The sequence below is a fragment of the Siniperca chuatsi genome, linkage group LG3 (genome assembly GCF_020085105.1).
Source record: "Siniperca chuatsi isolate FFG_IHB_CAS linkage group LG3, ASM2008510v1, whole genome shotgun sequence".
Classification (NCBI taxonomy): domain Eukaryota; kingdom Metazoa; phylum Chordata; class Actinopteri; order Centrarchiformes; family Sinipercidae; genus Siniperca; species Siniperca chuatsi.
The window spans coordinates 4874082-5423498 of NC_058044.1; the positions used below are offsets into that span (position 1 = coordinate 4874082).

The 549417-nt window shown below is 39.6% G+C and overlaps 7 protein-coding genes across 13 annotated transcripts in view; 3 read left to right on the forward strand and 4 right to left on the reverse strand.

Moving 5' to 3' along the window:
* The first annotated feature begins 5788 nt into the window (after window positions 1–5788).
* On the forward strand, window positions 5789–249285 carry elfn2a (extracellular leucine-rich repeat and fibronectin type III domain containing 2a). 3 transcript variants are annotated; one of them, XM_044189672.1, is made up of 9 exons: window positions 5789–5965; window positions 35827–36051; window positions 90556–90853; window positions 136864–136942; window positions 183516–183564; window positions 237228–237769; window positions 238823–238972; window positions 239346–240340; window positions 240860–249285. In XM_044189672.1, exons 6-9 carry the CDS (start codon window positions 237566–237568, stop codon window positions 242409–242411), a joined length of 2901 nt encoding a protein of 966 aa, XP_044045607.1. In that variant the 5' UTR covers window positions 5789–5965; window positions 35827–36051; window positions 90556–90853; window positions 136864–136942; window positions 183516–183564; window positions 237228–237565; the 3' UTR covers window positions 242412–249285. The 3 variants fall into 3 exon arrangements, with proteins under 3 accessions (XP_044045607.1, XP_044045608.1, XP_044045609.1); XM_044189673.1 differs by lacking the exons at window positions 5789–5965; window positions 35827–36051; window positions 90556–90853; window positions 136864–136942 and adding an exon at window positions 162589–162645; XM_044189674.1 differs by lacking the exons at window positions 5789–5965; window positions 35827–36051; window positions 90556–90853; window positions 136864–136942; window positions 183516–183564 and adding an exon at window positions 188397–188517.
* A 79946-nt stretch (window positions 249286–329231) lies between these two features.
* LOC122874031 (paraneoplastic antigen Ma1 homolog) lies at window positions 329232–330014 on the forward strand. The gene has a single exon (XM_044191514.1). It carries the CDS (start codon window positions 329232–329234, stop codon window positions 330012–330014), a length of 783 nt encoding a protein of 260 aa, XP_044047449.1.
* Window positions 330015–405569: 75555 nt separating this feature from the next.
* On the reverse strand, window positions 405570–422262 carry gtpbp1l (GTP binding protein 1, like). Of its 2 annotated transcripts, XM_044186436.1 has the most exons (15): window positions 422104–422262; window positions 421610–421800; window positions 421039–421150; window positions 417838–418018; window positions 415509–415692; window positions 414869–415033; window positions 414593–414716; window positions 413669–413783; window positions 411636–411780; window positions 410643–410825; window positions 410172–410307; window positions 409797–409975; window positions 409498–409644; window positions 408463–408522; window positions 405570–407551 (listed from the first exon to the last, which is right to left on the reverse strand). In XM_044186436.1, the coding sequence occupies exons 2-15, from the start codon at window positions 421796–421798 to the stop codon at window positions 407438–407440; spliced, it is 2034 nt and encodes a 677-aa protein (XP_044042371.1). In that variant the 5' UTR covers window positions 421799–421800; window positions 422104–422262; the 3' UTR covers window positions 405570–407437. The 2 variants fall into 2 exon arrangements, with proteins under 2 accessions (XP_044042371.1, XP_044042382.1); XM_044186447.1 differs by lacking the exon at window positions 408463–408522.
* Window positions 422263–423608: 1346 nt separating this feature from the next.
* Window positions 423609–427515, forward strand: lgals2b (lectin, galactoside-binding, soluble, 2b). Its single transcript, XM_044186486.1, has 4 exons — window positions 423609–423695; window positions 425544–425617; window positions 425837–425996; window positions 427085–427515. The coding sequence occupies exons 1-4, from the start codon at window positions 423693–423695 to the stop codon at window positions 427229–427231; spliced, it is 384 nt and encodes a 127-aa protein (XP_044042421.1). The 5' UTR covers window positions 423609–423692; the 3' UTR covers window positions 427232–427515.
* uts2r4 (urotensin-2 receptor 4) lies at window positions 427290–431190 on the reverse strand. The gene has a single exon (XM_044186472.1). The coding sequence runs from the start codon at window positions 430280–430282 to the stop codon at window positions 429203–429205; it is 1080 nt and encodes a 359-aa protein (XP_044042407.1). The 5' UTR covers window positions 430283–431190; the 3' UTR covers window positions 427290–429202.
* A 551-nt stretch (window positions 431191–431741) lies between these two features.
* On the reverse strand, window positions 431742–460786 carry zgc:92360 (uncharacterized protein LOC436988 homolog). The gene is made up of 11 exons (XM_044186458.1): window positions 460264–460786; window positions 457097–457227; window positions 456865–456956; window positions 444810–444892; window positions 444615–444727; window positions 443049–443195; window positions 441258–441341; window positions 440937–440999; window positions 437597–437668; window positions 434393–434624; window positions 431742–433184 (listed from the first exon to the last, which is right to left on the reverse strand). The coding sequence occupies exons 1-11, from the start codon at window positions 460349–460351 to the stop codon at window positions 433156–433158; spliced, it is 1134 nt and encodes a 377-aa protein (XP_044042393.1). The 5' UTR covers window positions 460352–460786; the 3' UTR covers window positions 431742–433155.
* A 35955-nt stretch (window positions 460787–496741) lies between these two features.
* LOC122872873 (voltage-dependent T-type calcium channel subunit alpha-1I-like) overlaps window positions 496742–549417 on the reverse strand; it is a 216761-nt gene continuing 164085 nt past the window's right edge. For 2 of the 4 annotated variants that reach the window (XM_044188930.1, XM_044188929.1), the window contains exons 23-38: window positions 549315–549417; window positions 548029–548154; window positions 547361–547450; window positions 542845–543037; window positions 541855–542006; window positions 537804–537913; window positions 535105–535238; window positions 532022–532092; window positions 526572–526650; window positions 525267–525388; window positions 522731–523180; window positions 511026–511166; window positions 508342–508476; window positions 506946–507120; window positions 503318–503532; window positions 496742–500740 (exon numbers count right to left, since the gene is read on the reverse strand). The exon at window positions 549315–549417 is cut by the window's right edge and continues 24 nt beyond it. In XM_044188930.1, coding sequence (XP_044044865.1) covers window positions 500072–500740; window positions 503318–503532; window positions 506946–507120; window positions 508342–508476; window positions 511026–511166; window positions 522731–523180; window positions 525267–525388; window positions 526572–526650; window positions 532022–532092; window positions 535105–535238; window positions 537804–537913; window positions 541855–542006; window positions 542845–543037; window positions 547361–547450; window positions 548029–548154; window positions 549315–549417 — 2965 coding nt within the window. In that variant the 3' untranslated portion in view covers window positions 496742–500071. Of the gene's footprint in view, window positions 500741–503317; window positions 503533–506945; window positions 507121–508341; window positions 508477–511025; window positions 511167–520759; window positions 520820–522730; window positions 523181–525266; window positions 525389–526571; window positions 526651–532021; window positions 532093–535104; window positions 535239–537803; window positions 537914–541854; window positions 542007–542844; window positions 543038–547360; window positions 547451–548028; window positions 548155–549314 lie in introns of those variants that run through there. The other 2 variants (XM_044188931.1, XM_044188932.1) reach the window with 2 other exon arrangements.

Sequence of the window (549417 nt, forward strand, 5' to 3'; positions counted from 1 at the left end):
AACAACCGTTTAAAATAATTTCATGGGATTACAAAGAATGAAAGTAACCCACCTAGTTGCCTTGTAATGAATAGAGATCAGGCTCAATTGTGATCTTATTATTGCAAATCACAAGCGTGCATTGATTCAGCAAGGGGGATAAACATTTTGGGACAAGACTATACCATGTATACACTCATTATACTGTATGGTGGTTTGGATAAAAGTATTCACCAAAGAACATACATTTAACTCTGTCTTCTACAAAACACACTTATATAAGGCTAATTTACTTTGCCAGATAAGTTTTGAAGGTAACATAATTGCTACCTGAAATACAATCATTGTCAATTTTTTCAATCTGTAGGGAGGAGGTTGGACTGGATGGTTGGGTGTACAAAGCACAAGACTTTGGCTGTGTCTGAAATCACTTCCTTGTTCACTCATTCACTTCTCCCTACATAATAGACACACAATAGTTTACTTAATAAAGAAATAAGGGAGTGATTTCATACACAACCTTTGTCTTATGTCCTCACTTTGCATGTAGGTACAGCATAGCTACTGTATGCAGCGAGCTGAACGGACTTCCAATAAAGGTTGAAGAGAAGGAGTTGGCCTCTGAGGTTTTTACTGGAAGCAGTTGGGAAACTGTGAGAACAATATTGGATTATTACAACATTACAAATCAGAAAAAGATGAGACACAGTAATTAACCTATTTAATATTTACATATCGTCCCCATGAGTCAAAGTAAAAAGATTAAAATACATAACAGTTAGCCCAAAAGGAAATCAACAGTTAGAATGTCGTAGCAACACATTAGCCTCAAACAACTATGATTAGTAGTAAACTGATTGCAGAAAAAAGCTAATTAACAAATCAACAATCACAAAACAGCTGTAATAGAAGAGTGCCTACAGATAATGCTCCATCAAGGGTGTTTGGGGAGTAGATACTTGTCAATATTTACTTAGTCACAGATCTGACTAAATACTGAATGCAACAATGTCAGTTAAACTGCAACTGCTATGGGACTGTCAGTGGTGGTTGCTGCTAGCAACAGAATGTTCAGCTGAAACCAACTGTTGTTGGCAGAATTCTTTGACACCAGAGACCAGGGTTTGCATCCTGTGTCCCACTTGTTGTTAGGTTTAGGGAAAGATTGAAAGTTTGACTTTTTCCTAACCACTAGCAGTTGCCTAATCATGACCATTTTAAACATTCATCATGCTTTAGTTGCCAGGAGTTGATACTGTAAGGAAAACAAATGAAATACATTGTTTGCAGTTACGTGATTCTGATGACGAGTCAAATTCAGATGGAGGGCAGGAAGTGAAAAGCAGAACTTCTCTCTAGAAGATTCTAAGTAGAGAGAAGAGTTGGTTTGAAAGAGGAGTCAAAGAAGCCATTTTTGTGAAAAAAGAAAACCCCTCTTTGAACAGAAATGGTGGTCTGAGATTCAATCTGCCCATCGTCTGCCCACAGTGTTTTAACACAGTGGTCAAGCCAATCATATGCTAATCAGGTATTTAACAGTGATGACGGAGGTGCAGCCAGATAACAATGGGCCTGATTACTGGGCCATCATGGAAACAAAGAAGGTCAGTTTCAGGTGAAACTAGACAGGGTAAACAGCAGACACTCAGGAAGACTCCTCCCTGAGGGCAGGGCCTAAGCAACACAGAGTAGCTTAAATTTCTGAGTTCTCGAACCATTTTCACAATTGAAAATTACTTCCGGATGGGAGCCAAAACGTCTTGAATTTGAAAACATTGTCCAGATGACTACGACTGAAACCTTTTTGTACAATGTTTCCTTGTTAAATTGATAAAAAAATGGAATCTGGGCTGCATTGCAAGAACAGTATTTGCTAAAGCTAATTAGTTGTATATGAACCTACAGTTAACGTGGCAGGTTGTTATGTTACATATTATATATGCTACATATTATTGCAGTCATTTCACACAACACAATGCAACTTGCAGTATATTGCTTTCACAAGTTCCCAGAATCAGCTACAAAAAAGTAAAAAAAAACTCTCCTATGAAATTTGGAACATAATGTTTTTGACATTTGTTCTTTTTTCTCTCTCGCATTTTTCAACATTCTTTTCAGTCATTCCACACTGTATGTTGCCTAACGAATCAAATGCCACCAAGGAAAATGTTGTGTACTTTTCTTATTTCTATGGATCACTGGCCAAATGTATATGACGTAACATCACTTCAAGATATTTCCAGCAGCTAGTTTGAAGCAGCAAAAGTTTGAAAAGCTCCAGCAAAATAAAACAGCATGTAGATGCAATTCAGAGCAGATCTTGCCTTTGTTTTTTCTCTGTTAACTATTATGATAACAGCAAGACACAATGCAACAATTTTAAGCCACATCTATGTTTTTAAAAGGCATTCTGGGAAAGAAAATACTACATTTTAATATTTCACAGAACATCACATGCACTGAGCATCACAGATTAATAACAGATAACATTGTAAGTATCTGTGGGCATAAAACATAGAGATGACTTGTCTGTCTATGTCTTATTTTCATCACATCAGTCAGTCTACAAGTATTTTCTGTTTAGTACTGTCTGTTTACATCAGAATGTTGTTACATTTTGATATTTTATGTTGTTTAAGTGCAAAAAAAAAAAAGAAGAACATTTCTATCTTGTGGGATGTCTTGCAGATACTCAGCTATAATTTAGATTTACCTTTAATTTTAAGGATTTTTCATAAGCCAGCTCAAAGTGACCATATGAGCCCGAGCCCAAGCCCTCTCCTCCTCTCTGCATTCATTTATCAGCAGCAGCCAGGAAGTCCTGGGAAATTACCCCCATCACTAGACAAATGTAGAGGCCATGAAACTCCTCTGCAGCCTTATTGCTCACCTAAAACAAACAAATGTAATGCAATTACACTACATTTAGTCCATATATCATTACAGATGGGTCCAAATAAAAGCCATATTTAAACTGTAACAGGTAGTGAAACTGACACATTGAACGGAGCCAACTGAATGCTGCAGCTGCTGTACAAAATTAAAGTTGTGTGTGTAGTTTACTATCTATTGTATGTCTTGCCCTGTCCCTTTGTAATGTTTAGGAGATGTTTGAAGGCCTTTTGGCCACAAACAGCGGATGAGTTCATGGAAGACATCTGCCTTTCATTAACCTTCTTCTGATTGCCCATTACTCATTGTCTTGTAAGCCTCTAGGTTTTCATGGTCTTTAATTTGTGCTGATGATGGTCTTATGGCTGAAACATTTACTTTTATGTCACTTAAATTTTTGTCACCTTCGTGGAAATTAAATTAACATGTTTTGCAAATGAAGAGCAGCTTTGTTATGTTAGAATTAAACATGATTGCATTTAGGAGATCCTGCTATCTTTGCACCAAGCTAGCTGTTGTCTGTGTTCTGCACTAGTTACCACCAAGACAAAATGTTGTTGCACTTGGTAAAGACCAATTCTTGACTCTGATTCTAAAAAAGAATAATATCCCGCAGTGTGATCACTGATTTTTCTCTCTGGTCTAAATGAAATTGAAAAAACAAACAAACATTTAATTATTTGGTTTATTTATTTTCATGCTTCCAATTACACGCAAATCAGGGCTTGTTTGCAAAAGTCACATACTCATGTAACTCATTCATTGGACAGAGTTTTGGTAACCTTTAATTATGCAAGGCTGGAGTTACATAACAAAATATACTGGGGGCAAATGTACATCTGGACTGATGACTAAACCAGTTAAGAACACATGAAGAAATAGTTTAATATGAACGCCAGACAAGGGAAACTACAATAAAGAGTACAGGCCAAGTCTCCATAATTCAGTTTAAAACACTGATGAGGAACCTTGGCAGAGTTTAAGGGTCAGTTCACCCAAATTACGACAACAGACAGTATTGAGGAGGAACAAACAGAGGTAGCAAATAAGGAAAACTGTCCATAGTGAGGTCTGTGAATTATCCTGAATAAGTGCAACAGTATCTAGAAAGAGACTTTACCGTCGCATTAGGGTTGCAGCAATGGGCGGTTTTATAGGGGTGCCTGGGACAAAAATTAGCTGTTGCACCCCTACTGACTCCGCACCTACCGATGCACCAATGTACCCTGTTGCTAGCTCCCATTAAGTCCAGTGCAACCAGCAATCCTATGCGAGGATAATACTTAATTTGTGTTGGTTTATGGTAGTTGTGATTAACCACAACTTTATCAGGAATATGCACCATGTGAGCACAATGTAAACTAAAATATTAAAGTGCTTAAAATTAGAGTTTAAATTCACAGGGTCCCTTTGTAAGACAGGGCCACAAAATCGCTAATAATACAGGACTTAACAGTTGATATTGCACTTTGAGTTAGTTGCACTTTAATTATCTAATAAATGTGCAATTAATCAAATTACCAAAACCAACTTACATGCAGTGAATAGGACTTCAGAGGCCCCTTGGGATCTAGTGTCCTGGGGCAGTTGCCCACTTTACCCTGTTGGTAATCTAGCCTTGGTTGCAGCAGAAATCTCAGAGGTGGAGATCTCAAAACCTGGGCAAATAAAACCAAAAGTATGAGTCTGCACGGCTACCAGTACAGATAAGTGAAGAAAATGTATTTTTTAATGTGTGATTTAGACGAGCTGATTCTTTAAATTAAGTTCTCTACTAAGATGCTGAGTACAAATTACGCCAGTCCTACACTTGTGGAAATTCACTCCCTGTTAATAATGAGCTCTATGTGATCTACGTGATGGTATTCAGTCAAGCGTTTCTGCTACATGATGATTAGAACCAAGAGAAGTGAGGCAGATGTCGGGGTGAGGTGCTCGATCACTGGGTCAAGATACGAGAGACGGGGGTGGGGGTGGTCTGGGCTTTCTAAAACGACTGTCTTCTCTGACTGGAGTGTGCCCTAAAATACTCATGCACGAATTACACAGGAGAAAATCGATACCTCTCATGCTGACCGGCAATGACGTCAGCTGCACAGTTGGATCCCCCCCTATTCTCTCCGTGCCTGTCTTTGCGGTGTGTTTGTGTGTGGGCCTGCCTCTCTGCCCCTTAGCGCGGGCGCGCACTTTTGAGGCACGTTGCTACGTGCCCAGATTGGAAAGCAGCTGCGCGCCGCTGCATAGGGAGGCAATAAATTGCACAAGTGATGGAGGGAGATAGAGACCGGTGAGTGGCTTCCCAGTTTTCCCCGGAACTCCACACACTGTGTGAGACTAAACATTATGTAATTACCACCTCTGGAGACGTGAGTGGGTTGCAGCGCACACTCCCATAATTCTTAATATGAACAGATTGCAGTCAATAACACACGCACTGCTTTCATCTACAAGTGCCATTGTGGTTAGATTGAGCCATAAACAGAGCTATAATATTGCTATATGAAATTTCTGAAGATTGGTGTCACAGTCAAAGTAAAAATGAAGCACATGTATAATATATACACGACAGGAATAACCTCTTATGATGATGTGGATGAAGATAAAAATAGCACAATTAACACAAGGTCCTTCTCTACTGAGAATCACTGATGCGTGAAGTCCCGGTGGGAATATTACTGTGATATTTAAATCGGGCTTGCTTTGGCATTTCAAAGATGTACACCCAACATTTTTGAAATACAGATCTCTGATGAAAAAAAAATGCAAAGGCTTTTTATTTTTCCTTTCAGTGTATCCTGCCGGTTTGTGTCACTCATATAAAACCGGGAGCGGCTGTTGCCCCGATTCAACATCACCTCTGTCGGACTGAGCCCCCCCCCCCCCCTTCTATCAGCCTGCCTCTGTCTCTCATTCCTCCTCTTGCGTACCCACTCTCTCTCCCTCTCTTCCTCTCTCTCTCTTTCTGCTGGAACGCACGGACCTCCGCCGCTGTCCAGGGATAATACACTCGCTTTCTTCGTCTGTGCCGCTGCAGAACGGACCGTAAAGCTGCATGCTGCCTCTTCCTCCCTGCCAGACGCAGACCCCGATCAAGGTAAGACAAGTCAAACCTCGTTGTGCTGTGTCCAACGTATGGTCAGCTGTCAATGTTGAGGGGGTCTGCACTTGTAGGTTCATTGGGATGGATGGGGTGCGCACTGGAGACACACGCATGCTGCCAGGTTGAGAGGTTGTAGTCCGTGGATCGCAAGCAGATCTGTTGTTGCCTCAAAGGTGCTTATTTGGCCAATATGCATCTACTCCTCTTTCAGTAGCTCATGTAGCTGCTCTGATGAACTGTCCCGGATCGTTGTTCGGGGGTGGGGGGGGGGGGGGGGGCAATCCTCAGACACTTATGAGACAGAAAAACAGAGGCTGAGCAGAGGAGAGAAGAAGAAAGATGAGGAGAAGAAAACATTGAGAAAAGAGAGATTTGAGTAAATTGTTGCCGGCGCGACCTATTGACTAGTAGTGCCATCCATAGATGGCCAAAGGGCAGCTTTGTCATTATCGCTTCTCAGCGTGTATAAGGTGGGCAGGACGGCTGATCAGGCGGACCCTCCGGTCTGTAGCAGCTGCCTGCGGATCAGAATATCCCGGGCTGATGCGCTCTGAGCGGGGAGGTGGTGCTGGAGTTGCTCGGTGCCAAACACGGAGGAGACAACTGCTGCTTGTGAGTGCGCAGCAGCGGTCTCTGCATGGGTGTGTGCGTGCGTGTGTAGTCAGTGCCATCATAGAGTCCGTGTGTGTGTTTGCTGAGAGAGACAGGCAGAGATGGGGGAGATAGAGTGCAGCAGTGATCGCTGTAAAAAGATTCGTGCGTATGTTGCGCGCACGCACGCACGAATGCCTGTGCTCGAGTTATCAATTTCCATATCAAAGTGGTTGTTTCGATAGATTTTGCATTAGTAAGGATGAAGGAAAGGGAGGAAGGCTTTTTGGTCTCTTTTAATCCAGCAATACAAACCTCACTCCGCAGCAGCAGTGTGCGCGTTTGGAGACGGTGAGAGAATAGAAGAGAGAGAGAGAGAGAGATGAGAGAGACATGGAGAGGGAGATGGGGGGCCGATGAGAAAGAGAAGGGGGAGAGGGGAAGTGAGAGAGATGAGAGAGCGGGAGAGAGAAGGCGTCCTTACACCAGGGCTTTCTGGCATTCCTTTGATTTATAGCCTCTCCAATGCGCACTGACGCACAAAGCTGCGGGTCCCACACTATAGCTGTCATCTCACTGACTGATCAGGATTATCTGGGACTGACGGTCGTCGACCCATCTGGCCACCGGGAACACACCCTCGCCCAAACACAACCCCCCCCCAACACACGTTTAGACATGACGGATGATTGCCGCCTGAAAGCAGTCATGACTGATGCAATGTGACAAGCAAGCCAATGGACATCCAGGGTGATATGTTTTGATTCCAATGAGATTTCGTCTCTGCCTCCCAGTCGCTACAAGTTGGATAAATTCGTTTATGCATCTCATTGTGATGGAGCGTGCCTGACTCATTTGGCCTGTAGTGTCCTGCCAGTATAGTGGAGGCCAGAGCACCGCTGCAGGCTGTTGGAACGAGTGCCAAGTTTTATTGGGCTCATAGGAAATATTAGGACAGGACAGAGTGAAAAAATACACTGATCTACATCATTATCTTTTTCAACAACACCGATCCCTATTTTCACCATCATCGTCATTATTATCACTCCTGTTTTCTTCACCTTCCTCATCATCATCCTTATACCTGTTAGCATTTCCATTAACATAAACATCACCACCATTACCATCTTTATCATTTATAATGTTCCATCCTTATCATCATCATCATTATTATTGCTTCTGTTTTTATCACCATTCTCACAATCATCCGTCTCATTATCCCTGTTATCAATGACACCACCACCACCACAATCTTCATCTTTATTACTGTCATCACCATCATCACTATCAATGTCAAAATATCAAGACATATTTATCACCATCACTGTTCTCTTCCTCCACCCTCCTCCTCCTCCTCATCCCCATTATCATCATCCTGTACAATTTTATGCCTGTTATTATTGCCATTAACATCATCACCACCATCTTCTTCATCATCACTTCTGCTGTTTGGAATCATCATCATTATTATTTTATCAATATCAAAACACGTTATTTATTACCATCACATCATAATCCTAGCCACCCCTACCTTCATCATCATCATCATTGCTCCTGTTTTGATCAACTTTCTTGAAAAATTAAATGATTAATCGATTATCTAATTACTTTGTCGAATAATTTTCTGTTGATCAACCAAGTGATCAATTGACTAATCGTTGCAGCTCTGCCATCAACATCACTATTATCATCATCATCTACTCTCACTATCAACATCACTGCTCTTATTTTATCACATCTTCATCACTATTACCTTAATCATCATTATCATCATTAGATAGATAGATTCTTTATTGTCCTTTCCAAGGACATTCGTTGCCACAGTCTGTACAGAGCCTCTAATAAATACATTAAACACCACAACATAACTACATGAAAGACATCAGATACATCCACATTAATACACACACACCTATACTCATAGCACCGACACCGACACACATGACAGTTACCGGTGTGTTTTGTTGAGTGATGCTATGGCAGAGGGGACAAAACTCCTGCAATAGCGTGCCTGTTTCCAGGCCAGGGATCTGTATCTACGGCCAGATGGAAGCAGTGTGAAGAATGGGTTGAGGGGGTTCCTGGGGTCATGTGCTATGGTGTGAGCTCTGCATGTAATGCCTTTGCTGTTGAGGTCTGAGAGGTTGGGGGTGGGGAGACCAATCATTTTGAAGGCGTTATGTGTGATGCGTATGAATTTGTTCCTGTTGGAGGCAATTAACATGGTGAAGAAACAGGGAGAACAATAGAGGAGAATGGGTTGAATTATACTTTTGTAGAGCAGTAACGGGGGGGGGGGGCACCAGAAAGTGGTTTGACTTTGAGGATGGCAGAGAGTCTTTGTTAGCAGCATTTGTGGATGTCAGTGGTGTGTTGTTCAAAGCTAAGTTCATTGTCCAGGGTGAGTCCAAGATATCTGAAGCACTCCACCATCTCAACAGTTTCATTATTGATGCAGGTGGGGTTGTGGGTGGAGAAATGGTTGGTGCTGTGTGTGCTGGAAGTGTTAATTAACTGTTCTTTTGTCTTTGTTACATTCTGCTGCAGGTAATTGTTCATGCACCATTGTGTGAAGTGGGAGATGGAGTCTTGATAGCCTAAAAAAGAGTTATTGTCATTAAGGAGTGCAAGAATGGCAGTGTCATCGGAGTATTTGAAGTATGTGGTGATAGGTGAGGGGCTGATACAGTTATTGGTGTAGATGTGAAGGGTAAACAGGAAGGTGCTCAGGACACAACCTTTTGGGGCTCCGGTGTTGGTGATGATGGATGCGGATGTTACATTGCCCACTCTAACTGTTTGTGGTCTGTCGCTAAGAAAAGTGGTGGCGCTGATTGGTGTTAAAAACAGAACTGAAGTCGATGAAAAGGAGTCTGGTGAAGTTAAGGAGTGTTTAGACCAAACGCAAGGCAAATTGTAGAGCCAGTGTGATTGCATATAAAGTCAATGGAACGACATGAGTGGCAATGAAAGTTTGCATTGTCTTTAGTGTGAACACACCTCTACAACTACCTTCGTCATCATCCTCATTATATTTTTGGTCTAAACTAAATCATAAAAATATTCCAAATAGATTCAAACTTGTGCATATTTCATGTTCTTTCAAAGCAATCCTCCCCTGCTCTCCTCTCTTAGCTGGCTTTGAAATATGACAAACTATCAGTAAGCACAGGTCTATTTATGCCCACAGGCCTGACATCTCAGTCATAAATCTTCTGTGTGGGCAACAGGTGAGCAGGCATTAAGCTGGAGTCAGACATGCATAGATGCTCAAACACAGATCCACACACACACACACGCACACACACACACACACACAGTATGGTGTGTGTGTGTGTGTGTGTGTGTGTGTGGTGATAGCATGTATCCTTTGTATCCTTATATAAAATAAAATAATGCTTGAATGAGAATGCATGACATGGTCTGTTAACAAGATGTTGCATTCACATTACAGATAATTTATGAAATAGTGACTGAAATAAGCCCCCCAAAAGAATATAAATCAATAAGAAAATTAATTCTTTGTGTGTATAAAAGTGAATATAAGACAATGATTTTAGATGAGGGTCTACATTATGTGCGTGTGTTTCTCCAATAACGTGTGTCTTATCATAAGTGTGAAGCTACAATACACTGATGATGGGGAATATGAGCAGTGGATTGGATTTAGGCCAAACCCAATCCAATCCAATGAAAACATGAGAAGGGCAGATCAGAGAAACAATAATTAAAAATAAAGAGGTAGATATGAAATGAGACAGAGAGGATGAGGGGAGATGAGAAGAGAAAGTACAGACGGCCAGAGAAAGTAGGGAGGGGAGAAAATGGAGGAAAGGGAGAGGACATTGAACACTGTATCTGGAGGTCTCACAAAGCCAAATTCAATACTTATTAAGACCTTTTTAATGATACTAAAAATGAAACAAAGCTGGCAAAAGCAGTGTGCTAATAAATATCTCTAATGACAGTTCTGAGACTGAAAATTGGCATTTAAAGAAAAAGGACATAGGGAAAATGTATTTATAAGGCAGACAATGTCCAATTATGTGTGGTTAAAAGAATAAAGAGAAAAGGAAAATAATAAGCATGTCATTTGTGAACATTTTGGAGGTGTGGTTGCCTACAATAAGCCTTAAGACTGTACAGTTGATGAGAACATCCATAAATAGGTTTAATCATTGATGTGTTGTTAAGGTCTGCAATATCAGTCAGTATTATTAAATCTGGCGTGGGGAGTAACTTTTAAAGAAATGTTTTTTTTCTTCACTTTTCCCATTGGCTTAGTACTATAGCCGCGATGTGGCACACGGTGACCGTACGCATTTCCACTGCCACAGCAGGAATACTCATGCAGACTCTTGATATCAAACTGTTAATTTTGGCTTTAACATGAGCAGTCATGCAGTTAGCTATAGAAAGAATGCAGCATTTAAAAAAGCCTGGCTATGTTCCGTTTTTGTAGCTCCTGCATAACACTCAACAGTTTATAGTTTTGTTCCTGTCCTACATCTCTGTCCTTACAGATAACAGCCCTATTTTTTTTTTGAACCACCTGTCTTTGTCCCAATATCACTGGTATAGGGAAATTGGTTGCTGTGTTTAGTTATTGTTAGTCCAAGTGGAACACTTTCTGCTGCTGCTCTCCACCAGCAAACTGATGGAAGACTTCTGTTGTGAAGAAGCAACATAAAGTGTTGACATAGTCATGAGTTGCGTGACTGACAGATACTTACTTGATCAATAAAAAACAATCTACACATCTAGATTTGGACAGTTTTCGGCTCTATTGTCAGCAGACCACAGTTGCTCAAACTATAGTCAACTGCATGGAAATTTGATCAATCTCAACAATGGAATATTTTTAAATGATCTACTGAATGTCCAATGCATTAAAATCAAGACTACACATTCATTGCTCTACACATGGTGGAGCTAGTCGACAAAAAGCATTATTTGTATAATAAATAAATCTCTGCTAACTGTAACATGAATCTCTGAGTGTTTTTTTTTTAGTAAACACTACACTACACATATATGGATACAGATGCAGAAATGTCCAAAGTGAAGACACCTGTCTTCTCTCGGGTAATGTTCACTGCATCACATCCATAGTCCTGATTGACAGTATGTGAGCTTTAGACCTCTAAATGTCCTATTAAAATGAACAGTTTGTCTGTCAATGTAAGCCATAGAAGAAGAGACTTTCAAGAAAGTGATCTGAAAAAATAAGAAACGTATACATTGTCTACAACAACGTATACAACAGTTTAAAGTATTTTTTAAAGGTCAGTGGATGACTTCAACCTCCGATCACACAAAAGCATCTGAGTACAACTTGTAAGCCACCATCTTAGAGAAGCAATAAAAATCTCAATGACCCACATTCGCACGAGTACAGATGAGTAGCCTTCGGCAGGCTACTATCACTAATCAGGAGAAAGGTCGAAGGACAAATCAATATGGATTGCTCTCAACACCTCCAACAAGCTGCAATCTCTGACCAGGACAAAAAAAGAACTAGACACTTGCATTTCTCTCTAAAAGCAGAGTAATAGTACAATTGCGGTGGGAAAGGTGCAACCTTGCAATGTTTGGGATAAAGGCGTTGAGTTTTAGGTGCACATATGGTTCAGTATCCATTCTGTTCTGTGAGGGGAGCGCTTTTCTTCCAGTGGTACGACAGGCCGTCGTCGAGTGTTTATTCTGTCTGTGGGCCCAGAATTCAAACAGTGTCTTTTGTTTTCACTCTGAAATCAAAGTTTCAACAGCTGGGAACATTTTGTCCTGTTGAGCACAGGTCAAATATGCAGTTAGTTTTGGGACTTTGATGGTAAAGGAATGTCTGATCCAGTGAAAAGAGGTACAGACAGAGTGTGACATCATAAATGCTGAAGACACTGCATGGCTTGACTCCATTACTTTTTTAAAGATTGGTAGTGCTAGCTATGCTGTTAGTATTTATTAATTACTTGTAAGGTGCTAGGATACATCATCTCTCTCAACAGTCTCAGTAGGTGGGTTGGACATAACATTGCTCATATTGGCAAGTGATTTTCACAATCACAACATGATGTGATTTTTGCAGTCTTTACATATCGTCAATATAACTATATAACTAAAACGTCTTGTTTTGTAATAAGGCTTGTTAATGTAGTTAAAAGTAAACTTTACAGTGGTTGTGGTGATTACGTTTTATTAGGACTATTACTTTGGTAGAAAACAATTCCAATGAAAACAGTGAGGTTTGTGAATAATCCTAAGTGACCAGGACATTGTTTCTGGAACGAGATGTTGCTGTTGAGTTTTTCAAATGTCATTTTTCAATGCCGTAAACATCACAAATGAAATTCCATTCACCTCCATTGTACTGGGGTGGCACCAGAGATCTCAGATCTCTGCAAATAAAACCTAAACTATCTGAGTGGCTAGATACCATTTGAGGTACTGTAAGTGGGAACGTGTTTGTAATTCCAGTGAACAGACCCTTTAAGTGGTTGGTTAACAAAAATGTAAAAAAAAGTCACAACTTTCACAAGCTACTTTAATATACATATATTATAAATGAAGATGTCCTTGTAATGGACTAGCAACCTGTCTAAGCTGTTTACCTGCCTTTCAGCCAGTGCATGCTGGGATCAGCTCCAGCATCACCCTGACCTTCGAATATGTGGAAATAGAAAATGGATTGAGAGATGTAAAAGATGATGACTGAAAATGATCGATAATAAAATAAAATAATATTTTCTCAAACCTCAGCCTTTTGCTTTGCCATCTTTCACTTTCCTGTCCTTTGTGTGTGTGTGTGTGTGTGTGTTTGTTACAGCCCATCTGTGAATCTGTGAAGTGACAGGGTTGCTCCATGTGTCTCTATCTGTATATGTGGTAGTCAATGTTTTTCTGCCTGTCCCTTCCTCACTGTCATTCCTCTCCTCTGCTTCCCTCAACACAAATATGAGAGGGATGAAGAGAAAGATGGAGGGTGTTGGGGGAGAATGATGCTTTCCAATGTTAACTCTGCTGTTTGTCTGCGACAATAATGCCAGCAACAGGGAGGACAAATCTTATCGCCTCCCAAATGTTTATTTTCTGCCATTGTGAAATGCCAGGCTGTGGCTGGTGGCGATAAGTTAGTGAAGAAAAACACCATTTGGCTGCTTTTTTAGATGAATGCAAAAAGGAGAAGAGGGTAGATAGGGAAGTGAGGAAGAGGGATGGCCTTAGGGAAGGAAAGAAAGCGTTTCAGACTAGCAGAATTATTTTAGTGTGGTGCCGGTATTCAGAAACTGCTGCAGGCCTCTTTGGAGGTATACAACATTATACAGAATCTCAACAATAGCTACTGGTTGTGTCAGAAAAGATGTTTTCGTACTGGAACCAGCGAAGGTTGAAAGTCATTTGTGGTTATGGGACAGATCTGTAGCTCACTTACAGTTAGGCCGATGGTCAGTAGAAATGTTAGATGTTATAAAAGTAGGTATGTGAATAGAGCTCATCAGTTTGAATCCCCAAAGTGGGAAGTCCTGAAAGGTTTGTTGAGAAAATCACTAATACATTATTTTCCCTCAATATTACATATATATATATATATATAAAATCCCCCCTCTCTCACCTCGTGGGTTGGTGGTATGTGTCATCCTCAAGCTCAGGTCCTACACAAGGGCCCTGGGAGTTTGATGGTTCTGCACAGTATCTTAGCTGTTCCTAGGACTGCACTCTTCTGGACAGAGACTTCAGATATTGTACCACCTGGAATCTGCTGAAGCCACTCTCCCAGTTTGGGGGTCACAGCCCCCAGTGCTGCGATTACCACTGGCACCACTGTTGCTTTTAGTCTCCACATCTTTTCTAGCTCCTCTTTCAGAACGTTGCTATTTTTCGAGCTTCTCGTGTTCCTTCTTCTTGATGTTGCTGTTGCTTGGGATTGCTACATCTATCACCACTGCTTTCTTCTGCTGTTTGTCGATCAACAGTCTGGATCTGGAAGTCCCACAGGATCTTAGCTCAGACGTTCTCAACTACCTTAGTCAGTGTCTTCCATTTTGACCTTGGGACTTCCAGCCCATATTCATGGCAGATGTTCCTGTACACTATGCCAGCCACTTGATTATGGCGCTCCATGTTCACTGTTCCTGCCTGCATCTTATACCCTGCTGTTATGTGCTGAACTGTCTCAGGGGCATCTTTGCACAGTCTGCACCTGGGGTCCGGTCTGGTGTGGTAGACCCCAGCCTCTATTGATCTTGTACTGAGTGCCTGTTCTTGTACTGCCATGATTAACACAAGAACAGGCACTCAGAGACGATCAAACTTGACTGTCTAGAGGAAGTAAAAGTTGAACTAGGTTGAACCTGCGGAAGGATATATATATATATATATATATATATATATATATATATATATATATATATATATATATATATATATATAGTGTAGTGCCACTAAGCAAGGCACTTCACCATCAAATGCTGTTGCCTTTGGCTGTGCTGCAATGCTGCCATATATGAATACACTTTATAAAACATTTATAATAAAACACCAGAGTGATGATCAGTGAACCTTTACTGTACAAAAAAAGCAAAATAAACCGTTAACTGTTTGCTCTACCACAATTCTGCAGCAGTAGTCCTGTAGAATGTGCTGCCACGGTTGCTGTCCTGTAGGATTTATTACACACATATCCTGTTCCCTTTTGTTCAGTGACCACATCCAAACAATAAATACATATTGGCAAATTTACCCCTCCAGCCCACTGCCCTTGACTTGATTATCGATTTCATATTTTATAATATATGTTTTGTAAATATAGCATTTACTGTCATGTCACATAACACATGCCATCTTAAGAAATACAGAGCACATAAAATACAGTGTACAAAACAGCCATATATATACAATATACAGTAGTTATGATGTATAAAATCTGCATGGAGGGGGTCAACGTCATGTAGACACTTGAGCATGACTGTTCATTAATTAGCTTAAATAATATTTCAAACAGACAAATAGAAATAAACAAATCTTATCTGAAGTTAACTTGTGATAACAAATGAGCTATCTCCATGACACTTGAGCAAACTCCATTAGCTGATGAATACCATGAAATGCAGTTAAAAGCCCAGGAAAAAGCTAGCAAGTGGCCCTTGAGTTAATATTATTTTGTCAAAATGTAAGCCGCTACTGGGCAACATAATCCCTTAAACCTAAACCAGTCAAGTCATTTTTAAATCCTCCTCAGTTTGTGTATACATTCATGGATAAGTGAAGTAAATTGTCTGTCCTCAAAGGCTGCAAAATAGGAGAAAATTGGGGTTTAAACTAAACTAAAGCAGTTAATGGACTATTAATTTATATTAAAGGATAGATGCATAGATTAAGAGATGATTAAGGTATTTGAATCTGTTTTCTGAAGATACACAAATGTATATTAATACCCGTTATAGATTTTACATAACGTTTACATAACCATTACGTACGGTTTTAAAAAATTACTTTTAAATTATGCAGGACACTCTTATCTTTTGCAGCCCCACTTTGTGATTTATTGTGATACAATGAGTGTATTTTTGCAGAAAAATCTAGCACACTACAGTTTGGGATGGAAATGGCCAAGAAATCTTTAATGTTCTTTATTCTATGTGTGTCATACAGTATAGCCTGCAGAAAGACTGGAAGTTTCCACTGTGAGTTCCTCTCAAGGTAAAACTTGTTTATTGAATCCATCAGGAGTTGATGATGTGTTGAATAAAGTCGTTGGCTTTCAGACTCCTTTCTTAGGTACACACACAAACACACATACACCTTCTCTCTGTTCTGTCTTTTTCCAGTAATACAGTTTTGTACAGTTTATTTTGTTGCCTGAAACTTCGTAATCTTCTACCATGTTTCCTAGGGTGCTGATTGAAAAAAATTGAAGAAAAACGTTGAAATGAAAAATAGATAAAAATGCAAATCACAGCAGAGTTATAAAATGAAAGGACTTGCATTTAGAGCTGAAGAAAAGCAATTTGGTCTAAAGAAACTGCTTCTGATTAAGTCTTTGCCTCCAGAAGCTTTTTTTTACGCACCTTGTTTGTCCTCACTTTGTTCTGGATTTCAGAATGCACAAAAAGATTAAGCCTTTTTAGAAATCCCTCTTACTGGGATTACCCTGCATCTGTCCTGCATTAGTACTTTTTTGACTGTTATACAGTTTTACAACACAAAGCATTTGTGTCTCAGACAGTTCCTAGTAACTTCTGAGGGCTAGAAAGACAGCAAAACTGGATTTTTTCTGACAATAAGGGGCAGAATAAGTTCAGCATGGGTGCAGTGGGGAAATGGGAAAATGCTTAAAAAAGCACATTTTTATTTCTCTTAGTAAAATACCTAAATTCTCTTTGCATAAAGTTAGCAAATCTTCCAAGCTCATCTGAAGTGGTATGAATCATTCTCTGCCAATCAAAGGCCACTTATCTTTTTCTGTAGATTCTTTCTATGATTTTCTGTGTTTTCTTAAACTCCAAATTTAGATAGATCATGACAGCGGCAGAGGTAGAGCTCATGTTTTCATACATAGGTGCTTCTACAATGCTGAATTTGTACAGAAGTACCCACTCATGCATTTCATTGAACCCATCCTTCAAATTTGACAAAGCATCTTCATCAGAAATTTTGAGTCTCCCCAACCAGCTAGTTAGAAGACAAGTTCTTGTAATTTCTGCTGCCTGATAAGGGAGAAAAACTAGATTTTCCCCAAACAATCCTTTTGGAAGCTGCAGGCAAAGCGCATCAGTAGATCAACAAAGCAAGCAGCAACAGTGGGACTTTTACAATAGTTACAAAGCACAAAGCAAAGCATTTCTTTAAAGGAATGTTATGCCCAGTGAGTCCCTAAATTCTCCCTCAGAACTTCATATGTCAGAAAACCTCCAAAAGCTCCATTGGAAAGCAGCATGAATAACTGTCTACCAAACAGAGAAGATCACATTACTTTTTTCTTTTCATCTCCATATTCTTCCACCTTTATTCCTGTGTTCAGTTAAACTCAGCAGGACAGCAGCTTGCATGTTTAAATATGTAGAGGACAACTTTCAGTGTGTCTGCAGTGCTACAGCTTGCTTGAAAGTGTGCTTTTCCACACCTGAGATCTTAAAACATTCAAGTTGAAGTGGTGCATTAGTGTGCACCACAGACTGAGGCCGGTGTTTATCAAAAGCCTCAGACTTGGGAGCGATGATGTACTGTTGAGTGGCTCCTGCTGTCACAATGCTGCGAATGTGATGCTCTAACAGAGTCTCGCCAGAAATGTGAGAGCTGCTCCAGCTCTGCTCCTTTGCCATGTCTCTCCCACGTCTCTTTTCATAGAAGCAGATGCACAAAAAACACGCCTTCTAACTCCTGTGTTTTTGTGTGATAGAATTGGTGGAAATAAGTTAACACAATAATACAATTGTCAGCAATGCTTGTAGATGGCCAGTGACTTGTAATTACTTCAAAACAATGACATGCAGAGATTATCAAAGGGGCAGGGGTGATAATTAAAAAAGCGGCACCAATTCTGCACACAAGCTTGGAGTGAGTGGCATTGTTGCTCATAGGACAAAGGAGTGGTATTTGAGCTAACCACCAGATCACATGGGCCAATCAGAGGCTCTAAGACATATCCTGGATAAATAGGTGACATTGCTACGAGGTGTATAACTTTATCACTAGAGACAGTGGTTTGCTTTTTGTCATGCATTTCTATTTTTCTGTATCTTGATAATCACGGATCATGCATAAAATTAAGCTATTGATGTATAATTCATGCATGAGGGTGATTCATCACTAATTAACTCTAATATAGATACCGGCATGCATGTTATTCTTGTCATCACCATCAAAGCGTGGCAGCACAATATTATAAACTTAATTATAAACAGGCCTCTGTGGTCGCTTCTGTTTTAAGGTAAGGGCTATTCCCAATTAACTGTATTATTCACTGTTAGCACTGTAGCCTATTGTATGAGATGGGTGTTGATGAGGACTGGATCCCTTGTAGGCAGCCTGGCCTATTTTTGTTGGTATTTACAGTGCTCATGCATGTGTGTGTTGTTATAGGCTGGTTTGTTGATACGTGAACCTCGCATTTGTTGTCTTAAGTGTACTGAGAAATAATTGTGCTCATCCCCCCCGTAAAAAATATGGTATAGTTCGCACACTGACTACTACTACTACTTCAACAACTGCTTCTACAGTAACAGCTTTGTTTTCCTTAAGACTTCTTTACATTGTGTTTTTCTAGCTCTGATTTAGATAAAATCAGGTCTATTTTAGTTCATTTTATTACCCTTCCTAATTGCGCATTTAGTTGTTGAACAATTAACCTTTCGTGTTATTTTGTTTATATTGACTTATTCACTTATGCCTTTTTTGTCATGTAGATTTTATTCTTCTCTTTTGGGGTGAGATGTTTTTAGAAACCCCTCAGGGTTTGTTATCTCACATGCACATGCATTTTCTGTTTTCTTTCGTCTATTTCTGCTATTTTTTCTACTTACTTTTAAAGAAATTTCAATATTTGTGAAAGTTCAGAAAATCCAGGCTGTACACATGTGACAGTACAATTTTGTCAATCAATAATACACACACACACACACACACATATATATGTATATATATATGCTTAAAAAAAACTTCATGTCTACACACTGAAAGCTCTGATAAAAGCTTCCCAGTTCATACTCTCTGCTCTTTGGTGTGAACAACTACATTTTATTTGCTATTCATTCCTCTCATTCAGACAGATACTCGCCTGCAGGCAGACCTGAGCAGATACAGTACTGGGTAATTACATTTTGAATAGCCGAAGAACACGAGGCGTACTTTATTTATCTGATCTTAGTCTGGTTCAGTGGATGTTTTACAGAGAAAAACGATTCACACTTTCCACACAAGAGCTAATGGAGAGTGAAACATGATTGGCCTTTACTTGAACCGTCTGATCTCAGTTTACAGTGATTGGATTATTCGCAGAAAAATACCAATTTGCACTTTGACTCTACAGCTGGTGGATGATAAAGTCTGATTAGTTCCCATCCCATTTCTTTCATCACCCCTTATTTTGTCCTTATATTTTCACTTAATTTGTGCTAATTGGATTCAAAGGTGTTTCTAGGTAACAGTCACAAAAGACAATAACTTGTGATATATATACCACAGACACAAGTACTTCTGGTTGAAAAATAATGCATTTTCTCTTGACTTTTTTCCTGACTTCATTCCCATTTCAATCAGTTTTTTCTCCTCTTCTGTCACAGTGCTAAAACGAAGTGAGTAGAAAGGTCCGGCTACGGAAGACTAACCTTATCTTGCAAATGAAGTGTCTACTGTTCAGCTCTGTGTGAAGATAACTCAGGAACCATTTCCTTTACTGCTCCTCACTCTAATTTAGACAGATACTGTTAAGCCTGCAGGGAGACCTGAAAAAGATTGTAACTAATTACCTGTCGAACACTTCAAAAATCAAAAGGAGCGTGTTATCGTTCTCATATCTACTGTAGAAAGCGATGTGTCCGCATTTGAAGCTAGTAATGTGTGAGGGTAATAAAGGGATCATACTACCTCAGGCTTTTGACATGAGATTGGAAGCAGGTGAGAAGCCTAGTGTATAATGATATACAAGATGAAAGCCTATACGAGTTGTGCATCCTAATTTCATTGTATTGTATTGCATTTTTCATTGGGTTACTGTGATCTCAATTTACTGTGTACCTTTGCTGCAGCAGTGGCCCAATTTCCCAAAAGGGATCATTAAACTTTCATTTCATCAAATCTAAGAACCATGTAAGCCAGAATTGGACATTTTCTGGCAAGAAAATGAACTTGTTGTGGTATATTCTATCCAAATTATTTAGGGTGTTGATGTCTTGCATCTTCTGAACATACTGGGTGTAATTATGGATAGACACATGCTGCTCCCTTGGGGCCCATGACCTCAGAGACCCTGTGTTCCCATACCAAGGGTGGATCCTGTGTCACATTCGAGACATGTGTTAACAGTCCTCAGTCTCATGATTATTGTCAATCAACAGAAAGTAGCATCTACATGTGGTGATGCGTCTGTATTGCCTTGTTGTTTTGACAGTACCTGTGGTAAATCTGGACCTGTGTAATTTTGAGTATTGCTATGGTAATGGAAAGACAGAGATAACCTACATTTGTATGTTGTACTAACCACCTTATGGGGACAATAATTGTTCATACACTCACATTGTAGGGACTCATCGCCCATCTGGGGACAACAGTCTAATCCCCACAAGGTTAACCTTTCATTTTAAGTTTAAGACTTGGTTTTGGGTTAAAACTAGGATCATGATTAGGCTGAGGTTAGTAAAAGGGTTGGGTTAGACATGTAGGGGTTATCTTTATGGTTAGGATAAGCATACAGGAAATGAATGCAAGTCTTGTATAGCATCCTTATTAATGGTGACCAGTGTGTGGTACACAGTGGTTTGGAAAAAGATTGATTATAGCCAAAGCAAAGGGACATCATCATTAACATACATTTTGTTCAGATTTAATGGAGGTGTAAAATTATTTGTTGATCTGCATGGCTCAGTAGAGACTAAATTGACTAACCATTACCTCTGTTGAGAGGATTAGATCTTGAGGCATATAGGTAGAAAGAACATTACTGGATGTTCAAAACAGCAGCATTATTATAAAGCACACTGTACAATACAATGTGTACTGTGGTTGAAAATCCACCGGTGTGCAGCTTTGTGTCTGATGCGCTGTTGTGTCATTCCTCTGTTGTTGATGCACGATTCATGTAAACAATTTGTTAAATTGTGGATTTGATTATGTAGCCTTACCATCTGTCTATGTTGGTCTATGGTTTTAAGTATAACTCGTATTAACTGTTTGAATAGTGTCTTTAATTTCTTTTGGGTTGGATATTTTATCGTTTAACTTCCATTGCAACTACAACTGGGTTTTAGAGCTAATTTTCTTTCAAATGTCTAAAACCTCAACAGTAACAATATCTGCAGAAACCGCAGACTCAGCGTGCTATTTTGTGTATTGTGTGGAGTTGAAGTGAAAGGGTCATAGTTATGTCCTTCTGTTTACAACTTGGTTAGCTCATTGGTTAATTAGCTAGTTAGCTGGTTAGATTAATTTTGTTAAATTGAAAAGAAGCTCACCAATCCACTGTGAAGGTTATTGAAAGTCACTACTATAACAGCCTCCACTCTTCTGGGAAGGCTTACCGCAGGATTTTGGAACCTTTCTGCCACGATCTGCTCCCATTGAGCAACAAGAACACAAACACCCACCCTCAGAGACTGCTCCCACAGACACCATTATAAACACAAAGATTTAGCACATATTTATTAATATTTATAACATTCAACCTCTGTGAAACTGTAAATGCATAATTTTACTTTATTTTAAAATATTATGCTGCTACTGCTTATATTTATGTTACTGATTCTATTTATTTGTTTTATTTTAACTTACAACAGGAGAAGCAATGCAAAATTTCATTGTATTTAAGTATAATGACAATAAAGATCATTCATTCACTCATTAGAGAGATCAGCAGGGCTGGACTGGGAATGAAAAATGGCCCTGGACATTTTGACTCAGACTGGCCCACGGACAACCGCCAAACACCACCACCCACACAACCCAAGCCACACTTTAACAACATTACTGAATAATATTTATATTTGTAACTATATATATATATTAAAATGTTAATATAATACTATAATGTTAGTATAGTATGAATACATTAATTATATAATGTTAGTATATTCATATAATTTCAAATTATATTATACTATATACCACTAGTATAATATTAATTCCAATCGGACAATACAGCGGTAAAATTTTTGTCAGTTTTGTTCCTTCATTAAATTGGTCAGACAAAAAAAAAGACAGTTGTGTCGGCCCAAAAGGCACGTCGGCCCACCGGGCAAGTGCCCGGTCTGCCAGATGGCCAGTCCACCCTGGAGATCAGGCACTAATGTTGGGTGATAAGGCCTGGCTCGCAGTTAGCAGTTCAGTCAGTTCATCCCAAAGGTGTTGGATAGGGTTGAGGTCAGGGCTCTGCGCAGGCCAGTCAAGTTCTTCTACACCAAACTGGGAAAACCATTTCTTTCTGGACCTGGCTTTGTGCACAGGGCATTTTCACGATAAAACAGGACCTTCCTTACTCTTGCCACAAAGTAGGAAGGTCACCATTGTCTAAAATATAATTGTATGCTGTCTATCTGAAACTGAATTAAACTTAAAGAAAATGAGATTCGATCATTTTAAAATTCAAATAAATTAAAATGTTTCTTTGCCTGAGGGACTTGTTATCTTTTTAGCTCCACATACAGCAGCCCCAGAAGAGGTAGCTTTAAATAGCAAGCAGTCACTCTCTCTCTTACACACACAAAGGTACCATGACAGGTCTCAGTAAAGCAGAGAGAGAATTCATAAGAAACCGTCTTTTGTAGAAAATACACTCTTTGGAAAGCAGTTAGCTGTTGAGTTTAAGTGACCTTGACAGGTGACACTTTGTAATTCACATCTCACCTTCTCTCTCTGCGGTTTAATTCAGTTGGCGGGTAGCTATTGGCGAAAGCATGAAGGGATCCAGAAATGCTTTCGCTCTGCCTTTTTGCTGGAGAAGAAAGCAACGGGGTGTGAAAGGGACTCTGTTTACGTGTGTATGACTGTGTGTGACGTGAACATGTATGTGTGTGAATGAGCGAATGACTCCCTTTATGTACTGTAAGTATGTGATCCTCCTCAATTTCCCAAATGGCCCTGCTATTTGTTGTGGTACATTCAAAGCTCCCAGGTACAATCAACCTGATATACTGTAACTTCTTTTGTGTGTGTGTGTGTGTGTGTGTGTGTGTGTATGTAACCCTAATGAGATTCAGTAGGCTAATTTCTAAGCAGGAAGTGAGAAAAGTGCCTAAAAGTCTGCTAAACAAACCCTAAAATCCAAAAATAAATCAAAATCTGCAGCATCTCTCTGTCTTTTTCTTTCTCTTTAATCTCGTTCTGTATGTGTGTGAGCAGCCATGAATGTACCATGTAAGTCATTCATCTCTCTGATCTGTACATGGCTTCACCTCAGTAGGTGTCTCAGCCAGTCTGAACATTTCGATGCATCTCAGATGCAGAAACATCTCCGTCGTTATTATTCAGCAGACAAAGATCGGCTTAGCGATGAGCCTTTTAGAGGTTGGGGACCTGAGTGTTTATATTCTCTGCAGAGCCAGATAATCCCAGTGGTTGACTAGCTCAGGCATATTGGCAGTTACCATGAATGTGCTCATGTTGGCACCTGAAGAATACAGAATCTGAAAGTAATAAATAACCTGCAATTTTCACAGAAATGAATTTCAGTGTTACTGCCAATAATATTGATTGATGGAACACAGTGGGGATGCAGTGGGTTCCCCTAATCAAGAAAGCTTTAGCATTTCATGTTCTAAAAATGCTGATTTGATTAAATAGAAAAACTGGGGTTTTAGCATGAACAGCAAGAGCTTCTTACCGTGTGATTACTGTTGAACAGACAAAAGAAAATGAAACTTCATCAACAGGAAATCTAAGGAAAAGATATCACAGCACAGTTTGATCAAGAAATGATCTCTGAGAGGTGCAATGCAAAAGTGTAAGCCTTTAAGAGTGACAATGTGGCCAAAATAAAAAATTAAAGAGTGTTCTCACACCTTGCTGGCCAGGGAGGCAGCAGTTTGAAGTCTGAAGACTTCATTATCCAGAAATCCTGTCAGGCCCTGACAGATCTGTGTTGCTTTATACTGACAGCACCCAAAGGGATTAAAGAGGTGAAAGATCTAATGTTGGTGAGTCCTGGTTTCCCTGTGCAAATTCTGTTAGAATTTCATATGGGAAAATACACCAAATTGCCAGTTTATGAAGTACACCAGCTGTGCATTCTAACAAATCAGACATTATGTGAATGTGGTATGTGATATTAGGCAGAACATCTGTTAGTGTTCAGAGTCACAGTAGAGGCAAAACAAGTGAAACTTTACTCACTTTGAATATGGCATGATCTTTGGCAATTGACACGCCCATTTTAGAGCACCTGTTGTCTTGGGATTTTCAAGCACAAACAACTGAAAGGTTTGCTGAGAGTGATGTGAAGAGCAAAAAAACTAGTAGGGATCTCAGATTGTATGGATGGCAACAGCTTGAGGGTTTGATGGTTTAGAAAGGGGACACAACCAGGAAAATCACCTCCAAATTCAGCAATAGTGTGCAGAATTTCACGTCTTGAATGGGCATCGTCTTGAATCAGCTAAGCTCAAGGACGTGGGTCTGCACTGGACATCAAAACTTGATCACTGAGTAGTGAAGGTAAGTTGAGTGTTTGGACAAATCCAGATTTGACTTCAACAGTACAGGTCAGTGGGAGTGTGATGAATTTTAGTGGCACTTTTGCCTACTGGCGTGGTCAGATGACACGTCATATGAGCTTGTTCATTTTCAGCATACCCCTGTCTATTCCCTGATACGCAGTGAAAAAATGTCTCAATTGCATGGCATATCCAGACTAAATTGGCTACAGTTTGCGGTGCAACACCAGTTAAGTGTACCTAATAAACATGTAACCCAGTATGAACCACTTTATGGGCTCTCTGCAGCACTTTTCTTTGCCACAGACCCTATTTCTCTTCCATTCAGGCTTTCAGCTGCAAGCAGAGAGTGAGAGAGTTGAGTAAATGGTGAAATGGGGAGATAAAGAGGGACTGAGAGAAAGTAAGATATGCTGTATATACAGTAAAGCTGGGAGTGACAGAGGGAACTGAGGATGAGAAGAATTTAAAAAAGGAAGTTGTGATAGTGGATGATTGACATAAATGACAGCTCGCAGTGGATGGATAGGTAGACAGGGAGAGAGTGAGTGAATGTGTGTGTGTGTGTGTGTGCCTGTGTTTATGTGTGGTTGTGTGTACATAAGAGGTGAAGGGAAATAGTGTGTATTCATGACAGGAGGAGGTCAGAGGCTTAGTGACAACTTTAGTGAGGCAGACAGCAATTAAGGTTATTGACATTGTGTGAGTGTGTGTTTGTGTTTGAGGTTGTTTAAATGATGGACAGGCTCCAGCCATGACAGTGCAGTTAAAAATACAATGGCCCAAGTATTGAACCTCTGTGTATTTGTGTGTTACGTTTGCTTTTGTAAAGTATTGTGTGTGTTGTGTGTGTGTGTGTGTGTGTGTGTGTGTGTGTGAGAGAGAGAGAGAGAGAGAGAGAGAGAGAGAGAGAGAGTTTATTTGCAGTTATACTGACAGTTATTTTATTTGTCAAGGTAGTAAACATTGAATGGCAGCTTTGCCACTGTGTGCCGAAGCCTGTGTGTGTGTGGTGTGTGTATACATACAGTATATCTACTGTCAAACCGTGCAAACCTGTGTGTACATTACACATACATTTATAGTTTCTTGCATTTGTGTGTGTCTGCTACTCAGCAGGACAGTCACCACACTCATCGGCACAGATTCCTGCGACCTCAACTGTTTCATGCGACGTTTTCTGTTACAAATATACAATTAATCAATTTTTTAAAATCCCATTTTTAGCTGTCTGGGTTTGTCTTCACGTTGTTTTTTTCTCCAATTTGAAAGGTGTGGAGCCTCGCTTTCATTCCAGCTACTTGTCAAGAGTGAGCGTGGAGTGTTTATCAGACCAAAACAGTCTCCTGTCATTAACTTAAAAGCCAAATCCATCATCCAAAAATAAGCTGAAGTCTGTCCTCCACTGGGAACTGACACACGAGAATGAAAACTGCTTTTTATAGTGAAATTATCCGACAGAGTTGTCGATCAAGAAGGAAGATGATGTGTGAGAGCTAAAGATGCGTAGAGAATGTTCTTTGAATCTTAGCACAATGAAAGTTAAAAAGTATTTACATAAAAAGGGTCGTGAAATCTATTTAAATATATAATAGAAAACTTATTGTAGTTTTGTACAACAGCTTTCTCATTTAAACCTCATTTATATTATATTAACAAGTCACTTTTGTTAATTATGGAGTGCTAAAAGTCCTCTCTTCCTAAAAAGGTGTATATCTAGCTGTAGCTCAGTTGGTAGAAAGGGTCAGCCATTAATTGTTAGGTTGGCGGTTTGATCCCTGACTCCACATATTGAAGTGTCCTTGAGCATGACACTGGACTTGTGATTCCTCTTGATGTATAAGGGGGACAGAAATGTAAGTCGCTTTGCACAAAAGCATCTGTCAAATGAACATAATGTGATATAACTTCAGCCTGTTTTCAATACAAATTTCCTTCAATCATGTGTTTTCTTGATTGTTGTGTTTATTCTTTCTTATTTTGAGGCACTGACACTTTATTTTTGAAAATTGATGAAACAAGTTGATTTGTATTGAAAATATATTAAAATATTATTACTGCACTGGAGGATTTCTTTTTTCACATTTTCAAAGAAAACGAGACATTCACAGCTCAATGATTTTCAAAAATTACTTAGGGTTAGGGTTTGATGGAGAGTTTTTGCATTGTGTCCCTTAATACCCAAAGCTGAAGAAAGATGTGGAAAGGATTTTATTTTGTGAATCAGTTTCAGGGAGAATAAAACCTATTTTTAAGAGAGATCTGACCACTTACTCAGCATTATACTGTACAGTATTTAGACTGTGGGGAGGAAAAGTTACAGTAATATGGGAGTTAAAACTGACAGTCTTACGAAACCAGATGCTGAGTGAACTAATAGAAGTAGAAATCATATTAAAATGTAGGTAGCATTAACAAATTCCGTTTTCTTTTCTTTAATCCGGTTTATTTTTCAGATATAAAGAAAACTGTTTTTATTTTCCATAGACATCCACTTACTTTTTGAAATGAATCTAAGTAGCATCACTGGCACAAGGCTCATTGAACTTAATAAACTGTGTAAAGTTGTAATTCAGAAAAGAAAAACACTGAAATTGTAAAATCCATTGGATTTTTCCATGTCAGCTATGATATGGATCTCCTAATGTTATGTTGTGAGGTGGTTTATGGATTTTTACCATTTTCTCAGTTTCCTAGCTGTGAGCTGAATTAGCTCAGTACTGAATAAACTACTGATTGATATACACAAAATGTTGCCTGGTTTCTGCTGCTTTTCTCCAGTTTCTCAGCTAGGCCGACTACTTTAGCAGTTTGGACTGCTGCTGCGGCACTTAGGCTCGACGTGGTGCCTGGTTTTCCGCTATTTGCCCACAGATATTCTCGCCAAAGCTTAGAAAGCAGCAATGTTCCGCCTCACTATGGGCTGCCACTGTGACACTTTTACACAAAATGGTGCCCTGCCATGCAGTGTTCACACGTTTACCAACAGTTAACAGTCACAGTGTTAAACCCTGCTGAGACTGTGATAGACATGATCGCCACCGGAGAGGTCTGTATGGGCGTGACATTGAGACCCAAACATGGACCGTACCTGTCCCACCCTCAGACCTGAAGCAACATTACACTTTAGTTATTCCTTTTTTTAAAGAGAAAGGAAAACACTCTATTTGAACACACAGAAAGGCTTTCTTAGAAAATATAAAAAAAAAAAAAATCTGAGAATGCCCATAACGTTTATAAGGACTATACAGAATAAGCCAAAAAAGCCCACCAGCACAAAACACAACAGGCTTCAAATAGCCAATAAGCTATTTCTGTGACATGTTTAGTGGCAAGAACAATAAACACATTTCTGGCAACTACCTGCCCATGGCACTACAGGATCTCATAATGATAAACCATCTGCCTCACCTGTTAGTCAGTATCAAGTTTGAATTAGCCTTTTACCCAGTAATGTGGCAGGTAAACTCCAAATTTGTGTTCCAGTTGAACTTGACAAACACTTCAGTTTCATTAACTATGTACAGAAACCATCACAGAGAGATTGAGTCAGCGAGAGGGAGACATTTCTTAATAAATTGCATTTGAAAGTACCCAGACCTGAATCAGACCTGAGCGTGAAGCTGTACAAGCCGGGTCAGATAGCAAAACTTTAAGGCAAAAAGTTACTAGTTACAAGAGCTCTAGCTTCACACTTTATTTATTCAGGGAGGGTTGGCTGAGTGCTTACACTGGCTTTGAAAATGTTTTGGGGAGGGAAATGCATTCAACGCGTTTCTTGGGCCTTGAGGATACACACAATGCGTTTTGGTGAGAAACAATTGGCATAATAAACTTAACTCTTAGCTCTTTAGCTATGCCCTCTCTCCGCCCAGTGTGTGTAACCAGTGTGTGTGACCAGAGAAGCTGTTGTTTGGCTCCACCCACTGAGGCTTAACTCAGTGAGCTTATCTCTGCCTCCAGACAAGCTCTGCCTCTAATGTTTGTTGAATTCAAACTCCAGTGTGTGGCATATGTGTGAGCATGCAGACACACATAAACACAGGCATACAGAATCATTTTCCTGATTGCAGTTCATTCGGCCATCTTCTACTCTTTGTTTGCTAAAATTCACAGTAGCCTGTAATCTGGAAGAGGCTTCATCACAGTTTTTGGCAATCAGCAAACTGGCTCCATTTAGGAAGTGATATTCCACCACATCTTGTTCCTCCAGGTGCCAATCAGTGATTTTGCTGAGCAGTGGGCAAAATAGTCTATCATAGTCTATCAGTGAGTCTGAGAAGCCAAGTGGTAATCATCCCTGACACCAGTGATCTGAACGTTAACAGTGAGTGAGACCAAGTTCTCATCAGCCACTTTAAGCATTAAGTTTGGTTTATTTTACATATAAATCCTGAACATAATTTTAAACCTGAAGAGAAATACAAACTGTGTGAGTAACACCAAGGTTATGTACTCAGTTACGTGATGCCACACTGATGCCAAAATTATGAATGAAAGTGAGTACATATGAAAACCTATTCTCTTTCTCCGGTCATCAAATATCGACGCTTTGTCACGCCCCTTGGCGTCTCGTACAGACGCACAAGGTACCCTTTAGCATCTGTATGAGACGCACCGGGCTTTCAATTAACTCCACTGTAAAACCATCCGTGGCAATATTAGATGCTCAGAGGAACTGCTCCATTTACTCTGCACAGATTTTAATGGTAGGCTTCCAATTTCTTTTACCAATGACTGCTGATTTCTTATATTCTTATTTAACTGTTGCTCAGAGGTATCTTTGTCTCTTTCTGCCCTTTCAGTTGTCGGTCTGGTTGAACCGTTTTACAGAGTTTTGTTCTCCATATACGAAACAATTGGAAAGACGACTTTCTACAGCCTAAAAGCATGAAAATATATATATAGTACTGTATATTATATCTTTATATATATATATATATATATATCATTTCAATTAAACTTACGCTGTGAAATTATTTCCTGTGCAATTAAATTTATTTACACTGTGCAACTACCTCCTGCTGCATGCTGTACACCTTGTGTGTATTACAATTTCTGTGGAAGTATTCTGTGCAATTATCCATCACATCTGTTTAATGACAGGTGTATATAGTGTTTAAAGCTCTTACTTTCTCTTCTCTATTTTATCTATCAACCTTTTCCTGTACGTGTTGAATCTTGAGCTGCTGTAACAAGCGAATTTCCCAGGTGTGGGATCAATGAAATTTATCTTATTTGACGGCACCCCCAGTTGTTGACTATGCTCACATGATATCAGAAGTCAAGATCTCTCTATAACAGTTGGTCCCATGTCTTTAGCCTCTTTTGTTGCTGGATAAGCCTTGAAACATGCACCAAGGTCAAGGTTCAAGGGTCAGTATCTCAAAGCAGGAGCCATGAAGACTCTTCATACCGACATGTCTTATTCTCTAGGTTGCGACCTTTCCAACGATGATATTGGTGTAGCTCCAGTATATTAAATATATTGGTTTATCTCCAATATTCCGGATTGTTGACTACCTGACTGGCAGACCACAGCATGTGCGTCTGCAGCACTGCGTGTCGGACAGCGTGATCAGCAACACTGGGGCCCCTCAGGGGACTGTCCTCTCTCCCTTCCTCTTCACCATCCACACCACGGACTTCAGCTACCACACAGAGTCCTGCCACCTTCAGTCTCATGGTGTGAGCCGCCTCTATTTTCTGAGGAGGCTGAGGTCCTTCAACATCTGCTGGACAATGCTGAAGATGTTTTATGAGTCTGTGGTGGCCAGTGCTATCCTGTATGCTGTTGCATGCTGGGGCAGCAGGCTGAGGGTAGCGGAGCTAACAGGCTCAACAAACTGATCCGTAAGGCCAGTGACATTGTGGGGGTGGAGCTGGACTCTCTGGTGGTGGTGTCAGAGAGAAGGATGCTGGCCAAACTACATGCCATCTTGGACAGTGTCTCCCACCCACTCCATGACGTGCTGGTCAAACAAAGGAGTACCTTCAGCGGAAGACTCATCCCCCCAAAATGTGCCACAGGAAGTCATTCCTGCCTGTGGCCATCAAACTCTTTAAGTCTTCCCTCTAAGTGTCGGGGAAACTGGCACTGATATTATTCAACTGGACATTGGATCATTAACATTACTGCAGTACCTGAAATATTGTGCAATATTCTCAATATTACTTACTCCTGTGCAATATACTCTGTTCTCAGTTTAATTATATTACTGCTGTGCAATATCCACCGCCCAATAAGCTGGTTAAATCTGCTACACTCAACTTGACAGTACACATGATTGCACTACTATTACTTATATTATTACATTGTACTGTACATTTACTTAGCTCTATACTTCATACCCACTTGTACTTATTTTGATTAGGTGTATTATAGTGTATCATTTATGATTATGATTTTATATGATTTGCTTGCAGATTTATTTATTATTGTGTCTATTTCTATTCTATTAGTACTTCTTCTCCTGTGTGACGTGATAGTGAGCAGCTGTACCAAAGAGTTTCCCCTCGGGGATCAATAAAGTATTTCTGATTCTGATATAAAATGAAGCTTTTTGTTTGTTGTTTTTTTCTTTTTTAGTGGAACTTGTGACCAAAATGAGTCACCTTCAGACAATACTGCTGACAATCTAGGGCATTAGTACTACAGGCTTGGAGGAAGGCCTGAAGTCCTTGGGTTATGGCTGTAAAGACCAACTCGTTTTAATTCATCAAATACTGAGGCATGCATAGGCTACTTTTTACACAACCCTGGAGATTTTTTGTATCTTTATGATTCTTGGTTTTGGGATTTTATGTCAGCATGACATTCAATCAGAATCTGTTTTATTAGCCAGTGCAAGCATACAAAGAATGTGTCTTGGCATTTAAAAAACGCAACAGAAGAGAAGAATAAAATAAGAATAAAAACGGACAAAAGTAAGGTAATAATAATTAAATAAACAAAGTAATATTAAAATTAAATTGACATTTTAAAATCTATTTACAGAATGGAATAGTAATAGTTTTGAAATGGGATATAAAATATTGACTGTACAAAGGAAATATGGACTGTGCTATGGACAAAGAAATTAAGTGTATGAAATATATGAAGGTGACAAGAGCAAAAATTAAATGTGACATGCGATAAATAATTTAATTATGTAACAGTAGAGGTTGAATGCCATGCACAGTATAAAGTCCAGTTTGATGATATATATGACAAGTGCAGGGATTAATTGAGGGATGTGAAATGTAAAGTCCAGTTTGATAACCCCTTCTTAAGAAAGGCGATTTCATAATTAAATATCCTCAACCACATATTCTTGGAAATATAAAATTAAATGAGCAACTTCACATTTTACAATCACAGGCTATAAAATGCCTTTCCTCAACAGAGATAGTGGAGTTTGGATTCAGGTTATGGCCGACCGGCAGTAATTTGAAATGGAATGAAGCCCACTGATGGCAGACTGCCCAAAACACGAGTTGAACGTGCCAAGTCCACCCACAATTCCCTACGTAGGGTACGTGTAGCAGCATCCATAGCAACGATCTGAGACCTGAGAGAATCTTCGTAATAACTAACAAAACTAATGATCACAATGATCACATACATTCACTGAACGAAGATTATGAAAATAAAATGCACATTTCTTGCTAGAAATGTTATCAAAATGCATTTTAATGCAGAAAGTATCTTAAAATACTGCATTTTCCACTGTCACGTGATGTGGACGCAGGCCAATGGAGACAAGAGATGCATCTTAAGACAAGAGTACTCGTCACAATTGATAATTTAGATTTAGGTATTATTTTTGAAAATCACAGACAGAAAAATCAGTGTAGGATTCAAATTTGTTCAATATTGGTCTCTGAGATTGCTAATGTAAATTTTGATAAATTGTGTTGTATATTGCTAAAGTGAGTCAATAAGTTTGACTTTTTAGCTATGCTAGTACCGTGGCTTTAGGGATGGCAATGTCAATCTGTCCATCAGTTGGTTAGTTCACCACTTTGGTTCAGACTGAAATATCTCAACAACTATTTGATTGATTGCCATGGAATTTTGTACATACATTTATGGTCTCCAGATGATGAATCCTAATGACTTGGTCATCCTCTCACTTTTCATTTAGGGCCATCATCAGGTCAAAGTTTTAATTTGTTCAATACTTTGGTTTATGACTAAATAAATACATGCAAAACTAATTAAATTCCCATTAGCCTCAGCTGTACTTGTGTTCAGTGCTAATTAGCAAATGTTAGCATACTAATATGCTAAACTAAGAAGGTGAACATCTGAACAACTAAACATCAGCATATTAACACAGTTATTGTGATCATGTTAGCATGCTGATGTTAGCATTTAGCTCAAAGCTCCACTGTGCCTAACACCTTTGTAGTCTTCATTCTGCAGTTCACCCAGTACCTGCATTTTTCAGATACTCTAATAGAGTGTGCTCATTGTTATCTTTCATAAGCAGTCCAAAAGGTGCAGTGTGTACAAAGCTGAAGAGACCCTGAGGGGCTGCAAAAAATGGTTCCAATATCTGCACAAGAAACAAAGCAAACAATCAACATGAAGAACAGAAACGCAAGTAAACTGGGTGACAGAAACCAAATGACATCAAAAGTTCATACAAAATGGGATGGAACAAAAACAACAAAATGCAAGAATAACAAATAAGGCGAATACATTTTTAAAGCCATCATTAGGCAGGTAAGGGAAAGCTTGGATTATTAAAGAAAACATAAATAATTTATTCTGTGTTTGTTTGTTTCTTTCCTTCTTTTTGGTATTAGTAAAATCTAATTTCAAGGCTTTCACTTTTTTCCCCTCATACACAAAAAGAAGACCACAATGCTCTGTAAAGGGTTCCTCATAGTAAGAAGACAGGGTCAGATGTATTTGTTATGCTGCAGATGAGTGAAGGACTGAATCGTCCTGAAACACCCAGAGGCCAGTGGAATTTATTTAATTTTTTGGAGCTGTCCATGGTGCTGAACAAGGATCAAGGCAAGCTGAAGCCAGTCAGCAGGCCTGCGCTCTGAACACACTGCTGGAGAGAGAAAAAAGAAAGAGAAAGAAAGAAAGTGCCCAAGGCTGTTTCACTTGGGCTTACTGTTGGTATCTGTCTACAGGTGTAAGCCTTTTCCTGTAATTTGATGTGTATCACTGTGCAGACGGGTTAGTTGTAACAACAGTTTCTTTGTCTTTTAATTCTATCCTTTGTCGTCTTTGAAAACAAGCAACTTTTTCCATTTCATAAAATGTAATGGCTCCTTTCTGGTGCAAAAACTTAGGACTGTGATTTGTTTAGGTGTGTGTGTTGCTATGCATGCACAGAATAAAGAGTAAGTAAGTCAGCGAGCTGGCATGTTTGTGAAAAATCAGTCAAGGCTATTTGACGTCAGTTTGTCTGGTTTTGGAAAAGGTTTGCAGCCAGCTGGGGACTGTTTCATGGTCAAACCGATTCAACCTGGAGGTCTCTGTGTTTCAGGCATGTCACTAATATGTAAAGAATAATTAAATATTGTAAATTAAGTATTTACTTTTGTATACACAGTTTTATGAATGGTTTATACTAGGGAGCTGTCAGCCTGGCTGGCTGTGGCTAGTTTATAGAAAATTTACAGAAAGTCTGGATTTTGGTTGTTGAAGTCCGAAATGTTCTTGTGATAAATACCAGTTTATGTATGCACAAAGCCAGATGATATGAGGCCATTTTGGGCATGTGACTACCCATTCAAAGCCAATAAGTAGTTAGCACAGGTCCAATTTCCAGGCCACAGTCCAAGCACACTTCAGCTCAGGTAAACTTGAGACTTCTAACTGCCCACAGGGATGATTGTGAATGTCTGCATGTCTGTGTTAGCACTGTGATGGACTGGTGGCCTGTCCAAAGTGTCTCTCTGCATTTCGCCAAATAGGCTTTAGCTGCCCAAGACCCTCAAGAAAAAGGAAAGAATAAGTTGGAAGACAGTATGAATAAATGAAGGATGATGTTCTGAAAAGTTTCCCAGCGAAGTGGAGCGTTCACAGCTGAGTGTGAATGTGTCTCTGTCCGAGGTGCTGGAAATCTTCACGGCCAGATGAGCTCAGCTTTGCAGACATCTGTCCATGGTGCTGAAATCCAGCAATGAGCTCTCAGCCACGAGACGTGCAGCCACAGATGTGGCCAGTCAGAGCGTGAACAGGGAAGGCATGAACGCCTGCTTTAAAAACTGCTACTCTTTAATTGTCAGAGCATGTCAGTTGTAAGTGTGTTCACAAGTTTAAGCTCTAAATGTATGTATACTATATATTTGCCGGCCATTATTGAATATATACTATATGGAACACTGACTACTGTTATTTTAACAATTTGATCTTATTTTGATTACTTTCAAATCCCATCTTTTGTCTATTTAATTACACGTTTGTGTTATATGTTTTATAACCAGTATAAACTAGTATTCTATATTCTATGTGCTGCAGCAGTGACACTCCTGTAAAGGAGATTTTAAAACTAAGCAAGACAATTTCCTAAAGTTTCTTAAAGTCATGAATACAGTTTTAGCGGATGTATTTTTTCACGGTTCCAGGCATGCATTAGTTTTCATTTTTCCCTATAAAATTTCCCATAAATTAAAATATATCCATCTAAAGATCTATTAGTGGACTCTTCAAACTATTAATGCAAACATAATGGTCACCGTAATCCATTACAGTCCATTACAGTATGTAACAGTATATTTGCATTAATTCTTGTCAGTGTACATTATCATACCCTGGTAATGCAGTTGAAGCAGACTGATTTAAAAAAGTTTGCATTTTCTTATATTGATAATGTAACTTTTATTTTAAATGTATGTAAAACTTAAATCAAAAATCTTTAATTTCTGGCTGTTTTAATACTATCCCCTCTGCCATTTCAGATGCTGAGCGAGCCAATTGTTTGGTGGACTTGATGCAACTGCAATCCTTGCATTCTGCTTTATCAAACTTCTTCATTAAAGCATCTCATCAAATATTTATTCTATTCTATTTAATATTTATTTATTGGACTTCTTCAGACTTAATCACAAAAAAAAATAAAAAAATTGGGAAATGTAGGAGATGCAATTTTCCTCATGCTGCTACCATCACTAACACATCACATGGTAAGGTCACTCTAATATGAAAAAGAAACATTCAAATGTGTAAAACACAGCATTATGGTTTTCAAAATGCTTAGCTTTGAAGTAAAGTATATGTAATTTGTAGTAAATTGTCTAAAATAGGCAAAACCACTGGTATGGTCATTTAAAGTCAACATATTTTGGCTGTAATAACCCTTTTAATGTTTACAGGATTGTATTCATAGTATTCATTCATACCAAACAAAAAATGACATAAAAATGGCCATTTCAGGCAAATGGACAAACAATTGTGTTCCAGCTGTTTTTCAATAAACAGGTCTCATTTTCAATTCCTCAATATCCACAGGTGTCCTTTTATGAGACTGGGAACCCCTACCTGCTCGTGTACTGAAAAACCCTGTGAATAAAAGAATAATTGAAATGCCTAAAAAGTAAATGTTCACATGCATTTCTTTGGCCTGAGAGCCAAAATCTTCTGATACAATCTCAGCCATTAGGATACAAACAAGGACAGAGCCCAGACAGCCACTTTTCACAAACATTCGGTTTAAATGCAGTTTCAATTATTCAGGGCCATGTGTGGGAAGGACATGTGGGGTATGTGCTTGTGTGTGTTTGTGTGGTTGATAGATTTCTGATGAGGAAAACTGAAATGTCTGTCCTGTCGGGTTAAATCTCCCTGTCCTCTCCTGTCCATCCTCTCTACTTATGTCAGCCCTCATTCTACTTTGTACCAAATCCGGGGTCGCTTGCATCCATCTAAAGGCAGATATTCTAGCAGTGTGTGTGTACATGAGTGTGTGATACATGAGCAGGAACAATAGCTGTGACAATAATTGTGGCTTTGTCTCCGACTTTGTGCTGTACGAGTGCACAAGTTTATTTTGTTTGCATCCATTCTTTTTTTTGTTTAAGTGTTTCCAAGTGAGTGTGTGACTGGCTGCATCACTGCAACTGTGTGTGTGTGTGTGTGTGTGTGTGTGTGTGTGTGTGCATGCATATGTGTGTCTGCGTCTGCATGGCTGTATGCTCCAGTTCAATCTTTATGTGAATCCTTGCCAAGTCACAGATATAAATAAACCATAGCTATGGCTGATACACTGGTTGAGGCGAGCCTCGCGCTCTGGCAGATGCAGCTGAACAGCTGAAGTGTGCCTCGGTGTGCCTGTGCATGTGTGTGTTAATGTGTGTTAATGTGTGTATGCTGTGCGAGTCGTTTGGTTGAGGGAATATAGCCTCGCACATGCAGCCAATTTGCTTTCTTGGAGTGTGTGTGGTGTGTGTGTGTGTGTGAGAGAGGGATTGGGGGGCTTTAAGCACTTAAGTTAAATTCTGTATTCTTTGCAACTGTGCTTCAGCACACACACACACACACTTACACAAGTACTGACATGTTTTCTCAGTACTGCAAGATGGCAAATTTGTTGCCCCTGAATTCATATTCAGCAGGAGCGTGTGCTCAGCAGTGTGCAGCTTGCTAAATATTCAGTACTAAACACTTTATTATTGGTCTGCTAACTCATCTGTACCTGCCAAAGTCGCACACATGAAAATCAACTGAGTGGAGTGAAGCGTTAGGCTCTGCTGAAACCGCACTTGGCATTTGAAAGGACAGTATGTTCTGTCAGAATGTTGAACAGCTGAAACACCTGATGTCAGGTTTTCAGTTTTATTATTTTTGATTGTTTCATATTTGATGTTGTTTTTCAATCGCCGCGTCACAAGTGAGTGAAGAATTTTTGGATCATCTCCTCATCTGAGACTAAGTGGAGGTTTAGTACATTTCTTAAGACTTCAAGATTGATATACTTTTCAGATTTCTACATGGAGCTGTTCCTTACAGTGGTGTGGTTATTTCAGTTCTGCTGACAGCTCTCTGACATGGAAAACATAAGCTGTTTGGAGAAATAATGTAGGATATCTGCCTCCAATGAGGAAGATAATCTTTTCATATCTGGTGGAGTGTTTGCGAGACACACAGGGAGAGCATGTAGAGGCATATGGCGAATTTACAGGGTTTTGGATGCTCCTCGTGCTGTAGCTCCACTATAGGACAGACGGGTGGAGCTTTACCTTGACTTTTGTTCGTTCATCGTCATTGTGTTGCTAACTTGTCATTGTGTTGCTAACTTGTCTTCTGATGTGTGTACTTTTCGGGCGTGAAGAGGACAATAAAAGCTTGGCATATTGGCTATGGTTTCCAATAAATCATCATTAAATGGGGATTCACCTTACGCTTTGTTGAATGTGAATGTTTTTTTTATTTTTAACCTGCATCCTTACATCTAGTAGAAACAATACAAAGTGGACATCCTATTGGAGTCCTCTTACTCCATATATATATATATATATATATATATATATATATATATATATATATATATATTGAATAAACTGCTCTTAGCCGCTAGATGCTCAACTGTCTTCCCAAGTCAGGCTCTCAGCTGTTTCGTGCTGGGCAGGTAGAACTGAGGCTATACATGTGGATATCCTTAAGAACTGTTGGGAATCTACAATATGGAGCAGTGGAAGTGGCTGAATGCTGCACAGTATTGCAGACTGGGGTGTTGATTCTCATTGGTATTTGCAGTTATTTTCACCCCCAGGGAGTCATTTGATTAAACATTTTATGAGACATATAGCTTAATGGAGCTTTAACTATTTGTCATTTAATAAAGGGCATTTCTTTGGTAAAGAAGGGGCATTATTTACGTTTGGAGGAGCTGCACTTCCACTCTCTCCATTTCAGTTTTGGCCTCTTTTTCTCTCCGTTTCTATTGGCTGTTTTTCCTCTCTTTGTCTCATTTTTTGCCTGGCTTCTCTTTCTTTTTCCTCTCTGTTCATTTGATTGGTCTTTCCTTCTTAGAGGGCGATACTAGCTGCTGTCTGACATTTACACTGTTTTGACAGGGACAACACCTAAGCACACACACTAACACAACAACAACAACAGCCAACACACAGAGCTGTCAAGGTCTTATCGCAGGTATATAATTGATTGAGACAAATTCAGAGCCATAGACGGACAACGTTGGTGACACTAAGACAAGCACACACACCAAATACAGAGTAGATTTCACCTCCATGCTAGTGTGTGTGTGTACTTCCTGACATCCTGCATTAAGCATGAGGCCAGGTCTTGGGCACACAAAGATGTGTGAGTCACTCTGATTAGTCAGTCCTGCACCGGTCTGTGAAAGCAGCCAAGCCGTTGCCTAGTTTGTATGCTATACATGTGTGTGTGTGTGTGTGTATGATGGGCAGGTAGAGTATTAGCCTGCGAGGAGCTAGGTCCTTGTTAGCAGGGATCTGGCAGGCAGGTAGATGTAGAGTGACAGAAAGGTTTGCGGCATTCACACACACACGCACACACACACATGGACACACACACACACACACACACACACACCCACAAACACACAAATCGGTATCCTGTTGTAATGGTTCTGAGATGAGCTGTAGGTAGCTCATCACTATTTCAATGCCCATTTAAAGCACTAACATACCAGTTAATCTGTACATGATATAGAAACATTTCAGTTGACAATACTGGGATGTAAAGACCAATACCTGCTGAATATCAGTGTGAACTTAATGCAGCACATGTGCCTTTCACTTTATACAAACTCTTTATACAAATGGAAACAAAGTTCCATTGTTACGATGCTGCACCATTTGAGAACCCTCAAATATGCCTTCCCTATTCGGCAATGAATGTATAACTTCATGTGACACAGATTGTAATTATTAGAAAAAATAAATGACAGTTCAGTTGAAGTATTTTTCCCATGACAACGATGAAGGCAAAGAGTAAAAAAAAACTCAAGTACAGCTAAAACCTTATGGACTATAGACATTTGAGTAACACTTATTAAGGTACATGACTTTTTTACTAGTTTATTAGCATGCATTTTAGTAGCATATTGGCTCTTTATTAGTCATTATAAAGCACTTATAAATGGCTTATAATGCATGACCATATTCTAGAACTACTAGGCTATTAACATTTTCAATCAACAACATCCTAATTACTGCTTATTGATAGCAAGTAAGGACATTGTTGTACATGAATTATGCTCTTAATATGCTATGCTCAGTATGGGCGTTTAAGGTGGTAGTACCACAAGAATACTCATTCTTATGTAACAAAACACAAACTACGAGTTAATAGTGTCCAAATAACTCTGAATTGAGTCTTTCTAACTCAGAATATGTTGCCCATTCTAAAATGAGGTCTTGCTCATAACCAATTCACTAGTAGTTTGACACTAACCCACACAGGTTCCCTATTCTAAAGTTGCCTCCTCTTCACACTTGAAAGTAAATCCATTGTAACACACAACTACTGCAATTAACAGACTCTATTCTTAAGTGATGGATTACACCTTGAAAAATATGGAGATCTTTTGAGATGCACAGGTTCTATTCCCATTCAGTAGTAGAAGACCACAGAAGTCAGCACAAGTAGAAATAGCTCCTTTGTTAATGGACCACTTCAGAGATTTTCAGACATATCTATTCAAATATTTTTTCAAATTTCTTCAAGACTATGAACAAATGTACTGCCTAAACTTGATGTTTACGTTTCAGCTAACAGAGCTTTTCGGTGTGTAAAGGATCACACAGATTTTCTGATTCTCAGAGGCATGGTCCATTTAACACTCCTCATCATAAAACCTACACAGGTCAATATGAAGTTGCTCTTTTGTAGCTAAATAGCATTTTCAGTATTTCACACTTCCAGTACAGCATAATTTAACAGAATCTTAACTGAGCAACATATCCAACTAGCATTTTAATTCTTCATCAACAAGGGAAGAAGTTGGCCTCTGGATTTTATGTCCTCTATGTCTTTTTCTCAGGGGTAATGTGGGTGTCACATTTCTTAGCGAAGGACAGTAGGGTCTCATTTGCATGATCAAACTTCAGGTGCTTGTAGTTAATAGCCTAGTAGTTGTAGAATATGGTCATGCAGAAAAAAGCATTAATAAGTGCTTTAAAATGACTAATAAAGAGCCATAATGCTACTAGTATGCATGCTAATAAGCAACTAATCAATGGTGAATATGTGTCCCTTAGTATAAAGTGTTTCCCAAATTTGTTTTGCAGTAGTTTAACAGTGGGCTTTGTAAGGTTAATCCATCCTCTAGCTGACTTATCCCTTCTATCTCAGACAAACTGATGACTCCCAGTACCTTCTATGTTTTCCCATACCATGTTAAATTGTCATTCTATGGAAATACCTGGCAACACACTCAGCTGGTGCTCAGCGATACCAGTGCGGGCAGAGTCAGCTGATAGGACCGCGAACTAGTTAAGCAGCAATTAGTGGTTACTTAGCAACAAGTAATGCTATCTGCCCATCAGGAAGCTCCGTAAATCACTGAGTTGAGGCAGAGCAGCCGGAGGACATCAGCGGGAAAACCAGAAAATATTTTCTCCATAAAATATGATTTTATGTTGCAAAATGCAGCTGCTGTGATGCAAGAAACGTTTCAGACTCGATCTGACAATAAAGCATCATCATCATCATCATCATCATCCAATTTCACCAAAATCAGTGAATAAAGTTATAAAAGTTGGGTGTTTTTGTACAGTAATCTGTGAGTCTCGGCCCCCAGAAACGCTGCAGCTTCTATCGTTTTTCTAATCCTATTTCTTGTCTCATCTGTGGTCTGATAAACAGTAAATTCATCAAATTCAGTGCCCCATATCCCATAGTATACACTTCCGTAGGTTGCAAAGTCATGTCAACCATTTTAAATAATTTTGACATTTTATGAGTAAATGATGGATGAATGGATTATTTGTAAAATATCGATAAATTAATAGTTGAATTAGTTAGTTGCAACACAAAATTTCTACTTTTGTAGTACAGATCGTAATTAGTGGTAACTCTGGTGTAGAATTTATAAAATAAATCCTCTTTTGTGTGTTTAGAGCTTAGGAGCTTAGCAAACAGCTTTCTACAACAATCAAATAACTGGGTAGCAATATGAGTAACAATAGCTGTTTTGAGAGCTACAAATTACTAGGAATTATATGTCATCTGGATGGTTTGACAGGTTAAATGGTAGTTTTACAGTGTATTTGTCTGCAGTTGTATTGCAGGGTTGATGCAGAAAAGGGACTACAATTGCTGCCATATGTTAGCATAACACTTTACCCTCACAATGGTATGAAAAGTTAAGCAAATCAAAATGTATGCACTTAATTTTGATTTAGTCCAAAGGATTAGCAGCTAGAGCTTTACATTCTCATATTTCATCTGTCAGTTCTCTCGAACCCTTATGGAAATATCTATAATCATTATTGTTTTCCTTCACAGATTTGACACAGCAGCAGTGCTTTTATAGCAGTGAACAGTACTTCCTCTATGCTTTCAATCAGCTTTCAATGGGAATATGGTTACCCTTCCTCTGTCCTTTGTCACACTCACAGTAGACTCAGAACCAAGAAACTGCAATTAACCGTCTCTAGTCCAAAGACAAGGTTTACAATTTATCTCTCTGTATATCAACTATGAGGCTTCAAAAAGGCGAAAAAAGTGTGAATATTTATATTCAGAATGGCCTTCACGTTGTGCTTTAAAATAGGGAGAAAGCCGCCATTCTTGCATCTTTGCAACATAAGCAGCAGCATAAAATTTTATGTACAGGAGAGGACAAAACAATGTGAACGCCTTGTAATAAAGACGTAATGCCATACAAAACAACACCACAAATATCAGCTTTAAAAATTATTAGAGACGTGAATAAAAAGTTCTCTGACATATTCAGAAGGCTGTAAACTTCACAGAAGTACTGTACGACAGGGCTGTTACACTGGATTGTATTAAAGTATTCATAATTTTCCCACCCCCCCATGTGGCTATATATGTGTGAGTGTGTGTGTAAGTATACACAGAGCAGCAGGTGGTGACATTTTAAACAGTAAACAAACACGAGCTGGCTGGTTGATTTCTGTCTTTGACTGAGCTGCAGAGAGAATAGCACTTTGGCTTTTTGTGTTCCCCACCATGAAAACTGATTTCACTGTTCCAGAGCCCCTCGACACTTACACAGGTGTTTTGAGTTATTATATTATGGACGAAATTTCTCCTCAGGTTCACATTGCTTGGAGCTACATTGGGAATTTGCTGAGGTCATTACATTCCATGTAGTAATAAGAGAAATAAAGGTGTAAGTTGCCTTTACAACCGTGACAAAATGGGCTGGAAGGCCACAGAGATCTGAGTCCAAAGAGGTCTGTACATGTCCACGGAGCCAGCTCTTCAAACCTAATGTGTTTACTAAGTGGAGATTAAGGCAGGACTAAATTAAAATGGGTTGCACCGCACAAATTAGTTCTTAAATCGAGATTAGTTGTTGCATTAGCTGTTGCATAGCTAATTGAATAAACTGACAAAACGAACGTTAGCTCGCTAATATCTGACATGTTTAGAGTAAAGAGTAAAAGAGCTATATGGAATATGGTTTGACACATATGTCTGTTTAATAATGATGCAGACTGGGAAGATTTTAGATTACATTTCGCAAAGTAAGATGTTACGTTGAACTAAATGACCAAATAACATCAGTTAGGTTAGTATGATTGGATATTTCCCACTCATTCAAAACTGCATGAATACTACTAACTCTGAAATGCACATGCTTCTCCATATGTGCATATACTGTACAAATAAAACAAAGTCAAACCCACATTTACAAAGGATTGGCATTTCATTTGAATATATACTGTATATCGTTTGCCATAAAACTGTTATTTTTTGAAGTTATGCTACAGCTTGTGATGCTGCAGTGACTTCCTGTTTACACAGTTGATTGCTTTGGACTGGACGGTGCTACATGTGTTTCCTAGCAACCAATTTACATATTACTAAAGTCTTTACTAAAGCCTTTACTACCTGAGACATTTCTCAAGTTTTAATAGTGCAACCCAATTTAGTAAATCACTAGTTTGAAACCAACTAAGAGCTTTGGAAGACTTTACACACAAACTTAGTGACGGATTTATGAATAGCTGGTGCAACCCAATCCACTTGAATGTTTTCCACATAAAACTTAAATCACGCATAACTGAACTGAGAATGATACAGAATGATGGGTGATTTTGATCAGTACCTACTAATAACACACACAAACACACTGTGAATATGATTCTTAAAGGTGTGGATGAGTGAGAATGGGTGAATGAGAAGCAAATTCTAAAGCATGTTATATAAATGGCAGAAATGGAATACAATATTTATAAGTATGTTTTCATTAGTGTATAATCACCTAGAAATAAGAATCATTGTGTTTTCAATATCTTGGAATATGCAATTTTTATCTAAGCCATGTTTCTACAGTAGCCCAGAATGGACAAACCAAACACTGGCTCTAGATAGGGCTGTTCGCGTTTTTCGCGAGTTTCACGGCCACCTTAGTTTCTCCTACACACTCGGAGCGGTATTCAAATGGTTGTAAACTGCAATTTCACCACTAGATGCCACTAAATCCTACACACTGGAACTAAAGTGCAGCAAATATACAATTACAATCTCAGATCAAGCTAATGAAACACAGGTAAAGACAGTAAAAGGCAGAGAGTTAAATTAAATAAAAATATTAAGTACGCAGAAAACAAATACAGTAAAATTACATGACAAAGTGTGATTTAAAAATATCTGTGGATTCAATCTGTCTTTATCTCTATAATAGATCATTTTAAAGTTTTGGGGCCACAGCTGCAACAGCTCAGTCTCCTTCAGACTTTTTGTTAACTTTGGAAGTACATCTAAAAGGCTTCAGTCATCTTGAGGTACAGTAGGGACTTCTAGAGGAGTTCAGTGATAAATGCTGGAGCTCTGCCATGGGAGTCCTTGTAGGTGATTAAAAAAGCAATCTTAAAATCAATTGTAAAATGTACTTGGAGCCAGTGTTACAAGGCTAAAACAGGAGTAACACAAGCCGACAGTTGGTTCTTAGTTAAAAGTCCAGTCATTCTTGTCTTGAATGTTGAAAAAGGTAAAGATTTACAGCAAAGATGACTCACACCAGTACATAATGAACTGTAGCCATCTAAAAGGGATGTGAGGAAGCCATGAAGCACTTTCTCTATACCTGTAATGCTAAGATGGACCTTTGATCTTATTTTTAATCTACCATACTGCACTGGAAAACTGATTTTTTTTTGGTTTGTTTTTCTTCTGGTTTGAGCATGAGGCCTTTGAGCCTTTGTAGCTGATTTTTTTTTGTGCTACCGGTTGCTCGCTCATTGCACTTTCTTCCATTGCTGAGCAGTGGAAACCCTGTGTGAAGGATGTGATGACCTGTCGCAACTGCTGAGTCACTGTTATCAGTCAAAAACCCCATCAAGGCTGTATAGATTATGGTCATTTTGTGCAATGGGCCAGGAAATTTTTACTTCCTTTCCCTTGAAATGAAAATAATCTCAATTTCACACATACATTTGACTTCAGATACACTCACACACACATTTTGGCATCAGATAATATTCAAAATATCTCTATTCAAAATATTTAAAATGTGCCTGGGAAGAAGAATTTGGTAGGGTACGCTGTCTGTGACTGAGAGAATACACAATTCCTCAAGCTGTGTGAGACATGGAGTACTTCAATTCAAAGTGTTCCATTGCTTACATCTCTGCAGGAGTAGGCTCGCCGGGTGGTATCCTGAGGTTGATCCCACTTGCCAGAGGTGGCATGGTGCCCCCGCTACCCTATATCATATGTTTTTTTTCTGTCAGTCAATTCCCCCATTATGGTGACACGATATTTTAAACTTTTTCACAGATGTACGGCTGAAACATACCCCCAAACCCCATACCTGCTGTGTGTGGAGTAGCCCCAGAGGGGGTGTCCCTTTCAGTCAAACTCTCTAGCATTTGTGTCCCTCTTGGCCTGCCATCTAATGCTTCTTAAGATGAAGGACCATATTACCATATTATGTGGCAGCCTTTCCTGGATTATCTTAACAACCTTCCCTGTGCCAGACTGACCCCCCCCCCCCCTTGTGTTGTTGCTTATTTATTTATTACTAGTATTGCTTTTATTTCTTACCCTACTTTAATTGTCTGTCTCTTTATATCTCTGCATACTCATGTACCTTGGTCCATCTGTTTAGTTTACATGCAAAATCCCAAAAAAAAAAAACAGTTGAAACATTCCGGCGTCATCAGCATGCAAGAGCTTGGGTCTTTATAGATCGGTTGATCTGCAAAAGTGATGCAAGTGCACCCTCACAAGCCTACATGATTGTATTTGTAATTTGTCTTTGCATCTGCGACATGCCACTTTACTTTCTCTCACAAACGCACACTCGATGCACACACCTGTCTCACCCAGAACATCTGCAGTGTTAAAGTGTTTACTCTCTTATCCATGGAACTCATGATAAATGTGTGATTCTATGGTTTGAGTAGCAGCACTGAGCCTTTTTGGAGGACATTGTGCAATTTAAAAAGCTGCGAGCAAAATAACAGGATGTAACACCTCATAATCTCTGACTCTATTTCAGTTCGGTTCATTTTGACATGATTTATTGGCATGAAAGTAAAGAATAATGCTGGCAAGATATCAGGGCAAAAAATTAAAATTTGCACACCATTTCCTCATTTCCCTTCATGTGCATTTGTGTGTGTGTGTGTGTATGTGTGTATGTGTGTTTGTATGCAAAATAAAATCACTGACTCTGTCTGTGTTTAGTGGCTATCTGAATACAGACTGAGAGTTCACTGGAGAGAGACAGAGGGTGAGAATTGGTTTATGTGTGATATTGAGACCATTTTTGTTTGTCATTGTGAGTGTGTGTGTGTGTGTTTATGACAGCAGGGGCAGAGAGCAGAAATCCCATTAACAGTATGAGTTTGTGGAGGGAAAATGAAATAGTTTTTTAAAGGCCTCGTTATCGAGTTGAGCTGGACAATTACCATCTTCCTCCCGAAATCGCCTCCTCTCCCCCCTCCATCCTTCCTTCATTCTCTTCCAGTTTAACTATGAGCATCCTCTTCCTCATCTTCTCATAACTCTATCTCTTCCCTGCATCTTTATGCTACACTTCCTCTCTTCTCCTGCCCTGCCTCTCCTCATATTTCCCCATTCTCCTCCCCCTGCTCCTCCTGCTCTCCACTTAGACATTTTTCTTTCCTAACTTTGGCCTTAATTTAATTTTCTGCACCATTAATATTAAACTAAGGCCTTATCGGCTTGATTTGCGGCCCACTCTGAGAAGGCAAGTCGTATGCGCAGGGCTTTTCCTTAAATCAAAATGGTGGCCCAGTCGGCTGATGGGAGGAGAGGCTGATGGATGGTGGCAGAGACAGAAAAAGTTGGCAAATATAAGCTTGGCCCAAAGGAGAAGACACACATATTTGCAAGCACACCTACACCCACACCCACACCCGCACCCACACACACACACACACACACACACTCTCACACATTGACGCTGCCAAGCAAGGTTCTGGATGAAGAGAGCGCTGGTAATTGACAGTGCAGGGTGCAGCATCCATCCTTCCATGAACTCCCAACTACAGCCTGTCTATAACAACCTCTCCCTGACCAAGATACTGTCTCAGTACTGCTGCTTTAACCAAATTGGGATTATATGATGGAGAGACTCACAGCAGATATCAAAAGTCTACATACCTTAGTGTTATAATGTCCACAATTAAAAGTTTTCGTTTCTACCCTGACTTTTGGATTTGGATGGGATTGGATTTGATGGGATTAACTTCACACACTACGTGCAGTAACAACAAACCTGTAAGTGAATACACATCAGAAAAATGTTGGGTGTTATAAAAAAGAGAGACAACTTTGCACTTCTTACATCCTTACCAGTAGTGGAAAAGCCAGGGGACTCTGTTGAAGAGATTAATCCTTTGTATGGAGGCCATTTTTAGGACATTCTTGATTAAGTTTGACAGGCACAACACTGTCAGATGTACCTCAGCATTTACATGTATCAGTCTAAGCTGTACTCTTTCATCATCAGCTTACAAATATCAACTGGCTGGAACCTGTTGAAAAAAAATGTCCTAAAGCTGAAAAGACCATGCAATTTCTCAATATCTCAATATCATTTCCAAATATGATTTTTACAGTATATATTATCTAGATCTATGGCATAGGGAGGCACAGATAAATACCCTTCACTGCCCTAGTAATAGAGTTCTCATGTAACTGAAAGGGGATATTGAGCATGCCATGTTACATGATAATGCTAACACCAGCATGTTAATGTGAATATTTTGACATTTTTTTCACTTTTTTTCCACTAATTTCTATACATTAAATAAGGAGCTGGGGCCAGGAGGTGATTTGCCTAGCTTAGCATAAAGACTGGAGACAGAGCTAAAAAGCTAGCCTTGCTTTTTTCCAAGTTCCAAAAATCCAGCTACCAATACCTCTTTAGATCACATCAAGTAACATGTTGTTTCTCATTTGTTTAATCTGTACGCAAACGGTAATGTAGAAACTACAATTTGTGGTTTTATAGGGAGCTACATGCATTAACTATTCCTGAAGAACAACAGTTTATCAATCTGTACTTCTGTGCAGCATCTCTGCTGGACGTCTCTGCACCTGGCTGTTGTGTTCTCAAGTTGTAAAGTAATTCCTTTGGATGTGTTGAACAAATGGAAAGTTTTACCCTCTGTTAGTGATGCATGATAAGTCAAGGCATTGCATTAGGATCCTGCTGATTTGCTCGGCAATCCATCCAACAGTTGTTGAGATATTTTACTGTGGACTGAGGACATGACTAGAGTCATGCTGCTACATATTCACTCAGAGGACAGCATTAAGGCTGACAACATTTTTACTCTGTATGCTTGCTCTAATTGAGTATAACACAGTGTGATGGAGGAGGGTGGGAGCTGTGTCAGTTGGCTGGACTGGTGCTCTGTTGCTACTCTTTGATGCCGCATTGTTGATGTTGTGTTGTGAGCGTCACAGAGGCTTTGGCCCACAGCAACATGTTGTTCCCTGTAAATTCATGTGTTTTGCCTCAGAGGCATTACAGGTTCTGACAGAGAGGCTGGAATTGAGTTTACGCTTGCACATCATCAGCAACAAATGATGAGTCGAACCCTGAGACACAATTATACATGACATAGCAAAGGTTGAGTAATGGATGCTCTAGGGTACGAATGTAACACAGTTAGGGCTTTTCAAACAGCATTGCAGTTGACACCCACTGGGATTTTTTCTTCATTGAAAGAGTGGGACAGTTTACAGCACAGGGCTTAGGAGAAGATGCTGGAAAAAAGGTACTGCAGGGATTTGATCCCCAGCCAGCAGGCTACATGTGGCTCCAGAGATAGCCGTCTAAACCTTGTTTCATTCCACTACTGAGTAATTTCTTACCTACCAGATGCCACAATGTAGTTAAGTACTGAATATGCTGAAAAATACGATTATTATTTTTCAGCTGTGTAATTGGATAGAGGACAGACAGCAAACCTGGCGGCATATTCTATGTTTAGAGCGAGTTGTAATTTCTACTGTTTGATTTCCCTCGTGTTTGTTATGGCTCCCCTTCTGGAATCCATTAGGGCCTCTGCAGTCACCGATCACATAGACACACACACACAAACTGACATACTCTGACAAACACACCCACACGCTTTTTTCAGATTGCTCCTTTCAAGCTCATCTTCCATTTACCCACAGCAATCCTCAACCCCCCACCCCCACCCCAGTGCCCAGAAATAATTGACATGCTCCAGCCGACTTGCTTATTAAATAAATAACAAACCGCTAAAAAAGGGGCTGCCGACGCCACTCACGCTGGGTTTGGACACATGTGCTCTGACACCTTCAAGGTCCTATTAATCAGTCAGATGCAATTTGTTCAAGAGGTCTAAGTGGATGGTGTGTGAGCACAAGACGCTGTGATATGCTGTCCCTGGTTAACAAGGATAATTTATAATATTTACTGAGGTTTATTTACACAAGCAGCTAAGGTGTGTGATCTTCCTTGTATAGTTTTATTGATGGAATTAACCAGATGTTGAGCCAAATGAACTGCTCATAGCTTGGCTGTTCATTTCCACGTATACAGTGTTTTGGAGGAGTTGGGCAGATGTCATACATTAAAATGACATCTGTGATGGGAGTTGTCCAGCTGATAACCCAGAAGACATGCAGTCCTTTCCAAGTGTCTCTTCTCTAATATCCAGTCAAGCTTTGAAAACAAATAGGTGCTCAGCTGAGTTTGATAGCACAGCAGAGAGCCAGGTGTTGATTTTTATCCTGTTCTTATCCAAGCAATGGCTGCTGAGCATGTGAGCTTTTTCAGAGCCATCGTGCTTCACACACCTGGAACTTTCTCAGTTCAGCTGCAGTCCTCTACATTTGGCCACTGAACATTTCCATACATGCAAGTGTGTTAAACATACCTTCTTTCCAGTACTTTTCTTCTTCCATTCCTTCTGAGCCATATGTCTGTTTGTAATGGAAGGTAAGGCGGAGATTCTTCTTAATGCATTTAGCATTGTTTATGGACACCTCACCTTATATGATGTCCACTGCAAAGACGTTATCAGATAGAACATTATTTGGGGTAATAGCTGTATGTATAAGGAACATCAATTATTGCTCCTCACTTACAGCAACAGGCCTTCAACCAAAACCTGTTTCAGCACTGAAGGTTACTTTAATTTGTTTTGTGCAAAGAACAGATGATCCTGCAAAAAATCTCTGCAAGTGGTTCAATGCTGTCTGCTCTTTGTGTGACAGAACCACAGACTGTTTGCAGCATTTCAGTCACCTTACTGTTTGTTGCTTTTTTTGACTCTGAAAAACAGCATGTTAGCTTTATGAGGTAGATTCAACTGCACATCTGTAATTCTGCCTCTGGAGACGTCTCCTTTTCCTCAGTGAAACCCCTCTGGGTACAGTACAGTACAGAGTAAAGATACAGTAACTGTTCACGAATGTAACCTACAGGATCCTGCAGATTACAGTTCTGCTTTCTTCTAGAGAGACCTCTTGATCTAAGCATTTGTTTACTTACTTTACTTTCACAAATTACATAACCATGCATGCCTCTTGAGTAGTAGTACTATATCAGCATACTTAATGCCCCATTCAAAGTAAAATTCAGTGAGCTGATACACTGTTGCGTTGTGCTGAGAGCAGCTGAACAGAAATAGACATATAGCTCTGAAGGAATGGAAGAAGAAAAGTATTGCATATATAAGAGAACGCAAAACATATTACGAGGGAATGCAAAAGTAGTCCTCAAAAAAAAACATTCTAACAAAAAAGGTTTCAGTCGTAGTCATCTGAACACTGTACAGTGTTTTAACACCTTGGTCAAACCAATCATATGCTAATCAGGTACTTAACAGTGATGGCGAAGGTGCAGCCAGATAACAATAGGCCTGATTACTGGGCCATCATGGAAACAAAGAAGGTCAGTTTCAGGTGAAACTAGGCAGGGTAACAGCACTCAGGAAGATTCCTCCCTGAGGGCAGGGCAGCAACACAGAGTAGCTTAAATTTCTGAGTTCTCAGACCATTTTCACAATTGAGAATGACTTCCAGATGGGAGCCGAAACGTCTTGAATTTGAAAACATTGTCCAGATGACTACGACTGAAACCTTTTCTACAATGGAACACTCCTGGACGAATGAGGGACTACACCGTCTTAATCTAACAAAAAGTAACTTTACATTTTGGAACATAAAATATCAAACAAACTACTCAATTCAGCACTGCATGTATTTTATTTAAAAATATCCCCATGCATGATGGGAAATATGGGGTGACGCTAAGATATTTTTACCTATATTACAAACCGGAGCAGAGAGAGAGAAAGCAGCACATGCTGCTCCACCAAGGTTGCAAAATGTAGATACATATATTTATACAGTGCCTTATTATTGGGCACCAACCTTGTGTTTACGTGCGTAAAATAGACTTGAAGCGTAAATAAACGCTTCAGGTTGCTGTTACGACACAGGTGAGACGCGAGCTGCAGACACGGGGTGGACAGGAATGATTGAAACGTCCCTTTACCATAAGTTCTGCAACATAGGGGAATTTGCAGGGATATTGCTATGAACCTTACCCTCTTCCATTTTCTAATGCCTAGTCGTACTGCAGATATTGTGGTTAAAGTCACGCAAAAGTAGTGTAACACATTACTCTACACAGGCAGTAATATTGTAAAGTAACTTACTTACTAGTTACTTACATTTAAAAGTAACTAGTAATATGTAATATATTCCTTTTTGAAAGTAACTTAGTAACAAGTAAAGTAACACTGGTTGTGCATATAATCCTCTACCATTGCACTGCCATATCCTTCTATTCTAGTCTTGTCCTGGTCAAGGTTATAGTGTCAACAGAAGTGAGCAGCTGGGAGACGTAATCCCTCCAGCGACTGCTTGGACTGCCCCAGGGTTTCCTCCCAAAGGATCATGTGTGAATATGTGCTACGCTTGAGCATGAGGCAGGCATGGAAATCTGCTGAGCAGAACCCTACTCAGTAAATGAATATTTTAAGTGTTGTGAGATTCTGCTGCTACATGCTGATTGAGGAGATGAAATCCATTAAATAATACCTGAGAGGAAATTCGCCAGCAGTTATGTAGAAACCTGTACACAACTGTGCTCTGTAGTTGAAAGAGTTCCTTCAGCTTGCGTCAGGGAAGAATTTTTTAAAGCAGTGGTTCTCAAACAGTGGGGGATACTCCCTATGGGAGACAGACCCTTATGGGAAAGGAATTAGGTAAATTAATCAAGGTGGACAAAAGTTAAAACATACTGTATTCGGCTGCATACATGACTCAAACTGAAGCAACTAAAGCTGCAACCTTTCATTTTATATTTTTACTAAGTAGATTAATTTATTAATTGGGGTTAAAATGTCCGAAGGGAGATAATAAAAAGTTTATAATCTGTGCTTTTCAGAACCATTGAAGAATGCATAAAATGCTTATAACGGTATCAGTATTTAAATGTGTGTTTTATACAGCCATATTGGATTCCCCATTTAGATTTCTAAACAAACCAAAGTTTCATAGACTCTGGTAGTCTGTTATCAAAGGTTATTAAGTGCCAGTGCTGTGGCGCCTAGCTGCCATTTCAGCTAATTAGCTGAACATAATTGTACTCAGCGAGTGTGTAAAATTCATATAGCTGTCAGATGACTGTCTGCATGCCTGACGCTGAGGAGCGATTGAGCAGATGGAAGCACAGGCAGAATGATGGAGTGAGGGAACGAGGTTGAAAACAAAGGGGAGACAAGAGACAGACAAGGTGAAGGGGAGACAGAGGGGAGGAGGGAAGAGGTGGTGATGACAGAGACTGATTAGAGGACACAGAGAGGCAAATAGAGATTGAGAGAGAGAGAGAGAAACAACAAAGCTTTTGTCTTCTTGCGGTGTCTGCGGACGAGGGGACAGCACTTAGAAGATGATGGAGGAGAGGAAGTTAGAGAGGGAGTGGGAGAAAGAGAACGAGGCTGACCCTCACATGACACGACACACACACACACACACACACACACACACACACACACGATTGCAGAAGACATTACTGTACACCAAACACCAATTAAGCATTCATAATGTTTATGTAGGCTGCATGTTCCAATGTATACACTCATACACATACATACACAAACCCTCGTAATTACTATAATATCTCATACCCCTACTGCGATATTAAATTTGAATTTAAACTAAATTATTTAGAAACACCATCTTCTTCGAATGGGTGTTGGTTCTCAAAACTGTCAATTTTGTACATGGGATATATATTTGGTGTTGTGCCTGTGGAGCTTAGATTCTGCTGGGTCAGTAAACTCTTTTAGACATCTATTTTCATGAAAAAGAACATTTTAACTTCTTAATGCAGAGTGGTGCTCTTCAGTTGTGTCTATAAAGCTTAGAAATGAAAGCTTTTACTGCTGCTTTTCTACCGTTGTTGATGTTCTTGTTTTTTTTTTATGCTTTTTGTACCTTTTTTTTAAATTATGAGGCATCTTATAACCTTGTTTTAGAAATCAAAAGTACAATTTGGCCGTCGAAAGATCATCAAATGCAAATACTTCTGTTCATTTTCAGAAACGTATTTTATCTGAGTGATAGCTATTTGGACAATGCTTCTTTAATGGCTAATAAACATATCTGTTAAGATAACTAGCACTCTCTTTGTAAGATCATCTTATTTGTAAACTAGCTCACATGTCTAGTAGAAGCTAACTGTACATAAAAAATCAGGTGATTTACTGAAATTAGCTTTTCAGTCTGTTACCAGTATCAACTACAAAAAAGCTGAGCTGAGTCTTCTCAAGGTTACAACTCTTACTCTTTTTGTAACAGAGCTACGCGTGAGAGCAGGACTCGAAACAAAAGGCTTCATGTGTGTTCATGTGCACTAAATCACATTTTGTAAAATGTCTGTCCTTTCAGGCCATGTCCACACTGATATGGATACATTTAAAAATTGTCAAATGTCCAAACTTTTCTTTTTTTTTTTTTACCTCACTAAGCATTGATGTGATGATTAGCCGGTCAAAAGACGTCTAGACATCTTTTCATCTAGACAAGTTTAATTAAAAAGTTAAAGTCATCAGGGTTATGTACAACTGTTCTTTCAACAGCATTTTACTTACTGTATTTCAGCATATTTTGAGGACCTGCGTCACACTGAATAGTCATTTAAATGTTGCTGAACAACAGTATTATTGTTACAATTAAAAAAACATGCTACATGCGAACATGCTAAACTAAGATGGTGAACATGGTAAACATTATACCTGCTTAATGTCAACATGCTAGCATTGTCATTATGAAAATGTTAGCATGTTGACATTAACATTTAGCTCTTAGCACCGTGCCTAAGTACAGCCTAACAGAGCCGCAAGCATGGCTGTAGACTTGCTGAATTATTGCTTGTTGTTTAATGAGAGTGAAGCAACGATTGGAGTGTGCGGCTAGAGCCTGGACGACATCTATTTTCAATGGTAAAAATGGTAGTTTATGTACAGTAGGTGTGGATATTACCTTAGATTATTCAACTTAATTTATTTAATCAGTTAATATTTGTAGACCCACAACAAAGAAACTTTTTCAGGCAGTTTGTATCTTTTTGTGAACTAGTCATTATATATATTTTTTTATTATTGCTTAGGACATCCATTATGGCACCAGCTGTGGTTACTAACAGGAGATTTGTGACACAACTTTGCCCCTAAATCACTTAGCAAATGTTATTCCTAGTAAAGACTCAACGGCAATAATGTCATTAAAATTAGATATTAGTCTGATTTAAATAAGGGATGAGGAAAGTTGGGATTGGTCGAGGGGAGCAGAGAGACAGATCAGACCAGTGGAGGAGAGGATGGGGAGGAACCCAGAGGAGATATCAATCCTGTTAAGGTGGTATTAATGTTCTTAAGCATACTGATAGCTGCTGTGTGTATATATGTGTGTGTGTGTGTGTGTGTGTGTGACAGTGCAGCAGCACTATAGGCTCATTAGGCTACAGGGGAGAATAGCTAAAAGGATTAGACCGACATGGATTATTCACGCATGAAATACTGGAACCAAGGAGGTGGATAGAGAGAGAGAGAGAGAGAGAGAGAGAGAGAGAGAGAGAGAGAGAGAGAGAGAGAGAAATGTAGGCTGAATATGTAAGAGAAGTTGAGAATATAAATATGTATGTTTAGGAATATATGTGGTGAAGAGATGAACAGAGGAAATGGCAGAGAGATGGGCGGAGATGAGGAAGAGAGATGGGGAAGTGGAGGAAGAGAGAGAGAGAGAGAGAAGATGAGGTCTGAGATTTAAGATGGAGCTCAAGATTAAGAAATCTTCCGAGTGCAACAGAATGCGGAAGTAGAGATTCAGAGAGATAGAAAGGGAGAGGAAAGGATGACAGATTGGGATATAAACTCGAACAGAGAGATGTGGTGGGAGATGGAAGCAGAGCAGCATGGGTAAAGAGAGAGAAGACAACAGGAGCTGAGAGAAATGAAACATAAATGAAGAGATTTGCACATAAGGGATGAAACACTAGTTTGTTTCAAGCTGACTCTGGCCTTTAAGTGTATTTCAACTTTATTTAAACAGTTATTTAATCAGGCAAGTTGATGAAGAATCTTTAAAAATGGGTGGATAAGGCAGGTTTATATGTATTGCCTTGTACAACATTGTGCTGTTATCCACTTAGTAGTTCCACTGACAAAACTAATGAGCAAATTTTCTTTGTACAGCTGTGAAAATGTTTAAAATTCTAGAACATGGAAAAACATAATTGAAAAATGCAATCAAATCTTCATAACCCTGTTTTTAAATTTCTAGAATCAGGTTTATTGCGAAGTAGGTTTACACATACAAGGAATTTGCTTTGTTATTTTGGTGCATAACAATAAACATAGTAAGTAGAAAATATAAAAAAAGATAAAGCAAGTACTGCGAGTCAAGAAGCATAAATATGAAACAGAAAGCTGATAATAAGATATGAAAAATATAATAAAAAATAAAATAAAAAATGATGTACACTATGGCTGTTATTTAAATGAAAGAGCTGTACAGTTTTGTGCAGGGATGTGCAAAATGTCCAGGGTGGTTTACATGCACATTAGTATCCTGGTTTTGAACATAATCAGCATATGGCGTTTATATGTAACATGAGAACCAATGGTTATTCATATCCCTGTTAACATGATTAGAACAGTATCCAGATTTTTGATTATTTGTTTTTAGGTGTATATTGATTACTGGACATCTCAGCCTCTTATTTCTGTACTGACCTCAGCAGTTGACAATGAACTCTGGCTGTCTAAACTGTGCAATATTTAACTTCTTCATCTAATCACTAGTAATGGAAAACAAGAGAGAGGATACAGTTTAACATCTGCATTATTGAAGTCAGACTTTCCCTTTAATTTAGGGTGTTGATCAATATTACATCATTTACCATCATATTTTTTCAACTACTTCAGAAATTCAGTTTCATGATGCCCCTGCACATATATCAGAGAATGATCAGGAACCCGGAAAAGGTGTTTACATTCTACAGTATCCTAATTCCTATTGGAGTCCTCCAGCTAGCATGTCCATGTTTCTCAAAACTAGAATATGGCCTTATCCAGGTTTTGGAAACCAAGATTTGGTGTTTACATGTGTAACACATAACCAGGATACTCAAAAAAACTCGTTCATGCGCACGAAAACACACTCATTGATGTGTCTATTGGCTTCGACCCTCTGGGAATGGAGAGTGCAAAGGTATGTCTATTTTGGCAAAATCATAGGAGTGAAAACCAAAAATCATCAGCTTAAAATAAATCTTGGTTAGTTCAAACACAACTTCCTGATGACCTAAAATACAGTATGTGTTCGCCATGTCTTTCATCATGCAACTGGATTTGTCCTAATTACTCAAAATTGTCAAAATTGTATTTTAATAACTCCCGGCTTGACAGCACATTGGGTTCCAAAGCAGATCTTTAATGCCGATTGATAAAAGTTGATAAAATTACATTATGGTGCAGAATAACATCAGTGTTTTAGAGCTGGAGGACACTGAGATGAAGCAGCAGCTGTTTATAGTAAATCAAGAGCACACTGATTGGCTCCCAAGGGGCTAAGAGTGAAGGAGTGGAAAGGTTTAATTTAAGCTGGTCATCTTCTCAAAAGAATTGGCCCAAATACTTACAGGTTATAGAACAACTTAGTTAGTTTTTTGACTTCAATATAAAATACAACATTAAGTGACCAAATTAGGCCCAAACATTAGGTCCAAAAAATATACTATTTACAATCCAATTATGTCAGCAAATAGATAAAATCACTAAATAACATAAAGTTTGAACTTTTTCAGGCAAGTATGCAACATACATTTCTTTGTCTATACCTATTAATAATGATCAATTGTGTTATGCTCAAATTTAACATGAATCTTGTAAGGATGAGGACATAATGTTAATAATAATAATTCTGTATGTCAATGCCACATGAACACAGGTGTTGGTCAGGTGGCGTACAACTCTCAATGCAGTCAATGCAGGGTCCACTATTTGCATGCTTTGAAAGAAGAGTTCATTCAGGGTTTACGTCACAAAATGTTGTTTTCTTTATCCCTACCACTGTCGTGATTTCCATTCTGACTGCTGCTGTATCACAAGAAACTCTTCAGCCCAGTATCCCTATAAATGATGTCTATTTGCTTGTCTATTTTCTGATTTGCACCCAACATTCAAGGTAGAAAGTAAAGGTGGGTGGTGGGTGTGTAGGATGACTGACTTTCATGTAATAAGGGCGGCTGTGGCTCTGCAGGTACAGCAGGTTGTCCAGGGTTGGTAGTTTGATCCCCCACTCGCAAGCCACTGAACCCCAATTCCTACTGATGGCCAATGGCAGCTTGCCACTATTGAGTGTGTGTGTGTGTGTGAAAATGCAGTCCACTTACCAGTCCACAGTAGAGTTTGTGTTGCATCACAGATGAACTTAATCTGGGGTTTTATAGAATCTTCCAATATTGATGTTCCTGTCTGGTGATAGGGTTGAACTGTTAGCTGCCTTCCCCTCCTTTTATTTGTTGTGACTGAGTCGCTAACACATGTTGTCTTACGACAAATACAAAATTCTGGTCCCCTCTTCCTAAAAAGACACCAGATAGTTAGCCCTTTAACTAAAACTACTTTCTGTCTGTCTCACAGGCACTTATTCAACCTCTTTGACTTTACTGTAAAACACATGGTAGTGACTGAAAAGAGGGGAGTTTTTCTAACTCCCCAGGATTTGAGCCAGCAAACCTCTGGTCACACACGCTCCAACCCCAACGCCTGCATGGCTTCAGTTTCTGCCACAGTTGTGTGGCGCTGTTGCCCTCTGGGACTAGAAAGCAGAAATGTGGGAATAGCTTGTCGACACAGCTGTGACTGAGATAAAAGGGGGAAGGAAAGAGAGAGATGGGGATGAAGAGAGAAGGTGTAGAGGAAGGGAATGAGACAGGAGAAAGAGGATGGATAGATGAGGGAAAGAAGTAGAGGGAAGGAGAAAACAGGATGGTGGAGCAGAGGACAGAGGGAGAGAGGAAGAGAAAAAAACAAAGATGGATAGATGGGGGAAGGACTAAAGTCAGAGAAGCGTACTGTAGATTGACAGAAGATGAGGGAGAAGAAGGAAGGTAGGGAAATGGTGGTTTCAATAAACAAATGTGAATGACATCAGAGGATGATAGGTGAGGGAGGCAAATTGCAAAAACACACACACACACACACACACACACACACACACACACACACGCAGAAAGTGAGCAATGTCACAGTCAAATATTTGGGTAGAACAGCCTGGGTTTGCCTTATGCTGTGTCTGTCGCCCAATGGAGCCGTCTGGCAGACTGACATAGGCGTACATAACAGAGAAAGAGAGAGAGAGAGAGAGAGAGAGATGGATGGAGGGAGGGAGAGGGAGAGCATTTGCAGAAGCAGTGTGTGCAACAGTGACGTCCAAATGTCTGATTGTGGATCAGATTTGACATACCTGCATGTGTGCAGTTAGGTGTGTATGTGAATAGATCTGGGAGTGTATGTACTGTATATGGACATTAGCATGTGTGCAGAGAGTGGAAGCTAATCTCTTTATGCAGTCAGAGCTCAAATAAATATTTAAGTCTGTCTGGCTGCTGCTGCTTTTCATGACTTGTATAAAAAAACACAAGAATCAGCACTTTTTAAAAATGGGTTTGTTCTCACTCAAACTTCACACAGCAGATGTGATGGGTGTCTTTTGTGTGTGTGCTTCTGCGTGTGTTGCAGGTTCTCTCTGCGTCTGTATCTGTTAAAGTGTGTTTGTGTTTCTGTGTGTATATGTATGTGTGAGTATAGACTTGGTTGTGTGAACGTATGTGTATGTGTGTGTGTCTTTCCTGTACTTCTATCTTTGTGAGGACAGAGTTTTATAACTGGAAAGTTAGGACATTTTGGGGTTGAGGTTAAGGTAAGTTTCAGGGGGTCAGGCATGTAGTTATGATGTATTGGCCCTTTCCGTACAAATAGTCCGATGAACTAAATCTGAAAATAGAAAAAGCCCTAGTTTTCACATTCCTGTACTTAAATTAACCTGTTAAAGGATTAAAAAGGGACAGCTTTGATTGCAACAAAATATTTGCTCATGACAAAACATAGTCCTTGTGTTGTTCTTTATAATATGTGATGTTTGAATGGATGTTGGAGAAGAAAAGTGAAGGTGGAAAGGGAGACTGAAAACGAGGAACCAGTTGGCAAAGTGGGAATGAATTGCTGAGTTACTTTTCTGATTTAGTACAAAAACAATTTTGAAACAATTATCAAATAAAGTTGTTTTCTTTAGCTTTCTTGTCTGGTTTTTCCTCGCTCTTTTTAGGACTAGTCTAGAAGTCATATTGCCATCCCTAGTCCTTATGTTTAAATCAGTGACAACCAGTGCTTGCTTACAGTCTGAGCAAAAGTTGTAGACAAGTTGTTGCAATCTAGAGGTTCAAGTTTGACCGGTCAGTGATGTTCAGTTCTTCAAGTTCAGTTCAGTTTACCCTGATTGTTGCTAGCCCATCAGAGAGCACTACTAGGACTTTCTGAGTCAATTCATGATATCACAGTAAATTTCACAAGTTGCAAAAAAAAGTTCCTTTGTGCAGAGAAGAATTCCTGGGCCACATATTTACATCTGTGTGTGGTAATCTGTATGGTTCTTTGTATGAGGGTTTTTGTGTTGGATCTCTGTCTGCATTCATGTGTGTGTTCACACATACCGTATCATACACTCCAGCGAGATCCTCGGATCTTACACATTTTCCATTATTCTGAGGGAATGTGGTTAGATCTTATCAAGCCTTCAAGGAAATATTAAAAACAACCCTGTTTTTTATCACACTTAATTACCTCCTACTTTAACATGCAATTTCTAAAATAATAATGAGTGGTATGTTTAGTTGTTGAAAATAAGTACCTTAACCCTTTGCGTCCACTTGATGCATTTTGTTTCTAAAATTGCGTCATTTCTCATTGCCACAAATAAACTAGAACTAACAGACATCATACACATACTGCTGGAATGAGCAGAACTTAATCTTTCCAGTTTTTCTGATATTCAATGATGACAAATGTTCATAAATAACTATCATACATTCCTTGTATAAAAAAGTAAATATTAAAAATAACTTAGCCCATGATTTATGAATGAGCATCTTAGAAATTATGATTGGTGAATTCCTGGATTTTTGCAAAACAGGATCAAAGATGTTTCTGTTCATTTTTCACTTATGCTATCTAAATATTGCCTCTTTAGAAACCATGTACATTTTATCTTTTTTTGTGCATCATTATAAAAGACAAAACCAAAGCGGCAAAAAGTATAGGATTTGCCTGTTGGCCAGCTTTTTAGCAGCAAAACAATGCGTAAATGCAATCAGTGTAACTCACTGCTGTCATAATCATTCAGAAGGGAGCAACCCATCAGCCAAGCTGCTTGGGACGTGAGCGCAGGGTGAGTAAGAGCAGGGTGTTACTGCCAAGGGTAGAAGAAGCAGTATGCATGGAAATGTGTGTCTTGGCGAGGAAAGGAGCAGTCAGATTCCGAGGGGTAAAGCGGGGCTGCATTTTAATTCCAGGTCTTTCTATATGTAATCCTGCTCTGCCAGATGTAGACACACTCTGGATAAAAGATGCATGGTAATGTCAGGTGGAAAGGAGACCCATGATGAATTGGGAAAAAAGGCATTTAGATCCTGATCCAAATAAGTGTGTTGTTGTAAATTCAGTTTTGCCTGTGTTCAGCTTCGAACTCCTGCAGCAGGTTGAGGTTTGTGTGGTATACATTTGTGTGTGTGTGTGTGTGTGTGTGCTTGTGTACATGCTGTATGAGCCTTAAAGACAGAGTAATAAGTTTCTGTTTGTCTGATGCAAATGTTTTTTTGACACATAATGTATACTGTTTGAGTAAACATGTACAGTATGTACTGCACATTCTGAGCCTGAACATGTGTGACGAGTGTGTGCCAGGGTCTTCTCTCTGTCCCTGTGGGTGCTCTTTGAGGTTAATCGTCCCAGTCAGAAATGTGAAATTCGCCCATCCCCAGTTTTTCAATTTCCTTCCTAATTGGTGAGGTCAGGACAACATGGTATGAAAGTGATTCCACATCAGCACCTAGGGGGCTTCACAGGGATCAAAGAATCCCCTCTGGGTGCTATTGGCTTTTAATCTCGCAGGGTAATGTGTCTGTGTGTGTGTGTGTGTGTGTGTGTGTGTGGTTATGGTGTGGGGTGGGGGGAAACTGGGTCTTTGCATCAGCAAATAATAAAACAATACATCAGAGGGAAAAAAGGAAGATCATACATAATATTTAAGCCGAAATCTCATGTGTATATCAGAATCAGAATCAGAAATACTTTATTGATCCCCGAGGGGAAACTCTTTGTTACAGCAGCTCGCCTTTACGTCAGTGCACACAGGAGAAAGTACTAGCAAAAAATATAATACAATACACTATAAGAACAGGTCAGAAAATAAATTAAGTACCAGGTGGGTATAAGTATAAGATAAAATAAGTGTGAGGTACCAAGTGGGTTTACCGGTTGATGATGATAATACAGTATAATAATACAATGTAATAATACAAGTAATAAGTAGTGGTGCAAGTACTGTCAAGTTAAGTGTAGCTTATTGAGATTATTAAGATATTGCACAGCAGTAATGGAGGTATTTAATATCAATATCCATAAATAGGAAAAACTAACATAGGAAAACTAAATATTGCACGGATATGCACACAACACATGATACGCTAAATACAGTACAGAGAAACAACATTAATTACAGCATTATTAGAGTGCAGAATTTTTTTTTTTATCCCAACGAAATATACAAAGGTGAAATATAAATATAATTTTCAACAAATCTGGGAATTTATTCTGGGTGTTTATTTTGAATATAAAGAAAAAGCTGAAAATAGGATAAATAAATACTACAATCAATATATTTGAAAATCTCATTTAAAAATATAATTTCCAGGTCAAGTCCCATTAAAAAAACTTATTTAGAGGGACATTAGTGAATCTGTATTTTAGGCCCAATTCTCTTTTTTTAAACTGTGCTTTTGTTGCTGTTTTGATTGTGTGTGGTGGCATACTATTAACATCATCATTATCATTTCAAACTGATCTGTTCATTTGAAAAAATTGTGGAATTTCTTAATAAAAATCTGTAGGTAAGCTAAATGTAAATATGCCAATCAGAGAGATGGCGATCAAAACAAGCAGATACAATATGTGAATTCTCAGGAAACAACTCACTTTAACAAACTTAGATTAAAGATAAAGTATTGTAATGTACAGGGACATGTCACACTGTATTAATATACAATATGTATAAAATATAACAGGAAAGTTAGAATGTCTGAATCCAGCAGACTGAGTTTTCTCTCTTATCTGCATATTTTCTCAGCTTTTCTCAGTTGTTTTGTCTCACAGACACACAAAAACACACTCATCCTGCCAAACCCTGGGATTTTTAAGTGGATGAAGCTTGATGCGACCCCTGATTGATCTTTGTGAGACTATATGCTATTTGGTGAAAATTAGTATTTATTTTAAGTCATCAAATTGTCAGAATTTGCAGTTGAGTTTATCATGGCTGTCTCTCCTCAATATAGATAGCGATGCCAGAATGCATCTGGGCGAACAGGCTGTTTCTTGATGCCTGCAATGGGTTATTAACTGTCTGTTCCAAAATCAAAACACCCTCAGCTGCTCAGAGGATTCTATTTAGTTTGAAATTCCTCTAAATACCCTTCAGACAGCCATCCTCATCAATCTGATGCCATAATCCATCATTATGAATGCAGAGTGGGAGGCTTTGATTTAAGGAAATAGCTCCTTTTGTTTCCTGATGAAAAATAACTCGAAGGCTGTGACTTTCATACAGTGGATGAGTGATGGTTTTGAGCCAAGAACAATGGAAGGAACGGTATTACTCACATTTCATCTGGTAGGCTTGAGACTTTCACAAATAACGTACAGCCTGATGGGAGGGCGGCCTCTTCACTTCATGGGTTTATGTTGTACAGGTTTTTAGCTGGTGTGTCTGTGGGATGCATCTCTTACTAACACTTTTTACTTTTTAATGCAGCAGACCCACTCTATCCCCAGCCGTGCTGAGCTCAACATGTTTTTAACAGTTAGGATTAAAAAATTAAAATTTAAAGTATTTATATATTTTAACAGTGTTTCTTCCAGCTACACACACACAGAGAGAGAGACAGAGCGAGCGAGCGAGCGAGAGAGAGAGAGAGAGAGAGAGAGAGAGAGAGAGAGAGAGATTTACTGTGTTGAAAATAAACATGCACATTGTGTAAAACACACACTTCCTCAGGGTGCAACCTTTAAAATAATATTTTTTACTCATTATTAATTACTGTATCCTTGACACTTAAGGCATTTAGCAGATTCTTTGTAACAGCTGAATAAACTTAATTTTCTACATAGATAAACTAATGGGAAACCATTAGTAAAAAAATTTAAGGAAAATTTTCCTTACAGTATATCTGAAAGCCTTTCATAATCAAGTATGAGTTTATAATTCAGAAGAAATAAATGTGTTAGCAGAGCGTTAGGAGGCATTATCGTTCCACTTGAACCCATGCCCCCCATGACTATTAGCCCAGTTAGAGACAGCTTCAGTAAGTTTGTATCTCCTCTAGAGGTGAGTAACACTGATGAGGGAGAAACTATAAATTTAAACAAAGTTTTTTTAAAGATACAGTACACTTCCTGGTATTATAGCTTCACCAAATTCCTGAATCTCCTCCCACCTCACTGATGATGCACTTGGGAAAGCTATTGTCGGTCTGGCAAATCAGGAAGTACCCCGACACACCATGGTCCACCCACACAGGTGTTTTCACTTATGTTGCCTAAAAAGACCTCTTCTCAGGACTGTGTGGGCATGTACACGCTGCGGTTGACTGAAATATCTTTCACTATTCTGTTGTTGCAACTACACCCGACACCATTATTATTATTATTGGTACATAGAGTTTGGTGACATCACATAATTCCCAGTATAGCTCCACACAACTTCCACCTGAATGGAGGTCTGCCAAGGTAAATGAAAACACCTGTGTGGGTGTGCAGGGCCTTTACAGTTACATAGGAAATGTTTGGTGTGCTTGAATTCTCTCAGAGTCAATATAAACCTTTCTGTCCTACCTCTCAGCTGCTGGTATGGGAGTAAGTCTAAGGATAAGAAAAAAAAAATGAGAAAAAAAACTGAATAACTGTAATCTAGACTTGAATACTACTCTGAGCAGAAAGGTCAAGAGCAGACAACATCAGAATTCTTTCTCCTTCCACCTTCTTTCATCAACCTTGAATAACTTCTCCTTCATTTTGAGGATGTCACTGCCACCACTTGTAAGACTCAAAGACAATTAATTGTGGAACTAAATACAGTTCATCCAAAATACATATCTGCAACAGAATCAACTATACTCTAGCACTTATCAGTAAATAGCTGAACTATTTAGTTAAACACCTTGTAATTCTATGGAAACCAGTTTCACAAAAAGGATTACTCACATATCTTTAAAACAGCATTCATAAGCCCACAGAGTATATCGTGAAACTTCAGTTAAAAGCCGAGTCCCAGTTAGACGCCTATCCCTTTTACTGGCCGGGTATGGCTACACGTTTTGACACATAAATGCAGGTCTCAATTAGACGCCGGGTCTGGTTTTTATAGAAGTTCTTTAGATGTATAAAACCTCTTAAAGCCCACCGGGTCGCCCGCTGGAGCTAGTTCTAAGCGGCTTAGATCATGCATACAAATATAAATCTTTAAACTTTTGTCAACATGGACATGCTACACATCATTAGATAGGTTTGATTCTCTGCAATTCAATTGTTTAGTTCATTTTATGGAAACCATGAGCACCAAAGTATAATTGTCATAAAACAACACCAAACAAAATATCAAAAAGAAAAAACTGAATGTTGCATTACAGCAATTGTCAGGCATACATACACATACACACACTGAACCGCTATAATGGCTTCATCTTAAGTATTAATAGATTCTCATGGTGGCATTATAACTTATATCAGTATTCAAAAATACACATGATTATAATTATCTAATCAAGTGTCCTCTCGTCTGGCTAGCATCCTTTGCAAGCTCTCTCCATTGCTAATCAGCTAATTACAACACCATTATAATCAGCTCAGCTCTGGCTTACTGCAGATGAGAAGCTAGATTAGCATGGTAAACAAAATATGCTAGATATAGAAGGAGGTGCAGGAGGACATCAACAAGTTCAAGGAAGAGGAAGAAGATGAGGAGGAGGGAGGAGACAGAGAAAATTGGCTTTGGAGGTAGTTTTTGAACTGATTAAGCAGAAGTAAGTAGTGGAGAAAGTCTGATTGGAGCGATGAAAAACACTAATACCACCTTCGCACACATGCAGGACGTTTTTGTACTGCAAGACACACTTGTCAAATTCATACTCCAAAGAATAGGGGGCAGTATATCACATATCAAGTCAGAACTGCTACTAACTGCTGTTAGCTAGTTAGCTCAGTTAGCTATGCAGCTAACTTAGTGGTCCTAGCATAGGAGCTTTGTACCGCTGGTAGGAGGAGAATTTCAGACTCGGGGCGATAGGGATACAGTGGGGAATGCTGGCGGGTGCCGGAATGGGCTCCAGAACCGGAGCCGGGCGAGCAGGAAACAGTATCGGGCTCAGCATTCTCCCAGTGAACACGGCCAGACTGGAACAGACGGAGGCCAGTTTGACGACAGGGAATACACTACTGAGGTGATTTACAGTGGCTCTGACCAGGACTCTGACTCCGGGGACGACAAAGACACGGCGGGCTCAGGTGGGGACAGGAGAGGCATCAAGTAGATATCTCTGCAACATAATATCTTTGACATGACGTCATAACTGTTATTTCTTAACATTATGTTGATCATTTTAGTTAATTTTTGAATGTTTTAAACTCTTAAATCCCTTAAATTCTTACACATAGCAAAATTGAACCTTTTAGGCCTTTTCTTTACAGCAAACATTTTGACATGGAGGCAGACATTTTGGCTTGCCATTGCAGGAAAAGCACAGGTGTAACTGATTAAAAACGACTACATTCCATTTAGGTGCCTAATTACAGGTTCCTGCTCTGACTTACTGGGACACTTGATGGAACTGAGCCATCGTTAATGAAATTTGTTTCACCTGTGCTTTTCCTGCTATGACAAGTAAAAATGTCTGCTATGAAAAAGGTCTAATGGGACCTTAAATGAAACAGAGCCATCGTTAATGTTATTAATTACACAAGTCAAAATGTTTGCTGGCAATTATTAAGGCTTTTATTTATTTGCTTACTTCTTAATTTAAAAGCTGGATCACTTTATTTTTAATCTACTATATGTATATAGCATCTTTATTTTTTGTGCTTCATAAATTATATTTAACTGCTTTTTGTGCTCTACTGCTTTAATTTTTCTGTTTGAGATCAGTGAACTCAAGATAAACTTATCATAAGCACATTGGTCTGGATACATTGTCTGGATAATGACATCTGATTACCAGCCTTTGCATTTACAGCTGGTATCAATAAGTGCGCTCGCAACCTTTCAAGTTGCTGGGTGTTTTTTATTCTCTCTTAAGAATATGGCCAATGCCAACCAGACCACCTCCAGATGTCATCGGGCTGATCGGATAGCATTCTAGCTACAATCTCCAAATACAGATTTCATGTTAATACCAGGTGTAAGTAGAGTATGGAGATACATTCAATCACAACACTTCACCTTTTATTTTACTTTTAATGGCTTGGTTTGTGGCAAGCCTGTGTTTCCTCCAGTCTCCATTGTGAGCCTAATGTTTGGTACACATGTTTGTGGCTAAATACAGAAATAGCCCTTATCTGTAGGTGGATCTCTTAGATGAGAACATAAGAGTTTCCATGCTTTGGGTTCATCATGTCCTGATTCTCATGCAAACACAGACCTTGTTAGCTCTTTCTTGCCCATTTTTATTTCCAGCACCATTAACCTTTCCTTTGTCTCATTATCAGGCTAGCTAATGCTAATCTGCCTGCTAGTTTGAGTTGCGCAGCAACAAGAATCATCCAACACTCCTTGCTCCTTTTGACCTCTTGTTCTCTCTGTTACTAATGATGCACACAGGTTTGAGAGAGAAAAAAAACCCTTCTTCACACACAAATATACATATCTTGTTTGGACACTCGGGACATGTCTGGGTGACAAAACTCAATAATCCAGCCACCTCTTCACGCCTAATGCTACACCTTCCTCACCAATCATCATTTCTTCGATCCTCCTCTCTTTGTTTATCCCTTCAGCTTTTCATGTCCCTCACTCCCCTCTGCCCTCCTCCCATTTGTATCACACCACTTGCTTATTGCTTTGTTTTCCACCCCCCTGTTCGAGCATTTTCCATCTCTGGCAGGGTCTATCAATTTTTAATATGTCTGCCAGCATTGGACATGTCGTCAGCCTGACAGTAGCCTCAGTGTTTGTCCCTGCCATGAAAGCCTGTTGGTTCTACAGATGTAAAGGCTTTGGTTTTGTCTGATTTGCTTCACACAGCAGAGACCTCACTCTGAGCTGCTGTGGGGCCCCAAAGCTATACATCGAAGGAAGCCGTGACACTCAGGAAAGTGGTTTTACGGCTCTGGTGATTGTGAGATATTTTTTGACTTTTCTCTATGAACGAAGCTTGTTGCTAAGCAGAAAAACTCCCTCTGCTCCCCAGCTGGAGTTTAATCCATGGTCTTGTGACATTATGTTATGTTATGGAATATCGTATCAACAATAGGGATATATTGGAGTGATTTTCATGAAGACACAATGAGCTGCTTAAGAGACACTTCCAGTGATGGAAGAAGTACTCTGATCTAATACTTGGTAGAAGTAGAAATAGCAATAAAGCTCCTCTAACCAGAAGATATAGTACTTTAAGTATCAAAAGTAAAAGTTCTCATTATGAAGCATGGCCAATTTCAGTGTGAAATTATTGATTCATAACTGGATAATTTCAAAGCAATATGGTCCAGGTAGTGCTAAGTAAGTAGTACTTTATATACTGTAGGGTAGGTTCATCTATAGCAATGCACCATGTTTTAAGTGCTCATTGATTTTTTAAAAATCTGTTTAAGTAGCTAGTACAAACAGATGTCAGATAAATGTAGTGGAGTAGAAGTGCAATATTTATCTCTAAAATGCAGAGTACAGGTATACATTTCCATAAAAAGAAAACACAAGTAATAGTCCCTATTAAAACATGTTCCCAGCATGCACTGTGCATTATCCAGCATACCAGGGAAAGTGTTTCTGGAAAAAAGATTTTTCTGTGGATTTTTTTATGTAATTTTTCAATGCTGTGAGCATCACAAATGACATTCCATTCACATCCATTGTACTGAGCTGTCCAAAACCCCTAAACTATCTGTATGGCTAGATACCACTGAAGGTCAGTACGAAAATATGATATTTTGGTATTTTTAAGTACTTGAGTAAATACACACTCTTTTTATTATGTTGTCCTACTGATAAAGTATTTCTGATTCTGATTCTTTAACCAACGAGAAATCTTTTCATATGCTTACTTTTTGTATTTCTAACCCCAGTGGCTCTTAAGGTCCTGAGTTTATACAGTACGAGAGTATACAGGAGTGGCAAATGGAACTGACCAAGACAAACACTTTTATGGACTTGATGGTGGCCTCCACAAAACATTATTGGTGTTCTGCTACACTCTTGTCTGTTGCACTGACCTCTCTCTTCCTATTGGGCAATACAATGAAATGTTTACAAGCTTGTGTAACCCATGTGTGTAAAGATACTGCCACAAGCTCATCCATCTCTGAGGCAAATCCATCTCCTGTGTGTGATGCTTGTTCAGCAATAAAGTTGGGGTCAGTGGCTGCTGATTGTGTTTGCTGGTTGGTTTATTGAGTTGTTGGGTTAGCTGACTAAGAACAGGGCAGGTGTTTCATGAATCAAACGACTCGGATCTTAGAAAATTCAGCACAACTACATGCATTTTAAAATATATTTATATCTCATAAAATACTTGAGAAAATGCACCTTGCAGGTAGCACTTGAGTCCAGTGAGTCCAATATGAGAAACCCTAACATCTGCACTCTCCAAAATGTAAGCAACTGCAGGGTATATGCTGTCATAAAACACAACATATAATGTATGGAATTTATGAAAGACAATGTGATAATGGTTAACTAGCTACTGAAGATCTCTTCACTATGATTTGTTATTGAAGTTATAGGAGAAAATGAGAGAGCATTATTTTTCTAGAGTAACATTTAACACATGGCCATTTACAGGATATCATTTATCTGTCCAAGGATGGAAAGTATCTCAGTACAGTTATGAGGTAATGGTACTTTACACAAGTATTTCCATTTCCAAAAAAAAAGTCAGTCTTTTCAAATCACTAACCTTAACCCAGTTCCACAAATAACCCTAAAATCAAGTCTCAAACAACACTTTGAAGAAGTGGGGGCCAGACAAAATGCATTGTCTCCAGGTCTAACTCTTGGTCCTCACAAAGATTTAAGTCCAATAACATGCACACACACACACACACACACACACACACACACACACACACACACACACACACACACACACACACACACACACACACACACACACACACACGTGTGATTTATGAGATAACATAGCAGTACACGACCTCACTTGTTGAATGCAGCAGTATATTACCCTGCCCGGCAGTGCACACGCTGTAAACAACTGTATTGTGACAGTAACACTGGCCATCTCAGTTCATTTCAGGTCACTTCACTTCCATTCTTCTTATTAGTTTCCTTCACTTCAATCCAATTCAAGTCAAACACACAATTTCATTTAGAAAATGTATTGGTCTTTTATGTTGCCAGTGTTCTTCTGTGCTGAAGCAGTGTGGACCTCTAGCACTGATAGCTAGCTGACAATGGGATTTAATTACCATCTGAATCACTTTACTATAATGAGGACGATTTACAAATTCTTTATTCAGATTCTTTTCTTCCAGTCACCAGAATCAGGGAGAGAAAGGTCAGATGGAGACATGCATGATAACGTGTCTTAGTAACAGATGACTGCGTGTTGAAAATGGCAGAAGAAAATTCAATAACTTTTTGTAAGTGATACTTAATGTAGTTTTATGAAATAATCTCAACAACAGCAAGTAAGTTGATGAACTAGAAAATATTTTGGAACAAAATAAAAAGGAAAAAAAAGACTAACATTTTACACACTTTGGAATCAAGTAAAGGGGTTACCGACTGAGGAACATTTATCTTCACATAATGTACACAGGTATAACAATAATAATCTACAAACCAGCTGTATGAATATTTAGAACAAATATATACTTAAATATACAGTATACTTAAATATGCACATACACACATAGAAGTTCTGAATGTATGAAAATGACATGAAAATTTATAAAGGAAATTGTCCACTTTAAATTTAATAACTTATTCCAGTCTATCAAAAAAATAAGTCATCAGTAGAGGAAGACTTTCTGTATTGATGTATTTTCACACCAAAAAAAGGGATTCATATGATTATGAAGATACCTCGCCTGACCCCTGAGCTTGTTTTGAAACAGTTGCAAGCTTTAGTCCAAACAGTGCCAGTGTTGGCCATATTGCCCATCAGTCTAGTCTGTCACAGTGTGTTGACTCATTGGCTGCAGCCTCCTGCCATGTTTGTCATTCCAGGACGGAGAAGACAAACAGTCTGTTGCTGGCTGATTGTTACTGTCGCTGGCTGGGTCTTCCTGGTTTATCCAAAGGTCAGTGAACTGTCAGGGGGTGAGAGTGAGAACATGGATGAGGTAATCTGATGTTGATGAACCACATTTGGGCACCAAAGAATGCCAGCGTTGTCATAGGTGTGTTTGTGTGCTGACATGGCTGCTGTAATCCTCTTGTGTCGTACCATGAGGGGGAAACTGCATTTTGACGACTCTCACATTCCCACTTGTCACCCTCTCCCTCTTCTCCCACTCCCACTCTCCCTCTCTCTCTCTCCTCACACACACACACACACACACACACACACACACACACACACACACACACACACACACACACACCCAGACATGTAAGTAGTACAACAATAAGTTTCTATGGATCTGTCTTGCATGCATTTAGTCCAGAAACATGCCTGTATGTAGTGAACATGGACACTTCAAGCTACACAAAGTTGATTTCAACATGTCGCCTGAAATTCTAACCCTGGTGCAAGCACCAGCTGCACTTTTAGACTTCGCAAAAAAGGGGTGCCCTAACAGGGAACAACCACCGACGTTTGTAGATGGCAGAGGACGGCAGCAGTTACAAGGATTCCAATAAAGATCGTCACTACAAAAAAATACTTGTCAAATTGTATGAAAAGGACCATAAAAATGTATTAAAAAGATAGATTAATACGTCCATTCATTCAAAAATAGAAAACCTTCATAGTTCTTGCAGTGAGTGTACAAGAAACTAACATACTATACTAACAGGAAGAGATACAATGTCAGCACACTCAAAAATCAAGGCGTTTTTAGAATGCGTACTGACCGTTTTACTACATACTCATACTACATACATGCTTAGAATTACTATGTAGTATGGAATTGGGACACAGCTTCGGTCACACCATGTTGAGCTTTATTAGTACACTCTTGGAAACGAGAGTGTCAGCTGTCATGACCTCCTGCTGTATCTCCTTCACGACTAAGGACAGGTGTTTAAACTCGACAGGGACTGATAAACACGTTTAGAATGTAACTGTGCCATGCACATTCAAAGCGTAGGCTGCATTTCTTTGAGCAGCTGCACTCACACCATCAGTGCCAACAGCATGAAACTTTGCCACTTACCACTTCATGTGTGTACATAATGGAGTGAGCATATGCTCTGCCCCTACATACACACACTTGAAAATCCCATGTATACACACCTACACATACACAGAGGCTACGCAGCACTGCTGACACTTTTCCCTGCGGCCCAGTATGAACTGCACACTGCACACATGCCTATAGACACAAATACATATATCACATTAACATTTAGCTGATGCTTTCATTTACAATGACTTACAATGAGCACAAGTACACACGCACTAGTGGACACTGACACAAAGATACAGACACACATAAAACAAATGGCCTCAGGGTGGGCCTGCTGCCTTTGCCTTGACGCTCTCCTCTGTGTCCCCAGGTGGCACATCTGAGCTGGCATGTCAGTGTGTGTGTGTGTGTGTGTGTGTCCGTCCACCAGTGTGTCCTTGTGTGTGAAACCAAAAAATTATGCAAGTTGAGAATGTGTGTGTATGAACAGGAAGGGAATGCTGCAGTAGGAAGTGGTATACAAGAATAGAACAGATGGTTCTTTTTGTTATTTTGGGTGCTTTCATGGTACTATTTATGAGACGGTCAAAGGCAGATTTCTCACCTTCTGCACACTCTCTGCTGGCCTCCATTTTCTTGAAGTGTGATGCAGTGCGGCAGAAAAGTCTCAAACACAGAAGACATTCAGCAGTTGACTGTCAGTCTTGGAGTAACTTGTGTTTGCCCCGGTGTGAAGCCAGAGTCCACACTCAGTGGGTGACAGCAGTGTTTACCCAGCATGTCGTCAAGGAGTCTGTGGCTCTGCAGAGCGAGAGGGCAGCAATGTGATGCAATGTAATGCAATGCATTGTCACACAGCACAGGGGCTATCATGCACTGCAATGAAACATCAATAATAATGAATACATTATACTGACACGCAGAAGTAGTAGCCAAACCAAAGTGGAAAATAACTGTTTTACCAGTCACAGCCTGCAGCTATTTCAAGGCAATCTTAATCTTTTTTGATCACATGCATTTCTACATAATTTCTAATAATAACCAATTATCATTATTGATGTATGTTTCCTGATTATAACACAAGGTTAATAAGTTTTGGGGGGTCATTTTATCTTTGGGCACTACATCAATTTTACACAGGAAGTTCAGTGTCATAGTGAAGTCATCAGGGTAAGGCTTGGGCTAAAGACTTATTAATATTTTAAAAGCCTGCATCCCAAACTGGAAGTGTAGAGATTGACAGACGTGGGCATTCAGGAGGCAAGGGGGGTCTAATTAAAGATGCTAGTGTTGCAGTAAGGGAAATGTAGAATTCTGTTTTTGCAGCTTGTCCGAATAAATAAAGTCAGAATAACTTGGCCTCTGCTGCTTCGATTTTGGCTATTTTTGTTTTGTCTCTTTGATTCCCTTAACTCTTAGGAAGTACAAAACTAAATTGCTGGACTGCCTCTTTAAATAATTGTGTTAATTCCAGCAGTTGCACTTGCATCAGTTGATCAGCTATCAGATGTTTCATTTATGCTTCATCATTAGTGGTTCATGCATCACCTGATTGGCTGACTAGTAACATATTCCCACAAGTATACAGGGCCACAACTCTACAGATCCCTCATGCCAGTGTTTTTTGCTCCTGTAGCTTCCTCCATCACCACAGCCCCCTCTTTATGCGTTGAAAATTTCCATATGATGACTTTTCTAAGACCTAATGTTCATATATGTGTTTGTTAAGGGGACATTTGATTCTGCCAAATCTAACTGTATACCCATTATCTATAAATGGTAATTTCCTTGATAAAAAAGTACCTCTGAATGAAATTTACTCATGTTTTAAAAATGGCGCTCTCAGAAAGCACCATTACAGATAAACAGCTAATTATTCTTGTTGTTAACATCAACTCAGCAGGTGTGTATCCTCTTGCTACACTACAATTTTCAGTATGACTTACAAGAATAAACAAAAACAAGGTAAAACCGCATGCAGTTAATTTGCTCCTGCATGACCAAGACACATCAAATGGATCCAGGAACTAAGTATAATTAACTCCAAGCAGAATTAAACAGTATGATTAATGGGGCACCTGCACTGAAGTTCAGAGATGTAGTAATAAGTCTTGTGTGAATCAGTTAACTTGTAAAGGGAACAGGCATCCAGGCATACCTACATAGCAAGCAATACTTTTCTCAGACAGAGCTGTATATCTGCTCCAAATACATGTCAGTGAATCGACCGTGAACTATTACCTGTCTGTTATGTGGCTGTCCTAAAAGGACTAGTGGATTAAGGCTATTTATGATAGCACAGGTCTAATGTCACCCCCCCACAAAACTTTTCTGTCAATCCCCCAAACTCAACCAAGTCCAGTTTACTGACTCATATAAAATTGAAGAGTCCAGGGTGATATTAGATGCTATCTGAGTATAATATATCAATATATATTTATTAAAAAAGCTTGAGGGGGAAATTGAATCTTTCCGGTGTTTTATTCCAAGAGAGGTTAAATTAAACGTCTATCCAGCAGCAACTAGTGCTGTATGAAACCCACTGCATAATGGAGTACAGCTGCAGATAGAGTTTGAAAGCGAAGTCGACATTACAAGGCTATAAACTGGGCCTTCATTTTTATAACATATTATATAGAAGCATCGGTTTTGATTGCCCTTCACAAAGAGTATCTAATTGGACTCTGTGATTTTATATGAGATATTACATGTAAAAAACGTTTTCAAACCCAGTGTGTTGAGCACTACACTGGGTCAAAAGATCTCAGCAGTGGATAATTTGAGATGAAGAAATTCATTTTAAGACTCCTCAAGAATACAGGGCTAAATAAGCAGTCTGGTAATTAACAAATCATCATTGGTTGTGAATCTGGGTAAAAATAGTGTGGCAACAACTGTTGGCAGCAATGAAGCCCCCATAATCACAGCAAACAGTACCCCCCTGGGTTGTAATGGTTTTTAAATAATAGATATTGACACAAGTGAAACTAAGTGAAACGTTTTCTTAAAGTAGTATGAAAGCATAACAATTAAGAAACAGGGGCAAACAAGATTATGTCTTATTAGCTGCTTGGTTACCACATGAGTTGCCACAGCAACTGATGTCACACTCATGACGTGTTTCACTGGAATTGATGGCAAGACTGGACTGTATCCTCAGACAGTGAAATTGCTTAGTTAAAACAACTGGCTGTATAAAGTCTATTCATTTAAAGATATTACCTGCAGTAAACATCAAACGAGAATATAACTGCAGTTTATACTGGCTAATCTGCTGGTTTAAATCATATAAAATGTGTGTATGAGAGATGCATAAACACAGCACATGAAAGTGTGTGTCTGTCAGGGAATTTGGGAAGCCACAAAGAAGTAAAAAAAAAGCCTGCAGCTGTTGGCTGAAAATGCACACTTGTGTACTGCAGTCTACCTTGCTGTTACAGATCCCTCATGTTGAGTGATGATGGCTTAAATGATTGGAACACATCTTCCATATGTCACCAGTTAGTGAAACCGACTCACAACCAGTTCACTGATTGGATAACGGGTGCAGGCCGCCGTTACGAGAAGCGAAGCGTATCATTGGGTGGGCCAACCCCATTAAGCACAGGTCATCCAGATGAATGATTAAACAGGCGGAAGGGCGCTCTAGCCAATCAGCTAACAACAGCCTTTTAAATGAGTATTATGCAAATGAAGCATCATGAATGCATCAAAACAACCGTATGAAAATGATGCCTGGGGTGAGTGTGGGTAGAGGTGTGTGAGTGTGCATTTGCATTCATGGTCCATGTAGGTGTAAGAGTAGAAAGAAACTGGAAATAGGTATTGTATTTCAACCCCAAGTGCCATGGATTATTCTGCCTCACACAATAGGCACTGCAGGCAGGGAGAGGGGGCTGAATACATTCAACAAAAGCATGGCAGATGATTTAGACTTCACAGGCACAATCAGAAATACCTGTTTCCCACTGTTTCCAGTCTTTTTGCTAAGCTAAGCTAACCAGCTCCTGGCTGTAGCATTAAATGTATGTGTTGTGTTGATGTTGCTGCCACCCCTGACCTCAGACCTTTGGTGAATAAAATGTAAACTTACAAATAGATAATGTAATTTTGTTTTAATTTTCAGGAACTATGGCCGCTGAAAGAGCCTGTAATTGCGCCTAAAGTATTTAGTGGCCTTGTGTAGCTACAAAATGTTACAGGTAAATGATCAGTTTTCATTCACTGCTTTGGTATCTCTTTATCATTTTAATGATCCTTTAATCCAGTATTATTCAAACAAAAACGTAAAATAAAAAAAGTTAAATGAATTCAAATAATTCCAGAAACTCTTAACTACTTTGCAGGCTTACCATGTTCAGCTTTTCTCAACTGACAAGCTTTTTAGTGATCCAGATATCCGGTGAATATTTCACTCATATTAATGGACTTGTTGATCAAGTTACTCTGGGTGAGAGCTAAAAACCTCAAAAGGGAATTACAAACCGGCATTTTGACAGCTGGAATATGAAAAAGAAACACAAAGAAAGGAGAGAAAGTCAAAAAAGCCCATCTTTCTCTGCTGCAGCCTTTGAGCTCAGCAAGTCTTCTGCTGTCCCACAGACAGGGTGCTGTGCTCTTGGCTGTTGTCCACATTTGGTCAACTGATTCCTTTCCTTACATTGTTGCCACATCATTAAAGTCTTTCACTGAAGCTCCCTAAACACCCAGCAGGCCTCTGATCGCCCAGCACCAGCGGGAGAGCCTCACTCTGGGCATGAACACCCAAAACACAAAAGGTATAACTCTGGATAAAAGTACACATCCAACAGACGCTGGCTCCACTGGAAAATTATTGCACTTGCTTTGTTTTTTTTTTGTTCATCTCTTGTTGTCATCTCTTTATGTCATGTGTTCTCTACAGGGCTACAATTAAATGAAAACACTATAAGTGACCAAAATAGATTAAGTGGAGAGTGCTTCGTTTGAAGACCCAGAATAAGAAGATGGGCTCAAGATAAAGCAGAAGATTAAGCAGTAATATTTCAGAACTTTACTTTACTTACTCAATAATAGAATAGAAGGGTAAGCTTAGTTTTTTCCCCATACAAAACATTTTCTTACATTCACAAGATCCATACAAATCTTTTATACGAATCAAGGACATAATGTGTAAAAAGTCTGTTTTGCCAAAGGTTTTTTAAAGCCATTAATCTGTGTTTATTCATGGAAGGTTTGCTGACCTGCATGGTCTTTTTCAGCAAAATCCATGCAAACAAATCTTCACATTCACTGTACTGAACTATTTAAGACCTCAATGCTTCAATACTAAATGAAGAATATATACTTCAAAGGCCAAGTATCTCTTAAATTAAGCAGTGGCTTTTTAACAGATAAGATTTTAAAATGAGTTAAGAGAAAAACAAGTTGAGATACCGCTTTTCTATCAAACCTGCTCCACATTCACATTTACGTGCAGTTACACAGTCAGAGCTGGTACCTCCCCAGAACAACTCCAGTAGTGCATTGTTTGCTACTGGGAGCTCTGGAGCAACTGGGATCTTGAAATGCTCAGCTTAAAGTAACACACAGGTATCTATTACTTATATTGACCTCTGTCAGCAACAAAACAATTGCAGTATTGGCAGGTCGCTGGCAGTGCTTACAGTAGCCGTCAAATGAAACAAATAACCTTTTTTTAAATTGACTGGAAGAGAACAGACTAGTGACCTACAAGAGCTAATTGTAGACACAGCTGAAACATCTCATAATAAACTAATACATCATGTTGTGAAATCCCATGACAACATTGATTTGGCAGTCTATTTCATCACTTTTGCTTGAGAAACAAATTTCCTATGGATCAGACAGCGAGTATGTTCAAGCTGGAGGGAGGGGTCTTAAAATTTCTTCTGGTTCCACCTCCAAAGTCTGTCATGAGCTCATGCATGTGTCCCACCTACTTCGCACTGCAAGGGCTGCCATATGCTTTCTGACTCTGTTTAGGTTTATATTTTTGTTGTTGTTTTCATACGCTGTGGTATTTATATTGTGATCGCCCACCATATCCTGCCCCCCACTAACACCTTGGCCTGTCGTGTGGGGTTTCCATGCCAACTCCCACCCCACGCAGCAGCCCCAATTGGCCCACAACCATGTCATGGTGATTTATGACGAATAAAAACTAAAAACCCATACAAGACTAATAACAAAAAAAAAACAAACAAAGTAATTTATCCATGTATTTTAACTTAATAAGTGAAGACACAAAACATGCTGTGTACAGATATAAACTGGCTTAATAGTGATTTGCACAGATCCATTTTATTTTATCATTTCCCGCTCATATTAATGTACCCCATTTGGCTCATTCTTAATTAATCCATGTCTTGTGGCTTCACTGTTTTATTATGTGTGTGTGCGTGTGTGTGTGTGTGTGTGCCTGAGAGGAAGTGTAACTGCATGCACACACATTTAATTGGCATACCCCTTGGATAGAAGCTGCTATCCAAAGTACTTCACAGTGAACATGCGCAAAGGTAACCTTAATGCTGTCAAATCTAAGCAAAAGCAGATCCAGCAGCCACAGTTAGAGATGAATTAATTGCATTTATGAAAGTTATTAAAAGTATGTCAATTTGGGGGAGAATTTTAGCGTCTGCTCTCCACCATGTTTGATCATTCCCAAGCAGCCAAATGCAGGGTACATACTCATTATGCCTGCTTGGCACACCTCCAGTGTATGAATAGTGTGTGTATGTATGCAGTGCCTGTGTATGCTTGAATCCCTTGAAGACGTTGAAGGTTATTGTAATACTTTCTTACCTCTATTAATCCAGCATGGGAGAAAGAGTCCTGCTTACTTGTTAACGTTTGGCCAGATACTCAGCAGTTATTTAATAGAAGTACTTCAACAAGACACTAATTTGCTTTCTTATTTAAGATGAGAAGGTCAATATCAGTCTCACGTTTGTGTTAAGTACAAAACTGGGGTCAGGTCATGTTTAGTCTAGCTTAGCATAGAGACTGGAAGAAGAGCGAAACAGCTTGCCTGGCTTTGTCCAAAGTAAATAAAAATAGTTAGCTACCGAGAACTCCAGTTGTCCTATTAACACAATGTATCTCGTTTGTTTAACCTGTACATTTACATAAATGTAAAAATGACAATCTGCGATTTTGTGGGAGTTGCATATTGAAGCTAAGAAGTATATTTCTTATAATGTTGAACCATTCCTTTAATGTGTTGACTTGGATACTGAGCTCTGTTGGCTCAGAGATGCTGCAGCACAATTGAACTTTTCAACTTTTTTCCAAACTAGATAAACCAAATGATGAAATTATGCTGGCCAGTGCTTTTTTACATTTACAGTATTAATACTAAACAGTTGATAGTCTGAAGTAATTTAATTTATTGACCATGAAACAGTAGTTAAACATCTGCTACGGTACATTAGCATGGTATTGCTAGCTAGCTAGCTAGCTTTCACCAGGAGGCCTGTGAGAGAGATGCAGTGACTGTAATAAAACAAGGTACAGTATGTATATTGACATCTTTTACAGAAAACAAATTTATAAATGTTATTGTTTATCACAGTTTCAGGGGTGTTTATTGAAAATATTTTTTGAAACAAGGACTTCTGCCATTAATTTTAGTTGAAGCCAGTAGTTTTTGTGGGTCAGTTCTGTTTACTTGTCCAGTTAGTTGCTGACTGTATTGTAAGCCATAATTAATGTTTTTACTACTTTCCACAAAACAGATGAAGACAAATCTGGGGGGAAAACAAGACACCAGCTAGTGGTTTTAATAGATGGGGTGCATACTCAGCAATGTGTGAATTTACTCTCCATGAAACATCAAACTGATCTACTGCAGTTATGTCAACAGCAATACTGCTAATTAATTAGATTTTGCAGTGCAGATTGAAAAAATTAAATTTAGGAGGTTTCCAGACAAAATGACAGTACTGAAACAAGGTATTGTGACTTCATCTGGGCAATTTTTTACATGAAATGAAAATATAAATTAGTGTTATTACATTTCATCATTCATTACATCAAGTTTTTAGAAAACCTGTCTTGTGCATGCTCATTTTAACATGTGTATAAATCATGCTTTCTTGTCAAATTTATTGAACAATACTGAAGAGTCTATTATGTAATACAGTGTAGGCTATTATTTCTCTTGCATGTAGCTAAATATTACTGTAAATACTCAAATACTGTCGTCAACTGCAGAGAGACTTATTTGAAACAGGCTTACATTTCTTGAGGTGGCTGTAGCTCAGATGGAAAAGCAGGTCAGCTGTTAATCACAGGGTTGTGTCCTCCTCTCAAGGGAGAGAGTGTGTGGGTGTAAAAAATATCTAAGTTATTGTGGACAAATAGAGACAAGCAAGTTCCTCCATGTTTACCTGTTTTCTTGATAAATCTGGCATAGAATACAATTCACAGCAATATTCCAGTCAGTCAAACGGCTATTATTTGAAAACATGCCATTATTAGCACAAAGGCTTTTATTTGAAAGTGTACTGTATTCCAGTATGAAGTAACAAGTAGCTTGGTAACACTAATATAAAACCTAAAATACGAATCTAATACTGACTGCCAGTACTGTGCAAGTTCACACTTTAAGAGCTAGCTCAAAGTTCAGTTCACACAGATTAAAATGAACTAGTTCACTTTCATTTCTTCTTCTTCTTTACAAAATGCTGTGAGTTTGACATGGGTGGAGGAACTTGGCAGCTGTTGGCTAGTGGTCTTACTGTTTAATGATTTGTGATCATCATTCATTCAGATATTTCTCAAGACTGGACGGATGCTTCAGCTCGATGTGCCGTTTAAAAAAAAAAAAAAAAAAAAAAAAAAAAATTATTTCTGTGACATGGTGGGTGCCGTAAAACGCAGTCCCGCGAGAGCGAACAACGCTCACGTTCATTAGTTGCAAATGGATACATTCAGTTCACCGTTTAACAAAAATGAGCATGTTCAATGAACGGCGCTCTTTGAGCATGTTCACGCACAACACTCCTGACTGCACTGAAGGCCAGCATACATTGCCCTCGTTATTGAAGCAGTCCACTGATATGCTGTAAGCACTAATCACAATTATATTGGCTAAGATAGACAAAGGTTAACACAAGCCAGACGCTGTTTGTTACTGTCCCACTGAGCTCAGCCATAGTGCATTGTCAGGACCAATTAAGGAAGGGAGGAACAAACACACGGACAAACCTCATGGAATCACATGACTCTGGCAGAGTCTTGGTTTGTTGATCCAGTTTTTCCTTGGGAATGATGCAGATTCAGGAGACATGAAAAAGGTGGGCGGTGAAGTACATAGAAAGGATGTAGCCTAAAAGATAGAGAGAATGAAAAAAAAGAGGCAAATTAAGAGATTAAAATGATTAAGAGATTAAAATGAGAACAACATGGAGAGAAAGTAAGGGAAAGATGGTCTGGAGTGAGAAAAGACATTGGAAAGAGGGAAAATAAATGAGAAGGGGGAGGAAACTGAAGAGAAAGATAACTCTTTTTCCAAAATAAAACAGGAAATAACAGAACCCAAAACCATGACAACAAGATGCTAAAATTAGAGGTCAAAACAGGGTTTCTTGATTGGACCAGTGATGAGACTGCATCATTTGTATGCAGCAACATGTTAACAATTGCCTTGAGTGCGAAAGTACAGTATAGAAATGAAAGAGCAAAAAGAAAAGAAGCGCGTAGAGGAGTAGAGAGAAGAGTGGTGAATTTAAAATGAAGTATGCTGATCATCTCCGGGCTGCTGAGACTTTCCACTAACAGAGCAAAAAGAGAGAAAAGGAAGAGAAAAGCTGGAGAGAGAATACAAAGACAGAAATGAAACAGAGCGACAATAGGAGCAAGCCAAGCGGAGTGAAAAGTGGTGGTGAATTCAAAGCGAGCATGCTGGTAATCTCCTTGGTGATGTGCTGTTTTATGAGTTGGGACCATATTCCTTTGAGAAAATAGATAGAGCAGGCGAACAGGGAAGAGGAGAGAAAGGAGAAGGAAGACATGACAGGAAAGGAGAAAGATGTCTCAGGTTCAAAGTGAAATGGATGGGTAGAGAAATGAAGAGAGGCCTACCTCTCCTCATCTATCCTGTCTTTGCATTTGTGCTGTATTTTTAATCCCTGTCTTACTCATCGGCCCTGTCTCCATTCTCTTTATCTTGTTCTGTTTGAAAATGCTTATACATTACCAAACTCAGAATAAAATCCCCTTCTTCTCCCTCCCTGCCTCCCTCCCACTTTACATTTTTCTCAACATTAAAGGTGTGTTAGGTTGCATTAAATCCTCCTTTTTATCCTGTTGAGTCATCTGTTTTGACGTGCTCCGAGGTCTCCAAAATGGCTGTGCCTTCCCCTCACCACCACCACCCTCCACCCTCTACCCTTTTCAGCCTCTGTCTCTCCTCCCTCTCTCCCTCCTTACTGAGGTACAAATCTCCCTCTGTCCTCTCCAGTGTTTCTTTTTGTCCCTCCATCACCATCAGTCCTGGCTGTCGGTGACTGATCCTATGATAATGAGGCAGAGCTAAATAGGCAGTGATGGTGTAGTGTTGGGATGGGATGAGTTTTTTTATGGAGGGGGTGGAGTGGAGGAAAAGGGGAAGCTGTTGGGCTGACTGCCGACCTGTGGCTCATTTAGATGTGTTGTGCAAATCATTTCACAGAGATATACAATGAGCCGGAGCAGTAGATAAATGAATGCATGTTTGTATTTGGGATCCTCTAATGGCACCAAGGGAGTAGTTATATAAAGAGTGCCATGTCCGTGTTTAATCCACATGCACTGTGTATGATTATTATTTCCACTTTTCCGAGCACGATTGTTGCTTCATAACTCCACAGATACGCACCAGAACCCAGAAGCTGTTACAAGGCGTGTAATGCACCATTAAAGCACATGCTTCCATTTGCAATGTCTAAACAACTCTGATAAAGGACAGTTATCACACAGTGATGTTTTTAGTGCTCGATTAATGACTTGTAGAAAATGGATCCACAGGAATAATTGCTCAGCACTCAAGAAAACTGCAATGATGTTTTTTTTTTCTTTCCACTCTCAGAAAACTATTACATATCACAAATAAAGACAATTTGACTGCCTCCTTGCACCTCTAAGGAAGAATTAGGATTTTCAGAAATAATTGAATAAAGTAACGTTAATAGAGCTGATGGGCCAATGCACATAACATCACATTTTATATGAAAACCAGGTCAGAAATTTTCCTTGTAAAAAGCAGTTAACTCAGCTTTAATTTAATACTCTGCTATCTATTTGTAGAATAAAGACAACATTTTGCTGCATTGCTCTGTATGATATATTAAAAAAAGAAAAAAGGGCATGTCATGTTATTGAAGCAATGGACTATGCACATTGCAACTTTAAATAGTGTTACAAACTAACTTGGGTACTGCGTGACAAAGTTTAGCTTCCTTTAAAGGTCCAGTATGTAGGATTTAGTGGCATCTAGCAGTGAAATTGCCGTACCGTATTTCTCATCCTCCCATTCCAAGCGTGTAGGAGAAACTACGATGGCCACGAAACTCCCAAAAAACACGAAAGGCCCTATCTAGGCTCCCTTAAGAGATTGTTCAGCACTACAAACCCGTACACTCGACTCGACTCAGCTGCTGGTGATACCAGCACCTGCACATACTTGCTGCCCTGACACTTCCCCTACATCCAGCAATGTTCATTTCCTGTTTGTTTTAGGAGCTTTTGCCTACAGTCTAGTCTTCAGCAAATGAAATTTGCATTATCATATGGATTGAGGTCAAGTGACTGACTTGGCCAGTTAAAACTGCTTCTGTTTGTCCGTAAAAAGCCCTTTGTTAATCTAGTCTGTGTGTTTAGGAACAGCATTGTTCTAAAATTTGGGGATTATGTATAACAAAAACACAATTCTACACTGTTAAGCCAGTATGGATGTGATGACCTTGAAGCTGCAGATTCAGGAGAAAGCTTAAAGTCAACATTTTAACCTGTAGTCAGTTTTTCATTTCAAATCTAATGGTCCAGTAGTACAGAATCAAAACAGTGAAAATGTGCCACTGTCATACACCGTAGAGTAGTTTTTTGTTTGCAAAAAACAACACCTATTTCCCCTGCTTGCGTCTCATTTACCTCTTTTCGTCCATTGAACAGACTAGTCATTTGTTTACTCACTGTTCTTTCAGCATCTCTGGAGATGTGCTGCTTGAAGGACAGCTGGCTGTGAGGACAGCGTTGGCCATGACAAAATGTATAATGGTTGCTGTTGATTGGATGGATGGACGCGTCTCTAGCACTGCAGCTGATGTGTTGCTTCTGGTGTGAATTCAGTGTTGGTCTCACATGCTATACGAGTTGCGTTTCAGCTTATATTTATTCAGACAGGGCTGACTAAGCATGCTTACTCATTCAAAAGTGACAAGTGAACATTTCCACTAGAGCCATTGGCTAGATTAAGTGTCTTTCTCAGAGGGGAACATTTTTAAACAATTGTTCCCAAGCTGATTTTCTACATGATGTTTGTTTAAGTGATAAGTGAGTGTGTTTGTGTGTTTGTTCATGTGCACAGCCAAGTTTGTCATCGATTTGGGTGTTAGAAAAAGATGATGAGGTCAGTGTTGCATCTGTGTGTACTTGTGTGTGCTCCTGTTAATCAGCATGTGGGTATGACTTTGTCCCCATTGACAAACCAGTCAACTAGAATGCGGCTGTCGGGCTGGAGGAATTTCAACGGGCGGGTTAGAGTGGTGCACTGTGGATAGTGGCAGTAACAGTGGCTTTTGGCTGTGTGGCGGTCATCCGAATGTCATCCACACACCCACTCAGACAAAGACAACAGGAGATCAGAGCAGGGAACGAGAAGAGAGTGAGGATTATTTTTTTAAGTCAGAAAGAACAGGAGAGACAGGATGGGGAGGAGAGGCCATGGGATCAGAGAAGAAGAAGGAGAAGAAATGGTCATTAGGAGGAAAGAAAGTCATGAGACTGCAGAGAGATGAGAGAAACAGTGAAGAAAAGCTGCACGAATCAGGAGTAGATGAAAGAGAAGAAGAGATAGCCGGGGCCAGCGGGGAGGAGAAGAAAGCAGTTAGGATGTGCATTGAAGAAATATAATTTAGTTTGCAGTGAGCAAGAGAGAAAAAGTAAAAAATAACAAAAGGGAGAGAAAGATACTATATGGTTGCCAGGGACAACAGACTAATGGGAAACATGCAGTCACCCACTCAAACCCCCCCCCCCTCACCGCCCTGCTCTCTTTGTTGATTTGTGTTTGATCCTCCTTCACCTTTAAAGTCTCCCTCCTCTCCTTCTCCTCCATCGCTTCTTATCTGCTCTCATTCTCCTTCCCTACCTGCATTTTGGTGTGAGCTCATTCTGTATATGTGTTCATGAAAGTGTGTGTCTCTGTCCTCTTCCTCAGCCTCATCTTTCACAGTCCGTCTACCCCTTCCACTCGTTGGCCAATCTCTACCCTACCAGCTGTTTCGGCTCTCTTGGTCTCCGTCTTCCTCTTCTCCTCCTCCAACTTTCTTCCCTCTCATTACCACTCTAGAGTTCATTTTCTTCTTTAAAGGATAATTCTGGTTTTACTACAATCTGGGTCTTATAATGGGAGTCAGAAAGTCATCTTACTCTTTAACAAAGAGGTCTATCTCTGTCCTTTCCATAATGTTGTCAGACACTTAGAATAACAATCAGTCACCATAGTTGTGGGATTAGTCGTGGGATTGTAGAGCATAATTGTTCTTCTCCATTGGTATGAACAGCAGAAGTTAGGACATGGTCTCCCATTAGTCTGTTTGTGAGTCCACATGCCTGTTCACAAATCACAAAAGACTGATCTCTAATAAATGAACTAAAACTTTATTTGGCCTATGTTTAATTGTGATTACTTAATCAATAAAAAAAGTACAGATAGGCCTCTGAACCACATTCAGGTAGTGGCCTCACACAGATAATGCTGAATGTTGAAAGTTGGTTATGATGGACTGGCTACCTCGCATATTGATGCTCTGCATCCTGCACGAAAGTCAGACTCTCCACCTTGCTACTACACTGCTTCCTATATTTACACTGATCGTTGGAATTGGACATAAATTGTGAGGTTCAGAATTGTCCAACATGGACATAATTTGTAGAAAAACTGGGCTGGGTTTAGGTCATCAAGCTAAGATGCTATTTTGTTGACAACCGTCTGATTAAGTGCATTTCCATCCACCTATTTTAATGTGCATTTTCAATTTTGCGCATAAAAAGTGGAGTGGAAATTCTATTAAAAAAAGTTTCTATTCTATGCATGGAGACAGACAACAAAAACATAAGATATATGTGGACCAATGAAGAGACTGTGATGTTCCTCGACTTACACATGAAACAAAGCCATATCATGTTTTGGTTTTTCACCATTTGAGTTTTGACGAGCACTATTTAAATTACGTTATCTCTTTGAGCCCTTTTCTTTTGCAGTGGTTTAATGGCACCAAACTGGAGAATTAGCGGCACCAGCACTTCATCTCGATGCGCCCAACTCTTAATTTTCGCACAATGGTAGTGGATGGAAACACATTAATTTGCATTTTCTTGTGCCGATTTTCTGGAAATAGTAGTGTTGTCACTGTGTTCCCAGATCTCAGCAATTATAAACTATAGAAAAGATCATCAACACTACAAAAATTAACTGCAGGCTGTAAAGGTGTGTTTACACCAAACGTGAAGCGAATATTACACTGTGAAATTCAATTGTTATTAACTGAAAAACACTCTTATTCTCTCATCAAAGACAATTTTTGCCAACATTTGGTTGCCGGGTGCAGTTAACCACAGTTCTTCTTTGTTTGTGTCATTTGGATTCACACAGGCACCGACCATTCTTATTTTGCACATATGTGGACTTAATACCTTATCTCTTCTTGGTAAATTATTTAATAGAATGGATCCATCTTCATTTCAGTCAGTCTAACAGGCTCACTTCTAAATTCTCCTACTCTTCATTCATCCCCAGACTCCATTTACCTTTTTCTGTCTTGTCCTTAACTGTCCACCCGCCCTTCCTTCCCTCTATATCTCACTATTTCTCTCCTTCTCTCTCTGCCCCTTGATGGATTATGGCCTCAAGCTTACTGTTGGGCACTGCAGTGGATCAAAACATAATTTTCACCCATTTATTTTGGCCTGAATCTAAACTCTCTCTTTCTTTTCCCTCCTCTGCTCTAGTTCAGAGAAAGCTGGCCTGGTTTCCCATCATGCACTTGCACCTCTCTCTCTCATCTTCTCTCATTTATCAACAGCTACTATTAATTTGCCCTCTGTTTATTACGCTTCCTCTGGAGTCTGGGCCTTGATGAAGCTTTGTTTATTGTTCAGTTCCTTTTTTCAAAGCACATTTATTCTGTGTTTTCAGTTAAGCCAAAGCCATGAAGTCCTGTTATTCCCTTCATCACTCACTAGATGTTTTACTTTGCCCCCTTCCATGCTGTGCTTTCATATTCCTGTTTATGCCACCTCCACACATTCTCCAAGACCTCCATCTTCATGAGGTTATAGTCAGTAACCTCCTGTTTCTGACATTTAACTTTATTATTCTCTCCATCTGCCAAACGGATCCTCCCTCTTATCCCTTCCTTTCTTCTTTCTCTTTTCTGTCTCACGCTTCCTCCGACCCTCTCTCGTCTAACCTTTACTTAAAGCCAGAGGATTTACATGGAGAAAAAAGATCTTCAGCACTGTTCTCTCTTGAAAGCATTTAATATCTTTGCCGCCGTGCCCCCGCCCCTTTTATAACAGACTAGTTGGCGCTGACCCATATCAGTGTGCTCTGACATTTGAGGTGGCCAAGCGAATTTCTTCTTTCTTTGCCCAGCAGATGTATGTTTGTGTGTGGGGTGTGTTTGTATAACGTGGGCCGGTGGTTATCTCATTCCTTTTGTTTCATTGTTCACTTGTGGTCAGACATGTGAGACATGTTCCTCAGGTCTTTGGGCTAAAGGCCTGGACCAGTTGCTGCTGTTTAGGGATTCTAGAGACTGTGTGACTCTCCATCGGGAGCAAAGAAGAAAATAATGTGGTTGCATAGGCCAACAAAAAGTCCCATTTCCAACTTTCCACCAGCGTTGGTTTTGTTCAGCCATGACCACGATTGCTCTCTAAACTTAACCAAGTAGTTCTTTGATCCCAAACCAGATAGGAAAACATCTTTGCAATTGTGATTTGCAACAGTTTTGGAGGGCATTGACAAATGATGCCGTTTTGCTGATAGGGGCGTCACTTCAGAAAACACATATATGTGTTCCTCTGGAGGGCAATTATAAATAATGTATTTTGTCATTTAATTTGAAAAACTTGCCAGAATTCTAATAATTAGCATCTTGATCAAAAAGCTGCCCATATACTGTAGTTCTGATCAATGAATACATTTTCTTTAGCTTCACAACCTTCCCAAAATTTGATCCATTTGGTCCAACAATATTTGGAAAGTCTAGAGAAGCTGTATGATTCAATTATTTTATCCTATTCATGTGTGCGGGGAGTCTGCTGGCTTGGCCTGGGGAAGTCTCGGACACACATGCTCTCAATCCACTCGGCTGGAGAAGGACTGTAGCGTGCATGCTCTATTGGCCTAAAAATGCTAAAATGTGAGGAAGACCTCAGAGACTTTTTTGCTGTATTGGCTCAGTGAGCAACTTTTATAGGAATGAAAGGGGGTGTTTTCTTTGAATGCGGCATCCATTTCTCCTCCATGGTCATTAGACAATAAGGGGTTGAGCTAAAGTGTAAAGGTTGATGTGCAATAAGGTAAACAAATTGTGATGAGTTTATTGGTTAGACTTTCTGGTTACGTTGACTAGTTTTGGTGAAAATATATCTCAGCTGAAGTTCAGTTCACTAGACATAATTGTTACTTGTGTCCTTCGATCACACTTTCAGCCAAATTTGGCGTTTCCCCTCTGCAAATGACTGTTTTTTTCACACAAATTGCAACATAAATGTGCAACAGGAACAGATTTTGATGGCTGTCCTGGATGTCCTGTTTTGGCATATTTGCAAGAATTTGTTGTGTTCTCACATGATTTGAGGGTATTATAGCAATCTGACTGTAATCGTAGTCTACCTGTTGTTCAGTGTGTTGTCCACTTATTCAGATGTTTATATTTTAATATGTGCGTCTTTTTGACTGTCAAAAGTAAAAACAAATCTGTGCATGTTGGTGGAAATAATAAATTACATGTGGGGTGTCTCAATTCTTTAAGTAGAAACAAGTCTGTTTCTTAAAGTGAGGAAGTATTGAACTTAGACAGAGAAGACAACTTCACCTTTGAGATGTTTATCAGTCAAACACAGATACAGTACCTGCATACATAATCAGACATGACCTGGTTATAATCTGGTATGGAATTTGCTAATAAATGTTAGGAAGTATTTGACCGAACACAATTTTTCAATCAGGAAAGGCGCACTTGGTATGCACACCTAATCAAGGCAGTCTGGTTAATTTAAGTTTTGCATTGATTTGATCTTAATCTCCATCTCCCACTCTAACTCTCTCTCCTTGCATGTTTCTCTGACTCAAATGTAATTTAAAGTTTTATTAACACCTCCTTCCCTCTCTTTTCTCCTTCTCTCGTTTAGCCCCACTTCTGAGATTTCTTGTCTGTGTAGAAAGAACCATTTGCTGGGACAACATCTGTTTCCATGCTTGAGTGGACAGAGGGAAATCAGATCCACTTCGACCACAACACCACCAACGACAGCACAATTTTAACATCTTCTGGGAAAATATAGCAGAAGATTCATCATCAAAAGGACACATTGTTGATACATATAAAGAACTTCAAAGTTATATATTCAAACTCATTGCCATCCAGACCCAGGAGGCTCAACTGATACTCTACTCAGCCTGTCCTCGATTGGCAGGACTTCACTAGAGGTGAGTGAGTCAATTCACACTGTTCTCTCCAATATGAAACCCCCTTACATTCAAGTGTAGATCAGCTGTCATTTTGACTCCTATTCAATTCTAGTGAGGCATGGTGTTTCTAATAAGTCCAGTGCTCTGGGCTTGGTTTGACAGGGCAGCTAGCCTTAGGTGTCGGCTCACCCACTGAAGCTCTTTTCAACTAGAACCCTTGACAGTGCCCAGTGGCATTTCAGTGTGAAAAGCAGCGGCTTATGAAGGTTTTTATTTTTTTATTTTATTAAATGATACGACCAATTCTGGCCAAACTAACCTGGCCGTCAAAGTGGAATGTCTGTTGCCATAGCAGCAGGTACTGATCCATATACATGGCTGGAATGTGATTTTGAGAAGGAGTGCTTCCCAGTGCTGGACTGTGCTGAAAATGCTGTGGAAGACTTCTTAGACTTTCTATTTCCTGGCTCTGTCATTTTGTTGGAAACAGATCGGTGGCTTTGGCTCAGTGTCAATGTCAAGTTGAAGTTTTGTGCTGCCATGATGCATGATGATGAAATTTGCTGACATTTAAAGGAAACTATATGTCTGTATCATGTTTTAGCAGCAACCGCTTTAAACTGTAGTTATTTTGGTTGAGCATCCTCTGTGTCCTCTACGATTCTGTCCCACTTTTGGTATCATGCTGAAAATTCTACAGCTGAAAGTGTTCCTGTTTTGAAGACATTACTAGGTTAAAATCCTTCATCGCAAACAAGCCCTGTCCTAGTTCTGCAGTGGGGAAACTGGACTGTATTTTTCTGTTGTTTTTTGAATGATCATTAATAAATCTCTCTTTAAGTTGCACTATCCTTAACTATCGTTTGGAGTCAGTGAGTAGCACTAACCTCAAACACAAGCTGAAATCATAACAGATTTCTATGCATGCTCTATTTTAATTCAATTCAAAGACGTCTAAGGTTAAAAATATTGCCATTATAGTTCTATACATACTATTCACCCCAAAATTACACAGATACATTAATATGCTATTTACTTTGATAACACATTTAGTCTATCTGAGTATTTTATACTAGCTTAAATCAGCTGTGTTATTTCTGACAATATTCATGACATGAGCAGCCAGGGGGTGCACGGTGGCAGAGCGGCTACAGCTCCTGCCTCCCAATAAGGAGATCGTGGGTTCGTGGGTTCGATTCCCGGACCGGACCAACATCACACAATCTCTCTGGGTGGAGTCTGCATGTCCTCCCCGTGTTACCGTGGGTTCTCTCCGGGTTCTCCGGCTTCCTCCCACCGTCCAAAGACATGCATGTGTAGGTTAATTGATAACTCTAAATTGCCCGTATTGAATGAATGTGTGAGTGAATGGTTGTCTGTCCTTGTCTGTGTCTGTGTTCGCCCTGCGACGAGTTGGCCACTGTCCAGGGTGTGCCCTGCCTAAGGCCCGAAGTCACTGGGATAGGCTCCAGTCACCCGCGACCCCCTAACGGGGACCAAGCGGTAGAAAATGGATGGATGGATGGATGAGCAGCCAGGCGATGCGTCCATTTTATTTGCCTCTTCATAGTTAGGCAATAGGCACATGTATATTTTACACACTGAGTCACACAAATCTTAAATGTTTTTCACAGTGTGAGAAAAAGTGTATATATCTCAGAAGACTCAACACTTGTTCTTTCATCTTTTGGTGATAAACCCAACCATAGATAACCTCTGTGACCCCAATTCAAGTTGCCTCCTCTGTCTGCACATAGTTCATGGAATTTGAATTTGAAATGTGTTGATGTTCATTATAAAAGTATGTTTGAATAAGCAAAGTACAGACAATCTGCAGGGCTTTTAATGATGCTACAAGTACAAAATGCAGATTATTACCAAACCATTATGTTGGCATGCTTTGTAAAGTGTGCATTTGCAGTTTAAATTGCTCACATTTAGTTAAAAGTATGAAAAAATATACCAACAGTTATGCTCAATCGATCCACCCACACCCATTCAGGCTCATTATGGTCATTTAGCGGAGGAAGCCATTTCTATAAACAGATTTTTTGGTGTGTAAGATTCCATTTTAACTACAAGTCTATGTTTCTGTTTATAGAGATTTATATTTTATATACAGTATATGTTTAACTAATATTCACATGCCTAGAAAGCCTGGATGTGGCTTAACTCACTTTGTCTCTTTCTTTCTCAGACAGCTTATCTGCTAAAAACCTTCCAGTCTGCTTTAAATTCATTTATTCTCTGTCATTCAATGAATGTCTCCCTAATTTGACAGTTTAAAAATTTGTTAAAATCAAAAAACCTAATATAAAGCCTCCTGCAAGCATATACCCAACACGTAGGTTTTTTAAAGATGCTATAGAAGGTTTTTGATCTTTTATTGAGATGATACAAAGACCTAACATGCCTTCTCCTGTTGTGTTCAACAACAAACTGGCAACAGATTTCTCTTAGCTCAGTCTCATCATTCTCAGGTTTCGGTGTTAATGGATCGAGATGGCTTGCGAATGTGTAGCTCTGAGATACACTTCAAGTCTCCCGAAAGCACTGAAATGTGTTTCTCTTTCTGTTGAGGACATGGCAGCAAGAAGTGTAATAAGGACCTAAACCTGATCAAACATAACTCTAAGCTCATCTGGCATCCAATATAGAGATAGCTTAATTACTTGGAATGATAAATGTTTTTCCATACCAACATGGCCAGCTGCACATTTAAACTTTCTTTGTTAATGTCTTGATCCTGATCATCAGTTCATCTGTTTTTCCAGAAAACACAATGTTCTCATTCTCAAGGTTTATGCAGTAAGCACCTGCAGTATGGCTGTTTTTTTAAGAGTCTCGTGTGTAGTCATTTTCTGTTGTTGCAGACATAATTCATTCATGTGTGGTTCATGGTTGATATTTAAGTTTGCAGAAATACCTAGATAAGTACTGGTTTTAACTTGAGAGCGATGGTCACTTTATTCTAAAAGTGGTACATTTAAGTGGGACGTGAGAGGTTGTGTCCTCCACGTGGAAGAACAGGTACTGTACCTAAAAAAATAGTTTAACTTGTGAGGAAACTGTTGCTGGACAACTTACAACAAAAATGGATTTTGCATTGTTCTTGTATTAGTGTTTTGTGTTTTGTGCATTTGAACTTAATGTTTAGGGACAAACAGTAACTTTCTAGGGTGACTGTTTTCATAAGCATTGCTATTTTTTAAATAATCAGCGTGCATTACAACTTATTAACTCCGATTTTACACTTAAAAAGTCATGAATCAACAGTAGTTCGTTCTTATAATTTCAAAAGGAATCCCACTTGAATCTTTTGACATCTTTGCTAACATTTAATTTAGCTTTGTACTAAGAGGGCTTTACAATACTATCTACCACCTCTCTTAATGTTTCACTGAGCTATGAATATTATTTGGACAGACTAGAAACAACAGGAGTTTACATTTCCATGGCCTGGTTCTTTTTCATACTGTTTTTTCCTGTTTGGTATTTGGCATCTTCTCAACTGTGGTTTTCACAGTAACTGCAGTCCAGAGTTTTCTCCAGGAGTTTTTTTAGATGCAGAGCCTGTTTTTTTTTAATGAATACATATTTTTTTAATCATTGTATTTTCTGTGGTAAATTGTGCGCTCTGTAGGACTGAACACAGCACATCTTTCAGCTTGCAACCGTAATGAAGCCAGCGGTGGAGCTTGTACCAGCTGGCTTGGAAGCATATGAATCTATTTTATGTTTTTGAATTCCTGCATAATCTGGTTCATGCAGCCTACTGTACATTAAATATCCATTGTATCTATTCTCTTACTGCACCTCCTTTTGTCACTTTCTGCATAACATTTTATATATAGCTGAATTACATTTATAAATCAATCTGTTTTGAGTTGCCCTGCTTTATGACACCCTGTTTAAGTGGTAAAACATGAACTGAAAAGGGATTATCTTGGCTTTTAAAAATAATCTCAATGTCGATGCTTTTCTATAGTAGTGTAATTAATTTAATTTGAGTGTTTTGCTTGTCCGTACTAAGATCAACTAGCAAAAATAGATATGGCAGGAGTCCTCATACACCAGAGAGTCATTTGGATAAAGCACATGAGGCCTTTGGGTGTTTTAATGTATCATATGAATATTATAACAACATGTATCCTTATAATGCTGGTCATTATCCTGATGAAGATTTACTGTCTCATTAACTTGGATGAGACTACTTTATGTCAAAGACATCTGGCATAGGCAATAAATTCCTCTGGAGAAATATATTTGAAAAAATACAAAAATGAATCAATCAATTTTCCTCATCAGAAATGGCTAAAAGAGCCACTCATCTAACGCATGTGTGAACTGCAGGGCAGACGAGTGTGATCTGCCCCATCTTTTTAGTATGCAGCGTGTTGGTGTGATCCTGACATGACTTGATTAAATGGTTTATCCTCCCGGAGCCAGAGGTTAGTTTACTCAGTGTTCACCTTGAGCAGCACACAACACATCACCATTTATCTGAGTAGTGTGTTTACATGTGTGTGAGAGCAAGTCTGGATGCATTTACATTAACTGTAGGCTAACTGGTAGATTTTGTTGGTGAAGTATGTGTGTGTCAAGGTTTGCACATGGGTGGCCGCAAGGTGGCTTTGTGAGTGTGAAAGTCTGAAAGTGTTATTGTGTGTGTTTATAGAGGAAGTGTCCTTGGTGTTCTCAGTGTATTGGTGTGTGTGAGGGACAAAATGTGGGTGTATTTGTTGTGTGTGTGTGTGTGTGTGAAGGTATGCTACATTTGTGTGGTCTGTATTTGCGTGAGAGAGTACTACAAGGTAAAAACATCTTCTTTTCTCCATTTTCCATCTTTCTGCCTCATTTTGAGTAATACATCTTAATTCCAAGTGTAGATTAATGAATCTTTAAGTGCTACTGTTTGTCTCAAGTTGAATGATAGCTTTCAAGTTTCTTTTATTACCACACAGCTAGGCTGATGGAATTAGTCTCAGTACAGATGCAATGGCTGTGACAGTACACTACATACAACATCAGTGCCAACATAAAGGACACAAGTGCAAAAAAACCCCCAACATACAGTACACTCCACATACAATTACAATTAGGCCATCTTTTGTGTATTTATCAACTGTACGGCTTTGGGGAAGAAGCTCTGGTTAAGGCGTTCTGTCCTGCCTCCTAGTGACCTGTACCTTCTGCCAGAGGGGAGACACTGAAAAGACAGTGAGTTGGGTGAAAAGGGTAATCTGTGATCTTGACTGTTAGTAAGATGATGCGTTGTGTGTGTATATGAAGTTTTCTTTGTTGTGTGCTTAAGTTTGTTTCAATACCAGACAGTAATTGAACGTTTAAGAACCTTTGAGTGATACAATGTCACTGAAGGATAGTTGTGAACCCCCGTGTAATATATCTTTAAGTTGAATGGAAGCCTTAGAGAGCTTTGGGTAATGCATCTTCAGTTCACTGATAGATTAACAAATCAGCTAATTTGACTAAGAAATCAATCAAAGCAGTGAAGGACTGCATCCACCTAATTGGAATACGCTTTAGATCTCAGCACAATTTAAATACACAGGATATAAGCTAGACATAATCATGCTACTTGCTCTCTCTGCCTTTGAATCTCTCCGTTAGTTCATTTCTCTGTATGTATGTGTGTGTATTGGTTAGACTCCTGCATTCATTGTCAGCTGCTTCTAATGTTGGTAATACATCATTTTAAGCTTATCTACTGTTGCAATTGTTGCAAGTCACGTTGAATAAAAGCAGTTGCTAAGTCATTTTGTGTGTGTGTGTTTGCTTTAAAAGCCAGTGTTTGGAGAATTGTTGTCCAGGATTTGACTAGGCAGGCTCAACAATAAACCCCCAGGAGGTCGCACTAATCTGTTTCATCACATAGTCATCCCTCCAAATTTTTTTTCCCACTCTTCCTCCCCATTCTGCCAGTCTGGAGTGCCAGGTTCTACCATGGCTATTCGAACACGGGGGCGGGGAGGGGGGCTGTCACACACTCCCCATGCATCCTTCCCACAACACACACACACACACACACACACGCACACATAGACATACCTATCATGGGCCATATTTCATCAGGAGGCTCTGCTCGCTTGGCTAGCTCACTCATGTTGCCCCTTCACCTGAGATGTTCCCTTCTCCTCCGGCCCCTTGTGGCGAGGCTCAGGTGGAACCGGGGGTGCTACAGTTCAGCAACCCTGCAGTCGACCCACATATCCTGGGTACCCTCTTGCCATGTGGCGCGCCTGTTGGGATGGATGTAAAGCGGTAAGGAGGGAAGGAGAGCCGTGTGCATTAGCCATGCTAATCTTATTAGTGCTGCCATGATTGGATCCTGTAGGAATCAACCGCCGTTGCCAGGAGAGACGGAGGAGCTTGTATATTATTAAAGGGTTTGCTCTGTCGCAGGGGATGTAGGGGTTGGGAAAGAGAAGATAGAAAGAAATATACAGACAGAGAGGAAGACGGACAGACTGAGAGTGACTGAAGGAAAGTGCAAAAGAGATGCACATAGGGGCACTGGAAAATAATCATACTGAAATGTCAGAAAAGGAGAAGTCAGTGATGTAGATAGAGAAATAAAAAGATGTGCCCCACCACTACACAAAAACTATATAAAAGGCAGTGAAGAGTGAAAACAGGGGCAAGTTAGAGAATGGGGGTGATGAGAGGAACTGATAAAAAACTAATGAAATCTAGCTTAGCACTGTAAAATAGATACAATGGGAAAAAAAAGACATAATCTCTAATTGCTCAGTTGCAACAGTAACAACTGCTACTCCTAATGTAATGTTACAACCTCAGCAAGCCCAACAAACAACATGCTCAACCAAAATTAAACAATATAAGGTTGCAAAATAAAACAAACAACCTTATCAGGAAGGAGGAGAAGCATGACTGAATCAACTAGCCCCAAGCATTTCAACAAAAGCAGAGAAATGTGAAATGGAAAAAAAGCTGCTGTGGTCATGTAGCAACACTAGCACATACAGTTGGTGCTTACCCATGTTACATGCATAAAATAAAATACAGAGAGTATCAGTTAGCTTTAGGTCCTTTGACAAAATGAGAAGAGGCAAGAGGTAAGATAAACTGATAAAAAATAAAAGACGAAATGACTGAAATCATTTAATTGACAGAAGTCCATTATCCTTAAGGAGACCTTGCCTCCCTCTATTTATCAAAGTTAACTCCTCTCAGGTTTTTTTTTTACTCACTTTTTATGTTTTATCTTTCTCCCTGTCTCCCCTGTCAGTTTGTGGCAGTTCTGCCCTTTTACAGCCTCCCATGTGGAACCACAGAACAAGATATTTTTTGAAACCTCACTAGACAGTGTCCTTGTATACTTGTGACTGTCCAAACAAGACCTTAACCCCCTCCACTTCCTGCTCATCCTTACTTCCCAACTACAGGCTAGCGTGTTGTCATCTTCAAAACATCCTGTCCTCCTCTTTCTTTCCTCTCTTGCTGGTCAACCTCCTCTTTTTCTCTCGCCTCCCTGACTTTGTTCCTCATCCCTCTCATATCTTTCTCCATCCTCTTTTCCTCCTTCTTTCTTTCCACTGTCTAATCGGTTCCCTATCTACCTCCCGGTCCCCATCTTCTCTGGCTCTCCCAGAAGAGTTTCATCTTGTTTTCGCTGCTGCTCCAGTGGTTCCTAACCCTTGAGTTTTGGAATCATCGTCTAAGCAGACTGTTGTTTTACTGTCTACGCTTCGTTGGTGTCTGGGACCCCGACAGCTTCACTTACAGTGGCAGAAGTTTTGTGTGTGTGTGTGTGTCTCTGTGGAACTTTCCTCAGTTTGTTGTGATATATCTCGTTAAAGACCAAAAGTCAAAATCTCTTGACAAGAACATCTAATGGCTCCCTGGCTGCCTAAATCCTGCTTCCCCTTATTCCTCTATTCTATTCTGTGTCTTGCATATTATTTAAAGAAGCACGGATTCTGGACAGTTTTAATGGTACGTTTGTTTAAATTATGATGTACTGTATATACCTAGTTGATGATCAGTTTGACTATTAATCAAAGTGCTAGATCAGAGTTAGTCAAACTTAAAGTCAAGGTGTAATGTGAATTTATTGTAAGGTATAGCATACATGAGTAAAAATAGTATTGTCTCAAACACGCTGCTGTTTTCCCTTGCATATGTTATAAATATCACACCTTCAGTGATTACTAGGATGTGCATCATCAGGATTTTATTAGTGCAGATACTGATACTGGCAATGATTATCGGTATCCATACTCTTATCAATACTTCTCCATAATTTTGGTGGAACTAGACTTTGCGCAGCTCCCTCTGGGGCCACAAAATGATTTATACAACTTTTTTCACATATGCAGTAGTACTTCCCAAGAGCTGTAAACAGACTGATGTGTTTATGACCTGCCTGCCAGCCATGCCCTATTGGACTCGTCTGCCTGTTAATAAGCTTGTCAGTCTACACCTTCCATTAAAAGTCACCTAACTCTACCGGCCTGCTTGAGTGTCTGCATTGGGTCCTCCATCCTGTGCTGTGTACTTGAATCCTGACATGTTCATGTCCCACAGTATGAATTGTAATCACTTTGGTGATCCCTTCACTTTTGTTCTAGCGCCATCATCCGGTCAATGTCCAATACTTTTGACTTTAAACCAATATAGTTTTCAATTAATTCATTCTCTGTTCTTTTCTCCTCATTGTTTTTTCTCTCTTCTTCTTTCTCTTCCTCATTCTTTCTCTTTCCTCCCATCACTCTTTTCCTTTCCTTCATCTTAGATTTTTGTATTTTCATCTTGCCATTCCTCTTCACCCTCTCCTCTTCCCACTTCAGTTATTTTTTTCTTTTTGCCGGCTCTGTACCCTTGGCATGTCTAGCTCTCGGTTTATTTGCTCATCCATGTTGTCTTGTCAGAATCACCATCCAAATCGCTTTAATGCCAAAGACATGTGACACAAGCCAGGAATTTGCCCCGGTGGACTGGTGCCACGCTGTTCAACAGACCTCTCTCAGATCTCTCTGATTCCTCCTCTCGTCACACTGCTCATCTTTTCTTTCCCCTTTCATTTTATTTCATTTCCATGGTCCTCAATCTCCTGACTCCTTCCCCCTTACCACTTTACATTGTCTCTTTTCATTTACTTCACTTTATCACACAGATGACCTTTTGATACGTCCCAGAGTCTCTGCCTCCTTTTCGTCATTCTCTTTTCCGCTACCTGTCTTTTGATTTCCTCTCTCTTTCTTTGTCTCTGTCTCAGGTGCATTGCTTGATATTTTCCGTTCTCTTTGTGTAGTTATCTTTCAGAGGTCAGTGCAGGGCTCCACGTTTATCTCAGGGCCACAGTCTCACCATTATGGGGCTGTAGTGAGGTGTTCAAGACTCCAGTCTTGTAAAACTTCCTCCCAAACCTTTGGTTTTCCCAAAAGTAAAAGATAAAAAAGGATGTCACTTCTCACTTTTCTGTGCTTTATTTCAGATTTATGGAGATCACTAGAGACAGGGAGTGCTGTCCTTTTCTTCCCCTGTCTGTGTCCTTGCATACCTTTCCTGTGTCGGAAGGTTTCCAAAATATAACACATTAAAATAGATTTTTGTATTTTTATTTATTTAACCTTGACACCATTCTTCAATATTTCTAAATGTACACAAGTACATCTTTTACAATGTGTCTGTTTTGCAATCTTTGACCTTAAGTAATATTTGCCGATATTTTCATGTAAATGAATGTCCACTTAGTTACCTTAGAATGAAGCCTGTAAGCTCTGTTCTTCTAATTCTAAGGGTAACGACATGTTTCTTTCTTTCGATCTACAGTATTGGTTTACATCTCACTTTTTGGCCTTTTTTTTACTGCTACCTTCAAATTCCTGCTGTCTACCTCTGTGTCTTTCTTTCTGTCATCACTCTGTCAATCCTTGTACTCTTTCTCCCTCTCTTTATTTTCTCACCTTTATTCTACCACCTTTTCCCTCATCCATCTTTGTTCGGTTTCTTGCTGTCTCTGACTCTCATTTTATACTGCTGTCATTTTCCCTGCTCTCTCCTCCCCTTTCTCCTTTCTTATTTAATGTCTCTCATTTCTCTACTCCTCCCCTCTTTTCTTATATTTCCTCATCTTTTTTCTCTCTCTCTGACTGGTTGGTGATTCATTCATCCAGCCAGGCATTAATTCATATCATCATAATGATTCACCCCGAGTGCTTCCTCTTTCTCCCTCTTTCTCCCTCTTTCTTTCCTCTTGTTCCATCCTTATCTCATTTCAGAGAATGCTTATAACTCATATCTGAGCTACTAATCATTCCTCCACCTCCCTCCTTGTCCCCCCCCCCCTTTTTTTTTCTCATGTGTATTCTCATCATATCTCATGGTAAATATTAAGGCAGTAAACTGTAGTATGAACTCCAGGCCTGTCAGACCATGTTCCAACAATTTGACAGCTCTTGTGTATCCTGTATCGCCTGACAGAGGGGAGTAGTTTGAAGAGGTGGTGGGCAGGGTGAGTTGGGTCACGGATGATGTTAGAGGCCCCTACCCCGACATCAGACCAGGTCCTTTACTGCCGGCAGCTGTGTCCCAATGATGTTTTGAGTCATCTTGATGACCCTCTGCAGAGCTACCTGGCCCTTTCTGGTGCGGCTGGCATGCCACGCTGTGATGCAGTACGTCAGGATACTCTCCAGTGTGCACCGGTAAAAGTTCACAAGAAGGTTCTGTGGCAGACAGGTGATGAAAATAAAAACCTACCGGGTGGCATATGAAATTCTCAGAATTCACAATGACAACAGACTAATATGAAGTAACAAGTTAAAGACTTAATTTGAACAAGTGTGGGTAAATTCCACTAAACTCAGGGTCTCTTAAAGTCCACAATGGCTCATAATCTCTTCTTTGCTCACAGACTGGAGTCCTGATCTGTAGCATTGTGCTCAATGTTGCCTTTGGTGGCCAGAAGCTATATTACAACAATATTGATGTAATGTCAAAGACTGTCACAATATAAAAAGATACAACATTTTCTATTTATTTCATTCTTTTACAAAAAAATGTTTTGAGGCCAAAAATAATTTAAAAAAAAGTTTCCATTGTTTCCATGCATTGTTTGAAACAAAAGGCCAGATCTGAGAAACACCAAAACTTTGCGGCCATTTTGGAGCAAAACTTTTTTTGGAGCAAAAAAAGAGCAAATGGATGTTCCAAAAGATGTTGTGTTTTCAAAACTCTTCATCAAAATCACATACTGCTGTCTAAAGAGAAAGTATTGTAAAAAAAAAAAAAGCTCCTCAGTCAGCTCCTCAACTAACACTGCAACAAACTTGTTGACAGTTGTTGTTCCTACCCACTTTCATTCACACACCTCTACATCACATTTGAATGTTCTAGTTTCTCTTTTTTTAGCCAACACTGTGTTACCAACATGATGTGTCCCTTTACATGACTTCATACTGATTATGGAGTGAAGGGTTTTGTACCTCTACACATTCTGAATAAGTCAATACTACAAAAACAAATGTATCTTCTTTAGCAGCAAGATTGAAGAGTATTGTGGGCAGTAGACTTTCATTCAAAATCTCCACTCACTGTCTGTACTTGTGTTAAATGTTTTGAAAACCATGTCTTCAATGTGACAGTTGTGAGAAAAGAAAAGAGACAATAATAAATCAGAAATCATTAAAAGTGAATGCACTTGAGGTTGAAATCATTGCATCTCTGTATTTGCAGTTTTTGAATATTCTGTAGTTAAAACAATCTGTTTATTTTGGTATAAATTATTCTTGGGGTGATCATTGACTGGACATCAAAATAGAATGTGTCAATTTGATGCAAACTGTAAGAGCATAGAGACATGTAAAAGAAAACAATAACACTAGATAGATACATTTTATTGTCTCCAAAGGGGAAATTATATTTCCACAGTGTGCATTATGCATCCCTCATAGAACGTAGATACATTTACATACAACAACATACAACATAAATAGATTTGTACAGAATACGTAATGTGTTATTATGATTAGCGATATATGGAATTTAGCACCACTATGGCAGAGCGGACAACGCTTTGGCTTTTGAAAGCAGTGTGTGTAATACGGGACAATTTGTTCTTGTTGGAGACAGACAGACAGACAGGTGTGTAGCACCCGCGGTGTTACGGTTGTTTTACAGAAACCTCATTATGGCTATCCTATCCTTGTTGTGCTAGCTGCTAGCTAGCTAGCTACCCCAATCATTCCAAATGCAAGCCAGCTGGCCAACAAACGTTACTGCAAGGTAATGGTGGCTGACCAGAGGTGGAAGAAGTAGTCAGATCCTTTAGCTGTTAAAATACCACAATGTGAAAATACTCCACTACAAGTAAAGTCCTCCTGCATTCAAACCTTACTTCAGTAGAAGTAGAGAAAGTATTATCAGCAAAATGTAGTTAAATTACTTAAAGTAAGAGTACTCATAGTGCAGTAAAATGTTCCCAGTCAGTGTTTTCTGTCAGTGTTTCTGAATTAACATTAGCATTAGTGTGTATGTTGCATTTTACTGCTGTAGATGTTTAAGGTTGAGCTCATTTTAACTACTTTATATACTGTACATTAATGCATCATGATAAGATCAGCATGTGTGTGCAGCATCGCTGTGCTGTAAGAACCACCAAGTCAACTTTTAATGAGCTCAGAAACACAGCCAGCGCTCAGCTTTGTGACAATGCATTTTATGGCTAATCCAAGAGAGTTTTAAATAATAAAGAATTAAAGAATTTCCTCAACCCATGAAGGAACACTTAGTTTTACAAACATTCACATTCAAAATCACCAGCACTATTGGATGTTAAATGCTGGTGAATATAGTATCTTGGGGTGAAAGGCGTGGTGCTACAATGTACATTTTGAGCTATTATTTGTACATGGTTGACACTGGAACGGGGGGCCAAAGGCGGCAGGGCTTGCGGTGGTCACCTCCCACCCCTAGAACCCCCACACTTTTAAAATTGCAGCTCCACCCCTGCAGACAGAATGGTATTATGGAGTACTGTGGATTGAATTATGCTTTTGTAAAGCAGTAACAGAAGGTGGGGGGGTAACCGAGAGTGCTTTGAGTTTGTGAATGGCAGAGAGTCTTTGCTGGCAGAGTGTGTGGATGTCAGTGGTGTGTGGGTCAAAACTAAGAGTTTTTGAGTGTGATTCCAAGGTATTTGAATCCGTCAACCTGCTCGAGTGTCTCACCACTGATGGACATGGGGTTCAGGGAAATGCAATCTGTGTTGGGACTGCTGATAACCAGTTCCTATGTCTTATTAACATTCAGCTGTAGATAGTTGCTGTAGCTGTAGATGATAAGTCATCACAGAGTTATTGTCATTAAGAAGTGCAAGTATGGCAGTGTGGGCTAGTGCAGTTATTAGTGTACAGGGTGTAGTAGAGGAAGGGGCAAAGGACACAGCCTTGTGGGGCTCCGGTGGTGATGGTTGGAGATGTTGCTGTGCCTTACAGTCTGTGGTCTGTCACTAAGGAGGTTGTGTAGTGGATGATTGCCATGAAACATTTCACACAGAGCCTTACACTATCAGTTACCATCAGTAAAGTTTTTATGCAGAATATGTTTACATGATATCACAGCCCAAGACACAGTAGGGGAGGCAATCTTGTCCTCATTGTGTGGGATAATAGCTCCTGTAGTTCCTGGCATTTATCCAGGTAAATAAAAAAAAAAAACTCACTAAAGTAATTTCCCACTCCCACTAAATGCAGCAGTCAAAATCACAGAATGAAATAAATCACATCTGAGATTATTATTGGCACGTTAAACAAAGTTCTGCAGAGGTATATTGGCATGCCCCACTTCATATTCAGGTATTTTAAAATAATCTTAGGAGGATGTTGCTGAAGTCAGCCACTTTTTTTTTATTGGTGGGCCATGAGCTGCTAAAGTACAGAACGAGCTGGTGATCTGAGTTGTTGAAAAGTTACTTGACGATCAGAAATTTAGGGATCCTCACTCTCCACATTATTATTTTCCCACCTTATTCTCAGACTGAAAATGGCACACCTGGTCCACTATATCTGTCATGTAGGTTTTGTATTTTCTGTTTTTTATGTCCCTTCTTTCCTCTTCTCATTTCTCTCTTGCTTGCTCTTGGAGTGTCTCACTCTCTCTTTCTTTCCTCAAGTCGCCTCCTCCTCCTTCAGGGTCACTGCCATCCATCTAACAAGCAGCAGACTTTTCTTGTCATGGCCGCTCCAGAGAGAGAGAGAGAGAGAGAAAGAGAGAGAGTGCTTGTACACGGGCAGACAAGCTACCCGGCCAGTCTCCCTTCTGCACGATGCGTGGAGGTTGGGAATGATGGAGATGCGTGTTATGTGTGTGTTTGGGTGGTGTGTGTGAGAACTTGTGTAGGCGCTCTTGCAGTCCTTTAGGCTAGAGTGTTGCATCTGTAAAATGACAAATCACACTTATCACCTTAGCAGAATCATTAAAAAGAGCTGGAGGCTTTGGCATGTCTGTGACAGAGACAGAGAGACAGTAGTTAATGGAGATAGCACTCACATGTGTTTATACATCCACAAGGACATGTTCACAAGTGCACATATTTACATATTTAAATGTATCAGCCAAAGGTCTTTCGCTAAAAGAAATTACATTTATGTATCACACTGTACATGAGGAATACTTGCGATCTTAACGGGGCAACAGGACTACAGCTTTGAACGTTTATTGTTTAGGACAATTAGCCGCCAGTTTAACATCTGGTGAGCAGATATTTTAACTACCCAATCTGTTGAGTGAGGTTGAGGGGGAAAACATGTAGAAAACACGTGGCAGAAAGGAAGACAAAGCTGTAAGTGTAAATAAAATATTCGTGCTGTGTCTGTGTTTGATAAATTGTTGTGCATAATGTTGTGTTGCTCAGTGAGTGTGGGACTGATACTGCCAGAGGCCTACAGGCTGTCACCGTCAGGCTGTGTTTGAGTTATCTGGCTTCGCTAAACCCAACAGTGATGATCCAAGATGACTGATATCACACAGATGGTTGTCAACTAACATTGGTAGCACTGGATTTATCCAAATAAGAGCATCTTATTTGTACCAGCCAATCACATGCAACATCAACAGATGAAGAGCAGCATATTTAATCTAAAATCATACAAAACTATGGATTTCTATGGGGAAATGATTGATTGTTATAGTGGAAACATGTAAAATGAATCAGCTGGGTAAAATACAGAATTGTTTGTTAATACAGTTAATACAAGCAGATCTGCAAGCAGGTATACCAGGCACACCAACTCAGGGCAACCAGGACAACACACAACAATAAAATTATTGTAATACAATTAATACAAAAACACTATCATATTGTTTACTCATATACAATCTTTTTAAATCTATGCTTTATATCCTCCAGGGCTACAGTGGTGGCAGCATGTAGGTGCAGCAGCATACATAGAACAAATGACTGAAGAATCCTAAAGGATTTCAGACAGTAATGTTTTATTCATTATTGATAACTGTAGTCTATTACTATCTGTTATTCTTTAGCCTACTGTTACAGGGATCATATTAGTAATATGCCCATTAACAATGAACAGACTTTGTGCCAGATGTAAGCCTTACTTGTTAGGACAGCCCCTAAGTTTAGACATTGTACTCTGTCATGACCACCGGGAAGATGTCTTTTTTACAGGGGTAAACAATAAAAACCTTCAAAATAAAGGAGAGATGTGGATAATGTTTAATTTGCATTCCAATTTACCACAAATAATATGCTTGAAAGAAATAAATGATGGAAATCAGTGGTGTGTGTGAATGGATGTATGAATGGACAAAGAAACAAAATACATGAGGTGAAAGCTCTTACAGTGCTTGGAGCTCTGGGCCCAGTTACACTGCCCACCACTGACAAGACAATGGTGACAACAAGTAGGGCACAGACACTCAAGCAGGCTTGATGGTCATCACAATAACACACTGAATGCACCCACATTAAATATGTTTGTATTCACCATGTGATCTGGTACTTTTAATATAAATGAGCGTGACATATAACTTGGGAAAAGGTCACAGGAAAATAGATTCTCAACATTTTCAGCCCCTGACCCACAGTGTAAGATAAGTGTAGCATGTTATGTTGAGAGACAGATTCATGAAACATGCATTTTGTGTGGAGACCCACTGGTGTCGATTTTGAGTTTTGACCTTTAGGTGAAAGATGCAGAGAATTACTGTATGTGTATATGTGCAGGTGTCACAGTGTGTCAAGCAGGGTAGCAGGGAAATCAAGAGATTGGACCCAAATGCAGACAACAAAGGTAGAGCAAGTGCAGTTCTACTAACTTAATGAACAAAGTAAATATAACAAAAGGCTTGTCAAGGGTGTCAGGCAGGCACAGGTCAAACCAGGAAACAGGAAATGACTAAACTCAAAACCCTCAAACCATGACAGCGGGACTGTCAGGGTAAAATACTATATGCAGTGCGTGAAGGAAATTGCAGAAACTGACCAGCAATGTGAGATAAATTTTGCAAACAAGACTGAACATCACTAGAATGTTCCATAATTATCCACCAAAAAAAAAACCCCCAGAAAAAAGAGTGGCTGAGTGGTCTGCCTGTAAGCTTGTTTTTTCATCAAGCTTGTTTATCAACAGTGCCATTTCTAGAATTCCTTTTTTTGATTGTTACGTCCAAGATTACAAAGAAAACTAATCCTTCTTGGGGCAAAGTAGAAGAAATTGATGGGCTGCTTATTTAAATAATGTGTTCTTCCAATTGCTTATTGGCTAAACACAGCAAAAACTGATGCTTTTTGCAAATAAGTGGTGATCACAGTTCACCGTTCACCAAAAACATGAGCATATTCAATGAACGGCACTCAGGATTCTGCGTTTCAGGATTCTACATCCATCAACATCTGTGACAGATCAACAACAACAAAAAAAGCAAAAATACAGTAAGTTATCTATTAAATAAATTAGTTACAGATATAGGTAAAAATTTAGCTAATAGGACATAGAAAGATTTTCACTCATCTCAAGTTATCATATGCAGTTCATTAAAAAAAATGACATAATGAGGGTCCACAGCTCTTGCTTGACTAATGCATGACTCATCATCTAATGCATGAATACATCATGAACTCCCGTTACTTAATTTTAATAAATGGTCAAGTCACTGTTAGTCTTATGGGATTACTGAACATTTACCATCATCAGTCATGGGCAGTTTATGAACCTGGAGACACAGTTCACTCATAAATGTCATCAAGTTAGCTTGAAACAAATTAAGTGGATAAAAGCTTTCCGACTATAATGCATTCAATCAACTTCTCTAAGAGTAAAACATGACTCTTCTCTTTATGCACAAAGTATGATCAAGGCAGACATACAATAAATGTTTGTAGTATTGTTTCAAAACCATTGATTTAATAAAATTTCATAGTGTCACAAAATCCTATTTTTTCCCCCTGATTTGTCGTGCTGAGAGTGTCAACCTCCAGCATTTTGCTGGAGAAAGTTTTCCGGGAAAGGATGAGAGGCTGGAAACAGGCATGGTGAAAAGATATGTCGACAGAGAGAGAAGGGGATAACGGTTTATAAAGATAGACAGAGACAGAGGCAGGAAAAGGGGGATGAGTGGGAGAAAGGGAGAGAGAGATGTCCAGTAAATTGGTGAGGAAGATCAGCCATCCAGATCTAATATGGACTGTGAGTCTCTAGGCTCACCAGGCGCAGTGTATCACCTACAACATAACAAACACTGGATTATTGGATGAATGTGTGTGTGTGTGTGTGTGATTATCTCATGGTGCAGGACAAGCTCACTGTCTGCCAGGCTGATTTTCTGGCCTACAAACTGTATGGCAGATGGAGAGTTGGAGAAACTTTGACTTTTGAAATTATGTTCTTTAACAAGGTTCTGTATCCCACAACAAAAACAGAAGAAAAAGTAATTAAAACTCCATAACCTTCCACATTATCCCACTATCACACACTCACACCGATACACACAATGATAGCAAGAGTACTGTAAACTGAAATCCATACAGCTACAGGTAATTCACAGTATCCCAACTGACATTTAAATACAAACTGCAATATGGTACATATTGGATTGTGCAGGCCCCAAACATTCATAAATGCATTAATATTTGATGGAAACATTCATGTACCATAAAAGGCCAGGTCACATGACTTTACTTTTGTACTGTTTATTAAACCTGATAATTGATATAGAAAATGTTACCTCGTAAACAGCCAAATGGAAGTTTTTATTAAGCGGTAAGAGAGAATGGAGATAAAACTCTAAGACTTTAAGGCTGGGTTGCACCAACAAGATTTAATTTAATCTAAGATTAGCTCTAATCAGACTTCAGCAAAACTAGGTTTAAAATTAGTAAATCCAGATTTAAAATTAAGCAGAGCTCTGTTGCACAATTAAAAACTAATCTTTGTTTAGTAAATCCAAGTTTATTGGTGTAAACCAATATTAAATAGAGTTTAATCAATATGGAGATGCTTGCCAACCCAATTAAAATAAATAAATGATAAATTTGAGTGCTGTCGGGACCTAGTAAGTATAAAAGAGAGGGGTAAACCGTTAACTTTCGGCTGCTCTGTATTCCTTAACGGAAGAAAAGTTAACACTAAAAAGTTAGTTAGCCTAATATTACTCACTTTTTACACCTTGCATTAAAATGCATCTTGTATCCAGATTGTATCTAGATATGATTCTAACCTGATTATATTTACACCTGGTATTAATATGTGTCTCCAGTGTCCACATTGAGAGCTGATCGAGATCACATGTCCAGCTCAAATAACTGAACAAAACAACAACAACAAAATAAAATAGATTGTAACCATCTGTGAAGCTATACTACTGTTTGGACTTTTGATTACTTTTCAAAGCGTGGGAAGAAGTTGTCTTCCACAACTGGAATGCCGAAGACGAAAGCAGAGGAGAATGCTATTTTATGCAGCTGTAATAGCTCTGCCGGTAAGTAAAAGTGAAACTTCCACCTGTCATCGTTTCCTTGTGCTACCTTTCTTCATAAGGTGTACTCCTTTCTGTTATTTTAGTAGTTCATATTGAGTTAAACTCATCAGTGTTCAATTGGGTTGAGTCTGTCCCTTAACTTTCATTGAGGAACTTGATTATTTTGCTTAATCCATCTCAAAAAGGCAGCCTTTTTAAAAGTTAAACCTTTATACTGGATCACATGTTAAATTGGAGTTTAAAGTTTTGGTGCAACAGAATTAAATTCAATCTAGGTTTAGAGTAAAAACTAAATTGAGGTTTAAAAAGAGGTTTAAACGTAATCTTTCTTAATTTTAAGATAGATTTAAAGTTTGGTGCAACATAATTTAAAGTTAAACCATGATTTAATGTGTTTAAATATAAATACTTGTTGGTGAAACAAAGCCTGAGACTATTTATGTCAAAGAAACCATAAAACAAAAATGAGTCAACATGTGAATCAGAAATATCTTTGCTTTTGACATGATGGATACTTTCTGTAGCATTGCTTTAGCAGCCACAACAGCACTTAATAAATGAAGTGAGTAGTTATCATGCGCCACCATGGTCGGACCACCAAAAAGAGAGTTCCACCTGCAGAAAGTCAAAATCATCACCATCAACAGAAAATTGAAGGATATGACAAAAAAAGAAGATCCACCTGTTAAGAGAAACATATTTCACACAGAATCATTGTAAAGACAAAGGCATATCTGCTAGAGTTGAAAATCTTTCAACTTGAACTTGTACATTCACAAACATGCACAAGACTGATTATCACCACTGATAATGCCAGTGTAAAATGTAAAACCATAGGATCACATGAATTAATGTTTTCACAAAGCAAATGCACAAGACTGCATCACAAGTAATGGCATTAACTACGGTTGAGCAAGTACTCGGCTGAAACGAGCATCCGGTACAGATAATGTACTTTTTACAAGTATAAGTATCATCAGAGTAAAATGTGTCATTATCTGTGCTCAAAAATATGGCAACTTTATTAAAAACTTGTTCTGTAAATATGCTAGTTCTCTTGCTGTTGTGCTCAAAAACATTGCTCTGAATTCTGAGGCTGTTCTGTGAATAGTTTTCAAATAAATATAGCAATTCTGATCAACCCATATCAATTTCCGGCTTAAATTAACAACTTCCGCTTAGCCCTTCCCACTTCCATTTTATACCGCACCCATGTCAAGTTTAAGCCCCGCCCATTCCAAGTACAGATATGAATACAGATAATTTAGTTGGTTGAACAGATACAGGTAATGGTGTAGGCTACTCGCCCATGCCTAGTATTAACAGTGTTGTTGTCCTTGGATTAGCTGATGGGCATCACCTGCCTAATTCATGCCTCACAGTCACTGGCTCATTCATCAGGTGTTTGGCAACCAGCTGACTAGTAACGTTGAATCGTGTCCATGCTGGCGTACAGCGTGGCCATTATAACCTTGTCACTATTCACTCTGCTGACATACACATGCCAGTGCTCATGCCAACGCTGTTTGCTGCTGCAGCTCCCTTCATGACCCCAACATCCTCCGTATGTGCTAAGTCTTCATCATCATCAGCGAGAAATAAACTACAGTGTTGTCTCTTATGAAGGAATATGCCACTCAATATAAAAGGTATGCCTTTTTAAAAACATTTTTTGGATGAAAATGGAGTTCTGTAAGAGAGGGCCATATCAATACTTTTTACTTGTTAAGTGATTGCTGATTTTGGCCTTTTTATGGGATATGTTGATGCTAACAGTCTTATCCTATTAACTGTTGTTGGCAGGTGATTCAGTAAACAGCAGTCTCCATCATTCTTGACTTCCTCTTTGTGAGCGTTCATGCAGGATTTTCACATTTCAAGATGATAGTGAATCAGATACTCTGTTTTAGCCCCATCGTCTAGTGTGTACGACTTCACAACTACAATTTTCGGATGTCTTTAAGGCTGAGCAGCCCTCGCAAGATGTCTTTTGAACAGTCTTGTAGTCTGAAGCAATCTTTAGAGAAGCAGAAATCATCCTTCTCAGCATTGCCATAACCTTCACCACCTTTTCCTGCTGGTTGGAAAAGGAAATAAATTGTGAGAGAGGAGCACACAGACTGTGTGTGTGTGTGTGGGGGGCATTGAGAGGGGGGGAAAGCAAGCAAGATGAGGAAATGCACAAAGTAATACTTCCTTAGAGAACACATACAAATCTACATCAGAATGAGAAAAAGAAAAACACCCAAACATGTGTTTTTAATGATGCCCAACTCTTAATGGTCTTCCTCAATTTCTCTCCCTCTTCTTTCCTTCTTCTTCCTTCTTTCTGTCAGATTTCATCAGCTAGCCCTTCCCAAGGATGGTCTCTTGCTTTCAGATTACACCACTCCCCAAAGGCCAGGCCCTCCTCTATCATCTTCCTCTGTTTATCTCCTACTCTCGTCTGTCTTCTGCCCTCATGGGGACCAAAGTCTTCCCTCCGTCCTGTCATCCCAGGCCCCCATCTACTCTTCTTTCTTCCCCTCCTTCCTGCCTCCAAAGACTAGACCCATGCCTCAGCCCTCTGCTTTTCCTGCTCCCTAAAAGAAGAAAGTTAAAATAAAATTTTTCCATGTGGAAACTGGGCCATTGCAGCAACTAGTAAAGGGATACAACAAGATGGACAGTTTGTAGCAAGACATGGAGAATTAAACCCTACACAGGTCAAAACCACATGGAGTTAATTTTTATTAGTTTTGCTTTGTATTCACTACCAAACAGAACCCTTTTAATGTATACCTCAAAAGCCCCTTAAACTAAAAGTGAATTGGAGAAAACTTTTGACAGTTTTATTCCAACTCTGTCAAATATTGGTCAAACTAAATCTAAAATCAGAAAATTACTTTCTTCCTTGTAAAATGTTCAAATCTGCACTGGAATGGAATAACAAAGGGGTCATTCATAAATATAATAATAAGCCGTTACTGAAAGCGAACATCAGAGCATTAAGGTTTAACAAATACTGGTTGCACTGCCGATGTGGTATTTGATTTAATGTGAAACAGATCAACATATTCTCATACAACGGTTCGTTTGATATCTTACAAAAAACCTATGCACAATTTTTCGTGCGGAATCCTACCAATGTCCAGCAACCAGCAACAAGTGTACCGGACCTTTGTCATCATGGTAACAATAAACAAGTGGTTAACGTTGTGGTCATAGTTTGGTTAGGTTTAGGAAAAGGTGTGAACATGTGAAGCTGACGAATACAACACTGCCTCATAAGCAAGGCGTCTGGAGAGGATGTGCTAAATAGAAGTAACAATTGTGGCAGCATATGAGAAACTAAAATAAGGAAAGGGGAAACTTACATTATGATGATATGCACTAAAACAAAAGAAGAAAATAAACTGCTGTACTCCTGCCACAGCCCATCATCTCTGTGCTCTTTGCCTGTCAAACACTCTTCGACTAAATATTTGATCAGTTTGATTTTGTTTTAATTTAATTTAGTCTCTCCTGCTGTGCTTGGATGTTTTTATCTTCAATGTTCCTCTCTGCTTTGATGTTCTCTTATCAGTTTCTCTTTCCTTTCCCACCCTGTCCTCTCACCTCCTCCTTTCCACCTCTATCCATTTTTTTCTCATCTGTTCTTGAATTTCTCCCCTCTTGTCTCTTCTTCCATCCTTTTATCTCGTCCTTCCTCCCCTCCTCGCCTCATACTTCCTTCTCATCCTCTTCCCTCGTTTAATCTCCTTTCCCCTTCTATTCTCTCACTCCTTCCCTTCTCTCTCCACTCTCTCCACTAATTCCATCTTGTTGAGAAAAAAAAAAAGCTTGAGATGAAAAAAATGCAGTGAGAAGGACAGAGCTAAATGGGCAGACGGGGAGTGAGAGGGAGAGAGACGTTACATTAGAAAAAGAAAGAGAGTGAGTTTCCATTTGGTGTCTCATTTAGACCAGTGGTGTGTTCTCGCTGGCTCAGCCCTTAGGGCCTGTTAATGACCAGTAATAATGAAGCTCCCTATCTTCATTACACACACAAGCACACACACACAGAGATGATGTACATATGAATGGACAAAACACATGTAAGTTATACTGTCTCTATATCTATCTTTCTCTCAAACACACACACAAATACACCCACTCCAAGAGCACCAGGTCCTCTTAGTATTATCGAACATGACGATTGTGAGCAGGACAAAACGTAAGCTAAGCTTTTAAGAGTCGGTACAAAGCAAGAGTGTGTGTATGTGTGCGCTGTTTCCATGACTTATAAATACAGAATTTGTTTTATTTTCCAAACATGTGATTATTAAAAAAGGCTACAATTTGATTAAAAAATGTGTGACACAAAAATCATATTTTAAAAGTACTATTTGCAGGCCAAACACTGTAGTTGAATTTATTATTATTATTTTACTTATTATATGGTGCAAAATCAGCAGCTCATTGTAAGATTGCTCCCCATTTTTATATTTACTTTCTGTATGGGGAGCATTTTTTGAACTTTCAACATCCAAAGTGGACTTTGCTTATGGTAAACTACAGTGGTGAGTGTCCACTTGCAGCAGGAAACATACATTTAGGGTGCATGGGGACATCAAATCCAGGCAAAAACAGCTCTTCTCCTGTAACGAAACAGTGCATTCTTCTAGTGTAATTTGAGTGAGACAAAAACAATAAGATTTAGTATCCTTTTGCTGATAGGATATGTTGGAATAATGGATGTATGGATAATGGAATCCACTTGTAGGTTTGTTGATACCCTTCAAAACATTGTGCATAAAATCAAAAATGAAGATGCATAAATTCTAGTAGTTAGTGAAATACATTTTAATCTGAACAGTTCTAGTGTGTGTTTATGTGTATTCACATGCATTCTTTAGCAGTTTGTGCATGTTTGTGTGTACATGTAAACTTTTGTCTTGGCTCCAAGGTTTAACAGCATATGTTCACTGTTGCCCTGAGGAAGAAAAAGATCCTTTGTTCTCCTCTGTAATGGGGACCACAGGGAGTGGACAGGCAGAGGAAAACAGAGGGGAAGGAAGAAGCTTGGGATTCCGGGAACATGAATTAATGGAAGACAGCGGGAGACAATGATAGAGCGATGGAGAGTGGGGGAATGATGGATTGAAGATTCAGAGAGGGAAAAGCAGGAAAGACAAAAAGTGGAAAGAGTCTTGAATCTTAGACACAAGAGACAAGTGAATGTTTATGGAACAGAAACCAGCTTAGTGCTGGTTATGTGTTTGTCCAACTCTGTCACCTACAAATTATTCAACTACTCAGCATGAATGTTTTATGTTCAGTGGCGACGGTCAGTGCCAATGCAGGAAGTAGAGTGACATTTATGCGGTGAAAAGGAAAGGATGTGGTGGTCTGGGTGGTGAATGTGTAAATTTGCATTTGCTTCTGACACTAGCAGTCTGACTTTGTGTCTTGTCCAATATCAGTATTCTGCATTAACATTTTTTATGTAAAAACAACAATAATCTTTGCAAAATTTTAACAAAGATTTTTTGCTTTCCTATAACAACCATAGTTTAGTTACCACACAATGCAGGAATAACCAACCGAACAATGTTAGCAGTGAAAGTTGGGTTTGAACGTTTGGATGACAAACATCATAATCCAGGTGGCATTGTTTCTCCCAGAAATGTATGTTCCCCATGCAAATAGTTACATACAGTATGAATATAATTTGTAGGAGATATGGTTCATTTATCAACTGTGTATCCTGGCAAATAATGTGACCAAAGTGAACATAAGGCAACCAACTCTATCTCCTCCAAGAACATTGATGTTGGACGATTCTGCAAAAACCCTGGCTTTACTTCCAATGCCAACGTTTTTATAAATTCCTGCTTTCTACAATATGTGCACATGGATGGTATGAATAAGGTTAGGGAAAGAGCATGGTTATGGCAAATAAACTATGGTTATGGTAAGACACTTAAAACACTTTGTTAGGTTTAGGGAAGATTACATTTGTTGAGATGCACCCATCCACCACCCTGACCTGCAAACTTTACTTCCTTGCTACATAATAGACACACTACTCCCTGCATTGGCACCAAATGTTGGCATTGGACATAAATTGTGAGGTGCATATTCTTAAAATATGAAAGTAAAGGGGTACTGGGCTATAGGCAAAATAAGAAAAAATATTGGGCTGTGTGGGTTGCTCCTTTTCTTAATAATCGGCTTAATAATACATTTTTTGGTAAATGGGTACTACATCATAGAGAGAGGTAGAGGAGAAAGTATAGGAAGGGAATTTAAGAGCATAAGCAAAGAATGAAATAAGAGGGAAGCAGTAACACAGAGGAAGCAGGCAAAAGGAAAAATGACTGAAGTAATGAGAGAACATGGCCAGAAGCAGGAAATGGAGGGAGAGACTCAGAGTGGTTGAGAGTGGAGAGGAAAAGGAAAGGTTTAGACATACTGAGACCTGGATAATTAGCCTGGGAGGCCTGAGAGTCTTCTTTTAAATCACCATACCATGCCTTATTAGTTCAGTACACCTCCCTTTAGATCCCTGCAGGACAGACACACATCCCATAGCATTCAGCTCACATACAATTACAGCTCTCAAACGCAATTTGCAGCCTTTGCATTCACTCTGGAGTTGGTGGACCAATGAATCCCAAGGTTCCTGTACAAACCTAGAGTTTTAGCCTGGTTCCAGACCTCTGAATCCCCGGACACAAGTCTAATTTTGTCAAGCGTTTCGAAGGTCTGATATTGCTCTTATGAATGATTGTTTGTGGGTGGGACATTAACAAGCATCAGGTCATGTTAAACATATGGTCAACAGTTTAATCACTGATACATATACATAATACATAAAACTGCATGTAACTATCTAATATCAATGAAATATGTTCATAATCTCTTTATTATGCAGCAGCAGACACATGTTGAAAGCTACGGCTTATCATTTGCTTTAGCTAACATTAACATGCAAGATTGCATTGAAAAGTAGCACAACTGTCTGCAAAACTAAACTAGGCAGACTGATCTATCCATCCATTTTCAGTTGCTTTGGTCAGTGTCACAGTGGGCTGGATCCTGTCCCAGCATGCACTTGGCGAAAGGCAGGGAAACACTCCATGCAGGTGACCAGTCTATGTAGTTTTCAGTCCTTACACAAATGGAAGGACAACATTTTTATGTGCTGAAGTGCTGTCTTTTCAGAGAATCTTTGTGTGTGAAGAGATACTAAACATATCTTCAAAGGGTCTGAGTAAATGAAAAGAAATTTTAATCCATCAGAGACATGTTCTATGAAAAATATGAATCGCTTAACTCTGATGAAAGGTGTACCTTTTTGATTAATATTTTACGGATCTTTTGGACTCAAGCCTCAGGGTAAATCTACAGGATTTAAGAGGCTCATGGCAGTAGTTCTACGGTGCAACTAGTCCATAGTTACTGTAGCAAGCACAAAGTCACAAATGATTGAATAGAATGTTTTTTTGGTTGTTTTGTTGTTTAAAATGTATTCTTGACAGGGCTGCACACAAAGTCTGGAGTTGATACCTAATAAAATTATTAATCTGATTGAGTAACTATCTCATGATAAGGGAGTTAAATGTAGTTCTCAGACAGGAGCCAGAGTAAATTGGACATAAGGTGGTGGAGCTGAGCTGTAATCTGTAAATGGTATTGCTTTATTATACGAGTGTTGGCTTACCCGATGCTCTTTGGAACTACAATGAACTGTAGCTACTGTTCTGCTAAAACAAATCTTTGACTGATTGCCCCATTTGTTTCTGGTCTAAAGAGCTTTTCCCTTAGGCATGCGATATATGTATGTTGTTGTTGTCATGTTTATTTCCTTACCTTAAAAAAATAAAGTAATAATAAATAAAGGTACATTTGGTCATGTGTGAAACATAGCTGCTTTAAAGCCAGAAAAGTGACTTCAGATTCACATTAACACAGTGGTCTTGGGTTTGCTTGAAACCAACTTCAGTCTTGTCACCTGAATCTATGCGCCAGATGTGGAATCCATTTACTGCAAGTAAGCGTCTAGATGAATGTGTCGCATTTTGTTTGTTACAGTGAGAATTAGGGTGGTCAGAAACAGGATGTTGTGGTCTGCAGGTGAGAATGAATATGGAGAAAGGAAAACATAATGAGAGAGAAGCATCTAATATTCTCTGTGTTTCCCAAAAATGTTGGATGTGATGGCATATTATGTACTGTAATGTTCCATGGTTTGTATTGATGCTGATGTTTTTACACTGTTTCTGAATATAAACCTATGATGATAAACCTCTTCCCAAATGACACAAATCAGGTGCCAAAAATCTGAGCCAAGTGAGAAAATGCCATAAGCTTCAGTGAAAACCTGGTGACTATTTCCCCCCCTGCTTTTGGAGCATAAGAAATTCAATTATGTATACAAACAGGCAGTGCTCCCTAATGAGTGTACTTCCAAATTAGATCCATGGATGTGCCTAGAATAATCTTTTTAAGAGAATCTATTTAATGGTAGAAGGCGCATGCGGTGTACTGGGGGCACCACATAGGAAAGTTGCCATTTCAAATCCCAAACAAGATGGGAGCCAATTATAAAGTGAAAGTTAATGAGACACATTTTCCTCTCCTTCAGCTGCTAATTGTCCCAGTGGAGTTTTGCAGTGTCCAACAGTAGAAGACTGGAGTTGTACTTTCAGGCTCCCAACTGGGAGTAAGGGTAATTTTTCTTTTTTCTTCCAAGACACTTATACTGTCATCTTGGTGTTGAGTTTCACTTTAATCCATTGAAACCTGTCAAAAAGCCATCTTATTATTTCAAATACATTAACCTTGCATGGTTAATCACTTCACTGAAACCTCTGAATCCCATTTAGTCACGAGGCAGAAGATTTCCATAAGCCTGTAGAGCGACATAGATTGCCTTTAATGCAGGCGTTAACATGTCTACAAAAGAAAACGCACCAATGATCCGCAGACAGACTTACTAAGCAGCATGAGAGATCTAAGACACATTAATAAAAAAAAAAAAATGCATCGTCTGGCCACAGAAACAATGTAAATAAATTTCAATATTTTTGCACAATTTAACCAGAACATCTTAAAAAGAAAGTGAGTAGGCAACTGTAGCATTTTAACATTTAAGGTGAATTGTCATGGTAATTGCACATGGGAAACAAGTGCGTTAATGTCAATATTAAAAATGTTACAACAGGCAGAAACATTCATGCCAATAAAATATGAGCAGTTTATTTAATTTGGATCCCCATTAACTGTCACTATTGTAACGGTAATCTCTCTGGGTTTATAGCCTTGAAATCATATCTGCACACCATCTAGGTACGAGATGCATGATGAAAGTTAAGTGATATTGTGGTTGTTGATACAAAAGAGGAAGCCTGGCTTCATGATAGACTCAGCATCATGCCGTAGCTACAGCAGTCCTGTCCCACTTGTACTATTTTCCTGTTTTGCTAGTCTCTCTCTATATATGGGTTGCTGACGGAGGGGTACTCCAACTATTTACTACTCCACTTCCACAAAGAATGGTCAGAATTGTTCCAGCTTTCACAGACTTTAGAAAGCTCCCTCCAGAAAATAAGAAATTGAACCTGTTTTCAAAGGCAAGTAGTGCCCTCTATGATGAGAGAAATCAACTTCATGTGTAAAAATGGTGGAATGCCTCCTTATAATATAAATATGAAATAAATGAAAAATGATCTAATTTAATCAGGTAGTGTATGAAGACATGTCCATGTACATGTACATAATACAACTACCCTGGTCGTTCACGTTCTGGCAAAGTGTCCCACTGTGTTAAATGTTAAGAGGTATCTTGGCCTCTCTGAAGCCTCATGTCTGGATATCTAGTTTATTTATTCCATGAAAACATGTTTCAGTTGAAATGTCAGCATACAGTATATATGATCTATATATGATCTGTTTTCTATTACACTCAGTGAGTGAAAGTCAGGGTCCACAAAGCAGTGGGTGGGGCCATAGGACTGACAGGCACTATGGAAACACTCTGGTGCCAGCATCACAGTTGTCGTAGCAACACAGTACCTCTGTGACCTGGTTCAAAGGGTCTTTGAGCCATGAGCAGTGGACATATGTGTGTGTGCATGTGTGTGTTTGTAATAGTGCATATGTGGATAGAGTGAGATGAGGAAGAATGACAAAACATCATGGCAGTTAGTTTAGGCCTTGTCGGCACAACCGCTGATTGGAAGGATGGATGGGTAGGTAAATAGTTAAAATCACAAAACAGGACACTTTAAACAAAGATCTGGTCAACAAATTAGCCAATTTTCTAAATCATCATGCAGTCATAAGGCGTCCTTTACTTTATTTCAGCAGGTAAAAGTCTCATTGAGATTAAAATCACTTTTTCAAGAGAGACCTGGCCAAGAGGGCAGCATAGAAACAGGCCAGTCAGAATGCTGACTTCTCAATAGAACTTCAATGGAAACAGAATCCCACATGGACAAAGAGATTTAGAGACTTCTGTTATCCATTTGTGGCAGAATGCATAAACTCAGCAGGTTCTGAATGATCCCTAATCAGCTTTCCTTGCTTTGTGATCTGATGAGTGAGACCATATTCCTATCTGTTCACAGAACAGAGTAAATGAAGTGTGTGTGTGTTTGTAGATGGCATGGCAGTCTGTATTTGATATCAGTCTGTCTTATTGTGTTTCTGCATGTAGCAGTATAGTTTGCATGTGTGTGTGTGTGTGTGTGTGTGTGTGTGTGTGTGTATATGTCCAAGTTTATTTTTAAGTGTGTATGAGCCCATTATTATTCCCCTTGTGCTGCACCTGCCATCTGCCTGATTACCTTCCAATCTCCTTTGTATGTTTGTCAGGGTGACACACCACACACAAAGACTCACACTTCATTCCTCTTCATTGTGTGTATGGCTTCCTCCTTTTTGACACTCCCATCCTCGCTCCCTCTTTCTTTCTTATCCTTTATGTCACTTCATATTTTATCGCTCCTTTGCTGTCTTTCTCACCACTTCTCTCTACTCCCTCTTTCTGTCTCTTCATTTGTGTTTTGGCCTACCTCTCTCTATCCCTCGCTCTCTCTTGCTTTCTTTCTGTCTCTCCTTTATCTTTTACCCTTTCTCACAAAAAATCATCCTCTCGCCGTGTGAACAGAATCCGGATGTATACGTGTAATGAGAAAGTTTAAGTCCCTCAAAGAGGATTGTACCATAGCGTGTACAAAGCTAATCTTTCACAGAGTGAATGTGTGTGCATCTGTGTGTGTGCATCTGTGTGTATATGTGTGTTTTTCAGTGTGCATGCACTTGCATATCTTTATTGAGGAATGTGTGTCTATATTTGCATTTACTGTCATTAAGTTTCATGTTTGTCTTCTAGCTAATTTCTTTTAAAACTTTACATTTTTTCCTTTTCTGTCATCACTGTATCTACTAAAAGTGAAGTCCCACCTTTTTTGGGTCCAAAATTACAAAGAAAAGATGACTTTGCTGTGTTTTTGGTTTGTTAGTTTGTTTACAATTGGCCCAATTATACACAACCAGGGCTTTTAAACAAAAGCCACGCTGAATTAAGTGGCTACAGTAGTTTACTGTACAGATATTTGGTCATCTGTCATCCAGATATGCGTGATTGATGTTTCTGTGCTTCATGTTGCTGTAACTGTGTGCTCTTCTTGTGTGATGTTTGAACCAGTTAGATCTGAGGAGAAAAGTTTAATTTAAACTTTAATTTAATTTCAGCATAAAGTTTTCCAAACATTATTCATTATTTATTAGCTGTAGCAGGATCCATTCTAGTTCCCACTCCCGATCAACCAGACGGCAGATCTGATGCATGTGGACAAATACATCTATACATCCATATTGTACATCGAGAGAGTACATCTCTGATGCTTATCAGGGTCCTGATAGCAGTCTGTTTCCTGGGAGAACCTGAGCTGTTCCCAGGCCAGATGCGATTTATAGTCCCTCCAGCATGTTCTGCGTCTGCCCTGAGGTCTCCTCCCAGTTGTACGTGTCTAAAAAACCCTCCAAAGGGAGATGTCCAGGAGACATCCTAATCAGGTGCCCAAACCACCTCAACTGCCTCCTCTCAATGCAAAAGGAACAGGTATTATGGATGTCCAGACTCCCTGCCCTAGGTTGATCCCAACCACCCCGAGAAGGAAAAACGGAGAGATTCTCCCTCGGGTTCAGCTTCCTCGTCACCACAATACTTCACAACAGTAAGGTGCAACTCCAGTATCACTGCAGATGCTGCACCAATCCATCTGTTGATCTTCTGATCCATTATCCCCTAATTTGTGAACAAGACCCTGAGATACTTAACTTGGGGTAGCAACTAACTTCCAAACTGAAGGGGTCAATCCACCATCTTTCAGCAGAGTACCACAGAGGCGCTGATTCTTATCCCAGCCGCTTCACTGCAAACGGTCTGATGAAGCCAGCTGAACTACATCATCTGACACAGACCTGCATTTCAAATTCAAATAGGTTTGTTCTAACCTGGCCAAACAAATCAAACTAAAGGGGTCAAATTTGAAATAACCCCTTCTGAATGTACATGGGGTAAACATTTCCCAGATTTTAGTTATTGAGAATCAGTCCTAATGTTCAGACATACAGTTAAAACTTGCCTTGAAAATGAACAGTGAACATCTCCTTACCTTCCACATTTCCTTAATTTCTCATCTTCCCCACAGCCCCTTCAATTACTTACCTGGTCTTCCCTTGTCCTCTTATTTGTCATTGACATGCATGAATATTTCAGGGAGACAGAATTATTTGTTCCACCTCTTGCCAGGATGTTGTATTTCCAACCCCTGCACTTCTCACTAATGATTCCTTGAAATATTGGCAGTGAAAGTATTTAAGCAGATTCTGTTGCCCTCATTGTAAGCCACTCTACAGTAGATAACAGCTCCTGCTTAATGACTAACATGCAAATGTAGCCTAAGTCAGAGGCTGTTTGCTCAGATTGAATTAAAAGAAGTAATTTACTCATGACATTTTGTTTTATGTTTTGTTCCACCTGTGGTTAGGGTTCCCTTGATTTCATGGTTGGTATAAATTTGTATTGGTAAATAGGTTTAAAATAGATGAGAAACAAGAGACAGAGAAACAAGAAACATGATATAATTCTTGCATCAGTGCCAGGCACTTAAAAGGAAATGTCAGCCATCTGTCAACAAAATGTCAACCACTCTTTACTCATGCTAGAAATCAGACAAATTAATTTCTGAAGGCAGAGGGATATAAAATCAGATTAAAACGTATAGAGTATGTGCTTTTATGAGGCTAGTGTTAACATGTGATTTCTAGAAATGAGTGGCCTTCCCCTGTATTTTTTCCCCACTTTTTTTCATTTAAAATTTTAACTAAACTTGTACTAAGTGCAAAAACAAATGTGGGGAAACATTAAGTAACAAGTACACAAATTCTGCACCATACGGTATCTATTGCAATACCTGCATGTATACATGCATCCAGAATGGATGTACTGTACATGTAAATATCAAACTCATCACCGCATTACAAACAGAAACCTAAAAAATCAAACTCTCAGGATCAAAAGAGGATGTAAGGTGACAAAGTCTACGTAGGGGGGAAGTCGGGTTGGATGGAGGTGTCAACAAAACATCAGACTTTAACACGGGAGACAGTTTGTTTACCACGTCCAACCGACAGTTCTGATCATCAGCAGGTTGTATAGTGTGTTTTCTGAGGTATTTTCCTGCCTTAAATACTTTTATTTATTTTTTCTTCAGGAGTTGGCATGCTGTCTGAACCCTGGACAAGCCTTGTTGTCAGTTAAAACCTATGACAAACCTAAGACATAGTGTACTGTACTATGTTAGACCACTGTAATTCTTGGTGAAGTACCAAATACTGCACATGAGGCAACTGCACTTAAAATTATTATTTTTCCATAACTGAAGTTTGAGTTTGTTCCATTGAAGCACCAAGGGATTAAAACATGCTCAGTGGCACTTTAAAAAGTGAGAAATTAGCTACCTCTCCATTCTTCCCCATATACATCCCCTAACCAGTTTGAGGAATCAAACCAGTGCCCTTTAGAGTAACACCATCCACATAATTATTATTCTCTCCCTCATTGTTCTCCCCCCTCTGGTATTCATTGTTGAGCTTGTGAGCTGTTGCTTCCCAAAGACTTCCAATTACCACCAGTCCAAATAAATTAAAAGTCATCTGTCGTGCCAAATAGCCAATTAGTGAGACTGGAAGCTCTGACCCAATCAAAGAGCACTGGCCCTGAGAGTAACAGGGTCATGATGGAAAACGACTTGAGGTCTGTGGAGAGGTCACCGCCCCTCGGCCTCCCAGGTTGGCTCCTGAGAATTACTTTCTAACAGTGTAAACTTTAAATGTATAGAGACAGAGTGCCTAGATAATGTATGTGTGTGTGTGTGTGGTTATATACATGAGAGTGTGTGTGTGTGTGTGTGTGTGTTTGTGTGTGTTTGGGGTGCAAATATTTTCCATTTTCCATGTATTGCAAAATTGGCACAGTGGCAAAACCAAATCGATACAAAACCACAGTTCTAAATCAAATTCAGTGAGAAATCAATCAAAGTCTACACAGCTGCCAAAAAACAATTTCGGGCAAATTTAACTAGTCTCTATTCTTTGGTGGTTATAGTATGTGTGTGTATGTTGTGAGGTCCTATTTGAGACTTTGAGTGAGGACATATTGAACAGGGCTGAGAATTTCTTTTAATTTCTACTCTATTCATTAAAAATAACCATTTATTTAGAATCTGAGCTGAATAGAAAATAAATCTCAGCCAAAACTGTTTGTGTTGAAACAGCTTTGAATAGCAGTGTGTCAAAATGTATACTTGTTTTTTAATTAGAATAGGTTTATGAATCTCAGCATGTATTGAATCATCTGAAAGCAATGCGGTTCTTTGTGTATAGTGCCCACATGATGAGACTTGATCACATGCAAATAGGAGATAAATAATATAGTCTTTCAAGTCTGCATCACCAGTCACTGCACACTCTTTTCTCTTCTCCTCAGTCTGTTTTTCTGTCACCATAACGAGTTTTTAAAACAAACTTTTGAATGTTCACTTGATATTATTTTCATATTTCAGCCCATCTTTTACATTCTGCTCATTCGCTGATGTCTCAATTTCTGATATTTTTCTTTTATCTCTTTATCCCTCCCTTTCTCTCTGCCTCTTTTCCTTCCACATTTCCATATCTTCTCATCACTTTGTTCAAATAAATTATTTTCGTGAAAGTAAGTTTTGTTACCAGGCAACAAGGCCACTGTGTGTGTTCACATTGCGTGCAGGTGTTCACAGCAAGTGTGCACATTTATGGATGTGTTCATGAGTCAAGGCTCATGATTTTTGTTTGTTAAGGGTTTGAATACACGCATCAAGACTGTTCATGTACAGTATGTGCACACATGAAGCCTGTATGCATATGTGTGTGTTTGAATGTTGATGTTGTTGTAACTTGTGCTGCCCCATTGGCAGCCCAGCAGAGGTAATGACTTAGTCAGAGATGAAAGACTAGCTGTGCTTCTCTGGAATGCAGGGGGGGGCAGTGATTAGACTGATTTTCACACAACTAATGGAACTGTGTCTACTAGAAATGTGTGTGTGTGTGTGTGTGTGTGTGTGTGTGTGTAGAGAGAGAGAGAGTATAAGTGTGTGAAACAGAGGAGAGAGAAGATGAAAGACACATGGGAAGATGGATGTAGTTTTGTCTTAACAGGGGAAAAATTACAGTTTATATTTTAGTGGTGCTTGTGTGTGCTTTTCTACTTCTATCTTTGTGAGGACCAGAGCCTTTTAAAGGTCTTTGCCCACCAAATCACTTACTTTTTGTGCAACCACATGTTTATCCATTATGTTTAAGACCACTGGCCATTGTTAACTGTCTTAGAGGTATTTTTCCATCTGACAAAATGCTCAAAAGAGCTGAACTCTGTATCTCTCCAAAAGGTAAAGTTCAGTCATAAATACAGAGTGTGAGCTTTTTTAAAGATAATGTTCACTGAGGCAGCATCAATGTAGCTGTGTGTAAGTCAATTATACTGTCAGATGCTGTTCAGGAACAGCCGGATCACAACACAACAACATTTCAGAAAACACGACATTTGTTTTTTATTACTTTGGGGTTGTTGTTTTGAGCTATATGATTCTGCAGGAGTACCCATATATACAGCCAGATATCGTAATCCCAAATGGTTTAATTTGTCATACAACAAGTAATTTGGACCCATAGAATAATATTTCCATGTGGGTTCAGTTCACGAAGCATTCACATTACTGTCTCCCTTTTAACACAGAGGTCATGTTTCTGCCTTGATGCTAGAACCGCCAGGAGTCGCTGTATACCTAAAACCGCCAATGTGTAAAATTTACCCGCTATTAAAATGCACTGATTTTGCGATTATTTCTGCTACATATTGCTCAAACACACTTTGCGCAGACATTCAGCACCTTTGGTATGTATGTTGAAAGCATATCGAGAATGACATCATATGAATGTCCTTTGTTAATATGTTCCCTTATGATTTCAAGCTTCTCTTCCATCCTTTCAAACTCAGAAGCGAATTCACAAAGAACGAATTGCGGCATCTGATCGCACCATGAATTGCGTATCATTTGCCACCGCTATCTGCACTGTCCCAAAGTCCGATTCACAAAAGATATTGTGCTAATGATATTACAACGCAAACACGCCCATAAAGTTTTGCAGCTGAGTGCAATTTGCCATTGTTTTGCGTCTGTTAAATGTTCATCTGCAATTTTCTGTAGTAATTTCAGTTTACACAGATATGTGTGTGTAAATGTGTGTGTGTAAACTTCATTACATTTCTCTCCTTTACTTGCCGTCTCCTGACTTGTGCAAGCAACCAAAGTAGCAAACATAAATTGCTGATCCTAAACTGGTTAAATGTGGTACAGTCTTCCATCCCTTCATCCCTCTTTCCAACATAGCTGTTATTCTTCTTCCCCTGCCACCTCCTCATTTTCTCTCCTCTTGTAGCATATGGCCCGAGGTCTCCCAGCCGGCTTCCTCTAGACAGAGTACCAGTCGTGTTTTAGATGGAAGGTAAAGGAATGGAAGAAAAATGAAGGGTGGTGGGTGGAGCTGCGGAGAGGGGATTCAGTCACAACTGGAGATGGGATGGGGCGAGAGGAGGGAGGGAGGGATGGAGGGACAGCAGAGGATGGGAGTGGAAGTGGAGGCTTATTGAGGGAGGTCATTGGAAAAAAAGAGGTGGAGGACACTGAGAATGAAACAAGGTGGAAGAAAAACATATGTGAAGTAAGCGGATGTGAAATGCGCCAAGAAATGGAGGAGGAGGGTAAGAGTTAGATGATCGATGACATAAACGTGCGTGGATAGGTTGAGCAGGACAGGTTGTGGCATATTACAGGCACACTAATACACACTGCTTTTAATTGTCTCACTGGGTATTGATCCGCCCATCAGCGATAGTTTCACTGGGTCATTGGGTCCCAATTCATCTAACAGATCGGATCCAAATCTGTACAAACTGGTTCTTTTATCTAGCTCGTATAAGCTTCCCTCACCCTCGCTCACTCACACGTTCAGTTTATGGTTTAGAGCCAAATTACTCATCCACAGTCTACACGCAAGCCTTATTAACCCGGGGGTCCTCCGCTCGCAAAGCGTGGGATGATCTGTGTCATCATCTTACACGCAGCCTGGTATAAACATCCAGCTGCTGCTGCTGAATTTTTATTTGACATGGTTTGAATCATCCTCACAACCAAAGTTGTTCTCCTGCTTTTCCTTATAGAATTGGAGTTACAATGTATGTAATGTATAATGTGGCGTTTTAGCTCCATCTTTGGTTATTACCTTCACCAGGCAATGTTTTCAATCATGTTTGTTTATAGAGGGTCAATCTGAATGGCATCCAGACCTGGCGCAAAATAAACACAAGGATATTAATCCAAAATCAGAAGAAACACCAACATTGGGAACAGCATGATGTCACCAATTAACAAGCAGCTGTGGTTGAAAAGAGTAGCAACACATGTCATTTTTCCTGCATTTCACAATTCACTCATTATCATTACATGAGAAAAATTTGTTAAAAAACAAATTTTTCTCATGTAATGATAATGATACACCCTTGATCAGCACTGAAACCAAGACATAGCGCCATGGTGCCTTCTCCAAAGCACTTTGTGTTTTGGCTTATAACATCATAAACATAAAGTGAGGTAATTTATTCTTTCTTTGGTTAAAAGCAAATCTTTCTATCTAAGCAGCCATTTAGACTTGTTTTGCCAAACAGTTTCTATAAGCCTGAAGAAAGGTTTTAATTTTGTTTATTTTGATATTCTTTAGTTTTCCTGACATGATTGCCAAATTATTTTAGTTGTCTACATAAACTGCCACGACTTTTAAACACAATGCGCAAGTTCACTTTTTTTTATCTATATGCAGATTGAAAATTACTTAACTTTATTAATATAATAAACCATGTAAGGTTGTGTGGCCTTAGGCAGAGGTATGCAGTCTCTGGGGAGTTTCTAATATTCTACTACTCAAAGTTCATTCTTGACATTGGAAACATCAGCTGACAAAACAACAAAGTTGCATTTAATAGCAGTTCCTTAGTACCTGCTCAATCATATCGCATGATCTTGATCAGCAGTTGGAGTTTGCTCAGTTGTCATGAAATTGTAGTTGTCAACATGGTTGGGATGCCCTTAAAGTCCTACTACAACTACTAAATAAAAAAAATAATAATAATAATAAAAAAATAACTTTATTTATATAGCACCTTTCAAAAACAAAGTTAAAAAGTTCTTTACAATCAAAACAATAATAAGTGTCAATAAGATCCAAAACATAAGATATAAAACAGGATAAAATAATTTAAATAGTAACAACAAATACCATCAGTTAAGAAAAAGCCATAGTTTTAAGAAGAGATTTAAAAGAGGACACTGAGTTTTCCTGCCTGAGATCCTCAGGCAAGGAGTTCCACAGCTGAGGGGCCCAAACAGCGAAGGTCCGAACAGCAAAGGCCCGGTCACCTTTACTGACAAGTTGAGATTCTGGAACCATTAGTAGGGCTCCACCAGAGGATCTCAAGCAGCAATCAGGCTCATAGGGAGTAGCAGATCAAAGATCACAAATGGCTCTTGAGGTGAAATTGAGGTGAGGTGAGGTTTTTGTCAATCACATATATTTTATTCCATTCTCTGATGCTGCGGCTACTTTAGTAATGTCTATTTCACTGTAATCTCTTATGATGGTATTTTACTACTCCACATTATGTCATAGCCAAAGGTTTTCTACTCTATTCTATTCTAACCTGTTTTCTGTATCTCTCTTGTAACTTCCCAGGCTCTCATGTGACCACTGGCTCACACTACCATTAATTACAGGGAGCATAATCAGAGTGTTTATGGGGCCAAGGTGTTGGTTGTTCAGGTGATCCAGGCAGTGACAGATGGTGGCAGGTTAAAGAGTCGGTTTGCATCTTGCAGCAGCCAGCTCGCCTTTTTTATAGACTTTCAGTCTGAAAATGACATCGTGGGCCAATTCACCCAAAGCGCCAAAGACATCTGTTCCTATAAAGGAACACATATTGCTGCTGTCCTGGGCAAACCACCTTGCTGAAAGGTTTTGGGTGGCAGAGTTAAGATGTGGGATTGTAACTGGCGTGACTGGCTGGGAAAATCTGGCTGGGCATCTGGGAACCCCCAAGATGCCCTTAAGAAAGGCAGTGAACCCCATCTACTCCAAAGAAGCTGCTCAGTATAAACACTACAAGATGTTTATACAGAGCAGATGCTAACTCACATTGGATAAAATAAAGAAAAAAATGTTTGTCTAACTTGAACTGAGGGTGAATGATTATGTATTCACAGATGATGTCCGAAGTGACTTCTTAACAATATAACTTCCTGTTTACACAAGCCAATATTATTGCTGATGCGCTGCTCTGGGGTTTACTGCAATTGGCCACCTATTATTATTGTCTATTTGTCAGACTGGTGAAACCTGGTGGTTGTCATTGACCTTTGACCTGCCTGTGAATGGCTTTCCAATGGTTCTAATCAATGTGAACTAACAAACAGATGGTACATAATTTATGGTCTGAGAGATCTTCATAACCTTGCTTTCGGCTTCATCTGCTAGTGGGGCTCGGTTTCTGTGTTTAAGACCCACAGGAATGCTGGTTTCCTATCCTACAATGATCTGAGATGCTGTTAATTTAGTTCATTAGATGCTATAATGAAAACCAGCAGGTGTCTGGGTCCCAAAGATGAACATCCTCTGGCCAAGAGCTGTGAGGGTATAAAATTAAGGAGACAATTAAAGAGAGAAAGAGACGAAAGAATGAGAGGTCCCAACCATGTTCTTTGAAAAAGCCTTAAAAACATCTTAAATTTAATCCTAATCCAGGCCATAAAAACAATTTTTCATGAATTAGAAATTATGTGGACTTAATTTTAAGGTAAAAATGTTCTATTTTTCTTAGTGTTTGAGTCCTTCTTTTTTAAATCACCAATAAAACCCCAAACCAGCCCACATCTTAGCTGTACACCAAACTCCTAATTTACTGTACTTACTCTAGTTAACTCCCAACTCCCTTTCTACTTGTCAAACCTTACTTTACCTTTAATAAAAAAGCCAGTCCCAACTTACCTGTCGAATCCCTATATAAAAAAAAAATGTTTGAAATGGTTTGCACTACCTAATCTCTTTGTAATTGTTAGAAAATTTAGAACAAGTAGTACTAAAGCCCAAAACTAAAATTCCTTACTTGTATTGCCCAGCATCCCTGGGAATTGCTGTAATATGTAATTCATATTGGATGATTCTGCACCTCACCATTACCGTTCATTTGAAATGTTCAGTGCCAATGCAGGAAGTAGTAGGCCGTTTATGTAGCAAAGCAGGAAGTAAAGTTGTGAAGGTTGGGGTGTTGGATGGTCATATGGCAGATCTGACTTTCATGTTCACGATCCACGATCTTTAACCAAATGTTATTGTTGCCAAACCTTAACTATCCCTTAACTATGGTTTATGTGCCATAACCACGATCTTTCCCTAACCTTAACCATACGTAGCTGCCATGTCCAGATTTTGTAAAAATAACTTTCTTTAAGGATTGCAATGGACGTTAAAAACATTGTCATTAAAACAAGTCTATGGTTTAGCATAACTGTCCTTAAAAATGGCTTTTATCAAATTTAACCCTGGAAACAGATTCAGCAAAGCTGGGGTTTTTTTAATTGATTTCTCTTTCAGTTAGGAGATGTAAAGATGAGAATGTGAGGGGAAAGGGGAAGGAGGACAGAGACAAGGAAGAAGAAGATTTAAACACAGATCAAGAGAGAAAAATAACAAAGATGTTTACTTGTGTACTTGGAATTGCAAATTGTACTATTTAAGAGTAATACAAATACAATCAAATCAAATACAAATTGTCTTAATGCTTCTAAAATTGAATCAAAATGAGATCAAGAGAGGCAGGGAGACAGATGGAAATAGAGGAGGGTGGGGAGGTACTATTAAATAGAAAGAAGAGAAAGAAAAGGACATGGGGTGATCTGATCAGAAACTGAGACAACAATTCCTTATTGATTTTAATTAAATTCCTGTATTAGTCATCTGTTAATGTATTTCTGAATTAGAATATTTAATCTTGTATAATGCTTGGTTAACATAAGTTCTTGTCCTGCCATGTCATGTCGTGGCAGAACAAAATTAAATTAAATACAGTGCACATTGAGACACTGATAGTTACTGTTAAGGACAGATCTACGCACACACAAACAAACAAACAGTCATGCAGGTTAAATAATACTTAAAATAAACCAGTTCATTATTTCCTTATTTTAATCAATTGTGTACTTCAGATGTACCTTTCATCAACCATTCACTTCGATAGAGCACCCACTTCTGAAGGTGTGATCAGTTAATTATGGCTATCAGAATGATCAAAGATAAAGATAATCATAAATAACTTTAATGAATAAAGTCCTCGGGGGCACCACTCTTCTTAAAGAAGAGAAATGATAGCCAATTAATTCATAGAGTCTCATAAAATACACTAAACTATCAATTTGGAACTCAATTTGGATTAATAATAATAATAATAATAATAAAATTAATAACTATAACCAGAATTACCACCAATAGCCAGTAGGTTGAAGGATTTGGAGTTCAACATAGAAGAGGTTGGCAAATGATTCACTCTTATGCAACATTAAAGAAGTTTGCATAATTATACAGAAGCATTTATTTAAAAGAACAAAGCAAAAACACAATGTGAAAAAACTACAGAACAAAGGTTGTGCGTGCGCGCACGTGTGTGTGTGCGTGCAGGTCTGGGTGCGTGCCAAAGGGAATCTGTGTATGTTTCTTTGTTCTGCCTTCGTGTGTCTTGCATGCACGAGCATGAACCACGTGGTCAGAAACAAAGAAACATGTGAAGCGGGACCTTAAAAGTTACTCTCCGCCGTGTGTGGTTGTCTTCAAGGGCCAAACTAGAGGTGTATGTGTATGATCTGTTTAGGATAACGGTGCCAAGTTAAAAAGGAGTTAGTCAGCATGCCAAGAACCTGTCTGTGTGGAGCATAACATAAACTAACATCATCTTAGTGGTGGCTGAGAACTACGGTTACAATAATAACCTCACGTTAACCATGGAGAAGATCACAACAATAAAACCTCAATGAAAACACATCAGTAATGTCACATGTACAAAAGTTAAACAGTCCTTTGCTTAGCTATAATAATAATAATAATAATAATAAAACTTTATTTATAGAGCACTTATCAAAACAAAGTACAAAGTGCTTCACAACAAGAAAAATAAAATAACAGTGAATGACGAAATATAAAGAAATAAAACACATGAAATACAGAAAAGAAATAAAATAAACAGTAAAATAAACAGCCAGTTCACGTAAAATCAGGAATACAATATATAATATATACAATATTACTCTATGCTATGCCCAGTTGTTACACTACCTGTCCGTGGGATGGAAAAAGAGGTGGCTTTGGTGCTGCTGTTAACTGGCGGTCAGTCTGTTGTAGACATGCCAAGCTGGAAAGAATTGTGGTTCCGCTGTGGTAGCGTCTTTTGCTGTGCAGTGTCCGCTTGTAGAGATCGGAGGAAGCCGGTCGCTCCGCCTGTGGTTACAGGAGTTAACAGTTCGGTGTTAACTTGCTTTATGCTTCTTAAAATGAGCTAGCAGGCTTTGTGCAATAGCCATTTGTGCTAAACTTTACTGCAGAGATCTAACAGGCCTTCACAGCGCTTCAGAAGATTAGGAGACTTCGGTTCTGCTGCGTGCTGGAGGCGAAGCCAGGAGGAAAGAGTTCAGGTGGGTGTCTGCTGGTGAGCAGGCCACACTGAGAGGGAGACAGACACAGCTGCAGTGAAGGATTCCCGGAGAAAGAGAGACAGAACAAATCACTGCTGACCTTTTTATTGACCTGGTGACATCCGGGTCACAGGTCAGACTGGCCAATGCTGCATTCAATGGCTCTCAGGATTGTGGGGCACAACTAAAGTTCAGTTAACAATCACCCAAATGAATGAATTCATCTGTGGAGTCCCAACAAGACAGAGAGATGGAGGAAAGGCAGTATGAGAGAAAAACAAGATGCATGAAGGGGAGACAGTAAATTTGTGAGAAACAGAGAAATGTGAGGAGAAAATAAAAGATAAATGATAAAAGCTGAGCGGGAAAAACTGTTTAATGAGAGAGAGACGAGTGAGAGACATTGAGAAGCACATCAGAGAGAGAGATGATGGCAGAGGTATATGAGGAGAGAAAGCTGTTCTGTCAGATATGATCAAAAAAGTCTTTATGTGAAGGGTTTGAAGGGAGAGTCATGCAGCAAGACACAACATTCCTCACAGCAACGGGAGAAAGCAAAATGGAGGGAACAAGAAAAATCAGTAAAACACAATTTAAAGAAGCTCCTTGCTCGGTCTGCCTCTCTGATTGTTACCCTCTAATCTCTCTCACCCATCTCAGTCGCTTTCTGTTTTCCTATGTCTCCTTTTTAGTCTCTCTGGTTCTTTCTTCCTGTCGCCATCTTCCCCCATCTCAGTCTCAGAAGATTTGTTTTTTTCTATCTGCAGCCAACCAACCTGCTCTGCTTCACTCTGCTCTGCTCTACAGGGGTATAAAAATTAATTCCAACTCTCATTAGAAAAACAAGCTTTTGGATGGTAATCAAGATAAATCCCAGCTGGGGCGATGCTATCAGCAGAGAATCTTGATTGTTCACTGAGCACTTAGGAGCCAGGAGAGTGTTTGAAAATAGAGATGAGGCGCTCCCAAACTTCTTATCTTGTTTCTGCGTGAAAAGTGGAAGGAAGCATCCACCTGTGACGATAGTTAGGGATTACAGGGACAGAATCCTAATGGGACAAATTACACAGACGAATGATAAGAAGGCATACTGATACTGGAGTACTCCAAATCATGTCGAATTCGTAAAAAAAGAGCTAAAGGTTTGATCACAGTTTGTTTTGATCGGTCCAAACCAGAGTGGAAAAGTTCACTTTTGTTATTTGTTGGGTTTTGTTTGGGTGTGTTCTGTTGTTTTGTGTTCCTGATTCCCAATTGCAAGTGGCAGTACTCTATTTGAACTTGCTGGTGTGCCACAGCAGTGTTTAGTACGCTAAGAAACACATCTTTTACATTGAATCCTAAGCTGGGTGGAGTTTACTGAATCAAAAGTGTCTTTAACCAAATTAGCTGATTTTGCATTGGTTCCTTCCTTGTCAAAAGTTTACTGACATACCATGAGTCCTTAATAAGTAATTATAATGCTATAACTTTGTTGGTTGTTGAGCTATCAACCTCAGAAACAGTGCTTGTATAAACAGACTGAAGAAGTTCAAACCAGCAACACTAACTGGACTTGGAGTTTACGACTTAAGTGAGGATGGTCAGAGGCAGTGTGCTAAGTTCACAGCAATATGAAAGGTGATGCAATCACTTTCATTGATGTGTGTTTAAATTGTGTTGCGATAACCTACAGTAGCTTAAAAAAACAAACTACAATGTCAATGATTGAATCTTTGAATTGAACAAAAATGATTCTGAAATGATTTTCCACTTCTAGTAGCATCAAGGGCGGGGAAATCCTCTGAAATGGAGTACAGGCATCACCCAAGGGAACAGGTCAAAATTAAAATTTCTGTCAGCTGATAAACAACAGTGGGTAGTGTAGCTCAAGCTGGCATTCCTTGTAAGGACGAGTTGCTTTAAGGAGAACTAGAAACTGATAAAAAATCACTTAGCCAGCATAAGAAGCAGACAAACTGTTTTCTATACAGTAAGGAATTATGCAACCAACATAATTATAATTTTAGCCAAACGTTTTCATCTTTCGTTACTGGACATTGAGAAAGTGTTGGCAAAGACAGTATGATACGTTTTCCATTTGGATTCAGCCATAACAAACCATTCCAGTAGACATTCATTTGGTTATTTACAGGTTAAAAGCTGTCTGTTCTGGATTAAAACTGGGGTAAATATGGTTGAAACATGTTCCCGTCAAACATAATATCTACCATACATACAGCTTTTGTTTCAACAGTTTCATGTGTAGAATTTTGATTGATAGAGTGAAAACTCTGCCCAGACTGTGCCGGTCTGGTTGTGTGGAGCGCAGCCATTAACACGAGGTCTGTAAACAAAGGTCACATGGACTCACAAGTCACTCATTTATTGGACAGAGGTTAGTTAACCTGTCATCCTGCCTGCTTTGACATTTTTGCAGTGAGGGGGAATCTAACTCAATCTGATTCCATTTCTTGTAACTCAAGCCAAGCATGATTGACTTACAAGCACAGTTCCTCAGGATGTTTAAACCAGCTAAGAACACAGAGGGAAATAGATGAAAATCAGCCAGTCCAGATTTTAGTTTACCCTCAGCTGACTTTGCTGTTTTAGGTTTTCCGAGCATGAAGAATCGCTTGCTCTCTTATGTCAGCATTAATTTCCTTTTATCCAAAAAACTTCATCTTTTGTATCACTTATGCTTTATCTGATAAGAAACGTGAACAGAATCAGTAGCGCTGTTTTAAGTCCTCATTGGAAAAAGGGAAAAAGGCATGGAATTTGACAAAAACTCAGAAATTGTCTAATGCTTAAGGTGATCCTGAGGCAGTGGAGCTGAAGTTGAAAGTTTTCAATCAACCTAAAAACACTTTCCCGTAAACAAAATTTGTGCAATAACCATATATGTGTGAGCTGTCCAGTGCAACCACAGCTTTCTATCATTTGCTAATGAGCAGTTCCGCTGGAGTTGTGGAAAGGGAAGACAGATTGTTATTCCTTTCAGTATACTGCCTTAAAGTTTGCCAGCTGGTATTCAACCTGTGGACAGCTGGGCAGTGGCCCAAAGTACAGTAATAAAGATGCTCAATTTAACAACTTGTACTTCCTTGTCTTTGTTACTCCAAATAAATTGCTGTTGTTACATGCATAAACATTAAATAAATTATGTTCTGTGCAGCGGCAGACTTTTCCTCTTCTTGGTGTTTTGATCAACTTTCAAAACAGATTGTTAATATCAATATTGAGTTATCAATCATTGATAAAGTGGCAAAATGGATAGGATGGAGTATTAAGTCCATTGAGTAGTTGGATTGTTTTGTAAACAGAAAGTTGGACCATGACTGATGGGAGTTTTAGGATTTGTAGTCTTAAACCTATTTCTTTGCCTGGCCTTTTCAGCTGCCTCCTCAGATAACCCCAACAGAGGATGGATGACATTCAACCATCCATCTTCCTTCTGTAAATCTGTAGTCCTCTTACCAATCTATAAAGAAGGCAGAAAACGTAGATCATTGTGCAGCATGTAAACATAAACTCTAAAGTCAAACTTTTAAGTTCTTAGTTTTGTGATTAATGTGCAGGCCACTCTTTTATGGACAGTGTCCCAGTATTTATGTCCAAACTCAAGACCCATCTATTCAGTGCTGCCTGTAATCCATTTCAACTCACACCTCACCAACTATTATTTTCTCTTTTTTGCTGCAGTTACTCATTACTTGCTTTGCTGGTGGTCAGCCCAGGTGTTACCAAATGCTGTCATACCCAGGTGATTGTGTGCACACAGGTAAGCTCATATGCACACATGTTTAAGCATACAAACTCTTGGTTTTACATTTCTTGCTTCTACGTGTTTTAGAGAGAAAATAAAGGAAACAACAAGTAACACAAAGACATCTAATTTTGACATCAAAGGAAGCAGTTGGAACTCACACTGGAACTTTCACAGTCAAAGCAAAGTGTTTTGGAAATGAATATTGTAACCTAATTTTTGTTTAATAATTTGGTTAACACACAACCCTGAAGTTCCTTAATGTAACCTTGGCCTGCTGCCTGGGTCTGTAATTATACCACTAATTGTTAGAGCTAATGCTGAATTCAGTTTAGCCAAGGAGGACACGGTTATTAAAGAAGCATTAGGTCAACTTTGACATCTTTTGGCAGCCAGTATTGCAACAACAGCAACTTCTTTCTTTAGTGGTCATTTTGAGGTACAGCGGCCTGTAATTGACATAAACATTGCTGTCATATTTTTACATCAAGACAAGTAAGCCAGCTGATAGGCCTGTGCTGAGTCCATCATATGTAGGGTCTGGCCCATATTTGGAAGCCACGCCAAGCCCGAGTCATGATCGTGGTTGGATCTAGGGAAGCTCCAATATGCCAAATGACGGATGTCAAACAGCATTACATTTAGAAGCTATGTTGGAAGAAAATCTAACAAACAATAAGCAACTCCTAATAAGTAGGGAGTTATTCTTCCAAAACAGAGTACACAACAATGGTGTTTGAAAGTCCAGCTGGCAATGTTGTCACTGATTCCTTGAATCAATCAATAAACCTATCAAACTCCCACATATACTGTATGTGCTGCATGCTGTGGGGGAGTAACAATCTTGCTAATATCCAGGGGTTAAAGTGGGATTTGGGCAGATACTACAGAGCACCATCAGCCTTTCGTTTATATTGATGAAGGCCACCTTATAACAGCTGCCCATGTACCACAGCAAAACAGATCATTACACTACTCTGTTAACAACACACTTCCATAGCCTGTTCAGTTGTGCAATATTCTCAAAAACTCTCTAATGAAATAAAAAGATTAAAATATATGATGAATCATTACGATATAATATACCATACTGATTCTCATTCAGTTTTTCATATTTTAACATGATCCACATCATATAATGATGAGTATCATTTGCTGAAAAAAAAATCATCTTCTAAGCACACACCAGTTAAAAGTGTATACATTAAAACACTGTATACTAGACCTATACAATGACATTTACAGTAATGATCTTTACACAACTAGCAGCAGCAGCTAAAGTTTGCCTGCTGACTGGTAGTTACAGAGAGTAGCCAGCATTAGAAGGTTTGAGTTCTGCTAGCCATCTGAATCATGTGGCAGCTAGAACTAATGATCACCACCATCATCCTGTCTGACCTGCTGATGTTGTAAACATGCAGTTATCAAATAAGCAAGAGTTAAATAGCTAATGATGCACAAGTTAGTAACTTGTTGATTTTGACAGTTCTATATAAAAACAGCCCGTGGTATGTTTTCAGCTTTATTTGATAGTTACAGTAGAGAGAGGGGATGACATGCAGCAAAGGGCCCGGGCTGGACTTAAACCTGGGCTGCTGCGATAAGGACTCAGCCTTGATACATGGTACGTGCTCTACTAGGTGAGCTACCAGGGGCCCCAGCCTGTGGTATTTGCTAATCTCTGTTTAAAACATTGTATTTGAAATCTTGTAAATCAAGGCTGTTAACGTGCTTTTCTATAGTTCCCAGTTTTTTACTACTTTTTTACTCTTTGCTACTAACAGTCATCTATGATAGTAACATTGCATCCGTGTGTGCAGACTTTGGTGGAAAATTAGCTCTGGTGGGCAGACAGGTGGGAGAAATGGCACTTTGCAGCATAATGAAAAATGAACTGGATTGATGAAAACAATTTTGTCTACACGTAGTTAAAGCAGCACATCAGCAGCAGTGCAACAGCAGCTAAAGTCCTCCATCAGTGTCTACACATGGTGCATTCAGTACAGGGTGGAAGTAACCAGCATTTTGGCAGTGCCCAATACACAATCATTGAAGTTAGGCATGTAAAAATGGACAAACAAGACACGGAACATAACAATAAACTTCAGGTCACAACTATAAATGCATAAAGCGCAGGTGAAAAGCAAACTGTTACACAGCCGGTGTACACAGCTGTATGGATTAAAATAGAAGTGTTTCTGTCAAGATTCACGTGAGACAGATTACTAAAAAATGCGCCCAAAACACCTTCTGTTTAGACAAGTCTTAAAACTGCTGGTCACTCATCTTAAATTCATTGACTAAATTGCTTAATGCTCCTTTGAACAGTGAGTGAGGTTTTTGGTTTGGTTTTTTCAGGATTGTTCTGGCCCTTACTACTTTGGAGCCTTGTGGTTTTCCTCTGTTTCTGCAGTACTTTGCTCATCCATCTGTTCTCTCCTCCAGCCAATTTACAGCTTTTCTTACCCCCATTTTTCTCTGTTCCATTTTCTCAATCCACTCTCCTCCATCAATGCTATGCTCTCTGCTCCATCTTTTTTTTTCATTTTTTCAATGTCCAATGAATTTTTGGCCTCCCTTAGACCATCGCTCGTCTCTCCCACACACTTTCTTAACTGTCTCCTCCTGTTTTCTGACTTGTTTTGTCTCACAGACTCTTCCTCTTATTCTCTCTTTTGTAGTTTTGCCTCTCTTCTCCTGTCTGTGTCTCTTACCCTCTCCCTCCATCACTCTTGAAGTGTAAATGTATCCAACAGGACTCCTTGGCTAATGAAGTGGTGGGTGCTGCCTTAACTGCTGCTGCGACAAAAAGAGATAGAAAAGAAAAGAAAGACATGAGGAAAAAAGATGAAGCAATAGTTTCGGAAATGGAAAGGCCAAGGCCAGTTTGAGCCTGACAAGAGGGCAGAGGAAAAAGCAGGAGTGGGAGTAGTAGATGTGTATCTGTGTGTGTACAGAAAATAAATGGAGCAACAAAGAAATACAAAGATACTTCTAATTTTTACATCAAAGGATGGATGTAGCTGTTAACGGAAGTTGGCTTATTTTAAAATGATATTTCATGATAGCTTCACTTCAGGGATTTTGCCCCCAATCCTTACCAGAGTATCATACAAATTCGAGTCTGATCCAATTTTTCTTCATAAGAGCTACAAAGTGCACACTTAATAGAATTAGTAAAGTAATTGAGGTATATTTGACAGAGAAAGAAGCACGGCATGAAGAAAATAAAGCCTGCATTACAACTTTATTACGGTTTCCTTTGGACAAACAATAAGACAGGATCCTACACGCTGAGGGTTACAAACCCAGATTCTTTTCAAGAAAAGTAGTTCATTAAAAAAAACAAAAACAAATAACAACACATTCTCTTAATGTTGTGAAATTTTTAAAATTCCTGGATCCATGACAAAAACTACCTCTTGTTTCTTGGCACAAAAAAAGGAGGGGAGCCAATGAGAAGAGCAGAAAAGCCAGAAAATTGAATCCGCTCAATATGTGCATAATTGCAGGCACATGAAGAACACCAAGAATTCAACTGGCAGCTACTCTGGATGGCAATGTATTTCAAGCTCTAGTTTATGCTGGCGTGTCTCTAGAAGAATGGAAAAGCTGGAAGTGATATGCTAAAATACATCATAACAAATGTGTTGAACACACGACCCTCTTACATAATGACATATTAAACACAATTAACAATTCATAAGGATTTATACACCGAATAAATTAGTGTTAAAGAACCAACTAATTTGGAAGCCGAACATGGTCCAACATGCAACTTACTAAAGTGTGATGTGGAAACTTGAAACCTCCAGCTCACATACTCTGAGAATGGACAGGAGTAGTAGGAGACATCTTGCATCCAGCAACTTTTGAAATGCACCATATTTGCATATTCAAAATATTTTGGATTTTTCAATGAGGGAGAGTAGATGTAATTTTAAGAATCTAATTGAGGAAAAACCATATCCAGCAAATAATTAATCAAAGCAGAGGATCTTTATATGCCTGAAAACATATCTGGAGGGGATCTTGAAAGAGAGTCCCTGCTGAATAAAATGTGTGGCAAGGGGGTATGATTATGGTGTTTTTGTGTTCGGTGATCCAACTGCAGAGGGTGTGCCACTCAGTGGCACAAACTGCCCATCAAATTACATTAATATTTGTTAGGTTTTTGATTTATCTTGCTAACAAGCAGACTAACAGGACCGAGATAATGAGGTGGTAATACTGTAAGTGGTTTTGGGAAAAGCTGACAGCAGTACGTGTAAATAAAATGGCCACCACCCCCATGAGCACAAGTGCCAAGCTGGCACCCAAATCCATTTCTGCTGTGGTCAGTGGTGCATCAGTGCAGCACAGTTCCCGCAGAGCGAGAGGGATGGATGGACACAGAGGAGGAAGGGAAGACAGGGAAAGATGACTGAGTATCTGATGTGTAGCTTGGGGAATCAAAGCAAACGAGGGAAGGAAGTGGGGAGATGTGATGGGGACCGACACTTTCCAAATGCACAGGGAAATGGAAAAAGGGACTGAGAGAGATAGGAAAGATTGACGAGAGGATGAGATGGGCAATCAAAAAGCTGACAGACCCTGGCACATAATGAAACCAGCCTTAAAGGAAAGACTGTGCTGAGGGAGGAAAGAGAGAGGTGGTATTTAGAGGTAAAACTTTTCAAAAGAGGAAGTATGAGAGCATTGTTTAAAAGGAAAGAGTTGTGATTCAAATGCACCAAAGATGAAATGTTAATGAGTCTATTCAATTAGCATTTCATTTGAACCAACAGTGTATCAGCTAGTTTAATCTCTAACAAAAGTCCATGTTACACTTGAGAGTATGTTGTCCTAACATAAATAGATTTTGCAATGCACGTTTTAGCAGTGCACCAAAGCAGTCTCTGCAAACTAATAAAGCAGAACAGACTTTGTTGCCAACTCATTTTCATAAAGAGAATTACAGGCAAATAAAGTAGCTGTGAAGATTTATAGCTGAAGTACGATTTTATAATGCAGCTTCTACTTTGTTTTATTAATTAGATGCCGCCCAATTATAAACCAAGTTGTGCAAATTGACTTTTACCACAAAATGGTTTTAGCCAGTTTTAACATTGAAGCATTAAGTACTTTGCTTCCAATTAATAAATTTGCTCTTGAAGACTATAAAAGCTACTAAAATAGAATTTTCATCAGCTTAACATACAGTAGCTTTAATTTTGTAACTGCCCATTAGAGAGACTGTCCAGGAAGCAGAAGTCATAAGTTCTACTCCTGTAATAGACAACAATTTGCAGAAGTGCCCTTGAGCAGAAACTGCAAACAATCAAAGACATGAGGAAAAATAATCAAACTCCTATTCACAGTTAATGTAATATACTCACTAAAAGATTATAAATGTGCAGTTATATGTAGTAAGCACATTGGGATAATATCGGTTTACCAGCGGCTACAACCTGGTGATAAAAAGACTAAGGTAGCACGGTAACACGACAGCTGGAGATGGATGGAGGAAAAAAAGAAAAGGAGTCAGCGAAGACAGCGAGGGGGTGGACTGTCTGTCCTGTCCTCCCTCTCATCGTTGGGGAAAATGTATACAGTCTATAGTGTGTAACGTCTGAACCAAACAAAGGAGAGAAGGGAGAGTTGATGGAGATTAGAGAGGGGAAGATTAAGGAGATGCAGGGTACGAAGGGAGAGACAGTCGAGAAAAGTCAAGCAAGAGCAGAGCCGTGAAAGATGTGTGGCCGCAATGAGGCGTGAAGCCGGGGTAGAGGACGAGGAAGGGAGGGAGAGAGAGGGGTAGAGAGAGGCTGAGGATGAAAGAGCCAGAAATAGAGAGCTAATGTGAGGGACACAGAGTGAGGCAGAGGGGATAGAGGGATGAGAAGAGAGCCGAGGAGCGAGTCGCGAGGGGGATTGAGAAGATCGTGTGAAGTCAAAAGATGCTGAATTGTGTTGCAAAGTTACATAACGCGACCCTACTCCTCTCCTAACAGGGGGTTTGTAGAAAATGCAGTAAAGTGGGCATATTAACAGTCTGTTTTCACCTACCACTGATAAAATATTTGTTGCACAGGAATACTGAGATTGGATTTCTCTATGCACCGAACACCACTGCTGCTGCTTCAGAAAATTAAGAAACTGCTTCTCGTAAAGCAGCGAACATCAGATTTTTATCATTTATTGAATTTTCTAGTATAATCAAGCGGCAACCTCCGGGTCTGAAAAGTGAAGCCAGGGTATGCTTAAGTCACTACCACGGCGACCTGTCAGTCAGGATAGAGGTGATGCGTATCACTTCACTGTGTACATGTAACTAGCCGTGAACTTGTTTTTGGGTCCTGTCTGTTTTCGTCTAAGAACTTGGACCCTTTCACAGTGTGTTTTCAGTTCATGAAAGTTGTAATTGGAACATTTTGTTCACCTAAAAATGTCTGTTGTACTTAAAGCCACTCTAAGGAGTTGGCAGTTAATTTTTTCCAGTAAGTATGGGGGTGGACCATGTGGTCATTAATCTGAAGTGTGTGTGCATATGTCTTCCTTCCTAGTAGCATAGGGTTAGAAAGGAATAAAATGATTTGAACATGAAGTAGTTGCATTGTAAAACTCCGTGAGCATGGTATTAATTACCTGTTATCAGATAATGAGACTGTTATTAAGAAAATGATTATGTTTAGGTATTAGAATTTACAAGAAAGAATCACATAAGGTGAACTCCGTATATGTGCTTATACACCTGTATGTAACTGAAGGCTGTCAAAGTGATTCTTTCTATGTGGATCTCAAAATCTGATCATGTAGACAACAGCAAGACAACACCTGACCGTCACTGTTGGGTGTAACATTAAGTTTGTTTTTTAGAGGGAGTTGTCCACCTATCTGTATTTTACACAAGGGATAATTGCTGAATGCCATTTTTAATGTTCAGTGACAAGGTCCTCTAATATTCATTGTCAATATTTTGAAAATTTGTTCTATGGCAACTATGGTATGTCAAGAAGTGCTAAGTCAAGTGCAACTAGACTTTAGATTCTTAAAAACATTATGCCTCTCATCCAAAAGGGTTATTCAGTTCAACAACACCTAAATTCGCAGTTGAGGTTCTTCGGTTAGAAAGAACGGAAAGAAAGAAGGAAGCCTTTTGGATGAGAGGCCACACATCTTCAAGAATCTAAAGCAAGGTCAGTTTCCCTTGCCTAGCACTTAATATGAATGACCATACACACATCTTACTGTACGTATAAATGTCATCCAGTTCAGTTTGTTTCCATTTGCAGTCTACACCAAATAAAGTTGTAAAAACATAAGAATGCACCCAGCCAGTTTGAAAAAGAGAAGTCAGTCAGTGCTGTTTTTCCAGGTAACTCTGCACAGTGCCAGGGCAGTTTATTTTCTGCATTAGCTATTTATTTCACTCATTCATCATTTGCGATGTTTGTTGTATCCTTCCTTGTGTTTTTATAAGATTTAGTTGTCTACCATTCATGACTTCTGTTGTTTTGAGACGAGATGTTTTTTAAGCCCAAAGGAGTTTTTCTCTTTGTTATATAAAAAGGTAAATATACTTGGGCTAAACTCAAATGATTTGGAGCATTAAGGGTGACAGCATTAGAACATGGGCATTGTGGGAGAGATACAACAGTAATATAGTCAGCCAAATGAGAAATGAGCTTAATAAAAAAGCATGGAGAGAGAGAGTGAGCAGGAGGTGAGTTAGTGAGAGAGAAGGAAACTTGGCAGGTGCTGCAGTCTATGCATCAGTAACCATAGGGGAATGCAGTGTTATTGATTAGCCTATTACAATATCAATCAACCACACTGCTAATTTACTAATGACACATTTACTATTGGATAACAGTATGAAGGGAGGGCACTACTGCCTTGCTCTCACTGGAGAACCAGTTCTAGCTATTTTTTTGATGACGCATTAGACAGATACAGAGAGGCAAGACCAAGAAGCTTCTGTATCATTTGCATATACCTTGTCAAAATATTTTAGCGTTCTGTTACTGTGTTTCAGGACTTCATCACTGACTGAGACTTTGCATTGAAAAGATCAGTCATGAGAATAAAACATCTCTTTGAGAAACAAAAAGCATCAAAAGCATTTCTGGAATTATTTTTTCCATCAGGCTCTTCAACTAGAGATATACTGAATATTCTCAAAACATAGTACACAAGCCGTAACCGTGACACAAGTTCAGATGACTACTGAGTCTAGAACTAACATCACCTATAGTGGCTTGCACTATTGAAGAAAGAATAATCTGAACCATGCTCCATTTTTGGAGGAATTTAGTTTTTTCTTTTTTTTTTTTTAATAAACAGTCAGTTTACACTCAACTACATGTGTCACTCTGGAATGTAGACCACAATACAGAGTGCATCAGACTGGGCCTTGAACACAGATTGCGTTGGAAAGTGACACTAATGTGTGCAGAATCTCACACTATAATGAAAAATGAAATGAATTACCTATCTTAATACACAATACCAGCAGTGACTATAACTAAATGGATGGGCAAAGCACATTTCAAAGTCAGGAAAATTTCAACATGTTGTTGCACTGCCTGTGCCACAACGAAGATTGACACCATGATGTCAGATCTCTCAGTTGGGAGGCTTTTAGGAGAATAGAATAGAATCTTGTCTTTTATCCCAGGGAACTATGGATTATACCGACCTGCCCAGTCCCTCTAAAATATAATCTTTTTTTTTGATACAGTTCATCAGCCCTAACAGACTCAAGTGGAACACATGTTGTGCTAAAAAGAAGACACTCAGATGTCAATAAAATGACACATTTTGAGGTATTTTTACTATCGAGAGATTAGGTGTTCTGCTAGAATGTTGAATAACAGATTGATGTTGGTCACATTTTTCATTAGATGGGTTTAAAGTTGTATTCTGGGGTTTGGTAGTCAGGTCATAGACACTATGCCCAGGGGCTCATTAACAGTATATCCATCGTTGATCCAGGGTCAGCAGAAATGTCTAATAGTAGAACAGACGTTGTCACATATGTAAAGAGGTAAAACCAACAAGATGGGTCAAGAATGAATAGATACAGAAAGCTGCATGTTTCTGAGGATTACCTTCCAAAAAGCTGCATGTTCTCTCCGAGGGGCTTCACATCTTATTTCTGACAATATTCCATTACCGCGGTATAATTTGCCATCAAACCAAATGCTTACAGATATTCAAAAGAGTTGTAATGATACGCTCCGAGCGATAGCTTAGCATTCAGTTACAAACAGTAGAGGAACCAAACCCCCAGTGGCTTTGTACGTTTAGGGAGGGCTGCGTTCAATGCCACCCGTAATCCTGTAAATGGTTAAAAAGTGCCTAATCCTCGTCGTAGTAAGGCCTTTATGTGGCCGTTTAAACTTGCTGTTTGCTTAGAAAGAAACTTCAGCGCGACATGCCTAACCGGATTAGACAGTGTGGCGTGTGTAGAATGGCATAATACTGCTGGAGGTAAGAGAGGTTACATAGACACCACTACACATGTTCTATGGGCATGAGAGTGTGTGTGTGCAGGAGTAATAGAGTGATAGACATGTTAAATACAGAGCGCCCGGTGGTATCACTGGATATAATAGGTGTGTTTCCGCTGGCGACAAATTATGCCTTTTAAATGTGTTCTTATTCAGCTGCGGGGATTCATGAAGTGACTGTGTGTGCTGGTACCTGTGTGTATATTCCCGGCATGGTTTCTGCTGCTGAGAAATGTGTATGTCTGTGTGTGTGTTTGACTATTTGAGTGGATTCCTCTCATTGTCGTAACGGCTGTGAAATGTGTATGTCTGACTGTGCAACAGAGTGTGAGTTACGTTTTTTGAATGCATCTGTGACCGAATATGTCTGTGCTTTGAAGTGTGTATGTTAATCCCGTGTGTCGGACTGTGTCTATGTATTGGTGCGTATGCCTGTGTGTTTGCATTCCCAGCATGGTTAGTGCACAGAAATATGTCTGCACGAATATCTCTCTCTCTCTGATGGAAATGGATTCCCTCCATCTCAATAGAGCTGGAACCACGAGGTTAATGAGCGAGCAATGTTCAGACGACACAAAAGTGTTATAACTGCATTCATCACAGTGTAAACCAGCAATGCAGCAACAACACACATATGAAAGTATACATGTGTTCTTGTATCTTCGTGAGAACAAATTTGAGTTTTAGACTATGAGAGTGAGGATATTTTTGGGGAGACATGTGAGGAGCTCAAAACCCGCACACATAAAAACCAGGCACGTGAACAGAACAGTATCCACAAATGAAAAACCATCCTCACGAGGGAGCGTTTCTGTTCCACATGCACAAATGCGGCCCCATGAGCACGGGGCTGTGACGAGCGCTCGCTCGACCCTCCCTACGCGCTCGCAACTGCTCAACACTTGCTCGCTCTTCAAGTTGACTTTAGAGACTTTGGAGGCGGGAATGGAATAGACAGTGGTTGATGTCTCCCTTCCTTTGATTGTCTTCTGTGCTCCAGAGCCACAGAAGCCAAAGTCTCCAAAGACTGAAAAAAAAAATAACCCTGCGATTTCATCAACATTATCTCGGCTTGGGCTTGGAGTCTCCATATTTATAACAGAAAGCCTGTGTTACACACTGGGGTGTGGAGTTTGAAAGACATGGGTGTTTACCAGGCAGGGTGGGTCTAATGAAAGATGCTATCAAGTTGCATTATGGGGAATGTAAGATCCAGTGTTTTTGGAGCTTGACCCATTACAGGGACTGTGTTTGTGTGTATACACATGTGAGTGCATTATGAATACAAATGTGTTTCTGCACCTATGTGTTGGAGAACTACTTGGAGATGTAAAGAAAGCCAGGGCTGTACATTGTTCCATTACTGAGTGCATGTTTGTGTGTTACTGTACATGTTTCAGTGATGTGTTAGTATAGGGGCCTCCTTTCATGTGTTAACATGCATCTGAAGCCTGTAGGAAAGATAAGCCCCAGGAGTTTTTCTTCCTTTCCTTCTTTTTTCTTGTTCATCTCTCACTCTGTCTTCCTTTTTTTCTCTTTCACTCTCCTTGCCTCTCTCTCCCTCTTTCTCCCCCGCGACTGCAGAGGAAATATTTTCTTATCCTGTAACAATGCCTTACATTTTCAGTCAGCTACAACACACTTCTGCATGACTATCACCTTGCTAATTACAGATCATTCCCTTTTAAGATGCCACGGTTCACAAGAGAGGGAGCGAGAGAGTACTGTGTGTGAGTGACAGAAAGAGAGAGAGAGAGAGAGAGAGAGAGAGAGAGAGAGAGAGAGCGAGAGAGAGAGAGAGAGAAAGTGAGAGACCCTAACCCACTATAAGCCAATCTGGTGTAATGGGTTCCCGCATGGAGTCAGGATGACTTGCCCACTTTTAATGATTCTGCTACATCAAACATTGAAGCTGCCAAAAAGCAGCACATACTTTTCATCGTCTTTCTCTCTCACACTCTCCTCTGCCCTTGTCATTCCTCACCTTACCCCTTATCTACGCCCTCCCTTTCTCATTCATCACCATCTTGGATGAAAAAGAGCATCAGAGTGAGGGAAAGAAAGCTGAAGGAGGGAGAGACAGAGGGAAAGAGAGAGGTAGAGAGAGTTACAGGGCTTCATCTCTTTCGTCCCTTGCTGCTTTAATATTTAATCCACACATGGAATTTTTTGTGTCATTCAGCTGCTAAATATGACCCCTAGATATCAGCTTTTGACTCATCACTATTTTATTATTTAGTCACTATGTCTCAGTCCTTGTCCCTCTCCTTCCCGTCTCCCTTTTTCTTTGTCACTTGCTCTTTCCTTCCATTCTAGTTCTCCACTTGCTTTTACTCACATCCTCTGTATCTTTAATTCATTACTCACCTTTCAATCTACCTGTTATCTACCTCTGCACATTTTCAATTTGGACATAAAAAATATTTCAAGAAGGTTTGTATGCCTGAGATGGAAAAGGTGGCATATCGAAAAAGAGAAGATGCAATGAAGTCTAGTGGAAACAGGTTGTTCAAATACACCTTGACATATACCTGCTTCTCCTTTTTCTACAAAGTGGTCATATCTTGCTGCCCAAAAAACAAAATCATAAGAGTAGGACTATAAAGGGTCCAGTATACTCCATCAGAACTGCTTGTCGGATGGTCGAAGAGCTTTGAAAGCCCGTTTTCTTTGTCACTTGCTCCCTCCTTTTTCTCTCATCCTCTTTTTCTTTCATGTAACAATCAATTCCATGTGATTTGACACACTGAAATGCGACATGTGTGTCAATGCAGCCGGAGTGTGAGTTTACACTGGGTACATCATACCCGACCGGTGTGGGTTCCCCTTTATACAACATGCAGCAGCAATTAAATGCCCTCAAGCATCAGAGTAACTTCTGCTTGGTTAATTATGCAATGCTGTCGCATCCTCTTGATTATTTTCACATAAAGGGAGTTGATGGAAACATGCACTGATTCACATTTTATATTGCTGAAATTTCCCAAAATGTGCTTAAATCTTCACAGCATCACAATTTAATAAAAACATAATAATTGTCTGTGTCTGCTGCACTCTCCCTTGCCTTCCTGCTCTCTGCATGTTCCTTCTCCATCAGTATCACTGGCCAAGCATGTTGCTCTCTCTCTGACACCATCCGTTGACACTATCTCTCCATCCTTCTCACTGCATGTTGCTTTTGTCTACTATAATAACCCGCTCCATCTCAATTTACTAGCTATCCAGTCCATTGGAGATCCCCACTATGTTTGGTAGCGTTTCTCCGTCCTGCCACGCCTACTTCTATTCCCCCCCTTCTGTGTGCCATCATTTGCTTTGGTTTACTTTAATCCACTTTTGCATCTCTTTTCTCCTGGTCATATAAATACACAGACACACACTTGCCCTGTAGCTGGCCGCTTGCATACCATTTTGAATCTACATTTAATTAACTGGAGACCTTTGCCTGGACTGTCTGTCTAAAACCATCAGTATGCCCCCCCAACACTTGCTAAATACATCTTTCCAGACAACTCTTCTAAATAGATACAAAATGTTTTTTTAAGATTGTTCGAAGTTGAATCAAGTGGTATCAGCCTTTTTCATTAAAGGCTGCAACAGAAAAGGATTCACAATAAAATTACAAAAAGATCAATAACCAAGATGAAACAAAATGAAGCCATAGCAGGATCAATTTGATGAAAAGGTAATTAAAGGTCACAGTAAAACAGCAGATTAAAAGTGAACAAATTACTCAAGTGATTAATTGGCGAGAAAATAAACAGTATAATCGTCCATGTGTCCCCTAAATATCACTGGCTGAATGCCAGCACTGTGTGCACTGTTGAGTGATGATGAACTACTTGCCTTACTTTGAAACTTATAATTAAGTTCTACACATTTTTGGTGACTTTTATTATATGTCCTTTGAAATATTATTAAGTTAGCACAGCTAATGTAGCCATGTTCAGTTTTTGCCATTTCAGGTGGGCACCCATATATTGTATTCAGTTACTTTACACAAAAACAGTCTCCCACAGTCTGACACCTTCACTGTGTAAAAAGAGACAGTAGTCTGTTAGTTAATAACAGATTTATGTCATTATTTCTGTAAATCGTACCAGACTCTTACAGTAAATTGCTGGACTGTGATCATTTAAGGTGAATTAACTTTAAAGCTGCTACAAATTCTCATTTTCTCACAGTTGAGATAATGCTATCAGTGTTCACTAACATACTTAAATAAAATAATAATAAAATAAAATGACTTGAAGAACATTTTAGTTTTTTACAACCTGAGTCTTTTTTGTGTAGTTTTTGACTTTGATTTGATTGTCATTACATTTTACTCAAATTAATTGTTAATGTATCCTGTCATTGTGGGGTTTCTTGAATGGAGTCCATCAGACCATCAGACAGGTTGAACACAAATCACAAAGTGTGTACTGCAATTATCAATTGTATTGAAAAAAGGATGTGTGCATACTACTGTTACAGTAGTACAATTTTGTCAAAATTTAACCGAGATCTATTGGATGTTTCCATTGGTCTCCTTGGGTGAGAATTGTTTGGTCTTCTTCAGGTCTATCTTAATACATGTGCCATACTTTGAGAGAGTTCCTGGTCAATGTAATCAGTCCTCCTCTCCACACTGGCTGTTAAGAGATCTCTTTTCTTGCACTGTAAGAAATGAGCAACAAAATCCGCAATCTTTGTACTGTATAAAAATGCAGTCTTAAGTTTAGCCAAAGCTAATATGAGTCTTCAGCAGTCTAAGAATTACAGTTCTACAAATCAAGTCAATATCTTTGTTCTTGTAGTCGACTGAAGGTTTAATGCCAGTGCAACTAACAGGACATATCTTTCCACTGCACTGTCTGGGGAAATGGGGAATTTTATACAAAACAACACTGTAACTTTGAAGATACATATTCAATTTGTCTAACTCAGACTGCTGGAGCCAGAATTGTTAAATAAAAAGAAATTTCCTTTCACTTGCCACTTTCTCAAACACTTTATTTCTGTTCTGCACTCACTCATCTTTTGCACTTTCTTATCCTTATTTATCCAGGGATGGATTTTTCTCTTTCACAGAACTCATCTGGTTTATATTCATACAGCTACACCCACCCACACCTGAGACCTGCCCAGTACAACCACAACCTTCTGCTGGTGGCTCAAGCTAAATTCTCTTCTGGTCTGTCATGATGATGACGGGTGTGAATGGAAATCAATTTTAGCCTCTATGGTATAGTCTACATTTACATAGCTCCCCTGTTCCAACAAAACCATGTTTAGTCCCCACGGGTGCGTAACTTTGAAGAAGCCACTTGATAGTTAGAGAGTGCTTAACTTAATTTAGTTTACAAAACACAAAACTAAGCCAAATGAATCGCAGAGGAATATTTGGGTCAGCGTAACAATCGCACATCCTGTGGCTTGGGATTATAAATACAATGTGAAAGATGAAAGACTGAAGTCCCAAAGAGGCTTCCAGGATTTTTTTTTTTTGGCATAATTAGAAAATTATTGTTATTTTTCAAATGTACTAATTAGTAAAGAAAAGACACCAGAGTCCTTTGTTGCATCATCTTGTCGCTTCAGTGGCAGACTATGTTTTAGGGCTAAATCTATCTATACTGATTTATATTTCTCAATTATGCTGAGATGACCCAGTACTGCTGAATGGATTCTGGAAACACATACCAAGTTGAAAATGTATTTAAATAGTTAACACAAGATGGTACACTGATATAATTTTGCCACTGCCCATATCGACATTCCATTTCACAATATTTTAGGAGATCAAGCATTTGTGGCTAAAGGGGTCATGAAATTTACCTCTGCTTCCTTGTTTCATTTGGAATAAATAGAGGAGAGGCAACATTGTGTACTGTGTGTCAGATAAAATCAATTGAAATTGATGGTCAAGACCCGAAAACCCAACAAGTCCTCCAAATTAAACGACATAATACATCATTTGTAACTGCCCTTTAGAACAACACATAGAAGCATTTTCTGATCTGAGGCCCCTATCCGCAGGGCAACATCACTTATTTGTGCCTTCCTAAACAGTTACAAATCACTGTTGAAAAAGAAATCAGTTTCTACAGTATGATGTGACAACGCTGTGGTTAAGGTTTGGTTAGGTTTAGGCAGAAAAACGACTTGGTTAGGTTTGGGGAAAGCTCATGGTTTGGGTTAAAATTATTACTTTGTTATGGTTAGGGGACCTTCATTGTCATGGTTACAATGATAAACACTGTGGTCTCTTGTGTTAGTCTGATGTTTTGTTGACTGACTTCCTTTGCGCCTGTAATTACTATTGCTGCTAGAGGGCTTCGTCACTTCAGCGGAAACGTACGTCGCTCTGGGGCGCTTGCTGAAACGACTGATTCTGATGTTTTTCTTGGGAGGACAGTCTCCAAAAACCCTGGATCCTACATTTCCCATAACACAACTTGATAGTGTCTTTCGTTATACCCTTGCTGACTGGTAAACACCCATGTCTTTCAAATTGCACACCACTAGTTTGTAATGCAAACTTTCTGATATAAATTTGTAATCCAAGTTGAGATAACCCCGATGACATCACTGTGGCATGATCAGGGTTATTTTCTCAGATTTGAGAAAGCTCCTCCAGAACCACAAAAGACATTATACAGCTGTTTTCAGAGGCTTATTGGTACTCATTGGCCAGCACCAGGGCCCATGCAGGTCTGATATAAAAACTTTCAAATGTCAGTTTTGAAATTCTGCATTGTTTCAACAAGCTCAGTCATTTCAACTAAAACAAAACCCTGCAGCACAGCAGCAAGCATGCAAATGATCCCATATTGATTATTACACAGCTTTATCGTGGTACTTGTACTAAGCATTATGCACAGTGGAATGTTTGCAATTTCCCTGTTTGTAATTTGCACCTACCTTTGTGTGTGTTTATAAATGTGTGCGTGTCCATTAATCTAGGTTGATACCAACAGAGAAGTTGCTGGGAGATGCAGGATGCATCCATAAAGCATAGCAGAGTCTCATTAGGGTGACAGCACAGAGACAACATTACTCACACCTCGCTCAACCTCTGTCTGTCTTTCTCTCACTGTCTTCCATCTCATTTCCTTCTTTATCCTCTGTTTCCGTCAGCTTTTCTTCACACATCCTTCCTGTCAGACATCATCCTCTCTGTCTTTTCCTCTCCTCTCACCCTCACTTTCTCACTTACTGTGTCACCATGTTTGACTCTCCTCATTTTCTTTTGATCACTTTTTCCTCCCCACATGCTGCAGTTTCTGTCACAGCCTGCCCTCCCGCTCTGTCATCTCGCTTTAGGCGCATGGCACAGAGATGGCATTACTCAAACCCCAATGACAGCCAGCTCTACCTCTCTCCTCGTTTCCTTTATGTCACTCGATCTCATTCCACTCTCTATTTTCTGCACAGGCTCATTATAGTTATTTACACCTCTTGTCTGATGCTACCTGGCTCTCTCTTTCTCTGTCTCTCCATTTATCTCCATTTCATTGCTGTAGCCAGAACTGTATGCATGACGTAATCTTTCTCAACAGTCCTCCTTACTTTATCCTATCCATCCTTCTTCCCTTCTTTTGTCTCTTCCTCCCTTTTCACTTCATCCTTCTTGTCTTTTCTCTGCCTTCTGCTCCACCTTTTCTCGTTTCCTGTTCTCCGATTTTCCCTTCTCCCTCTTCTCCTTTCCATACTCCTCTCTTCTATTTGCCATCTTGCTCTTCATTTCCTTTTCTCTCTGTTCCTCTCCTCTCTTCTATTCTACCTTTTCTTCCCTACTTTTCCGTTCACCGTTTATGTTTTATTTATTCTCCCTTCCTCTACTCTTTCTTCCTTTTCTCCCCTCCACTTTTGTTCACTTCCTTAACCCTGTCTCCTAGAAAATAAATTGTTTTTATAATTACATTGTAGTCACAGTGAATCATCGCTGCCTGGATTATTATATGGATTATTCTGATTATTATGATTATGTACAGCAACGTCTCCTTTAGTGAATGAAACAGTACAGATATGTACCACGAAGGAGTCACAAGGAGGTGGTTGGGGTGGATGGTGGGCATACAAAGTGCAGGATTGTGACACCAGAATCCAGGGATCGCGTCCAGACTCCTGTGGTTAGGTTTAGGCAACAAAAACTCTTTGGTTAAGGTCATGGAAAGATTGTGATTTCAGTTAAATACCCCTGGTAGCTCAACTGGTAGAGCACGTTCACCATGTACAAAGCTGAGTCCTTACCGCAGCGGCTCAGGTTCAAATCCAGCCAGCGGCCCTTTGCTGCATGTCATCCCCTCCCTTTCTCCCATATTTCCTGTCTCTCTTCAGCTGTTCCTATCAAATAAAGGCAAAAAGTCAATATCATAACCATAACAAAGTGGAATAATGCTTTAGTCACTACGAGTACTTTTCTTCTTCCATTCCTTCTGAGCCGTATGTCTATTTGTTTTGGAAGGTAGTGCCGAGATTCTCAAGTTAATGCATTTAGCATTGTTTATGGACACCTCACCTTATATGATGTCCACTGCAAAGACGTTATCAGATAGAACATTATCAAACCTCTGGGTAGGAGCTGTATGTATAAGGAACATCAATTACTGCTCCTCACTTATTGCAACAGGCCTTCTATCAAAACCTGTTTCAGCATTGAAGATTACTTTAATTTGTTTTGTGCAGAGAACAGAGGACCCTGCAAAAACGCTAAAAGCTTTCCAACTTGCGATCTGCATTCCTGATGTATCTCTGCAAGTGGTTCAATGTTTGCTCTTTGTGTGACACAACCACAGCCTCTGTTTGCAACATTTCAGTCACCAGCTTGTCTGTTGCTTTTTTGACTCATACAAATACAGCACATTCACTTTATGAGGTAGATTCAACTGCACATCTGTAATTCCGCCTCTGGAGACATCTCCTTTTCCTCAGTGAAACCCCTCTGGGTACAGTACAGTACAGAGTGCAGTAACTGTTCACGAATGAAACTGACAGCATCCTGCAGATTACCGTACTGCTTTCTTCTCTTCAAGAGAGACCTCTTGATCTAAGAATTTGTTAAGTTTACTTTCACAAATTACATAACCATGCATGCCTATTGAGCAGAGCTATATCAGAAAAACTTAATGTCCAGTTCAAAGTAAAATTCAATGAGCTGATACACTGTTGCACTGGGCTGGGAGCAGCTGAGCGGAAACAGACATACGGCTCAGAAGGCAAGAAGGGGAAAAGTATTGCGAGGTAACGCAAAAGTATTGCAAGAGAACCCAAAATTTAATGCGAGAGAACGCAAAACATATTGCGAGGGAACGCAAAAGTAGTCCTCAAAAAAGTCTCCCTGTGAGCTTTAGGGGGCTCTGTACATTTTACTGTGCACTGAAAACATTTTTTACAACATTTTTGCGACTTACCAGGTACGTTAATTAACAACTCTTCCTCATTATGTTAATAGAAAACGTAATTGGGTTGGCATTACCTTTCCCTTAAAACGTATTTGCTGTTGCAAATCAGGTGTATATAAATGTAATTTCTAGGAGACAGGGCTGCTTCCCCAAACATCCCCCTCTTTTCCTTCTCCCCTTCTTCTCACCATCTCTTCCCTTGACCCTCCTCTCCTCTTTGGTCTTCTTTCTCCTTTTTTCTTTTCTCTTTGTTTCATTTCTCCCTACATTTCTCTTTCTACTCTTCTATTGTTTATACATCTCTCCCTTCCTTTCCTCCCCTTCTTTTCTTTTGCCTCCTTTTTCTCTTCATGCACTTCCTTTTCCTCTCTTCTCTTCTGCACTGTTTTCTGCTCTTTTCTCACTACTCCTGCTATCCATTCTCATCTCCTCTTGTCCCCTGTATTCTTTTCCTTTCTTCTTTTGGCCTCCACCCTTCCCTCCTCCTGTATTCTCTTCTTCCATCTGTTCAAACCCCTGCTCTGATCATTTTGCATGACAGCTTCTCTCTCCCTCACTCTTGATAGTGTTGCTCTTTTAAAGCCCACCCGTTCATTATTTTATCTGTAGGGACACGCCATGTCCATCACTCTGCCATCTATTTGTCCATTCTCTTTCTCTGCTTTTTTCTCCCTGTGCTCTCACATCTGAACTGCACATAACCTCTCGTGTTCACACCTTGTTCCCTCCTTGTCCTTCCTTGTGTGACCATCGTTTCTTCATCCTCTTTTTTCTCCTTTCTTTACCTCCTCCCTTCCTCCCTCTCTCATCTGTCAAGTGATTAATACCTTATTTTGAAACAGAGCTGGTCATGTTGTAAAAAGATTGAACCTCCAGGATGGTGGCCATTCCTTTATCCGTTATCAATGTTTGACGTCATTGGACAGATTCTCCTTTCTATTACCCAGACGCTAGAGAGATTGCCCACAGTGGAATACAGTTATGTGCTGACTGCAGTAATCCAGCAGGGGAAAAGATCTTAATATGGTTACGGCAGCTGTCAACTCTCATTCAGGTTCGGGGACAATGAGCCAATCATTGTTTGGTGAATTCAGCTGTCGTTGCAGTTTGTTCACATTACTGCAGCCCTGGGCTTTTAATGCACACAAGTACTCTTCTACGTCTGGGTTTGATGGAAAGATGATGTGGCAAAGCCTTTGAAAAGCAAAGGCTTAAAAAATGTTAAAGCTTAAAGTTTTTTTTTAAAACAATGTTACCCCACTCAGATTTGACTAGTAATTGTCTTGAATTTTTATTTTGCTTTGTTTAGTTCTACTTGCTAAACCGCACAATATACACCATGCTACTTCAGGTTTGGTTTGTTAAAAGAATAGTTTTCCCACATTTTGGGAAACTTATTACGGAGAGCTAGATAAGAAGATTGATACAACTCTGTAAATATCTGTTAAATATGAAGTTACAGCCAGGAGACAGTTATTTTAGCTTAGCATAAAGACTGGAATCAGGGAGAAACAGCCAGCCTCACATTGTCTAAAGGTACAATAATCAGCATCTCTTAAGCTCATTAATTGATCCATTGTATCTTTCATGTTTCATTTGCATGAAAAGAGTGTAAAACAACAGGTTGTGGTTTTCGCAATGACTCAGTGCTAAGTCTCCTTAACTCATGGCAGATATGTTGGATTTTTTTGTCTCGGTTGTAAATATGGTTACACTTGCTAATGATCAGGCAAGTATAGGGTTAACACACACTTTATGGTAATACTGAGATTACCCTGTTGACTTGCGAAGACCTGTCACAGAAACTTGTATGATTCGCATGCATTTCAGTGCATCATGCATCAGTATGGTGACCTGTGTGGGGCTGAATCTCAATACTTGGCCCAGGCCTGAAATATCAACCTGAGCCCCTCACCTAAAAAAAATCCAGCCTGAACCTTGCCCAAAGCCCACAGCATACACATGAATATTGACCCAAACTCGGAAGAATTTGTCAAATTCAGGGTCAGCCTGAGTTACAGTCCTGTAATCCAATGTGTGTATGGGCACATGTTCTTGGGCCAAATACTTTTCAGAGATGATGTTATGATATAGGTTTTAATCCATCAATAACTCCTGGAGAATGTCACATTCTTTGATCAAATTTATGTCCAAAGTTTTTGTCACGGGGGACTTTAAGATAGGTCACCTTGTGGCCATCCATCATGACGTGATTGATGCATCTGTGTTCTTCTGTCCCTCACCGGGAATCGCCTTTCACTTCTGAGGTGTGTTTTAAAGGAGCCTTTTGTGCATATTATACAGCTCTCCCTCAGGTCATTGTCAGTTAAGACAGTGTTGCTGATGAACAACTGAACATGGAGGTAAGAGCCAAAGTTTGAAAATGCAGAATCAAACCCAAATTAAATTGAAAATATACACTAAGTGCATGCATGAAGGTAAAACTTCAAGATGAGATGTTATTTATACAGGGGGTATAGATGTGCAATGTGGATATGTAGATAAATAAGCATATAGGATATAAGAGAAAATGTTGATTAGACTACAGGTATAAACAGTGTAAATAACAATAAAAAGTACAGATGGTGCAGTGTGAATGTACAGATGTTGAATGTACATACAGATGGTACATGGGTAATAGCCCTTTGTAAGTACATTTAAAGGGTACAGCAGTGTAATACCAGTCCAATGTTGTTAAAGAGCAAAATACTGGAAGCCTCAATGTTAATAATCCTTATGGCCTGAGGCTCCTCCCGAGCCTCTCAGTACTGGGCCTTATGACTTTGTCCATATGACTTATGACAGTCATTTGCAGTTGGCTGTTGCTGGGGTGCTTAAATAACTCTCTTGGTTCTGCACTGCCTGGTGTAGACCTCCTGCAGGTTGGGTAATGTGCCTCTGGTGATGCATTTGGCTCTAAATAATGCAAATGTAAAAGGTACTTTGAAAGGGATCACAATCTTGAATAGCCTAAGATGTCTGAGATGATTGATAGCTCAGTGTGCCTCCTTCAGCAAGGTGTTGGTTTATAAGGTCCAGGTCAGGTCCTGAATGATGTGGCACCTGAAGGCATCTGAAGTAGCTTACACTCTCCTCAAAGACCCCATCGAGCCTTTGGGGGTTGTGTCTCTTTTGCTTTCTTGTGGAATATATTTGTTTTGCTGGTGTTAACAATGATGTTGCTAGCCTGGCATCCTTATATAAGGTTGTGACTTGGCATTGCAAAATCATCAGGCTTCACCCCAATCGGTAAAGAATCTTACCCATCACTATATATGAGCTTACATCTTTATGATTGCTTAAAACATTGTGTTAAGATTTGTACACACTCCACACCACTAGATAACCATTGATTTGGATTTTCCCTGTAATTTTCAGGATGGAGGAATCTGCTGTAAATCAGACCAAAAATACTCTAGTGTGCCAGACATAAGAGAATACTTCAGTTCTTTGGTATACAGATAATATGAGAATACCTTGTGCACACATGGACAAACACATAATTACTCACACAGAGACTTACAGGTGAACATGTACAGCAGGTATATAATGAACACTGTTTGGCCAGAGGCTACTCAATTAAAAAAAAGTTCTCCCTTTGTGTTCCTGCACTATTGGATCTTTCTTAGTATCTAATGGGGTCTGTTTCACTTTGCACCTCAGGCTGCTTGTTAGAGTTAAGAGAATCTGTATCCATCAACTCGTACAACTCGTACGTGCCCTTCTTTGGATTATCTCTGCTCCCTATCTTCTTCTGTCCCTCTCAGTTATCTCGCTCCACTGGTTAAGCCTTGATCATTGTGGTGAATAAATTGCACCTCTCTCTGAGCCTAAAACAATGTTTAATAGCCTTGAATTGCTGCTGCTCATGTAGAAAACAATGCAGTGCTGCCTATCGTTTTTGCTAACAACGCATGGCTTAAAGACGTTAAAGCGCTTCAGTGGGTGAGGACTAGGCAGAAATCACAGGGGATCGTTTAACATGCCTAAGCAAATAACAGCGCGAGTCTCACCGATTTCCTTTGCTCCAATGGAGTTACAAATCTGATCTGAGAAAACTTTTACACAGATGAAGGGAGAGCTTGGAGCATACTGTCTTGTCTAGCTGGGGAAAGGGTGCACCTGTTGCTCCACATTACCTGCTACTATTGAATTACCTTTCAGGGACTTTTCCTGGACAGAATCGCTTTGTGTTTGAGAAAGAGATCAAAAACTGTGTGTGTGTTTGTTTGAGTGTGAGATTAAAATAAATCTTAATAATCCCAGTGGAGAAAATAAAGTTTCAGGATGTGACTGTGAGACATTGAGAAAAGACACATCTTGACACATACATTTTACCAATTTTTTACATGGTGTTCTAGTTTTTCTGCAGCAATCACAGTATATTTAAAAAAATTTGATACTAATATATTAAGGTAAATATTTGACACGTGGCATAAATGAAAGATTCAACAGGCACAAACTGAAGTATTAAAAATGTTTGGAAAATAGGAGCAGTGAAATTAGTAGAACTTACTGACACTGTACATTGATGCTATTCCAGTGACTGCTGGGAACACTACCCAATTAGCAGGGCCATAATCACCTATTTAACATGGGGGGGGGACGGAAGATTAAACTGATCATAGACTTAAAATGATAAATCTAAATAAATCACATAACTCACCTCCTCAAAGTTACCTGTGCCTGCCGCTTTCTCCAGCTTCCTTTACTCCTTCTGTCTCCCTCTCTGAGTTAACATGAGATTATTTGGTAAACTATTGCATGCTGTTCATATCTGTACATATTTGAACAGCATGGGTCTACATAATTACATGACGGATAGCTGTAGGTGAATGTAGGCTGTCGCCTTCTGAAGCATTAATTTGATCCTTTCTTATTTACCTCCATGCCTCTTCTGCTGCCATCTATCTCTTCTCATTCTCTAGTTAAAGCAAAGTGAGCATGCCATAAGGAGCAGCATTTGGTTAATATAAGAAACTTCCAAAGAAATACAGCTATGAAACCAGCTGCTAATTTTCACTTTTTCAGCTCACTCTCTTTTGTGGTTTCCAAAGAAAAGCCTGTAACGCTGTTCCATTTTATGTTTATTGTTACGACGTCAAACACAGGTCAAACGGAGTGTGAATATTGGGGGTTGTGGCTGGACTGCATAATAGTTTTGTGTATAATAGCCAGTGTGTACCTGTATCAGAACGTTTCAAATGCATTTTCCGTTTTGTTTTCCTGAATCAAGAAGTTACCTCATATACTCATACATTCCTACATAAATTTACCTTTAATGAAAAGGGGCCCTTCTGTTTCATTCACCACTTTCTCTCCATTTTTGTTCCACTTGTTATTATTTTTGTTTGGGACATCCGCCGTGTCTGTAATCAGAATCAGTAATTCACATGTGAAATTGTCTGAAAAGTCTTTTCCTCGTAGCCATATTATAACAGTTACAGCAAAGTTACAAAGTACCAGCCCTCTTTTCCAAGCTATTGGCTGATTGTGCAGGTAATGTTGATGCTGATAACAGGTTTTGCTTCTCCTGTGCACAATCAGACAGATTGGTGGCAGTGATGGAGGGCGGTCCTAGGAAATGACATATACAGCTTAAGGTACCCTGAGAGATGAATTGACCCAAACCTCATCAACACACATTGATTAGTGAGAGGAAATGCATTGATTAGGAGAGATGTGTGATGGCATACACACATGAACAACCTTGGACCCACGAATAAGGACAAATCTCCACACACACAGCCCATAAAGACACTAACATGCATAAATACACCACATGCAAACAATCCAAGCATGCACCCACTCCCACATAAATAGCATACACACACTATTCAGTCAGATGTCAGGTAAATCTGAGCTGTCAGTGATAATGGGTAAGCCAATAGTTTTTATCAATACTTGTTCCCTCTGGGAAAATCATTAAACCAAAACAACCACCTCTACTTAGCCATTATTTCCCCTGAGGATGAAAAAGTGGCAATGCATGCCTAGACGGGAACACACTTGACTTATGGCATATGTAGCATTTAGGTTAGAGAGACCATTATTGGTTGGTCGCAACTTTGACCACCGCAACAGCAAATGGTTTACCACTCTTTTTAAGTGTCCTTGAGCACAAAGGCAGACTTGACCTGCTACCACAGAAGCAATAAGAGATTTTTAATGCAGGCGTGTTTGCAAAAGAGCACTACAAAGTCATTGGTTGATGTGTGATACCTTTTTGGGGAGTGTGAGATTTTACATGTAAAAGCACAAAATATTATTAACCTGCTGGTTACAGAGACCGTCCAATACCTGAAAGTACCTATTGTTGGACCCAACCAAACCAATGTGAGCACAATTCCATACTTCCTTTAGCGAGGTGCTAATTCACCCCACAAATCATCACTTATTCAGTTACTAAAGTGCTAAAGACTCAAATTTGTTTAAACTAATCAGCTGTTCAAGATGGTATCGCTTGCAGAATAGGTAAATTTATCACATGTAAATGTATTAAGTCAGTTCAAAAAACACCATATTTTTTGCTCACACTGCATAGTGTTGCAGCACCTCCCCTGTGTCTTGAAAGCTCCATTTTAGCTACCAAGTGAGGCATCTCAATCCATTCAATCTTTGTTGGGAGTTGCACAGGTGCAGTGCCTAGGTAAGGACTACTAGCCAATCAGAAGCAGATTCAGGAGGGTCCTGACAAGCAAGGTAGTGTGATCCAAAACAAAGCCGCTTCAGCGAGTAACTATGGCTTCAGTTCTGCTGTTATGGTTCAGCCGTACATGTTCCAACAACCCGAACCAGCTTCACAACCTAGACTGGAGCAAGACATTTTAGAGTGGTAAGTAATTAATTTGTAACTAATTTATTTTTCATACATAACGTTTTAACTGTGCAGTGTCTCTACATCACACTAACAACTTTATGTCCATTGACTGCCTGGAGGGTATCTAATGTTCTTTTAATTTCATATTTAGGTGTACTTGTGGAAACTGCTCAATTTGTGCATTACGACGCGTGTTACATAGTGATGTAGATACGTTATGGAAATAAAGGCTGGACAACAATCGAGCTGTTTTTGGGCAGTTCAGGAGCAGTGTTTTCTGTGGGAGAGGGTAACTCCCTTTGGGGTAGACTTTGGGCTTTTTCACTTTGCTAACCTATTACATGCACAAAAAAGATAAATAGCACAATAAAGCAAAGGGAAAAAGCCAAAAAGCATAATATGACCACTTTAAAAACCTTGGCTGCAGTCTGGAAAATTTATCACACTCAGTGTCAACAGAAACTGCAAAGTTGTTCCTCGTGCTGCAATAGAGGTCTGCATGGGCATGAAACTAAGAACAGAACCCATGTCTTTGAGACCAGACCCAACTGATCCTGACTCATGCTGCCAAATTTCAGATGTGAACTCGAACCAAGACAACATTAGTCCTTTTTAAAATAGAAATGGATATTCTTACTTTGGACACAAAGCAATCTTTTACAAAACATTAGCATAAGGTCCACTAGCACAAAACAAAAGTGTCTTAAAAACGCTAATAATCCATTCCTGTTACATGTTTACTGTCGATAACAATGAATTATTTGGGATTTTAAGAAACTCCCCTTTAGCAAGATTTTTTGTTTTATTTCATTTATTACTGACTGTTAGCTTACCAGGGTAAGACAATGGTCTCTGCCTCAGCCAGCAAGAGAAAGAGATACAAAGACAGAGGCAGAGACAGATGGAGGAATTTCTACATACGTCTCATTTGAATACACCCAAACTCGACCCGAATGCCCTAAGTTGCACACAACAAATCAGCCCAGACTTAAATCTATTCTTTGTTAGGACTGTTCAGGTTCCCGTTGCAACTGTAAAATTACATTGCAGTATAAACCTTGTCAACAATATCATGAATAAGAAAGTTAGCTTTCTTTCAAAGAGAATCTTTCATACACTAAAAGCCTGTGCAAAACTTGCCTGATTGCTTGTTTTGAATGGAGCTTTTTGGTTGTCTGACCCTTTTACACTGAGCTGAAAGCTGCCAGTATATGTGACAAAAGGAGGATTTAGGCATATTAACACAGTCACAGATGAATATAATATCTGTCAAATATTAATGATATTTTAATATATATATAATACACAAATCTATAAATTATGGTGTAATAATGCTGTTTTTTTTGGTCTAGTGTTTTGCAGTTCTTAGGACCGATCCTCTTAAAACACAATGATAAATGGACAGTTTGGCCCCAGTTCAGCTAAATTGTGCTTAGTGCCTTAAACATAAATAAATCATTATTTTCATTTTTGAGTTTAAGTATTGGAAAACTTTTGGGAGCTTAAAAGGAAACTTAAGATCTATCTCTGTTTAGAATCCCTAACACTGGAAGTTGCAGGTCTCATGCCAGCTAGAAAATATTGATTCTGAAGAGTAAATATTTACTATTTATGTTACTGTTTATGTGACTGAGTTTCCTTGCATTCTGTTTTCGTGTTTGGCTTGCCAATCCTCATTTCTATGTAAGTGCATGAATTCATATCCATGCAGTGTACCATCCGGCCTCCAACCTGTGCCTATGTGACCAGCTTTGACAAAAACAGAGCAAAACATAAAATATGTACATGCATTTCATTAACGTGCCTCTCAAACACGTACCATGATTTGATAGAGGTTACAGGAGCTGCTTGGAGAAAGGACAGTGTGTGTGTAAATGTCATTACTTAGCTGGTACTTCTGCCTATTGTGCTCACTGAGGATGAGTACTCCTTGCAGCACGAAGAGGAGAGGTGGGTGGCGTGTATCAGCCTGTTTGATGGACAACAAAATGAATAGAGTGGAGGATGTGATGAAGAGAGAGAGAGGGAGAAGTGAGTGGTTATTCAATGAGGAACCCACACACACACGTTCACAGACGAGAAGGAGAAACTGAAGTTTTTGGTGGGAAGAAAAATCAATAAACAGGGCAATGAAAAATGAAGTAGCTTCCCAGAAAATCCTATTTCTTCTTTTTGTTCCTCAGACAATAGTTCTTTTCTTGGATGATGAAATTGCATTTTGAGCAAATTTGAAACAAAGCTATGCCTTGCACTAGAAATGTATCATTAATATGTTGGATAGTGATCACTCAATGTCTGACAGGACTGACAGAACAGAAGAGAGCCTTATAAACACCAATAGGTAACATATGTCCTTGAGCAAGGTGCTGAACCCTACCTTTTTCTGATGATAAACTACAATAGATATCTGTCCGAAAAAGTCTTAAAATGTAAAACTACCTCTCAAGAAAACTGCTGAGTCACATTACACATAAATTGCTCTGTAAAATGAAAATAAACTTCACACAATGTTTTTTTTAAGCTCCTGTCAGTCTTAGTGCAACAGACTAAAATGCGTGGAGAAGTTATTTGTCTGGGTTCATCGACTAAATCCAAATTGAGACAGACAGTAGTTATTTAAATACTTTAGACACAAACTAGATTTGTGGAACCAATTAAGTACCAAAATTTGTGTCAGAGAAAAATATTTTGATATCATGATGCAACTGAAAAACCTAATCCTCCCTATAACATGGGAGGAGAAAAAAGTTTCACTTGCATTCATTCTAGTCAAAGCTTTTTTCATCAGGACATTGGGAAAGAACCAATCGTGCAAACAGATTTGTTCTTCATGATCTTATTGGCACACTTTGGCATGGCAAATTCTATAGTTCACTTCAACATCTGCCTCAGGTCTTTATGCAAGTCGCTGTCCAGATGAACATCCTCCGTTGCATCCAACACTCTAACACTAACCATCTCCATGACTTTCACATCTCCTTGATCGCTTTCCAAGTCATGGACTGCTTCTCTTTTTTTAGCATAAAAAAACTTAACAGAGGTTTAGGATAACAATAAGAAAATGTTCTTGTATGAGGCCCGATGAGTTGTTGACCTTTTGCTTTTAACCTTTGACCCCTTTGCATTGGATAAATGTACTAAAATGATGCGGTTCAGAATGTTATGGTGTATATTAGCCTAGATTAATTAATTCATTAATTCATTCTCTCTTTCTTTCTTTTTTTCTGTGTCATCTTATATGATTCAAGTTGGCAGTTCAAGTCAGAATTTGACAGATACAAAATCTGTAGGATCTTACACTACCAGGTATTTTTTCTAAATGCAGCCATTCACAGCAGTTTCCTGTACTGTCGTCGGGTCACAGAGAGGAGGAAAATATTTATATCACAACTTTCAGCATGACTTGTTTGTGCTGTCTCTACAAGCCTTGTTTATCCTGGAAAGTACAGTGATGCAGGTACTCACTGAGAAATGTGCCTCAGTTTTGACACCACTTTTTCCGGAAGAGGGCCAAGTCGCGTATGGTAGTTCTTAACTTGTGTGCTTATCTGTCTGCCTGAGTTGTGTACTCAGAGCTCAGGCACTTCTTCTTTACTTCATGTTTTATCCCACAGTCATAGTAGGATGGATGGGGATAAATTTGTGATATATACGCACCCATGAACTTACACTCACACAGTCTGCCTGCTCACACAGTCTGTCACATGTACACATACATGCACACACAGATCAGGATTTAATGCGCTCTGACATTGGTGCCGGCATAAATCATAAATTTGGAGAGCTATTATCTGGCCTAGCGGTCTGACCCCATGTCAAGATGGCTGTTTGGTAATGTGTGGGTGAACAGACACAAATGAGACTGAACAGAGTGCAATTTAACAAGGCAGCACAAAACCAAAACAAACAGTTTTTGTCAGTTCATTATTCGCAAGGGTAAGGAGGCCGGCCCCCAAAACTTCATCAGTGATGCCTGTCTAATGTTAAAGATACAGAGTCAGAGAGAAGCTGCTCTGGAAGTGGACAGCCGCCGTCGTAATGACTTCTCCAGTGTCCTCCCCTAAAGAAGTCAGCTGTCAGATTGTGGTGAGAGACGGGTGGTGGAAAGTTGCTGCAATATACTGAAGTGCGTCTTGTTTTTATGAAATGTGTCACATAGTGAAAAGATCAGCGACAGAAGCTCCACCTGAAAATGTTAAGAGAGATTTCATCTGCTAAATATTAGCACAAGACAGATGACAAGGTTAAGCAATTTCGCATACAGTAATTATTCTGATCTTATTTTTATCCATTGTTCCTTCATTTTCGTAACATACATTATTTGTCTTATAAGTATGGATTAAAGGTTTTGTAACAGTTATGTTCTATGTGCAGCTGCTTGCTTGGTCAGGATGATCCTGAGAAAGAGATCGTAAATCTTACGTTCTCATTATGTTGTTATTATCATTTTGCTATTCTCCATGACTTGGAGTGCTCCTTGTTGTATTTCCTGCCAGGTAAGCTAATTGCACTTGAATTACCATTTTGTACCCCAGGTGTAACATTATGCTTGATTAGTCTCCAGATTAAGTCCCAAGACTGCTGCTATAGATCATGGTTCACTTTCTTCATACATGCTTCATCTACCAAGGGTAGATGAAGATCCAGGGAGGTTATCAACTTAAGATAGATCAGATGCTGATTTGGGAGATGGGAACAAATTGGAAGCACAAACGTGAATTGGATGCAGAATGCTGGATTGACCAAACTGCACAACAATCTTCTGCACAATGCCAGTTTAAACAGCTGACAAAAAGCTGTGTTTCTTGGTAACAGAAGGTCAAGCAGACACCTCAAAACTGTACCCAAAATAACACCACTGACCCAAGTGGAGGAGTTCATGTATCTTGGGGTCTTCTCCACAAGTGAGGGTAAGATGGAGCATTAGATCCATCCATCCATCCATCCATCTTCTTCCGCTTATCCGGGGCCGGGTCGCGGGGGCAGCAGTCTAAGCAGGGACTCCCAGACTTCCTTCGCCCCAGACACTTCCTCCAGCTCCTCCGGGGGGATCCCGAGGCGTTCCCAGGCCAGCCGAGAGACATAGTCCCTCCAGCGTGTCCTGGGTCTTCCCTGGGGCCGCCTCCCGGTGGGACATGCCCAGAACACCTCCCGAGGGAGGCGTCCAGGAGGCATCCGGATCAGATGCCCTAGCCACCTCAGCTGGCTCCTCTCGACGTGGAGGAGCAGCGGCTCTACTCCGAGCTCCCCGTGTGACTGAGCTCCTCACCCTATCTCTAAGGGAGCGCCCAGCCACTCGGCGGAGGAAGCCCATTTCGGCCGCTTGTATCCGCGATCTTGTCCTTTCGGTCACTACCCAAAGCTCATGACCATAGGTGAGGGCAGGAGCGTAGATTGACCGGTAAATCGAGAGCTTTGTCTTTCGACTCAGCTCCTTCTTTACCACAACGGTCCGATACAGCGCCCGCATCACTGCAGGCGCTGCACCGATCCGCCTGTCAATCTCACGCTCCATCCGTCCCTCACTCGTGAACAAGACCCCGAGATACTTAAACTCCTCCACTTGGGGCAAGGACTCCCCACCCACGCGAAGAGAGCAAACCACCTTTTTCCGGTCAAGAACCATGGCCTCAGATTTGGAAGAGCTGATTCTCATCCCAGCTGCTTCACACTCGGCTGCAAACCGTCCCAGTGCATGCTGCAGGTCCTGGTTTGAAGAAGCCATCAGAACGACATCATCTGCAAACAGCAGAGATGAGATCCTGTGGTTCCCAAACCGGACACCCTCCCGCCCCTGACTGCGCCTAGAAATTCTGTCCATATAAATTATGAACAGAACCGGTGACAAAGGGCAGCCCTGGCGGAGTCCAACATGCACCGGGAACAGGTCTGACTTACTGCCGGCAATGCGAACACAGCTCCTGCTCGGTTATACAGGGACCGGACAGCCCTTAGCAAAGGGCCCCGGACCCCATACTCCCAGAGCACTCCCCACAAAGCGCCCGGGGCACACGGTCGAATGCCTTCTCCAGATCCACAAAGCACATGTGGACTGGTTGGGCAAACTCCCATGAACCCTCGAGCACCCGATGGAGAGTATAGAGCTGGTCCAGTGTTCCACGACCGGGACGAAAACCACTCTGCTCCTCCTGAATCCGAGGTTCGACTATCGGACGAATTCTCCTCTCCAGTACCCTGGAATAGACCTTACCGGGGAGGCTGAGAAGTGTGATCCCTCTGTGATTGGAACACACCCTCCGGTCCCCCTTCTTATACAGAGGGACCACCACCCCGGTCTGCCAGTCCAGAGGCACTGTCCCAGACCGCCACGCGATGTTGCAGAGACGTGTCGCATTAGATCAATGGTCAAATTGGTGCTGAATCAGCTGTAATGCAAGCGTTGTACCAGACTGTCATGGTGAAGAGAGAGCTGAGCCTGATGGTGAAAATCTCAATTTACTGGTGGATCTACCCGACCCTCACCTATGCTTTGGGTAATGACCAAAAGAATGAGATAACAAATTTAGTTAGTTTAGTTTAGTTTGGGCCCAGCCTTAGAGATAGGAGGAGGAGCTCAGACATCCGGAGGGAACAGCGTAAAACCGCTGTTTCTTTACAGTATAAGGAGTCAGTTGAGGTTGTTCGGGCATCTGATTCGGATGCCTCCTGGATAACTCCCTGTGGAGGTACCATATTCCCGGCACGTTAACTTGGAGGAGAACGTGGGGCAGAACCAGGATGTGTAGGAAGAATTAAATCTCCCATGCGGGAAAATGGATGGATTGATGTTCCCTTCCAGAAACATAGTGCATCACAACCAAAAGTAGAGAAAAGTGGCGGTCCACTGCCTTGCTAAAAAGCAATTCTTACTAAGTTTACACTGAGCATATTTTTCCAGTCAAACCTCTTTTATTTCAACACCACCCCTCTATCTTTTGGGCTGCCTTTAACACAAAACGTATAGAATGTGACCCAGACTTGTCACTACTGATGGACAATGGCAATATAATTAATCTGGAATCATCTAAATCCTGCCAAATGTGTTGAATTTGCTGCAGAGAGCCAGACCCTATAGATACCCACTGTTTCTCAGTGTAAATTAAATGTCTAACATGCAAATGCTGCTGCAGACTCTATCCTCCCACCCTCTAATTAGGCTGTAATTATGAAATGTAGTGGCTGTAATTGAAAGTGTCAACTATGTTTTCTGATATGAATACAGTCCCTATTCCAAACTTAATGAGTGGCACTCTTTTTGAGCCTTTCTTGAATGTGATGACTGGAAATACCCCAAATGCGTGTTGATGGCACTGCTAAAAGCACACAGCTGATAGGCCTGACCTTTGGATTGGTGGATGTGAGCAAAAACAAATACACACACGCAGCATCTTAGTGTATGAGTACACTCATACATCTAGACTGTCAGAAGATGATTTATAGCCTGGGGCTGCCTGCTATAAAATATGTAGCAAATTTGACTGAAAGCAATGTGTTGGCCCAGCACCCAAACACCAGTTTTGTGAGGAGCGGAGCACGGTGCAATGAGGAGTGAAAGCTCATAAGAAGGTGCAATACTGGAGAGTTTTTTTCTTAGTGAAAGACAGAATGATAGAAAGACTGGAAATATGACAGCTCATAAAAAAAGGAAAAAAAAAAGAATTTTGCATATTTTGTTTACTGCTCTGTTTAATCTCTTCCCTACTTTCACAAGCAAAGTCCTCTTCTATCTATTTAGTGTTGGCCACTGAGCAGCTCAATCACTTTGGAGTGTGAATGCCTTGCTCAAAGGCATCACAACCATTTTGGGTAGAGTTTTACGTGTTCCACAAGTCCTCATACTCTAATAAAAAAAAAAAGAAAAGACGATGGGTCAGTGCCTTTGATCAAAAAAACGATCATAACTCACAATCATTTTCTGATGTCCTAGGCACAATCAGTTCACTATTTGAACCCTAACATATGATATATGACATAATATCCATTTTATTCATAAAATCAACACATAAAAGTTAAACAGGAGTTCTCATAAAAAGGGAGAGGAGTGAGTAGGAGTGGTGAAGACAGAATATTAGGACAATGTGGATCTAAATAACAGGGTGACGTGAGGAGAGAGGAAACTTACAAGAGGAGAAAACGAGTTAATGGACAGGGTGTGTATGGGTTGACATTACACCTGGTCCTGCATGTTGCAGTGCAGCAAGAGCTTGATGGAGAGGAGGGAAGGAAGGAGTAAAAAAAGAGAGGAAGGATGGTAATTGAGCTGAAAAACAAAAGAGAAACAAAATGCCAGAGGCTGTGGAGTTTAATGTCCTCTGTAAACGCAAAGGAGGTACAGTCTGGTACAAGAAGACGGGAGCAGAGGTAGGTCAAAAAAAGGTGTGGAGAAAAACAGAGCAGTGACAAAAGGAGAGAAGAGGCAGAGGGCTTTGATAGACTTTTAGTGCTGAGAGGAGACTCTTGTCAGAGAGGAGGTGAGAGGGACAGACTGTATGGGCTATTTGTTGCTGAGACAGAGTGAGAGGGCTCCATTTACCTGTCAAACACACATACATACTTACACTTAAGTGTGTGTCTGAGTCTGTGAACCTCAATGCGAGTCCAGACACTCTTGCAGTCTTCGCTCCATAATCCACTCCAGGAGTATGGCTAACATGGATGCATTTGCAAATTTTTTTTAGAGTGTGTTTTTTTTTTTTAAAGTTTAAAAGTTTAAAAATTGCTAGTCAGCTACGAAAAAACAAAACAAAACTCATGACCAATACCAATAATTACCAGTTACCATAATATTTATCAAGTTCAAGAGTAACAAGAATGTAACCCTACTTTCACAAAAGAAAATTGGGGAACTCAGGCCTGTTTCACAAAGTGATTTGTGAGCACTGCTTGGGCCAAGTGCAGATTATGTATATTATTACATATTAGTCTCCACTATTATTATGTAATTAGTGGCTTTGTGTGCGTTCGCTGCCTCCCTCCTTTCCCGTCTCATTTCCCACTGAATTCTCATTCTACCCTGTTCTTCTCCCATCTCAGAGAATATACTTATTCAAGATGCTCCAACAACAAGTGCATCTTGATTTTAGCTACAAGAAAATCAAACACGTTTGAAACCCTTGTAGCACTGGGGGCGGTTCATGACTACGTGTAGACACATCTCTGAACCACCTGAGACCCATTTAGGGTTCAACATTAAGGTTTTAATCTACTTGCCCGAAAACGAGTTTTACTTGCCCCTATACAAATTGTTTTATTTATTAGCAGTTATCAAATAACAACAAAAACTAAAGTTCATTGTCATGTTTAATCTTTATAAAAAAAGTAAATTAATTAGAACAAGGACAGTGTGTCATAGATACAAAGCACCAAACATTATTGCATATTGAAAATGGTATAATAATCCCCCCTCCTTCTCCCCAGAGATGGACTCCTTAACTGTGAGTGAGTGATAAATTATCTAAATAAACTTTGTCTTTACCCAACGCCATTTTCTCGTGAGTTGGGATTGGTATTGGTAGGATTTTATTGATACGACTATTCTTATCGATCCTCTCATTGGTTCAGCTCTTTATTGATACTCTTATCTTTCTTTTCTTTCATTACTAAATATACGTTTTTAAAAAATATTATTATTTTTTATTATTTAAAAAATAATAAATTCAGAACAGGATTAGAATTAAATATTTTAAAGATAACTCAATGTTGTTTCTATAGCAGCACCAGTGTTTACAACAGCAAAGTCACTGTATACACTCAATAATATCTCACTGGAAACAAATCTAAAATTAATAGATTAATAAAATAAAATCAGATTCCTGACATCAAAATACTGAGTGATGTCTGCGTTCTTTGTCTTTCTAAACATCACTCAGTATTAGTCCTTCCTCCATCCTCCTCCCTCTGCTGCTGATGTGATTCACTGCAGGTAAGTTACCGCTGGTAGAGAGAGGAGAGGCTGGTTTGTGGCGTACTAAGATAAGCAATTAGACTACATACAGACAGTTTTGTTTTAGCTTGTTCGTAACAATTCACTATTACAGGGCTCCAGACTAACTTTACACATTGGTGGCACTCGCAGTTATATCCGCGGATTGGGCGGGCCGGGTCATAAAAATGAACATTCTGATTAACAGCAGATGGGTTGTGGGTGGGTGAAATAAGGTGAAGCCTCTCCCCATTAAGAGAGACGTTGTGCACATTTACACACACGAGGCACAACAGCGTAACTTCATTGATTATTTAAATCTCCCGACACGGGGACAGGATCGGTCAGGATCTAATGTTAATTAATGTTCTGTGTTCTACACATCCAAAAGGTCACACACATAGTACAAGTTCTTACAGTAAAACTGTTTGGAGTAAAGCAGCCGTCCTCCTGATAAAACCTGAGCTCCATCAGAGCTGTATAAAAAAATGTATTTCAGAAGCTAAAAGTTTAATTCTGTTTCCTCTGGAGAGTTTCCTCTGTCCTGTCAAGTCTATAACTACAGTTTTTAGTTTTGCTGCTTAAATGTCCCACGATAATTGCTGTGACATTACTGCGCATATGGAGACATTTAAAATGACTGACAGCAGCCTCTCTAATCATTAAAGAAAATTGTTAAAGAAAACACTCATACATCAATACAACACACAAAGAAATCACCTGGAAAGCTTGCGCTGCTCGACATCATTTAAATGGAAATATAGCCTACAGGGACCGATAGAGGTAGAGAGAAATGTCCATGCTGGTGCGGGTCTCGGATCACATCAGAGCCGATCCGCACATCACCAATGCACACCCAGTTGGTGTTTGTTAAAACATATTTTTATACATTATTTTTTTAATCAGACCTGCTAAAATTTCAGGCATACCAGTGTGACCAATGAAAATGTTTAGTCGCACTTGACAGCTTTTTGGTTGCCCTGGAGCCCTGTATTAGCCGAGCTAGCTTGCTGGGCTTGTGTAAAACATGAGCAACTGCAGACAGAGCAGATTAAAATATTGCTTTCTACATGTTCACATGTTTATGCTTGTTGAACAAGTGTAATGCTAAAGTATTGCTTTTTACTCGCAAAAGTTGTTGTCAACCTCCAGGCCACCGCAGCCTGTCTGATCTGCTGACTGTGTGTGGGGGTGTGTGTGGAGGAGCTAAGCCCAGCCCTAACACAGACAGCAGGAGAGGCTGCAGCGAGTGTGATAATACTACGGTGATTTAACCCCAGGGCCCGTTTAATACCGGGTTTCAGTACCAATCTCTATTCACGAGTGTCTGATCAGTATGTGCAACTCTCAACAGAGATGAGAAGGATGGCTCGCTCCTTAGCTACTTCCATCATCATCTTGGAAAAATACATGTGTTTAATTCTTTTTTTAGGCAAGTGAGCTGCTAGATTTAATTGCCTGATGTGGCACTTTACTTGCCCCAGGCAATCCTTATTGTTGAGCCCTGCAATTGTGACTGGCATGAGCGCAGATTTAGTGCTAACTTGAGGGTTTTTATCTCAGATCGAAGTAATTTGTCTGGGACAGGCAAATTGTGGCAACATTCTTGTAGTCTGCACTAGCCTTTACACAGAGATCACAAATGATGACTGGATGCTGGAACCCTGCATTTTTTGCATGTGTGTGTTTGGGTGTGCTGAAGACTGCAGCATGTAATGAAACAAAGCTGCTTTCTCCAAACCACACCGTTACTACAAATGCTGTAAATTCTGAAATATGACCATCAAATACAGTTATTACAGTAATTAAATTGGCTCAACTTTTCAGTGAGCTGCAGTTTCTTCCAACTACTTCTCTTGCTAAAATGGTAGCTTACTCGCAGTCAATGTAGCTGAAATGTGCAGTTGGTTAACAAGGAGTTTGATCAGACATGCAAGTCTCCATCCTCCAAAAGCATTGCACTCATCCAAATAATCTGTTTATCAAGATTTATACCGCGGCCACAAAACATGCTCATTTCTGAATGACTGGTCAAAATCATGTAAGAGGACACCTCAAACAAACAATCTACATAAGTGTATAATGTAAACTGCAGGTAACCTTAGCAACAGTGCTTCTGCTTGACACTATGTTATCAGCTAACTCTCACTAGTGAAACTAACCTACTCATAGGTTAAACTGCTGCCCAACAAACTGAATTTGTATGTGTTAAGTGGCGATGGTATAAGCACAATAATACACTGAAGTTTTCCGATATACTAAAATAATGGACTCAGCAGAGGAAAAGCTTCTTTGCTTTTTCATCTCATATGTTATTTTAGTATGTCAGGACACCACGTCATGTATTACTGCTTACTGTAGTAGGAACACGGCCAATACACAATACATTCACACGGCAATGTGACACAAAGATACTCAGCCGGATTCAAACACACACTCAGACAGTAGACTTTTGTGTCTCAGGGTGAGAAGCTACATTTACTCAGTGAGGGTGCTGAGCTGAAACAGCAGAAGAACTGCTGCCCTGAGGGAAATACACCACTGGCTTCCCTTCCAGACTGCAGCAGTGATTAATGTTTGTGTGTGTTGAGCTGGTGTGTGTGACTGTGATCATCACAGTGGAGGATGAGTGTGTGTGTGTGTGTATATTGTAGGAGGCGTGACGGGTGGTGACTCACATGTGATCCTTGAGTTTTTCAGAGAACCTGACAGCTAAAGCATGTATTGTTTCACCTGCATCCATCATTCTGCCTCGTGGCTCCGTCAAATCAGCAGCTTCGAATCATACCCGTCGATCTTATCATCTCTCTCTTTCTACCCCACTTCTTTCTCACTCTTCTCACTCCATTTCTTTCTTTCATTGACCCAGGAATTGTGTCTCTCCTCCTGCCCGCTCTCATTGATTCAAGCTTTAAACTTTCACTCTCACTCACTTACCCAGGTGGTGAAGTTGAATTACAGTCATTACCTTGCTGTTTTTCTACACACTCACTCAGTACCTGTCTCCTGCTTTTCTCCTCTCTACTCGCTCTTAAGGGGGTCCAGGACACCAAAGTGCGCCAGTCCACCCTTATTTCACCCTTGTACATATTGGGAGGTGGTTGGGGAATTGTGAGGTCAGAGCTGCTTGTTGTGATGTGGCCAACTCATCACTGAGCATGTCTCACCCTCTGTGTCGAAAAGGGTGAATCTGTTTTTAACCAGCGGCACTACACAAATGCTTTGAGGACGAGTTGTTTGTGAGCTGCTGTTGCTATGCGACTAAAACCTCCATAAACTTGAAGAACATTTTCCAATCTTCTAATTTTGACACACTCTTTCTTTTAATGGACTCAAGTGAAGATCCCAGAGTGCAAATAACGTTAATGTGGACAAATGTTTAGCGCCTCTTGCGTGGCTATTATATTTGAAGTGGAGATGCTCTGCACTTACAAAAAAGACACACTTTTCAACACACATGTAATCACATCAACAATAAACTATAACACTCTGATTTAATGTGTTTTTGCAGTGTTTTTATAAAATGTGATCTCCCCTGTCGTGGATAAGGTACCAGGTGGAAAGAAAGTGTAAAGCTCTGTGAGGCAAATCTTTTCTTTCGGCAGCAGCAGGAGAAAAGCACTTTGTGTGTTGTTACAGCTGAACCAAATCAATTAGTTGTTCAATGCGTGAAATTTGATGGACATGGCACCAGTATGATTTAAATGGACTGAATAAAGGCTTGATAAATGTCTACATTAAAAATACTACACTATGTCTCATTAAAAAGCTGATTTGAAAGAAAGTTGATGCGGGCACCTTTGTTGAACGTTTTGGAGAAAGTGGGAATGGTAATGCAGATGCCCAAATAATAGCTAATTGTTCTTAAGACCCCTTTCCAGCAAGTCACCCCTTTTTACCCGAAATGAAATAAAACAGTAATTATATACAGTAACCTGTCATAAGAACTGGCTAAGCATATATAGCTCTTTTTTAAATATCTTTGTTTGAAAGTGGTGTGTGAATAGGGCTCATTATTTTTGTTTTGGATTTTTCAAAAACCAAAAACAAAAAAACTTTTAACAGAATCAATGAAAATCTGTGAAAAGCAAAAAGTGAATCTTAATATACCTTTAAACTATCTAATTTGATTTGCTCTTTGCACACAAGGAAGGAAATGCCTGCTTTTAAACATCAGCAGCTCAATCTGTTGCCAGGTCTGTGAGCCTCACTTCAATTATAGAGATTTTGGCCACTCTTCAAATTTTTAAGTCAAAGTGAGTGAGTAAATTGGGCTCCTGTTTGAGTATGCTAAAGAATGAAGGTTAAGAGATTAATGTCAAAGGAAGGTGTGTGTGTGTGTGTGTGTGTGTGTGTGTGTGTGTGTGTGTGTTCTTATATCCCAGTGGGGACTTTAACCTGAATGCACACTAACCCATGGGGACTTGTGTCACCGTGGGGACAAATATGGAGGTCCCCAGGGGTAGAGACTGCTTTTTGAGGGTTAAGACTTGGTTTTAGAGTACAGGTTACAATTAGGTTAGGGTAAGGAGCTAGGGAAAGCATTATGTCAATGACTGTCCCCCATGGGGATAGTCAAACAAACGTTTGTGTGTGTGTGTTTGTGTGTGTGCGCGCGCACTTGCGTGTACATGCATGTGTGTTGATGTTTCAGTGAAGGATGAAACAAACCCATCGCTCTGTGGGGGTTCAGCAGTTTATGAGTTTGACACAGCAGGAGGCATCTGCTGGTGTCTATGTGATGTTTGGCTCTGTGGGAGGTATTCTATAGCTGACTCAAAAATTGATTCTCTTGTTTACAGTGAAGTCACAGGGTTTAGTCTCAACAAACTGAAGGACACTTTTGAAATTAATAAAAAGACGCTGACACAGGAGACCCATAACATTTCATAAAATGTGCATTAACTCTGAAAAGTATATTGCATGTTGTATATGTGGTATAAATAATGTGAGGGTTACATTGTGAAAGAATTGTGTCACTTTTAATTCCAGACACACATTGTTTCTTCAGTTTATCATATAAAAAGGTTAACAAGTAAAACTTAAAATAACCTATGTTTACATATTCCTTACAAGGAACCTGTTGTGTACATGGAAGTAATTACTGCCCTCTGTACTGTCACAAAATGTCTGAAGTGCAACACACATCGGCTGTGCCACTTAGCCTCGCCTTGTTGCATGCTTGTCCATACGTTACCACACACTGGACGCGCCATACAAACAACGAAGTAATGAAGGTACAGTATTCGGTAAGTGTCTGTCCATAAAAATGCTGCTTTTCAGGAGCGGTGATGAGCGTCGAAACTGAGAAAAAGGCCATAGGTGAACCCTGAAAATTGCGTCAGGCCACAATAATGTGCATAAACATGCCACCTATGTGAGGGCTTACATAGAAAACAATGGGTGTTTTGACATGAATTATCCAGTGTGTGTTGCCCTTTCAGTAGTAAGTCACTGTGTGACTTTGACGCAGGAGACCTCATATGAGTTGTTTGGTGAATAGTCAAATGGGTATTTTGTCGTTTAGGTATGAGGACTTGCTAATGAGTTTGGACCTGATGACCTGAACAGAATGCAGTCAGTTACAATGATAATGCTTCAAAATGAGCCACCATCACAAAAGCAAAAAAGCCTAGATGAAAGCCCTGGTTACTAGGCCACTTTCCTTGCCTTTTGAGACATGCCTCTGCTCACTGAGAACTACCTACTTTGGAAACTATAATGTGCACAAAATGAGTAATATTTCACAAAAAACATAAAAAAAAATACTATGCACAATTAAAATGAATTACAAATTAATGAACTTTGAATTATTGCAACTTACAAAATTATATTGTTAACACTGGCACAATTACATTGGCTGGGTAAAATTTGATTGGATTCTTCTGTATTAGTGTTAAAGTATTTATTAAGGCGTAGTTTGTTGTTATTGAGATGAGATCATTTTGTATTCTCCACACACTTTTTATTTTCTCCATCTCATCACTTATTCTTATCATTTTTCTTTTTTATCACCCTATATGAGCACATAAATAAACACTAAACTCTGCAGAACTCCCTGACTTGCCCTTCCCAAAGACTGTGAGACAAACAAACTTTGAAGCATACCAGCTAACTCCTGTACACCCCTTTTTGGAGGTATAATTTTTATTTTTTCCTATTGTCTAGTCTTTCATAGATGATGGGATTGCTCTTGAAAATACTTAGGTGACTCCGGTACCTGGATTGGTGGTGTGTGAAGGAGCGGTAGGGTGCCCATTGGACTGTGGATAACAGGCTATGATTTAAAGCATCACCTTACTTGGATGAGCTCCTACACACATCAGCCGCAGTCTGGCTGCCTCAGTTGTTCCCCTCCTGCTGAGAAAATTCAGCTCCTTCAGAATGGCAGTACAACATTTTGCTGTGTACATCCTTTTCAGCACAGATGATATATACACTTGGCAACAAGAGCCAAGTGTGTGAATGTGGCAAAGGAATTTGTGTGTGGTGTTGTGCTTCTGTTCCTGTAAGAAATGGTTGCCAGTTCTTTGGTTTGAGGCATTGTGAAAGCTCAAACACCCAAACACAAACAAAACGAGATTTGTCAATGGAAACTCACATTACTTAATTTTTATGACATTGTACCCTGTCCTCCAACTACATTAGAGATTTTGATGTAGGAGATGAAAATCTGTCTGTATGTTTTGCTCAACTTATTGGTGTTGTAGCATGAGTCACCATTGGCAATTGGATGTCATCATTTTAGTTACATCCAGACAAACTTAGAGCCACACTGCAATTAGAATATCACAATTCAAGGCAAATGCTGAACACTGAGGGGCGAATTCACAAAGAATCAATTACTGAAATAGCATATCAAATAACATGGTTAAGCAACGTTTGAGTCAAAAAATGTTATAAGTGCAGTTACAAGGACAATAGCCTACTTTCCACTTATGTGGAAAGAGATGTTTGATTTGAAAGAGAACTTATTCTAATTATAATTATAACTTTTCTAATTATCTAATAACTCCCCCTGCTCTTTCATTTGTTTCAATCTGCGGGATGTCTCTCGTTTTTCTATGACTCACTCTGTATGGAGTTATTGTTATTTGTGGTGCTTTAACTGTGCATTCTCCCTCATGCCTCTGCGTGCATGGAGATCTGTTTTCTCTCCTACTCTGCTCTATGCTGGACTGTTACTGTGCGTAACCACCATGCCTTCTCATAGCAGCAGGTTTTATGTTGTTTTCTAGTTTCATTCCCTCATGGTGAATATCAGGCATTGTAGTGCTCTGTGCTACCTGTGCGCATATGATGTACTATGATGCGCTATTGCTTCACCTAGCTACAATCACTGCTGCCATGATCACTGGAAAGTGCAGTTGTGACGCCTCTTTATAAATGCGCTTCAATTACCACCAACTCTCTGAAGATGCTAATAATATCTGCGCATGGCTATTGGCTTATTTGCATAGAAAGGGGCCAATTTTGCACCAAATGTATGTATATTAACTAATGTACATACCTGCAAATAGCACCGGAGACGCTATTTGTCAGCGCAGCGCAGTTAGGGGTGCAGTTTGAGAATTACACTGATTCTTTTTGTCGTATTTGTGCAGGTTTAGTGGCCTCAAAAGCCAACACATTGACTGCATGGTTCACTTTCAGCACTCTCATCAACTTCGTTTCCAGCAGCAGGAAGCAGCTATGTTCAGCAAACAAGCTCTGATAAACCCACTGTATGCTGCCTGTCCAGCAACAAATGGCAGACAGACAAAGTTAGCTATTAGGTGTTGAAGAAAGTGGAACATCTAACAGCTAAAGAGCCAGATTTTTTGGTGTTGATGGAGACAAACCAGAGCTAAGAGAAGTGGAAATATTGGACTTGCGGTCACTAATTGGCCAAACATTACATGCTGTTAATCGCACAGCTGTATTTGTCAGTTTGTTTTGGAGTTCTTCTGCACACAAGTTGCCAAACATCTGCTAATACAGCTTTAAAGGGGTACTCCAGTGATTAAGTATTGCACTTCCATAAAGTTGGGGGGAGTCACGAGAGACACATTAAAAAGAATGGTCAACATTAAGGCCGTAGAGACCAATATATCCTGACTTTTGGTCCCAAGCATGGGTCAAGCTCCAAAAACCCTCCTGCACCCTACATGCCCACATCCTAAGAAACCTCACATCTCCAGTTTGTAATGTAGTCTTTCTGTTGAAGTCAGAAGCCTAAGCTGATGGCATCATCAGGGTTACTTTTTCAAACTTTGGAAAACTCTTCCAGAGCCACAGAAGACATTATACAACTGTTTTCATATGCTGAGTAGTACTCATTGTGATGAGTAAACTGAACTTGTGTAAAATCGGTGGAATGCCCCTTTAAGGGTAGCATTTAGGAAGAGGAGAAAAAGCAAGGCTCTCATAGTGCTGCTACCTGTATCCCTTTGATAGTTTTGGAAATATCACAAAATACACAAGTGTTAGACATCGTTAGTATCATCCTGTATTTATGTTATGTTGATTATTGTAAAGAAGACATTAGAGTTCAGATATTATATATCTTAAAATATTAGAATGTGAACTCAAACTATTTACCATATCTGTGAATTTACATGTTTTCCATTTATGTTATGGCTGCAGGTGTATTTTTCTGTGTCACTATGCATACAGTTGAAGTAGATAAATATGCTGAGTTTAACCTAATTCTACCATATACCCCAAACGTCTTGGGTATAGGCCTTAAAAAGCACTTTGAAGATATCCTCAAAATGTCCTGTCTAAAGTTGGATCTCTCTCTCTCTCTCTCTCTCTCTCTCTCTCACACACACACACACACACACACACTATTACCTCAAAGTCTTGATTAGCGCTCTTACACGAGTAGCATTAAGCTCAAAATACAATGCCAGTAATTGTAACAGATCATCTGCCAATGCGTGCAGAAGTTCAGCTGGTAGAACAGTTGAAAGGTCTGGAGAATAGGTGTGTGTGTTTGTGTCAGTGTGCATTTATCTGTGTGGTTCCTCTTCATTCATCTTGTGTTTGCTCAAGTCACCTATCCAGTGAAGACAAATTAACTCAGCATTTACTTCCACTTAGTCTAAGTGATGAATGATCTGACAGATGGTTGCTGATTGATGGCTGATCAGTAATTCCAATATAGACTCATCCATTCCCAACAGTCCTCTCTGATAAGGTGTTCTGTTCCAAGGCTAAGCTTCAGCTGGATAAATCGAGTGACTGAATTCCCAACTTTGAACAGAAGTCTACAAACACGCACACCCTACGGTGATTGCACACACTAGTCATCACTGTGCACAAAAAACAAGTGATTTTAAGTTATCATTGATGATTTTTAACTACAACATGGATATTTAAACTTCTTTTGGAAGTAATGATCTGTCATTTCATGTGATATCCTTCACTGATACTGTTAGAGATTTGAGTTTCTAAAGTATATGACTATTTGAGTTTTGGGGTAATTTGATGCATTTGTCACTTATGGCTCAAATGATGAATTTAGAATGCAGACAAAATTGAAAAATTTGAAAAACTAATTCACAGAGAGCAACCATTTGTCATTTTCTGCTAAGTATGGGTCCCCACGGACTGACTGAGATGAATGAAGATGAATGGGTTGAAAGCAACATATAGACTGCACCAATTTTTCCTGGGATCAACTCATTTTTCAACAAACAAGAATTTATCTGAGACAGTAATTTGAAAGATATTATAATCACATGCAAATTCTGCTCACAGTGGCTTTAAGATGAGAGGAAGAGAGTTGCAGCAGGCAGCTAATCTTGACATTCTAGTGTACAGTTTGTGGTCAGAGGACAATTTTGTCATGTTTGTGTATTGCACTAATTAATGTTCAAACCAAGAGTGGGTGACATCACACTCACTGAAGTCTTCAGCTGTCTCATATAACTTACACTTAAATGGTATTTCAATTACACTTTTTTTCAGAAAATCTAGCCTTTAATAGTTAAGCTTGACAAGCTTTGTTGAAATGCGTAAAACGACAAACAAGAATTACTTCTTCTAGATATGTTTCTGTTAGAGCTCTGTTTTAATTTTGCTGGCTCAGTGATGTGATGCTTTGATGCTTAATTTCTGTAATGTTGCTGTGTAGGACCAAAGTGCAGAAAAAAAAAGTGAACAAACAAACGAAAAAAAAAAAAAAAGGCTATGGTCTGCAAGGACAAAAATAACTAAAACTGTCCAAAAAAATTAGGCTACTATACTATTGGCCATTTGTCCCACCAGTAGGTTTCCAATTCGCCAGTGCCGGAACGGCTTTGGATTAAGCACCCTGGACCTCGGTTGAGGCGCTTTTATGCTTTCACAACACTTACAACTAATATCTCTGACAGCCAAATCCACCCCAAGTCAAATCTTGTACTTTAAAGAAACATTTAGCTTCATCAGCCTACCTTATATAATGTACAGTACAGGAGAACAAGTGAAGTGTTTTCAGGCTTTTTTGCCCCCAGCTTCATGTCACACTGATGCCATTACATTGATTCATACTGGGGAGCAGCTCATTGCTGCTGTAGTCTCATGCTGAGCAGTCTGATGGTGCTTGTTTAGGAAAGTAAGAATTACGCATTCGCTCTCCTTTCCGAGAGCTTCGGAGTCCAACCAATCGTCTTTACGTCATGGGCCCATTTTTCTAAACATTTGGCTTCCGCCACCCCCTCAACTTGTTTTTTCTGCTCGTCACCACAGTTATATTTTCATGAGAAATCTCTATGATTGTGTCTTTCTGTTTTGTTCCTCCATGTAAAGCCTGCCCAGCTGCTTCGTTTCCTATTTAGCTCTCTTTGATGTAAACAAATGCACCAATCAGGGACACTCTCTTCTAATTATCCTCCACTCACCGTTCTGTGTTAGGCAGGGACCTGCCCCTTCTTCTGTGGATGACACTAATGCTCGATTCAACTTTTTTTTTTTTTTGCTTTTCTGTTTATTGTAGGCTTTCATTACTGACGACTGGCAGATGATCTAAGGACATCAAACTCGAGGTAATTATTCCCTTTGTCTTGTGCTCTGCATGAAGATGACACACACCTGCATTACACAGAGGTAAACTTCAGGACTATAGTTTGTCCACCGTAAGGGACATCTGTAGGAGTTTTTCTTTAGAGTGAAATTATGTTTCCATGATGCACTTTAACTGATACAGCAAAACATTTGTTCTGGTGGGTAAAATGACTGTTCTGCACACTTGGGGATCATCAGGTCAGCTCCCACAGTAGCCAGAGCGTCCATCTTTGTCAGTGTGTCCTTGACCAAAACACATGGGAGCCCTGCAGCTGTGAGGGTGCTGATGCTGCAGTCTGTTTAGTGACATTAATAATGTTCTTATGAGAGTTATTAAATAAGGACATAGCATGCAGCCTTTCCATGTTAAGATTTAAAATGGCATGCCTTCATTACTACTTTAACAGACCTTTATGTTGGATGTTTTGGGTTACATACCAGGTGACATGATGGCACAGTTGTTGCTAATGTTGCTAAGCACTGTAGTGACCAAAAAGCTCATTAAATGTACATGGATGTCAAAGGTCAGTTGGAGCATCTTACAGAAATACCACAGAATAACAATATACCTGAATTTAAAATAAATAGATTGTTTGTTTTAAACAACATATACAAATATTTAACTAACATTATGACTTTTTCAATTTGCATACCTAAAGTTTTTGCAATGCTTGCTTAAATGTTTTTTATCCTTGAGAAAAAAAAGGGTATTTTCTTTTGGAATAGCCTCAACTCAAAATAACATTTGTCAATGACAATGACATTTGTCCTATGACTAAAGCTTTCCATTTAAAGAAAGAAAAATCTGAAATACATCTTAATTAAAGCACCTTTGAAGTAACTCACTCAGCCCTTCACTTCTCTTCTACTCAAATGCTATTTCACTGTTTTTGACAAGTTATGAGCTTTCTCTGTGACACTTAGCAAACAATTATTGTGTATGTGGCCAGCTGGCGATCTAATTTGCTTTCAATGGGCTTATAAGTTATAATGTAAAATTGTGATATTAATGTCAACTGGCAGCAGATGTTCTGCTATTATTTCTGAATAGCACATGTTAGGGGAGATGGAAGTTTTATTTTTCAGTTCTGCTCTGTTGCAACCTGCAGGTGGTCCCACTGCAAACCATATGAATGTAGGCAAAATTAGAAGACCTTTGAGTTCACTGAAATGCAGACAGCATTTCTGTCTGGAATTTGCACCTTGTAATCAGGTAAAAATGATTGTGGGACAAACTTAATGGCATGTTAGACATTAATTCCAATTGCAGGGACTCCTTTAGAAATATGCATGCTTTAGATCTCATCATATCGTATCGTATTTTTAAAAAGAACATTTGAGGTCACTGTGCATGTGCTCAAGAATTAAGTTCTCAAGAGCGTGAACCAACTAATGAGAATCTTTGCCAAGTTGACAAACTCACAGAAATGGGTGATGAAAAATCCATGAATTACACTAACGTGAGTCTTGATAGACATTAATGTAGCACTAGAGCAGGAACATTTATCCCAGGGCATCTTAGTACAGTATGTAACGGCCACTGACTAAAACAAACCTACTGCTATACTTTCTGGGAATTGTTCCTGGATTACATCCACAGATGAGGAGAGAATTTAAATTTTAGCACACTGATAGACTATAGTGATACATTGTATGAATGTATAGTGCACATACTGCACTATATACAGTATATACACTTCAACTTTTGCACCCATGCAACTGGAAACAGTATACGTTTGAGTAATATTCTGCAATGGTTATATATAAATACATTTTGTTATTTATTTATTTTTATTCTTTAAATCCATTTTGAAGTAACTCAATAGTGATTAAACTTGACACTGTGTGTCTGGTGATGTGTTCTAAATCAAGACGAAGCCACTCTTGCGCCTTTGAGAGGCTGTATTTATGCACAGTAGTGGTTTGAGCTAAATATTTACATTATCATGCTAACATGCTCACAATGACAATACTAACATGCTGATGCTATGCAGGTATAATGTTTACCGTGTTCATCATCTTAGTTTAGCATGTTAGCATTCTAAGATTTGCTAATTAGCACTCAACACAAAGTACAGCAGAGGCTGATGGGAATGCCATTGGTTTGCAGGTATTTGGTCATGAACCAAACTATTTGACAAATTGAAATTTTGACTTGATGATAGAGATAAATTAAAAGTCAAAGGATCACCAAAGTATCACAATTTATACTGTGGGGAACATGAATGTCTGTACAGATTTTCATGGTAGTCTATCCAATAGTTGAGACATTTGACTCAACCAAAAATGTCAAACTGATGGTGTTGCTAGAGGAAAGGTCAGGGGAGCAGCCACATCTCTAAGCTCTATCCTCTGGGAACCATGGATATATATTCAAAATTTCATGGCGATCCAATAGTTGTTAAGATATTCCACTCTGAACCAAAGAGGTGGACCGACTGACCGACCAACTGATCGACATTGCCACAGTGTAGCCAAAAAAACCCAAAAACTGGTAGTTAACATGAGCAACGGCAGCCACTAAAGCTGAACACAAAAATGTCTGTGGACAAATCCAATAAATAAAAAAGAAATAAAAAGAACAAAGGCCATATTGGCCTCAGTATTTGATTGACAAGTGATCTTTGGGGAGTTAAGTACATTGTTGCCAGAATGAAAGAAGCGAGAATCTCACAGATTGCCACTTTAAATGTCATTAACAGAAATGCAAATGAGGCACAATGACCCCCCTGCCCTGCCAGTAATAGATATGTAGCATTTTGGAATGAGTCTCTTTGTACATTGATCTCTATAATTTTTGTTCCTCTGGAAGCGCTGACTACATTTGTCACCTGGGCTGACAGGCCTTCTGTTGTGTCATATTCCCTGGTGCGACAGATGTCTGGTTTGTCCCCCAGTGTGTCACTCCCAGTAGACAGCTGAGTACCATTGATCTGTAGCTATTGAGTCATTATTACACTAATTAGTGTAGGTTTGAAACACCATGCACAGGATAAAGAAAGAGACAGAAAGAAAGAAGGCTTTCAACCATCAGCCAGCGATGGCTGATCAGATAACACCAAATGAGAAGAGATGAGAAGAACTAAAGTTACTCTAGTCTGAGGGTGTCAGAAAGAAAACTAAGAAAATGCCTGAGGCAAATACAGACCTCAGTAGACTGTAGAAAATGTTTAGCTATTTCATCTTATAAAATATGTCCTTTTGAACTAGTGTGGAAATCTTGGGGGGCAGGTGCGCCATAAAAGCCACCATAGGACAAATAATGAAGAAAAGATCCCCCACTCTGTCAGAGGGTTACAACCAGAGCACTTTTTTATAACACAGAAAACCCTACCTCAGGTCATTTCTTCTCTCAAGCTATTTCAACCTAAACATAAGTTATGCCACTGCCTTAACAGACTGAGTTGACTGGCCTGGTTCAGAATTTTGTCCAAAGTTTTTAATTTATTGTTTTATTAGTTTTAATGCAAATCTCCTTGATTGAACTCATTGAACTTGAAATCGGTACACTTCGGACATTGGCCTGTATTTTCACAGCGTTGTCATTTGTTTTTATAGACTTGTGCAAAAAGAGATGTTATGGCCAAAGCCAGTGTTATACCAGGATGAAAGGAAAATGTTGAAAATGAAGAGCTGTGTAGGTTGTTTGTGTACCAACCACAGCTACTGATATCACCAATTCAATTCAATTCAATTCAATTTTATTTATATAGCAGCAATTCATAACAGAAGTTATCTCATTGCACTTTTCCTATAGAGCAGGTCTAGACCGTACTCTTTATAATATTAAATACAGAGACCCAACAAATCCCACCATGAGCAAGCATTTGGCGACAGTGGCAAGGAAAAACTTCTTTTAAGAGGCAGAAACCTTGGACAGAACCAGACTCAATGGTGGGCGGCCATCCGCTGCTGCCGTCTTACCACAGTTAAACAAGTATGTATACAAAGAAATCTCCATCTTGTAACTTTCTTTAAACTCTACGCACTACACTGCCACAGTTATGCACACACATACTCCAACTTTGGAGTTATGACAGGTCAGCAAGATTTGAGCAAATTAAGAGACAATGAAGAAGAAACTTGAAACAGAGACAGGAGAAGAAAATAGGCAGAGCAAAGATGGAGGGAGGGAGGGAGAGAGAGAGAGAGAGAGAGAGAGAGAGAGAGAGAGAGAGAGAGAGAGAGAGAGAGAGAGAGAGAGAGAGAGAGAGAGAGAGAGAGAGAGAGAGAGAGAGAGAAATTTGCTTGTTATGCTGCCGTCATCCTGCCAAGGCAACTCGGAAATTTGCTTCGTCTATATTTAGCAACAAAAGATAGCAAGAACCTAATGCACACACACGTACACACCCACATTTACACTCTCACATACACACATACCTTTGTACTTGTATCTTTGTGAGGACCGTCACAGACATAATGTGTTCCCTAGCCCCTTACTCTAACCTTAACCATCACAACTGAATGTCTAACGTTAACCCTTACCCTCACCCTAACCATAACCTAATTCTTACCTAACCCTTAAAACCAAGTCTTAACCTTCAAACAGCCCTTTGAAGTTGTGAGGACCGGCCAAAATGTCCTCACTTTCCAAAAATTTTCTCACTCTAGGTAAAAAACGTGTTTCAGTCCTCACTATGTAGCAAGCACACACACACACACACACACACACACACACACACGCAGGCTGGTTGTTGACAGTTAGGTCTGAAGTGGATTGTGCTCATTAGGTGGGGTTGCAGATTGGTTTTTATTTATAGCCAGCAGCAGGCAGCAGGCTCAGCAGTAGCAGTAGCAGCAGCAGCATGGAGGTGTTTGAAGAAGCACAAGCCTCCGGTGGGCCATGCTAACAAGATGCATCCGGAGCTGATCGCTTTCCGAACTGCAGGAGTTCAATTCTGATAGTTAGCATGGTGTGGGGTAGTATGATTCAGGTCAGTTATTTATACTTTTTTTAGGTTGTATGATTTAGGGTTGGCCAGTCTATAGTGATATATATATGGATGGAATATGTTATAAATACACTGGCACAAGTATTGCAGTATGTTCTGTTGCTATGAGACAGAGGTGTTCCCATATTGTACTAGCAAACATTTGAACTTTGCCAATTGTTGCTGTTTGAGTACGTGTTCTTGTGTGTGTGTGTGTGTGTGTGTGTGTGTATTAGAAAGGCTTGATTCCTGCTTTTTGAAACAATGTTTTTCCATTCCAACTGAATTAATTTCTCTAGGGGAGGTGGGGTAATTTTAACATTAACCGCACTGGCCAGTGATTTTAATCCTGTCCGGAGCACGTATGTGGGTAATTTTTCACCCCACCACAGGTATAATTACAGCCACAATTACGGCGAACTCGCTGGTCCTCCTGTAATTTAAATCCCATCCGTAGCGACATACTTGTGTTTTAAAGAGGATCCTTTACCCATGTGAAGAGCTGCTTTTCCTTCTACCTTTTTCTTCAACCATCAGGAGAGCAAGACCCCATGAAAGCTCATTAAATGGGATGTTGTCAGCTATAGATAAGTACTGGTATTCTCTTTTAAGCCCTGTGTTTAACCTATATGTGTTTACATTTGGCAATTGGCGCCATTAAAAGCATGCCAAATTAGTTATTAGCAGTTCCTGTATGCAATGTATCCATGGATGTGCCTACAACTATCACTGGATTACTTTAATACTAAAATGATGCAGATAATAAAAATGCGAGGATTCGCAGGCAAGTTCTGAAGCATATATATTTCGATATGATTTAAGCGTATTTAAGTATGTTTATTTGCAATGGACATCCTCGGGAAGTGTTAATCCCACTGATTGATATCAATATGTGTTTCATGTCTGTGTGTTACGATTTGCCTAAATTAACTAAACTGGGCTTTACAATCATGTTCATGACCTTATGGGACATACGGTATACTGTCATGATGCGTGTTTGTGTCAATAGATAAAAACTAATTTGTATCTCCACCAATCCTGAACATCTAATGTTGCTGAATAGATCCCAAGTGTAACTATCTTACGAGCATACAAGCATAACTATCTTTGGTCTTTAAAACTTTACACTGGAAATAGGCTCAGCCAAAAGTAAAAATACAATATAAGAACGACTACTATCGGTAAGGGATAAAACAAGTATGTAGGGGCAGAACTGACTGGATTGACGGTTGCTCTGCATTAAATTTCATTTAAATCTGTTAAAAAGTTTTTGAAGTTGTGCAAACAAACAGACAAACAAGACTGAAAACCTAACCTCTGAACAGGAAGCAGACAAGACCTGTATAAAAACTTGGTGAACATTAGCATTGGGATTGTATTCATAGATTGGCTTGGTTTACCATTCACCTCCTGGAGCTCCAGTTTGGCGTCATGCCTGCCTGTCACCTCAGCCTCAGGCTAGGTGCTACTTTTGAGGTAGTCAGCTCCTCAAGATGAGTGACACATGTTGGTTTAGAAGTGTTGGGACAGAATCTTGAATATCTAACTGAAAGGGATGAAGGTGGGGCTATCAAAACACTGTACTGCTGACTCAAGGTGAAAAGTTGAAAACTGGGAAAACTTTGCAGCAGCAGCAGCCAAAGAATACATGAGAGAAAGAGAAATATAAACAGTATAAAAGGGGAGTGAACATATCAGAATAGAATTTGTGAATGCAAGTGATTCTGTGTGTGTGTGTGTGTGTGTGTGTGTGTGTGTGTGTGTGTGTGTGTGTGTGTGTGTGTGTGTGTGTGTGTGTGTGTGTTTTGGCCTTCATAGAATAACTATACCCAGGCTAATAATCATGCTTACTAAATATGAAAGTGATTTAAAGTGTAATATGGCTTAAAGCTCACTGAGTCAAGAGACTGCAATGAACCTTTGCCACGGAGTATACTAAGTCTGCACTTTTCACTCTCTTAACACCAGGGTTTTGACATCCACATTGCAGCCAGTGTTGACACCCAGAGGTGACAGGCCTCCATGGTATTACCTGTTGACAGGAACATCCACTGCACAAGCCAGGAAAAAGTTTTTCCTTTCAAAGTTGCGAATCAGGCCATAAAGGATGGAAATGTTGTGTGTACAATGGCAGCCACTCAGAATTGCCCCTCCCAACGGAAGGCCTCTCGGCTGCCAGCCGACTGGGAACCAGTTCCAGCCAAGTCTCAGCCATTGGGAGTCTCCCCCTTCCTCCTGTTTCCTGACAGGGCATGTCTAGATTCCACTGTAAACACCCCATTAATTCAATTGAGTGTCAATATGAGATAGCGCTTCCTTCACGAAAACACATTGACACATATACACATGAATGAAGGGATATGAAGGGAATTTTATTTCAGCCAAGTACCCAGCAAAGACCTTGCTGGGGTCAGCCATGAATCAGCCTGGGCCCTAGCATGACCCAGCTGGCAATTCTACGTGGCTGGATCTGTATAACCGACACATACTAAAAAGGTATGCTGAATGGAGCCAAATGCAGACAGGTGCTTGTTAATCTTGTTTGAAATTTCAAAAAGACTAACCTTTTCATTAAACATTCAAACACAATAAAAAACATAATGAAAACAGGAAAAAAATATTTTACACCCAGGAGCTTCATATTTTTAACAGTAAATTTTCTAATGTGTCAAAAAGTGGCACAAAAAAAGAAAAGAAACTTTAGAATCAGCTGTCATATTTCATCATTGGCACGTACTCTTTGTAAGAATACAATATGAGTCAGTCTACCTGTTTGGTACATTGCTTGTCAGTTCTATTCAAACTTCACCATCGCCTGGCATCTGTTGTCTGAATGTGCCCTTTCATTCCCATCTTACTGACATAATACAAAGCCAACATTAATTCATTCCCACTTCACTTTTTCATTATCTTCATCACACAGCTGTTCTGAAAGAATTCACAATATAATGTGTTTAACTTTAGTTACACAAGGTACTCACTGTCTGTATGAATGCATCCATTCACTTGCTCAAGTAGCCACATTCACACTTCTTGGTAGCAAAGCCAACGGCTGTTCTGTACTGGTGTTAATTAGTTAGTTTTGAGAGGAAAAAGTTTTTCTCCAAGCTGATTTGTAGAATTGAATGTACAGAAGTCCACATATTTGTTAAATCCCTAAAAGATTTAAAAAAAACTATGAAATAGGGGATAGTAGTCTAAAGTTAGAGAAGTGGCCTCATGACTAGAAGTTGTGTGAAGGATAATGAGCGAAATGGTGCATTAGGTTATTTTTATTTGACTTTTAGTACATCAGGATGATCTCTTGAGATCTTAACACTCATTGTGAGGCTGTTTTGTGTCCGACAATAGATGGGTGTAGTGGGCAGCTGCCAACTCAGTCAACTATCCCTGGATAAATAAATGATGTTAAAGGTCAGTTAGTTTATCTTGGCCTCATGTTACACTCCATCTTTTACAAAATAACCACAATTTGGTTTTAAATATTTTTTGAATGAAACAATTCAAAGCTCTTTATTGCATCCAGGGATCACTTAGCAACACATTACTGACATTTATTCCTTTGGACTGCTGCTAGAAAGAAAACAAGACTACAGTGCTAAGTGCTACACAAGTAGCACTGTGAGCCTGGACTCTGGCACAGTGGTGTTTTGAGCTAAATTCGAATGTCAGCATACTAACATGCTAACATGCTGATGTTTAGCGGGTATAATGTTTACTACGTTCACCATCTTAGTTTATTATCTTAGTGCTAACATTTGCTAATTAGCACCAAACACAAAGTACACCTGAGGAATTGTCATTCACCTGCTCAGAGCAGGTCAACAACTCAGTGCACTTTTGTTCCATAATATTTTGGTCACTTTGTTTGGTGAAGCTACAACCATATAAACCTCCTTAAAAATCATACAAACCCGTTGTTCGTCAGGAACAACAGGAAAAAAAAAGTTGTATTCTGATTATGGTTTTAGTGCCAGCCAGACAGAATATATCAATGAGTGATTCTTACCAGCTGTGTAATCCACAGTTACATTGTTACTATTAATAATAATTATTCTATTTTTTACTGCAAATCAACAGGCATTTTGGATTCTGACACACTGAAAACCGTTAACATAGTTTCATGAAAAACAGTGTAGCTGCTGTATTCATATTTGAAACTCTGTATGTCCCAAACAATGATAAGTTTCCTCTGTGGAAACCTCTTCTCAGGGTTCCCAAACTGTCATCATGACGGGAAGAACCCTGTATTTAAAGAGGATGAAAGTAGTGAATGTGATTGGCCTTGACTGTCCCAGACACACCAACCTATAATATATGATAATGTGTTCTTTCTGATCCCACCCCATATCCAAGTATGCCACAGGGGCACCAGGCAAGCCTGACCTCAAAATGACCAAAAAGTGTGCTTGGCACACTTGACTGTGATCTGTGATCTGTGATCGAAAGACCGACATTTCCATCCCTACAGCCGTGCCATTCCTGTTCAGTCAGTGGGTGTTGCTGTCTATGGTAACTACTGCATCTAGTGACAACAAGCCACTTTTGCAGCTGCCACAGAATTACAGGATCCTGCTTGTTGCACACTTTTTTTATTCTCTCAGGAAAAAGCAAACAACACCAAATGTAAAGTCTTCAATATAAGTAATGAATAGGCTATTCATTCCTCCGTGGATGGCAGCACTGTCCTGGTGATGTACTGTTCAGTTTTCACCACCCTCTGTAGAGCCTTACTGTTGACGGTGGTGTAATTGCCATACCAGGCTGTGATGCTGTCAGTCATGATACTCTCAGTGGTACACCTGTAGAAGTTGCAGAGTATCCTGGACTCCATGTTGATCCTTCCCAGCCTGCGGAAGAAGAAGAGCCGTTGTCTTGCTGTCTTTGTGATGTTGTCGGTGTGGTGAGTCCAGGTCAGGTCCTCACTGATGTGGACCCCAAGGACCCTGAAGCTGGTCACTCTCTCTACTGTAGTCCGATTAATGGAGATGGGGGCGTGTCTACTCCCTATTGCTTCCTGAAATTCCACAATCAGCTCCTGTTTTGCTGATGATGAGATGGAGGTTGTTGTTCTCTGACTTGAATTGAATATCAACGCCCATTATGGCAGCCCTATGGCATCACAGGTGTTAAGACAATGTCTCACTTAAATGACTCTCTTGCAATGAGCACTTGCATTGACGTGCTTGAGAGCTCTTATTTTTGACCCATCGTGAGATTTGTCAGTGCTTTCTGGATAAGGGCCCACTGTATGCTCAGTGCCATTTTATTAGAGCATTGTCAGTCTGGCTAAAGGCCTGAAAGTGTAAAAGAGAAAGCTTTAGTCTCAGCCCCCGCAGTTCGGAGCCTGGGGTATCTTGACGTCAGTAAGAGCTCGGGCCCAGATAAGGATTCTTGACATCTTAATCACCACGATCCCACAATTTTCAATTTCTATAGATCTTGGTCTGTTTTTCCCTTACTCACTATGGCTTTTTTCCTCTTCTCCTTTACACTTCCCTTTCACCATCTACATCTTCATTTTTTAACTTCTGAGTCATCTTTTTAACCCACTCCCCTCATTTTCCATCCACCCAGTCATCTTTTATATCCTTTACTGATGTAGGTGTCCTCCTCTGTCACCACTCTTCTCTCTCTCTCTCTCTCTCTCTCTCGACCTAGTTTGTATCAACATAAATCATCCACAGTGTGCACAATCTAGATCTGATACAAAGCTAGAAACCAGATACGAGTATGGAATTTACAAGGTATTAAAGTTCCCCCACCCCTCTCCTTCTACTGCACTTACCCTCTTCTCTCCAGGACTTGTTAATCCCTGCTCTCCCTCTGGGCTGATAAGAAATGGGATAGGAGAGGGGATAAGAGGGGATAAGGCTATACACTACACCTTTGCACTGCAATCTCTCACTACATATAGAACAAGCGGATAAGGTTAGACAGTTTTCACAGAATCCTTGTACTGAAGTAGTGAGGAAGCAAAGAGTCAAGGTTGGATAGAAAAAATACATTTTCTAAGACTCAAGTCTATTCCTTAATAAGCAAGTATCTAATAAATCAGGCTAAAGTTTAACTTTTATTATTATTTCAAATCTTTGCATCTTAACTGCAGTTTTATAACTGGCATATTCATCCTGCTTTTATACTAAATGAATTAGAATCACAAATCATAAGAAAATATTTTTTTATTTATGTTGTTCGTTAGCTTGTTACCTTGTAACTGGCAGTGGCTGACACAGCGTTAGTGGTTGTGAAACATACAATAATATCTGCTACAACAGTGTGTTCACATTGCTATTATGTAACGTTAGTAGATGGTTAAAGGAAGCTCCAGGGTCCGGTTTACATCCAAAAACTGCACACTATCATGTTTGCTGTCAAAACTTTCACTACGCTAACTTAGTGCAAACTCTCTCTCTGTACTGACAAGTCCGCTCTGTGGTGGAGGTTTCAGGTTTCTTTGCCTGTGGCATTGCGATTGGCTTTCAAATTTGCGACTTAAATCTACCTTGCCTGGAGCACGTTTGAATCTCAGATTTTAGGAAAGCGTACAGACATCTTCACCTTCACTAGATGAATGTGAAAACTTTGCGCAGATAGAAGTCAGTAAAGTCAAGGTCTGACATTTTAGGGGACTAAACATAAGAAAAACATACTTTTGAATGGAGGGGTACTTTAATGTCAGCCAAGAGATCCAAGTAAAACTGCTGTTTTCTTCTTAGAGGACAAAAGGTAAACTAGAAACAAGGAACCACTGAGATGAGATCAGATTAAAATAAGAAGACACAGAACCCCGAATGCAACTGTACAACATCCATATTTGCTCTCCTAGTCCTCCCTTCTGTCCCCTGTTTTCCGTCTTTGCTTCTCCCCAGCACTGCCTGCAGACACACACTGCCCTACTTTGGTGCAAGTCGTATCCCTGCTTCAGAAACAGCTGCCGTGAGCGCCACAGGGCAGAGGAAAGAAAGTGCCGAGTGGCCGTTGCCTCACAGTGTTGTGTTTAGACAAGGAGTCAGGTAGAAGATCTATTCTGTGTCACCAGTTCTGCTGGAAGGATCGGGGACAGTTTACTGTGTATGCCTCTGGGCTTTCAGTGTTGCCACACTACTTTGTAAAGGCATACCTCTGCATGTGTAGTTCAGTGCAGTTCAGTTCAGTTTTCTATTAGCTAATTGCAAGGAAATGACATTTTTATTTAAAGTACAAATATTATATCAAATCATGTACATTTTTTGTAGGTTTTGTTAAATTTCAGCCACTTACTAAATTACAAAGGCTAAAGTAACACCAGTGTGTTCAGTGTTTTAAATAATGGTCTTTTAAGCTGCTGCTAAATACTAGTCTATTCTGCAATATGCACACAGGGAGAGGGAAGCCCAAGACATTCAGAATCAAAAAGAAAAATTTGAGTTGTGAACAAGTAAAAGTCAGAAGGAAAGCCAAAGGTTTCCTCCTGTGAGATGAGTCTGGCAGGAGAGAGGACTAAATGCAAGAGAGAAGGAAGAATCGGAGATGGACCGAAAATGGAGCTATAAAAAGAATGTAAAAGAAAGATAAAAAAAGGAAGCACAGAAGGTGGCATAAAAAGGCCAAGAGGGAGAAGAAGGCGGCATCAGCCAGAAATGTCAGTTGCCATTGTGTAAAATACCAAGAGGGAGGAAAGAAAGTGGGATGGACAGAGGTAATAGGATGGATGCTAAAGGAGAAGAGAGGAAAGACTGTGAGAGACAGATGCAGGATTTTAAGTGAAAGGAGAGTGTTAGATTGCTAGAGAAAAAGAAATACTGAAAATTATTAGAGAGAAAGAACAGGATTGATGGAAGAAAGAAGGGAAGGAAAGAATAAAGAAAGAAAAGAGGTGGATAGAAAAAAAAGGTCAGTGAGCAAGTGAGAAGCAGATTAAAATGCCATGGAGGAGAAAGTAGAAAGGAGAGGGCACTGAAACCCAGGAATCTAAAAATCACCTTCATTCACTTTTCTAGGATGAGAGAGAGGGAGGAGGAGGAGGAGGGAGCAGGTGAGGAAGGCAGGCAGGAGAGAGAAAGAGGAGGAAAGATTGAGATGAGGGGAAGTAAGAAAAGTCAATGATAAAGTATATATATATATATATATATATATATATATATATATATATATATATATATATATATATATATATATATATATATATATATATATATATGTGTATGTTTTTATGAAACAGCCATTCTAAGCCTGGTATCATCCTGGCAGCATTACAGCAGATTGTCAGAGAGCAGACCACCAACACAATCAGTCCTGCACAGCATCCTTGTAGGCACATTGGCCAACACACACACACACACACACACAATGTTCTTGCAGAGAGTGATAAATACTGACAGTGTCAGTGACAGACATGTCTAGTTTTACAAGGTACCAGTTACTTTGCATAGGAAGACATGGACATGCAGCAAAGCTAAAATCAAGACAGTCTCAGGATTAATAAAACTATTTTTTTTAAAAGGGACATCTGTTAAAAAATAGAAATAGAAATAAATAGTTTTTACAACATCTTGCCCAGGAGCAGACTCAAGACATTTGAGTGCAGTGAAATTACATTCTGAACTCAGACCAATCATAGCTTGCATTGTTGCACATCCTGTGTGATATTTTACAGGTGATCAGATAGGAAGGGCAAGAGATGGACTTACAGGATCACAAATGTCAACAACCATGATGTCCACGCTGAGCACACTATGACACAATACACTGCGTAAAATGACACATTTCCGTGCCCTTTTGTTGAACCTAACCTGTAGAATCACATACATTAATATTGTCTGAAACAATAAAAATGTTTTCCTTACAGTGAAGCAAACATTTTACTCAGAACTACAAGGAATCCATATTTCCAAAACTTGACTCTCAACACCAGAATATAAATAGAGTTTAACACACAACAGGCTGCCACAACAGCTGTTTTCTGCTTGTTTAGTGTAGTGTATGTAAATAATGCAGGTATGTGAATAATTAAAAAATCACATCTGGTTTAATTATAAACTCTAAATTAATACATTCCTTAATTTACTTCAAATTGAGATATTGTTTTTGTCATAAAAAGTCAATTACCAGTGCTCAATTACATCTCAACTGTGTTGATTATAATAAATAAAGATAAATTTAAGACACAGATGCATTGTAATCTCTTCTTGCCTTTTATAATCGTGCTCTTTAGTCTCCCCAGCTGCTGCCTACACTTCCTCTTCTTCAGTAAGCTAATTGTTGCATCCATCTGTTTGCATTAACTTGGATGTCTCTCTTCCACTCTGTCTAGTGACTTTCACTACAAGGTCTCACTCTGAATGGATGGATGAAGGTGAAAGGTAGCAGACAGAATTACAGATTACAAAAACCAAATACAACCGCGAGTCTCCAGTTGTGCTCTCTCCTCTTTCCGTCTTATCATGAAAAAAAATTGGAAACTTTCAGTCATTATCCAAAATAAGGCTGGATTATTGCAGAGAACACATAGTGTTCAGGTTACTATACAAATGAGCACTAGTGTCTGTAATTTAACAAATTACACTCTAAGAGTATTGGCTTTTATTAGCTACAACAGCTAATGCAGTTCAGCCTTGGAAAAAAAGGGTGTTTCTCCTTCTCCTTCTTCTTCTCCTCCTCCCCTCAAGTGGGCAGATCTTTCAAATGGCACATCTCTGTTTAAATCTGTGGATAGTTGAAGGGATAAAAACTGGAAATGGACCAATGGATTCGTCAAATAATTTTAATTCCCATACAAATTGCATTTCCATACATAATTTTAACCGTGTTAGTATTTCATTACACAACATGACCTCAACTTCCTCAAGCCCTTTGTAGTAGCAATGGCAACCAACATGAACCAACACTTTGATTATGAGCAAAGTTGAGATATTAATTAAGGCAACAGGACAGGTTTAAGAGCTGACATTTCTTTCCACATCAGATTTACTGCAATTGTTCTGTCATAACTGTGAGCGACAGAGGCCACATGCAGCTGCCAACAGCCCATCCTTGGCTTTCAACACCTTTTTCATGCCCCGTTATGAACATATTGTTTTTAACACATTCTACCATGAGAGGACACCCCTCTGCATATTTTACTGTCTGTCATGGTGACTTTTCACTCAAGCTCACAAATGTAAGTTAATCAATACTACAGAGGTTTTTTTTTTTTACAGATTTCCTCCACAATTAAACCAAAAATCACCATTTGTCACAAGATATACGTATACCTGTATATCTCTGTATGTACCATTGACCCCACAAAACTGAGCTACAAAACTACTTGTTGTTTAATGTGTTGTAATTAAGAACCTCACATTAATTTGGGTTCTTACCCCAAGACTTGTTGTTGAATGCAACAACATCTTTTCTTCAATCTGGGAGACAAATATTCAATTCTCAGATATAGTCAAATAGTTGTGATACAGGTTCTGAAACTGTTTCCTAAAACTGCAAGTTCTCTGCTGGAAATTTAGTTTTTACAAATGTTTCAGGTGATGTTTAAATTTGAATTATTAGAAATATAACTTAGTAGATCTCATGGAGTTCGGTCTCTTTTTTCTGTTTCTTTGTCTCCCTTCTCCATCTGTCTTTGCTTCCTCTCCCTCCCTCTCACTTTCTCAAGGGCAGCTAACAAACACAGTTAAACACATGTACTGTGAGCTAGTACAGCGTTTGGCTGCCATGCTGGGTATTCCCAGATGGTACACACTCGAATTTAAAGACAAACATGTTACATTCCAAAGCTTTTCACACTTTTACCACTTTGACCAAGGTGAGAGAGAGAAAGAGAAAAGGTGAGAAGTGATCGAGGAGGGAAATAAGTGAAACAAAGCAGAGTGAAGGCAAATTCTAAGATGATCAAAGTGAAATATAACAACATAACTGAACTTGAGTGTCCATTTTCACATATGGTTGTTACTGGGTGAAAACCTTATTTCTCCAAAATGTCATCTGTTCAGGAAATATCGCCTGAGACCAGATGAACATGTTCAGTTAAAACGTAACCCTCATTCTGTTTAGGTTATGATAATACCGTAACAAAACAGAAGCAGATGAAAATATTTAGTTTTGTAAGTTTGTATTAGTTTGGTTGTATGGCACAATGTCATCTTTTGGCATTTTGGTATCTCTTTTATTTTTTTACTTTTCTTTTCTAGTTACCACAGTGTGTTCTACCTGTAATCGTATCTGACAGGATTAGAAAGCAACATTTGATCATGTGCAAAGAAATGACTGAAACTCCAGGGTAAGATGTTAGAAAATCAATTAACTCTAATGAAACCAGTGCTCTCTGCTTAAATTGTTTTGAGAAGACTGACTTAGAACCGTACTAACAATATGTTGTTGACATACAAACTTCCCCTTGTGTTTAAATGTTGTCGATGATTCACACCATTATGTTAATTGTTTTCATGATCTTACAACATGCTTTGAATCAAACACCAGGAAATACCTGTTAACTTAAACTGATATTATCTTGGGTGAGTGGCATTATCACCTTCAGTTTTTTTCAATTTTAAGTCTAATGGACCTTTCTTGGCACCTTAAAGAAGGTATGGGCAATCATGTGTCATGGAGGGCCAACAGTCTGCATGTGCTGCTTCTAACCAATCACCATAGCAGGTGATTTCACTGATTGGTTCCTGCCTTCTACTTGAGGGAGTACTAATTAGTGAAATCACCTGGTGGAGTGATTGGTTGGAATGAAAACCTGCAAACTGTTGGCTCTTGATGACACATGCTTGTCCATACCTAACTTAAAAAGGGACACCCAAATTATAAATCCCTCGTATTCTCATTTTTATCTGCTGTAGTTTAGAAATATCTCTGTTGCACTATTTTAAAATCAGTATCCTGTAACCCTGTGCCCTAAAAATGATGTTTATATACAATGTATACAGTGTTTTGGAGGAAATTTAATGCAATCAACATAAGGAAACTTTTGTTAATGAACATATCTGCAAAGTTGCAAAATGTTCTCTTTAAATGTTTGTTTTCCTACCAAATCAGCTCGTGGCATCTAAAGCCTGATAAACATTTTATGGTCATGTTAAGACAACTCAAAGCACTTGGTTAAGATTTGGAAAAGAGTCATATCAGTATCTATCCGAAACCCAACAATCCTTCTCTAGCCTTAATCAAAGTTTTTTTTTTTTTTTGTGACTATACGGGACGCGGGGCACAAAGTGGTCTCCAATCAAAGGTCCTGCACCACCAACAATATTTATTAAGCTCTGTTATATTAGAGTGAAGTTAAACAGACAAGTCAAAATCAAAGGCAAATATCACTAAGGGTATGTGAGGAAATGCTTTCATGCATATCTTTTTTTAGTTTTTATGCCTTCATTTCCACAATGTGAGTTCATATTCAGGGAATGTATATGCAGTGGTACCACATTTCAGCCCCTGAGTGCAGGTGTGCAGCAGGTTTTGTTCCACCCTGATTGTTAATGAGCCACACCTGGTCAGTCAGGTGCAAAACCCTGCAGCACAATAGCGCTCAAGCACTGGCAGGAAGCAGTTTGCAATGCCTCGCATGTGCTTAGACAAGTTCACAACTCCCTCTTGAGCAATATGCTTTCTGAATACATGTTTTATAAGAGAGCAGTAGCTGCACTAGATTTACCCACTTCTCTCTCCCATTAGCTTGTCTGAGAGCTTGTTAATGATGGAGGTCCTCATTAGCAGACACTTGTGCAGTGTATACAGGAAAGACAGCGGTGCTTTCAAACAGCAAAATCATTTATTTTAGCCTCATTAAACCAAGGTCCAAGCCTGTTATCTCAAATCTGATTATCCGCCCATCCCTGCTGACTATTAGAAAATTAGGTAATCAGGTCAAGTAATAAAATTAAACAAAAGGATTAGACTTTGTTTTCACAAATGCTTCTATAAAAATCCACAGTGATGTAGATGCTTAGCAGAGCTTTAAAAAAATTCCCTTTTTCCAGCATTTCATGACTGCTAAACTGTCGAGAGAAATGAAGAGCTGACACTTTTTTAATTGCATTATTTGAGTTTGCTGGGAGAATAGTTGTACAAAGTTTCTCTGACATGCCATGCGCACATTTCAGAAGAAGAGAAAATTCTACATTTTGCCAAGTCCATGGAGTATTTTTAAAGACACTTGCCTAAGTATGATTTGATTTGTAAGTAGAGTTCTGAATGCCCAAAACTGAATGAATGCAAACTCTGACACACATCAGCTGACAAGCTTATTTGAAGCTTCAATGGTTCACTGCAGGTGAGAGATTTGAAGCCTCAAAACCAGAGCACTCACAGAAAAAAGCAATATCCTGAATAAGATCTCGCCCACCTTTCTTTCACTCCTGTAGACAAGTTTTATTTGAAACCACTGTGACATTTTAAACAATTTGTCATGCATTTGACAGTTTAGTTCTGAGCATTGCATGGTGGTTCATCATGCCTCAAATGACTTATTGTTGTTTGGTTTTGACTTTCTGATAGTGTATCTTGGAAATGCAATGTCAGCTGTCAAGTCTCAGATATGGGAGGTATTGCTTGTGAAATCACATAAAATGTAGGGTGATGACATCAGACCCTTCACTGGACACCTCTGTATGCATTTCAACATTACATAAAACACAAAGTTCTGACTTTACTGAATGTTTCTGGCTTAGTAGTGATGTGAAATGACCTGGTGATATCTGGTAACTCATTCTACTCAACCTCCCCTCTGGATTTCCTCACCCTGTCCCTAAGTGGGGAGCCTAGTCACATGTGAAGGAAACTAATTTCAGCTGCAATCTCAATATTTTGTTCAATACACAGATCATTTCTATAGATTGGTGCCAGAACATGGATTTACTAGAAATATAGAGCTCTGCCTGAAGGCAAAGCTTTTGCTTGAGCTATGACTTAGTTGTTTTGCTTGTGTATTTGTCTAAGAATATTGTATCTGCTCAATCTTTTCAAGTCATTTCACCCCATCTATTTCTGCTTGCTCTACTGCATTTTTTAAGGATGGGTTCACATTTTTGTCAAGTCTGTCTTAAAACAATATTCACATGTCCATATGTACATTGAAACAGTTTTTGCTTGCAGTAACTATTCCACTTGTTCACACTGTACTGGCCATTAAAAGATGCTTTCCTAATGTGCTTCAAATGGAAGTGATGGAGGACAAAATCCAGTTCTTGCTCTGTCCAAAAATACAATCCAAAGTTTCTGAAGATAATGAGTCTTAAGCGGTTTGAGTTAATTAAATCAATTTGAGAGCTTTTGAGAAAGTTTGTTTCTAGGTGCGCTTGATTGATATGGATGTGAATGTTCGTGTTGCCAGGTTAGGACACATCCTCTGGGTTAGAGGATGAAAAAAGCGGTGGTCATACCACAAAGTGACATTCGCTAATCCACATGAAATAGGTGGGGAGCGGAAGCATGGTGACATAGTGCCTACAGGGCTAGTTGTGAGCTGGTGACTATGCACAGGGCGTGTGGCGAGCTAACTGTTAACTTGCCAGCCTGCCCAGCCAACAAAGCGCTAGTCAGCTACAATGTCTCCCAGAGCTTTTCTCTATTATCTCTCTACTGTTTTGTTCACTTTCCCCAAACATTTTGTTCACCACTGCACACCATTTTGTTCAATAGAAAGTTATTGAAGATAGAAAATAAAGCTCTCTGAGCTAATAAGATTGCTAATGGTTAGCAAGCTTGTTAGCTAACCTCGGCCGCTACACAGTTTATTCAAAAGACGTATTTGCACCATCGACTCCTGTGTCTGAAAACCATTGCTCTTTTGTTGAACAGTTTATACTGTACTATACAGTGGAGGTTAAAAATGTAAATGGTGCAACACAGCTAATAAGCTACGAATCAGCACTGTCAAGATGGCTTGCAATTGGTAAATGGCACACATTTTGCGTGTCAAAGTTCACCAAGTTGAACTTGAGGCAATTCCATGTGAAATTCCGTTGTTTTAAATCCTGGTGTGTCCAGGCCTTTCTTGGGAAAGTTGTCTGCTTTGCTTATCTGTGACCATGTGGGTTTTTGTGTGAACCAAGGGGTGCATTTATGGATCAGGAAAGCATTTTCTGGCTGCATGTAAACAAAAAGACAACTAATTTAACTCTGTATTTTAATGAAATGATGCGACTCGAAGCATTCAGGCAGGGCAAAGGAATGTGAAGAAGTGAAGTGAAAAGTTACAGTTTACCTGTTGAGGACACAGCATGGATGACCTGTCAAGCTGCAACATTCCACCAATGTGTGATGAGGTTTATGGGGAAAGATGCTTTGCTGCTTACCATTCCCATTGTGGTCAATTGTGCCTTGCATCTTCACTGCATTGTTTCTCTGCCTTAACTTGGGCTTTAATTATGCTCCCTTCACTAAGGGCAAAGGGCAGCATTTATTTTTACTTGAGTAAAAATTCAACCAGAGAGCATGTGAGATGCATTTCAAACCCGCCCTCTAAATTTTCCCTAAATAACCACCAGCCAAATAGAAATAGTGTAATTTCTATTTATGTAGTTAAAGTAACCACTTAAATTAATGTAGATTTTATGTGTGTTAAACTGTAATACAGAACTAAAAAAGTATGGGTGTTTGAAGCGCTGTTATGATGTAATTGTTGTTTCACTGAATGTGATAGAAACTTCTGTGGAAGGGTGTGTGTGTGTGTGTGTGTGTGTGTGTGTGTGTGTGTGCGTGCGCATGTGTAAATTAATGTACAAGTACCTGCGCCTTAATGCGAGTGTATCGTGTGTGTGTGTGTGTGTGTGTGTGAGAGAGAGCCCTTGAAGGGTGGCTGAACAGATGGATGCTCTGGGTGACTGAATTGTAAATATGGAAAACGACAGAGATACATGGAGATTTAATAGGCTACTGAGATGGATGGATAAACAGATGTTTAGCTCACCACAGGGATGAAGGATGGATGAATGGATGAATGGAGGGACAGGTAGATGGATGTGTGATAGTGCTGAGACAGACTCATGGTGTTGTGTTTTTGAGTTTATATGTACAGCAGGGTTGAGTTTGTGTGAAATCAATACTGCTGTGAATGAAAACACTAACTTGAGAGGAAACTATGATGCAAGAAAATTAGTTTAAGATTTAGAGACTGGGAATAGCTGAGAAACACATGGAAGAGAAAAATCAAAGTGTGGAAACAGATGAAAATGAAGGACAAATGTCAGGAGGGAGAGAACAGGAGAGGCTGTTCTCATTCGTAGTTATACCTACAAAAAGTAATGCACTATAATTTGTATATAACCCACGTAATAGGGAGCCATGAGGCAGTTACATTTATCATCAGGCTGCAACCTCTAGTGGACTCAGTAGAGGAGTGGAGTAATTATGAAGGAATTAAAGGAGGAAGTCAGATGAGGAAGTATAAAGAGCATCAAAGTATATGTTGGGAGGTGGATGGGGTGGATGAATGTCAAACACAGGACTTTCACCCGGGAGACTGGTGTTCGTGTCCCCTGTGAAACCCAAAAGTCAATGTTGAGTTACTTTAAGTTACGTACGCAAGTTACATAACCTACGCATGTTAAGTCACGTGATTTACGTCCCGTGTTTTCTGCTGCGTGTTTCTGCTCCTGGCAGATTACATGGCGAAGCCAGGACCACAGACACACTGCAAGCCACGGCTGTCCGCCGTAGTGAAGGATTCCAGGAGAAAGAGTCGCTGACCTTTTTATTGACCTGGTGACATCCGGGTCACAGTTCAGTGGCTCTCAGGATTGTGGGACAAAAGAGAATGCAGTCTCCTAACAAAAGTTCAGTTAACAATCACCCAAATTAATTAGTTCATCTGTGGATTCCCAACAATGTTGCAGCTATGGCTATAGCTTGAAACAACAAGAGAAAGCTGATCCCTTATGTTTGGGTTCACTTCCACTCAAAACTTCCACGGCTGACCAGTTTGACCAAGGTCTAGTTGAACATTAAGGAGAACTGTATGCATAGGCACACTTTGCCACCTCTTCATTCAGACAGGAATACAATTGAAAACATATATATTGTGGTCATGGAAACACTTCACCGGTGTGTAAGAGCGCACATTGAGTGTTCACTCAGGTTGTGCATTTTGCCGGCTGGGCCAGGCATTGTCATTTGCGTTCACACACTTGTGTGGCCCATGTTTGTGCTCTTAAAGTCAACACATCAGAAAAAAAAGTCAGCTTTTGAATATATTGCTCCTCTGTAAAGAGCGATTGCTTACCATATGACTATTTAGGACAACATTAGATCTACATATTTTATGCCTATATGCCTTATCGTTTAGCCTACAATTTCAATTATTTTCAGCCAAATTATGGTGATCCAACTGATCCCATTACCGTCACCTATTATTCACAGTGGTATGTCGGATTTGCACCACAGCTATTCTGAAAATGTTAATCTGAATGTAGCCACATTCAGATTAAGTATTATGTAGCCCGTAGTAGTAGTAGTAGTAGTAGTAGTAGTAGTAGTAGTAGTAGTAGTAGTAGTAGTAGTAGTAGTTGTTGTTGTTGTTGTTGTTGTTTGAACCATTAGTTTTTTTAAACAAATTTAATAATGTAGTTTCAACGCACTTTGACGTAAGCAAAATGCCTTTCTTTGTCTTCATCTGGTGGTTAAAAAATTCCACTGTCCCAGCTTTTATTTTCAAAGTAGAAGGAAGGGTCTAACAGGTGACGCTCTGCTTTCAGTTTGAGTTTGCCTTGTAATGGTGTGCTATCTTGGCCAGGTCTCCCTCGAAAGAGATTTTAATGAATAAAAATACAAGCATGAGAATCCTTTTCGCTGGCTCAAATGTATACACAATTACTCGAACATGCTCAAATCATCTGTTACACTCGTGTTTTTGTCCTCCCTCTTGCACAATACTAAGTCTGTTCTTATAAATTCATGCCTGTGAACACTCAAGGATTGACTTAAAGGCTGAGTAGCACTCAGAATTTGCTTTGTGCTCTTGAATCTTTTGTCGTCAATATACTTCCATAAGAAAAAGGTGACAAAAGGACAGCGGGATGGATGGACAATAATGAACAAAGTTGAGGTGTGCAGGCTGTATAGAAGAATATAAAGAAAATGTTGGAGCAAAGTTAGCAAGAGAGCAGGAGAGTGAGGAGAATGAAGAGTGAGAGTCTCACCTCTCTATTTCATGTAAATTTTATCTAAACTAAATCATCCAGTACACGGAACATTTATTTTTTAATTACACTGTTATTCTTTGATTTGTCACTTGCTGATTTTAATTTTGGAAAATATGGTGAATTTATGGCATCTCAATTACAAGGTATGGAATATTCATTTCTGGCACGTTGTCTGGTTTAATCTGACAGGATAGTGTGTATTTGTTTATGGATATGTATTTCCAATAATGTGAAAGTCTGTATTCACGCAGCATCCGAGTCGCTCATTCACATCTCCTTTAATACGCTCGATACATGGATACACAAAGCCGAATGTGGATTCTCTCCACAGCACATCAGGCTCTTCATGAACATACAGAATTAGTGGGTCAGTGAATGGTTGGATATCAGAATGGTTGTATTAGCATGCAATGCCAAGCACAAGTGCATCTTAAGTTCAGCCATCATATCCTATTACTCTACTAGGAGAGAGCATTCATGGGTAAAAATCTGCAGCATTTCCACTGTCTGCTTTGAAAAGTATATAACTTTAGATCTTTATGGATGCAGGGAGTGTTTGCTGGGCATTTTTTTTAGAACTATTGTCTCTCTTTTTATTCCTTTTTATACGCATGCATACACACCGGAAAGTTGCCCATTTTTTTTTTTGAATGATACTTTAGCAGAGTAACTAACTTTCTCACTTACTCCAGGCATATTTTATGTAACTGATAATCTATTTTTCTGCAGCCACCATATTTTGAAGCTTCACAGTCAAGATTGCTGGAATTTTAATTTTTTTGTGTGGTTTTTTTTTTTGGAGAAAAGAGACAAGGGGTATATTTTGCTGCTGCTGGAAGAGGCTATTGACGCACACAGCTGCACTACAGTATGATCTTTCAAACCACAGTGAAAACCAGGACTGTGTGTTCCTTTCAACAATCAGATTTGTGCTTCTCAAAGTGACGACTGACATCAGCGATAAGCCAGTCTACACGTGACGGCCGAGAGCTGCAGTATGTGGCCACTGCAGGGAACAGAAGCAGCTGAGAGTGTGATGAAAGGATAGAGGAGGGGATGGTAAGAGAGATTAAATACGTAAGAGAGCCCACAACACAAGAGGATTTGTAATTTTTCTAGTTACACAAATATGCATTGATGCATACAAAATCAATAAGCATACAAAGAAACATGCCCACAAACTCTCAAACAAATCCCTCCTTCCAGTTGATAATTGGCCAGCAAGATGGTTTTGAGCACTTATATTGGAGGAGGTTTTGTCCTAATTAGCTTGATAGCCATCAAAACAATACTTTACTCTTTAATTAGTGTGCCAGGCTCCCAAATATGTCTGAAAACCGTATATAGAAACAAGAAAAATCAACAGAGGAAAGGAAGGGAAGGAGACAGCAAGCCCCTCAAACCATACTGAGATCACTTTTGACTTCTTATTGTTGCTTGATAGCGTTTCCTTTTTATAGCATTATAAATATAAACATTGGCTGAATGACAGTTGTAAGCTTGCGTTGTTTTCACTGAAGAGCCAGATGGTAACTTTTGAAAATCTTTGTGCAGTCAGATACTTGTTTTATGCAGTACTTATACAGTGTATATATAAGCTAACTACTCTTTACAGTACATGCCCACATGGTCCTGAGAAGGAGTCTAACTGGGAAAAATAAGTGAAAACTGTTAAGTGGGTGTGTAGGGATTTTGAAGTTAAAATCCTTATGATTTTTATGAAATCAAACCCTGTTTTTTAATACTATTATGGTCAAATGTTTTCAGCAATACCAGTCAATGTATTTACATGCTGTACTTCTTTTTAGTAGTTTTCATTGTTAGTGACGGAGTCTGCCATTTCCGCGCTGGATTCAAATTGCTTTCACATGCATGAGGAATTTACTGGAAATGATGCATGCATGTAATCCAGCATTACTGTTTTTAATTGTATCTCACTGATATCAGTCTCACTGTTTAGTCTCCTAATGCTGTATCAGAGCTGTATTAAAGGTCCAGTGTGTAACATTTAGGAGGAGCTATTGGCAGAAATGGAATATAATACTTAAAAGTATGTTTTCATTAGTGTATAATCACCTGAAAATAAGAATCGTTAGAATAAGCCCTTTATATCTTCTGAGGGAGCGGGTCCCCTTCCATGGAGGCCGCCATGTTGCACCGCCATGTTTCTACAGTAGCCTAGAACGGACAAACTAAACACTGGCTCTACCTAGGGCCAGTGTTTTTCGTGATGCTGCCACCGTAGTTTCTCCTATACGCTGGGAACGGCGAGCGGTATTCATATAGTTGTAATCTGCAATTTCACCGCTAGATGCCACTAAATCATACACACTGCTCCTTATGTTACTGCTAATGAAAACCAAACATTTCCTACATTCGGTGCTTCACATCCACACAAAAAGCATTCAACTGGATAAACACAAGGTTTTATTGTGAAGCACTCAACAGAAATGCAGTGTATTTGTAAGAAGTTAGCACTGAAGTCAGTACATCAAGAAGTTAGTGCAACAATAACAGTGAAAGACAATCGGCCCTTAACATTGGAATAATGTACAACATTTTAAACTGACCATTGAAACTGACCATTGCTTTATCTGATAGATTGATTTGAAGCAGTTGTTCTTTGAACACAGGTGTATTTCTGAGGTGCCAATAACTTGCAAAGGCCTGTTCTCCGCTTCCGCCCAATACATTGTTAGAGGGCCTACTCTCTCTGTGGGCCCCCCTACCCCACGGGCCCCAGTGCAACCACACTACCTGCACTGTCTATATTTATGCCCCTGACCTGTTGAGTCAGGTTAATTGGTGGATTGGTATGGAACAGGTGAAAGCATACTCATGGACACCAGAAAGTGTATGTGAGAGTAGAGTACAGCAAGAAAACTCCATTTTTTAGATTTCCTGTTTCTTAGATGGCTTTGATGTGTTCAGAGAACAACTTTTAATATAGATTAACACAACATTCTGATAATTTTTAGCCTGACACTGAGATTATGACTTTCTGGATCCAACTGTGTCACACATGTTAAGTAAACAACCTTGTGTCTATCAAACTATTGTCCTTAACCTGTTTGTTCATAATGACACATGAGCAAATGTAACCACTAATGCACACACAGTGCAAGGGAAACATAACCTGACAAACTCAGTCTGTCAAGAAAACTAATTTCTTGCCCCTTCGAAGTAAGAAATGAGTCTGCATCACTGATGTACTTAGAATCAGGAAAGATGACTGTTCCTTTTGGGTAATATTGCTGTTAACAAAAATAAGCAGAACTGAGCTACTTATGACGCAAAACAAAATATTAAGACATCCGACACTAATTGGATATTATGAATCATCATGAATGAGTAAATGTGTTCTGGCATTTTAATGACTGCGACATTATTGTCATTAAAAAAGTAAGCTGTACTTGGTAAGTCAGACAGGGTTGGGAAGATTGAGGGAGAGAGTAAATAATCCGTGGGAAAAGATTATTCTTTATTAGCCACAGTCTGTCTTCCTCACAACTTGTCTTCCAATGTCTTGGGAAACCATAAGTTTACATCTGCCCTACACCAAGCCCAGAGCTTCAGACCTTGGTTGGGGAGAGCATTTCCACTGGTCCCTCTTTCTTTTGTCATCTTAATTACAACAGAACCCATCTCTCTCTGTCTGTCTTTCTGCCAAGTCATGTTCACCTTATTCCGATTTACAGTTAAATAAGAGCTGCGAACAGGAACATTTATGACCAAGTGGGTCTGGCAACTTCCAAGAAAAGGTTCATCAATCAAACAGCTCTTTCCTATATCAACCTCTATAATTTACTATTCTATCTCATTCTTCCTCTTTTTCTGGAAAACTAAACTTGACTTTTGCCTCTTTCTTTTATCAACCTCCTTTATGATATATCTGGTATCACCCGCTTCGCAAAGCTGTTAACAGCTTATTTCGTCCTCTTACCCGCCATCAACCTCTTATAGAGTATTACTCTCATTTTCCCCTCTTTCATTCTCATTATTTCTGTCTGAGCCTAATCTCTTGCACTTCTTGTGCTTCTATTTTTTTCCCTATCTGCCTCTTTCACTGTACTCTTTCACTGGCCATTTTTTTCTGGAGCTTTTCGAATACTTTTTTCTACCTCTCGCTTTCTAACAGCTTCTTTCTGTCAGTCTTCTTGGCCCTCTCTCTGTCACTCTTTCTATTAGTTTGGTATGACAGAGATGACAAGCGTTCAGAAGTCAGTCTTGATCTGCTTAAGGCAGGCCACACCCCGGGGGATTTGGAGAAAAGGGATGAGGGGTGATTTGTTTTAGATGAAGCCATTCATGGCCAGTTTCAGATGTCTTGCAATTGAGTAAAGAAGAGATGATGTTAAAGGAGAGCACTACTAAATTGAAGCGCAGTGTCGTCGATATGCTCTAAAATTTAATAACTCTCTTACAGCCAGAAAACTGGATGCTAACATTCAGTTGCTGTCTAAGCTATGAGATAGCATTTTGGTCTGCAAATTAGTGAATTATCCTGTTCCTTTTTGCTACAGCAGTATTTTTAATCATTTTATTGGATAGCCAACATTAGAGAGATGACAGGAAATGGGAGAGGGATGGTAATGATATGCAACAAAGGCCCTCGGCCTTGGGTGTTCTGACCAAGATAAATGGCTATCCAGGACTGAGCCAAGCAGTGTTGCACTCTCAAACTGCTGAATACATTCTCCAGACACATGTAGAGTTTAGAGTTAGTTTGCTGTTGCAGATTTTTAATGTTCCCTTTTTTTCCTTTTTTTTTTTTATAAATACATTCCTTATTAACATCCATTAATGATAGAGACCAAGTGATTTTATAAAACCATTCCTTGAAAGTGTTAGCAGCAGAATCAATTATGGTATCATCTGCATATAACACTATCCATATGTTCCTAATGGCAAAAGGCAATTTATTGGTGAATATTGAAGTGGTCTCAGACAACCTCCTTGTAGACGTCTAGGCAGCATGGGTCAAAATAGCTGCCATTAATAAACGTGTTGTGTATAGGCTGTTTTTCTATGACGTAGCACCAGAGTAAGCAATGCCTTATTGGTATTCATTGTTTTTCTCACTGTAATTTCAATCTTTCATGTTTCACATTCAAGAACAATGTAGCTCTGTTTTCTCGTGGATCAATACGGCCACCGCTTATGGTGTCAGTTGTGGCTGTTGCCTGTTAAGCACTTAATACAACATGCCAAATCAAAATATACACTTGTGTATTTTTTTTCATCCTTTGTCTAGAAAAGACAAGACCTTACAACATAGCTGCTACCAGTTAGCAGCTTGTAACATGGGATTCTGCCACTAAAGCACACCACCCAGTGCGTGGTACAGGAGATTTCCTAGAACTCTGGATTGTTTACTTCTTTAATTTGGCCTATTTAGGCAGCTGGGAACACAGCCATTCATATCAAATAGCAGCCTGAAACTAGTTATCTTGATCCCCGGTCAAATCAACTGCAGTGTTGTTAATAAGGTTTAGTAGGTATAAGGAGATGTTCATATCTGGATGCCAGCAGTTACTTGTGCTTGAAGAGCCTATCAACAAAATGAACAGCAGCCTGGACTGATGCTTACTGTTTATTTCACTGATACCAAGCTTTGTATGGTTAACTTAAGTTAAAGGGAATCATAGATCAGGTTTGTTGATCTATATATGTGCTGTTCAGCATCTGCGACTCTTGTCTGGCAGAATGCCAGGTTACCAAAACTGCATCCAAATGCATGCATGTGTATTATGTGACTATGGTTTACTTACAGTTGGGCAGTGTGAGAAACAGATCAAATACAAAAATGGGATGAAGATTGCATGCTGAAAATTGGCACCACTCCCCTTTGAAGCTGCATTTCATTCAGAACCCATTCAGAAAATTATTAAAATGAACAGTTTCAGTACCGTATGAAATGTTTTCCAATTACATTGACATTGCTATTAAGATCTCACAGGACAGTACTCAAAACTGACAAAGCCGCTGCAGTGTACATCGTCACTATCCGTCTTTTGTCTTGATGTGGCTTAGTGGTGTTTTCGATGCCTGCTAATGAGCATCATTTGAGCTGCTGTCTGCTTATCGCTCTGAGAATATTCATTACGCCGGCATGAATATTCAAAACCGTCCTCTATCCTTGGAGCGCTTGGATTATTGATAGGCTTCTCATTGGGTTTTTTCTTTCTAGTGTGACAGCTTCATAACAGCCTTACCTGAGCTCTCTGATAGAGGAAAAAAACAGCACAGTGATTCAGTTTATTGAAGATTTGTGATGAAGTGTACAGCATGAAGGTGTTGTCTGTGCAGAGATTGTCCTGTAATCAAAGGTCACAGGCTCTGTCCCATTTATAGCCAACACATGTCCATCAACAGTGACTGCCCCTTCCCATGGTTTTGTTTTTAGATACATTAAATGTTGCCTCTAAAGTAATTCAACTAGAAATCCTGATTTTAATTGTAACTCTACTTTTGGTTGTGTAATTGATCCCCCTGAGGAGACATTTTTTTCCTGCAGTATTGAGCTCACAAGATAAATTATGAATCAGTCAAGTGATATACCCTTTATGCAGTCTAATGATCTTTTATGAATATAAGAATTATCCTCATTCACTGTTGGTTTGAATGAAGTTGGAGTATTGTCCACCTGTTGCCTCAAGCAGTGCCTTTATGTGAGCCATGTGCTCATACTTTCAGTAGCAGGTCGACTTTGAAGATTTCATGCTAGCTGGATTAGATTTTAAACCTGTGACTGTTCCATCTATGATTCCTTTTCAGAGCTCTGGGACATATGAGTGGAAGCTGTGTGCATGCTTGTGTGTATGATCCCTGTAAGTGTGTGTGTGCATGCGTGTTTTTGAATAGATTCGTTTTGTAGTTCATACAAGCAGTGAATCATTGCCATAGTAATGATGGTGCTTGTTGTGATAGCTTGGTTCTTGTATAAAAGACATTCAATGAAAAATTCAGACCATATATTCAGTTGATGGGTACTCATCTCTGCCAAGCAAACAGTCTGAGATTGCTATTTGTTCATAACACTGGAAACCAAGATTGCCTCTAGACATTTTAAGTATATGCTGTGGAAAATGCATGCCTCGGACACATAAACAGCAACACACACATACAGATTTTTCAGATGCACACACCTTGTAGTGATGGTGTGTGACTACATCTGAGGGAATCCAACATTTTCAGATCATGCATTGCAGGGAGGGGTAGATATAACTATAGATGGATGCTCTAATGTTCCATCATGGGGTTTACTCCGCTGGATCATTTAAAAGTAAAAGAGAAAACTATCCAGTTTAAGGGATGTTTAATAATAATAAAACTTTATTTATAGAGCACTTCAAAACAAAGTACAAAGTGCTTCACAACAAGAGAAATAAAATATCAGTGAATGACGAAATATAAAGAAATAAAATACATAAAATACACAAAAACAATAAAATAAACAGCCAGTTCAGGTAAAATCAGGATATGCTTTCTGATAAAAATGTGTTTTGAGAAGAGACTTAAAAGAAGACACTGACTCAGACAACCTAATTTCTTTGGGCAAGTTGTTCCAGAGCCTTAGGGCCCTGATAGCAAAAACTCTGTCCCGCTTAGTTTTCATCCTGGACTCAGGAACAGACAGGAGACTCCTGCCCGAAGATCTCAAACTACGTGAAGGTTCATAAGGGATTACAAGGTCTAAAATAGAGTCTGGAACCAGGCCATGAAGAGCCTTAAAAGTAATCAAGATCTTAAAATCAATCCTAAAACCAACAGGGAGCCATTGTAAAGAGGCTAAAACAGGTGTTATGTGGTCGTACTTCTTGGTCCTGGTTAAAAGCCTAGCAGCTGAGTTCTGTACAGTCTGCATTTGTGTCAAAGTTTTTTGATTAAGACAAGTGAATAGGCTGTTACAATAATCAAGGCGTGAGGAGATAAAAGCATGTACAACAGTTTCTGCATCACTAAGATTTAAAATAGATCAGATTTTTGCAATGTTTCTGAGGTGATAAAAACACGATTGGACAAGCTTAGTGATATGTTGCTCAAAAGATAAATTGTTATCAAACAGGACACCAAGATTTCTTGCAACAGGCTTGATATGTTGTGACAGGTTACCAGTAGATGGCAGTATTTGTTTAGTGATGTGTTGGGGCCCAATGACAAGGATTTCAGTTTTATTTGAGTTGAGCTGAAGAAAATTTATCGACATCCAATTTTTTATGTCAGACAGGCAGTCCTGCAGAGAACTCAGCGTACTAAGGTCAGTGGGCTTGACAGGGAGGTACAACTGTGTGTCATCCGCATAACAATGAAAAGAAAAACCATGTCTGCGGATTACATCACCCAAAGGAAGCATGTAAGGAGAAAAGTATTGGTCCCAGAATTGGACCTTGAGGCACACCGTACTTGATATGGGAGAAGGATGACATGAAGTTATTAATGCTGACACAGAATTTCCTATTGGACAGATAAGATGAGAATCAGTCTAGTGCAGTGCCAGATATGCCCACCCAGTGCCTCAGTCTATCTAAAAGAATGCCATGATCAATTGTGTCAAAGGCAGCACTTAAGTCCAAAAGGACAAGAACTGAACACATTCCTGCGTCTGCATTCATTAAAAGGTCATTAGTGACTTTGAGAATGGCTGTCTCAGTGCTGTGGTGTTGACGAAAGCCAGATTGGAACTTTTCAAAGGTATTATTGTTTTCCACAGCAGCAAGAAGCTGCTTGGATACAAGTTTTTCGAGAATCTTCGAAATAAAAGGCAATTTGGAGATGGGGACATAGTTATCCAGGAGGTTGGGATCAAGCCCAGGTTTTTTTAGGACTGGCTGGACACAAGCTGTTTTGAAGTAATCAGGAGGAGCCGAGGACTGCAAGGTGTCTTGCCTGGGCCGAGGCGACAGTGGAGAACTCCAGGATGAGCTTGTCTTTTTCTCTGAGCTCAGCTTCCAGACAGGCGATACTTTTCTTCAGCTTTGAGACGGTAAGGTGACAAGATCCACTCTCAGTCATCATAGAGTGCTTCAAAGCTTAGAGTCCACAGTAAAGTCCAGAAAAGTGCTACAAGCTTAAAATCCTTGGTAAAAGCGACCGGTTAGCCTAGCCGCCGGGCTAAAAACAAACCTAGCTAAGCTAGCAGCAGTGGAAGTACTCCAGTAAACCACGTCGAGTAGCAGCCAGCTTAAAATCACTTAAGATCCACACGTCCAATGACTGAAAACTTTTACCAAGTTAAAACATATAGGTAAAACAATGGCCATGAAAACAGTGTAGCATGGAAAACTTGGCTTAAAAACTCTATAAAATGTCAATTTATGATGGTTTAAGACGAAGTGTCTAGCGACGCTTCTGCCGGGTACACAAAAACCTGCTACCCTCCTATACACTAGAGAACCAATTCAGTGCATATGTGACTTTACTGAGTGTGCTCAATGTGGCTACATGTTTTGACGAGCTGAGAGGAATAAACTGTTTTAAATAGTTTTTGGACAACAACAGACTACTACTACTTGCTACTTGCTTTTTCATGGGATTTGTTGCAAATAGTAATAAATACATAAAATAATGCCAGCTTTATCATTAAGTGCCACCACAGGAACAGAATATTTCTGATTCAAATATGAGAAGCAATCAAAACTTTCTCACAGTGGGGAGAATATTGCACAGCTAACAGATTTGATACAGTTCACTGTATTATGCAGTCAGCTTTAGTCTTACATGACACACACCCTAATTTTAAGAACATCACAAGAACCCATATGTTTACTGTACATCATGTGAACATGTAACTGATGATTATACATTATCAGTGATGCATATGCATAGATGTATCTCTTGCAAAAATGTTATGTAATGTATCTGAGTGATGCTGTTTTTATTTTGAATAGTGGAATATGTTTCCTACGAGTGTCAGTCATTTCAATTCTGTAACTCCAAATAAACTCAATCAGCTCTTTCAAATCCTCAAGTCAATGATCACCAGCAAACTACCACAACAAATACTCCACATATGCATGATTGTGGTATAGCCGGTTTAAAATGAGTCTTGAGTATGTAAAAAGACTAGCAACACGAAAGATGGAGTTGCAAGAAATGTGTGTAAATTTTAAGCAAATAACATCAGTATAGTCCTTGGTTTGTGTCACACTGTGCTGCCTACTCAACCTTCAGCAGTGATATTTTCAGTAATCAGATGTGTGGTGAAAAACTTCCCCCAGTGCTCTGACATTTGAATGGCTGGTTTATACAGAGTAACCCCACCTCAGGCAATCCAGGCAGCAGCCATGCAGCTGGTATGTCCTAGAATACAAACTCACACTGAGATGTACACATGCTGTCATGCACACACACTTGACCTCTTGATGCAAAAATGACACAAACATAAAAGTGCACACAAATCCACCCATACACACAGCATTTCAATTCATAAAACACAAACAGATGCAAAACAGATATAATCATGCAAAGACGTACACAGTTGTCCTCTTATCAATTCTAACCACATGTATTTATTCATACATGCAGTAATGAAGGCATATTCACAAACATCTCACACACAAACATATAGTCTACGCAGTGTGCAAAACACAGTCACAGATGCAATCACATGCACACATTATATAATAAATGAAGTTTATCAATGATAGTAAATATTATGATTTATTTGTCTTTCTTAATTATCACCAGTTCACAATTACAACCACGAAGCAACTCAGTCAGTCAGGTAATCTTAATTTTCTGGAAACACTGCAACCACATTGCAAACGATTATGCCCAACATAATATCGACACATAATATTCTCAGAAATTACTCTGAAACCAGTAGCTGTAAATCTGGTACAGGATATTGCTTGTAGGATATTGGTAAAGACTTGTCAGTGGGCTTGAAAATTGCAACGAATATATCATACATCTGTAACTAAACTAATATTATAGATATTCTAGTTTTGATAAAGACTTCCCCAGTCTTATGAATACTCACATAATAAGCCTAAAACAAACTGAATAACATTGACAGGAAAATAATATTCAAAGCTCAAGTAATCATTTTGGGTGTAAAGTTATTTCAGTTTTGTCAGTTGTCCTGGATTCAACCCAGTTGATGTGATTAAATACAAGCTCACTGTATACTGTAGCCAAAATTACTGGGCATAGTCTTGGTACCATTAAGTAAAACTCCGTACTAAAAAGAAACCACTACATTTGAATCTTTATTCTCACTAAATGTTTAGATTAATGGACTAAGTTTCTATGTATGAATAAAGTACACATTATATACCTTTTCTGGCTAATAGTGAAAGAGCAAAGATTCAATATAAATGATAACAGCACAAACAAAATGTAGAGAAAACGGTAGGGTGAAACTTATCACATAGGGATGATTAAAACTACAAATCACTGTGTTCTGTATTCACCTCCATCTCTTCGCTGTGTTCACTGCTGAGGTTTTTGCAGTCTAAGAAGAAAGATGACATACAGCAGGTTTTTTAGTCTCTGGCTTGGTTGGATAATTTTATGTCAAAACAATGAATATTGGCCAAAATTACAAGCCATTTGTTCACTCAGGCATTTCATGTGGAAATTGCTGTTATTTGCGGTTATTAAGTCTTTGGGACTATTCTGATTGAACTTACTCAAATTATTACAATAGCAATATTACAAATTCCTGGAAGGTTTGTAATTTCTCCTCGGCTTGTCAGAATTACAGTTCATGCATGTATTTGTGTGAATGTCAGTTCATTATGAGCAAAGAAAGTACAGAGACTTCAGCATATGCATTGACATTTTCTGTAGGCAGGAACACATAGTACACTGGCTTATACATAGGCACACACACTGTACATGCATTTACATATATGGTGGGATAAATAGGCACACAATCACATACAGAAGATGCAGTTCACCCTTAGAGATGCAGATTAGAAGCAGCACTTATGCACTTACAGTGAACACACACACATTAAAATATTCATTACTCATTGCCTCAAATACACACAAGGACACACACTGATATCCAGATATAAACACGTTTTGATTCTGACTGGTCTCACTAACAGTATGGATAGTAAATGTAACCTACCTGAAAACCTGGACTCTGCACTATAGTGAGCGATTGTTGTTCATATTACTGTCTGCTCATTTCACCATGATATTCAGAGAGTCCTATTGTTTTTCAGTTGAGTTCAAATGCAGAGACCTCACACTGTCTGCTGTGTGGGAGCAGAAGTTTAGCAGAAGTTTGCTATTTTGGCAAGCGATGAGTTCCAAAGTTCTCAGCTCATTTCTTTGGTCCTTTTGTTCTTTAGATTAGGATGATAATCAACAATTATCATCAAAGTCACTTGTTTTATTGAGCCCGTTTTGAGACAGGATAATTAGGGATGTCCTAATTAAATTTTTTGTCTCTCATCCTCATCTGAGTCAATTAATATTGAGAAGACAAAGAAAAACACACAGCATCGGCGGTTCCAATAGCAAAACAGTTCTTTCGAGTGGCAGCAATGGGAAGCAGTGGTTGACGTCAGTGGGGAGAGAGACTCAGCGGCGATCTTGCTCTCCTTGAAGAAAACAGTCAGTCCGTGTCTCTTCCTTCTGCAGGTTACGGGGTTGTTATGGGGAATAAACGATCAGGATCCAAGGTGTGTTCAGCAAACACAAAACAATCTAGGAAAATAAAAGTTCACATGATGTGCCTTCCTGTTGTAACGGGGGTTACAGTGGAAAAGATGGCACTAGGCTTCATAGATGTGATGTCATCACAGCTGTGCGCCGAGATTTCATGCGCTGTATTGCACGTCTAGTCTGGTGTTTAGATTCAACTGAGAACTCTCGTCAGTCTTAGACCTAGGTGTGAATTAATGGCTGTGGGGACGTTCTACTGTCTGTCCTTTTGTTTCTCAGTTGAGCCTCTTAGTGAAGGCTCTAGCTTTTCCAGGTAGGCCTGTCTTTGTCTCTCACACGTGGTGAGGTGAGGCCCAACAGTAAGGTATGAGAGTAATAGGGTGTGTGAAATCTTTCAATAGAGTTTGTCTGTGCTCGCCTAAAATGGCAATGAAGCAGTAACATAGTGCTGCAGAGAGATCACATTACACTTTACGTACCAATATTAACATGTAACGTATTACTCTGGTGCGCCTGCAGGTATGTGGTGAAAAGCAAATTTACTTTGAAAATGGATCAGTTAGTAAAGCCCAAATTGACATGACTTGACTTTAAAGTATTCAAAATAAACATGTAATTGATTTAGAAAGGGTTAAATACCATGCAGCCTAATATTCTATACAGGGCTTTGCAGGGCTTCCTTAGTTTAAACAGACATATTTGCATACAGACAAAAACACACCTTCAGTAATACAAATACTCACACTCAGCCATGTGTATACTAGTATATATCTTAGAAATACAATTACAGACACAGAATATATTCATTCCCAGTACACATTCACATACCGCTTTATTTATTGGTCTTACTTGAGTGAACCAGTTTATTTTACTGGGCTACAGTACAAAACAATCCTTGGAGGGAGAGGGGAGGCAGAGAAAAAGAAAGCAAGAGAAGTAATAGACAACAGAAAAGAGGAGATGCAAGAATGAAATAATTAGGTAAAGCAGTGTAAGTCATAAGTGAATTATAAATGTAGAAAGAACATGCAAGAGATGTGAAAAAAAACCCAAAAGGTAGAGAGGTGTCAGGGTAAGAAATCATCGGGATGACTTCACAGCTTCTCAGCTCCACTGGTTTGCTGTCATCTCCTTCTGTCGCTCAGTCCCGCTCTCCATGATGCCCTCCTCACACACACACACACACAGAGTCATGTTTCCATCACTTTTGGGGACATTACATTGACCCTACCCCTAACCATAAGTACTACTTGCCCAAACCTAACCCTTTACCCTAACTTTTACCTAAAACTCACCCTAAGCATAAATCAAGTTGTCACCCTAAAATCTAATGATTTACATTATGGACACTTGCATTTTGTCCCCATAAGAAAGGCGAGTCCCCACAATGTGACTGTGTAAACAGCTTTATGTCCCCACAATAATACCCGCCCACAATGACTTTATTTAAATATAAATTCTGCGCAACAGTACCAGAGAATACAAATTGATTTTCTCCTGATGCAAAAATATTTCCACACATAGGAAGTGCACCATATATCCATATAACCCCCTTTCACATACCTTTCTCTCTCTCACACACACACACAGATAACAAACCAATCAAACATCAAACAGTCAATCAGAAGCTCAGAGCCAACAATGAATCTCCTCCAAATCCCCACACTACCATGAAGGTCTTCAGGTTATCAGTTAGTTCATAATTAGCATGTTCCACCCTGGGCCGACCAGCCAGCAGCATCTCCATGTTCATGATAACATCTGTCCACCCCTGACCAACCTATCTGTTTTTGATGTATCTATTATCTGTTTGTAATGGACAATTCATTCATTTTGGAGGTAACATGAATAATGTAATGAGAGGATTTTTCCTTAAGACTGATAGCAGCCATGTAGCCAAATAAACGTCTCCTCTGACCTTCTCACCAGGTACAGTGGACCGATAAGGGAGCCAGGGTGTCAAACTAGCTGTCAGAAGAACCACATTTCAGGGTGCACTGGTGGCCTAGGGGTTTTAAGGCACCCACCACAAATTGCAATGTTCATTTGAGTCTGGCTGGAGGCCTCTGGTTGCATTTCATTCCCTATCTTTCTCTCTTCTCATTTCCTGTCATCTCTTTACTGTTGACTATCTAATAAAGGCTCAGATGCCCAAAGAAACACTTACAATCACATTTCAAGCATCTTAAGGAATATACCGTTTGCTTCAAAGAAAAGTATAGACACGTTTATACACATGCATTTACATAGTATACTGAGCACTAAAACAATTAAAGGCACTTTAATTTTCACAAATAATGTGTGCAAATCATGTCTGAATATGAACAAAGCTGATGTTGATAATTTGCAATATCAGACTTAAAACAGAAACAACTCCACCAACTTGGAACAATCATCACAAGCATATGTCAGATGACCTAAGAGGTCTGATAGATTCATATTTTGGTCAGGAGGTTGGAAAGGTACTGAGGAGCAAGACAATGTAGGAGAAGGAAAATTGTGTAATCAGATCTTAGAACAGGTGTAAGGTGATTGTTAATACTCTGCTGACTAAACTGAATTCAACATAACTACAGAGTACAATCCTCTGTATCACTGTAACAAAACCTTCATCAATTGCCTTTTTCCTTCCTGCTAAAAAGCTTTGTTGTATCATAGTTGCAGTAAGATGTCACACCAGTTTCTTTCCAGTAAAGTTAACTAGGTCAGTAACGGGTAGGAACCCCCCTGAAACCTCTCAACAGCAGGAGTGACATTCATTAATAGAAAAATGTACTCGTGGTCATCATCCCATTGGTCAACTAGATTCTCCACAAACACTCACAGACCTCATCGACAATCCTGGACAGCATCAGAGGACCTGGAGTTGGTGACGTCCCTCAGCATGTCAAATAACAACCAGCACCACATTGGCAGAGGACAGGGTTACAGTCTCCAAGAAACTGTTGTAAAGCAGTGGCTCTTCAAAGATCCCCATCCCAGGATTGATGTCAGATGCATGTGTGGCCTTCAGAGTCTGCCAAGCCTGAATAACAGAAAAAGTGAAAGTCCAGTCTGGTCTGCCTCATGTGACTGCAGGAGCAGCTGTTCATTCATTACTGGATGGTCAGATTTCCTCAGGAGTAGCAGAGCTGCATCCACCCAGCACAGAACACAGCAAGTGTACAGCAACATATTGGTTGCCAGGACCTGATTAAAAGTCCATCCAGGATTCTGTCTAATACCCAATCCTATCCAGTGGCAGAGGGAGGAGCAGGCTTCCAGTTTGAGTCGATTGCAATTTTTCTTACTGAAGCTGAACCAGGAATCAATATAAACTGAATAAATGGCTCCAAAGTACGGAAAATGCAAAAAAAAAAACAACCTCAATTTTGATCAGATATGACGTGCATTCAACAGATGCATACATAAATTGCATAACTGATGGTATTTTGTAATTCCTGACCAAGCACCCACTAATCTCTGTCAACAATCTGCCAACATTACTACAGGTAGGAAACCACTCTTCCACCGCCAGGTCTGTTTTACATATTATATGGAGGCTGTCAGTAAAAATAGTAATCATGAGCTAATCAGATGTATGCATACATGTGACAGGTGTGCTGTGAGGGTTTGTGGAGTTTTGTGAAGTGAAAAGAATAGCTCTGGCCTGTCATAATGTGAACACCCACATGTGTAAACAACAAGGTAGAGGGTAGTGAAGCACTCGAAACTTAGCTCTCTGGCATCAATGAGCTGGACCATAAAGCATGTTTTATTAACAATGAACTGGATCCAATTCTGAACCTTTTCTCAATACCTAACCCTAGAAAATAAAGGAAAGCTGCTGGTATCCAGTGTTTGCCTGTCTAAGTCTGCTGTACTTCTGTGGTGTACTTACTAAAGCACAATCAATTGGTGCCATCAGATCGAGGTGACTAGGTTATTGACAGCTAGGACCTTTCATCTGTATGCCAGCTGGAGACGCCTTTTTTTTCTTATAAGTTCTGTTTCTAAAAATCCAGACCCTCTATACCTTTCCTGCCCTATCTGAGACTGCTCTGCAGACTGGGAGCTGCTCCTAAACTCTCCGCTGCCCCACTAACAAGCCCTCAGTCTTTCGCCAGTTTTACTGGCAGATGAGGCTTTTTCATACACATCCAGACTATTAATTAAACCCTGGAGGGAGAGAGTAGGAGAAGAGAGAAAATAGTACAAGGAAAGTGTCCTATGTGCTAAAGTCTGAGAGAAAAGGGAAAACAAGAGAGCTGCACTTCAGTGTATGAGACGGGGACAGTGAGAGCTAAGTCATATGATATATGTTCAGGCAGACCATGTAGAAAGATTGAATAAAAGTTTTTGGAGGTGGATTTCACATGAGGTGTGCAAGGGAGAAAACAGACAAGAATGCAAAATACTTCAGACACAGCAGGAACCCAAGAAAGATGGGTAGCTGTTGTTCGACAGCATAGTAGCTCAGCTGTTGATGGTTAAATGGGAGAAGAGATGGAAGGAGATATGTTGATGCCAAGGCACAGAGAAGAAAGTTTTCATGAGGAATAGTGGAGAAAAGAGAAAAATTTAGAGGAGGAGGAACAGCACATCAGAGGAGGTGTCACGAATCTCAGGGCCGAGAAAGTGAGGGAAGAGGCTTTCATGGAAGCTGTAGAGGGATGAAAGGAAAAAAGAAGAGAAGAGAAGAGAAGGCGTAGTGAATCACAAGGTCAAGATGTGAGGAGAGAGGGAGGTGCAAGAAGAGTGAAAAAAGTAAGACTGAGGAGAGGTAGATTCACCTAAATTGAGGCAGAGATAAAAGAGTATTTTTTTGAAAGCTTTGAGTGAATTAAAGAAATTGAAGAGAGTAGAAGTCATGAATTGTGGGACTAAGATGCAGACATGGGGGTAATTATGGAAGCTGCAGAGGAATGAGAAGAAAAGCAAAAAGGAGGAGAAGCGAATACATCTTCAGATCAAGATGAAGGATGCTGTAGATAACAAAAAAAAAGGAGGAGCAGTGAATCTTGAGGCCAAGATGAAGAACATTCAGGTGTTTATGGAATATACAGAGGAATAAAGAAGAGAGAAAAACTAAGGTGATCTAAAATGAACCAAAACCATGATGTCAGCCGTCAGGATGAATTGTAATTATTTTGATGATCCCTTATCTTTTCATCTAGCACCATCATCAGGTCAAAATGTGTTCAGTATTTTGGTTTCTGACCGAACGACCTTCCCATCAGCCTCAGCTGTACTTTATGTTTAGTGTGCAAATTTTAGCACTCTACCATGATCACCATCTTAGTTTAGCATGTTAAACATTATACCTGCTGAACATCAACATGTTAGCATTGTCATTGTGAGCATGTTAGCATGCTGACATTAGCATTTAGCTCAGAGCACCACTCTGCCCAACTACATCCTCACAGAGCCGCTAGCATGGCTGTAGTCTGAAGTTACTATTATTTTGAATGCAATGTTTAAAGTATTCAAATATTTTCCATTTGCTAGAGGTCTCATGTTTCATCATGCATTGACAGATTTCTGTGCAATCATATTCATGAGTAGATGAAACAGTTGAGTAGTATAATATGGATCAAATCTGCTTCATTAAAAAGTTTGACCTGCCTTACCATTCAATTTCCCTTTTTATTTTATCTTTTGCTGTCCATTTTTTGTTTCATCACTTTTATTGGCAATGTTCAAACAAATATAGTCTGTTTTGCCAGCAGCTTTAAGACCGGTTTGGAAGCCAAAATAATTAGTCTTTCTGTTTCTGTTAGCTTTACAAGTTTAAGTTTGTACCTGAAGATGCCCTGCTTGTCTGTCTCTCTCTGTATCTACAGTCACTTTCCCAATTAAATTGACTTCAGTTCCAAGCTGCTACATTGGCATGAGATGAAAAATATAGAATTCTGAAAAGGTTTGCCATCATTAAAACAGCATGATAATTCTTTCTCTCAGCTGCCAATAAGCATAGCCTGTAGTCAAATGTGACCTATGTCACATCACCACATTGGGACAGCAGTTCAGTGGTTATTAAATCTGGTGGTTATGGAATCTGTATATCAAAGCTTGTCCACTTTCACATTATTCACTTAACCACCTTCTGGGCACTCCTATCCTTTTGCAACCATGCACCTAAAGCCCTGCAGCATGCCTAATGCTCTGTATGTTTATTTCCTGATGTAAAACAAAGTTAATTTCTAATACATGTTAAAAGAACAAAACAACGAAAATGTATTGTTACAAGAATTTGCAAGTGAGGGCATAGACTGCTTTGTGAGTGCAACCTGAATCATTAGAATGGAGCTGCAAGATTACAGAACTTCACAACAAAATAATTGAATAATTAAGATGAGTCAAAGGATTTGTGTGCACAAGGTCTGAAGGTATCATCCAAGCAGATGGGCACAATCAAGGCTTGACAAAGGGTGATAAGAAATAGCTTTAATGTGTTCAGTTTTAATAGACACCCAGTGCATCTAGTATTTGTCATTTTAAACAATGATTAGCACCACACATATTCTTCCTGTTTTATTTAGAGGAACATACCATTTTTATAAAGGCCAAGTAGGGCAGCCCAGACACTGATGGTTAAGTTTTTAATAGTAATGAGCAGACACACAAAGAAATGTATGAACACAGTATCACATACGAGATTCCATCATGTTGCTTTCTTTCAACGGTATGGATATGACCATCGGGTGCACAATGTTCTTTTTTTTTTAATGTATAAAAAAACAATTATCCTTCACGGTACAGCTGTATCTGTAATAACTGTTCTGTTTCTGATATGAAAAAAATCTCATTGACTACTCCCTGACAAAAGTCTGATAGTCTACCTCATTTCAAATCTTGTTGATAACAATCTTTGTAAGTGCAAGGGCATTTCTCCAGTTCATATCCTAAAGGAAACAAAATAAAAGAAACATAGCATATAAAGCATATAAAAATAATGTGTCAGCTGGAAGACCTCAAAGACTATGGCCTGATTTTTTTTTCTCACCACACCAAACAGAAGGACACAGAAAACAAGTTTTTGAATTCGTTTTTTGTGAAAGATAAAGTATGCCAAAAATTTAAAAGAAGGACTAGTAGAAGTATTTTTATGCTGGTAGACAGTCACCTTCAAACACCTGATGCACATTTGACAATAAAGATGTGCTCCACATGTGGACATTTTTAAACACAAATGCTTCTGGATTGTTTCAGTCAGAATTTCACTAACTGTGAAAGAGACAGTCCAGCATCCATAATTCTGTTTGTGCTGTTGCAGATGGGAATCTGACCAAAAAATATGCATCTAAGTAGAAGCTGCCAATGTCCTCAATATACCAAACACACTCTGTTGGAAACACCAGAGCTCACAGCACAGCTTCCGCCTGACGCACTTTGTTCTCAGGCTGATGTTCCTGCTGGTCTTTTTACTTCTTTTTGTCGAGGTTATGTTGGGTTTCTGCTTCCATAGTCCTTAGCTGATTTGTCTTTCTACATCTGTGTCTGCTTATCTCTCTCTCTCTGTCTCTATTTTGCTCTTTTGTTCACACAAATGCATGTACTTGCAAACACACCACCATTTCTCTCTCATTTTGTCTCCCTTCTCTTCATAGTCTTCACAGTCATAAGCATATGGCATGCTTATTGGCATTTTCATGTTTACACAGCTCTTGTGTCCTATCGCTCTCTTATTCTCTTCTTATTACTACCTCTTGTCCTTTAGTATAGTCATTACTTATCCAAGGAAATTCAACTGAGCACTGACTCTAAGTAAAATTTCATTTCACATTACTATGGTTACATGCATTCCATAGTGGAAGCTGTGCAACCACAACCTTTAACTGGCTGACTTCAACACAGGTGGTGCCTTGCTCGAGAGCAGCTTGACAGGGATTGTTGTAGTGGAGGGTGAGGTTTGAGTGCAAAGCACCCTGCTGCTACTGCTGCAATTTAATGTAGATAACAAAAGGGGCTCCGGCTGTTTTCAGTTTAGACCTGTGGTGAGGCGTGATGTGATGATGATGGTGAAGTGTGTGGACATGCTGCCCTGCAACAGTTTGAGTTGTTGATGCCCCTGAAAAGATGCTTTTTTTCCCAGAACTCACTACCTTTCTTGGCATCTCAGTTCCCATACCTTGATGTCTTTCTCTTGTTTGTGATAGCTCATCATTTGGTTTACTTATATTGCACATTGGAAAAACAAATGATTAGCAAAGAAAAAAAATTACAGATTTTAACTGGGATTGTGGATTGCATTAGAGTAAAATGGTCAGAAGATCTAAGTTGCCCAAATGGTTCCACTTCAGCATATTTTGATAAGCCCTGAGGGCTGTCTGGGCTTCTGTTGTGCAGTGCCAGGTAACAGAGGCCAGTGCAGGGAAGATACTGTATAGCCTTTTCTGTTGGCACTAGTGAGGAGTCTTGTGGTGGAGCTGCCAGGAGACACAACTGAAAAACTCAGTCCTTCGTGAAGAGAGTTATAAAATTCAAGACGGGGAGAGATAAAAGCATGTAAAACAGTCACCAGATCCCTAATTGAGTAGATTTTAAATTTGCAGTAGACCCAAGATGGGAACAACTACTACTTGCTGGCTTTTGTTTGTCAAGTTTTACAGCTGAATCAAAGATGACACTAAGGTATTTTTGTATGTGTATGTACAACAGATGGAAGCAGAGGAAAAGCGTCTACCTCTCATTTTGGTCTTGCTTTGCTTGATCTTTTTTTGATTGCCTAGAAGATTTTAAATGATGGATGTCTAAAAAATAGACAACCTAAAAGGACAGGCATCACCCAGTCTCAAAGGAAGGGTTATGTTTTCTAAAAATAGAACAAGGAAGTACTATTTTTATTTTTTTGCATGTTTGTCACACTTAAATGTTTCAGATCATCAAACAAATGTAAATATTAGTCAAAGATAACACAAGTAAACACAAAATGCAGTTATTAAATGAAGGTTGCTATTATTAAGGGAAAACAAAATCCAAACCTACATGGCCCTGTGTGAAATAGTGATTGCCCCCTGAACCTAATAACTGGTTGGGCCACCCTTAGCAGCAACAACTGCAATCAAGCGTTTGCGATAACTTGCAATGAGTCTTTTGCAGCGCTGAGGAGGAATTTTGGCCCACTCATCTTTGCAGAATTGTTGTAATTCAGCCACATTGGAGGGTTTTCGAGCATGAACTGCCTTTTTAAGGTCATGCCACAGCATCTCAATAGGATTCCAGTCAGGACTTTGACTAGGTCACTCCAAAGTCTTCATTTTGTTCTTCTTCAGCCATTCAGAGACCCAACAACAACATCCGAAGAACTGCAGGCCTCACTTGCCATCTCTTTTCCTCTCCTCCTAATTCATCTCAGACAGATGCAGTCTTGTGAGGAATGATGTGTTTGCATTTGTCGCTGCCACACATTTAGCAGGACAAGACAAAACACCTCAGTCTGTTTAAATGCAATTACGGTGACTGACTGATTCTCAACATGCACCCCATCGTGTCCAGTGTGAATCAGTGTCTCTTAATATATCATGTTTCTGTGTTTGTGTGTGTATTAAGGAGTCAAAGTGTAGATCTAGCTGTGAATATACCTGCTGATTTGATTGTATGTGCACACTTTTTCCCTGATGATTTTGACTTGATGATGATCTCTGGTTGTGCGACAGACCAAAGGCATCACTTCGATTCCTCTGTCCCTGGACGACTTGATTTGTGACAGCTCAGTTCTACAGTGCAAGATGCTCGTCTGCAGTCAAAGTGATGACTTTGCTGACAGGTTGATGCTTGAGTACAATTGGCAGGACACTGTATACAGTATGTAGTCAGATGACAATGGAGCAAACCTTGTAGACAATATTTTGTCTTGTCTTTCCCTTTTTTGATGCTTCAGAAAATAATTTGTCAGATATTTTCAAGTAAATCGAACCGCACTAAATGACAAAACAGTCAATTTATGTTTAAAAAACAAATCCCCCACATGACTGTAATAGAGTAATATGGGATATTCCTGATCCACCACATCTGTGTTTGAGGTCTGATTAAGGTAAGGGAGACATTGCCTTTGTTGTTAAAAGAAATTACATGACAAATATTCCAAATTAGTCCCCCAGAAACACACATGCAAGCGTTTTCTGATGCCCATATCAGCAGGACAAGATCACTTGTCAGTGTCTTCCAAAACCATTACAATTAGTTAATAGTTATTTAGGTTAAATAACATTTTCTCTCACTTGTCAGGAAAATCAGACTTTATTCATGCATACAAGGGATTTGTTTTGGTAAAAATAAATAAATAAGATAGCAATAAGAAAGAATTGAGATTAGATAGCTAAACAAAAGCTTAGTAAAGCAGTAGTAAGTACTTAAACATTATACAATAATACACAAATACTTGTATATTGCTTTTATGTTTACAGAGGAAGTCAGGTTCTGTGTGATGGGTCATATGCACATAGTATGCAAAGATATGCAAATATTCATAGTGTGCAGCAGTACAATGCAGCACATTATGCATATTGTACTGAAAGTATAGGGAATTGAGGATATCAAGGAACTGTCATGGGTGACACATTATCAGTCTGTAGTGGTGTGTAAGTGGCAGATGAAATGTAAACATACGTTCTCTTAAGCATTTACACAAAATGCCAATGTACAAATTTTTATGGCGAGGACAGTCTGTCAGATAACTATGGGGATAAGTGGCAAACCGTTTTGTCATGAGTGTACTGACCCTTTAAATTGGCAGTCATCAAGGAAATGTCAGTTTTCAGCATGTGTCAAGACCAAACTGTGCAGCATTTCAATATACTCATAAATATCCTGAGCAAGGCACTGGGCCCTGAGCTGCTCCAGTTGCAAAGAAACGGATGGCACTGACACTGGACAGCGGCGGAATTAATGCTGAGGAATTCATTCATGCTACAATCCCTCATTCGCTAAACCCCCCCCCAAATTCTGTTTCTTTCTCTCGCTGCCTCCATACCGGGGCAAGAAGTGCTGCTCCCACAGAGGGCTGTTACTTCTACATACCTACTGAGTAGAGCTGGGAAGAGCTTCTGCATGGGTTTTATAAGTAATTAAGACACAGAGGTATAGCAGACATGTACACACACACACACACACACACACACACACACACACACACACACACCAGTGGCTGGAGTATAGAGCTGAGAGCCGGTGGAGCCAGGGAAACAGACGACTGCTGTAGCTCAGGAACTGGTGATTGCAGCAGCTGGATTCAGCTGCATCTCCGCAGGAACAGGAGTGTGCTGCAGCTCACGAGATTCAGGAGGCTGCTGCAGCACAGGAAGTTCAGGAGGTTGTGGCTCAACCGGAGCAGGAACAGGAGATGGTTGAGGCCCAACCGGGACAAGAGCTGCCGGTGATCCAGCAGAGGTAGGACATGATTGTGGCCCAACCGGGACAGGAACTGGTGCCCGCCAGGGTACAGGAACTGGTGTCGGCCGGTCCACAGACTGGGGACCAGGCAGGAGTAATGAAGGCTCAGAGGCACTGGACAGCTGTGAGGACGAGGAGCTGGCTGGAGTAGGCCTGGACCATACAGACATGGTGGCAAGGTGACCCAAGGAGTGGTCGTGTTGTCTGACATGAAGACCAGAGAACTGGCTGCTACTGTGAGGACCTCCCCGAACCAGGTGGGGTGCCCAGGTTTGGGTCTGGAGCCGGCTCAAGACCTGCAAGTACCCAAACTTAACCAATTGGAATGCAGGCTGGAGGCTAGCTAGCAGGGAAGCAGGTTGACGATCAGGGGTGTCAATTAAGTCCTTAGCCTACTTAGGTAAGGAATCCCTCAGTCAAGGCTGACAAGACACTTACTTGCATGCCATATTCAGAGCTGCTTGTCTGTCCTCATTACAAGGGGCATTAGGAGGCAGAGCAGGTGCAGTTCAATTTAATGATTTAATGATAAACACAAATGGCTTACATGGGTAACAGGCAGGCAGTGGTCAAAACCAGTAGTCCAACAGGCAAACATAAATCCAAAGAACTGGCAAAGATAATCCAAAAAACCAAAAGGCAGGCAGGCAGACAGTCCAGACCGAGGCAGTAAATCCACAACACACAATGCACACAGATGAAGACAAAGACGATCTGACAAAGAGACAAGGGAAGCACACAGACTAAATACACTCATGTGAAGGGAGACAATCAGGACGGAGAAAACAATCAAAACTGGCGGGAAAAGCAAACAATGACAGGAAGCAAAACTACCAGACACATGAGGAGAAAAGAGCATTTAAAAATAAAACAGGAAATAACAAAACCCAAGACCCAAAACCATGACAAATTAAGTGAATCATACATCATTGCGAAATTGGTAACGTTTAATAGCCCATCCAAGGACTTAAATGGTCAGTTCAGTTGGACCATTTATTTAGTAGAAACTAGTTGTAATGGAAATATTCCACAGCAAGATTTGAAGACTATCGACAGTAACCAGGGCAGTGTTTCTGGAAAAATATTTTGCTGCTCAGTTTTTTTCAAAAATGTATTTCTGATATTTTGAGAACCCCAATTTAAAGTACATTTACCTCCATGATCTGCTTTCAATATTTGATTTAATGTCCTGTGCTACAATGTGCCTTAAGTGTGTTTTTACTCCTCTACGATCTTTTTTTAGCGCTCAGTAAATCAAATGTATCATTAGTAAGCTTTATGGCACTGTGTGTGGGTAGGAGAGTCATTAAAAAAAAACTGATTCCTATGATGTTAAGAAAATAAATGTTGTGAGTAGCATTATGTTCAGCAGTGACATGCCTGGTTGTTGATGCAACTGAACCTAAAACTTCCTAGTCTCTAACGTTGTGCTGTCCCATGATGTTCCACTTGTATAACAGTTTATGTTGGCAAATCCACCTAACTTTCACTTTCAGCCGCTGAGTGTTAAAAGCACTCAACAGCTGAAAACTTCCTCTCTGGTCTGCTCTCCCTGTGGGAGTTTGTCTGTTAGACAGCAACAGATGTTGCATCCACTCTAAAAAAAATCTGGAGAGAATTCAATGTACAGGAAAGAATGAGAACAAGAGATGGGATATGTTGAGCTGAGATGGAGGAGAGAGTGGGCTGGGGAAAGTGGAAATAAAATAGAAAATCAGGAATAAGATTGATTAAAGTTGCTATTCTATCAGTTGTAAACATCAGTGTATCGCTGTTATTTAATTTAATTAAAATTCACAATTTTTATTTCAGAGTATTGTTTGAGGATGTGTTCCTTCAAAATTAACCTGCAATATTTTTGTTTAATGCAGCTATAGCTAATTATTTTTTACTGTGCCATTAATTATAAATAGCATTAGCAAAAAGAAAAACTGTATATTCATGCACCATTTATTATTAAGTCTCAAAATATATAGCTTTTAAATAAAAATAAAGAACAAGATGATGTAATTGCAACAGAAAGAGGAAGATGGGGCCAATGGAAACCAGGGAAAGTAAGAAAGCCAGAGAAAAATATTTAGTCTCCACTTCGTTTTTTTTCTTTCACTAGTAGAAAGACATGAAATAAATTAACCTGAGAAAATCAGAACGAGAAATGGAAAGAAAGAATATTCTGTATGCACAGGATTTGAGTGAATGGTGTAGCAGCTTCATGAAAGGTTGAAAGGAAAAGAGAAGAGAAAGAAAAATGGATTAGAAGGAGCAGTGCAGCAGCTTTGAAGGTAAAGCAGGCAGGCTGGCTGGTTGGCAGGCTGGAACGCACAGATAGTGCTAATAGGCATAATTCTCTGCTCCGCTTCCATGGTGCTTCCCACACTGGTTCCTGGCTGGATGACTGAAGAGCCGACTGACTGGTTGGCTGACTCATGGATTGGCCTGCTGTCTGGCTGACTGGCTAGGTATTTGATTGGCTGGCTGTTGGGCCTGTGGACTGACGGACTCGACTGATTGATTGGCTGACAAACTGAGAAGCTGGCTGGCTGGCCGCCTGATCTTTGGGCTGTCTGCCTGTCTGTCTGACTGACTGACTGACTGACTGCTTGCTTGACTGATGATGGTTTTCCTGGATGAATGGCTATGGTCTGTTGTATTTCTGAATCACTGGGTGTCCGCATGACTGGTTCACTGACAAACTGAAAATATCAGTTTGGTGTCATGTTCCTTAGCACTTCCCTCTTTCTGTACTATATTTGTCTTCTGCCTATCTATCTGTCTTTCTTTCTTTCCCACTCAGTGGAGAGGTTCATGATCTGGTCTCCAGGTTAGCTGTGTTACTCTTGTCTTTCTTGTTAGTCCTCTCCTCAGCTATTGCAGCTCAGACTCTGGGCAGAGACATGATTTCAGTGAACACCACACCAACACACACAGACCAACTTCATTCGTGAGGACATTGTATCGATTGGTTCTTTTCCCTGAGGGAAAATTATTTTAACCATAACCACTAAATCTGGGATCCCAACTCTTACCCTAACTTTAATCTAAGCCCAATTCTAAACTTAACCCTAAAATCACATATTCATAGTACCTAACACACTAACACAATGGTTTTGGTTCAGATATGTCACCAGATGACAGTCCCCACATTGTGACCCTTGTCCCCAGATTCCCCTTACAGTACAGAAAGCATTTTTTAGCACTCACAATAATACCCTAAAGCAAATGTTGCAATTCCCCTTTTACTGATTTGTTCAGTCAGTATAGTCACTTTTGTGCATTTTTCAGCTTTTACTTCATCTCAAATTCCCTTGAGAAACTTAATGAAGTCGTTCTATTTTCTGTTCAATTGTGCTGTCAATCAGGCCCACAATAGCTGTGTCATGAATGGAACAGGTGGATAGAGTTAAGTTAAAATGGATAAGACAAGGAAGGTGGCAATGAGCAAGCAAGTGAACAAGTCAAACTATATATCTCTACAGGGTTTGCACTTCATTAGAATGCAGATGACAGTCAGTCCTCTGTTCTAGGGCTTTACTTCCCTATGCTTCTCTAATATTAGCTGAAATCATTCACCCTTGGGTTGAAAATGGAGCATCCAATAACTTGAATGTTTAATGCAAAAAAATGTGTGATTCTTTAATTATTTGGAAGGTAATTGTGGATCATAAATTCCTGACCATTCTTGCTTAAAGGAAACCTAAATGTTGAGTTTTAAGCTACAGAAGATGGTTTGTATCTTGAAAGTTGCTAGTTGGAATCAGTTGAAATGCATAACTGCTCAAAATGTCAATTTGTCCAATGAGTTATGACTAAAGACTTGAAAAACACTCAGCCTTGCTAACATACTAAACTAAGATGGTGGACATGGTAAACATTGCACCTGCTTAGCATCACCATGTTCATATTGTCGTTGTGGGCATGTTGGCATTTAGCTCAACTGGAGTGATATTTTTGTAGTGACTGACTTTCCAGCACTCACATGTCAATCAAACAGCGCCTGTGAGGTTTTTGATATTTTCTGAAGATGATATTGTAGTTTTTGTGCAAGTGTTTTGTCAACTATTGATGTAGTCATATAACATTGTATATTATTACTTTCAACATCACTTTGAGATCTGTAAAATCCTCATTTATCCTGTGATTTTCCAATGAGGACAAAACATACTTGTATTTCTCAGGGGGCCTTCAGCCCCTCCTGGTCTTACTTTGGGAACTTTCCATTTGCTTCTGTGACCTAACATCATTAGTGTTGTTTGTCAGATGCAAAGCTTTAATTAAAGCCCAGCTATCAGGGATAATAATTAAACACAAAGAGAGTCTGATTTAGAGAAGAAAGGGAGGGGGAAAATAAGGCTGTCTCTTCCTCTGGCTTCGTGTCAAAATAAAACCAATGGCAAGAATGTGATAAAAGCAGTGAGGAGGGGATGTGATAGCACACAAAAGGTGTCAGGTTGTGTTTTGGCGATGAAGCATATTCATTTGTGTTTCTAGTTGAAAGGCAACAGAGATAAGCAGGCTTAAAACAATGCAGGCAGAAGAAAGTAATGGACAGAAAAGAGGAGTAAGAATAAGACAGACAAAAAAAAAAAGAAATACAGATAGAGACAGAGAGGGATTTAGAGACAGGAGTCTAACCCAGATGATAAGGAGTAGTGTGGTCAGGATCATTAGAAACTTGTAAATAAAAAATACTGTGCTGATCTTAGTTGTGACTGGACTCAGCAGTAAACAACTAGCTTTCAAATTAGTCTTGACTGACTCATCTTTCATGTTTGTAGAGCACAGTAAATACCATGTCAGGCTAGCAGTCATGTCTTATCAGATATGCTGTAAATATGAGCTCCCGACGGGGAAAACAGCCTAACGGTAATCACAAGCACGGCGCACAAATTTTTTGTGGTCTCCAAAATCTTCTTAAATTGCAGAAGTTGGCCAGAGGCTTTGTTGGTACATTCTCTTACCCTAGTGAAAACAAGGATACGGAGGATTGTATCACTACATCATATCTAGACTTGGAGTTGTCTTCAAAGAGTGAGAAGAGAAGGAATTCAGAAAGAGAATGGAAGAAGGAGAATGATGATATCAGTGTGAGTGTGGCAGTTATGATTAATGTCCAAATTGTTGCTTGATAAATAATTCAGATTGCTTGCTTCTTTTCATCACGGCATGTCATGAACTAATGCTTACATTCACACACATGTGCTCTACTTCGTAGCAGTAAAATCAGTGGAATCAATCCGCTTTGAAGCGAATACATAACAAATGATTAATGAATGACTTAATAATAATTATCAGAGTGGGAAGGGGTTACTTTAACCGTTGTTCCACTGAGCTAAAGCTGTAAATTGCTTTTTTGCTGGGTTTTTATTTAACACGCACATAAAGATGACAACAGTGCTGGGTCAAAGGCAAATTGAAGGCCTGTGGTGGAGGAATTGAATTGTCAATATCAATTTCATGGAACAATTTGAAGAGAGGACTGAGAGCTGCTCGGGATGTGGTGCGACAGAAATGAGAAGTGACTGGGAGGCTAACTGAGGTGCAAGTCAGGACAGAGGATGAGAAGGAAGAGGAGAAGGAAGACAGGCTATTAGGGATGGGCCAGTTTAACAGAAGCATCCAATGTTGGCCATTACTCCTGAGTAGAGTGGGTTACACTATGTCATTGCTTCATTTCTTGCAGCAGGTTATATTTTCTTCATCTGGCTGAGACAGCCTAAAAAGGACAGAGAGAGAGAGAGAGAGAGAGAGAGAGAGTTTAAGAAGAGTATATTACTCAGTTGTTCTTACTATCAATTCCCTGTCATTCATGTCTTGGGTAGATAACTTTTCCCTGGGAGGGAATCAAAACTTTGGAAACAAATTAAAGAGTCGGGGCTGTGGTGATGAGATACATAATATTTTATGCTGGATTAGAGCCTAATCCATGGTTAATCCCCTGAGAAAGGTAAATAGCTAAATGTCAGCTGGTATCCTGTTACAACATGCAAATTACAACAGCCCTCCTCTGTTTTCCACTTAGCCCATCTCCCCGTTTTCACCCCCATATAACTGTAGCTATTAAATTTTTATTGTTTCATTATGTACCTCAAAGTTGAAATAATAGAACTGCAGCTGCAAACTGGCGAACCTCGTAAACAATGACAAAAAAACAAAAGAAAAGCAGCGTTGCTATCATAGACTTGACAATTTCCATTTCTATTGGTGCATCATATGCTAATGTCTGAACAAATTTTTTCTCATATGAGGCTGTTATTTTCATGAACATGAATAATTACAGAACATAAAAAGCCTGGTTTCATTTGAAAAGTCAAATATATTTCTCTGGGCTTTATTAAGACTTAATGAAATAATCATGGCAGTTAATGGATTTATTACTGTGGTGCATTACCTTGAAGGGATTGGGTTGCATGGGTATTAGATTCATATACCTGTTTTTTTTGCACAGTGCTTTTAGAAATGAGACCTAAACTTAATTAATTCAAAACCATCTGAGGTATGTGAACTGTATTACAATTTTCTGCCTACTCTTAATTATTGTGTCATTATCACTATTAATGTTAATATTCCCCCCCCCCCCCCCCTCTCTCTGTTATATAGGCCTTCTGCCTTTCACTGAGAGAGAGTATTTCCTCATCTGTGTTGTCAAGACGTACAGTTGTCAGGGGCCATGAGTAGCTGCTGGGGTGACAGTCTCCAAAACCCTTTGACGTGGAACACCTAAAATGGGGACAGGACTTGCTGCCATGCTACAAGCTCAGCTCTAATCACCGTGAAGACGCCCATCCGTTCACCTTTCTCTCTACTTAGATTTGGCCTGCTTGCCCCTGACCTGCACCCTTCTTGGTTTGAAACTGCTGCTCGCTGCCTTCCTCCCTTCAACTCCTTTCTTTTCATCCTTTCTACTGAGGCTACCTCAAACACTCCTGATCCAAACCATGGCCAGCAGACTCCGTTTGTCCCCTCTGTCTCCCTCCTTGTTTCTCTCCCTCCTGCTCCCTGCACTGTTGCTCCTCCACTTGCCTGGCATGGTAAAAGGGGACTGCTGGCTGATAGAGGGGGATAAAGGCTACGTTTGGCTGGCTATCTGCAGTCAGAACCAGCCTCCATATGAGACCATTCCCCAGCACATCAACAGCACGGTCAGTATGAACTTATCTACCAGTAGGCCTTTTATACCACCACAGCCACCTCTATTAAACTGTTTGCCTTCATACACTCTGAGCTACGATGGTGTCAGCTAAAAACATGCCATATTTGTGACAGTGACTTTTGGTTAATCTAATTGTTTGTTCACAGTATAATTCGTGTTTATTGTATGATTCTGATGGTTGTGATGGTAATACAGTATTCATAATGTAATTGAATCATTTTTAAATACTAAAAATGCATTTTGCATATTCTTTATCAAATAGTTACAAGGTTATATTCATGTATCCAATGACACATGTGACAATAGCAATGATGGCTAAATTATTACAGAATGTGACTGTGATGATATTATTAAAGCTAATAATTGTTAAATAGGTTAAATTGGAGGGATCGAAGAGACACATCAACAAAAACAAACTGTTGTTTTTTGGAATTGTTGGCCACCTAACTATGACTGGCTGGGACAGCCAACTGTATATATAAAGCTGTGCAGCATCTGTAGCGGAAGAATCGAAGGTCTGCACTTTACCATCCAAATGAGTCAGTGTAAGATCACTACACTCAAAGAAACTTCTTGTTAGAGCAAGAACTGTAAGCTATTCTAGATCCACCACCCGTACATCTCCAACATGCTTGAATTAGCTAATATTTTGCGCTAATGCTATTCGTTTATGTAGTGGCTAGCTGTAGCATTTTTAGTGTATATAATAAGCATATTTCAATTAGTATAACCATCTGCTGAGTAAATTATTAAATCTGAAAAACTTGAAGATAATTTATTAAAGCACCCAATGGTAATGTTGGCATGCAACTACATTCCACTCCTAGCATCAACATTTACCTCTGCTAGATATCTCAGGAGGGATGCTCAGCTGCTTGCAAACAGGCTGTGATTAACTGAAGACAAATTTTTATCAGATGTATAATTGGGGAAATTACTAATTAGACAGCAAAGTTGAATGTTTGGGGATATAATACGCTCTTGGCAGCTATTTTTGGCCAAGAGTTCACATAAAAGTCATCTGCTCTCTTCTCTCCCTTAGGTTCATGACCTGAGGTTGAATGAGAACAAACTTAAGGTTGTGCTTTTTACCTCCATGTTCCGCTTCACAAACCTTACTGACCTCAATCTTACCAAGAACGAGATCAGCTACATCGAGGACGGGGCATTTGCTGGACAGGCCAACCTACAGGTCTGCAGCCAAGAACTCAACTTTCTTTTTTATGTATTTGTTTATCTGTAATTTAAATTTTTTGTTCTTCTATTTACCTTCATTACCTTATATGGCAAAAAGGGCAAGGAATTTTAATTAAAAAAAAAGGTTCTTAATACTTTAGAGTCCATACCACTTAACATTTCCTCTTTATGTCACAATACCCGCATATTGTTTGGATTTGTTTCATAAGAGATTTTATTTACAACATATTTACAGCAATTTTAAACTGCCAGAAAACAATTTAACCAAACAGAATCATTAAACCAAAAACTCCAATTCTCTTGACAATTGCATTTGTTGTCATGTTTTTAAAAAAAAAATCAAGGGCTACTCTCTCTTTCTGTCTCAGGTTCTCCAGCTGGGCTACAACAAGCTGACCAACCTGACTGAAGGCATGTTGAGAGGTCTGGGTCGAATGCAGTGCCTCTTCTTACAACACAACCTCATTGAGGTCATTGCCACCAATGCCTTCTGGGAGTGCCCCAGCCTCAGCAGCCTGGACTTATCTTCCAATAAGTTGGCCCGTCTTGATCCATCTACCTTCACTGTCCTCAACAGGCTGATGGTGTGTGAGCTAGCAGGAAACCCGTTCCACTGTGGCTGTGAGCTCTACAGCTTTCTCACGTGGCTGGAGGCTTTTAACAATGTCACCCACACCTATGACCGCCTCCAGTGTGAAACCCCTCTGGAAATGACTGGTTATCCACTCCTGAGCCCGGTGCCCGGACATGGAAGAAATGCCCGTTACGCTCTTTTATCCATGTGTCGTGATGGTGTGATAATTCCAGGGATGACCTCCCAAACGCCAGATCAAGATGGCTCAGGGATGGGTTTGGACAACCCAGACCAAGGTCTGTACCACCAGCCAACCATATCGTCCACTGCTGACCCCACCTATAGCCATCAGATTTCTATGAAGCTTCAAACTGTCACCCTCTACACTGCTTCTCTAATGGTGCAGATCCCACGACCATACAGTAAGATGTACATCCTCTCCCAGTACAACCACACTTTTGTTGAAGACATCAGGCCCCTTAAAAATAAGAAGGAGTTAATTACTTTGGATAAGCTGAAACCACACACAAACTACACCTTTTGTGTGGCTTCTGCAAGCAAATCTCAGCGCTACAACCACACCTGTCTGTCCTTTACCACACGAGCTATGGGGCAAGAGGACCAGGGAACCAATCCATCCACAACTACCCACTACATCATGACCATCTTGGGATGTCTCTTTGGCATGGTCATTGTGCTTGGATTTGTCTATTACTGTCTTAGACGCCGACGCATCCAGGAAGAGAAGCAGAAAGCTATAAGCGTGAAGAAAACTATTTTAGAGATGAGGTACTAGACTAGAGTTTTTAAAGTTTGTTAATGAAAGTCTTAACGGCTACATTACATGCTTTTTTCATGACAATGAATTGTTGCAGAGCCACTACACAGATAGTGTAACTATGTGTATCCCTTGGGTATATTTGATTTGATAACAATTCATGCTATGGGCATCAATTCATTAGTTGTTTTTCTGCATTGTTTTGTTTTTATTTGAATTCCAGAAAAGCCTCAATTATTCCAACTGCACACAATAACTTAAACTATTTTTCCCAACCATGCTCTCTATTGGGGCTTTGGCCATGCTATTTTTCATAATTTCTGCTTTAATTAAAACAACAAGGATTCTGTCCTCCCATGGCATCACTGAGAGGACATATAAAACTAATTAACTTTAAAAAAAGTATTAGAGCCAACAAAATTTAGCCATCATGCTGTTTATGATAATTTGAAAAATTATGTACACAATATGACATCAGATAATGAAAATAGATGTAATGTTTGTTCTAAACTGAATCTGTCATTCTTCAGGTACGGCCCAGAGGCAGCTGCGGCAGTGGCCAATGACCCAGGTGCCATGCAGCGTCTCCAGGAGCAGGCTCACCACCAGCACCACCATTCAGGAGGAGCAGGAGGCAAGCTACCCCCGTCAGCCTCCTCTAGCACAGGCATGCTCCATGGCTCAGGCAACACCAGCTCTTCCCGCCTCTCCACCTTGCCACAAGTGGAAAAAATGGCCACTGCCTTCTCTGAGGCAATGGGCAGCAAGGGCAACTATATGGATGTGAGGACAGCAGGAGTGGCAGGGGAAGGCAGGGAGGGAGGGGTGGCAGCTGGAGGAGCAGGGGTAGGAGGGGAAGTAGTTGTGGATATGCGAGGTGGGGCTAAGAATGGGACTGAGGCTGGGGAGGATTCAGATGACGATGGCCGTGGCTCAGCATCAGAGATCTCCACCATCGCCAAGGAGGTGGACAAGGTTAACCAGATCATCAACAACTGCATTGATGCCCTGAAGCTGGATGCCTCTGCTAATGTTGTGACCACGGCTGACAATGCCAACTCTGTGTCCTCCTCCCAGCCTCCACCTTGCATTGCATCCCTCCCCCGCAACCTACTGCCCCTCTCTCCAGGTCACCCTGGAGATCAGATCATGGCCTCCTCTCCAAAGGTGCATCCAAAGTCCCACCCCCAGCCTCATCCTAAGCCACATCCTCAGCTACATCAGCAGCCTCATCCGCCTTCTATGGCCCCAGTGCCCTTGGTCATGCCCCTGTCTGAACGGCCGGGCATCAGCGGTGGGGGGTTCCTCTCCCCTCCTTACCGTGACCCACCCCCGGCCAATGCAGTGCGGCCCCTTCAGAGGCAGTTGAGCGCTGACACTGCTGTGGTGAAGAACCGTTGTGGTGCCCCTGCTGTGGGATCTGTCAAGAGCACCAGGGTGTTCAGTGTGGATATCCCTGAGCAGCGCAGTGATCCTCCCAAGTACCCAACAGAAAAAGGCAGCCCTGTGGGTTGTGGTGGAGGGGGTGGAAGTGGAGGAGTTGGTGGAGTAGGGGGCTGCAACGGGAATGGGATGGGAAACATAAATGGTGGTGGAGTGAGCGTGAATGGGGGTGGGATGGGGTGTAACAACGGGAGTGGAGGTGGAGGTGGGGTGGTTGGGCCTGGACAGCAGCAGCACCACTTGGAGGTTCAGCCAGACTACCACAGCTCCGAGCACCGCCATTCCTTTCCTGCACTCTACTATGAGGGTGGCAATGACTCACCCTCACCGGCCCAAAAGGCCTCATTCCTCAAGCCACTGGGTCGCGCCAAGAGGGATGCCACAGCCACCTACTCCCAGCTCTCACCTTCTCGTCACCACAACTACAACTCTGGCTACTCCTCTAGTCCAGAGTATTCGTCTGAGAGCACACTGCGGATCTGGGAGCGATTCCGGCCTTACAAGAAAAGCCCCAGAGAGGAAGCATCCTATATAGCGGCAGGCCATGCCCTGCGTAAGAAGGTGCAGTTTGCCAAGGACGAGGACCTTCATGATATTTTGGACTACTGGAAGGGGGTTTCTGCCCAGCAGAAGCTGTGAGCAGAGGAAGCAAAGTCGAATGCTGTAAGGGAGATCGTGAGGTTGGATGCCAACAGCAGACTAATAAAGGGGATAGATGTTAATGTAGCAAGACAGATAATGATGTTTCCTCTGAGGTGTCCAGTGACATGGGTCATTTCCCTGCTGGATCCACAGTTAAAGAGGTATTCTCTCTAGGTGATTTTTTTTTTTTTTTTTGGAATTGAATATATGATAATTCATTGATATTTTAAGAGGTCATATATGAGGCTGGTTGTTTTGACCACAATACTGAGTGATAATTAACAAGATTCAAGCTGTTCACCAGACTACCTCATACTGGGCACTTTGGTCCCCGCTAGGCTTCCGTAGACCGCTGAATCTCCACTAATGAGCAAAGCAAAGGTGGTGACAAGCAAGTGTCTTCTACCTCATTACTGGCACACTGTAGCTCAGCTATCTCACCAGAAGCAGCCCCATTCATGACTTAAGCTCTGTCTCTTTTTTCTCTAATCCCATCAAAACACCACTCACAAAACAATCATTCCACAGCACCACCAACACCTGCTCTTCTATAGAAGCATCATTTAGGAAGATAATGAGGGACCAGGATGAGGAATTAGGTGTGTTTGTTTTCAAATAACCTGAATCTCTCTCTTTGGGGGAGGACATTTAGTGATACTTATCAGGCTAATTGTTCTTCCTGGCAATTAGCCAGTGTAAGAATAGGTCAGGGAGGCTATGTGTTGAGCATGCTTATCGATTTGAAACACCTAACATATGTTCAATGCTGTATGGGCATGTATAATACAGTTTGGGCATGCTGGTGAGAGTGAGTGTGTGAGTGGGGTTGGGGCTGGGGCTGAGTGGTCCATTATTCTCAGTCTCCTCCTCAGTAGCAAAGTGGATAGCTTAGTGGAGATGCTTTGCATATAGATAACAACCCAGTTGGGGAGTTGTGTGTGTGTGTGTGTGTGTGTGTGTGTGTGTGTGTGTGTGTGTGTGTGTGTGTGTGTGTGTGTGTGTGTGTGTGTGTGTGTGTGTGTGCGTACATCAAGTGTGTTTGGCCCAGCCCTGTCTATCTAGATAGCATGCCCTGAACCCTTTTACGATTTGCAGGCATCTTTGTCTCCTTGCCCATTTCTTATTTACAGGTGTAGTATATTTCTTTTGATAAGGAAGGCTATGAGGTAGGGCATTAACATTTCAATAGTGTAAGTCATGCAGAAATGGCTTTAGGGTAGGCTATGCAGGTTGGCAAGAAAGGTATTAGCTCGTATATTAAAGAACCCGGTAATCACATTTAGGAATAAAGGCAGGTTGAGAGCAGGTTAGAGGTTTGCTGCATCTCATTTTGAACATGCCAGTGTTAAGGAGACGATATAGGGTTCTTGTATCCGCTCAAGGCGAGGCTGCATAGAAACTTAAAATATGTCAAATGCACCCTACACTACACAGTGAGATAAAACTGATGGTAAGCGGAGTGAAGGCCCCCGGGATATACTCTGCCTCAGACTCTTCACTCAGTATATATGACCCTGCTCAGCTCTGGGCGGGAGCTTGCTATGGACCAAAGTGCCCTAAGGAGGTATGGTTTCACAAGTTTCTATTTACATTTATTATATTTGCTTTTCCTTTCCAATATAATTAATAGAGGATAATGTAGTCCCAAGTAGCAAGAAAGTAAACTGCCTTGGTTTAATTTCATTTATTATTATTTAGGATTTGGGTTTGAATTTATGGGTGTTACAATGAAATCTGTTGAAACCAGTAGGAGCAAGGCTTGGTATTATTACAGACCAAATGAGAGACTTTGATATGAGATATGATATTTTTCTCACTTGCATTCATGCACAGAACATTCTGATACACAAGAGGCACAAATGCTGATGATTCTAACTGTACAAATCCTTATGCTTTAGATATTCAAATCACAAGCACTTCTCATCCATATAAAGGTACTTTATGCTCTCTCCCTGCATCAACATCCATGCTGTCAAAATATTAATTTTACCTGGTTGTGTTTATTAATTTTTCTGCCCACTCTTCCTATCCTCACCACTGGCATCCTCTCTTTCTCTGCTGTGATACATCTCAATTGAAAAGGTATGAATTCTGTTTTAAAATGTCTGATTAATTCATTCCCCTCCGAGTTTTTTCTCCCTGCCCGCCACCTCTGTCCAACTTAATGGGGTAAATTAATGAGTAATTTGCGGAGGTTGATGCCGTACCATCGTCTGAGGTCAAAAGGGCGTGCTGATATAATTAACTCTGCCAGACTGGGAGCCTGATTGAAATTAATGATGGCCGCCTTTGTCTGCCTATCTTTCTTTCTTTCCGTCCCTGCCTATATCATCAGATGCTTAACCATTTTCCACCTCTCCCTGTTGCCTCTAACTCCTGCAGACAGCAGTGGTCCTCAAACAAACAAGTCTGAAAAACCAAGGTCAAATTTATGCTTCACCATCACTGTGCAGGTCACGAGCAGGCCAAGGTGAGCTAGTCTGGGATCTATCCTCCTGGGTGTTATTCTTTCTCTTTGAGTCTGATTGGTCAGGAAGGACCAATCTGTCAGGCCTGGAAGTAATGTATTCCTATTTTGTTTTCCACTGGGTTAACCCTGATATCATCGTTTTGACAGGGCTTGAATTCACCCACTGTTCGAGGTGTGAGTTTGATGGGGAAAGTTAGAGCAGAGGGGGGCATTTACTCTTTGACCTATAAAGATCTATGTATACAGAATGGGCTCTATTCCAAAGATCAGCTAGCAGGAGAAAAATGTGTTGTGAAGTAACATAATAAGATTATAGTCATCTGCATAAAGATCATGTCTTATTGGACTTACCTAAACAGTTAGATACCTCGACAGGTAAATGAGAAAATATGTTTTGTTATTTGGGTGAATCGACCATTTAATTATGCTGTCATGATCTACCCACTGTTTCTGATTTTGATATTTCATTGTGTTTCATACTGAGTAATGATTTTCCCTCTGACCTCTCTATGTCATTTGTGGAAGCCAATCCAATAGACCCACTAGCGTTCACAATGGGATGTCAAAGGCGTGTCATTACTCTATCTGATCAAGAGAACTTTATTTGGGTGAGTGGGACACACAAAGCAAATTCCCTTGGGCACTCATTTTTATAAAGGGCACAGTTTTCTATTGCTCAAATTCCACTGGCAGCCACCCCTACGTGTTAGGTCCAAGGAATCACCAATCAATTAGTTTTAGATTAGTACCACGGGCTATGCAGGGGTGGAAGCTTTTTAAAAATAATGGCTTAATTTGGAAAAATGGGGGGAATCGAGCTGAGGTTACCTGCATGTACCCTCAAGGCCTTTCCCTAGATATAAGGAATAACATTAGCTCAGTTATTCATGAACACAGTGTGTCCAATTGTCATACTTTAGACTGAAGATCATTACTCATTTCTGTTCAGTGGTTCAGTGTTCTTATTTGAACCTTCAAACTTTTTTTATTTAAAACTATGCACTCACTCTGTAATTGACTTGTTCTCCAAACAGACTTTATTCTGCTAGGCACTGTTTGTGTAAAGGCACATATTACTACTGTACTATAATACATTTACATTTCAACATACAGTCCATCCACGGTGGCTAAGCCTTGCTCCTCTTCCTCAGTTAATATATTTCCTGTCTTTCCTTTGTTATTTTCACTTGACAGCAAGGTTTTTGATCTCCCTCCCTTACAACGAGGGGTGTCTGACTCCAGTCCTCAGGGGCCAGAATCCACAAGTTGAGACTGACGGATGTACAGATACTGTACCTTAGGGATTTCCTGTGTGTCTTCTCTCCAGTCTGGCCAATTAATAACAATGATGAATCAATTTGAAGGACCGGTGACATTCTCAGGCTTCCAGTAGAAAAAATTAACAATTGAGACGACATGACTTGTGGCAGTCTCTGAGGAGTAGAGTCAAACCCCCTTTGTCCAGAACTGTGAATCCAAGAAGTACATTGGAACTGGTAATCACGCATGGTGCCTGCTCTGAAAAAAAAACAAAACCATCCACTGGGCCTCTTGTTTTCCCATGTTGGCGTCATAGAGAGTCTAAGTGCCAAAAACATTGAGCCAAGATTATGGTCTTTGTGATTAACAGGTACTTTTGGTGGAACAGTTCTGGTGAAGAGACAACAAGCTTTTTATTAATCTAAGAGCTAGAAGTATAGTTTCTCTATGCCTCAAACTAATTCATGGGGGTTTTACACTGTTCTAGACAATATTGCTGGCTGCCTCTGGGACTCATTGCTACGCAAGTTTGGTTTCTCATTTTAGTTTTGTACATTTTTGAAGTTCAGGCTTATTGTAAAACACAAATCAATAGTAATGGAAAATCATGGAACAACCCTCTCGATTGCCTCCCTTTGGAGTTGCAGTTGCTCTCAATGTGGACCTCTGGCAGAGAAACTGTAGACTTGCAATGGTTCCCTGGGAATAGCAGTGAGGTCTCTTTGCTCCTGTTTAATTAAACTTTTGAAGCCATGAAATAAAGTCTGCAGAGGAATCATGGACTTTGTTTTAATGCTGTAAACATTAAAACATTGTACAGATAGAGGCTGGCTTCACACTTGCAGGATTAAATCCAGAAGCAATCCTCTTCCTATCCCCTTATGCTCCTTCCTCTTTCACCATTAACATGTTAATGGAACATAAGAACCAGTCCTGTGAATATTACTTTTTGTCACTTCTCTTGGAGTGTAATATCACTTTAGAAAATGTGAGTCTTGGGACAGATGTTATGCGATAAAGGGAATTCAACAAAAAGTCCCTTGAATTTAATCTCTGACTTTGCCCTGGTACATTTATCTCCCCTTACAAAATTGTGCATTCTGCTAAACAGAATAACATTTATGTTGTAAACATGTAAAATATAATACCTTTTTACATCAGATACATTTCAGAGGTGGCAGTTTGGTGCAATTAGAAGATATGTATTTTTGTGCTATATTGGGACAGTCCTGCTTTCCACTATAGGGCTAAACAGGGCTAGCCAGGACTTAATTCACAATTCATTACAGCTACTTCATTCAAAACAAAAGTTTGAGCATACAAACATGTATGCAGAACTGATGTACTAGTACTTACTGTCAAGAATCTTGATAGGCAGAGCCAAATGTCCAGGAGGCTTCTTTGCTTTGCCTTGAAGGCAGACCTTCATCTAAGGCTGGATAGAGAAATGCTGCCCTCTTGGAATGGCAGACCCTCACCCTACCATGGCCACAATCTTAATCACCTCGATTATTTGATTTGATTATATTGTTGGAGGCAATATGCAGACTTCGAGAAAGCAGTGCTTGAAAGGCTCAGTTCAGAGCAAGTATCCCACCCCTTCAAAAAGCACAGATTTTGTCTAACTAAGATCCATTCAACTAAAGCCCAACGAACAAGGCGAGAAATTACAGAGAAGGTGGTTAACTATAATGAAGCCAAGAACTTGTATTTGAGATGCAAAATACAAACTGGCCAGAGTTAGTGTAACTAACCTTCTCAGTTCATTTAACCCATAACTTTGGATAGTTCAAGAGCCAAACTAGCTATATAGGCTAGTTACCTGGCCTGTCATTCTGTTAGCATTAATGTTATGGTAATGAATTAATGAATAGTGATTGACTACCTTTTCCAAGGAGTATAGGTTTTCTGTTATGTTTCTTTTTGTGTTTGACTATTAGTTAGTTCGACATGTCAAAAACTTGTTCACAGATTACAGTGAAATGTGGTGGAAGGTTAAGCAATGGGCCAAGGAACATGTGATTACTTTTTGGCGATGATCCAGGAATTTTTAAATTATTACTTAATATTGACATATGATCCATTTTTAAACATTTGTATTATTTTCTAATTCTGTACTGCACTTGAATGAAACCCCAATGTATTTTGCTGAGATTTGGGTCCAGACTCTGTTATTTTAATAATAGAAATCATAAAATTATTTTGTAGTCATACTTTGAGTATTACACAGCCTTGGCAGAGGTATGCACTCATCGAGTATTTTCTATTCTGTAATTTTGATTTGAACTATTCAGTAACCTCTCTATTGCTCTTTGGCTCTGCCTAAAGAAATTCAGAGATGATCTAACTGAAAGCTAGACAGAGACTTCAACCCCTAATCCATATAAACCCTGGCTGTTCTTACTGGCTCTAAAGAGGAAGCAGGACTGTGGTTTAACTGCAAACAATGCTGTCTGTCTGCTGTTGAGGTTGAGTTGTTAATTTGTCGATTAATTTGTGGGTTGACCTGATCCGTGGATCATTTGACTCATTGTCAACCGAATGAGAGACTGACCGAGGGAGTTCCCTTGTGAACCCAACATACAACAAAAGTGGAGGAGTTTCTACCGGTGGCCAACTGTGACAAACACACATTCTCACACAATCACACACGCACAGACACTAATGTAGAGAATCAATGAATATACTGTACGTGTTTGAATAGATTAGAGTTACACTATATGGACATGAAATGTGAGAAAACACACAACATATATCTTCCCACACATAAGTGACCATACTTAACACAGACACATACACACACATTTATACAAACACCTTCCCACACACACAAAACACATCATATTTACACCTGCCCACACAAAATATGGACTAAATATTTCTATCCACGTTTACAGACACAAATGGTCTTAAAAAGTGCCAAAACGGCGAGTTTTATGTACAGACAGATTGGAACCAAACATCTGTAGAAATTAACTTAATGTCTATACAGGCCTAACAGCCTATGTGTCTTTGTTGTTTTTGTTATGTATTTACTTCTCTGTATAATTTATGCATTCCTTTTCTCAACTGTTTGTATTTTAAATTTCTAATCTGTTATCTTTGTGTATGTTGGAATGAAATTGCTTATTGTGAATGTCATATTTGGAGTTCCCATGGGTCTTTCTGATCTGTCTGACTTGAAAATTATAACTTTCAGTAGTCACACACATTCAATTACATATTACAATTTCCCCACAACCGAAGAAGCCCTTTGCTTTGCAAACACCTCACTCGATTTGATACAATAGATAACTGAGAGCACAATTTTTCAACTAATATAATCATATTTATATGTGAGTATTTAGGATTAGAATCAGTTTTTGGTCAGCCAAAGCTTTTTAGGTTTTTGTAGATAGATTTTAAGATAGATCTTCAGCTTTACATATACAGGCACATCCATCCATCCACACACTCACACACACACACCACCCTGAGAGCTGTGTTGAAGAGCTGATAATATGCCTGTCACCACTGGCCTTTTCAAGGACCTTGTTTTTTAGTCCCTCTTACAGGGAGGCAGAGAAAAAAAACAGTGTGGAAGTCTGAATGTGTCCTTTTGGAAGATTGAACTGGCAGAAATTAGTATTATCCTGTGTTTGTTTGTATGTTTGTGTGTGTGTTTGTTTCTCAATGCTTGTGTAATTTTTTTTCTGTGTGTATGTGTGTGTGACAGTATACATGTGTGAACGTGCATTTTATCTGCTTTCACATAACCCGTTGTGTCTGACAGTGCAGCTCTGCATGAGTGCGTCCTCAATATGGGTACCATTTATAATGGTTTGTGTGTGTTTGTCTGTGTGTGTGTGTGTGTGTGTGTGTGTGTGTGCACTTACCTACCTATCCAACAGTGGACCTTGGCATTGTTACACACTCACCAACTAGGGACCACCAAGCCAACATGTCATGCTTTAAATCATGCTAAAATCATGTCTAAAACCCTCCAGTGAATTTTTTAACTTTAGCCAAGAGGGGACCAGCAGGTGTGTGTCCATACTCAGCAGTGCCCCTGCAGGCTGGAGCAGGAATCTTAACGATCACTCACACATGTCATTTTTAACACTCTCCCATAGTGTGAATGGCTTGCAGCCCCAGGGAGTCTTTCAGACTGTAAAGGGGCTATTAAACAGGCTACTGAGTGAAGAAATCAGTCTCTTAAAACATGAGTTGTTATTATGGTTTTGTAACAAAATATAAAGGCTGAGCTTTAGTGGATGTCTTAAGTTTTAAGCTCAACATTATTAAAATAATGAGCTACCCAGAAGGCACGAGACTAATAAGTATTTTAGAATCTAAAAAAGGAAAAAAAAAACAATCAGGATCTGGATAAAATTAGGAATAAAATGATTAGCATCAAGAGCCTTTCTTTTAATTTTTAACTAAGCTAAAAATAGATTTATTATCAGACTTTAACTAGATCTTTTGAAATGGTTCGTTCCCCACAAATTCCCTTGACCAATTTTTACAAGCACTGAACTGAAATAAATTTTGCAATGTACTTTTGTCCTCAGTCTATATTTATAGGAATGCATTTTATTTGTTGATTCAAGGTCCACACTTGTATTGTATGGAATGACAGAGGTCCATTGCTGGCTGGTACATAATGACACAAGTTCCCTCTTAGATAGTATGAATTGACATTCACATTCCAGCGTGGATGAATAAAAGAAACAAGCAAAATTAATAATACTTATAAGAAAAAGATAATCTCAACTACATAGTCTCTTGAAATATGATTTATGTTTTTTTGTAATAAAACATAAAGGCTCAACTTTAGTGGATTGCATTATTAGTTTCAAGCTACAGACTGTATTAAAATTAAGGACTATCCAGAAGGCAGCATTTTCAAAACTAAAAAGGAAAGAAAGTAAAAAAGAAAAACAACCAGGATAAAGTTAGGAATAAAATGGTCAGTAGTAAGTTAATTGCTTTTCATTTTTAATCACTAACAATTGACTTTTACTATACCTTCAAAATTGTTCACTCCCAAAACACTCCCTTGATGAGTTTTCACAAGCACGGGATTTCAAAGTAATTGTGTCCTCAGTCCATATTTATAGGAATACTTTTTATCTGTTGATTCACATCACAGAGAAAGGTCCACACATGTATGGTATGGATTGACAGGTGTCCACTATTGGCTGGTACATAATGACACAAGTTCCCTCTTAGGTAGCATGGAGCAACTTTCACACTCCAACATGTATGAAAAGAAGAAAAAAGCAAAATTAATAATACTTATGAATGATCTCAACTAAATAATTCAATAATTATTCTTCAAACATGATTTGTTATTATGTTTCTGTAACAAAATATAAATGTTCAGCTTTAGTGTATGGCTTAACCATTTTCAAGCTTGACACTGTATTAAAATGAAGAACTACCCAGAAGGTAGGGGAGTAGTAAGTATTTTAGAATCTAAAAAAAGAAATGAAAGAAAAAACAACCAGGATAAAATTAGGTATAAAATGCTCAACAGCAAGATCCTTTCTTTTCATTTTTGATTAATCGCTAAAAAAAAGATTTACTATCAGACTTTTACTATATCTTTCAAATGGTTCAGTCCCCCAAAAGTCCCTTGACCAATTTTTCCAACCACATTTGTATAGAATGACAGAGGTCCATTGTTGGCTGGTACATAATCACACAAGTTCCCTCTTAGGTAGCAAGGAGGGACATTCACACTCCAGTGTGGATGAATAAAAAAGAAATAAGCAAAATGGATAATTCTTAAGAGAAAATGAAAATCTAAACTTAATGTAATATTATCTGTAGTGTTATTTTTTTAGTAAAGTGGCACCTGCAATGTTGTCATTGTAGATTTTTGAAATGTGGGGTGTATTGTGAAAACACAATGACAACCTATCATGATATATGTAAGTAAAGCAACAAAAATACTTTAGGGCCTATTTCAGATATTGACATTATCACTAGAACCGCCAGGAGTCGCTGTATACCTACGTGTTTTTATAAAATTCTTTTGATTGGTGGACCCCTATGGAGTAAAGAAATTATTGAGGAATGGACACATATTCGAGTTTATGACCGCTTCAAAGTTAGGGAGTCACCCCTTTTTTCCCTGTCTCTCTTGTTTACCATGCTGGTAAATCTGAATGAATTATACTTTCGTGTGAATGAATGACTGAATTGTGGAGAATCTAACCAATCTAAGCATGTCCATATTGACAAAAGTTTAAACATTTATATTTGTATATGCAATCTAAGCAGCTTAGAACTCGCTTAAGCGGGCAACTCGGTGGGCTTTAAGAGGTTTTATACATCCAAAGAACTTCTATAAAAGTGTGTGTGTGTAAGTGAATGTGTGTTTGAGGAATTTTGTTATGAAGGTCCGTTCTGTCGAGATAGTGATAGCTGAAGCTGTGTATCTGAAGCATTTTCAATTAATCTGCCTTTCAGTCTGCAGGGTTCTCCACTAAGGCTATGCTCATTGACTTGTTCGCTGTCACTCTCTCTCACAAACACACACACACACACACACACACACACACACACACACACACACACACATTCTCACTTTGTCACACAAGCATTTTAATTGCATGCTGCCCATTTCATACACGCTTTTCATTCGCACCCTCAGAATGCAAACAATCAGCCAAACACATGGATTTCATGTCTCACATAAGCACTGATTGTAATTATACACTGCCACGCCTGCACATGCTCCAACACAGGAATATTGTCCCTTATACTATAATTTCATACTTTCATTCATGCAACACAAACTTACACTCCTCCCGTACACATCAATGTCATCTCATCATCCTCCTGGCAGAGCGAATTCCCTTTCTGCAATGCCTCCTGCCCCTTGTTGCATGATTAGCATTAGCACAACAGGTTAACTTGCACTCTGACAACTAGCCTGGTGTTCCAGTTGCCCCAACTCCTGCAATGCAGCAGGGGGCTGACCCCACACACACACGGATTAACTCAGTAAAGGGGAGGCTTTAAATCTTGCCTTTTAAACCAGTGTTGCAATAAAAGGAGGTAGAGAGGAGCAAAAGAGAGGAGGAAGAGACTGAAGAAGACAAACAGTAATTAAAAAGAAAAGAAAGTGACAAAAATATGGTGAGACAAAAGAAAGAAACAGAAACATGAAGAGGGTTTAGAGAAGGCTTCATCTAGTACCATGACCAAATATCCTTGAGCAAGGCACTAAAGCTGAAAACATCTCTGATGCATCTGGACATTGGTTAGACTGTGGCTGTGTTGTGTAGCTCCCAGATATGAATTCACTTACCATCAAAACATGCATTTAAAGGATAAGGCTAGCTTATGTCTTAAGTCCATATTTTTGTTGCCAGCCAATCCCATGAAGCGACCAAAACCAACAATGTATTAGTCTGTCTCTCAATACTTTTTGACTTCCCACGTCGTCTATGGCGCTCATAGCAGAAGATGAAGACATTAATCCAGATCACATATATTGTTTCATTCTTAGAAAAGGCTAAGTTATTTCGTAAAACACCTGAGCACTGTAGTTTTTAGCAAATGTTACTCAAACAGGAATGAATAGTGTAGTGAATATAGTATTCAAGGCAGCAGGATGGTGTATGTGTGATTGAAACAAAATAAAATAAACATGTCACCCAGTGCAACGGTGTGATTCAAAGATGTAATAGTGGAGGTCTATGGTACAGAGGAATTAGCTATATCAGGCTTTGGCTACACAGACAATACATGACAACACTATTTGACTATATGATTTGTTGATGATAAGAATGGCAGGCATGATAAAATAGGAAATTAGACAGGAAAGTCTGACTCTAATGATATACTACTGATGTGCTGATCTATGTCATCTCGTGTTTAACCACAGAACCAGTGCCATCACTTACATAACTTCACTTCACTATCACTTACATAACAATTGCTTTGGCAAATACTAACTAGGTAAATTTAATTTTATGAAGGTACAATAATTTATTCTGACGAAAGCAGAATTTCAGGCAAGGAGACCCCACATCAGTTATAAAATGCTTCAGAAACCCTGCTGTTGAACGCTGGTGCAAAATGGCAGGCCTTAAAAGAGGCCCTTGTGTTTAGATTATAGGCACTGACCCCGAACCTGACATTTACTGTTAATATTTTACATTAAAACCATTAAATGTTCTTTGCTTTGTCTGCTACCAAACTCCACTGTAGCTGAAAATATCAACCAGAGATATTTTACTTCTCCGTCCCTTACAGCACCGTGGGTCAATGGTTCAGTGTGATGTCATGCCATGGTCCACGGTTGCCGAGCAATCGATTATAGGCAGCAGCAGTGGTTGCCGAGGGCGACTGGCGGAACAGTCAAGGTTGCTAGGTAGCAGATAAGAACACAAGCTCTCATTAATTGCCTTCTGCCGCCATGGCAGGGAAAGTACAGGATAGTGGATATTGCCGCGGGATACAGGCACACACACACTTATACTGTACAGTATGCTACAGCCAGTGTACCTACTGGCGCATACACACATTTAATAATTCAATGACCTTTCTACACCAGCATCTATCAATTGGACGACATGAGAAGAAGGATCAGAGTGGAGACATAGGGCGAGGATGACAATAAGGAGGGGTTACATAGATAGATACATAGATAGATAAATAATGGAAATCTATAAGAGGAAAGAACTATATACATTTTTACGGCGGAAAAATTTTGGATTTTGCATCTAGTGGGACAAAAGTGTGATGCAACATTCCCCCAACCATGAACAAGACATGTAGAGCAGGCATCATATTCACCATTGTTACATGGGTTTTAAAAAAGAATATCTGAACTAAGATTTTCTTCTGCCTTTCTGGTGTCGTCCTGTCTGGACAGCCATGAAAATGTCAGATCAGAACCTCAAAGAGGCAAACATCAAACATTTAATGCCCTGGGGAATCCTGTTTCCATGCGATGAAAAGTGAACATCATTATTTTTACAGTTGAAAGCTAATTCGTACAATTTTCTAGAAAATTGCAGGCTCTAGGCAGTGATGGCATCCCCATCAGCTGCGGTCAGAGACATAATCTGCATGCTCCTCTAACAACCAAACTTTGATTCATTTGATTTAATAAGACAGTCTTTGTGTTCAAGTGCTGTGCTGACTTTCATCAAAGCTGCACTGTGAAAAAACAATGCAACATCATGGCCGCTTTTTGTTTTTACAGGGCTCTAATTGAAAAAGCTACCTCATGGGATGGGCAAAGGTATACATCTGTCTTCCCAAACCAGTATTATGGGAAAGGCAGCCTGGTTAAATGTAAAGCAATATACTGGCAATTATCTTATGTATAAACCACTAAAAAAGTGGACCACTGTTACACCTGTCTTTTTAACAGAAATACTTTATTGATCCCCGAGGGGAAACTCTTTCAACTGACATCCAGTGTGCATTAAGGGGGTCAAGCAGTATCAGGTGTCTTGTTGTCCCAGCTTGTCTTGTTGTCCTAAGTCTGCCCCCATCTTATCATGACAACTAAGCTGCTCTCAAGTCCTGACTTGTTGAAAATGAATCATCCGTTCATGGCCCTCACATCGCTTATTAAAGATACAGTTGTTTCGCACAGCCCAGTGTTACTTTGGGGCTGGATAAAAGCTCAATAAAACCTTTTAGCTTGAGCTCAGAGGGAGGACGTTAAGCCCCCAAGACTCGTGTTCTTGGCTTACAGAGGAGGATAGCAGAGTGAGCACGTAGTGTGTTAAGCACGTTGTGTACCAATATACACCAGCACGCGCACACAAGCAAGGTTTTGCTTGAGCGATGCTGTTAAATGCTGTTAGGCTTTCTGTCTTTCTGCCTTCCACACTCCCTCAACTTCATTAAATCGTATCTTCTTATTTGCATCAAATTCCACCAGTTACTGTTTCAGAGTCTATGATGCCAGGCGTCACATGTACTTGAGGATGAGAGGAAATGTTAATATTGGAGTAATGAAGGAGAGGTGTCTAAGGGAAGGTAAAGAAAGGACAGAAACCACAGATATCGTGGGATAGGCTTAGAGGAAGAAGACAAGATAGAGAGAAGAGGCATTTAGATTGAAATCCAGAAGGAGAAAGCTTAAGGTAAGGGTACAGAACCTCAGCTGATGGAGGGTTGCAAGCAGGCTAAGGAGAGAAAGGAAAGGAAAAGAAGCTGAAAAGAGAAGGGGAAAGTAAAGAAGAGATTAATGACAGCATAGCGGAGAACTTAAGTATGAACATAAATGTTGTCCAACCATGTCTAAAGGCAAAAGTGTTTAAACCTGTTCTGAATGGACACACCCGAAGGTAGGCCGAAAAGCCTGCCTTCAGAGAGGGCAAGAGGCAATGAATCGTACAAATGAGGAAAATGGAGCACACATTTAGAGAGGCATTCATGGTGTTACACCCATTTGTAGACACAAAAAGTCACAAGAGCTTGAGAGAGAAGTGGCAAATCACTGTGTAAATTGAGCATTCTTGTTGGATTGTTTTGAAAGTTACAGAATTGTCAGACATAACTCCTCCACGTCAGAAAGGTGAGGCGGGAGGGGATCTCAGATGTTTGATGATCTGACAAGAATAGCTCTTATCCCTATTTTCCAGATAAAGAAGAATGCCATTCAAATTCAGGTGGCACCCAATACTCGCGTGTGTGAAGATAACAAAACTTTACCCAGTAAATGAGCTCCATGTGAGTCCCTAAAACTTTTTACATGCCTTAGGTTTGCTTGTAACAGATCAAATACAAAAATGTGTGGAGGTTGTGAAAGAGATCGGGAAGTAGAAATGAACAGGTAATGACAAAGGAATAGCTGAGAGAGAGTGGTGAAATGAGGAAAAAGACAGAGGGAAGGTGAAGAAAATGTGATAGAACAATAGCTAAGAGGAAAAGGAGAGGGGAACAGAGTTGAGAAGAACAGAATGATTGCAAAGGAAAATACTAAAAGAGTAGCATCAGAGTCAGGGCTGCACTCTTGGGAATTGCTCTTCTAAGATAACGGAGGCAGAGAGAGTGGATGAGAGGATGGGGAAAAGAAAATCAGAGAGAATTGACTGAAGGATAGCATGAAAGGAGATGACTTAACGGATATCCTGTTGGATATCTGTTTAGAGATGATTTCACACAGGAAGTAGGCGAGCAGGGTTATGGAAAGCTGCATCAACAAAGACTGAATCCTGTTTTTAGAACTTTTGAGCAACAAGATAGCAGTAAGATAGCACAGTTATCTACAATATATTAATGTAAGGAACAAAGCAGAGTAGAGGAGGATTGGTGGCATGGAGGTAAAGGAATGAGGTATTTGATTGAGTATCTTGGTTGCTCAATGGGGCTGAGGAGCACACCATGAAGTTTGAATATTGTCAGACTTTTTGTCAGGTAATTTCCCTTGCTGTCCCTTATCATTGCTGTCATTCCCCTTTGGATGCCATCTATGACTAGAGAGATTGAAACATTTAGGTAGCTGTGACATTTTCATACAAATCAATGTCCATTTTGCTGCTCTCTATCTATACAAAGGTTATAAGACAGGTGTGTATGGCTTTTCTCTGGATAAATACTCTGCCATACAGGATGTTGCATTTAACTTTTCTGCCAGCTGCCACAGACCGAGAAAAGAAAAGAAAAGAGAACCACAGACAGAAAGTCAAACTTTACTAAGAAAAAAACCAGGGAGAAGACATACAAACAAGTGATTGCTTGATGGCTTGATGGCTTAAGCACAACAGTCGCTGGCTGGATTGTGTAGTGTCCCATCATTATATACACATGAATAGACATCCGTAGCACATGCAGAATATATCTTACAGATAAAAGCAGTCGTGGTTGAGGACTGTTACACTGTTGCAAAACTTAGTGGGAAGGAGATTGGGCTGGATGGTTCATACCTGAGCATTTTTTACCATGATCACTATCTATCCTTAATCAAGTAGTTTTAGTTGCCTTAACTTAACCAAACTTTAACCACAGAGGTGGCACATCAGTGTTGGACAGTATTGCATTACTTAGTAATGTGTTGCAGTAATGTTCTTCCTTTTTTTCAGTAACAAGTAGTGTAGGGGATTACAATTTCAAATTTAACTTATTACATTACTAATTCCAGTAATGCTCTGTTTGCTGTCTTACATGAGTGAAATGGAGGGTTAATATAGTTTGATTTGTGTGTGCAGTAAAGACACTGGTCTGGTACGTGTTCTAGGAGGTGAGGCAGTTGGCCTCTATCTTACCAAAAGAGGAGAAATGCGCCCTCCCACTAATGCCAAAGTTGTGTAACTTACATGATGTTTGTGCTTAGCTGGCTTGCTAACGTTAATGCTACACGACAAGCCTACTTTCAGGCATCAGCCGCATTCTCTTTCATAATTGTGAGCTGGGACTTCAAGAGTGCTGTGTGCAGTCAGTGGGGCTAGGCTAGCTGCTGAGGGTCAATAAATACTGTTGGCCATTTTCTATTTCTATTTCTACATGTGTTAAGTACATAAGATGTGACAAATTGGGGCGGAGGAGTTGTTTAACAACTTTAATGGAGCTGGGCTCAAAGTAATGTATCAAGTAATGTAACTAATTACTTTTCCATTGTTTGTAAAGTAATGGGATTACTTTTTCAATGAGTAATATGTAATGAGTAATTGATTATATTTTTCACGTGACTTGCCCAACACTGGAAAACAGACATATATGAATTATTTGGAAGGCATTGAAGAGTGATCTTTGTCATGTAGGTATGAGGTCTTGCAAAACACATACAGGCCACACTTCTGAAATTTACCAGTGATCTTTTGATGATTGATGTGGTAAAAGAAATTACACTGATTTCACAGATGAATCCTTTAAATTGAATTCTACTGCACAGTAGGAGGAGGGACAGAGTGTCAAAAATGGACAGACAGGAAAGGAAGCATTCAAGAATTCCAAAAAGGGAAAGCGTGTAGCATATTATGAAATATGATAGAGGCAGCTTGTCATGCTCCAGGCAGAATAGTACACATAGCATGCAGAGAGGTGGTGGGTGAAAGCAGAGAGAGAGAGAGTGAGAGAGAGCAGGACAGTTATTTGGAGACAGATGGAATGAGATTTTCCTGAGCACCACTTGGACGAGCATCAACCTCCCCCACTTTTTTACTCTCCCCCCTTTTCTAAATGCCTGTCCCATCTCTCTCTGTCCTCGTCTCTGTCACTCTCTGAATCTCTCTCAGTACCTCCCTCCCATTTCTCTCCCTCTGGCTACCCCCACCTCTCTCAGCCACACTCCCCCTCCCTCTTTTGCAGCTGAAATGACACCATGTTCCTGGAGTTTCATCAGAATGTGTCTGGCATCTCTGAGGGGATGAGGGAACCGTGTGTGTGTGTGTGTGTGTGTGTGTGTGTGTGTGTGTTAAACTGTGCATGTCCATAGAAATAACAAGAACACATGGACTGACCATGGATACAATTTGGTCTTATACGGCTATATAAACCAACATGTTTCCATGTGCTAATTTATGAGTGTATACAAAAATAAAACAAAATTTAGTGCCATGTGCTTGTTATTGCTTGTGCATAAATAGTATATGTCACAGGCGGATGTACTGTACATGTTGGTGTTTGCGTGCATTTCAAGCTTTCTCCTTTTTACGCGTGTGTGTGTGTGTGGACGTTTCAGGTGATCAATGATCTTCCCGTCCATCCTGACACAGGGCTTGTTTTGAGAGCCACTTACCCAGATTGGACTAAATAAACAGAGAAAGAGAGGGTGGGATAGATGCAGGAGAGGGGCTTGACAGAGTAAACGCTGATAAAACCGCACAGTGGCATGCTGCGGACTGCAGGCCGATCCATCAATAGAGGTTGTTAAGGGGCAGGAGAGAGATAGCTGAGTGATGTTTTCTAAACACGATGCAAACATATACTTATGTCCACTAGAGACAGCAACATAAACAGACCCACTGAAGGCTATTCAAACTCAGGATTTACATAGTGCAACTGCATGTAATGCACTGCACGAGTACTCCAACATAAACAACAGAACAAGTCATTTGTCAATGCCTTAATGCCTTCCAAAACCACCCATTTGAGTGTTTTCTGATCCGGTAACACTATGGTTAATGTTTGGTTAACTTTAGGTGGCTAAAAGTACTTGGTTGAGCTCAGGGAATGATCATGGTCATAGTTTTAATTTATTTGATTTAGTTTAGTTTTGTAATGATGATAGTACAGAGGTAGTGCACCTGGGCATCCCCCTCAAGGGGTTTTGTGGCACTAGAACAACATCAAGGTTGCTTGTCATGGAAAATGTTAACGTACGTTGTTTTTAGTGTTTAACCAAACAACTAATGCTGTCGTTTTGCTGGTGAGGACAGTTTCCACTGTACATAGTTTATCTTCGTGTTTCAAAGACACTGAATTTGTTAAATTTACACAGGATTTTACTTTAGGGATGGTATGAGAAACTAGTCAATTTTTACACTATTTAAACCTGATATACCTGATTATAGAACCCAAAAGTCACAATCTGACTATTGACTTTCATGTCAGTTTTCAATGAAAAAAATTGGGCTTTTAGTTTGGTGTGAACTGACACAGTAAGATATGTACATATCAACAGACATGGTAAAAACACAGCCTGGAAAAACAGAGACGGGGAGTAAATAAAGTACAGTAAATTGATCCAGCTGTCTCAGTCATCATTAACAGTTATATCAGCCACAGCTGTCACTTGTTAGAATGTGATCTCAGCTCTCCACTGGGATCACACCACAAGTGATGTGTTCTGACTGTTACCTCTGCCTCTGACAATGTGTGAAATTACATTTCAGTGACATGACAGTTAGCATAACAGAAAGCCACACTTGTATCCAGTGATGATAGTGTCTGAAATGTGTTCGTAAATATAAGGGTGAACACTGGCTTGCTGCACATAATAAACGTGAAATTGTGAGAGGAGGTATAAAATTGGGAATACAGCAGAGACAAGGCGGTGTGACATCTTTGTTATTATTGAAATAATCATCTGTTTTAGAGAAAGCCATTTGATTTATTCTTTTTTTTAATAGCCTCAGCCAGTCGTCATCTCACTGCAGTATCATAAAGATGACACACAGCCACATGCAACTTCAGCATATCCTCAGATCACGACCTTTCTCTTCTTTATTTCTTTGAACTGAAACACTTCACTTTGGTGAAAATGTTTGTGCTGAGGAGCTTGTATGATTTCAAAACCCACAGGAGCCATTTTTAGGTCAATGAAAGTTTCGAAACTGCTTAGTTGGCATTTTAGGTGTATCAGTAAGACAAGAAAATGTTATAGTGCTTTCAAGTGGTTTCAGGACCACAAAACAATGGTTATATTTTTTTATAGACTAAAAAATTTAATAATTTTTTACAGGGCACTCAGATGGAAAAAAGGTTTTAGTAGATGTTTTGTCCCTTCTGCCATAGCGGTGCTAAATTCCATGTGTTGTTGTGATTAGCGAGCTATGGAATGTCTGAACAAATGTATTTATGTTTATTTCTGTCATGTTGTTGTATGTAAATATCTTTGTTCTGGAGGCACATATAATGCACACTCTGTGGAAACAAAATCTATATATCTATTTGTCTGTCTGTCTGTCTGAGGCTAAAAGTTACACATTATGATTCTCACAACTGTACAGCTGTGACTCAGTGCTCCCACTACCACTTTGCATCATGGACGTCTTTGTAGCCAGGTGTTATTTTAAACAAACTACACACCTTGTTAAATTATTTCTGTCTCCACGCTTACAGTAGATTCCTCTCTAGAAGAAAATGCTTAAATGCTTCTCAGAATACGATCACATAATTGTGTTTCATGAGCTGTTGTATAACCTTAATCATGTAAGCCTAGTCAGTCATTTTAGCCCACATCTCCAGCAGTTGCCAAGGCGATAGCCCCAGGTGGCACGCTGGTGGACTCCAAATCCACTACATTTTCTCACGCTGCTAAGCTATCACCCCATCTCAATTAGTGGCCAACAATAGTCTCTCTGAAGTGATCATTTGCCGAATGAGCCAATCAACACATTTCCCGCCCTTCATCTTTGGGGAGAATTGTCTCTCCCTGCCAGCTTTTCACAGCTAATTCTGCCTTTTGAGTGACCAAGATAGACATTGGCTCTCCCCCGACGTTCTGCAGCAGTGTCACCTTCCAGCCGTCCTCTCGCCTCCCCTTCATTTCCTCTCTTGTACTTTTTGGCTTTGCACTCCATTTCTGTTCCTTCATCTTCGACTGTGGAAAAGGCAAATCTCTGCCAGTGTACTCTACTGCTGTTTTAAACAATTTACAAGACATTTAATATTTCTGTTCAGCTCAGCTTTCATTTTAAAAATCATGCATGGAAGCAGTAGTTTACTGTTTATATCTTAGCCTTTTCAGAGACGGTAAATTATAACTTGCAGTTGAGGCTTAAACTAAGAACTAAAAGGCAACAATGAATTTTTTTTTTTTTTTTTTTTTTTTTTTTACAGTCCACAGGAAACAAACTTCTGATAAGTTCTTATACCTAAACAAGAAAATATGTTGTCATTGCCTTCCAAAATGACACATATGAACATTTTCTGATTTGCTGCCCTTGCAGTTAACGTATAGCTCCAGTCTCTGGTGTTCAAGTCAGACTCTTAGTATGTCCAACCATCCATCCCGACCTTCTCCTTGTAGCTTTTTGCTGCACTATAAAAAAAGTCACACAGGCCAATACCGAACCACAGCTACAAGCACAGCATAAAATCTAAAGGACAGCCAAATAAGTGGCATCTTTTTCCAGTTAAGTAAAAAGGAACATGTCAGTCTTTTAGCAAAGGGGAGCACTTGTCAATCATCTGTCCATTTGTTAAAGGCTGATCCAGTTTCGCGGAAAGTGAATTTGGGCTGCTCCTGCTATCAAGCAATGCCTGTTGAAACGTGTCAAACCACAAGGAACAAAGCTTTGAGCGAACAATTGATATTTGAATGAGTAAAGAAGTGACCTTACACTGTGCTGCTTTAACTGGGGATGTGACTGGCAGGATAGAAGGGTGAGAGAGAAAGTGAAAGGGAGGAGAGAGGGAAGTAGATGTTTAATCACCCGAATGATGATGGTGGTGGTGTGTGTGTGTGTGTGTGTGTGTGTGTGGACAATGGGGGGCTATTACAGGCAGTTGAATTATATTAATGGTGTGCGTGTGTGTTTGGTTTAATTGCCCTAATCATGATAACTGTATGTAACTTCATGTGAGAGCCATTTTGTGTGTGAGTATGTGTATGTGCTTGCAGCCTTTTACACACTAGTGTGACTTTGTTGTGACCTCATGAGTGACATTAGTGTCAGACTTTCCCACTAAGGAATAAAACACACATACAAATCACAGAGCACAGGGCAGCTGTCTTGCCATGCGAGACAGATCAGTTAATCGTTCATTGTTACGATGCAAAAGGATATTGAGATACACACGCATACACACACACCTAACATGCACACTCTACACAATGATCTTAATGAAGGCAGACCCTGTGAACAAATGTAGCAGTGTTAACCACCCGACACATGGCCAAATGTTTCAGCTGTTTGTTCATCCAGTGAGGCTGTTAGATATGGGGGAGTGTTAACATATTTAACTCTCACAAGTGAACATATTTAATGCTCACAAGTGAAATGGTCACAGATGAGGGAAAAAATACAGATTTTACTCCTGAGTCCTGTCTTTGAGGCATCAGACGAAATTTGTTAGCAATATTAAAATTAACCAGAGGCAGGAAGTCTCACAACAATAACAAAGGAAAGATAATTAAGTAAAATATAACCATGATTATATTGGCTATATATTTTATTTATTGTTGTAATTTTTTTACATTTTTACCCAAGCCAGTAGGGCCTAAGTATGCCGAATTCTAATTGTCCATCATTCTGTCCAACACTTTGGTCCAGAGCAAAATGTTTGAGAACTACAAACCAGACTGCCATTAAAAACTCACTGTGGATATTTATGATCCCCAGAAGATGAATCATTTTGTTTTGGGTGACTCTTGACCTTTCCTCTGGTGCCATCACAATCACAAAATTTCTACCTGTAAATAAGAAATATCAAAGTGTAACAAACACAGCCAGATGGGCAGATTGCCATTCAATTTCCTGAGCATCATGCTCCCCAGAGGATGAACCCTTAAGAATTTGGACAATCCATGACTTTTCTTTAAGCACCACTCTCTGGTCATAATGGTATAGGCAGATTGCCATTGAATTTGCTGATTTAAAATCATGCTTCCAAGGGAATAAACCTATATGATTTTATGACCCCTCTGTCTGTCCTCTAAGACCACCCTCAGGATAAACTTTATTTAGGACAAACTGGAAGAATAGCAAACTCATTAGAGTGTTCATTATGTGCAACAACAATTTCCTAGTTTAGTGTGATGAACACTGCAGCCTCAAGGGACCATTAGTGGGATGTTAAGTCTTGTTAATGTTATTTACAGTCATAATCACTGCCTGCAGACGAGGGGTTTCATATCAAAATGTTGTGAAGCTTCTTTGTTACAATGTTGCTTCCTGTGATTCATAGTTTAATATATTTCATAAACGCAGATGATTCAACGCAATTGTTTTGTCCAGCACGTTCTCATACCTAAACAACAGAATGGGTAGTTTGCTAATGACTCCCAAAACGACATATATGACAGTTGGAGAGTACCAGCAACAGGCAGCCCACTCAACCTTCATTGTCATGGTAACAATAATAAACACGTGGTTAACGTTCAAAGAGAAACTCAACAGATTTTTCTGTATCAATGAGCCCTGGGCTAAGGGATTATTGAAAATACTGTATTAGGATATACACATGATATACACAAACAAACAAAGAGCAACTGCCAATTTAATATTAAGATTTGACTTTCTGATTTTTCTTATTCTTCCTTTCATACATTTTCTAATGCACATTTTACAAATCCTACACATTTTTTCACTGCTGCCCTATTCTGGACTCAAAACTGACCTGACTACTGTGGATTACAGTCCAACTCTGGACTTCCAAAATATTAATAATTCTGAAAGCATTTCACATGCACCTTTTGGCCTTTAGACAGGTCGTTTAATGTTTGTCCTGCCCAATCAGTTGGCCAAGTTCCTTCCCCTAACATTTGCTGTGTCTCTCATTCTAATGAGCTGTCATGAGGCTGAGGATTTGAACGGGTCTTGTGGAATATACATTTAGCTTTATTGCGCTTTCTTTCTTTATGACCCTCTGTTTGTTGTTAACTGTTGGCCACACCTACAGCCAATTTCCCAAGATATCCTAAACATGGGTGAAAACCCAATTTCAGGAAAATAGAAAGATTTTGTCCAGTGAACACAGAAAGACTTAGACAAATTGTATGACAAATCATATATATTATTATTTAAATGTTAAAAAAGTATATTGTTGCCTTTAGTGTTTCTTTATTTTTATCCAGTAGACAAAAAGGACAAAAAATCATGCTCTACTGATAATATTTGTGCTTCCACACTTTTTTTCTTCTTGTACTTGTACTCTCTTTCAGTTAAGTCTTGTTGTTATAAACCCAGTATTATCAGGGAGCAAAGTACAACTCATTAACACTGATACATCTACGAAATAACAGAGTCACAGTCAACACTATTAAAGCCTTTTATTAATGTGCCAGTTGTTATTAGTTTAGCTCGGTATGCGAAGTGACAGATCAGAGGGGAACCATGACACTGTAGTGTGACATGCATGGAGATGGATGAAATTCAGACAATGGGCTGAAATGTGAATATCATTTGTCTTTATTGTACTGCCCCCACTAACAGACTGCTGTATTGTAATGTTCACAGACTCGTAGCGGTAGCTATTTCTATCCAGCCTATGTTGATTTTTGTTCACTGTTGTTTGCTTTATTTTGTGTACTTTGATGTATTTCTGGTGTGATTTTACAGCAGTTTGGTTGCCTGTTCGGGAGGCGGTGTGTAAACTAAACGAAGAAGGCAAACAAACGAGATAAATCTGTGAATTTTGTACAAACTGTAGGAACAAATGACTGTTTTTCTACTGAGCCTGTTATCTCTATATGTTTATTTGGTGCAGGGGAGGGCGGGAGGAGAGGGATGATGCTCTATGGCTCTATGTGTCGAGGGTGGTGGGAGGTGTGGGGAACGAGGGATGAGATTTTTCAGTAAACGGTCGTGGACTGTGCAATGACTACTTGTAATTATTAAGAGAATCCAGAGTATAGAGGTGGAAAAAATGTCCCTTATGACAAATGAAATAAAGTGTTATATTTGCATGATTTCCTGTATTTTCATCGAGCAGATATTTATGGTTGTGTATACTGATAGATGTACGTCACATTAATAACTGTTTAATTATGAAAATGAAAAAAAAATACTGTCACTTTCTTCTGTGAATATAAATATACAGTTTTCTTAGCTCTTTTATGACCAACTTAGCTGTTGCTGAATGTTTCTTGTTTGATGCTTCTCCATTATCACATTTTCGTTCCTGTCACGCCACTGCAGTATCTGATCTTTCCATCAACAAATGTGATATCTTTGATAATCCCAAACCATGCAGCACTCTTTCAAAGTATTTTTATTCTCCGAGGCACTGGAAAAGCCTGTTCCTCTGAGCTTTCAAATTATACCCTAACAAATCCCCCTTTCAACCTTCTCCCATGAGAGAAAGATTTACATTTCTGAATCAAAGCTTCAAATGCCACCTTCTCACAGAAAAAAACTCTAAATGCATTACACCAGACCTTTTCCTTTTAAAATGGCTGCCACGGGGGAGTCCTTCCTCAACATCATTCAGCTCCTGCATCCTAAGTGGGACTGCAGTATATAAATTAGTCTGACAGTATTTTTGTTGTGAAGTCTCAAAATGCAAGACAACCATAAAAGGTGAAAGAAGAGTCAGAACAAGCAGCTTTTAATATGTAAGAGGAAGGACTTGTGAGGTTTCATTTCAATATGAGTATAGGTACAGTAAGCAAGTTTTTTGTCAGTTTTTGGCCTTAACTATCAAGTTTGTATGTATTCCTATGTACAAAACTTAAGATTGCTTAATCTGCTTAAATTTCACAATAACAACAACAGGTAACAAATGGCTCGTTGGTTTAACACCATCAGAACACTAAGAGGTCTGTTTTGTTTCAGTGGAGAATCTGCTGCAGACCAAAAAGAATATTAATGACTAAAAAAGCAGAGTTTTACAAGGTAAGATCTCTGGTATATGACCAGTTTTATAAGAAATAAGAGGAGAACTGATGTTGTTCAGAGTAGTGGGCAAGCCATGGGTGGAGTCTTGCGCAGATGCTTTGTTGCTTTCATCACAAGAACAAATAAAAAGAAAGAAAGTCAGCAATCTTGTGACAAATTCTTCTGCCAAACACAAGGTAATCATTTTTAAAATGTTGTGATTTTATTTTTCATCGCATCAAGTGATGCACATTTCACTTTTGATTGAAATGGTTTTGAAAATTTAATTACAATGACCACGCCATTTCTGAAATTACTGATTGAGAATGTATGGATGAGGATGAAGAGATAAAACGGGTTGGGGGTCGAAAGGCTTATACAAGAATTAAGGCTCTGGGTGGGGGTCTTGTTGATGTACTTCATCATTTCTCCTGTATGGACCCTGTACTGAGGGAGAAGAGAGTAAAAGAAGAAAGAAAAGGCGTGTGGGGGAGCAATGTACAAATTAAGACTAGCAGTAAAAAAGGGGTAAGACAGGCCAAAATGGGATATAGTAAATCCAATGAGTTTCAGGTTTTGTTTAAAAAAACTAGCTTGTCATTACTAACTTCACTAATTGCTGAGATACAAAAGTCCTCAACAGTAATGGCAAAGACACTGCAATGTTGATTCTAGGAATGACAGTGTAGTATGTGTGTTGATGGCATTGAGTTTCAACACATGGCCAAACTTAAGTAAATGAAGCCACAATACAAATGTTTCCACAAATGTTTCCACTCATATATATATATATATATATATATATATATATATATATATATATATATATATATATATATATATATATATATATATATATATATATATATATATATATATATATATATATATTCAATTTACAAATTAAGATTGTGTCCAAACCAAAAATTGGGTTCAGAAAACAGGAGGGACTGCATTGATGTGGGTTTATTGCTTCATGTATCCTTCGTCTTGATGATTGCTATTGGCCATCATTCCCTAACTGCAAGATTCCAGCCCACCGGCAACTGTTGGGTAACACCTAACACAGCTCTAGGAATCGACACCCTGGACAGCAGTCGTGACAAATTATTTATATCTTATTTTGAAGAACACAATTTACCTCAGGGAACTGTTCTCCCTTCCTGTTTACCCTATCCACATCTGACTTCAGATTCAATTCTGGATCTACTCATCTTCAGAAGTTCTCCGGCGACTCATTCATCGTCAGCTGCATCACTGGGGACAACAAGGGTACAACAAGGATGAGTATAGGAGTCTGGTGGAGAGATTAATTTTATATTCCCTACATATTTCTGCTCTTGTGAAACTGAAATTTTCCCTCGGGGATAAATAAAGAGCCCCCCCCCTGCAAATTGTCGCTTCTGCACCATATAAAATATAAGCACCAACAGTGGCCACACTTGTTCAATTGCCCTCATATTTACTAGCATTAAAACTGGACTATAATTGGAAATTAAACTGTAAAATGAAAACATCTAACTTTGCTAAGGAATGGACAGCTCTACTGTCACCATGCAAAAGCTAAATATATTGAATATGCGGCTCATGTACTCAAGCAATCTGAATTGCACTTTGAACAGCCATGAGGCTTTGAGAGTTTTGTTTTGCTGGCATGAAGCTGCCTGTGGCGAAAACGACACCGGTGGCTTACAGCATTAAACAGAGATGGGCTGGTAGATGCGAGCACTTGACTCTACCCTCCTCCTTGATGGGAACTCATTGTGTTCTGACCTTTAAGTTCCCTCGATATCTCCCTCCATGTCTCTCTCGCTGTTTTCCTCCCTCCTGCTATCTCGCTGTGAGGGCCGGGGACTTGACAGCTGATTTGAAGCACTGCTGCGGCACCAGCGTTTTGTTTAATGATTTCCCCCCTTCTCCTATCTCCCTTTCTTAGCCAAGTCTGTCTTAATATGTTCTGTCTTTTCACCTCTGATTTCTCTCTCTCTCTCTCTCTCTCTCTCTCCATTTTGCTGCCACCTATCTCCCGCCCTCTTTCCATTGTTTTAATGAGAGTGAAAGAGGGAGCGTGAGAGTTGCATATCAGTATGCAGACCGTCCACCCCTTCTCTCAGCAGAAACGTGGTATCTGGGCCACAGAAACAATGGCTGCTCAGGGCGATGGGACTTAGGATTGGAGACATAGAAAGTCCACTGACATTTCATATCAGTTATTCATAAAATGGCAGAAACAGAAAGATACAGAAGGAGACAGAGGGAGAATGGTACATACAAAGCGATTTAGAAATCACTCAAGTATATCACAACCGGCATACTTAGTATAATTTTGTTTATCACCATGCCATTATTACAAATAGTTTTGGGGCATCGCCTGGAATAAAGTCTATAAAGTCCTGTGTTTGAACGTGACCCAGGAGGTTTTTGCATGACCTGAGCTGACATGTTCACATGGGCCCCACATGGGATCTTACCTTATCTTGTCCATCTGCTCCATGTAGGCCCATGTGGGGCCATGGGCAGAACATGTCCATTCTGCTTCATGTCCATTCTGCCCATATCAGGAGGGCAGTAATGGGACCAAGACTGGCCACAAATGGAGGTCTCTATTTTCATCCTCTGACTTTAGAATGGGACAAGACAGGACAAATGTGCAGGCCCCAAATGGAATACATGTTTTGGTAGCCATGTGAGTATGTTACCCAAGGTGATAGTGCTATTTGTGTTATTTGTATAATAAATTATTCCTTGTGAGTTTTTCCCATTTTTTTCCCAAACCAGACAGCACACATATTACTAAAAAGAAGTAGAAGTAAAACCAGAATGTCCGGGTTCTGTTCCAGTAGTAAGCAAATCTCATTCACAAAAATCAAAATCACACTGACAGACTGTTGTTATAGTGGCCTTTAACAAACTATTTCCCATAAGTTCTACAACATTGCAGGTAAAGCGTCGACAAGGCAAGTCCATGGATTAAGAAGCTGCGGTGAGTTCAGACATAGCAGCAGATCAGGGTTAATCAGAACGTAATTATTTAACATTATTTAAATTAAGGATTCCATTTCCAATAGCAAGTGTTGTAGTAAATGCCAGTTTGTCTTATAATATGGACATTAAACCCAAGGAACACGTTTCTTTTTTTACAAAAGGCCAATGAAAGAAATACTCATGTAGAGATTGCATTGAGTTACAGAAGCTAGTGGAAGAGAGGCTGGCCCTTACGGCATTCCAGGACTTCAGCTCTCTAATGAGTACCCATATGTGCCCTACCTAGTTGTACCTCTTCCACATATACAGTATGGACCTCTTCCCACCTGTTGCTCCTTACCTAACATTTGAACTTCATGGGGCCTAGAAAATGTGTCCAATTTATGTCCATCCCCATTTCTGTTTAAAGATTATCAGCCAACCAAGTATTAGAATATCTAGTAGTATAAATCAAAAGGCAACGCATAAATCATGACGTACATGAACAATAGCAGCAGACGAAAACGTCAGATCTGTAGAGTGATGCGGAGACTGTAGCTTCTTTAAATAAATACATGAAACAAACATAAATGCCATATTGTTTTTCACATGTTGAGGTTTGACTGGTGCTCATTTAATTGTCATGTCATTGTGCCCTCTTCCTCTGCAATGGTTTAATGGCACCCGGCTGGGAAATTATGGCTGCCAGCTGTTTATCTCTATATTTAGTGAACCATCTCCTAATATTCGCATTACGGTAGTGGATGGAAACATGAATTTGCATTTTCTGTTTCACATTTTCTCGAAATTTGGTTAAAATTTGCGCATTACATTTGGATGAAAACCTATGAAATGTAATATATTTTGTCTCATATTATTTAATTGGTAAACATGCATTCATTGTACTGACGCCACCTCAAATTATTTCTAAATGTTAAAGATCCAACTTTTCCTCCCATTGCCATTTGGAGCTAACTTGCCAAGCTGCTCTAAAGTTTATATTGTGCTGCAGTTGCACACTGTAATTCAAACCAACATTACAATTCAATTTGCTGAAGCAGTTAATACCATGGGCATTTTTTAAAACACATTGAGGATTCAGTCTTTTCAGGTGCAGCAGTCCTTTCCCTTATAAAGTCTAAAGGTATTCACCCTCCGGGTAAACTGTTTGCGATGACTATATTTTGCTGTGTCTGGAGTTTCCTTCTTGGCCTGGCACAAATTGGTCCTTTAATAGCCCCCTTCAAAGAGCTAACAACACCCCTAAGAGGGACAGGGAGCCAGACAACTCCAATCATGTATTTTTACACTGTCATCATCACACTCCCTGTGAAAAATATAGTGGCCAAGACTTGGTTTGCACAGCAGGGGGCCAGGCATAACATGTCTATCACTGACAGTTTCAATAATAGGACCTGTCATTTATTTGCAATCATGGACTGTGTCCTCAATGTATTTTAATTTAGTGCATTGATCTACATTTCTCAAGGAATGATATGTGCCAACTGACTGCAGGATGGTGTTCAATCTCAAAATTAGCACCTTGTTCAGTTCTCATTGATGTGACAAACTACAATAGGTGAAAGCAACACAATGAAACACTACCCAGTTGGCTTGTTTCAGTTGGCTAGAAGGAAAATACAATGTGATAAGCAAACCGTCTGTAAATACTAACAGACACAAATGCTCACCGCAGCAGATGTTTGTTTGATTAGTTTTATACTCGCATTCATTTTCTACTGCTTTTCATCAGCAGTAATCATTTTTAAACATCAGCTCTTGTCGCTATAATTGTTAGTACAATGCTATGTAATCTTTCTCCTTACAATTTCTGCACAAAAAGATCTATTTCTATATTTGCAATACATTTTAATTGAGAAAAGCCCTTTTTTATTGAGTCTCCTCCTTTACTCAGGTATAATTTTATGAAGAGCTGAGAATGTAACTGTGAAAGTGTGAAAGATAATGCGTGGTCCTATTACATGTTGATTATTCATCCATTAAAGGCCAAGCATTGTTTTATACGAAGATATACGGACACATCACCTGCCTGGCTCTGTTTAAAGTGAACCGTGTCAGTCTCATTTTATGGTAAAGTGCATACCCGTTCATTCACAATGCTGTGTCAGCAGCCATAAAGCCAGACACTGAAACATTTAATGTGGCCATCCATCCACAATGACCACACACACAAGACTACTCTCTTAAAATTGCCTCCACCATGGTAATAGGCAAATATGAAGTGTGTCATTTCAAAATCCATCTCATGAAATAAGCTGTGCTTTCTCAGCTGCGCTGTCTCTCACTCGGTCAGTTATTGGTATGAAAATAAGTAATTTCTGCATAATATAGAGATGTTATATTTCCTTTTTTAAGACTATAGTCTAGAAAGTGTTCACCGAGGGTAAAATACATGAAATACTGAGCCCAAGTGAAATAGTGAGCTTGGCTTTTAAGCACTTGATATTGGATGATTATGCAAAATTCTATTTAGTGACAATGGTATTTCATTCAAAGCTAACATGTTTTTATATTATATTTGATGCCTTTATTAGATATTTGGGATTAGGGATTTGTTGGGTCTCTGTAAATAATATTATAAAGAGTACGGTCTAGACCTGCTCTATAGGAAAAGTGCAATGAGATAACTTCTGCTATGAATTGGCGCTATATAAATAAAATTGAATTGAATAGAAAGCCCCAGCAAAGAGATGACAAGAAATGAGGGAGAGAGAGCCCAAGTCGAACCAGGTGGTGGGCGTCTTAACTGCTAAGCCACAGGGACACCACAGCCAACAGTTTTGTAAATGAGTTATTCCTACAATATCTGTGCATGGCAACTACAGTAATGCCTGGTGCACACTAGAGGATTTTCAAATCTTAACTGATTTTAAAAATGTGGGAGACCACAGACATAACGACAGATTTAACCGATTTTTAACATTTTAATCGCACACACCAGATGATTCAGTCAAGACACAGGACCACACACACTTCGCGTTTACTAAACGATTACAAAGTGGCAATTCCAGGGACTTGGGATCTCACAGAAACTCACATGATCAAATGTGACTTCAGAAAAAAAAAAAACATGGAGGCGGACTGTCATCGTCAGCTGGTTGCACTCCTGAGTGATTTGTTTTGCACCGAAAAACAAAAAAAGAGGAAAAAAAATCTGGTTGGTGACACTTCCTGGCCAGTTCTCTCTCATTGGTTATTGCGGGTTTCTGCTCAATATTCCATTGTTGTTCCTTTTACACTACAGGATTTCAAGTCATAAATATCAGTCAAGTCAATAAAAGACATTCAAACGTGCTGACCATCCTGTTGGTCGCCCTGGCAGAAACACACTAGCAGCTTGAATGCAGACGTAAAATGTCAACGTGTCTTTACTGGTCGGTTTTCTTGGTCCTGACTCGCCCAGGGGGCAATTTTTGGAACAGGTGGTTGTCAGGCTGTGCAGGGTTAGTAGCAAACCTCTCTGCCCTCTTTCGTCACCCTGACCAGGACCTTAATTGACAGCAGGTGAAAGGTAATAATGGTTCCTTGGATTGACAGAGGAGGAGAGGAAGAGCTGCAAGAGTTAGTCTCATCCCAAAAGCCTCATAAAGTCACAGACAAAGTTGACAAATATAGCACATGAGATTATGTATTATTATTTTATTGATAAAAGAATATGTATGTTACACCGCTCTCAACGTATTTTCAAGGCTGTTGATCGTGGTTTGGGCAAGGCCCCTTTGTTCCAATTAAGGGGAATCTTAATGCTACAGCATACAATGATATTTTAGACATCGGTGTGCTTCCAACGTTGCAGAGCAGTTTGGGGAAGGCCCTTTCTTGTTTCACCGTGGTAAGGCCCTTGTGCAAGTTCGAAAGGTCTATAAATGTCAATAAAGAATTTGGTTTCTGAGTTTGGTGTCAAAGAACTTGACCATAACACCATCCAAAACCTTTGGGATGAACTAGAACACCGACTGTGAGCCAGGCCTTATCACCCAACATCAGTGGCCAACTTCACTAATGTTCTTGTGGCTAAATTGGAGCAAATCCGCCAAAATCTGGTGGACAGCCTTCCCAGAAGAGTGGAGGCTGTTTGAGCAATGCATTAATGCCCTTGGTTTTGAAATTAGGTGTTCAACAATCACATATGAGTGTAATATTCAGGTGTCCACCTACCTTTAGTTACATAGTGTAGTACCCACACACCATTAAAGTTGCATTTTGATACACATACACACACTTTAAGTGTGTCTGGTGTGAGTGGAAAATTAGACTTACACGCACACACACCTAGCAATTCATTACTTATTGGTTAAGCCATTGACCTGGCTGTGTGATCAATTCTGCACACAAATGCTACACATACACATGCAGCGTGCACACACACTTACACAGACACACACACACAGTCACAGAGCAAGGATTTATCAGAATTTTGACCCAAACACTAATTGCAGACCCAGCACTATTTCCTGCTGATTTGTTATCTCTTTATTGTGCAAAGTCTGTTCTTTTACTCTGAAACAAGACTTCCCATGCTGAGAGAGAGAGTGAGAGAGAGAGAGTAATACCAATCAGGGGAAATCAGTTTGGAGTACATCCTCCCATCTTTCACTCCTGTCCCCTCTACTTGTCTCCTCTTATCTCTCCTTTTATTATCTTCACCCTGCACTCTCCAACTCTTCCTCATCCTGACTCCACTTTACCTGCAATTTCCTCTCCTTTCTCTCTTCTTCTGCCCACCTGCCTGTTCTCCTCTCGTCTCTTAACATTGAGTGTGTTTCATAGAGTTAAGTGTGTTCATGGAGCCTCTTGTGTGGTTGGCTGCTTAAATGTGAATCCTCCTGTATCCCATGGTTCAAATGTTACTGACTGCCTGTTTGGTTGATGTTCAAGTTTTTAAGATGGTCCCCTGAGATGGTGTAATACAACGATCTGTCTGTTGTAATTGAAAAAATATTAATTCTGATGACAGACATCTTGGCAAGTTTGTTATTCTACATAAATAACAAGTAGCTAATAAGTAGCTAAATAAAGTCATATAGAGGATAGGTAAAATAACAAGCCTAGCTTAGCAGATAAACTGTGGTAGTCTGCCATCTATCCTCCCCATCCCTTGTGTTTCTTGTTTGTCCCCGGTTCGTCTTTGGATATGTGTGTGTGTGTGTGTGTGTGTGTGTGTGTGTGTGTGTCTCCTGGTCTGGCTCCATGAATCTCCACCTGCTGCTGATCACACCTGTCTCCTATCTACTCATCAGTCTCCACAGCTTATATGTCAGGCTCTCCCACTACACCAATGCCAGATAGCCAAGTACCTTTTTGCAAGTGTGTTTTGCCTTGGGTTTTTGATCCTGTGTTCTGTTCTACCTGAAGGATTATCCTGTGCTGGTGATCAAAGCTCCTGTCGTTGCCTGGATTCCTGTCAGCCTGTTTGCCTGCCTTTCCAACCACCTTCACCTTGCCTGTCCACCACCACTCCACCTCGGAGTCAGACCCTCAACATCTTACCTGCTCTGTGATCTTGGTTCCTCTGACGGTTAGTCTCCACACACCACTATCAGCGCTACACCACGGCCCACGAGGCGGCTAGACCGAGTCAGCGAGGTGACCGCTGCATCCAGGCTCCGAGTCGGAACCACTGCTAATCTCCAAGGTTACCAAGGTTACCAAGTTGGACGCCGAAGGCTACGCTCTGAACTCCTACACCCCTTCCCACTATTCCTGCTAACATATAATAAAGTGTGAAATGGGTTATAAAAACTATGGTGTTCTGCATTTGTGGGTTTGAAGATCGTACATACGACATAATAAAACTTTATTTATAGAGCACTTATCAAAACAAAGTGCTTCACAACAAGAGAAATAAAATACCACAGTGAATGACGAGATATAAAGGAATAAAATACACAAAAGCAATAAAATAAACAGCCAGTTCAGGATATGCTTTCTGATAAAAATGTGTTTTGAGAAGAGACTTAAAAGAAGACACTGACTCAGACAACCTCATTTCTTCAGGCAAGTTGTTCCAGAGCCTTGGGGCCCTGATGGCAAAAGCTCTGTCCCCCTTAGTTTTCATCCTGGACTCAGGAACAGACAGAAGACCCCTGCCCGAAGATCTCAAACTACGTGAAGGTTCATAAGGGATTACAAGGTCTAAAATATAGTCTGGAACCAGGCCATGAAGAGCCTTAAAAGTAATCAAGATCTTAAAATCAATCCTAAAACCAACAGGGAGCCATTGTAAAGAGGCTAAAACAGGTGTTATGTGGTCGTACTTCTTGGTCCTGGTTTACAGCCTAGCAGCTGAGTTCTGTACAGTCTGCAGTCGTGTCAAAGTTTTTTAATTAAGACGAGTGAACAGGCTGTTACATCAAGGCGTGAGGAGATAAAAGCATGTACAACAGTTTCTGCATCACTAAGATTTAAAATAGCTCGTATTTTTGCAATGTTTCTGAGGTGATAGAAACATGATTGGACAAGCTTAGTGATATGTTGCTCAAAACATAAATTGCTATCAAACAGGACACCAAGATTTCTTGCAACAGGCTTGATGTGTTGTGACAGGTTACCAGTAGATGGCAGTATTTGTTTAGTGATGTGCTGGGGCCCAATAACAAGGATTTCAGATTTATTTAAGTTCAGCTGAAGAAAATTTATTGACATCCATTTTTTTATGTCAGACAGGCAGTCCTGCAGAGAACTCAGCGTACTAAGGTCAGTGGGCTTGACAGGGAGGTACAACTGTGTGTCATCCACGTAACAATGAAAAGAAATCCCATGTCTGCGGATTACATCACCCAAAGGAAGCATGTATAAGGAGAAAAGTATTGGTCCCAGAATTGGATCTTGAGGCACACCGTACTTGATATGGGAGAAGGATGACATGAAGTTATTAATGCTGACACAGAATTTCCTATTGGACAGATAAGATGAGAATCAGTCTAGTGCAGTGCCAGATATGCCCACCCAGTGCCTCAGTCTATCTAAAAGAATGCCATGATCAATTGTGTCAAAGGCAGCACTTAAGTCCAACAGGACAAGAATTGAACACATTCCTGCGTCTGCATTCATTAAAAGGTCATTGGTGACTTTGAGAAGGGCTGTCTCAGTGCTGTGGTGTTGACAAAAGCCAGATTGGAACTTTTCAAAGGTATTATTGTTTTCCACAGCAACAAGAAGCTGCTTAGATACAAGTTTTTCGAGAATCTTCGAAATAAAAGGCAATTTGGAGATTGGGCCATAGTTATCCAGGAGGTTGGGATCAAGCCCAGGTTTTTTTAGGACTGGCTGGACACAAGCTGTTTTAAAGAAATCAGGGACGCAGCCAGTAGACAGCGAGCTGTTAAAAATAATTTGTAAAAGGGGCGCAATACAATCCATAACTTCCAATAAAAACCTAGTTGGGATTTTGTCCAGAGGGCTGGAGGACACTCTCATAAGAGACATGATGTCTGCGAGTTCAGGCAGAGTAACAGCAGAAAAATTTCTCAAAGAATCCTTGAGCGGGTGATCCACATCTAAAAAGGCAGGATTGGGGGTGATATCAGATCTTATTAACTCCACCTTTCCAGCAAAATGCAAAAGAAACTTTTCACAATCACCATCACACTCAGCAGGGGCACAAGGAGAGGCAGGGTTAACTAACTGATCCATAGTCTTAAATAGGAATCTGGGGTTGTGCTGATGGGCAGAAATAAGTGCAGAGAAATTACATGTTCTTACATCCTTCACCATCCTATTATAAAGGCGTAAGCACCATATTGTCCTCTGGCTCTACAACACATCTACAAAACACAACAACAAAGATGTTACAATATATCTATCTGTTAAGTCTGCCTGGCCATCCTGAAAAGTTTACACTTTTACGTTTTTTTTTTTAGTTTTTTTCCCTCAACTTTCTGTACTTTCAGTAGGGCAGTATAGATTTTTATATGGATCATTGTTATTGATTCTTTAGTGTTAAGTCTAGACTTAAAGGTGGTTGGATAGTGAATTATTTGTATGTTGAGGGGTGTGTGAAAGGGAAGGCTGGATTTATGCAACTGCATGTTTTAAAGGTGCAAGTTTCTTTTCCTGACATTTAGATGCTCCAGTTCAGAATACAATCAAAATAGTTTTGGGACAAAGGCCAAAAGAGACAGGAAAATAACACATGGGGATGTCTTTTTAGCCATTTGTGCTGACAAAGAAAACTCCATGCATGTTTCAAAACTTGGACAAGTTGGAAGTTTCCACAAGTCTTGCTGCAAAAAAAAAAAGAAAAAAAGAAGCCAAGTCAAAGGAATATTCTGCTTTGGGATGTTTTGGTTTCAATGTTCAAAAATACTCTGGGATATACAAACACTAAGTCTGAAAGTTTTTGATGCCCAAAATACCCCAAATGTACACCTGCTTTGACTTCTTTTCACTTTCAAGGTATGATGTCATTGTTGAAATTCTCCTATATTTAGAACATATTTTCCTCAATCCTGAAAAATCTGTATTTGTGGATTGAAACATTTTTTATAAATACATTTTTTCATGCAAATTATATTACAAGTAAATAAAGGATCTAATATATTTTATTGTGACAGCTGCAATCTGTTGAAGACAGATTGGAAAATCACACAGGAGTTGTTTTTTCTCCTTGTATCTCACTCAGATTACAAGGCTCAAACTACATGGTTATAGACTGCTAATACACCTAGTTAGATATTCCTAAACATAAAATACTGTCTTTTTAGCATCAAACACTCAATTCCCTGTATGCTTGAAAGGTAGCAGTTAAAATTGAAGTCAGCTGTGGTTAGCTGGCTGTCATGTCACTTATAATAGATATGCATAGTTACAAGGTTTCAAAAGTTAAAAGTTGAAAGAAAATATCAAAAACCTTCAAAAAAATTCTCTAACCAATCAGAATCAGCTTTATTGGTCAGGTATGTGTACACATACAAGGAATTTAGGAATTTGACTCTGGTTTTTCGTTGCTCTCAATGTACATACAGCATATATATATACTGTACATAGCAAAATGAGCTATCCACTGTATTGCTATTAGAATGTATTATAACCAACATGAAGACTAAAAGATGTTTATAACCAATATGATGATCTTTACACCTGAAACATATTTTTTTCTTAGCCCCATTAAAGCAAATATATGTAGTGAAAATGTCTGATTTTGGTGACCCAAAGTGGAAATATCAAAAAGACCATGTGACAGACGGCAATGCACACCATTACAGCCTCATGCAAGGATCTGATCCCTGGGCAATGAGATGAGTAAGCTAAAAGCAACAAGTAGATTGCACACATTTTCGCAAGGTTTGTCACATTTGAAAGACGCTATAATTGCATAAAAATTCTACACATAGTTTAACTAGTTTTGAATGTTAAATTTCACTCTGAGCATCTTCACTACAATAATGACGTGATGAAAGAGAGCTTAAATAAACCACCTTCCCTCACCTTCATCAAATCATGTATCATGATTATGCACCATTTTCAGCTTGTAAAATGAGAAGAGTTGCAATTACATGTAATTTACAATCAAATTATTATTTGGTAGTAGGATGAAGAAACAGAAATCAAATCTTACATTTGCATAAGTGAAAACACAAAACAAAACCAGTCTCCTCTTTGTCGGTGTAGCAAACGTTCTCCATTATGCAAATATGGTTCACACTATTTAACACTGATTTAGAATTAATTATACAAACATATTTTAGGCTGGAAATGTAAATATTCAAAATACAAACATGCAATAGCACACACACACACACACACACACACACACACACACTGGGAAAACAAAAAGTGGCAGAATGAAGGTGATAACATGATGTCCTGACATAGAGATTCACCTCCTCCTCTTACCCATGATGAACTCTCAATCTTACCCCCTCCTCGTCTTTACTCCCACCTTCACCCCCCTCCTTCTTTGGTCCTCACCTGTAACTTTCGCCCACTCTTTCCCTCTGTTTCTCTCTCTCTCTCTCTCTCTCTCTCTCTCTCTCTCTCTCGGTAAGACAAAGCCTAATTGGTGTTTGGCCGTATCAGCGACTCGACAGCAGACTGTTCGACCCGCCCTGAGCCTTGCTGGAACCAACCTACCAATTAACTTCTTATTATCCTGACAAAGGGTTTTTTCTTTCGATTTGTGTGTGTATGTGTGTATCTGTGGGAGACAGAGAGAGAGAGAGACATTGAGGGAGAATGTGTGTGTTTTTATGTCCGAGATTGAACGCATGCATTTGTTTGCGTGTGTGTGAGCATGTGTCGGTGTGCGAGACAGGAAAAAAGAAAATCTGTGTGTGCTTTTATTTCTTTATGTGAATAAACATGCATGTGAGTGTCAATAGGTAGAGGGTGAAAAGTATGGCGATAAATATGAAAAATACATGTAATACACAAGTTGACTTCATTGTCACTGTTATCATCAATACTGATCGCCATGTAAAAGACAGAAACAAGAAAAGCGAGGGGACACTCACACTAAATATCAGATGGGATATAAATAGATCATATGCCTGTTTGTGCCACCTCTAGGAAGGTATAATCTCCTCTCTGATGGAAGCAGGAAGTCAGTGATGACTACCAGAGTGTGTATTTGACTGAGAGAGTGTATCTGTGTTTGCATCTAAGGATGGTTGAGTATTTGTCTAGACATGAGAATGTCTGTTAATGTCAATTTAACTTTATTTCCATCTACCGTGTGTGTGACGTTCACTTTCCAGCACAGTACTGATTGTTTCTATTATTTTGTCCAGCCCATTTATATATTTATGTATAATGCAATACAGTTCGACAACACCAAAAACCTCATCCTCCAGAATTATCATAAAGTTGAATTAACACCTCTTTAAAACTGTTTCAACACAAACTGAACATTATAACTTCATGAAGGGATGATTTATTGCATTTATTTAACTGATGAGTGTATTCTAAAAAATAAATCAGGTAAACTAATGTAGTTTAGGTGCGAGTTAAGTTTGAATTACACCAAACATATCCTTAATGCTGGACCACCAATGGCCAATAGTGCAAAAAATGTCCACTGCTGTGGATTTAGAAGGAAAGTTAACATTTCAGATACTACCTCAGCAGTTTTGTTCTGCTACCTGTTCCATCCAGTATCAGCTCCAGCACCAATTACCTTCAACTTTACTGCTCACTAGCAGGTGATCTGAGATTTCTAGTCATGTACAAAGACATCTTTGGGATTCAGTTCATTTGCTGCCGTTTTGAACACCACTTTCTGACAAATAAAAAGATGCCATAATTTTTTTTGGTGTCTGCGGCAGAATTTTGTTCATTTGATGGGCACCATTCTGTCTGTAATGAAGGATTAAACAGACCTGAATGACTACTCCTACTCCTACTCTATACCAGACTCTGGATTCCTGTGCATATATACCTTTGGGCTATGTATTAAAAATCTAGCAGCCTATGTGCACCCTCTGTCAATTAAACATCTAGCAGACTTTGCAAACTTAGGCAGTATATTGAACATCTAGTAGTATCTTTGGTCATATTTTTAACATCTTGGAGATTTAATATTTCTTGTGACAATCATCCAATTTGGCAGTAGCCCAAAGCATCAGAGCATTCAGTAAATAAAACAAAGACATTGGCTGATAATGCTAATTATTTTTTACTGTATTCCTGAATCTTAATCTTGTCTGATCCTTCTTTTTGACTTTTTGACTTCTTCTCTGTCCATCAGTTCTCATTCTTTCATTTCTTCTTGATTTTTGCAGGTCTTTAAATTCTATTTCTTTTTATACTCTGCCTCTACCTCCTTCTGTTCCTCTCGTTTTCTCTTACTCCATCTGTCCTGTTGTTTCTGTGACTCTATCTGCCTTCATGTTTCGGTCTGTTGTTCGATTTACCTTTAAACCCTGATTTAAACCCTCGTCTCTCCCCTTTGCCCTTTTAATGCTCTCATTTGTTCTTCCTCTTTTTTGCTTTCTCTGCTTAATTGTCTCTTTTGCTGTGTCCTGCTTCATCTCCCCTTTTTCATCCTCTCTTTCTCTTTTTCCTCTTTCTATCTTTCCTTTTACATTTCTGTCTCTCTACCCATCTCTGACCTCTGCATGTCCATCTCCATTAGTTTTCTGCTAGCCCTTCCTTCTTCATCTCATACACTCGCCTCATATTTTTGTTCCCTTCAGAACTGACCTGACAGCTCAGTCCTTCAATGCCTCAATCTTTTCTCTCAGTTTATATCAGACTCTCTGTGCTCATCCTTTCCTTGTTTTTCCTTTATTTTTGTTCTGCTGTCCTCCTTGCACCTCTGAACATCCCACATCTCATTTTCTAGTTTTATACCACCTTGTTCAATTTCTTATTTCTTCACATGAGAAAGTATAACTGTCTTTATAAAGTCTATCTATACAAATAACATATCTTTGCTACAACTTTTGCTTTCAATTGTTTAACAACTTAGACTTCCAGTATGGTCTTTATAAGGTAAATTGTTGTGTCATTCCTTGTTATCACAAAGTATTCTGTGATTACTTAATATTATATTATCTTCAGAAAGACCACAACAAAGAAAAAGTACTCAGAGGAGTACTTAAACAAAAAAAGAAGGATAAAGGTGATGTTTGGATGGGGTGACTGGAGGCCAGAGGCCTCTCCTCATCACAAACACATTTGAAAGCCTTTATTGAATGTCTGATGTATGTGATCAAACCTTTTTGACAATTATCTTTCAATTATTATTGGGCAGATCAGTGCCTTAATTGGGCTGCTAGATAGGTGGAAGCACTAGCAGCCAAGCTTCTGACTCTTATATTTACTATATTTGCAATGGCTCATACAATTCTGCTTTGCAGTAATCTATAATGTCCCCTGCATATATAGGATGTTGTTTTGCTGATCAAAATGCAGTTCACAACTCTAGCAAAAGACTGAGTTGTGGTGATGCCCTCAGGTAGACAGGAGAATACTAATCTCAGACATAGGTTCCTGTAGATTTTCCTCTCTGAAGGGTATGGTGGATGTAAAGAATGCTGTAGCAGGCTGCAGCAATGCAGAGAAAGCTTACAGGTATTGTGAAAGTGATGAGACATGCCATAGTGCATGTCAAATACACGGAAGTAAGGTTGATGCATACTGTTACATACAAAGCTGCAGTAAGCAATGTTCGACTGCTAGTGGTCAAAAGGACTCACCGTCAAATCACAACAAAAGGCCTGGATATAATATCAGCTATATGTTAGCTGTCTATTTACTTATCCGACAGAAACAGAGCTACACAAGCATCCTTTTGGAGTCCTCTGAAATCCATTGCACACCACATCTAATCCAAAATTCTGATTCAGAAATGCAACAATTGGCTGCATAGATTTCTCACAGGAACACTCAACAACAAGTCTAAGATGATATTGTGCATCCCATCTGGTTTTATTCTGTTTTTTTCATGCGTCTGAGCAAAAATAAAAACAAACAAAAATAAGGAAACAAATAGGAACGATTGCGTTCACAGAATCATGAGACTTTTGTAAGATCACTGTTGTACAGGAGCAAACAACCAGTTTGTGTAAGATTTCTGTTTCAGATTGTTGAACCAACAAAAATCTGAAATCAATTTACACAGGAGTAATTTGATATTGTTATCATCATATTATATCAACTGATTTAGTTAATGTTATAAATATTGCTTAATGACACAATCCATGATCCAAAAGTAAAGCAAAGGGCAGATTTGAACCAGCTGTCACTTCCAAATTGAATCACAGGAATTCAATACAACAACTAACAACAATCTAAGTTTAGTGTTACAGCTGTGACAGTTTGTCTGTCTTCCCTAGTGTTTCCTGTTATTATTTCCCTGCCCTGTCTCCCCCATCGGTCTGTGTGTGTGTGTGTGTGTGTGGGCGTGGCTGCTCCGCCCGTCATTTGAGAAATACAGAAAGTGCTGCTTTTTTGTCCACAAGCCATATGCATTAACATACTAAGTTATTTGGTCAAATACTTAAAAATTGGCCCTTGTGGAAATATAAACCACATAATATGTAAACCAGCACAAAAAAAAAAAATCAAGTAGCTGCTTCACTGTCTGATTAGCACCAATCTGTATCTTCAATCTTCAAGGACGCAGACCTGAATGGCTTAAATACATCTGGTCTTTTTTTCTCAGCTCCTTGCAGCGTAAATATATCTATTTTTGTAGGCAGGTCAAAATAATCCTTTCACTTCTTTCTTACTCTCTTCATTATGGAGGTGAGTCACACCGCAACAGTTGAGTTTTAAATATTAGAATATTAGGATGTGATGCTCAGCACTGATAACCTCATAATAAGAGGAACAATCCATATCACAGCCATGTGTTAAATGAGCACACTGCACTGAATCAAAGGCTAAAGGCCAGGGAAGCCCTAACCTCATTTAATTAAGTCATAAGATATTTGTGTTGAGACCTCAGGTTTGTGACTCTACTGCTCAAGGACTGCTCAAGAAAAGTCATAATATTGTGCCACTGCAGATAATGAAAAACTGACAATGAGACAATGACCCTTTTAAGATAATATATCGGTAAGCATTTTAAATGTCAGCAGTATAATGTAAATGTTACATAATCATGTACAGTATCAGCATGGGAAGATTAGAGGGCTTGATAAAATCACATCTTTTTATGGAAAATATATATTCTATTTATTGATCGTAGCACATTCATTATTAAAAACCACGATAATGAGTACATTTTAACAGTAATGTGACTTGTGACTGAGGCATGAGCTAAATGTTGAAATTTTAGATTAAAACACAGAATTACTCCAAAACTCTATAGGCTGTAGACCAATTAAATTGTCTCATTTCCTTCTCTTTAAAGTGGCGTATAATCAATATTTTCATATTAACATTGGATCACGTGACTGTATGTGAAAGGGCTTGTAGTGACGAACCCACAGAGAGTTGTCCCCCGGCAGTTTCAGCATCAGCTGTATGAGATGAGATTTATAACTTGAAATTTATAATTTCTAATAATATATTTCTTTTTGCTTTTCCAGCGAACGTAACTGTTTTGGTTCACTCTCAATGCTCTCTTCAGCTGTTTTGAGCAAAAAAGCTCTGAAACCCCACTGCATGCTACCTGCCCAGCACCAAATATCAGACAGACAAAGTTATCCTTTAGCAGCCAAGGAGCCAGGTATTTTCCTCAGGAATTGAGAGCAAAAAGGCGAATGATTACATTTGCCATGTGGCCAGAAACATGACTCAAAATGAATACTAATGTCGCTCCATATTTGCTGGACGTGTAAATAGGCAACTGTTTGCTAACAAGTCAAAAAAATAATACATTTAGTAAATACATAGTTAATGCAGGTTTAAAAGTAATGCACTTTGACCCACATGCTCTGAAATTTTGGCAGTGGACAGAAGAGTCTGGAGCAGTTTCCCCACAAACTGTTCTGAGAGGAAACCAATGTCCTTGTGCAGGTAGCACAGAGGTGAGCCAAGTTCAAATACCCATAATCCTGGACATAAAACTTGGCAATGTGAAGTTCAGAATGACCCACCACACTGTGAAAATGACCCTCAACCAGGTGGATTAATTTGCCTTTAACCATACTTTAGCTGTCACACGTGAAAAGAAACTTTTGTAAATGTTAACAATTTAACTACGTGCAAACATAGATAGCAAATGACATACATAGAAACCCTGAGGCATTGTTCCTGATGTAAAAATCCAAAGTAGATACTTACCATTATGATATATGCATATAAACCCTACATCTTAATGTACACCTTAAAGGTACAGTGTGTAGGATTTAATGGCATCTAGCGGTGAAATTGCAGTTTGCAGCCATTTGAATACCTCATCCTAATAAGATAAATATGAACTCATTATTATAACACTGACACTTTCATGAAAGGAGTACGGAGGATTACGGCCTGCCGCCTCTTTGCAAGAAGGACCTGGTTCTTTCTGTGTGGAGTCTGCATGTTCTCTTCGTGTCTGTGTGGGTTTCCTCTGAGTGCTCCGGTTTCTAACAGTCCAAAGAAATAACAACAACAACAACAACAACAGATATGACATGTTGGAAAATATATGGGCACTAAAGGGTTAACTCCTCACGAGTCAAGCTGTTTGTTTAGACCAGCATCCCATCAGATGCAGCAGCAGACCAGGTTTGACTGGCGTGTAGCCCACACACACACACACACGCTGCAGAGAAGACTGTGGCCTCAGTGGCTAACAGAGAGAAGAACTGCAGTCCCTTTTTAAGGATCAAGGAATTCAGTAAGGACTCTCCTGACCATCCACCCTTCTGCTGTGATGCAGTCAGCTCTAAAATAAGTCTGTGTGGCTGGCTGGTTGTCCTTGTCATGCTGAATTGCCTCTGACTCTGTTCTCATCCATCGTGTCCTTGGTGGCCTCACAGTAGTTATGGAGCACAATGACCAATGACTGTTCCTGAACAGTGCTTCCTCCAGTTGCATACTCCTTCATTAGATAGGGAAGCAAAGGGAATGCTGGGTCCCCAAGAAGAAAAACTGGAATGGCCTCCCCGTGTTTTAGAATTATTATTTTTTTTTTTTAGGAGAGGATCATGCCATTTTTTAAATGTGTGTTCAGCATGGGAATTTGCAAAAATACGGGCGTCATGGACACAACCCGGCCATTTCACTACAACATCAATTAACGGATACTTGTGGCCCCAGGTGGCTTGTATGTTAAGAGAAAACCTCCCCTTTCTGTTCGAGTAATCCATAGAATTTGTGGATGGCTGTTTTATTTCTACATGAGTCCCATCCACGGCCCTGATGCACTGAGGGATGCCATGGGCTTGGTGAAACCCTGTTACAGGTTCCTCTACGTTGGACTCAGTGACAGGTAACTCTGTATACACAGGGCCCAGGTGGACTGTAATTGCTTTGAATACTTGCCTTACTATTTTCCATCTCCCCTCGTCTGCTAAATAGTATGCAAATTTTTTGACAACACTGACAGGCGATCTCATTACAATTGTCTGCCCTTCCATGTGCGGGCGAAGCAGCTCACTCAAAGACAACAGCGATGTCCTTGACAAACACAAAAACAAGTTTTTTTCACCATTCTTTAGCAACAACCACTTCATTCTTAAAGTTGTCCCACCAGCTACAGATCCGACCAGGTTTCATCCAAAACCGGTGACGTTGGCAGTGGGGTCTGTGTGTTAGATTATGTAGCAGTGACCTCCGTAGCACATTCTGATGCCTCTGGTCTTCAATATAATGGAAGAGTAACTGTACATTTATGTGTAAACATATAAAAAAAGTCCTGTTAGTAAGGTTAGAACCAGAACTATTTTATACACGAACACAAAATGTCGCATCATGTATACAACGGAGATAACAGCGTACACTCGTCGTGACAAACCAAAACGTTTACACATCAACACTGAAAACGGAGTTTCTGAACTAATTCACCTTGGAAGGAGTTTTCCAAAAGGTCCGTTTTCAGTGATCTAAAACTCGCGTGGGTGCAAGGCCAAAACGCGTAGAAAAAGCTACATTTAAAAAATACCCATGTACGTGCAACTAGGCCTAAGTTTGAATACAAGTGCTACAGTAGCATTAATAAAAAGCTTTTAAAAAAAGATAAGTTTTGAAAAGTGATTCAAAATACGTGACTGATTCTGCAGCCACAGATCTTCAGGCAGGGAGTTCAATTGCTGAGGGGCCCTGACTGCAAAAGCAGGGTCACCTTTAGTTATGAGCTGGGACAGCCATCAGAGCCCTACCTGAGGATCTGAGGCTGCGCTCTGGCTCAGCGGGGAGCAGCAATTCAGCAAGATAACTGGGAGCTAAACCATGAAGTGCTTTAAAGGTAAACAGTACAATCTTAAAATCGATTCTAAAACTTAATTTAACAAATTAAAATTCTTACAAACATGATTTTTATAATTTTTTTCAACACATTTCAATCGGGGAAAGTTTAAAGGAGTGTAACTGTCCCACAGTAGCGCCCATGGTTTTACCAGTGCTACAATAATTAACAGCAGGAACACGCCTGACCACTACTCGGTGAGATGCTATGCATTTTATAATCTTCCCTCTCCTGTATTTGATCATTTATCAAAGAGGAGGGGGCGTTGTGCATGAGGAAGATAGTATGTCTACTGATTATTGGGTGTCTGGTAGGCTAATAATGGGAGTGGTAACCAGAGTGAGCATCCACAGTGGCTAAATAGTGATGGATGAGTAGGTAATAAAATCTTGCATCAATTATTAATGGACTCCCTTGTTATAAATCACCTCGCCCTGCTCGCCTGTTTGTGTGTGTATTCCGTGTGTGTGTGTGCTGAGGGAGGGCTCCCTTCATGAATAATGAACATTCAATTCTCACCTCGACCACACCTTTCAAACTCAAGGGAGGGGTGTGTGTATGTGTGTGTGAGAGAAACAGATAAAAAATGGTATTTGTGTGTGTGTGTGTGTGTGTGTGTGTGTGTGTGTGTGTGTGTGTGTGTGAAATGATGTGGCTGTAATAGAGAAGAAATGGGGGGCGCCCCGGTAGTTCACCTGACCGCAGCGGCCCGGGTTACGATTTCAATGCGGAGCCCTTTCCTGCATGTCATCCCCTCCCTCTCTCCCACTTCCTCTCAATTGACACTGCCCGATAAAAAAAGATAGGAATGTGAAGGAATGGGATAGGACAAATGCATAAAAGTCAAATCAGTCTTGGTTAATCTATTAATTTGTGTTTGTGCGGTACATGTGTAAGCCTCTAACCATGCATCAGTCTGAAGATGTAAGAGGCGGGCTGAGCTGTTACCTACATCGTGCTCTTACAATTATGTTTGGATTTGCGTCAGCATGATGGATTCCCACATAAAGAAGCATCTTCTCATTTCAACTTGTTTCTCCTGCCTGTGGAGAGAAACGTAAACTGCTGGCTGCCATGCCGGGAACCCATTATGGAATCAACCACTGCTGTTTAGAGCCTGCCAGGGGGGATCCAAGAACATACTCATTATGTAATTTCCTTACATAAAAGAGATATTTTATTCTTTCTGTGTTTGCTCCTATTCCTATTTTTTTTTTTTACATTTTATAGACTAAACAATTAGTTGAAAAAATAACCAATAATGAAAATAATCATTAGTTGCAGTTCTAGTCTCTGTGCATGTAAATGAAGCTTAATTAGGAAAACTCAGAACCAGCTGGTCAATGGATCCTGCTCCACACCGTTTCCAGTATCTAGACTCCATCGGGGGGATATTATTATGACATCATGTTGGTTTAAGCCTCACATATTTCTTCAACTTTTCCTGTTGTTCACACTACATCATATAAATTACAGGTGGGGTATGCGATTGGAGGAATCCAATACCATGATACAGAGCAAACAATGACACTGCCAGTAATGTAACTAACGTTAGCTAGGTTGTCGGGTTAGCAAACTGTTGCTACAGCTGCTGCTGTGAAGCTAACAGCCCGAGAGAACGAGACGTTTCCCAGAGCCAGCAAACCAGCTCCAGACAGCGATACTCACAACTCTCCTGCTACTATAGCTAACATCACAACAGCAGCATATCTTCCAAAGTAGAAATTAAGCTGAATATCCGTGGGCAAGTCATTTAATGTTACCTGACACATAAATCATGGCTGGAATAGTGTTGTTTGTTTCCCCATTTATAGAGCCAGGGCTTTGTACAAACACCAGATTTTTTTCCAGCGCACACACTGAACAGACAGCTAGTGGGCCGTGAGGAGATGGTCACTGAATTTGAGAAATAGACGTGGAAAAACGTTTTCTTAATAATGCTACTTTCACGGTGTCATGGTTTTGGGTTCTTTTATTTCATGTTTTATTTTGATAAGCGTTCTCCTTCATGTGTCTTGTGTAGCTTTTCTTCCTGCTTGTGATTAGTTTGCTTGCCCTTATTGGTTCCACCTGTGTCTCGTTGTCTCCCCTACCTGAATGTATTAAGTCTGTGTCAGATTGTTGTTACACCATTCCACGTGTCCTGCCTTTCTTTCCCCCCAGTGCCTCTGTTGGTCTCCCTTTTGTTGTTGGAGTCCCTCTAGAGGTATTCCCCAAATGTGGCTCCCAGACAGGAGCAGGCTGGCTGTCTGGAGGATTTGTTTGAAGCTGTAAGTTACAGGTAAATTCATAGCAATGGCCGGCATGCCCAATAGCTTGGACCTTGACAAAACTGCTTGCTCCATCAAGGAATATACAACCAGCCTGCATTCAATACCTGTGGAGCCCACTATGGGCAAATGCAGTTTCTCAAAAATTGCATTTACCTCCTGGAGCTCCTCGGAGTGGGAACCAATGTCTGCTGGGTCCATTTTAATGGTCAGATCGTATTGTTAAAGTTCAATTCAGGAGGTGGACCCAAAAACACACACACTCTGCTTAAATAAACAAAAGATGACTATTACTTGCTTTGGAGAAACACAAGCCAACTAAGGGTCCAAAAAAGGTGAATCCAAGAACAAAAGGGAAAATGCAGGACTGAAAAATCAACACCAAACTGGGGAAAACACATGCAATGTTGCAACTATGATCTGACACAGACTTAATACATTCAGGTAGGGGAGACAACTAAACCCAGGTGGAACCAATAAGAGCAAGCAAACTTATCACAAGCAGGAAGTAAAACTACATGGGACACATGAGGGAGAACTCTTATCAAAATTAAACAAGAAATAACCTTACTTGTTTTCTCCAGTGACCCAAGTCAAAAATCCAGCTGAATATACCTACAATATTTTAAATTGAATCTGACATGCCAGGGTCATTTTAATCTCCTTCAGGCTGAGATCTGGTGTTTCACTCCTGACTTTTGCACTGGGAAGCAGCATCATTTCAAGATCACATTAGATGATTGATGATTCTCTGTGGGGATACTACATTATTGCAGCAGTAAAAGCAATGTGATTTGGTATTGGGAAAAAGACACAAAAACGAGCACATAAATAAGCTAAGCAATATAAGAAACGCTGGGAGTTGGTGTGTGATGCCACGGAAAATAGTGGAAAACAGCAAAGAAGATGTTGCAACTGGTGTAACAATAATACAGAGCCACTTGAAAAGTCTTTTACCAGTTTTGCTGAGTTGTTGTGTGGCACAATATAGTTTACATTATAGTTTACACTTTCCAAAATCAAAATATACATTTGAGCATGTTATTAGCTCCTAAATTATCTGCCGCCTTTTCCTGCTGACGCTCGCTTATTGTAGTTGCAGTCCTGTGTCTCGGAAAAAGAACATTTGCTGAATGCAACTCAAATAATTGAGTTCAGTTCATGCAGGATTATCAGGAGACCTCTGTCTTTGCTAAAGTACAGGTTGAGCTAGAATTTTTATTTTTCATGCATGTAGATTTGCAGATTCCACTGATTATATGTCACGTGAAAATTGTTGTTTTTTTTCTCTGAATTACTAACCTTTCTTTCTCTTATATGTATACACACTAATAGACATCACACACAAACTGGATTAATAAATACAGGGAAGAAGCCATGTGTTTGGAAACCAGCCCTTATGGTGCCTAAACAACATTGCCTCCTAATTAAAAAAAATGTCTAATTGAGCAGCTCTTACAGTGCCACTATGTGGTACACTAACCCACCAACATCTCATATTCTGCACCGTATTGTCACTGGAGAAACCTAACATGCCCTAACCTCCTAGCATCCACCATTAGACAGCACATTAGCCATTTACCCCATGCTGAAGGAAATAGCTGAAGCAACGCTGCCTGCAGCATTCGATGGCTAAGTGGCAATAATGGCACTTCAAATAATCGGGAGACCAAGCTTGATTGTAATGGATAGTTTGATTCAGTAGAGAAAATGATTTTATACATTGCTGTAATAAACATGAAGATATGAGTATTCAAAACACACCACTGTACAGGAAGCTGCTGCAGTGTGGAATATTAAATAGCACACTCATTTATTAATGGAATTCAGCACGTCTGACAAATATATACAAAGGCATCCCAAGTCACCACCATGACAGTAAGGAAGAACAGTTTGTTTGTATTTTTCAGAGATTGCATCAGTCTTGCAAGCACTGTTTTAAAGGAAATTCAATGTGTTCACTCAAAAGAAGCTCAGTGTGTCACTGCTCTTGTTTTAAGTGTAAAAACTGAAAATACACGGGGCATTTTTAGTCAGTCACTTTAATCACTAAAACAATCAATCCAACAGTGTTAATTAATCCTGGAATATAAAGCTATATGTGCCTAATTGGTTGCTAAGCAAACTCTTATGGTAATGAGGGAGCTCCTTGAAAAATGCTTCAGTCAGTAGTCATGCTGAGGAACCTGTGAGGTGAAAATGATCTGTATTTCATACAAGTTAGATTATGCACCAAACCTAAAAAACAAGTCTTATATCTGTTTTTCTGTATTGTTGACTTCACTGTGCACCTGCTGAAAAGTACACACACCTTGCGGGAATGCATGTAGCTGAAAGGGAAAAAGTCAGACATTTTAATAATTTTCAAGGAGAATTACTGTCAATGATAGACTATCACTATCCGGCTCCCCAGTGATGATGGACGGCCTGTAGCCTATATATGACAGAGGTAACACTTTACCATACAGTACACAAAAATGTGAGTACAGACTGGGACATACTATATTAATTAATCAGTAGGTAATGATTAGGTCTCTTAAGTATCTGGATTGTAATAACGACCACTTTCTTCATAAGTCATTCCTGATTAACTCTGAACCAGCCACGTATTCAGGTACTCATTACTGATTCATTATTATAGTAATGTACTATGTTCATTTTGTGCTATGAGACAGTAAAACCATTGCATATTTCACTATTGAATCAAGGCTTTAACTTACCTGCCTCTGAAAAAAATGCATTTATTTTTACATGCCTTGTCCTTAATATTTATTGATTCTACTGATTGAATTCACTTTTATTTAGAATTTAGCCTTGATAACATGTTGTACTACTGTTTGAAAGAGGCTTTTGTTAATATTAATAAAACCAGGCCACAAACTCAACTACCTCACTAACTCCTGCCTGCCTCTAATGAGTTGTCCAGTGGGGTCTTTATATTTGTATTAGAGAATATGGTCTCTGTATGAAGAGCACATCAATCCTTCTGCCAAGAAAGAGTCGTGTTGTAGAAAGCCATTAAAGTGTCTCTCGATTCACTCTGTAAATCAATGAGACACACATACCAGAGAGAGATGCAAACATTTCATGGAAACTAATCAGGGCACAAGTAAGAGATGCATGGGCTGTGTGTGTGTGTGTGTGTGTGTGTGTGTGTGTGTGTGTGTGTGTGCGTGTCTAAACTACAGCTTCTGGCTGCTGCAGTAGCTTGAGGATAATCTATAATGAAAAAAGAATTGAGAAAATGGATTTTCCACCACACCGTTGTACCGTAATGGTTACTGCAAGGTATCCCTTAATGTTGGTTGGTCTGCTGCTTGTAATTGCATGCATGTAAGGTTAAGATGAGTGTGTGTCAGTGTTGTCTTTATATACGTGTATGAGAGTGGAATGTATGCCAGCTTTCCTGGGTCTCCATATATGCCTGATTGCATGTACTGTACGTATCTGTTAAACACATAAAAATGTCTGATTTTATGTGTGTGTGGGCGCAAACGTGTGTATGTGTGATCATATGTGAGTAGGCGTGTACATGCGTAAGAAAGGCAATTGCTTCTCGCTTAATTCCTCCCTCCATCCGTCCATATAGGAGTTCCATCCAACGAAGGAAGAAGGGCGGCTGGTGAGAAGAGTCGTTTGTCAGCCATGTTGAAACGTTCCTAATTGGATTTCTTTGGCAGCAGTCTAGGATGGCAGGGAGTGGAGCTGGAGAGAGTGAAAGAAAAAGGAGACAAGTTAATTTAGTCTCCTTGAGATGAACTTTTTCCCTCTTGTTTGATTCAGCCCCATTTGAATTTGAACAAAAGACCACAAACTGCGGGGAAAAATGCGTTGTATGCATGCTTGTCAAAGTTTGCATGCTCATGTGTTTTTTTTACTGTACATAGAGTATTAAGAATATTCCTTGGGTGACTTTTGTTTCCACAGTCAGACTGGTAGGCAACAGATGCATGCTAGTCACGTTCAATATGAGTGATTCTCAGTCATGGCCATCGGGACCCACAGCATTCCACCCATCTAATCAGGGACTGATTTACACTTTGGACACCAGGTGAATGCAGTTAAGTATCTCTTATGACAGAATAACAGCTGTTATCTAGCCTTCGATGACCTTAATAAGGAATCACTGCTAAATAGCCAGTTTGTGTTACCGTTTCTTTTAATGCAGCAGTTGATCATTTGAGTTGGGCACTAAAGCTTAATTGATATACTTCTGCCTTAAGGAGTTAAAGGCGTGGTAACCACATGTCAGGCTTCAACAGTTACAGAGATACTAAGGACCGCAAGAACTGTGATTAGTCGGCTTGGACAGCTTGTGTTTCTGCCTACAAGTTTCTGATGGTGCTGAAGACTGTTCAGAGTGAACACAATATGAAGCATGCTGAAAAAAGGCCCAAAAATATTCTCCTTTTCAGGAACAAACACAGAGCAAAGCCATTTCCACTGCAAACCTGCTCACTGCAACTTCCGCTCTCTATCACATTGAGTGAAACAACATAAATACAGCAACTGCGTACATTCAGTAATGAAACAAGGTGGATTCTCCCACCATTGCTCCTATCACAAAGTAAATTAAATAATGTAAATACAGCTATATAATAAAGCACGACACGGCCTGATCATGTACGATACATCCATGTAGTGTTGCAGTGGGGCTATCATTGGGAGAAATCTGATGTTGAACCATACAGGCATTAAGCCTACACATACAAACCATAAAACCTGAAGCAACATCAATACAGCCGCTTGCATTGTTTTAAGGGAGGGCTGTTTTTGGTCTGAACGCCCGCTCAGAGTCAATAGCCACGCTAGCAGCTCATTGAGGCTCTACTTAGGTACAGTGGTGCTTTTAGCTAACATTTGCTAATTAGAGCTAAACATAAAGTATAACTGAGGCTAATGGGAATGCCATTAAGTTAGCAGATATTTGGTCTAAACCAAAGAACTGGACAAATTAAAATTTTGATCTGATGATGGCACTAGATGAAAAGTCAGGGGATCACCAAAGTTATCACAATTCATCCCGAGGGTGACATGAATGTCTGTGTCAAATTTCATGGCAATCTGTCCAAAAGTTGTTGAAACATTTCACTAAAAACCACTTGACCCAAATCCTCATTAGTGGTGCTATAGGGACAGTCAGGGGATCACCAAAGTCATTATGATACACTGTCTGGGATCATCAATGTTTGTACAAATTTTAACATCAGTCCATCCCGTAGTTGATGAGATATTTCATTCTGGACGACTCATCCTTAGAGCCACAAAAAACACAAGGCACTGTGATGCTGATGCATGAACCAACAGGAAGAATTAGCACGATCAATAAAGTCCAGTTTAAGTAATTCATCCAGGAGTTTTAAAACTAAAAACACTGTAAATATATCAGTCAGGATTATACAACTCCATGCATTTTACAGAGCCCTCACTGTCATCAACCTTTCACAGTGGTCCCAATGCAAAAATGCTATCCCGAAAGGTATCCGGTTACTTTAATATAGCGAGAATTGTGACCGTGGATATATTTGTTCTTGTATTTTCAGATTGGATTTCTTTCTAGCACTGTCGGGCTGTAATGAGCAACGAGCACCAAACAAACTCATATTGTTTGGGCCACTGTATGATCTCTCTCTCTCTCTCTCAGTAGACCTTATAAAATCCTTAAATGTTTTTGTTTTTTTTCCTTTTACGATTCAGATCAATGCCAAGGCCAAAGCCAAAGGGCAGACAGCACAAGTCCAAACAAACAAGACAATCCAACACAGACAGGCAGCCAGACAGATTAACAGCACAGGCATAATTAGCTCCTAGAGCTATGTGCGTTGTTTTATTATGCCTGCCACTGGTCAGGAATGCACACAGTGAGCTGCTGAGAGAAAGGTATTCCAGTAAAATGGCTCGGCTTGGCACTCATCTGCGTTTTGGGTATTCCTGTTATTGCTGTCTGAGTGGCTGAATTACTGAGCATCTTTGGTTGCAGGGAAGATTATCATGTTCTTTCTTGGTTTCACAGCTAATGACAATGACAATGACAATAACAATTTAATAACACAAGTCAACATACCGTTTTAATGTTGTTTTTGCAATGTGTTTGAGAGAGTGTGTTCACAGCATTCTAAAATTGTTCTAAAAAAACGTCTCATCCCTGAAAATTACCACAAAAAGGTTGTAAACGGGGCGCCCCGGTAGCTCACCTGGTAGACTGCGTACCATTAAAGCTGAGTCCTTACTGCAGCTGCATGTCATCCCCTCTCTGTCTCCCGCCTTTCCTGTCTATCTCTGTAGCTGTCACTATCAAATAAAGGCAAAAATGCCCGAAAAAATCATCTTAAAAAATAGGTGTAAATGCAGATGGTGGCCATCTTCAGGCAACCATACCACACACATAAAGAAAACATTCATTGAATTAATTTCCACAAAAATATTAATTTATATGGTTAATTTTGATTTAGCTTTTATTATATGAACATTATTTAACAATAACTCTTTGAATTATTTTACAGAAACAAAAGTTTAACTCCCACTGCTAACTTGTTATTTTGCAAATAAAGTCTCAAGTACTCAGATGTTGCGATTTCCGAGTCTCCTGATTTTTATCGGTGGGCCTTATTTTAGGTGGCTAAAATACATTTTGCTGCTGACCCTGTCCACAGCAGTACATTGGGCATCATCCATGCCCATACAACTCTCTGCTTCTCCAAAGTGGAGACATGCGAACCGCCATCAACTGCAGGTAATACACTATGGAAATAGTCAGTCTAAGTACCTCATACAGCCCCACTTCAAAAAACCCGAACTATCGCTTTAAAGGTGGGGTATGCAATTCTAATCCGGTACATGTCATTTTGTCAAATTCAGCGAATATCTCCTCAAGGTCCGCTAGCTGTCCGTTCTGTGTGTGCGCTGAAAAAAATCTAGCGTTTGTACACAGCCCCGGCTCTGTAAATGGGAAACAAACAAAGTGACTCGGACTGAGCCAGACAACACTATTCCAGCCATGATGTGTGTGTCAGGTAACGTTAAGTGACTTCCCCACAGAGATTCAGCTTACTTTCTAGTTTGCCAAACTATGCTGTTGTTGTGATGTTAGCTATAGTAGCAGGAGAGTTGTGAGTATCGCTGTCTGGAGCTGCTGTGCTGGCTCTGGGAAACCGTCTCGTCCTCTCTGCATGTTAGCTTCGCAGCAACAACTGTAGCAACAGTTTGCTAACCCACAACCTAGGTAACGTTAGTTATATTACAGTGTCATTGTTCGTACTGTATCAGTATAAAAACATCAAAATGAACTTAAAGTACCAAAAATAAAAGCAGTCATTATGCAGAATGTCCCATTTCAGAATAATGTATATTGTATTACTGATGTATTCATGTGTTCATCAGGTTATTTTTGCAGCTGGTAAAGGTGGGGCTGATTTTAATGACTTTATTTACTGCTGGGTAGTTTGTGAGTTTCCCCTGGAGATCAATTAAGTTTTATCTTAATCTATAATGATACATCACAATGTATTTGTTAATTACATTTTGTATTGTTATCTGAATCTGCAAAGAAACTAGTTACAAAAGTTATCAACTAAATGCAGTGGAGTAAAAAGTACAATATTTGCCTCTGAATTGTAGTAGAGAAGAAGTATAAAGAAGCAGAAAATGGAAATACTCGAGTACCCCAAAATTGTACTTTTGGGATATTGTACTTTGAGTAAATTAGTTACTTTCTACCACTGGATATGTGTGTTACAACTCTGTATCTTTACTGTATCTGACTTTATTTAATCAAGCCATTTCTCCCGACAGAGTTTGCAGAACCTGCCGGAAATCTTGAAAATCTATGCCATTACTATGTAGCCAAGGTCTGCTTGCGTGTTTGTGCACATGTACGACAACACCAGTTGCACACTGGCTTTATTTATTTATTTATTTTTAGTCCTGTTGATGTGTTTTGAGGAGCTTGATGTACAGGAAATAACAAAAGAGAATATAACTGTACATTATAACTTGTACATATTACAGTACATTAATCATTGGACACAAGGTAAACTATTGAATATTGAAATATTCCAGATGAAAAGTCCAATGGGTCAGTAGTAACTAAGGCTCAGTATGTCATACAAATGCAGTTCAAACTGCTTTACAGGATAACAAATAAATAAAACTGAGGAGCTAAGCAGGGCGTGTATATACATACACATATGTACGTCCCTACAAATATCTATAAATACACAAGAAGAAACTATGTTTGAAGGGTAAGTCTGGTTTACCAGACACAAGAGCAGCCAAATAGGCTCCAAACAAGCCTCTAAGTTAGCCAAACTTATTTGGATGAGAAATCAAGGTAAACTGTAAAATTCTTACCCAAACATTTTGATAACAAAACATCCATCACTTTTTTTTTCACTTTTGAGTATATTGACAGTCCAGAAGTCCCAGAGAGAGACAGATGAGCACAGACAGATATCATTCCATTGGGGAATATTAAATATTAAAACAAAGAATATACAGAGCCAATAAATATGTTTCTTCATGTTGAATAAAACTACAGTGTTGCTGGACACAGCCCAAACAAATGTGAATGAAATGCTTGAATTGTTGGGGTTATTGGGATCTATTTCCAGAGTTAGGAATTAGCATAAAGAGGCGGGCAATACGCATACTGATGAATCTCTCTGGAGATCTGCTCACCATTCAAAGCTCCCACTCATATCTCAATCACAGTCTGAAATCAAAAGCACAACTCTGCAAGAGATGATTTATTTGACTGTCAGGTCTTATGTGGGTGGATGGAGTTTATGGAAATATGAAATGCAAAAGCTAAAATTGTCAGTGGGCTACATATATTAATACTTAATACATAAAATAGCTGATGTAGTTGACTTCCATGCGCTATAATGCAAAAAAGCTCCATTGCACATTATTGCATGTGACTCCTTTGCTCTTTCTACTACAGACATTTTGGAAAAATATACAGACCTTTGCATATTTTACAATCTTGTAGTCTTTTCTAAATGTTAAATTAAAGCAATATTTTACTTTGTTTCAATGTTTCATTTTCCAGTCTTCGTGTATAGCTGAGGAGCCAACCTTTCACAGCAAAGTTTTCTGTCTTGATTTTAAGAGTAGTTGACCACCAAAATGAGTATAGGCTGCATACATATCTAATGTACATAATAATGTTGAGGTCTTTTGGAACCATCAAAACATACAAGAAATGTTTTAAGGAGTTGCCAGTCATATTGCCATCACCACACCCTCGGAACACAAGCCTTGAGCCTTTTTAATTAGCAGTGTCAGTGTGACACAGAAATATTGTCAGTGCATCTCATAGCAACTTTTTTTAAACATCCTTAGCAGCAGAAACAGTATTATTTCAGTTGAAATGTTCACTTTATTAATCCTATTACTGAATTCCTTTAAAGCATGATAACACCGCCCTTCATGAAACAGGCAGGACAGTTAATACGATATTTTTCTGATAACTGGCTTAAAAAAATGACTGTAGAGAGATGTTTTGTTCTATTCACAGAGGAAATGTGTTTGACCAGAATCAAAGAAAATAGCAGCAAAAATATCCTGTGCTTGATTCAATATGTTCATGGTACCAGGTAAGTAGTAAAATACACACATGACTATTTGAAAGTCCAATATTGTAGGTGAAAATTGTAATAGTAAAAATGATATAAGGTGCAAACATTATATTTATTTAATTAAATCATTTACTTTATTTAATGTTCCTAATTTGGTAGCACCACCCGTACAGCTGTTTTTATGATCTTTTCCCTGCAGTGGATTGCACTCTCTGTCCAGACTGTAAATATTATTGAAAAAGACAACTACTAATGCAAAAACACATTAAAATTAGAGATTAAGAGGCAAAAGATAACCACTGAGCATGTTGTAATAAAAAATAAATTCTAATATTTTATTGTTTCAACTTGATTAAACGACCATATGGCTGAGGTATGCTGCATCAGAGTCAACAGTTAGCTCACTGTTCATAACCCCCCAAGGATTTGTAACATTACCAACGTAACATCTCTTTAAAATCCACCATATGTGCAACCCCCCCATGTCTTTAAAATTGAAAGCAAATTGTCTATGTGTCATATGGAGTCTACGACAGAATTAAATGGCTTAACAGCTGCATTTGCTATTGTCGATAAGTGAATTACACAGCTGGTAGTCATCGATGGTCATCATGGACATGAAAAGGAACAGACACCTTCATTCAGTCAAGCATAAAAGTGCCAACCAGTTCTCTTCGTGTGTGTGTGTGTGTGCGTATATATATATTTGTAGTTTTGTGCCACTGTGACCTGACCTCTCCTCTTGGCTTTAGTAGCCAATGTGAGATAAAAGGCTAAGTGAGCAACATGGTGTAAAATAGGACAGGACTACTGAAGACCAGTCTGAGAATCATGAAATGATATCTCCTTCCAACTGACCCCCGTTCAGTTTTTCTTCTATTTTCTCTCTCCTAAAAACTAGATGCAATAACCAAATTAGTTTATCAGTTGATACCTTTTTATATATATTTTTTTTGTGCGCAATTTTAACGCTTAATTTGACTAGGAAAAGGCAGATCAATAAACATTTCAGTAAATGTAAATTTTCCAAAGAGTAGTAGTACCAGATCTATGTTATTGCCCACAATAAAAACACAACCAAAAGGGGAGAAGATTAAAACAGAAACACAATATGACTAGACAAATATCTGTGACAGGACAAAGTTGTATCAGGTATTCAAGACATTCTGTAGACAGATTCAAGCAAGCAGCTGGGGGTAACTAATTGCCAATCCCTGTCCTCAGGACCAGAACTTTGCTGGCCATCTATTTGGGAATTAATTTTCACCTGTGTCACGTGAAGGTGATAAAGTACCAGAATAAAATAAGAAGAACCAGCATAGAGAATAACTGATGATGGATGCATTTGTCTATTTGATCAACTTTTACTTGTTCAGTAACCGAGGGTCTTTACTGTCTGTTTGCATCTTTGTAATCCTATGTGATTTTTAAGTTCATTTGTGACCAGCAGGTGAAACTGCAGGTTGTGTGAGAAATAGGCAGGACAGCCAGTGTTACTGTATGTTTCTCTTATTGTGTGGAACCTATTTAAATGTGTTTCTCAACTGCTTAAGATCTTAACCAAATGAATCCTGGCGGCACACGTCACTGCTCATCTCTCCATCTCATCTGCATACAAAAACGTGACCCATGTTATTAATCACCCCTTGAGTGCAAAATTCCCATCAAGCCAATTTCCTGTTGGCCTATCCATAGGTGATTATGGTCTGTCTGGCATGCTCTCTTGAATCAGCACTAAGCTAATGGCATGTTTTTGGGCTGAGTGCAGGAGTGAGATAGCCACTTGAGTCTCGGCTCAGGATTTTTACAAAACGAGGCAGATGCTGTTGTCATTTGCCATCCCAGTCTTTTGACACATGTCCTCATAATCCTGTGGAATAACAGGGATTTAGTTCAGTTATAATAAAGTCTAGAGTTTGATTGGTTTAGGTTTCAGCCTTGGTCGCAGTGGAGTGCACACACAGGCACATGTATACTCACAAGCCTGCAAACAACACAATCACCTCACCAATTAGCCAAATTGAGTCTTAAGACAGTATAATATATAATATCTTAGAGATAATAGTCACTCTAAAATACTACGTTTGATCCTCACAATTTGGATATATTATTACACTACAAATGATCCTCTAAAGTGTTTTACTCAGTTACTAGGAATCCTGATAACTTAATTTTGGATATTCAAACCACTCAAGGCCATATCAGAAGGTAAAAGAAAACCTGGTATGGTGTTTATTACCCATGCTGTTGGCCACAGTCCCTCATTCATCAGATAAATTGAGTCATACCGACATATGTTGTTGTCTTCTGGGAGAAAAAATGAAGTTGAGACACTTTTAGTCATCAAGACAACTGCTGTTACCTGTTGGAATCCAGCCTGTAAAAAAAGATCTCTGGGTCATGTTTAGTGAAGTGGAAGGAGATTTCTTAATTCAGCCAACAAATCTCTCAAATCCAGAATATTGTCAGAAGCATGTCTGTGTGCTCTTTGGAGGGGTAAAACTCCTAAACTATAAATCTATAGAGCGCACGATTGAGGCTCGCAAAGCACATTCACACTCAATGTATGAATCAGTTCAATAGAACCCTGGGGGATTGACTGCTTTAGGTGAGACAGCTGGTCAGGTAGAGAGCTGTGCCAGGTGAGAGCTGAGCCATTTGATCTCAAATGTCATTAGATACATGCAGAGACAACTGCAGTCTATGTCCTTTTCCATGCAAGCTGAGGGAGAATATATTTTGGGGGAGAATGTTCTCTGAATTTTATCTTCAACTATGAATCTCAAATGTGGTTTTACAGATAAAAGGAGATAGACGTTTATCATTGTTGAATATACACTACGGTCATTATATCTAGTTACGTTGCTAGGGTGGGTTAGTGAACTTCCAGAAAACATCCATTCTCTTCAGTTAATCGTGTGTTCTAAACATGAGACACATCTAGTCATCAAGACAACTGCTGATACCTGTTGGAATCCAGCCTCTGAAAAAGGATCTCTGGGTACACAGCTGAAGCTTTAGGTGAGACACTGAGAGAGAGCTGAGCCATTAGATCTCAAGTGCCACAACGGGCTGAAAAAAGTTACGTCTATGTCCTTTTCCAAGAGAACTGAGGCAGAATTTGGAATTTTATTTTGAGATTGAATCTGGATCATGTCATGCAGTGTACAATACATACAATATGGTTTTACAGATGTAAGGTGATATTGATGTGATATACTGTAGAACATATACAATATAATTTTATTGTTATCATTATCATAGCTAGTTTACATTACTGGGCCGGCCGAGTAAAGCTAGAAAGCAGCAATGTGAAACTATAATTTAGATCATCTTGTTTTATATACATAATTCTAAATGTAACTGAAAAAATAATTTGTTCAGTTTGCAGTTCAATGTGCATCAAATCTGCAGATTGTATACCCCGAAATGTATATTTTCAGAAATTTTTTTGGAGAGCACAGTGAAAAATATCCATATATTTGATGTGTATTAGATGGAATTGTATGGAACAGACTGTACAGCATTAATTTTACTTGTAATAAAAAAATATTTGATTGCAGTGTCAATAGTTTTGCTCTCAAATCTATTTTTTGATTACATAATAAAGACACAAAAGTACCCTTATACATAAGCCTGATTTGAAGCTGCTAACTAGCTAGCTGTTCACAGTCTGGAGCAACTCTGCTGTGAAGAGTACAAAAAGACGCTGTAGTACTGTTACATAAACAGCAACTTTTTATTTATTTTCTGCGGCAGCAAACACAACACACAACCGTCCAGTAACTATTATATACTGCAACCTGAGCTCATCTACACACTTTATGGCTGACTAAAGCTGCGTTTTCACATGTCATGTGCCAGCCTGCTTCAAATCCTCCACCATCATCCCCGCCCCCCCCAAAAAAACAAAGACCACAGAACTGAATAACTACAGACCCGTCGCCCTGACCTCTGTGGTAAAGAAGTCTTTTGAGCACCTTGTGTTGTTACACCTCAAATCCATGAAAGACCCACTCCTGGACCCCCTGCAGTTTGCCTACAGAGCCAACAGGTCTGTAGACAATGCAGTAAACATGGCCCATCCTCCAGCACCTGGACTCCTCAGGAACCTACACCAGGATCCTGTTTGTGGATTTCAACTCTGCAGGTGGATCACAGACTTCTGTCTGACAGGAGGCAGAACGTGCACTTTTATACCACTATCACTGAGTCCATCCTCACCTCCTCCAGGACCATCTGGTACGCTACTGCTACTGTCAAGGACAAGGGCAGACTGCAGCGTATCATTCGCTCCGCCGAGAAAGTGATTGGCTGCAATCTGCCTTCCCTCCAGGACCTGTACGCCTCCAGGACCCTGAGGCGAGCAGGAAAGATTGTGGCTGACCCCTCCCACCCTGGACACAAACTGTTTCAGACACTCCCTGAAGGCTGTGGTCCATCAGGACCAATACCTCACGCCACAGGACTAAAACCTCACGCCACAAAAAATGTCTTTCCATCTGCAGCTGGCCTCATGAGAAAGGCCCAGGACCCCCATTGACACTGACTCTCATGTTTCTTAACCTGGAATACTTGCTTTATCTACTACCTTTACTGTTTTTGCACCAAAATACCAAAGCAAATTCCTTGTATATGTAAACCTACTTGGCAATAAAACTGATTCTGATTCTGAATGAGTCAGAAACAACTGTTTGCCAACTGATGAGGAATAGACAAGCTCTTATCTGATTAAAGAGAGCTCTAATTAAATACAACAATGTACCCCTTTGCAAAGTTTAAAGAGCAAGACCCATAACACAATTCCTGACAAATATCACGTAACGTTTTGTTGTTCTAGAGGTCTGTGATAACATAAATCTGAGATTGTTGCTGGTGCTGTTGAGTATGCCTTTGTAAGAAATGTTGTTACAAAAAGAAAATACACAGCTGTTTGCCTTTTTTACATACACTTTTCAAGGTTCATAGCTAGTAAGTCACTGTACCAGCGCTGGAGATCCTGGGTGTTCCACTGATCCCCATCATGATGTAATGTAGGTTAGAGAAAAGAGCCGAAGAGTGGCCTAATCACACCAGTTGGAGGACATTTATTTCCTTTATCTCAATAAAATTGATAATGACACTTACCCTGTCTCTCTTTCTCCCCCTTCAGCCTCACAGCCTCTTCTCAGCCTATGCATTTTCATGGACTTTTGCAGACCTTTGCTGTGCCTGAAATCACTCCCTACTTACTATACAGAGCACCATATTTACCCTTCTGAGTGTGTAATTAATGCACCGTAGAGTGTCCTCAAAAATTCCACAATGAAATAAGTAGTGTCTCTGGCATGTACAACACTAACAATCCCACAATACAACTGTCACTTTTTATATGGGAAAATTACTGTCGTGCGACTCTACACCTGTCACTGATGAAGTAAAATGGCAATAGTTCATAAGTGTCCGAAACCTTGATTTACTGCTCACTATAGAATACACTATTGATTGTCTATTCCATAGTAATGAATGAGGGAGTGATTTTGGACACAGCCCAAGTCACTCCACACCTATCCACTAGTAATATTATAAAGAGTACGGTTTAGACCTGCTCTATAGAAAAAGTGCAATGAGATAACTTCTGTTATGAATTGGCGCTATATAAATACAATTTAATTAAATAGAATTGAATAGTTGCCCTAATAGAATTTCCCACTGTGTACATCTACCCATGACATATGTTTAGGGTTTTTTTTGCCAGTCTGTAACCTGCCTTCCTGCCTCTTCCGTGGTGGGATTTTTTTGCTTGTTGCATTTTGACCACAACATCTAGTAAACCTTTAATTCTATCTGCTCTGCTTCAGCGTCCACAGTTGGGTCGTCCTCCTTGTTGCAATGTTCCTGAACTGTGACTGGATCACACGTTAGGATAATTTTATTGGTGTGGTATATACTTGTCAATATCTGCTGCTTACAAAATAATCATTTTGATGTATGTGGTGGTGTTTTGGTTGCAATGGATGGCACAGAGGCTGGTTGGTTGGTGGCCACATGCTGGGGGAGTGGGACTGCACCAGTGAAACCGGTCATTTGCAGGTGAAAAATAAATAAGTATGTATGTGCATCTGAGGAACCACATGAAGATATGTAGCACACAAGGGAATTAGCATTAGTTATGACCAAACTGAGAGTAAAGATGACAAAAGGCATAACTATGTTGAAATGGAGGTTGTCTCAGAAGGCACAGGTGTGAAGTACTGTGTAACAACAGAAGTGCATCGCTTCATTCAATGGCACTAGAAAGCAGGTCTCATGGTAGAAGTTATCCCACATGTTCCCGTTTGACACGTCTAAAAGCTCGGCTGTGTCCAGGAACTACAAGCTCTCTTATAAAAGATTCTTTGGCCATAACTGCCCTCAGTGGAGCGAGGCGATAAGAGGAGTACGCATGAGAGTGGCTAACATGCTGTAATGATTCCTGAGGCATGATGGCGGAAAGATGGCTTTCTCCGGGGTTGTTCTCCAAAACATGGATATCACATTATTGAGACAAGAGTCTGAGGAGGCTGGCTGGTTGTAAGTCCTCATCTGCAAAGAGGAGCTGGAGGAATAAAAAGCAAGGAGGGGAAAATGAAGAATAGAAAATGGGGGTAGCCAATCCATCAACAGAGAGAGTTTGTGTTTTTGTGTGAGCCTCTGCATGAATGTGTGTGTTTCATGGATGCGAATCCTCTTAGGATAGAACTCTGGGAATAACTCTGGTAGGATGAGACAGAGGGAGAGAAAGTAGGGAAAAAAGAGACAATCTGCAACCATTTGTGTATGTCTGTGTAAGCGTGCACATGCATGCAAGAGTGTGTTGTTATGTGTGTTAGCGAAGCAGCTTTTTCTCAATGGAGAAGAAAACTCGGGGGAGACTGAGAGGTAGAGACAAGAGAAAGCAATGCAGGTGATGGAAAATGTATGTGTTTTGTGTGTGTGTGTGTGTGTGTGTGTGTGTGTGTGTGTGTGTGTGTGCATGTGGGATGGGTAAAGTCTATCCTCATAGGGAAAAGAACTGCCAGCAATGAAAAAACAAGAGACACAGAAAAAAGTAGTGGAATAGTTATGCAAAAGGTAGATAGAAATCTGAAGTCAAGAACATGTTTGTGTGAATATTTGCATGTGTGAGTGTTACAGGAGCATCTTGGCAGTACATAAATAATAAATGAAACACTTCCACAATTATACAGTGCCTCGGTGTAATTCTAATTATCCATTCGAGAACAGTGACGACTCACCAGTTCGCCGCAGGGCTGAAATCAAAGACGACACAGAGAGAGGGGCAAGAGCAAGACAAAGTAATGAGGAAGCGAGGGGAAAAAAGACTAGAAGAAGAATGCGAAGGAGAATCTCTCTAAGAAAACAATGTGTTAGTTAAATGTTAATTAACCAGAGACAAAAAAGCAGCACATAGAGCACTGCATTATGAAAGTGAGGATGAAAAAAAGGGGAAGCATTGGGAAACAGGGGGAAATGACTGCATTCCCAACAAATACATGAAGGTGTAGAGGAAGTGAAGGCAGCAGGGAGGCTTAAGTATTAACCTATTAACGCAGCAGGTTTGTCATGCTGTAAGCCTCTTAGGAGGACCTTTCCAAGCCGAGAGGCGGTGAGAATGTCAATTTAGGCACTTTCTCTTCTGGTAATTACGCTCTATCTCTGGGCTAACGGCTTATTTTGCATGCGGACGGACAAGGAAAAGATATCAAATAGACGAGATATTAAAGCAGAGGACACACAGAGAAGAGAAAGGATTCTTACAGGCAGTGGAGACAGTGGCTGTCTAATTGGTTGACAATGTAAATGTGTAGGATATAGGTAAACTACTGTCAAATTCTCTATATTATTCATCAGGACTACAGTTATTTTTTGCAGCCCTTCTCAACTGTTGGCTTTTTTAAATAATATCTCTTCTTGAAGAATTTTTGAAGCTCATACTGCTGTATTGAAGCAAATGAAAGCACAAAACACATTAAGGGTTTCTTTTTTGTTTTATATCCTGCTGCAAAAGTAGACATCTTTAAATCAAAATTGCAGTAATAGCTATGCAATATTTTTAGGCTTCATGTGAAAATTTATGTTGCCATCACTTGTTGAAAAAGTAGTGTGCTGTAATTTTATAAAAATGTATTGGGAAAACATGACTTTTTGATGCAATTGTCCCATGGTGAGTTTTTGGCTCGGGATCTGAATGAGTCAAAATAAATTACAAGGCTACATAAATGATAATTTCATACAATGCCATGTCAAGTTTTGGAGTTGTTTTTTTTAATAAATTCATTCTTTTCATTTTAATATGCCAAAAACTTTATTCAAACTTCATTATTGTCTGATCAGGTTGTGATATGGTTTACTTAAAGGCTTCCTGTGTTTGTGTATGTGTATCCTCTGTATTTAATTTGCTTAATGTGATTAAAAGGGCACTCCAGAAATGTTACATTGCAATTCCATAAAGTTTAGTGAACTTGAATTATTTTAGTCCCTAACTTGGATCAAGCACCAAAAACACTGGAACCTACATTTCCCATAATGCAACGAGATAACCTTTCATTAGACCCTGCTTGGTAAATGTCTTTTAAACTCCACACCCTCAGTTTATAATACAAGCTTTCTGTTAAGTTTCGAAGACCAAGCTCAAATAACCTTGATAGCATCACTATGACATCATCATCATGCAGCCATATTACTAACTATTTTCCTGTCTAAACACTTTTTTAGCATTGTAATCATTATTGCAGCCTAAGGGGGCTGCTAGAAAGGCTGTATATTTTTAATCTTGTTAGTGCTACTACTTGTCTAAACCAAAACAAGTACATATGCTAATGTCTGGCAATTAATCGAAAATTATGGGGTAGTAAAAAGAATATGGTCTGAGCCCAACATTACAGTATGTTCCTACAGTTATTAACTGCAAGACAAGTAGAGAAAGGTTTCTCAAAACAGTTACTACATTCATTTCTGAAATGATATAAAACCAGATTGGATAAAAATCTGAGGAATAAGCTCCTGTTAACCCTACTGAAGGAATACTGGGGGCAGTTCAAAAGTAAAGTCTGTAGAAGGAAGAGGTTGCTTTTTAACCCCAATGTCACACTTTGATCCACCTTTCCACTTTACTTTCCTGCTAACATCCAAGCCAGGTCTGCATATGCACTCATCCCAAAGAACACTGACGATATTGTACCGCTAAATATAACATCACATCACATTTACATACTGTGTTTATTTGTAATTTCATATTTGCATAATGTCTCATCTGTAATGCAACATTTGCATTCTGCTTTAGTTCATACTGTTTCGTGCATAATTATTGTGCTTTTATGTGTTGTGCTTCCAATGAGGAGCTATGTCAAATAGTATCTTCTGTTCTCTAGAAAATTTACCTTTTCAGATTGCCTGAGTTGCCAGAACAGTTTCAATGCTTCTTGGCATAGATTTTCCAAGTCTCTGGTACTGTACTGAAGGTATAAACATCTATTTTTATTTTTGGGGCGGCATTTAATGCTAGCTGACAGTGGAGAGAATTGGAAATTAGGAGAATGGCAATTACATACAATAAAGGTTCCCAGCCAGACTTGAACCGGGGATGTTGCAGTTCATGATCAGTGTTTAACCCCTAGGCCACCAGAGTGCCCTGTAGGAATGCCACGGTAAGGAAATTTTCCCACAGGTTAATAAACTCATGACAGCTTCGGTGTTACCAATTACACCAGCCATTTTACAAGAAAAGATATTTGTCGATGACGCTCAATATCTGTATATAATATCTGAGCCCTTACTTTGAACAAAACAAATACATACTGTGTGTGTAGAATGGTGTTGCCTCCAGATGCTGCCACCTCTGACAAAGTTTACAGATTGCTTCATTATTATCAGGTTCCTTATTAGCATTGGGTTTAAATACAAAATATTGCTAAATAGGCGCTTCTGCTTTTCACTTTGACACCAAATCTTCTTGTCGGTCAACTCTCATTACTCTCATCATGTGATAAGTGAAATCTGACTCTTGCTGTACAGAGAAGACACTTTCAGTTTATAATTGTAGCATCTGACTAAGTATTGAAACACGCTTAGTATTTTACAAATTAGAGGTTTTTTTATTTGATGAACATGGGCGCTGATAAGCGAAATGAACTAAATGGGTTTTATTTCAATTTAAAAAAAACAAAACAACAACAGTGGGGGTGGTAGGCAAGTTATGTAATCTGTGTGTAATTGGTACATGCCCGAACACCACGTAACACTGGTTAACACTAACTACCACGGCAAGCCTAGTGCCCTGATGAACACAATTCTTCCAAAAAGGATTCCCTTATTTGATGCTTCGATGATGGTTGGCAGAGCGCTGTGTTATAGAGATGCAATCAAATATGAGTAGGCCTACAGTAATATTGTTTTTTTTTCTTTTTTCCACTGAACTGATAACTGATTAAATTTGCCTCAAACCTGTACACCTTCTTCTCAGTCTTCTTTCACTCTGTTGAAATCAGTGGAACTCTCTTTTTCCAATGATAACAATAATTCTGATGTCCATGGAGGATAAACATCCATAAATCTACTTAGAAATCATAGGGGGAAAAAACGCACCTTATAACTTCAGATCTTGCCTCATGATCATCATCAGGTTCAGGCTTTTTCTTCAGTAGCAAAAGTAATCCAAGTTATTGTTGTCTGTACATTCATGGTTACAGTACAGACAGGAACTGCTAGAAGCTAATGCAGCATGACTTTACATGGTACAGATTCACCAAAATGGAAACCAGACCATTAAGTGACTTGTAATTAAAAGCACCCTAAAATCAATTCTAAAACGTACCGTAAGCCAGTGTAAAGAGGCTAAAACCGATGTGATGTGATCAAACCTGTTTGCTCTGGTTAAAGGTCTGGCAGATGAGTTCTGTACTGTCTGTAGACGCTCTACAGTTTTTCTATTTAGGTATGTAAAAAGGTTGTTACAGTAATCCATGCGTGATGAGATAAAAGCATGTAAAAGCATGTCTTTAAAACTTAACATAGGACGAATTCTGGCAATGTTCCTTAGTTGATAAAAGCAAGTTTGTACAAGTTTTGTAACGTGCTGCTCAAAGCTTAAATTACAGTAAAAAAAGATGCCAAGATTCATATCATGGTATTTGACATGATATTGGATTTCTCCAGAATCGCATACCCCACCTTTAACTACAGTAGTACTGAATCCCTGCACAGTTTTATCAATGAGACTCCTGGTCTGTTCTTGTGTGAATGGACAGACCCTGGAATCTCCTTAGAGAACTCATCTATTTTTCAGAGTTAGATAAACCCGCCTAGTTCTGTCATGTAAATATTTCATCTTCCTCTCGTGCAGTCTCCTAGGTCAGTTCCCCTCTCCCTTTAACTCCTATTGTATTCCATGACTGTGTTTTCTGACCTCTGCCTCCCTGACTGTTCATGTCATGATCTTGAGCTCTGTGTGTTTCTGTCTCTCCTTTGCTAACTAAAACATGAATGCATACACACACCCACTCTCACATTGTCTCTCTGGTGGTATCACAGTTTCTCTCTCATAGACAGACTTGATACATTGTCAAGCATGATGGAGCAGCCTGGTTATTGGCTGTTATCCGGCTAAGGTCTTGTTACAGTCATCAGACTCTGTCAATAACCACAGACATGCTACGACATCAACAGGTCTTTGGCACAGCTCACAGTGGCCTGTAACTGACAAAAACTCAAACAATTATCTGCATGTTTAGAAATATCTCTGCTGCTGTTACCAGATTACATGCATGTAAGATAGAATTTTGGCCTTCACCAGAAGCCAAACTAATTTGACAAATCATTTTTAGACTGAAAATCAAATCATATGAAACAATGTCAGGCTTAAACAAGACACACCTGTTTTTACACCCATCCACCAAATCCCGATATATACACACACATCGCAGCATCGTAGCTCCTTGCATTGTCGTTACAGTGCTATTTTCAGTCTGAAAGCAGCAGTCATGCCATTCACCTCCTCCCCTTAGCCAGTTTCCTGCCTTCTTGGTGTCAAGCTCATACTTTTCAACCAATACCACTCCAGCCATTCTTCTTTAGCCATTTGTACAATGACATAATCAGAATAACAGGGGGTCGTATCAAGGATAACATGTAGAACATAGCCTCGAGTGGCGAGGGTGGTGAGAGTGTAGGTGCATTTATTTTACTGCTGCACCAGCACTGTGTGACTGTACTGGAACAGTGAATGTGGAGCGCAGGCTGCACTCTGACAGTGATGCTATTTAACACAATCATCTGCCCTCAGGGCCAAAGGTCTGTCCACATTATGGTGAAGTGGTGAGCGCAGTCCAAGAGTGGTGTGGATGTGTGTGCTGTGCATATTTACACATCGACATTGCATTCAAATTTCTGTATGTGTTTGTATGTGGATGTGTAAGTGTCCATTGTGTATGAAAACATATATTTATGTGCTGTATATCCCCTATGTTTACATCTCTTTGCATCTGTGAATGTGTGCATAAGAGCACAGTGGCCTTACGATAACTTCTTTGATTCTCTTTGAAAGGACACTTCAATTCACTGAAAAGCAGGGGTTGGGCACAATCAGCTTGAGATGATTATTATTGTGTCATGTGTCATGGCTAAATGCTGGTTCTCTTATCTCTAAATGGTAGATGGCAAAGGAGCTAATTAGCAGAGAGGCCAAGGAATCGAGGAGTAGGGAGGAGATTTGACAGGAAAGAGTGTGCATGACATGAAGGAGAACCAGTATAAAAGGAGAGAGGAATATGATGAGTATTTGGAGAGATGAACAGAAAGAAGTAGAATGAAGAAAGAGTGAGAGAAAAAAGTAGGAAAGAGAACAGGAAAATGTTATTTTTAGTTTAACCTTGTGAGCTTTTATGAGTCTCAGAGCTGATGCAGAGGCCAAATGGTCGCCGACAAACTGTCACGCACATTTCAGAGCACAGTCAAATATACTGTTAAAACACACATACATGCACATAAAGCTAGCAAATTTCTCACCTTGAACAATAAAAACAGCAGAGTGTCTCCGGAGACTGCACGCTATGGTGTTTGAAACACAATTAGTAAGAGCGCTCTAATTAAAGCAGCAATGGAAGTTACTTTGCCCTACCTGTATATTGAAGTGGGTCAGTGGGGGCTTTTTGTACTCAACACAACACCTAAAGACTCTTCTCACATTTTAATTAGATGTTGGGTTTTTCACTTAGTTGCTTGAAGGGTGTGTGTGTTTATTTGTGTTTTAGGTTGTGTGTTTGTGTGTAAGCTCACCTGAGAACAAATTAAAGCATTCCAACAAAGACAAAGTAATCACATACTTAGCCACCAGGAAGCTCTTGACAGAAAATGGTCAGCACACATACATGCTGGTGCAGTCCATAAACTCAGATTTGCTATAACTATAATATATTCAAATTGGAATTTCACTGCCGTCAATATCTGTATCTGAGTTCATCAGCTCCATGATATGAATGTGATTGGATCTGACATGAGTAATCAAACATAATCTGTCTCTCTTTCAACCTCTCCTCTTTTTCCATCTTAGTTAATCACTTCCCACTTCTTCTCGCTTCATCATGTGTAGTCAGTGTTACAGGACAGTGGTCAAGTGTGACAGAAATCCAAGAAATGTAACCGTGTAAGCTTTTGACACCTGAGGTGATTTCTAGAAAAAAAGAGGATCAATGAGCTGGTCCAGTGATCATTATGGTGATAGCTACGGTCACGATTCACCTACTTTCAGCAAAGTTTGTTTGACATACACTCCTGTGTACTTGACAGGTAGACTGCCAGTGTTGTTCATTCAGTGGAGTAGTTAAAGTCCATAACACTCCAGCAACTTACAAATGCAGCCATCGCTGCTGGGCTATGATTTAATATTGACAACCATAGTCATACCTCTATTGACATGTTTTGTAAGAGCAGGTGGATGTAACATGCTACAACAGACAGCAGCAGCGTTTTTCGTTTCCCTTGACTGACACCCAGATGTCGGCAGTAACCGTGACATCATGTCACGGTTACTGCCGTGATGCCTAGTTTCCCTCTGTTTTCCCCCTCCCCTGTTCTCCTTGTGTGTTGCTTGTCTCTCTGTGTCTGGGCGTGGCGATCCTCCACTCTCTCTCCCCGTGCTGCCTGTCTGCCAATCAAGCGCACCTGATCCTCATCAGCCTCATCACTCTGCAATTCTTCTACCCCGGCTCTTCACTCACTCATCGGCAGATTGTTCCATCAGCTACCGTTGTAGTACCTCTCTGGCCTCCTTGTATTGCGAGTATCTGTTGCTTTGTGACTTCCCCGTGCAATTTGCCTCTGACCAATCACGCTCATCTGCCTGCCCGCTCTTTCCAGACACACCACTATGTATCCTGTAACCTGCTTTGAATTCATTCAAGCAACCAGCCCTGGACCTCCCTTCTCCATTCCTACCCCATTCCCTGCTTCTTTCTACAATAAATATCCTGTTATCATTCAAAAACCTGTTTGCCTTAGAGTCTGCTTTTGGGTCCTAAATCTACTAAACACATGAGTCATGTAAAATGCTGCTGGGTTGCAGGGCAAGTGCGTTTTGGTCGTGGGGCTCCTGATTTTTATGCAGGAGATTCAAGGCTCACCTGCTGTTGTTCAGTTAATGAGTTACTACACCCAGGCTAATAATCCTGCTTACACTGCTATCTAGCAGTTGCTGCCTGCATGCTCTTTTTGCGCCCTGTACACCACACAATGAATTATAGTGCGGGGCTACATGATTGTTGAATGTGGTTACAAGCACAACAGACACTACCACAGAAGAGGAATAAATCTGTCATTCATGTCTGATGGCATCTCTCCGCTGGCATCTGTGAAAGCTACGTTACTTAGCCATGCTAAATTAACTTAGAAACAGAGGTCCCCACCAGTAATGAATGGAAAACATCACTCATTAAGTCTATTGGATATCGCTCACATTAACTCACCTGCTCAAAATCTGGTCCCTTTCAGTGTGATAAGTAATTAATATAAGTTCACTGCTCAAAAAAAATTTTTTGGGTGTAGTTACTATTTAAATATGACCAGATTTTTTTCCTTCACACTTTACATTCACCAGTGGGATGGCTACTGTTTGTGGGATTTCTTTAGTTTGGTGTGTTGGTCATACAGGCCCATTTTCATTCCCAGTCTGTCTCTGAACAGGCTTTGTATTTTTATGCTAGATTAAAACAAAATTGACAGGTTAAATGATAATTTTCTGTTATTAATTTCATAGAGAAATGTGTATTTAAAAAAATAGTATTCTGAAAATGAAACTGCCATAATGATTTTTGTCTGTTTTTGCTTTTAACATTTCATTTTGCTCTCTTTTTTGCCTTTCCTAGGGATAGAGTATTATCATCTTGTCAAGCTCAGTGGTCATGCATGCATGTGTGTGTGTGCATGTGTATTTTAAATCACTGCCAGCAACTTTCTTTCTTAGTGTGACCTAATCCTCATTAAACCAGCTCAATTTATGTAGCATTCAAGGGGAAAAGTGACCTTTCCAGTGACCTGTGTCTGTGTGTGGGTGTGGGTGTTTATGTGTGTACACAAATGTTGCTGCATTAACACTAGAACCGCCAACGGGTACAATTTACCCGTTGCTGTTTTTCGATTGCATGTAACTATGTTTCAATACAGTATTCAAGTCCTGCAGTCTTTGACTTTTCCTAAAGTGTGTTATGTAGCACCCCTATTGTTAAAAATTATCAAGATAAAGCCAGATTTTAAAAATGGGCATTTATACACATAAGTGCCAGCGGGTAAAGTTTTCCACCGATAGAGAGCGCTGTAATTTTTGTCATTGTAATTTTGCGCGTCTAGATAAACATTTTATTGGCACCTTTTGTCTACTACCGTGCATGACAGAGCTGTTTCAAGTCATAGGCTAACCTTCAATTTGGATAAGAGAAAGAGAGTCATGAATGCAAAACAGGCATTAGACTTGCTCTATGCATTGCGTGAAGGAGAGGTTTCAGGACTGAGCGATGTGTCCTCGGTTAATTCTGACAGGTCATCATCTGACAGCTATCCAGAGCCTTCATGAAAAGTGAGGCAAAACTATTATACTAAAATTATCAAATGTAGCCTATAAACATTTATGAAATAGATTTAGTCTAAAGTAGTCTTTTCCCCCTGACACAGGTGTGGTTTTTTTTTTTACGGTCCCTTCAGATGGTGTGTGGCTCCCTCATTATGAGTTTTTTGAGATTAATCTAAGATTTCATAGATTTTTTCATTGGATAAAAATCTACTTTGAAATTTAGAATTGATACAAATTGTTTCTTTTCAATATATATTTTTTTTGTTTGGATGCAAGCAGGAAGAACAACTTAGATTATTATTCTACTGTATAGTATGTGTAGTGGCATCTCCTCCTCCTCCTCCTCCTCCTCCTCCTCCTCCTCCTCTCAACAATCAAGATGCCTATAAGAAAAGCTCCCAACTCTTAGCTGCTGTAATGCAGTTGCTCAGAGCCTATAAGTCTATGATTATACTATACTGTATGTACATGCAAATATCATCATCAGAGTGTGAAGCATGGCCCAAAACAGCTTTCCTGAATAAGGGTCAAAACAATCATGATCTCAGTTGACCAGTATGTGTTTAAACAGATACATACTCATCTGTTTGTGTAAAGATGGGAGTGTATTTTTTGTCACAGAAATGGAAAGAGACATACATTATGAAGACTGCCAGAATGAGAGATTATTATCCACTTGAGAGCAGCAAGGCTACACCTAATTTTTTAGTACATCTTGATGGAACTAATTCTCAGAATTTCTCAATTACTCGCATTAGCTACCTCTTGTAAAATAGCTAAGGTACAAAAAAAAGGCACATAATTGAAAACTGTTCAAAAGAAAAGTACACTCTCTGTGTTGTGTGAACTGTTTTGAAGACAACTTCGACATACACATGCCAGTTTCTTTACAGGAATTTAGCCGGGCTTCTGCTGTATGTTAATTGCTTGGCTTAAGGCTTCAAAGGAGAGTGACTGGAGGGACTCATTAAAACAGAAAGAACAAGGAAAAACACAAACAGAATAAGATGAAGGGGGAGAGAAGGGTGAGTGATGGTCAGGAGGACAATGGCTGCATATTCTCTTGCCAGGTCCAGGAGACGAGGAAGTGACTCTGCAAACTGGTGACTAGAAGTATGTCACAACTGAGTCTGCAGTTATCCTGTATGACTTGGAGGGGGCATTGTTAAACTATTTTATTTTGTTGAGCTTGAAATTTGTCCTTGACCTTGAAGACAGCAATTTGACAGGACCTTGATTCAAGGTCCACTCACTAGCTTTTACCAGAGACAATATTTTATTTTGAATTTCTATAATCCTACATTCTAACCCCATTTAAGACCTGGGACCCATTTCCCAAAGCATCTTGAACCTGTCTAACGTAAAGTTCCCTAAAAGGTCTGTGACAATCCTGAATCTTTAATCAATTTAATTTAGCCAAACTGGACTGAGGAGGATAAACGTGTTGTTACCACTTTACTTCCAGCAGGTCGGTCTCAGTCTCAATGAATCTATTAACACTAGTACTTATAGTCCATGTTTATCCTGCCAACGAGAATTCAATTAACAGACTGTACTCAGGCTTCTCTGTGCTGGACCATCAGCCGTCCTGAAACCTCTCTGTCTTCTGGCTTTCGGTGCCTCATCCAGTCGTTGATCTGGATCTTCATCGCCCAGAAGATTCAGCCTAGTTTGCATGTTATCATGGCTCTTTCTCCCTCTGTGTGTTTGTTTGTCCCCCTATCTGTGTGAATGCTGTTGTCCTCTTCTGTGTTTGTGTGGCCTGTCCTCTTTCCAGGTCTCTATGGTGGAGAGGTGGTGTGGGGGACAGGTCCTTAGTGGGCAACACCTGAAACTGCTCAATTGTCCTCCTGGATCCATCCTCTTCACTTATGTTATGTATTCTTGGCACTTTTTGGCCTATTTGTCAATGACAAAAAATGCCATGTACTCAAAATACGTCTCAAACCAGGTAGTAGCAGGTGAGTGATAGACACTGTGGAGAGTAGCATAGTGAGGAATGGCAGGAAACAAACTGGCCAGTATAAACACGCACATCAGTCTTAATGAGACATGATGAAGGACAGAAGGTGTGAAGTAAGGAGACAAAAAGATGTTTGTCTGCATGGATTTTGGACGTGACCATACTGTACACACATACACATGCATAAACATAGAGACAAACTCTTAGTATCCAGGACATGCTTCTCCACATGTCGGACTGCAAAAGCCTGGTCACCTTCAGTGACAAGTCGAGATTTTGGAACCATAAGTAGGGCCCTGCCAGAGGACCACAAGCAGCGATCAGGCTCATAAGGAATTAGCAGATCACATTCAAGGCTTTAAAAACAAGCAGTAAAATCTTGAAATCAATTTTTAATCTCACAGGTAACCAGCGAAGGGCAGCAAGAATCGGTGTAATGTGGTCGCTTCTCTTAGTACGTGTTAAAGGCCTAGCAGCAGTGTTTTGTATCAGCTGCAATCTTTGGATGTTTCGCCTGCTGATACAAGAATAAAGTGCATTAAATAGTCAAGTCTGGAAGAGATAAAAGCATGAATGACATTTTCTAAGTCTGCAGAGGAAAGGAATGACCTGATATTGGTTAGCAAAATGACACCTAGGTTGCCGGCCTCTTTTCAAACATAATTAGATAAGGCACTCAGACTAGAGGAGAAATTTTTATTTCTGCTAGTACTGGCGCCACATGGGGTAGTTATAATTACCTGGTGAGGCAGGACATAATACAGGATGCACCCGTGGTATCAGGCTTTATCGGGACATACAACTGGGTGCCATCTGCGTAGCAACGGAAGTCAATGTCTGTTACGGACAGAAGGGCAGGAGACACTCTGATGAGGGAGTGCACTGTGATTGGATGACCGTGGAGCCTGGCGTGTCCATGACAATGTCATGATTACACATGATTTGACCCAGGGGTAGCATGTATATGGTAAACAGGAGGGGACCCAAAATAGATCCTTGGGGGACCCCACAAAATAGAGCCGCACAAGAGGAGGAGGCATCTCAAAGCACTACAGAGAAGGACCTGTTCGACAGATAGGAGATAAACCAATCCAGAGCCACATCACTGATGCCAACATAGTTTTTCAGATGGTTGATTAAGATATCATGGTCCACTGTGTCAAAGGCTGAGCTGAGGTCAAGGAGAATAAAAAATGGAGTACAAGCCAGTGTCGGCTGTAAGCAGTATGTCATCAGTGATCTTGACCAGAGCAGTTTCAGTGTCGGGAGCGGAAACCAGATTGAAATTTTTTAATTTTATAATTGAAAGATTATATTGTTAGTCATAAAAGAAATCAGTTGAGTGGAGATAACTTTTTCTAAAATCTTTGATAAAAATGTCAGCTTGGAGATGGAATTACTTCAAACAGAAATTACTTGAAATTACTTAAAACAGAGGGATCTAGAAAGGGTGTGGTGTGTGTTCCACAATCTATCTATGGGGTAATGTTTATCTTCTGCTTACTGATCCTCAAAATGGACAATTAATTCTGATGTTAAAATGCTTCACCTTGAATTAAGATGCTTTTGCATCATTTAAATGTATGCCATTGTTTAGTATAGTTAAAATTATTGCAGAGTAAATTTTGACACAATTTGCCAAAGATGTCTCTGTTTTCTCAAGATTTTTTTTTTTAATATTACTTGTTGATCATTAATGGTTGTTTATTTGCTACAGTGCACTACATGTCATTTTTTTCTTAGGTGAAACCAGTTTGCCAGCTTCTCTCCCCTTGTCGTTGCTGAACTCAGCAGCAGCTGAATGGCAGATTACCGCCCACAGCCAAAACGTTTACTCTGAGTGGGACCTTGGTGTTACTGTATGCATCACACTCCAAGAGCAATTTCACTGAAATGTTCTCACATCATGTAGATAATCAGGCCTTGATTGCGAGCGATATTGCCTACCACTTACCAACATGTCACACTAAAAAAACAACCAATGGCATGAGCAATTATCCACAAGTATCCAACAATGAACGTGTGCTCTGAAAGCAGGTGGATAATTGTTTAAGCAGACAAAAGGCTCAGCTTTCCTCATCTCAGCCTAGGAAGTGAGCAGCCAGATGCAGGGCATCCTCTGCCATGTTTTTCAGGGCCATGCTTTTGTGTGCGCATTTGAGAGACAGAAAGAGCAAGAGAACGAGCGACTTAAAGGTGTTCATTCATCCTGACGTTTATTTCAGTTACTCCGCCAGCCTCAGCGGGCAACACCGCAAGATAGTCGTCAAGGTAATCAATTTCCAATGCACTAATCACGGCCCTCGTTGTGGTATGCTAATGTGTGTGGCTAAATGCACTGGTAAGTGATTCCAGAGGGCTGTTCAGGCCAACATGGCAGCAGTTGCTGCTGAGCCATATGTGGTAAATGGAGGTGGAATTTTTCCTAATGAATGACTGGGAGAGGCAGTGGGAGGAGGACAGCCGGTGTGAGTCATGTAGGAATCTGAAGCTGGCAACTTTGCAACCATTACAAATGTTAACCTGTGAGTTATCTGCATGGTGGGTGTTTATATTGTGCCTATGTTCTTCTGTGGGTACATGCTTTTATATGTACATATAGTGTGCACATGCATGCATATGTGCCAGGGATGAATATTGGAAATTGAGATACTAATATTTACAAGGGATTCTCACCAAGGTACTCCCTTTTCCCATGAAAAATACTGGCAGAAACCCAGGATCTTTAGCATGTGTTTGCTTTTGTGTCCGTGTGCACCGGTCTATTCATACACTGAAGACTGTCATTTGTACTGAAACAAAGATACCTTCTCCAAATGAAATTTGCAGAAGGTACAGCAGAAAAAATGTTGTAGCTAAAAACCAAAGTCTGAATTTTAAATTACGGTAACTGTAATTACGGTAATAAAACTGGATTAACTTTTTCAGCTGCTGTCTCATGCTGAAATGGTATTTTACAGTTAAGCTGTGTGACAAAATACATTTTAGAACAAAGGCTCAACATATTTCTGTTAATCTTGGGATTTGGCTTGGTCAGTTATTGAATGGTTTTTACATATTTGGAGGTACTTAAATAACATAATTTCAAAAGAAAAAAAAATCACTGTTATGAAGAGCGCAAAGGAAGGGTTTGGTAAGGTTAACCTTAACCTGCATGTGTTGAAGGCGGAGAAGCCTTTAATTAGCTGATTGATGGACACATGATAAAAGTAGGCAAAGATCACATGTAAATCCCTTTTCCTGACCAGCAGCAGCAGAACACAGTGTTCTTTAGTTGGTGATGGTCTGTTTGACAATTGATAGTATATTTATTCATGTTGGGTTCAGTTAAGCCATGCATATTGAGTTTGTACTGCATACTAGTAATTTAAATGGCATGTATGTGTGTTCTCTTTTTATTCAGATACAACTAGTCATCATCATTTTTCAAACCTTTCATTAAACTGTAAAATAGATCCATCTCCTGTGCTCACTGTGCCGGACAGCTTACCCATAGTATTTATCCTTACCCTGTGGACTGTACCCAGTCCACAATATTTAATAATAACTGTTTGGTTGAAGTGATTTTGCAACTGGTGACACAGTGTTGCCAGTAGAAAAAGCTTTGTTTTAAGGGTCAAAATTTAAAAAAAGTTGGGAGCAACTCTTTTAGAATAAGGATGAACAAGGCAAAGTGCAAAATCTGTAAATGTGCACTATATGGGTGGTTTACAAGTGGCTTAATCAGACATGCAGCCTCCATCCCCATATTAGGGTGCAGAGCAGAATTCAACAGGTTAAGTGCAGAAGATAGCCCTAATAGTACAATTTACTCCAACATCCAAGAACAACTCTCCCATACCTCAAACCCCAAACAACTAAACAGAAATGGCCACACAATCTGAATGAATGAATATGAATAAAGAACATCTGAGGATAAGAATAAACAAAATTTTATGATTAGTTTTCCACAGTCTTGTTTTCATTTATGCAGAGAAATTACGGGTATCCCAGAAAAAGAGTAATAAATTCTCATGAATAATTTTACAATTACAGGAAAACATTAAACTCTAATATAATATGTGCATTTAGTGTGTGTGTGTGTGTGTGTGTGTGTGTGTGTGAATGTATGCACACGAACACTCAATATGCATACACATGTAATTCCATACTTGGAAGGATCCTCATTGTCGTAATGCGTTGAAGCCCTTACACTAATCTTAACCGAAACCTAATACAAACCAGTCTAAAAGCCTCAAATTAGTCCTCACAAGGATTGCAGTATAAGAGCACATGGACACATTATACACACACATACTGGGACACAGACATTTTATACTTAATTTCCTGATGCACAACAAATTTTTTCACCAGGAAAAACACAAGATTAAACAATTTTTTTTATATATATGCTACAGTCATTTTCTTTGGCAACTTCAAAGGACATTCCGTCCCGAAGCCTTTTTTTAAATTTAACCAAAGCCAAACAAACCTTGACAAAGCATGTCGAAAACTTGTAAAGAGGACTATGTGCCAAAAAAGACTTTTGATGTCGTTCACATCCCTGAAGCGGTAAGTCCAAGACTCAGAAATAAATACTGTGCTAAACTGTCAGCTCTCAGTTGGAAATTTGCACCACCAACAGCCGCCTCTTTGCTGTTGTCTGATGGCCAACTTAAGCCCACTGACTGCTAGTTGTATAGTGACAATGGTGGTGCAAAGATAGGAAAATAGAGTCAACTTGTGTTGTGCTCCCGGTTAATTCATAATAACATCTGAAGCCTGTTTCATCAGCATAATGTGAGACTGATCTTGAAAAAAATGTGTTGTTGTTGTTATTATTATTATTATTATTATTATTATTATTATTATTATTAATGGTAATAATAATAATAAATGCAAAGCTTACAAAGTGCAGGACTTTGACACCACAATTTGAATACTGACTCCTACATGTGGTTAGGTTTAATCTATTGAAACACTTTGGCTGAATATTGGAAAAGGAATACATCGTGTCTCGTGCTGCAAGTCAGCATTGGCTTTTTCAATATTTAACCAAGAAGATTTTTCCCTAACCATGACCAAGTGCTAAAATATGACCATAAAAATGTAAGTCCTGCTTAGGCAGATTTCATAGGGAAATACATAAAATATATTTGTCAGTGAACACGGTTGCTGATTGCTGCAGACTAATACTATATTAATATAATTTCTAGGAGACAAGGTTGGATTTCGCTGCTTGCAGTGTATGTGGTTTTAAAGAGTAAAAAAGGTGTTTCTTTCAAGTGGCAGATCAATTTGAGTCAAGAATCATTTACTACTGCATCCTTTCACTGTTGTATGTTGATTACAGTTGTATCTGTTTTCCCTTTATGAGCTTTGACTTCAGTCAGTTACATTGCAAATGTGAGTTATCACTCATTAAGTGGAAAACTCTCCATATAAATAAATCCATTACAGAGTGAGCAACATTTTCAATTCACCTCTCTACTCAGTGTCACAACAGACGCTTTGTTGAACAATAACACAAATGTGATAAAGTGTCAGCTTGGTGAAGCCGGAGTGCAGCAGTGGTGTGTGTTTGTGTTAGCGCAGAGACATTACACAGCCCAGTGATTTCCATTTAAATTTCCCTTTGGTCCTCTCACCATGTCTCTTTTGACTGCTGCTGTCCCTGATGGCTCTCCACAGCAACACTTTTGCATGTGCATTTGGGAGGTCAGTGCTGTTTTAATAGCCTCTCCACACTCTCGCAGGCAGCTGAAGGGCTAGGTGCTGGTAATGTTAACCACATTGGGCAGCAGGGTGCTGGTGATGGAAAAGACTGTTCTCCAATCAGAACTGCACTTCCCCAAAAGTCAAACAGCAGAATCTCATCTTTGAAACATCCAAGGTTCTTACTTAACTTTAGATTTCATATTAACAGAAATTACACCCATAATATTTCCCAAAATGATCTCCTATCCCTGTTAATGACATGTACTTTGAGGTTGTGTTTTATATTTTTTGTGTGCAGCTAAATAGATGCCAGCATATGTAATCATAATATCATAATCATATATAGTCAGGCAATCACATTGTCTTCACATTGTCATTTGATACATTATTATAGAAATATTGAGTATAGCTTTAAGTGACAATCTAATGACAGAAGTTGACTTCCTATGCTGTCCACATTGCTGTCACACACATTGCCATGCTCTGTTGACTGTCAATTTCCCCCCTTCCTTCCAGCTTTTGGATAAGCTATTATTACCACAGACCCTGATATGGCATCACCTTTGATGCTGAAATTAATGTTTGCACCACAGACACCTGGGGTTTTTATCCCTGGCGAAGTTACCTCTGGGTTTATCGGGCTGTTTCAAACATAACTAGCAGTGTTTGTGGATGGGAAACCGGTGAAGGATCACATTATTTTTGTTGAGCTGGCCACTGCAACTGGCTGGAGTTGTGGGCTTGGGATCTGGGTAAATACCTTCTGGCATGAACCATCCACACATTACGCACTCCCAGTGAAGCTCCTCACTGGAAGGCAAAAATAAGTGGCTGACAGAGGTGTCAAATGGCTATCTAAGTCCACCCGAAGCCAACACTGGAGATAGCAGTGAAAAGGACTTGTCTGTTCGTTTCGTGACAAAATACAGCGCTGTTTCAAACAGTATTAAAGTATGAAGACATAGTAGCTCTCACATCATCCACTATCTATTCCTCATTTTGTATCTGTGAGCCAGCACTTGTTTTTGACATTAATGCATCCTTTCATTTCCCTGACTGGGAAGCAAATTGGGAGTGTGTGAACACAAAAATGTTTATGATTGTACAGTTATTATGTCCCATTAAATCAATTTGAAGCTACTTCCTCTTGACTCTGCTGTGTGCTGCTGATTTTCTTATTCTGTTTAGCTTTTAATTCCTTGAGATATATTAGGGAAGCACAAACAGTCCTTCTCTTCTTTGTTCTGCTTCATGAAGGTACCAATACCATGCTTTTAATTTGTATTAGATGTTGAAACAGTTTCAAAACAGATTTACAAAGTCCTTCAAAAACAAATTAAAGTTAGTGATTCAATAAGTTGGGAAATAGAAGAGTAGAGGCCTTTTGAGATAGCGATTGTGAATTACAGAAAAGCTTGTTTACTGCTTCATGTTTTTGACTGGGCCCAAAAATGGGGCATGACATAGCCCTTCTATTTTAACAACAGCAGAATTTATTGTGCCCTAACCTGGATTTTTTCATGTCAGAAATCCATGGCATACAAGTGCCATACCAGTTTGTTGTTGAAGAACTCAAAACTTGAATTCCAGTGAGGACAAAATCCATTTTCCTAATGCAAATACTTTCTTCACCTGCATCCATTTTTCTCCATTGATATTCAAAACCAATTGACAAGCTCCTATATGTCATAGGAAGAGCTGGAAAGACCAGTATGTATGTGCAGATTTGTTGAAATAATGCATTGTTTTATATGTTCTGATTTAGGATCAAAAAATTAATAGATTCAGAAACTGATCCAGATTAATCCTTATTGAAAAATAGTTTATGAGTGTTAAAAATTTAATGTGTGCATGTTGGTGCAAGTTGGTGCAAGAGAGGGAGAGATTAAACTAGAAGAAGAAATGAACATGTGAGAGAGAAAAAGCTTAATCATGTTGTATGTTATGCACCTATTCTGAAGCGTGAGCATGTTTGTAAATTGCAGTGTGAGCATGTTTGCTAAAGTCTCTAAAGTCTTTTTTTGTTTGTGATGCAACTGGATTTCCAAATTGGTCATGATTATAAAACTGCATTTATGGTTACGCCTATGAAGCACATGGTGTTGCGTGGTCAGTCTAGACATTTGCATTAGTTAAAATAGAAGTGTGCTCATTTCATTAGACAGACATCTAAAAACATCGCTGTAACCCAGCTGATGTAGACACCTTGTCAGAAAAAATTCTTACCTCTTACATTCCTCTTCCTCAGCCCCTCTCTTGTTCCATCACTCCTTCTGCCTGTCTACCATGTCCAGTTTCCCACCTGTAAACCTCATCTCATTTCACTATTTTCTCTTATCGAGCACCCTCTGATCTCTTCTCTCCAAACTGCTGCATTTCTCAGATTCACTGGACATGGACATGCTTGATGTTTAATCAGCTACATTACTACCTGCTCACACTATGCACTCTTTTTGTTCTGTTTTGTTTGTCCCTCTCTGACTCTGTTATCGCCGATCTCCTCTCTTGGCCCCCTCAACTCACATCTCCTTTCTCTACCTCCCTCCCCTCCCCCTCGAGACCTTGTGGCTTTGAGCTGTTCATGTTTGTCAGATCCATTAAGATGAAGGCGCGGCAGAGGATGGGGGGGAGCGGCCCCGGCATTTGACCCGCTTTGCCCTCCCCGTCACCGGGCGGCCGTGGCAGAGCCCTCCGGGAGGTTCTGGATGTCTGACTGTGTCCTCGTAGCGTAAGCCTGCCTAGTAATTGGCTGGCTCGGAGCTCCGCAATGGGGCCCTCTCCTGACAGCTGGTGGGTGGATGCTGCACACCAATTATAAAAACAGAGAGAGACACGGGGCGAGAGAGAGGTGCACTGTGTTTCTGTGATTACATGAGGAAGTGAGAGTTGCTGAAATAGTAAAGAGACAGGAGAGCACAGTTTGTACTTTTACCCTTCCAAAGCCATGCTGGTTGATTACCATAAGTGAGAAACTGACAAACACATGGAGACAATCCATATACACAATGCATGCACATGTACACACACAGACACACACGCACACTCTCTCTCTCTCTTTCTCTCCAGGGCAAGAAAGTTCTTTTCTAAATACAGTATATTTTCTCACTAAGGACATCTTCAAAGCACACAAGCAGTTTAATTTACTGGTACAGACACACACATAGTGAAACTCACACATACAATACACACATGTTAAAGACCAGCATAAACACAAATACACGTGTGCGCGCACACACACACACACACACATACAGGTTGACTGTAAAAAGAAACAACTGTCCCTTGTCTGGGACAAGCCAAATACTGAGACATATGCATTCTCAAAAAAAAATATTACATTTCTTAAAGATAAAAAAGACACCATGCAAGGTGTGACTGTAAATGTCTTTAATGAAAAATCTTCCAAATGTACTGTCTATGTACAGCTTGTTTAAAGAGTACCTGGAGAGGTGGATAACTTTTAACTCCTATATTTTTTGTTGCATTGAAAACTACAGGAGTCAGAAATGGTATCCCAAATTAATTCTTACTTCAAAGCAAAGCCATCTTCAGTCAACAATGCTACTGTCTATTTAAACAACTTATTTTTCAGTCTTTGATTATATGAGTAACAGGGCTTCATTTGCAAATCTATCTCAACTAATTCCGATTATAAATAGCCCAACACTTCTATAAATAGTGGAGAATTTGCTGCTGATGCACAAAACACTAAAATTGGACTTTTGCAACCAATTTATATGCATCAAATAATCAAAATATCACTTAGTGAAATTGATGAGCTAGCTAAATTAAACATATAATTAAAAATATATATATATATATATATATATATATATATATATATATATATATATATATATATATATATATATATATATGTAGCCCAGTGGTAAATTCGGGTATTATAGTGTAAGGGAAACTGGGTGGGTTATGATTGATCCCTCTTATTCTCAAAACCCAGTGACATGACTATTAAAATGTAAACGTTTATTTACTTTAAATAAATAAGTGACAACTGATTTTCAAATAAGTAAATACTAATTTATTTTACATGATTAAAGGGAGATCAATAATTTATTTTATTTCATGACAGTGATTAAAACTAAAGGTTAAAGTTTATATTATTTTGTTAAATAATATTATCAGAGGTTTTATGCAGCTATCCTTTTATTACTTTATCCTTCCTGTGTTTATGTGACCGCTTTTTATTGGTCATTTGAGTATTCACGCTGTATTGTGAGTAGTGTTTGGCTGCATGCACGTAAAAACGGGGTACACGTGACGGGAGAGAGGGACACGGATGAAAAGTGCTGGAAGCAGTTTTTCCCTCGCTCGTTTTTTTTGGCTCGCTCTCTCTTGCTGGACCCGTGGGGAGCACGGGACGCTCGCACGTTTAGAGAGAAGGAAAAAGACGCTAAAAAGAGCCACTAAAGTCGACGAAACTGAGAGGGAGGTTCAGAGAAGGGGACCGTTTGTGACTGAGAAACGAGGCCGGCGACCCGTCTGACGGAGCGGACGCCGCGATCGGAGGTAGCCGAGCTAGCTAGCCACGGCGGGCGCACACGAGGCAGAGCTGTTGGTTCATCGCACCGCACCTGCGTATCCGGACCAGTCTTTTCGACGCTCTCAATGTTTTGTAAGTGTCAGTTCAGCGCACTCAATGTTTTGCGAGACCAAAACAGGCCTGCAACGTTGTTTTTTCTTTTTTTTTCTTCGTTCAATCGGTACCGTGGTGAGTCAACTGGAACATGTGAGCATGTATGTGTGACTGGGCCCAACGCTGCATTAGCTAACACTTGTTACAGGACACGTGACACGTTTTTGTAAAGTTCTCTGTGCATTCTCAATATTTAGGAAAGATATAAGGGAGGAAGATTTTTACACCCCTTATTTTGGTATAAAACGTGTGATTTAAAGGGAGTAAGATTATTATTTAATTGTTTGGGATATCTTTTGGTTATTTATTTTTGTACATTTTGTCATAATTAGGGACTTTTATATTGTGTTTTAGGGGAAGTTTTATATTTCATTTGCCAAATCCTTTTGATTCATTAAACAAGGGTTTTACCCATTTATTTTCTAAACTAAAAACCATCTCTGGGTCTCATTATTGTTAAATATTCCTGTCAAAAGGTTTTACAATTGAGTAGAAACTCATTAGGTGCACCTTTGTGGTATCCACCTGAACTACAACGAACCCAAGCACCCTCATTCTCACGTATGTAACATACAGAGTGGTTGTATGGGTGCTACATAAATAAAATGGAGGCACCGCTGGGATAAATTTAGTTCAAAAGTAGTTTTAAATCAGCTCTAACTTTAGTTTGACCCAGAGATTTTAAATATTTTGTTTAAAAAGTAGTTTAGAAGCAAAAGCTGGCTAGCTGTTAACACATATGTAAAAAACCATATTAAAGAGTAGCTATTGAGAAAACTTTGAAACAGCAAAAGAGTTCTACTAAGCATTTTAAGCCACAAAAACGCAAATTAAGCTTTATCTGAGTAAAAATACAACTAAAACTTACCAAATTTAGTTCTGACAAGTGATTAATGTAAGCGCACAACCCGTGGGGATGGCTCAGTTGAAGAACTGGTGTGTTGGAGAAGGCATAGACCCGGTGAAAGCCTTGCTGGTTAAAGATGTACCTCCAGAAACTGAAATTGGTTTCATTGAAGAAACGATGCAGACAATCAAAGTACTCGGGAGAGTCAAAGTGAGAGGAAGAATGTATGATCCACAGTCTCAAAGTTTAACTGTGCTATGTGAGTGCAGGGAGAAGGTGAATACGGCCGCCATTCCTCTTGATGTTGTTCCTGAGGGGTCTGCTATGACCTGGAGAATCTTTGGACCTTCTGAGCAGGAGGAAGAACCCCAAGCTCAGGCAGCGGGTGATAGTCAAGATGTGCCGCAACAAGATTCCAGTCTTTTTCCCCCACTGCAAGCCTCCACTCCTGAAGCTATCATTCGAGCGGTTGGTGATATCCTGCAAATGACCAGTAAGCCCACACATGGTGACAACAGCCTTTACAGAAGACTGCGCACATTCTCAGGGGTCATGCCCATACCCCTGGGAGAAGAACAGTTGGAAAACTGGGTTGAACAAGCCAGACTTATGATTGAAGAATGTGATCGTCCTGAAAGAGAAAAGAAAATGAGAATAATGGAAAGTGTAAAGGGTCCTGCACTTGAGATCCTCCAAGCTGTCCGTTTCAACAACCCATCTGCAACCTCTAGGGACTACATTGACATTCTTGAGACCACCTTTGGCAACCCTGAGAGTGGTGAAGAACTTTACTTTGCTTTCAGAATGATGTGTCAACACCCCAACGAGAAACTCTCTGAGTTCCTGAGATGACTTGAGAGAGTCCTGAATAAAGTTGTTCAAAAGGGTGGACTCCAGTCATCGGCAGCAGACAAAGCACGTCTTGATCAACTCATTAAAGGGGCCATCAGATCTGATCTTATGATATTAAATCTTGGATTGAGAGACCGCAGAGACAGTCCTCCCACTTTTCTTGAGCTGCTGAACGAGATACGCCTGGAGGAGGAGCAGGAAGCTTCACGTCGCAGACTCCATCCACCCAAAGCCGTCTACGCCAAAAGTGCTGCTGTGACCCCTGACACAGAGTTAAAAGAGTTGAAAGCCGAAATACACCAACTCAGAGCACAAGTAAGTGAACTCTCTGTCTCCGCCACCATGTCAAGTCACCGTTCGACGAGCGCTCCGGCTTCAGTCACTCCGCGGCAGAGAACTCAGAAGACAAGAATGTTCAAGCGTTAAAGAAAGAAGTAGTCAAGCTCCAAAGCAAGTCTCTGTCATGTCAGTCAAGCCTAAGTACAGTCCGGCTACTGAGACCTGCCCACAAGAGACCCAGTCCAGACCCTGGCAGCAAAGACCCTCTACCGCCAGAGACCCAAGTGATTTTTCTGCTATCGGTGCGGCGAAGATGGGCATTTTGCAAATAAGTGTGTATCTCCTGAGAACTATCCCAAAGTAATTCAGAAACTGCTGCAAGCTCAAAGAAAGTACAAGCAGAACTACAAATCTGATAACGAAACAAGAACAAAGAACACAAATGCGAGTGTCAAGAGAAGCTCTGTAAATGTACAGACCAACAGTTTGCCCAAAGGGACTCGTGGGACCACCCTCCACTGCTCAAGTCAAGATCAATGGTAACCCCTGCACTGCGCTGATGGACAGTGGCTCTCAAGTTACCATCATCTTCGACAGCTGGTATGCCGAACACCTTTCACACATTCAGTTAAACTCTGTGACCGGTCTAGCCATATGGGGCCTAAGTGAGTCAGAGCGCAGTTACCCATACAAAGGTTACATCCAAGTTGAGCTGGAGCTGCCACAAATGTCCAAGTGTTACAAAGTCAAGTCTGTTCCTATCCTGGCCCTGGTGTGCCCTGATCCACGTTGCTCAGAGTCTATACCTGTCCTGATCGGCACAAACGTCAGGGGGGTTCAGCCTTTTAAGTCCAGAACAAAGACAGAAGACACAGAGAACATCAACTCAGTCAACATCCAAGTTCAAGAGAAAAACCACTTACCTGTTCCTGCAGTGACGTCTACAAAAGACAACAAAGACTTACCTGTGGCTGAAGTTAAGTGGTCTGGCCCTGGTCCTCTCAGCATCCCTCCTGGCTCTGAATACGTTGCTATCTGCAAAGTCAAAGAAAAACAAGACATCGGAGACAGCATACTCATCCTTGAACGAGCCCACTCACTTGCTCTTCCACCAAGTGTACTGGTCCAGCCCGCTGTGCTGTTCTCCAAGATGCTAGATCCAAACAACTTCCTGGTGCTTCTGCGTAATGAGTCTCTAAAACAAACTGCCATTCCAGTGGGCAACCGTTATCGCTTACCTTCACGTCGCTGACATTGTGACAGATGCACCAAACCCTAAAGTTGAATCTGTTTCAGCTATGGATCCCTCTCTGTTTGACTTCAGTGAGTCCCCATCAGCAAGGAGTGGAAAGAGAGGCTGAGCCAAAAGCTTGCCAAACACTCCAACGTGTTCTCTGTTGAAGAGTGGGATGTCGGTTTGGCTAGAGGGTAGAGCATCACATCAGCCTGAACGATAACACTCCTTTCAGAGAGCGATCTCGACGTATTGCCCCTGCGGATTTGGATGATCTTGGCGTCACCTGCAAGGTTTGTTGGCGGCTGGGATCATAAAAGAATCAAGAAGTCCATATGCGTCACCCATCGTCCTGCACGTAAAAAGAATGGTCAACTTCGTATGTGTGTCGACTACCGCACCCTGAACCGCAGAACTATCCCAGATCAGTACACTGTACCACGTATCGACGACGCTCTCGATTGCTTGTCTGGCAGTAAGTGGTTTTCAGTGTTGGATCTGCGCAGCGGCTACTATCAAATCCCGATGGCTGAGGAGGACAAAGAGAAAACCGCCTTCATTTGTCCTCTGGGATTTTTCCAGTTTGAGCGGATGCCGCAGGGGATCACAGGGGCCCCTGCGACATTTCAAAGACTAATGGAAAAGGCAGTCGGCGACATGCACATGCTTGAAGTCATTGTCTATCTTGATGATCTCATTGTTTTCGGCAAGACTTTGGAGGAGCATGAGCAAAGACTACTCAAAGTCATCACTCGTCTTGAAGAAGCTGGACTCAAGTTGTCCCTCGACAAGTGCCAGTTCTGTCGCTCACAAGTCACCTACGTCGGGCACATTGTCTCCGAGCATGGTATCGCCACAGACCCGGACAAAGTTGAAGCAGTGAAGCGGTGGAAGCAGCCAACCGACCTTTCTTCTCTGCAGTCGTTTCTGGGGTTCTGCGGCTACTACCGCAGGTTTATAAAAAACTATTCCATCATCGTTCGACCACTTACAGAGCTGTGCAAAGGTTATCCTCCCACCCAAAAGAAGCGAAAGTCTACCTCTGCAGCAGACAAGACCTACTACAAAGTCAATGAGCCGTTTGGTGACCGGTGGGACCAGTCTTGTTCAGAGGCATTCCAAAAGATCATCCATTGCCTCACAAACGCACCGGTGCTGGCATTCGGCGACCCCACCAAGCCTTACATACTTCACATTGACGCCAGTTGTCATGGGCTCGGCGCTGTCCTCAACCAAGAGTACCCCGAGGGTTTGAGACCTGTTGCTTTCGCAAGCCGCAAGCTAAGTCCCTCTGAAAAGAACTATCCAGTACACCAGCTTGAGTTTTTGGCACTTAAATGGGCAGTGGTCGACAAGTTCCACGATTACCTGTATGGAGCACAGTTTACCGTGAGAACTGATAACAACCCCTCACTTATATCCTCACGACTGCCAAACTCAACGCGACAGGTCACCGCTGGCTCTCAGCACTTGCCACTTACCATTTCACATTGCAGTACAGGCCTGGCAGTAGCAACATCGATGCCGATGCCCTGTCACGCAACCCCTTCCAACCACAGAAGAAGGCTGGCAAACCGTAGCGAATGAAAGTGTTCAAGCTCTGTGTAAGCAGATCAAGTGCTGTGAAACTCCAACAGAGCCCACAACTATAGCTGAGTCACTCGGATTGTCACCTGATGGTATACCAGAGTGTTTCGCCTACCCAGTCCGGCTGGATCTTGGTTCTTTGAGTCAGCTCAGTCACAAAGATCTTGTCACCGCTCAAGATGTTGACTCTACTATCGCTCCAGTCAAACAGTCACTTCGTGGTGGTCCATCATTCACCAGCCCCGACAATCCAACGTCAGTCCTGTTGAACAAAGAAGCAAGCAAACTGTTCATTCAAAACAATCTGCTCTACAGAAAGGTTGAGAAAAATGGAACTGAAGTAAAGCAGCTGGTACTGCCCAGAGAGTATGTTCCGATGGTTTTGAGATCCCTGCATGATGAATCTGGTCACCTGGGCATGGACAAGACCATCGAACTTATCAGAAGCCGGTTCTATTGGCCGAAGATGGGAGCTGAGGTTGAGCAGTACATCAAAAATTGCGGCAGATGTATTACTCGCAAAGCTTTTCCCCAGAAAGCTGCTCCCTTAAAGCAGATTACTAGTCAAGGCCCTCTAGATCTCGTCTGTATCGATTTTCTGTCACTTGAGCCAGACTCCCAAGGTTTCGCCAACATCCTTGCAGTGACAGACCACTTTACTCGATACGCCCAAGCTTTTCCCGCCAAAGATCAGAAAGCGACCACCGTGGGCCAAGATACTATGTGAGCGCTACTTTGTACACTATGGACTCCCTGCCCGCATACACTCAGATCAAGGCCGTGATTTTGAAAGCAAACTGATCCAAGATCTTCTGATGATGTTGGGCATTCGCAAGTCAAGAACATCGCCTTACCACCCACAGGGAGATCCGCAACCAGAAAGATTCAATCGTACACTCTTGTCAATGCTGGGCACACTCGACCCAAAGCAAAAACAAAAATGGAGTCAGAAGATCAGTCAGTTGGTCCATGCCTACAACTGTTCTCAAAATGACGCAACTGGTTATTCGCCTTACCTGCTAATGTTCGGCAGAGAAGCTCGCTTGCCGGTAGACATCTGTTTTGGTGTGACCGAGGACAACCAAAAGACAAAGTCTTACCATCAGTATGTTGCTAAGCTCAAGAAAGATCTCCAAAGAGCTTACAGTCTTGCCACAGAATCGTCAGACAAGAACCATCAAAGAAATAAAAAAAAAGCACACGACAAGCACGTCAAAGAGCAAGTCCTTGACAAAGGCGACAGGGTGCTGCTGAGAAACTTTGGAGTCACAGGCAAGCACAAATTGAAATGCAAGTGGCGACCCTCACCATATATTGTTGTGGAGAAGCTACCCAACTTACCGGTCTACAAGATCAAGCCAGAGAGAGGCATGGGAACAGAAAAGACTATTCATCGTAACCACCTGTTACCCATTGGATACCTTGTGAGACTCCCTGTCGACGAAAGTGAAGTGGAGCCACAACAAAGACCTGTGACCAGAGCATTCCAGCAGAAGACAAAAGAACCAGTACAGACAAACAACCACGATGAAGATTTGTCTTCAGAATCAGAATATGACGAAGTATACCTGCCAAGACCCGTTGAGTTTGACTGGGAAAAGTTACTGACACATCCAGAACTGTCCACGAAACAATCCCAGCCAATCGTCCCCGAACCTGAAAGACAAGCTCAAGACCCGGTTGAGATAGAGACAGTGGTCAATGATCTTCCAAACCTGCCTTCCAATGCTGATCCTGAAGTCAACGTTCTAGAAGGGGAGCAGACATCAACTCCTATCCAGACACTCAAGCTGAGATTGAACAAGTTGAGCGTTCAAAAGAATCATCCGTCCAGTGGTCAAGCTGAGCTACGATGAACTTGGCAAGCCCTGTGACTACCCTGTGACAGTCTTAAGCCATGGAGTGTTGGTGGGAAGTGGATTATACGGAGACTCCAGAAGCAGTCAATGTCAAACTCTCTGGTGCCACCCCATGGCGTTGTGTTTCACTTGTTCAAATCTGGCCTCTACCCTTGACTTTAAGACTATTAGAGTCCTCTAAGGTTTAATTTGATGAGGGCATCAAAATTGTCTAGAAGGGGGAGGGTGTAGCCCAGTGGTAAATTCGGGTATTATAGTGTAAGGGAAACTGGGTGGGTTATGATTGATCCCTCTTATTCTCAAAACCCAGTGACATGACTATTAAAATGTAAACGTTTATTTACTTTAAATAAATAAGTGACAACTGATTTTCAAATAAGTAAATACTAATTTATTTTACATGATTAAAGGGAGATCAATAATTTATTTTATTTCATGACAGTGATTAAAACTAAAGGTTAAAGTTTATATTATTTTGTTAAATAATATTATCAGAGGTTTTATGCAGCTATCCTTTTATTACTTTATCCTTCCTGTGTTTATGTGACCGCTTTTTATTGGTCATTTGAGTATTCACGCTGTATTGTGAGTAGTGTTTGGCTGCATGCACGTAAAAACGGGTACACGTGACGGAGAGAGGGACACGGATGAAAAGTGCTGGAAGCAGTTTTTCCTCGCTCGTTTTTTTGGCTCGCTCTCTCTTGCTGGACCCGTGGGGAGCACGGGACGCTTCGCACGTTTAGAGAGAAGGAAAAAGACGCTAAAAAGAGCCACTAAAGTCGCACGAAACTGAGAGGGAGGTTCAGAGAAGGGGACCGTTTGTGACTGAGAAACGAGGCCGGCGACCCGTCTGACGGAGCGGACGCCGCGATCGGAGGTAGCCGAGCTAGCTAGCCACGGCGGGCGCACACGAGGCAGAGCTGTTGGTTCATCGCACCGCACCTGCGTATCCGGACCAGTCTTTTCGACGCTCTCAATGTTTTGTAAGTGTCAGTTCAGCGCACTCAATGTTTTGCGAGACCAAAACAGGCCTGCAACGTTGTTTTTTCTTTTTTTTCTTCGTTCAATCGGTACCGTGGTGAGTCAACTGGAACATGTGAGCATGTATGTGTGACTGGGCCCAACGCTGCATTAGCTAACACTTGTTACAGGACACGTGACACGTTTTTGTAAAGTTCTCTGTGCATTCTCAATATTTAGGAAAGATATAAGGGAGGAAGATTTTTACACCCCTTATTTTGGTATAAAACGTGTGATTTAAAGGGAGTAAGATTATTATTTAATTGTTTGGGATATCTTTTGGTTATTTATTTTTGTACATTTTGTCATAATTAGGGACTTTTATATTGTGTTTTAGGGGAAGTTTTATATTTCATTTGCCAAATCCTTTTGATTCATTAAACAAGGGTTTTACCCATTTATTTTCTAAACTAAAAACCATCTCTGGGTCTCATTATTGTTAAATATTCCTGTCAAAAGGTTTTACAATTGAGTAGAAACTCATTAGGTGCACCTTTGTGGTATCCACCTGAACTACAACGAACCCAAGCACCCTCATTCTCACGTATGTAACATACAGAGTGGTTGTATGGGTGCTACATATATATATATATATAGCATCATAAAGCTTCTGTGGTCACATAATATAAAGAGTTGCTGATGGAAAGTGCAGAGAAGCGAGCACTGATTTGATGCACCTTTCCAAGTCCATGCTGGTCGACTGCCATCTGTACATAAGCACAATGACAACACACACACACACACACACACACACACACACACACTCAAAACAGTAAAAAAAAGTTCTTTAGTACAGAGTGTATCCTGTCACTGAGGACCTAGTCATACTTCAAAGTGGAAAGACACTTTGCATTGTACAGGCACACACTGACACACACACTCTCAGTAAAGTTCTTCCCTGCAGACACACTGTTTTCTGTCACTGAGGACCTGAGCTGTATTTCAAGGCAGAGAAACACTTCACTTTGTGTGTCTGCATTAGACACACACATACAAACACACACAGTCATGCAGCAGCTATAATTGATTACCGAGTCCCCCTTTGCTCTGTTTCTCATCCTCTCTGATGTGTGTGTTATAGATCTGAATCGCTGCTTTAATCTCTGACTAAATTCACATTTTCTCTGATGTAAAGCTCCAATCTGCTCTGCTCAGAAAGACTCAGACTTTGTTGGAACTCATTGTGTTGTTGTGCTTGCAACATTGTACTGTATGTGTAACACTGTGGGAACTTCCTGTTCAGTGAGTTGCTTTGTAATAATATGGCATGATACAGACTAGAGAGCTTGTCGATCGTTAGCTCTCTAGCAAAATATTAGATTTGTTGCTAATGACTGGCCCATAAAGCAGGGGCGGTGTCCCATTGGTTGATTTTGTATAATGACACTAGACTGGGCCGGCCCCACCCCACTCTGTCCTCTCTGTTTCTCATGTCAAAAATGCCAAGGCTGATTTTTTTTGTCCCAGTTCAGCCCTACTGTCAGCTGTTCTAGCTTGTGTGTACCCACTTGTGTGTGTATTTTTGACTTATTAGGAAAATGTACCACCATTGTTTTTAAAATGACAACAGTAGATGTTGACATGTTGGTGCACCACACTATGGGACAGCCATTAAAGGTAAAGTACTTGAGAGGCTTGCACCCTCCCAAGCTACAGTAAACGTAAGTGGCCCTATAATGTAAATTTTGATAAGAATCTGTTGGTATGACCAGGAAAATGAGAAAATAAAGTCCAGGTCAAAATGTCAGTTTTATGTTTAGAAATCTCTAAAATGTTACGTTTTAGAATAACCAGTGATTGACAACCTCTAATAACGAAACTGAGATTTACTTTCACTAAACATCATTTTAAGAGCAGGTGTCACATTTTCTAATGATTTTTGGAATGAAACCCTGGCAGTTTTGGCACCCTGGAAGCATTACTGACATGTGCTTTTGGCAGGGGCAGCTGGTGTATTATAAATAACAAGGGCAACTTTTTTTTCTGCATTTGTCTTCATTAGTGAGAGAATAAGCCTCTTATTCCGTATTTAGAGTGGAAGTGAACTGAATTCCTGTTAATTTTACAGTATTCTGAAAGTCACACCATTTTTATGTTTTGTTGTTTTACTGACATGTCATGGAGTGCTTGTCTGGTAGATTTTACACCTTAAAGTGTTGAAAATACCACAAAAATGCAACCAGGTGCCACTCTCTGTTTACTGCATCACTGTAGACTGTGGTGTTGTAATCTCTGACCTCAGTTCCACTCTAGTCCTAACTCTGTCCTTGAACCCAGTTTTTCACTTTACTCAACTGATCCTGACTCTTCTTCTAACCCCTCACTCTGATCCCTATGCCTACTCCAACCCTGATTTTCCAGAGACCGCCTCTCTTTTAACCTAACCACATCCGGATTTGCCAAGACAATGAGCTAAAGTCTGATCAAGACACTGACATGGCTTGAGGACAATCATTATGAAGTCCATCAGTGACTCAAACAAAGACCAGCCTGAAATCCTGTTAAAAATCTTTTTTCTCGCAGCATGAGACAAATATTTGGGAATCACAAATAAACAAAGGACTCCAAAGCTTGAACACATTTACAAAACTTTTTTAAAAAGTTTTCACTTCATCATTACCCGCTATTTTGTATGTATTATTAAAACTAATCTGAACCTGAGTCCTTTTTGAATTCAGGTAGCAACATCATAAAATGCAGAAAAAGCATCAAGAAATTATGATGAATTCCTGGTAGTGGCGGTGTAGCTTTTAACAGGATTTAAGTGCCCAATGTTCAACATAAATGAACATGTGAAACTTTATTTTTAAGGAAGGTAAAGACACACAAAATGGATGTTATTTTTTTCTTTTGACAGCAACAATATGCTTTTAGGTGCTTTTATCATTGGTGTGGATAGAACAAAAGAACACAGTCAGGTGTGAAAAAGAATAAAAATTTCAGATGAAGCACTCAAGGTGACCATGATTGCATAAAAGGAATTTTCATATCCAGCTAAATAAAAAGGTCAGAGGCAGAAGCACTCAGAACTGTCATCCTTCCTTTTTATGATCTCTGTAATTACTCTTTACTTTTCAGTCTGAGTATGTGTTTGCTGTACTTTTGTCTGCAGCAAGATTCACAAAAAGTTTCTGCTATTCTCTCCCACTTTGGCAAAATAAACTTATGGTGCCCTAGATATATATTTTCATACAAAATCATTTGCTGTATTACCTCTTGTTTAAGTTATCTTCTCTTATCACTGAACCAAAATCAGTGTTGCATCTGACAGTTAAACCACATTTTCTCTTGTATGTCCCTGGCAAAAAACCCCCCAACTAATTACCTCTGAAATGACTGCATTTCATAATTGTCAATAAAGAGCCAAACTGTTCTCGTGATTTAATTCAATTCAATTTTGTTTATATAACGCCAATTCGTAACAGAAGTTATCTCATTGCACTTGTCCTAGAGCAGGTCTAGACCGTACTCTGTAATATTATTTACACAATGCATGTTAATGGTAAATGGACTGTACTTGTATAACGCCTTTCTAGTCTTCTGACCACTCAAAGCGCTTCACACACATTCATACACTGATGACAGTGTATGAATGATCAGTACGAAGAAACGAATGAATCATTCACACACACTCACACCCCGAAGGCAGGAGCAATTTGGGGTTCAGTGTTTTGCCCACTTCGACATGTGGACTATGACACAGCCGCCCCGTCTAATCCCGTCTGGTATGCCCATGTGTCAGTTTCAGGCAAAGTCAAGGGTGCTCTGAGAATGTCAGTCCCATTGTCTCTGTGATTTTGGACTGGCTCTTGCATATTGACAACAATTTTGACCACTAATGCATGCTGAGTTTTGTGATGATCAGGCTTTAATTGTCCACTTCCATGTTCTGGGAGTGTTCTGTCACTTTTTTAGTGCCATGTAATCCACAAGATACACGTGATTGTGCAGGTGAAGCATGAATCTGGATTTCGACAAAAATCCCACTCCTCTTCTGCAAATCTGAACCGATGAAGTCGCAGAGAAGTCATGCAAGTATATGTAAATGCATGTCATTTCATGGGTGTAATCAAGGTGGCACGTACTCCAGCAGTTTATGAATATAACTCAAATTTATTTGCTCCATTTCCACATAGTGTAAGTATCTCCACTGTGATCCAAAGCTCTAACACAGCTTTGATGATTAATTCCTCAGTAGCAAATAACTTTCCACATGTCAAGATTTTTTCTTAAAATCAGAAAAACTACATTTTTAATGAAAGATTGTGCCGTGTTTACCACAGTCCTTGCCAGCCATCGACTGGGTAGCTTAAATCAAGTTGACACCGCTTCATACACCAGGCAACATGAATAAAAACAACTTGGGATTGGACTTCACATCAGAGGAGGTTGCAGAGGTGGTTGAAAAACACTCAAAAACACACACATCCATCCACATACACTCAAACGTGCATGTGTTTAACAGCGTACCTGCTTGAAATGAAAATGTAAGCAACAAGGACAGCTCCTCCGGTGTTCAGACTGTTGCAGCAGTATCACTCAGCCGGAGCCCCAGGCGACAGATAAGGGGAGAGGAGGATAAAAAAAGAAGATGGAGCCACACAAATGAAATCCAACAAGAAATCTGGTAAAGCTCTTTCCAACCTAGAACAGTGTCCTTCTTGCTCTGCACTAGTCAGTCACAAGAGTTTCTTTTAGTTTCATGTGCTGAGCCATTTATCACCACTAGAATTTAGTGCTCAGGATTGCACATCATTTAATTTAACAAAGAGTTGCTGAAGAGGGGAAAAAGCTCTCCGAGCTAGCAAGCTTAGTCACTAACAAAAGTTAACAGTTTATTTAAAACATGTATTTGTACCATATCCTGTCTCATAGTCCGTAAACCATGCCTGCAGTTTATGCTCCGACAGAGGAGGCTAAATAAAAGTGAATGGTGTAACACAGCTAACAAGCTACGATAGCTTCCTTCTCCACCCCTCCGTTCCCTCAAAGATAAGAACTGCCAAGATGGCTTGTTATTGGTCAAGTCAGAGTTCACCAAAGTTGAACTCGACACAAAAGATTCAATATTAGGGCAAGTGTGCATCATGTACCTATGGGTTAAGTGCACTCAGTGGATTTTTCAGGAGAGGGACATACTTTTACTGTTGCTTGACGGTAATTTTTGCTTTGTTTTTCAAAGAAGATACAACACTAAGGCTTGAGATGAAGTATGTATTGGAGTGTTGAGCATGGAGACACTACCACTGCCATGGTTAGGTTCTTTTCCTGGGCTAAAACTACAAATTAAAGTTCAGAAAAAACATTGAGCTGGAATATGACTAGGAATTCCATTAATGTCAGGGAAGCTGCCCTTTAAAATGTTCAGTCTTTGACCCACAGCAAATGACAAACAGTCTTTTATGCTGTGGCCCAGTATCATGAAACATGCATTTTGCTATTCTTGTTACTGCAATGGTGACCCACCATCTTTATATTTGCATCCTTTTTTGAGGCCTGGCCAATATCATAACTATTAAGGAAGGTTCTGCGCACCTACACAGGTGTTTTCTGTTGTTCTGATTAAACCTCTGCTCAGGCACACAATGTGTGGCCCTTGGGTGTTTTAATCTTTCAGGGAAGATTTGTGAAGAATGCCCTGCCCTCACCAAAAAATACTATTATATATTAATTGTTTGTTCAAATACTTTAAATGGCCTATTCAGGTTTTCCTGACAAATGACTTTTTGCGGCTGTGTGATAATGACGTTCCTCTCTAACTAGCAAAGGGGAAGCGAGAGACGTTTCACATCTCAAAACCTTTCAGAAGGGAAGTCGGGGTTGATGGTTTGGATTACAAATTGTGTGGCTTTGAAACAGGAGACAGGTTTGCATCCCATCTCCCCAGCATTGCAGATCGACAGGACCGGTGGACAGGTACATGCCTTGCTCTGTGGCAATATAAATACAAACAACCAAAGTTATTTCCTGTTTTAAATCTTGTTGTCAGGCTGAGGATGCACATGAGTGACCTTTCCTCTACCTGAACTCCACATCAGCCCTTTACAACATAGGCTACCATGTGTGCTGTTTTCAGTATACAGACAGTATCATCTGTCTACTGTGTCTCCTACCAACAGGATTGATGATATTCCATCTTTATTCCATCTTCAGCATGAGCACAGAGACCATCTCTGCAACATGGCATTACATTAAACTCTGTCCTGCTCTTTCTTTCTCACTTGTTCTTCCTCCCTCCCTTCTTTCTCTCTCTCGCTACGCTAACCAATCACTCTCCCAAATTACATTTGATGGTCCCATTATGAAGGATGACAAGGCACAGAGAAGACCTCAGAGGGCCCTCAGAACAGCTTCAATCATGGAGAAAACACACAAAGCAATGCAGTAAAACTCCTGCCTTGTACTATAGGCTCTCAGCTGAAATTAAGTTGGCCACTGTAAAGTGACACATATTGGTAGAGCAAACCATCCTGGCATGCAGCCGGGGAACATATTGGCAGGTAGTTGTGACTGTACTCTTAGTAAACCCACATCAGGCTTGGGTTTGTGTTCAGAAGCTCTGAACATCACAGTGTTGCTGCTATACCATCCCAAGTATTGCCTTTTTCCCTTGAATTTTTCAGCCACACCAGTGAGAAGGCTCTAGGGATGACAATATTGGGAAGCCAGTCCACCATTTTGGGCTGAAATATCTCAGCCACGATTATGAATTGCCATGATATTTTGCACAGACATTCATGGTACCCAGAGGATAAATCCTAATGACTGGATCGCCTGACTTTTCAGCAACACCAGCAGGTCTAAGTTATTTCTCCAGTGAAATATCTCCCTCTAATTAAATACTGCCTGTTAAGATCAGTGCTGAGCATTACGTCAACATTCAAAATATTTCTTAACTGCAAATATATTCACACACACACATTTTCAGCATTTATCATTGTTCCTACACATTCATAATTATTCGTGTTTTCTAACTACTCTTGCTTACTACAACTGATCTCTGTTGCTCTTGTCTTGAAAGATATGGAACAGTATTAAAAGTAATTTTGATTGCAAGGGGACTTCAGAAGGTCATTCAGAAAATGCAGTCAAGGCTCTCAGCCCATGAACCTGTTATGGTCATTGTAATTGTCACACAACAGAAGTAGTGGTATTAACTTTATCTTATTTATCTTTTTAATGTTTGTTGTGTATATTTTATGTGCATGATTTTATTATTGCTGTGATGGTTTTATTGCATGCTTTTAGTTTGAAATGGGCTGGTGTTTTATGATTTATGTTAACTTTCTTGCCACCGGTTGAAGCAACCAGAGGATGGTGCTGTAGGAGGACAGCGACATAACTGGGGAGCAGCACTATGCTGGTCTGCGGTTCAGGTGGGGCCCAGGTGTTAACATGGTTACTGATGGTTGTGTGTGTACCTCCTTCAGCGTTCCTATGGGCGCACCATAGCACATTCACGGAGCGCTATGAGAGCGTGTCTTCTCTAAAACTGGCCTGATCATATCAGAGAGGAGGAACAGGATCAGCTCAGCGAAAGTACGGGAGCTAGTTTACTGAACCCAAACCTTCCCTAACAGAAGAAAATTGATTTGAGAGAAGGCTGAGATTCATCCTTTTGTCAGTTGTTTTTATTAAAATATTAGACCCACTCTGTTGCGCTTTCTGTTATTTTACGCTGGAGTGCAGGACTTTTACATATAAATGAACGCACGTTACAGTCAAGCCCCTGCCAAACGAGTTCACACAATGCTAATTAAGCCTATCACCACAAGGTAAATCTCTCTGTATTTTGCAATATACGGACTTTTTAAATCTGGTGTCTGTGGCGACATTCCCACACTGGTGCACTGGTAATGATGCGTTTTACGCCAATCAGCAATGATTAGTTTGCCAGAGCACAAGCAGGGAGCAACCCAGAGCCATGAAGAGCGCTCCACCATCTACCATTGCTGTAAGAAAACAAAGGTCCGTTGGAGATAATGTTTATTATTGAGCATTGTTTATTTAGTTTACTATGATTGTATAGTTTGTGTTAATATGCTCTGGCAATATTGTATGCCGACAGGATAATAAACCATGAGCCGAGAGATACAACTCACTCCCTACGTGGCTCTGGAGCAACCGTAGCAACGGAGTACATTACAGCAACTAGGTTAAACCTAAGAAGTGTCCACGAAAAGTTTCTGATGCTCCAGATAAAAAAGAAACTCAGTGTTCAGAGAAAGGATTACTGTCAAAAAAAGAAAGCCATCAACATCAATCAAGGACAAACACGGATAACCATTGGTGTAGCTTTAGCTTTTCCTTGAATGAGAGCACTGAGAGAAGAGACTGAGGGCAGACACAGATGCCAAGTTACTGCTCTTGGACAGGTTGGTAAAATATTTGGAGTAGGTTTTGTAGCTATTACATTTACTCCACCTGAATAATGAATTATTGTCTTGGAACTGTGGAAATGTATTTTTGTAACTATTTCTGAACATAAGCCTTATATTTTTATTTTATTTTAAATGGTATGTTCTTGCAATTAAAAGTGTGTTTTTGCACTTTAATTAACTTTAGGCAGTTGTGTGCCATTGTTGGTTTTATTTAAAAACAAGAAAAACTGTTTTATTTAATAAATATTAATTGTGTGTTCTTCACTTCCGTTTCATTGATCATTTATTAAACATTCCAAAAGCTCTGTTTGATGTATGCTGATCACTAAGCTACATTATCTAAGAAACAAGCAAAGCATAGACTAAATTAAGGAATAACCAAAAAACGAATTCATGCTACAGAGAGATGGAAAACCTGAAAGAACGAGAATCTTTTGTGCGATGTGAGAGAACAAAACCCAATGCGGAAATTTGGCTCTGTCTTCACAGCACATTGTGCGTTTCTAATCGTGAACGACTCGTTCTTCTGCTTTGTACTACTGGGTTAGCTCGCTGAACAAGAGTCTGTCGCTGAGGAGCGCCTCTCACTCGTTCTTCAACTCAGTGGGTGTGCGCTCATGAACGACTCGATCTTTGGCTCAATCGGTGTGTGCAGAACGAACAAGTTAACTTCCAACTCAGAGAGTCTGGCTGTTATGCACAACTGCGCATGCACCATACAGAAGCAGGATTTTGGATTCATGCAAATCGAGTTAACTCGTTCCTCAGAGTCGTTCAAAAAGAACAATTCGTTCATGAATCTAACATCGCTATCAAAGATGTTCACAAGCTACATTAACTTATAGTCCTGAAAGCATACAAAAACTTTGAATTTGAACTGAGTCTTCTTTTAATTGTTTACTGTATTTTTGTTTAGTGATGTAGATAGCTAACTCTGTTAGCTATGTACACCAGCACACAAATTTTAGATAAGTTTTTTAGTTGTTGGAATTTACAATGGTTAAAGGGACACCAAACTGTGTAGGTGCAATCACTTAAATTTGGCTATCAAAATGATAGCCAAAGATAATTGATATAGAAGGTAATAACTTAATTAATAAAGCCCTCGGAGGCACCACTCTTCTTAAAGAAGAGAAATGATACCCAATCAATTGAGTGAGTCTCATATAATGTACTAAACTATCAATTGGGAACACAGACTAATAATTAAATTAATAACTAACTATAACGAGAATTACCATCAATAGTTAGTAGGTTGAACAATTTGGAGTTCAAGAGGTTGGCAAATTATTCATTTTTGTGTAACTTGAAAGAAACAAGCATAATTATACGTAAGCATTTATTAAAAGATAAACAAAGCAAAAACACACAATGTGAAGTCTAACTCTAAATGCACTAAACTACAGAACAAAGGGGGTGTGTGTGTGTGTATGTGTGTGTGTTCCAAGATGGCTGCTTGGATCCCAGATGGTGGCTATTGAAGAAACCGCATGTCGTCAGACAAAGAAAGTGAATGTATGTTAGAGCGTAGCTCTGTTAAAGTCAAATTGGGGTGGCTGTGTGAGCTGTATAGGATAAACGGTGTCAGGTTAGAAAGAGGATAGTTAGTTACATGCGAGACCCTGTGTCCAAATCAATACATATACATTCACAAAGTAATACAGTCCTGTGCTTAGCCAAGTACACTGTTAAGCTATGTAATCATCAGTTATAGGTTCAGTGGTTACGTTACCAGTCCATAATGGAAGAACAGTTGCTTTGAACGTGCTGCTGTTATCTTGCAGTCCTGTTGGATGAGCACGGCAGGGAAGAATGTTGGTTCCGATTGAAGAAAACCGGTCTGTGCAGTCTGTTGTGCAGATGGAGGACCCTGTCGCTGCGTCTGTGGTTCTCCTCAAAGTCAGTTCTTAAAGTTAGCTGATTGACTGTGTGTGGCAGCTGTTGGCGCTAAACTTTGTTGCAGAAATCTTATGGTAAGAGAGAGAGAGTTCGGTTTGGTGTTTTTGCTTTGGGCAGTTTACACGGCGGTAACAGCTGTTGCTGAGCAGCAGTGCTGGAGACGACGCCAGGAGGAAAGAGAGCTTGCTTACTCTCGGTTAGCGGTGAGCTAACCAGAAATCTTAAGACAAAGACAGGCGCTTATGTTGCGACCTAATCCTTTATCCTTTCGTCGGTGGATCTGTGCCAGAGCACGGCGAGGTTCAGCAAACCATCAGGTCCGGGCAGAGAAAAGAGTCAGAACAGTGACCAGTGACCCCTTTCATTGACCTGGTGACATCAGGTCATTGGTCAGACTGACCAATGGTGGCTGGAATGCTGCATTCAGTAGCCCTCAGGATTGTGGAAAAAAGAGCATGTGGTCTCCTAATTAAAATGAGAGTTCAAGTACTGCAAATGAATTAATACAATGGTGGAGTCCTGACACTGTACACTACTTAAAAGCAAAATAAGAAGAGAGAAGCTCATAGGTTAGCTTGCCACAGACAACTAAAGAAAAACTGAAAGCAATTATGTTTCAATGTATTTGCATGTATATATTTCTGGATCCATTTAATTTTCCATTAGATATATATTTTGGAGTAGAAAATTACCTTGAATAACTTGGGGTGACTGAGTTTTTTTGACATTTATAATTTGGAGTAAAATTTCTTGACAACTATTGCACATAAATTTGGACATTCGAGATACCCACACAATTTTGATAACAGTTTTGATAACCTTTGACTATCCCCTTATGTTTCCTCTAACACCATCATTAGGCCAAATCAATTTGTCTAATATTTTAGGTTTAAGACTAAATACAATACTGCAAAAGTAATGATATTCCCATCAGCCTCAGCTTTACTTCGTGTTTTGTGCTACAGAGCAAATGTTTGCATTCTAACACACTAAACATCAGAATGTTAATACTGTCAAAGCCAGAGCTGCTAGCGTTGCCATAGACTCTTGTTCTTTTCTGTCACCCATTATGAATGATTTTCATTGTCTCCAATCGAGGGAAATAAACCTTTTAGAGATGCACGGTTTTCATTTAATGCACAAGCCCTACAGTCTTGTCTGCTGATATGCACTGCAAAGTTCAAAAGGCGCTGTTCCCAGATAATAGGTAACAGTCTTCCCTGAAATAATATGGTGGAGAAATATTGAAGTGAAAAAAAATGAAAACTTGATATATCAATATATCAAGAACTTTTGGTGCCAAAAAAAATATAAATGCTGCATATTCATAAACAAAGAGGGCTTGATCTTGTCCAATTATTTTTCTGGTAGATGGCTGTTTTTAAACTGATAACAAGCCTCATGCCAGCAAATCACGTTGCAAGAGAAAATGGCATTTGTTTATTTGTTAGGTTTTTCTAGATCTGCAGAAACGCTGACTTGATGGATAATGATTAAAAACAGTCTTTCTTTCTAAGATGGTCTAAAGCAGCTACAGCTTTTCAATTAAAGGTAAAGCTTGGCATTTTCAGGCTCATTAGTCCTAGAAAGTTAGTGTCATAAGAGAGAAAGGAAGCAGAGAGAAAGAGAAAGGAATGCCTTTGAAATAGAAAATCTTCTCCCCCCTTCACAACATTTTCTGTCCCATCTCCAAACTATTTTTGTTTCCCACCGGGATGATATATGCAGTATTTTTAAAAGGAGGGTTATAATTGAAAGCATGTAGCAACAGCCGGTATCCTTTATCCTGTCACGAATCAGTTTGAGTTGAGGGTTGTTGTTTTTTTGGGGGGTTAAATAGTAAACTATAATATGCCACATGAATAAGAGTTCAGCTGTGTGTGTGTGTGTGTGTGTGTGTGTGTGTGTGAGTGTGTGTGTGTGAACGTGTGAATGAACAAGTCCGAGAGAGAGATTCACCATGACGTTTACATTTTTGGACATTTTTTGATCCTCTTAATGTTTTTTAGCGCACACTCTAGAATAACAGCATTACTACAGACAATCATCTGAATTATATGTATTTATAGTTTTCTCCTTTAATAATTTAATAGTTTCATCTAAGTTATTATTTGTGCAAATCATAATTTGCTGATGAATGATTCTTCTTTATGAGTTTTCCCTGCGTGCTTTTGCAGTTTCTTTTGCATGGTAATTGCCTCTTTAATCAACAAACATGGACCAGAGTGACTACACCTGTGACTTGGAGAGCCCTGCCCTTTTCTAGCTGTGATTGGTTGATTGGTGGCTGCTATAATTACACCAGCTATGCTCTCCTGTGACTTAAATGGAGACAAAGGTAGAGGCCGTTGAAGTTGGGAGTAGGGCTGTGTGACAGTTCAATCATTCTATAGTGTTTTTGTAGTTAGTAGGCAATAAAATGAATGTACTTTATGGTTACACTAACAGACAATGGTACAAAACTGTACTGAAAACTACTGCCCATTAAGAAGAAAATTCAAAACTCCATTGAGCATTGCATAGGGAAAACACTGTATATCAACACACTAAAGAAATCAGAAAAAAATCAAGCAAATCTAGTCTGCATGCATAACTAATTTGAGTTCACTAAATACATAACCAGATTTTGTTAGAACTGGTTAGGATTAGTAATATAGAAATGGGACAGAGCTCAAGAGCAGGAGTCTGATTGAGTTGATGATGACAGCAGAAGTCTGTGATGATGAGAAATTATTTTACTTAAAGTTTATTTGTGATACATTCCGCCCTGTTTCCTAGGTTATGTTTTTCTCCGTCCTTAATTCATTCAACGTGTCCTCATACAATGGTTTGTAGATATCTTACAAAAAAAAAATACACCATTTTCTGTGCACAATCCTATGAATGTCCAGCAAATGGCATACCGGACCTTGGTTGTCATGGTAACAATAAACACGTGGTTAACGTTGTGAAACTGTCATAGTTTGGTTAAATTTAGGCACCAAAACTACTTGGTTAGGCTTAGGAAAAGCTCATGGTTACGTTTAAAATAAGTAAGTTAGGTTAGTAACTCACAGTAAGTCACATGAAGTAAATCATGTGACTTAACTGACGTAGGTTACGTAACGTACGTAACTTAATGTAAGTAAATGTAACTTAAAATAAGTCAGTGTTGACTTTTGGTTTCACGCGGGTGATGAACTGGGGTCTCCTGGGTGTAAGTCCTGTGTTTGACCCAGACATCCACCCCCATCCACCTCCCTACATGGACTTTGACGCTCTTTATACTTCATCTGACTTCCTCCTTTGATCCCGCCATAAGGCCACTAGAGGTCGCCACCTAATGATAAATGTAACTGTCTCGTGGCTCCCGATTACGTGGATTATTTACGAATAATAGTGCTTTACTTTTCTTAGGTATATCTACAAAAACAGAATGACAACAGCCTGATACATTCAGTATGTCCTGTTTTATTTTGTTACTCAACTCTCCTCTCGTTGCAGATCACTTTACTTCCTGCTCTTGTGTTCTTCCCACCTGGTTGGTTGTCTGCCCTGCCAGTGCCAGTTTGTCTTAGTACCTGTGTCTAGCGTTCCAGCCTTATTTCCTTGTACTTATTATATTCCTGTTTTTTTGGATTTTGCGTTGCTGTCCTCCTGTGAGAATTTAACTGGAATTCAATGTGAATTCAAACTTAAACTCTTACTAGTCTCTGTGTTTGCACAGAACCTATTTCACACAAAATCAGCATTGAAAACTAAGGCCCATAGATCACTGAATATGCATATTATTCAGGGACTAAACTTCTTGATGAATGCTTGTGTTCACCAGATTTTAGTATGTATGTTAATTTCCAGACACTGCTGACATTCAAAAAACCTGCTGAGAACTTTAGTCCAGCTTAATCACCTTTCAAGATTTAAGAGCACAACCTGGATGAACTCAAAGAGGCTGTTTGACATCTTGGACATGGAGCATAGGTCAGGCCAACAGAATCATCAGTGCATCTGTTCAAGATAGCCTATATTTATAAATGATCTTTTCCTGAGAGACTGTCTTAATGTTTGACTGGTGTGTAAGTGATGAACTGTGAACAACATTCATCTTGTTTGGCAAGTCAAAATTATTGTAATGACATGCAACAATCTGCCCAAAAGACTTGCTGCTTGGTAGGTTAATCAAAACATCATGGTTATTACATTAATATTGCTACATTAATGTTTTTTTCCAAAGTGTTGTCATTCCCAAATGAGAACAAATTATTCAAAGCAACAATGCACTTTTTTTTTAATGTAAGATGTCCTGTTTTTGTTGTAGCGGCATGCTCAAACTTAAGGAATAGTCACTGTAAAGTGTTGAACTATTTTCCCACTGTAAATGTGTAGCACACTACTTCCAACTGTTTTGGGTTTTTTTGTGTCTTTTTTTTTTTGGGTTGATTGTAATTTGCACTGATATTATTGTAATATTCTCATAAATGCCATGAAACCAGTACAGGTATGGTTTTACATTTACTGTAAGGGTCAGTGGTGATAAGCTTACAATACAGTACAAGCACTCATAGTTTAAAGATTGTAATAGAAACCCATTGTAGGATCAGTAACACAGCCCAGTACTGTTGCTTACCTAGTGCTATATCAAGTTACTAATACTGCATCACACCCATATAAAGTCCATTAAAGATGCAGAGGGACTTTTTGAATCCAGAGCAGACTCAACACTAAGATTAGAATCAAACTATACAGTTCTAATCATTATACTCAATTGGCTTCCTGCTCAAACGCAGACATCTGACACTCTTTGAGACTATGTTTAATTTGAAGAGTAGCTTTCTCATTTAAAAGGTAATGTGTGGTATTTTTAGGTTCATTAGCTCTTTGAAATCTGTGTAGGAAGACAATTTAAGTGTTTGAGAGAGACAAGAAATGCTTTGAAATGCAAGCATCTCCCTCCTGCCACATACTTTTCTCATTCTTAAATATTTATTATGTTCAAATTGTGAATTTCTTGTGATGTCTGCAGATTTTTTTTTCAGAGGAGGATTATTATAATTGAAAGTGCTTCTCTCTGAAAACAGCAGGCATCTCTTATTTTATCTCATTGATCATTTTGATCTAAGTTCCTGTTTTTGAGAGCTGATGGTAAAACCATATGCAGACACTGATGATTTGTGTTGGAAGGGAAACAGCTTTTTCATATTTAAAAGAAGCAAAGCCAGTTCAGGCAGCCAACTAGCACTTCCTCAAATTCTGGCTGCAACTCTACAACTACTGCTGTTGCTCAAAATGTGTCACCGCAACTCCACCTCCATCTGCAGTGAGTGATGAGGTCAGAGACTAAATGCCAAATATGACAGACAGAATGATAATATTAAAACAGTTTGGCAAAAAAATAAATAAAAAATACAGCAAATGCCTTATATAAAGCTTTTCACCTTGTGGCCCAGTGAAGTTCATCCGCAGGCCTGAGGGAAATATGTGGGGCTAGAAGCTTGGTGCCATAGTGACTACTCACACGGCTAGTTTATAATAACTAGTAATACTTGCTTACACTAGCCAGTCTCAACAGCTCTGTCAATTCGCAGTCAATTAAGAAGCTAGGTAGCTTGGTCGCTAACTGGACAAAAGGTTACCCTGTGTTTGACCCATCCACCCCCCAGGAGGAACACATGCAGCAGGAGAAGGCTTGGTTATAGTGTCTATAGGTATAGTGTCTTATCACCCACCAGGTTATTAAACATTTTTTTTAGAATAGATTGAGTTAAGCAAACAGAAGCATAAAAAGGCTACAACACACTCACACACGTAGGTGGCTGTAGACGCTACCATCTGTAATCGCTCCAGTTGTTAATTAATATGGTTCTGCTCTGTGCGCACAGTCCTGTCTAGCTTGCATTCGTCAGCCAGAGAGATTTACGGCTGCTGCTCATGTGGCCGATTTCTGGGCAAGCTGAAGACACAGAGGACATTTGTTCTTGAGCCGGTGAGCAGAAATAATGCCAGTTCTGTAATGAATACCTGTTTTTATTCCTCTTCCACTGTTTGCAAGAAACATCTTCAGTAAAGTATGTGTAATACAGAAACAATAAAGAGAGAAAGAAAACAGAAATGAGACTTATGAACGCTTTCCAGCGGTGACTTGATAGATCAGTTATGTAGCAAAATGTTTTGTCATTTTTTGTTTGTTTGTCTCTGTCTACTTTTAAATACTTTACGCACATTAACATGTCCACCAGGAATAAATAAAGCTGAAACTTAAACATGACTTGTTGCTTTCTTAAAACTCGAGGAGGCTGTACCTGAGCCACTTTAGCGAGACGGCAGTAGCTGAGACATGCTGAGAAAATTTTTATGGACTGTCTGAATAATGGATGCACTCCCCTCTGTCAGCCACCTCCAACAGGATCCTTTTGAGCAAAGCATTTAAGTATAATACCTGTCTTTTCTCAGGTTTTGTTTTCCACCCTTCAGAAAAATATCCATTTGCTGCTGATCATTCTTTAAAAGTAGAAAAACAGCTTCCACAGTCTTGACAACTGCCTCAGCTGGATAGTTCATCACAGTACACAGAAGGCAGTCTTCATTTCTTTTCTTTTTTTTCCACATTCATGTTACTGTGCACATTTTGTCAATCACCTGACACGACCAGCATGAAATGGAAACTTTTGTGAAGATATAATCCTCTCAAACACACTTCCAAACTTTATTGTTACATTCATGTTTTTATATTTAAAACAATGTCGTTAGACAGGACAGCTCAGTCTGACAACACAGTATGACAGCAACAGACTGTGGTTGCACTTTGGCAAGTAAATCGCTGTGAAAAATAGTGATGCTGAGAAAGCTCATGCTGTCTCATCAAATCTCTCTTTAACTATATCAAGGTTGACAAACAAATGAAAACTTGTCAAGCCTCTTAACAGTCTTGTTCAGGCAGGCAGAGATGAAAAAGTCAGCCATCAATAAACTGCAAAGGCAAAACATTCAGCAACAATACAGTCTTAAGTTCTATTCATAGTGACGGATTATAATGTGTTCTCTAAAAGTGAACTTTAAACAGTGGTTGTCTGGTGTTGCATAAAACCAGGATCAACCATAGACATCGCTTAGAAACATTAGTTAAAAGCCTGGTGACTGAATCTGTGGAGGTGGGTATGGTTAGCTTTAAGCTGCAGAGGGAGAGGTGGGGGAGTTGCTCAGGTGAGCAGCATCAAGGAGAGATAATTGGCACAGCTGAACCCAGTTAACTAATTATTCTCTCCTTAAATACAGTAGCATGCTGGACAAGGGGAAGGAAGAGAGGCGGTTGGAGAGCGGACGGAAGAAGAGACAGAAAAGAAAGCAAGAAACAACCAAAAATAAAGAACATATACTGCAACCCTGGTGTCAGCGTGGTATCTCAGAGCAAGAGGAACTCTCGGTAGCACGATTACGCTACAGAATCATTTTATATTAAGATACGTAATCCAGGATTTCAGTTGTATATGTGTAAAGCTGTTGATAAGAATAATATTTACATGGCAAAAGTCACTCCCAAGAACCCCATTATTATACTGGTGCACAGTCACTAACACATTCCCAAAACTGAAACTAGAGTATGAGAGAATTTTTTTTAAATAGAGAGGGGGGCGCTGAAGTGTGTGCTGTCTGATGAAAGAAGGGAGGCTTAAACCATCGGTGGTTTTAGTAGAAAGGGTCTGATGCAATATATACAAAATAGCGTCACAGGGGTGTAAAACTTGTCAAAACTGAAATTGGAGTTAGAGGCTTTTTATCACATCCTTCACAGTTACAGTATGATTGTCTGCTTGTAGTTTACTGATCACTTATACAAATAAAACTGACAAAAATACAAAGAAACCTTTTTCAAAAATAACTGACAGTTGATCAGTTGTCCTGATTAAGAAATATAAGAAGAAAGTTCAGCCATTTTCTAATAAAGACTTCCATTTCTTCCTGTGGGTGTCAATGACAATAATGATTTGCAAAAAAAAGTGTAAAAGTAGTTTCTCCCTTCCGCTTTGTTACACGTTCTAAGCACGTTTGGTCTGTTGGTCCAACTGATAAATGCAGCACCAAATTAAAATCAGTACCAGTTCATGAAAGTGCTACAACCTGATACCCAAGTGGAGCCCAGAAATGGCATACCAAACAAATAATAAACAAACAAAAACTAAGCATTTGAAATGGCAAATTACCTCAGTTCAGTTAAAGTAAAGTAGTTTTAACTTGCTTTATTTGAGTTAATGTTAATTACATTTGACTAATGAACTGTTTGCGCAGTCTGTGTCAAAACACCAGACTGAACAGACATTAGCTGCAACTTAGACACTGATTTTCTGAATGCAGAATGTGCCTGTGTTTGTGTGACAGCTGAGCTGTGTATCTTCCACCAGTTTTTCTCTTCCTCGTGTTTTTCATTAAGTAGTCATAAAGCCTCTGAATAAGCCTTCATTTTTCAGTCAAGATTAAACATTCTTAACTTGCATGGATGTGTGTTCACCTTAATTTGTGCCACCTGGAGCAAATCCACGTCTGTTTGTGTCCACTTGTATCTTGCCATTGACTTTCTGTGTTACTGCACCACCGCTGAAGTCCGCTTTTAGGGATGTTCAAACTGAATATAAAGAAAATCTAGCTCTGATGTTTCACTATGCTAAATATGTGCAGACAAGCCAAGAATAATGAAGATGAGAGGGCCAAAGCTAGGCCATTAAAAAGAAAAAATGTCATTAGACTTGGACTGTTTCTACCATACAGTAATCCGCCCCATCCATGGTTGTAATTACTAAAACAGAGACTTGTGTGGTGGAGAGATAATGAGATAGACAGAAGGATGGTAAAGTGTGTAGAAGCTTGGTACAGTACAGCATGCATTGGAGGAAGATGAGAAAGAAAAAGAAGAGAGAGAAGTGAGTAGTGGACAATCAGAGGAAGAAGGGAAAACAAAGGGTGAGCTGGGGATAGTAGTATGTATAGTGGTATCTATAGTGGCATCTGGAGGAAGATGACGAGGGAGGAAAAAAGATGGGGTGATATAGAGAGGGAGAGGAAGAACAATATGTAGAGATCATTTACAGGAAAGTGGAAATGGCAGGTAGAAAGAGAAGGGCAAAAAAGAGAGCATGGTGACATTTTATAGGAAGAGGAGGAAAGTAAAGGTAGCAGGTCAAAGAAAGAGAGAGATGTAAAAAAAGAGGAAGGTACATTATGTAAGAGAGTGTGCAGTTACCAGCAGTAAGCCATCCATCATTCTTGCTGTGGATTTTTCAAGGGTCCACAACTTATTATAGAGCTGTATGTATTATGTTTATCATGTGTAATACAGACTTCATTATATGCTTCTTCTACCATGTGTGTCAGTATGTTATGCATTACTATGTCAGTTCACAATAACGTCCCTATGCAGATGAAACTGATGGCAGATTCCTTTCCATCTGTTGTGCTTGGTGATGAAACTGATTCAGATTTTTTTTTTTTTTTCTCCAGCAGCGACAGCACATTTAATTCTCTGGCTCACTGGAGCGCCCTGGTGGATCAGCAGACCAGGATGCATACTAAACTGCATCCTTGTGATGCTGTAGGTTTACATCTGACATAAGCTCCCTAGCCTTCCTCTCATTATTTCACCCTCAAATGTGAGTTGGTTGATAAAAAGCAGGAACGGTTTAATCTGCGATGAAGTAATCTCTAAAAACTTCTCAACCCCAGAACGAGTGCGACGCCCTCGCTAATTTTAGAGATAAAACACAAGGCAGAGAGGATGAGAGGAATGAGTCTTGCATGGCTAATGTAATAAGATGCTATTTTGCTGAGTATCCAAAATGAGCGCAGATAGTCAGACACTTAAGAGTTTAAAAGCTCCCATGCAAATGGGTTCATCTCTACTGACATTAGCATCATCAAAAGAATAATTCTGCTCTGGAACTAGAACATCACCGTGCAAAAGGTAATAAACAAAACACAATTAGCAAAATGTGATTATAATTACATTTTAAACCGATAAGGAAGAAAAGGACACACACACAATTGCACAAATCTCTTTAATCTCTTTCACATAAGGTGGAAATGATTCAAAGTAATTATAGTCCATATCATGAGAAAGGAAATTCCTTAAAGTGAGTGTATATCCAGGAGTCATTAAACCAAATTACAGCTCACATAGAAGAATGGAATAAGGATATTAAATGTAAATGCATATACAGAATTGCATTGCAACCCCCTGTGAATCCCAGCCATGGGTTAAATCTATAATACCATATAATCACCTGTAGCGTACATTTAAATGGATTCAGCCCTCTTTGCCCTCTAAGGTGGGTTCTGATTTAAATATGGCTTGTTAATTCTGGACACCCATCCGTAGCTTTAATTAAATGGTACACTTATTAAAAAAAATTACAAAACACTGCTTAGTCTCACTGTTTATAAATATGGATGATTAGTGCAAAAGCAGTGTGGCTAATAAAGGATTATTACAGCCCAGTGTTCATAATGGGGGAGTTTCTTTTTAAAGTACAGGTTTGAATACACTACAAGAACTTCAACAGTTTCATTGAATAAAGTTCACCTATAGAACGTAGTTAAAACTACTTTACATCATTCAGTCATTGAATACATCATGGCTGCATACTACTCATTAGGATAGAAAAATAACTTTATTTGAAAAGTGCAGCGAATATTCACTATGCTCACATCTGCCAAACTGAAACTTCACATGTGAAAGTTTTCCCAGAGGAGTTACTTTACTCCGCATCGTGAGTCTATTTAATTAGGACCGTGGAGATTTCTCATCAGTGTGAGAATCAAAGGCTTTATCCGAGACCTGGGGGCCAGATGTGTAAAATATGAAATATGTATATGCACAAAAAGTAGCCTATATATTAAACAGTCTCCCCAAAAACTCTTTACAATATGTGTGATCGTGAAGTGAAAAAGAGAGGAATAATGTCTAAGAGAAAATGTGGGATGAAAAATTCAAAATACACTCACTGATCACAGTTCAGTTGATGAGAGCTCGTAAGTAAACATTTGTATCAAGGGGTCACAAGCAAAAAAGGTTAATCAGAATTAGAAACATCATACTTTATTGATCCCCGAGGGGAAACTCTTTCGTTACAGTTGTTCACTATCATGTCAATGCACACAGGAATAGAAGTACTAATAGAACAGAAATAGAAATAACAATAAAATAAGTCTGCAATGAGACAATTATTTCTAGTAAGAAATAAGAGATGTGCAAATCAAATCATAATACACTATAATACACCTAAGATAAATTAAGTACAAAAGTGGATATAAAGTATAAAGCTAAAATAAGTGTAAAGTACAAAGTGGATTTAAGTATAGTACGGTATAATATAATGTAATAATATAAGTAACCATTAAACCATTGATTTAGAGCTTTAATCTTTTCAGTATGTCATGTTAAAAGGCTGTCAAGAGCGTCATTATGTTGTTTCTCCAACTTTTTTACCAGCATAACATAACTAGTGACAAAAAACAGGCTAAATTATTGTCAGCTGTCGGGTCAATAACTGTTCTTAAGTTTTATTGTCTGTATGTATGAGATGTAGGCTATGCATGTATTCAAGTTTCATGCATACACAGAAATATTTGTATAGTGAAATATAGACTATATAAGTGAAATATTCAAAAGCACTTTGAAAACAATCATGGTAGAGGGGTGCAGAGTATCAAACAGATTCGAACACAAAAGAAAGGTTAAATATCAAATAATTCTTAAAATATGAATAAAAAATCCACACTTATTTCTTCTAGAAACAGTTGCAGACATGAGTCTACAAAAAATACAGTGTGTAAATTCAAAAGTCACTGAACTACTCTACCACTAGGTTAAATTGTGTGTGCGTGTGTGTGTGTGTGTGTGTGTGTGTGTGTGTGTAAATATATGCATATGCTTATGTGCAGTATGTGTCTGTTCTTCTTCAGGTGACTGGTTTCATTTCACACCCATGGGAATTAACTTGACTGATTAGCTACAGAGAATTAATCTAAGTAACAAGCCGGGGAAATCCTGGGGAGCAGCCAGACACATCCTTCATCTGGGGGACACACTTCAACAAGGTCCATGGAGACACAGAGCTGCTAGAGTTCCAGAGAGATCATCAACAGTTTACCATGTGTGTGCACAGTACATGTTAGGCATTTAGCTGATTGTGTTATACCGAGGAATGTACGAGTGTAGGAGCAGGTAAACTTAACCAATATCATAAACAATAGAGAAAACTGCAAAGAGTAATATGGCAGTGTGAAAATATAGATACATGATAGTAGTATTTTAAAATATCTTCTGTGATAAAAAGAACTATTTGTAGTTTAAAACAGATTCTGGGATACAGAAATATCACTTAAAGGGTAATTCCTGTATTATTAAACCTGGGCCCTGGGCGAAACAGGCTACAATGGCTGCAACGTAATCCCTGTGGGCAATTGCGGCATCAAAAGTACGTCCACTGAAAGTGCTTGTTTTTGCCACTCACAGGCTCAGACTGTTAGAAAGGAACCCTACAGAGATAGACCTTTCTGTAAAAGACCAAGATTATTTTTGTTTAACCAGAAACAGAAGTCTCACTCGAGGAAAAGTCTTGCAATTGCCCCCAAGGATTACAGTGCAGCCATTGCAGCCCGTTTCGCGGCTGCCGGCTAAAGCAATCTACTGGACCAGTAGAGCCCCCAGTGGTTCCTGTATTCAAACAAAAGAGAGAAGGGAAAAAGAAGGGTTTGGGGGAAGGAATGTGAAAACTGAGTCGAAGGGGAAGGAAACGGATATGGTGTGCTTAAATACTTGTGTGCAGTGTTCAAGGCGTGGTCTTTGTTCCCGAAACTTAATTTCACTAACAAAAGGCAGCACCAATAAAGATGTGGATTTAGAATAGTTTATTGTGTATTATGGATGGAGGAGAGCCAAGATGATGTAGGAGGGATGGATTAAGGGTCCGGATGAAGGAATGAGGGATGAAAGGATGGGGGGTGAGGGTAGAGGGATAAAGGGATGAGGGGGTGAGGGTAGAGGGATGAAGGGATAAGGGGAGGAAGGGTGAGTGATGAACAGATGATGGACCGGAACCAGCTGGTGGCGGGAATACAGGAGGGAACCAGGGTAGTCAAGACTCTGAGTGGGAGAGCCAGCTCTTCATGTGCAGTGATTCGGATAGAGCCCCAAAAAGAAACCTTGAATGGAAAGAAGTACATGGGCGTTTCTGATGTCAGTCAGATCATCGCAGATATAGGTTTGGTATGCTGGAGAAGGCCACCGGCCAAGAATTGTTTTGATGTGGCCTGCCTGGAAGCGGTGGAGGTGGCTCTGATGCAGAAAGAATTCCCTGAGGGTAGCTTGGGGGATATTCCAGATCTGGATAGGATTTGGCGAAAGTGGATGTGAAACCGGAAGTGTGTGGCCACTTTACCTGTCACTGACATGAACAGAAGGTCATGGGGGTAAGCTTGACTTGCTAGTCTTGAGTTTATGTAGTTACGTGTAGCTTCATGTGGACTTAGGTACGAGTCGAAAGAGGTAGATGGGTTGAGGTAGACCAGACTGGTTGGTCTTGCTGCATTTGAGGTGATAGATTAGAGTGTGTGAAGAATGGATGGAAACGTCAGACATAGTTGGGTCTAGTTGAGGGTAGAAGCGATGAACTCTGAGCAGCGCAGAAAAGTGAAGAATGTCAGTAGGAACATGGATTCTAAGATTTTGTCTGTGTACGGAGACAGGTAGCCTATGCAAAGAGTTCTGAAGCAGTAGGCAAGGAGGTCTGAAGTAAGGGGCTAACATTTTGGAGTAGGAGGTGGTTCAGTCTTACAGAGACCTTTGATTAACATGCTGATGTGAGTAGGACAAGGCAGGACATGGTGCCCATGCGGACAGTTTTGGAGAAGTTAATTCAGCTGATGCAGACCTGTATGCTGGAAAATTTTATCTTGAGAATGGAATTGGTGAATGTGATAAGCTAAAGAAAAGCTGTGGGAGGCATGGAAAGCATTGGAGCAGTTCCATCCGGTCAGATATGATGAGTGTTCGGGGAGCAACGCTTGGATCATTCTTGGACCATTCCTGCCCCCAAAGAATGGCTGGTTTGATGACTGGGTACATTTTGCAGATGGTGGATGATTGAGTGAGATAAGAATTTGGGTGCCCATTGGGCTGAGAACCATCTGCCATAGTAGAAGCCACCAAAGCCAATGGAAGGGGCTGCTTTTGTGAACAGCTGGAAATCTTCTGGCTTGGTGATGTGGTCATCATAAAGAAAGGAGTTGCCGTACCGGGAGGAGAGAAACTGGTGCCACAGTTTTAGCTCCTTCTTGAAGAAGAAACTGGAGGAAACCATGGGTTTTGGCCAATGGCACCACCATGAACCTCTGTCGTGGGTGCGGTCTGTGCGACTTTGGTGGCTGGTATCAAGGTGGTGATATCGAGCTGATGTGGCCACAGAAGATGGAATAGCAAGAGAAGGGGAACGGATGCTGGGATGGAGGGATGCATATTCTCAGGCTGTTTGTGAAGCCTGAGGAAAAATAGTGGAGGAATGAGATAGCTCTGAAACAGAGAGAGCTTGTAGAGGGGTTTGATACGACCTGGCCCTCTGAGACGACTGATGTGGAAGGTTGGGCTTCTTCAGCCGTGTGATTCGCCGTGACATCATCAGCGTTGCCGTGTACGTAACGCTGGGACCTCTGAAGTGCTGACTGAGTGCTTGCTTCAGGCGACTGTCCACTCGGAAAGGTTTCGAAGGGGAAGGAACGGCAAATGTGTGCGTAAATACTTGTGCGCGGAAGTAGGATGTGTTCAAGGCATGGCCTTTGTTCCCGAATTTAGTTATAAAACTTAATTTGTCTGCAGGATTTAAATTTTCCTGACATTGGCAACTCCTGATGGTTGTATCAATAAGACACTCGGGATGACAGCAATGCACACTGATGCTCTAACCCTACTCCCCAACGGATCTGACAATATGAATGAATGGGCTGAAACAATTTCCATTGAGGATTTTCATTTTTTTCTGCAAACAAAATGATCTCATCAGAATAATTTAAATGCAATAATCACATTAATATTCTACTTATGGGGGCTTTAAATGCCAGAATATACAGTTACATAGGGTTACGGAAGTTTCTAAAAGCATTTTTCTACACACAAAGATATGCAAAAATAAACACACATTAGTATAGTCACAATGTAGTTGATTGCTGGCAGTCTGTAATTCAACTTGACAGTCAATTTTCACCTAACTAAATAGAAGTTTGGACACTCACAAACGTGTCACAAACCAAATACTTAAACAGTTTTTATGTGCTTTCTTCTGTATGACTATATGTAATGCAGCTGACAAATCTACAAATTACACATGGAGGAGATGCTGATAAATGTGCAGTTTAAAACATTGTGCTCAGCATATGCTTGAGAGGAAGCTAACAAGCAGATCGATGCAGAAATAATGCTTTTTGATCCTCTGATCAACCATCCATCTTACTTTTAACCCTTTCATCCACACCTCCATCACCCCTCCTTTATCATAGCCTCAGCTCGTCTCCACTCAGGCAACAATGCTTTAACCAGCAAGAGTGATTATCACTGCTGAAACATTTTTTCCAGTTGCCACTTGACGTCTGATTAGGAGTTCTGTTCTGTCCCCCTGCCGACCCCCACCCCACCTACTCATTATAACCCAATCGATCCCAGTCTGCACTGGTCTAGGGAACTGAGAGGTAATACAGGCACACACGTGTACACACACATTCAAAATGCACTCACAGTTACACATGTGCACAAGCACACAGACACAAAATGTGTTGTTGGATAAAAAATCTATTGATTATACAGAGGCAATGTGACCACATTTAACGAGTAACTCCCACTGATCTACACAAGAGCACATCAGTAGAGAGAAACTGCAGGGTCTCTGATGCTGTTATGTCACCTGACTGCAGAGTTTCCATCAATGGCCACATCCCGTTCAATGTTAAGAGTGGTGTGTCTTAAGAGGCATCTACGAAGAGAACAGACCTTTACACTTACAGCAATAACACTACTGTCAACCTTCTGTGTAATGCTCTACATTTTGGATGCGCAGGCTATAAAGAGAATACACCAGTTACAGACAAACAATGGAAACACAGTATAACATCAATCAACAAATCAATTAGTCAGTTACGTCTTCTTACTTAGACTACAACTTCAAAGACTATAGCTTCAATATCTAAGAACAAAAGACAGACAAAATAAGACAATAGAATTATAAAAGACAAATGGCGTACCATACAGTATTCTGACTAGTCAAGTAAGCTCAAGGCTAACCTGCTAAGTATCATGTCGCCAGCTGTGATAGCAGACATTGCTTACAACAGATGTTTTGTCTTTTTAATAGCAGGAAAAAAATGTGAAAATTCTTAATCTGTGCCCCTTTAGACACTGTGGCAGACAACAATGCATGCTACTCCTGCCACAAAGAGCATAAAGAACTAAGAGAACTGTAGAGTGTTTGACCACTAGTAGCTCTATAGAGCAATGATTTAACTAGTGGGTCCCCGTTTTGTTTGTGTCATTCACATCCTGCCATTTGATTTCACGGTATTCTGCTGATCAGCAGTTGGTGGCAACGAAGCACAGCAACGTGACGGAAATTGTAACTTGAAAATTAGTAACTTGTCAGGAGCCTTTCTAAAGTTTACACAAGACATCTGCACAGACACAAACTCATTACCTGGTTCAGTTTGCGTTCTATCGCAAATTACTTTTATTAGTCCTTTTGTTATGATCTAGAGGAAGCAGGACCTGGCTATTCACAATAGTTTATGAAAAGAAATTACTGAGGGTATTAAAGCCTATAGGTGTGTCATAATATCTTAATGTATACAGTTTTATTATGTCATGCCTGGTCTTATTTAGGCATCCAATCTACATGCTCTACTTCTAGATCCTGCCAGCGCTGAGATGAGCAGTGGATGATTGTTTAAATTGATGTTTACATTCACACAATACCTGTGTTACATTTTGAGGGTAGGAAATTATAAAAAAACAGCAGAAAAACTACTACATGAGCCTTCCATTATCATTGCACTGTGCTGGACAAAGAAGTGAATCCTAAAGGCCCTGTCTCCCAAACAGGGTTAAAGCCCATCAGACTTCAGAAAAAGAAAAATCATATACAGAAATACATTTGAAAAATCCTTGAAATAAGATTTGGTTTTGTCCTTGTCTGGGAAACATCCTGAACTGTACTAAAGAAAATTAATTCTGTCAAGGCAATTTTGGATGTTGGCAGTATATGAATGTATGTGATGTTAACAAATTATCCACTCTGTCTCTCCTTATAGTGACTGGTAAAGCTATTGCTCATTTTACATTTTTTCTCTTGCTTCTGTATATCAGACATCATGTGCTCCTTTTGATGAAAACCACAAAGACTCAAATAAAAGATTATGGGTTTGTCTGTTATTATCAAATGCTCTTCGATAGTAATCGATTGCTCCATCCATGACAAAAACAACCTCAAAAATGAAAGGAATTACCTCCATTACTCTCCTACACATGACAGTTATTGTTGATTGCCCCATATTGCATTTGGCACAACATTAGGTGATGTGGCAGCTCTCTGATATCGTCAAACTTTTATCTCTCCGTCTACCCTCGAGGGCTTGATCTCAGACATTCCCTCCAACACACACGGTTAGTTTCCAGCTCAATAACTACACTAATAACTCTCTCTGTCCCTGCACAGCGCCAGTTTGTTTTATTCGCCTTTTAGCTATTGATTGTGTTTCGCTCCTGCTAACGTCTGGGGGATGACAGATATGATGTCTGTTTGTCCCACGCTGTTATCTGCTGCTCATATTATTTTGATTTGAATTAGTATTTTCTTCTATTAAAAAACAAAAAACAAAAACTGACTTAAGGGTGGTCTGCTGTTACTCTCAATTAAGTCAGTTTGGATAAGTGAATAGGATTCTAATAAAGGACCATAATGTATTTTTGTGTTGAACGTTTATTGTCCTTGGTTGCTGTATCTACTGCTGATTCTATGCCCTGTAATTCCATCTTTCCAATAGCCACAGCCATGTATAGACAGCACAGAGGGATCTGTGCTGTCTCTTTCTTTAAATTAGCAATTTAATGGTGTGATTCTCATAGATTGAGTCAGATAATGTGGTCATCCACATAAATATCACCCTAGGTCTCATTATGTGTCCTCAAAATCTTCATTTAAGAGGAGCTCCAGGTAAAATTTCTTCAATTATGAAGAGTCTCATGGAGAGTTTCTGGCTTCCAGCTTGGAGGGTAGATCTTCTCAGATTATATAGAGAAACCCTTAATGGAGTCTTCTATTCAGTAGGAAGACAAGGCAAACTTGCCCATCCATCTACACATCAACACATCCATCTAGTGTGCGAGCAAGAACTAAAAGTGCGATGTTGAACCTTAAATCAATTCCTACTTAGAGAGAACTGCTGTGTATTTAGTATAGCAATCTGTCTATTATATATTTGTATTTATTGTGCACAACTGGCCCTCAGTCTTTACAATGCTTTGTCATGGACTGGAAGGATTTTTCAATGGATGGTTGTCACTAAATTCCTAATGAGTCATTAAATCATTAGAACTCATCCTCTGGGGACCGTGTATACAGAAACCCCTGGCAATCTAATCAGTAGGTGTTGAGATACCTGCTGTGGACCAAAGCATTGGATGTAAAAAGTGATTCAGCAACCAATTTTGCAATCCTAAGGCCCCACCACTATCAGGACAAACAACCGCATCACCAGATAAGAACATTTATATTGAACGATTCTGCAAAACCAAGATTATATTCAATGACAACATTTTGATGTGAATGTTTTCTAAAAGGTTTCGACAATATCTGCACATGGAAGCTACAGTATGGTTAAGGGTAGGGAAAGATTGTGGTTATCATTTAACAAAAGCAAGCATCAAAGGTACCATGTGGAGTTTTTGACCCCTAGTAGCGCTTTAGAGCAGTGTTTTTATGAGTGCGTTTTGCTTCACACACATACACATTCCTGCCTATGGTTTTACACTGTTCCACTGATCAACAACTGGCGGTAATGCGCCAAGAAACGCAGCAATGCACCACTAAAGGCAGGGAAGAGGAGGATTCAGGTCTCCTCCATGATCATGCTACACACCCTTCAACCACCCCGACCTCTACACCCTTACTTTCCACCTCGCTACATAAACAGCACATGCACGTGAGGTGTGCAATCGTCTAATGTAAATGTAATTTCGGTGGCATTGGGCTGGGGGCAAACTACTCCATATCCTTCACGTTCTCTTTTGAAATGTTGCTACAGCAAAATATTGATACATAATAGATAAATAAATCTTTTCAGGCAAAACCCTGGCTTCCTCCAGGGTTTTGTAATATTGGAAGTTCAGGCTTTATTGCTGAAGTTCCATCACTATTGCGGGCCTCACAGCATGACTCCTCATGTCTAGGCATTGGTTTAAAAAATGAGCTGAGATCCCCAGTCAAGCTCATTATGCCTGAAATCTCCGGTCAGCCTCCAGTGTGTGTGTGTCTCTCTCTCTTTATTTGTCTCTGTCTATTCTCTTGTCTTTCTCTCTTCTCATCTCTTTTTCTGTCCATCTACATCAGCACAGGCCGACTAAGGGAAATGTTCGGTTTCTTCCTTCACTAATTGTTCCCTCCACCCTTCTTCCTGCTGTTTCTCCTCCTTTTCCTCGTGGCCTGGGCATCAATAATTCACAGTCCCCTACAGAGACCAACGCCTGGTGGACTGATTAAACATGAGAGAGAGTGAAAGACAGTGAGAAATTGCAGAGGTGCGAGGGAGATGCAGGGGAGTGGGAATAATGACAAGGAAATAAATCAATGCTTGAAACTTTGAAATGCACCAAATACAGACTGGAGACATGCAAGTGAGTAGAAATGAGTATATGGTTGATGTCAAGAGATATCCAAATCATCTTTTTGTTTGTGTGTGTGTGTGTGTGTGTTCCTGTATTCAGTCTTTGTGAGTTTTAGACCTTCAGAGTGAGGACATTTATATGAAGTCATTCAGGTCAGTCTATTTTAGGGTGCAGACTTGGGTTTAGGAATGACTTTAATGTTAGGCTAATGGGTCCTGTTAACAGGTTACTGTTAATATAAATCCTCTGGAGGATACAAATGCAGTGTGTGTGTGTGTACGTGCGTGTGTGTGTGTGTGTGTGTGTGTGTCAATATGTGCTCAACCGAGCCATCCAGAAAGCCCAATATTATTCCCATCACCAAGTGGGTGTGGGCAGCATAACTCAACCACCTCTGATTTACACAGCCTCGCTAATGTACCGTCATTAGGTGACGGAAGCATCACATTAATATTGTCTCCTCTCTTTAAATCTGCCACATCCTCTCCTTCCCATTTGCCAAGCAGCCACCCATGAAGGAGCTTGGATCTTGTAGTGTGGTGAACTTGCAGTAGTTCTGTTCTCTATGTGCTACGGTTGTGACAACTTCTTGTTGGAAAAGTCTTTGTCAGACAGACATTTTTCCATTGATTATTTTAACAATTCATGGATAGGAAAAAATGCTATACAGGTGGCTTACACTGTATGGCGTAAGTCTGTATGAGTAAAACTACATGCGGCAAAGATTTATCTGTCTTTTGAATGTGAATTTCAACTGCAAGAGGACTTTCTTCTATTAATATTTGCTATCATTGTGTGTCATGTTTTTCCACGTGGGATGGGCCATTTAAATGAAGGTATGACACAAAAATAAAAATAATTCATACATTTACATGAATAAATGATTGAACATATCACTGATGGAGATATAAAATTTTCATAACTGACTCACATGGAATGACAGGTCACTTACAGCCACAAAAAATAAAAAGTTGGCTGTTGCATTGAGGAAATGGGGTTTATCAAATATTGTTGGCTAACCTTAGCTAGCATTTGGTGACTAATACATTCTACATAAAAAACTTACTTGTACCACATGATGGCCATTAGAAGGGTCATGAAGTTAGAGGAGGTAAGGAATTGCTTTAACTTTGAGTTACTGGCTCATAAAACCCAGTGTTCCCTGAATGACATTGTTGTTCATGTCCAAAATGTGCTGCAGCCATGGCTTCCTGACTTCATGACTCACCAAAGTAAAGGAAACTGGTTTGCTTATCTGTTTCAATGAAACACAGCCAAATAAAAAAGATGGATAAGTAAATCTTCTCCCTGTACACATACAGCTGCACATCCAGTCACCAGTCCGTCAAGCTCCTGAAGTTTGCGGATGACACCACCCTGACTGGGCTCATCTCTGATGGGGATGAGTCTCCTACAGGTGGGAGATTGACCACCTAGTGACCTGGTGCAGTCAGAACAACATGGAGCTCACATTCTGGAGAAGTCATCATGCAGGACCTCAAGTGGGAGCTGAACATCAACAGAGGATGTACTTCCTGCGGCAGCTAAAGAAATCCAATCTGCCAAAGACAATGATGATGCACTTCTGCACCACCATTGAGTCATTGACTCATTGACTCATTGAGTCCATCCTCTCCCCCTCCACCTCCACCATCTGGTACACTGCTGCCATTGGCAATGACAAGGGCAGACTGCAGCGTATTTGCGCCACAGAGAAGGTGATTGGCTGAAATCTACCTTCCCTCCAGAACCTGTACACCTCCAGGACCCTGAGGTGAGCAGGAAAGATTGTGGCTAACCCCTCCCACCCTGGACACAAACGGTTTCAGACACTCCCCTCCAGAAGGAGGCTGCAGTCCATCAGGACCAAAACCTCACACCACAAAAACAATTTTCTTTCCATCTGCAGCTGGCCTCATCGACAAGGCCCAGGACTCCCACTGACACTGACTCTCATACCCACACATTCCTATGTAAATATTTTTCACATTGCACATTCCTGCACAAACTGTAATTTAAATAAGTCACATTGTACATATACTTTATTATTTTCTTATAATATTTTTTTATATTGTAGAAAAGGTTTCAGTCGTAGTCATCTGGACACTGTTTTTAGTTTCACCCGAAACTGACCTAAGGTGAAATTAGCTATTAACAGATACTCAGGCAGATTCCTTCCTGAGGGCGGGGCTTATGTAACACAGAGTAGCTTAAATTTCTAGTTCCCGTCCCATTTTTTCACAATTGAGAATGACTTCCGGATGGGAGCCGAAACGTCTTGATTCTAAAAACAGTGTCCAGATGACTACGACTGAAACCTTTTCTACGATAGAACACTCCTGGACGAATGAGGGACTACACCGTCTCATTTTTTTATATTCTTTAATATCTTAATGTCAATTTTATATGTATGATTCTTGATCATAACCTGATTTATATTTCTTATATTTCTACTATGTTTATTGTTTTGCACCAAAATACCAAATCAAATTCCTTGTATGTGTAAATCCACTTGGCAATAAAGCTGATTTTGTTTGACTGCAAATCCTCACTTAAATTGATTCCTGAAAGCTCAGATTTAGCAGAAACCAAATGGTTTTGGTTGGGAGGATGGGGGTGTGATGTGGTGAAGTTGTGCACCATCTTGGAAATATGTGACATAGGGTTAGGGTTGTCTGACACAGTCCCACTCAATTTATCGGTGAGTAATACACAGAACAATAATTGTTCTTTAACGCAAGAGATTTCTAACTTTAACAGTTAATAGTGGGTTCATGTAGGACAATTATAGTAAAGTAGTAATATTAGTAGTAATAGTAAGATTATAGTAAAAAAAAGATCAAGAGGTTTTAGATATGTTTATACTCCAATAGTCTGTATTTTAAAATGGGATTTAAATAGTAAAAAGAATCAGTAAAATATTTTGATGTACATGACCTAATACAGTATCTGTGGGTACAATATTGTATCCACACTGATAGCATACCTAAACCACTAGATGCAGAGTGCCATGAAAATGTATTATACTGTCATAAGCATGTCATGCATGGTATATGAGCATGGGGAAATGCCATGTTGATCTTAATGGAATAGGAACTTTGTCCCTTGGAGCCTGACAGCAGTCATTAAATGTAGTTCTGATTTGCGATGATAGAAGACTGTACCATTTAATGAGGGTTTTAAAACATACCACCTGCTTGGGAGGCTTGGAGGTGAGGCAGAGGGATTAATATTTATCTGTGCTGCCTTGAAAGCTGTGGCAGATGATAGAAAGTTGTGTTTTCATGAAGTCTTCCCCTCTGCTTCTGAAATTTGTGACCATGACAGTTCACTGTAATTGAGTGGTGCACACGACTATGCAGAAACACAACAACACACACACACACACACCAATATGTTTCTTTTAAATTATTTGAAATGCATCTGTCTGTATTGTAACACAATGATGTGATAAAACATTCAGCTTACTTTCTATCTCTCTCTCTCACTCACTCACTTTTACATAACTGCGAGACATCATTTCCCCATAATGATTCCTGCCAATGCCTTAAGCTGCAGATATATTAGTGTCATATTAGGATGGAATGGAAAAAATTCACCCGGGGGGGCTGAATAGTTCCATTTATTTATGGGCCTATGTTATTAGTAATATACTGTATCTGACATAGAAACAGGGAATATAAGCAGGTGCATGAGGCAAGTGTAGTGTGTGTTTCCCTGCATGTGCATGTGCATTCCCTGCATACTTGTAAGTCTGTGTGCATCTCCATTTTAATGTGTGTGTGAGTGTATTTGGAAGGGAAACCATCATTGAATTTTATGGATAATTACAAAGAGAAAGTATATGCACAATCATTTAGATCAGACTTTCCCAACCTTTTTGGTTTGTGACCCATTAAAATTGAAGCAATGTGTACTTCTGATCCCATGTCACAACTTGCAAACACGCACCTAGTTGTGAGTTGTGAGTGAGTTTTTTCCCCCGTCTAACTGTGAATTGTTTGATTTGAATAATTGTATGAAAAAGTATCCAGTATTAAAATATGAAAAAGTGAATATAATTTTGTGTAGCAGAACATTCATTTAATTTCTTACTATCTTGGTAATTATTTCGTGACCCCTTAGATTTATCTTGCGACCCCCTTGGTAAGGTCTGGGTTGGGAACCACCGATTTAGATGATGGTTAAATTATGGTTTCTGGGGTAAACTGAGAGGAAGTGTTTCCATCTCATTTGTGTAATTTACCTACAAGTGATGCTTCAATAAGCCAACCATGGAGTAATATGTCTATACATGTACTTGCATGTGTTTATATATGTCTGTTAAGGCTGTGAGTGTATTTGTATGGTTATGTGTGTTATTGCATTTTACTGTGATTCATTATTGAATATCTCCTGCAGACAGCTATGGCCTTCACAGAGTATTGGTATGATTCATTCCCTCATCAATAATGAGATTGTGAGGTCATCACTGTGTGCCATGCTGCAGGACTACAGGGTCCTATTGATAGCAGAGAGATGAAAGCTGTTTAAAATATAGGTAGGAGGATAGCGAGCATAAAACCTGATGTTTTTCCTCTTTGTGGCAAAGGTAAAAAAAAAAAAAAGACATATCCAATAACATCACAGAATCATTGGATGGGGAGAGGTGGGTAAAATAGAAAAACTAATAAGTTATGTTGGAAAACATGTTTGGCTCAGAGTTCTGAAAGTTTTAACACTTTTGAAATGTCATCAGGTAGGTAAGGTAGGCACAGATGAGCTCTGGTCAAATTTTAAGAATACACATTATGTTCAATGAAAACATTTCTGAATGCTCTAAGTTGATGTTTATTTATTCCTACAACTTTTGCACATCAACTACAGTAAATGTTAGGCAACAAGAACTACTTGGTTAAGGTTAGACAACTGACATCAAAATTGGGTATGTGGGCTGTGTCAGATAACTTTTGTGACTTTCCGAAACCAACAGTCAGACAAGCACACAAACACATTAGCCAGGTGTACGGTGGTGAGAAAGTAACCAGGATTTCAGCCTCTCTGTCAAGCTCAAGCTTTTTTCATTCTAGCTTTTCGCATTTCATTCTTCTTTTTTCAACTACTTCTATAGATTTTGCTGTGTAAAACTGACTACAACACCATGAATGCCTTTAAAGAGAAATCTGAAAGTACGTGATGTTATCCCCATTTTAAGATACCACATTCGGAACAGCTATAACACTTTGCCTTTAGACCTGGTTAGCCAACACATTACACAAACTAAGCATACTTTCTGCCCAGCTACATAAAGGACACTGTACCTCCTGCAGTGGCATTGAACGTTGGCACTGCAAGTCACCTTGCAGATTATGTCACTCTGACAAATAAACTTTCAACAGTGCAAGCCTCCACATTAGTTATGTTCAGTAAATGGGACATGGCTTCTGGCAAAACATCTTTTGAACACCTCTGATCACCATTTTTCTCTGATGCAGATAAAAAGTGTTTCATTGTTCAGTGTCATTATCATATCTACATCAGTTACATTATGAACAAAGAATATAATTTTAAATTTTATAATTTTTATTTCATACTACATGAAGCTGACAGCTCAGTCAAAACTTTCTGATGCAAAGGCAAAACATTTTTTATCTCCGAGGCTTTGAATATTGTATCAAGTAAGTTGAATTACAGGTTTTCAGGAACAAACATGGACACAGAGATGAGCCTCTCTTCACAGGATGCTGGCATGCTTCCATAAAAAACTGAATTCATTGTCAAGAAGAGATACTGTCCCGCTGGATGCTGACTGATATGACAGAACTCTGGCTCAGAACAACATATTTTTTCTGTGCTTTTATGCCTCAACCTGAATAATTAATGCTCTTTCAAAGTGATCCAGTACCAATCTAAAATGTTCAAAAGTACCTAACTCCATATTGTGCTAGGTAACTCTTTTGAGCGTCCCCAGCCCCATTGTCCAATCACTGCTGTGTCCCCAGACTGTTAACTCCATGATGTCCATCTCAACCAGTGATGGAATAAGTACTCAGATCTTTTACTTAAGAAAAAGTAGCAAAACTTTACTCTTTACAAAAAACTTTGTGGGTAGCACATGTTCTATTCACATAATAATCCATTCCACTTTAGCTAAATACATAACTGAACTGACATTTTTTTATGTAATTCCAATCAAATAAGAGTAGAATTCCAACAGAAACATTTAATAAAGAGGTAAAATGCCAGAAAACAACACATACAGTACCATTACTCAGCTTTGATCCATAGTGTGTTTTGTGTGTAACTCCCAAGAAGATTTTAAAAGCCGGATGTCTCACTACCTACTGAACGCATCTTAGGTCATTTCTACTTTTTAACAACACAAATCCATGCGTACATGGTCATTATGTAGTAGGAAGCAGTTATTATTGGCCTAAGACCAGAAAACAAAGTAGAATTTCCTTAACAGTCTAACCCAGAAATTCTGCATGTAAATTAAAGACTTTATCTGTTACATTTTTAAACAATGCTTTCTCATATAAAGACATTCAAATCATACACTGAAATATATATATATATATATATAAAAGGATACTGAGGAATGGCAGACTGAGATTTTAAAGTTAATAACAATAACTCCATCATACTACATCACTGAATAAAGACAGAAAGCAGAAATGATTTACTCACCGTTAAATGTCAGTAATTGTGGTAAGTTAATGGGAAAAAAAAGCCCATTAAATTGCTCTTAGCACATGACTAAAAGAGCTTTTCATTATTTTGACATGAGCATGTTCTGGAAAAGAGAGGCCAACTCCTCTAATTAGTCTAGGCAGTGTGTGTTTGTGCTCAACTGGTGGCATTTTGTACAAGAATGATTCCAATCAGTTATAAACCACCTGGCACCATTCAGTGCCAGCCTGAATAATATCCTTTTGAGCAACGTTTTTGAGCACTCCCCACTCCACATGAGAGGGTACGAGATGCTGCTTTCAGGACAGGCAACATTCTGGCCTACAGGAATGCCCAGACAGAATCAGCCATGACGTTGCACTCCCTGACGCCCTGAACCAGTTCTTTGCACTCTTCGGCTGTGTGCTTAGTCCAACCTTCTTAACTCTCTTCACCCACGACTGCACCCCCATCCACTCCTCTAACACTATAGTGAAGTTTTCTGACAATACCATTATAGTGGGACTTATATCCGACAATGAGGAGACACACTACAGAGAGGAGGTCCAACATCTGGTTGAGTGGTGGTCTGGTTCTGAACAGCACAAAAACCAAGGAGATCCTTGTGGACTTTAGGAGGTCCAGGAAGACCACACATCCCCCTCTCCACATAAATGTTGAGGAGGTGGAGAGTGTCAACAACATTCAGTTCCTGGGAATCCATATAACAAAAGATCTCTCATGGTCCCTTAACACCCCCCATCTGGTGAAGAAAACTCAACAGAGGCTTTTCTTCCTAAGAAAACTCAAACAGGCCAAACTTCCCTCTCAGCTCCTAGTAAACGTTTACAGAAGCACCATAGAGAGTAACCTCTGCCAGTTTGCCACGGTGTGGTATGCCAACTGCACTGCCAGGTGGTAAAAAATGCACGGACGATTGTGGGAACTGTGCTCCCAAACCTGGACACAGTGTATGCTAGCCGTCTACACAAGAAGGCTAGCAACATCAGTTAGGACCCAACCCACCCACTAATGTCCCCTTGCCATCGGGGAAGAGATATAGAGCCATCAAAGCCCAATCTATCAGACTGAGGAACAGCTTCTTCCTCATCACCCCTCACCCTCCCACAGCTGAGACTGTAAATATTACCAAGTTAGTCTCTCCCACATTTATCTTGTTTATTTATTTTGTTTTTATCTTGATTTCTATTGCTGCTGGTCTCTGAGAGTTACCAAATATAATTTTGTTGACAAATAAAGTGTCTCATCTTATATGACAAAACTACTCATTTTAATTTGTATTTTTATAAATTGAGTTTCTGTCAGTTGTTACATTTTATACTGACTTTTTGCCAGAAAATTACCAATAGAAGCTTTGTTCCAAAACAAGCCTCACAATTTAAGATCTGTATAACATTAGTTAATAACCACTCTAAACGTTGGCACATGCACATACTTGAGTAAATGTACTTGGTTGCATTCCACCACTGACGTCAACCTTCTCCATCTGCTCCATCTGATCCTCTGGCTCATTCTGGAGTTGCATCTCTGGACCATGAGATGTTCACATAAAACTATGAATAGATCAGGCAAGTTGAGCTAGGAGAGACAAAAGCTACAAAAGGAGGTCCGTTTTTAGATCTTCTCATTTGTTAAAGGTTGCCCAGGCTAAATAATGCCCTATAAATAATCAGAAGTACTTGTTTCATTGCTGATGTGTTTTTATCCAGGGAATATGACTGAGCATGTATACCATATCTGGCTTCATAAGTCCATACATTGGCCACTGGGAGCAACTCCTGTCAACAGCCCAGTTTTCTAAGGTTCCTGGAGCTAGCAAGTGACTGTATGTTATTACTCTCCAGAGAAACTATCACACATACAATTCTGGGACACATTTATAAAATTGAGCAATAGGGATTGAAAAGGTTTTACAAACTCTGTGTGGTAAGAATTCTTCAACCCACAGAGAATCATGCTTTCCTGCTTGTAAAAACATGAAAATCACCACAGTTGAATTTATAAAGATTTTAACCTTGCCAGTGACTATGTTGCCATCCCATCAACAAATCCATTTTGTACACCACAGGGCCATTTTGGAGTGTATGAAATCCATTTATATTTCAGATCTGAATCCCTGAATTATGTAGGCCTACACAGACTGAAAATGGTGTTTGACCATAAACTTGTCTCTGTGTGGTCTGTGTTACATGAAGAAGACAGACAGGAACTTTTATACACGAAAATTCAAACCAAACGAACTTTAAAGGAAAAATATAAAATTCTATCAATAATACAGCTTGTAGTTAAATTTTGTATTTCAATTATTTAATCTAAGTAAAGTTTTTATCTTTAATATTTGTGGTAGCAAAATTTGATTTACACAATGTTGGAAATAAAATGGGTAAAATGCACTTTAACTGAGTGAACGGCACAATATAATGAGGATTGTTATAAGATAGATTTGTCTCATCAGATATGTTAATTAATAAAAGTCACTTCCTTATTTTGGTATCACCTAATGTGCTAGAGATGATTGAGAGGATTTAATGTGATTCCCTTAGATTTTGCACATCTGAGGTCTTAAATTAGCAGTGTCACACAAGAAACAGATTTTATTAAATAACTGAACTGGTTAATCCTTGATTTTGATGTAAGACAACAAAAATACCTTGTGGACAAACCAAATGATGAGACTCTTCTTTTGTGATGTGGCAAGTTTGAAAAGAGTCCCAGTTCATTTCTTATGCAAGATGTATTCCATGTCAAACACTGCATGACCTTGTTAAAAATGTACTTAGCTTGTTGACCACAAAAAAATATTTTTGGAACTGGGAAAAGTAGAAAAAAACATAGTTGAAATGTGCTTGTATCTCCTGTGGAGCCAAAAAGATCTTCTGTCACATGTCTGTAAAAAGCCTCATTTAAAGTGCTCTTGCATTTTGGTACAAGCAGTCTTGTTTTAATCTTGATTTAATCATAAGTCTACAGCCATGTTAGCAGCTTTATGAGGCTTGTCTTAGGCACAGTGATGCTTTTTGAGGTAAATGCTAATGCCAGCATGCTAACATGCTCAAATGATGCTAAGCAGGTATTTAGTCATAAACCAAAGTTTTGGAGAAATGTACATTTTTTACCTGATGATGCCGCTAGATAAAAAGTTAAGGGATCACCAAAATGATTATAAATCATCCTGAAGGGAGCATGAATGTGTGCACCAAATTTTATGGCAATCCACGTAGTTGTTGAGACATTCACTCAAAACCACAAATTATGAATATGGCAGCTTGAATGGAAAAGTCAGAGGATCTCCAAAGTCACTAGGATACATTGTCTGGGAACAATGAATGTCTGTACAAAATTTCATGGCAATCCATCCCAGTGTATCAATATCTCTTCCACTTAGATACTGTAAATTTGTGAAAGATTGAATTCAATATTGAAGTCCAGACACATTGTTGCCAAACATTCCTGAAAGCTGAAACTCCCTTTTAAAATATGAACGACTTTAATAAGTCAAATAGCTGAAACTCCAACGTTTGGTTGGTGCAAGTGATGGAAGGAGCAACATGTGGAAGTAGACCAAGCAAACCCACGGAATATGAAAACCTGGCAAAAGTTTACATGAAGCTATTTACATCTCGATTACAGGAATTCTTAAAATTACACATTTCATGGTGTTTCTTGTCTTATGGTATCCAAGTAACAATGAGTTTTTGAGCATTTTGCCTCCACTTATTCAATCAATTAAGTACCCCAACACCCACAATCTGCACAACTGGAAAAAAGATTTAGAGAAAAGTTTAACTGATGATCTAAATGTTGAGTTGTTTTCATTGTTTGTAATTTTAATTAAACACAGACCGAAAAAAAAATCAATAGAGACTGTTAGAGAGCTGGGGATAAAAAAGCTGTTTATGAATTAAATATAATTCTGCTGTTCCATGTAGCTTTTTGAGGCATCCGGTCAATACTGTAGAAGAGTAATGTCCTCTAAATGCAGGGAAAAGTTATAATTTATTTTTTAAACAACGTTGAGGCATCGTTTTTCTTTCAGATGTTGTCACAGCATAAACACAAGCTGACAAAGACTAAACTTGGGAAAGGGTGGATCAGGATAGAGAGACAATACTGTCTTCTATCAGGTCACAGGTTTGATCCCCTGAAGGAACTAATGAGTAAAACACAGCTAATAGACTTGTTAAAGTGTTGAGAAAGACACTGAATGCTCACTCACTGAATAAGGCTGCCAAATTAGAGATGAGATAAATTTGAGGCTTCTGAGATGGATTTTTAAAAAAAGACACATGAAGCTTCACTGTGAAGCTCCATCCATCCATCCATCCATCTTCTTCCGCTTATCCGGGGCCGGGTCGCGGGGGCAGCAGTCTAAGCAGGGACTCCCAGACTTCCTTCGCCCCAGACACTTCCTCCAGCTCCTCCGGGGATCCCGAGGCGTTCCCAGGCCAGCCGAGAGACATAGTCCCTCCAGCGTGTCCTGGGTCTTCCGGGGCCGCCTCCCGGTGGGACATGCCCAGAACACCTCCCGAGGGAGGCGTCCAGGAGGCATCCGGATCAGATGCCCTAGCCACCTCAGCTGGCTCCTCTCGACGTGGAGGAGCAGCGGCTCTACTCGAGCTCCCCGTGTGACTGAGCTCCTCACCCTATCTCTAAGGGAGCGCCCAACCACTCGGCGGAGGAAGCCCATTTCGGCCGCTTGTATCCGCGATCTTGTCCTTTCGGTCACTACCCAAAGCTCATGACCATAGGTGAGGGCAGGGCGTAGATTGACCGGTAAATCGAGAGCTTTGTCTTTCGACTCAGCTCCTTCTTTACCACAACGGTCCGATACAGCGCCCGCATCACTGCAGGCGCTGCACCGATCCGCCTGTCAATCTCACGCTCCATCCGTCCCTCACTCGTGAACAAGACCCCAAGATACTTAAACTCCTCCACTTGGGGCAAGGACTCCCCACCCACGCGAAGAGAGCAAACCACCTTTTTCCGGTCAAGAACCATGGCCTCAGATTTGGAAGAGCTGATTCTCATCCCAGCTGCTTCACACTCGGCTGCAAACCGTCCCAGTGCATGCTGCAGGTCCCGGTTTGAAGAAGCCATCAGAACGACATCATCTGCAAACAGCAGAGATGAGATCCTGTGGTTCCCAAACCGGACACCCTCCGGCCCCTGACTGCGCCTAGAAATTCTGTCCATATAAATTATGAACAGAACCGGTGACAAAGGGCAGCCCTGGCGGAGTCCAACATGTACCGGGAACAGGTCTGACTTACTGCCGGCAATGCGAACACAGCTCCTGCTCCGGTTATACAGGGACCGGACAGCCCTTAGCAAAGGGCCCCGGACCCCATACTCCCAGAGCACTCCCCACAAAGCGCCCGGGGCACACGGTCGAATGCCTTCTCCAGATCCACAAAGCACATGTGGACTGGTTGGGCAAACTCCCAAACCCTCGAGCACCCGATGGAGAGTATAGAGCTGGTCCAGTGTTCCACGACCGGGACGAAAACCACTCTGCTCCTCCTGAATCCGAGGTTCGACTATCGGACGAATTCTCCTCTCCAGTACCCTGGAATAGACCTTACCGGGAGGCTGAGAAGTGTGATCCCTCTGTGATTGGAACACACCCTCCGGTCCCCTTCTTATACAGAGGACCACCACCCCGGTCTGCCAGTCCAGAGGCACTGTCCCAGACCGCCACGCGATGTTGCAGAGACGTGTCAGCCAAGACAGTCCCACAACATCCAGAGACTTAAGATACTCAGGACGGATCTCATCCACCCCGAAGCCTTGCCACCAAGGAGCTTGCCAACAACCTCAGTGACTTCGGCCAGGGTGATGGATGAGTCCGCCTCCGGGTCCCCAGCCTCCGCTTCCTCTTCGGAAGACGTGACAGCGGGATTGAGGAGATCCTCAAAGTATTCCTTCCACCGTCCGACAACATCCCCAGTCGAGGTCAACAGCTCTCCACCCGCACCGTACAAGGTGTTGGTGAAGCACTGCTTCCCCCTCCTGAGCCGTCGGACGGTTTGCCAGAATTTCTTTGAGGCCGACCGATAGTCCTCCTCCATGGCCTCTCCGAACCTCTCCCAGTCCTGAGTTTTTGCCTCTGTGACCGCACGGGCTGCAGCACGCTTAGCCTGCCGGTACCTGTCAGCTGCCTCGGGAGTCCCACGAGCCAACAAGGCCCGATAGGACTCCTTCTTCAGCCTGACGGCATCCCTTACTTCCGGCGTCCACCACCGTGTTCGGGGATTGCCGCGCGACAGGCACCAGAAACCTTGCGACCACAGCTACGAGCCGCCGCATCGACAATGGAGGTGGAAAACATGGTCCACTCGGACTCAATGTCCCCAACCTCCCGGGATCTGGGAGAAGCTCTCCCGGAGGTGTGAGTTGTAGACCCTGCTGACAGAGGGCTCCGCCAGACGTTCCCAGCAGACCCTCACGATACGCTTGGGCCTGCCAAGTCTGTCCGGCTTCCTCCCCGCCAGCGGATCCAACTCACCACCAGGTGGTGATCGGTTGACAGCTCCGCCCCTCTCTTCACCCGAGTGTCAAGACACGCGGCCGGAGGTCAGATGATACGACAACAAAGTCGATCATCGACCTCCGGCCTAGGTGTCCTGGTGCCACGTGCACTGATGGACACCCTTGTGCTTGAACATGGTGTTAGTTATGGACAAACTGTAACTAGCACAGAAGTCCAACAACTGAACACCGCTCGGGTTCAGATCAGGGCCGTTCCTTCCGATTACCCCTCTCCAGGTGTCACTGTCGTTGCCCACGTGGGCGTTGAAGTCCCCAGTAGAACAACGGAGTCCCGGGTGGTGCACTGTCTAGTACCCCTCCCAGGGACTCCAAGAAGGCCTGGTACTCTGCACTGCTGTTCGGCCCGTGGCCGCCACAACAGTGAGAGACCTGTCCCCACCCGGAGGCGGAGGGACGCGACCCTCTCGTTCACTGGGGTAAACTCCAACACGTGACGGCTGAGCTGTGGGGCTATGAGCAGGCCCACACCAGCCCCCGCCGCCTCTCCCCGCCCGGCAACGCCAGAGAAATGGAGCGTCCAGCCCCTCTCGAGACGGGTTCCAGAGCCCAGGCTGTGCGTGGAGGCGAGGCCGACTATATCTAGCCGGTAACGCTCAACCTCCCGCACAAGCTCAGGCTCCTTCCCCCAGCGAAGTGACATTCCATGTCCCTAGAGCCAGTTTCTGTGTCCGGAGATCTGGTCGCCGAAGCCCCTGCCTTCGACTGCCGCCCAGATCTCTCTGCACCGGCCCCTTACGGATCCTCCTGCGGGTGGTGGGTCCACGGGAGGACGGCCCCACGTCGCTCCTTCGGGCTGTGCCGGGAATCACCTGAATTAGCCCGCCAACGGGCTTGGCGGGGCTTTTCATTGTAAAGCAGTGAAATGTGCTACTAGTCCTAATCTGAGCCTCTTTAGTTGGATCCTGAACCAAAATTTAGATGAGCTTTTCTCCATGTCTTCAGACTATTTGACCAGTGTCTGCTGTAGTTTATATTTAACATTTAATTTGGATAAATCCCTTATAAGAGTACCGAAGATTAACCATTTATTTTACTTACATAAAGTTGGGGAATTTGAGAAAAGAATGGTCAGAATTGATGAAGCAGAGGTTGCGATTGTGTTATCTCATTGCACTTTTTCTATAGAGCAGGTCTAGACCGAACTCGTAATAACCCAACAATTCCCATCATGAGCAAGCACTTGCAACAGTGGCAAGGAAAAACTTCCTTTTAAGAGGCAGAAACCTCGAGCAAAACCAGACTCAGGGTGGGCGGCCATCTCCAGCTGCTGTGGTTGGGTGGAGAAAGAGAGAGAAATAGAGAGAGAGAGCATAAAGCAGCACAATGCAAATTCCACATAAAATTTTTAAATAATAATAATGTAATGATAATGGTAACATTAATATTAATACAATAATAATAGTAATAATAATTATGATAGAAATAATAATGATAATGATAATAATAAGACTAGTAATAATAATTGTAGTAACGGTTTTCGAGCAGGAGCATGGGAGCAGTAGGAGGCCTGCGATCATAGATCCAGACTCTGCAGCTCCAGAGGCAGAAATACCTGCAAAAAGCAACAGAAGGAGAGGAAAGAGACAAGAAAGCACAAAACTACGGCAGAGAGAAGATGTCTAGTTAGTAACATGCATTAATGGATAAGGATGCATTCAGATGGAAAGGGAGAGGAGGAGAGAGGAGCTCAGTGCATTATGGGAAGTCTCCTGGCAGTCTAGGCCAATAGCAGCATAACTAAGGGACGGTTCAGGGTTCACCTGAGTCAGCCCTAACTATAAGCTTTATCAAAGAGGAAAGTCATAAGCCCACTCTTACATGTGGAGATGGTGTCTGCATCCCAAAACCAAACTGAGATCTGATTCCACAGGAGAGGAGCTTGATAGCTGAAGGCTCTGGCTCCAGTTTTACTTTTGGAGACTCTAGGAACCACAAGTAACCCTACATTGTGGGATTGCAGTTTTCTAGTCGGGAAAGAAGTTACAATGAGCTCTTTAAGATACAATGGTGCCTGAAGCCTGACACATTTAATAATAGCCAGAAAATTCAATTTTTTTTTTAGTTGAAGTGTTTATCGGACCTTTTGACAATAATCTTTTTTTTTTCCTCTATCATATTTGATTCATCAGGCTTTTATGGCAATTTACTGATCACAACAATATTTATTTTATAAACAAATATATATTATATATTGAAACATTTCATTTGGTTTGGTTCTCTCTTTTCAAACAGGAACCTTTTTACAACCTTATAATTTTGCCTTATCTTGTTCTTTGCCATCTAAAAATACACAGAAAAAAACTCAATACTCTGAATTGGTCAATATAACATACAGATTATGATAACCAAGGAATTGTTTTAGCAAAAATCGATAAGAAAAAGACAATTATTACCAAGTAAGCCATTGCAACATCCAAATTATTATCATGAAAGCAGGTCCCACATATTAAAAAAAAACATATAGATATCTTAGTTTCAACTCTAAATGTATCTTAAGATGACATTTCAATCTTTAATTGGTTTAATTAAATCATCAAAACACTGTTTTTGGCATTGTGGTAGGCATAATGCAGATGCGTCATGAAATACAATACAATGACGATTGAGGGATTTATTACCTCATATACCTGCTGTATCAAATGTGATACACACATTTTCAACACGATTTTACTGTAAAATAAGGTACGAAAGATTAAGTAATTATAACTTGCTTCAGTACAGTAAATATTCAGATTGACATATCAGTAAAAATATAAATGTTATTCTCACCATAACTTTAAAATAAAATTAGAAAAGATTTCCCTGCCAAAAAATCACTACATGACGGCAGCCATGTTGGATATGGCATTCAAAGGCCCGTTACTGTCTGCAGTGCACAGATAAGCCACCAGAGGACAGAAGACATGTATCAGATTGCATACATGAGGGTTTTTCAGGAAAGTATCGTATCCTGTTAATGACGTAGAGATCTCAGAAACACCTGTAGCAAATATGATACAACTGGCATTACAGCGTTAAGGGCTTTGTAGGTGAGGAGAAGGATTTTAAATTCTATTCTGGATTTTACAGGAAGCCAGTGCAGAGAAGCTAATATTGGAGAAATATAATCTCTTTTCCTAGTTCTTGTCAAGACACGTTCCGCAGCATTTTGAATCAACTGGAGAGTCTTAGGGAACCTGTTCGGGCAGCATGATAATAAGGAATTGCAATAATCTGGCCTAAAAGTACTAAATGCATGTTGAGGTTGATGGGAATAGTTAGTTTTGCAGGTATTTGGGGAAATTACATTTTTGATCTGATGATGGTGCTCAGTGATCAGCAGTTATTACAATTCATCCTGAGAGGAACATGAATGCGTATTCCAAATTTCATATTTCATAAGATATTGAGATATTTCACTCAAAACCACAAATGTCAACCTCATGGTGGGGCTACAGGTATGGTCAGGGGATCACCAGAGACATTAAGGTTCATCCTCTGGGGACCATGAATATTGGTACCAAAATTCACAGCACTCTATCAAATATTTGTTGAGATATTTCAGTCCGGACCAGAGTTGTCAAAACAGATGTAGCAGAGACAGTGTATTTTAGTCCCTAGAATGGGTTAAGCTCCTAAAAAGAGAATGGTTCTTCCCATATACTCAATAGCACCTTTTCCCATTTGGTAAATGCCCATATATTTCAAATTTCATGCCAACTTAACAATGGGTAATTTTCAAAGGCAGCAGCAAACAAGCTATTCTGTCACTGATGTACTGAGTAAATAATGAGTAAAATCTTTCCACTTTAAGTCAGTTTACAGTGTGTGATATATTGAGCTATCTACTGCATACTGTTTAAAAGTTGAGTTGTTGAAACTTTATCTTTATCTTCTTTTCCCCATGTTTAAATGCAGTGAAATAAATGATCAATTTATTAACTTCTAGGCCCATTACTCCTGGCAAACAATAGTTCAATAAGGAAAGATCAATTGGAAGTGTATAACCATTTTTATTGAAGATAGCAACAGAGAAAGACTCGATCGATGTGAAGCATCTTTGTTAAGTATAGGTCATTATGAAGATAGGAGATAGGACAGGATCCCCACCTGAGTCTAGACGCTGCTGGCGGTGGAGTAGAGCCTGCAGGTGGTTGATGGAAACTTTCAGTTGAGTCTCCCAGGACATCCTGGAGGTCAAGGGGGTGATGGGAAGGAGGTGGGTTGTAGGATCTGAAAGACAGAAAGACAGAATTGCAATGATATTTGAAGAACAGCGACCAGGGACTGATCAGCTCGAGGAATGCAGACGGAAAGATCATTTGTCAAGCCTGGTGACGTCGAAATTGTGATTGTAGGGAGTATGACAGCATGGGAAAGCGGAATGACGGAGAAAGATAGAACAGCAGGAAATAGCAGACATTCGCCCATAGAGGAATGAAGGCAAAGCGTGAGGGAAGAGATCTTCCTTAATAAACCTTTTCCAAAGCTTCATTTAATTAACTAATACAGCATGTATTATTCACTGCTTTGTTTTTGCTTTTTAACATTTTATGAGTTGACATAACTAGCACAAAGAGTAAATTATGTAGCATTAATAAAACATAGGCACAATACACTAAACAAAATTACTTCAGAGTTTAACATTTACCCCAACCATTGACATATCCAGCCTCCAAGCCTCCACAGTTTTTGAGACATTTATTCATGCTGCAAGAGTTGTGAAAATTTGAGAACTGAGAAGCTTTTAATGGCTGGAATCAACCTCTTATAAGAACTGCTGTTTATGAAACACAACCTCTTCGGTGCAGAAACACTAAGCACAGAAATCGGATGGGGCGTTGGTGGACAATGAAAGAGCTTCTCTAAATGAATTACCATTACCATTTCACGTTACCATGAAAGAAATGTGGCAGGATCCACCAGGGTATCAGCCAGGAGAGTCAGCGGTATGACCTCAAGAGGAGAAAGTATGAGATAAAAAAGGAAAAGAAGAAAATGAACAAGATGATACTGTATATTTTATTGAACCCAGAGGCAAACTTGAGTGTCATTTTACACCAAAGAAGTCCAAAGAACACACACTTGTCACTAGTGCTAACTAAAGGCAACCAAAACAGCACTCATTTAAAATGTAAAAATGTCAAATTCCTCGTCCTGACTGAGAAAATGTGAAGGCTGGAGGAGGTGATGCAGATGCCTCAACTGCATTATGCTATCAGGCCCCCTGCTTTACCAAGGCAGGTCTCAGGTAGCTGGCTGGCTCTCCCATCTCCTCAGTGTCCTCGGGGCCTAAGAGAGGTTAACCAGGCCCCAGGGCAGCGCTTGTAGTCCAGGCAGGAGGCGGTATCCCAGGGCTTCCTCTCCATCCTCAGACACTTGCTCCTGGCTGGTAAACACAGAGCCACACAGAAGCCTGATGAGAAAAAAGACAGAAAATGAAATAAACTGCAAACAGAAATGTGCATGGATACTTTTTTTTTTTTTTAGCAGCACAGTGTTTTTCATTCACACAATTTTTGGCCACTAGGCAACTTCAGTGGAGTTGTTGGAGGTTCAGTCCTTTGCTCAAGGACCCTCAAGGTCAGCGGGGATAAAGCAAATCCACCAAACACTTGAATCCAAGGTATCAAACTCATCCTTTTGCACTCTACACCATACATACACTCAAACATATTTCAAGTACAAGTAGTCTGAAGAGGATTTTTTTTTTTAGTCCCACACAATCCTTTCCATAGATGGAGCCAAAGAGTACTGACACATCAGCTATCATGTAGCAAGAAGTTATTCATCTCCAAAAGATACATCTGCAGGAAATTCAACTAAAATAATCTAAAATTCAGAAACTGAAACAATGTCTCATAATCCATGAAACTAGTGCCTTTCACACATCAGCTTCTCTAACTTCTAGATTGCTGTACCTCTCATCCAGTCACATAAACAAATGTGACTCATCATAGTTTGGGTCTTGAAGGTGTGAAACATCCGTCTAACAGGAAGTGACACAGCACTTTTAGGTTACAAACAGATTGTGTCTTATTCATTTCATAGTTTAAGAAAGAATCTTTGGGGAGAGATCTTGCCTCCAAAATGACTTTATTTATTAATGTATAATCAATCAGAGACAAACTTCAGCAAGTATTCACTACTGTCAGCAGACTTGACTGTACATATTAGTGTGATTATTAATGACTCCTGACAGTCAGCAGTTTCTACATGTCACAGAAAAGAAAGCGTGTGCAATTTACTCAGGGCTTTCATCCACCCTTCATATTTACACTGATACAATAACTCTTGTGCTGATCATACACAGCAGTTTAGTCAGTCACAAGTGATTGATAAAGCAGTTAGTTGGTTGATTGATTAAACACCTAATAGCTGTAAATAAGAGGAAATAATTTTGATTGAATTTGACTTAGAACTCTTCATTAAATGCAACTGTATCTAATTGAATTTAAACTATTAATTACTTGTTTCCATTTTTTATCAGACCTTACATGCACCAAAGATGAAGGAAATGTGCATACTATTCATAATGTGGTCAGTGACACCTTTTATCTGTTTTGTTTCTCGACACATCACACATATATGGCACCGACTTGCTTTTGCCACTTCAGATTTGAAAACTTTAGGGTCAGACACCGTGGCGACTGCATGTTGTTGTTGATAAGCATGTTGGTTTGTGGTAAGACACTCTCAGTGGCATCGTAAACACATGATATGATATTATATGATGTAGCACCCATACAACCACTCTGTATGTTACATACGTGAGAATGAGGGTGCTTGGGTTCGTTGTAGTTCAGGTGGATACCACAAAGGTGCACCTAATGAGTTTCTACTCAATTGTAAAACCTTTTGACAGGAATATTTAACAATAATGAGACCCAGAGATGGTTTTTAGTTTAGAAAATAAATGGGTAAAACCCTTGTTTAATGAATCAAAAGGATTTGGCAAATGAAATATAAAACTTCCCCTAAAACACAATATAAAAGTCCCTAATTATGACAATGTACAAAAATAAATAACCAAAAGATATCCCAAACAATTAAATAATAATCTTAATCCCTTTAAATCACACGTTTTATACCAAAATAAGGGTGTAAAAATCTTCCTCCCTTATATCTTTCCTAAATATTGAGAATGCACAGAGAACTTTACAAAAACGTGTCAAGTGTCCTGTAACAAGTGTTAGCTAATGCAGTGTTGGGCCCAGTCACACATACATGCTCACATGTTCCAGTTTACTCACCACGGTACCGATTGAACGAAGAAAAAAGAGAAAAAACAACGTTGCAGGCCTGTTTTGGTCTCGCAAAACATTGAGTGCGCTGAACTGACACTTACAAAACATTGAGAGCGTCGAAAAGACTGGTCCGGATACGCAGGTGCGGTGCGATATGTAAAATAAATTAGTATTTACTTATTTGAAAATCAGTTGTCACTTATTTACTTAAAGTAAATAAACGTTTACATTTTAATAGTCATGTCACTGGGTTTTGAGAATAAGAGGGATCAATCATAACCCACCCAGTTTCCCTTACACTATAATACCCGAATTTACCACTGGGCTACATGATATGATTTATGTATGGTTTGCAGACATAAAAACGTCCAAGGGAAAACATGTTAAAGTGAAAACGCTTATTTCCAACATGGTCCCGAGATGTTAAAAGACAAAAACACAAGAAGTACAACATAAAACTAAACAATAAAATCCTGGAATCCAAAATTACAAATTAAATAAGGAACATTCACATCAAAACACCTAAGTACAACAAGAACAATTTTATGGCTGAAGAAAAAGTGTCATTATAAATCTGTGACCTTATTCATTAAAGAAGTCCTTACCTGACTTCTATAAGCCACTCTCGTTCTCAACTGGATATGTTCCACAACATGGCACTAGTGTAAAAAAACTGGCAACATTATTTACTCAAGGAAATTCATCATATTTTCTCATTTGAACTGAAACTAGAACATTTCACCATATTACACCAATTTTAGTTTCCATTCACTGGCTCCCATCCATGTCAGATCAAACTTTAAGGTGCCTCTGATGACAAAATTGTAAATGGGCAAGTCCCTTCATGTCTGTCTGATCTCCTTAAACATTATATTCCATCCCGTGCTCTCTGCTCTCAGAATACATCGGTCCTGTCAGTCCCCAGAGTTAAAAAGAAGTCAGCAGACTGCGGGGCCTTTTCCTGTGGTGCCCCCTTCCTCTGGAATAACAACCCTGCTGACATCAGACAGGGAGACAGGATTTATCTCAAAGACATCAGGGAAAACATTTTTGTTATTCGCAAAGGATAGGCTATATTTACCTGACCCACAAATAACTTGGCAACCAAGGTTGTAATGTCCTAAATGACTTTGTGTTGGACTTTCCTGTGGAGCCCAATTTGTTAAGTACTTTTCATTATTTTTTGGACCAGCTTTCAGCAATAGCATCCACGTAAAATTGGACTGGCTGTTAACATACGCTCTAGTAGGTTCAGAGATTAGTTGAAAATGATTGAACTAAATAACTGCTAGGAGGCAATAACAGGTTCATATTAAAATTGCCTAGTATAATACATTCCCTCTCCATGAATCACTTCTAGTACAAGACATCTCTAAAAGTTCATAAAAGTCTGCTTGCTTAGGTCTGTAACAGCCGGCAATAAAATGGGTTTAGTCTTGGGACAAAGCAATTCAATCCATGCCGATTCTAGTCCTCCCACCTGGAGGTCTGCTCGCAGATTGAATGTTAGATCACTACTTATAAACAAACATACCCCACTTCCATTTCTGTTGCGAGCATGCCAACAGACGGAGTAATCAGTGAGCTCAAATTCTACATCTTGATTGGAGCTATCAACCCATGTCTCGGACACTTCGACAATGGGAGCTTTTGAAATAACTGCGAGGTGCTTGATCTCCTCAAGTTTAGGCAACAAGCTCCACGCATTATTGTGAATAAAGTGAAGTCCTCTCTACTTAAATAGATCTTTAAGAGCTCTCCGTGTGTCAAGCAAATCCTCCTTTGAGCAACATGTTGACTACGCCAAGCTACAAAGATCAAACACGTCTGGATCGAATTGCGTTGCCAGAGAAGCTGGACTGAAGAAGCATGGTGATCAAAACGTCATTGCCATATCCAACATGTGTCCCCTTAGCGTTTGCTTTAACTTAAAAGTCTTTGTTTAGAGACTCTTGGACAAAGGCACACTTACTAGGACATTGACCAAGGCTGATGTAATCAAATCTAAAATCGATAAAATTCAACAAACAAAACATAAACTAACACTGCAGCCAGCCCTCCACAAACACCTGTCGCCACCTCCGAATGTCAGCCCGTTGCTTCTCCACCCACATTTTCATCTAAGAGAAAGCAAATGAATTATTAACTGTGCCATGCTACTGTAGATTACTTTAAAATATTTGCATTGGCTAATTCGTATTTGCAGTGATGCAGATTATTGTGCACTATCTCTGTGAAACAACTAAATGAAACAGCTGTGAAATGAAATAGAGAATGTGGAAAGAAATGAAGTTTGGGAATATTTATAATATGTATTTTACAAACCTTTTTCAGTTATAGTTTTGAGTGCATGAGCAAGGAAATTAATGAGGTAAGAATGGAGAGAGAGAAAGAAGGGTGGAAAAGATTAATAAGGGGTATGGAGGCTGTTAGGATGAGGATGGATAGAGTCGGCTAAATGAAGTAGGGAGAAAAAGGTGGAGATGGTTAAGGATGAACACAAGAAGAAGATGATGATAATTAAAATGACAATGACTATGATGGTGGTTTGCAGGAGAAAAAAGAGAACGAGATGGGATAAACGTGAGAGGACCCTTGTGCCAAGTTAAACAAATTGCAAATTAATTTATTTTTAACCTTCAAGCAGCATATTAACTTAGGCTGGTTCAGACCTCTGAATTACTGAAAACATCTCTGATATATTCAGCGATTCAAATAGGTCTGATGATGTGCTCATTGATGGCTGTTTCCATCCAAGACATTTTGTAACAGAAAAATACAAACAAAAATAAACAAATGTAGACAACATTGACGAAGCTGTACAGGTTTTTGTAAGGTGACTTACACAGAGATAAGAACTCTTAAATTAGCATATTCTTTTAACTATCTTGAAAAACGTTAACTGCTCTCAGAAGCTGCTACCACAGCTTCTGTGTCAACTGAAAACAATATGAACACAATGTCAGGCCAAATAAATGGAATGTAACAAAATGCCAATTCAGTCTAATTATCAGGCTAGTATTCCTTTTTGTGGCTACTTTGGGGCAGAAGAATTCCACAACAACCTGAAAAACATGGATTCTTACGCTTCATAAAGCTGTTTGGGGTAACATTTTAGCAAACAATTCCTAAAAATATCTGGGTCTTTAGCTGCTACAGTAGACATTCTTTAGACTTTTTCTGCATGCTCTTCATTCCTGGGAAGTTAGTATCCTTATCAGAGCTTATTTTCTGGGGGGTGTCTTTTTATTTTTATTTTTTTATTGAGAATAACTTCCTGCTACTGCTGGATACAGGGTTGATGAGCGATCTTTAAAACCAAAATATTTAGCAAAAATATGCCAAAAAAATATGCCAAAAATAATGGTGATAATTCTCTGTTGGTTTGTCTCTGCAACAATCCCTTCCACATTTATAATTTCATATAGGTTCTTCAGGGATCACCCTGAGCAAACTCCCACTTTCACAGCAACTTCTTGCAGCATGTAGTATCAGATAATACTTCGACAATTTGAATTTGCTCAAGGACATCTCAAGGTAGGGGAGAGCAAAACCAACTATCTGTTCGTTGTGTTTGTATTGTGTTGTCATTACTGTTCTGATTGATCTTTTGGGCTTAAAGCATACCAAGCTCTGAGAAAATCTCAAAGTCAGAAGGTTATGGTCTGTAATTAGTTGCTGGAGCTGAGTCAAAGACATGAGGATTTGACAAATTCTGACTGCTAGAAAATGTCTCAATTACAAACTGAAAACATCAATAATGTTAACTGAACTTTAATACGAAGACAAACTTTCAACAGCTGCCACCGCATACACAAAATGTTCATCTTTACAAGTAATTTAGTCTCTGATTTCATCTCTTTTTACTTGACAGAAGTATACATTTCTGCCAAGGGAATGATTCTACTTGTTCTTGATGCAGATTCACTTACTGCAGGAGTTTGTCTTGTGTCAACATCAATAAAATAAATAATAAAATGATGATGACGATGATGATAATAACTGTAGTAGCGGTCTTCAAGCAGGAACATGACGAGGTAGGTGGCCCACAATCATAGATCCAGACTCTGCAGCTCCAGAGGCAGAAATGCCTGCAAAAAGCAACAGAAGGAGAGTAAAGAGACGAGAAAGCAAAAAACTACGGTAGAGAGAAGATGTCAGTATGTTAGTAACATGCATTAATGGGATAAAATGTGTACAGATGGAAAGGGAGAGGAGGAGCTCAGTGCATCATGGGAAGTCTCCTGGCAGTCTAGGCCAATAGCAGCATAACTAAGGGATGGTTCAGGGCTCACGTGAGCCAGCCCTTACTATAAGCTTTATCAAAGAAGAAAGTCTTAAGCCCACTCTTAAATGTGGAGATGGTGTCTGCCTGATTCCACAGGAGAGGAGCTTGATAGCTGAAGGCTCTGGCTCCCATTTTACTTTTGGAGACTTTAGGAACTACAAGTAACCTTGCATTCTGGGACCGCAGTGTTCTAGTGAGGTAATAGGGTACTATGAGCTCTTTAAGATATGATGGTGCCTGACCATTAAGGGGTAAGTGAGGATAAGGATTTTAAATTCTGTTCTGGATTTTACAGGGAACCAGTGCAGAGATGCTAATATTGGAGAAATATAATCTCTTTTCCTAGTTCTTGTCAGTATACATGCCACAGCATTCTGGATCAATTGAAGAGTCTTAAGGGAATATTTGGGCAGCCTGATAATAAGGAATTGCAATAATCCAGTCTAGAAGTAACAAATGCATGGACTAGTTTTTCAGCATCATTTTGAGACAGAATGCTTGGTTTTTGCAATGTTACGTAGGTGAAAAAGGCAGTCCTTGAAGTTTGTTTCATGTGGGAGTTAAAGGACTTATCCTGATCAAAGATAACTCTGAGATTCCTTAAAGTGGTGCTGGAGGCCAGGGCAATGCCATCTAGAGTAACTATATCTTTAGATAATGAGTTGCATAGGTGTTTGGGGCCAAGTACAGTAACTTCAGTTTTGTCTGAGTTTAACATCAGAAAATTGCAGGTCATCCAGGTTTCTATGTCCTTAAGGCATGCTTGAAGTTTAGTGCTTGATCGGTGGATATAATTGCCTATCATCTGCATAATGAAAGTTTATGGAGTAAACTAGCAAGCATATACAGTATAAGGTGAATAGAATTGATCCACGCACAGAACCTTACGGAACTCTGTGACTAACTTTGGCGTGCATGGAGGATTCATCGTTAACATGTACAAACTGAGATCGATCTGATAAATTGGACTTAAATCAGCTTAGTGCGGTTCCTTTCATGCCAATTAAATGCTCCAGTCTCTGTGATTGGATGTGATGGTCAATGGTGTCTGAATGCAGCACTAAGATCAAACAAGACATGTACAGAGACAAGTCCATTGTCTGATGCAATAAGGTCATTTGTAATTTTCACCATGCTGTCTCTGTGCTATGATGCACTATAAATCCTGACTAAAAATCCTCAAACTATTGTTACATAGAAAGTCACACAACTGACTGGTGACTGCTTTCTCAAGGATCTTAATTCAATAAAAAAAAAATCCAATTTTATTTATTTATATAGCGCCAATTCATAACAGATGTTATCTTAGAGAGAAAGGGAAGGTTAGATATAGGCCTATAGTTGGCTAAAGACACTGGATCAAGAGTGGGCTTTTCAAAGGCAGAATAAGTTGGATTTTCCCATAAAAACAATGTATAGACTCAAACAAAAATAATCCCTCTCAATCCTTACTTATGACCCAATAGAAGTGTATGGCGGTTTCTGCATCTGCAGAGACCCTGCCCTCTGCCTGTATTTTCTTAGTTTCTTATTAGTTTGCTGTGTTCGGGACATTTCTGGGCATCACCCTTTGGGCAGTGGTGTGTAGCCCCCCATCCAATGACAAAGCGCAGGCTGTGAGGTTGGACTGGGACATAAAATCGGCCCTGGCATTTTTGGCCCAGAACGGCCTCCAACAATCGGTCGTACACCACCCACCAGTAGACCATCCTTGCGTTCCCTTAAATATGTGTACTGTACTAATCAACCACTACAAAGCTGAGTAGTAAGTGCCATGGACAAGTGTATTGGTGCAAGTGGACCAATGTACTCACTCGGTCTCCCTGGTGATCAGTGGTAGCTGTGGAGTACACAATATCCATACTCAAGTAGTCTACAGCTTCTTGGTCCTCAACAATCTGGCTCGACTAAACAATGACATAAGGAGAGAGGGAGAGATGATTACAATTAATTGGGTGGGGTATTAATATGATTATTAATTCAGATCAAGAATTGTTGATAAGCCCTGACAAAGATGTGTAAAAAGCTGTACAATGTACAGAAAAGTACAGAACGAGTACTTTTCCTTTTGATACTTTAACTACATTTTCTAATAATACTTCCCTACGTTTAAGGTTTTGAAAGCAAGACTTTTACTTGTAATGGTGTATTTTCAGTGTGATTTTGCTACTTTTATTTAAGTAAAGGATCTGAATACTTCTTTCACCACTGATTATGATATGATATGGACCTAGGTCACTCACTGCTTAGCCAGCCAAAGCTGCAACAGCATCAGGGAACTATGCTAGGCTACAAAAACAATGCCTCAATGCCAAATACCTTATGCTACCCAATTTGGCATTAACTGACCAGCATTAGCTGACAGATGCTACTCCGTGCTTACCGCTTCAACTACACCCTCCTCCTGCTCACTCAGTTCCTCGGCTTCCCTGTCGCGCACTTGTTCCTCACATGGCCAGCCACCTCTCCTCCTTCCACCTGTTAATAGCAAGTAACGTTACTGCTGTCGCCATAGAAACCCTTGTAGTAAACATTTGTGTGATTTTTGCACATTTGACGGCATCCGCATCTAGAATCCACAACTTCTCCGCACCCCCTTTATTTCGATTTTGCTTATCCATCTTGACAGTTGACACACACCCTGTGGGAAGGAGCCAGCTTCACCCTGTCCGCAGCTCTCTGTTCTGTGTGTAAGTGGTGGTTTGGGCCATTTTATTTGTGCTTTTTATTTGTGCTTCTAAATTAGAATGTAACCACCGTGAAACAATCAGAAAATAACGATTTATTTCTCTGATTCGCTGCTTTGTTCTCACTAACACCGCTTCCTCTCATCATTCATTCTCTAGCTCTCTCTCGTTCTGAGCTGGAGAGGAGGGGCCAATTTTGTTTGTTTACAAACAGCAACCGACAAATCCTTCTTATTCTGCCTTTTAAGAAGAGGTTTAATTACAGCTACTTAAAAGGACTGTGGTGCATGGTCTGTTAATAAAGACAGATTGATCATATCTATGGTTTAGACAAAGAAATCATTGAAGTTGGTTGGTGAAGATCGATGTGAGAAAAGCAATCTAAATATATATCTTGTTTTACATCCGTTTCTAAGGTTCCTGTGTTTGAAGGTTAATTGGTACCAGTTGAGGGCAGGAGGTAATGCATTTTGTCTCTAATAATTAGAATTTTATCATTAAAGAAGCTCATGAAGTTGTTACTACTGAGGACTATAGGAATGCATGGCTCAATAGAGCTGTGACTCTCTGTCAGCCTGGCTACATTGCTGAAAATAAACCTGGGGTTGTTCTTTTTTCCTCTATTAATGATGAGTAATAGCTGCTCTGGCATTTTGGAGGGCCTTCCTATACATTTTGACTATCTTTCCAGACTAAACGAGATTCTTCCAGATTACCTTGGATATCTATACCAACTTTCATGGAAATCCATCCAGCAGTTTTGAGACATTTCATTAAAAAACGAAAATGTAAACCTTATGGCAGCACTAGAAGAAAGGTCAGGGGATCAACAAAGTCAGTAGGATTCTTCCTCTGAGAAACATGAAATTTCATAGTAGATGCTAAGGGAAATATTTTGAAGCGCAATGGTCCTGGACGAGAGCTGAAGATGAAATCTTAGAAAAACAAATACAGAGCACTTGACATCTTGGAAAGAGAAGAGACAAACAAGTTGACAGATGCAGGAACACAACAGATAGAAAGTAAAAAATTCAGAGCCGGATGCAGAGTCACATCTTGGCTGGTGTGTCTGGCACTTCTTGGCCCTCGCTGTCTCTGGATGCTCGCTTAGAGCTGGACAAGAGAAGGCAGACAGCAGGCTAGAGCAGGAATACAGAGTGGAGAGAGAGAGAGAGAGAGAGTGTGTGTGTGTGTGTGTGTGTGTGTGTGTGTCTGTGTACTTGCTACATAGTGAGGACTGAAACATGTTTTTTACCTACAGAGTGAGGACATTTTTGGAAAGTGAGGACATTTTGGTCGGTGCTCACAACTTCAAAGGGCTTTTTGAAGGTTAAGAATTGGTTTTTAAGGGTTAGGTAAGAATTAGGTTATGGTTAGGGTTAGGATAAGGGTTAGAGTTAGGCATTTAGTTGTGATGGTTAGAGTAAGGGGCTAGGGAATGCATTATGTCAATGATGGTCCTCACAAAGATAGAAGTACAAGGGCGCGTGTGTGTGTGTGTGTGTGTGTGTGTGTGTGAGCAGCTAGCAGAGAGGATAACAGCTGAATCAGGGAGGAATGGGGCCAAAAGTGGGAGCCGCCCTCACCTAATGAAGCACCATAACAGACAACTTCCCTTTCTCTCTTTCTTTCTCCTTTATCTGTGACTCTCTCTCTTTCTCTGCCAACTGCTTTGGAAATAGCATACACACACACACACACACACACACACTTACAAAATTCTGTATTCAATAGCTGCCTTTAGAGTATCAGCTTTATTGGAGATAATACTATTCCATGGAAACATGCCAGACTGGTGCCTTCATGCTCAAACACACTGGCAAACACTAATGGCCTGTGACTGGCTGCATCCTCATGCAGCTGCATTTGAATAAATCCTTACACAACAATGACACCTGCTGGGCAACTGAGACCTGATTGACAAAAGAATAAACTGAGACCGGGTTGACACAAGAATAAACTTTGTGCACTCAGTGGCAGACAGTTTAGTTTTACACACACGGTCAAGAGATCACACGTGAGCTTAAAACTGTACTTGTTAATTAAGATTAAAGAACAAGAGCAACATGTGAGACCACATTAAGTCTTTATCAAGTATTATAATAGGAATATATACACTCTAGGATGACAGCCAAAAGTATAGTATAGTAATCTTTATTTATTACCAGGGCTATTTTGTGCTCTACCAATTCTGATTCATCCCATGGTTTAATCTCATCGTGTTCACTACTGCAGCTCCTGTCTAATTAATCTTGAATCTCTTTGCCTAATTAAAAATGTCTGAACCTAATTTAGAATGCTGGAGTTTTAAATGGTTGCAAATGAAGAAACCGTGTAGCTCCAGTGAAAGAACATTTCTTTGACTTTTTCAATATCAAGACTGAAGACTGGCATTTTGGGAATCTGGACCACATTTAGTGGACCACATCTGTACCTTTATACACAGCAGACATAAACCTAGCCCAGGGGTCTTCATAAGGACAATGACAAAGATGTCTATGTTAGCTGTCGATCAGTCAAGCCAAGAGGTCTGAGCAGCATGAATTATTATCATAAGTCAGACAAGCCATGTCTTTTAGGCTTATACAGTATAAAACAAGGCTGTCTTATAAAGAAGGAGAAAGTATAGAAATAAAGGCAAAATCATCAAATGTACTGTACTTGTGTGAATGATATATATGAATATATTAAATCATTTCAAGCAGCACAGACTGATTGAAAGAAAAATCAGGAGTGTTTATAATATGATTTGATCTGTCATTTAGTAGTCTTTCTGTATAACTCTCGGTAAGCTCCATGCCTCTGCAGAGGTAAAAGGAAGAGTCTATTTTCTGGAACTTCTGGGTTTTGTAAGGTTTTAAGTGTTGATATTTTGTGCCAAAATGTAAAATGCTCCCTCAAAATGTAATTTGTCTCAGAGTGGAAAAGCTGATAAAACAGGATTTCAACTATAATGGGCCACTAAGCAAAACCCAAACTAATGAAATTCATCTCAGGTTAACAGCTTTCTAAGTCTGGGTTGCCTCGATTTCACAATAAATCTTCTTAAAGTATACAGAGCTTAAGTGAATAAATGCTTGTGAAATCTTTCTCTGTCAAAGAACCAAGTCTCTGTCCTTGCCTGTGTGAATGTGACACCGACTGGCTTTTGTGCTGAGCAGCTCATTTCACCAGCCTTTATCTCTTTCATTGGTCATTCCAAATCATCATATTTTGCTTTATTGACCGATGCAATGCATCAGCTTAACATTAAAGGAAATATTTCTCAAATAAACATAATCCCCAACTGCTATTATCTGACATACAACACATTTGAAAAAGGTTGGGGATTTTAAAGAACAAATGAGAGAGCTATTTGTATTGTCCCTGATGGCTACATGTTCATGGAATTACACAATGGGATTTTATTGATTTTCAAGGGAGGATGTCTGACAAAAGTCCATGAAACATTTTCTTTCACTTGATTTTCAAGGATAAAATGTGAAACTGAAGCTGGGCTCACACTACAGGAGTTTTAGGCCAATTTATCCCCGATTCACCCCTCCCGACAATCAGAGGTGAAATCTGTTGTGGGACCGTGGTCGGTACCGATGTTTGGCCAAGATTATCTGGTAATGTGAGGGGTTTACAAATCCAGTCTTAAGCCTCCCGACCTGCTCGCAGAAGCATCGGGGCTGCCCCACTTTTGTTTTATCTCGATACAAAGCCTTACTACAGCAAGTAGTTGCACCACGTCAGTCTCTGTTTTGTTTGCATCTGCTTCGGTGCTTCCCCATGAGATCAAGTGGTATCACGTGAGGTAGGGCATCGCTCCCTCTGGCACGATAATCTTAATAATATCCTGTAGTGTGTGATGTGGCATTATTTTCAAATGTTGTAGTGTGAACATGTTTGAGATTAGAGAGAAGAAAATCTGTGAAGATTCTCCTTAAATGTGTGATGCAGTCCGATTTCAAACTCGGTTAGGATTTTAAAACTTGTGTAGTGTGAGCCCAGCTTTACTCAGCAAGCAAAAAAACAGGTTAGCGATTAAGTGAAGTAACATCAATGTATACGGCTGTAGTTTAAAAGAAAGTTTTGTTTTTTTACAATTCATATTCCTAACAGTTGTGGTAACATTTTGCTGAAATCTGAATATGGCAACATGGCTAGATATTTAGCCATATTCACTACACCACTTATTACAAGGTAAATTGCACACCTGAATCTTAAAATATATCCTTCAATAATGTATTGTACTGTAACTATGAGCTTATGTACGGCAAGTACAGTAGGTCCAAATTGAACCAGGAAGTCAGCCTGTAACATCGTGGATATTGGACTCCAAGATGTTGCCCATTCATTCCAAAAACACATAAGTTTTCTCTCTTCCTGGTTTACTTCCACATTGTGCAGTCCACCAAACTTGCATTAGCATCTGTTTTCCTAACTAGTAACTAGGCTACCTTAGACTAAGCTGATGTCAGACAAAATAATACAAATTACAAATAATAAATCTGCCTTAAAAATACATAATTCAAATACTAATGATACTGTTTGTTTGCAGCTGGAGATGTTCTGTGTCTTGTATAATGGCAAAGTATGGGAATAATGCTTTTTGGGTTTTTTGTAGTTCTATGGTTGACCACTGGGAAAAATTGGAGTTGATTCGCAGCACCGTGTTGACCTCCATACTGTACATCCATGGAAACAGATAAATCCCCTTGCAGAAAGTCTTGGGGCTAGCTAAACACGTCCTGGACCCAATCTCTTTGAACACTGAGATTAATTCTCGTAGTAGTAGTAGGAGCAATGTACATTTTCCAAAATGTCTTGTCTTCCTTTAAAGTATGTTTCTTCTCATCTCATTTTTTTAGCCATGGATTTATCATCTGACCTCATATCAACCATACTGTCTAATGCATTTTTTTTTTACAGTCACATAGTGTTCTCCAATGTTCTCTTTTTTTCCAACCCATTCTCCATCTCATTGTCTCTCTCTTTGCCCATCCATGATTTGAATCAATACACTATTCCTTCTGCCTGTTTTGCTGCCAGCCTATTTTTCTCCATCTGTCTATCAGTCTGTTTGTTCTTCCTCTCTGTACAGTATATACCACAGTTGGCTTGCTCCACTTCTATTCCTGTTGCTCTTCTTGGGCAGATTGTCATGTTTGTCATACAAAAACTTATTGCAAGCAATTTCTTAGGAGCCAGAAATCATTGCATTGGCTGAATTAAACCTCGACAGACAGAGTCTATCGACTAAAATATCAATGGACTGAACTCAAGTTGTCTAGACTGGGAAAAACACATCAGTTCCCTGGTTGTAATTAAAACTACGATATGGGGAGTTTTTGACAGCTGTGATATCTCTCATTTGGAGAAAAGAACTACAGAAGTGTCCACAAACTAGTGCCAAAATGGCTTTCAGCAAACTGCTACAAATATATAACACAATAAAAATAGCTAATTTAGGCAACATTTCCTTTCATCTGGTGTGACTGCAGTAACGACTGGATGTATTCCCGTTCTGCCAACATGGCATGGAAGCAGAATAAACAAGCATTAGCTTATATTGTAATAAGGTGTGTGTATTTCAACATATCTGAGAATGGGCATAAGAATGAAAAAACCTATTTTCATTAGTATCACAAGCGCAAAATTGCATGCTTCATTTATGTACATTTTAGGTATTTCACTGACTTTTAAGCTCAGTGCAGTGAATATATATCCTTATACTTACATTTCTGGCTGGTAAAAGATGAGAAGATTCACTGCATTTGAGGAGACACTCGATTTAAGTATAAATCTTTTACTTCATATAAGAGAATGTTCCTCTACTTGCCGCCCTAATTTGTGATTTACATTTGCTGTACAGGACATTAGTAGTGCATTCAGGTCTAGTGCTTTAATTACTTAAAAAATGGGCAAGAAAGTACCCAGGTAACAAAAATCTGTGCCATCAAACGGTAAAAGGATTGTATTTGTATAGCGCCTTTCTAGTCTTCTGACCACTCAAAGCACTACATATCACATTCACCCCACTCACACACCGATGGCACAGCCCTCAGGAGCGATTTGGGGTTCAGTGTCTTGCCCAAGGACACCTCGACACATGGGCTGGGGGAAGCCGGGATCGTACCGCCAACCAATTGGTAGACAACCCGCTCTACCACCAAGCCACAGCCGCCATCACCCTCAAGTACATTTACTATAGTCCTTTATCACTAACAAATCTCAAAAGACTTTACAAAGACAGAAAAAGACCTATGATTTATGTGTAACAGAGAAGTGAACTTCTTCATCAAAATGAAAGATGGCGGACACGACAACAGCATTAGTGTGAGGTCCCTAAAGCTAGGTCTTACATTATGATGGCCCAAAGCACACAATGCCGATCAATACCAAGCTGAGTGACTCAATGTGACAGTCAATATGAGTGATTGTTTGTACCCCTGGATTGCAACAGGGGACAAAAAACAAATGCTTTCTCTGTGTGGGTATATGAATGCATAATATGGTTACATACAGTATACAGGTGATAGGAAAAATACTGTGAACACTTGATTAATAAAGACTGAATTTGAAGACACTATACCAGCCACAGCACACGCTTCTCTAGATGGAGCTGTTTTTAGGTTGAATCGGGGAAAAGAGGCTTAAAATAAAGAAAAATAAAAGCATGAAAACAACAGGCATTAGACAACACACTACCAACAATTCAAGAAGAGATAGATATAGTAACAGGAATGGCGAGAAAGGAAAAAGAAAACATAGCACTGAGTGTCTGTGACGTCGTCCATGGGTTTTTAAAGGGACATTTTGAAACTCTGTTTGGGTTTACCACTTGCTGCTATTTTGACAGATCTTTGAGCCAGAGGATCCAAATTTGGGCAACAGGATGGATGTTGGAGGCACTACAAAAACCACTGCTAAGGCTGATATGATGAGACACAAATCAATCATTCAATGTAAACTCTATAAGACTTGATATTAATAGAATTAAATTGTCATTGAGGCATAGTTGAGATGGGTAAATAGCTAATGAGGAACTATCACAAAAATATTTACTTCATACAGTATATCTACAGAGAATTGAGGGGCTTTCCAGCTATTACTCATTACAGTTTGGAAGAGCCTCAGGATGCAGCTCATTTAATGGCCACCAGATGCAGGTTCCCAAATACACTTTAAACTGAAGCAAAAGTGGATGCTTCTTTGGGCAAATGTGGGTGAATACATTGTTTTGAAAACCTAGGGGGGCAAAGTGCAAGAAAAAGGCAGCACATGGAAACAACCTATACATGTTACATACATTATACAGGCCTTAAATAGTGAGACTGGTTTCAAATAGTTCATATGATATATTTGCAATACTGGAACATAAGCGTCCATTGGTAATTTTCTGGTGAAAATTCAGTATAAAATGTAACTCTACTGACAGAAACTCAATTTACAGAAACCTATTTTGCAAAACTACACACTCAAATGAGTAGTTTTGTCATAAGGAGTGTGGAACCTTATAGTTTTGTGCTCAAAATCCTCATTCAAACGATGAGTAATCAGGCTGGTTGGTTTATAACTGATTGGAATCATTCTTGTACAAAAAACCTCGAGTTGAGCACAAACACACACTGCCTAGACTAATTAGAGGAGTTGGCCTCTCTTTTCCAGAACATGCTCATGTCAAAATAATAATGAAAAGCTGTTTTAGTCATGCGCTAAGAGCAATTTAATAGGTTTTATTTCCAATTAACTTACCGCAACTACTGACATTTCCATCCTCTTCACTTACCTTTTCCAATCTACATTTTGTCATCATGGATCCCTCCTTTGTTGCTCTTCCTGAGGTTTCTTCCATTTTTTCCCCTGTTTCACACTGAAGTATAGTATATATTAAATGATGTTGAAATTGTGTTAAATAACAATAATGATTTATTTTAATTATGATTAGGAATTCTGTTTTCTTATAGTCATGGATTCTTTTCATATCTTCTCTCTGAAATAAATATTCTGTGGTCATAGTCCTATCGTCAGCGTATTATGACTCACAGCAATGCCTTGCTATCAGCTGCTTGTATATAATATTACAGACGATTCAGTGTTATTCTTCCATTGCACTTATTGTCCGTTGCTCTGAATAAGAGCATTAACTGTATAAAACGAAATGTAAAATAGAGAACTATAGATGAACTCTGGACACTGAAGTTGCTGACTGCTCAGTCTGAGCTTGGAAAAATGTGTGTGAGGTTGGGTTGCATCACAATGAATACATTTTTGCCCTTTCAGAATCTCCAGTAAAGAAACAATTCCCTTCATGTCATGCTCGAGATGAAACAATGACGTAGCATATTTTGACAGCGACCTGGCCCATTCAGTCCTGCAGACTTGCTGACGAGGCCCTCACACTGCATGGTGTGTAAGCCAATAAAATCAGAGGGAGACATGGTGCAGAGCTGTTGTTGGTGTGTGATTCTATCAGAGACAAGTTCCAAAAACCAGTAAGGAAATGGAGAGAGTTGTTTTTAATAGTGCAACCTTGAAACGCCCCCTACTTACATCGAGTCATTCATTGATCCCGGGCTCTGCATCAAAGACTCATTCTTATTCTATTTGTATACCATCTGGGCGAACACCACCTGTGAAAAGGAGCTGACATGTTCACAGAGGGAGACTTTGATTGAAATGCTACCAAAGCAATCAGTTGTTACAGACCACCATATTAAGGCCTAGGGTGTTTGAAAACAATTATGACTGGAAGGTTGACTCTTTCTGAACTATTGAACAATTTTGATTGAAAGCCCTTTGCATCAGTAGTTGGCTGCCATGCGAAGTGTCCCAAAGCCATAAAAAAATTTTGTGTTTGTTAATGTAAAAGCTATTTCAAATCTCCACAACTTCCTGTTGGTGATTATCCACTCAACTGTCTCAACCAATATGCTGCCAATGTGCCTGTCAATTGTAGGGAATAAATACACATTTTCTCTTGAACATATTTGGGTCCCAAATGTACTAAGTACAGACTGGTATATGGTTTAGTGATGTAGCCTATTGTTTGTAATATCCGCAAATGAAGAACTTAAAGGTGCTATTGATATCATTGATAACATCCAGCCACTAGATGACGACGCTCCCCCTCCCCCCTTCCATTCCATTCCAGTGGTTGCCAGATTGTTGCACAACCTGCATATTTCATGGTCGAGTGGAGTGAGACCCAGACTCAGTCATATCAAATTATGAATCTTCGTGATTGAGTAATGAATTCATTTTGCAACATATAGTTATACATTAGCTATAGATTTTGGTTATTTTGTGTGGTGGTGTTATATGTAACGTTATCTATGGTAATCTTAGGATATGGCTAGCTAGCTTACCCCTTTTCCCCCATCATTTAATAATTATAGAGGCCTTATACTGCAACACTTACCGTAAAATGACATTTTGATCATCCTTATACTATAAGACATTAGGTAAATATGGGATTGAAACTGTAATTTTTCTAATTTTGACAATCTAATCAGTGACAACACATTAGTTAATGTTTTAAGGACTATGACTGTCTGTAGTTGTTGTTTATTTTATTTAAATATGCAGAACTGTAATTTTATGGGTTATTGATGTTCGGATGATTAAGCTAAGATAGCTAATATGTTCTAATGTCAGTGTCCGTTTCTTCCACACTAACTGACATTTATACCACGTGATACCAATTCCGTTATACTATTGGCTCACAAGCCTTGGTAGAAGCAGGAACCAAACGTCAGAGATAAACAAAGAGATAGAGAGAGATAAACAAAACATTAATTTTGGACCCATCAAAATTTTTAAAAGGATTAATTCACAATCATAATATTTTCTAATATTCGTCTACATAAAAATGTTATCAATATAACCTTTTAAAAGGAATCCTTTAGTGTTGGAGAGCTTCTTTCAGGATTGACCTCACTCGCTTTTTTTATTTTTATTTTTAAACCTTAGATTAAATATTTCAGATATCCTACATTTAGTTTCTGGGCATCTGAATATTCGCTTTCCTTTTAGCTCTGATTTGAACCGCCAGTTGAGAAGCCCCTGACGACTCGGGGGACTCGCATTTTGTCATCATTGCCATTTTAGCTGCGTCATTGTGCACAGAGCACTGCAGGATAACAGCATGGCAGGCTGTAAACTTTCACAAACTGAGTCTTGTCTCAAAACTAACAGAAGGCAGTGCGACGCAGAGCGACTTGTTTCTGTTGGCTGCTCCAATGCTCTCAGCTCTGGTGCTGAATGTTAGTGGTACAACTTCCTCTACTATGGACCAGTGTGATTGACAGATGCTCTGCAGTGCTGGAGGATATTATTATGAACTATCACCAGGATGCATACTTTTTATTTCTTTGTATGGAAATCAGATGTTTTCATATCACATATGATGAACAAAGGCATCAAATGTGAGTCTTACAAGTAAACCATGAGACTTGTGTAGGCTGTTATAGGGGGCGAATGTGGTGCAGCTGTTCTGCAGGTGCGCTGAACTGTACTGTAACTGTAAATAATATATTTCTCATAATTGTAGGTGAGCTGTATATATATATATATATATATATATATATATATATATATATATATATATATATATATATATACACAACAAAAATATGTATAGATAACGTGAACCAAAACATGTGGCTCTTCCTAGTCTTTTGGTACTGCTGCCTGCGGTGGCTGGAAACAAGGTTGATGAGAGCAGAGTTGTGGTCCAGAAAACAAAACCAATGAGCTGAAAGACGCTAAAATGATCCAGAGAGATGTGAAGAACTGCAGAGGTGGTGGTATGTCTCGGTTTGTCACTACAAGTAACTTATTTGACATTACTAAGCAATTCTAATCCAATACACTTTTGTCAAATTCAGTGAATATCTCCTTAAGGTCCGCTAGCTGTCCGTTCTGTGTGCCCTGACAACAAAAAAACTGTTTGTACACAGCCCTGGTTCTGTAAATGGGAAACAAACAAAGTGGCTCAGGCCAAGCCACACAACACTATTCCAGCCATTCAGCAACAGGTGACGTTTGTGCTCGTGCACAGAACAAGGGGCAGTGGGAGTGAGAGGGACGGCAACGTTAAATCTGGCACGTGTAATCGCATTGTCAAGAAGAAAGAGGACAGAATAGGTCAGAATAAATTTTATGATCAGGCAAGGGCAAAGAGCTGCGTTAACATGAGGCATTCCAGCGGTGGAGAGACCTCAGAGAGTTGAAAGGCTTGAAGATGGATGCGGAGGTTGCTCTGTTTCTGTTTGACAGGTGGGTTGCTATGTTTCGCAGAACCACAGAACTTCTGAAGGAGCACTGTAGGGAGGGGTATATTTGTTTGGCTGAGTTAAAAAATCAACAATATTTCCCCAGAATCACTTACCCTACCTTTTAATTATTGATAATAGAATACTGTTGCATCCTGATAGGCTAATGGTTAAGGTGCACACCACATAACTGCAACATCCCCAGTTCAAATGAGGACCTTAGTTGCATGTCATATACCCCTCTCTCTCCCTTCCTTTCTTGTCTGTCTCTATACTGTCCCATATCCAATATTCTGTAGGTGAAATCCCCCCCCCCCAAAAAAAAAAAAAAATAATAGAAAAGTATCAGAGTAGTTTTAACATTTACATGGGTATGAAAAAGCAGAACTTCCAGCCAGGAACTCATTTCCCTTACATTTACACAAATATTTTATGCCAAGGTCTTTGACACATAAATCCTCAACCTCTGTTGATCTCACTTCAGATTTGTTCTGAAGTTCAAATTTGACGTTGTAAACAACCAGGAAAAAAAGCATCTACAAGCTAACGTAGAATGCCAGTTGGGTAATGATGGGATATAAACATCCAAAGCAATTATATAATCTGGAAAATAGTTAAATTTCCCTAACAACCTCCTTTCAGCTCAATCCTGTTAGATTCTATTTGCAATTATCTGGCTAACAGCATCGACTGAATGCCTTAAATGTAAAAAGTATTAATCCACGTCAGTTTTCTATAACATCTTTATTTAAAAGGATTTACAACACAAACTGGCAGCACTTAATTTAAATGGCATCTTTTTTACCCTACCTTTCTATAAACATACACACAAAATGTGTCCCTTCAAAAAAATAAAATAAAAAATGACCCAGTCTTAAAAAGAAAAAGTTGAAAGGAAAAAAGGGGATCATATTCTGGGAGCTCATTATGTTTGTGACTGTCATAAAATGGGTAATTCAGTGACCCAAACGAATCCCAGACCAGTATTAAATCATAGTATGTATATGAAAGGGGAGATTGAGGCTCCTGAAGAAGAAAAAAGACCCTCAAACTGTGACAACCATTAACACTACATCCCAATACAAACTCAAAACTGGGAAGAGGACCATTAAACAACTTCATAAAACCAGTGGAAAAAATTTGTAGCAAAAAAAATCTTGTAATTGTCTGTTGCAGTAAAATGTGGCAACTCGATTACGTTGAAGCTTAGAATCTGACCGCAAAACAGATCTTTTTTTTTTAGTTAAATGTTCTTACTTGGCTTTTGACATTTAAGGTGTGAAACGCCACTTGAGTTTTTGCATTAAAGTAGTAAAAATAGTGGATGAATAATTTTTGTGCATGAGGCTATCAACTTCTAGATTTTTGGTGGTCAGACTGCATGAAATTGGAAGAAAGGTGTGCTTATGCCTGCTTGGAGTAAGATATTTCCCAGCAAACTAAGTAGGTGACTTCACAAGGACTTGTACCAGGTTAACACATGACAAAGCCACTTTGACACTTGACATTTCTTTGGGGCAGAAAGCAACGGCATTTCAGATCTCTTCTCTCTTGGCTGCATAAACTGGATCTAGTAAAACTGCAAAATTGGCTTAAAAAGGATTCAACTTAGGCCATATGAGATAAAATGGATAAGAGACTGTTGCTGCATGTTGTTACATGACAGGTGATGACTGGTGAACAGTGCAATATAGTGGTCACAAGTCCAAGATAGGAAAATAACCTTTCTGTCAACTGCCAACAAAATTCACCAAACCATGGTACTGCTACACCAGTAAAGCAAATCTTGAGACAGTGATTTCCAGAGGACAATTTTAACTACCACCCAACAGAATGGGTAAACCGACATTACATTTGCTTTAGATTCTGCTCATCATGAATGCACTTAAGGATGGCATCAATTCCCTTTCAGTTCAATCAATTCACAATGTGAATTCAAACTGCCAGTCTCAATGACTAGCTTTGTAAAAGAAAAATACTGTTTTTCAACTACTGAACACAGTCTACTTCCTCAAATGACTGATGTGACAGTAAGTGGACTCCAAATCCTGATGCCATCCGAAAAAGGTGCGTTAATGAAAGTTAGGTAGATGTGAACACAAGAGGATGTAGAATGAGGAAAAAGAAGATGAGCAACGGAAAAAAGTAGATTGAGGAGGGTGGAGAAAGTTTAGGCAGGAAAAGTGACTGATGCTTCTGCTGGCTCAGAAAAAAAAAAGTTAATGCTATAAAAGAAGTTCTGATGAACTAAAAACAGGTGTTTGTAGTTCATCAAAAGTCCCCCAAAATGTTTGTATTAAAATAGAAAAAGTTATATAATCTATAACTGCAAAAAAAGTCAAACAAAAAAAAAAATCAATATAATCTTCAGCAGCCCACAAGTTATTACACCAATAAAGCTTTAAATTGACTTAATGTGGAAAATAATTCACTCACTTATGATTCAAAATTGTTGAATTATTATTTTATATTAAACATTTTTAAACATGAAACATGTGCAGTCAGTCTTTGCAACCAACAGATGGCCATGCAGTCACTTTCCCTCCCTGTAAAGGAGATAAGGAGAGCTGAAGAGAAATGAAAGGTTGTGCTTTTAGGCTGTGCCTGCTGCTCCTGCAGGCACTGCTGTAGAGATTGTAGCAGCGTTCAGGCCTTTCCCTCGATGTCTCTGACCACCTCTCCTGCGTCCTCCACCTCCTGACTTGAGCTGCAGACAGACAGGAACACCACAGTGAGCCAGCTGTTACATAAAATCAGATTAGAAAAAAACTGAACACCAGGTAAAACTGGTTGGTCCACAACAGTTCAGATATTAAGATGCAGTCTGAGAAACAGGAATGCTTTTCTCACTTGTGCATTAAACTTAAACGTTTAAGACGGTAAAGACAAGGTTCAAGTTTTTCCTAGGGGAAGAAATAAAATAAAAAAAGGTAAATCAGAAAAGCTCACGGTTTCCTCCAGGAAATGTTTAGTGGAGGTGGAAAGAATTTCCTCGTTCATTAAATATACTGCTTTTTTCTGTGTGATGTAGCACCTTGTTTTTTTTTTCTGAAGGTATTGTTATATTTAATAAAATAATTTCATTTGACATTAGCAGGTGTGGTCTCCATTTCAGGTCGGGTGGCTCACCTCGACTATAACACACTGCAGAAACCCCTGCAATTGCACAGGTAGTTTTAATATGGCAACTCGAAAAAAAATGTCTAAAAATTCGAATTATGTCTAATTTCAGTACTTCAAAACCTTTTAAAAACCTCATACTTTCAAAAACATGTTAAAATTTTAATTATTTAATTCCATGAACACGGAGAACCATAAATTAGTTAAAAATAAAAAGATTTTACGTTAAAATACTGTGAGTAATATCCACAATCAGGGAAAAAGGAGAAAAATAAAACACAAGCTATTCATTTCTCTTTTAAAAGGCAAGTCCCTCAACTGTTACTTTCAGGTGTTACTCTGTGAAACTGAATATAAACAAGACTCAACTGAAAAGGAGTTTGCATGCTCAGAAAATATTGTATTATAAAGTTTAAAAAGTGAAGAAACCAACAACATCCAAGCTTAAGAAGACAAGGACCTCGGCATGACTCCCAGAGTCTGCAGAAACTTCTTTACCTTGTTTTCTTTGTTCCCATCTTTACATTCTTTACATAGAGCCTCCTCCTCTGCCACTGTCTGACGCAGCATGCCAAGACAGGGAGACAGGGAGGGAGGGAAAGTAAGAGAAATGGTGGCAGAAAAGTAAAGTGTTAAAGTTTAAGGAAAGAGCATGAAGGGCAGAAGAAGCAGAGAGGAGGGTTGAGTATCAGATGGGAAATGAGGAGGTGAGTAAATGAGAAAGAATGATGAGGGGGACAGGTGTAACCGTGCGGGGAGATGAAAGCAGGCCATTATGGGCAGGGTAAGAAGGCAAATGAAAGGAGATGTGGGGGGAAAAAAGAATAAACATGGGAGGAAGAAAAATCACATAATTGAGGGATGAAACACAACAGGTAAGAGAGGGGACAGTGAAACTGAATGAATTAACTGTCATATTTAAAGAGTCAAAAGCAGGAAGAGAAGGAAACAAGTAGCATTTTAATGGTGACTTGAACATTCAGCTTCAAAAACAGTTCAGTTTGTTAAAAAAAATTTCCAAATTACAGCATTACTAAATTGTTCTGAATATAATCTTGCCTTTATTAATAAGATGTTATTTAATATGATAAGTTACATAAAGAATATGGGCCTTATGACAGGAGAACATGTAGCTTTTTCAATCAATTAATAATTTTTTAGGGCAACTCAAATGTAAATTTCTTTAGGAGTCAATGATACTATCCTGAATCAAGGGTAATTGTCCTGCATTATGTAAGGGTATTGGCTGTTGTTTTTAAAAACAATTTATTGGATTGGAAAAAGCAACACAAAATGATCAAAAGATTGACAAGTTCTAGACTGGGTATTAATCTTTTTTGGTGCAATAATCCTTAAAAACTGTGATGCATGAGGCCAACTCTGCCTATGAATTTAACTTAGCACTGTTTACATCAAATACTTACTATTACAACACTGGATACATAAACATGTTCTAACCAGGAAATATCTCACTTGTTTTCCTTAAAACTTATTTACACATTATAAATATTCACTGAGCATGGATTTACTCACTGGTAGCTGTGCTGTGTTAGGGCTAGGCGGCCGTGCTGTTGATCCAGTCTCCTCATTGGCTGCTGTGCCCTCTTTAAAAGTCTTCTTACTGGCCTGCATCTTGGCCTGCTGGGCCTTAGCTGCCTGGGTGTTCACTGATTGAAGAAGCTGAAATCACACGCACAGTCAGTGACAGTTAACCTGCATTAATCAGTGTTTTTAATATTAACACTCAAATATCTGTCATGTAAAGGGGTCACTTATAGTGCTGAGTTCCCACATCTACACTGAAATACAGAAGTTACCATAAGCTCCAATACCTTTGTGATGGTGCCCACAGCTTTGGTGCGTCCTTCCCTGAACACCAGTTTCTGGTCACAGTGCAGGTACTCAGGAGTCTTAATGAAGCGGAAGTGGACAGTGGCCTTGTCCCCTGTCCGCAGACAGTCTTTGTTCATGTTCAGGATGGTGGCTGTCTGCCTGATGCTACCACAGTGGACTGGTGTGATAAAGAGAGAGAGTGTGACCCAGTTACTCTTAGTAGGAATGTTTCAGGGTGACCATATAGTTTTTGAATAAAGCATAACTGCACCCAAAATGTACTAAAGATTAGATCAGTCAAACCAAAGACATATAGAAGCTAAATAAACAGGTGCATATCAGTGTTGAGGGGATTTGACTGTGTTGCCACTAACCCATGGCCTGGTATCTCGGGGATATCGTGGTGGGGTGGTGTAGCACCAAAATCTCAGCCTCAAACTCCCAGGTGGCCTGTGGCATCAACTTTGGGGAAACCATCACCATGCCTTTCCTTATAGACGAACGTTTGATCTGAGACATGGGAGAGAACGTACGCAAAAGAAACAGCAGGAACAGAAGTGAAAAATGAAGTTGGGGAGCGTGATGAAGCCAAACCAGAATAAGAGACAGAACACTACCTAAACCCACACGTTGGGATTTGCATGCATTATAAAACTGATTATAAAGTTAAGAAACTAATTCAAATGCATACCACATCCAAAAGTTTCCGAATAATTATCCTTTTCAGAAAATTTTAAAAACTTAACTTTGTGTCACAATGTCTATATGCTGTTTTTGCAAAAGGTAAAAAGCATTGAAAATATTCTATGATGGTAGTAATTCAGCCAAATTGTTCTCCCACAAACCTTTTTGAGTGCAAAGGATGCTGTCTGTCCACCACGAACCTCTCTGACAGGCATCCTCTTGCGGTGAATGGATTTAACGGCGATGGGGATGAAGGTGCCCAGCGGGTCTGGGCCTAAGAGCAGCGTGTCGTTGAGTCTTATCATTCCACGTAACGTAGTCCCTGAAACTACTGTGCCCACACCCTGCCAAGAGAAGATCAACAATGGATCATGATGAATCACTGCTCTTCTTCCCCTGGTTGCTGTGTTCATCTATAGAGACAGTCTTCATCAGTCTCCATTAGTGTGAAGCCTTGAGTGTATAGTTCTCTACAAATCATGTCTGTGCATTGAGGATTTTCTACTTAAGAGTGTAAATGTAAACAGTTCAAGCTGGGAAACCTCACACCTTATCATGAATTTTCACACAATGCCCAGAATCTTCTTTTCATATTCAGAAAGAAGTACTCTATGTACTCTATTTTCACCACTATGTCAACTGTCACTGCTTTCACTCAAGCGGCATATAAAGAAAAACATGTTTAAACCTTTAATACAGTGAAATATGTTGTGGAAGTGCACAGAACGTGCATGTTTTTATGTTCTGCTCTGCTGTTAAAAGCAGTGACAGCCTAGCTGTGCAAATCAAAATACTGTCTCTTATGTTACTGCATTCACATTCACATTTTTGACAGTGAAAACAGATTCAGTTCAGTGTTTTGCTTAAAGACATTTTCACGTCACACTGCTGTTGCGGGTTACTACCGATGCAAAAGCCAGTGTGTCTCTCAGCAGCAGTGACTCTCAAACTGCTGTTGTCTCCCCTCAGGGCTTGACTTTAACATTTGGACCACTGTCAACTTCTTCTGTTTGATCAAGCTGCCCCTGTTGGCAACCACCTTCATGTGTTGACAAGAAAAGTGAGGAACCAAAAAGAAAAGAGTGACTGAGCTAAAGGAAAAATAAATTCAACATCTCTTGAGTGCAAAGCTGAATGTGTGTTTTATTTTGTACCGGTACTGAGTATGTGTCGTCTATTTGGAACTCAGCAGGCTCATCGTTGCTGAAGTTGGTCCTAGAAGAGAGGAGGTTGAGGAACATCTTCAGCAGGTCCATGTTCTCCCCCGTCACATTTGAGATTTGAAAAATGGGACACATCCTGCAGAGATGGAGGGAGTCAGAAAAATGACCCTCCAACACAGTAATTATAGGACAAAAACACAGTACCAGTACCGAAATTACAACTTGGGACATAAGCCCAAGTGTCAACAAGCATCTGCGCTGCTTGGGCTTAAGTGTCCTTGAGCAAGACTTTAAAAAAGGAGCCGTGTGTAGGATTTAGTGGCATCTAGTGGTGAAATTGCAGTTTGTAACAATTTGAATACTACTCGCCTCACCCTCCCCTTCCAAGTGTGTAGGAGAAACTATGGTGGCAGCGAAAAACACGAAAGGCCCTATCTAGAGCCAGCGTTTGGTTTGTCTGTTCTGTACAGTAGAAACATGGCGCTGCAACATTGTGGCCTCTGTGGAAGAGGACCCGCTCCCTCTGAAAATATAAACGGCTTATTCTAAGGTCATGAAAACACGATTCTTATTTTAAGGTAATTATACACCAGTGAAAACGTACTTATGAATATTATATTCTATTTCTGCCAATAGATCCTCCTAAATGTTACACACTGGTCCTTTAAGCCCTACTAGCCTCAGGGATGCTGTTGTTTAGCCAACAGTGACATCTACGGGAAGTAAATCTCACTGTATTTCGCAGTATACCAGAATTTTTAAATCTGGTGTCTGTGGCAACATTCCCGCCTGGCCTGTGCTTTCAGAGGAAGAATTTCTGTCAAAAAAGAAAGCAATCGACAGCGAGGACAAACACGGATAACCAATAGTGTTTCCTCGTTGGAGAGTGCTGAAAGAAGAGAAGGGACTGAGGGCAGACACGGATGTCGCATTACTGCTCTTGGACAGGTTGGTATTAAATAACAGATTATTGTCTTGATTATTGAACTGTAGAAATTTCTCTGTATTTTTGTAACTATTTCTGAACATGAGCCTGGGGCGAGCTCACCTATTGGCATACATCATAAGCACGCGTCAATAAGCATGTGTAATTACTCTCACTGCCAGAAGGGGTAGATACTGCAGGTTTAAGACAAGATGTATTGACTAAATTGAAGATGCAAGAGGAAAGATGTTTAAGTAGAAATGCACCTGTCTTATGAGCCTAAAATACAAACTGAAGCTGCAATACTAAGTATTCTTGTTGTGCCATAATTACAATGCTAAGGAGTCACTATTTGCTCAAACTAATTTGGAAATCTTTGAAAATCTTCTACGTGCAATGAATTTCATTTATAAAACAATAAATCTTTCTTCATAACAGTAGTGTAGAAACAGTAAACAAAGTTTACTATGTTACCACATACATTCCCACATTTTGCTGTACTGAAGTCTTTATTCTGAAGGCTTATTTCAGTACTCATTATCCACAGAAATGCTGTGCTTCAGCCATTTGTAAAATGCAAATGAAAAATGATCTGAAAAAGTGAAAATCTTTTTTTTTTTTGTGGATAATGTGTCGCGTGTGTGGAATTTGTCACAGGATTTTTTAACATTAGCTGTACCACATGTTCAAATTGAGTTTGGAAGAACTGGTTTCAATGACTATGCTCCTCACAAATGGAATGAGTTACTAAAAACATTGAAACTAAAACCTCTCATTTCACTTGATGACTTCAGTCAAGTATTTGCAACTCCACTTATAACTGCTAATATACTAATGTAATTTGTGTGAGTGAATTTTTTGTGTCTGTCCATACTTAAACTGTTTATGTTTATTCTTGTGCATTAGTCTCTCTTGAAAAAGAGGTAATGATTTCAACAAGACAACCCGTGTTCAAGGATTAAATAAAAAACAATTCTTTGTTGCTGTCTGTCACATTATCTTCCTTCCTTCCTATTTGTTTCTCAGTCTGACTGTTATTTCTCTCCATCTTTGGATTTCTGTCTTCACATCCCTCTGCCCCCCTCGTAATGGCTCTTACCTCTCAGAGCTGAAGTTGGAGGCTGTGACGATGACATCATCCTTGTTCTGGACCAACACGGGGATTTTCCTGCAGCCTGGTGACTTTAATAACCTCTGTAATAATTTTAGCGTCTCTGCAGATACACACACAAAGACAAATCCGCAAAAAATACATCCCATGAGTAATTCTCAAAACAAAATAAAACAGCTGTCACAACGTCTAGGAATGCGCTACAAAACTGAACAGACTGCAAAAATATTGAACATTAACATGCTTCACAAGGAGATGGATATAAGGAGAACATACTTTACAATAAGGACACTGGAAAAGGGCAGTCCTTCATTAGAGATAGCCCTTTATTTCTAACTTCCCTATTAAGTATATTTAATCATATTTTAGTAAGAAGACTCCCGTTTTCTAAACTGCTCCCATTTTACCTGAACATCATTAAGCACAGCCAAGTAGTGTATAGAAGGAATTAGTGCCTATATAAACTGTTTTTAACAACAGAATGGTAATTATGGTATGGCTGTGTTGTAGTCTTCATGTAACTATTGCTGTGGGAACATAAATTATGCTGAATTTACCATGCAGGACATTATTCTCACTGAAATCTGACTTCTTAAGGTCCTTTCAGACACAACGCGTCAACAGCACCACTGCGCTCTGAAACCCATTATTTCCAATGGCTTGCGCTGCGCCACAACGGCTTTTCGTTGCACCACACAGCATGCCACTCTTTTGCTTGCGCCACGAGCACAAATCGCGTTGTGTCTGAAAGGGTCTTTAGTGTTTTTGCAGTCTGAACATTTGGGAACTTCCGCAATAGCTTATCTTACTTTGTCAGATGTTGGGCGGAGATGTGATGCTAGTTATTAAAAATATACTGCTCTGCAATTATACAGCTTCTTTTGGAAGCATAATAGTAGCATGTCTCTTTACCTTGCAGGATGTTGGCTGGACACATGTCTATCTTAGTAACCACTACAAACACTGGCACATTTAGGGCCAGTGCCAGACCCAGATGTTCTTTGGTCATGCCAACAATGCCAGCGTTACTGCCAACCTGAGACAAGAGAGAGAAGGAAAGGGAAATACAAGAGGGTTGTCTTTACGAAATTTGAAAAATAATTGAAAATTAACAAACAACCAAGGACTAAGCAACAAGGCAAGCACACACACACACACACACTTTCCCAACACTCTCCCCTCTCTCACCATGAGCATGCAGAAATCAGGTAGGTGTCCTGTCATGCCGAAGACAGTGGTCTTGAGGTACTTCTCATGGCCAGCCAGGTCAATGAAGGTGATGACCTTTGAGGATTTCTCACAGATCTTGGTCCAGTCGAGGCCGCCACCGTGGCTATCTGGCTTATTCACCACCTAAAGGAGAAGATGATGGAAGATGACTTGACACAGTATGTGAGAGAAATGAAAACCAGAGTAGAATAAAACTCCAAAAGAGAGACAAAATTATTCAGAGTGCCCAACAAAATTTCAAAAAACTTAAATTTCTTTAATTTCTTACCACAGTACTGGAATTTAAACTGAATGGAAAATGTATTTGAAGTTCCCCTTTCCCTTTCACACCACAAGCATCTCTGTACTGTACAATTGTGATCAATGTGAGAGTTTGAGGAATCAACAAAGCTAGCTTAAGTAGTAATAACATTAAATACGATTTTGCAGTCAAAACATTGCCTCTCTCTGTTTTTGATATATATAGTTTTTAGTCCAAAAATCTTCAAAATAAAAGCATTAGAGAACTGGGATAGGTGATAACACTTTTTTTCATTTTGCACTTGCCATGCCCATCCATTGCTCATACATTGATTCCTGAGCAATGGCAGAAGCTCACCTGTCCCTCCTGGTCAAAACCCAGGATATCATTGCCCACACTGCTGGTCCTGCCACTCTCCATTTCGTGTTTGTGTCTAAAGAGCTTCTGGCGAGCGAAGCCTCTGCCATTGTCCAGCTCACCGTGGGTCAAAACCCCCAGCAGAGTGCTCTTCCCCGCATCCACATTCCCTACCACCGCCACTCTGGAGACAAGATGAAGGAGAATATGGAGAGTGAGAATGACAGGTATCAGTACAGAGAAATATATGTTGTTATATTAGTGGTATAGTGAAGTAGGTACACATTCTCTCCCTGTCTGTAAATGCTTTAATTGAGCCTGTACCTTTTTTGTTGTCTGTTATTGTGTTTTACTACTGACTTTGTTCCTGTTCTTGTATTTGCGTTATTTTATTCCAACAAGGTTTTGCTGCAAATTAACATGTATCCTCAGCACAACCTACTCAGTATAAATACAGGTTAAATTAAATAAAAATCAAAGAATAACTAGCATCTCTCAAAATCCAATTCCACATCAACATAACTGACAACAGACTAAAGAAGTTATGCAGTGATAACGCTTATGCAAATACTGTAATTACTGAACTCATTTTCAATCACATACTGTATATATTATGGTTATTGACAATATGTTGCGGAAGAAAATACTTAGACAAAGGACAGACAGACTACCGGACTTAGTTTTACATTGGAAAACATCTGAGCGGTTTCTAAACAGGTGCAGAAGTGTGGCCCAGTACATCCACATTCATTTAGGGTTTAAGTGCCATGCTCATGGGCACTTTAACAGAAGCTAATGTACAGTGGTTCACAAGGGCAAACACACTGCAACTTGAGAAAACACATGCAAATAGACATAACACAAGCAAATGAAAAAACATCTTCATAAATTTGACAACACATGCGCAGCATTTAGAAAACACGCTGCGAATACACAAACGTGCTGCAAAAACACACAACACAGCCAAATACAGAAATGCGCTGCAAAATCACACAACAAAACTAAATCACAAACACGCTACAAAAGACACAAAACGACAGCGTAAGTGTTTCCAGAGGACACTAAAAAGTGCTGAACACGGCTTGGACACGCCTATTGTCAAGTTTGTTGCCACGGTTTGAGACTCATAGTTATTGAAGTCGGGTCTGTGTATGATCCATTCGTGTTTATGTTGTTGGTTTCTGACTTCTACTACTGCTCTACTCTGAGCAGTAGTAGAAGTGACCACTGCATGTGCCTCGCAAGATTTTGCAGAGTGAAAAAGTGGAATTCTATCAGTAATTTTAATGATTTGTGAGGATTAACCTTTACTATCGACTTGTAGCCTGCATGATAATTATATAGGCATTATTAGACCAGAAATATCCCAAGGTATAGGCTACAGAAGGCCAAGTATTGTAATGATGAAGAGATAACCTCAGCTTCGATGTTAATTAAAAACAGTATCAATTTTTTTGGGAGGGGGGGATTTGACAGACTGTGTTTTGGAAAGACATCCTCAGATTATCTTACAGGTTTTAAATCACTAATGAAGCTGCTTTGATGACTGTTGTCACAACATGCCACTGTACAACCTGAGCATGTCAAATCAAGGAGCTTAATTGTCACATCATGGTGCCTCACAGGATAACTGTCTAAACTCCCATACTTAAAAACTTATGTGAGGATGAAAAATTTCACCCGTGGGTTTAATGCAGAAAACCTTGCAGACTGTAGGAAACGCTATTTATGTGCACCGGGTCACTCCAACGTTCATAATAGGCTACAATCCATCTGTCATCACTGATGAACCTGGTATTATCTGTAAAAAAAAAAAAAACAGTAGTTTTCCAACATGTTTTTCAAATTCCTTCAATCTACCTTAATTTTCAGTTTTAAAAATGCTTTACAAACGTTTTGTTTGAATCTGCGTGCTCCCGCCAGGTAAGTGCACGCTGCAGATCAGACTGCGCATGCGCAAAGTAGAGAAACAGTACAAAACAAAATAACAGAAAAACAATGAATAGATGATACGGGCCCGACTTCATGAGTCACAAACCGTTTTAGTGTCCTCGGGAAATACTTCCATTGTCGTTTTGTGTTTGCAGCGCGTTTCTGAATTTGGTTGTGTTGTGTGTTTTTGCAGCGTGTTTCTGTCTTTGCAGCTTATTTTCTAAATGCTGCACATGTGTTGTCAAATTAATGATGTTTTCTTAATTTGCTTGTATTTTGTCTATTTGCATGTGTTTTCTTAAGTTTCAGTGCGTTTGCCCTTGTCAGCCACTGTACTAATGGGGTAAACAAAATATTACTTATTAATTGTCCCTTGAACCTTTTCTCTTAATTTTACCTGACTTCCAGGAAATCCTGCTCGCCCACACACCGGCGGATGAGGTAGTCCTGAATCTTTCCGCCACTGTCTGTCCTCTCCCTCAGCCAGATCAGGTCAGCCTCAATCTGTTCACACAGCGACCGCACCGTGGCTATCGACGCCTCCATGTCCTTCTCATCCAGACCATAGTCACCTCCATCTAAGGGGGTAAAGGAGGAGGAGGGCAAAAGAAGGAACAAGAGAGGATGAAAAGATAGTTACTCTGATGCAGGATCGAGAGTGAGTAATGTAACATTACACATCTGTTTGTAATAGGTTATCTGTCATATCATTCTATAGAGATTATGGTTGAAGTAGCTCACTGCTGCTTCAATATAAATCACCACAAACACCCTACCACTGGCTGGCCACAAAGTCTAATAATACTAGACTGAGAAACAGAAACAACCAGTCAGCGTCAGTAGGCCAGTCAGCTAGCTGCTCTCCCAGCCTGTCAGACAGACATCAACTGGTGAACTAGTGAAAGTCCCTGTGCTGAGCAGGGAAAAACGACAGCCTTTCATGCATGCACTTTGACCCCCCCAACAGGCCACATGGGTCACACATGTTGCTGTAACAGGCAAAAAATAACTCTGGTTGTCAACAAAAGCGCTTGTGTTTGTGTGGGGGGCGGAGGGTTTGAGAATGAAAACTAAATAGCAAACAAATGGGGTCAGCTGCCTGGGAGGACACACCACAGCTGACAGAAGTGATGGCTCTGTTACTACACACCATAGACTGTATATAAAGATGGACGACATGACAGCTCCCCAAAAGTGAAGCCAAAACATCTTGATGGCCGCCTGGTGGCTGGCTGGCAGCTGCCGCATCCGGGATATTTTGGCTTCATTTTTGTACAGTGGAAGGAAGTGGAGACGCGTCGTCCATCTTTATATACAGTCTAAAAAACTACTTTCCCCAACTACTTATACAGATGTAAAACAATATATTCCAATTACTGAAATTGGTCAATGTGTAAATACTATGTTCTTTTTGAGCAGCAAGCTACATTATCCATATCTCCCAGAGTCAGCTGAGAGTGGAAAATACACTCCAGTCTTTCACAACATGCTAGTGAATTTTTCATTGGTTTTCCCTTGCTTTTGATTTTAGGGTTCAATTCTAAAAACCAATCTAGCTGCTAAAATGTTAAAAGTCTTTGGTGCCATCTATGGGATATGTTCACCACACACACCAGATGACTAAAAAGATTACTTTCCTGGCCAAACTAAACTCAAACCATGTGAGTTTAAATCAGATAGTCACATTTATCTTTCAAAATTTTAGCTAATTTGTAGTCAACAAAATCTAATTTTCCTCTATAAAATACAAAAAATGTTTTATTGTTTAATCAACTCATTATTTCAGCTTGTCTTTTATATATCTCAGCGCAATTTTGTAAAGTGGTTGATAAGTATATTTTTTCACCATTGTCATTACTGAAATGAAAACTGCTTCGTGATTTATTATATTTTTCGACATTGATTGCGATTATTTGTAACTGTAGAGGCACTAATAGCTAACGTACATGTAGGGAAAGCATAGAGGCCAGTGCAGCATCCGTAAGGGTCTAATCAGAGCTGAGAGCAGAGGAAGAGGTTGTTCTAGGACAACACACTTTACTGTTGAATCTTCTGAAACTACCAATGGAAACCTTTAGCTTTGACCTACTCGTCGTGACACATGCACTTCCCTCCTTCTCACTGGATGGAAGAAAATATACTTACGATGTCTATAAATGTGTCAGTTCATTGCTCCACACATACAGCACATACCTTGCAGAACATAACTTTCTGAATCCCTACACTCCTCAAGTGAGTATACACTCGATTTGTTTTGAATGTTGTGTTCAGCTTTATGCGGACAATACGGTAATACACACATCTAAAACTAATTTATTAGAGATTGACTCAGCTTTGCAGTCTTGCAATTAAAAAATTACTACTCAATAAAACTTAATCACACACTATGATTTTTGATACTCTCCAAAGCATTAAATCCAAATCTAAAGCTTATTCATATGCTATTGCCTGTCTTGATGGTACGACACTGCAAAGAGTTGAAGACACCAAATACCTGGGCCTATGGCTTGACGCTGAACTTTCATTAAATCTATTGTGAAGAAAATTAACCTCAGTATTGGTGTTCTCTGCCAATCCAGAAGCACGTGTTACAACTCATCTTACCAATATTAGATTATGTTGATGTTGTAAATCAGGCTGCATCCAAAACTAATCTTCTTCCTCTCAATATAGTTTGTAATAGACTATACAGATTTGTTCTTGGCTGTCCTTTCATAATTCATCATTGTACAAAGTATGAAACTCTTAATTTTCCCTCTCCCATCATAAGAAGACAGCAACATTGGCTGCAGTTTATTTTTAACTGTATACATTTCAATTACCCTCACTATTTAAAACAGTTTATGGTACATTTATCCTCTAATTATTAATTGAGACACTCTAAACTGCTTCTTTTCTGTTCCTACAGTCTCTAAGTCAATAGCTAAGAAAGTGTTTATGTTTAAAGCTCCCTCTAATTCTACCTACCTGTAAATATTTGATCCTTATCTTTCCACTTTCCAAAAATGCTTCTTATGATCTTTGATCTTCTTATTATAGGATCAATTGTACATGTCCATAATAACACCTCTATAATTATGTAACTTTATTACTTAATACTATCAATGGCATTAATACTTTTCTATAATCTATGAATGAATGATCCATTTTCAAGTCTTAGTATTTGATATTTATTGTTTTGTTTTTTTGTCACATTTGGTATCTTTTATCTTGTTATTTTAGTTTTTTGTTAAATGTCTTGTCTAATTGTGCTTATATTGTTTAATTTGCTTTGAGGACCCCCTTAAAAACGAGATGGTACATCTCAAGGGGTTATTCCTAATAAAGAAATTCCAGCATAGAACCACCAAGAATCACTTCAAACCAAACTTGTAATGTTGATTTGCACTGCCTGCTACTTCCTTCAAGATTTTCAAGATTACAAAAGTTGTATTTGTCACACGCTCACTTAATATAACAAATCATATTCTTTGATAGATCAAGGTGCAAGGCAACACCTTAGCTGATATTCTATTGAATTATATGCTGATCGGTGGACCAAGTGTATGCTCAACTGAAGACTTCATTTTTATGTTGCTCAAAAGTTAGTTACCCTTACCTGAGCCCATCCCAACCACATAGATTGTCTCTCCACAGCCCTCGTCTATCCTCTCCCTTAGATGCCGTAGTAATGAATCATACTGTTCCCCTGTTGGACTCACTAGGACCAGCTGAAAAGCGAGAGACAGAGGAAGAGACAGCAGAGAAAGACTCAGAAAGGTCAAACAAGAGCAAACAGAGTCAAACAAGTCTTTCATGAGTGTCTTGATGTCACAACTTCAACAAGTAATCACAAATAGTAGCTTTTATTGAACGACTATGTGCTCTGCAAATCAGTCAATAATTGTTTTGTCAATTATGTCTGAATTGCTCCTGAAAAGTTTGCACATACAGTAGATATACCCCATGGAACCTGCCAACTGGATGCAGTTACATACGAAGTGCAACATACGTGTCACTTTCTGGTGTTTAGCACAGCCAGCACAAAATGCGCTGTGTGCAGCTTGCATGCAACAAGAATTTTGTAATGTTAGTGCACAGCATTCGTTTACCGAATCAAAACAAAAAGCTGCTTAGCTGGAACATCTTAAACCTTAACGTTACTAGGTGCAATTTAAAGCGAGGCCTACCTTGCTGCTTAAGTCTAAATGATCCGCGGACTCGCCGTTTGTACCCTCGCCGTCTTCAAAGCCCTCTCCGCTGGATGGATCGTCGGTACATCCCCGGTCCGGTGCAAACATACAAGCGGGCACTATGGACTCTGCTGTTGGTATTGCACCCGGGCATATCGCTGGTTCTGTCGCCGTTAACGACGCCATTTCTAGAAAGCGAAACAATGCAAACACAGCAAAATAAATTAAGTAACTTATCTCCTTTGCTTTGCTCCACTAGCTAACCTTTAGCCATTAGCAAAGACAGAAAGTTAAGATTGATTATCACAGCTAGCTAGCTAATGCTAACCAAACATCGAACTTGCTGTTATAATATGTAACACTCTTAAAATGGAAAGACTAATGAATTGTCATAGCCGTAAAATGTCAACTACATTTTTTAACTTTTGGAAATCTAAATTGTTAATGAAGCAGAATTTGATAATTAAATCTCATATGAAATGAAGGCATACCAGAAGTTGCTAACTAGCTGACAAGCTAACTTTGTTGTTTATTCGGGTTATCTTCGGTTTCTGGGCACTGACTGTATGGCACGCCCATCACAAAATGGGGGCAGGGGATTGGCTACAGTGCTAAAAGTCACGCCCACTGTGATGAAGTACAACATACATCAGCGTGTTGCTCGGGTGAAACCGTGAAACCCTGACCTACTTTAAGACGCAAGCACGGTGCACCCACTAGTCTCAAACACAATCACACAAACACACCCACACACTTAGCATGACATAATAATACTAAAGAAATTTAAAATGAGCATTTGCCTAGAAAACATGTAGGTATGGCCAACAAATAAACATCAATAAATTAATTTGTTCTCTGCCAAGTGAAAGTCTTACAAGATGTATGCTGATGTGTCAGGGTTTTACAAAAATGTTGTTTATTGGGTGTTTTTTCCCCCTTTCTTCTTTCTGTTATCCTGTTCCAGTTTGTTCGTATAGAATTATTTGTGAAGCACGTTATAATAATTATGCATGTGCATAATCAACATACATGTCTAATATGGACAAGCTTCGCAATTATGACAATAAAAATATTAACGTTTTTTAAAATGCCTATACCTAATGTGCAAAATACTTCATTTTCTGTATGCTGAATATTAGGCATCTCAAAGGCTTGTTAACGTAAATATGATGCCTATTTGCAAACCTAAATTCTATATTCATGTATCTGCTAATTAATGGCATACATGTTTTAAATAATGGTTCCACCACATTTCCACACGGACATACTGTATTTGTAATGTGTTTTATATTTTTTTCTACGTATTTGTATTTATTTATTTATTATGCTTCTTGTCACAAGTTGTATGCTATTACAGTACCTTTGTTTCCAACTCGCGATGAAATTAACTGAATGTCATTATGTTACAACTGAATGCAAACTAATAAATAACCACTTCTACTCTCTTAAAACTTATTTGTCAACAGTACATAACATGACATTTCACAGCAACACTATCAAAAAAGGTCACATTCAGTACCTAAGTAAGGCATAGCTGTGAAGAGTCACTTTGAAGAACAAAAAAAAAAAACATCTCAGATACATGTTTATAGATATCAGTAAACATTTATTTCATTATATACAGGCATTGCAAAAATCTCTAGAACCCACAAATGCAGAACATTGACAAAGTTGTCATAAGTAAACAAGTAGCCAGTTGTAGTTTGTTCTGAGGAGTTTGACTTTCCTTATGAAGGTGGACCTTTTTTTTTTTAAATACTGCCAAGCGAACTATGTGGATATGTGTTGTTATGTGTACAATATTAGTACAATTCAGTCTGATTTCTTACAGTTTTCAAATATTTCTTTTCATGCCAGGGTGTTTCCACCCACAACTGCCAACATCCTGTCATATGAAGCAGAACAGTGACTGAGTGGTTTCATTGAGGGGAAAATATCGTCATGTGTGATTGGTCATTTTTTGTTACATCCCTTTCCTTGTTGGTTGCTTCCTGCCCCCAGCGTCACCAGTGTTATGTAAACCACTCACCTGCCTGCAGAGCTTTGTCACTCGAGGCACAACCCACTGAAGACAGCCAAGATGGTAAGTGGTGAAAAAAGCTTCATTCGTAGGAAATTTCTTCATTCTAATCATGGACAAATATCTGCATTCATCATTCCTTATCTCAGTGATGGTGAAGCTCAGAACAAGAATGTTTCTCATTTTCTCCAACTTTTATAGCCATGTTCTATGATTTAACTTTAATGTTTAATGTGCCACATTCAATTTCTAAATACACACATAGGAGAGATACTGTTTATCTTGCTTTCAAAGAGTTTTGCGATTGCACTTTCAAACAAATACTCACACATTTCAAATTTACAGGTAGAATATTAGTAAGGTAGAAGTGGTAAATCTTTAGGTCTTGAGGTTTGTGTTAACATTCTGTGCAGAGTCATTAACACCGATTCACCAGATTTTTTAAAGGTGCTGATGGCTTAATGTAAAGTCCACAGAAAGGAGAGAAAAGGCTTGGTAGAATTAACACCTTGCTAATTTTTTTTTAAATTTTTCAGGTATAGTTTTTTCTATAGGTGTGGTATTTTGTCAATCATTGACGTTCATTCCAGGGACACAGAAGTATTTCTCACCTCTACAGTGTGATTTGATAAAGATGTGTAGATCAAAACCAAAGCTGAGCAAGAAATCTAAAATGTCCATGTATTTCTGCCCAGGAAGTGCTTTGTATCATCTATACTAAGCTTCTCGAAATCTAAACAAGTGGTTCAGTGGTCAAATCACAGTAGAAAGTCCTGAGCCAGTGTGTGAGACATGCATGTATTGTAAGATATAATACTATATAATGACCTGGCATACTGCTCCTAAATAGTAAGGAGAACTCAAATCCCCACAGGGATTAACTTAATTATTCTCCAACACTTTGTGCGTGCAGTCAATGGTTAACCATTACTGATCTGAGATAGGGGATAAGACTTGACTTTAAAGAATACATTGTGGGTGGTATAGACTGAGGTATCTATGAGTGTGGTACAGGCATATAGGGCCAGGATGTTGAAGTTCATGTGTAACTATCAGGTGATGCCCAATGGAATTTATTGCTTTGTTGATTAGGTGAATAGGTTCACTGGTTTTGAAGAAAATTCCTGGTATGCCACGAAGAGATTTTTTTTCCTGGAGTGCAAACTTTTAAAATCAATCATAGGTGTTTCATTAAGTTGCTAGTTTTTTTTTTAGTTTTTTCTTTAATTGTTATAAAGGCACACAGTGTGGGGGTGGCACCTATCTAGATCTATTGTGGTAGGTCCATGTGTGGGCGTCTTTTTTATGGTTTTACAGTCTCTATATGATGACCAGATGTCAACGAACAAATACGGCACCTTCCTGTTTAAGTACTTTTACAGCCAAGGATACACTGCTCCACCCTGGTCGATCATCAACAGCTAAGATAAGAACTCCTATGATCATCAATTCTCTGACGAGAGTACACTGTACAAACAATCATTTCATTTGTCTCTTAAATAGTCTTTAACTATAAGCCAAAGCGTTTTTGAAACATGTAGAAAAAGAGACTTGTTCTAAAATGAAATATCTTCTGACTGAAATCTAGTTTCAAGGCTGGTTTTTAATGAGGGAGGATGACCATGAGGAAAAAAGCAGTCAATAGTTCACATTTAGCCCTGCTTCCTCTAAAATCTCTCTTCTCTCCCCATATTGGTGGTCTGGTCCAAAGTTTAGTTGTACTAAAATAAAAAAGACAATTAGCTTTGCAAATGTTCTCATTCCTCAATAGACTCACTTTTGTTCTGTGTGAAGTTACGTTACAATCGTAAAGCTCTGTATGTTGCTTTAAATCTATGAAAAGGTCATATTAGTTAAGACTCATCCATCCAAATCAGTTCCCACATTCCTCTTTGTCATTTCCCTTTACAGAAAGTCACGGACATGACATTCAAGGAGGGGGATGAGTTTAAGATCCGCATCAAGCCCAAGGACGACTGCGACTCGTAAGTTCTCCTCATAAGAGGTCAAGTGGTGAAGCACTTTCTGAAAATGTTTGACAGATCCATTGTCTCTGGTTCATACAGTTCAGCTTTTAGACGTGGATTCGATTAGGTTTACTCAAGAGGAAGTTGACGTTGTGTACTATGAGACAGGTTAATGTTTCATCCACTTCTCTTTTTCATTGCACCCTTTTGACCTCTGTGCTCCTGCCTCCCTTGTAGCTTTTCCATCAACATCGGTCATGATTCTGATAACATCGCGATGCACTTCAACCCCCGCTTCAGCCTCAACGCCATTGTGTTCAACTCCTTGTCCGGGGGGTGCTGGGGTGACGAGCACCACGAGGGAAACTTCCCCTTCGTTCGTGGGGAGGAATGCAAGGTGCATTGGGAGAGAATGAGGGTGTTTGCCAGTTTTCTGTAATCTCTCAATCTTCTGTTCAGTCTGATACCAAACAGCAGAACAATTTAGTCTCTAGCAAACATTTAGATACGACGTTTAGTCTAAAGGATGTAAGTAGGAAGACTTAAATACACTTACAGTGTAGTCTTTAGCCTTAACTTTAAAGTGAGACTATGTAACCTTTGCTTAAATATCAATCACTGTCGCCACAAGTGACAATTACAATGCAATGTTAAATGCTCAAACACAGTACAGCAGCAGTAGCACAAGAAAAAAACTGACTCAGTAAAGTCAGTTATTTTTGCTAATCTTAGCTATGACATTAGTCACCTTAAGCTACTGATACTCAAACCACACCAAAAAAGGATGCATCAGCAAGCCAGTTTGCTTTTCACTCTAAATGCACATCTGCTTAATTCAAGATTAAATGAAAGTACACACACTCATCAGGTCTCAATATTCCAAAAAAAGGTAGATAACAAAGATAACTGTGGCAACAGAAATGGTACTACTATAAATTGTGTTCCAGAAAGTGTTTTCCTTACATTACTTTAATGATTTTCCACCACATTCTGAAGCAAATATCTCATTCAAGAGGTAAAAGTGTCATAGCTTTTAAAGAATGATGTTGCATTCTTATGGTTTTATCATTGTTTAGACAACAAAGGCTCAAAGCTGCTTTTGGGTGTGATTGTAGTTCACACACAGACCTGTATTTAAAAGAATATTTTTTTGCAGGCCATTGGCAAAGTACTTTTGCTGTATTTATTGTAGTCATTTGGCTCCAGCTTAAATTTCATAATGTCTTTCCCCATATGGAGGTTATTAGTGGTATCTGTGCTAGGTCAACACACACTGAGCTATACAATCACGAAGGGGGTTATAGGCTCATAAAACTTAATAACCGCTGAGAGAGGTAGATATTCTTACCTATCTAGCTCAGCTATTCATTTTACGTACTGTACATGTTCTCTTATCTTTTCGTTGTATTCAATTAATTGAAACTTGACTGAAACTGAAAGATAAATTGTTTTCTCTTTCTTTCTTTGTTTTTTTACGTACCGCAGTTTCACATCAACTTCAGCAATGGGCAGTTTTACATCAAGCTTCCTGATGGCTCCATGTTGAACTTCCCCAACCGACTAGGAGACGTCAAGTACAAGTACTTTGATGTCAGCGGTGACGCAAGGATCGTCGGCATAAAGATCAAGTAGAGATTGAACTCTTCTTAACCCTTTGACTCTTGACATGTCCACCTTTTGTTTGTTGCTGAAATAATCTGTTTTACATTACTGAGTCTAGGCCTGGTTATTCATCTTTTCTTCTCCTGAGGCTTATGGAAAAATAATCCTAGAAACTTTTACCAACATGGAGTACTGATGTTGTAATAAGAGGAAATGGCCAAAAGAGGGGGTCAGAGCACATCTTGCCGCACTGTTTCTGCTTGACATCTCATCAGTCACTGGGTTTGCTAATAAATGCTGTGAAAAAAAAAGAAGAGCATCGCCTCTGTCTCTATCTCTCTGTTCATCTCTCACTCTGACACACTGATACAACACACCATACATCATCTCCAATGATGAGTCTTAATTGACAATTGATGCACTGTATGTTATTTTGACTTTATATGCAACATTCATGAAACACAGACATTATATATTAGAAATCTAAAACAAAAATACTATCTACATGCTTATCTAAATCAGTCAATTAAAAAAATATCTGTATTTCACTTGAAGAGCTGTTTCAAATTTCGGTCACTTAGTCCTTATTCTGACACCACTCAGAATAAGGACTATTTGACCTCAGTCTAAGCAGTCATATCAAAATTCATGCAGGTTTTAATTCAGAATTTTGTGCTTGACCACAAATGGAGGACAGGACAGTAAAGATTTAGATCACATTGTTATTTCAAATGTTGCTTTGGTGCAAGAAAAACATGAAGTAATACAACCAGTGCATCTAAAAAGAGATGTCAACATACATTTAAGAGAATTAAAATCAAATAAGAGTAACTGAAGCTGCATGATGAACATATGTGAAGTCCATTTTATTATTTTATTATTCTGCATAAATCTGGATGTCTGTGGCATTGTTCATTTTTAAATGCAAGTCTGTTCAAAAGGGTGACTTGGAATTAGACGCTGGCCACATAAAAAAAAATGTATGTGAACAAAAAAAGGGGGGAAAAGACAGAACAATCGGAACTGATCTGTATATAAGAATTTATCATTAAGGCTTGCAGTGTGAATGTGGCAGATATATCGACTGTGCTGTTAGGACAGAGCAGATAATAGAGGATAAAACAGGATAATGCAAAAGGAGGGACAATATACGACAGAGGTGAGATGAAGCACATTCTTACGGAGACAATTTGCAGGAGGACTCAAAGAAGCCATGGCCCGAGGCTGAGGAATGTGGCACAATGCAACCACATTCCCTGGAAGGAGATGAAATATCCTTTACGTGTGTGTGTTTGTGTGTGTAAAGTGGAAGGCAAATAGGAGAGTAAAGGAAAAATTGAAGCAGTTCTTTACATCTGAGTTCATTATCCAACTACTACAGCAATTGCAAAGTATTTGATTGCTATAATGAATTCTTGTGAATAGTATTTCTTCCAAAATATTTTCAGAACTACTGAAAATATCATTTTGAAAATTTTTCAATGTAATTCAAACCTATTTAATTTGGAAAATAACTCACATGTTAACCCAGATATCAGTGGCTTAAATATCCTATCAAATGTGTATTTGTCAGAATGATATTGTCAATGTCAAGGTGGCAGAATTGGAGATCGTTAGACAGGCAGAATTTGTTCATGTTGGAAGAGTGAGATTATATAATAAAGAACACAAAAGCCATTTGCCCTCCAACCTGAAGACTTGCAGTCAGAATTTCATGTTAGCAAACATCCACCTGCTATGCTGAATTCCTCTGAATCCTTAACAGCTCTGGTTACTCTTCTCAACAGAGCTGGAAATGTGTAGCATCACACCACAAATGTGTGTAGCATTTACAAAGTTTGTAGACAGTGCTACTTCAGATTAAGCATCTCACTGTCAACTGTGACATTTTCCAGCTTTGAACAAAATTACTAGAACGAAAATATCCTCGCTCAGGCTGATGAGGGGTCAATAACATTTTCCCGCTCCAGTGTCTATGCTCATTAATCCTTTATTCATCCACTAAAGGTCCTGCAGTGGCACAGTCACAGCCGACCCAGGGTCAGCCCTGCTTGAACCCACAGACTGACCTTTCTGGGCCAAGTAATCTTTATAGTTCCGGGTCAGAAGGGTGTAAAGAAATGGATTGATACAGCTGTTTCCATAGGTCAGACATGTGACAAAGAAATTCAGATAATTATGAGCAGCTGGAGACAAAGCTTTGAGGGACTCCGGAGAGAACAGTTTGGCTAGCTGCCATCCCCAGAAAGGCAAGAAACAAGCCCAGTAGGCCAATACAATGCTAAAGATCATTGATACGACTTTTTGTTTGAGTCCTCTCCTCCGGGCAGACCGGCCGCTACCTTGTAAGCTAGCCTGCGCTGCCCAGTAGCGCCTGGCTAGCCCCACATATAGCCCGAGGATTACCAATCCAGGAACTAAAACACTTGTAAGAAACAGGACGGTGATATAAGCCTTGAAGGCCTCAGGGGTCCAGGTAGGGAAGCAGATCCTCTTAACCAAACCAGCCGCAGTTGGTTTGCCCTCCCTGAGTCGGATCATCACCATCATGGGAAGCGTTAGCACGAAAGCTAACCCCCAGATAATCCCTGCCGCTAGCTTTCGTTTGCGGGACGAGGACCTGTGCGCGCTGAAGGGTCTAGCCACGGCACGGTAGCGTTCCAGGCTCATGGCAACCAAAATGAAGACACTGGCATGCATGGTGAGGAGGTCGAGACTCAGCAGGATGCGACAACCAGCCTCACCAAACAGCCAGTCATGGGCAAAGTAGGTGCAGACCACGAAGGGGATGGTGGCGAGGTAGAGCAGGTCAGCCAGAGCCAAATTGATGATGTAAACGTACATGGAACCTGTCCGGCGCAAAGCGGCTGAACGCGTAACGATGAGTGTGTACGTGTTGCCTGCCACACCCATGGCGCACATGATCATCAGTGTGGCACCAAGCAGAGATGTCACCCAAAGGCCCCCACTGCCTCCGCCACCACCACCACCACCACTCTCCTGGGACCCACCATCTACAGCCCCTGGGCTCAGGACAAGTTCCAGCTGTGGAGTAATGGTGGCATTAGGAGTGCAGTTCATTGCAGGTTCACAGATGAAAGGTCAGAGGTCAGGCCCTAATGTTTAAGAGCCAATTTACACAACGCTACTGTATATGACAGTTGGCTCCTCCATTAAATTAGAAAAGGTTTTAAAGTCCGTATAAACATTTCATGCTGTGATGTGAAGCACAGATTGAAGACGGCAGCTGATTGTAAAGAGTCACTCCTTTATGAAATTTTGCTAAAACCTGTAAATTGTTGGAGATAAATCCAAGAAATAGCATTAATGGGCAATAGATAGAAGAGCAGGGATGACAACAACTGTATTAATCCACAGAGAAGATGTAAGTAAGATGATGATGATGCTAGATGAAAGGCTAGCAGCTTCAGAGATTACGGAGCTGCCTGTGTCTTGTAGTGCTTATCCCTAAAATTAAGGTCCTCCATGCAGCCATGATCCCATATTTCTCCAACATCAGGGTGGCACAGTGAGTCAGGACACTGTCCTTCAACTTGACAAACTATGTTCAAAATCTCTGAGAGCAAACTCCTGCAGTGCCCGAGAAAGACTTCAGTTGCTGAAATTTCAAGGGAGAGTCTCTAGTCTCTAGTCTTCTACCTGCATATAGACACCTTAGTACAGATCCTTTGGTTTGTTCAAATGATCCATGTTAATTCCTCACTGCCGCTCCTCTATACCTCCATAAACGATTTGATGCATGGCCGATGAACCTTCAGTTTTCTCCTTGGATCTTCAGCCCCCATTTGATTCCCTGTTTTGATAGAAGACACTTGTGTCTGTGTTCTTTGGAGTTCTCATGGTCCTAGTCCTCTCCCTCCTCTTCTCTTCTCTGTCCTCCCTCTTTCTCACCAGGGTGAAAAACTAGCATGGGTCATAGATTTATGAGGTATTCCTCTCGGGCCTCCAACTGCTGTCTCTGAGCTGCAAGGTGTAGGTTTAGACACCCAGAAATCACTGGCAGGGACAATTTTCCACAACCACACACACACACACACACCAATGTACAACAGCCAAACACATCATACATATGCATACATAAAAAAGGAACCTATCTATTAATTACAGCTCATTTTAGGGTACTTTTAAAAACAAAACAAATACACCTGCTGTGTCTGTGAATTATAGTATTTAAGCATCTAAGCATTTAAGCAGTTTCTGTTCAATTTTACACTTTACACATTTAATATTTTTTCTCTAAAACTCATGGTAGAAACTGTTTTTGGATGCTTTCTGCCTCTGCATTAATTCCAAGTTGGCAGCACATTGATATTTAAGTCGAAGGTGCAGGAAATCTTCTATATTTACAGAAAAAAAAAAAACATTTATCAAAAGTTTTTCTAGAAATGCACTGGATGGGCTCACAGTGGAACCTAGTTTTGAAATAACTCACCTTCAGTCCGGGGAGAGTGGTAATATACAGTAAGTGACTATTTTTATTTTAATACTACTGAATTTACACACAAATCTGCACAGAGAATCCTTGACAACTTCCAGAGGAAATATTTTTATTGGTCATCAATAATGGCATGCGCTATGTCATTCAGCTATGGTCAAGCATTGAAATACCTTTATTTAAAAAAAAATGTATGAGACCAAATTAATACGTAATGTGAGTACCTCTTTAACCAAAAACAGATGCTGAGAACAACACACAAATACCTCTAAAATGTATCAATTGGTTGTTTGATATCTATAAAAAATTAGGAAAAAATAACATATTAGAATTATTGTTTGTTTTATCAAATACTTAGTATATATACTCTATGCCACATGGAGGCACTGTTAGATTATGTAATGGCTTGCAGTGTTTCCAGCTTTTCCATCCCAATGCATTTGCAAATCTCCTTTATTGTCTTTCAAGTACGTCTGTGACAGAAGTACTCACATGTCTCAAAAACTACTCAACATTTGCCTAGACTTAAAAGAAAATACTAAATCATAAAAGTCACCATGGATTCATGATATAAACTGCACAGGTAGTGTGTCTGAAGATATTGCTTTGCTTGGAAAAACTCTTTGACCTTTTGGACTGAACCAGCATAACAAGCAGTATGATGCAACTGTAGCTCATGAACTGGTCTGCAATACTCTTGCACAATATACATGTTCTAAGTCATGAGCGTAGGTACAAAGTTGGCATAAAAATGAATAACATTGCTTTTTTTTAAGACAAAAAAAATCAAAAGGAATTCTGAATCATCACACCACATTTGGACATAAAATACATTATACAAGAGGACCAAGGCACTTCTCACCTTAGCAGTGTCTTAAATTTCGCATTGAATATCTAATAAACCTAAATTCCAACCTCATTATTTTACCATGATAAAAAAATCAATCCACTGGCACATGGGAAGTGATGTGTTTTTACATTCCCATAGTAAGTTAGTATGGGCAACAGGGACCATGTCTGAACAGGCCAAGAAAAGAGCACCATGTAGAATTTCAAACATGTGCTACATAAAATCAAAAAGAAGTGTGTTATATACTGCCCAGACTGTGTGATTGACAAGTGATCTCTTTGCGCCACAAAACACCACAGCAATGAATGCTAAAACTGTGACCAAAGCAAAATCAAATAAAAATCTTATTGATTACCAAGTATTCCTTAAATTTGACTTTTTTTTTTTTTTTAAATTTAATGTCATTTTTTTTTAAATTCTCAATTTACATTTGCCTCGGTCCTCTTGTTTGCATTTTTAACCCCATTGCCAAAGAGCACCTTGGGACTTGGGTAGCAACACGCTCCAGTCTGACCATATTAATGATGAAGATTTTGCTACAAGTTCCCAAAATCACTAAAATAATCAGTGGCAGAGCCAGTGTGGGTCCGGTGTCAGATTGGTGATGGGCTGAGAGGAGAGGAGATGGTCCCACAGGCCTCTGGTCCATCAATGCCTGTGCTTGAACATGGCCTCCACTTGAAAAGAAATCAAAGTCCAAAGTAAGAAAACATGTTCTTTTACCCATGCAGACAAATCATTTAGCTTGACTAATACAACAGAGCCTTTGTGTGTTTTTAATTAATTTGCCCTTTTAACATTCATTCTTGTGATTCTTATAAAGACATAAGTGCCAATATGGGTTGTTCAGTTGGTCTATCATTTTGCCAGTTTGTTCCAGAGTGAAATATCTTGCAAACTACTACTGCCATGAACATTTGTACAGGCATTCATGGTTCCTAGACAATGGATCCTAATTACTTTGATGATCCTCTGACTTTTCCTGGGGCACCACTAGAAGGTTGACATGAGAGAAATGTCTCAACAACTATTGGCTGCCATCAGCCTCAGCTATACTTTGAGTTTAGTGCTAATTAGCAAATATTAACATGCTAACATACTAAATAGGAAAACGGTAAACATTACCTGCTAAACATCAGCATGTTAACATTATCAGTGTGAGCGTGTTAGCATGGCAACCACTACCATTTTTACTGTACATTTATTTCACCACGACCACTAAGGATCAAGAAGTAAGATCTTGGAAGAGCAACAGCATTATATCTACCTCTGCCATTTTCTTATTTTAGTGTCCGAAGTCCGAATTCTGAGTGTGACATTTATGCACTATATAGTGTCCTCAAAAATTCCCACAATGGAGCAAAAAAGTGTCCATGGCATGTACTCTACTTTCTACTAAGAATCCCACAATGCAATGCTCGATGTAAAAATTTACCAATGTCCAACTCTAGAACTATCAGCGATGACACAAAATGACCATAATTGATAAGTGTCCGAAATCTCGATTTACTGCTCACTATAGAGTAAACTGTTTATTATATAGGGAGTAATCAATGAATGAACCACGGAGTGATTTTCGACACAGTCAAAGTCTTGTTAGATAAGATAGATAGGTAGATAACTACCAGTGAGTGAATTGTGAATTGTGACCCCCGTTGGTTTTCCTTAATAAATAAATGTCAACATTAAGTTTTTTTAAGGAGTGTTAATTCGTTTTTGTGGCTTATTATTTATTCCATGGTGCCCCTGTGAAGCCGAGTAGCTGTTTGATGCGAAGCTGTAAAAAACAATAACAGCCACCTACAAGAGAAGTAATCAGCAGCTCATTATGAAAGCTTATAGCTAATAAATATTTAATGACTATTAAAATGTTCTGAATTCTTACTTGTGTAATCCTGAGGGGACATCTGAGTACTCATGATATCACTGAAGTGTTTCAGCCATTCCTGCTGGTCGCTCTCTGTTTCGCAAGTAAACAGGAAGCCACGGTCAGGTGTTACTATGGTGATACCGTGTTGCCAGGCGCCGTTGCAGTGGGTGCCAGCAGGCAAGCCGGGGGAGGCGCTGTAACCATGGTCCTTGTTCCCCAAGAACACTTCACCTTTGGCAAAGGCGTCCTTCAAACAGGGGCAGAATGAAAGAAACAGATGTTAACTGTAGAGTATAGATTCCTCATCATGTTAATGTTATCAGGACGCTGTGTCTTACTACTTTGGCTTAAACAAAATGAATTCCTTCGATGAGTAAAGTAATTATGTTTTTGTTTCGAATCTCTGCTAAATATTGAATGAACTGACCAACTAAACGGAAATATGAGATGTTACGTGGTTTATTCTAAAATAATTTATCCTTTGTATTTGGCATGCCATAATGACACCATAATAGTTAAACAAGAAGTAGACAAGACACAATAAAAACCTGAGTGTCATTCAACTCAGTCATGTTATGAGTAAAAGCTGTATATATTTCTGAATTTAGTGTACTGTGACCAAAAGTACCAGTCTTTTCTTAAGTTTAGTACTATTCTCAGCTCCCAAACAGCTGCTTTTAGCCGTGCTAGCAGCGTGGCTCTTGGGATGGCAACGTCGGTCTACTGGCCAATTGGTCGGTCTGACTGAAATACAGCATCTCAGCAACTACTGGATTGATTTCCATCCAATTTTGTACACACATTCATGGTAATAGGATGAATCCTACTGACTATGGTGAGCCACTGACTTTTCCTCTAGCACCATAGTGGTGACATTTTTGGTGAAATGTCTCTTCAGCTATTGGATGAATTGCCATAAAATCTGGTACTGAAATTTTGGGCGGCAACTAACGATCATTTTCATTATTGATTAATCAATTAATCATTTAGTCATTTAGTATAAAATACTAAAAAAAATACCATCACAAAATTTATATTTGTCCAATACTTTGGTTTATGACCAAATACCTGCAAAACTAATTACATTCCTATCAGCCTCAGCTGTACTTAGTGTTTAGAGCAAATGTTAGCATGCTAACACGCTAAACTAAGATTGTGAATATGGTAAACATTATGCCTGCTAAACATCAACATACTGTATTAGTATTGTCACTGTGAGCATGTTAGCGCGCTGACGTTAGCACAGAGGATGTCTGTGAAGGGAGCTCAATAACAGGATAGCTACTTGTTAAGATGAACTCTGCTGCCCCCCCCCCACTGTACAAAGTAACTTTCTTAAAACAATATTTCAAAAAGTTAGAGTTGAGTTCTTTAACTTTGTTCTGCTGTGACTAAAACGTGACACTACTTAATCGTCTCGTAAATCTCACTCTCTGTTGTTAGCAGCGTGAACAAATTGCACTTACATACACAGTGAACTATTGTATACACAGCATCTAACATGCATAATTTAGTTATGATCCAAGTGATCAAATTACACTTGCTTTGAGCTTCCTCCACATATTCCCAGTCCACACTCAACTTCACTAGACTTCCTCTTTCCTTTCATCTACCAGTTTTTCTTGTCTAACCCTCTTGGGGTAAGTCGGACATTTCAGTCACCTATAATTATTGCACCTCTCCATTGAACTGTTACATCAGCAACAATGCTGAGCTAATCTGGCTTGGCTATCTGATGTGTATTTAGCCAAGTCTTGGGAAATCTGGATATCTCCCTCTCAAAAGAAGTCTCTGTGATAACCACTGCAATAAAAACTCCACTCTAATGATTCAATGACTCAGAATCTCATTTTCACAACGTCTCTACTTTTCAAGCACTGATATCAGATAAATTAGGTAAAAGTTTGCACATAGAGTTGTCTGTATAAGTATCCAGTGTAGCTTATGGGATGAAGGTACTCTGCAGGTTAGCGCTTCACTTCACTGTCAAGCAGTCCATACTGTGAGGTGATGGCAACGAATACCATATGTATAATAACGTTACATACGAATTAAAGTACCTTATACCACCCTATCCGCACTGAGTCATGGCTTCATATCCCCAACATTGTCTACTTAATCTAATTTGCTTGATGGAAAAAAAAACTCCTCCTCCCAGTTCCCATGGTGCTCATTTATATCTATTTAGAGCACAAGAAACCATCAAGGCACCGTTGTTGGTAGGTTGTGATCATAAATTTTCTTCAGCTCAACTCAAATAAAACTGAAATCCTTGTTATTGGGCCCCAATACATCACTAAACAAATACTGCCATCTACTGGCTACCTGTCACAACATATCAAGCCTGTTACAATAAATCTTGGTGTCCTGTTTGATAGCAATTTATGTTTTGAGCAACATATCACTAAGCTTGTCCAATCATGTTTTTATGACCTGAGAAACATTGCAAAAATCCGATCTATTTTAAATCTTAGTGATGCAGAAACTGTTGTACATGCTTTTATCTCCTCACGCCTCGATTATTGTAACAGCCTATTCACTCGTCTTAATCAAAAAACTTTGACACGACTGCAGACTGAACAGAACTCAGCTGCTCGGCTGTTAACCAGGACCAAGAAGTACGACCACATCACACCTGTTTTAGCCTCTTTACATTGGCTCCCTGTTTGTTTTAGGATTGATTTTAAGATCTTATTGATTACTTTTAAGGCTCTTCATGGCCTGGCTCCAGACTATATTTTAGACCTTGTAATCCCTTATGAACCTTCACGTAGTTTGAGATCTGCGGGCGAGGGTCTCCTGTCTGTTCCTGAGTCCAGGATGAAAACTAAGCCGGACAGAGCTTTTGCCTTCAGGGCCCCGAGGCTCTGGAACAACTTGCCTGAAGAAATTAGGCTGTCTGAATCAGTGTCTTCTTTTAAGTCTCGTCTCAAAATGCATTTTTATCAGAAAGCATATCCTGATTTTACCTGAACTAGCTGTTTATTTTATTGTGTATTTTATTTCTTTATATTTCATCATTCACTGTGGTATTTTATTTCTCTTGTCGTGAAGCACTTCATACTTTGTTTTGATAAGTGCTCTATAAATAAAGTTTTATTATTATTATCAAGAACCTGAACCATAGTCACTCAGGCATCAACTAAAGGCTTAAAATATAGACTGATGCCTACACTGAAGTCTTTCTAATGTGTGTAGGTGTGTGTAAAGATGTCATACCAGCGGATCTTTGAAGTACATGAGTCGCCTCTGGTCCAGAGTGAACCAACGTTTCTTGAAACCTTCCGTGTGCTGCAAAGACAACCAAGTTGACAGAGACAGACATGAGGTCAGTGAGACAGAGAAAGACTGAGAGAGAGGGAAACTGTACTTGTACCAAAGGTGGTGTCTGTCTGATTTGTAAATCAACAAGTGATTCCTACTCTGCTCTTAAATTGACTCTTTCGTATTAAGAATTCATACATCTGATCAGTTCCCAGATACTTTATCTAAGACTGCCAGTTATTAAAGTGGCTAGGGCTGCAACTAATGATCATCAATTATTTATTCAATGTATCGTTTAGTCTATAAATTCTAAAAAATCTGAAGTTGTCAGAGCCCAAAGTGCTGTCTTCAAATTATTTGCTTTGTCCAACCAATAGTCCAGAATCCAAATATATTCAATTGACAGTGATATAAATCAGAGAAAAGCAGCAAATCCTCACATCTGAGAACCTGAAACCAGCACATATTTGACATTCTTGCTTGTAAAATGACTTTAGCAATTAATCAATCATGTAAATTGTTGCCAAGTCTTTGTTTTTATTTATTATTCAGTGGAGACCAATTGTTTCAGCACCAAAAGTCAAATTTAAAAAGAGCATTTATGTATCATCAACAATACTAAAATATCAAAAATGAATGGAAACTTTGGGAACAGGGGACGAGTATGTACTGCTGGTGGTTTATTTATGTTTTTCTTGACTCAATCTCTTTGCAGCCTAATTCAAGCCCTTTGTCAAGAATACTTTCCTTTTTGTGAATCAGTAGAGTAGCATTCTCTTATAACTGTAACATTTGAAAGTGCATTAAACCTGATCTCAGGCTTTAAAAAAGTGATACAAAAGCATTCGTCCTTGTTTGATTTGCATGGTTTTTTAAGCACTTAATACTAAAACTGGTTTTCCCCTTGGCAGCCCCGTCTGAATGTTTATGGCACCACTTTCATAACGCTCTGATATTGAATTTGAAAAGTCAAACTTATTGTACATCAGTGCAGCAGAACCAAATCCACGCTGAAAGCAGCTATCGAAGAATATGAAGCATGCACAGCCCCCTTCGGAGAGTTTATTGAAGTGCACAAGAAGCTTGAGCTCTTTTCAGAGAGCTTAGCTTCAAATAATGAGCACGCTCAGGTCCTCGACTGCTGTCCTCATAAAAGTGTTTGATGTTCTCGTTGTCGCATAAACCTGAACAACTGACTGTTCCCTTCTCAATTCACCAGTGAGTCCTTACACAAATATGTCTCACCCGTGTGTGAGGGAAATGAATTATGACACCCATTTAGCAAATCAGCCCAACGCAGAAAGTTAGTGAGTCCTTTCATCTCTCAGCCTGACAGACGGAGATTAAACTCAGTCTGTGTGTGTCTGACTACAGAACCAGTTGTGTCGCTGAGGATCGGGTTACTTGGTGTTGCCTAAGTAGGTGCTGCAGTTTGAATCCTATGTGTGTGAATCCTATGCTAATATAAAAGTGTCAGTGTAACTGTACATAACTGCATGTACAAATGCCTCTTTGTGTGTTTGCTTAATCCCAACATATGTCTGTGTTTCTGTGTGTACTTGAGGTTTTGACACCTAAGGATTAAGTCGATCCTCAGCTGGAAGCCTTTTATTCCCTCTGAGACAGACTGACAGACAGATGGACGGTGAGGCAGGCAGGTAGGACCTCTCAGCTGTCTGTCAGCCTGTCAGGCAGCGGTGGAAAGCAGCCACACTGCGATCTGGGCTAGTTAACCTCTTAGCCCAGCTCCCATTCCATTAAAGCAGGGAGAGTGGGAGCTGGGAACACAGGAGGAGGTTTGAGGAGGGAACTGTGTCCCACTTGTCAAATGGAAAGTTAGTTTGAAACTCAATTCAAAATTAAACATGGTTTAGATTTAGATTTAAAAAACATTGCGTGTGTTAATGTGTAACTGATAATACACATTTCTGCTTTGACTTTTTAAAAATGTATGCATATCATACAGTATATATAGTATAATAGCAACTGGACAGCAGATGAGTTGCTACACTAAGATGCTGTTCATCATAGAAAAGTCAATACAGCCCTGCTCACAAGTGACTATTATCATCCAGCGACCTCATATAATTCTTGAGATAACCCCCATCTCTGTTTTGTGAAACACATTTGCACAGGAGAATGAATCCACTGCTGGCCCATACACAATTGTATAAGTTAAAGTTTTAGGATTTTAGATGTGCCACTTTCTAATTAAGTAAAACTAAAGTTTTATTTGCCAAAACTGATCTATTGCTCCCACTACTGTCTCTGCCATTTTATGAAGAAAAAAAAGACAGAAGTTGTACACCTAGAATTAAAACGTTTTCACATTGTGAAGCTAAATTATTGTTGAAATAAGTAATGTGATCCGGTGCAGGAGTAGAATCATGCCTTTAAAAAATGGTTGGTGATTTGAGCTGGAATTTATAGTCTGAAGTCATAGAACACCCTCAGCTATCTGTCCCATGTGAACAGGGTTTAATATTGACTAATTTGACAGTTATTCTGTGATTAGTTCTGTACTTCCAGGGGAGGTCTGGTTATTGGTAATTAATACCTCTGGACCCCAGGAATTCAATTATATTTGGAATTAATATATTATCGCCTACCCTGTTGAGAAATACCTTATGCATTTATGAATATTAAGTTTGACTTGGTGTAATTTTAATCCTGAATTAATGTTTTGAACACAGTACATTGCTGTCCTATGCTTTTTTCCCACCAACATGAAAAAGAATACACAAACAGGGCTTAAATTTAGCCAGACTGACATCGTGTGTTTACCATGATTATTAATTTGTGCATGTGGCACGTGGACACTGAGCCCACTTGGGAGCTGATGAGGTGTAAAGCAAGGAGAAATTATTGTGAATTATTATCAAGGTATAACAGTGAATTTTGTAGTCTACAGACTAAAATTGCCAATGGACAGGGGCAAAATCCAATAACTGACATACACACTAAGAAAATACAATACTGCCCCTGCGGCAAAAGATACAACCCTTATGTTTTAAGTGTACCCCAGCAACACTAGCACCATCTAGAGCATTTCAGCATCTCTTATCCCTTATCTTTTGTATTTTAAAGCTATCTAAGAAATCTACATTTACGGATTTATGAAAATATCAACTTGTGTACTTCATACTGACATTGTCATTGAGCCGACTGCTGCACTGGGAGAAACACACGAGGAAATGAAGTGAGGAAAAATATAGCAAAGACGGAGATGAAAAGTGTACATATTTTCAGATAAAGGTTTACAGTGTGTATGTATCTGTGTGCGTGTGTTACTTGCCCTGGGACCTGTCTTTTCCATGTATCCTTCCTTCAGAAAGTTCCGGGTAAGTTTGGGTACCAGCTGAAAAACACAGCAAAGCAAAGGGATAAAGAACAACACCATGAGCATACAAAGGGTTTCAGTGCTGAATATCCATTTTGGGAAAAGTGCTAGCAAACCTGTACATTAAGTATAAATACAGTATTGGACTTCTAGCCACCTCAATCTTAGTATCTCACAAGCACAGACATAAAAATCAACGTCAATATCATTTTGATCTCAGCAATCATCAACAGTAGGAGTGCTTTTTCAAATACATGTGTGCTTGTGTGGGCTCACCTCAGCATCCGTCGCCCCAGGAAAAGCCACCTTTAGATAGTGAAACTTAACTGCACGAATTGAATTAAGCCAGTCTACGATCTCCTAATGGACAGAGAGATTTGTATTAATGTTAAAATGTTATCTCATGATTCATAATCATCACAAATAACACACTACTACTACTACTATATTTTATTGCAAAGATGTTGTAAACTTGGGTCGTCTACTTGTTATTTGTATTTATGATGTGTTGGTGATTATTTACAGGTGAAACTGGAAAACGTCAATACTATTTGTCAAGCTGCTGTCTAGAATCAAGAATGAACCTTCGAGCTATAGTTTTTTCTTAATGAGAAGTAATGTTTGACCAGTTGTTCACTGGTTCTCGTTGTTCAGGTACACTCATCACCCTGAATCTAAATATCGGACAAAGAACAAATAACAACATTTTAGATAATTAATGTCATCATAGTGCTTCAGTGTTATCAACAATTGTGTTGATCTGGTTTCAGTCAGAAAATGATTTTCCAAATACAATCTCCCTGTAATGATGGTTGTGGAATTCAGTCTCTTCATGCTTGCTCAGATCAGCATTGATTGTGACTAAATTATATAATTTTTCCTGTTTTTAATTGCTAAAACCAGCTTTTATTAATGACCTAACTATGACCTTTGCTTCCACTGATCACAAGGCAAATATGGGTTGTAACATATCTGTCTAAATCACACCTCTTAATTGAAACCACAGTTTAACTACAGGGGGCTTTAAATAAGTGGCCAAATTATTCTTAACACTGTGACCTAACCTGTATAGAGCTTTTTTAGTAGTTTAAAGTGTAGATTTTTTGAAAAGTTTGTCAGAATGGAGCATTAATGTGCAGCTGTATAGACTGAAAAAAATTACTTTACATCACTGCAATACTTGAAATAATTGTGCAATATTCTGTGTTTAATACTACTGTGCAATATACTCTATTCAGTTTCCATATTTATTTATATTCATTCATACTTCAATTACTGCTGTGCAATATCCACCGTCTCATAATCATCTTAATAAGCTACACTTAACTTAACAGTTCATGCACTATTACTTATTACTTAGTATTATTACATTGTATTATTATACCGTACGTACTTATCATCAACCGGTAATCGACTTGTACTTTACACTTATTTTAATTTTATACTTATATCCACTTGGTACTTAATTTATTTTGCCTGTATTATAGTGTATTATATTTGATTGCTTAGCACTTCTATTCCTGTGTGCACTGATGTGATAGCGAGAAGCTGTAATGAAAGAGTTTCCCCTCGGGGATCTGATTTTGATTCTGATCAGAAATTAGTTCATGATTTTGATGCTGTTTTGCAGTGCACTCTCAAGTCTCAGATGTTGGACCAGAAATAACTTCTCAGCCTGACGACAACACTGAACTGTTCTATATACTTCAATGTGTATTCAAGAATGACACAGAATGATAGATGTGGAGCTTGAATGCCATCTGCTAATGGATTCCATCAGCTGGCATGAATAGAAATGGTAGAGATGGTTTTAAAAGGTTTGGAGACTCGTCCACAACAACACAAACCAGGTATTTTCAACAGCTGTCCGTCCCTTAATGTGATGGATGACAAATATCCCATGTGAATGCCAACTTATGCTGCAATTTCAGTTAGTTAAAAGTTAACACTGCTACACTGCATCACTGGAAATAGTAAACATTTTCTTTCTTTTTAGGTTCTGTTCTATGTACTGATCATCACACACACACACACACATACACAGAGATGCAGTACAGCGACACAGACCTTGCCGTTGTCATGGTAGACAAAGATGTTGCGGGTGCTGTAGTCTTTGAGGTAGGTGATCTGCAGGCCGTTGGGGTTTCCTATCTTCTCAGGCTGTAAGGTTGCATTGATGGTGTCCACCTTGAGTACTGCTTTGGGCTCCTTAGCCTGCAGGAGAGAGGGAGGAAAGGAGGACAGGGGTGTTTTAAAAGTCTATATCTACACTTTGTTTTCACTACAAATGTGAGACAGCTGACTGTTTCTTTTATTCTATTTGATGCTTATTCTTTAAATCATGTTGTTTCACCTTGATAACATTTTTATTTTAGATAGAATTCTGTAAATTGTTTAAAAGTAAAATAATTAACAAATAAATTATGAATTAAATGTACTGGGAGCAATTAATAAACCATCATGATATTAAACTTTTTTATGAACAACTCCTTTCCTTTGCTTGACCAGAACAAAAAAGTATAGTTATGGTGTGTCTATGGTATCATAATTTATGCTATTTCTAACCATAACAATTCTTATCTAGAGCTATTATCTACACATCAGTCAGCATCACTGATAACCTTCATGTCTAAAACAGACACTAATCCCAGCAAACCTGTGTGTGGAAGCTGCGCTTTAATCTGTCCTGAAATGAATATAAATAAGCATCTGGGAACAGAATCTATGTCTGTGTGCATCTTCTGCCCTTGACTTTAACAGATAACAGGCACAGGTATGCTTTTTCAGATTTGACAACTGATTAGATTTGACACTTCTCCGTTATTATGAGTATTGACTCTCCCAGCATGAAAAAAACAGCAAGAGAAAGTGAGATAAATTTGCACACCTCAAGGCTCTTCTGAAACCCAACCACCTCACCAGCTTTAAAAATCTAAACCACCTGAGCGACACTTTCACTTTTTTCACCTTTTATTATATATGAGAATGTTTTTGTTTTATTGTTTGCTTTACCAGTCACCAGGAAAATGTAGAGCAACATTGAAATACTTCACAGGAAAAACATTCATGACGTATGCTAAACACACTGAAAATCCATATTTAAAAATGAGACTGACAGTCTTTTTAAATATATTATTCCGACTTCCCCTGAGCTGTGACAAACAAAGAGCTCCCAGTGCTTCCAGCCCTAATTGGTTTGGGTGGTGTACAGCAAAGTGAATCAGCCACACTGACAGTGAGGACAGACTGCTGGTTAAGCTTGTCTGAGCACGCTCAGATGCAGCGGAGGGAGCAGGTACAGATACATTTTGTAGGCTTTTGGTAGCTATGTATGATTGTAACGTTAACTGAGTGTAAAAATACTGCAGCACATAATGTGGGGGTGTTGTCTAGAGAATATTTTATGTCTTTAAGGTGCTCTCTAATTAAGGTATTTGTGTTGTGGTTACATGTGTGCGGGTGTTGCACATGTGCTGGAAGTGAACTACAGCCTTCAAGCAACACTAACTAGGAAGCTGTTACTTACAGTAGATTACTGGTGGTGGCAGGCATGGTTTTGTGTAGGGTGTGTGTATATATAGTGTATTTAGGTGCATGTGGCCAATAAAAGTCTCATTAAAAGCTGCTGCTTACGTCATATTTGGTGAAATACTTCAGAGTCCCCTCCCTCTCTGAGAGGACGAATCGCCTGCTGAGGAACTGCCCGTTGTCCCGCCCCCTTTTCATCAACATGCCATCTCTAGTTTCTGCAGGAACACAGCAAAGGTCGTTCATTAGTGTGAATGTGTTTTTATGCATGTATGCACGAGTGTGTGCGCACACACTCACCTTCCTCGTATGTAAAGTTCTTCCAAGGCTCAGTGAATTCCTTCCTCTCGTACTTTGCTCTAATCCACTGTTCCCTCAACACCCTGAACACACACAAACAGATGAAACGTCAATAGAGCTGGCTTGTAAAAAGTACCAGCTGAAAGCAGACGAAAATATGTCTTGCATACTTTGTAGTAGATGAGATAGAGGCTGGGCTGCATGCATGGTTAAGGCTGATACATTAAAACAGAAACCAAGACGAGAAAGAGCATCAACTATTTTGCTCAAATACATCAGTTAATTTGCTTGCAGAAAATTTGCATTTTCTCTTACTGCCTATTTCAGTAAAGGTATAAAGCTTTTTTCTACATTTTGTAAGTGTATAAAATGAGTATGAAAGAAATGGAATGTCAAAAATAATGCTACTGTAATGGCCATAATCCTCATTCAATCTGCATATGTTGAGAGACTGAAATTTGTGTTTACTATTTTGCATTTTCCTGGTTATTGTCACATTATTATCTGATTTCCTGGTTATTATCTAGACCAGTTGGCAAGCTAACAACAAACAATACTAATAAGTAACACTAATTTGAATTGTAACACCTGAAAATATGCCTATTTTTTAATAATGTTTATTTCTGTTGAGCTGAATCTCAGGAGTAGGTCTAAAAGAACTACACTTCCCAAAGTGCACCAGCAGCAGCAAACTGGCTGCTTATGACCAGATCAGTCATTGTCACTGATTGAAAGCACCTGTAAAGACATGGAGGTTATCATTCATTTAAACAAAGAAACTTCAGAGAGAAGACACTCCAAGTTCACTCTAAGGTTCAATCCCAAGACGCCAATGGTCGGTGAAATGTTTTATTTAATTGTATGATGTTTGAAATGCTGTTTAATTGGACAAGTATGTTTAACTGCTGTGTAGATTGGCTAAGAAACACACTGCAGCATTGACTTCATTGATTTTGTGTTTAAATGAGTTTGTGCTACATTTTATTTTGAGTTTGAAAAAATGTAAATGCATAAGATAGAAAAGGATAGTACAAGTTAAAAATGTTAAAATTATGTTAAAACTTTACTAAAACATTTGGAAATGTTTAGTCAAAATGGTAACTTTTGTTTCTCTGTCTTTAAAGGTTTACAACCTAATTTACTGATCAACTGACAAAGCCAAAAAGAAAATTAAAAGTGATTAAGTTGAAAATTTGAGTTGTCCGGGTGTATTTTGGGAAATTGAACAAGAGGAGGACTTGACAGTTGTAAACCACGCGGAGCGGCCTGGCCCTGAGGATAAACGGCTTCAGATCCAGAAATAAGCTGTTGACGCAGAGTAAATCAAGATGGCAGAAGATGTCTTGGGAAAGTCGGTCCAGCAGCTCAAAAAGGAGAGGACCACTGCAAAAAGCAACTTCACCAGACAAGGCAACTTAATTTCAAGAGAAGCAAGCAGCATGCTTCAAGTGGAGTTAAGGGAGGAATTCACTAAGCTTTCGAACTGTTTCAGAAAGATGCTCGATGCCAATGATGACTACAGGATTGGACTAGAGGCTGACATCAAGACTGAGGATAAGGAAGCAGGTCTTGACGAACAGCAAGAGGCTGACATTGATAGATCTGTAAAAGAAGGCGAAACAAAGTTGGCAGAGATAAGGCACATTGTTCAAACAAACCTGTGGTCGAGGTATGGAAGAAGTGAACTTCTTGTGGCAATCGTAGAAGCAGAAAAAGCCGATGATAGAGCGGCTGATGTACCTGTGGAAAGTGCTAATTTGGAGGGCTATGAAGTGCACCTTGCTCTCTTGGAGAAGAGAATAAAAGAGGCCATCTCAGCAGTGTCAACATGGGAGAGATGGATCCCTGTGGAATTAAAGGATGAATTAGATGGAAGAGTCAAGGATGTAAGAGCATCCTACTACAGGCTAGAATTAAGGAGAGCTGAATTTGCCACTGCACGGACGATCAATGAGCAAGGCACAGGAGTGAATCTACCACCCCAACTGGCAGCATCCGCACCATTAGTGAGAATCAAGCCAACCACTCTACCTATCTTCAATGGAAGCAAGAGAGAATATCACAGATGGAGGAAAGACTGGGAAAGCCTGCAAAGGCAGGGAGAACCATCCGGATCACCTGAAGTTAAGAAAATTCAACTCTTGGAGAGTGTGGATGACAAAATCTCAAAAGACCTCAGACTTTCAACATACAACACTGCCAATGACATGTTCAGAGTCCTGGAGAACAGATATGGCAACAAGTCAACCATCACTGTGGAAATCCTTGAAGAGCTGGAGAAGATGCCACATGTGAAGGGCCATGTGAACCAGCCAAGAAAGGTCATTGACCTCATACAGTCAGTGGAGAAGGCCCTAGCAGATCTCACAGAGTTAGGAAACTCTGGAGCCATAAAGAACCCACTGGTAATTAGATCCATTGAAAGCAAGTTGCCTGACTTTATTAAAAGAGACTGGTTGATGTTCATGGTTGAACCCAGAAACAATGTCACATCAGATAACCACTTTGACATGCTCTGGAAGTTCCTTAAAAGTCAAGAAGAAATACAGGAGAGACTCGAACAGCTCAGAACTGTGGAGAAGATGGAGAAACCAGATCGTTTAGACAAGAGGTATGACAGAAAGATTGCCTCAACAAAAACTACAAAGAAAGAAGAGCTTGATGAGGGATGTGCTGTATGTGGTGATAGTGGGCACAACAACAAAATCTTCTTCTGTAGAAAGTTCAAAAGACTTAAGCTACCTGGAAAAAAAAAGCTGTATTGAGAAAGCTGGGAACATGCAGAAAATGTCTTGTATGCCATGATGGAGATGGATACTGCAGAGACACTTTCCTATGCAGAAATAAAGACTGTAGAAGGGAAGGTGGTGCCCCAGACCACCATTTTTTCCTCTGCCCAAAAGGAGAAGTGAAAAGAGGGAAAGAGAGTGGAAAGGATGGCAAATGTGAAAGCAAACTAACTGAGGAACAAGAGGAGATCTTGTCTGAACTTTCCCCAGAAATGGCAGATCGATGCAGAAAGGCTTTCGCCAACACCAACAAAACTGCAGTGACACTTGATGCTTCAGGTCAGTCTGAGCTACTGCAGAGAAATGGACTCTCTGAACTTCCTGTCATCATGATGTTGATGCAAGTCACTGCAAACGCAGGGCAGAAGATTGGGACTTTAATTGACCTGGCTTCAGACACAAACTACATTACCCATAAGGCTGCAGAAAGACTGAAGCTAAGAAAGGAGAAAATAACTTTAGTTGTGCATGGGGTTGGTGGAATGACCATGGAGGTGAACACACAAAGGTATCTCCTCAAGGTCAGAGTTAAGACTCCTAAAGGAACAGAGAGAGCTCATGAAATGGTCTGCTACGGCTTGGATGAAATCGCCAGAGTGCATCAAGTAATTGAACCTGAAAAGTTGAAAAAATTCTTCCCAGAAGTCAAACTTAAAGAATTGGAAAGACCAGAAGAGGTTGAACTTCTCATTAGCCACAGAGAGGAAGACTCGCTCCACAGAGAGTAAAAATCATCGGAGACCTCGTCTTGTGGGAGGGTCCATTGGGGAAGACAGTGGGTGGAGCACATCCCGACTTGTTTGAAGAAGTGGAGGTTGCAGCATATAAGTCCAAAACACACTTTGCTCGCTCCATGAGGACAGCAGCTGTCAAATATCAAGAAATCACAAGTCCAACAACTGTCACAACCCAGCTACAGCAGGAGGATGTGGCTCAGGCCAAATTTACAGCTGCTAGTAACCGTGAGTTCCTTGAGTGGTGGCACTGGGACAGCATCGGAGCTGCATGTGAGCCAAGATGTGGAGGATGCCGATGTGGAAACTGTCCACCAGGAGGAAAAGAAATGACCCTGGCAGAGGAGAGGGAGCTTGAGGTCATCAAGGAGGCCTCACCTACAAGAAGGGGATGATCACACACCAGCTCCACATTGGGATGCAAAGTATCCTTGGACGGTAGATCCAGCCTCTCTCCCAAACAACAAAGGTGCAGTCCAGGCTTGTTTCTTTAGGATGGAAAAGCAACTAAGCAAAGAGCCAGAATGGAAAGTCGCATATGCTACCCAGATCCATGAAATGGTGGAACGAGGCGCAGCCATAAAACTCACCAACAAAATCATGGACCGATGGAATGGACCAGTGTGGTACGTAAGCCACCTGGTGGCGCCAAACCCTCATTCGGTGACAACACCAGTTCGTATTGTATGGAATAGTAGCCAGAAATACAAAGGCGTGAGTATGAATGATCTTCTTCTCAAGGGACCAGACGTTCTCAACCCTATCAGAGCTGTCCTGCTGAGGTTCAGAGAAGGGATGCATGCCTCTCTAGGAGACATCAAAAAGATGTACAACTCTGTATGGCTGGAGGAGCGTGAGATGCATCTTCACAGGTTCCTCTGGAGGGACAGCCCAGATGAAGAGATAAGTGAATATGCAATTACCAGAGTCAACATTGGGGACAGACCTGCTGGTTGCATTGCTCAGTTGGCTATGAGGGAAACAGCACGGCTGCCCAACTTTATTCACTTGGAGGATGAGCGCAAAGTCATTGAAGAGGACAGTTATGTGGATGACCTCTTAACCTCCCAAAATGACCTAGATAGACTGGAAAAAATCACAGCAAATGTTGAAGAGATCTTAAAAGCTGGAGGTTTCTTTCTCAAGCCATGGGTCCGGTCAGGGCAAAGTGGGAGGCAAGGAATAGAGGCAGAGGTTCTAACAAAGAAACAAGGTAAAACCACCTTAATTCTTCCAAATCAAATGAGGGACGAAGAAAACAAAGCCTTGGGCATCGGCTACCAAGTGGATGAAGACAAGCTCTACATGTTAACCTCAGTTAACTTTTCCAAAAGAAAGAAGAAGATGAGAGTTGGAAAAGATCTTCTCAAGGAGGAGGTGAGAACTGAGACACCTAATCCACTGACTAGGAGAGCTCTCTTAAGCCAAGTAGCTGGACTGTATGACCCAATTGGATTAGTTACACCTGCCAAACAGAAGGGAGCCATTCTTGTTAGAAAAGCATTCCAAGAGGGAGGGGGTGGGAAACTAACCCAAGAAACCTGGGACCAACCTCTCTCAGAAAGGCTCAGAGAAGAAGCCATACAGCTTTTTGAAGAATATGTGCAGCTTGGACAGGTGAAATTCCACAGGAGTCTCACACCAGCTGGCTGGGTAGGGAAACCGTGGGGCATCACATTCTCTGATGGAAGTGACAAAACCTTTGGAGCTGTGATGTACTTAAGATGGGAGACAAATCAAGGCACTGAAGTTCGATTCGTTGAATCAAAAGCCAAGCTGACACCCCTGGATCAGAAGGAGAAGCTGTAAAAGCTGAGATCTGTGGTGCTGTCTTTGCAGCCAGGATCAGAAAGTATGTGGAAAAGCATGCTCGGATGAAGATCGAGAGATGGTTCCATCTACTTGACAGTCAAACGGTCTTGGGAGCCATTCAAAGAGTCAGTTATGGGTACAAAACCTTCTTTGCAAATAGAGTGGGTGAAATCCAGAAGGCTGGACCAGTGCAAGACTGGTGGTGGATTAGTGGAGATCTAAATATAGCTGATATTATAACAAGAGGGGGCGCTCCTGAAGATTTGAAGGAGAATTCCACATGGCAAAATGGACCAGAGTTCCTGAAGTGGCCAGTGGAGGAGTGGCCTATAAAATCAGCTGAAGAGGTTGCAGCTCATGCCAGGGAGAGTGTAAACAAGCTCCAGAGGAAGGCATTCTCAGGTGCATTAACACGAGCTCAAGCAAGAAGGGGTCAGCAGAAAGAAGAACTACAAGCTACTAAGGAAAGTCCAAAAGTCGAACTCAAGAGGAAAGACCTGAGGTAAACCCAACTCTTTCTCTAAAAGGAAGCCCACTGGCTGGGTTAAAGATCTTGTGGAAGTAAGAAGATTCAGTAGCCTGTCAAAACTGGTGAGAGTCATTGCATGGGTTTGTCAAGCTGCCAAGCAGTGGCTGAAGAAGAAGAAGTGCCGGGCCCCTAAACAGTCAAAGTGGGAGGTAACATCACCCAAGCAAGCTGTGCTGACTGTCAAAGAACAAGAAGATGCACTCAAAGACCTCTTCCTCGCAGCTCAAGAAGGTACAACCTTTTCAGACACAACTCTAAGCAGACTGGTAGTATACAAAGATGTGAAGTCTGGACTGCTAGTTTGTGGAGGCAGAATTCAGACGTTCAATGAAGATAAAACAGCAGTGCCAGTTTTACCATTTGAGGCATGGGTGTCTACATTGCTGGCACAAGAATCCCACAAAGTAAACCACGAGGGAGTAGCAGGAACTCTTCTCCGGATGAGGAAGAAAGCCTGGGTAATAAAAGGCCGTAGACTTGCCAAGAAAATGGTTGATAGCTGTGTGATTTGCAGGAAAAACAGAGCAAAACGGTGTCAACAAATCATGGCTGACCTGCCTCTAGAGCGAACAGCCCCAGCTGCACCTTTTGAATTCACCACCATGGACCTGTTCGGCCCTTATGAAGTGAAAGATGAGGTCAAGAGGAGAACTAGACTCAGAGTATGGGGAATAGTCTTCTGCTGCATGGCTTCCCGAGCCATACACACTGAAGTGGTGAGTGACATGTCATCTGAAGGATTCCTACTAGCCTATCAAAGGTTTACTTCACTGAGAGGACACCCCAGGAAACTCTGGTCAGACCCTGGCACTAACTTTGTGGGAGCAAAACCTGCTCTAGAGAAGCTTCACAAATTCCTTGACCGACTAAACAAATCTGAACTTGAAGTCACAGCTGCCAAGCATGGTACAGAATGGTCGTGGAAGATCCACCCTGCAGACTCTCCCCATAGGAATGGAGCAGCAGAGGCAGCTGTCAAAGTAGTGAAGCGGGCATTGAGCAACCTTTGTGGAGATGGTGTTTTCACATGGGGAGAATTCCAAACTTTTCTCTTCATGGTAGCCAACCTTGCAAATGAGAGACCCATCGATGCAAGAACTCAAAGCAGAGAAGACTGTGTAGAGTACATCACCCCGAATTCTCTGCTTTTAGGACGTGCCAATCCAAAGGGAGACCCTGGAGATTTCCAGTTTGATGGCTACCCTTACAAAAGACTTAAACATATTCAAGCAGAGGTAAGCAATTTCTGGAAGAAGTGGAGCCAATTGGCTGGACCTAATCTGTTCATAAGAAACAAATGGCACACCAAAGAGCGAAATGTTGCGGTTGGAGATGTGGTCTGGTTGGCTGACCAAAATGCCCTGAGAGGACAGTACAAGCTGGCTAGAGTGGTCAGTGTCAATGCTGACAACAAAGGCATCGTAAGAGATGTGCTTGTGAAGACTTTTCCCAGCTATCCTGTTCACATCACAAAGGCAAATGGCAAAGAAGGGACCACAAGAGCAAATAGTGAAAGAACCAAGAGGCTTCAAACCAGAATCCCAGCCACAATTCTTCATAGAGATGTCAGACGCCTTGTCATTCTACTTCCCATTGAAGAACAAGCAAAGGACCAAGGGCTTGTGTGACCTCTCTGGATTTGGAAAAACCAGGAGCTCAAGTGGGAGGTGTTGAGCTGAATCTCAGGAGTAGGTCTAAAAGAACTACACTTCCCAAAGTGCACCAGCAGCAGCAAACTGGCTGCTTATGACCAGATCAGTCATTGTCACTGATTGAAAGCACCTGTAAAGACATGGAGGTTATCATTCATTTAAACAAAGAAACTTCAGAGAGAAGACACTCCAAGTTCACTCTAAGGTTCAATCCCAAGACGCCAATGGTCGGTGAAATGTTTTATTTAATTGTATGATGTTTGAAATGCTGTTTAATTGGACAAGTATGTTTAACTGCTGTGTAGATTGGCTAAGAAACACACTGCAGCATTGACTTCATTGATTTTGTGTTTAAATGAGTTTGTGCTACATTTTATTTTGAGTTTGAAAAAATGTAAATGCATAAGATAGAAAAGGATAGTACAAGTTAAAAATGTTAAAATTATGTTAAAACTTTACTAAAACATTTGGAAATGTTTAGTCAAAATGGTAACTTTTGTTTCTCTGTCTTTAAAGGTTTACAACCTAATTTACTGATCAACTGACAAAGCCAAAAAGAAAATTAAAAGTGATTAAGTTGAAAATTTGAGTTGTCCGGGTGTATTTTGGGAAATTGAACAAGAGGAGGACTTGACAATTTCATTTAACCTTTATTTAACCAGGAATAAAAGACTCATTGAGATTAAAAATCTCTTTTTCAAGGGTTTCCAGGCCAATACAGGCAGCAGCACATAAAACACAATTGCAGACATAAGACAAACAATTTACAATGAAAACAAAGAACAAATTACAGAATTATAAGATATAGAAAAATCTTCAACAGTCAAAACATCTACAGCCAGCTTTATCTGCTTCCCAGGCATTTAGAATTGCTTTAAACGCATCTAATGAGACCAGCTCCCAAAGATTCAAGTGATTTTTCAACTGATTCCAAGCCGAGGGAGCAGCATACCTAAACGCCCTTTTTCCCAGTTTAGTACGGACTTTGGGGACAGTTAGTAGAAATAATTCCTGGGAGCAAAGACAATAACTTCCCATACTTTTTTAGGATGTAGATCTATAGGTAAGGGGGAAGCAGTCCAAGAATAGCCTTATAAATAAGAATATGTCAATGATTAAGCCTATCTCAGTGCTCCATGGTAGACTGTATCCAGCATGTGTAGGCATTGTGAAGATGCATGCATGTATAAAACATCGCCATAGTCCAGCACAGACATAAAGGTGGCTGCAACAACTCTCCTTTTGGCTTTGAAGGAAAAGCAAGACTTGTTTCTAAAATATAAACCCATTTTCAACAGCACAGTATCATCAGCATAAAAGTGGAAATTTGGATTTGAACCATTTTGATCAAGACTGCTACTGTTGATATATATAATGAATAGTAGTGGTCCCAGGACCGATCCCTGGGGCACACCCTGGGATACACCAAGGGAGCTGGAAATGATACCCTCTGCCTGTACACCATGAGATCTGCCTGACAGATAATTTTCAATCCAACAGACAGTTTGTTCTAACAGTGCTATACTGATGTCTTTGCTTCAATATTGCATGGTCCACAGTATCAAAAGCCTTAGAGAAGTTGATGAAGAGGACTGCAAATGTTGCTTGCTATTAGCTGTTCAACTAGCTAGCTATCAAAGCTAACAGTGCCGCAACAGAAGCATAGAAATACTGTATACAGCTTTATCAAAGAACCTTAATAGAACAAATAAATTAATAGCCATAGAAACATCCCAAAATTTAAGTGTAAAACTGACCAAAAAGCCATTGATACATATTCTTTTCTCCAACTGACACACTTACTGTAAGTCTACTTGCCCTAATTTCTAACATGAATATTTATTTATTTATATATCTTTTTATACACTGAACCGAGAAGGAACGAGGAGTGAGGCAGAGTGTTTCCGCTCTCTCTCTCTCTCTCTCTCTCTCTCACATCCACCTTCCTCCCATCAGTCTTTATTACTAATGATCAAAGATGCTACATGTGTGTATAAGTGTATATGTGTGTGTGTGAGAGAGAGAAAGAGAGAGAATGGCGTGGAGATTTGAGCTGGCATTTTTTTTACAGATACAGTGGTGAGTTACTCCTTCCATTCAACACAAACACTACATTTTTCAGTCAAGCAAAGGCATCGTAACCAGGGGGTAAAACTTGGGTGTGGCAGCTTACTGTGTGTGTTACTTTGTGCCACATGAGAAGGTTTGCTTTATTCAAAAAATTCCCTGATTCACATTCATACAATTCCAAACATTCCTGTCTGGGAGCTGCCCGGTGCGGCCACAGTAACACACACTATGAGACTTTGAGACAGTCACAGTGTGTCGACAGGAGATCTGGAGGCTCCCTGTAATCAAGAGAAATATGGCAGACAATAACTGTAATTAAGGACTTCTTGAATTCAAATGCACATGACTAGCACATCTTTTCTCTCATCAGTTGTGAAACGCAAACTTCTTTCTAAGGATCAAATTAAGTTCTTGCAAATTTAGGATTATAAGCTAGGTAGGTAAACTTTATAAAGACTTTAGCATGGGCGGCTCTTTCTTACATTTACATTTCTTACGTTTATATCGGGCTGTAGTTATTAGTGTATGTAATAAATAAACATATTTATTATACTGTCTATTGTTTGTGGATGAACTGACAGCTACTCTAATAGCAGCTATTAGTGACGATGTGGCACACTAATATAATGTTTCAAAGAATCATGCCCTCACAAGTTGCAAACACGGATACTGGTCCACACACCCAACACCAAAAGGCTGACACTCAGGACTGAGTCAGAAGTAATATTACAAAATAACCACAAAAAAAATGCATTTTTCCAACTTTTCATGCGCAGATCACATGTTTTCACTGTAAAATGTCATGATCACTTCATGAAACAGCAGAGACCAGAGTGAGCTGGAGGAAGGCATCATAGAATACAATATGAAATAGAAGACATTTAAAACATAGAAGAGGATGTAAAGAAACAACAAAGGTTGTTAGAGACCAGAAGAAAAACTATTACCATGGAGACACTGACTGTTAATGAGAAATGGTTAGTGTTTGTGTTCAGGCCGAGAACAAGGCGATGTTCTTTGTCAAGAATACTTTATTCACAGTGGAGGAGTCCAAAACATTTAAGAACCTCAAACTGCAGTTGAATAAAGATCATGATTTGCCAACACACACACACACAGAACCAATCATGTTCTCCTTGCTTGTCTTACTGTATATTCACTTTATTAATCATATTTCTGTGCAGTGTAAAATTGTTGACTGAATTGATACAAGAAATTCACCAGTGCAAATATAATGCATCACATTATACCTTCCCTTATCATACTAATAAAGATGATGAGGTGTTTGCTGTTAACATTCTCTGCAATCCTTGTATCATTATTCAACAAAACTATTTTGGATAATGGCTACAGTTAAAATATAGCTAGTGAGCCCCTTAAGTCCTGTGTGTGACTGTACAGTTTCTTTAAATCTATTCAACACTATATTTTTGTGTCTGTGTGCATTTTGTGATTTTACAGTTTTAATTCAAAATAAATTCAACAAGAATCTTAGCATATAGCATACTTTTCCCCAGATCAGACTTTGATAAGATGGAGACTGAGTGCTGAAAGTATTAGTCGATTCATCAATTTTGTCAGTTTTGATAATCAATTAATCATTTAACTTTCTTTATTCAGCCTCTCAAATGTTAGGATTTGCTGCTTTTATATAACTGCAAATCGAATACCTTTGGATTTTGGAGTGTTGTTCAACAAAACAAGACATTTGAAGGTCTTGCCTTTGTGCTCTCAGAACCTTTATATGACATTTTTAAGATTATATGATTAATCACAACAAAGTCAGTAGATTAATTGATATAAAAAAAATCCTCCTTGAGAATCATTAGGAAAAATATTTAGCACTCAGTCCACGACATTATGTTGGGCGTGAATTATAAAAATAAGCACCACAATAAGACAACAACAGTGACACAGCAAAGTATGAAGATTATCAGTTTTGCTATCATAGTGCTGTTCTACTGGACTCGCTTCAGAGCCAGAATGTCAAAAATGCAGACTTGAATCCCATTTATAATCTGTAAATGAAGAAGTAACCTTTTATCACACACCCTCTACAACTTGACCAAGCTTTAGCAAATCTGCCTGGTAGAAAAGCAGAAAATACCAAAATAGAGACATATCCAAGAATAATGTCACTGGAATAACACTTAAATCAAATCTTTATCTAAAATAAATCCAGTAGTTTATCTTTAAGTCCTTATATGTGTACTTTCTGTATGCAAACACACACATGTACTAACAAAAACAGGAACACATGCGTGGATAAACATGACACATTGTACACTGGTACACACTTGCAAATATAGTACAAAATACACATACAATGTTTACTGTAAAACAGAAAATGTATGAATTGTACATTTGGTAGCATATACTGTATGTTTTTTACGTGTGTGTGTGTGTGTGTGTGTGTGTGTGTGTGAGAGTGTGTGTGTGCATACTGTATGCTTTGCTGTGGTTACTCACTGGCAGTCTTTGTGGGTTGGTTTGTAGTAGTAGACTGGGACAGCAGCCTCATATTTACTCTTCATCAGCTCGTTACCATTCTCAGCCATGAACTTACAAAACACACACACACACACACACACATACATTAAATGAGACAAGTTATTCAAGGATGAATGACACCTTGGCACATTACCTGACAGCTTTACAGTTCAAAGCCGTCAGGGGGGGAGGGCTGGCTCTGTAGTCTCACCTGCACCTCTTGGTCATCCCAGTGGGAAAGGTTTAGGGACTTGACCTTGCTGATGTCGGGAAGGTTGCGGTGGATCCCAGAGCAGGCCAGGCAGATGAACACCCCCAGGGAGCAGGAGCCCCACCCGGGATCTGCAGAGAGGAAGATGGAGAGAACAAAGTATGGGGATGAATGGATAAGAGGAGAGATGGTGCGGTGGGTATGGAGGGGCAGAGTGACAAATGGATTGAAAGATGAAGGAGCTAAGAGAGAGGGATGCTTATGTTTATCAGAACAAGCTATACAGTCCAAGGAGTCAAGACATAGCCTACATGCTTTGTATGGCTAAGAATTAAGGCTGCAACTAATGATTATTTTATTCTAATTATTATTTATTTGATATATTGATTCTAACAAGAAATCTATCAATTGTTTTTTGATTATTAATTAATCTTTTAGTCTACAAAATGTCAAAACAAAATAGTGAAAAATCACCATAACAAGTTCTGAGTCCCCAAGGTGCGGTCAAATCTTTGTGAAATCTAATATTAGACGTATTTAGCTTCAGGGAAAACGAGCAGTGGCGCTACACGGCAAAGCCACAATTACACTGCCATCTCCACTAACCGGTTTTCTGGGGGAAACCCTGAGGTGACAACTTCAGTTTACTAGTTTTGTCAAATCAACATTCCAAAATTCAAAGATGACAGATCAATGACAGAGAGAAAGGCAGCAAATCGTCCAGCAAATTTGCTTTTCTTGCTTTAAAAAAATGACACTACTGATTATTTGATTATCATAATTGTTGCTGATTAAATTTCTGGCAATAGACTGATAATTGATAAAACAACAAATAATTTCAGGACTAAGGACAATTCCTCTGAGAATACACAACATTTGAAAAAAAATGGATGATACATATTCAGTCTTATTATGACAGCAAAACTCATACTGAACAAAAAGCCAGTCGATTATGACAAAGAAACAACCGGTCAAACCCTTCAGACCATTAACAACCAATGATGAGACAGCTGTCCGTCACTGCACAGTTACTTATTCTTATACTGTGAAAACTAAAATTAAGTTTTTGAACACCTTCCTATGAGTGTAAAGTGCACTCACCATGCTTCACATCAGATGTGTTATTTGGACTGTAGTCTTTGCCTCTTCAGGAGGAGTTTGGGGTTGTGTGTCTTGCTTAAGGGCAACTCATAAGTCGGGTGAAAGGAAAGCGTTTCATATTCTCCGGTCATTATAAAGATTCAAACTTTGTGTTCATGGATCACTGCTCCACAAATAAATCCAGACAGAAATCTTCATGTTTAATTTATCTTGTCTTTTTTTCTCTGAGGCCTAATATGAGAACTATTTTCTTTGCTTTGACCACACCTGTTTTATCTTCCTGACATACATTCTACAGCCTGCCAGTAAACAGAGCTTTTGTGTGTATGTGTGTGTGTGTGTGTGTGTGTGTGTGTAAGAGACTCTACCTTGTTCTTATCACTACAGATAACAGATGTCTGAGAGAGCAGGGCATTTCTTTAATTTTCCAGTCGTACACTGCAGATTAGAAAGCGATGTGCTTGGCTGGTTGATACTCATGGCTATTTTTTTTTCGCTCCATTGTTTCACAATGTAAGTTGAATAACAATTAACCAACCCACCACACATACACATGCCAACTCGCCAAAGTGGCTCTCTTTTGTCCCTGATCATGAGGAACAGAGGAAATGACAGATGTATATGTGCCAGAATGTGACCGGAGGGGTTGAATCTTGGAACTTGGCACAGAAAGCAGTCTTTGAGCAAGGCGCTTAACCCGGCAGCTCCAGTGCAGCTCCTCAATAGACACAAAACTTAGAAGGCATGTTTACTGTGCAGTCAATCAACCTTCCATGGATAAATAAAGATTTAAACGATAAAGAGGTAAGTGCTGGCAGTGATATTATCTTTGTTGCACTGCTCAACAACAGCAACATGTTGCCACATGGCCTGGATTCAGTGATTTCCCAACTCGACTGTGATGCACTGAAAAGTAATGTATGTACTGTACACGAGGGTCTGTGCTGCAACAAAGCCAAAATGTCATAACTACATATTTGGTCAAAATTGAGTTAAGACCAGAATCTGACTTTTTTTTGGTGGGGGGGATTTATTAATCCCAAGGGGAAACTGTGGTCAGGAATGAGGCAAAATATCTGTTTTGATTTTAACTAATATCTTCAGTTTGTTATTCCACCTAACTAAATGAGGCAGAAGCTAAATCCAGTCACGATAGATTAAAAAACAGCTCAACTGAAAGGGTAACTAGCTTAGCAGAGAGGCAGTAATTGTCATCTTTTGGCTCTACTGAAATTCATGTGATTTAGTGTAGTTAAGCTACTTTTTAATCACATAAATGGATTTATTTGTAGAATCATTTCTTATACTGAAGTAATTAAAAATATTACAGAGAAACAATAATTTGCAATCCCTAATTGGATTGTAAATGATCCAAATAAAGTTAATTTTCTTAATAAAACTAGGCTACATAAAATGGAAAGGAAAGCTGAAAAAACTAATTTGACCCTTCTCCTGTTGCATTCCCTAAAGACTGACCAAAGGCAGAGTGCATCAACATTGATTAGGTATTGTTATGACAATGGATAAACTAATCAGCTTTAAAAGGTGTCAAATGGAGGCATTAAAATCTATTTTATGCAGTTTGAAAGCCAAAAACTTTAAACCCTTTAACTCCTCAGTTCACTGCTATGCCTTTGTACCTATTTCTAAGTGAGCATATAAAGGACCTCCACAGATGTGTGTGCAAACCCTGCACTCTGCATGTCAAGACTTGTTGAACTTGTTGAAGTTCCTTCTCTTGTCTTCTAGTAACTAAAAGGCTTCACCTGCGCTGTTACCTTCAAGTGCTCCAGGAAAGCTCTTAGTTCCTAACTAACCTTGCCACACATTTAAGGTCAGAATAATAAAATGCAGACAAAGGAGTGTGTGGCACATTTAGCTTTATGTTAAAAATCAAGAAGTACCTTGGGCTGCAACAGTTGAATGATAAAAAAAAGGGCACATGATGTGTTTTAATGATGATCACCTCCTACACGTCACATCTCAGCAGCTCAAGATATGCTACAGAGTTTGACTTTCTTGTTCATAACATTTTGCCGCTAATTAAGAAATGTCTCTCATCTTACCCGGTGCTCCGCAGTCTGCGCAAGCGTTATTTCCAGGCTTTTGCAGGATCTCCTTCAGTGCGCGCGTTGCTCTCTCATTTGACGACATTTCAGTGTTCAGATCGGTTATTCCTCCGCTTTCAGAGAGAGAGAGAGAGACGGGGAGCGAGAGAAGGTGGGCCGGGGGTCTCCGTAGAGCCGCAAAAGGCAAGTAAGGTGTGTCTCCTCGGGCTCGACTCCGGCTCACTTGAGTCCTAGGCCTACCTAACGGGCAAGTCCGCACAGGTAGCCTATGTGCCCTCAGCACAGGCGAGGTGCGCCTCAGATTGAAGGCAAATCAAATCAAGGCCTCTTCATAAAGTTTTCACGGAAACCTCCATTCAGTCTTCTGCCCAAAAAGCCAGTGCTGATACCCTTCAGGTGGCCTGCCACGCGCATCCTGCTGAAGTCTGGGGCCAAACCACCGCAACAGTCCAGCACTGCCTGTGCGGAGCGGAGGGTGTGTGAACGGCAATGAAACCCTACACTAGGAAGTGAAATGAAGAGGTTGTCCATACTAGCTTTTCCGCATAATTCAAGGTCACAGTGCGTATCGCTCCGACGCCAACTGTGCAGCATCCCGCAGAAGTCCTTCACGTAGGCCCACCTGTAAGGAGCAACCTGAGAGCCCAGTGATGAAGTAGAGGTGTAGACCTGACACATTATTGAACTGACCTTCAGAGAGGCGTGACACTTGGGCAGATTAATGATCCCTTTTGCTAGTTTCTTCTTAGTTTATTAATTAATACAATAGGGCCTGCGTTTATTGTTGGGTTAATTGAGATGAACTTAATGGATACAGATAACTTATACACTATGAAGGAAGTCACGATAACAGGATGTGCCTGAGTGCACACAGCCCATTGTGGCCACATTTCAACATCTGATGAGTCAGTCGGCTGTAGTGTAATTATAGGCTAAATCTGGAAGAACCCCAGTCAGTGATCACTACAAAGGACACAATGAACAATGAAAACACGTGCCTTTATGTTAGATGCGGTGTCTGTCAAATGAAAACGTGGGTAATTATGTCCAGATCAAGTCACTTTAATATCAAGTACCCTGCATATAATGAATTTTAGATTATTATCGCACTAAAAAGGTGGGTTAGCTATATTTCACTCAGTAAAACAAGGGTTGAGTGTTACAGTGGTAGAAGTCTGAGTGGTAGCAAGCACAATTTAAAAGTACTCTTACACATAAAAATCTATCAAAGGTTAAAGTCTAATCTAAACATAGATTAATGTGAAGTACTTGTAGCCTACAATGTAAAAATACTTTATTATATCTTATATTACTGTAATATTAGATAGTTTAGTCCATACCAATTACTGGTGGAAGTGTTACTGAGATTCTTTACTTCAGTAAAAGTACAACAACTTATATGTACATAAGTACAGATGTATTATCAGCAAAATGTACCCAAAGTGTCAGAAGTATAAGCAGGCTACTCATTATATATTATTATGACATTATTAGATTACTGATGCAGTTATGTGTAAGCAGCATTTTACTGTTGTAGCTGCTGGAGCTAGTTTCAACTACTTTAGTCCAGTGGTTCCCGACCTGGTGGTCGGCGCCCTCCAAAGGACCACAAGGTAAATTTAGGGGGTTGGGACATGATTAACGGGTAAGAAAGAAGAAAAGAAAAGTTTGCTACACAAATCTGTATTCTTTTTGAAACCATGTGAGAAATTTAGAGGAGAAATGTCTCTTTGGTTGAACTGCTTACAACTCATAGACATCTGAAACCTGACAAGGAGCCCCAACAGTTTTTTTGGTAAAGGGGTTTCAAGATAAAATGTTAAGGAACCACTGGTTTAATCTTTAAAAATATGTTGTATTTTACTGTCTGATTATATATGTTTTGTTTGTTTGTTTGTTTGTTGTTGTACATAACTAAATTACTTTTTTGCCACACAACAATGCATCATATTCTACAGGCTTATCAGAAACCATATAGCCAAAAGTATGTGGACAGCCCTGTACACATCTCATACTTGGTATGGGGCTGTTTTTCATGGTTTGGGCCCCTTAGTTCCAATTAAGAGAAATCCTAATGCTACAGCATGCAGTTATATTTCAGACAACAGTGTGCTTCTAGCTTTGTGGCAACACTGTTTCAACATTACAATGCCCATATGCACAAAGCCAGGTCCACAATGAAAGGGTTTTCACAGTCTGATGTGGTACAACTTGACCTCAGCCCCATCCAACCCCTTTGGGATGAACTGAAACACAGACTCAGAGCCAGGCCTTATTGCCCAACAGCAGTGACCGACCTCACTAATGCTCTTGTGGCTGAATGAGAGCAAATCCCTGCAACCAGTTTCCAAAATCTGGTGGAAAGCCTTTCCGGGCTGTTGTAGCAGCAGATGAATGCCCTTGGGTCCACAATCACATGTTTAGTTGTCCACACACTTTGACTGGATGTCCACATACTTTTGGCTATGCTGTGTATGTTTACTTTGTTAAATACTAATCTGAAAAGTAACTTCAGTGTTACATAAACATAGGGGAGCAAAAAGTACAACATTTCATATATTTATATAAATGTATAAAGTAGAATTAAATGTTTAAACTCACTGTATCTCTGACAGTCTGCCGCTTTGCTGTAGCTCCATGTTTGATCAGTAGGTGGCAACAGTTCACCACTTTTCCTCCTGTTATGAAAATTGGGAATAGGTCTGTGTGGTACAGGTGTGGCTGTCAGTGCTGTACCTTTGTAGCCTAAACATGTCTGTCTTTTAACCAAATATCACTTCCTTTCAGCACCATGAAGTGTGTAGGATACACCGGCTGGTGGGAAGAAGGTGCCCCATTTGCATGATATCACTAATGTTAATAATAATCAGCAGCTCAATAGCCTTCACATTAGAAAGAAAATGATATTCTGTGGAAATACAGCAAAAACATTCTCTCTTTTAAGTAACTTCCCTCGCTCCTGAACATTCACTGCTCCAATTTGGTTAAGTGAGACAGATAGCAGTTAGGCCAATTAGTCGGCGCGCAAGCACGGTTTGATGTCACTTTGCAGTACCAGATTTTCCCTGTGACAGCAAAAGGCTAATGCCCCGTTACCGAGCTCATTTGTCAACACCAATCCAGCAGATTGTGGCTTGTCTATTCTCTCCCACCCTGGTCCCTAAATCTTTATTTTCTCTCTGCCAATTTTGGAGATGGATAATAAGAACTGTCAAGCGGTGGGTTGGTGACACCTAATTGATTGAAGTCTGTGCGTGTGTGTGTGTGTTTTAGAGACAGAGAGGATGAGAGAGCACCTCATCCCTTCTACTCACTCGGGATGTGTAAGATGTAATAGCATCAGTCAAGTGATTTTTACAAACACTTTAAAGGACACAAGCAAACTAATAAATTCATAGGTACCATAGTGTGACTCATCTGTCTCCTCTCTGTCACTTTCTTCCTCTTTCTCCTCTTTTCTTTGTCTTTCATTTCTTTTTTTTACTTAGTCTAATGAGTGTTATACCCTGGAGTCTGCTTATGCCTGAAGCTGAAGGCAAACCTTTGACCGCGTATAATATGGTTGTATAGCCCCCTTTATTTGTACCAACACTTTGGAGCTAAACATGCACACTGTATTTCCTCTCTGTCTCTCTCTCTAATGATTTATATGCACGCAGTTGGTGGCATTTTGAAGCTGGCTGGGTGTGACAGGGACTAAATGGCAGCAAGTTCAGGCCATTAGTATGTGTCTTGCTGGGTGCTTCTGACATATCATACCCTGTCTGTGGCCCTGCCTTTGAGTCTGCACTCTCAGTCTATTTCGTGATACACAGCCATACATTAGGCTACAGGAGTTGTCCAACAAAGTTTAAATCAGTCTTCTGAACTGGGCGCTAAATGGTTGAAGACTTTTCATTTGAATTAATTCTTCAGTTCTGACATCAAGTCTCAAGAAAAGGGTAAAAACTAATATTACGGTGGTCAGAAAATCCAACAGACTGGAACACAAACTGGGCGTAATCAGGAGCTTGCACCATCAGGCAGAACCTGTATCAACAGACATCAAGGGCAAGGACAAGAATAAAAGCACATCAAACAGGCTTTGAAAACATGTGGCTACTGACCTGGCCTTCATTAAATGCCATTTTGTCTACTGTTTGGATATACAAGCAGAACTTAACACCTTACATTACAATATGGCGCAATCCTGTAAACAACAAACTACATACAGCCTTTTAGTATTTGGTTTTATGATCCCACACAAGTAATGTGACTACAGCTGTGCAGGTCTTGCTGTCAATCACGTTGTATATGTACAATAATAATTGTGTTTTAACCAGATTAAGGATATTATGGTTCAAATCAGAATATGCATGACACATTTTTTCCTCTGTGATGTGATTCCTCTCATACCCAACAAGTCAGAGTGAATGACGTGTATCTACACACTGATGCCATCACTGTTAGTTCAGACAGGACAATAATGTCTTAGAAACAGTATAAACATCAAAGCCCTTCCTTTTTCATTCTCTTATTTTTTGGCACCTTTGAAAAGTTTCCTGTTAATAGTCAGGTTTCCATCCAAATGCAGTGCAAATTTTAACCGAATTTTCAGAAAAACAGCTAAAGAAAATGCAAATGAATGTGCGTTTCCATGCACTACTGTTATGTGAATATTAGAAGTTAAGCGTATCGAGATGAATAGCTGGTGCTGGTAATTCTCTAGAGTGCCATTAAACCATTGTAGAAGAAGAGGGCACAACATGATGACATAATTAAAAAAAGCACTAAGTGAAACCTGAAACGATGGAAAACAGTGTAGAAAATGTGATGGAAATGCAGCATTTATGTTTGATCATTAATCTGAGGAACGTTATAATGTTCTCATTGGTGCACACATATCTGATGTTTCGTCTGCTGCTATTTTTCGCCTCTTCAGTGGAGCGGATCCTGAGTGACAAATAAGTCACATATATGTCATGATTTATTCACTTAGCCTGTTTCTATTGCACTTTGTCGCATTTTGTTTTTAACGATACACCAACTTTTCCACCTCAGCCAAACCTAAAAACGTTTTATGCAATATTTCGAATTTCCAGTGTTTCCACTCCGGTCCCACATAGGCTACCTCCAGACATTAACCCAATTGACCTTTACCTAAACACTGCCCCTGAACAGCCATTGTCCAATAATAGCTTAGCCATAACCATGGGACTCTAATAAGAGCTCCACTCAAGAGTTTGCAGGGTGGTGTCCTCACTTTTCTAAAACCAAAACCACAAGAGAGTGTATGGATTAAACTGTGTGTTTATATGCTTCAACGTAAACTGCAAATGTTACCATGCCCGACGAATTAGCTTACTGTCTGTTATATGGAGTTACAGGTTACATTAGAAAAATACCTGTTCAGGACTGGAACATCTGTGTTGCTTGTTCAAGAATATTTTTATAATATTATTATTTATATTATATAGATTACTGTGAACCATGTAAATGCATTAACTTAACCATAACCTTAATGTGGTTATTAACAGTTATCAAGTTAAGTGTGCATGGACAGACCGAGTCTGTGAATGTGTGTGAGGAGACAGGGGAAAAGTAACAGGAACAGGGCAACAGAATAAAATGAAAAAAGATAAAGGGAAAAGAGACTGAGAAACCATAAAGGAGAAACAAAAGACAAAAAGAGAGAAACTCCAGGAGAGAGGCAAAGGTGAAGAGACAGACAAACACACAGGTACACAGAGAAAGGGAGATAGACTAAGAGGAAATTAAAAAGAAGTGAAAAAGAAAGAAACGGATGAGGATGAGAAAAAGAGAGACATGGAGCCCCAGACACACCCCGAGCTGTCTCGGAACCCATCGGCTATTGTCTAAGACGATTTAGCCTCTTAGGACAACTGCCAATGTTTCGGGGCTTCCGGTGTAGCCAACAGATATCTGGCTGACGGATATCCAGTCATCAGACGTTAGCTGATGGGTTCCGAGACTACAGTTTGGCCAATGCATTCCGCCTCATTTGCTCTCAGCTCAAACGTGATTGGTCAATGCTACTCGGACTACAAACGGAAACCAGAACGCTTCCGATTTTGTCCCTTCCCTACAGATTCTGAATTCATATACAGAAATCTGTTTAAAGAGATTACACCCTGACTAAAAGACAGAAACAGAGACAGAAAGGAGGAGAGAAGCAGGAAGGGAGAGGACCAGGGTAAAAGACAGATAACAGGAAACAGGGAGAAAAGACGGATCCAGAAAGGAGAGAAAGAAAGCGGAAGAAAGCATATTACTCGTGGCAGACTCTGTCATGGAGTTAATGGGGTTTTGCCACTTCCTATCATCCCAGTGCCTTTTGAACCGTGGCCTTTGCATACAGATCATTAACTCTCAGCTCTGCCTCCTCCAGGGGCCTCGTCTCCTCTTCGTCTGCAGGACAACTTGTCAGTAAGAGCCTGGTGCCTGCCTCCCTGCTTCCATTTAAATCTGCACTACATACTTTATGTAACAATTCACTCGTATTAGCAGCCTAAATCAAGAATGGGGCTATAACACAGAACAAAGCACCATTCTCTCCACCATTTACATGTTGCATGTCTCCTACTAGATTTTTTCGAAAGCTCTTGCTTATGTCTGTATTTAGAATGTAATTATTGATGCACAATTCCTAATGATAACATCGATGATGAGAGCATAAATGCTTTTGTTGTCACAACCGCTCTGCCTCATTCGTACAGTTGAACGGATTCATAAACAGGAACTGCAACCACCTCACATCTTCACGTTAGACCAGGTAGGAAGTAAGTCCCTTGCTCAGGGGCAAACACACAGCTGCTCCTTAGTAAGTAAGGATGCCTGATATTATAAGCAATAAGCCAATGTTGCAATAAGCTCTGGGTCAAGGACTGAACCCCCAAGCTGTTTATGCTAAGAGTAGCAGGGTGGGGATGAGGATAGATAGGGGGGATACCTACTGGGTAACCAAGTGGATAAATCCTCAGTCAGGCGATGGAGAGATGAATGAGGCAGAGAAGGAGGGACAGAGGCAGAAGGAGGTCACTGTCATACATCCCCTCTCTTCACCTCTCCTCCTCCATTTCAGCAGATTCCCTTCATCCTGGGGTGCACATAGCCTGAACACAACACTAACAGGTTGATTCAAGATGTGAGCGTGCATTCCTGTGTGATTGAACACCTGATATTTCAGAGTTTGAGGGAGGAGAAAAGGGAAAACAACTCCCATGTCTTCTCATCTAAGCTCTAAATTGATTAAAAAGACAACTTTCATGCTTACACAATTAAACACCTCGCCTCAGGAGGAGAATTAGACACAACAAATAAGCGAGACAGCAAGTGTTGGTTGTGCTGCCATCCATCCTTGTTCATCTTTTTTCAGGAGAAACTTTGTTACTTCAGTGATTTTCCTGATAAGGACAAACTTCTCCAGCTGTCACTATCTAAATAAAGCAGAAATGCCAAAAAAAAATCTTAAAAACCAAAACAAACCTGACTTCCATTGTTAACATGGGTGGACCGAGTGCAAAAAACAGCCTTCTTTTCAAGTCACTTGTATTTGTTATTGAGTCCTTTAAAGCTGCACTAATCAGTATTTTCACATTAACAATGGATCTGCAGCATCATTAAAGTTCTGGGAAATAGAAAAAAGTTTACCATAACAACTTGAGAAACAGTATAAGGTGATAATATGTCAATGTTCATGTGGTGAAAAAATAATTAAATAAAATCAAATGATGCATCTTTCATTTAATTTTACAAATTAAATGGAAAAAAGAATCTGCCAGTGCAATAAGGCTCTTCTCTGTTCTGGCTCTACAGTAGTGGAATGAGCTGAAGTCAGGACAGCAGAACTGCAGGCTAAAAACCCATCTTTTCAGTTTATATCTGAACAATCACAGCTAGAACTTACTTATGTGTCATTTCTTTAAAAAGAAAAAAAAACCTTAAGCATGTGTGCTGCAGCACTGAACATGCTTTTAGCTGTTTGTTTAAAACAGATAGAGCTCAGTTTGTCGAAGTTCCGTTTTACATGCTGCACTTCTGTTTGATCACTTCCCTAAACTAACTAACGTTATCTTAACTAGCTCCACACTCCTAATCCCAATCTCCACACTCATGGCCTCAAGGACTTTGAGGTGCATTCACGGTAAGTCTGCAAGGGCTTAGGGCTGTCCCACTGTCAAATCATCAAGTGCATGCAGGCTCTCTTGCAGACTTTTTGAGCCCTTTATGCACACTTTCCGCATGTCCGCATCTCTGCGGACTTTGCCTGAGGGAATAATTTACAGCTCATAGCGTTGTGACGTTAAACACAGGGTTACCAGGGAAAGCCCGGAGGAACTTGGAAACATGGAAGGAGCAACTACTAGAAAAAAGAAGTTTACATGTAAGTTATTTCAACCTTTATTTGCACTTAGAGAAAGGTGAGGACACTTTTATTTTGTAGCTGGCAAGGTAACGAACTCAAGCATACCCAACAACACGGTGCAGGAAAATAAGAAAATATTGTTTGTCAGTTAAAGTGCGGTCTTCGTTTGACGAACGAAGTTAGCAGACAGTGAGCAATGGATTTCAAATGACAATATTCGCAACTTGGATTAATTTTTATGAAAAAACGTTTTGATTCTTTTGATCGGTGGACCCTTACGGACTAAAGGAATGTAAATAATCGAGGAATGGACACATATTCAGACTTTATGACAATTTTTTTGTCGGCAAGTGTGATTTAATACTACAGTTCCCAGAATTCTGAGGTCAGCAAACACTCCTTGAGCAGCCACAGAAATACAACAGAAGAGCAACTGGTGTATCTGTTTACAATGTAACCAGACAAACTCACGTTGTTTTAATGAAGTCGGGCCAATAATATTTGCAACTGCGATCTGATGTGCCTGCACACGGCACCAGTAGTTTTCCACACAACAGCAGGGCCCAGTAAAGACTTAGTTACCTTGCTGAGAAGTTGGAGGTGTGCAACCTGTAACCCTGTTCCTAAAATTCTTCATCTAGCAGCTTACTGTGGCTGCGCCGTCTTGTTCTGTTACTCCCTGCAAACATTTTAAATGATCCTATGACAAAAAAATTACAAAAATTACTACTGTTGTCTTTTTTTGTAGACACATTTTCACTTTTAGCACTAAACTTGGTGACAAATACATTTGTGTTTCCTGTGGCTGCTTCAAAATAAAAGCCATCTCTGTTTCGTTATTTGAATGGTAAATGGACTGTACTTGTATAGCGCCTCTCTAGTCTTCCGACCACTCAATGAGCTTTGTCAGTCATTCACCCCATTCACATACATTCATACACTGATGGCAGGTGCCAACTGCTCATCAGCACAAAGAAACTAACTCATTTACACACACTCACACACTAAAGGCACAGCCTTTGGGAGCAATTTGGGGTTCAGTATCTTGCCCAAGGACACTTTTACATATCGGCTGGGGGTATGCCTTGTTTTCTGTGAAACCCTTGTGTGTGTGATAGCAGTCTGAATCCAGCACTGGAATGGCGGACTCTGCCACTAACAATGAAAACTACTATATAGAGAGGTAAATGCAGACCATTAATAGTATCAAAAACAGGGTTTAATTTCATGAAAATCTTAAGGATTATAAATTTAAATCTTGCATAAAATGTTTTGAGCTGAGTGGTAGCACGTTCTTGTACTTGACAAAATTATGAAATTAACTCAAATTGAAGATTGATAGAATAACAACTATACTGGCTCACAAATTCTGAGAGATTGAGTGTTAGATGCTGTTTTTTAATTATTTTTTAAACGTTTCCTCACTGTGTGTGAAGTGTCTGTTGAATAAATAGCCCAAAACTGAAATTATCACAGTAAATAGTCCTGAGGAGTAGCAAGAATTGAATATGCTGTGATCAGTCCTCAGTGTGTTTTTCAGGCTTTTAGAAATAAACTTTATATCTTTATATGGTGTGTGTGTGTGTATCTAACCTCAATCTCAAAATAGGTCCTGCAGTGTATGGCGTAACACCTGTGTATTGTCTGTGAGACAGTCACTGACATGCAATTTAAGGGGACCTATTTTCTGACCATTTCTTGCACAATGCTCTTACTCTTATCATCATCAATTATATGTGGTGATAGTGAGTTGCATCATTATATGTTATATACTGTTTATATTATGTTGTTTAAAGGTGGTAGAGGAAATAAATACAGTGACTAAAAGCTTCTGAGTCCTGGGTTTGTCACCAGTGGGTCAACAGCTGAACTCCCAGGACTCTCCGAACAGAATGATTCAATGAGTCCTTAACAGAGAACTCCAGCGATTTAGTATTGTACTTATATAAAGTGGTTGGACTCAAAATAGTCAGGTTTCTTTTAAATAATGGTCAAACAGATATAGCAGAGGCCAGGATAGCCTGACTTTTAGTACCTAGTATGGGATGTAAAGATTCAAGTAAATCCAGCATTTAGGCCATAATAAGTACATTTTAAGAAGCTTTCTCGAGTACATCTAAAAGCATCAGACAGAATAGTTGCCCCAAACCAGAGTCACAGTATCGAAAATGGCACATCTTTGGGGACATATTTACTAAGTTTTGGAAGAAAGGTAATCCAGCCTTGCGTCTAAAAAACATTATGTGTTTGACCCAAACTCTCTTATGTACTTAAGAGGTAGAATAGGGCACCATGATGTTTGGAGCAGATTATTGACATTGATTTCTCTCATCGGTTTATTGCATCAAACATGCAAAATATTTAATATCGAGAGGAAGCAGATGGCAATTGTTAAACACTGCAACAAGAGTCTGAGTCTGAGTCTCCATGGCTACTGTGGTATTGATCTTAGCGCAGGCAGGGAGAGAGGATGGCAAATATGCAAGTGTCCAATTTTTGTTTATTGTTTATAAATATCAGAGGATTAGACAAAAATAAATTACAGATTGCCAAATTACATTTTATGATTGCTTCATTCAATAAAAATGTAACTGGAATCTCAGACCTGCAGGAGCCACTCCACTGTCACCTTGTGTCACCCATATGTCCTGCTGAGATTTTTTCAGCACATCCACTGATGTGTGACAAAAGTTTGCCTCACTGCAACCTGTGGTCAATTCAGAAGTCCGTCACTCTATATTTTTCAAAACATGCTATATCAGTTAACATCTATAACTCCATAGGTCTTCATTCAAATGCTACCAAAGCTGACACAGACATCCTCTAGATGGCAGGTATCAAGTGTTTCAAATGGCGTTCAGAACGGTCAAACGGTCAGTCTGCAGTGATATTCAATATCTTGCTGTAATTTGCACTGTATGCACAACCTTTTTTTCTTTGCTCAGTGTTGGATCAAATGTCACCAAAATATTTGACAATACACCCGAAACCAGCAGAACAATGTGTGATTTTTTTTTTTTTTTCAGAATTTAATCACCAACATTTTGACTGTTGTAAGCATTTGAGGTTTAAAATTGCCTCAACGTGTGAGAAGAACAGTGGTGCAGTCAGTAAGTCACCTTCTCTGGGGATACAAAGGTCCAGCCCTACTTGCCAACAATGTGGCAATTCATGCATGTGGTATGTTTTCAAGTGCTCATCGAGGTCATATTTACGGAGCCCCCTAAAGGTCACGACGAGAATTTTTTTGAGGACTACTTTTGATATCGTGCATGACCTCGCAATATTTTTGCGTTACCTCGCAATACTTTTCTTCTTCCATTCCTTCTGAGCCGTATGTCTATTTGTTTTGGAAGGTAGTGCGGAGATTCTCAAGTTAATGCATTTAGCATTGTTTATGGACACCTCACCTTATATGATGTCCACTGCAAAGACGTTATCAGATTTCATTTTCAAACTTCTGGGTAGGAGCTGTATGTATAAGGAACATCAATTACTGCTCCTCACTTATAGCAACAGGCCTTCTACCAAAACCTGTTTCAGCATTGAAGGTTACTTTAAATTGTTTTGTGCAAACGCAAAAAGCTTTCCAGCTTGCGTTCTGCATTCCTGATGTATCTCTGCAGGTGGTTCAATGCTGTCTGCTCTTTCTGTGACACAACCACAGCCTCTGTTTGCGGCATTTCAGTCACCATCTTGTCTGTTGCTTTTTTGACTCAAATACAGCACATTCACTTTATGAGGTAGATTCAACTGCACAGCTGCCTCTGGAGTGTTATTAGAAGACAAAACCAACTATTTTGGCACTGCAGTGACCACAGATCTATTTCACAGCAAATTGTTTTCCTGTGTATTTTAAATAATTGTGTTAAGTTCCATAAGGATGCTACAGGAAGAAAAAGAAAAAACTTCACAGTATACAAATGCAGGTAATTTAGCCATTACAGCCTCCATAAAAGCAACTTCAGCACTACTGTTTCCCAGGATAAAAAAGTGTTTTTTTAAATAAACTAGCCCTTCTACGGTGCCACAGCAATGATCATAGTTTGTTTCTTTTTGGTCCCGCCATCATTATGCTGTGTGCACCAAATATTTGCTGAATGTTGATTAAAAGCCGGTCTAATGTGTGTTCGTGTGTTGTATTTCTATTTTGTATGGACCAATTTAAACACAAAAGTGTGTCTGCATGCACATACACACCAATCGTGGGTTTGTGTGTGTTTTTGTTTGAGTGTGCACAAGATATAAAAGGTTGAGTAGTTGGCAGTTATATTGGATGAGTGATAAATCTTTTGCATTTCATTGCAGGTGTTATTGTGTGTGTTTGAGTGTGTATTCTGTACACTTGCAACAGTTTGACATTTGGGCGTGGGAAAGGAAGATCAAACTGTGCTCGGCTTGGGTAGCATCTGTTTCCTCCATCTACGGGCAGAGTGTGTGTGTGTGTGTGTGTGTGTGTGTGTGTGTGTGTGTGTGTGTGTATTCCCTCTCTGTGAGGTAAGATATAGACTTGAGTAACTATAAAAACACAATCTTCACCTACAGGTTATCAATTACTCATCACCAGAATATTTGATTTAGAACTGTAGTCTGCTACTTACTGTTACTTTTACAGACCTCCAAAATACTTTCTCTTCCATTTCACTGACTATAATGACTTTATTCAAACTACAGTCAGTAAACATCCAGGTAACAATCTATGCAGTATTGACCGTTCACTAAGCCCCAGCCCCCTCACTAACTGTTGCTATACCTGTCAAGCTTTCCGTTTTCGCGTGGCACACAGTGCAGTTTACAATGATAATGGTGGCAGGTTTACTACTATATATTCTTAGTAATTTTTAAAACAATGGGTCAGACAGAGACAGACAAAAGCAGGCTTCTCATTTGTAGCCAATGAACGTTGATTTTGTCGGCTGAATTGACGACTGTCGCTGGCGGAGTTCATCAGCTGTAGCTAGCTGGCAAATTAAGATCTGTGAGCTGGTTGAAAGCGTTGGCTGCTGGCTGTAGCTTCACATTTACTGCGCAGACATGAGGGCGGCTTCGATCTTCTCATCTAACCCTCGACAAGAGAGCAAATAAGTGTATTTCCCAAAACGTCAAATTTATTTAAGGTTTCAGTTGCATACTCTGCTGTGCGTAGTACCTGGATTGAGTTTATAACAGGGTGATCTTTTTGAAAATGACCACAGTGACTCAAAAGATATAGATTAGAAGAGTCTAATCCAGGGGTTTTCAAAGTCTTACCACCCATAGCTATTAGGAGTTCCTGTTTGCAGTTTACCCATGGATGTACAGACAACTATCACTGGATTACTTTGATACGGAAGAAAACTTAAAAACGTGTTGATTCTCAGGCAAATTCCCAAGTTTTAAGGAGCGTCTTTCGTTCTATGATTTATAAGTGAATTTATGGATGTTAAATTGTGCTGGACATTGGAGATAATGATATCCTCGGAAAATGTAAGTCACACTGGATCTAAAAACATGTGTATTTTGTCAGTGTATTCAGATTTGACTGAGTTATGACTCCGAGAAGGAGTGGGATTTTTGACGCAAATTGCGCTAAGGGTTTTAAAGTACCATTACTGCCTCCATGAACTTTGTGTCACAGCCACTGCAGCTGCTCAGCAGCCAAACCACCATAACTAATACGATAGATACGATAAGGGATTTAAAAGGATTTGATAATCAGATTCAATATTCGATTCAGGAGGAACAAAATGCTGTCAAATCCCAACAATACTAGCGCCAAAAAGATCTTTTGTTATCATGTTATACTACTGAGTCAATAAAGTATTAAAGGGGGGAAGGCGGCAGGGCTGTAATCTGACCTGATCTCCTCTCAGCCAATCACGGCCCTTAAATTGTAGCTCCTACGTACCACTGACGCCAGCCATTCTCTTCTTCTCTGCATACAGGAGTAATTAAGAGTCAAGACCTCCAACACTTCACACCTCTCCACCAACCTTCATTATCTCTCTTTCAGATTTTGCCGTGTATACATTTCTGTTGTGTGTTTACAGAAAACTGCAAGTGTTTAATTGGGTAAATGCAAGAGTTTCTCTAATCAGTCATGAAGACAAAGTGAACAAAGATGAGTGTTACACTCCTACTACTCCTACTACTCCTTCTCTTCATCTCGCTCTCCCTCTTTCTACCTCATCATTTAAATAACAAGATTACAGTGACGTTGTGGGAGGCGCCACTAACATTAACTTTACATCAGCTTAATAATTGCTTTGCCCCTGCGTGGTATGTTTGTAATTGCCGAGACCCCACCGACAGGGCTTTCATTGCAGCAACAATAGCTTTCACTACTGATGACAGAGAGGATTCACCACTACAGCAAGCAGATTCATTAAGCTTCAGTCTATTTTTACTGAAGCATGCATGAGTGAGTGAGACAGGGAGAGACAGACAGGTATGTTATCATGCTTTCTTTTATACAACAGAATGAATTAAGCTTTTTACTGCAGTGGTATCTGTGTGTGTGTGTGTGTGTGTGTGTAAGAAAGTGAGGGAAAGAAAGACAGTATATCATCATACTCCCACTTTTAAAACACAATTACTAACAATCTGACTTTACTGAATCTATCCATTTTCTGTCTTGTGTGTGCATGGCTGTGGGGATGCACACTGTATGTGGGCATAGGTCTGGAGTGTGTGCACGCATGTGTGTAATTCCACTCCTCTATACATTTCTGCAACACTGCTCTAATGTGATATTAATGGCAAGAGACAACCACATCAAATCTGTAGAATGAAGAGAGAAATAAGGCATAAAGAAGAAAAAAAAGGAAATCTGAGATTGTGTCTGGAGTTTATTGTGACATGAGCAGAGAAAATGGAAAAGGGAGAGAGCCAGAGAGGAAGACAAATAGAAACAAAAGAACTGGTTCAGTCATGATTAGGTTTGACTTGCTGATATGACATTCAGTAATTCAACAAAACTTTGTCTTCTTCTTCGTCTACATAAACTGTCTCCAACGCATAACAAACACAACTCCCTTTGAAATTTTGTTAAGATGGCAGCTGCTGCTGTGTTAGTATCAACTGTGAAAGCCAAAGGAAGCCAGATGAACTGCATTCAAATTCAGCACTCTAAGGCATCTTTGGATAAAAGTGTCCACCATTTGTAAAATGTTAAAATGTTAACTGTTATTGAAAATTCCACTGGCTAACACCTGCCACCGAGGCATCCACAAGGATTAGCAATTTCCACACTGAGATGCATAGCATTTTTAAGAGGTTTATCTGAGTTATGTAATGTGGATGGAAAATTATTGCCCATCAACGTGACAGGGGGAGATAGTGAGAGCCTCTGTATATATTTGATCTCAGAGGCTTTGGTCTGCTGCAATGTATGTGTAGAGCAGAGCAGAATGTGAAGTGTCAGCTGAGGCTTAAACCCTACATGATATCTTGCAAATTGCATATATGGCAAAAGGGGAGGAGGACTTTTGCCGTATATACTATACGTGTGTGTGTGTGTGCCACATTTTATGTGTGGGTGTGTTCGTGTGTCTTTTCATTTCTATATTTATGAGAGAACGTTTTATTGTGAGGATACAGGGAAGAGGAAAATCCTAAGAAGTGAGGATAGCTTGCCACCCTCACTTCTTAAGGACGTTAAATAAGAAGCATTTTTTGGACAAGTCTCAACAATAATGTTCTTATTTGTTAAATATCTTTTAATAAACAATTAAAAGGGTTGACCTAAATTACAAACAAATATTTTGTCAGCTGTTGCTGCATCCAGCCATGCAGATAGTTTTTGATTTATTTGCCAAGGTTTGGAAATATCTAAGAGATTTCTGCCTCCATCCAAATACAGTGGAAGTGAATGGAAATTCATTTGTGGTGCTCGAAGCATTAAAAAAAGACACCTAAAAAACTCAACAGCAAATGGTGTGAACTGTTTTCGTGGGGTCTATTTTGTTGTATAAAGTAGCCAGTGAATGTTTCCATATTTTAAGGTCAATTATATTTTGTATATTTCTTTATTTAAAAGTGTAGCCTAATTGTAATTTTCTGTACAATTGTACAATTCTCAGTCCAGCTGAAGATTATACTAAATTGCATGGACACTTAGTAGGGGGCAGCTGCAGGATGATGTATTTCTGATGCAAACTGTACAATTGTGAAAAAAAACATGCTAAATTGTGCCTGGATTTTATCTGGATGTGAGACATACAAAATGAAAAGTGTCAAAATGTGTCCTCTGGAATTTCCCAGGTCTGTCACATCTCATCTGCCCTCTTGTTATCCTCTTTGAGTTTACCTTCTTTGGAGACCATCTGGTCCAATCACCTGCTCATCCAGCTGCAGCTCATCAGCAATCAGCCACAGCATATAGCATGTACTATATTGTATATAAAGCATAGGCTGTATATAAAGATGGACGACACGTCTCCACTTCCTCCCACTGTACAAAAATGAAGCCAAAATATCCTAGACACAGCCATCTTGCCTGGTGTTGTTATTTGGAGCTCAGCTGTCAATCATGACGTGAAACTCCCTTTTTATAGCATCAAATAACTAATTAAAACCAAACTTATCAGAAAAATGAACACATACAGCAGCGTGATAGGAACTACCTAAAATAACAGAAACCATCTTTGGGAAAAATATATTGGACGTGTGCTTTGAGTTTTTAGTTTGGCTCATGTCCCATCCGCTAACATGAAAGGGGCAGGGTTTATGACCTATACTGCAGCCAGCCATCAGAGGGCAATCAAGATGTTTTGGCTTCACTTTTGGGGAGCTGTCATGTCGTCCATCTTTATATACAGTCTATGATATAAAGGCCAGTGGAGCCATATAGAGACAGATAGTCTGTGCTGCCATGTGGCTTCTGTAACCTGCCTGACCTTAAGATGGAGGAAACACAGCTTTCTGAGGCAATGAACCACTTTAAAGCAGTTGAAGCTAAAATTGGTTCATTGTTTTGAAACCTATGACACAGTCAACATGGTGACATCTGCTGGTCAACCCCTGGTATTTGTATGGAAAGTAGCAAAAGAATGAACTGAACAATTATTTGGGGGATTTTTTTTATTTTTTATTTTTTGCTTTTTCTGCTATGTTTAAAGATAACAGCAAACCAAATGTGTCAGCTGTGGAATTATTTGAGTTGCAAGGTCCCACAGGTCAATTTCCTTATTATTTTAAAAATCTACATTTTTTGGATGTTCTTAAATCCTTAAATTCCTGTTTATTCATGTTTATGTTCAGTCAAGATCTGACTTAGCCCACAGGCTGCACCCATATTACATTTTTGTACAAAAAGTCCTTTTGGTAAGCATCAGTGTGTAGTTTAAAAAACAGCGATGTGTCACTGCCTTTCAGAGTTGCAACCATGCACTTCTGTGTGCAATTTAGAGGGACATTTTTACATCATAATCTTATAGGAAGTCAACACTTACGTCTCAGAAATGGAAAAGTCTGATATGTCTCAAAGATGCTCCCCTACAGGACATTTTGGACCATTTTCACATAGATAGTAAGCTACTGAAAGCCAATTGGTTGCATGCATTGATAAGATAAAGAAAAAAGAAATTCTAGTACTAATATAGTACTACCTTGCTGGCCATCATTGTAAGACATTATTGCTGTCTTTCATTTGGCATTAGAAGAGAGCTAGGAATCTTTGAATGGCTGTAACCCACCCATCCATTTTTATTTGTCACACAGGACTATGAAATGGCAAGGGTGGGGAACAAAAACTGACAAAATCTGATTGGCTGTTGGCGGTCGCTGACAGTAACAAGTTGACAATCTTATTCCCCATCTGAACATCATCTGAAATTCTGTGTCAAACCCATGAGTATCAGAATATGACAGGTTTTATATTCTGACACTGTAACAGAATGAGATATGATTGGAGTTGCTCCTGTCCATCTACCTTTTCAAGAGAGGAAAACATTTATTAAAAAGGAATAAAAAACATTAAGCTTTACAAAAACACAACTACAAGCAAACTCAGGGGCAGGTAATAGCAAAATGTCAGAGAACATTCAAGATGTCCCTTACATCAAAGAATACACACATACTGAGGCATGCTCGGGTGGAGGTAACACAACTACACCTGCCTTTGCGGTTACCGGTCACACACACACATCAGACTAAAAAAAAATATAATTTCAAAATCACACAACGCACATCTGTCAATAACACCTGACCTTGGAGCAGACCAAGGGACTGATGACCTTGTAGTCTGTGAGTCAATAAACTGATATTACACAGATGTGGGTGGTGGGGGGAAGTCATGGTTCACTGATCTGATTGGTTCAAAGACAGAGGCTGTCCACTCTCCTCCAACAATACCATGTTCACTGGTCTGAGCACAAATACTGGCTGATTGAGCTTGGATCTCTCTCTCTGTTTCCCTCTTTTTCATGATTTCTCCATGTTAATGCCTTCCTCAGTATTCACCAGCTTGGTGGTCTCTCAGCAAAATCAATGCTTGTTCAGTGCAGCTGTGTGCTATGAGTTTGAAAATATTTTTTAATCAGAAACCTCATAAGCTTTAAGTTGTGTTCACACCTAACACGAAGCAAATATTCGCCTCACGTTACCCGCGCGAGATTGACCGCCAGATCATTTGTGTTTACTCGTGTCACTTGCGCGAGTAAATACAACCCGCGAATATTTACCCATTCTGGCTTACTACAGCAATATGAATCCAAAATAAACTGATTTTGCTGTGATTTAATTGCAATAAATTGATCAAAAGGATGCCGAAATAACTACGTCATAAAGCCGATTTGTAAAAAGTCTGAATTCATGCTACAATGCTTGTTTGCTGAATGGAGTTCGGATCAATCAGGGCTAATGCTAGTGCTAACTTTGTTCATGGTAAAGTACAACCGATAGCTGGAATCAAGTAACAGACACACATTTTCAGAATTTACCAGGTAGTCCTCGCTGCTTTTCTCCAAAACGTTTCTCTTTTTGTCCGATCTCTGTATAAATATGAAGTAGTAGCTACCATAGAGCTCTGCTCTGGGTGCCCACAGATAGCGGCTACAACGACGACAGTGGAGGTCGGCACCTCCGCTGGCTGCTGCAGACAGGTTGAGAGGCGAGGTTGAAGAAAAAAACACTTTTTAATCCCAAAAGTTAAAAAAAAACAAAAAAACAAACAAACTCTGAGCTCTCCTCCCGCTGGTAAACAGCTCTCGAACAGAGCAGAATCTGGCCTGGCTTCGGGTGTTTATTTCTCCAGAAGCTCCAGCTCTGCCCCACGGCTCTCTTCCCAGAGCTTTCTGGCGAGCAGTGGCGCTGTCCCACCGCTCCACCTGGTCCTCCCCATACAACACTCTGCAAAGACCCCCGCGATATGCGCTCAAGTTGAATATTTTCAACTCGTGAATACGCGATTGACAGGTTTTTTGTGTGTTCTTGTCATTCGCGTCGCCCATTGCGAATTCGTGTCTATCGCGTCTTTGCACTGACGCAATGGGGATCAATAAAGTATTTCTGATTCTGATTCTGAAGTCGCGTTTTGTGGAAACACACCTTTAGCAGGTGTTCAGACCAAAAAATTCAATATCAATACAGAAAATATAGATCCAGGAAGTCCCATTTAAATAATACATCTTTGAGTTTGAAGGCTTCTCAGACACCAAAACATTGGACAGTGGTTTAACACTATGGTACAGGATATGTCAATTTCAGAAATGTATTAGTTTCATCCTCCGTCTCAACTTGCCTCCATGTTATTTGAGTTGCCAATGCAGTGCGCTGCCAGATGACATTGCTTTGTACCAAAACATGAGCCACGTTCAACTTTTTTGTGGGATGACCCTTTTTTTTTGGCCCTGAAATGAAAGGAGACTGCGTTTTGCACAGCAAAATTCATCCAAGCACCTTCACGGAATATGCGGTTTTAGAAGCTTGGTGACACAGTGACTACTCACAGAGCTAGCTGGTAAACTACTGTAACTGTCAAGCTAACATGTTAGCAAGTCAGGACATGTTAGCACTAGTCAGTCACAGTTTGTTCTCAGGATTATACATCATTATATTACATTATATTGAGTGAAAAGAAACTCTGTGCTAACAAGCTTGCTATCTGCTTTCTAATTGTCTGTTAGCAAGCTCAGCAGTTTGCGAGCTCATTAGCTTAGATGCTAGCATGACAATAAGTTCACACAGTTTATTCAGAAGACATATTTGTATTATCATCTCCTTTCTCATAACTGTCTAAAAATCATGCCACTTTTGTGGAAGAGTTTATCTGACAGAGGATCAGTTAAATAACAATGAATGGTGCAACACAGCTAAGCGTCCTCTATTTTGGACTCTCCATTCCCTTAAGGGTCAGCAGGTCAAAGTTCAACAAAGTAGACACAACGCAAAATATTTGCATTTGCATGTTCATTTGGACTGAATTGATTTCACCACAAATTTTGCCATTTTAATTACTGGTGTGACCAGACCTTTAGTGTTTGTCTTGTAGTCTTTATTGTATTGTTATCAGCATATCACTTCCAGGTTAAGCTGAAGCATGTAGTAATTGTTTTATATGAAGAAAGTCATTACATGGAGCTTTAAAACTCCAAAACTTCCATATATTATTAACACTCTCAGTTCAGTCTTCAAATGAATATACTTAAAATGTTTACATAAGCTTATGGCAAAGACAAGTGAGCAGAAAACAATCAAGTACTCAGTTATTAGTGTTATACAGCTTTATCTCTCTCTAGTCAAAAAAATCCATACATTATCTATGTCTCTACTGTCCCTCCACTCATTATTACTTGGGTACTGCAGTGTTCAGTGCAGGACTCTCTGTCGATCCATCTGTCTGTTGAGTGGTAGAGCTCTGGGTTGATTCCCTCACTTTGAGGCTCTTTCCTCTGCAGATTCACACTCTTCACTCCTCTCCACCACAGCCAGCAGATGTTTGCTGTTAATTAACAAGCTGATGTGGCAGATGTAGAGGTCGAGAGCTTGATGGCGTTCACGTCTGCCATCTCACTGGGTACCAGATGAGAAAAAGTAGAGTGCTCTGTGTGCTGGACCTGAGGGGTTAATGCATGGGAAATACATCTGTGGGTCCGCTGTCTATACCAGAGGGGTCGGGGTGAAGCACTGCGGCCAATTAGCAGCTCAACAAGAGATAAACCTATTTGTTGCTCTCTCTGAATTCAATCAGTAACGTGTCACTCAATCTGCACCAAAACAACATGAAGGAGTGTGGATGAGGATGGCCAACAGATGAAGAAAAACAGGAGCAAGGCTGATGAGCAAAGCCTCTTTTTCAAGAGATTAAAAAGGGGAGTCCAGGTTAGCCTAAACACTCACTGCCCTCAAGTTCTCGACCACCTCACAGTATTACAGCCCACCGCTCTCCATCTCCTACTGACGATAATGTGACTGTCTACATAATGCACCCTCCTCCATTCATCTGTCACACCAGAGCTCAACACTGGAGCTCTGGTCCAGTTTTCCTTAAAGCTTAGATTTGGGTCATATGGCACAAGCTTAAACAAGTGACAAAATTTAGCCTTCAAACTTTCCCAGAATGGTTTTTCTTCTGATCATGTACAGTATGCTATTTTTCAACTTGCTTCACCTGAAAATTGAGGTGCAATTCAAGATTCCGGTGAAATGTAAGAGGTTTATATTTACCATCATCTACATAGAAGAGTGGGCAGACACATTCCCTATTTACACTCGTCACTTTTTGTATCTTGGGCAAATCAGATAGATATCAGATATCAAAAAGCTAAGATTAAATGTGTTCAAGAAGCATTCATGGAGGATTGAAATATGATTGTTCTAGCCAGATGCTGAAAATGTATAAATGCATCCTTCTCTTCAAAGACGCATATGTAATCCTTACTCTTCCGAAGTGTAGCTGTCAGTAAGGAGTCTGTGGAAAACACATCATCAGTCCCCCGTGATAACAGCAGCTGAAATTACACTGAAATTAGCCATTGTTAATTAAAAGCAGCTCCAAAGATTTCAATACATATGAACATACAGAAGGCACATCCTCCTGTTGTAGTCCTATCTCTGATCCCTGATCAGTTCAGTCACTGAATGGTCAGTATGGTTAAGAGTGGCATTAATGAGAGCCCATGAAGATGATAAAACTTTTCTCTCACTCAAAGTTCATAAATATGAATCATCGATGTGTTTGTGCTTATGGATAGTTGTCAGCTAGCTCGCTAAACTGTTATTGTTGTGACTGAGCTGCTAAAGTTTACAAGTCATTCTTCTTCTGGTGTTTGTGGCAGTTACCAAAACAGCTTCAGGTGCATTACCACCACCCTCTGGACTGGAGTAGGACTGACCCTGATTTACATGTAGCCTGGGAAAACCATGACGGATTGCAATTAGATATGTGCTCTAGCCAACAGAGACACATACTATGTGTGGTAAGTGTGAACAAAAGTGTGTGAAACCGCGTCTGGATTTCATACGCATACATAAAATACAGGAAATGACAAGTGTAAATGGGGCCATAGTTCAGACCAGGTGCTGATGGTGACAATTACCATACTTGCCAACCTTGAGACCTCAAAAATAGGGAGGATTTCGAATGAAAATAACTAAATAATAAGTACACTGCAACATCATTTTTATATTAAATACTTTTTATTAATTTTATTTTGAATTCTCAGAAAAGACGTTTCGGCTCCCATCCGGAAGTCATTCACAATTGAGAATGACTTCCGGATGGGAGCCAAAACGTCTTGATTCTGAAAACAGTGTCCAGATGACTATGACTGAAACCTTTTCTACGATATCAGTCATAAACACAAAATCTCCTCATAGATCATTCAAATTACTGATAGAATTCCACTTTTTTGCTCTGCAAGATCTTGCTAGGTACATGCAGCAGTCACTTTCAGCGCATGCGCAGAGTAGAGAAGTAATAGAAGTCAGAAACTCACAATATAAATGTGGATGATACACAACTTCAATAACTTCATGAGTCGCAAACATGGACTGTATAAAACAAACCATGGCAGCAACAAGTGTATCCAAGCCGTGTTCAGCACTTTTTAGTGTCCTCTGGAAACACTTCTGTTGTCGTTCTGTGATGTGGGGTTTGTGGGAAAGGTCATCCCTAAGTCAAACTAGCAGTTCGTAAACAAGAGATGTGTTTCTTGGATACAACAAGTGTTAATCAATTTTCTCTTTGAGGCATGTTTAAATCTCGGCTTTTGCACTTCCAGATTTGTACCCAAATGGACAGGATAGAGCCTTTTTATGGCCCTGGAACAGCAGGGGCACAGCAGATCTTTTCCTACAGTGATTTCCTTCACAAACAGACTCAAATCATGTGCACCAAGTGCCCAAGCACTTGCCATTGGTTGCTATTGCTTATGGTGTATGCTACATTTGTGGCTAAAGTAAATGGTCATCTTGGAATTAACAGTCACTGACAGACCTGACTTAAGCAGGTAGTCAAATTGGCATGACTCATTAAAAAACCCTAAATATTCTGATTTATTGTTCTATGACATTGTACTAATTCAATTTATGACAAGTCTAATCAATGGCCTTGTACTGTATATGTACCATATAAAGCTGTCCATCTTAGCTGTCACATGTGTCAGTGTCATAGACATACTGTCAACAGCATAAGAAAGAGAAATGGCAATGTGGCAGTTTGGCTTTGACAGTTGCTGATCAATAAATCCAACTGACACCCAAGCAAAGTTAATGAGTTCACAGTGGTAGTTCTTCCAACCACGCACATCACCAAAAACACTGAAATTCACAAGGAACTGCAACTTAGACATTTAAGCAAACTGCCATGATAGCATCTAAAATCAGCATGTCAAGCTTTAGGTGAGAGATTATTTGTATATGTGTGCATTCAGTAAATTAACACCATGACAGGAGATCTGACAGCATTAGATGGAAGTATACATTGTGCTACCACTTAATTTCCCTTTGCTTATGCCACAGTACATACGTGCCCAGTTAAAGACATCCCTCCATCTGGAGTAGTGCTGCTACCCAGCCAGTAAAAATGGAACTGCTTGTAAAGGAGAAGATAAGAGAGACAGATAAAGGGGGAAGGAAATAAGAAGAAACCCAAACCAGAATCTTCTCTCCATCTAATCACACATCTATGAGGCTTGGAGATTAGATTAGTTTAAGACTTTTTCCTCCTGCTGAAAAGCGAAGGGCAGCCGCGAGCACTAACATAGAGCATGAGCTAAAACTGTGAAAAGATGTTACATCATGCTTGTTGTGCAACAATCTAATTAGCTAGCTAACCAGGAGGAACAAAGGGGCAAATACTGGGTTAAGTTAAACTTAACATAAGTGGAAAACACAAGATGTTGACTATTTCCCTCAAGGTGTTGCTTTAGAGAAAAAAGCTGTAAGTTGGTGCAATTAAATAACATGAATCATGATATTTTTTTGTATACCCTCAGGCCCAAACAACTGCAAAGTGTCTTTTAGAAAGATAAGAGTGATCATCATCTCCACAAGCTCATGTTTTTATACAGTGTTTTCTTGGAAATTTTTTAATTAAATGCACGTGAGTGAAAAAGAACACAGTGTCCTGAGGAATATTATCTCGTTACAAAGCTTCAGTGCTGAAAATAATTTTGAAAAGAATGGAAGGTTAGAAACTGGTTATTGAGAGATCCTAGTAGTGGTTTAACCACAGCAGCCTTAAAGCTAGACAGTGCCAGTTGTAAGTGATAAATTAACAATATTCAGCATTGTAGGCCCCAGAGATGGCCAGAGATCTTTAAAAAGTTTAGCTGGAAGGGAATCAGGACAGGTAGTCGGTTTTGAAGCTAAAACCAGTTTAGACAATGTCTCAAGAGAGATAGTGTGGGTATTGTACGACTGATTCTGCAGAGGTAGCTGGAGACGAGGAAGTAATTTTGTGTCTTATCTCATCTATTTTACTACAGAAAAAATCTAAGAAGTCATGAGCCATAAAGGATGAGCAGCTGACAGATGGCTGCTGTTGAGTAAGTTTAGCTACAGTATCAAAAAGATATCTGGGATTGCGCTTATTGTTACTTTTATGGTACTAAAGGTTAGAGAAGCGAGCTTGCCACCAGAAGGTTGTCAGTTCATTCCCCTGGATGGGCAGGATAAATCTGGGTAGGGGAAGTGAAAAAACAGCGCCTCCCTCATTACCACCACTGAGGTGCCCTTGAGCAAGGCCCTTAACCCCAACTGCTCCAGTGGAGCTGCTCAGTGGCCAGCAGATCAGACTAACTGAGAGTAACTGTGTGAATGTGATCAGAGTCTTTCTGAAAAAGAGAGCATTGCTCTCAGTGAAACTCCCCCTGAATAAATAAAGATTAAGATAAACAAGATTTTCATCACTTACACTGAGGTGCAACTGAATCTAGAAGGGTAGAAAGGGCTGAGTTTGAGTCACTAATACAATTTTCAACAGGCGGTTGAGTAAGAGCCCGGCGACATAACCCTGTTTGGATGCTTACTATAGAAAAACATACTTGTTTGTATTCTCAAACAGTAGGTTTCACTCACTTTACAAGAGCAAGTCTTTGAGGATGAGATCTAACCAATATACAGTATTTGACAAATGTAACGCTGTCTTGTTGGAGTGTAAACTTCCCCAAATCCAATTAAGAGCAGGCCAGAGCCGCTAACGTTAGCCTAAACTGTAGCACACAGTATGTGTATCCTGGGATCCCACATACCAATGTAGTTAAAGATATGCTCCTTGGCTTTGGAAGCAACGCTAGGTAGGTTGTAAGCTAGTTATCTGGACATGTTAACACTTGCAGTTTACATTAGAGCAGACAAACACACTTCTTACACTTGTGTTCTTGTGGCTTTGCTTTTAAAAGGGACCGCGGCCAGTTACAGTTGCTTCCTCCATATACATACACAAACACACACACAAACATATGCAATTTGTCCATGAAGAAAAAGCAACAGGGATTTCAAGATGTTATCATGGTGTTCATTATCATGTAAATAGGAGGAGAGGCCAAACAGAAGACGAACCTGTGAACCTCTTTACCTCATTTAGCTCCACTGGGCTTCAGTCCCCAGATAGATGCTTTTGTCCTTTCTATTAGAATGCAATTAGGTTATTGCGACGTTGACCAACCAGCACTCTCCTCCCCCTCCTCTTATTGCCTTGTCAAGCCATTTAGCTTGGAAATTACCATTTAGCTGGAATTGCAAATTATGTGATAGGATTTACACTGCGATGCCCTCAACTCTCAATCACACTGATGTGCACAGGCAGGCATGCACAAGCAGACAGACACACAGACGCACGCACGCACACGCACACACACGCACACACCTCCAGTCATTCCACTTGAGAGTCTACAAAGTCGTTGCAGTAATAACATAATTCTTTTTCAATTTGCCTCTACCCCTCTTCAGTCTGCTTACACCTACATACATGCTTTTATATAAAGTCACACTGCCACTTAATACATGCATATGCACAGCAAACGTTTGCACCAAATTAACTTAATTCAATTAAGTGGAACTGTCACAATCAGAAAAATGACTCGTGGGGACACAGTAAATTTGTGCGTAACTTTTGGATTGAGTTCAATCTTAGCAAACTCTGACGTGTCAAATTGCACCGTTTGACAAATCTGTAGCAAATCTCAGCAGTGTTGAGCTCTGATGGGGCGATAATTCTGTGCAAGTCCAAAACAGAGGCTTTTTTTAGCTAAAGCCATTTTATGCCTATACATGACTGCTAACACCCTCAAACTTCCTGAGATGTGAAAGCCCAGAAAATTACGATATCTACTTAGATTTTTCAGGCATATATATTTTTAACTGTTCAGTTACATTTTCTGTAAATATTATTTCCCAAGATGGAGGTCTAAATGTTGTTTCTAAAAGCTGAGTTAATGTGTTCCTGTTTCTTGATGTGACATGTTGAATGTGCTCTGTTTTTAGTTGTGTGGTAGTGAGCTTGCTGAGGTAACTAGCTGTATCTAGTTGTTGCAAGCTAGTAATGTTGGTAAGCTTAGTAGTGCTCAGTCCATTGGAATGGAATTTGTGAGGTCATATTTTTTATGGGGAGTCAAATAAACAATATGTTTCAATTGGTTAAAGTCGTTTGAATGAATTGCTTGGCAACTGAAGATAAAATGGGCGGGCTCTCGTTCCCTTTGAAAAAATGCTGAATACATTTTTGTTATTTCAGATTCGTGTTGAGGGATGGAAAGTAGTATACAACACAAATCTTAATTATCTATATTAAAAAGGTAAAAAAAAAGTCTATGTATGACACCATTTATGAACTCAGAGCTTTCACAAACTTTCCACTTTCAAAGTTTTGAATACAACATCAGTGGTTCACTGAAATGCACTCCTGTGAACATGGTAAACACATCCAGTTAAGACACCAATAATTGCAGCATCTGGTGAAATTTCGCTGTAACACTTGGACTGGAACCTTAGAGTTGAATGCATCTGCCCAGATACTGTAGGCGTGTATGTGTTGACAAGCAGAGAAACAGATGCTAGAGGTGGAAATTATGAATTAACTGCCGGTTCATGTCATTTCATTCAGTTCAGTTCAAAGATTCATAGCCAGTGACTATGTAGTTCTCCACTTTAAAAAGTTAATGATTCAGTCAGTGACAATAATGATTCAGTTCAGCTTGAAGATTCGATGTTAAAGATTCATTCATGCACATACTGAACTCCTCTAACAGATGCAAAATATCCATTCAAGTCTAACTGCAGTCTATAAACACTTAGAAGACCAAAGCTGCCAGTTTGTGTGATGGCCCCTGCATGTGTGATTGACTGTGCGCATATAGTGTGTCCATATGTGCATGAGTCAGTGCATCAGTCTCTGCCAGCACTGATACAGAGGCCATCACTCTTCCATTGTCTCCCAGTCCTCGTTGGCTGCAGAAGTAAGCTGCTGATGTGCCAGACCACGCACATGCTTGGCACCTTCACACAGCTAATTTTTAAGCACTTTCACATTCTCCCACTTTCTCCTCCTGCTCTGTGCTGAATGTGGTGACAGTGTATAAGCTTTAAGTCAAGCCTGAGCCAGAGATAGGGGAGGCAGATTATTGCATGTCGTGTTGTGCAGCCTCCTCCTTTTTCTGCCCTTGACGGCCTCTTATTGTGCAGCACAATGCAGACAGAGAGGAAACACACACATATAGCCATTCCTCTGATTAATTGGCTATCTACGGCCCACCAGTTCACTCTCTGTGGCCTAATTACGTTTTTTAATGGGAATCCGAATTAAATTGAGAGAGCTCTTATCTTGTTATTGCACTGTAAATTCTATCAAGTGGTCACACATGGTTTGTCAAGGATGTGTGTCTGTGTCTGTATTCAGTCCGATTCCACCATGACTAAAACTACTTTTAGTATTTCTTCAAAGAAAATATAGCACGAGTACCCCTCCTGACCCTGTTGCTACTTCTCAATTTACCACTTTGATATACTGAAGATAAATAAATTTCTGATTATATTTTTAATCCCCGTGACGTCACCCACTGGTTTGTGGACTACCGTTTTGAAGCCTCGAGACTGGCATTTTGGCTGTCGCCATCTTGTTTTTTGCAAAGCTAGCTAGATTAGCAAGGTGCATCCATAATTTACGTTAACTGTGATATTAAATGGGATGCTAATTTTGGCTAGTGAAAAACAGGCTTAAAACAAAATGAACTTACTGGAAAAAATTAACAGCCGACTCCTAGAGTGTTTTTAAGTACAACCGAATGCTTAACAAGTCATTTTTAGGACCAAAATGTTACAATTAACTTTCATGAACTGAAAACACACTGTGAAAGGGTCAAAGTTCTAAAACGAAAACACCAACAGCACCCAGAAACAAGTTCACAGCTAGTTAAATGTACACAGTGCAGTGGATACCATCACCTCTATCCTGATTGACAAGGTAGCCCCGCTCACGATAAAGCAAACCCTGCTTTATCGTCTATTTTACTCTATTTTACCCTAATTTACAATATGAACATCATGCTGTATTGAAGAAGACTTGAAACTAGTGATTGAGACCATAAACTCATTAGGAAACCATTCATTGGGGTAATAAACCAAGTGAGGAGTAGGGTCATTTTGACTTCTACACAATCTTTTTGCAACCAGTGGAGTTGCTCCTGCTGGTCATGAGAAAGAATGCAGGTTTAAGGCACTTCTGCATTGGCTTCACTTTTCAGCCCCGGAGGTTGACGCTGGGTTATTACATTAAATTCTAATCCACTGTTGGAGCAACAAAGTCACAGATGGTTGGATCAGAGCTTACGGGGTTTTGAAAATGTGCCTGTGGGTTGGATTCTTTATTTTAAATTATTCTTCAGAGGAAAATTTTTCAAGAAACATTGGAGGCAATTAATTCTCATTATGAAGCCTGAGTCTTTTAGGAGTTAAGCTGTTTGCTCAAGTGACCAACCTGACTTGAGTCAACGAGACAGAGTGAAGTCAGTTAAGAGTGACATTTATGTTTGTGTCAGACTGCTTGTTACTGAAGCTGTGTGGCATTTAACATTTAATGGTGACAACAGTTGATTCCCTTGTTAAAGTTCCCAATTAGGAGGCACTGAAGCTCACTGCAGGTGGGGTCTCCTGAAGTGGCAGGTACAAAGGCTTTAATGTGTCACTGCTGATAGAGACTTTTAGTATATGCTGTGAAGTCTGGTCCCAGCAAACAAACACACACACACACACACAGACACACACAGCAGCAGCAGTGAGGAGCAGATGTGGAGCAAAAGCGAGAACAAGATGAAGCTCTGAAGGCCTCCCAGCTGGTCAACATCTGACAACCTGCAACAGCTGGTGGCTGGCTTCTATCTCTCTCTCTCTGTCAACGTCACAGTTTGGGAGGTCTGTTTGAACAATTAGAGGGATTATTTAATGATTTAGTTTTTTATTTTTTAGGATTCAAATATGGTTAAAAGAAAAGATCACCCCATGTGTTTCTTAAATGTTTGTCTGGTCTGTCAAAGATGTTCATATGGAAAACAAGGAAGAACCGTATTAAAAGTCAGTTGTCAGTGTTGACAGGACTCCTTGCCTGACTTCTGGGGGCTGCAAACACTCCTTGCACAGCTACTTTGTCAGAAATGCAACAGAAGAGCATCTTTCGTCGTTTCAGTTGAATGCTTTTAATGTGACGCAGCAGCAATAGGAAATGTTCCATTTGCATGAAAACCAACTTGATAAAGAGAGTGAACAGTAAACAGTGAGGATGACATTAATGAAATAAAATTACGCTGGATTACATGTTGCATTGTTTCCTGTGAATCCCTCCTGTGAAGGCAATTATAATCCAATTACTAACTAATATCATAAACATTGTTTGTTGTCCCACACCGGATAATCAGACAGAATGTTGTTCCAATACCGTTTCTCGTCATTGATCTGTCTATTCTCTGCTGGTGAAGAGGTGTATCATTCAGTGAACTCAGATACCAGTAAAATCAGCTCCTGTATAGTTTTCCTCATTGTGGTTTCTGTGGTTGCCATGGTCACACAGCGAGCCATGGCTGCAGGTTGAAAAAGTTGAACCATCATAAATTCCGATTGCAGCGACAAGGAGCAACTAGGCCATAAAGAGACGTACTTACTTAATGTAAATACATTAAATGGCTATTGCTTAAAAAATGCAAATCAAGATGATTGTAGAAAACACTTCTTAAATACACTTTTTGGGGGATTTCTTTGCATTGTTTTCGGGACAGGCAGTGTGTTAAAAAAGTAATGTGCTTTTCTAAAAGCAGTAGTTTTTTTTGTGTCTTTTGAATAAATTACATCCATCCATTTATGCAATCATCTATCAATTAAACCATTGATCCCTGTTTCTGCTCATTTAGCAGTGAATTGACAGGTCCATTCATCTTCTTTCATCTATCAGCAATCTAGCCACCCCTTCTCATGTTGGATCACTCAGCTTGCAGGTCTCACTCTAATTCCTGGTCATTTTCAATTGATCAGGTTCTCATGACAGAATCTAATTTAGTTTGGACACCCATACCTAGCCTGCTGCCTTTGATTAGAGTATAGATGTCCCAGGAGATGCCCAGGTGTGAGAGTGCTAGGAGGAGTCTCAGGTGTGAGGTCTGCTTTATGCTAATTCTGAGCTGTAGGATCGCTTGGCACAGACTCAAGCAGGTCCTTGCGGGAACTTGCTCTCCATGCATATCAGGATTTGTTTTGCTGGCAGAATTTTTTTTAAGTGACTTTACTCAACCAGTGCTGAGTCTTTTCATGTCCTACAACCAGAGAAATGTTTGGAAGTTTTACCCGTGCACGTTGTGTTTAGTCAGTTGTCAGTGCAGGACAGCTGGCTGTAGGTGAACCTCCATTACCTGTTAATTACATCACTTATTATTCATGTCAGAAACCCCACCTGTCGCTGTATCAGTATTGGCAGAACTCCTAGCGTTCATTTCAAAATCACCAATCTATGAGAAGTCTTGCATCACCAGACCTACATGCACTTTCACATTATATTTGCACTGTGCTTATTCAAGAGGAATATTTGCCACAAGCCAATTTCATTCTCTAATAGATTAAAAAAAAACATGCTCAGAGTTGCTGTGGAATTTCTTGCACAAGTCAGAATCATGAGGAATGTACCTGAACTGCACAGAGCTCATGCACAGGTGCCCTCTCAAAAATATTGTATGGTGATACAATTCAAGGTTTCGTGAAGTTTTCCATCAATAGCATGTAGATTGTTAGATTTACTACTTGTTGCTATTGACAGGCTTATCACAGCAGCCCACATCTGCTGAGTTATAATGATCAAATAGTAGCATGGAAGTCTTTAAGACTAGAGCCAAGAAAAGTGTCTGTAAAACAAAGTAGAACTCTGTTTCTTCAACAGGAACATTGAAGAAAAATGCCCATCCCTGAGCAGACTGGCCTTGGCACCAGCCTACATTAAGCATTTTCCATTGTCAGCCAGCTGTGATGAATTGCTTTATAGCACAAAACTGGAAGAGGGTGCTTTTAGTCATGCTAGCAGCATGGCTCAAGGGGTTGCAATAATGGTCTGTCTGCCAGTCCACCACTGTGGTCCAGACTGAGATATCTCAACAACTATTGGATGGACTGAGCAACATAACCTGGATGCAGGTAGCATTCAATATAGGAGCACAGTTTGGTTTCTGGAGCTTTAGGCAAAATATATTTAAACTGCATTGTGCGGTCTGCTGTGTGCACTGCACTTGATGGGTTCTTGCAGGCCACAGGGAATAAACGCAGTGCACAGAGAATCGAGGGATGGAACCACAGCTCAATTTTGCCCAGTTTACTGTTTTAATCCAGCCATGCTTACAAATGTAAAGGTCTTCTCATTCTGACCAAAGACAGAAACTATATAGGTGTGACTGCATCCTTTAGTTTGCAGATGTGGTTTATATGATAATCTCTATACATGTGCCTTGTTAGTGCCACATGTCTGATGTAGGATTTATGAGAAAAGTTGCTGCTGTGTTATCCAGCACCAGGAAATGAGCAGAAAATAGAGTTAGAATTAATTTCTATGGGGAAGCAAAGCTGTGTCAAATATATTTCACTAATGACGTTTCTTTCAAAGTTGGCAGCTCCTCACTGTAATGGCCCAGGCCTGGGTAAGATCAGAGAGGAAAATAAGAGATGAAAGGGAGCCAGCGGCATCTGAGAGAAGAGTGGAGGCGCTTAATGTGGATTTGAGTGTAACTGAGGATGGATGGATGGAAGGATGGGGGGATAAATAGAAAGAAAGAAGAAAAAAGAATATGCACATGGAAATAACACAGGAGTTATAGGAGCAGTTATGATTTTCCTATATACTGTATAAAAGTGTGTATTGTCTCACTGTATGGTGCAGGTGTAATGTACACACAGTATTGAAATTTAACATATATAATCAAATACACTGTGTTTGGCCTTTCACTGTGTTCTTTTGAAACTCTTCAAAACGTATTTATCGGAGAGTTTATCCAGATTAGATTTTTTTTTTTTTTTTTTTTACATCTGATGTTAGTATACTTGTATATCTTACCTTTTGTTTTGTATTTTTTATTTTATTTACCTCCAAGTTTTACCATTAGATTTCTTTTTTAATTGCTGGCTTTAAATTCAAGTCAATCATCATTATTAATACAATTAATACAGAAAAAAAAAAAATCACAAATTTGTCTCTCTTACAATCGGTACAACATACAAAATCCTCTAATCTTAGGTTTTGTTTAGACTGCAGGGAAATCAGATTTGTTTCTGAAATCAGATCTTTAAGACAGATATTGACATAAATAGGTGCCATTCTTTGGGTCCAGTATACAGTTCTAATAATACGTCCATGGTCGCGGTCCAGAGCTCCTCCGTAGCAGCATGGATTCTGCTCAGCCGTTCCCATCACTCTGGATTAGACGTCATCATTGTGTGTCACGTTGGATTGAGACGCAATCTGTAGAAATCCAATTGGAATCAAATTTCAAACCACCTCCAAATGTGACTTGGATCCGATTGTCTAGACTTTCTAAAATTAATCTGGATATGCCAAATAACGGATTTGGGCTGTCAGTCTGAACAAGGCCTCAGACAAGGCAGACAGTAGGGTTCATCCTCTGGGCACCGTGGATATGTGTACTAACTTTCATGTCAATCCATTCAATAGTTGTTGAGATATTTCTGTCTAGATCAAAGTAGTAGACAGACCGTTCGACAAAACTATAGACATTTCCATCCCTAAAAATAATGTGTAGAACAGGCAGTCTTTTCCTTGTCAAATATGTTACCACATAACAAATCATACTGCTTTGGAGATATGAGAGTGAATCAATGAGTTATCAAGTGTGCAGAACCAGAAAGAATGAATTTTGGTGTTTGAAATTCCCTGGTAACAACTAGATCAGACTACTCAAATGAGTATTATTATCATAGCCAGTCCCACAGCCTCCTTTGTAATTAAATTGGGTCAAAGCTTTTCTGTAATAAAAATGATTTATAACATTCCTTAAAACAATCTACTTACCTTTATCTTACAGCACCAGCATCCAGCAAACAAAACACGCTGCAGGGTTGTTGTTTTTTTTTTTGTTTTTTTTTAAATCCAGCAGTTTCCAAAGCAAGTTTTTCAGGGTGGGAAGAAAAAGATCAAATATAAAGCAGTAATAGTAGACCCCAAATCTAATCTTTACAAAGTACAAATATTTGTCAAGGAGATTATTTCCCAGGATTCTTTCAGACTAAGTTCAACAGAAAATATATCAGAGATTTCTTATTGTGTGTGGACACTGGAGCAGTACGATGCCAGCTGAGGAATCTGTTTGCTGAGCTAAAACTAAATAACGCTGGAGGTAAAACAGACATCTGTCTTCAGAGCGCTTTCATTTTTATCCAGGGAGAGAGGGATTTTGTTTCAAAGAATCAAAAGCCTGTGTGACTTAATACAGACAGTAATTTCTCTAGATCCATAAACACCTAAAACATTACAAGTCACACCTTTAATGCATGTTAACTGAACTGCTTTCACTTGTTTGATCCAGCCCAGAAAGGAAACAAGCATTATAAGTAGTGGACACTTGACAATGTTATACTGTAGTCCCCGTTCAAAGGAAACATACTTGTAAAGTACAGGCAAGCAGACCATGCATTTGATCAAAACACAAAAGGGTGGAAAGATGCCAAACAGCAGTGTGTGGATACTTTGCTCCTGCAGTTAGTTTATCTGTGGAGAAGAAAGAGAAAAGGGGGTAGAGGGAGGGTTTTTAAAGATTGGCAACAGCTGCTACTCAATTAGCTGATTGGGCCACACAGGTGTGTCTCATAACATATACTCCATGATATAGAGCACTGCTAAAAAGTATATACAATGAACTAATGTTGATAGAGCCTTTGCTGGGCAGTTACATAAAATCTAGGCACAATTTTAGACATTTAATAATACAAGACGTGTGCTATTGGACACCAAACAACAACATTTGTGAAACGGTGACTGCAACTGTCAGCACGTTCACAGAGATGGCAAAATCAAAGTTGCAACCATTTAGGTACAAAGATTTGATGAGTATACCAATCAAACCTTTTAAAGAAGTAGCTTATAATATGCTCTAAAACTAACCAACATTAACAGCTTTAGCAACAGTAATATTATTCATCTATAGCAGGCCTGAAAGGCTGACTAAAGCTATGCTGTGCAATATAAGGAGAATTGTCACTAGCAGTGTTGAGTGTGGCTCTAACATCTAGTTGGATAGGCAGGAACATTCACAACTGTCTTTATATTAGCTGCTGTCGGGCAAACCTTTCCATTTACCTTTTGCTGCTTGTTGTGTCTCAGTGCAAGAGTGCCATTACTGTCAAGATCAGCTCAGATGCTTCCTCAATAATTGGGTACAAAGTAGCCGGACAAATCTTCTGGGTGCAACCTGACATTTAGGACAAAATAGGACAACAATTGTAATATTGCACCACATAATTTGTGTCTAAATCTGCCATTAGCAACATTTTACATGAACACAAACATAAATAAAAAACAATGTCTCTAATCCTAAATTAAATGTCAATTTACCATTAAATGTCAATGTGTGTTGCACAGGTGTTGCCAGCAGTGAGCAGGTTTTGGTTTGCCACAGTGTGTTTGGTGACCACAGTGCATAACAGTAAAAATGTAAGACAAGAAAAACAAAGTAGACAAGACTGTTTTTTGTTTTTTTTAAATACTCTTCTTCCTCAGCACCTTTCTTGCCTGTATGGGTAGCTGTATGGATGCCAGTTAGTTGATGGCCGAGTTCTATACATACAGCTTATTAAAAAAACTGTGGAAAGAGGACAGAAATAACAAAACACTTACCTGCTTCAAGGCAAAAACATGTAATGCTAAGTTATACTTAATGTATAACATTCAAGAAGATTAATGCATGAAAAATAAATGAAGCTAAATCCTCAGTCTAAATAATTCATTTTGCTCAGTTTAATTTAGCAACATGTCGCTAGCAATTATTTTTGATATTTTGCATCCAGCCATTCCACTAGGGACATTGCTTAATAAGATAAATTAAGCTTTTGTACTGTGAATAAAGAAGGAGCTCAGACCAACATTAAACTTTGAAGAACAAAAATAAGTAGAAACTGTAGCAACCCTCATTTAGAAAGAAAAACTTCAGGAGTCATAGGTTGAAAAGCTATCTCACTTTTATATGACACTAGAATGACATTTAAGAAAACAGGGGAAAAAAACATGCATTTTGGAGAAATAAAATTGGGTTGGAAAGATGGAGGGGAAAAAGAGAAAACACACTCTCCAACACTCTGGAATACATAAATACATTAGCCTTTCAGTGACCTTTCACCATACCAGACCTCTCACCATATATTCTATCTATACGAGTCTCATACATCTAACTGTACATCTACTGTAGCATATTGCATATCTCAAATAGAGGGGGGTGGTAAATAGTCATTTAATACTCTAGCTTCCCTGTGGAAGGGAGATTATACAATTGAATGAGAATAAGGAGGGAATGAAGACAAAGTAGAGAAAGAGATAAAGACTGAGGTGTCTTCTGTCTCATCGCAAACAACTACAGAAACATCCTGCAGTGTTTTGACATTGACATCTTTGTATGATACGTGTGACTGCTTGTGTATTTAACATGTACTGTATGCATGTGCTTCAATGTGTGGTATATCTGATGCTGTGTGTGAGTGCATATAGGTCCACCTGAGGTCTACCTGCTTTCAAATATTGTGACACAACTATATTATATGATGGGTCATCACAATTTGCCAAAATGTCTGACAAACAAGTGCTCAAAAGTTACAAGTTACACCAATTTGGACCACATTGCTTGCCATAGTGTATTTTCTAACATCTTGCTACACTCAAGCAAACCTGAGTCAAATAATCCTTTGGGTTCAATGAAGCAAACAAAAACTGAGAAACCAATCTTCTGAGTGCCTGGAAATCTGACAGTACATGGAACCTACAAGAACCCTACCCAGTGTTTCACACACATATGCTGAGCAACCTCAAGTGTATTATCAACTGCTAAAGTGTAATCTGGGCTATGTAACGATGGCAGAGGGTTATAAAGGCAATTTGATGTCATTCAGTTCACCCTGAATCTCCAGACTGGTCCCACAGAGCAGTGCACTTATATACGTCAATGTCTGCTTTTTTTTATTTCAAACTGGTGTCAGTGCTCCTTCATACACTCAAATAAACAGAGCTGCACTGGGTGGACACTAGACTGAACCAGTGACAATCACTGAACTTAAGAGGTGGTGTATTGACACTGTGTTGTCAATACACCAAGACTGCTGGTACCAAATCAGAGCCTATCAGAAGATAGGCACATTGTTCAAATACAAGTTATCAAGCTAATGTTAGCCACTGAATGTATCTTTATTATTGTATGGTCAGTTATTTCCTGAATTTTCTCGTGGAGTTTGATTCAAAGGCCCAGTATATTGTGATGGCAACAGGTTGGGATAAGGAAACAAGACTAAGAGTCTACAGTCATGCTAGCAGCTCTGTGAGGCTGCTTGGCATTCACATGCCACAACAGTTATTGCAATTCATGCTAAGGAGAAATCCGTGCAATTGTTGTGCCAATCCATGTAGAAGATCTTGAGATATTTCAATAGATAAGTGAAAACTGTGACCTGCCGGTGGCCCTATATTAAAATTCAGGGGATCACCACAGTTATGAGGGTTCATCATCTGGACACCATGAATATTTGTACAAAATTTCATGGCAAACCATCCAATAGTTGTTGAGATATTTCAGTCTGTACCAAAGTGGTGGACCAATGCCATCCCTAGCGCCATGCTGCTATCATGGCTAAAAATGATTGACACAACTTCAGCAATGACTGATATGATTATTCTCAAAGGTTCTAGGTAGATAGTTAGCATGCTGACAAGAATTTACTCACTGAAATAGTTTGATAATGTAACCTTTTCAATAGCATCTTTGAACCACCAAGCACAGGAACCAAATCTTTCTTTTCTTCATCACCTATTAGCGTGTCTATTAGCTCTAAGTTTTCAGACTAAGCTACTGACATTAAACTATCAGACACCAACAACTGTCTGAAGCAGACACTGTTGGTGTTTTGTACAGAGGGAGAACTCGGGGAAAATGGGATGACATCAAACTGTCTTCTTACGTTGTTAAGCTTTTAATGTACATATTATATTGAAATGTTTTGTTTACCACCTACTTTGCAAAGTATATTTTTGATCTGTAGTCAAACAGTCAACAGTAGAGGGTGCAGATGCTGAGAAAGTCTTTTGATGTGTTGGGTATGATAACATTTCAATTTTTTGTGTTTAAATCTGTTAAATACAGGTTTTAGGAATTTTTAAATGTTTTCGGAGAAATCCAACATACAGTTTTAAAAGTCAATGGTCACTTCAGTGACACATGTCTTACATGTGTATATACTATTAGCATCAGAAAAATCTTTGAAAGTAATGGATGTAACTTAAAGACACTTTTAAACAGTATGTTAGGTAGCAAAAGATTATTTGCCAATAGTTTTGGGCCCAGGTCTGCACTCAATACATTTTAGCCCTTTCATGGGTATGTAGAAAGCACAGAGTTCACTCTGAAAGTGGCCAATGCTTCCACTAACAACCCACGTGTATTCTCAGCAACAGTCACATATCCATTCTTCTATTCAAAGAGGCCTTTTGTCAATTTTCAGACTAGCCCGGCTCCTTGCTTGTCTTGGTCTCCCTCTCTCTCACATACGGAGACAGACAAGCCTACATTCACACAACTTCAATACATTGAAAAGAACACAAAATATACAAGCATTCAATTTTCTGTTACGCACTGAATCTGCTAAAGAGGAAAAAAGGTTGGTCGATGCTACTGTTAGCGATGGTTATTAAAAAAAAAAAAACAACCCTGTACAAAGTTCAGTTCTTCCTCAAAAGAAGCTTCAGAGTTTGCCATCTGTACAATGTTGATGACACTGTTATTGCACTAAGGTTGAGGGCACGTTGGGTTAAGCAAGTTCTGTTTTTGAAATTGATTTTTTTTAGCACTTTCATTTAAATAACATCACCTTAATAATCTTCATCAATCACTGTAATTTTCAGGCCTGTCTCTCTAATGGCCATCCAAATATTCTGTATTTCAGGATGACTCAAATATAAAGCCCATGACTGCCACATCTGTCAAGACTGAATCCTGGTTATGATAAAAGGCTAAGCCCCATGTCATTATGGTTAAGTCCTTTCAAAAAGCAACCACATTTACTGTGGAAAAGAAAGGAAGGACGTCAAAACTCAGAAGCAACTGTAATCTTTTGAGAAATGACTGATCCCAAGCAGCCAGATCCGACGAGGAGAACAGGTGGTTCAAAGACAAAATAGAATTTTAGAGTCGGGTTCACGGGACATGTACTGTATTAAAAGTCTCTCCCTGCTCTGTTCAAGGTCCAGAAATGCAAATGGTTAAAGAGTTCCACTACAGAGAAGCAACAAGTGTTTCATCTATTTCTCCTGGAGCTTGTGTCTGTGGGCCGACTGCTGCTTTTCATGCTGAAGCCTCTGATATCCCTTTCCTCCTCCTCAACTCTCGCCCTTCTCTCCGTCCAAGGGTTGGACAAGTAACCATGGGCATCTATGCCGTAGAAGTGGCGTCCGTCTTTACTCCGGGCAGATAGATTGGTTTGGTCCAGTGAGCCTGTGCTGTTACATTTCTTCACCAGCGGGGGTGCCAGAGTACCTGGGGTCAGCAGCGACGTTAGTGAGAGGCTGTTCAGTGTTTCTGACAAGTGTTCGCTGGTGAGGGTCTGGCGGCAGCCATCCCCACCTGCCCCCGTGCCCATGTCCTCATCTGATGGGTCCATGGAGTCCTGCCGGGGGCAGCCGAGGCTGGTGCTGCCACCACCGCAGCTGCTCTGGCTCCTCTGGTGCCCCCTGGTGGCTTGGAGGGTAAAATTAGTACAGCGTCTCTTTAGTAAAAGGTGGCTCTGGTCTCCTGTGGCCGGTCCCTGGGGGTCTAAGGGGTGGCTGGGGAGGGGGCAGAGGAGAGGCATGGGGAGATCCAGATCTCGAGGTGGGGAGACGCTGAAGCTGAGCCCTTCCTCTAGAGTGGTCTGCAGGCTGCCCTCTGAACTGCATGTGGCCAGGGAGGAGTCACTGTGGGACGGGTGCTGCACACAAAGGAGGGAGGTGGTGAAAGAAAATGAAAGGAAGCAATTAGTCTTTAGTGGGCAAAAGATTATTGGTGGTTTGCACCAACAGGAAATTTTAACTAAGGATTAGGATTCATCTTAATTAGTTGTTTAAAATGGTTGAACCAGGTTTAAAGTTAATCCATCTGTGTTGCACAATTTAAATTAAATCCTGCAGGGATCAACACTAACTTTTAAAAGTGGTTGCCAGGCTGGCAACCAGGCATCTGCTTTTGGTTGCCGAAACTGAAAATACGGTTGCCAGTGCAGTTATATGTCGGTTTAATAATGAAAATGTGACATAAAAGAATGTTTAAAAGCTTTATTACAGTAACCAAACCGAAGTTTGTGTTTTATCTGATACTTTACAGAATTTGACTCTTAAGTGTTATTAGTTAACATGTCCAACCTCAATTCCTGGTATACAAAATATCAGCATTCGTTTGTGATGTTGATGGGTTAGTTGAACTTTTCACTCCAGTTCCAGTTCCAACTGTAAAAGTAATATTTAAATATCACTAATGCAACAAATATTTAAAAAGTATTTATTTTGGGGTGCACGTTTTGCTATCCCTATTTTTATATCTTTAAAAAGTAGGGGCGTCACGATTCTCCAAATCCGTGATTCGATTTGACTTTAAATTTTAAGGTCACGATTCAATTCGATTTAAACTTCTTTTTTCAGCACTGACAGCTAAGCCATTGTTAGACTATCGTCTGTGTCAGTACAAAAGTTCTCTGCTCAGTTGAGACTTTCTTGGTTTCTACAATTACTCCGCAGAATTGGAGTTCCAAGAATTTAGTGAAACCTCTCTTCAAAGTTGCAGCTTTGTAATTTGCCCCAGAAAGTCCGGCGTCACCTCCTGTACGCCGGTCCAGACGAGGTGGCAGGCTCCCGGGATAAGACGGCCCAGACGATGAATGGATGGTTAGTGGGTAAATGGCGTGGTGGGTGAAGAGAAGACGGATCCAGACTGTAAGGACGCGCGTAAGTATGCGTGGGTGGAGAGAAAAAAAATACTGGCAGAATCGCTGATCCTGCTTTTGATTTCGAACGTCCAAATCGAAAACGCCAAGAATTTGTTGCCAATTTTTCAAAATGGCAACCGTTACTGTCGAGCCCTGTCTTGGATTAGTTGAATTAAGTTAAATGACTTAAACCAAAGTTGTGTATTAGCTTAAACCCCCATAAAATACAGTATGACAAATTATTTGAACTGCCCTTCAAGGCTGTGTACTCCCACACAGATGTTGCTTATTCTGGCTGATTAGACCTCTGTTTAGGTTGAGATGGGTGGAGATATGCTCTTTACCCAACTCAATGTACCACAAGGAATGATCAAGGTGTAAGGTCCTGCCTTAACAGGTGCAACAGGAGAGTGACGTAAATGCCAATTGAACATGGTCTGTGTTTGCCCATGTAGCATTTGTTTAACTGAAATGGGCATTATTTCTAATCCTGGCACTGTGACTTCCATGCTCTCAGTATACAAGCTCTCAGTAAGTAAGATATTATGAAAAAGGAGAAATAGAGGGATTGTCAGAAAAAGAACCAAAAGATATAGGATAGAGAGAAGAGGTGTAGAGAGAAAGAACACCAGAGAAAGATGTAAAGAGATGAAGGAAATACAAGAAAGGGGACAGGAGAGAATGTGAAGAGCATGAGCCAAGAACAACGGTGTGCACAGAGTCTGTATAAGGCTCAGGGCTGGCCAGGCTAATTAGCTGAGTGCCGCAGAGCTTTACTGTAGCAGCTGAGGATCACAGAGGCACTCAGGCACGAGCTAAACAAACCAAACAGGTAGAGGAGAAAGAAAGAAAAATCTGTCTCCATGGTTACACAGGAACAAGAACTAAAATAAGGGCCTTTTCATTCTTGTTTGTTTCATGCAGGAGCCAACAGAGGGGAGGTGTTAGATTGAATATGAATTAGATCCTAGGTTTAATTATAACTAAATAATTTCTCCGGAGTTTCACACTACAGTACGACATCAATGGAGGGTGGTAAGTGTCATGTGTATGTTCACAATTTGGTAATACAACGATTTGTGCGCAATCACTGCTGATTAGCTACTGAAGTCATTCTGAAGTCTTTAGTTTCTGAATAATAGACCACACAACAAGTTGCTGTTTTACATCTAATCATATCACTCCGCAGTCAGGTGTTTTTTTTCTAAACAAATGTACTATTGCCACATTTTGACAAAAGGATGTTGCAGCTCAGTTACTGCAGACAGACTGCAATCAAATCATTTTCAATCAATATTTTTTGTCAATGATTAGTATCTTTGATACTGTGTGTAGCCATATATTATGGCATGTTACAGTATCAAGCTTTCAGATCACCGTATTTGTGTTCACAATCTCATTTTACATTATTCCTCATTTGGCAAATCCCATCTGACTGCCTGAAGTGTTTTTGATGCATGACAACTTCGGTTCACTGAATGTTCTCTTAGTTATATGTTTACACTGTTCCTTCATGTCTTTGATGTGTTGCACAGAGATACTGATGTCAGGTCCTTATTTATCTATCCATCCATCTGTACACAATACCTGAGAGCTCAGGGGCCTGCTGTTGGCTCCGGGTGAGCGGAGGGAGGCCCAGGAGGCTGGGGAGGCCAACCTGGACAGCCCTCTGTCTCCTGGGCTAACACCTTTCCCAGGACTGCCTGGATGAGCTGCGGCAGCTGGGTGGAAGAAGTCTGCTGGTAGGTGGAAGACGGGTGAAGACCTGCCACCACCTCCACTGCAACTTGCTCCATCTCCACCTGAAAAGAGAAGGTTTAATACAGCTTTGTCAGTGCTGATGTTCATATTTTTGTTTATTTTAGTGTATTTAATTGTTTACATTTTCCTAAACCATCTCTAGTCAGGGTGGAAATGGCTCCAAAAAGGTTTAGCATTCAGACAATCACTAGACATTTGACACTTTCATCTAAAACCTGTGACAAATGTTTTTTAAGCAGCTCAATGCAAGATGATCCAGCGCACTTACTCAACAGTATCATGATTTGATACAGGCCACAATGATCTCTTTATAGAAAGGCTAGAAACATGGGTTGGGCTCTCTCGGGTACTGTTCTAGACTGGTTCAGGTCTTACCTAACAAGTCGAGACTACTTTGTTGAGTTCTGTTGAGACAGAGTAAATATTTCTTGTGGTGGGCCTCAAGGTCCTGGACCTCATTCTTTTCTGTCTGTACATGCTGCCATTAGGTTCTATCATCCTCAAACATGAAATTGGTTTTCAATGCTACGCAGATGACACACAACTCTATATCTCTGCTTCACCTGATGATATGAGCCAAGTCTGCAATTTTGTAAATTGCATTTCAGAAATTAGTTATTGGATGGCTCAAAATGTTCTTCAGTTAAATTAGGATAAAACAGAAAATTTGGTTATTGGGGCATAGGGAGACTTAGATTCTTAGCCACGGATGTAATGTTAAGGGAATTAGCACTGAGGGTCATTTTTGATAAGAATTTAAATTTTGAAGCACACACTCAGAATATCACAAAATTGCCCTTTTACCGCTCAAAGAAAAATGTTGAAAAAGTTGACACAAAGCTGCAGTAAGGGAAAAATGTCCATATTATTGAAAGTGGACACTGAGTAGTAGAAAATGCATTGAAAGGCTTAGAGGGAAATTACATTTTAAAAGTCGCCTTAGAATTTGGGTTATCTTATATTTGGACCAATATGGTACCTCCAGTTAAATATTTTTGCCCCCAAAATATTTACTATTTTTACATAGTGACACTTGCTCTAATTATTTCTCATGTTAATCAAGACAATTTTAAGACTAAAACCAAAACAAGTGATGAATTTCTGTAACTTTTTTCTCACAAAGGATGTCATCTTAGAATGAAAGTCTTAAACTCGAACATTTTGCTCCAAATAAGACCTCCAACGTTTGAGAAACTAACCAAATGATTGATTAGAATATCAAAAGAAAATTCACTATCTCTCATGGGAAACAAATCAAAAGTGCTAACCTTACCTGAATTTAGCATATTTTAGAAACACAAAAGGTGAGCTTTAGAGCAAGTATTTCATCCCCAAACTGAAAGCACTTAGGAAATTTAATAATTAAACAATAGTTCGATCTTTTATATGGGTCTCTGAGATAAAGAGCAAAGTAATATTTTTTTGTTGGCAGTAAACATACCATGTAAACAACTCCTCCATGTCTTCAGTGACATCGTGTCTACAACAGTCTGTGATGTTGTGTGCTGTTGAACAGTCTCCCTGAATTGAAATTAATTTGCCTCGCTCCATCTATTTTGGTTGCATTTCGGGGGGTCGGTGAGCCATCAGCATACCATAACATGTCATTCATCAACATCTCTGTCTGTGTCGCAACTGGCATCATCTATCACTGCTTTAATTGCAGTGGAAGTCAATTAACTGTGTGGAATATAAGACACATCCTTGTGTGTCTGTGTCGGCTCCAGAGACGTTATTTAAACCATACTATCAATGTCACATCAAAGTCATGGCTTAATGAAATCGTGGTGGTTAAATACCAGTGAGGGTCACAAAGAACACTGATAAGGATAATAAGGAATGCTGATGAAAGGTAACATTTAGAGGGATTATTTTAATATGATTGGATGATGTGAAAAATTCAATTGAACCATTTTGCTGCTGTTGGATGAAAAATGAACAAAAAGCAGGTTTTACTGAAAGGCAAAATACTCAGATTCTCATTTACATTTTTATTATTGAAATTATATAATGGGAATCTATGTCGTAGGACAAAAGCTTTCAAGTCACTCAACAATAACCTAACAAATGTTAAACGCCAAAAAGGCAACTAAGTTGGTTTTTGTGATTTACAGTGACTTTGACTGCACATATTATTGTATTTAAAAATGTGTTCAACCTCAGTGAGTTGTTATATTAAACCAACCTTTTCTTGATTTCTTGTAAAGAAACACATATTTTACAAATGTTTACATTCAGTGTTTCTTACCAAATCGCACTGTGAGTCTCTTTGAGGTGTTGAATGTTTCCATCCTCATAAAAACATTTACAAAGCCTATCAGTCAAATAGCTTAAAACTGGCAGCAGTAAAGTATATTGTGTTGGTGCGCGCATGTGCATCCTTGTGAGTTTGCATGGGATACAAACGAGGGATTCTCTCACAAAAACAGTGCTACATGGCACTATTAATGGTCAGAAACATTTACCATGTTTGGCTTTGTATTCACATCTCAAACTGTCTGTCAGTTATGATTGATTTCCTTTTTTAGTGTCTTTGATACTTTTTACTTTGTCTGCTAATTGAAAAAGATTTTATCAATTGTTTGTTCCTACTGTATGACTTTTATTTTATAATATACTTTAATATCAGACATTGAATGCCTGTCTCCATCTTGATTAAAGCTGGTGGACTGTGTAAACACCAGGGACAACAATAGAAATATGTCCATGAATTTATCTGTCACTCTATCCCTGACAAAGTCAAGGTATGTTTTTTTTTCTCACAAATATAATTTTGCCAATAAAGCAAACCAAACATGTTTGGCTCACCTGCCAATGGTCAAAAAGCAAAGAGGAATTGTTTCCAAAAATATGGACAAGAATATGGGCAAAATAATTCATTAACATATTCAATAGAAATTTATAACTAAGTAATTTTTCCATTATGTTTCTTGTCGTAATCTGTGTTCATTCATTAACGCAATTGAGAAAAGGAAAAGACCAAAACTGTAACAAAAATTCGAATGTTATTAAACTGTATAAAGGTTACCAGTCGGTGTTACACCTCTACATTTATCCACCAGAAACAAACTTTACAGGCATCTGCTGTTGGTGGGTGTTTTAAATAAATTCTCCATACCTGAAAAACAAAAGCATTGGCTATTTGTTCAAACAACTTCAATAAAACTATGTTTATGTTCAGTAGCAAAGCATGGAGTATAATAATGCTCTTATACTGCCACAAAACTGTTATGGAGGACTTTGGGGTGAATGAATGGGCATAAAAAACACAGAAGCAAAGCAAAACACTCACATAGGTAGTTTTGGAGTACAATAAAAATCTACTTTTTTGTTATTTAGGTGTGAGAACTTGTTGATTTCAGGACCTGCCACTGAGATTCATTCACTCTGGATGACAGTACTAACTAAATACAGTATCTTAGATGCTGTACTACCATCATGTGTACTCCGGTACCTGTGCAATGTGCCGGGCTTGACTGCTCCAGCGAGGGAGTATTCAACTGAGGATGGACGCCAACCTCAAACAACTCCTGGACCCCCTCCTTGTTTCCTGAGCTGGAGGGACAAAGCCCTCTGTAGCCCCCCTGGATGGGCAACTCCTCCGAACTATGGGAGTCACTGCTGCCCCTCTATGAGTGTGATGTGTGATGGGAAAAGGAAGGAAGAGAGAAATTGAAGATAAGAGGAGCGAGTGAGAGAGAAGGAGAGACAAAGTGATGCAGAGAGAATAAGCATGATATCCAGGTGCACTGATGTTCACTGGAGCAAGATATCAAACTGAAGCCTTTCATTTCCCCTTGTCATAATGGAAATCTGAGTACAATTTGTTTCCAATTTCAAAAAGCTCCCTTTTCATGTCCCTTCCTTTATCCATCTATACAAGTCTGATTAAAACTGGATGTGGTAAAAAAGAAAGTAACGGCAGGCTTCAAAGCTTCCAATTGCTCGGCAGGTGTTGTTGGTTGTAAACTGGATCAAATGAACTGGTCTTCAATGACACACTGATGAAACAGGCCAGGTGGAACCGCTGTGAGTTGAGAACGTGTTCGTGGGAAGATGGAGATATGAAAGACATGCTCACACACACGTATCCCAGCATGCCAATATCAAGAGCACGGAGGGATGCAGCCGTTTTAATCAGGCAGTAAAGCATGTAAATAGTAATTAATGATGATTAGCAGGATTGAAGGGGTGTGATGATGAGATGTGCTGTGACTCCCCAAAGCCCCAAAGACAAGTACCTGTGTGTTTGTGTGTTTGTGTGTGTGTGTGTGTGTGTGTGTGATTATTACATCTAATGATAATTTTTATGACACATATCAGGGTTTAATCTTACAAACCTTAATGAGTGGCTGGTTTAAATAAAACTGTTTAAAAGTATACAGAAGTATGTAGACTGACATGCCCATATACTTTGGGCCATATGGCAAAATCTATGCAAACTCAGATAAAGAATAATAAAACTGATGTTTAATCATTAAACTGTATTCCACAGTTTGCATTGTAGACAAAATTCTTCACATGTGTAAACCTAAACTTAAACAAGTACTTGTGTTAAGTTTTTATTACAGTTTGCTTGATATTATTATTTTGGACAATGGAATTTTGTAAAACAATAGCACAATATGATCATATTTTTACAATAGAATTCCACTTAAAGTCAATACGTGATAATATTGAATTTTCCCAAAGCCCCAACTATGTGGATGTGTGCATGATGTGTTTGTGTGTTCATGGTGTGCAACATGTGTGCAGGCACACGTGGCATGTTTATGTAAGAGTAAAATCCAGAAGTGTGAAATGACATTGAATGTAAGTTTATATGTGTTTCCATATGTGTGTGTGAGTACCTTGCTGTCTCTTGCCAGCAGCTGGTAGCTGCTGTGTTCATCCAGGCTGAGGTCATCAGGCAGCGCCAGAGACGATGACTTGTCTGACAGCTGCTCTGACATCAGAGATGCCTGCTCCACCTCAGCCAATCGGATCTGTCAGTCACATACACAGTAACCAGTCACGTTGCATCTACAGTATAATTTGTCAACAGGTAGTGATGTCAAGACACCTTGCTACTGAATCAGAACGAGAGGAGAAGTGGTGTTTGTGATGTCCAAACAAAAAACAGATGCACATGATTAGATTTAGTGAAAGCAATTGGGGAAAAAACTTCAATTATTAATTTAAGTCCTACAAACAGAGAAACTGCAATGCACAACATCAAAGTATGTCTCAAGAAGAATGGCATACTAACTTTAACCCAGTTTGAGTTGTTTCTTTTTTTTTTTTTTTTAGAATAAAAGGTACATGAAACTAAGTTAAAACAATAATATATGTGGTACATCTATCAGACAGTTTTAAAGGAAAATGAATGTTTTTCACAAAGTGATTGATATCGAAACAGGTTTGATATACAGCAACATAATCAGATTTGATAAATCAGACAAAAAATTCTGTAAGAAAATGGCTTGTATAAGTAAAAAAAATTAAAATTGTGTTACACAATGATGATCAATTGCCTGATCAGTTTCAATGTTCTATAAATATTATATCATATTTGCATTCCAGCCAACCACCATGCATGTCAATACCTTTTATTTGCACAGAGAGAACCTTAAATATCCCGCTAGAGGTCCTAGGTGAAGTAGTGATTATACTGTATGTACTTAGATAGCAATTTAATGCCAGAAGCACAAGAGCTACCCAGTTAGGTCACACTTTTTAACATGCATTCTAATATCTAAGATACATCGACAGTAAGCTGCTCTGACTCATATATGACACACACACACACACACACACACACACACACACACACACACAACTACACAGCTACAGAATGTAATATGCAATCTGCACATATTTCAGGTTGAAATCATGGAATCGCTTGTGCTCTGAGCTGAAATTGGTTTTAGTTCTCATATGTGAGTAATGTTTTCACATGTCTGTGTGCGTCATGAGTGAATGCACCTGGTGAGCAACCAGGAGCGTAAATCATTTGGTGGTGAAATGTATGGTTGGACCTTTGAGAGAGACACTGCATGATTGCACAAGGCAGAGGAAATGTCTGAACATTCTTACCCGCTACAGAAAACAATATGGTGCGAATTTTGACAGCTACGCCCCTCAATATTGGATATAGCTATTTCTATCTTTATACCAAATAAAATCTGGGTATTACCTGTATCTGATTTTATTTTAAATGAAATTAAGTGCAAATCAGGATGATCTGATTATAAAATGCACATTTCAAGTGCATATATCATGAAGCCCTATCTCTTTCGATAACTTTCATGGATATAAATTTTATTTCGTCAGCTAGCAACTTCCACTCAATACTGTCATGATTGAAACGTTTGTGGATGAGGGTAGCACACATATTGCACATTGTCATTGAAGACAAGGACATTGCGCACAGAAATTTATTTTTTTTGCAATTTACTCAAAAAGCACAGCAATGCCACAGCTATGAAAATACTATTACAATACTGACCATATAGCATTGATTTCAATATAATGCAAAGCAACTCCAACAAGAAGGTTTTTTGCTGTAAACTACATTTTGAAATCATGACAGCTTATAGTATAAGAACTTATTTTAATATTTTTGGGGGGATTTTAATCATTACGGAGCTGAAATGATCACAGCATGAGTATCACATTGCTCAGACAACAAATCTAAACAGAAGTAGAACAGCTGTTATGCTGGTATTCCGACCCCAGAACAACAATGAATAAGTTGGTATGTTAAATAAATACAAGAAATTCCACAGCTTTGGAACATGTGTAAGATTATTTATAGCTCTTGATATTTATGTGTTGCATCTTTTGAGTATATTGGCTTTCTGTCTGGGGATAGATACGCAAATATGTAAATAGATATCACACACTGTTGCTATGTGGATTGGTAGAGCTCCACACATTTATGAGATTTAATCATGTTAGAATTGTTCTACTCACTCTCACACACCATGGCTGATGTGATATGGTATAGCCACATACATTTATGGGATAGACACATCTTTCTTTTTCTCTCTCTGTATTTTACATAGAAACACACTGGATTTGTTTATTTCTGGAGACATGGTTTGTGTGAAGAATCTAACTGGTTTGATCCTGAACTGCACAAAACATTAGAGCACTAGTGTATATTGGGGAGTATAAAACGTGCCTCTTTTGGAGTACAAAAGCTTGTCACTGGGGCAGAACCCTATACAAATACATTAGAGTACCCTTTGTCTTTCAAGTTAGTCATTTTACCAGTACAATACCAGTACAAAAGTACAATTATGTACCCCAGTTTACCAAAATGTACTTCTAAAGTATTGTATTTTTTTCAGTTTTACACAATATTGGCAATATTTAGGAAATCTTTTTTTTTTGTAAACTTTTACTCCCAATTTGGAATGTTTCCCCTGCGCGGCTGAATGAAGCTGCTGCCCCTGATGCATGTGGTGCTCGTTGAGAGAAAAAAGCCTCTGTTAACATGTCTACATGACTAAAAACAAGTATGTGTGAATGTGTGTACGACCCCACTAACCTCTTGTGGGTGGCCCTTACAGTCCTTGCAGACAGGAGGAGAGCAGTAGTGGTGGAAAACTGAACCAGAGAGGTTGTCAATCATGTCCCCTTCCAATGAGTCCTTAATCAGCAGAGATACACTGTCCAGCCACTGGCTCTCCTGCAACACACACACACACACACACACACACACACACACACACAGTATTGACCCTTTGGTCTATTTGTAATCGGTACAAAGAAACAAAGAATAGAACAGTATGTTTCATTAGAACTCCAGAGAAGATACCATACATTTATGGCAGACAGCTATAACGTGGTATGGATGCATATCATAATTGTTAATCCAATTAAAGCAGTAAAGTCAGATACATATTGTAAGGCTGCTTCTGAAACAAACTTTGTTTCTTTGTTTTTCTTCTCTTTTATTATTAGTATTGAAAAATTTGGGGCTCAGTGTCTTGCCCTAGGACATGTCAACATGTGGGCTGGGGGTAGCCAGGATCAAACCGCCAACCTTCCAATTGGTGGACGATCCACTCTACCACCAAGCCACAGCCACCCTTTGAACTATGCCATTAAAATTCAATGCAACCAGAGAATGTTAGCTGTACACAACCTTACAATGGGTGTTGAAATTTGAACCAACAGCATTCTGGTTACAAGCTCAACCTCTCAACAGTTAAATATGCCGCTTTGACTCTCACACAGGTAGGTTAAAGGAATAGTTCGACATTTTGAGAAATATGTTTATTCGCTTTCTTGCCGTGAGTTAGATGAGGAGATTGATACCACCCGATTCTATGTTTTACAGGGGGTTACATGCTGGACTGTTTCTTAGCAACCAGTGTGGAGACTCTAGGAAGTTACTGGTCCCTGCCAAGAAACAGTCCAGCATGTAACACTATAAAATGGCGAATTGTCGTTTTTACACTTTTCTGTACAGACTAAACAAATGAGATATAATAAAAATCCCTGTTTCTAGTCTTTATTGCTAAGCTAAGATAACCAGCTGCTAGCTCAAGATTTATATTTCTTGTACAGACAGCAGAGTTTAATCGATCTCATCTCTCGACAAGAAAACAAATAATGTTGAACTATTCCCTTAAATTATCACCACTGTTGCCAATCTACATACTGAATGGAACGTTATACAATTTATTATGAAATCAACAACTGTCACTGCCAATTATGATAACATGCTAATTTGTGTCTTCGATGGTTGCTGCAATGGGCTGCCGGCATCAGCTTGTCTGTCTGTCAGTCTGTCTAGATAAAAGTCAGCATCTGGCTAATGGTTTTTCTATCATCAGGTTTCCTGCTGAGGCTTTGTCAGTTCTTCGGACTAAAAGACTTTTTCTCACTTTGTCAGTCTGCCACACGCTTTTGTGCAAATTTATCTGCCCCTCTGACTCAATGTCTTGTCCATCTTTCTCATCTGCTTGAAATTTCCTTTACTCTTCTCCTTTCTCTCCCTTCCCTACATCTTTGTACAACATCTGTAATACACACTACACCTTATGTTGTTTAATTAACCACAATCTGTTAGAGCTGGTGTAATTTTCAGTTGCTGCTGGCAGGTGCAAGACACATATCAATGACTTTTGCCTGCTTTAAGCTGAGTCAGAGGGGCAGATGAATGTCAATGTTGTAAGATTAATTGCATGATTCCTTGTCCAAAAAATGATACTGGTCTACTTTAGGCACTGGAGAACCCGAAGTATTTGGCAGATTCCTGTGTAAAGATTTTACAAAGTCGGCTGGATGAATTGAGGAAATCAGATGAGAAATCAAATGAGGGAGAGGTCTTAAGGGTTGAATTTGGACAATAAACGAAGAACAGCTTAACTGTTTAAAGACTGTTTCTCATTGCTTGCCTGTTGTCCCACAAGCACATGAGCGTCCAAGCTGTGTGCCTCTCTCTCCCTATTTTCTCCTCCTTGTCCTCCCTTTTCACTCAGGCTTCTCTGTGCTGGACCATCAATCGTCCTGGGACCTCTCTCTCACTCTCTGTTTTGGTTCTGGATCTTCATCCTCCAGGAGATTCAGTCTCTCCCTCGTGTCTCTCTCTCTCCCTTGTGGGCATGTTTTCCTTGTCTCGCTCTCCCTCTGCATTTTTGTTTCCTTTCTTCTGTCTGTTTGAATAGTGTGCTTGAGCTTTGCCTCTTCTGCGTCTGTCCTCTTTCCAGGTCTCCGTGATGGAGCGGAGGTCATGTGGCTCAGGTCCTATCTGTTCGGCAACACTTGGAAGTTGCTCGACGTCCCCCAGGATCCATGTTCTTCATATGCTTATAATCTATCTATCTATCTATCTATCTATCTATCTATCTATCTATCTATCTATCTATCTATCTATCTATCTATCTATCTATCTATCTATCTATCTATCTATCTATCTATCTATCTATCTATCTATCTATCCATCATCCTGATTGTATATACTGTAATTTTACAATGTTGGTCTTTTCTGTACACACAACATCTATTGCATGTTGTCCGTACTGGGAGAGGGATCCCTCCTCTGTTTCTCTTTCTGAGGTTTCTTCCACTTTTTCCCGTTACAAGGGTTTTTTGGGGGAGTTTTTCCTTATCCGAATCGAGGGTCTAAAGACAGAGGGTGTCGTATGCAGTACAGATTGTAAAGCCCCTTGAGGCAAATTTGTCATTTGTGGTATTGGGCTATACAAATAAAATTGACGACTGTTCAGATTTCCCAGCCAAAAATCTATTTTTAGGAAATGAAGCTCACCCAGCCTTGGATATACTGAATCTGTCTGTAGTGAGCCTCAAAAGACATCATGCCTCTGACATTGACAGTTCACAAATTTTTTTTTCAGCAAAACAAATTCATGAGACAGTATGCCAAAACATGCAGCTTCCACATACAAGTGCACCCATTCTTTAGCCTGTATGTATATAAGCTCAGTTATTCTTTGTCATCAAGATGAACACAGGCCTCAGTTACATGTTCTAGCCTCTACATTGCAAGTATTTGACAAGCACTGACCATCCAACTAAGTCTATAAATGAGTGAGTAACCACAACTTAAGACTGATAGCACACAGTGGTGCTACATCCAAACCAGCAGGATGTAGCAGCCCAGACACAATCCAACCAGTTGTAAACAAATACACAGTTATTGGTTATCATCTAAACCACTTTATTTTGAGGTAAAACTAAAAGTAAATGCATCCTAAACGCCTACTTCACAGGAACATGGTGTGCGCACAACAACTACATTACAGCAGGTCAAAGTTTCTTTGCCTGTCAGTAATTTTGTCACCATTCAAGATCTCAGCAATTAATTTGATTAGTACAATGTACTCCTACAAGTTGGATATTTCCAGGTCAGTGCAACTTTCCCTGCTGCCATGTCTAAAGTTTAAACTGCTTGTTCCCTCCAGTGCCTGCTCTTTCCTACTCTCTCCATATGAGAGTTACTGCTAAAGGGTATGAGGTGAAGAGGGCAACCACAGTCGATAGCCAGACCTTGGCAGCACCCACTGATGTACAATAAGCACACATACACATTGTTTCAAGTGTGGGGAGATGCACAGCAAGGGGTGAGGCAGCCTGATTGATTGGCTAAGCTGGGGGCCTTGGTTGTGGTAAATGGTGCCCATGACCCTGTTTGATTCACTGCACTGCCATCTGGTTTCTCCCATCCCATCCCAGAGAAATCTCTCATCCACTCTGAGGATCCTCTTTATTTTACATATATATTATTATTATTAATTATTTATGTTTTCCCCCTCAAATTCAATATGATGATTTGAAGACATTTTACTGTATATCTACTGTATGTCTGTAAGTCAGTCTTTCACTATTTAAAAAAAAAAATTATATATATATATATATATATATATATATATATATATATATATATATATATGCAGTACTGGAAACAGCAAAGATACTGCGCAGAACCCTCAAGCTCCCAGGCCTCTGGTAGAGGACCCGAGCTCGAAAGGATGAGACCACCCGCGGAGGGTGAGGGACAAAGTTATATATATAAATAAAAATAATTATTATGGATCCGGTCTGTAAAAAGAGATTTTACCACAGATTAGTTTTAGATTCATTTTTATCTGTATCCAGATATGCATAAAAAAAAATCAAAAAACTTGTTCCTTTACCCATGGTCTAAAATGTTAACAGGTTTGTTGAGAGATACCGCTAACAGCAAACAAACAGGACCCAAAACATAACGTCTTTGGTGGAGGTATAATAATAAACATATTATAAATACTGTGTCACGGTTGTCAAGCAAGGGAACCAAGAAAATAGTGGTAGGACCCAAAATGCAGACACTGAGGCAGAGCAGGTGCAGTTCAATAATTTAATAAAGTACAAAAGCTTACACCGATGACAGGTAGTGGTCGAAATAAGGAAAACACATCCGACAGGTAGCAAGCTAAGTCTAAATCCAAAGTCCAGGCAAGGTTCAGGAGAAACAGAAGATGAATAATCAGGAACAAAGGGAGGGACGCTTGGCATGAAAACAATGACAATCTGACAAAGAGATAAGGGAAGCACACAGACTAAATACGCTCAGGTGAAGGGAGACAAGGAGACACAGGTGAGACTAATCAGGGCGGAGCAAACAATCAAAACTGAAGGAAAAAGCAAACAAAGACAGGAAGCAACACTACCAGACACATGAGGGAAGAAGAGTCTTTCAAAACAAAACAGGAAATAACGTACATAAACCCTCAACATGCTGTTGATAATCTTCCAAATAATCTTACCAAGATCCAAGGTCCATTAGTAGCTGTTAATATAACATAATGAAGTTATAATGTAAAGAGTGCATTGGATATGTTATAGTGAGTATGTTGTGTGATAGTTGCTGAAGACAAGTTGTCTGCCTGAAGTAGCTTGCAGGCTTTGCTTAATTTATGTGCCACTGATTGTTGTTAACGCTTTGTCTATACAGGAAGCGTAGGGACAGCAGTATGCCAGCAGCACAACAGCAGCAGCTGCAGTCCTCCATCAGTGTTTACACTGAACCTATACAATCATGACACACAAAGTTGTCAGTTGAAAGAAAAGAAGCTTGAAGCCTGAAAAAAGATACTTCGGCTCACAGGTACAGTATATACATAGTGAGTGACTTGAGAGACGCTATGCAGCCGGTACGTGTGATAGATGATTCAAAATTGGAGCTGAAACATGTTCTGCAACATGGTGTACAGCCCAAGCTCTGTAGTGGTGTGTGTCTGTTCCTGCCTGCTTCGCACTGTACATCAACCCTTTGTTTAAAAAGCTGGCTCCTTTGCACCCATCAAGTCGACTACAGTTAAAAATGACCAGATAGTTATTATTTACCACTCTATAAAAGATGTTTTTCTCTCTTGGTGTCTCTAACTTTCATTCTCTGACGCCCTGCAAGCTTCATACTAACTAATTATGACAAATAAGTGTCCACTTCAAGACATTTGATTTTCCACTTATCTTTTGTTCATAAATGATGATCATCTACTGCTGAAGTCATTAAGTTCTTGCAAAAGCATGAGCCATTCAACATTAATCAATAGGTCTGGCTTTGTTACATGTTGTGTTGGGAATTAACTTATTCCAAATATTGCACCTTCTTTTACATTAACTTTTTACAAAACTTGGATGGACGTTTTCTATTCTGCAGATATGGAGTTAAAGGTGAGACAGGGATTCTACACTTGAACTCTTATCATCTTTATTAGCATAATACAGCAGAGACAAAAGGAAGAAATTCACATTTTGACACTGCGTAATTTATTCTATAAACGCTAGACTTCCTCATATGAGCTGTGCATTAATTTCTGACTTAACTGCCGACTTATGTCCACAGGGAGCCTTAATGATCCCAGAAAACCCTGGAAATCGAATGAGTTATTTGTGTGACTATACAGTATGTATACAGTAATAAGACTGAAATAAGTTAAGTTGTTATAATGAGCATTGTGTTTTGGCTTGTTTGCCCACACCACTTATACACTTTCTTCATGAGGAAGCTGCATGTATGAGGGTATAAATGGCTCTGATTGCTGCTGATTTGTGCACTTGGTTGGTAGAAACCTATTGTTTATGCTCTCAACTTTCTTATGTTATTTGTACCTCTTAATTGATCACACTTCAAAACAAGTCGAACCTGACATGGCTGGGATTTATTTTTGAGTTTAAACTTTCAATCAAAGAATTTGTGACTGGATCATTTAAGGATGTTGTGACAGTATCAATAAGAAGCTGTAATTCCCCTTTTATAATATTTAAAATTGTATCTATTAGGTTAGGTTTCTGGATGTTTGTTTGTTTAAGTACTCTCAAGTTTTACATCGCACTTAATTGTGTTAATGGTTTTATTTTTCTTTTGTATCCTTATTTTCCTTCAGCCATCATGTTTGTTGTGATTCTGTTTTAGTTTAGTTCTCCTTGGAAAAAAAAAATCTAAATCGCAATATGAATGTACAGAAAAACTGTCCGAACACTGTGCATTTATTCATTTCATGAATAAAAGCAACTCTGGCTGGATGTGCAGCACCAAGTGTTGCTGCAGATGAAGTTAATGAAGTCTTGAAATAACCAAGATAAACATGCCAATCATGTATTGTTTAGTTTAATATCAGAATAGGCCACAGGCTGTTTACACATTGGGCCTCATGCATTAACATTTTTGTATTCTTATCCTAAACTTCTCTTACTTTTTTCTGTGAGGCTTGTTGGTACTAGTGTTCCAAGTCAGATTCACCAAACTCTTTTAACTGCAGAGACACAAAACATAAATAATTTGTTTTAACCTGACTGTCCGAACACTGTGCTAATATCCTGACAAAGCCATTTGCTGGCTAATCAGAATAGAGATTTAAAATACAGTGCATATAGGAAGACACATGAAGAGTTCCACCTCTTTCATCACCACCTTGTATTTGCACAAGTAGGGCAGTGGCATTTCATGAATAAAAGCAACTCTGGCTGGATGTGCAGCACCAAGTGTTGCTGCAGATGAAGTTAATGAAGTCTTGAAATAACCAAGATAAACATGCCAATCATGTATTGTTTAGTTTAATATCAGAATAGGCCACAGGCTGTTTACACATTGGGCCTCATGCATTAACATTTTTGTATTCTTATCCTAAACTTCTCTTACTTTTTTCTGTGAGGCTTGTTGGTACTAGTGTTCCAAGTCAGATTCACCAAACTCTTTTAACTGCAGAGACACAAAACATAAATAATTTGTTTTAACCTAACTGTCCGAACACTGTGCTAATATCCTGACAAAGCCATTTGCTGGCTAATCAGAATAGAGATTTAAAATACAGTGCATATAGGAAGACACATGAAGAGTTCCACCTCTTTCTAATCTCTCTTTTTACTCCTCTTCTGGTTAAAAATACCAGTAGGCTGACAGACAATGAGCTATACACACAATGAGACTGTGGCAGAGGCTGCCACCCACTCACAATCCCACTGTGTCTTCCAACCCTTCCACTGTCAGACTCTCTCTGTTCTCTCCTCCCTCCTCTCTCACCCATTGATTCAGTGTCATTCTTTAAGATAGATGACAGTATTAATTTCCTTTGGTTTGAACCATAGTACAAAAGATTACTTGGGTTCATTAGATTGACAGGCCCAGTTACAAACAAACCAGGGCTTAGTGGTAAAAAAAAATAAATAATCCCAAAAGAAATTGGACTCAAGCCCAGATAACATTTGCTAAAAGGGTGGACACACATTACAATTGTTGGGTCGATTATAGTTATGACAAGCGATCGGACAAAGTTTGCCTGAGTCTATTTTAGTCTGGGCCAGATGATGTTGTTGGTAGGGAGATAATATCATACAGTGTGTGGCTGTAATTATTTTTTTAGCCACTTGGGGGCAACAGAACTGTCAGCAGAACAAGCTGTAAAAACAATACTGACATATGACATATTGGTAAAGAGCAACAACTCACCTCTCGCAAGATTTAAGAGCGAGACTTCTGTTTCTGGTTAAACAAAAAGGATCTTACTCTTTAACAAAAAGGTCTGTAGGGATCCTCTCCATAATGTTGTCAGACACTTAGAATAACATTCTGAGCCTGTCAGTGGCAAAAACAAGCACTTTTAGTGGACATATGTTTGACAGGCGCAATTGCCTCCAAGGATTACGTTGCAGCCATTGCAGCTCCTCTTGTGGCTGCGGGCTGAGACGATCTACTGGACCAATTCGAAAACCTTTTGTACCTATTAGTCATTTAGACCTCAAAATATGTAAAAAAATAAATAAATAAAAATAAAAATAGGGCCCAGGTTTAAAAATACTGGAATTAATCTTTAAAGGCGATAAAATGCCAGTGTTCCATTTACAGCTTGTTTCTGCTGCCTCCAAAAATCTAGTTAAAGTTCACCTCACTCTTATAAAGTTCATCCACCTCCAGCTCTCTCAGCACAGTTTACGGTCCTTGTTTCAAATGTCTCTAAATTCACAACCTCATCATTTTGTATTTTTCCTCAATTTTTTGCCAACTAGTTTTTGATGATGTCCATTTCTGTTTTGGTACAGGAACAAGCAAAAGTTGTGTTCTTGCTGGATTTCTGGGGTTGCCGAGATTCTGTTGTGTCCTGTATTTACTGAATTTGTTCCATTTGTTCCATATGTGTCCCTTTCTATGCATGCCGGTGGTGATGTTGGGGTTTGTTGTCTTTACATGTTTCTGTAATAAAGGTCTGTTCCCAGCTTTAACATAACAGATGAACTTTGTCTACTGAAAATTTCGGACCACATGAAGAAATAATATCACATATTCAGCCCAGACTGCCTCTTTGTTGTTATGGCTTTCTAGGTATAAGGCACAGCTGGCAATCGGATGCAAACTCCCAGCTCCTTCTAACTAATCAGTGTTTACGGGTCATTTCTAATGAGCCACCTTGCAGTTTATTTGGCACCGGTGTCACCTGCCCAAACACATTAAAGTGAAGGAGTGAACACTCCACCGTAGACTCGCTTGTTGCAAACACACCTTTAGTCACTCCCCACAATCATTCAGTCAATAAGTTGGATCAAGGCAGTTGGTCACTCATTCATTAAGCCACTTGCTCATTCACTTGCTGCAGCAATCATAGTCACTTGCTCTCCTCTCACTTTTTCTCTCTCCTTATGTTGCTCTCAATTTTTATTTGTTCTATTTTTCCCTCTCTCCATTTCCTGATTTCTCTTGTTTCCCCCACCAATCCTTTGTTTATGCCTGTTTATTTACTTGTTTTTTTCTTTCTGCCTCAGCAAGCGTACTTCTAAAAATACCTGTTCTCATCTGCAGATGCTATAATTTTATGTAAGTGTGATTATAAATGTAGCATGTACTGACTTGCTGTTTGAGATACAACAATCAGGGAACTGAAGAATGAGAGCCACCACCACCACTGCCCCCATTCAGGGTGTTTTTAGAATTTTAATATCTTTGCATGTGTGGGTGTGTGAGCATGTGGTTCCTCTGCAGAAATTTTGGTGTTGTGTGTGTGTGTGTTTTAGCATTTTTGTATGCATGTGCGCAAAAGTCATCACCACCTTGTATTTGCACAAGTAGGGCAGTGGCATTTCATGAATAAAAGCAACTCTGGCTGGATGTGCAGCACCAAGTGTTGCTGCAGATGAAGTTAATGAAGTCTTGAAATAACCAAGATAAACATGCCAATCATGTATTGTTTAGTTTAATATCAGAATAGGCCACAGGCTGTTTACACATTGGGCCTCATGCATTAACATTTTTGTATTCTTATCCTAAACTTCTCTTACTTTTTTCTGTGAGGCTTGTTGGTACTAGTGTTCCAAGTCAGATTCACCAAACTCTTTTAACTGCAGAGACACAAAACATAAATAATTTGTTTTAACCTGATGAATGCCACCTCTTCATGATGAGGTGTGTGTCATGAGATTTGATCATTTGCATAATCACTCCCCGTAAAATGCTATATAAGGCAACATATTCCACTCAGTTTGTGGGTAAGTTCATTCACAAAAATGTTACCAAAGAGTAAAAAGAAGAATTTCATACCACAGAGCTTCAAGTCCTGCTTTTGGAAATCAGCAGACGGCAACATAACAGATATAGCAGTGTCAGTAGTGAAATTAGGGGACCCGAAACAATTAGAAAATATTAATACAGAGGCCAACATCGTGTTATCACAGGAGCACACTGTGACAGACATAATGAATGATATGACATGAAGTTAGACGCTATAAGATGTTTTGCTAAAGCAAAGTGGTCCATGACTTAGATGGGATGCAGCTGAGGGGACGTGACAGTGATCAGTGATGGAGATACAAGACGAGAAAATCTTAGCCTATACAGCAGGTGATAATACAGTGTCTACTACAGTGGAGGATGTTCACCCTGACAGCGACCTGCAGAAAGACACAGACAGGTACCAAAATTCTCCAATAAAATCCTAAAATTGAAAAAATAAAAAATAAACCAAGATAAAGATGGTGAGCAGAATATTAATTTTACATTAAGTTTATTTAAGTTATGTCACTCATCACAAATCTGTTATTTTGGAGTGGTTCTTGCATGAGGCCCAATGTTTTGTTATCAGTAGGGTTGCAACTAATGATTTTTTTGATGAATCAATGGATTATTTGGTCTATAAGATATCAGAAAGTTAACTTGACTTACTGGTTAATCGATTAATCATTTCAGCACTCAGTGGCTGGATGTTCTAGATTCCACACTCTTGGTGCGACAGCAGTGTCTGTTGTTAGCTAAAAACAACACCTCTCAGGCTGTGACTATCACTGAAGTGGTACTACACTGTAACTCATGAAATGCATCAGTGCAGTGAGTGATTAGATTGGTGATCTGGTGATTATATTGTTGAATGTGATATTGTGACTGATGACTCATCTGCCTGGAACAGTTATCTGAATTCAGAAAGGATGTAATGCTGCAGGGAGTATGCAGTTAGGAGATCAGCAGTCTCAGAGCCCATCAGCTCCCGCATGATGAGCTTCTGGTGAAAACTGGCCATGATGTTGGATGTAACCACATGTTCCAGGATAGTATATGGAAGACATTTGCTTTACTGTTTGATTCAAATGTTGCTGATCAAAGATATAAATCACAGTTGCTTCAACAGCATTTATTTCAATGTGAAGGTCTAATAATCATTGTAATGGTTATATATAACCTCGACACCTAAATGAACCAAATTTTTCCGAGTTTAACCTAATCACTGCTGCCTGGGAGAGATTTTGAGATCTCCATTTAGTTGATCACCATGTTGATAATGTACAACTAAACATGTTCAATGTTTGCAGTACAAGCACATTGGCACTCATATTCTGTTAATTACAGGTACATACAGTAATGCTCAATAAAACTAAAACATAAAAAAGTATAATTATGTCACAAATACATCAAATGACACTGACAGGCAAGGTTATGGAGGTTAAATGTCTGCTCACTGATTGTATATGGTTCCAGTGAAAAATCAAAAAAAAAAAAAAAGTGAATGTCAGGTATAATCACAATGAAATACTAATTCAACTAATATCATTATTTTTCCCACAGTGATCTGCAGGAATATGGGTTTACATAAAATATTTCGTTTTTCTACAGATAATTGCAATTTGTATGTTGCCAACATGCAGAAACAAACCCAAGAGCACTACAGTATATTGCCCAACTCTTATCTGCATTATTATAAAAGTCGAAGTGGGGCTGTATCAACAATAATTATTCTCCTGAATGTCTGAAAGCCCACTTACCTGAGCAGGAGAGAAGAGCCGACATCGATGGTGTGTGTGTCCCTCATGAGCTGCACCGCCTCCTCCTCCATCTCTTAGCGGTGCCATCATCCCGCCACTTGGACCCCCGACTGTCCCCGTTGTAATTGCACCAGATGCTCCTCCTCCCACACCGGCCACGCTTGCAGCGCCACCCGTGGCCCCTGCGATGGCGCCGATGCCCCCCATCATGCAGCAGAGGCCTCCCTGAGCCAACTCCAGCTCAATCTCGGCGTCCATCTCAGCGTCTTCCTGCGCCTCCTTGTTGGAATCGTCCAGATGCTTCATGAGCACGGCCACCACCACGTTTATTAGAACAAACTGAGCTGTGAGCACAAAGGACACGAAATACATCGGGGAGATGAACTGTAGTCCAGCATGGCAGCCGTAGTCGCTGCCCGGACCATCCGGTGGGCACTCCCTCAGGGTGTCCTGGCAGGTGGTGGGGTATTGGCAGAGTTTAGGGGTGAGGAAGGGAAAAGAAAGGAAGGTTCAGACAGAAAAAGGGGACGAGTCGATGGACAAAATAGTAATGTGAGAAGAACAGAAAGAGGGAGGGAAAGGTGGAGGGAAGGACAGGGAGATCAGTTAGTTGAAGAAGAGTTTAGAGTAAGAGAACAGAGAGCAGCTGCAACTAATAATGTTCATCATAGATTAAAGGTGCCCTGTGGAGTTTTCTTGGTAGAAAGTTATGTTTACATTTAGTGTTGTCACCAAAACACATTGGGTCCCTTTTTAATCTGCAGGTAATCAAAGTGCAGAGTGGTAGGTCTTGGGTTCATGTGGGGCTGTGTGGGCGTCTCCAAGCTATTATGATCAGTTATAATTCTACTGTATTTCACATGTGAATGGTCACATCATAGCTTAAAATGTGACACAGCAGTGTTTGCTTCATAATAAAACGTTGGAAAAGAGGCTGTGATGGACAGGATTCATGAGCTCCGGTAATCCGATATCTCCCTCATGAACATGCAGAATACTGAGTTATAGCCGGCCCGTCTGATGTGTGTAGAGGTGTGTGTGGTTATAGTGTAGCAGTGTGGTGTCATTTGCATTTGATTTAATCAAGGTAAAAACAGTGGACGGCTGTGCGTAATGACTATGTGCTCTGGCTCGGCACTTCTCAAATCAGAGGCTGCAGATTTTTCTGTCCAGCTGCCTTCATATGGCTGCAGGGATTTAATGAACTGTGGGAGAAGCTTTTCATACAATATAAAGCAGCTCTATAGTGCTACTAGTTGTCAAACACTCCACAGGGTCCCTTTAATATGTCAATCATTTTTCAGATTAAATGATTAATCATTTTGTTCATAAAATGTCAGAAAATCCTGAAAAAAGCCTATTTGAATTTCACATTGCCCAAGATGACATCTTCCGACTTAAAATCTAAAAGATATTCGGTTTCCAATAGACCTTTTTCATAGCAGAAATTTTGACTTGTACTTGACATACTGGTAAAAGCACGTGTTGCTAATAACAATTGTGATGGCTCCGTTATATTCAAGCAACCCAGTATGACATGACAGTGTGACTGTGAGCCAGTATGCAAAATACCAGGACACCTGAAATAGAAGCAGCTAAATGGAATTCAGCCATCATCTGTGAGGCCAATTACATAAAACTGAGTAAAAACAGTCAATCCTAACATTGATTTCACATGGAATTCTGTCCAGCAACAAATCCATTGATAAACTCATTGTTTCAGAATTAATAAAAGAATAAAACAAATCAATGATTACGACTCAGCCCATTCAGAGTACCAGGGTTTATACCTATATCGGTGTGTGAGAATCTGAATATCATTTTAAGGGAACAATCTAATGAATAATGCCTTGATGTTCAATAAAAGAGAATCATTCAGAGTGCCATTGAAGCAATTTGTGATGCCTTTACTGAGCACTGTCAAACTTTGACAATCCAGCTTGTTGAAAGCTCGAGTCCTGCCAAATCTTTCTGTCTGTCTTGCTTTCGTCCACTGTTAATCACTCTTTCTAAGAGCCTAATCAGCACTGATTAACTTTCTCTCGGATATGGGCTGTGATAAAATTTTAAGAGCTCAAGGTACTTGAGGTGTGATTAGAGAGCAAGACTTGATTGAAGTGATAGATGAGGAAGAAGAGGGGGATCAAATACTCAGAGTGTAAATTTGAATCCTTATTCATCCGTGGAAGGTTTTGTTGGGTGCACATTTACTTTTTCAGCACCATCTTTGCTAAAGATTTCTCCCACCTAAATATTGTCTGGTACTGGGATCTGAACTGAAGACATTCAATTACAATTCTGCTTCTCGGCTTCTGTCTGTGCTGAGCAACTCAAAAAATAGAAAAATATATAGAGCTGCTTTCTGATTGACCCTCATCTGAGAAAATTTGTGCTGTCGCTACTGTAGGAGATGAGGTGACAGTGAGGAAAGTGAAAACCGATGAGCTTAGTCGATTACATAGCCCAGTCCAAATGAGAAATGTCAAGAGATAAGTGTGATATGAACTCATTCTAATGCAGCTGTAAACTGAAGTACCTTCATGATGCCATTCCAGTTGTCACCGGTGGAAACCTGGAAGAGTGTGAGGAAGGCCATTCCAAAGTTTTCAAAGGTGGCGTGCCGGCTCATTCCTTCACAGGGGTAGTCAGCGTTACACACTGGGAGAAGACATGATGAGAAAAGAAAAAGGGAAAGAAAGGGTTTAGAGAGTGAAACCATGGTAATATCAAACGTTTATGAAGGTTATCTTAGAGACACAACTTTAAATTGGTTTCTTTGGTCAAAATAGTTGTGAAAAAGTTTGCTTTGTTGTATATTTGTGCCTGTGTCTGTTCATTACTGCTGAATTAGAAATGAGCCAGATCTTGCAAACAAAATTCACTTAGAGGAACAAAGGACTGGAGCACAATGATTGGCAGCCTTTATTAGTGCAACCAGACAAACATTTTCACACCATTATGTCTTCATCACAGTCAAAATTGGACAAAGACGCAGGGCAAAAACATACATAGTCAACCAAGAATAGGTGTACATTTGTCATTGGATGGTAGGTTGAACAGGATTTCATATCTATTAGATAATGGATCCAAGAACGGGAGTTGCCACAGCCAGTGTCCAAGTACCACATATGCAAAAAGTCAAAATGACTCACCACAGTTCTGGGAACCTGTCATCTAGTCAGTTTAGATATTTTGGTACATAGGAGGAATGAAAACAAGCCTAAATCAAGTCCCTGTAACCTTGACTAAGCATACTGGACTTATCTACTCTACTATTTGTCATTCATTTTCATTCTGGTGTTTATTACACTTTATTCTTTGGCTGATTGATTGTAATTTCACATTGCCTGATTTTGACTAAAAGTTTGCGATTTTCTTAATTTTCACTTACAGCAATAGAGTTGGATAAAACTATTTTAAAGCTCCATTGCATCTGTTTGTTTGCCTGATAGCAGGTTTTGTCCAGGATGTATGACTTAAAAGATTTAAAGAAATGACTACATGTCTTGAGAAAAGGTTATTTCATTATGATTAGCCAAAGAAATGTTGAGGTGGGGGACATAATTCTTACAAAATGATACTGTAGATAACTGTCCTTTATTTTACCAGTCAAAAACAAACTGAAAAGCTAATTTCCAATTTAGACACAACAGCGTTTCCTGGCAGAAGGGCAGCCCTGACGGCTACTGAACAAACACAATGCTGATGAGCCACATGGTGTTGTGATAATTAGCAAAAATGCTTAAAAAAAGCTATAATTTGAAAAGGAATATGTCATATCTTATTATTAAAATGTTTTTATTACTTGATTAGCAAAAAGTTGGTGGTAGAGCAGACTTACCCAGCTCTCCAAACAGCTCCACTCCCAGAGCTGCGTAGATGAAAAACAGCAACATGAAGAGCAGACCAAGGTTTCCCACCTGTCACACAAAAAGGAGCATTCATACGTTATATTAACAGAGGTAACTCACATAGTTGTTTTTATAGTTCGGTATGGTGGGTCAGATTTTGTAGATACTGATTCAGCGGTTAACCATTCCTACTGCTGTACCTACTGTAACCTACTGCTGTACCTACTGTAACTTAAGTGTCATTTAAATAGTACAGAGTAAACTTTTGTGCAACTACACCACATCACACACTAGGGTTCAATTAACGTGATCTGACTAATGGCATGACCTGTATCTTTGCCAACATGCTGTATAAAATTTTGTGGCAATATTGAGTCCTGATGACTTTGTTTTTTTTTTCATTCTGAAACAAAAAACTACTTCCGGAAACTAGAATTTGTTATTGTCCTTCGCACCCAAAACAAACAGATTCCAGTATTTTCCCCATTGGTTTATTATCTTTTCAATGTGTTAACATTGAAGCATTTACTGAACATCTTATAGGAGACAAGAAGCAAGTTTCTCATTGAATATGTTACAAACTACAACCAGTGAAGCTGCTAAACAATTTTTGGTGTGTGAAAAGAATCTCTCACTGTGTTGCCCACCCAGCTGGATGGACAACATTCTGGACAGAAAGCCTTAGCTTTTCATGAAATATGAAAACAGGCTTATTTTGTGATAGATGCTCATGCATTTTTAAAATGCTGCATTAGGTTTAGAATGTTTTTTTTTTTTAGGGCTTAAAGGTCATGAATCTAAACAGGCACATCCATGATCCTGCAAACATTGCATCTAATCAGAAATAGTTGCAAACAGCAAAACTGGAGGTTAACACAACTCAAGCAACCACGACAAAAACCCCTCCCTGCATCAAATCAGGGATAATCACTCTATTACACGGTTTGGGGAAAATTTTACTTGCTGACTTCTAACAGGCATGAATCCATCCATGTAGAGACTCAAAGCGTTCACAGATAGTGATATGCAATGCAAATGGATAAAAGCACCCCATGAGGGACAATAGCAGGCACTGAGCAGAATGCAATTAGCTAAGTCACCTCACAGGGAAGGCAATGGGGTGCTTTTGAATACGTGACTGTAGAATTCCATTAGATAGGCAAATAAATTGAGAGTGGATTGGGAAAGAATAGTTTTTATTGGAGGAGAGAGTGACATAGAAAAAAGAGAGGAAATAATGAGGGAGGGAGAAATGGGGAAATTTGGAGAGGTTAGGCAAAGCCTGAGGATAGCTTTCTTCCTCACCCCAGTTGTGCATGTTGATGTTTCCTGGTGGATATTAAAAGCCATGGCTTGGCCTGAGGCAGTTTGCAGCTTGTAACTTAAGCCCATCTGATATCTTTAGATCCCTCGAGCAGAGAATGAAAGCACACCACAGTTAGAGCAGACTTTTATATTTATACCTTTGGTTTCCATAGTGAACAAACCTGCACTGATCTGCAAACTTTTAAGACTGTACTGACGTGTTCTTTTATGTATTTAGACTAAAGAAAGCTTGAGTCATCTGTGTGGGGTATGTTTTTGTTACAATTGTGTAGAACATTTCTCACACGTGTCACGCTGACACACGAAAGGTCATTACACTCACCGCAAACCTCTCAGAGACACCATGACATTTTTATTCATCTGTGGAGAAAGAGGATCCTCATACTGTATTCAACTAAACATGCAATCAAATTTAGGAAATACATTATAAATCCAATCAGTAGAAAAGGTCAGTAGAAAAGATTCCGGTGACCATGGGTAATTTAGATTTAAAAATGTAAATTCTTTATATGTAGAATTTTTATATTTTCAAGGGGTAACTTCACTGTTTTTCAAACCACAGTATTAGATTGTTTCTTCTTTCTTAGTTTTGAGAAATTATCTGGCAGCTTGTCACTGGACTTAATCATAGTCCACTGGGGTAATTGTTTACACCTTTATGGTAAATCTAATTTCCAAAACCTATACATCTATTTACTACTGTAAAAGGGTAACAGAGCATGCCTGCTGTCAAGCTGTGGTGGCTTTACTTTTTTGTAGCTTACTTCAGAAGAGATGTGCTCTATTGCTCAAGATGTATGACTTAAGTATACTCTTATACTCTTAAGTTTATCTCTTGATATTGAAGTTGCTACAGTAAGCTATGTTGTTTCTGATATTGTGGCTTTTTTTGATATCCAATTTCTATTGGTAGAAGTTCACCTTGTAAAAATGTTGTACGGATACTGTTGCAAAATCAAATGATTTAAGAATTGTGTCTACCTACTATATTGCATAGATTATTTTAATTAAATGGTTTATTTACTTCACATCCAGCTGCAGATGAAGCTATAAATATGATGACGTTATGCTTTTATCTCATGGAACGAAGTTTATGTTGCATATCTGTCACTCTACAGTGCTCCTGCTTTTTTTGCAAGTTATTACATTTGTTTTTTAACCTGCTGTGGCTTTACTTAGGAATGTAGCCTGGAGAAGTGTTAAAGAAATGTCAATAAAGTCAAACCTGATCCTCATTTCCTCTTTTCCTTGTTTTCAAAAAGAAAATGTAGAATGGTTCCAGTAGGCCTATTCCCCCACTTACCCAGCAGAATATGAAGCCCCTAAAAAAACAAAGCTATCAGTGATGGTTTGCATGATTATAAATTATGGGAGATAGTATTTTTATAAAGCCTAGGTTGAAAAGCAGTGCACCCTTTAATAACATACACTATGTATCCACACATTTATATTTCCAACATTTTAATTTAGAGAATGTATTTGCAGGAAGAACAGGTCAGAGCGACCGCACCATGACAACAGAAAGTGCACTGTAAAACTACAGCACATTTCTGTGAAAATGGGAAAATTATACTGTAGGTTTGAATCAATACTCCGATTTTTCTCATACTACTAAAAACAATAAACGAAAATACACCTTTTTCAGTGTCAGTAATGAATCACAGGGGAAAAAAAGAATTTTGGCTAGACTGGTGCTGTACTGTTTTTTTCAAAGCACAGCTTGTAATTTACAGTCTTCTTTGACATCACATTCATTTCATTCAATTTTATTTCATAAGCAATGTTTATATCTTATCCAAATGTCTTTCTAATTTGATAAAAACTTTTTTTCATTTCCTATTGACCTGTGATGCCTTGTGTCTGTGTGCGCTAATGTTCACACCGCCTCCGGTGACCCCCTATTAGCTTGATGTTTATTTTTGTCGCGGTCTAAGCTTCCACCGCAAAAACAAGACCAACTAATCCGATGAAATCTGTCCAAACGAGAGAGCAGGGACTGGAAAGAAAACAAGTTAAAGTGGATGGATAAAGAGACTATTGATCTGAGGCACAACTATTGCAAGGGAGATTTCTGTGACTGTAATTTTACCTCAGTGTGGGAGCCTGTGTTTATCTGCAGTAATGTGTATATCTGTGTGTCTGTGTGTGTGCATGTTTTTCTACCCAAAGATCCTAAATCCGCCCAGAGGGCTCCAGTCAAAGCATTGATAAGGCAGCAGAACTGAAAAAATCCACTTCTGGCTGTACACCGACTCAGTCCTTTACAAATGTCTTTAATAAAGAGCTGTTTTAAAGAGCGCAGCCTGTCCAGATGCATTAGTGTATTTTTCTCTGGTTTTCTCACATTAAAAAAAGAAATAAAGATTTAGAGCTTCATAACGTTAGAAGGCAAACAGAGGTAGAACTTCTTTTTTTTTATATGCAGCAAAAGATATATCGTACCCCAGAGAATATGCAGAGGATAAAAGTCATTTTATCTTGGCATTGTAAGAAGCAAAGAAGTAGCTTTTTGCACATGTTGGTCCTATGACCTTTTAATGTCATTTTGAATATCTGATATATTTTATCTCTGCACACATAATTTTAAAAAAAATCTCCTACTTTGTTTATTAGGTACAACTAGAAAAGAAAAACTTATTATTATTAAGGCTTATTATGATATCAAAAAGAAACCTCAAGAATTTTACAAAATCTGGTACTTCAATGTGAATGTTTTGTCATTTTCAAAAACATTTAGAAACTATTTGACAAAATGATCATGTGACGTTTGATATACAGACATCAATCTTTTTGTTTTTGTTGTGGTGTATTTATGTGCAGTTTGTTGTCTTTGTGTGTATACATTTCTGTTTCTGTCCTCAGACCTTGTACTGTACATTTCAGTTCATGTTAATGTGAAAAACGGCAGCTGTCTGCAGTGACTTCCCTGGGTCTTGTTGTTGCAGTGAGTTTGCCAGGTAACCAGCAGAGATGCTGCAAAGAAGTGCTGGATAAACTGTTGTTGGTCAAGAAAGAGTTACAGCACATAACTCACTAATAAACAGGTGGAACAAACAAATACAACAAAAGTCTGGTTCTATTGTGTATTTTACTTATTGACCACAAATCCCAAGACCAAAACCAACAATGAATCTATCCTACTAACAACTATTGTCTGTGTATTCTTCTGTGTCATAGACCTTCACTGTTGTCCAAAAACTATTAAAAACACATTAATGAGCACTGTTTCACAGTGACATGTTCCTTCACTACCATGAACACACACATTGTTGTGTGTGTTGGATCAATCCCACACACAGGCTCCTGCTGCCTTAAATACTCACTAGAGCACCAAATCCGCAGCTGAAAATAGTCCCAAATGAATTCACTATTTTCTCCTGTTTGAGTAATGTTTGCTAAAAAAAAACAGTGCCAAGATGTTTTATGTTGTAGATGGTTAGTTGGGCAATTTGTCAAACCAAATGTGCCAAAGCCACATCATTATTTACCTGACAAAAATCATTTCTGCCACTAACTGGTCTATACTTAATCTGTCTTTATCATTAAATACAGTTTCTGCTTCAGGCATAGGAAACACAACTACTTAAGAACTGAATGGATGGAGGCAGACAAAGACAAAGTGACAGTGACAGAAAGATGTCCAGCTGCAGAGGTAGTCAGAATACAGAGAAGGAGACCTAAAAGAAGGAAAAGAGGGAAAATTCCACAGTATTGCAGAAATTCCAGGACAAGCAAAAACTTTGATATATAAATCTGAGCAAAGGCTAAAGAACAAAAAGTCTTTCTCTGTATCAAGGGAGCACAACTTCTTAGCTGCTCTTATCTCATTAACAGCAGTGGGTATGAAAAAATATTAAATGAATGCCACAAAGGTCTTTATATTTCCTGAATAAATGAGAGGAACAGTAGTGGAAAGTTATCAAGGCATCAGAACATTGGGGGCAAACTTTTTTTCATAACCCAACTTCCTGAAAGTCATAATTCTCAGGGAGCTTCTATCGACGCCGATCGTTTATCATTCCATAAATGTTAATTAACTCCTGTGTGTCCTTGTGATAAGCTGAGGGAGGATGTCTGTGTGTGCGTGTGAGTGAGTGTGTGTGATGACACATACCTGAGGCAGAGCCTGGACCACTGTGTCCAGCAGAGCTCTCATCCCGGTTGCCATTTTCAACAACTTCAACACTGGAGAGAGATTACAGGGTGATACAACTATAGCATCCACACAAACAGCGTGTGTGTGTGTGTGTCTGCGTGCTACTTTGGACATAAGTGTTTGGGTGATAAATAACAGACACCTACGAGAGAAAGTGAAACAAAGGACAGGGAGACAAAAGACACCACAGAGATAGAAGGGAACGATCAAGATAGATAAGAGGTGGGCAGAGAAAGAGGAGGAGAGAGATAACAAACGATCGATAGATGGAATTAGAGACCCCACACAATTCCCAGCAGCCCAATTTCTGGAGGAACATGGCTGACGATGCAGCCGGCAGCAGAGAGAAAAAAAAAACACTACTGTATTCTGATGGGGAATGGACAATAAAGCCTCCTAGGAGATGGACTTGGTGGTGGTTATGTGTGTGAAAGAGAGAAGGTGGACGTAGTGGTGGTACTGCATGATTAGAGCAACTCTAAATCATTAGCCAGCACTGTATAGCCTCTGTATGAACATTCTCTCCAAACTCCTAGACAGCAGCATCATTTAGACATAATCACTTCTTTTTTGGCGACGTCTTTGGTTCAACGTTTGCGTGTTTCTGCCCCCGCACTTTACAGACTAGTTGTTAATGTGAACATGGGGGACTTTTTGTCTTCAGTTCTGTGTTGGCAAAGTTGAGGCCTTTTTTTAAAAAGCAGCACATTTTTTTAGAAAAGTTTAAGGAACTCAGGACTTTTGACCTTTCGGCTACATTTGACCACAGTAAACTGGTTCCAGTTTGGGTTCCTGGGCTGAACGTAAAACGTCCCTACAACTGAGGTAGGACTTTCAAATGACTCAAGAACTGCAGTCTGCAGTATTAACGCCACTAATTGTTCAAACATAAGCCTCAAGACTGCTATAGCATTAATTCAGAGTAAGAAAATACTCATTCATTCATTCATAATAACATTAGGTATTGAAATATGAATTTAATTTAATGTAAATTAAGTCTAGATTACAGTTACGTAGCTGAATTCCCAATTTATCTGAAAAAAAAAAAAGTATAACGGGAGTGGGCAAGTGAAAGATGACCAAGCAAGAGAAATGGAACTTAAAATTAACTTTATTTGCTCATTGTTTCAATGAGGTTTCATATAAAGGCGGCATTTGTTTGCACCTCTGCACATTTCCCATCTGACACTGATTCTTACTGTGTCTAAACATTGTCTCTCACATTTTTCTAATTTTGTAAACAGCCTCATTTAACAAATCTGCAGGGTTGTTGAGATGTAGTGGAAATGCAAACATGTATGTACTAACCTTTAAACCCACATCATAATACAGTTAGTTTCATGCCCCTTGCCTTTGGAAATAGCACTAGGTTACTACCATAGATGTATTAAATATAATGCATATTAATTATAACACACTGTAGGTGAAATCGGTATTGTGTTGTTTATGTAAAACAACAACAAAAAGTAGCAAGATAAACATAAATGAAACTGTTGTAGCTCATTACTTAATATTCAACCAGTGCAGCCGAATCTCTCCTTTTGTTCGGTGTATTTTTAGAATTCAGCTACGTGAAAGAAGTAGATGATTATGAAACATTCTTAATATTCTTTCCCACAGTCACACGAGTTAGTTAATATTCAGGCAGAGTGGTGAATATGTTATGTGAGGAGAGGAAAGACTATAAGTCACCAGTAGCCCTCACACTCATCATCAAATACCCCACTTGCTTGTTAATTACCACCGGCTGCTGTTTAATTAGCATATTACCCATGGGTCCACTCAGCAGTCCCTGGGCAGTATTATGGAGGGCAGAGGGTGATGGTAACAGGGCGAGGCTTAAGTGAGATTGATGTAATTAGCCTTTATCCTCCTCAGTGTGAAGTTAAGAGGAATTGGTGCAGGCCAGAGAGCTAGCCCTGTAATTTCCTCTGAATAATAAGAACAGAGGTGCCGAATGAGAGTCATATTAAAAAGGAGAGAAAGATAGAAATGGAAGAATCAAGTCAACAATATGACTGTAAATGACACATGTATATGAGGTATGAGATGAAAAGCGTGTGGATGTTTGTGTTTCAGTGAGCCTCGTTGAAATGAGCTCACAGTCGCAAAATGTAAAAAAGGCGATATAACTAGAACTAAGAATTAGATTCACTTTAAAAAGAAGTGTGGTTGATGTGGAAAATGGTTTTTGCCTTTAGAGAGAAATAGGTAACTGGGTTTTTACTAACATGCCTGAGGGCTCACTAAATGCTGTTCCATATATTGCATGAAGCTGGTGATAAGAAAGTCATCACAACTGATGGGAATGACCACAAACGAAAAAAGCAAAACAAAAAAAAGCATTATGTTTTATCTATCTTATTAATTTTACAACCCCCCAACATTAGCATATTGTACATTTTCACAGCAGTAATTCCATCACTACATAAACAGAAGCTCGGAATTTCACTTTTTAACAGAAATTATGGTCTCACTATATACCGCCCATTGCTTCTACTTTTTAATGTTTTCATTCAGTGTTGAGTTGATGTCAGTCAAGCTCAACACTTCTTGCAGATTATGCCTGTTGAGCTGCTGCAAGACTTTTAATGTGAATTATTTGTGCAATGTGGAAGTGTTGAGTTTAAGTAGCTTAACAACAAACAAAAAAATGGCGAGTGGAATCAATTAGTGAAAGAGAACAATGTTTTTATTTAACATGTCGTAAATTACTGAAATTAGTGCTGTGGAAATGTAGATTATTTTTAAAATTAAAAACAGGAGCAGAACAGAAAAATGGAGACATCTTCCTAAGATCTGAAAAAATTTACCTTTTAAACAGGTACAATTAGGGAAAAGGTATGTCTCTAATATAAACTAGCTTCAAATACAGTCCTGGATGTATTTGCAGTTGAGGTTAATAAAGAGCTCACGCTACATGTAATCTCAGTTTGACAGCGCTCATTTTGGAAAATGTCATGGGAGAACTTGTATGTCCATATCATATTTGCATTTCAAATTTGTCTTTGTGTGTGTGTGTGTTTGTGTGTGTACAGTACCTCGTGCTATCCTGAGTACTCTCATGATCCTGATGATGGTGGGGTTGATGGGGAGGGAGGCGTTGATCTCAATCTCCTCCAGTGTGATGCCCATCACTGACAGCAGCACAATGGCCAGGTCCAACTGGTTCCACCTTTACACACACACACACACACACACAAAGATTTTTCAATCTACCATAATCTGTAGAATTTGGCCAAAGAGAAGGTAAGCCATGAACAGGAGAATGAGCATGGATTTGGAGTCTTAGCTCAGTATGTGGCTCAGGACTTCATGGCTGCACACATCAGGGTCTATGTTATGTTAATTTTCCAATGAATATTAATGTTCTACATCAACTTAATGCATAGCATGATTCTCCGACAACTGACTTGGCAGAAGAATGGGTAACAGCCCACCATTACCTGAAGGCCTGCTCCTGTCGTGAATATTTATGTTAATACTAGAAGAACACCTTCAATACTATGCAAATCTTGCAGCTTCAGAAAAATTTCTTCCTGCGTTTGTTATCTCGTCTCTTGTCATTTCAGGGCTGAACAACAATCTGTTTGTTGAAATGTTTGCATGTGATCTTGGCTGCTGCCACTAATGCTGACAGTACATGATGAATGATGTCACCTGATCCACAGCCCATCCAAGAACGTCAAACACGGCCTCTGCTCCACAGTTGCTACTTAAATTTCAAGCATAACTAGTGTGGGTGTTTGAAGATCAGGAGGTTGATTTACTAAGCATGCCAAAAGATATGACCAGGGCTACAACATTTTTAGTTTAGCAGATGTCAGTGGGCACAGCTGCAGTTAAGTTATATAATCAATTGTATTTTTATATTTTTATGCCAATAGTCAAGTCAATTTACTTTGTTAGTATTACTACTTTTTAAAATATTTAGTAATTTTCTGCACATTTGGTGTTTTTTAACCAATGTATGGTTTGTTTTTTTATATTTTGTTTATACTCCCTTTTGGCTTTTGTGTATTTATGTACCTTATTAATTATTTCTAATTTGCAAAAACAATGAATGAAAAAGGGAGACCCTCTGATATTTACCAAGCATCATATGGCACTTACTAATTACTACTAATTACATTAATTTAGTTGAGTGAGTAATACATTATGGTAGAGAGAGACCCACTGCATGTATTTGGCGGTAGGTAAACTGACCTACTGAAGCATCTGCAGCCTGGTCTCAAAGCTGTGCACCATACTCTTATTACTGGTCTTGTCTACTGTATATTACAGCCATTCCAGGCATCTTGCAACTGTCAAAACCCTAGGTCAAACCCTCATCTAAGCCATACTGTGGTGTAACCTAGTAAGGATAGTAGTCTAAAAAGCAGTTACACTTCCTTAAATACACATTCCCCATTTTTTTAATCTAGCGAGGTTTCTTCAATTTTTACCCTATTTTAACACAGTAAATGTGTCTCGTCCTAGATAATATCTCAGTTCCAGGGCAGCAGAACTGGCACACACCAGGCTCACAGGGTGTACACACACACAAAGTAGGGTCGCCTAATAAAGCCAGGGCTTTCCAAAAACATATGAGTGTGATGGCATGAAAAGACAAAGGGATAGAGAGGGAAAGACAGAAATTACAGTGATGGTCAGAAGGAATAATATGACTAAAATGTTTCTGTTTAGAAATGGAAGAAAGAGACAAAGAGGGAGCAAAGAATTGGTGAGACAAGCAAAGAGCATCAAAATAGCTTGGAGGAAATCATTTTGCAAAGAAGGGGGGCAGAAATAACCAACAGCAATTTCCTCCAGCACACCCACAATTCTAAAAATGCATCAGAAGCTGCAATAATAAAATCTACATAGTAGCGTATCTCAAATAATATTCACCAACACCATCACAGCTGCTCCACCAGCCTGTACACATGGCAGAGAGAGGACCCCTCGCTGGATTGTTAAGGTGTTGGGTGTAGATATTGAAATCTATTCAAATTCAAAAGAGTTTCTGCACCTGCCCAGCCTCAATGTGAGTCATTTATTTAGTCTAAAACACAGTAAAAACAGTGTTTATGAGTTATTTTTAAAACCAATAGTTCTGCAGATAATTCTGTGAGAAACGTCATCACCACTTTGCTTAGGAATAGCATGCAGAGAGGACATTATATATTTGTCAAAATGTTGGTGGAATCATTCACTTCACTTCACTAGTCATACTTGAACTATATTTTGTGTTATCAGAGGTCCAAATCCTTTCATAAACAAATTTAATCCATCCATCCATCCAAGGAACCAACCTTCCTAATAATTATGTTTTTATGTTACTAATTTGCAACAGCAAATACGTTTTGAAGGAAAAGTAATGCTGCCCAGATTACGTTTTCTATCAACATAATGAAGAAAGTCATAAAATGTTGACGTCGAATGCATCTGCAAATTGTTTACTGGCAATGTATTTTATTAGTTTTCCTACATTATCCACTTTTTGCAATACAATGCAGCGACTAAAGCATGATTCATCTTTTTTATGGTTTATAATTATGCACCCACAGCAGTGAATACCTAAATATAACAAGTCAACAGTGACTTAAAGCACGAGACAGGACCTTTTCACTTTATTAACCAAAACCATGATCTTTTCCTATATTCAAGTGCTTTTGTTGCCTAAACTTTTGGGCTATAGATGCGAACCTTGGTCTCTGGTATCGGAGACCCCCCCCCCACCCACTCTGACCACTTTCACCTGTCCTTGAAGAAGCGTCGAAAGCCAAAGGCCACCAGCTTCAGAGAGGCCTCAATCACAAAAGTGGAGGTGAAGAAGTAGTTGCAGTACTTCAATGCAGTCTCCAGAGACTGAGATAGAGAGAAACAGAGATTGAAGAGGGACAGAGGTTAGAAAAAGAACAGAAAAAAATAGTAATAGAAAGTTAATTTCCTCTGTCTCCACCTCTGATCGTAACTGTAATAAAGTAATGAATTATCCTTTGTTCTACCAGCGTTCATAGAATAACCACTTTGTTCACAGTAAGATGCTGTAAACTGATTTGTTGTTTTGACTTTTGTCATGTCAATAAGAAAATCTCTATATGCATTGAGAGAGAGAAAATAACAAAACAAGTAAGGACAAGAGTTGTTGTTCAATGAATCTGTTCTGTGAGAAAAGTATCTTGCCAATGAAACTCTTTTAATAGAAGAGAGCTTAATTGAGACAGAAAACAAAATGATGTCAGACTCTGGGGAGGAACAGAGAACATTTTTTGTCTACCACACTGGTGTTAACACTAGAACGGCCAATGGGTAAAATTTACCCATTGCTGTTTTTCAATTGTATGTAACTTTGTTTCAATACAATATTCAAGTCCTGCAGTCTTTGACTTTTCCTAAAAGGGTGTTATGTGGCAACCCTATTGTTAAAAATTGTCAAGATAAAGCCAGATTTAAAAATCTGAATCAGAGTCAGAAATACTTTATTGATCCCCGAGGGGAAACTCTTTTGTGACAGCTGCTCAATCAAAGTTCTAAGCAAATCAAAATATAATACACTATAATACAGGTAAGCTAAATTAAGTACAAAATGGGCATTTATACCTATAAGCGCCAGCAGGTAAAATTTCCCCCGATAGAGAATGCAGTCATTATACCCTATTCATTTTGCGCATTTAGATTAACATTATATTGGCGCCTTTTGTCTACTACCGTGCATGATACAGCTGTGTCAAGTCATAGGCTAACCTTCAATTTGCATAAGAGAAAGAGAGTCATGAATGCAAAACAACCATTAGACTTGCTCTATGCATTGCGTGAAGGAGAGGCGTCCTGGGTTAATTCTGACGGGTCATCATCTGACAGTGAACCAGAGCCTTCGTGAAAAGTGAGGCAAAACTATTATACTAAAATTATCAAATGTAGCCTATAAACATTTATGAAAAGGATTTAGTCTAAAGTAGTCTTTTCCCCCTGACACAGGTGTGTTTTGTGGTCCCTTCAGGTGGTGTGTGGCTCCCTCATTATGAGTTTTTTGACCTGCGGAGAGTAGAAGTTTTCCACCGCAGTGTAGGCCTATTGTTTAGCAAAAGTGGTCATTATGATTTTTTATTGGGTAAAAATCTACTTTGAATTTTGGAATTGAATTATTTCATTAAATTTTTTTGAATGCTGAATTGTTTGGATGCAAGCAGGAAGAACACCTTAGATTATTATTCTACATTATTATCATCATGTAGGCCTATAACAACACTGCAATAGTAAATCTTTTTTTCTAAATTGTGTGCTGAATTTAAATTCGGACTGTGTTTAGAATATAACTACAACAGCGCGGAGTGGATGCCATCAAAAGAGCCACGTGCTCTTCACAGGTGCAGAAGAGTGCAGAAGAAAATGACCTGTATGGTGAAGGCAGAATGCAAACACAATTGAGCAACGCGTAGCAAAAATAATCACAAAATCAATGCATTCTAATAGCGGGTAAATTTTACCGGGTGGTGGTTTTAGGTATACAGGCGGTTCTAGCGTTAATGAGTCAGACAGAAAATGACTACACATAATTAAACCTTATTATCACAATCATTGCAGCCCAATTAAGGAAGAACAAAAAAAATATGCTAAGCTGTTTGTGATGATGCTTATGCAAAATTATAGTAATAACAGTATATAGTCGTCAATTCAAGTCAGTAAGGTTAATTATTGTATATAGATAAGACAAGTCCCAATGGATGCATAATATGTATATCTCATAAATCATACCACATCATCCTACAAATTACTGCAATAGCTTCTTACTTCTATTTGGTATCCAATCATATTATTAGTCCATCAATAGAATCTGATCATAGGTGAAGCTTTTAATTTTTAGACAGTCAGGTATTTTGAAAACATTTATAATCAGAGTGTGTATCCATCTGAAGAGTTTCCACATAGTCTGCTGATGTTGTACAGTCGCTGCCAAGCTATATCAGCATAGTTTTTTGGGGGGGAATATGCTTATTTGTTTTGTCGCTGAGAGTTAGATGAGAAGACTGATACCACTCTCATGTCTGTACAGTGAATATGAAGGCCGGCAGCTGGTTAGCTTAGCTTAGCTTAGCTTGGCTTGTAGCAAGGATTATTGCAGGGTTAGACGTCTACTGCTACAAAGAATTCTTTCAAGGCAGAGCTGCTCTGGAGACAAAAATAATCATATTGGTCGACTTTCTCAAAATCCTCAATGTCTTAAGTCAAAGAATCATAGTTTTTTAGAGCCTAGGTTTACAAACACGCATTTCAATAGCCCTGTTATACCTCAATTACTCTCGACAGTACATGCACCTCCGCTTTTACTATTATTTATTACATAATTAGTGACATTGTATTTATACTGTACTTCACCATCTACCAGTAAACCCACTTGGTACTCGACACTTAGTTTATCTTATACTTATACCAACGTGTTACTTAATTTATTTCTGACCTGTTTATAGTGTATAATATCGTTTCTCCTGTGTGCACTGACGTAAGACGAGCTACTGTAACAAAGAGTTTCCCTACGGGGATCAATAAAGTATTTCTGATTTCTGATTTCTGATTTCTGTTCAGCTTGCAGCAACAGTTCTAACCCTCATAATAGCGTTTGAGCTAGTTATCTTACTCTACTGTTTCTATTGTGCGTCAGTCCACTGTTATGTAGCTATAAAATCTGTAGTCTTTGACTGTAGCCTTGCATGTGTGGGCATTAGCTTTAGACGTCACTGGCAGCTCAAATAGTTGACTTGGAGAGTCATTATTGGTAAAAGCTGGCATAAACAGACTGAAAAGGTAAAGCTAACTGAAAATAATGAGCTGTCTAGGTTGTCTGTGTGCAGCCAGCCACATAAGCTGTTAATGTGTTATACTTTCAGCACAAGCATAATGTTATTTAAGATCGGTAAAGTCTCAACACAGCTTTCAGGCAAAACAAGTCACATTTAGCCTCTATGAGCATACAGGCCTTGGAGAAAAAATTGAGAAGAAACAGTGAGTGTATTATCATCTTAAAAATAAAAAATAAAATTCTTCTACACCTTTAAATTGGCTCATTTACAGTATTTGTTTATTATTACTTACTTACTTACTTATTCAAGCAATTCCATGTCCTCCTGAAATAATAATTAAGCGCAAAATAAGTTATAGATTAATCTGTTTCAATGTTATGGAGGCAGAGCAGGAGATGTGTTATTTGGCAGGACCACATGAAAAATGTAATTTTACTCACCTTTAGTAGCCCATATAACCCAATAGCCCAATAATTTACTGTAATTGATTTGGATATCATCCATCCAGGATGTAAAGATAACGGTCTCCACTTTATCTTACTTCTTGATTTATCATATCGTATCTGGTGGCACAGCAGAGGCAAGGTCTCACGCAAAGCATAAGACACCTTTTCCCAAGAAAGTATCAGAATCAGGATATAATAGCATGGTTTACCGCTGTCAAACTACAGGCCTGTTTTTTTTTTTTTTTTTAGGTTTAACGCATACTAAATTTGTTTTCAGCCTCAAGAGCATCTCTGCCTCTAAAAAACATTTTACATAACTAATACCCCAATCTGCCAGATTGCTTATATTCCAGCACGTTGATAAACGTTTTGGTTGTTGGCTGTTTGCTGCTGATTCAGAGCAGCAGGTTGGCAGCCTGCCTCTGGGAGTGCCCACATTTAAAAAAACTCTGCCCAGATGGTGCATCACCACCTACTCAGAAGCCCTTAAACAATTCTGCTGTGTCTGTCTCTCTCCAACACCCACACCCCGGCCATCCCTACATCCGTGAAGTGCGGTCACCTGTGGCTGGCTGTAGTGCTCCAGAGACATGGTGATGACATTGATACAGATGATAAAGGTGATGACCAGGTCCAGGTAGTGGCTGGTACACAGAGTGTGGATAGCCAACCGGGCTGGACCGTATGACGCATAGTAGGGCAGCTTCTGGGCCTCTGGAGAGAGAAAAAGTAAAGAAGAAAGAGATAGAGAAAGAGAAAGAGGAAATACTCGGCAAGGAGGGATTTGGATTGGTGAGAAGGCAGGAAAAAAATATTGATGGAAGGGATAGATGGAAAAAGGGAGTTTAGATGTGGAGGGGAAGGGAATAGGAGGAGATGAATAGGAAAATTAAAGCACAGAATCAAGAAAAAGGAGGACAAGAGGAAAAAGGGAAAAGGAAAATGAGATATGAAAAAACAGAGAGAAACATATTTGGTTTAAGAAATGAGAAGAGCGTGCAGAACGCAATGCAAGGTGTAAACAGAATGATTTATTTAATGATTAATTTATGTCAAAAGGGGTGAAAAACGAGGGGCAGAGCAAATGAAGATAAGGCAGAGAGGGAGGTAAAACTGTGAGATATATGAAAATAAAAAGTTTGATAAATGTGAAAGGGAAGTAAGTTGAAATAATGATGCAAAGTGATATCATTGAGGACATATAATATAAAAAATCTAATTAGAAGTCTTGGACACATGCCATTTGGATTGTACCCAGCAAAGAGCACAGTCTTTCCAAGTATTACTTGTTATTATTTTATGTATTAATTAACTTACTGGATTACATTTTATTCTGAAGTGGTAAAAAAAACTTTTATGAGAAAAGAAATTTGTACTTTATATATTTGTATACCGTATATTTAATCAAGTCCTGTCTTCCTCTTCTCCACTTTTTCTCTCTTGATTTATCAATTCCCTCTATTCCTCCACTGAGGCTATTTTTCTTTTCCAAAAGGACTCCCATCCCTCTATTATCTATTTCTCCCTCCCTTCTGTTTTTTTCCCTTCTTACTTCTCCTCTTCTTCTCCATGCGACGCTGGCGTTTCTCCTCTCGTCGCCTGGCCTCCTCCACCTCCTGGTGCTGGCGACACTTGTGGAAGTTCTCCACCACTACACCCACGAACATGTTGAGAACGAAGAAGCTGACGATCAGGAGGAAGGAGATGAAGTAGAGCAGCATCCATGGGTTGTTGTTGGTCACCGGCTGGAGGCGAGGAAGAGTTGGGAGAACAAAGTGAAGAGGAAGGAGAACAGAGAGAAGAAATGAGACAAGAAACTACTGGGAAAATGGTAGAGTAGGTGAAGGGAAGTGAGGAAGACAAATAGGAGGACTGGCAGAAGTGTTTCAGGAAAGAAAGTGTAGGTAGATAGTGATGAGGCAGAGAGGAGAAAGGGATGTTATCAGGGGAAAATATCACCAAGAAAAGTGACAGAGGACAGGGTAACAGAAGGGACAGAAAAGAGAAGAATGGGTAATGGAGAGGAGATGGGAAGAGGAAAGCAGAAGTAGAGAGAAAAATGTAAGTGATGTAATAAGTGGATTTACAAGATGCAGAAGGCAGAGTGAGTAAGAAACATTGAAGGAGCCTGGAGTGAGCTCAAGGTAGCAACGGCCACCACTGGAAATCTCCAAGCCAATAACACCATGTTCGTCTTAATTGATGGCACTCAGTGGAGGGTGAATATGAAATGGCAAAAGTTATTTGTCATTTGTTATTATATATTTCGTTTACAAAAGTTAAATATTAGTAGACCACATAATCATGGTCAGCACTTTAACCCCTAGGCCACAGAGACACCCCTACATATACAATACTTAATTAAATATTCAATAGCATAGAAATGTGCCAAATAATGGGAATGTTGTCATACAGATTGACCGATTTCCATATCGATACAAAGGCAGACTTTAGATGTTGGGCCATTTAAACCCAAGTTCGGAAAAAAAAGAACAAAAAACCCCACAACAAATGGGTTTTAAATAGGGTGAAAACAGTACCTAGAGAGATGAACATTGCAGAGATGCGACAAAATTTAGTTTGTTGTGAAATGTGAAAGCAGAGTTTCCACAGGTTTGCTTGCTTCAGTTTTAATGTCGCTTTGAGAGACAATGGGACAGTCTTGACTCCATCCCCCGTGACTCCATCCACCAGCTCCAGCCCACCAGCTCCATGTCCCTAATCCTAGCAGGGCACTGGGCCTCTCCACAACTGCCCACCCAAGAGGCTCCCCCCTCCCCTACTGCAACAACAACTCTCTCCAGCCTGGAAAAGGATGTCAACAGACTGTTCAGGAGGCAGAACCCCTGCAAAGCAGCCGGGCCAGACTCTGTCTCTCCATCCAACCTGATGCACTGTGCTGATCAGCTGTCTCCCGTGTTCACGGACATCTTTAACACCTCACTGGAGACATGGCATGTTTCAGCCTGCTTCAAATCTTCCACCATCATCCCTGTCCCCCAAAAAGCCAAGGACCACAGGACTTAATGACTACAGACCGATCGCCCTGACCTCTGTGGTAATGAAGTCTTTTGAGCACCTTGTGTTGTCCCACTTCAAATCCATGAAAGACCCACTCCTGGACCCCCTGCAGTTCGCCAGCTGCACCTCCAGTCACCAGTCTGTCAAGCTCCTGAAGTTTGCAGATGACATCACCCTCATTGGGCTCCTCTCTGATGGGGATGAGTCCGCCTACAGGTGGGAGATTGACCACCTGGTGACCTTGTGCAGTCAGAACAACCTGGAGCTCAACGCTCTCAAGACAGTGGAGATGGTTTTGGATTACAGGAAGAACCCAGCCCCACCCGCCCCCATCACCCTGTGTGACTCCACAGTCGACACTGTGGAGTCCTTCCACTTCCTGGGCACCATCATCTCACAGGACCTCAAGTGGGAGCTGAACATCAGCTCCCTCACCTAGAAAGCCCAGCAGAGGATGTACTTCCTGCGGCAGCTGAAGAAATTCAACCTGCCAAAGACAATAATGGTGCACTTCTACACACTGCGATCATTGAGTCCATCCTCACCTCCTCCATCATCATCTGGTACGCTGCTGCCACTGCCAAGGACAAGGGCAGACTGCAGCGTATCGTTCATTCCCCGGGAGGCTGCGGTCAATCAGGACCAAAACCTCATGCCACAAAAAACGTTTCTTTCCGTCTGTAGCTGGCCTAATCAAGGCCCGGGACCCCCAGTGACACTGACTCTCATACCCACTCAACCCCCCTTATAGTGCAGTATAATCATACTGCAAACTTATTCCCATGTAAATGTTTTGCACATCCCTGCACAATCTGTAAAACTTTAAGTATGTAGACTTTCAGATCTTTTCAGAAATGCTATATAGTATTAGTAAAGATACATAAATCCAGACGGCTACTGTGACTTAGGCTGATAAAAAAATACAATGATATCTAAAAGGCGCTGTTTGAATATCAGTTTATTCTCTGAAGAATTCTGGATCAATTTATCATTGTTATAAATGTAATCAGCAGTGAGTGAGGGGAACTCAACTGTATTTGTCCAGTTTTGAGAAACATTTGAAATATTAATATAAGCCTCTTGCAGTCTTCCAATTAACCAAGCCACTCCACAGCCAGTACAGTCCAAAAATCCTGGAACTGCCACTAGTAAAAAAGGATGACAGGGGAACAGAAGAAAAGGCAGGAAAAGGAGACAATGTGAAAAAAAGATCTAGATGATTCGGCGTGGATGTAGTTATTGCAGGGGGTCATTACAAAACAAAATTCAAGTTCAGGTGCAATAAAACCAGAGATGACTGTCAGATTTTCAATTTGGAGGAGCGTTGAGTGTTGAAAGCACAGGGTGGAGTGTAAATGGGATTAGTCAATCAGAGCCATTGGACTGTAGTGAGGTTTCTCCCTGAGGCGGGTAAACTGAATCATCCATAACGATGGCCTCTTTTTAATAGACTCCCTAATAGATTTTGAAATAAAACCAATTCTAAAGGGAATCTGTTCACTTTCTAGCCACTTCAGAAGACTAATTTGCATCGTGTCATTGGACTTTGACGTCATGTGTGTAAATGTGTGCATGATTTGTGAGGTTAAAGGGAAGTTTACTGAAATTCTGAGCTTCTCCAAACCAGTGCATTATTCATTAGATTTGCAGAATTTATAAAACCGCTCTTAATCTTGGGTAAATTGGTCTATCAAAGGCAATGGATGAAAATAATGTAAGTTTTGGTCAACCGAGGACTTTGTCTTCACCTCTTGCCCAACTGGCAATCCAAGAGACCCTTATTCCTTTTCATGCTGATGCTGAGCACACACAGAGGACGTTTGGACTGAGTCTGTCTGAGACGCATGGGTCCAAGCCTGGCCACCAGGCGCTCACCTGCAAGTTTTCCTCTCAAGCCTCGCCCGAGAAGGTGACCGCAGTTTTCCTAATCTGGGCAGGGTAGCTCCGTCCTATTTTAGCCTCTTTATATCGGTCTTCTCTCAAGATTTTAAGTGACTTGATGCCAAATGAAGCAATTTGATGATATGATGGAACATGATATCATCAGGCACGTTGTTGCAGCATCTCAGTGAATCTGTGTTAATAGTGCACTGTCATGGTATAAGGAGAGCTGAGTTGATCTTTGATCAAAACCTAACTTTCCTTTGCAGGGTGTTTGGTGCTCGATCAGAAGGCGGAGTGAAAGTTATCATGTTTAAACGATATCAGTATCTCGTCTTTAGATGAAATCGGTTCGTATGTTGTATTTAAACAATATCATTCAAATACGAGGTAACGGCACACATTTTCAGACAGTCTGTCCTAGAAGGAATTCATAGTGTTGCACTCGGTTGTTCAAATGAAAAGTGATAGAAATAGTTGTGCCAAGGATGAAAAAAGAGAGTTAGAAAGAGAAGTGCAAAGCCTGACTCCTTTCTCACCTCCGCACAGCTGGTAAATCATGGCGTGAGGGGGTGTGAATGTCGGGGTGGTGGTTTCGGAAAGTTACAGAAATTGAGCCCACCCTAGTCCGACGTTGGAAAGTTGAGGGGGTTTCCAAAGCTATTCAAATGACCGACAAGCAGTTCTGACAGAGTATACTGGCAGCTTAAAGGGGATGACTTACAGCAAAGGTCCCCCAGCTGGAATCTTAGACCACTAGGCCGTCCTGTTTTAGCTCAACTTTAAGAATAAGGCGAAGAGTGGATATTCTTCTATTGGAGGTAGTTGAGTTTTTTTGGTGATCTGATCATTTTGCCTCCAGCAGCCAACTGGGTGGAGATCTTGAGGGAACCAGAAGGACGGATTTCATATTCTATCTGGCCACGTGGGGTTACCTAGAAAGAGCTGGAGGATGTGGTTGGAGATCTAGCCATGTGGGCTACTTTGCTCAGTTTTTGCCACTGCAAACAAAATAAGTGGTGGGAATTGAATGGCTAGAGGGTAAAAAAAAAAAAAAGATTACAAGACATTCCATGTGTCAGCATGTGACTGTGTGTTATACATAAGTGTAATTACATAAGTTTGTACCAGTGTTGTATAAGCCTGCAGTAAGTGTCTATTATTACCTGCTGGTCTATCCCCACCGCATCCAGTCCATGGTACATGATGTTGACCCAGCCGTCTTTTGAGGCCAGCACAAACAGGGACATTAGAGCCTGGAGGAGACATACACACAATCACACACACACACACACACACACACACACACACACACAAAACATATACAAACCCATAAAACTTTATTTAGTTTTAAACTGGTTGATGCTACTGATTATTATTAGTGACATAACAAATAACAAACTAACAATTTGGAAATACATATTTTACTTTATACCCCAAACTACTGAAAATTGTGAAGTTGAGTGTTAATTTATTATTTTAGTGACAAATTAAATGAATTGATTTATCACTAAATTAAATTAATTACAAGTACTAAGTGCTCGTTGCTGTAGTGATCGGCCATGCCAGCAAAGCAGTTCTATATTTCTTCTAAACAAGCTTTGTAGCTTCTTCTAGATTTAGAAGCATTCCTTCTGTAAAAGCTTATGTGTAGCTTACTATCATATGTCTTTTAGTGATTACCCTTGCTCTTCACATATGAAAAATTCTGTCCTATAGAGTGTGCTAGTCATTATTTTCATTTTTATGAATATGTGCACCATTGTTTGTGTTTACATCCAGAATGAATATGTTCAAAACATCCGGACAGGATGTATTTTTTTCTCTCTTGTACCTGTCCAAGGTTGTCAAAGTTGTATTTGTGGTGAACCCATCGATAGTTGGCAGCCAGACAGTCAGATTTGTTAGTGATGTTCTTCACATCGAAACCCACACAGTAGTAGAACTTTCCTTTGAAGAGCTGGGAAGGAAACACACATGGAGAGGGAAATAAGAGACAGAGGCACACAAAGATACATTTTGATGACGTCATGACAACACTTGTGTGTAGCCACTTCTTTCATGCAGCTTTTGAAGTTATTCCATAATTAGTGTCTGTGACTAGTGTGTGGATGAAGCCGAACTGAAGACTCCAAAATCACTTGATATCAACAGTGTGGTTTTCCTCCTGAGAGAAGATGTTTTTAATTCTCAATCATATTGAACACATCAAAGAGGGAGTGAGTAAAATAATGCATAATGGCGGATACAGAGAGAATAATAACATGAAATGATGTGGGGAAGAACGGGGTGGGATTGACAACTAGATGCAAAAGAAAATATACAGGATTACACTGATGAGGAAAAGCAAGTCAGTTGTAAGTATAGCCTATTGTGCAGATATTGTTAATACTGACACATACTGTAGTTTTATGAGTCATTTCTGACAATACAGTGAAGGAGACTTATTGAGGGGATATTTAAATTGATTGTTTTTTGCTTGGTTTTATGTAGATATAATATAATCTATTAATTGATAGAGTATATATCTTGTTGTTTATATACTGTATCTTACTGTGTTATTTCCAAAATATACAGTACATTTTTTCCTGAAAAGGATTGATAAGGTTGTGGATCATTATATGACCATGTGCAGGGATATGTAGAGAGCAAAACTTGGTCTTCTAAACTCAGCTTGTTCTTTGTTTTGGCAGGAAATGTTTTTACATGGTGATGTGTTACCATTACACCTCTTCCTATTGGCTTTTGCTTTAATTAGCCTTCTTAGCCATGCTGTGAGAATGTGATTTCATTGTGGGTGCAAACACGGCCACAAAGCCTCATTTCATGTTCATGTTTAATCTTCCGTTTCTTTAGCTTTTGCTCTAAATGGAAGTTAAGAGCATAATTGTGGCCCAGACAGAATATTTTGACCCACTTTAACTATCATGTGTATTAAAACTTGGTGTTGCTATGTAAGGTCGTATTATATTTATATTAAATTAACCATCTCAGGTCCAATTTAATTTTTTGCAGAGTCGTCATACATTGTTAAAGGCTTGTGAGATCTCCTGATTAATAAAACAGAAAGACGGTGGAGAAAGGGGGAGAACATATAAATCCATATTTGATGTAATTTACCTGAACACCAAGAATGCCAAAGATGATGAAGAAGGCGCAGCAGATGAGGACGATGTTGCCGATGGGCTTGAGGGACGTGATGAGGGTCTCGACCACCAGCTTC

What these genes read in the sequence shown, in the direction of transcription:
- elfn2a (XM_044189672.1), top strand. Translation starts at nt 237,566, where the DNA reads ATGGCCAGCAGACTCCGTTTGTCCCCTCTGTCTCCCTCCTTGTTTCTC. An exon ending in CCCAGCACATCAACAGCACG is followed by an intron (nt 237,770 to 238,822) that starts GTCAGTATGAAC and finishes TCTCTCCCTTAG; the next exon opens with GTTCATGACCTGAGGTTGAA. An exon ending in AAAACTATTTTAGAGATGAG is followed by an intron (nt 240,341 to 240,859) that starts GTACTAGACTAG and finishes GTCATTCTTCAG; the next exon opens with GTACGGCCCAGAGGCAGCTG.
- LOC122874031 (XM_044191514.1), top strand. Translation starts at nt 329,232, where the DNA reads ATGGCTCAGTTGAAGAACTGGTGTGTTGGAGAAGGCATAGACCCGGTG.
- gtpbp1l (XM_044186436.1), bottom strand. Translation starts at nt 421,798, where the DNA reads ATGGCGTCGTTAACGGCGACAGAACCAGCGATATGCCCGGGTGCAATA. An exon ending in CCCGAGATACCAGGCCATGG is followed by an intron (nt 409,976 to 410,171) that starts GTTAGTGGCAAC and finishes TTATCACACCAG; the next exon opens with TCCACTGTGGTAGCATCAGG. An exon ending in CTAACACAGCACAGCTACCA is followed by an intron (nt 408,523 to 409,497) that starts GTGAGTAAATCC and finishes ATGCTGCGTCAG; the next exon opens with ACAGTGGCAGAGGAGGAGGC.
- lgals2b (XM_044186486.1), top strand. An exon ending in CCCAAGGACGACTGCGACTC is followed by an intron (nt 425,618 to 425,836) that starts GTAAGTTCTCCT and finishes CCTCCCTTGTAG; the next exon opens with CTTTTCCATCAACATCGGTC. An exon ending in TTCGTGGGGAGGAATGCAAG is followed by an intron (nt 425,997 to 427,084) that starts GTGCATTGGGAG and finishes TACGTACCGCAG; the next exon opens with TTTCACATCAACTTCAGCAA.
- uts2r4 (XM_044186472.1), bottom strand. Translation starts at nt 430,282, where the DNA reads ATGAACTGCACTCCTAATGCCACCATTACTCCACAGCTGGAACTTGTC.
- zgc:92360 (XM_044186458.1), bottom strand. Translation starts at nt 460,351, where the DNA reads ATGTCGTCAAATGAGAGAGCAACGCGCGCACTGAAGGAGATCCTGCAA. An exon ending in CTGGGGCGACGGATGCTGAG is followed by an intron (nt 441,000 to 441,257) that starts GTGAGCCCACAC and finishes TGTGTTTTTCAG; the next exon opens with CTGGTACCCAAACTTACCCG. An exon ending in TGGAAAAGACAGGTCCCAGG is followed by an intron (nt 437,669 to 440,936) that starts GCAAGTAACACA and finishes TTGTCTTTGCAG; the next exon opens with CACACGGAAGGTTTCAAGAA.